The sequence below is a fragment of the Lissotriton helveticus genome, chromosome 8 (assembly GCF_964261635.1).
Source record: "Lissotriton helveticus chromosome 8, aLisHel1.1, whole genome shotgun sequence".
Classification (NCBI taxonomy): Eukaryota; Metazoa; Chordata; class Amphibia; order Caudata; family Salamandridae; genus Lissotriton; species Lissotriton helveticus.
Window position 1 is genome coordinate 607579632 of NC_136069.1, and position 576716 is coordinate 608156347.

Below are 576716 nucleotides of genomic sequence, written 5' to 3' on the forward strand. Positions count from 1 at the left end.
ATACATTTGTAATGGTTTAATTTGAGACATATAAACATGTAAAGTTGATAATAACGTAATAACTATTCAGTAAACTGCGAAGTACTTACATTCCAAAATGGCCACCTAAAGTATTACGCTTGGTAGTTTGCGCTGTCTTAGTCCTACGTCTGTTACTATGGCCGGCGGAAGCGTGGTTTCCACTGTCAATGTAGAAAGTGTACACTGCTGAACCTGCTCTTCTCCACACCTTACTGCTTCTCAGCTTCAGCGTCAAAATGCAGTCCCAACGCTGGCTACCCCTTGAGGCTAATCCTGATGTGTGTAGATTAACTTTTTGAAAAATGCCTTATTATTTTAACTACTCTGTCTGCAGCATCAACGTATCTCATGTTTGTTTCTGTATTTTTTTTGCAGGTCATGAACCAGGTGAGTTCCTTTTTATATCTAACACAAAGCATACAATTAAGATCTGTATATTGCATCTCAGCAGTCTCGCTTTTCGTGAGTTATTTGAATATGAACTTGTCAACGTTAAAGGCAATACACTTCATCATGTAAAAGGCGAGACACAGCGAGTCTTTTGAGTATCTTATTTTTTCCTGGTTGCTAGGGTAGTGGTGATTGGGAGAACCTTAGGTTGGCACAGGAATGTATAAGGAAGCTGCGCGAGTCAGCACAAAGTTGTGGGCCTCCTTAACCAAGGAGTTGCCAGAGAGTAACAGATTTACAGTTTTTGGCTTGGCATAAGTTTGACACTAACACGCCGCACAGCTGCTAGGCTTGTCACCTTTCCTAGACTAAAATACAGGCAGATTTTTAATGTTTTAAGATTCTGCAAAGGCCCGATCACGATACTTAAAAATAACTTTATTTAAATGTGTCTGTATTAATTTTTAGCATGTTTTTTCTGTCTTTCTTTACCTTTTATTATCAGTCAAGGATCATTAAGGCGGCTGAGGAACTAATCTTAAAGTGATGTCTTATGTTTACTGTTTAATGTATGTACTGATAAGGGAAACATTCCGGCTTTTGGTGGTTTGTTTAATTTTTGTACCAGCCGGAACATTAAAAATACTGGCTATGCTGGTAAAGAATGGCTTGATGGCAACCCTATCTGTTGCTGCTGGAAACTACACTGTATAATTCAAACACCATTGTCAACCACTCCATACAGCAACAACTATACAAAGTAGCGCCCCCTCCCCCCTGCAAACTTTCTAACCCCAAAAAATAATGTCCGAGTCCTCACTGGACATTCTATCAGCTGATGGCTCCATACAGGATATAAACGTGCACATAAAGCCATACTCTCTGCACACAACAGTAACATACAGCAACCCTATCTCATTCTCCACAATACTAGAGAAACACGTAGCACCACTATTAAACCCACAACGTCACTAGTGATAATGTCCATCGCCAGAAGCTATAACCACTTGCTGCCTATCTACTCAGTACACTGGTGTCACCCAGATACTGTTTCCTATGCTTAAAACACAGTGCACTACGGCGTGGTAGCATTTTCCCCCTCCAATTTCACCTACAACTCAAAAATATCCCTCATACGTCCACCCATCTCCACCTAGATATTAACTATGCACTATTTTATTAGAACAACTAGAAAGCCATTTAGCTTGCACTAGGCTACATGCTCAGTTGTCTATAAATCCTACCGACCCTCAAATGAGGTCTGCATTCCTCCCTCCTTTTCCATGAGCTGGTGCTATCCTACCCATCTGCCTTGTGACAAAGTATCACACTGTGTGACCTCTGGACCAAATCTCCTAACAATTACCTAGACAAAACTGTTCTTTTACCTTAAGCATACAGCTTTTATTTAATTTCCCACATAGACTTCATGAAGTCATACACTTGATGGCATCTTCTAGAGAAACAGCATCATAGTTCAAGACACAATATTTGTTCCTTGGACTAGAAACAGAACACACACCCACCAAACCAATGTTTTGGATCACATTGATAAAACTTTTCAACAACCTACTTGCAAAGCAGATCAGTGCTGACCCACATCCTAAACATCCCAACACCACACAGTTTTTGCACGGCTGTACAAAATATTGCAAGCTAAGTGTCCTATCCCAGACAGGAAGCCAAAATGCCTTATCTGTTTCAAGAACTCCTGACCAATTGAGACTGTGAAGGAATGCAGAATTACTTTTCAAAGAAAACATTTCCCTTTTGTATCAGCATTCATTCCAAGTACCACTTTAAGTTACCACTGAACCAAAAGATATCCCTAGTATTGAGTGTCATAACACATTTTTACTATGATTAATGTATCTTTATTCCACATGTTATGTGTTAAAGGTTGTATTCAATAAAACATTTTTCTTATAGAAAACGTATTACATAAAATCAATACACAATATAAAAAAAACACACAGTTGCTTAACATTTTTTTACATTGATAATTGTCATTAGCTGGTCAAGCAGAAAAAAACCTATGACCAACTATATTACCCAAGTGGTGCAGTAATTCAGAAATTAAAGAACATCTCACTTCAGTTTGTATATGCTCATTTCATCATATGCATTATTCATTTTCATATGGCGCATTTAAAAATAATTAAAAACAGGTACACATTTTCCGTCAAAATTTCAAATTATAATTTTTTTTTATCTGTCCAAGTAGGTTTTTTTCTGCTTGACTCGCTAATGACAATTATCAATGTACAACATTTTTAAGCAACTGTGTGTTTTTTGATATTGTATATTGATTTGAAGTGGTACTTCGAATAAATGCTGATACAAAAGGGAAATTCTTTCTTTGAAAAGTATTATCACCCGGTCCCTTTTTGGTCTTATCTGGGTAACTCTCTCATTTTATTGGGTCCGGAATGCAGAATTAGCCTTGGTATAGTTCCAAGCTGAAAAATCCAATACAGACTTTTAATGGCCCCCTACAACCAGGTCACTTATTATGCCAATACAAATATGTGAACAAAGGATCTACAGTACCAGCTTATAAAATAATGAATCACCACTGACTAAAGCCAGCCACTGTAAAGTGACATCTTTCTCAAGTGTAGCATCTTCATGTTGGGCGAAATCAGACCAACTGATTTAATTAGTTAATCAACTTTAATAGTTTCTCAGTGCCTGTGTATGCTCACTTTGTATGCTCAGTTAATTCAGTTTGTGATTCATATTGAGTTCCACCTCATTCTTCTAATAAACGCACATAAAGACTTCAAAGTGAAAAAACCCTTGCAAATTAATACATGAATTAATTAACCAAGTAATGCAGTAAATACGTTATAGATTTCTGGTTCTATGAGCAGAAGTTAACTTCAATATCAAAGACAAATATTGAGCTAAAGCAAACTTCTCATTATAAAAAAAGCACGGACAAACACAGTTGTAAGCAGTCAGGAAGTTTGCTTTAGCTCGAGCGAGAACAGCCAGTGACCAACTGCACTGTTCTACTGGGGGTGACAATCAGCAGCCTTTTATACATTTCGAGCCACGTACTGAAGACACTTGTCAAAGAATAAATCATTGTGGTCAGGCAATAATGAGGAGGCTTATTCAAGAGGCTCACCCAGGATGCACCAAAACTGCCTACAAGCACATTCCGAGAAAACCCACAAGCTAAAAACATCCTCCACCTGTTGTTTGCATGCATATCAGAGGCACATACACGGTCTTAGTCTCTCCACAGACGAAGAGCAGATGAACAATACAATAACATGAACTGCAAAATTACGTACAACTTATATAATAGATGAACAGTTGTTCAAGAAATATATCTACTTCCACAATCCACCCTTTGAACAATTGTTCAACACTAATATCGGAATCAATCAATATCCGTATACATTAATTCCATTACCTCTTGGTCTCGCTGAATTATGGTACTCGAAACATGAATGTTGCTCGGGGTGGGGTTACACAGCCGAATACAGGCTTGATAACAGACTGGGAGCATATTCATGCATAGACAGACACCAATACTGTACTATCCTGTATCAGAGGGCACTGCCGAAAAAGAGGTACTATGTCTGCTTTTTCCATGGAACACTTTAAGCAGGCTTTGATTTCTCCACCTCGCAGCTTTGATAGCCTTTTTGGGGTCCAATATGCCCTGTGAACTGTAAATAGATGGTTTCTTCTGAGAGGTGCAGCTTTTATTACCGACCATAAAGTACGCATCAATACTTACAATAGATGTGTTAAATCTGTCGCTGGCAGGACCCTCCTCCAGATCTCCTCCGGTGGCATTGAAGCCATGTCCTCACCCTTTACCAACATCCAATACCACTTGGAAACTTCTTTGTGTTGAAAGGGGGGCCCTTGAAGTTTATCTTACCATTCTTTGTTTCCTTCCCCATCTTTGCCTAGGCCATGTGCCCAACCTGATAATTGAAAAAGTTTTAATTTAAATATTCTTCGATTCGGGAAATAGTCAGGGACTCCCAGGAGACTATTTTGTTTTCCTGTATTAGTTGACCCCATTTGTACCTGCCTCCATTATTGGGAAGGACAGCTTATCCTGTAGAAAATTTGGCGTGACGTCCCTGGTGAATTCCATGTAGGTGTAAAAGATCTTATATTTTTTGGCTGAAAGGTCCAGAAGTATAAATGGAGGTCAGGCCCAGCAGTTCCTCCCTTTTTTTTTTTTACCTTCAAAGTTTCAACTAGGCGAGCCTCATTCTCTAACCGGAACAATTAAAACTTGTAATTTTTCCTTTAAATCAATTCTAGAGGCATGCCCATGCTTTTTATTGTGAAAAGTAAAGCTTTGATTTCGTCTAGCCCCTTTAGCATTCTCTGTCTATATATCTATCAAACCTAAATCTTCCATCATAGTCTTGATATATCTTCTCATTTTTGGTGAGTTTGTTGATTTCCATTTGGAAGATTTATCTATACTTAAAATCAATAGCACGCTAAAATTGCCTCCAAGTATTATTGGCGCTTTAACCTCCAAAAACTGGCAAAGTAGGGCTTGGAGAGGCGCAGTGTCATCAATATTTGGCCCGTTGTACCCCACCAAGGCATACCAGGCACTCTGTATTTTTTTTGTTGGCTATGATCCAGCATCCCCCAAAATATACCTTACACTCCCCTATAGTGGTTTCAATAGATTTCTTAATGAACAAGGCTACTCCCTTTGTGGATCATGATTGATTAGTGTATATTGGCTCCTCAATCTTCTTCTGTTTTACCAAGATGTCTTTCCACTCATCCTTCATTAAGTGAGTCTCTTGTAACATTATAATATCATGGTTGGCCTCTTTCAAGTATTGCAGGATTCTTCTCCTTCTGCTGGCTACTCTAAGACAGTTTACATTCCATGTTTGAACGTTGAGTGAGGTAAAATTCATTAGTTCAGACATTTTAGATACTTTATTTAAAAAGTAAAACAAATATCTTCATAATTTTCTTATACCTCTTTGTTCTAGTTTCCTGTGATTGAGGACTTTTATCTTTTTTTGTTTTTTCCCACCTGTGCCCAACCCTGTGAATTTCAAGCCAAACTACATCCTTAAGTGAAACCCAACCCATCCTGGGGAACCTTCCCTACACCAAAATTGGGTATGTTGTTTATTATACCCATTGGAGCCCTCTGCTTCCTCCGGCGTTTATCATTTATGTTTCTGCTGTGCCCTAATCTCCTTGACAAAAATTCCTGCCTTTTTTGGGTCCCCAAAATTATGCATCTTATTATTGCACATAGTTCTCAGTAGAGCTTGAAATCTCTTTTGGGCAGTGGCAACTGATGATCTTAACTCTGGTATAAATTTCTCCAGCTCCCACTGTCTATCTTGTGTAATTCTTGAAATATCGGATCTGACTCGAAACAACCAACCTCCTTTAGTGAAATTTCCTGCGCTTAGGGCTTCAGATAAAATTCGTTCTTCAAAATATAGGTTTAAAAATTAATAAAAATTTTCCTTGAATTTTTCCTGTTTAAGTTCTTTAAAAAGGGGTCCCGATGAAGTCTCTGTATATGTGCCTCGAGGTCTGCAGAGTCTATGGAATGGATACATTCCTTGAGTAAGCTTATGATGAAACCATTGATGTTCTCTCCTTCAAGGCCCTCTAGGATATTGAGTACCCTAAGATTATTGTGTTTAGCCTTGTTCTCCAATGACCCCATTTTGTCAAGCATACCATTTCCCCCATTTTTGTTTAGAGCTCGGATTTCATTCTGGTTGGCCTCAACCTCCATTAAGAGCCTCTAATGAAGCTTCCATACCACAAATTCTATCAGTTATGAAGGACATATTTGTTTCCAAAGTCTCATGGTCCTCTTGAATTTTTGCTTGATTTCTCTGATATTGCAAACTTGTTTCTAATCTCTGCAGTTAAGGTATCATCCAGTATCTGCTGCTTCTCACCGTCCTTTATCCTGGGGTCATCCTTTGTAACCAAGGACTGTTTGTCCTGCGACTGCGTTTGATGAGTGTTCTTGGAGCTGTCTCCCAGAACCTGATATCTGTTGTTAATCTCAATGTCTGCTAGAAGAGCATCTGCTCCTTGTCTTTTAGTCTCCATTATAGTTATGTATTTTATTTCCTGGATAGGCTTATTTAGCTCCCCACGCACTGGGGAGGAAGGTTTTATTGAGTCGGGCCCTTTGGCCTGCACTTAAAAAAAAAAAAAAGTTCTTAATGAGGGGTTTATTTTAACATTTTTATTTACTAAAGCTAAAGGGTCCTTTTGCTTTAAGCGTAATTGGGATTGATAAAGGGGTAGAGTCAACATTTCTATTCAAGGTGCTCAAATCCCCTGTTTTTTTACTTTTCTCCCAGGTACCTTGTGCAGGACCCCGGGTTTGCAAGCAACCTTCAAATAAAGCAATGTTTTTATTATATGTTTTGCAACAATATCTCTCAGTTCTTCACTAGAAAGATTGAGGGTATATATGATAAAATATTAGCCTCCAAGAACAATAGTAATAACATGGCCACAGCTGACAACATTGCTCAGTCACCCACTAGAGTACAAATGAACTGCGTTAGTAAGCTTGCAGTATTTCCTCCCATATCAACGGAGGAGGCAATTGCCTTAACTACTCAAATAAAGAGCGGGTGCCCTTCAGACATCATCCCGGCACGCATCATGCCATTATTGGCTAATGATTTGGGTGCCGGAATTCGACACATAGTTAACCTGTCCTTGAGTACAGGGGAAGTTCCCCCGGATTGGAAGCATGCACTGGTGAGACCTCTGAGGAAAAACAACACCATCCCTTTGACTGAATTGACAAACCTGAGACCAATCTCACTTCTCCCTCTATTAGGGAAGCTTACTGAGAAGTTTGTTAATCGGCACTTGTCAAATTATATCGAAGGTGCAGGGGGGCTAGATCCCTCCCAGTCTGGGTTTAGGCCGAGGCACAGCACCGAGACTGCCTTGCTGTCCGTCACTGACGATCTTCATATGCTACAGGATAGAGGTTTTTCCGTTATCCTGGTGCTTTTAGATCTGTCAGCGGCGTTTGACACTGTGTCGTCATATGACATCATGACCTCCAGATTAATTGACATCGGGCTGGAAGGGAAGGCGCTGGCCTGGCTAAGGAGTTTTCTCACAAAGCGTACCCAAAGTGTCATCTTGGGTCCGTATCGGTCGGAGGAGGTGGAGATCTCAAAGGGGGTGCCACAGGGCTCCTGTTTGAGCCCCACGTTATTTAACATCTACGTGGCCCCCCTGGCTAACATCATGAGATCCCACGGCTTCATCCCGGTATCGTACGCGGACGATACTCAACTCCTCTTTCCGTTTAAAACGCTGACAGCTGAAGTGCGAAACTCCTTTGCTAGGGGGATGAAAGAGGTGGCCCACTGGATGGCATCAAACTTCTTGCAGTGCAATGTTTCTAAAACGGAGGTGATGCTCTTCGGGGAAGCTAAACGCCTGTGGACTCCTGACTGGTGGCCTCAAGACCTTGGCCCAGTCCCTGAGCCCAAAGAGGTTGTAAAAGATCTTGGAGTAAAATTGGATCAGGAGCTTGCCTTGAAACAACATGGAAATCAAGTGGTCGGCTCCTGTTTCCATGTTATTGGGCTTCTCCGGAAAGTGTTCCCCCTGCTCCCTGATACCACCAGAAGAACTCTGGTACAGTCGCTCGTGTTGAGTAGATTAGATTATTGTAATGGATTGCTGCTAGCCGCCAACGAGGGGATTATTGCGAGATTACAAGTTGTGCAAAATACCGCTGCACGCTTTGTTCTTAATGTCCCTGCTCGTACTCCATCTAAACCTTTGTTAACCAAACTTCACTGGCTTTCAGTGAAACATAGGGTGATGTTTAAAATATGCTGTGTCATTCACAAATGTCTCACAGGGAAAGGCCCCGACTACCTGACTAAAAAGTTTAATTTATATGTCCCCTCCAGATCTCTTAGATCAGGAGATCAACAATTGCTATGTGTTCCCAGGTTTAAGAAGACAAGACAAGGGGGTAGGGCCTTGTCAGTGGCTGGCCCGAAGTTGTGGAATGATCTCCCCATGGAAATCAGACTATGCAGAGAACACCTTCCTTTTAGGAAAAAATTAAAAACTTTTCTCTTTCAGTACTAGGTCATCTACCTAGGTAGGACTGCTACATGTTTGGGTTTCTTTGCTCACAGATGATGCCAGAGGCGCGGAGATACTCCTTCGGGAGTCGAGTCCTAGCGCGGTATAAGTTTGTAAATAAAAATAAATAAAATTTCTAAAGGCATATCTTTTTGGGGCACTTTTAGTATTCACCCTATTCAATCCCCCCTCCCCAGCTTGCACTGACCTCTTTTTACTCTTTCTGCTGGCCGCCGTTAGTTTAGGAGATGCGCAGGATATCTTGCCTCCCGCCCGGTTGACTCACCCTGGGATCATGTGATTTCCAAGAGCCGTGTCACAATCAAACCCTCTGCATCATCTGTTGGGAGCATGGCTTAGAGGGTACTTTTCTGCAGGCTGTTTTTGGGGCATCCAGCATGAGCTGACCCTGCTCTGACTGTCCCGGAAAAAGATTTGTGCCGAGGTCCGCCTGTTGCGGCGTAGCATCGGGCCCGCCTGCAGGCACCGCCCCCTGCTCTGCGGTTCAGCAGCGTAGAGTACGCACTATCTGGCATCAGCTGGTCCAGTAGTGCGAACCCCCCACACTGCCGAAAGCATGCAGAAAAGAAGCTGGCGAAGGCAATGCGGAACAGTCACACCGACACCAAGACTCCGTTGGGTGCCGAAAAAGAGGCTGTTCAGCGTGACACCAGAGAGAAGCTTCACAGCTCACGACTGGTCAGTTTAACCAGCCATACATAATCGTTCCCCCCACTGGGGTCCGTCCCCTCTTTGCACTGCTTGAAAACCTAAAAAGTAGTCTTGTTTATAAAATTCATAGATGTTCATCACAATTGAAGATTGAGATTCTCAGGATCAATTTGTAAATGAGATTTCTGTAGCTCGTCATCATTCGTATTCATGATGGTGAAAACAACGTTAAAAATGTAAAGCACTTTTATAAAAAAAATAAAGCCATCCCATCTCAATGCATTTCGGGCCGGATTAGCCCTTTATCAGGGGATCATAGAATCTTTAAAACAATAATATGTAGGAGTCACAATGACCAGCCTTCAGGCTGTATTCAACATAAAGCATATATACATATAAACAGGTGTTCCAAAGTTGTAACAAGTGAATCTCCTCATCAAATATTAGTACCTACTCACAGTGTTTTAGTGTCCATGTAAACCTGATACTAATGAAAGTGGCGCAAAACGAACAAACGAGTCAGTGAAGCCCTATAATATGCATTCGTGGAGACAGCGTAAACCGGGTTCAAATAATCCAATTCCTCTTATATAAACGGAGAGCCGGTGCAAATTTAAAACAAACTGGCTACTAATGCTGATTTGGGAGTGGTATACCGAGCTGATCTAACTCGGTGAAAAACAAGATCAGAATGACAACGTTTGTGAACTTGCATACTACTGGGACAAGCTTCTATAAACTAAACAGCGCGTATTTTAGCAGTGTTTGCATTCAGCGTATTTTCCAAACTCACAAATAAGACATTACGCAGTGAAAATGATCAGTGAATATGGCATGCACCGGTGTGAGTACGCCAAGGCTCTAGAAATTGGAACCGCATCTTAAGGCAGGGATTACATTCATTACAATCATGACTTCTAAAATCACAATACTGAAAGCTTATCTGTGACCTCTCAGAACAAAATATTAAAAACGTGTTCTGGTGCTCAAAATGGTTAAGATAAAGTGAATAAAATGAAATAAAACAAACATACGAAGCTTGAAGGTTAGTGAAGTGTATGAACGCTTTCTCCCGTCAGTGTCCGTCCGAAATGTTACCCATAGGCCTTAAGGCTGCCCTGGTGGATTCAGTCAATTGATAAAACGTGTGCATAACACGGCAGCCATATCAGAACATGCAATGTGTAGTGTAAAACAAATGCTTCTCCAGTCACCGGAGTAAATACGGTAGAACTAATTATACACAGGAGTATACTAATGTTTGGGGCAAAGATAGAGTGGTCAATTTTGCACAAAAATCAACATTAATGAGCAGGTACATGTACACCATATTTTCAGGGAGGTGGGAGCGCACCAGACACGCCCCAACGAAATTACCTTTTGCATGATGGTTCATGTAGTTCATTATTTCTCGTTCAGTTCAAAGTGTTCATAGCCAGTGCTGTATTATTAGTTTCAATTCGTATCCCTAGACACGTGTTTCATGATTCCTCAATCGTCAGTAGGAAAAAAAAAAGCAAAGTTCATAGGTTGCAGGGCATGCTGCCTTATCTCTCAGGACCAGTTCCACTCACAGCATGAAGGTGCAGGCTCCCGAGCTCGTCAGCTCACAGGAATTTAATACTTTCAGGGAGGTGGGAGCGCACCAGACACGCCCCAACGAAATTATCTTTTGCATGATGGTTCATGTAGTTCATTATTTCTCGCTCAGTTCAGTTCAAAGTGTTCATAGCCAGTGCTGTATTATTAGTTTCAATTCGTATCCCTAGACACGTGTTTCATGATTCCCCAATCGTCAGTAGGGAAAAAAAAAGCAAAGTTCATAGGTTGCAGGGAATGCTGCCTTATCTCTCAGGACCAGTTCCACTCACAGCATGAAGGTGCAGGCTCCCGAGCTCGTCAGCTCACAGGAATTTGATACTTTCAGGGAGGTGGGAGCGCACCAGACACGCCCCAACGAAATTACCTTTTGCATGATGGTTCATGTAGTTAATTATTTCTCGCTCAGTTCAGTTCACGCTCAGTTCAGTTCAAAGTGTTCATAGCCAGTGCTGTATTATTAGTTTCAATTCGTATCCCTAGACACGTGTTTCATGATTTCTCAATCGTCTGTAGGAAAAAAAAAAAAAGCAAAGTTCATAGGTTGCAGGGCATGCTGCCTTATCTCTCAGGACCAGTTCCACTCACAGCATGAAGGTGCAGGCTCCCGAGCTGCAAGAACTGTGTAGAGAGCGAATAACACTGAAACCACATCAACCATGATGCAAAGAGGTAATTCAGCTGTGACGTGTCTAGCGATGTGCTCCAACCCCCCTTTGGACTGTTTAAAATGGCTCTCGTGAGCCGTGAGCTGACGAGCTCGGGGGCACTTGCTTGCTGAGAGTGGTATTATTCCTGAGAAAATTGCGGCAGCACGTCTAGCGACCTATGAATATTTTCCCTACTGATGAAAGAGGAATCTAGAAACCCGTGTCTAGGGATACGCTTGAAGAGAATACTGGCACTGGCCAATGAACTGAAAGAACTGTGTAGAGAGCGAATAACACTGAAACCACATCAACCATGATGCAAAGAGGTAATTCAGCTGTGACGTGTCTAGCGATGTGCTCCAACCCCCTTTTGGACTGTTTAAAATGGCTCTTGTGAGCCGTGAGCTGACGAGCTCGGGGGCACTTGCTTGCTGAGAGTGGTATTATTCCTGAGAAAATTGCGGCAGCACGTCTAGCGACCTATGAATATTTTCCCTACTGATGAAAGAGGAATCTAGAAACACGTGTCTAGGGATACGTTTGAAGAGAATACTGGCACTGGCCAATGAACTGCAAGAACTGTGTAGAGAGCGAATAACACTGAAACCACATCAACCATGATGCAAAGAGGTAATTCAGCTGTGACGTGTCTAGCGATGTGCTCCAACCCCCTTTTGGACTGTTTAAAATGGCTCTCGTGAGCCGTGAGCTGACGAGCTCGGGGGCACTTGCTTGCTGAGAGTGGTATTATTCCTGAGAAAATTGCGGCAGCACATCTAGCGACCTATGAATATTTTCCCTACTGATGAAAGAGGAATCTAGAAACACGTGTCTAGGTATACGCTTGAAGAGAATACTGGCACTGGCCAATGAACTGCAAGAACTGTGTAGAGAGCGAATAACACTGAAACCACATCAACCATGACGCAAAGAGGTAATTCAGCTGTGACGTGTCTAGCGATGTGCTCCAACCCCCTTTTGGACTGTTTAAAATGGCTCTCGTGAGCCGTGAGCTGACGAGCTCGGGGGCACTTGCTTGCTGAGAGTGGTATTATTCCTGAGAAAATTGCGGCAGCACGTCTAGCGACCTATGAATATTTTCCCTACTGATGAAGGAGGAATCTAGAAACACGTGTCTAGGGATACGCTTGAAGAGAATACTGGCACTGGCCAATGAACTGCAAGAACTGTGTAGAGAGCGAATAACACTGAAACCACATCAACCATGACGCAAAGAGGTAATTCAGCTGTGACGTGTCTAGCGATGTGCTCCAACCCCCTTTTGGACTGTTTAAAATGGCTCTCGTGAGCCGTGAGCTGACGAGCTCGGGGGCACTTGCTTGCTGAGAGTGGTATTATTCCTGAGAAAATTGCGGCAGCACGTCTAGCGACCTATGAATATTTTTCCTACTGATGAAAGAGGAATCTAGAAACACGTGTCTAGGGATACGCTTGAAGAGAATACTGGCACTGGCCAATGAACTGCAAGAACTGTGTAGAGAGCGAATAACACTGAAACCACATCAACCATGATGCAAAGAGGTAATTCAGCTGTGACGTGTCTAGCGATGTGCTCCAACCCCCTTTTGGACTGTTTAAAATGGCTCTCGTGAGCCGTGAGCTGACGAGCTCGGGGGCACTTGCTTGCAGAGAGTGGTATTATTCCTGAGAAAATTGCGGCAGCACGTCTAGCGACTTATGAATATTTTCCCTACTGATGTAAGAGAAATCTAGAAACACGTGTCTAGGGATACGCTTGAAGAGAATACTGGCACTGGCCAATGAACTGCAAGAACTGTGTAGAGAGCGAATAACACTGAAACCACATCAACCATGATGCAAAGAGGTAATTCAGCTGTGACGTGTCTAGCGATGTGCTCCAACCCCCTTTTGGACTGTTTAAAATGGCTCTCGTGAGCCGTGAGCTGACGAGCTCGGGGGCACTTGCTTGCTGAGAGTGGTATTATTCCTGAGAAAATTGCGGCAGCACGTCTAGCAACCTATGAATATTTTCCCTACTGATGAAAGAGGAAGCTAGAAACACGTGTCTAGGTATACGCTTGAAGAGAATACTGGCACTAGCCAATGAACTGCAAGAACTGTGTAGAGAGGGAATAACACTGAAACCACATCAACCATGACGCAAAGAGGTAATTCAGCTGTGACGTGTCTAGCGATGTGCTCCAACCCCCTTTTGGACTGTTTAAAATGGCTCTCGTGAGCCGTGAGCTGACGAGCTCGGGGGCACTTGCTTGCTGAGAGTGGTATTATTCCTGAGAAAATTGCGGCAGCACGTCTAGCGACCTATGAATATTTTCCCTACTGATGAAAGAGGAATCTAGAAACACGTGTCTAGGGATACGCTTGAAGAGAATACTGGCACTGGCCAATGAACTGCAAGAACTGTGTAGAGAGCAAATAACACTGAAACCACATCAACCATGATGCAAAGAGGTAATTCAGCTGTGACGTGTCTGGCGATGTGCTCCAACCCCCTTTTGGACTGTTTAAAATGGCTCTCGTGAGCTGACGAGCTCGGGGGCACTTGCTTGCTGAGAGTGGTATTATTTCTGAGAAAATTGCGGCAGCACGTCTAGCGACCTATGAATATTTCCCTACTGATGAAAGAGGAAGCTAGAAACACGTGTCTAGGTATACGCTTGAAGAGAATACTGGCACTGGCCAATGAACTGCAAGAACTGTGTAGAGAGCGAATAACACTGAAACCACATCAACCATGATGCAAAGAGGTAATTCAGCTGTGACGTGTCTGGCGATGTGCTCCAACCCCCTTTTGGACTGTTTAAAATGGCTCTCGTGAGCTGACGAGCTCGGGGGCACTTGCTTGCTGAGAGTGGTATTATTCCTGAGAAAATTGCGGCAGCACGTCTAGCGACCAATGAATATTTTCCCTACTGATGAAAGAGAAATCTAGAAACACGTGTCTAGGGATACGCTTGAAGAGAATACTGGCACTGGCCAATGAACTGCAAGAACTGTGTAGAGAGCGAATAACACTGAAACCACATCAACCATGATGCAAAGAGGTAATTCAGCTGTGACGTGTCTAGCGATGTGCTCCAACCCCCTTTTGGACTGTTTAAAATGGCTCTCGTGAGCCGTGAGCTGACGAGCTCGGGGGCACTTGCTTGCTGAGAGTGGTATTATTCCTGAGAAAATTGCGGCAGCACGTCTAGCGACCAATGAATATTTTCCCTACTGATGAAAGAGAAATCTAGAAACACGTGTCTAGGGATACGCTTGAAGAGAATACTGGCACTGGCCAATGAACTGCAAGAACTGTGTAGAGAGCGAATAACACTGAAACCACATCAACCATGATGCAAAGAGGTAATTCAGCTGTGACGTGTCTAGCGATGTGCTCCAACCCCCTTTTGGACTGTTTAAAATGGCTCTCGTGAGCCGTGAGCTGACGAGCTCGGGGGCACTTGCTTGCTGAGAGTGGTATTATTCCTGAGAAAATTGCGGTGGCACGTCTAGCGACCAATGAATATTTTCCCTACTGATGAAAGAGGAATCTAGAAACACGTGTCTTGGGATACGCTTGAAGAGAATACTGGCACTGGCCAATGAACTGCAAGAACTGTGTAGAGAGCGAATAACACTGAAACCACATCAACGATGATGCAAAGAGGTAATTCGGCTGTGACGTGTCTAGCGATGTGCTCCAACCCCCTTTTGGACATGTACACCATATGTTGAATTGGTGGAGGCCATTAGTAAATGTCCAATGTCACAAATAAAGACTGTTGAATGTCCACATCAAATGGTTCATGGTGGCGATGGTGTAGTACAAGTAACCGCTAAATTCAATTCTGTCATTCAGCCCTTGGGGCATTAAAATGTCCGGTCTTTTGATCCAGTAATTCTCTCTGTGGAGGAGAGTTAGCTTCATTTTCACTGTTTCCAAAATCATAAATTTTAGTTGACAGATGTTAGGAACCAATTTTAAGAAATAAGCTGCCAGTACTGATTTAAAGTTGTCTTTTTTTGTCCATATCTTGCTTTTGTGTTCATTGAACCTAGTTTTCATTTTTCTTTCAGTTTTCCCTATGTAAACCAGACTGCATGGGCATTTTAAAAGATACACCACATTCATGGAGTTTCAATTGGCTTTAGTTTTAAGTGCGATTTTGTTGCCTTTCCTGGGATGACAAATCCATGCGCCAGTTCCATTGTATGTCTGAGTTGTTGTCTGTGAGGGATTTTTTGGGAGATTTTCTTAAACGTTCCGTCTCCTTTCTGGGAAGATCCCTCTAAAACCAGGTTCAAGGTGCAACATCGCCCAGTGTTTGTGATGATTCTCTTGAATTGCATGCTCATGGTAGAAAAGTTTGAGATTTTCACTTTTTCTCTTGGACTCTTTTTTTTGCGTTCAGGATCCAATAGTTGCTGTCTTGTTTTCAAGGCGCAATGTTTTTTGGCTTCTTCTAGAATCTTCTGTGGGTAACCTCTGTTTTTGAATTTCTGGGTCATGTCTCTAATTTCTAAAGTTTAACCGGCCGCCATGTACCCCTTACCCCATGCCCTTGTCTTTATCCATCCATGCAGTACCCCATCAGTTATCCTCCCCCCTCTGTTCCTTATTGTTCACCACTAATAGGCCATGACGGGTCATCAGTACTTCACTGCTATGAACTCGACAGAAAGTCTATCTTTGGTTGAGTTCAAAAGATAGACTTGGAATTTTATTGGTAATAGGGGTAATTTCAATGTAATCCATTTGGAGCTCCTCGAAAGGCGTCTGTGAAGTGGCAAAATGTCTTGGTGGAACCTTTGTTCCCTTGCCTACATTGTACTAAGCGCATGCCATATACAGCGTCTATCTGCTCAGCGATTCCCTGTATCTTGGCGTTTGCCCCAGACTGCAACACACTATTGGTCAACCCATTCAAACCCAAATGTGTGGGGCCGGGTATCATCAAAGTTGTTGATTATAAACAGAAGTGGCTCCTCCGCTAAGGCAGAGGAGAGTTGCCCCACTGCTTTTCAGCTGTGTATAAAAGGACAAAATTAAATAACGCAATTTTTATTATCATTTTATTTTTCCGTAGAGCCTCAGTTTTGGCGGCGGGGCAGGGCTTGGCAGTCAAAAGCAGGGGGAGGTGTTGTGAGAACTCTGTTCAGTGCGCATGACGGTTTGGACGGTCATCCTGGGCCGGTCAAACAGTCATGTGCACTTAGCATGTCTCCACCCGGCTGTATTGCGCAGTCTGGGTCGAGAACATGCACATGCTCCCAGTCCCTGTCTGACCGCAGTGTCGCGATTGGCTTAGGGGAACCTGTGTGCTTCCTGCTTGCCGGACTCATCAGGAAGAGAAGTGGAGGAGACACGGCGCCCGTGAAGAGGCAAGTGTAATATATATTTCCCCCTCCTCCCACCTCCTTGTCCCCGCCACCCTCGATCTGTGCCAGCCACCCATGCTATCCTGTATATTTACTAGTTCCCTTCTTTATTGCCTCCACTTACTCCTCTTGGTTCGTCGCTCCTGGCTGGCCAGTTATCGAAGTCCAACTACCCATAATGCACTACTCTCTCTTCTGATGAGCTGTTAATACGTTGTGTTTAGCTAAACTATCCAAAATGTTGGACTGTGATTCTGTCTATATTATCCCCCACCCCAATCCTTGTTCTTATTAACTTTTATATCTCATGCCTCCAGAATATTGATGTGACCTCTGGATGGCTTAATCCGCCATACTAATTCTGCACACCCATTATTCATCTACTTTGTGCTCTCCCACCATTACAGTAGTCACTTGCTAATGTTTTGAGGTAAAACAAACCTAGGCATTTAAATCCCACACATCAAAAATAGAGTTCTGTCTTTGATATCAAGATTTTTAATAGTTCATAAAAACATTTTATGTTATATACACTTTTATTAAAATTTGTTTAAATATACACTTTAAAGCAAATCAAACATAATATTATAATAAACAGTTGATTAAAAACAAAAGAAATGAATAAAATATATAACAGAAACGAAATAAGTGGCACAATAATTATCCGACGCGTGTTTCGGCGAACCAGCGCCTTCTTCAGGAATAGCCACAAATTACCTGAAAAAAGAGGTGTACAATAAATACCTTTTATAGAATTACATTCAATGTTTCAAAAAAGTCTAACATTAATACTCTTTATTGAAAAACAATTTTTCCAATATTTCTATTATATCAATTATGACAAACATATCGACAGAACTCATATATTGACAGAACTGAATGAAATTCTCCAAGAGGAATTTGACAGAAAAGACTTATGAACAAATCAAGTCTATATTTGTGATATACTAAAGGGCTCATCTAAATCTATAGTCGAATATACTTGCATAGGAGGGGGACCAAATAGTCTCTGCTTCTGACAAAGATAGCAACCTTATTTAGAATGTCATAATAAGTCACAGTTTAACAGATTACTTACTTAGAAGACATTTACGGTAATTCAACAGAAAACACGGTTTATTATTTGCAAGTTGTCCTGTTGTTAATCTATCTGAAATATAAGGGAAATCAATAAAAACCAGATTCTTAGAAAGAGGAGTGAACAATTTAAATAGACATCTAAAGATAGAGCTATTTACTTACTAGATTTTTAAGATCCGATATTGTCCTAATTTAAATATCAATCGCTGTCTATTTCGTGATGTCGAATTTGACAGGGATAAGTCAAAGATAGTTTTTATTCACATATTCCTTATCTGTTGGAGAGAATTAGAGTATAATTTTAATAGTAGTTGTTTAACGTGAAAAACAAAAAAATAGAATTTAATCACGTAGTTGGGTTGGATTTGATATAAATTAATTCAATAATTGTTATAAAACGAATATCCAGATCCTGTATATATTTTATAATACAGAGATTATTTTAAATAATTAAGAAAGCGATACCATCACCGACCTAGTATATGTACGTTCTTAATAAAAACAGAAGGCTAATTAAATTCAAAAATATAGCCTCAACAGGATTCAGTGTTTCAACGAGAACACATACACATGGATACTTTGTATCAATAAGGTCCCTTAAATATTTCAATGTTATGACCCAATCGTCCAAAAATCATTGAAAATAGAGCAAAATAGATGCCTCGTCTTAGATTCTTATATAGGCGGGCCGATGACAGAATCTAGACGTGTAATATGAACAAAAAATATAATGAAAGGTGCAATTAGACTATGCAGCACATGAAGCACAATACATTAAAAGCCAACATGGACATTAGCCTAATTACCTAGCGAGTCTTATCGATGAGCATAGCCTTCGATATGGACTGGTATTGCTTGAAGCTATAGAAAAGCAATAAAAGTACAGATTAGACAGAAGGTGAAGAGCGGTCGTGAACAAATAAAATGCATCCATTCACTTATACGTTTAGATGAATACACGACGAGAAACTAGTTCACATGTGGCCCACCTGGATTTTAGTCTTCGCGAAAGAGGATCGAAGGCGAATGAAGAAACTTGGCGTCTTAGCGTTTTACGTCACAGGAAACGGATGGATATCAATGCGACACTAAAATAAAGGGCGTTTAAATACTCACTCGTAAAAGGTTGAAAGCGTGAGGATATATCATGTGACCTAACACTTGACCTCACATGGAAATAGACGAGTTACTTTCAACGTGCAACTCAAGAATAGAGACGTCTATCCACTAATGCGATGGGGAACATATCTATGTAAAATTTAGTACTCCAAAATTGGAACAAAAACCCAATACAAAACACTAAATCTCAACATATTAAAAAATTATCAATTTGACCTCCACAGATATCGCTAATTCTGTCAGTAATATATATGAATAACCGAATACCTGGGGATGCGATAATCAATAAAAATTAGAAAATAGCATATTCCCACGGAATTTCGCTATTTAATCCGTTTTTAAAAGTGTCTAAAGAGAATATCCAGAAAACCTCTCGTTTTCTCGTCACTTGCTAATGTTTCACACTGTGCTTGGCTCCCACACATGGTAGTCCCCTTTTACTGAGCCACACCGCTACCCAAGCGGGGTACAAAGAAGTATGAGCTTGAGGAACTAGTTCATTACACTTTCATAGAACTGTCACTCATCCTTGTTTCTCCTGGTATCCGTTTTACAGTACATGTTATTTGGACATATGGACAACCTTTTCAGATTAGCATAATTGACCATGCTCATTGATTGAGATATAAAGTTAGTTTCACATATATAACTGCCAGCAAGATGCTAAAACACAACCAATGTACATCTTATACTTACTAACATTGAACATAGCACACATGCAGAGCTTCTCCCTGGATGGACCTCAGAAAGTTCAAAGTCTTACTGTTCTTTAAGGAATCTAGTGATATTTACACTTCTAGACCTTGACATTTTCAGAGTTGATGTTGTTGATGTTACAGGTGCCTCTAAGAAATCTTCAGTGGCACAAGTAAACTGTAAAGTCTGCGATTTAGTACCCAAAACTATTGTCCATATACTAATATTATGTGGGGTCTGATTGATAATAGATTACTTTAAGAAATCTTTTAATAGAATTTTATTTTAAACTGTGGCAGAAGCATTTAAACACTTTGTATTTATTTAGTTATGTGCAAAAAATACCAGATAAGTCTAGTTTCAAGGCACAACAAAGAAAAGATTTTGCGCGATGGGATAAAGAGGGATAGGTAGTGAGATAGCGCAACAGCTAATTTGAGGGTAACATCAAATCAAATGCAGATTTATTTGGTACTGATTAAACCACCATAAAAGCATACTATTCAAATAAAACATTCCTACAATGCATCATGATTGACATTATTAAAATAACAGTTGATAATTCTACAGACTAAAAAGTAACAAGAACAAAGTACTGATGCATATATAATACATAAATGCACTATAGTGTTCTAAAAACAGCCATAAAGGAATTAAGGCAAGTCAAGTTTTACACTGCAAACTATGCAGAACTAATGCTTATTAGTGCATAGAGTTACAAAAAGTGCAAGGCGCTACATTTTATCAAGATGCCTTTATCCAATGGTCTTTGGAAAATTAGAGCCAGTGTTTGCACTGCAAGCTATTCGAGGAATAGTACCTCCACATGTAAAGTGCTAGTGATTAAAAGTGCGTAAAGATTCATAAAGTGCAAAGTGTCATATCTTTTTGATTTCAAAACATTTTTATTAAGAATTTTCTCATATACATTATCAGGATAGATGGTTAGAAACAAAAGCTAGGAGTTATCACAATTTTCATATAACAATACATCCAGATATGAGTAATCCTTTATTTTTCTTATTAAAAGTTGTACCAATCGAATAACAGAGTTTATGATATTCGCTTTTTCCTGGCTACATACAAAGTTAAAGCTACAAAACGTAGATTGTGTGGATTTTACGTCACACTGGCAGTTCGGTAATTTGTAACACCACTTTTCCATTCTGAGGAATGCTACTAAAAATTTAATGTGCCCATCCTTAATCTTGTTAAATGGAATCTGTGTTGGATATTTCTTACCAACGTTCGGTGTAACTGTAGGCCTATCATGAGTGGACGTTCACAATAAGAAACTAGACTGTGTTTTTGATTGGCAACCCTTTCTCTTTCATTTTCCATTGCATTTGGAAGTCATTTGGCATGGGTCTTTAATCAGACTGCATCGATATGAAAGAAATGGCTAAAGGGAGAGTGAAACATTTTGATTACAGATCAGAATTGTTTTCTGGAGATATGTAAATGTTCAGCATGGCTTAAAGGTCTTGAGAGTAGGATATCTTTACAGTAAGGAGGAAGTGTGTTCCGTTATCCTGTTCTCTCTGTTGCTAGTACTTTCTGACTGAGGCTTTTCTTTTTCTATTTGGTTAATTCTAGAGTGTAAATTTTGGTTTTTGCTTGATCGGTCTGACTAGTTGTTAGATATTTGGGGAAGCGAAGGTTTGTGGCTTTCCAGAGAACCCAGAGAGGGTTCATTTTGTGTTTGATCGAAACTCCCTTTAGTTTGGCATGGTAGATGGATATGTGCATGTTTTTTTAGGATAAAGACGATTCATATTGCTCTATTTGGACCATTTGCCGTTAAGTAAAGGTCTTCAATGGTGCGTTAAAGATGACAGATGAGCAACAGAGTAGACTACTCAGGATAAGATTGCTGCTTGAATGCGAATGATCTTTTAGGAATATACTGACCATGAACCAGATTTTTTTAGATGTTTTAGAGTAGATAATGACCGTTTCTAGTAATTGCTTGGAGCTTGGGAGTTAATGAGTCGGTCAAATATAACACGGACCTTCAGAATATGCCCCCTTAGAACATAGGTTATTACTGCACCCAATGTGTGACAAGGCCACAACCGTAATATATAGGAAAATAGTAAACCATTTGCCTGGCCTGCTGAGGGCCCTGCTGGAGGCTTGGGAAGCAGTTATTGGACGGTTAGAGGACGATGATTGGACGGAAGCAATACAAGGCCCAAGAGAGGTGATGCTCCGGGCTAGATTTCGATTGATGCAACTCCCTATCTTCCATAGGTCCTACTCTAGAATGCTGATGTAAAAGTTAGGACGTAGTCTTTTAGATCAGTGCACAAGGGTTTACAAGGAGCCAAGTACCTTCTTCCATATCATTTGGGGATGCCCTGACATACAGAAATATTGGGGCAGTGGGCTGACACGAACCATGTATGAGGTGATGGGACTGGCAGTACCACTGGAAGCTAGATGGCACATACTGTGTGTGACAGGTGATGAGACATGGTAAAAACACCAGAGGTTGTGGCTAATGGTGGCAGCTATGGTAGCGAGGAGAAATATTGATAGTCTGGGGGGCAAACCTCCCTCCGAGAGTAGGGCAATGCAAATCCGACTTCGACTGGTGCTGTGCTGTGGAAAGAGTGGTCTATGAGAGCAGAGGTTGCCCTCGGAAATGGGGAAATGTATTGGGTTGTTTGGTGCAGTATAGGAGACTTTGAAATTCATGGGGGTGGGAAGGGTGGATGGGAGCAAGCAGAGTTCTCTCAGATGGAACGATGGCACTATCTGTAATTGACTGTTTACCTGGGCAAGTCCCCGTCCAAATGTTGAGATAGCTGAATGTAAGCGCTCCAATGTATTGGGCGTACTACCGTAAAACCTGTTATTGTGACACTTTTCTGCAACTGTAAAATGTTTCGTAAAAAGACTTTTAATAAAAAACAAATATAATAAAGACCTTTATGCTTTAATGGGATTTCCCCATAAAAGACCACAAACAAAAGAGATTAGGAAAAATGCAGGGATAAAGAGAAGGAGAGAGTGAATATACCAATTCATTATAGCAAATCCAAGGTGGTAAGGGAGAGATTGACAGCGTCTTCAAGCTTTAGTTTTCGAGAATGTATATTGCAGCTTTCTTGATACCCCTTTGATCCTTGGTAGCTTACAGGTGTATCTCTTTATGTATGTAGGGAGCTTTTTTGGGTGTTATGGGCCTCTCCAATTCATGGGAATGTAGTCTTTAATAGAATCCTCAAACAGTCCTGTGCCTCCCTCTAGGTAGTGGTGAAATTACCCTTTTTTAGGTTTCGTCCTGGCCGTAGCACTGCGAAGCAGTGCTCCGCCCAGGGCAAAATCTAATGTTATCTCAGTAGTGGGGACTTGCAACCGCCCCTTCTTCCATTGGCTAGCTCCATAAATGGAGGCTAGCCATTGGAAGACCTGGTTGTCCATCACTCTTTCCCCGTCAGAACGCGAATCGTGGGCGTTTCTGACTCTTTTTTTAAGTCCCGCCCCTTGTTGCTGTGTGTCCCGGGCCGCGCTGTGATTGGCTGCCGGCCCGGGACACCTCCGTGACGTCATTCCCCGGGGCGCGCTGTGATTGGCTGCCGGCCCGGGACCTGACTTGTTTTGTTGTTGTTTTTGCTATTACCCTTGAACTAGTTTCCTGTATGCTTAGACTGCGACTTTCAGAGTGAAGCCTCTACCAAACCTACCTCCTTTTGATTACCTCCTTATATGTATATGTTGTTTTTTATAAAAGTTCCAGAAACCAACCTGTCACCAATAATTGGAGAATCTGGCAACTTGTCCAGTCTTTCCATTGGTTGGAACAAATCAATGTTCCCACTCACACCAAATACACCAGCACGTTTATTAGAAATTCCCCTCCAACGGAGTACCACATCTGTTAATACTGAGGCATTTGGGTGAGCTCTGACAAGGACGCAATGTTCCAACTAAATTATAGTACAGCAACGGTAAGAATTGAGGTGAATGTCAAGCACTGGTATTTTCCACCCACTCACCACGGCTTGCAGGATAGCCTTGATAAAGAGGGTCATACTTCCCATATGCGCTACTGATTTTTAAATGTCCCTTTCACCAAACTTTTTTTCCCAAACTCCTCCTGCCCCCCCCGTTACCCTCCCCCATGCTTCCCCGTTCGGCAGTTGAATAGGACAGCACTGCTCCCACTCCTCTCCCATCCATTGCAGGATATACGATTGTCTGAAAACTCTACAATTAAAAAGAGTTACCTGTATTATGCAAGCCTGGGAACTGTGCAGCTTAAACAATACTGTCCAAAATTGCGAGTGGTACATTACCCCATTACCTGTGATTGCTCAACCATATTCTGACAGCGTGTTTAAGGTGTGCCTGAAATTGGCAGTCTTTTTCCAGATGGTTCATACAAATCCACGATATCCGTGGCGAAACGAACCACTCTGGTTTCTTTTACTACAAGCTGCGCATACTAAGCAGGGAGGTATGCCCCTCTGGAACCAACCACTCTAAGACGTTTACTCTTTTATTTGCCTCCAGTAAGCGCATAGGTGCACGTATCTATATCTGCGCTCAAGATGCTTCGCCGAAGCAGCTACCTCAACGAAAACTGAAGGGCCTGCATTTACAATAGCAAATCGGAGAAAGAATGGAAATTCTGCTGTACACAAACTAGCGCTTGTTCCAAGCAGTAGATTGAGCTTAATCCAACTAAAACGTTTACACGACGCTTATACCAATCTTGAAATGAGGCCTCAGGGTGAGCTCAGCCTGTATGCAAATTCTGTAAAGATATTTTTGATGATGTAGCCAGTGTGATGGACTGTCTGAAACTTCTCCATCTCCGCTCTTCTAGGCTAAATCAACCCCCCACCCCTCCCCGCAAATAGGAAGTTTACAGCATTGTACTCCATCCAAATAACCAAACGGCAGGTCGCCTGATTATGAGGCCGTAGCTACTAAACCCTGACTAGAAAACGTGGTCTATGTAATCTGTGTTCTGTTTATTATGTTGTTGCCTTTCTGCAGATGCTGTTGACGAGCCGATTTACCTACATGACCTAGTTCTGACAGCACGATATGTACTACTTTATTGCCTTCCAGTACACGTGCATCTTTTTCTTTTTTTGTCTCCCTTATTCTGTATTCTCACTAGGTAAGAAAACAATAAAGAAACAAAAAGATTTTAAGCAAAGGTAGAAAAATTCAGACAATCCCAATCTTTTTCCGTGATGTGTATAATAGATTATGGTGCATATCTTTTAGTAAGTTTGTTCTGCAGGCGGGCTTAAGTGCATAGTGTTTTGTTTTTATTATAAAGCTGTTTTGTACCTCAGTTCACTCAGCCATTGTGGATTTGCTCTCTTCACCAGTGCCTGGTATTCCTCCTCAATCCACTTGATCTCCCTCCCTTGTGTATCTGATTTCCATTGCTGTTGCATCCACTGCTCTTACTAGGCGGTAACAATCCATCATTGCCAGTTCCCAATAACTATGGATTTGCCAGTTCCCCATTCGCACAGCTCATTTGTGTTTCCCAATTGGCAAACTCCTAATCGCGAGTTCCCAGTAAGAACACATCATTGTTTGGTTTAGGGGCGTGTTGAAATGGGGACTGGGGAAGAGAGTATATATGAATGACAACTCAACCCCTCTCTCTTCTCGAGTTTTTCCTTCAGCCCCAAACCAGAAATCTCCGATGTGGGAGCAGAACGTGAATTAGCAAGAGTGTTATGAATCATTTCAGTCCTACCGCCACCTCTTGACTCTAGTGCTGTGTTTTTAGTGTGAGTGAGGATGAAAAGTGGTTGGAGCCCCTCCCGCCCTCCAACTTAATTAGTCCCATCAATAAATATGAGCATTGGAGGGAGAAAGTTTTTTTTTGGGGGGGGGGGGGCAGCTGGCAGTCATCGATGACCCCACAGGATTGGATTTCCTGTCAGTGTTCCTTCAACGTGTTTGACATCTCACATGACCATTGCCCACAGTGAAAGAGCTGGGATGGAAGCAGGGTTTTTGATCTGCTGACATTTTTCAGTGGCATTTTTTAATAGGTAATTTAAAAGGAATTAGCAACTGAGAAAGATTTGAACCTACTGGGAGCTAGGCATATTGAGCATGGTAAAGTGCAGTAAGTGTGGTAACTAATAGCGATATTTGTTATTACCCCCCGATAAACCCGCCCCAGTAAGCACAATCATAATTACAATTTCTGAGAAAGTTCACATTATTATTAGCAAGTTATTGCTGTTTTTTAAGCTCTTTACATTTTAGGTGTTACTTAAACAGTTTAATGGTACTCTTTTTATGTACTGGGAGCTGGAAAGGGCTGTTGATTAGATTTTTAAATTGTAACGCTCATTTAAGCCTGTATGGCCTAATAGTTTCAAAAGACCAAACTGATCTAACTGAAGATGCAACATCAAGTACGGTAAATGAAATAGGAAGTCTTTAACGCTTTACAAAACGTACCTACGGTAGTGGTTCAAAGCACTAGCTCACCGGGTATATTTTCAGACATTGGGAGTTAACTAGCAAACAAAGGAAAGCCATTCTCTGTGATGTTTTCTGGTAGAACAACTGCTGCAAATGGAGAGAAGACTATAGCCGAAGAGCTATTGTGATTTCTCATTGTTGTTAATAATTCTCTGGGACATGCAGAGAAAATGGAACTACACTGTTTGTCCAACTGCGAGCTATTCTATGTCTCTCTTCACTGTAGGCACGTGGTCAAATTTGCAGGGCAAGTTGGCCCCTTCATTTGCAAAAGTATAGACTAGATAGGGAATCCTCCTACGTGCTAGGACACTAGTCTGTGACCAGATTGTTAGGAAATTCTACTGTATCCCATGTTAATATTCTGATTTTTTTTCTTTCAAGTTTCCACAGAGAAAAGTTCTCTCTCATCACACAGAACATGAATGTCGCAGCAGTTGCCACATTTGCTCGAGAGATTAGTGCAACAATCTCTATTTAACCTTTCTCTACCAAATGATCTTCTAGTCCAGGGGTCTCCAACCTTTTCAGTGATACGAGCTACTTATGTTCAAGGAAAATCGTCCCAAGCTACTACTAATATAACTGCCATACACATAAGAAAAGGTTATATTAGCGGCCACCCTATGCAAGATTACCAGCTGTGATCACCACAGTTCAGGATTATCAACAGTAATTTTAAAAACGCTTTTTTAATTTTGAATGCCTCTACAAGTGTGATGCATGACCGCCACAGTTGCAATGCCCCTGGCACCAATTTAATAATAGCAATGTAATATCAACTCTCCCAAAGCTGCATAATTTATTAATCAAATATCAGCTTTCAATATAGTATGGGAATTATGGATTTTGAAAATACACACATTTTCATCTTGAATACTCACTTTTCAATTTTGGGTCATATATATTAATTCAACCAAGCAAAAAGCTTCTAGTTTAGTAGGCTGGACTTCACACAGGAGAGCTACTCGCAGGTAGCTGGAGAGCTACCAGTAGCTCACTAGCTATTCGTTGTAGAATCCTGCCCTAAACCATTTACATGTTTTACTTGTGTTAAGTAGCTGTGACACCATTTTTTCGTGAATAACTGCAAAGCAGTCTCATTTTCAAAATTGCTGATGTGTACCGATTGTCGTGTCTAGTAATGCTTTGTGTTGTTAGCATAAGATAATTTCGGTTCACAGGAGGAGCTGGTTAAGAAATATCAGAGTGCCATTCCTCTACTTTTGGAAGCCACGAGTCTACTTTACTGAAATTTGCTGTTACTGCACCTATTATCTCCTCAAATGGTTACAGTAATATATGCTTTGTGGGGCTCGCAGTGTGTGGGGGGGGCTCGCAGTGTGTGTGGGGGCTCGCAGTGTGTGTCGGGGCTCTGTGTGGGTGTGAGGGGGCTCGCAGTGTGTGGGGGGGCTGTGTGTGGGGGGGCTCTGTGTGGGTGTGTGGGGGGGCTCTGTGTGGGTGTGTGGGGGGGCTCTGTGTGGTTGTGTGTGTGGGGGGCTCTGTGTGGGTGTGTGTGTGTGGGGTGCTCTGTGTGGGTGTGTGTGTGTGGGGGGGGCTCTGTGTGTGTGTGGGGGTGCTCTGTGTGGGGGGGCTCTCTGTGGGTGTGTGTGTGTGTCGCATTTGCGAGAGATTAAGCTATTGGCATTGTAAATGACAATGCCATTTATTGATCTGTTTTCAAAACCAACACATAAATAAAAATGTTGTCATTTACAATGCCAATAGCTTTAACTTTTGCAAAGGCGAAACCGTTGCATTGTAAATGCTTGTCTTTTTACTGGGCTGTGTTGGTAGCTATCCCCCATCAATATCTTTCATTCTTTGTCATCATCCTTTCAGGAACCCGACATTCTGCTTGTCATGTCCTTTCTTGCTAAGCCAGGGGCATGAAGAGGCATTCTGCTTCCCCTGGTTTGGCCTTTTATAAATGTTTTAAGTTGCATCCAGATTGTTATTGAAGTGGCTCATCCTGTCTGACAGGATGGTAGGAAGCTTCTCCATGGCGTAGATGTGCCATCTTTTAGACCACCAGGTACCCATTGTGTGGGTGGATCCTGTTTTCAAAATTGGGCCAAGCTGACTCTCTGCCAAGAGAAAATATCATAATATTTTATCCAAGGTAGTGTATAAAGGGTATTTGCTGTCTTTGCCCATGAGGTACGGGAGTATTATTGTGTACTCCAGAGGGCATGCCACTCCCTTGATATCTTTCACATTGATCAGTTATGGCCAGTATTACCTGATTCTGGGACATGACAACCAGAGGTGGGAGAAAACAGAAAGTGAGAACAATCATGGAGGTCTAACACATGTTAAATGCAAACATGTCTGACAAGCATCAAAAACATTTCAAGTTCAATTCATTTCAAGGGACCTGATCAGTTAGAGAATGTAATGCTAAGTCAATAAATTTTTTCACTTGTTTTTTTTAACTTTATTTTTCCAATTTTTCCTATAGTACCATACACAGAAAACAACAGTTCCCCAAAAGGGGGAGTAGTAGTGCGTTATTTTCGTTGCATGCCACAGACATCAAGGAGAAACAAAGGAAGCTAAATAAATAAAATGCTGGAACATCACAGGTCATCGTGAATGGATAAAGGTGTTTGATGTAGAATCTCCCCAACCGCCAAGTTCGTGTAGCAGCATATGTGGGGCTTATAGTGCATGAGGGAGGCTGTTTACGGGTATTGAGTCGTACCTGAGGGGTCTAGTATTTGAAGGTAGTCCCTCAATGGTTGCCAGACCTCTTTAGGTCTAGAGGTGGGTAGTTGGAGGGATGCGTAGAGCTCACTATTGATGCTGCAATGCTTTTAATTGACACCTCTGTGGTGGGTGGGTGTTTGCTCCCCCAGTGTATAGCTATCTCCTAATTGGCAAGAAGCAATGCAATGGCCGCAAAGTGGCGCAGTGATTTGGGTATGTCTTGTAAATAGCCCAGAAGGGATAGCAAAGGGATTGTACATTATGTGTGTGATAATTGAGCTGGTGTGAACGTATGCTCTTTGCAGGAATTTATAATGTATTGTCTTATGACGGTGTTTAAAGGAAACAAAGCGTGTCTCCGTGCAGCAATCATACCATATTTTATCAGTCAAGGGTTGCCCCACGTCTGCCTCTTAAGCTGCCCTAAATTTAGAGTCGCAGGTTAGTAAAAGGTCTAAACCATTGTGATATAACTTTGAAATTAGCCTGTCTCCATCTAGATCAGTGATCACCAATGTCTGCATTGTGAATTCATCCGGTGCCAGCAGTTAGGATGCGATCCGGGCCCTGAGTGCTCTCTCGAGCCATTGCTGCCCAAAGTGGCCGATATAGGGAGCATCCTTGAAAACATGACCATTAGGAAAGAGGTCCCCAATGGTTTGCAATGTGTATTTTTATAATGTGTGTTAGACCAGTTTCTCTTGTGTGATAGGCTCCAGAGGTTGGCAGCCAGATGAGTCACAGGAGAGTACAGGAGCTGTCCGCCCAGAATCCGAATCACTCTTCCAGGCGCAGCTAGTTGTAGACAACGTTTGTATGTCGTACGGATCCTGCAAAAGACCCACTGGCAACAGGACCCTTAAGGGTGTTGGGCTGCAAGATCTATCTCGGACTGGCGTACGGTATGCATGCGTCTTCATGGTACAAATGGCAGGCAAAGCTGCACTGCAGCACAAGATAATATAGGTGCATATGGGGAACTCCGATCAACTGCGTTCATATGGCATTATTTAGGTGCCCCATCCAATCAGAGGCTGTCTGCCACCACAAACAATGCGTGTTCATATACTACGGAGCGTAAAAAAACACACTGGCTAATGGGATAGGGATGTTTTGAAAAGGTATACAAATTGGGGCAATACTACCATATTAATGATAGGGATGCGGCTCACCATCATTAGAGGGAGGCTGATCCAGCGTTCAAACTGGGCTGTCAGTGTATACTCTGCCGGCCATAGTTGAGGCGTATAACCTGTTCTTTATCCCTATGGAAATGGATTACCAGATAACGGACAGAAGTGTCGCACCATGTCAAGGGAAATTCGCAGCACACCTGTGTGGTCACCGTGGTCAGGGGAACACCCCTGATTTGCTCCAAATTATATGTAGAACAGATAAGGCTTTGTACTGGGTTAGCTTGCAGGGTACAGGTGCCAAATTGTCAGCTGGGTGCCGCACATAGATGATTGTGAAAACTCAATGGAGTTTGATCCAATACGGCCTAATACATGGGGAGGGATCAAAGTCACAATACAAATACCCCACAAGGCCAATGATCAACACTAGTTGAAAAAGCACAACATACAGATCAATCTCTGGTGCTTGAGAATTTAACTCATTTCACAATTTATGCATTTTCTTCATAGTTTTTCCATTTTCTCATCTAATCCATTCGGTACAAACATTATATAAACCTTAAACAAATTGACATGGGTCAACACAAATCAAAACACGACATGAAAATACATAGATCAATTGAAAAAAACATGAGTTGTTTACAATGAGTCCAGAATAACTCACATGAATCTTTGTTATGCCCCTTAAAAGAAATATATGGGGTGATCTGACCAATATTGCATTCCCACACTCAGCCTAGTCCAATCTGATTTCTAGTTCTTTTCGAACTTGTGGTTTCTTTCTAGACAAGCTCAATGTTCTTATGTTGCGGTGGTACTTCTTTTAAATCACAAGGCAATATGCCAATGCGTTTCGTCCTCACTGAATAATAGGGCAGATTCATACTTTTTTTAGAGGTCATAATCAGTGCAAAAAGTAGAAAGCTCGTTCAGCCTAAAAGAAAAAAATAATGAATTGTAATCATTGTATAAGGGACTAGGTTAGTGCCTAATCCACTATTCACCTAGTGCAGCCCAAGAAATGTGTTCTCGTTGTGAATTCAACCTTTTTTTTGTTACATATATTCACAGTCCACTGCTGTGCTACTCTCATTGTTAACCACGCCTTTTATGAGATTTAGAAGAAAGGCGTGGGGATCGAGAGAAAAGGGGAAATCAATGTTCAAAAAGTCACCTTATGTGTCTTAAAAAATGACACCACCCTTTAGATAGTAAGTACGTTGCTCACCCGAGCTGAATGGTGCAAATGCACGCAGTGCTTAATTTGTAAAAAATGAAGTGCTGGGGCTGAAAATGCTGCCAAGGAGGCTACAACCCACTTCTACCTCTGGTGTGTCCAACTTTCAACACCCGCACTGCCTCAGTCCCTATCTTGTAACCATGCTCTGCTGCCTGTCCCCTAAGACATGCGTTTTGATTCTTTACCTACACCGACAGATGAGTGCGAAAACAAAATGTACACCAAATGAAAATGCTCTTTTTGAACATATTAATCAGTGTGTTCTGACTGGGTTTGTTGCAGGTCAGGAGGCTGCTTGAGCACAGCAGGTCATGTCACTGCTAGTGTTGCCTGTAATTAGTTTGGTCCAGTTATGACGACTGCATAGGCATCCACTGCTCAGCTTGCTGTGACCCTGCCTGCCACAGCACAAGCACTGTCCCCAGCCGCAATGCTGCAATGCCTGTGAGATGTGAGTATGGGTGTTGCACCGACTGGGCTCAAGCACACTCAGCAATTAGCATGCTTGGAAGCAGCGCACGGAAACTGCAGGTGACTCCGTAGCGCACAAAAGTTGCAGTGGGTCACAGCCACATCAAGCACGTTGAGGATAGTAGCAGTGCAGGGCTGCAGGCACCCACTACAATTTTCCAGTGGGAGGCTTAGGCTCAGGCAGTGGCATGGTGCAACAGACTCGGGGGGGGAAAAAAGTGCAAGCCATTCGTTAATGATGACTTCTTGGATTCATGACAGGCGTGACGACATCATCACTAAAGTGATGATATACAATCATGCCTGCCTGAACAGATGTATGCCTGCCTATTAAAACATACCAGGTCGTCACCATGCAAAGTATGTGGTTCTTCATTTTAAATTGGGCAATTAATATTGAGACCACCACCTGCTGGACCAGAAATCGTAGCCCCGGCCCTGTGAAAGAAGTGCCGGTGCTGAGCACCTGAAAGCTCCTGCTCAAATTAAGCACTGAATGCACGCCGTTTGTATGGCAGTCTTGTGCCTGTCACATTGTCAATTAACCAGCCTCTACTTCTTTTCTTTCTATTATAGCAGGGCGGGAAGTAAACCAATATTATAGTATTACAACAACCATCTGTGAAAATAAATGAATAAATACTGTCACAAAGGCACTTACTGGTTTCGTGCTAATGAAATGGAAAGATTTTATTGCCCCACTTCTGTCGAGGTTCCCAGGACCGCTTTGTGTCAGTGTGTGTCAAAGCTTTGATTAAAAGAAGGCACTTGTGTAGCCATCAAGGCCAGGTGCCTTAGAACCGTCCATTGCATCTATCGCTTGAACCATCTCTTCCTCCGTAAAAGGCTCACTGTGGTGAGCCAGACCATGGCTATTTCCTCTGATAGCTATCTCTTTCAGTGTAAATTTCATCTAGCCACAAAGTGTAAAGACCGGTGTCATAATCGAGCACCTCAGTCTGGACACCCACTGTATCCGAGACCCAAGTACCATCCGAGCGCTCCAGGCCCGATTTATATAGGACAGACCCCTGGATGGCTGTACCAGTCTAGCCAGGGTACGAACCAGCCTCTCCCCTTCTCCATACTGGCATGCTTCCCGAGGTAAATGTAAATGTAAATGTGTGGGACTTGTAAAGCGCACTGCTGCCCGTAAGCATCCTGGTGCTGAAGACCGCTGGGGAACCCGTCCTGGCTTTCCCTGTGAGATGGTCCCTTCTGGGTATCTCCAAGGTGAAACCAGGCATCCCCGGCGTCTGTGGGGGGCTGTTGTAGAGATGAGGCAAGCTTAATGCCCAGAGTTGCCGAGTGTGATCCCTGGTTAGAGTAGGCGCTGAGGCGAGAATTATCGCGTCCGCTGACCCTGGTACACGACCCTGACGCGTCGGGAATTGAACCCTGGTCGAGGTAGTGGGCCTCCCTCTCCGCAGCCTCCCTAAAGTCCGCGAGTAAAGCGGCTCAGCGCTATAAATCGTTTGCAGTGGATTGCAGGGCGCTGGCCTGATCCAAAGCTGCCAGGTCCGCCTCAATCCAGCACAGCATTCCGTGCAGGTCCCGCAGCACTCCTGTATGCTTGAAGATACACACACCTCTCACACATGCCTTAAAGGCTTCCCGCAGGATGACTTGGGAAGTAATAGATCCCTTATTCAAGTCGAAAAATTCAACAATATCCGAGTGGAGTTCAGTGAGAAAAGTACATCTTGCAGCACCAAGTTTGGGAACCACCATTATTGTTCAGTACCTCCCACACTAAGGACACGCAAGGTCATTACTACAGGTGAATGGTCTGATAGCGTGAGAGGGAGGTGTGTAATAGATATGAGCCATGGCACAAGTGTGGTTGAGAGGAGCCAATAGTTTGAGTCCAGGTATCATGTGGCACCGAATGAAACATGTAAGTGGGGCTAGTAGGGTATCGCTGGTGTCAGAGGTCCACTAGTATGTACATGTCACATATTTCTCGCAATGTGTGCACGGAGAGGATCTTCCCAACGGTTCCTGCTGTGCAAAAGCATAATAAAATCCCCTCCCATAATAATATAGTCTGCATCCAAACGATTCACCAGTGTCTGGACTGTTTGGAAAAACTCGGGGCTGTCAGTGTTCGGGGCATATATATTAACTATCAACACTCTATCCCAGTAGGCATTCTGCCACCAAGAGGTAACTGCCGTTCTCATCTGCATGAAAAGTGTAAGACTCAAAAGGCAGTCTTTTATGGATGAGTATGGAAACCCGTCTCACATAGGTACTATAACTGGAAAAGAACCAACGCGGACCCTATGTAACTGTGAATGTGGGTGAGTGACTAGGAGATAAATGAGTCTTGCCTGTTTGAAGGCAATCTCTCTAATTGTGACGCTGTAGGTACTGTAGTACTTGTTTGCCTTTACATGGGTTACTTAGACCGCGTATGATCCAAGATATAAAAGTGCTATTCACAAATGGCCAGCATTAGTGCATAATGACATTAATCCGTAATACGCAAAAGGAAAATATATAGTGTAGCTGGTAGCTAGATGAAACTGTGAACTAATACATTCAAACAAAACTGAAACATCCCAAAGATGCCAATCCCCCTCCCTGCTCCCACAATTGGTCACAAACTGCCAAGCGAATCTCAAGAATATCAAGAAACTGAAAACATTATCCCTTTAACTGTGGAGTGCTATAAAAACCCTTGGGGAGTGGCAATATCTCAACTGTTGGCTCAATATGCAGCAATGTTCAAGATGATATTGGGGTCACGGATGGGCCCAGTCAGTCAATGGCTTCGGGATAACTATAACATGTTCAAGTGCAGAAGAGTGAGCAGATAACCAGGGCCACCGTAGTACACTACACAACAGGCTGCCAGAGGCATCTTGTTGGAAGGTTTCAGTCAGACGGGTAAAGTTCCTTGACAGCAAGGATTTGTGTCTCGGGTGCGCTGTGTTCGGGCGGCATATGCCTGGGATATTTGCGGGTGCTAGGTCAGTGCTTACAAAATGTCATCACTTCAGCAGAGGTATAAAAGTACTGGGTCTTCCCATGAACAACGACTCAAAGGCGAGCCGGGTAGAGCATGCCGTATCAAAGTCCCAATTTGCGCAATGCAGCTTTGGCCTCACCAAATGTTTGGTGGGCCTCCTAAACCACTGTGGTGAAGTCCCAGGAAAAGCGCAACAGTGTCGCCCTGGTACTGGAGTTGGCCAAGCTCTCTTGTCCTCCGAAACGCAACATTGCGGTCCCTGTAGTTGAGGAGCCGAGCCATGATTGGCCTAGGGATCTATGAGTTCGTTGCACAACGAAGGTAGGGGTGAGATTTTCCCTTCCCAGGAGATCAGAGAGTAGGCGCTCTGCAAAGAGGTCCAGTTTCCTGGTGTTAGCAATCTCCCCAACCCCAAAATGAGAATGTTGTATCAGCACCCCCTTGCCTCCAAATCTTCATTTGTTATGGCTACTGCTTTTAGGTGCATCTTCAGCTTTTACAGTCTCTTCCCAAACGAGGTGTCTTTTAAGTGCTATATTTGTTTCTTTGCCTTCATAATGCATGCATCCTACCTATCTAGGCATTCGACCATACGGTCTAGCTGCCTGGAGATTGTGTCCAGACAGGCATCCACTGCGCGAAAGCCGGTCTTGAGCTCGCCCATGATCGCATCCAATTCAGCTGGTCGGTCATTTGTAGGGCCACGGCTGCAACCTCCTCCATAGCTGAGGCCCTCTCCGCACTTCCACTGCTCTAGGTTTCTTGAAGGGCATTTTACGCTGCTTTGGGTCTCCTCGCACCATCGTACTGACAGGAAACGCAGCACCCATGACTCTACTGCGCGCAGTAGCATTTGGCAGGGCCAAAGGCAGCTTTCCGGAGTAGGCCCCTGTAAGGTGCAAGGGTGCAAATTGACATCAATATGCAGTATCCAGGGTCCCCTAAGAGGGGAAGGGGCCAAGCAGATCAGAAACTGCTGTGGGGGGAACAGCGGCACCCTAGTATTTGTTATGCTCCGGACAGGGGGAGGGTGAGGGGACAGACTAGGTTGCTGGAGAAAACAAGCTGCGGGATGCCAGAAGGTATCAGTAGGCGGCAACAAGGCAGACCAGAAAACGAGGAGCACGTCGGCACATCCCATCAATCGCATGTAATTACAGCCAGGGCCCCAGAGCATGCCTCACATCAACATGGGCTGGGAAGGCCTTTCAGAGCTGCACTGGCCTACCGCAGTAATAACGCTATCAGGGCCTCCTTATTCAGGTGCAGTATTCTTCAGCCTCTAACCCGGCTCCACCGCAAATGCTCCGTGTCTCTGTAGCTGGTATTACTGTGGGTGCCTCGGCCCACCACTTCCTCTGCCACAGCAGGGACAGCTCGATGCACGCTCAAGGCACAGGCCTCACTGTGCGGCCCCTGCTGCCCCACAGACTTGCCTGCTAACCCTGTCTCTGTAGGGCCTCCGAGGCGCATGGTGGTTGCCGAGCAATGTTTCTCCTACCGGCGCAACAGCTTCAAGGAGCAATCTGGTCTCACCGCTGCAGCACCAGGAGGTGCACTGTGCACTGCGTATTCCCATGCCGCGGAACCAGTACGGCGATTCTGCAGCCCCATCCGGACCAGTATCAGAGCAGAGGCCGCTAGAGCTTCAGCTCAGAGTGGCCATCTTGGTCGCCAGCTGGGCCACATCCCCACATTTTTGCACTTCCTTTATACAATTGTTTCCAATGCAATAAGTGGAGGACAGGATACGTGATCAGCAGAAACTCCAGATAGACAATAACAAGCAGGTTCCAGTCTTTTTTCATAGGAAGAATATGAGATGGCCTTGGAATAATGATACAACAAGCTATAGTAAAAGGCTGTCACCACTAAATCTGCAGTTATTGCTTCATTGTGCCAACTTCAGAATGTCATTGTACAACGCAGTAACACGATATTAAAGCTGTTATAAAAGTAATTCACAACTGTTATTACAAACAGCCAAACTTATATAAAATGGCGTTCTCACAAATAGCATTGTTGCCTGCATTTGATGCTTTCTCCAACATAAAATTCCTGAAGCTGACTCTGACTCTAACCCAGGTTAGATACCAATAAGTGAGAAGTTTATAATCTTTCTCTTGGTGTAGTGTGCTTATTGATATTTCCTTTCCCTGCACCAAATTGTTCTTTGGGCAATTTCCCGTCCAACTTTTCCAGTGTCTAATGTAACTATGCATGGCGATAGAGAGGGGTACCTCTAGTCATGAATATACTCTGAAGATGCCCCTACATGTGAAGACTTATGAAGTAGAGAGTCTGTTGTTGTCAAGTCCCTGTCCACTTGTGTGTTTCTCACCAGTGCCCATCTAGTGTAGACCTTGCATTAGTTTAAATCTTTCTATGGTACAATTGCTATTGCCCTTCGCAATGTGCTCTGTCCTTAAGTACTCGTCCCATGAAAAGGAAATTCAGCATTTACGGTTTAAAGTCTTCCTGGTTAATGAAGTATGGATCAGGTCCAGGAATAAAATCGGGGTAGTAGACTAGTGGGGTCATGGGGATAAGAAAGAGGTTCTTTTGCTTCTTACCATGGCATTCCAGAGACTAAGAAGGGCCCTTTGTGTGTGAGCCTATAGCCAATAAGGGGCCTTATTTCACTTGATATGGACTGCCCAATACTAGAGCAATTCTGGATGGGAGTGCAGAGTAGCTTTGAGGCTGCAGCGGGCACACCAATAGAGGGACAAGTGATACTGGTAATGCTAGGCGTGTGGAGGGACATTCATGTTTAACAGGAGTTTTCGGCAAGACATCACATCAGATTCCTACTGGCCAGAAGTTAAATTGTGATGAAATGGAGGAGGACAGACTGGCCGCGGGTGTAAGACTGGGTGAAGGAAATGCAGAGGTACAGAACACTGGGAAAGCTATGAGGACAGGGGACACCGCAGAAATTTGGGAAAATATGGGATAGCTGGGACACAGAGGAGCGCCTGTTAAGGCCAAATGGGGTGGATAATAGACCATGGGATTGAAAGACTGGTAAATCATTCTAGGTTCTAAAGGAACTGATGGCGGCCACACATAGGCGACAGCGGCAGTCCACAGCTCAGAGACTCACATGAAAGGACTTCAAAGAGATTAGAAATTACTACTTGACCCTGTGTTGGAGACGGAGAATCGGGGGGGGGGGGGTGGACTGTGCATGTTTTCAGTTCGTTTCTGGTTACTTTGTTGAGGAAGAAACGTCTAGCTTTAATTGTTGCTACACAGATTCCAAGATTGTTGCACCTGTAACCTCAATAAAATGCGATATAGCAAAAAAAAAGGGTTGTTTTGGCCAGAAAAATGTTTCCATCTTGTGATCTGTGATGTAAGGGGGGGCACAGTAAATGTTTCTGGACTAAAGGAGTGCTCTCCTTAGACCAGTACTAGCTATGATTTAGTTTTTGTTGCACACATCAGTCTAGAGCTGGGTGAATTTTGGCTGCTGTTATCGGGTGATCTCTGTTAGTCCTTCTCCCTCTGAGGGTTTTTGAATTGTGTGGATTTCTCCACTCTCAATGCCTTCAAGGAGAGGATCAAAGATGGATTGGGGGTGCCGCCGAGCTCTTTGCCAGGGCCGGTTTTCGGACGATTTTGTTACAGGGCCGATTTTACAAAAACAGCCCTGTAATAAAAAAGGCCCTTAGGGGCCAAAAACCGGCCCCCACCTGTGCGGCCCACCAGGGGATTGTCCGATGCCCACTACGGCCAGTCCGGCTCTGCTGAGGCCTTATTGTGCAATACACTTGCAAAACATGTCTTGGGTCCAGTCAGGCTCGTTTGAAAAAATAAGCTCAACCCTGGGTGGTTTTGGCTCTGAGCAGCAAGGCTTAGCAAAGGAACAATGTGTCAAGCATTTAAGAGCACCAAACAACAGGTCACACAACAAGGAGACACAACAACAATGTATAAAATAGAGCCTATATTTATGAACTTTTAGAGTCCTTGATGAAGAAAATCCACGAAAGGGTCCCAGAGATATGAATTCTTAAAGCATTTACTGCATCAACTGCAAACAAGCATTGGCAAGTCAAAACTTTTATTTTTTTTAGTTGTGGATTTTCATAAAGTCTCCTACAGTTCACATCTGAGACCTAGAAAAATGATGGCAAAAAAAATACATCAACCACACCGTGTGCATGTGTCTGTGTCGCATAGACCGAACTTAAAAAGTCTGTGAGGTGTGTGATAAACCTGATGAAGAAATTTAAAGTGTATAATGCGCCAATTCCCGTTGGGAGTGTGGACGTCAGTCAGGCTACAACAGCGTACCCAATCAGCCTGAGAGATTGGAGGGTCCAAATATTCGTTCCATTTACCCAAACTCTTATCATCAGGGAGGGCTCTATCTTCTCTAGCGGTGCAGTATAATTTAGTTACGAGTTTGTGTCGGGTGGGGCTGGTAAGTAAAGCGTGTAATGCAAGGGACTCTGGAGGCTCAGCAGGGAACGTTGGATAATAGGTTTATGCTGCTTTCTTAAGTCTGTGTAACGAGAATGTGAATAGAAAAGTCTGATGTTGAATATAGTCCGTGTCAGCGGATGTCAAAAAAGTGCCATTAGGGTATAGATCCTGCATTTCGTCCATGCCTTCCTGAGCCAGTATGTGCATAGCTCCCATCTCATGTGTCACCGACAGGTTCTCGTGATAAGCAATAGGTAGTAGCGGAATGTACAATGGTAGTTTCCTGGCCAGTCTGCCCAGTGCTTGCCAGGCTGTGATCGTCGAGTTAACAGTGTTGAAAGTGGTGTGGGCGTGAGTCTACTCGTGTGTTAAAATGGAACTTAACAGGATGGGATGTGCATGCCAGTGTTCCACTGCCACATGTGGGATGAAATTGTGAGCAGAGAACACAAAATGCGCGTATTGCGCACAAATAATACACATAAATATCCGGCACACCGAGTCCCCCATGTTTATAATCTAGGGTTAGGGTGCGCCAGCTCAAGCTGGCCTGCTTTCCACTCCAAATCAGATGGAGAAGCATTGAACGTACTGTTTTTAAAAAAATTGGGGAGAGAAGGATCAGTATGTTAATAAAATATAAAAAATTTAGGCAACACCACTGTTTTATTAATGCGATACGATTGGCGAGGGAGAGCAGAAAACGGATCCACCTGTCAATTTGTTGCTCTAACAGCTTGACAGCAGTGCCACAATTCTCACAAAGGACTGTCGGGATCACGGTGAACCCAGATCCCCAGATATTTAACAGAATCCGCTGCCCACTTGTTAGGCTTGGCATCTTTGGCGTGGTTTCCCCTGACGTTTTGCCTCAGCCTCCTGTATTTTTGACGCTGTGCTGGATTTTGTTTTTGCTGGTTTAGATGCTTTGGGCACTTTGCCACTGCTGCTCAGTGTCAAAGTGCAAGTGCTCCCTGGGTAAATTGCTATTATGATTGGTTATCCATGATTGGCAGATTTTTGCACTGAGTGTGCCAGGGCTGTTGATTCAAATGCTACTGGTGGGCCTGCAGCACTGATTGTGCCACATACATGAGTAGCCCTAAAATGATGTCTCAGGCCTGCCGCCACAGTGCCTGTGTGCAGTTGCTAACTGCCATACTGACCTGACCAGTGTCCCCACTGGCCAGGCCTAACCCTTTGCTTTCTGTACACATTGGACACCCCTATGGAAGGCCCCAGGTACCCCCCTGGGCAAGGTGCAGTGTTTGTGAAAGGCAGAGCATGTACTGGTGTGGGTGACATGCTCTGATAGTGAAATACTGCCAATTTTGTTTTTCACTATTGAAAGGCTATCTTGCCCATAGGCTAGAATGGGGAATGCTGTGTATAATGTTTACCTGCATATCTTCCCTTAGGAGCAAGGTAATACATTGAAGTCTGGTATCCCTGAACTCAGAATTTAATAACCCATCTTTTAGGAAGGATGGTTTTTAAATCCTGTGTTTGAAAACAGCACGTTTACAAAGTGGTTATTTTCTTGTCTAAACTTTCTGTGTACCTCTGCCTGTTTGTGAATTGATTGTCTGGTTTGTGAGTGATACGGACTGCGGTGGCTCCAGGAGGCTGGGTGAGTCAGCACTAGGCTGAAAAGCTCCATCTGCATCTTGAGTGGTGGGAGGGGATAGCACTTGGGCCTGAATAGGGACGTGTCTGCCTTCCACAATGCTGGCTTTACCTCCTGCTGGGTGGTGGATGACCCTGCCCCTCTCTCTCAAAGGAAGAAGGTGTCCACTGGCAGGAAGCACCCAGAACGGGTTTGTACCGGGCTCAGAGCCCGCCTGCACAAAGGGATCAAAGACTTTTTGGGGTATAACTACAGGACCCCAAACCCCTGAACTTTAGATCATCCTTGAATCAAGAAGGAACCTCTGCCAAGGAGAAAAGCTGGAAGACTGAAGATGAAGGACTGACCTGCTGTGTGTTTTTAGGCTGACCTGCAGTTGCTATTCTGCCAAGGAGAGGGGAAGGACTTTGCTGTTGCTGTGTCCCCTGCTTGAAGAGATCTCCAATGGCGTGAGGAGAGCTGGCCTCCTGTTAAGAAGTCCCAGGAACAAAAGGACTTCACCCCCAGCTTCCCCCTGAACTCTGCTGTGTGAGTTCTGACCTGCCTAGAGTGCTTGATCCAGTTCTGGGGCCTCTGGAGGTTGTTATCTTCTGTTTGGGGAGCTCGAAAGGAAGAAGAGAAGAAGATCTACAATTTTACTTGCATCGCTTACTTGCGGAGCGCATTGTCGACAGTGCGAGCAGATTCCCGTTGCCAGGAAGATCCTCGCAGCCCCTGTTGCCGCTGCAAGACCCGACGCGTCGCTCGCTTGCGGAGCGCATCGCCCCAGTGCGGGAAGATTCCTGTAGCTGCGAACATTGTCGCAGAGCCTGTTGTCGCTGTGAGACCCGGCACATTGCTTGCCAGCGAAACGCATCCAGTCACTGTGAACATTGTCGCAGAGTCCAGCACCAACGCATCGAGAGGACGCGACAGAAGAGGATCAACGCTGCGCCGTGCATCGCCGCTGCACCGAAGATCGTCGCTGCCCCGGAGATTGTCACATCGTATCTGTGCGAGACACTTCCTACCGGAGAACCTGCAAACCGGAATCCATCAAGGTAACGCCTTGCCCCCCATACAGACCGGATTCGACGCAACCCGCCCGCTGCGTGCAGCGGGGTTATCGCATCGCCTCCCCAGGGTCTCAGGAGTGACGCATCACTTGTTTTCTGCCACTTGGAACTTTTGTCGCATCAACTGGTACTTGGGCTAAAAGTGATGCAACTGTGGATTATTTTGGTGCAAACCCTTGAACTCTTTTTAAAGTCTTATTTTGGAACAGTGTATGTTGAACTTTTGTAATTTTGGTCTTGTGTAGTCTAGATAAAAATACTTTATTTTGCTAAACTGGTGTGGAGTCCATTTGTGGTGTTTTCACTGTGTTATTGTGAGTGTTGGTACAAATACTTTACACATTGCCTTTGATAAGCCTGTCTGCTCGTGCCAAGCTACCAAGGGCGTGAGTAGGTGTTATCCAAAGAGTGTATCCCCTTACCTTGACTACAAGCAAGGGTCCCTATTTGGACTTTGGTACCTACCTCTGCCAACTAGAGACCCCCAGATCTAACACCACTCTAGAGGAAATTCTGGCTCATGTGGGTGTGTGGATACGGTCAGAGGTAGCACCACCGACTTAGACTAGTTGATGTGTAGCCCGGAGAATCTGGCAAACCAAATGTACTCCCGAAGAACCGATGCTAGATGAATACGGGGGTCTCGAATAAAAAGCAACATATCAGCCGCATATAATGAGATGATGAGTGGACGGTGATGAAAGTTAAGAGCTACGTGTTTGTGACAAAGCCTGACGAGGCAGGCCAGCGGTTTCAGCGTCAAGGAAAACAGGAGGGGCAAAAGGGGGCACCCCTGCCTGGTGCCTCTGGTAATAGGAAAGGGTTCAGAGGTGTGCCCCCCCCCACTCAGACCCGCGCCGAGGGGTGTGCATACAGGAGTCGCACCCAGTTGACAAAAAAGGGGGAGAATCCCATCCATTGGAGTATAAAAAACTGATAGCCCCATTCCATTGAATCAAATGCGTTTGCAGCGTCAAGCATGACAGCTGCCGCCGGAAGGTCAAGAGAGATTGTGTGGAAGAGAGCAAATAGTGTGCAGAGATTGTGGGAGGTGGAGCACATAGGTATGAACCCAGACTGATCTGGTAGCACCAGATTTTGCATGAGCGGTTGAAGGCGGGTGGCTAGTATCTTCGCCAAAATGTTTACGTCTGTGTTAATGAGCGACAAAGGGCGATATGAGTCGCAATGAGCGGGCGGTTTATCTTTTTTTAATAAGGTAATGATGATAACCTTGTGAAGGGAAGGAGGGAGTATGCCCTAGTCGTAGGGGGTGAGCTACTCAGCATATGCCTTGTAGAACTCGGGTGGAAATCCGTCTGGGCCAGGTGTTTTTTTTATCAGGGAGAGAGTCTATTGCCATACGAGTGTCTTCCACTGTGATAGGTTGACTGAGATAATCTCTCTGCCCTTCCGACAACCATGCAATAGCTACCTGTGATAAATAGAAATCAAATTCCTCAGTATTCAATTCAATTCAATCAGCTTAATTCGATTATAAAAGTAATCGTAAAAGCACAATACAATATTAGAGACACTATATTCACTCATTAGAATTATAAAAATCCATACGATAACAGTGCGAGTCATGTCCAATAGAATTAAAAGAAGATATATTTATATTTTTTACATCATAATTTAATTTCTACATTTTATCACCAGCTTTAAAAATATTAAAATTGAAACGGTCAACTGTTCTTCTCCTAGTGTTTGTAAAAGCAGAAAAGCAGGCCTTCATTGTTTTTTTTTTCCAGAACGAGATTTCTATTATTTTCCTCGAGAGAGATTGCAAGAAAAAAACAGTACTCCGAACACCGGAGGAGCTGTGAGCATATAATCAAAATGCACTGAAAAGCAATCAATACAAAAATTCAAAGGAGCATAGTTACCACAACTCTCCCACCTCCCAACCCCCCCCGTAACTTCACCCTCCCGGATCCCACCCCATCCCTTTGCACGATGTCCACAAAGTCCCATGAAAGAAAACAATATTGAATCATTCAATGTATACTCTCCCTCACCCAGGCCTTCATTGTTTTAGGCCTCAATTTTTTTTAAAATTGGCAAAATCCACCTAAGCCTATTGTGGGAGTAAAATTTACAGAAATACAAGACCTGCATTGTCGATTGAAAGGACGTGTCATCGCAAGGACATTTACACAGCTCCTTTGACCAGTTGTTTTGGGCAGGGAAAGTAACGAGCCGATGAAAAATGCCCAATCTCAAACGAGTCAACAAGAATCTATTATGTTATCTAGTAAACATTTTTAGGTAGGGCTGGAGTCTGTCACTTGCCACTTTTTGATATTTTGTATGTCTTCTCTTATTATCCAGATAATATAGACCGCTTATTTTAAGATCTTTTCTATTTATATCTAGTAAACTGAGGGGCTCCGAGAAATATTCACGATGGCCGAGATTACCAACAACATTTTTAATATACTCAAGCCAACTAATCTTTCGCACCCTATCCAATTTACCACAGTCTAAAAATATCTGTCTATTGAGCTCCAGTGAGTCGGAAGTCCAGATTCTATGCCACTGGAGTACAGGTTGGATTTTACTGGTATCCGATATATAAGGCATGCCCAATTCAGTGTGGCAGATATAGGTAAAAGTGCTATCCGGGACAGCCAATAAAAATCTTAAAAACATATTTTCAATACATTGAAGTGAGTTGACACTCTTGTGGCCCCATATGCCTTCCCCATAGTTGGCTATTGAAATGTATTTCACCTTGTAAATCTGTATTAGGACCTCTGGTGCCCGTTTCCCCAATTTCTTACTAAAATTAAAAAGGGCGGCTACCGCTTTGGAAAAAACACAACTTCCTTGTTCTAATTGCCTGTGTCCATGTCCCCCTCTCATCAAAAAGTATTTCCAAATAGGAAAAGGTTTTGCAGCGGTCGATGTTTCTTTTCGAGTGAAATGGGTCTGAAATTTGTATTCCCTGTCCCACAGATCATCACAAAAGTTTTAGAAATGTTAACTTTTAGACCTAGTTTGGCCATATAAGCGGCAAAACAATCAACTAGCCTCTGCATCCCTATCGGGGTACGGGACATTCAAACTGCGTTGTCGGCATACATTAATGTTGGTATAGGTCTCTTACCAACTTGTGGAAGGTCCTGGCATTCTTTCACCAGCGTACTTCCCAGATCGTTAATATATAGTAAAAATAAAAAGGTGCCAGCACGCATCCTTGTCTCACGCCCCTTCTCACCCTAAAGTGCTTAGTGCATTCCCCTCCCGCCCCGTAGCGAATCCTAGCATTTGCACCCATATATAATTGTCTCAGAAATAAAACTATCGAACTTTCCACCCACATATTAGATACAATTCTCCATTGCTCCTCGTGAATTACAGAATCGAACGCTGCAGTTAAATCAACAAACATTGGGTACAGCTTTCCCCTTTTGGCTTTGGTGTATTTGCCGATCATCATATTCAAATTTAACCCCTGGTCAATTGTGCCCATGCCTTTGCGGAAGCCATACTGCAAGTCATAGAGAATGGAGTATTCTTCCGCCCAGGCTTATAGCCTTGATAACAAGACTCTGCCGATGATCTTGATTGTAGAGTCCAGTAAAGATATCGGCCTATAACAGGCTAGGTCTGACCTATTCCCTTTTTTAAAGATGGGGACCAGGGTTGATTCATACCAAGAAGTTAAAGAGCCGGTTGAACTACAAGCATTTAAGACTTGGGTTAAAATAGGACCCCAAAAGGGGATATTATGTTTAAAAAGATCAACTGGAATGCCATCTGGTCCAGGTGCCTTACCTACCAGACTCGACTCAATGGCTAAGTTGGCTTCATTCAACTCAAATTTCAGGATCGCAGCCTCTGTACCTTGTATAGTAAGCCTAGTGGCTACGGGCTCAATCACTGTCATTGGTGTGCGACTTGAAATAATATTTAATTTTTTTAAATGCTCTAGCCACTCCACCTCTCTAATGGCATTCTCAATCGTGTCCCTATCCTTCTCCACCAAAAAGGGTGCGTTAACCGCCTTCCAAAAAGCTGTTGGGTCCTTGAAACTATCTGTAGGTCACGCCATGCCTCATTTTTAATGGTTGTTTTCCTTAGCTTTAAGGCCGCGTTATATTCTCTACGCGCAAGCCTAACGTCCTCCACAACTCTAGGCTTTGGATGTAGTGATTGCTTTAGCTTAGCGTGGGCCTTGGAACATGCTGCATCAAACCAACCGTGCTTGTTTTTATTCGATTTGCTAAGTTTCAGGAACAGTTCCTGCTTAATGTACCTCGAGATTATCTGAAACCCACTAATAATCTAATTATTCGTGGCGCTTCCATCTAAGCAGGCCTTGACCTCCTCTTTACAATTTGTAATAACCTTCCTTGTAAAGGTGTCAGGGTTCAACTTATCCCATTTTAAGGCATATCCATTTTGCCTAGAGACATTTAGGTTCCCCATAAGTACCGATGTTTGATCAATTAAATTTCTCTTTGACCTAATGGACATAGTTAAAGGGAAATGGTCACTCACCGATATATCATGTGTGACAAAATCCTTTGCTCTGGTAGCAAATCTACATGACCTCAAAATAAAGTCTATTGTTGTAGATTTCCCCTGGCCATTATAAGTGGGGTGAAGAGGCGCGGGGTTAGAGCATAACATCTTGGCAAAGCCCAAATCCAAGTCAAACAAAACTTAATTAAGGATGTCTCCAGATTTATTATGTGCAAAGTGCTGGACGGGATGATCCTTATCCCAGGAAAGACCACAGCACCCACTATCTACCTGGTCACAGATATTACAGTTAAAATCCCCTCCCCATATGATACACACATCTCTAGGTGATACAGCTTGGATGTTCTGTACAGAGGGGCTGATATGTCTCACTACCTCCTCAAATCTACTTGGTAAAATATTGTTACAGAGTGTCCTGTCTACATTTAGTGACAGTACTTGATAGTTAGCCTCATTGACAATTAAAACAGGTTTTTCCAGGTTCTGGAGGGTTGACAGATAAAGGCATAAACCTCCCTTGGCTCTCCCATGCGCTGAAGGAGTTGCAGAGCTACAAAAGGTTCTAAAACCAGTCAATCCAGGTATGGTCTATCACTTTTGTGTTTAACCTGGCCACATTCCAAAAACATAGCTGATAGCAGTTCCTCCTGTCATCACTCTTTGGGGTTTTAAGTACTCCAATATTGATTGAGGAAGGGGGTGGTTGGGGGATTGTACTTCCGGTGTGTTAGTGGGAGGTTCTATGTTGGTGGGACAAAGAACTCCAACTTCCTCTTCCACCTCCTTCTTATAGCCATGTAACTGTCCAGTACTGGCCCTATTTGAGTCTTCTCCATTATTAAGCTGAGAGTCCAGATGCTTTTCAGGGCTCGGTCTACAAAAAATAGGCATAAACCTATGATTCCTGGGGTTGCCTGTGGTTAGTCAATCTACCTGATCTAGGTTATGCAGAGCCTCAAATCTGTTACCTGGACATTGTACTAATTCCTCAGTGGCTGTCTTACCCTGCGAAGTATTCAGCTTCGCGTACGTTTGCCTGAACTTCTCCAATATGTCTGTGACGCTCAAATGGTCATGCCCTGTCTCATACGTGATCTCAGTAATGACGTTGTGATGCATGCAGTGTTTAATCTTTATGGCCAAGTAATGCCCTGGTCTCCCACCCTCCCATACGAGAGAGCCCTAGCACGCTTCAATATATATCGGAGCTCTTCGTCCGCTAGCCTAGCGTGTTCAAGTATGGCTTCCTTAATGGATGCTAAGGTCGCCTCACATGGTGTACGCTCATAGTTGTGTTCAAGGTTTGACAATGTAGTTTCCACATTGGCTATTTGGCCCCTTAAGTCCTTTAAAATGCCAGCTGATACAGGCACCCCGAATGGTAGCTTTAAACCCCTCCCACAATACCCGCGCACTATCGACAGCCCCTTAGTTTGAGCAAAGTATTGGACAATGGCCTTGCGAATAGTTTCCAAATATAGGGGGTCCAACAGTGCCTCAGATCGGAGGCGCCACGTGAAGGCCTGGGGAATCTGTTGAGGAATACTAATAGTGAGCCGAACAGGACAATGATCTGAGTGTGTGCGCGGCAGGTGCTCCACCCCCACCCCCCAGCCCGCCACATCCTCGCCTACCAACCAATAATCAAGGCGAGACCAGCTTCCATGTGCAGTGGATATATGTGTGCCCTCAAGTGTCTCTGCATGTCTATGTCGCCATATATCATGCAATCCAAGTTCCGCCATCGATCACACGAGCTGCACCTGGGGAGTGCCCCTCTCTACCACTAGATTTATCTCTGCTGGGTCCAAGTGAGTGTTAAGGTCGCCCCCCCCCAGAGGATCGCTGTGCATGGCCAATCGAGGTGTACCCCAAGTGGGCTCTCGAATAGGCCAGGGTCATCTATATTAGGACCATATGAATTCACAATGGTGATCAGCTTGCCTGCCAACCTCCTGTGGACCATGGCATACCGACCCACAGAGTTACCGTAAGTGTGATGTACTGTAAACGGAAGGCCCTTCTTCACTAATGTGAGAACCCCCTGGCTATAGGAGGAATAGGAGGAGGCCAGGCGGTAGCTGGCCCAGCGAGCCCCAACCAATTTGTCAGTATGTTTCTTAAGATGTGTTTCTTGCAGGAGGGCGATACTAATTCTATGGCGTTCTAAATGAGCTATCACCTGTCAAATGTTTTGGGGCGATTGAGCCCCTGCACGTTCCATGTGAGACAAGAAATTGTCAAACCATTACTGTGCATTCCAATAGCAAAATATGTGGGAAAAGCAATCTACCTTGTCCAAAGTGTGTGAGCAATATCCAGCCAGATAGCAACAATATATAGCCACATGAACAAACCCCAGAGCAATACCCTCTTCCCCCCCCCCCCACCCACCCACTTCAGGAACCTCAACACGCCAAAGCCATCCCAAACTCCCAGAAACAAACCCCAAGTACAGCACTAAGGAAATTACCAATTGCGGATAACACCCATGAGGGAGGACGCCAGAGCACAAACTCCCTCCTGATGAAGTCAGGAGGTGGCTGAGCCATCAGACAATGCCCTTTCCAAGCCCCGCAATCACAAATAGTACAGGAACATAGGAGGGGACTTTCCCCAACATTGAGCGTAATAATACACGGAGTGAAAATATGAAGCCAAGTAATCAGAGGACTGTTAAGTGATGATAGTACTCCTGTCCCATCCCAGAGCGCCCTCCCAACCCAGTCAGTTCTGAAACAGAATCAACCTGATCCACTTGCCAATTCACCATGTTCAGTAGCTTCGTCACTTTCTGCGTGCCTGGGGGAACTGTTCCGGCGGGAAACGGATGTGGCAAAATCCAGAGCTGATTTAGAGCAAGTGAAAAACTTATATTTTCCATTTTCCTCCACACGCAACCCGGGTTGAGCATGGCATATGGTATATGCGCAGCCAGTAGCAATTTCTTGGCAGGCTGATACTCCCTGCGAGCCTCCTGCACTGCCATGGTTGAGTCCGGGTAAAAGGCAAGTGTATTCCCTTCATGGACGATGGTACCCTTCTCTCTCGCCAAATGGAGCACCACATCCCGGTCCTATAGTTTAAAAGGCAAGTAATTATGGGGCGTGGTGGGGCGCCCAGAGAGGGACGTGCAGCCAAGGAACGATGAGCCCGCTCCACAATGAGAACCTGGGACAACTGTTCTGCTCAGAAGATGTCTCGCAAGAGTTTCTCAACAAAGGTCTCAAGGCGGCCTGTGTTCATAGATTCTGGCAGACCCGAAATGCCCACATTGTTATGTCGCGATCTGGCTTCTAAATCTTCATTACGGGCCTGTATGACAGCCAGGACTTTCTCCATGGAGGCCGCCTTGCTCGTGACTTTCTGCAATCCATCCTCGGTGTCTGAAATGCGCGTCTCTGCCTCCCCCAACAGCTGAGCATGCTTGTCTAGTTTAGACGACATGTGGTCCATGCAAAGATTAAGGTGATCGATGGACTGCAAGCTGGCCTGTACATCAAGAAGGGTTTTATCTATATTAGTAAGGTGGTCATTTGGCAGGTCAGTCTCAGAGTCCGAGGCCGCATGCTGAATAGCTCTGCCGGTTTTCCGGGGCTCAAAAGTGAGGCGCGGTTGGCCACGCTTGCTTTTCCCCATGTCAGTGGCACATTCCAGAGTGATCCCGTGCACAGGTGTAACACCCCAACACAGGCCCCTCAGTGCCGCAATCTGTAAGCAGCCCACCTCTCAGCAAAAATGGAATGTGTGTCTTCGATGATGATCACCACGGAAATGACAACCAAGCCAACTCAGCCTGGGTGCGACCAGGGCCCAGATTGCAAGAGCAGCAACGCAATGCAGGGCTCACTCCATACATCTGCACATTAGTCAGTAGAAATCACTCAGAGGGCCCAGAAGGCAAGGTCCATCACCTGTGATTCTTTGAGGCTAGGATATCGTCGTGCCTAGTGAGAGAAGGATCGCCAGTATATATGAGTCTAGGTAGGTAGGTCGCCAGTGAGGCACGAGGGTGAAGAGCAGGCCCAGATTCGCACCAGAAGGCATACAACAATAGAGGACACCGTGAGGGCACTCCTAGAGCACAAGGGTGGCAGGAGCAGGTTGGAATCCTCGTCCCCCCCCCCCCCACCTATAGTGGAAGTCACAAGAGCAGGTTTGGGCCCCAGCCGCATACCACCTTCAGGATGGAAATGCGGGAACAGCAATTAAGTGTTAGCAGGAGGGTGGTAGTGGGGGGCTCGCCATTTGTGAAAGTCCCAACAGCAGCGGAAAAGCAAGGATCTCGGCCTCAGGAAGGCTTGCTGAATAATGCTCTGCAGGGAGGTCCCCTCCGGTGTTAAGGAGGCCCGTCGCCACAGGGATACAGCTGGCCTGGCAGTTTACCAAGGAGCGGCGATCACGCAGGCACCCCGAAACGCAGCCAAACCTCGAGCGGCCAAGCAATCGGGCCCGCACCAGCCCACCAGCCGGCCGCAATGCCAGATGACGCGACCCGGCCCCCTACGCGAGTCCGGCGCCCACAGGACGCACAGATGGAGACCCGGAGGCAGCACGGCCCCCCATTCACCACATTAAGAAATCAGAGGGAAGCCACCAGCCCCCTAGGCCGCGCTGCACTGCCCACCAAACACCAGGCCCAGGGAGCCAAGCACACATCCCGCACTCGCAGCCCGCCACCAGAGCCAGGCGCGGCCTACCTTACTCGCTCGATCCGAGCGCATCCCGAGCCGCCATGTTGTCATCGGCTTGCCCATAGCCCTCAGCTTGTAGTACTCGTACCAGCATGGATCTGGCCCACAACACCCGCCCAGGTCAGTCTGTAGTTCCTGCAGATAGCGTAGCTGGCAGTTTCAGCAGGGTGCGGGGCGGCGAAGATAGTTATCAGGCTAATATCTCTGCTGTGGGAGCAGCTCTAAAGAGCGGCCATTTTGCTTTGCGCCCTCTAGCTCCCTGGCAAGTCAAAACTTTGTAATCATTTGTAAGAGTTTACAACACTGAGGTCGGTGACTCCAACCCAGATTGGTCAATCACATCTGACAGAATAGAGGTCTAAGAGTCCTAGAAGGAATCTTTGGACAGTTACCTGGGCACTGGAGCATTTTAGAGCAAGTTCCAAACTTTACAGGATGACAGCTATTGACTTCTATGGAGTGGCCCTGATGCTGCAGGATGCAGGCTTCAAGATGCTCAATGTGTCTTCTAGATGCTGTGCGGTCCACTGGGGTGAACTCCGGTCAAGTCCTCGCTCCACAGGTGAGTGGGTGTGACCCTGGCCACTGATCTCAGGGTCCAACAATTTCCTCTATACATGGTTCAAAGGGCTGCAAATGCAGATCTTTGGTTCTTGCAACACAGCGTTAATGGTGCAAGTTTTGGTGGGGGCTAGCGTCCCTTGGGGTGGACTAAACTGGTTACAACCAAAACTATGGGTCCAGCATCCTCGGGTGCAACTTATGGCAATCTCAAAATTGTGCGTCGAAGTGCCCGGCGTCCGGTAGAGGCATAACTGTTGCGTGGCTACCAGGAATGCGGTTTGGTCTCTTCCAGATTTAATGTCCCTAGTGTTGTTCTGTGGGGCTAGCCCACTGACCCGTGGGGGTCTCTGCTTCAAATTGGGGCTGGGAATCAGCTTTTCCCTGATCCAGGCATTCAGAACAAGGTCCAAACTCCTCTAGCCCAAAGTGCAGCAGGTGCAGTCGCACCTACGTCGCAGGCCTCTTGTTGTGCGCTTCCAGCGATCACAAAGTGGTCTTCTCATCCTTGTTCCAAATCCAGTGAGTACTGAAGTCTTGGATGCCTGGGGTGTCCATTATATCCCAGTATAGTGCCCTGAGGGAACAACACAGTCACTAGCCTAGGGGCCTCTCTGGTGACACAGTTCTGTGATGTGTGGCATCTGGCAACTTGCATGCCACAAACAACATGGCTGAAGTCTTCTTGAGTGCAAGGACCTTGGTAGCCCACTCCCGGGATTGTGGCTACCAAGGTCTGCACGTCCACGGAAACTGGTTCTGAAACCGGTTTTCCCTTCTTTGGCCGCCCTATCTCTACATTGTCTAGGGGGAAAAAAGGCTCACTGCAAGGGAGTGTGGTCAAAGCGGCCCTTCAAAGACGGTATCACTTTTAATGCCTGCTTATGGGCTAACACCCTTTACAGTCCATCCTATGGGAAGGGAGTCGCACCTACAGTGTGGCAACAGCCTTTGTTCTCTGCTCATGTGTGAACAGCCAGCCTGTAGTGTAGTTCCTCTATCCCTAATAGGCTCTACGCATTGGAATAATATACACTATAGATTTGACATGTGACTGAGGTCAGTATGTCTCTATCGAGTACATTAAACGTAATTACTTGTGTGTGCCTGCTAACTCATAGGTCATTAGAAACTTTCTCGAATAAACAAGAAGGGATTAGTCTCTGACAACCGCACAAACATAACAACTTTGTTTCCCTTAGAGTCAGAACAATATCTTCAGAGTCGTGGAAACAATGGATAACCATTTCACTCAGTCAATCGTGCATGCTTCGTTTCTACAGAGTTGCACAGAAATAGAGAGACAGGCGTTTCATTAAAAAGGGTTTATTGAACAGTCTTATTTCTCATGCAAGAGATGTGAACTGCTACAATCGTAAGACAGAATGTGAAGTATAAAATGTACAGCGTAAGCAGTAAGATAAAATAATACTGTAATAGCATGTCGTGTAGCTATGACATATATTAGTTAAAATACATACATAAATAACGCAGGCTAAAATACTCATCTGGTGCTTCTAAATAATCCTACCCCAGTGTACCTAACCTAAGTCTAGTACGAGGGAAGCAGTAGGTGCTGTCTTAGTCTGGTTTAGTTATGCCAAAAGTTGCCAAAAGTTTCTCTAGGTTCTAATCGGCTCCATACCTTAGAATGAGAGAGGTGGGTATCTAGTTCCCAGGACTCGATTCTCTAACACTCCGCTAGGGGAGTCAGAAACACTGGAGCTGGATTCTCGGCAAGGAGGATGACCGCGTCTGGTCAGTGCGTCAGTTGGGGACTTGACTTCCTTCGGGACTTGCTGTGGCGAGCCGCGTCGTGCAAGTAGGTAGTCAAACCGCACCGTGCCTTGCCATAGCAAATGAAGGTATATTTATACCTTGAAGGTGGTTAGAAATGCCAGTATTGACGTAAATGTCGGGCACATGAACATCATGAATGAACCCCTAAGGAATAGTTATTAATGCATAGTAAATGAGTTCTTGGAGAAATCAATTTCCAAGCAAGGGGATGTCCCTAAAGCTTAAGAGTCTGGTTTTCCAAGAATTTGTTGTTACGTAAATGAACAGATGTAAGTAGCCATGCCTGTATTTGGTTAGCATGAGCTATGCCTAAATAAGGGCTGGATTTTTATGCATAAATAAGGGCAATGTGAATTGTAATTATATAAGAGCATGAATCGGGAAATTCATACAGAATCTAAAACAAAACACAAGCCTTCCGTGCCCTGGGTACTTGGGTACCATATACCTGGGACTTATAAGTAAGTCAGCGCATGCCAATTGGGGTCATCCAATTAAACATGCCATATTGAAAAGGAAAGAACACTGTCACTGAGGTCTGGACAGCAGACCTCAGTGCGCTCTTTTTTTCTTTATTTTCAAATGTTTTTATTGACTGCTTTTTTTCTTGCAATGCAGTGTTTGTCGGTTGTGCTCCTAACACTTAACTTCATTGCTACAACATTAAACACAGGGGATCATCAGGATAGTACTTCACATTCTCTTAGCAACAGGCTGTAGTAGCTATATCAATGGCCCCTGCTTGGGTTATATCATAGCACAGGGGAAATCAGTACCTCGGTGCACTCTCAAAGTCGAGAACCAGCAGATAGTAGTACAAAATGCGGCAAACAATTGGAGGAAACCTGCAAAAAGCCCACTTAGTTTTTTAGTTAGGGGGCTCCATTGTGAGAGCAAGGGTCAGGGGTGAAAATGGAGACCCCTATCTCAAGCCTTTTTTACGTAAGTTGGACTCTGGGAAAGCCACTGATGATTTTAACATGACCTGATAATCGTATGAAGTCAACCAAAATGAATGAGGACATTGTTGGGCCTAGATTCGTTTTTGACAGTACCTTTTGTAGCTACTGCCAGTCTACTTTGTTGAAAGTCTTATTCACGTCAAGCGAGGGAAGGACCATCTGTGTTTTTCCCCATGTGGATCTGCTTTTTAAATTAATCGCCAACCTAGTGTTGTCGCCTGTTTGATAACTTTGTTCAAAGCTAGACTGTAGTAGCTAGATTAGGTCTGGCTAAGTGTAACCTGGAAACCATGACTGGAGTAAAGATTATAGTGTCTTAGTTCGGTAAAGTTATGGTGCGATATGATGCATATAGACGTTTGTGCTGTTTTGACAGGAGCATGAGGTGCTTTGGTGTATGATGGCCATTTGAAAGGGAGCACCAATGCTTTTTTTAAAAAATGTTTTTATTAACATTTTCAGTCATATAACAAACTGTTGGTCATCAATGCTTACAGCAACGCAGGATACCATAAAACACAAGAGCAAGCATCAGGCAGCGGGCTCGGGGAGCTAGCTGAAGCCCCCAGGACTCCCCAGCACACCCAAGGGAGACTCCCCACCCAGTGCATCTGGAGCAAAACCACTGCCCCCACAACATCCCAGTAGACCCCCGGAGAGGAGAGCCATTTAGGGGCTACTAGGACTCTGCCGTGAACAGAGCCCTGAGTGGTTTGTGATGTAAGGCCACAATAATTTCTTCACATACCCCAAACTTTATCAAACTTTCACAGGCAACCCTTAGCTTCATAAATGACCTTCTCCACCCCCATAGAGACATTCATTCCAGCAATCTACTGGGCTTTCATGGGCAGCGCAGGTTACCCCCCAAACCTATGCGACGTGTCTTTTCACCACAGTCAGCCCTAGTATGCAGAATATAAACTTTTTTCTAGGCGGATCCACATCCCCGAGGATACCCAGGAGTCCAACCTGGAACTATGAGGTACCGTCTCCTCAATCACTACATCGAGTTCCCAAAGGATCATGTCCCTGTACGCCAGGATCTCCCCCCAGATAGTATGATAAATTGACACATCAGCCGTTGGTGGCCTCAAGCACCAAGCAAAGAAGAGGGTCTCCTGTGCACCCACTTGCCCTGTTGCATCACCGCAGGATGGAGGGGGGTTCTGCTGGCCAGGCACAACCAGAGCGACAACCAGCAGTGTCCTTAAGGCGGTCCAGGTGGCAGCCTCTGCAGGACTCCAGCCACCATAAGAGCCCGCCGGGGGTCACAAGCTTGCACAGAGAAGTGCAGAGCATTGAGCTCCCACTTCCTACATGCTGCGTTGCAGCCCGGACACGGGGCCGTATTGCCCAGCGATCATATGGGTTGCCATGTTGTCATATGCGGACAAAAGTCTCAGTCCGGGATTGCGTGCCCTTCTGGTCTGGAGCACACCAACAAGGGCCCCCAGGGCCACAGCCTGGGACCCAATGGCTCAGGATAACCTAGCAGATGGGGGCCGGATGGCAGGAGGTCAGGCAAGTGCGTCTAACTTCATCACGGTCTTGGCCACGCCCCTGTCAGATACCTTTTTTTGTACCAAACGTTACGATATCTATTTTGCCCTTGTTACGTCATAGGAAATTTATATTCATCCAGGTTTCAGTTCCATGGAGGCACATGCCAATGGCTGAGTTAAAGCACTGTCTTGGAATGTACTGTATTGGGGACAGCTTTCTGGGACACCGTGGATGATGATGGGTTTATTTAGGAGGGTACTAACCTGGTTTAATGTAGTGTTTCCTGTTTGTTATAATGGATCCTCCTCCAAAAGGTGAGCTACTCGCAAATGCCAAAGTCCTTGTCTAGGCAAGCAAGGAATTTCTGTGGTCCGTTGTGTCAAAGGCCATGATAATATTTATAATAGTGTTGCATTTTTGCCTTTGCACCTCACAAAAAGTACTTCTTGAGAAACTACGAGTCAAGAGTGATTGTTCACAAGCTTATTGCAGTCTCGGTGTAGGACAGAGTGTTCCAACTATTTTGCAGTAAAGAACCTCTTTCAGGACAAAAACCCTCACTCACCCAGAGGTGACATGCTTCATCATTGGGTTCCCTCCTCCCACCAAGGCTGCAAGGTCATTGGTGTGGGCTACAACTTTCCGGACTTTGAAGAGGAGCTGAGTTGTTTTCAAGGAAACTCCTGTGAAGAGGTGAAGAAGGGGGTAGTAAGGGACAGAATGCAATTGAGGATCGGTTGCAAAATAAAACTGTCTACAAAAGGCCAAATGACTTTTATTCTGTGGTCTCCTAGGACAGGATTAAAAGAAGAGAGAACTAGGGGTTATCAGCAAATATACCCCTACAGTAGGTCAACATGTTTCTGCCCTTAGGTGACCGCACTCTGGGTTCAGGGGCAATCTTCAGAACCAAGTAAATAGCCCCCCTGCATAGAAAAAAATGTATATGTAAATATACTGCCCAACAAGATTCAGTAGCCTGTCCGATTTGGTGGTGATCCGGGTTTGTAGTGGGTCCACCGTCTATTTAGTGTTGAAAGATCCCAATGTCCAGCCATGTAGGTGACACCACACAGCTCTATAGAGTCCTTGTCTGCAGGATCGCCGGGACACCCAAATCCCTGTAGACACAGACTCTATAGAGCTGTTTGACAAGTGGTGCCACCTACATGTCAGGCTGACAAGGATTGTTCTGACAGTAGCGTACACTATAACAGGAGACGCCGACGATGTGCACTGCAATGGGACCGGAGCCCTGCAAGTGCAGTATGCCTGAGCAGGGATCGGGGCAGCAAAGTGATGCGACCGGCATGTGAAGGAGCCCCCTCGCCCACAAACCCAAGTGAAGGGAGCCAGGATGGATGTGAGCCCCCTTAGATGCCATGAGTGATATGTGAGACAGGCCTAGAAGAGAAGCTGGGCGAATGCTGTTTAGAACATGAGAATGTCTCGCTCATTGGCAACCATAGGTTAAGCCCTCGTTAAACTTGCCTTGCCTGCCACTTACACAGAGAGACTGCCTGTGCCTTGAGGGTGGCAGGTCTCTGAGGTGGTAGATCATCGCGGACTCTACAGGCACCACATAGTGAAAAATAGGTGCATTCCTGGCCAGTAATGTCTGGATGCCGCGGCACGAAATAAGAAATCTGGTGCCAACCAGTGAATGGAAAGCCTCATGCAAGAAGCAGCATAGATGGCAGAGGCCACTAAGGAACTAAACTGAACTGGACTTTACTGGTTACCATGAAGAAAGTGAATGTTCCCAAACAGCAACAGCTTGTGTTTGAGAATAAGTGTGTCAGTTGGGCGCAGACCAAGACCAGACTGCATAGGAAATAGAGGTGCCTGCTGTCAGCATTGCTGACACCAACTTGCATGCCTAAGAGTAGTGTTTTTAGCAGAGGCTGCAATCCATAAACCAGGATATGAATTTGGTGAATTGACAATACAACCACACGACTAGACGAGTAGAATACCCGGCTGGTGGAAGTGGAGAAGAGTGTATCGCACATCAAAAATTCCCAAAATAGGAACAAAGGAAACACTGCTCAATATGGAAAACGTACTGGCACTTATTAAGAACAAAATCAAAACCCTCAAGGCCAGGTCTTGAAGAAATAACATGCGGATCCTGGGTGTGGCAAAAACAACCAAAATGGGCAAGATTGAAACACATGCAGAGAACCAGCTGACCACACTGCTGGATGCTGACAACATTTAGTGGTGGAAGGAGCAGATTGGTTGCTGTCAGCGCGCCTGCCGCCGGGAGCATTGCCCTGGCCCATATTGCCAGGGTGTTGAATTTCCATGACTGAGACCGAGTATTCCAGCTTGTGAGGAAAAAGGGAGACCTCCAAGATGATGGAAGCAAAATCTTGCTCTATCCCAGATTTACACTGTGTGTACAAGAGGCCCAAAGAGCCTATACAGCACAGAAAAAGATGCTGATCCAACTAAATTTATCATGACATGCTGTATCCTGCAGATTTGAAGATGATGCACCATCAAAAACCAGTGATCTTTACTAACCCGCAACAATATCTGACTTTTTGAACCATATGCAAGCAGAGAAGAATGAGAAAAGAGCAGGAGGTCAAGAGACGCAACAAAGTCTGTATCGCTCCTAGCAATAACCACTAAAACCTTCAATGCAACAGTTAATGCACCAACTGCCAGACACCCTAATCTCCCAGACAGTGGTCCTGCAGGGCCTCATACTAAATGCCTTCCCCTTGGTTGGAACTGAGATTCGTTGGCTTACTGCATAAGGTCAAGGCCCCCCACCGCCCCGTTGGTAAACTCCGGGTTAAATTTTCAACCACTTGCAATATCATCATTAAGCTGCAGATGTTTTTGGTTTAGTTAATGTTTGTCTTACAAGGGTTGGGGGGGTAGGATCCTGTTTTTGCCAACAAGTTCAGGGGCTGGTATGGGAGGTAGGAGTCACTGACCATAAAGCAAATTCTCTGCACACCACAGGTGACATGCACAGTCACTAGAATACACATCTAAAGGCACAACGTCAGCAAGAGATAGCAAGGCACAGAACTGATCCCACAGCATTTTTACTACATGACATCTGCCCAGAACTAGGAAAAGACGTTGATGTTCCTCACATGGGATGTAGGTGGTTGCAATAACCCACAAAGAAAATGCAAGACATTGTGTACATACAACGCCAGCATGCGGATGTCTGTTTCCTTCAAGAGACGCATGCTGAGCTAACACAATACTGCACTGTTCACATGATGAGTGGGGGTGGGGAGGGAATCAGAGGTACGTACTCGGCCTGTGGCAGAGGAGGAGTGATACTCTGGCACTGCGTCACATTTCAATTAACTCCCTCATATACAGACACAAATGGCTACTACATTATAGTTAGGCTTTCCTGTTTTCAGTTTCTATTTTTGGTAAATTCTGGTGGGTTTTTTCAGTGTTTTCCAGTGATTTCAGTACCTTAAATAAACAGTGGTTGCACATTTTTGCGCCAATAAAAACAGAACCTGTGATTTTCCGGTGTTTATGGAACTTTTTGCTTCTATTATTGCTTGCTTTCTGCACTGATAGTGCATGGTATACAGATAGTGTACGTACAGTGTATATGTGGTCCAAATACATTTATAAAAATCAAACTTATTGTAGTACACCATGCAGTACTTCTTCAATGAGTCTTTGGTTATGCCTGCTCGCTTTTTTCCTTCCCATGTAAACTTTTATCTGGCACTTGAGACTGGCACCGGAAGAACAGCCTCTACGCAATTTGCTTACTCTGGCCACTGATCTAACTTTCCATGCCAATACTGGCGCACCTGAAGTTTGCGATTCTCTGGGACCGGTTCTGCAACATATATACGTTGAACTGGGCGTTCAGAGTAATTGAAGTGGTCAAAAATGAAGCACTACTTTTCAAACTATGGAGAAAATTCTCCTTTATGTAAGAGATCTAGAGCTTGTGCAAAGTACCACAGTGAGGTTTCATTGACTTAAGAAGCCATGGTTGGTGAAGGGACATTTCTATGCATCATTGTAAGCCATTTCTCATGCATTGTAAAATACAATTTCCTGAATTGCTCCTCAACATTTCTTTCCTTACCAAATGGCAAGCATTTTAACATGGAACATGTTGGTGTCGCCCAGCCTACTCTCAAGGAGATGTTTCACATCTACACCAATTATGCTGAACACTTGGCAGACAAGGGTATTTTAGGACTCTAGGATTTTGATTATGTCCACTACAGCAGTCATGATTTCCTGTAAAAATCTAAGAATGCAGCAGAGTGCAGGTGCAAGATAGATCACCACATTTCTTGCCTTTGGCATCATCACTAAAATCTGTAAACTGTCGCCACATGGATAACATAGCATTCATGGCCTATAGAATGGAGAACCACAGTTGGGATGACGCTTTCTTTGATGCCAAACAAAGCACAAAATGATAAATATTTGCGTTTTAGTTACTACGCATATAGAACAGTGGACCAAAATGGACTGCAAAGTCATTCTTCATTAACTCTGAAGATTGTAAAGATGCTTACAGCATAACCTGCAGCAAGTGGCAAGGATCTCTTACAGTAAAGCACTTCAGCTAAATCATGATTTTGACAGGTCACCACGCAACTTCTTCATATACGTAGCTGAATCACCGCAAATACAAACAAGATCACTCCAGTCTTTGTTGAACTTGGTAAAAACTATTTGCTCCAGCATTCCAAGTGACACTGCTCCATGGTTTTCAAAAGTATGATGTCCTGTTTTCACCATTATCCCAGATGCTTGATGACAGCACTCTTTCCAAATATATCTGTCACTGCACCTTGCATTGAATGTTTAAAGCCGAGGGTGTGTGGCAATTCAACCTGCTATCAATACTGACTTGATAGAAAAGGGGGCTGATGTATCAGAGGGTTTCACCCATTCTCTCTGTGGGTAAATGTGATGGTACTTATTGGATAAGATTCTTATGAAACAAGCCATTTTACCTGTCCGTGAAAGAATCCAAGGTAGCCAAAATATCAAATATGATTTTGATATTTCCCGATTCTCTACACTTTATAAAATAATAAATTAATACCGAAAACATGCTTCTAAACCCTTAATCTTTAGACAAAGACCGCAAAACTGAAAAATATAAAAGGGACGAAGAAACCATATTTTAGGAACAGTCTTAACACCTTGAATGCTATGGGGATATTTCTCCTGTGCTGGGATTCTACAGATACCACTTTACATGACGAGCTGGGCTCGTCATCAGCGTAGCAGGAGGCTACTGCATGACGAGCCCAGCTCGTCATGAGCGTCGAAGGGGTTAAACAACAACTCCAGCAGAATAACCTTAGCCCAGTCTTTCTTGCTGCTACCTTGTATAACAAAGTTACATTCTATTGGAAGAAATCAAAAATGACCCTTTCACTCTCCTTTTCCATTCTTTGAATGGCATTTAGTTTATGGCTGTCTAGGTGTTTATTAGTTCTTATATGTTTACACTGGCAAGGGCAATTTCCATTTCTGTGTTTATTCCCCAGTAATTATAGATTTAAACCTAAAACAGGATATCCTAATTACAGTGCAGGAATTACTGCATGAGCAATATATTACTCTGGTCAACACATATGGCCTGAACACTGACAATCCTGACTTCTTCAATGAAATGTGGGCCAAGGTGCAAGAGTTAGAACCTAAGTCCGTTATTTGGGGAGGGAACTAAAATACTGCACTTGACCCTCAAATGGATCAATCAAACGCAGGGATGAGAGGGCAGACATGAATCATCAGAATATTACGTATCATTATCGACAATAAAGATCTTTTGGACATATGGAGTATTAGAGATAGGAGCCACAGGGAAGGAACTTAATTATTCTGCTTCCAACAATATATGGTCCACACTGGACTATTGGCTCACCATTCGAGAGGTTAGCACTTGGACTCCTTCCATAACCCACATGGTACGTACACTATCTGACCACTCTCCAGTACTCTTAAAACTCTGGATCCTGAAGACGCTGGCAGTGTTGCAGCTGTCCGCAAGAGCACTGCTAGATAGTGCATTTAGAGAGGCGATGCATGCTGAAATAGCGCAATATTTTAAGACCAACCAAGTGACTGTGGAGAAGAAGGCCGCCCTATAGGAAGCATTTAAAGAAGTGCTATGGGGCCTTTGTATTGCTAAACAACAAGGGTTCTTAAAAGCACTGTGAGAGCAACTGCATAGATTAGAGAAGGAAATGAAGCAACTCGTAGCTGACCTCCTGAGGGGGGACTGCGACTGCATTGAAGAACTCATATGTTGGAAAGTGTTGGAATACAATGACTGAGCCGAGGATGAAGCCATATGTTTTGGCACATACACTAGAGCTGATGCAGAGTGATAGAGGCCTGGGCGAGTTCAGGCAACCATGATCAAAAAAACAATGAACTGCAGGCAATATCACTGTTATGGCACAGAGACAGGGATTACCTTGCATGAGGCAGCAGAGATCACTAATGAACTTGCTCAATATTACAAAACGCTGTATAGTATGGGTCCTGCTTCTGTGCCACCTTTGCTGATACACACACATACCTGGGAGACACTGCTGTTTCCAGGCTGAGGACTGCACATAGAGAGTTTCTGGCACGGTCAATGACATTGGGTGAGGTCAGGGTGGCCATATAAAATGTACAGAGTGGGAAGGCCCGGGTTCAGATAGCTTCTCAACTGACTTCTATAAGATGTGTATATATAGCAGTTAGCACCTCCCCTACTGGAACAATTTGAAGAAGTCATAACACTCGCCCCTCTGCCCCCCCTTTAAATACCTTTTCTGAAACCCTCTAAACCTGCCCATAGTTGCGAGTCGTGTAGACCACTATCCTTAACTGCGATACCATGAGCCTAGCTAATGTAATTGCGAATCTACTCATGCCACTACTATACTACCTGACCAATCCAGATTCATCCTGGGTAGATCAACAGCCCACCACTTGCGGACATTGTTTGTGGCTATACATCCTATCGACCCTGCATCGAAAGCTGTGGTGGTGTTTCCAGATGCAGCAAAAGCCTTTGGCTAGCTGGAATGGCCCTGAATGTTTGAGCTCTTCGCACATGAATCTACCAGCATAATTTCTAACCTGGATACACTATACAACATCCCGCCTAACCTGCACATTAAGGGGCAGCTCTAGAACACTATTCACATGGTATGCGACGGCGGTGTCCCTTCTGGTCATTATTATTTGCTATGGCTCTAGAGCCAATGACTGCCAATCTGCACCAGCACTTCGCTAATATGCACTAGCATTTAGAGACCAATTCCCCCAGAATGGTGCAAAAGCAGTATTAAATACTTGGTTGTATGGATAAGCTCAGATGTGGAGGATATTGCTAGGCTAAAATATGGCCGTGCAGTTGGCCAACTTGAAGACAAAATAGACCTGCTCACGATGGCGGGAAAGGATAGTCCTAATTAAGAGAATTGTCTTTTCCATATACCTGCTAATTTTCCCAATGTCCTGCATAGTAGCTTCTTCCAGACGTTCAGTTCGCTATGTACCAGACTGGCATGAGGCGGAAAGAGACCTAGACTTTTGTGGAATAGGCTGACCCAACCTTACATGTGAGGCGGATACGCAGTACTCCACATGGAACTTTACTACCTGTGTGTGCTGGCACACTTGGCGCACTTTCGTATCCACCCACTGAAATATGTGGCACACTTCGTGACCGAGCGTGATGTAGCTTCCACGCGCCCTTGGCTATGGCTATGCTGGTGTGACACCCTGGGGTTAGCTCTGAGATCAACACAGTCCAATGCTCAGCCGAGGTATGAGATAAGCTTCAGGAGCGGCCTGCTCCCCTCTGCTAAACTCCCCTAATATTCCCCTGACCCTCCATCCATACAGCCCAATGACACGATGCAAAATCGGCATCACAGTTGCACAGTTGGGGCATGGCGAAGATGAGCGATCTAAACGAGAATAGCCACTACATTAATTTACACACTGAGATTACCACACTAGATATACTTCCCTCCCCATAATCCTGCACAGTTTTGGCCATTACAGATAATCATGGACGCTCACACACCCAAACAGTTCATTACCATTCTCTACAGGGAGATGCAGGAGGTGATGCCTACATGAACGGCCCCTGCTAGAGAGAAATTTGGGAAGACTTCAAAGCGCCAGTCTCGGATACAGAATGGGAACACGGCTGTGCCCAAACGGGAGAGCTCTTCCCCAATAGCTGCTTTAGACTAATTCACTTCCAATTGGATGTTTTATACCCTGGCAACACTGTGTGTAAATGGTGACTGAGAGAAGACGATAACTGCAAGAGATGTGCAGCTCCCGATTTGGGATTTTTCCATTTAGCATAGTAGTGTAGAGGCATCCAGAGATTATGGCCTGGAGTGTTGACCACTATACAATGTATCCTAGATTTGCACTTTGAAATATCACAGCAAATGGTGCTGATGAGCTGCATAAAGGACATACATTAGGCACACAGGACATTCATTCCTCTGGCCTTGCTGCTGGCCAAGCAGCATATGGCAAGCATTAGTGCAAAGGACGCATCCCAAAGAAAAAACACTGGCTGGCTGAACAGACTTATTGTAATGAACTCCTGGAAATCAATGACAAACTATTGCCAGCAACTTCTCGTCCACAGGATATATGGGCACCCTTCAGAGGTTTTCTGCTGTCCGTGGGAGAAGGGGAGACTCGTCCTAGAGCCCACACACCCACCAAGCGTACTGCAACAGATCAATGAACTGTACCGTATCTATGACATAGAAATGTAAAAGCTGAAATGCTACCATTTTTTTTTGGTCTTACGTAGCTTTATCATCAAACAAATGAAATAAAGAAAGTTTTTTTTAAAACAAGGTGTTTTTGATGCAAATCAAATTGCGTGATAAGATTGTGGGGATAATTTGATGGGACCATTGATGTCTCAAGGAATAAGGATGCTGTTGCTATGCAAGCAGAACTAAGATGGGCAAAGATTACAAAACCTTTGTATGACGCTATTGAACAGGGCAAAAGTCAACTAACTGTGTCATATGGCTAATGAGATGTGAAGTCAGATGTTTACTTAGACATACGTTTTGTGCTTATGTTTGTAAATTTAAGTGAACCTTCATTAACTGACTTGCACCTTCATTAACCGAATGTTGAATGTTCTTAAGCTCAGCTATTATCACTATAAAGTTAAAATGTGTGATGTTGGTAACTGGAAGAATTAGTTGAGGTGAATTTTAGTAGCTTTTAAATTTGTATTGAAAAATGATAAGCTATAAGTGGTTTATTAGCAAAAATGTGACCATTTGTGAGAGTCCCTGCAGTAGCCTAATAACAACCTTTGTCATAGTGGTTGCAATATGGTCTGTTTTCATCATCATGCAATTTTAGATATTTACTTTGCATGTTTTTTCGTCTGACTTCTCTTCAGACGCTGTACTACCTTCATGTGAAGCCGCATCTGATGCCATACAAAAAAACAGTACAGGGAGGGTAGTTCAGTCCGAGACTGGAATGTATTTTATTCGATCCTCTCATGCTGCGTCAATCTATCAGAGTTAGTACAAGTGTAGCTGAACATTTTCTAAAGCATGACGACTGCTCAATGATTCTTAGTGTTGCATCTGGTCTCTGCAGGATCTATCTTTATTGTCCTTACAACTGAGCATCAAATGGTTACTTCATTCTATTCGGGATGACTGGTGAACACTTTGCCTGTGGTTGATAGGAGAGTTATCCCTCTGTAGTTTGCGCAGTTATTCAGGTCACCTTTCTTGGGGATCTTGATGAGATATCCCGCCTTCCAGTCTGATGGCGCCTTTTACTTTTCCCAGATCCTTCCAATCATGGAGTAGAGAACATGTCTACTGATGGTTCAATGTCTGCTTTCAGTGCCTCTACTGGAATGTTGTTAAGTCCTGCTGCCTTCCCATTTTTCAGATGTTTGATGGCTTGCCGTATTTCTTCCTTGGATGTTCTGCTGCAGTCGACTGAAGAATTCTTGTTAGCTGGCTGTATGTCTGAAGGAGACTACAACACGGGCTGATTAAGCAGTTCTTCAAAGTGCTCCCTCCATTCTCGTTGTTGGCGTTTGTTACCCATGATTGTCTTCCCAGCTTTGTCTTGATACACTGGTTGTACTAATATGTAATGTAGTAGACTTAACCCTTACCGTAATGAAAGAATAGCCCAGGGTGTTAGCATACCAAAACAACGAAAAAAACCAGATCTCCAGAGGTAAGCGAAAGGGGTAATATAGTCATCCTGAATGTGAAGGACAATATACAGGAAGCAGTAAGGCCAATGAATGTGGTTACCTGCCATGTTAACTTGGACAAATACCTCGATCTGGCCAATTCTTAAAAAAAAAAAAGGAAATCTTATGGATTATTTTCTCTTGAGGTAACTCAAGATCTATCAGCCCTCAGTTTGTAAGAATAATGTTTTATCCACTCCCCAACCTATGAAAAGGGTGGAAATTCCTCAGCTGACTGTCCTGTCTGCTCACGATAGGCTCAGTGACTGAGAGAATCTCACAATGTCATGTGGGAACAAAGAGGGGTTACTGACATCCAGTTGTGTCAGTTGGGGCCTTTTACTTGTGCTAGACTGGGACCTCCTTAATAATGGACTAAAAAATGAATACCATGTGTGGTGTGGACTAGAGACCCAGAACTCAGTGTGCACAGTACTGATTTATAAATCAATGCCCAGCCTTAACTTTGTTTTTAACAAAAACAAGTTTTAATCCTACACACAGTTACAGTGTTATTAATTAAAATTATTTTTGAATCAACATACATCTGGAGCTCAGTTTAGCAACTATCAACAGGTTCTTCTAAAATTTTAGAGAACTTGATTTTACTTTGCGCATCTATGTAAGTTATTACCATAGCGACAGCTTTTTTGCAAATTTCACTCTGTTTCTTTACCCGTCGGGTGCCATAAATTGGTTGTGACTGTTGAGATTTACTGGCCTCACTTCTCACTCTTTTGTAAAATGCCCATTCGTCTGCCAGACTCACTTTGAGTTGGCCAGCACAACCAGTTGCATAGGGAAAGATCAGCCATCCATTAGAACATGGCGGTTTGGGAGCCTGCTGCCCATACTGGAGTCTCTGAAGTATTCTGTTCTCCAAGGTCATACTATCCGTGCACCCAAATTGGGATTGAAGAGTCTATCCATGTAACATCTGTGATTTTCAGAGGAGTAAGTACCAGAAGCCACTAATGGGTTCTGTGAGGTTAGTCTGATGGGGTTAAAGGTGCAAACAAATATCTGCACACAAAGATGAGTGAGGTCATTGGATGGCTGGGATACTGAGAGTGTTTGTGCTTGGATGAGTGGACAGTTGGAGTAAGAAGGGCTGAGCAGCAGGATGCTGCTCCTGGTTGGGCTTTACCTGATTTACCTGTAACCTGATCTAAACCTAATCAGCCTTCATCTTTTATAACCTACAAGACTACATTTTTGATTGTAACAAAAACCATTTGGCTTTTTCAAGTAAGACGCTATTCTGTGGTGTTTTGCCAGTCTGGCCTTGCCCCTAGCATTCCAACTCTGGAATCAATAGACACCCCAACCCCAATGCTTTGGGTCCGCGCCATTCTCTAGACTTGCCCACGTGTGGTTACTCCATATAGAACATCGCATTGTTTAACCACCCACCAATACCGTTTCAGTATATAAGACCATGGTGGAAAATTTAAGAGCTGCATTAGTGTCAATGTATTTTTCAGGAGTTAGCAGTGCAAACCATACTTATCCTTTCTTAAAATACATGAGCAATAACACCCGATCAGATCTTGAGTTACTGACAAGAGTACATTCTTCAGAAGTCAGTGAGAAGTGCAGCTACCGGCTGAAAGGGGGTATTATTTACCCTGCATTGGGGCCATGGATAGAAGCCTGGGCCCACCAAACCATAATCTTCCTTCTAAATGTGACGACCCTGTGCCAATGAGGACCAAGTGCAAGTCAACAGACTAAAAATGGTAGCATGTCATGCTAGCATCAAAAAGCCAAGTTGTGTATTTGATTCAACCAACGGCATTCACTTTCCTCAACGGTCTTTTGGTTGCAAGGCCATGTCCAGCACAGCTGCAGAAAGAGAGCTGAGGTTCAGTGCTAGATAGAAAAAGAAATGCAGGTAGCTGATATGCTCTCTCCCCCATCAGAGCAGTCACCTATCAGGTTTCAGGGCAGGATCGTCTTGGTAATTGACCTACAACCTTTATCCACATCTGTATAGGAACAATTAGGACAACATAATGTGAGAAATGTTCTAAACTTGTAGCGGTTCCCCTGATTTTGTTTTGTTGCATTTAGTGACACTTTTTTTTTTGACAATGTGCAAATCCCAAAACCAATCCTGCTGTGTGTTTTTTACATTGTGAATTGATGTCTCTCATGTACCCTCTCTGCTTGGTAATAGAGAATTGACTTACTTTATATGAGTTTAATTGAAGTGCTCCTGGGAGTTCTATCACGTTTAATACTGTGAAACAATTTAAGTTGGCTAGACATGGCTGCTTCTTGGTATCAGTTGTATGTTATTTTTGAGCCAAGGAATAATGCAAATTGATCCTCTATAATGTGGCTTGCATGTACGTCAGTGGGCAGATGACCAGTGTCATTTAAGACAGACTTCGTGCAGTCTTGCTTGTTAATAAGGAAAAAGGTATGATGTGATTTTCTCCTGAAAGTTGGACTGTGGTCGCAATAGTGATACATTTTGGAAGCAAAATGGATAGGTGAAGAAAAGAAATGTAGACATAATAAAACTGGTGTTCGGTGGCGATTTCTGCTCTGGGTTTCTGTGTGGAGTAACCTGTGAAAGCAGTTTAACAGATTTCTCCTTACTGAGCGAAAGGTACTATCCGCTTTGTGTCTCTAAGCACAGGGTGTGGTCATTGAGTAAGCCATCGTGCTTAAAAGGGACGAGGTCAGATGGGAGAGGCGAGAGTGAGCTCTATAGAGTGTTTTTGCTACATCACTTTCATTTACTATTTAAGTTGTAATTATTTTAATTGGCTTTTACGGTAACTTACTTGAGGCGGCCCCTCAAACTATAAAGAAGCAAAGTGACCAACACCCCATATCAGACACAACCCTAATTCCCCCACTCCTTAACAACCCTGACACAGAATTGTAATGCTTGCATCCTGCTGTCTCAAACTTTCTGAATGTTTCCTGCTGTGTTGGTTACACCATATAATAGGAATCCCTCTCTAACGCTTTAATTTACCACTTGGGGGGGAGGAGCCAAGCACGCGTCCGAGATGGCCGCGTTTTAGCTCGGCTCCGTTTGCTTTCCTGTCTGGAACGTCTATCCTGTGTTTTATCCTGCCCCGGGAAGTATTCTTTGATAGACTATGGAACTACGACATTTCACAGGCACTTACCGTTTGATCCGTTTGTTCCTGGGTGCCGCGGATCCTGGGCTGCACCCTTGTCTGCTTCGGGGCCTCCGGAGCGAGCGGGCCTGACACTCCTTGGCGGCGCCCGGGCGGGGCGGAGCGCTGTGGCCGGCCCTTGGTGGCGGTGTGGGTTCGGTCGGAGAGGCAGATGTGCAATTAGACCGATTACGGCTATCCGGGCCTGATCCGGCGGTCCTGCGGCCTGGTGTTGGGGCGCTGCCTTCCATGGACGGGGTTGACCGTGTATGTGGCCCGTCTCCCCTTTGTTCTCCGGTCCGGCCATTTTGAGTCCCTCCGCCCGGACTCGGAGAACGGAGCCGGTAGCGTGTGGGGAGCCGGCAACCCGCCTTCTTCTGGTGGCCCCCCTTCCTGCTCTGGTGGTGCCTCTGCTGGTGGTCGGCTGTATCCTGTTTGCCCCGCTGGTGTCCGGACGGGGGTCGGAGTTTGCCGCGGCCCCGCCGGGCTTCTAAGATGGCGGCCGACCCCATGTCTCTCGGACTGGCCGAGACTGGCGACGCTGATCCGCCGCATGGCACGTTTGCTGAATACCGTAAAGGTGAGCCTACACTTGGCGATATCCTCGCCGCCTTGCGCTCCTGGAGTGCTCCCATGACCGCGCCTATCATTGACCTGGAGGAGGATCATTTTGCCGGGCCTGCCGAGCCCCCCCCGGTGTGTGCGGCTTCATCTCTGTTGTGTGCTGCTGGAACTTTCCTGGAGGTCGTGGGCCCGGCGGCTGCTGTTGGTATGGGTGTGCGGATGTCCGCTGCCCTCCTTCATCCTGTGCTCCCCCCTGTACAGGGGGTCCGCCGGCCGGGTCCCGTCCAAACCGGCCTTGTTGGATCTCCCTTTCCCGGTTTGCCTCGAATGGCCGAACGAAGATCCTGTCATTGCTCCGCCGGATCGGCTTCCCTCATATTGCCGTCGGAACTGTGCCTGCATTGCCTGAAGTGGTTGCCGTCCTTTCCGGTTCATCCGGGTCACAATCGATATGACTTGTGTGGATTGCCGATCGGACTCCCTGTTATTCAGCTCCTGTTCCACATGATCTGGTTCCTTGTGCGTTGGACGACTACAGCTTGGGATAAACAAGGACAGGGTTGAGATGAACTTGCCTCGGTGGACTGTTATCTTGCGGTATGATCGGATGATCCGTTTGTAACTGTATGACTATGTTCGATTCTCCTTCGTGTTCCTGGAGCTTATCCGTGTGCTTATTATCTTCCCGTGGGTTCTGCGTATTTTCGGGCGGGAGGGTGGGAGCTGATGGGGTTTTGATTATATGGCTCCTCTCCCGTTGCTACTTCCCTGTTTTCCCTTCCTTTTTTGTCTTTGTGGTTCTTGCTTACTTTTATCTCTTCTATATTTCGGGTTCTGATTAGGGCGACAGGCACGCTGCCGGGGGGTAGGCCATAGCCTTCTGCAGGGGTGCAGGGTGGGATGTCCGGGGTGGGGGGGGTCTGTTGTATTGTGTTTTCCCCTCATTCCTTTTTTGGTTCTATGGCTCTTATGTATCCCCTTTTTTCGAGACGCGGTGTCGGCATGTGGCCCCCTGGGGTGTTTTTGCTAGCATGGGCCTTCTGGTATTCCTGCCGTCACGGTTTACTACGCATTCATTCCTCCTGTTACCACTGGTTCCATGTGCTGATCTATTCTTGAGTGCTTCGTTAGCCGTGGGGCGCGTGCAGTGATGCTGCGTTCTTACTTCTCCCCCTTTTTTTTTTTCCTATGTCTTTCCCCCCCCCCTTTTTTCCCCTCTTCCCTTTTTTCTTTCCTCCCCTGGGTTGTTGTGGCAGAGGGCTCTTTGTTTTGCAAGCCTATTTTTAGTTCTGTGTATTATTGTGTGTTTTCGTAGTGGTGGGAGGGCGCTGGGCAGCGGTTGCAATTGCTTATTACTGTGGGACTCACGTTCTGCCTTTGCCAAAATGTACCTGTTCTTTTTGAATTTTCCTGTGTTCGATACTGCTGCTTGTTCGCGGCCCACCACGGCCCTCTGGACTTTACGGATTGCCCTTATTCTGAGACACCCTTTCTTCTATTATAAAATCAACCTTCTCTCATCCTGTACGTGATGGTTGCTCGGTGGCTTCTTGCCTTTGCCTCTCATATGGATTGCTGTGATATCCTGTGGGAGCTTCTATATTGCCTGCTATGTTTCTTTTATTGTGGTGGCCGGCCCGATGGGTTGTAGGCCCGTATCTGTGAGCGCTTTCTGTACAATAAAGGTTTTAAAAAAAAAAAATATATAAATTTACCACTTAGGATCTGATCACCAATATTTCCAGACGAGGTCTCCCTACCATATAGCGCTCTGACATCATTGTGGGTGGAGGAGAGGGGAGCCTGGGAAGCAATTAAAGAATCGGATGTGGTGTATCTCCTACTCACTAACTAGTTGCCAATTAATTTAAGGCAGAACATGCTGGATTTTGGTTAGGAAATAAGAGGGCCCTTACTTGCTGCTTGGTTCTGGATCTGTGGGGCCTTCCATGGAAAATGGCTTCAGCTTAGCCTTGCTTTCTTCTTTAATGCTTGCACCTCCAAGGGTGCGACCGTTGTCTTTGTCCCAGGATCACAGTGGCAGATGTCAGTAGGAGATGTCTGAACTGACTTGGCTGGTCCCCTCAGAACGTCTGGCATTGATGCTTGAATTTTGAGGGACCTCCCAAACAAGTTTGGACTGCTATAGCAAGAGAGCGCTATCTGGTAATGTTACTACGGGAAACTCATTACAAGCAATTCGAATTTTCCTGAAATCTGGATTTTTCGCATTCAAGTTGGAAATACTCTGTTGGATCACTGGAGTGCTCTACAACATACTACATCTACATTGGCTGTCAAGATCTGAAGCTGCTGCCTTCCTCCGACTTTCTAAGTAACTCTTGTTTGAACCATTACATTGTTGTTTTTTTTACTTTTACTGAACTTTGGTTGGTTTATATGCTGCCCCACGTTGATTTTCTCTGGAGATTTATTTAGCTCATGCCACGCTACTAAAGATGAGCAGGAAATCATTTCACCCACGTACTCGATTTGCCAAGCATGTGTTATGGTTTTCCTTCATTTATCCTGCAGAGCGAGTACATACATGCATCAGCACATTATAAATAGGGCTTGGCTTAATTGGGTATTTTTTTCTTTTAAAAAAGTTGTGAATTTCCTTAAACATTTAGCAAAATTACACTTTATAGAAATGTGCTTTGCCGGTATATTCAATCCATTTTCTTTTCCCTTTCACCGAAAGCTTTTCTTGCATTTACTAGTTTTGTGAGATGCCAGTAGGAAACTGGTTTGAGTAGAAAATGCTTCTTGGCGAGACATCTTTTTTTTTTTTTTTTTTTTTTACTCAAACCACTCTCCCTTGGTATCTCAGAAGACATTTTCATGTAAAAGTAACAAGAAATAATGTGAAGTCTAGTAATGCAAAATTTTGAGAAATTTCACACTTTTATCAACTCAAAGCTCTGGGATTTCACAAATTTTAAATGTTAAAGTACATATGCAAATTTGTGTTTAACCATAATCCTTGTTTCTTAAACTTCTTAAGTCAATGTCTTGTTCTGATATTACTCCTCTAGCCAACATCCAACCATGTATGCTTCTTTCTGACGGCTCATGAAAGCTTTGTTTTTTACAATATATTTTTTTTAATTTATTACTGTGACAAAAATCGATTTGGCTAAAAGGAATGAAGTACCCAAAACCATACATACAACAAACACTAAGAGGAAGTCGAGTTATCAACTAGACAAAAGACTATGCATCATTTTTGACAGCAAACTGGAAGCTAAAGTATACAAAAAAGTGATGGATGGAATGCTTGAATTAATCTCAGCTACTGGTAATTACTCAGGGCAGTATCCCAATCCTTTGATATTTTGCACACCATGCCACCTTAGTTTGGACCGAGCCATATGCAAATCAGTCTTACCCCTGCTCCAATGGGAACAGTCCAGCCCAAACTGTCAGGCTATGTCCTCCCTCAACCGGAAAACAAGCAAACCAGGACAAGTTTTGCCCTAGTTCTCATCAGCTTGGTATAGCTTGGTTCCAGTCACTGTGTGCAGGGAACCAAGCTATATATGTTATATGTGAAAACTGCCCCATATATATTGCCAGTTCTTGCATACCTTGCTATGTGTATGGATGCACTTATCAATAATGTTCACTGTTACACCGCCATCTAGTGGTAAATGTGTACAGTTTAATTTTCGGATTATTTATGGAGAACTGAGTCCATCAAGATTGTTTGCTATTGAAATCTTGTGTTTTTGATAACAATCAAGAATTTCGAGAAATCATTTAATTTTTCATTTCAGACTAAAAACAGCGAAATGCAATTTTTTAAAGTACATAGGTTGCTCATCCTGCTTTTCTTGTTCTAGTGCTGCATCTCACCAGGTACCCGAAAGAGCAAGAAAACATGCTTCTTAAAAGCATAAGCTATTTTAGAAAGTTATAAGACTTCTAGCTGTGAATCTGTAATCCTCTCTGAAATTATTAGCATTATCTTTAGGGGAGATGTGAAATCTATATTTTAGGTGGCTCACACCGTGATCCTGGCTAGCCCTCTGCAGGGCTTGTGGTACCAGAAATGTCTGGCCACACTTTGAAGTAGCCCCTACCTCCTGGGGCTACACCCATAATTGACCCTGCGTCCTTCTATTGCCCCGGGAAAATACTTGCTATCATTGCTAACTACAGGTAGCTAAAGCTGCGACACTCCTATTTCCATCGCAATTCTATTGTTAACGCAGCTGGCTGTTCCTTGAGCCATATCATCAAACACTCCTTGGAGATTTGATAGGCCTGTTGGGTCTAAAGGGTTTCTTATGCGGAAGCCACAGTGGCCCCATATACTACGGCGGCTTATCCAATTACTTTATCGATGATCGACCCCCGTATATCGGATTGTTTTGATGGTTCAGCGTTAACTTTATGAACCTTGCTCCATTTCCTTTGCAGGTGTTACATGTACTCCATGAGGTACAGACTTAGATCTGTTCCTCTTGTGTGTTGCTCTCAACACCTTTTCTCTTCTTTATGGATCCCCAATAACAAATGATACAGCCTCACATCTCCTAATGTTGCTGGTTTGATGTTAATGCTGTTAGCCTTGCTCTATTTCTTCTGCTGACATTGCATGCACTAGGTGCGGAACCGACTCAAAACTGTTTTATTTCAATGTGGCTCTCAACACCACTTTTCTTCTTTATGGATACCTAATAGCAAATGTCATAGTCTCACAGCTCCTAATAGGATTGCCCTGTGATAATACACTTACTACCTTAGCAAGTCTTTCTGGCATCGGCATAAGTATCCAATGCACTGGAGTTCCTTAATAACCTGCCAGTTAACCATTTGGTCTCTGTCCCTTGCAGGAATGTAAGTATGCTATGCTCACTCTCAACAAATTTACCGATGCGCTATGCCCTTTATATTTTGTAATTATGGTTGCTGTTTAGATTCCATAAATTATGGTTCTCATTTAGAACCTTTAATTTGCTTGTATATTTACTTTTTTTGTTGATATTTTATTTATAAAGTTTTCCTTTAAGAACAACAATTGACAAAATTCATTCAGCAGCACGTAAATCAGAATACACGGTAGCGGTACATGACAACATGACAGTCAGGTATATTACAAATTCATACAGTGAGATCACAAATTACACATCAGTAGCATAGGAGGTAGTAAAAAAAAAACATTATGCATTCGAGGAGTGAGCTAATACATGTGCTGTGAAGGGGCCCCAAAAGTCACGCTGCCTGGAGGCTTGTGGTAGTTCTTCCCCATAACATAACAATTGGTCACGACTATAAGCAAAATCTTTAAGCCATTGAACCATCTGGGGCGCAGGTCTACCATCCCAGTGGATCGACACTCTGCGTCGCGCCAACAGTAGGCCCACAGCAACCAGTGTAAGATTAGGAGACTTGAGCTTCAACACTTTTCCCAGGAGGCATACAACCACACTACAGGGTACAGACTCACCAACCATGTCCCCCAGAGCCTCCGTAACTTTGTCCCAGAAGTCTGACACTCTCGGACAACTCCAGGCCAGATGACAGAAATCGTCACTTTCCGCTCCACAGCGTCTACAGCAAGGTGAGGCCCTTAGCCCATATTTTTGGAGCTGCAATGGCGTATAATACATTTGATGGAGATACTTATAATGTATTAGTCTCAGATTGCCGTTAGAGGCATATTGACCTGTTAACCTGCAGCAGGATTCCCATTCATCCTCCGTGAGCGGCTGAGGTTGCACATCATTCCATCTACTCGTAGACCCCAATGCAACAGCCGCCTCATCAGCCTGCGAAGCATTGTAAAGCCTGGTAATCAGTTTAGTTCGAAAAGAGGAGGAATACAGTATCTGCAACGCTGTGAAAGTGGGGGGCTCGTCAGAAAACCCAGGATATAACTCTCTAATTGGAGCTCTCAAGCGGGCGTATATAAACGTCGCAATGACAGGCCTAGTGTCCCCACCCACAAATGTCTGTATGTAAATAAACTTGCCATCAGCGTATATAGTATGTATCCCCGCCTCATGCAATACCGTGAGCGAGCCAGGTTCCCTAGATACTGAAATCCCATCATGGTGCAGAAGTGGCATGGATGGTGCATAAAGTGGAAGCCTCGCAGCACGTTTCCCAAGCTCCCTCCAAGCCTGCTCTGTACATTGCACGGTATCTATTTAGCCTTTTTCAAAAACAGAGGTGCTATTAACAATCAACACCTGCAATGGTACTGGCTGCACTGCACCAGCCTCAAGCGCAACATGCGTTGTAAAGGGGGGCGCACTCTGCCAAAAAAAGCGTACTGTGCATGTCAGGCACCTTAAAGCCTCCTCTCTTATAGGGGCGTGTCTGGACATCCCAGCTAACACGTGATTTCTCCCCCACCCAAAGCAGAGTGATCATTAAGCCATGAAGTGTGTTAAAAAAATGAGACTTCAGCACTATGGGGATAGTAGCAAAGTAATATAAAAACTTGGGCAGGAATACCATTTTAAGCAAGGCTACCCAGTCCGAAAAAGTAAAGGGAAGACGTATCCAACGAGTAACCTGTTCCTCAAGCCGGGTAATCGCAGTGCCATAGTTTTCGCTGAGGACACATTGCGGATCCCTGTGTATCCATACACCTAAATATTTAACAGGATCTTCACTCCACACCAAAGGGAACCCTAGCTCAAAACGCTGCGTGGAACACCACTGATTTATTCCAGTTGATCCCTAAATCTGAGTGCCATTCAAATCTCAGGTATTCCCTGATAAGCTGTTCGAAGTACGCTGCTGGCTCCCCCACATATAAAACCATATCATCAGCATACATAGACACTGCTAATGGTCTTTGATGAAAGTGCAACGCAGCCTTGGCATGCCGCTGTCGTAATATACAAGCCAAAGGCTCCAGCACTATTGCAAAAAGTAAAGGCGACAGCGGACAGCCCTGTCGGGTCCCGCACCTAATTGGGAAGGAGTCCGACGTCCTACCGTTCACCTGCACCCGAGCCACCGGTTGTTCATACAGTAACTTAATCCAGGAGACCGAATCAAAAGCCTTTGCGGCGTCCAAAAGGACAGCTGGTAGGGTAGGCTCTAGGAGATGCAAAACCGCAAATAGCGTACGCAGGTTGTGTGCCGTAGATCGCGCAGGCACGAAACCTGACTGGTCTGGCAATACCATGACAGGCAACAACAACTGCAACCTCGTTGCCAGGACCTTGGCAAGTATTTTAACATCTGTATTCATTAAGCATAACGGACGGTAGGACTCACACTGGTCAGAGTTCTTACCTGGCTTTAACAAGGTGACTGGTCAGAGCCTCCCGGAGTGTGAACTCCATAAATAATTAACCTTGTTTATATAAGAAAACAAAGCCTCTGCCTCTTCCTCCATTATCCTCTGGGATACCCTGACGTAATTAGGTCATAAGCCAGATGTCTAGGAAAACCAAAAAATTATAATCCTGCATTGATAAACTAACTGCTGAGATTAAAACTAAGGAAATTCTTTGTATGCATTCAAATTGTCCTCAAGACATGACCTCACCTAAACGCCTTAAACATGAATATAACTCCATTATTAATAAACACGCACACTTGGGTGCATGTCCAGAAAGGCAAAACGCTCTTTTACTTAAATAAGGCTGGTAGATCCCAAGTGGCATATCTGAAATTCCAAGAGTAACACTGCAGAGCATTTAAGGTCACCAAGGTAGACTGCAGACAACAACCAAGGTTTTTCTCAAGGCCTTCCAAAGATTCTACACTTAGTTATACACCCTAACCATAATCACTTTTGAAGAGGGATTTTGGAAATTCCTTTAGAGTTTCCCAGTAAAATCAATCTCTGCCACTGATCAACTTGCATTAAACAGACCTATCGATAGGGAATATATTATGTTTGCAATAAAGACTATCTCAACTAGTAAAGTTCCAGGCTCGGATGGCTACCCCATGAACTGCTACAAAATCTTCGCTACTATGATTATGGACCCCTTAGAGTCAGCCCTAAATCTTTTTACCATCTCTGGTAATATTCTGGTACTTCTTCCGAGGCCAATATTGTGGTTATTCCCAAGGAAGGGGAATATTACTCTGACCCTAAGAATTTCAGACTCATTTTGCTTCTAGATATAGAAGCGAAGATGTAAGCCAAATTCTTGGCCAAGCAGCTTGCACCCCTGATCACAAAACTGGTCCATTTTACTTAAGCGGGCTTTATTAAAGGCTGATTAGCCTGTGACAGTGTACGCTTGTTTTGTCATGTAATTGAGAAATCCTCAAGCTCGCTCTTACCATAAGCACCTGCTATGGCTACAGATGCAGAGAAAGCCTTTGAGAAGGTTTTATGCCTGTATATAGAAGCCACCTGACGCAGATATAACCTAGGTGACTCCATCAGAATGACAACGGCCCTATATTGTAATTCCTCAGCCAGAATTAAAATCAACAGTGCCTTGTTACAACCCTTTGCCTTAGAACAATGTACTCGTCAGGGCTGGCCATTATTCCCCTTATTATTAATTCTAACAATTGATCCCCTCCTATTAATGTTCAATACATTCACAGAAATTACAGACGTACCATTTGGTGACATGGCCTACAAAACATCTGCATATGCATACAGTATATTAAAATGTACGGAATACCGGATATAGGAATCCCGGCTGTCCTTAATATTATTAGCTGGTTCTCCTAGTTGCACTTGATACTCTTTGAACAAAGATGAAACAAAAGTCTTCACCTTGAACGTTCATTGCCTGTTTTTTGCAATTTCAGTTTCCAATGAAAGTCTAAATTCATCAAATATCTAGGTATCTGGTTTTGCAATGACCTCTCAGAATCAGTAGCTTGGAATGAATTAAAAACAACCAAAACCATTAGAGACCTACTGGCTGTTTGGACCCATGGAACCCTAAACATATCTCATGGTGGGGCAGGGTAGAAGCTTATCAAAATTATGGTGTACCATTAATCACCTTCTTAGCTAGCATGGTCTCTGTACAGCTGTCTCGGGATGGTAGGTGCAACTTCCCTAACTGGGTCAATTATCAAACCGCATTCCTGGCAGCACCAGGGGGACGTTGGTTTGAAGCTGAGGTCCTCAAAAAACCTGTGTGAATTAGTATCTATTTTACCATCAGCCACTCCTTCCCATTGGAAGAAAAACCTGACTATGTCCCACAACTCTTTTCTACACTCTAGCAAGGTGCTTAGAGACACAATTTCAGCTTTACTATCGGAAAAAGCCCTTTCATCCAATGTACACAAATCCTACTCCAGATCACAATGGGACATTAAGAGACTGTAGATTGCCAATTCCCCATTCATTAGCCAAAAATGGGGGTATCTCTAGAAGAGCTGATCTATATGCAACCTGTGAACCATTATCCTTTACCGCTCCAAGTGAAACATGGACTCTCCACATTGGATTTCTAAGATTTCTTACAAATCAAAGCAAAAATCTCCAAATGAGGCCTTCTTCAAATGGCATTTTGTTTCTGCACTATTCAACTGCTTCAAGCACGGGGCCACGTTGCATCCAAGATTTACAAAATGGTAAATAAAGCCACCCCTCAACGAAAACGCATCCTACGAACCAGATGGTCTTCATATCTCTCCACTAAAGGCTCACCACCACGTAATGTGCAACCTGTTCAAAAATGCGCTGTCACCTACTTCAAAACAAACTATTCCCTTCACTGATGTAAATAAAGATTGGTGCTTTTCACTTCCTCTATTGCGCCCCTACTAAACTTGGTAACCTAAAACTAATAGATTCTGACATATAATGGTCATGTAAATCATTACCTGGTGACATCAAGCATATGATCTTCTCGTGCCCCTGCCTGTCCTCCTTTTGGGTGAATATCACTTCTCAATTGAATAAAATCTTCAAATCCTCCATCTCATTGAACTTCCCAATGGTGATACTTGAAGTCACACATAGCAGTACCACCTTTCAAAATCCCAGACTCAGACCTAACTCTACTTGAAGTACTTCCCATTATTGCTCTTAGAGTTATAGTGATAGCCTGGAAATCCTTTAACAATGTCTCTTACCATACATGATGGGCATGGGTCACTTACCTTTAAAAGTACACACATAGCACAATCGCAGGACAGGGGCAGACCCGTGGCATCGCAACGCATATGGTAGACACTATACACCTTTATTCAGAACTTTTAGCATCCTTAAAGGTATCACTTGGCCCCGCTACGTCGATATAAGATTCACATTCTGCAGCAGTTCTGTCAGATTTCCAACCAGTTCACATGGCTCCCCCTCCTTCTCTCCTATTCCTCCCCCTTTTTTAGCTCCTCTCTACTTTAATTTTGCTTTATATTTCTCTATTTTTTATGTTGATCATATTCCCAGATAAAGTACACCAACTGTTGTTTTTCTTTGAATTATGTCAATCTCAGCCATTACTCACACTGATCAAACTTGTGCAAAAAAGTTTTACCTCCGCTTCCTGGTTCAGCGATATCCGAAAGATGACTTTGATATCACCTCTATCGTTATTGTTGCTGTGCTCCTCAAACTCTTTACAATTCCATGTACCAACAGTTTGTGCTTTTATGCTTTTGTTGATTTATCCAAAACCTTCAATAAAAAAAAATGGAGAAAAAAATCTATATTTTATGAAAGGATACCGGTTACTTATGCCACTCATTTCTTGTTTTTGGACAGTTTATGAAGCAACTTGGAGTACTTCCTAGCTGGCAGTTTGTGGATGTTTACGGACTAGACCATGAGCTCCTCAGCTTAGTACCAAAACCTGTTTGTGCAGTGCTGCTTCTTTTTCCAGTCACCCATAAGGTAATTACCCCGCCTCTTCACACAATTTTGGTTGATATTAGTATAAACTTGGATACACAAGTGCAGTTTTAATCGTGCCCTTATGGGACAACAAATTAAGAAAAGAATAACTAGGAAAGAGGGGAAGTAAATTATGTTTTTTCAAATTATAGTATAAAACCGTCTTTTCCTTGTTTTTCCTTTCTCTTATCACATGCATTGTGGTGCTATCGAATGTTTTAAAAATGTGCAATTTTGGGTGACAAACTATTTTTGAATACTTGTGATTTTCATAGTGAATGTAGTGATAACCGATTAATCGATAATGTTGCACTTGAACACACATTTATTTAGAGGCTAAGAAGTGTTTTTATTAATGTAATTTAGTTATGCAACATTTCTGCAGAGACACCATTTTTATTAAAATTGATGTTGGTTTTGTGGTCTGTTCATCTTGCTTCTGCTCATTAGACCTCCCAATCAATGTCCCCATGCATGTCTTTCCTCCCTGCAGTCTACGCAGAACACTGGTGCGATTGGTTATTTTCCTCGAGTGTGTATTGTAAAGGAATCTTTCTTCTTGTTCCCAGAGTATCATTCCTTTAAGTTCTGATGTAGGCTTATCAAAACACTAGAGTCCTTGTTTGAAAATGTTTCATACTGTGTTATACATCTCCGGACTATGCTGTTGCTGGGAAGCTAGTGGAAACCTTCTTCTGCCTTAGAAATTGGTTAGCGTTGTAATAATTTTAATTACCATAATGATTCTGATTTGTCCAATATGTGTTATTGTTAGTTCTCCAGTATTGAATCTTTCATAGATTCACATGCTTGTATCTTCCCCGTCGTCATGGTGGGAGTCTCATGGTAACAGAATGACCAAAGCAGTACCATAGAGATGAAAAAAACTGCATAGAAAACCCCATAGGGAATGAAATATTTGGTAACCAGACCTCCTTATTGTTTGGTCCAAAACTCAGCCAATCAGCAGCAAGCCCTGACATCACACTCCCCAGCAGAACTCTCCTACCTCAGATTTCCAACCGCCTTCGTGTGAGAAAGGAGTCTCCCTGGGCTCTGCTCAGTTTGTTCCTGTGTGAACTTTTGACCTTTCCAAATGCTGAATTCTCTTTTGGATTAAGGTATTGTGATCCATCTTATACCTTATAATGGCTGAAAGCTCTAAAAAGAGGCTATTCAGGCCTTGCAAATCCTGTGGAAAGGCTAGGCTCTTTTTAGAAGATCCTCACAAGCACTGCTTATACTGCCTTCACCCCAAACGTGAAGCAAAGGACTGCAAACACTGCAGAACTTTTTCTGCTAAGACATTAAGGGATCGTGAGGCACGTCTTCTGTTGTGGCTTCAGAAGAAGAAGGCCACCTCAGATTCTGAATCAGAGGAGGAATCCACTAGCCAGACTTCCAAAAAGAGGAAATCTTCTGCTTCAGAAGAATCTGTGGATCCTAAAAAGCTCAAAACCAAGGGTAAAGAGGCTTCTTCTCTTCCCCAAACTCCTCTGAAGAAACCCTCTGGCCATAGGGGAGTGTCTTCTGCCCAATCATCCAGCGCTGTGGTGTCTCCATCTGTGGCTTCTGTCAAAACGCCGCCGACCACATCGTCGACCGTCTCGACCACGATGGCAGCGTCGACAGGTACCAAGTCCGTATCGTCGACGACGACGACTCTGTCGACAGGAAAGGCTGCATCTCCATCGAAGAGACAAACGACGACGTCGACGGCGACACTGTCGAAGGCACAATCGTCGGCTATCCCGTCGACGACCTAGTCGACGATCCTTCACAGCCCGACAACCAGAGCCTCGTCGACGGAAACTCCGTCGACGAAGGCTTTTAAATCTCCGAAGTCAAGGACCTTGTTCTCTATCAGATCTTTTCACGCGTCGATGGGCCCGTCAACGATAAGGAAATCTTCTGAGTTCACAACAATGACAAAGATATCTCCGCTACCTCCATCAAACTTACTGGAAATGCAGGAATCGGACGATGAAGAATCTTCAGGGGTAGCGTATAGTCCCTCCCAGCTCTAAATCAAGAGTCAGGACACGGATGAGGAGGAAGTATACACATTTAAAGATACTACTCAGACCAAGTCTATGAGGTACGAATCATTTCAGGAACCTTGTGACTACGAGGAAGAAGAACAACAACAAACTGAAGGAAGGGAGAAATCTATATCAATGCCTGCATCGCTAGTAACGGACTTGCGTCTTATGATTAATGATTACTACTGTCGCTTCCCTGAGGCTAACGCCCCTATTTAACGGCTCAAGTGGTTCAGCCTCAAGCACCAGTAGCACAGTCGTTACCTGCAGTGCAAAGAGTGCGATCTCCGCCGATAGTCAAATAAGAGATGACTTGGCTGAGAGCGATGGAGATGATCAACCGGAGGAAGGTGAACTTCTCCAAGACACTCCGGCTGGAGTAGAATGGGATGAGTACGTTTTACCAACAACCCCTTCTCCATCTCCTTCACCAGCGAATTCGCCTCCTCAAGACATTGGAGGATTTCATGATATTATCGAAAAGGCTGCTAAAAGATTCAAACTACAAATGCCGGTTCAAGAAACAGAATGTTTCTTATATGACTTTAAAGAGGACTCAAGAAGGTCAATCAGATCGATCCCAATCATACAGCACATATGGGATGAGGGTCTTAAAATTCTGAAGACACCAGCTTCACTGGCAGCGTCGGTCCCAAGGATTGAGAAAAAATATCGAGCGCCAGAAACTTCTCCTGCGTGTTTGATAGGACACCCACGACCAGAATCGGTAGTGATGCAGGCAACGCAGAGAAACTCTAAAAATCCTGTCTCCACATCTATGGCTCCGCCGGATAAGGAAGGAAGGAGAATGGACGGACGGAAAGAGGTTTGCAGTAATGGCAGCCTCTACCATCAAGGCGGCAAATGCTATGGCTCTCCTCAGCCGTTACAACAGGCAGATATGATCAGATATAGCGCCACTATTGGCTCACCTACCTGATGATGAAAAAGAAGAAGCATCAGCAATTCTACAAGATGGAGCAAAAGCGGCCTCCGAATCCATCGATGCCGCCATGGATATATCTTCGATGGCTTTTCGCCAGATGGCTGGAGCAGTGGCGCTTAGATGGCAAGGTTGACTGAAAGCTACCTCTTTTAGGCCCGAGGTTCAGGCCAAGATAGTTGACATGCCCTATGATGGGGAAAATCTTTTCGGGAAACACATAGACGACGCACTCCAAGGCATTAAGGCAGACATGGACACTGCGCAGGCGCTGGGGTCCCTTCAGCAGGGAAAATGTCACTCCTTTCGGAGAAGAGGAGCTAGAGGGCAATTTGGTCAAAGATCATCGTATCAGTCGAACAGGTACCAGCCTTACAACCAGAAAAATTACCGGCAATATCAGTCTATTCAATAATATCGATCCTCAAATACCTCGTTTCAACAGCAGTCTAGAGGTAAAACCACGGCTAGAGACAAGTCACAAGAATCTAATAGGCGACAATGACTTAACCAGGGCGCCCTCCACCTTGTTTATACCCGACAACGACCATTATCTGTCTCTCTTCTCGAAGCATTGGATGTCAATAACATCAGACAGATGGGTATTGGATGTAATACACAAAGGCCATACCCTAGAGTTCGTTCAAATACAACCAAATCATCCCCCAGTTTTCAAACAACAACAACAACACCTCTCAGCACTAAGAGCGGAAGTTTTTTCGCTTATACAGAAGCGGGCTATTGAGGAAGTTCCTTTTCAACAGAAAGGAAAAGGATTTTACTCCCATTTCTTTCTGATAAAGAAAAAACAGACTTCAAAATGGAGACAGGTATTGGACCTAAGGGATCTGAACCAGTACATCAAGAACATCCCTTTCTGTATGCTCTCACTGCAGGAGATCCTCTTGCTCCTACGACACAAAGATTACATGGCATCACTGGATCTTATGGATGCCTATTTCCATATTCCAATTCATCTGAAGCACAGAAAGTATCTCCGTTTTGTAGTGGAGGGACGCCACTTCCAGTTCAAGGTGTTGCCCTTCGGCCTAAAATCGGCACCACGGATCTTTACAAAATGCATGGCTCCAGTCGCAGCTCACCTAAGATTGCAGAGGCATCAAACTTTCCCCTATCTGGACGACTGACTCATAAAGGGTCCATCTTACAGGAAAGTCCTAATCTCATTAAAATGCTGCATGGATCTCTTTCAACGCCTGGGTCTGCGACTCAATCTAGAAAAATCATCAATAGTGCCCTCTTAATCGCTTCAATTTCTAGGGGCGTTACTTTGCACAAAGGAAGCGAAAGCATATGCGTCGGAGGAGAGGATTCAAAAATCTTAAAGCTTGCCTCAACCCTGCAGTCAAAAAAGTACACTTCAGTGAGAATATACAATCCTTGTTGGGAATGATGTCTTCCTGTATCTCACTGGTTCCAAACTGCCGCCTACAGATGAGGCCTTTACAGGAACTACTAGACGATCAGTGGATTCAATCTCAGGGGTCATTCGAGGATCGGATCACCATAACTCCTCAAATGAGGAAGGCTCTGTCATGGTGGAAGCTATGAGAGAACCTAGTACAAGGCTTGGCTTTCGAACCCCAACGTCACAGTTATGTAATGATGTCAGACGCTTTGCTGCAAGGTTGGGGGGCGCATCTTCAGGAACTAGAAATCCAGGGTCACTGGTCCGAGCAGGAAGCACAATTACACATCAACTTGCTGGAACTGAAAGTGGTATTCCTGGGCCTAAAGGCTTTTCTTCCCAGGATATGCGGCTCCAAGGTGCTGATAAAAACAGACCGTACAATGACAATGTTCTACCTCCTGTAACAGGGAGGGACAAGATCGAAACCACTCTCGTCCCAGGCTCAAAAGATCTGGAGATGGCTCATACGTCACAACATCTCTATTCAGGTTCAACACATCCAGGGAATACACAACACGAGGGCAGATGTCCTAAGCAGAACAGCCAGTGTGTCCCACGAGTGGGAAATAGATCAGGCACAGCTACAAAGAGTCTTTCATCGGTGGGGCATGCCAACATTAGATTTGTTCGCAACCCAGGACAACTCAAAGTGTGCCCAGTCGCAAGCAGATATCCACAGATCGGATCTTTGGGAAATGCGCTGCATCTGAGATGGACGGGAATGTTCGCCTACGCGTTTCCTCCATTCTCCTTGATTTAAAGAGTACTTCGCAAGATGAGGTCGGAGCCATGTCATGTGATTTTAATAGCTTCAGCTTGGCCGAGGCAAGCATGGTTTTCAGAGCTCCTCCAACTTTCAGTGTGCAACAGCATACAGTTTCCGATAACCAGGGTTGGATTGGGATTGAAAATCGGCCCGGGCACGCAAAAAAAAAAATCGGCCCACATTTTCATAATGCCTTTCCTCAAAAGACTGCTTCGGCGTAATCTTATTAAAAAAAAGCGGGGGGGGGGGCCCTAAAAAAATGTACACGTTAGTTTACACTGCTGAAATACACTGGGAAACAAGTGAGGCCATTTCTACTCAGGCCCCCTGCCCCCGCTCAGTATGTGCACACATTAATGGGCCTGCCAGCGAGACAAAGGGAGTGATACCTCTGCCTGTTGCTAAACTGGAGGTAACGAGCGCCCATCTGCCTATAGAAAGGCCACCCAGACACCCACTGGGCCGCTGGCTGTTCGAACATTAGAGACAGAGCCCAAATCGGCCCCCAGACTGCTCAAAAAAGTAGCCCAAGGCAGGGACTCGGACACCGGCCCCTCGGGCATTGCCCGAATGCCTGCGTTACCAATCCGACGCTGCCGATAACGAAGGACCTGATCTCCATTAACAAAGGTCAAATTCTCCACCCAAATTTGATATCGCTGAACTTATCAGCTTGGACATTGCAGGGACATATTATCTCAATTGCGAGCAGTCTCCACAAATAAAAGATATGGGGCAAAATGGAAAAGGTTCTGTCAATGGTGTGCATCTCAAGAGCTACATCCTTTCGCAGTTTCTCCAGAGCAAATCTTGCCATATCTTCTTTACTTGTCGAAAGCTGGTCTTTCACATGCCTCATTGAAGGTGCACTTAGCGGCAATTTCGAGATATAGGAGAGTGCCAAATCAGCCTTCTCTCTGGTCGCTTAGAGTGATCAAGGAATTCATCAAAGGACTATTCAAGGCGTACCCTCCGATCCAACACCCTCCGATCCCTTGGCATCTTAATACAGTACTGTAGCAACTTATGAAGCCTCCATTCGAACCAATACATAAGGCAGACCTACAATTCATATCTTGGAAGACAGCATTGCTTTTGGCCCTCACATCTGCGAGGATGGTTAGCGAAATACAGGCTTTCTCAATAGCAGAACCCTTTCTTCAGTTTCGTCAGGACAAGGTGATATTAAGGACGAACCCTAAATTCATCCCTAAGGTCCCCACAATATTTCATCTCAATGAACCGATAATATTACCTACTTTCTTTGGAAATCCTTCCACAGAAGCAGAGGGCCCTACACTCACTAGACATCAAAAGATGTTTAAAATTCTATATTGACAGGACAAAACCTTTCAGAAAGTCAAAACAGCTGTTTATAGCTTTTGAGGGACAGAGAAAAGGACTGCCTCTATCCAGATCAAGTAGTTCAAGATGGGTTACATCTACTATTGTCAAGTGTCATGAAAAAGCCGGGAATCCACTGCGCTCCAAAGTACAAGCGCATTCCACTAGAAAGATGGCAACTTCAACTGCCTTATTTGCAGTGTCGTTACCAGACATCTGCAGAGCGGCGACCTGGAAGAGCGTCCACTCTCTTACTAGTCATTACTGTGTAGATACTGTGTGGAAGGAGGATACGGCAGTGGGGCAAGCCGTTCTTTGGCGTCTATTCCAATAAGGTATTCTTTTTTCTATTCAACTATTTTTCTAAGTATGCAAATGTGTATATATTCATAAGTCTACAAAGGAATAATTACAAGAATACACAGACTGATGAACAATCTTTATTTTATGTTCTAATTTTTAGTGCTGTTATATGTGAAATATATTCTAATTTTTCGAGGTTTACAGCGATTATCCATTTATGGTGAATGGTGTCAAATGGTTATGACATCACAGTGTTTAGGAGCATAACCAGAATGCTACGGTTCTATCCTGGAAACGCTATGATTTTTTGGTACTACTTGCTACTCTGATACAAGCATGTGAATCTATGAAAGATTCAATACTGGAGAAGAAACTAGTTACTTAACTGTACACGATAGTTCTCCAGTATTATCTTTCATAGATTCACATGCGCCCGCCCACCTCACCGTTTCTCAGGTAGAACCTTTTACCTCTGGGTATATCCATGTCTCTCACTTGGGGCTGGAAACCTGAGGTAGGAGAGTTCTGCTGGGGAGTGTGATGTCAGGGCTTGCTGCTAATTGGCTGAGTTTTGGACCAAACAATAGGGAGGTCTGGTTACCAAATATTTCATTCCCTTTGGGGTTTTCTATGCATTTTTTTCATCTCTATGGTACTGCTTTGGTCATTCTGTTACCGTGAGACTCCCACCATGACCACAGGGAAGATACAAGCATGTGAATCTATGAAAGATAATACTGGAGAACTATAGTGTACAGGTAAGTAACTAGTTTCTTATGCCATGCTCAATTTGCAGTGTTTGCATATTGCCTATGATGCGTATAATGTTCATAAAAAACCCTAGTTTGGGGGGGTGAGCCAGAGACTTGTTGTTTTCCTCACGAGACTGTTTGATTGTTTTGATGACTTTCCTATTTCTCTTGTCATCCTGTCTGTTTCACTCATGTTTTTTTGCTGTTTATTAGGACTTAGAATAATTCTGATTTCTGACAATGTATTCTGTATTTGAGCCTACATGGCATTGCATTCTAATTTTCTCTAATGCCTATTTTGAGATTTTGTAATATAACCATTTAATTGGATTTGGTGTACAAATCAGTTGAGTGGACCCAGTAATTTGTTAAATTTCTCTGCTATTTGTTTGGGCTGTGGTTAAAAAGAGTAGTTACACTTATTGCTAGATCAAAGGTGCCAGAGCTGAGCCGTTGGAGGTAAATTTGGGGTGAACAAAATATTGAGGAGTAGGTAAATATTGGGGTTCGACTCCCACATTACTCGAGAGGACGATATCACTGATAACAGCATTTCATTATAGATGCCACATGTGCGATATATCAGATCTCCAGCATTATCATTTCTTGTATACCACTGGGGCAATATCTTCAGCATTATATTATCTTTGCTATAGCGACGATGGCCCTAATGATCACTGTTCTGAGATAGTCTATGCCATTGTAAAGATATTGAATGATCACCAGTATTTTCATCTAAACCATTGACACGATTCTCCTGATCACCAGCGTTATGCTGTCAACTGTTCCTTCGGAACGAAACTACAGATCACTAGCATTATGTTATCATTTATAAGCCACAAGGACAATATCATTAACTCCTATTATTTATGGCTTTGGGACGCTAGCCGATGACCAACATTATAATATGATTAACTTGGAGTCAAGGAATCGAACCTAATCCACCATTACAAACCCTAACGTAGCTTGACATCTCATGCAGTAAAGCACGCCATCAATTGGCCTGTAACTGGGATCAGGGTCACTTCAGTTTTTCTTTACTCAAAGACAAGTAAAGTCAAATATTGTGCTCCATTTCTGTGCCTTTTTGCTGGTAGCTGTCTTTTGGTACAATATTTGTGTTCATTTCAGATGAATTATGGATGGAAGACCGATGGGTGTATATGGTGAAGTGCAGATTGGGGTGGCCTGTGGAACGGAGTAGTGAAATGAAATGAAGGAGTTTTGTAAAGCACGGCTGCTGCCCAAGGGCGTCCAAGCGCTAAGTAAAGGTAGCAGAGCACTGAGGGAAGAGGGGAGAGATCCAGGTGGGGAGCTAATTTCTGAAAAGATGTGTTTTTAGCTCTTTACGGAAGGATGACAGGATAGGGTTGGACCTAAGTGAGAGGGGAAGGGAGTTCCATAATTTAGCAGCGTTGAGCGTGAAGGACCTGCCTCTTGCTCTGGACCTTTTGACTCTGGGAACTGCAGCAAGGAATGCGTTCTCTGAGCGAAGTGACTTACCGGGACAGTAGGGAGTGAGAAGTGTGTGGTTAATCTCAGGTCTGGCTCTGTGGAAGGCTTGGTGCGATGTGCACAGAGTCTTAAATTTTATTCTATCCCTGACCGGGAGCCAGTGCAGTGACCTGATCCCTGGCTTAGCTGATTCTCTGCGTGGGATTTGGAGTAGCTTGCGAGCTGCACAGTTCTGTGTGCGCTGAAGTTTCTGCAGCACGTAGTCAGGGGCTCCCAAGTAAAGGGCATTGTTGAAGTCGAGCCGAGATTGAATGAGGCCCTGAATAACAATCTGTTTAGCTTCTAGGGGCAGAATAGGCAGGATTTTCCTCAGCATTCGGATAATCCCGAAGCAGGTTGCTGCTGTTTTAGTTGCCTGCGTATTGAAGATGAGGGTTTTGTCCAGCCAGACTCCCAGACTTTTAATGTCCTCCTTCGAGGATGGAGGAGGACCCAAGCTGGGAGGCCATAGCTGGTCCATGGGAGTGAGAATAGGGGGGCCAAGGAGCAATATCCCGGTCTTATCGCCATTGAGTTTTAATGAGAATGCTGTCATCCATCTCCTGACGTCCTCCATGCATGCTTGCTAGGTTGATTTGGGGGAGCCTGCTGTTCTTCTGTGCCAAAGAGACCACCAGCTGAGTGTCGTCCGCATACGAGATGATCTTGATACCGTATTGTCGGACGACCTCAGCCAGCGGCCCCATGTACACATTGAACAGCGTAGGGCTTAAGGAGGAGCCTTGGGGTACCCCGCAGTTTAGAGGTCTGCTAGTGGAGCAGGAGTCGCCATCAAAGACCTGGAAGGTCCTTCCGCTCAAAAAGGAACCCAACCAGTCGAGAGCGTTTCCTGAGACCCCCAGATCGACTAGACGAGACAGCAGGGTTTTGTGGCACACCGTATCAAACGCGGCGCTTAGATCAAGGAGGATCACTGCCACTGACCCCCCTTGATCCAAGATCCTCCTGGATTCCTCCGTCGCGGCCAGAAGAGCAGTTTCTGTGCCGTGTTTTGGACGGAATCCTGTTTGGGTGGAGTCCAGTAGAGAATTCTCCTCGAGGAAGTTGGTAAGGTGGAGATTAATGTGCTTCTCTAGAATTTTACTTGCCCAAGGCAACAGGGATATTGGACGGAAATTGTTGGGGTCCATAGGGTTGAGGTTGGGTTTTTTAAGCAGTGCTCTCACCATTGCCTGTTTCCAGGAGGGAGGGACCACTCCTGTTTGCATGGAGCTATTAAGTAGGTCCATGAGGGTGGGGAAAATGACTTGCCTAGCCATGTTCATCATCTGAGGGGGCACTGGGTCGAGGGGGGAGCCTGATTTTATTTGATGTGAAAGGGATTTGAGTGATTCCAGATCTAATGGTGAAAATGTATTCAGGGAAACTCGCGGAGGATGTTCTGTATCGCTTGGGGGTGGTGGTATGGCAGTGATAGTCTCTGAGATGGGGGCTGCGAAGGATAAGTATATTTTATTGATTTTTTGAAAGAAAAATTCTGCCAACTCGTTGCATCGGGCTATAGGGTTGTCAGTTGGAGCCATGGGAGGGGAGATTTTAGAAAGACTTTTGACTACTTGGTATATTTCTTTTGGCTTAGATCGAGCTGCCATAATTTTTTCTTTATAGTAGTTAGTTTGAGCTAAGTTTATTTCACATTTGTACGCCCTAATGGCTTCCCTATACCTGTCTTTTGCGGTGATAGCGTACCCCAAGCGCCACTTCCTTTCCGACTTTCTGCACTGTCGTTTTAGCTCCCTGAGCTTCTCCGAGTACCAGGGGGCGGTTTCTCGTGCTCTGTTTAGCCTGGTTTTCCTGGGAGGGAGGACAGTGTCGATGGAGTCCTCGATCCACTTGTTGAATGTCCTGCTGTCAGGTACAGGGCTCTTGGAAAGAGAGGGTTTGGAAGAGGAGAGGAGGCTCGACCACTGCTCTAGCGGGAGTCTTGACCAGTTTTTCATCTTTCGTGGGATAGGTGGAGGGGGAGTGACTTTGCAAGTAGACCAGTTCAGGGGAATCAGAAAGTGATCAGTCCATGGGAGGTGGGTGATAGTGCCAACCGTGAGGTTGGGGCAGTTGCTAAGGACTGGGTCGAGCAGGTGACCTTTGTTATGAGTGGGGGACCTGATTCATTGTTCTAGTTGAATTGCGGCTAAGCTGGAAACTAGCTCGTTGGCGGTGCTGTCCGTACTGTTATCGAAGTGGATATTGAAGTCCCCCAGCAACGTGAAGTTGGAGGAAGACATAGCAGAATCGGCCGCTAGCGAGGGTAGTGAAGAGTGGAAATGATTCAGTGGGCCTGGGGGGCGGTATACAAGTGCCCCTGTTAGACTGTCGTTGGGGGTGAGTTTGAGGCAGAAGGACATGCTTTCGCAATCTGGGATTGGATCAAGGGTACAATGGCATTGGTATATGGATTTATAAATAATGGCAAGGCCTCCACCTTTTCCGCGTGAGCGGTCCTTGCGAGCAATTTGGTATCCCGGTGGCAGGGCTTGAATCACATCCGGGTCGCAATCTGAGGTTAGCCAAGTTTCGGTTAGGAAAATCGCGTCAGGAGACCGCTCATCTAAGAGCAGGAAGATTTCTGCGCTGTGTCTTGGTAGAGACCTGCAGTTCAGGAGCAGTAGGATGTAGTTTTGCTGGGCCGACCTAAGTCGAGCGGTTCGGAGGTTAGTGTTGCAGTGTAAACAGTAGGTGGGGAGGTTCAGAGGGTGGTGTTGATGAAGGCAACTCTCTTCCGTGGAGGGTTTAAGTGTCAGAAGGGCAGCAGCGCTATATCGAGTCTTAGGAAGGAGGCCAAGGGGATTGGCCCCTGTCCCCGGCCGGACGCGGACGGGTGCAGACGGGCTTGCCTTTGGCGCGCCTTCGGCGCGCAATCGGCGCGCCCGCTGCGCGTCCGGTAAATACACATGATTTATAGGTGAGGGGGGACATGTGAGGGGCGTGGCCTAGCTGTGGTGGGCGTGGCCTGAGGGCTCCCAGGTGATGGCGGCAAAAAGTTAGATTGTATCCCGCAGCAGCGTAAAGATCGGCTGCGCGGGGATGCCCAGGGTGTGGCGAACACGTGAAAGTAGGTGCCCAGGGGAAGAGGATCAAGTTAAAATCACAATATCACAGTTCAAGTTTTTAAAATAATGCGATCGTTCTCCCGGCTGTGCCTCAGGAGTTTGCTATCTGGAATGCGGAAATGGGAGAAAGAAGTTTAAATTGAGATGGCAGAATTGGTACAAGAAGAACTATGTGTATATAGATTGCAGTGAGCCAACTATTGATTCTAACTTCCTAGCCTTACTGCTTTGCACCAGTGGTGATGAATAAGTTGTTGACATTGCACCACACAGTGTGTAATTTGGGGTATGAGTGAGTACATAAAAATGTCAGAATCCGTTCAATGGGAATGATTTTTTTATGTCAATATTTTTTTTGATTTTATACAACGTTGACATGGAAGAGACCGTATACTTTAGCCAGGCACGCAACACCCATTGGGCTAACTGAGCTTCAGTGTCCCCCCCCCCCCCCACCCCCATCACCGCCCCGTTGTGTGTGTCAGCTAGGGCTGAGGCAGCTTCCCGGGCTGGCGACCGTCTGATTGCAGCCGCACCCGAGTACTTCACAGGTCTTTAAAAGACCATTTAATTGTTAAAGAGAATTTTGCTGTGTTTTCACCCCTTCTTAGAACCACTCTGCCTATGGCTGGAAGTATTAGCCCCCCCCCCTCCCGAAATCTTTTTCAGCACCCCGATCCCCCCCACCCCCCCCCCTGAAATTTGACTCTAGTTGCTGGCCTGACTACCTAAGGCGCAACTAATTGAGCCCGTAGTAGCATGTTTAACCCCACTTACAATGCATAGAAAGACAAGTACAGAAAAAATTGAAATGTTCTTGTAAATTGCAATGTACAGTAGCACGAATTCCGCGCCTGCGCTGAGCATTCTATTGAGCGGGGCGGGCCATGACGGAACCGCTCCGTCACAAGCACAGCCCAACCGACGCTGGTGACGGAGCGGTTCCGTCACCAGCATGCGCCCACCGCATTTCCGCCCCGCCCCCTTAGCACTGCGGCGGAATAGCCGCCGCAGTGAAGAGGTTAACGAGGCTTTGTTGTTCAGCCTTTCTTGGAGCCCCTGCATCTCCACTCTGCCTATTGCTGGAAGAGGCAGTCCCCCCTTCCCTCCCCCCCCCAAAAAATCTTTAGAAGGTTTTCTTAGACCCCCCCACCGAAATTTGGCTCTAGTTGTGTCTTAGTTCTAGCTGCCTTTTCTGTAATTCTCTGCGGAGGAGCGCCGTCATTCTGTGCGCTCGCTTGAATGTCCCGGTATTTGGCTTTAAAATCCTGGTCATCCCCCCCCCCCCCCTACTCCCCCCCCGAAATTTGGCTCCAATTGCGCCTCTGGTGGAGGTTGTGCCGTGCATGGTATGTGCACGTAGGAATGTAGCACTACACTTTTATCAAACAGCCTTGAACTGGGTGGCAAATGTAAACTATCGTTTTTCGCTTTCTGCTGCACAATAGTGCATTTTAGAGTTCTCTGCAATAGCATGGCCAGAATTAAAGAAGGGAATATTTCAGCCTTCACGCACTAACGGAGAAAAAAATGTTGAGGCACCATCATTCTTTGAAAATTCTTTAAATCTAATTCCTTTTTAATAATGAAATTTACCTCTTTGGTCACTGCCTTGGGTGCGGGGTGGCTTGGATGTTGAGGCTCCTGGAATTTGAGGCACCTGGATTAAGACAGTATCTTGAGCTCTTTTTATTTGTTTGCATCCTGAGGAAAGGGCCACGGAAGCATTGGCATTTGCTGCCAAATATAAAATGATGGATGTGTTTTGGAGGTATGACTGAAGATTACATGTTGTGATTTGATTTCTAACACAAATGAGCCTGCTCTGACACAACTGAGTAGATGATACATTTTGTCATCATTAAAAGTAAAGATCAACTGTGGAAATTATCATTTATTGGTGTGTGTGCACATAGTGTATGTATAAATGAATTCACTGAAGAAAGTTTGCTAAACTTAGATTATAGTTCATGTTCAATTATTAAGACCACATTAACTTATGAGCAACATTAATTTTAACTTAATTGTATCTAATTAGTTTCAATGTTTTTTCTTTTTTTTTACTGCTTGCAGTTCCAATGTTGGTATAATGTACTTCTCATTTGCTAGCCCCTGTGCGACCGAGCTCCTTCCACATGGATTGTGCAGCTTGTACTGCCGGTGCAGTGGCAGCTGGGTGCAAGGCGTGATAAAGGATACTTTCACACTAGCCCTTGTGCCTCTGAACCCCCAACCAATGCCTTCAGCCATAGGCGGTAGACTGTGGCTGCCGGTCCTTGACTCTAGCAAGATCCTTTGTTAGCAAACACGCATTCTGCGTATGGCATGTGATGATACCCAGTGGGCTCTGGGTGCCCAGCGTAGCTTGTGGGCAGGTACTGCAGCAACCCCCATGCCACTGAAGCCATTGGAGATATCCATCATGACTGGCCTGTTACTAGGTCCTGCACTAGATATTTGCCTCCAAGCCCGCTGTGCATTGCATTTGGCCCTAGGCGACATGTTATGATGTTTAAGCCCTGTGCCAGACCCATGCCACCAAGTCCAACATGAATGACGTGCACTATGCTTTGGCAGAAGACCTTGCCATAGGCAAGCACCCCTGCTTCCAGGTCTGCTGGACAATGTTTATGGTTCTCTGCAGTGGGGTCTAGATGCAGGGCCTGGCCTGTGACCAACCCATATGTGACCAAGAAACCTGCATTATAGCCTGCCTCCTGGCACTGCACGAGGCCCTGTTTCACTGAATCAACTGCAAATGGCCTTTGGCCGAACGCAGCAGGCTCTGGAAACCAGGCCTGAACCACAATAATGCACTTTTTGATGCAATGTACCCCATTTGTGAGATATTCTAATAAATTAATTTGTTATGAATGTATATATTATGGGATTCTTAGGGATCAGTGTTATACACTAGGGTTCCCATGGGAGTAATAGTGAAGTTACCAAATGGGTTTGGAATGGGAAACTGCCCCCACAAGGACATGTTTGGCTGTTGATTTCAGTGAGTCGGAAAGAACGAAGAAAAGAAGGTGCAGGTTGATAATAGAGAAGTCTGTAGAAATAAAAAAAAAACACAGGAGCCCAGGGAGAAAGGAAGAAAATGTACAGACATCGGAAGGAGGAATGTTTCAGGTTAGTTTATGAAGGACATTATTCTAGTTTTACGGGTTGTCCTGATTTAAATTACATTTTTAAGGCCTGGGACAGAGGGGAAAATGAAATAGTGTGATGGCGGAGTTAAAAGGCATTGAGGGTGACTTGAGAAATGTGGTGCTGGATATCCAGGTAGAGCAAAGAAAATGCATTTGGGTTCGTCATTGTAGCAAACTATATAACTGTTTAAGAAGTTACTTATTGGGTGCGGGGATTAGCAAATTGAATACTTACCAATGTCCTTTAGATAGCACCTTTCACAAAACTGCTATGATTGTGGTGTACCAAGGTGAATAATGAGAAGCATAACAATTAAATTGCAAGCTTTTTGTGAGTTACCAGGAAATATCAAGGAAGGTTATTTAATATGTCAAAAGGTGGGTATTCAATGTGGAGTTGTGACATCAAAGGCGGATGTGGAAGATCTTTGAAGGAAGTGAAATCCAAATGTATTCAAGTTTTTGCAAGCAAGGTAATGTAATTAAACCCAATTGAACCCAACTAAGATCGTGCTAAAATAAGGGCTAATATTTTACCTGACATGAGTTAAGGACGGTTAGATGACATATGACCAAAGGATAGCAGATGTGAGGATGTAGTTTAACTGGCTTACTCCTGTTCTGTTTCAGAAGGCCAATGACGGTATAAGCCTGTGCACTGACTTAGTCATTACAAAAAATGGGTGGTCAGTGATCTACTTTTGAACTTGCATAAGTCTGTGTTTACTCTGCAAGATCCAGTAGTGTTCACTTCCGTTGATTTTGCTAGTCCCTAATACTGGATTCTGTTACATAAGAGAAACCTTCGTGTTCAAATGGGTGCCAACCTTCTGGCAAGTGCACCATCCATATTAATGTTTTGATTTATTAAAAGTCCGCTAAGTCATAGTAGCATTCTAAGGCAGCATGTTTATCCATGGCAAAGACTTGCAAGATATTTATAATTTTCCAGGTCATCTTGCTTTAACAACAACGGTCTGACTTTAAGGGAAGAGAAGTTCAAGTTTGCCTAGAAAAATGCCGAGTTAAAGAACTTCACTATTTCAGCAAATGGAATTATGGCCACAGAAAATAGGAAATGTTGGGACTGGGATGTCACTTTCATGTTAAGTACGGGTATACTCCTCTCTTGAGTGACACAATGGAATGCAAAACTCGTAGCCTGAGTTTTTTTGTCCCAGCTAGCGCCCTAATCTTGCCCTTAGTCTTGACTTGGGACTACTGTCCTTGTCTTGGGTTGTTGAAATAAAGCGATTGTGTTTCTGTGGATTATACTACTAAACAGACCTTTTTTGTGGTTCATATGGAGTTCAGTATGTACTATCTCCACTTGTGTAAAGTTCTGCTTATAAGTCGCACACTGATCCTTGACCCTGACATCTCCTATGCATGTTGAGTGCTTGTGTGGACGGTACAGGTGTTTGCAAGAGTCAGTGTTGTGGTTGGAGTATGGTTGCTGGGACCAACAGGATCCATTTTGGGTGGCTCCTGGTTTGACATGGTGCAAGCTGGTGGGTGAAATTACAGTTTTCCCATACTTTAGAAAAGCATTTTCTGCATCCCTAGGGCTAAAGGGAGGATCTCTAGACACTGAAGTGTTTGAGGATAGAGACCGAGCTACCCTTAGAAATTCTATCATGACCTTTTAGCAGGGGATTGACGATTAGTCCTTTCATAACGCTGCCATTAGGTTGATGGTAGGAGAATGGAAGTGATTCAGTAGCTTTTCTTGTAAGGGAAAGGGAAGTTTCTAGACGGGGCCTGCCCTTTTGTCTTTAACTGAGTGCTAGTTCAGAGAGGCTGATGACCACCAAGTGCTACATTATTTTACCCTTGATTTGGATTCTGCTTCTTGGAACAAGTATAATCAGAACCTGCTGTGAGAGCCATCACCTTGCACAAAGGCAATCTTCCCAGTGCCAGAAAACTACATTTGAAAAGGAACCACCCAACAGTGGTTCCTGGACTTTCAACAGTGGATTAAAATTCCGTCTGGAAAATCAGTGTACCTGTAGGACTCAAACCATACCACTTTGTTCCTGTTCCTAGTTCTTCTAGAACAAGGAAGGGGGTGCTGCACAGAGTACTGGAGCTACTCCTTGATAGCCGCTAGAGTGGAGGACATGTCACCAGTAGTCTCTGCAATTTGCTAGAGAGCTGTATGTCTGCCTATCAAACTCAGAGAGGGAAGTAATGTGTCTGGCGCTGCAGAAGGTAAGTGACTACCCAGAGGAAGTAGCCCAGCCTTGATTTCAGAGTGTGGATTACTCAGAAGGGTAAAATTGTTATTGGGAGTGTAACTGATGCCGAGCTGTGAGGGGTAACAGTCTCCCTGCATGATTCATGTGGCAAACTGCGTTAAAAATAGACCACTGTAGGAACATTTCAGTTTTTTACGCTTTTTGCATGAGAGCACACACTTTTCTGGTAGATTGTATTGCTGGTTTTTGGACTTTAACTGCTGTCCAGTGCCCAGTGTATGTGCTGTGATCCCCATGAACATGTCGTCATTGGCTATACTCCTAATTGCCATATTTAACTTACCTGTAAGTCTCAAGTATATCGTACAAATCTACCCAGGGCCTCTAAGAACAATGTCACTAGTAGACTGCAGTACACCTTGTGCTGCCATTAGAGTTACAGTGCAAAACATGATGCAGGCCTGCCACCGTAGCTGGTCTGTGCAGTTTTAAAACAGCAAATCCGACTTGCCAAAATAACCCCTTTAGACAGACCCAAGCGCTACTTGTAAATATTAATAAGTCATCCCTAAATAGACCTTAAATGACCATTAGGCAGGGTGCATAGTATTTAAAAGTAAGACATGCACATTTTTAGGGTTAAAATCGTCCATACAGTGACAATGCCCTGAAACCTGTTATCACTATAGCAGGATTGGCAGTTCCATATGAAAGCTTTAGGCTATTTTATTAAAGTTAATAAAATTATATCTGCCTAGGAAGCAGCTAAATAGTTAATTCTTGGATTTTTAAAAATATGTATTGTAAGCCCAAATAATTGTTAAAGTCTGATTTATGCTAAATATTTTACAAAATGTGTTTTTAGAAAGTCGCTTTTTTGCAGCCTAAGGCCTCCAGAAACCTATTTGCATGATCTTCCAACTGTCACCCAGGAGCTGAATAGCTCCTTGATGAGGTGAACTTGCTCCCAGAGCGGAGATAAAGGACGTGGGTGTGGGGAAGTGTTCTGTTTTTCCAACAGCATGGATGGATGATTACATGAACGAATGGATGGATGGATGGGTGAATGCATGCATGAATGAATGAATGTATTTGGACTTGTGAAGTGGTTGCTCTGAAGAGCAACCCAGCCAAGGACCATCTGGGCTGTGCCCAGGATCTTATTTAACTCCAAGGAGGTCTACCCTGCCACAGGCTGATGTAGCGAACACCTTGCCCCTCCCTGCCCCCCTTCATCTTTTGTCTCTCTAGCCAGCCAGGCACCAATCAAAGTGGGAGAGGCTCTGCCTCCAAAATGGGGTTTGAGTGAACACAGAGGAGAGTTTGCTCTTGTCTCAGGTCCCACCTATAGGGTGGGCATAGGAGCTCTGGAAGAAAGGTTCTGTCATGTTGGATTTTGGTAGAAGTGGATACAGGAGGATTGTTTGCACTAAAGCACAAAGGAACTGCTGCAAACATGGGTATGGTTACCCTATTGGACCAGAAATCACACCCACCCACATGCTAGTGCCAGGAATAAATGTGTCACCTTTGGCACTGTCTTCAGAACACTACTGAATCTGTGAAGACAGAATAAGGACTACGTGTGCTATTGAGTCCTGAGAGGAGACTTGAAAGCCTGAACCTGCTCCGACCAGGACAAAGATGTGGACTGACTTCCTGTTACGCTACACGGAAAAAAAAGCTGTAAGAAGCCCACTTTTCTGGAAGAGCCCAACTCATCAGTTTCCACTAGACCTGCCCAGGTCCCTGCTGGAGTCCTGACCCCCAAGTGGTGTTTTGAGGTCCTGAAACCCTTGTCTGGTGTCAGAATGTACTCCTCCTACCTAAACCTAGAAACCTCTGACTTATAAACTGTCTATCTTTCTGCCATAAGAATCGTTGAGTGTGCCGACACCAATATGCAAGCCCATCCGCCAAGGGTGCATTGCAGATGGGCCTGACTTTGCTTGATCTCCCTCTATGTTCTCCTCTGCAGCACCAAATCCGTTTCACTAGGCACGAGGCCAACTGTCATCCGATGACCTGGAACCCTCTCTGGCTACCGCGTGCAGCCTTGCCCTGCTAAGGAAATCCAACTTCCAGGAAAGTGTCTAAGTCCAAAGGTAGAAAGCTTCACCAGGCTTAATGCCCAGCAGCATCCGATTAACGACTTCTGGGAGCTTTTTCTGCCTTCATTGACTGCTTCACTGAGACCTCGTCCTTCATCATACCGTTGTCGACAACCTCGTCTTCAGATACAGCCTACATCATTACACCATTGAAGTCTCTCTCGGCTCTGAAATTTTCAAAGTGTGAAGGTAACTTTATGACCCGTACAGATCCAACTGTGGAAACGTGTAATAAATTACGTTCGTGTAAGCGACAGCCATTTTGGCTGTGGTGTCCCTTTCGTTTCCTGCGTCATTCTTTAATCCTCTGCTGTTCGTCTTTTCACTCTGCTTGTGTTATCTATTTTAGTTGACTTCCTGACTCGGCCAAAGCAATGTACTTGCTGGGGGTATTTAGCTGCTAGTGCACCTGGTCTTAGATGTCATCTGTTGACTGTTTACTGCTGCCATAAGCATTCCTGCTCCCCCTCCTACTTTGCTGACCAAGTGGTTATTCATCTGCCCTTGTTCGCTGATAGCTATTTTTAAAACGTATTCTTTCCATTTCTGTCAACATGCTTCTATTGCCGAAAACCTGTATAAAAGGGACGATGGTCTGTGAATTCAGTGTACTACCTCCTGCAACACTTGAGAGTGTTGTGTGGATGTGGTCCCACTCATGAGTGATTAATAAACTTGTTATTTTATTTCAACTCCAGTGCCGATCTCTTTTTGTTAGTCTTTTGAACCCGTGGACGAGAGGGTGACCCAGCACCAGTGTACCCCTAAATAGGTACATTTCCACACAACCCTTGTATGGAACCTGCGCTCTATCATGGTCAGTGTTGATCCTTACCCTTGACCTAATTTTCACATGACTAGTTGTCTGCAGTTGCCGCTTTGAGTTTTTTGGCGCTATTTTTATTTTTAAACGTAGAAATTCATATCTCCAGTTCCCCTTATTGGATTTGTGTCATCTTGGTGTGATTTTGTTCATTAAATTCTCTTTGTTTTATAAATTGGAGTAGGATTTTCATTCTGTTGTGTTCAACTTTTTAACAGTTTTGGTACTTATAAATGCTTTACACATTTACTTAAGTTAATATTTTCTGCTCTGTGCCATAGCTACCAGAAGTTGATCTCCAGTTTAAATTACTAAAAACTTTACTGGACCTAACACGAATAGTGACATTATCACTTGTGGTGGACTAACATCCACCCCTACTAATAATCCACTTTCTCAAGTTAGTGTTCAGTGATGGGATCCAGAACCTATCTGTAAAATAAATTGAAAGCAGAAATGTATTTTTGCTGTTCAGTTGGAATCCAGTCTTTGATTGGGTAATTTTTAATTTTTCTAAATTAGATTTGATTCCAACTTTTACATCTTTAAAAAGTCTAAGGGAAAATGGAGGTGGATCTGGCTGTCCTAAAAACTCTCACAATGGCAGCATTTGGAACCCTATGTATAGAAACACAATTTAAATTAGGCCTGAATTCCAGAAGATAGGACTGTGTGAAGGCCCTCAAGGCCTGGCAGGAATTCCAACAGCTACAGGTTACCTCAAAGGAGAATGTTGAAGAGAAGAGAAATGATCTGTCTCAAAGAAGCTACTTGTGCATGTTTCTTAGGTGGCAAGTGTAAGTCCCACAGCCTGAGATCCTCACAACTGGCAGCCCGGCAGATGGGGTTGCAGTTCAAGCAGTGAGAGAGGGATCTTTAATGCAAGCTTCCTGCCCAAGCCCTGGAGGAGAGAAACCTTGCACTGGTGAATGAGAAACTGGCCTTATAAAGGGAGAATGCCTGACTGGGTGTAATGCCCTCTGACGATGGTGGCAGCAATGATGGGGTTTCTACAGGGGGCCAACACACCTCTCCCCTGCCTAAAAAGGTAGTGCTTAGCTTTGCATGGGGGGTGACATTGACAAATGCTATCACTCCTATGAAAGAGCATTAAGAATGCACAGGGTGGACCAGCAGCACTAGGAGGCATTTTTGTGCGAGTTAGAACCTACACTGGAGAGGGACAAACACCTGACACCAGAGGAAGGGGTAGCTGACTCAAGTGCCCATATAAAGGAGGCATTTGTGCAGAAGTTTGGTCCTACACCTAAAGAGTATAGGAACAAATTCCATGACCCACAAAAAGAATCACAGCAAGCTTGGCCAGATTTTGGGACATCTTAATTAAAGCACTAAAGGGCTGGATGAAGGCCAATATTTAACGCTTCTGATGGGCTATACAATTTGGTTATGTCAAAGCACATCTTGAGTATTTGTTCTTCAGAATTACACCGCAATCTAGTGAACTCTAATCTGACTGACCCCCAAAAGGTTGGAATGGCAGCTAGTGTCTGGGTATGGACTAAAGTGCCCAAAGGATACGAGGAGGTTGATCTCAATAAGTGGGCCCAACTAGGGGAAAGGAGGAGAGCAACAGGCCTCAAAAAGAAAACTCTTTAGGGCCCTAAACTTATTAACAGGGAATAGAGCCCCAACGCAACTCCTGGCAAGCATGAAGGTACGAACCCAGGGAGAAAGAAGACCTTTGAAAGGGGTAAGTGCTTTGACTGCCAGCATCCAGGGTACAGATAGGAGGATGCCTCATGCCACAATAAAAAGGTTAACACTGATGGACACTTCACAAGAGCGACTAGTCTAGCTTTTTGGGAGGATTACCCAGAGTAGGCCTTCATAGCTTTAGGTTGGAAAGTGGACCCTGAAGGTAAGGTAGAGATCCCTAAGAGTGGCAAGAATCACTCCACAGGATCAGAGTGACCAGGGTTCCCTGTAACTGCTTAGCGAGCTACATGTGCCAGCCAGACAATGGTGTCAGAAATTCTGATATCCTCAGATTATTATCTGCCAGGAGAGGTTTGCAGGGTAAAGAATGCCCATGTGTTGGAATCTGTCAACACTGTGGCCTTGGTATCCCTAGAAACGGAGGGGGTACTTGACCAGATGAGGGTAGTTGTTAGTCCAGACCTGCCTCCAGATTGCATGCTTGGCAGTGAGCTCCTACAGGACAAAAAAAAAACTAGGAGTGAAGGCCTCCCAGGGTGCCCTAAAAACTCAGATTTCTAGGGGTACTGTCACTAAACGTAGGATATCGAGACCCTGCAGAAGAGGAAAATGTATAAGGAGGAGGCTCACATAGTGGTGAGGACCAGAGAACCAGAGGTTACTTATTCTGATAGTGGAGGACCCGAAGGCTGGCACTAGTGAGGCCTTTGCTGATGTAGAGAGGCTGTCTGCACTGTCACAGCGACAAAGGACCTGGGCCAGACAGACTCCCCAATTCACCACCAGAGGGAGTCACCCATGGTAGGGACTCTGTGCCTCCCATCCTTCCCCTTAGAAGTCCTGAACTACCAGGCACCTGCTTATTGTCGTGTTGCGGCAATTGCCGTTCCCTTGGGGGCCGCTAAACACATGCAGGAGACCGGGATACTCACTTCCTGCGGAAGTTGAGTCCCGGTCTAGTCTTTTGCTGTACTGCCCATGACGAAGCACTTCTGGGGGAGAACCCATATCACCGCGTTTCCCCGCCGGGTCTGCGCTTCGGATTCGAGTTGAATCCCCGGACGCCAGACTCGGCTTGCAGTGCCTGGAGTATGCAGCTAAGCGCAGGAGCGCTTGTCTTGTTGTTTTCCTTGTTTTCCTCAGCCGCGCAGGAGCGCTGTTGGTTTTCGTTTCGACTCTGTTTTGCCTTGGACCCTCGCCGCGCTGGAGCGCTAGTATTTACCCTCACAGCAGCCGCGCTGGCGCGCTGTTGTTTTCATTCACGTTTACCGGGCTGAGAGCGTTGTAGGATTCCTTGCTGTTTTCAGCGCTGGGGCGCACTCAAGTACTTTCACCATTTTGCTCTCTGACCATTAATTGCGCAGGAGCGCTGTTTTGTTTTTCCTTTATGCCTGAGAGGAACACCACTTCCTTGTGTTCTCCAATTGACTTTGTTATAACGCGCAGGAGCGCTATATTTTGAGACTTTGTACCCTATTCTATTGCTATTCTTTGGTTACCTGACCTTGGAGCATCCATGAATTCCTGGGTACGACGGTCTGCACTACGCTGGTGAGTCCGTGGGTGAACAGGCTTTCTGTATGTGTTTAGATGTCTGCAATGGAAATGGGAGGGGTGGTCTTTCCCTGATGTAGTCTTCTTTATCTTCCAGTTGGCGCCAAGACCCTACCCAAGCTCCACACAGGCCGGGCCGTTTTGTTCCTTTCTGGCTTCCTTCCCTGATCCCATCTCATCCCTACAGGGTGGTACTGTCCTTGCGGGTCAGGTGGGTACAGGGACGGTGGCTCCTGTCGTCTCTGCGGAATCGCTTCACAAGCAGAGGTAAGACTTGTGGGGCTTTGACACTTATTCTCAGAGTAGAGAGCATAAGGTAGAGTGGAAGGAAGGTGTCTGCAACCTGAGGTTGTAGCCCCATACTCTGGGAAACCTAAGCAGTCAAAGCGATCTTGGGAGCACTTGAGTAGCTCCTTGGCAGCCCCAAGGCTGGAAGTGAGGCCTTTTCCAGGCACCAGATTGGAGCTTCCACCTGTCAGTAAGTGGGTAGGGGCCTGGTTCCTGACACTAGAAGTTGTCTGTGGCCTCTGCAGGTTACTTGCTTTTGGGACATGACTGGCCCTCATTTTGAGATAGAATGGGTGCCATCACCTTGTCAGCCATATTGGTGCTGTTGACCTGCTGGGTGCCCTTGTGGGTAAGCTAGGATTCGCATTATTCCAGGGGGGATCTGCAGATGAGAAGGGTTCCCCATGGACCAGAGTTGTGGCTAGGACTGAGCTTGACAGAGTGGCAAGACTGTCAAAGGCAGAATTTAATATTAGACCTAAACCTTTTAAGGTGATTCGAAACCGGGGGGAGTGAGCGGGATCCTGCAGCATATCGCCCACTAACCATGATCAACTCTGACATTAAAATGCTATGTAGAGGGGGGCGTGGCTTGCCCGGCGATGTGAGCAGACGCGCTTCGTCGGAGCTCCCGCTGTTCCCAGCTTTCATAGGCTATTAAAGCGGAGTCGGGGGCTTCAAATACACCCCCGGAGCTTTTTGGTGGGGGCTGCTGGCTTCAGAGCGGGGTCCGGTCTGGAGATCTGGAAGGAGAGCGGCGTAGGAGAGCTCCTTAACGGCGCCGATCGGAGGTCCGGAGTGGTGACCCGCCATCTTGGAGCCCCTGGCCGTCACTGGTATCGCCCTGGTCGACCGGGAGGTGAGCGCGAGACGGAGAGCGCTGCTGGTGTACTCCCGGAGGGCCCCCGCGGACAAACTTTGCTGTATAGCTGCGGCTGGCCCTCTTCCTGCCCCGGTGAGCAGCGGACGAGCGGAGGTGCTGGGTCCCCGACGCAGATCGGGCGAAGGAGATCCGCCATTTTGCTGTGCCTGGCGGTCCGAGGTTGTGGTCCGGGTGCCGGGTACTGAGTGCTGTGGGCACTCTCACAATTGCAGCCCTGAGGTGCGGAGCGAGGGAGTCCTGCGGGCGGCTCCTCTGTGCAGCGGGAGCAGCGGTGTATCAGCGGGTATCCTACCGGCCACCGCGACCCGCCATCTTGTGCACTGCGGGAGAGGCCTGCGCGGGCTGTGGGTCTCTGAAGCCCTCGGAGCGCTGCGTGGCAGGTACGTGGTGCCGCCTCTGTGAGCGGCGGCGGAGGCTTTCGCCGGACGGCGAGGACGGAGGCCCCGGACAGCGCCGACCCTGGTCAAACTGTGTGTTGGTGCCGGCCCGGCCCCCCTCCCCCGTGCCGTTCTGGCTCTGCTGGTTGCAGTGGAGGAGTGGAGCCCTCCGAGGATCGATCCGGCGGGGAGAGAGGCCTGAGAGCACAAAGGTGAGCGATACCATCCCAGTGGGTGTGGCAGAGGGGGTCGGAGCAGTCCACCATCTTCGGACTCCTGGGAGCTCGGCCTTGGGAGGCCTGCTGTCTAGTGTGGGGCCCTCCGAGGAGCTGCGGGGGTGATCTGTTTCCCGCTTTGCATCGGCCCCCTAGCTGTGGAGTGCCCCGGTCCCGGGGGTGTTTGGGTTGCGCTCTCGCCCCTCGTGGAAGCCACCGGCTGCGGATCCCTGGGCCTGGGCGGCCCGGACCCTAAACTGAATTATTGAAGTACTCTTCCTGGCCTGGTGCTGTGGGGCGGTCAGGTGTGGCGCACCGTTGGGCAGTGGAGCGGCTGGCTGCTCACCTTCCGGGACACGATTGACTGGTGTAGAGTGCCCTCCTGGAAGCCCGGACCTTTGTTTTGTGGGTGGAGGGTCCTGCCCTGGTGCGAGGCCAAAATCCTTGGTGAAAGGTGGGGGGCCTTGTTATATCCCTCGTCTAGCCTACGAAGAGCCGACCTCATCCCCTAGTCAGCGGGTGACGAACCTTCAGCGATGGCATGCTCCAATAAAGGCGGCAAGGCCGACTCAGCTGCAACCCCCAAGGACAATACGGTTGTGGCTATGTGGGGCAAAGCGGGGGCGCCTGCGGCTGATTAAGGCCCATCCAGGGGTGCGGAAAGCTCTCCGCCGGTCACTCAAGCTTTCATGTCATCCTTCATGGTTGAGTTGAAAGCGGAGATAGGTTCCCTGCGGTCCGAGGTTCACAGCTGTGTGAAGGAGCTTCGGAAGGAGGTGACAGACCTTGGAGACCGGGTTGATGGGCTGGAACGGAGAATGGACACGCGAACGGAGGACCAAGAGCAATTGTGGCAGCGCCTGGCGGCCCTCGAGGAGCAGAACATCGAGCTCCAGGTGAAACAGGAGGACTTGGAGGATAGAAGTCGGCGCAACAATCTCCGCATTCGGGGCATTCCGTTGGGAGAAGAAGGTGAGGACATCATGGGCTACGTGGCGCAGCTTCTGCACGAGGTCTGGGGAGACGAGAACGCTTCACCCCCAACGTTGGATCGGGCGCATCGGGTGGCCGCCCCGGCGGGGAGGACGGGACTCCTGTCGGATATCCTGACCAGGGTCCACTTTTTCACTGAAAAGTAGGCGATCTGGAAAAATGCCCTTGACAACCCGGATCTGAGATACAACGGCCATAAGATTCAAATTTTTCAGGACCTGGCACCCAACACCCTTAAGCGGCGCCGCGCATTCCGACCGGTGACTGAGAAGCAGCGAAGCCTGGGCATCGCTTACCAATGGGGCCACCCTTTCGCACTTATTTTTCAGTGGGAGTCGAAGCGCTGATCGGTGAGATCCTACACGGAGGCGGCGCAGCTCCTTCGCCTGGCAAAGACCCCTCCGCCGAGCCCGTCACAGCCCCGCAGACAGAAGAGGCCGCCGGCGGGACCAGACTGGACCACGGTACATCGGCATCGTCGTACCCCTCCTGCAGAAGGGTTCTCCCCTACTCAGGCCAAGCAAGACATTATAGCCCACATACGATCCCTGGAGGGGGATAAGGCAGAGCTAGACGAGGGACCCCTTACATCTTGATCAATGTACTGTCTCTTTCTCTGCCCCTGACCCGGGGGGGGGGGTATGCCCCTGAGCCTGTTGGGCTCTGAGTGGGGAGGTGCAGGGAGTCTCCTTACTTCCACCCCTGACTCCAACTTTGTGGGCTGCGGGGACGGCGGGGGCTCCCTAGCGGTATTCCCTTTTAGACCGTCACACCCCCCTCTGTGTTCTTGATCTGCCCCTTAGGGAGTGACATCCCGGAGAGCGTCTGAACCTGTGGGTGTAGGATGCCCTGTAACGGGGTCAGTGTTCTGCGGCCCGGTTGGCCGCGACTGTTTTCACCTGATGGATGGCCCTTGTGGCTCTTAGTTCCCTTCCTATCTCTTTCTACCTTCCTTGGTTTCTTGCTGCTCTTTCTTTCTCTTTTCCTTTCTTCTTGTGGGGGCCTGGGGAGGGGAGGTGGACTACGGGGGGGGGTGGGGATATATACGGCCCTGGATTGGGGGTGGATGTGCTGAGAGTGGTCTGATTGTTGTGTCGATCATGATAGCCTCTGTGACACCTTGGCAAGGCTGTGAATGTGGCTAGTCCTATGAAGGTCATGACCCTCAACGTGAAGGGTCTTAATTCGCCCAACAAGCGCAAACAGGTTTGGCACTATCTCCTGCGTCACAATCCAGATATCATATTCTTGTAGGAGACCCACCTCCTACAGGCTGACACTGGGCGCATGGCTCACCCTAGGTACCCTCTTCAGTTCTGGGCAGCGGCGGACACGAAAACAGCAGGAGTAGCGATTTTGTGCAGGGCTGGCATCAGGCGGGGGGAAGACAGGCCCTTCCGGGGTGGCGATGGCCGCTTTCTCAGGGTGAGTGTCGAGGTGGGGCGTCGCCGCTTAACATTGTGCAACGTATACGCCCCCAAACAGGCGCAGGATCGCTTCCACCGGGACCTCTTGCGGGATCAGGTACCCCAGGGCGGCCCCTCGCTGATTCTGGGGGGGATTTGAACATGGTGTGGTGCCCGAAGATGGATCGGAGCGAGGGCTCCTTCAGTGGGGCTGGAGCAATGTCTTTGGCGCTCCGCAAGCAGATCGGTGACTTAGGGTTGTTTGAAGCGTGGCGGTATTTCTCACCGGATAAACGTGAGTACTCATTCTATTCGAGTGCTCACCGCTCCTACTCTCGCATCGATTATATGTTTGTCACACGACCTCGTCCGGGATGTCATGGGAGTAGAGATGTCCGACATTTCAATCTCAGACCACGCTCATGTGGAACTGCTCCTACGGGACTCGGGTGCGTGCCCCCCTCGAGAGCGGACATGGTACTTGCCGCCAAGCATCCTCCGGGATGCAGCAAATGTTGAGGACATCCGTGAGGCCATTACCTCCTACTTTGAGAGCAATGACTTACCTGAGACGCCTTTCCCAGTGGTCTGGGACGCCTTTAAGGCCACGATCCGGGGCCATATTACATCCTTTGTGATCGCGAGAACGCTTGAGGCGCGAGCGGTAGAGGATGGCCTAGTGGAGGACCTAAACAAGGCGGAGGCGCAAGATCAGGGCGGCACTACTCTACAGACGTGGCGCCGCCTGGCGAATCTTCGAGGCCAACTGCGGTTGTTGCGCACGAATAGGGCGGAAGGCTCCCTTTTGGCTTTAAAACAGACGCATTTTGAGGGAGGAGACAAGGTTGGGAAACTCTTAGCGAGGAGACTGGGGGTCAGAGCTGCTAAGTCTCACATAGCGAATGTTCAGCTACCAAATGGGTCCAGGGTTGCGGCGGCTAAGGATAAAAGCCAGGCTTTCCGGGATTACTATGCTTCACTTTACGCTGCGGAGACACCGCCTCCTGAAGTGGTGGAGGAAGTCTTGGAGCAGTATGGTAGGACAACATTGCACCCCCACTTCACGGAACTCCTGGACGAGTCGATAACACAGGAGGGGGTGACCTCGGCTCTTCGTGAGCTCCACCTGGGGAAAACGCCGGGTCCTGATGGGTTTCCGCTCTCCTTCTATCGCATGTTTCAGGCTCAGCTGGAGCCCTACCTTCTCCGGCTCTTCAACTCTTTCACTGACGAACAGGGTCCTTCTCCGGATATGGGAATGGCGGTAATTGCCTTAGTCTTAAAGCCTGGGAAGGACCCCACATTATGTTCGTCATACCGCCCGATAGCTCTACTAAACACCGATTTTAAAATATACACATATATAGGTGGGGTTCATACGCGGCCGTCAGGGGGCTGATAACGTGCGAAGGGTGGCTCATCTGGTGGGGAAGGCACACCACTGGCAGATCCCGGCCTGCCTCCTCTCGTTGGACGCTGAAAAAGCGTTTCACCAGGTGGACTGGCCGTTCCTCCGGGCGATCCTCAGCAAGATGGGACTTGGCCCGAAGATGGTCACTAGAATAATGGCGCCTTATGTTGTGCCAAAGGCCAGGGTTCGCGTGAATGGACAGCTAACGGATCCGTTTAGTATAGGGAGAGGGACCAGGCAGGGCTGCCCACTCTCGCCTTTACTGTTCGCCCTGGCGATTGAACCTCTGGCGGACATGATCTGTCGTGCTCCGGACATTCATGGCATCCCATTAGGTGGACAGGACCATAAAGGGGCGCTTTATGCAGACAATCTCATTCTCACCCTCAGTAAGCCCCAAGAGTCCTTACCAGCGATCCATTCTACGCTCTGCTTCTTTGAGCGTGTCTCTGGCCTGAAAAGTAACCACAGCAAGTCCTGGGCACTCAACCTTACCATCCCCAAACCCGAAATCCCCCCCTGGAGCAGATGTGCCCGTTTCACTGGACGGAACACCACATTCGTTATCTCTGCTTGCAGCTGACCCCTTCATTAGATGGTTGGTCGCATGTTAATTGGAGGGACTGTCGCAGGTCGGTCCTTGAAGACTTGCGGAGATGGAAATCACTGATACCATCGTGGCTGGGTAGACTCAATGCGATAAAGATGTCCATCCTACCCAAACTTCTTTACTTGTTTCAGTGTCTACCTACACCCATCCCCTTACATAGTATTCGGAGTTTGCAGAGAGAATTAACCAACTTCATCTGGGGGGGGGGGGGAAGAGGCCACGCTTCTCCCAGGCACTCCTTATAGCGCCGCGAGACCGTGGAGGGCTGGCATGTCCTAATTTGGTGGACTATTATTGGGCTGCCCATTTACCCTTCGTGATTGAGTGGGGCACCAGAGAGAGTGAAAAGGGGTGGCTCCACATGGATAGGGCTGTAACAGGTCATACCATCTGGGACTTGGCGTGGAACATTAAGGCAGGGCGATCCCCGAGTGCTTACTTGGCGGTGCCCACGAAAACAGTGTTGAAAATATGGGACAGAGTAGCGGTGCGTAGAGGTCTCACGACTTTTCCTTCCCCGCACACCCCTATTGAGGGGAACCCGTGGTTTCCGCCGGCTTTCCGTACTAGAGCCTTTCGTAGGTGGTCTCAGGGTGATTGCAGGGTCCTTACAGACCTCTTTGATGGGGGCACCCTTAAGTCTTTTGCTCACTGCAGGGAGGAATTTCGACTCCCGCCTGAGGCCGAGATGCAATATATCCAGCTGCGACACTGGGTCCTGACTGATGCAACGTACCCGAGGGCTACCCGAGATTTTACCCTGTTCGAGCGACTAGCCCGTTCTTGTACAGAAACGAAGGGCTTGATCTCCAAGAAATACCAGATTCTGTAACACCCTCAGGTGCCGCCTTCACAGGCCTATCAAAAACGGTGGCACACGATGTTAGGGGGCGATATTACATCGGCGCAGTGGCTCCGTCTGTGGCGGGATATACCTAAAGTATATCGTACTATACCGCAACAAGAAAACGCATATAAAATGATGACCCAGTGGTACTACACGCCCCAGCGATTACATAAAATGTTCCCAACCTCTTCTCCTGACTGCTGGAGGTGTCGAGCTGCGCCTGGGGACTTTCTACATATCTGGTGGACCTGCCCCTTGATAACCGTCTTCTGGAAGGAGGTCCTGAGTCACATTAAGGGGGTCCTGGGGTTTCCTCTGCCTGATGCCGCTAGTACACTGTTGCTGGGAGTCAAACCTGCAAATCTGTTAGCACTGACCCGGAGTGATTGGACCATAGCGCTACAAATGTTGGGCTCTGCCAGACAACTCATTGCTGCGTGGTTTGTGAGACTCTGGCATGTCATTACACTGGAGTTACTCTCAGCTAGATTGCAGTAATACACGCTTCAAGGCGGTATGGCAACCTCTAGTGACCTATTTGTGCAAAATAGAACATGCGCGAAACATGCCCCCTAAACTTAGGGTGCTGCATTTAGTGGACGACGCTGTACTTCCTCCTACCTCACGCAGGCCTGTGGTATAATAGCCCTTGAGTCCGAACTGTGGCACATGGCGTGTGCTCCTGTTATTTGCGAGACCTGTGAGGACTCTTTCCTCTCTGGTCCCTTCACTGTTCTCTAGGCCCTTTCTCTCCTCTTTCCTGATTCTTTCCTTTTCTTCTCTTCTGTTACCCTCTCTGTTCTGTTGCCTTTTTCTAGGCACCTGGTTGTAGTTTGGACCGCTCTGGTCCGGTAGTTCTATTAGTTCTAGTTCCTGGTCTACACTCTGCCCTAGAGGCCAGGTTATTGTTGGCAGTGACTTTTCGGCATGACAGAAGTTTTTTTTTTTATCTTACAGACGCGGCCGGCCCTATTGGGTTGTAGGCGGAACGCTGTGTATAATATTAAGAAGTAAACACAATTCCCATGTTATATTACTGCATTTCCTCTGACGCTGCCGGCCCTTGTGGGGTTGTAGGCTTATCGCCGTGTATATGTCACTTTTTTGCGTACTCCCTACTTCAGGGGTGAAATAAAAACAGACTTCAAATAAAATGCTATGTAAAGTACTAGCTAGGCGTCTGTCCCCTTACATGCACCTCTTGATACATGAGGATGGGGGCCGCTGCTGACACGGGGGTCACTTTACCTGCATGACATAGCAGCAGGGCTGCTGCTCTTTGTTCTGTCTCCCTCCCGCCGCCGCTGCAGACTCCAACGTGGCCGCTGAGCGAAGGGAGACTCCATATCCCAGCTGCCCCCGAACCGGCAGTGACGGCGGAGCGCCAGGAGGCGTCCTTAAAACCACAGACGGCCCCGGTGGAGCGGGGCCGCAGCTGACACGGGGGTCACTTTACCTGCATGACATAGCAGCAGGGCTGCTGCTCTTTGTTCTGTCTCCCTCCCGCCGCCGCTGCAGACTCCAACGTGGCCGCTGAGCGGAGGGAGACTCCATATCCCAGCTGCCCCAGAACCGGCAGTGACGGCGGAGCGCCAGGAGGCGTCCTTAAAACCACAGACGGCCCCAGCGTCGCGGAAGCGTGCGGGAGCGCCCCGGGGCTAAGCCGGGACAAAGGGCGGGCCCTCTACGGTCCTCAGAGGCCCAGAGGAGGACGGGACGGGCTACCCCACTTGACCTTTCGGCAAGAGGAGGTACTGAGTTGCTTCTTACCCATTGACTATTTTTGTTTACCTTCACAGTAATTATGTCCCTCTGGGAGGAACTTAACGCCCTGTGTGGCACAAAGTACATTCCTGATGCATTAACCCCTCTAATTAAGGGCACTAACTCTGATATCTCTAATGATATCCCACGGGACTTAGCGTCACCTTCAAATAAAGAACGCACACTACTAAATGCACTGTCCCTGGATCCTAATACTAGAGGGAATCATGACTGTGACATTGTCAATAAGAACTACGTCACTACAAAAAATATGTGCACCAGTCCTACATCATCTCCCTCTAACCTAAGAACTTTAATGGAGGTCTCGGCTGTGGACAAAACAGACGACCCTGTGTTGTCCCCCCAACTGCCCCTTCTGGCCCAAATTGAGCAACTGCTATTATCCGTCATCTCACCATTGGTTACGAAAATTAACGACTTGGGGGATAAGTTGACTAGTATTGAGGAAATTATTAAAAAGAACTCTCCTCCATCTAATAAAATGGCAACAACTGTCTGCCCAAATCATCCCATCGCCCCCGTAAAGCCTAAGTCTGTCACATGCAAGAATGGTGAATATCAATTACAGCCACTTAACACACTTACCCCAACTGGCCCTAAAGCAATATTAACATCTGAGCTATTAACTGATACAGGGGCCAGATCCACTCTGATAAGAATGCCACGCATTAATTTACCCCCTGAAGCCGCCCCATACGTAACTGTCCTCTCTGGGGTTCCCGCACTAAGTCAGGGAACACATAAATTACATCAGGATCTGCTAAATAAGGTCATTTTTTGGTTACAGAAAAATAGACCCTTGCCACCTCAGCTAGATGGTGGAATATTGAGTGTCAGGAGGGTGGGGTGGTTAGGTACGCTGCCCAAAGACATTGCGAGGGACCTAGTGCTTATTAAATTTAAGAACAGGAATATTGTCCCCTACCTACGACTTTGTCAGTCCAAAGATAGTTGTGGCCCCATCTGCATCTGGGACTTGCACAATTTTTACCCGAGTCTCCCACACATTCACTTACAAACACCAACGGTAAGGAAATACAACTCCAGGGGAAGAGGATCTTGTGCTCCTCGTGCAACTAACCTTCCAGCCTTCAATAGATCTGAACTTTTGCCCAGAAATTCAATTAGACCGTACCACAAAGAGGCTATCCATGAGCTCGAGTTTATTTGATAGGGCAGTAAACAAATTATTGACAGAGGTTTGCCTGATGTTCTTCCCCGGCTTCTTAGCTTGTATGTATGACTCTTTTGTTTTTAGACCTGTCTCACTGATATTGCAACGTTTCCATATTGATTAGCTGATCTGTTATACCCATTTAATTTTGTTTTTAACAGCCGATAATGTAATGAAATATTAAGGTGTTTGTATTTGTATTGTTGTTGCTTTTATGATTTTTAAACTAAAATCGAATAAAGCTAATCTGATCTGACTGATACATGAGGATCAATGCGGGTTCATCCCTGCCCGTAACACAGGCATGAATATACATTGCTTAACGCAAATCCTGCATGAGGTTTGGAGTTCAAATGAGGAGCTTGCGACAAAGCGTCTGACACAGTTGATTGGTGGTACTTACTGGAAACTTTGAGGTCAGTGGGGCTTAGTCCGCTGTTCTGCAAATGGGTAAAACTCCTCTACATAGACCCTTGCGCCTAGGTGGACCCGTGCCGGTCGGAGAGTTGGACTTTGGGGTGGGAAACACACCAGAGCTGCCCGCTCTCCTCGCTACTTTTTGCGCTGGCATTGACCTACTTGCAATCTGGGCATGCAGGGACCTAGAGGGCTGGGGCATAGGGGACAGAGCTCTAGACTTGAAGCTGTCCGCCTCCCCTCCAATCACATCCACAATCCAACTCGTACACTAAAAGAGTAAATAATTTTTAAACAAGCATTTACAATGCAATGGTTTCGCCTTTGGAAAAGTTAGAGCTATTGGCATTGTAAATGACAAAATTTGTATTTATGTGTTGGTTTTGAAAACAGATAAATAAATGGCATTGTCATTTACATTGCCATTAGGTTAATCTCGGCAGCCACTCTGCACTCCCTAGCATTCTGCAGTCACTCTGCACTCCCTAGCACTCCCTAGCAGTCTCTCTGCAGTCCCTAGCACTCCCTAGCACTCACTAGTCACTCTGCATTCTCTAGCACTCCCTAGTCACTCTGCACTCTCTAGCACTCCCTAGTCACTCTGCACTCTCTAGCACTCCCTAGCACTCACTAGTCACTCTGCACTCTCTAGCACTCCCTAGTCACTCTGCACTCTCTAGCACTCCCTAGGCACTCTGCACTCTCTAGCACTCCCTAGGCACTCTCTAGCACTCCATAGCACTGCAGCCAGCCTTCCCGCCCCAGACTGATAGCCACTGAAGCGACGAGGAGGTCCGGGCACTCCCTGGGACGCTCCGTGCCAGGGGCTGAGGGTGGCGATTAGCGAACGTGCATTCCACCGGAAATCTTTGAAATAAATCCAGTTTAAAGAAAACGGAGGGTCGGTGGCAGTCAGAATAGAAATTCTATTAAAAAAATATATAACCTGCAACCCACGGGCTGGTCCAAGCTACGAGGGGAGATACGCAGCAGCGCGCGTCACCCGAAATAAACCCACGCAGAGAATAAAGTATCTAAGAGAAGAACTGGGCAAAAGCAAGACAAGCTGGTTAAATACAGTAAGACTTGTGGCAATCGGAGGTTTGAAGCCTGGCAACAATGTGATGCAGCCTAGATGAACAAGGCTTTGAGGCGCCTTCGGACCCGGGAGAGCAGGTGGGAAGCCGGGCACAGCGCTCGAGCCACATCCGGGGAGCCCGACTGGCAGGTCGGTGCCGGGACTAAGGGGCGTGTGCACTGCCGCGGAGCCGGTGGGGCGGGCCAGAAGTCACCTTGAGGGTCCGCTCCGATAGAAGACAAGCGAAAGGACACCATGAAAACTTTCAGGGAGCCGAGCCTTCCAGCTGGCAAGACGAGCAATTCATTCCAACCTCCCCTGTCTGTCTCCCTCTCGTGGCCTCCTCCTCTCCCCTTCTTTCTGCCCTCCTCCTTCCTTCTTTCCCTCCCCTGCACTGCCCTGCCGCCCCCTTTCTGCCCTTTCTGAGCTATTGGCATTGTTAATGACAACATTTTTATTTGAGTTGGTTTTGAAAACAGATAAATAAATGGCATTTTGTCATTTACAATGCCAATAGCTTACTCTCGCAGCCTACACAATGGATACGCTCTACGTACATCCTCCAGATGTGTCTGCAATGCATGCCTTCACACCACCCAGTACCACCTTAATACCCAAATCAAATCAACAGGTGAGCAACACGCCATCCAGAACTCTCTGCAAAGCCTCCTCACACCATCTAAAGCCATGTGCACACCCTCCCCATCACCAGAGGAGGAGTACAGCCCCCCAGAAGCTTGTGTACAGCCCCTCACATCTTCCAGTACCCTGTGCACACCCTCTTACATACCCAACAAGGGATACAGCCTTCAAAACCCCATACGTGCCCAGTTCACAATAGCCAGTGCACTTTGCGCGCACACTAGACCTGGGGTACAGCCCTCATAACCCTTTCATTGACCTACTCCATCTAGTGACCTGCGCACACACACACCAGACGAGGGGCAAAGCCTCAAAAACTCACCATAGGGCACCCTGTGCACACCCTCTCACGCGCCAGATGAGGGATAGACGGTGCTAAATTTGTTAAATAAGTAAGTGCCAGGGCCTTCATCAGGAGGCCACTGCAGCTTGCACCTCCCATTGCCCCTGCCTGCTCTTTCAGTGACAGTACCAACGCAATTACTAACCACCACGCTCTTACAAGTGAGACAATTAGGACTATTCCGGGTCTCCACAACTGTAAGAGTGGCTTGGGTGGCAGGTATTAGTTATTTCTAAGGTCTGCTCTATTGAAATAAGAAACAACGTGTGCTCATCTCTAAATTAGACAATGAGCGCTGCCATGTTGCAGACTGTCAGATGTGCCGGTGTTGATAAATTAAGTGCCCATGTCAAGCACTGGAAACCACTGGATCAAATTAAGCACTGGGTATAGAGCCTCCAGAACCAGCTGCATGTCCTACTCACTCCAACCAGTGCTGTGTGAAACATCCTCTAATACATCAAATAAGTGATACAACCCCAACAACACTTTGCACGCTTCCTCACACCGTCTAGTGCCATGTGCACACCCTCTCACATAGCACACAACAGATGCAACCCTCATAACCCTTTGCACGTCCTACTCACACAGTCAGGTGCCATGTGCGCACCCTCACATATACACACACTAAACAAGGGACAATGCCACAAGTATCCATGCCATCCAATACCTTGTGCATAGCCTTCTCACACACGGGGTCACACACACACACACACACACACAAGTGCATCTACCAGACGTCCCTAAAGTAAACATTAAACGTGCCTACTCTGAATGGAGAACATATGACACCTTCCTGCAATGCACCAGCATGTTACACAAGGCGGGCAATGCACTAGTATTGCATTAAATTTGTTTGGGAAAGTAATAGCCAGAGCCATAAGAATACAGCGTGTGAAAACTAACACTGATGTGGGCCGTGAGAGGCGGTGAAAAAAGTTAGAATACAGGATCGATTCCATCTTAAATGGATTGTGTTTGTGGTAATTTTGTGTGAGGGACATAAGACTTAAACCTGAACCAAACAGCAGATTCCCATACATGCAAGTACAGCGATGCAAATGTTTCACAGTGCAGAGGATGCACAGACAGCAGTGACTTGCGAACTGAGACTGGTAACACCACCGCCACCCACACGCTCATCCTACAGCAACAACAGTGACTTGTAAATCTGTAGACTTAGTATACCCAAAAAAAGTGACTTAGTAAAGCGGCCGGAGCTACTAACAAAGAAATGGGTTGTGGATAAAAGGCAAGTATATCCACCAATCAATCTTCTGTTCCATGTTTGAGCAACAGCCTATGTTGTGCAAAATAAAATTGAGAAACCGTGTACTCCAGGAACACAAGCAAGTAACAAATATGGCCAGACCCCACTATTCAATGAACTTTATCAAGCAAACTGATACTTTGCAAATAACAATGTAGAAACATACAGAATGTTGAGATCTTAGTCTCCAGCTCTGCTGTGTCCTGTCACAGAGGCGCATATGGAAGGGGTTAGGTCCAAAGTGGGGAAAGAGAGCTGGTACTAGATGCCCCGGCACCTGACATTCCAGGGATTCCCAGGTATAATTTACACCGCAGCCTCCAGTCTCCAGACTGCAGGAGCTGCACGGAAAGAGAGTACCAGTACCTCAGTGCAATTGAGAGCTGAACCCACTCACCTTACTCTTCACCTCCACGGTGCTGTTACTCTCCAGGAAGCGCAGGTTCTGCGACCTGCTGAAGCTGCGGTTTATGGCCACTGCTGCTTCGGACGCCTTGGCTGCGCTGGCTGGGGATGCAGGTGCCCCTACCGGGTGCGGAAGGCTATATGCAACTGCTTGTATCCGGGGGCTGTGCGCACTCCGGTGGGTAAATTCACTACCTCTCCCTGGACGCTAAGGATACTCTCCCACACCTTGTTCCCGCAGTTGCTCCAGACTCCTGGGATTGCTCACTCCTTTAGGTAGGGGAGGGGCCGCTTGCTGCTCTGGGGCAGTTGCCACTTCCTGACTGGGTGCAGCTTGGGCACGGACCTGGAGCGGCCTGCACCCAGGGAGTAGGCCGGACTGAGGTCTCCGATCTGCATGTACCTTTAATGCAGCGCAGCTGGCTTCTAGCGTTCCTCCTTGCAGGCCGCATGCAGGACGCCACACCTGTGCCGGCGACACCGGTGGGGGAATATCAGCAGTGTTTTTTTCTGGGTTTTTTTATTTCCTTTTTTTATGCGTTTTTATATAGCGCGGACTTTACCCGAAGGTGTCCGAGCGCTTCACAATAGCAACAGTAGTGATACATGAGGAGAAAATTACAAGTGAACAAATTACAAAAGCAAACGTTGACTCCATCTCCTATCCCATCAGTGATCGCCGTGCAAAAGAGATGCAAAGTTTCACGTGTAAAGGCAACACCGCTCTGTTTCAGACCCTGTCGTGGCCTGCCACCTCGCCTCCTCCCACCCAAAAGACACAGGAAGCGGGGAGGCAATATCAAAGACCCGAACTGCCTCGGAGAACCAGGACTGACCGCTGGACCCTCATGGGGCCTCTTCTAGGGAGCCCGCCCGAGCCTGGCACCCGCACAATAAGGGAAGCACGAAATCTTGAAAACTGGCACAACATGCCCCTTTCTCGAGTTCCATTGGTCCGAGTGACCCCCCCGCCACCAAACGGATCTAACGCACAGAGACGATCATTCTGGGCACACACTGAAGTCTCCTGGAAGTGGAACATCACTCCCTCCATCAAACAACTTAACAGCAGAAATGCTGCATTTTAGGAACATTCTGACCTCCCCAATCCATATATACCCCCCTAAGCCCGGATACAATTCCCCCAACAACAGATCTGTAAATAAGTGACTTGGGTGTCAGACACGTTGCTGCTCCTACCCCCTCCTCTAGGCTCTAAACACACTCTCAGCGCACTGAAGGCGGCCCCAAGCGATGTGCGCCCAGACATCGGTGTGAACTTCTGTGGCTGTCTCAGCTCGTATCTAACACCGAGCACATGATGCGGGGCACTTCTAGTGGAAACACAGGAACTCAGAGACCACAGGCTCTCTCCCCACACTCCATACCCCCCCCTTTACCGGGGGCACCCACTGCCTTTTCTACCCCCAGCCGGGCAGCGGGGACGTCGCCCAGACTCGAGCACAAAGCACAGCCCCGCACAAAAGATGGCAGAAGTTCGGGTCCTACCTTGAGACAGAGTGTCCGAGAGAGTCAAAATCCAGAAGAGCAAGATCAGCATGCTCCCTACTGCGGCCCCCAGGCGGCGGCTGAGTGTCGGGGGGCTTGACAAGGGGGGTGTCCGTTCCTTGGCGTCGCCGTCCTTTCTTCCTCCTCAATGTTCCTCCAGATAAATCATCCCCCACTGAAACGAGCTGCCAGACCGTCCGCCCCCTTGCCTCTCACACACTCTCGCGCACACAAAAAAGTCTTGTGTTAAGAGTCATGAAGTGAACACAGGCAGTGACGGCAGGTGGCTACACTGCTTCAGTCCCACTTGCAGTGCGAATTCGCTGCTCTCACCCTGCCTTGGCGCTTCAAGCCAATGTGCACCGGAACCAGCCAGGACTCTGAGCTGTACTGGGGGGGCGGAAAGGCACAGGGAGGGGGCGGGAGAGGACACGGACGGCCGGAAACGGCCGGAAACATTGCCAGGACAGCGAGGGGGGGCGGAAAGGCACAGGGAGGAGGCGGGAGAGGACACGGACGGCCGGAAACGGCCGGAAACATTGCCAGGACAGCGAGGGGGGGCGGAAAGGCACAGGGAGGGGGCGGGAGAGGACACGGACGGCCGGAAACGGCCGGAAACATTGCCAGGACAGCGAGGGGGGGCGGAAAGGCACAGGGAGGGGGCGGGAGAGGACACGGACGGCCGAAACGGCCGGAAACATTGCCAGGACAGCGAGGGGGGGCGGAAAGGCACAGGGAGGGGGCGGGAGAGGACACGGACGGCCGGAAACGGCCGGAAACATTGCCAGGACAGCGAGGGGGGGCGGAAAGGCACAGGGAGGGAGCGGGACGGACGGCGGGAGGGGGCGGGAGAGGACAGCGCTTCTGAATTCACTTTCAGTGAAAGGGGAGGGAACGGGAAAAAACGTAACTCCGCCCTGTGAAAAAATCTCCGGAACGCCCCCGAATCTGGTCCAGCCTTGATGGACAGATCCGGCACTCAATGGCTAGCCTCCATTTATGGAGCTAGCCAATGAGAGCCGGGGGACGTTCCAGGAGTCCTTATTGACGACATAGGATTTCACCTGCGCTGAAGAGCTGCGCAGAGCGCAGCCTTCGGCAGGCGAAACCCAAAAAACACGAATCCTGCCTGGCCCAGTCCTCGCCTGATAGATCAATCTATGCCATAATCCACTGCACAAGAGCTCCACCTTGTGACCAATTCGCAAATGACTTCCTACTTAAAGCCAGGTACCACCTAACTCTAATCTTAGCGAGGAAGATGTCAAGAAATACTCAACAACACTGCCAGACCGCCACAAAACCCTCCACCCCTACACATCACATCAACCTGAAATCCCACGGCCCACAATCATTTACCCCCTCCAACCTTTCAGCCAACGCCACCAAAATCTTTAAGCAGAGATTACTAAAGCAACACCCTGAAACACACATAGCAGACCTCTGCCACAACACCTCCAAAGGAAAAACAAAAAACAGATCTCATTTTTTACACCACCCACCAGGCTAAATGTAGAAAGAACCTAACAAGCAACCTTTGAGTTACTAATGCACCAACATCCCCCACGGCCAAAGATTGCGGACCTCCATCTAACCCGCTTTCATAGGCAACACAACAATAACATTATACAGAAACTGCAAAGTCATGGGCCAAGCTAAGGACTTTAACCTGTGCCAATTTAAACACATATTCCCTAAGGTACACAACTCCATTTCTAGCCCCTCTAACTATTTAACCACTACCCAACCCGCCCCCCAGATCTCAACGCAAAGAATAGCGCTCATGATACCTACCATAAGCTCACACTCCCTACACAATTCAGACCTACACTCCACCCTACGCCATGTCTCCACCTCCTCCACCCCATCCCTCTCAACCACACCTCCTCCCTCAAGACACTGTCCCATATTTCTCCCCCTCACCCCTCTCAATACACTAACCCGGTACTATACACCCCAATAACCCCAACTTACACCTAACCACCACCCAAACCACATCCAAAAAAGCTCTAGGACACTTGCTAAACACACTCCCCTCAATCCGTTCAATGGAAGACACTTGGGTCACCACTACCCGCAGTCCAACCACCCCACAAACCCCCAGCCCTGACCAACACCACCAAACTAACCTGCCCCTTAATTTCCCTCTCTTCTCCATTCTGAACCTAGTGCTGGAAGCCGAATTAACCGAACACCTAACACACGCGGCAAAGCAACTCTAGTCTCTCTTGCCACAGAACCCTGTGCCATAACTGAAAGCCTAACCCGCCTTCAAAGCCAAATCGACATAATCACTCGGGGCATAAATAAAATTCTTATCAACACAAAACCTCTGCTATTCCCACCCAACACCCTCAACCCCCTCCCACATAAACATCAGTGAATCCTCTCAGCTACCCAAATCCCAACCGAACAGCTGGTGCACCACCCCTCTCAGCAACTAAACATCACAGGCTGAAAAGAATGAGCCCTAAGATGTCCTTGAAAGAAGCAATGCATCTTGCCAAGACATACGAATTTAGGACAGCCTTCAAACCCACCTAGGATTATAAGACAACCATCACAACGCACCGCTATACCTTTCCCCCCTCCCCCCATCCCAAAATCACACCACCAGCTGCAAGGTAAACATCATGCTAATAAGCTGTAGCTCAGCAATCAAACATGCAACAGAGCTGGCTAGGACCATACTGAACTATGACATCAATATTGCATTTGTCACCAAAACCTGGCTCAATCATCCTATCCGATCCTTGACCTGCTAGTCCCTCCAGGTTTCTCTATCAGAAAAAAGGACAGATTAGCTCATTGCAGCGCTGGCATAGTCATCATACATAAGAATAGCGTAAAATAGCTGACATAAAAACCCTCTCCTACTCAACATACACCTACTCAACATTAGAATAACACAAAAAGATAATTGAGTAAGACATGCCATCTCATCTGCCACCCACCAGAAAACACTCCCTCGTTCAGGGAACAAGTATCTGACCTACTAACACACTGCTGCCTCTCCACCTCCTACAACATTATCCTAGATGATTTCAATCTCAACTGGAACAATCAGAAGGACACATTAATACAGTCACTAAACGATCTCCTGCTCAGCAAAGATGTCACCCAACACTGCAAGGGACAAACCCACAACAAAGGCTCTACCTTAGATACCATCATAACCAAAAACGAAGGAATAAGCATCAACAACATTCTCTCAATTGACTAGTCAGATCACCACATCACTCTATCCATCAGTGGTGCAGAAACCTCAATCCTATCCCTCTCTCCAACTTGGAAGGAAAAATATCATCCCTACTCCCACCCACCACAGACAACCTCAATAGCGCTACTATGAAAACTGCCTTCGACCAACCAGCCCCCCTGAAACTCAAAAAGATACCTAGTCTAGAGCCTGGTTCAACAAAGACCTCAAGTCTGAAGGAAGACAAGACAGAGCTGCTGGAAGACTCTGGAGAGCAAATCCATTCACAAAAAAACCTCCTCCAACTCAGAAGAGAACGCAGAAACTACAAAAAAAACATTGTCAAAGAGAAAGCCACCTTCTTCCAGAATGCCCTCGACAAGGCAAAATACACCTCATCCGAAATCAAACCTCCAAACCTGCCAAAGAAAATCTCCCTGTACACTGCACACTCGGCAACATACCAGCTCCGCTGTATCCCGGCGTAGAAGCACACCCGGGACACATTCGGTGTCACTGGGTGGGCCCGATGATGAAGCATGCCACCAACTAGGTTGGTGGGTGAGGGCTTCATGAAGAAACCTAATGGTTTACAGTTTGTCATACAGTCCTGAGTCCTGTAACTTTTCACAATTAAGCTAGTCCTCTTTGACTAACATAGACCATGGTAATGCCACACTCACTGGAGCACCCAAAGCACAAGTAGCCCCCATGAGAGCCACCCTAAAAGCACTAGCAAGAATGCTCACAGGAGCTAAGAAACGCGACCACATCACCCCGCACTGCAAAACTGGCTTCCAATAAAAGTGCGGTGTTGTTTCAAACCCGCATGTCTCGCCTACAAAGCCCTACACACTGGCAAACCAGATTACCTCTCAGCCAATTTCACAAAAGCAGGGCCACCTAAGGAGTTCCAATATGCTCCTTCTCATCCCCCGCTCTTTATCAGGCAACTCCCCAAAAATTTGGAACTCTCTCCTGTACATATCAGAACCAACCCCTCCTTCACGAGCTTCAAAAGAGAATTGAAATAATTTCTCCTCCACCGTCATCTCTATCCCTCTGGTTAATAGCCACTCTGTTACCTCAGCTCCCCAATCGCACTCCTCCACTCTGCCTGAACGGAGCGTTAATACATGGTATTGAACTGACATCTTTCTAGAATCTCTGTTTATTAATGTACTGTGACTGTTTATGACTCTGTTGTATACGTTGTAGTAAAGCGCTCTAATACCCTTTGGGTTGTGTCAGCGCTATATAAATCTCCTAAAATAAACAAATGAAGTGTGGAAGTGGTGTGCTTAGGTTGCAGTGCCACCTTTAGGTTGGAACCCGGGTCTCGAGAGGCAAACAACCCCAGATACCACGGTTGAGGCTCCGTATCTCCTGCCTGCCATGAGGCCCTTCAGACGGAGTCTGACTGGACAAATTGTCTTTTTTCCTGTGCCTTGCAGAGCATTACTTGAGGTTAATACATAATTTAAGATACCACCCATCTACTTAAGGAACTGCTGAAAAGGGGAATGGGTCTCGTTTGTAACGTGGGAAATTTTTAAGTGGAGAAATTGAGAGCTGAAAAAGAATTACAAGTACATACCGACAAAACCAGTAAATATGGTAACTGGTATGTTTAGTCAATATGGAAAGCTGTGCCTAAATATGCTTTGTATGAATATATTATGTACATTTTTTTCCTCAGTATGCTTGTCTTGGTACGACTTTTACAAGATAACCAAGAACGATAACTTTTTTTCTTGCTCAACCCCCTCTAGCCCCTTTCTACTTGAAAGCCCTCCGAGTTCATTTACGTTTCTGTATGGATCATGTGTTGGGGATAGTTTTACGGTGACTGTGGCATGATTTCGGGATGCTTCCTCCGCCGAGATACCCCTCAGGAGGTGATTCGTGCTCAATATAAATGATTGTAACATAACAAACATGAGGTTTTTCAAAATTATTCTTCATTATTTTGTGGAAACTAAGACAACAAGCATTTGCAATGCAATAGGTCTCGCATTAATTAAGTTTGAGCTATTGGCATTGCTAAATATTGCAAAACCAATTGCAACACCAATTGCAACAAAAGTCTATAAATTGTAGGCCAAAAATGTGTATTTATTTTTGTAGCAATGGTGACATGCTGCGCTTTAGATGAATATGTTTAAAAGTAAAGTGCACCATACTGCAATTGCCACAATAGTTAATTGTGGATGCTTTAACAATTGATATGTGCACTGATGGCTGGCGGTGTGTGGGCCTGTAGAAATTGTGCACTGCTGGCTGGTGGTGTGTGCGCCTGGTGGAAGCGTGCACTGACGGCTGGTGGTGTGTGTGCCTGGTGAAAGCATGCACTGATGGCTGGTGGTGTGTGCCGGGTGAAAGCGTGCACTGACGACTGGTGGTGTGTGTGTGCCTGGTGAAAGCATGCACTGACGGCTGGTGGTGTGTGTGTGCCTGGTGGAAGCGTGCACTGAAGGCTGGTGGTGTGTGTGCCTGGTGAAAGCGAGCACTGACGGCTGGTGGTGTGGGTGCCTGGTGAAAGCGTGCACTGATGGCTGGTGGTGTGTGTGTGCCTGTTGAAAGCGTGCACTGACGGCTGGTGGTGTGTGTGTGCCTGGTGAAAGCGTGCACTGACGTCTGGCGGTGTGTGCCTGGTGGAAGCGTGCAGTGACGGCTGGTGGTGTTTGTGTCCGGTGAAAGCGTGCACTGACGACTGATGGTGTCTGTTGAAAGTGTGCACTGACAGTGTGGTTGTGTGTGTGGTTGTGCGTGTGGTTGTGTGTGTATATGGTTGTGTGTGTATGTGGTTGTGTGTGGTTGTATGTGTGTGGTGTGTGTGTGTGGTTGTGTCTGGTTGTGTGTGTGTGGTTGTGTCTGGTTGTGTGTGGTTGTGTCTGGTTGTGTGTGTATGTTTGTGGTTGTGTTTGTGGTGTGGTTGTGGTTGTGTGGTTGTGTGTGGGTGTGGTTGTGTGTGTGTGGTTGTGTGTGTGTGTGTGTGTGTGGTTGTGTGTGTGTGTGGTTGTGTGTGTGTGTGTGGTTGTGTGTGTGTGTGGTTGTGTGTGTGTGTGGTTGTGTGTGTGTGTGTGGTTGTGTGTGTGTGTGTGGTTGTGTGGTTGTTCGTGTGCGTGTGGTTGGGTGTGCGTGTGGTTGGGTGTGCGTGTGGTTGGGTGTGCGTGTGGTTGGGTGTGCGTGTGGTTGGGTGTGCGTGTGCGTGTGGTTGGGTGTGCGTGTGGTTGGGTGTGCGTGTGGTTGGGTGTGCGTGTGGTTGGGTGTGCGTGTGGTTGGGTGTGCGTGTGGTTGGGTGTGCGTGTGGTTGTGTGTGTCTGTGGTTGTGTGGGTGTGGGTGTGGGTGTGGTTGTGTGTGTGGGTGTGGTTGTGGTTGTGTGTGTGGGTGTGGTTGTGGTTGTGGTTGTGTGGGTGTGGTTGTGGTTGTGTGTGGTTGTGGTTGGGTGGGTGTGGTTGTGGTTGTGTGGGTGTGGTTGTGGGTGTGGGTGTGTGTGTGGTTGTGGGTGTGTGGGTGGGTGTGGTTGTGGTTGGGTGGGTGTGGTTGTGGTTGTGTGGGTGTGGTTGTGGGTGTGGGTGTGTGTGTGGTTGTGGGTGTGTGGGTGGGTGTGGTTGTGGTTGGGTGGGTGTGGTTGTGGTTGGGTGGGTGTGGGTGTGGGTGTGTGTGTGGGTGTGGTTGTGGTTGTGGTTGGGTGGGTGTGGTTGTGGTTGTGGTTGTGTGGGTGTGGTTGTGGGTGTGGGTGTGTGTGTGGTTGTGGGTGTGTGGTTGGGTGTGGTTGTGTGTGGGTGTGGTTGGGTGTGGGTGTGGTTGGGTGTGTGGGTGTACTGTTACATCACGTCTCTTTATCTGATGCTGTGTTGGCCCAGAACTGACTAGTGTTTATCACGCGCAAGGATCACTTATGAAGCAGCTTGGTAATTGCTTGGCTGGGTTAAGCGTGCAAGCCAGCCAATTACAAAGCCAATTGATTCAGCACATTTAGCACATACTGCATGACGATGGGATAATAGTACTGACAGACTACTCATGGTATCATCAGCAACTGTATAGTTGGCGCAGACAGCAGTGAGCTGCCAAATAACACTAACGAAGCGGGTACAGGCATTACTGCGAGGCGCTGAGAGACAGTCAGCCTTTAATTAATTTTTATTGCGTGACCATCTTGGGGCTTCGCACTGATACAACGAAAATCAGCAAATGCGTTAGTCTGGCACAAGATGCGTGTGGCACCTGTTGAAATGTCAGCCATGAACGACACTGTGTGCCCTGGGGAGGTTAGCATTCTTGTTCTAATCTGGAAGAGGAACTTCCAGGAAGAGGAGGAAACAGGAAGTGGGTAGGGGGCAGTAAAAGGCAAAGTTAGAGCAGCCGAGGCAGGACGGCAGAAATAAAGGTGGATGCTACAGTAAAGCATCGTGACGTTTCTATAAAGAAGTGACTTAACACATTGCAGGGCTGTTTTCCGCCTGAAATTGCATCTGCTTTAATAGAAGTCAATTGGGAAAATACAACCCCTCCCCCCATGTTTTTCCCCGAAACCTCCTTGTTTCCTGTTCTAACATGTTGACATGTATGCAATTAGGAAGGCAGTGTAGGACTCCCCGCACCAGTCTACTTGCATTAGCCATAAAGTGCTTGGTTGATTGTTGTTGAATAGAGCACGTTGCTGCTACGCTGACCCTGGGCGGGGTTACTGGTACATTACAGGCACATTAAGACCTCTCAAGTTTCACAGATCCGCGCAAAAAGTTCTTTCTATGTCTGTACTCGGCCATGACACAAAATCACGGTCACTTGCCGACAGGTTATCCCATACTGACGAAGGCATCCCTCAAATAGTGGCGGTAAGCAATCCCTGAAGGAAGGTGCCCATGTTGGTGTCTTAGACACTTCCTCTATAAACCCTCTGTCCTCGAGGTAGTGCTCTGTGTTTTTCCACTGATGTAGCCATCAGAAGGGACAGACCAGCAGTGTGCATCATTTTGATAACTCAAGGAATTTGGCAGCTGGAAAGGCAACCAGATGGCTCCGTGAGGAAGACGCTTCATGTGGACATATGAGACGATCAACGGGTCACAAACTGAAAGCTAAGGCTATGATTATGGGGTCTGCAAACTCAGTATACCCCTACAGTAGTGCCTCTTGTTAACAGCGCTTAAATGGCAAAAGTGGTGTAAGCAACAACAAAAACATACACCCGAGCAGCATAGACTGTAGTCTTTTAAAATTGCCATTACTTAATTGATGTGCGCCACCAATGCTAAAGCTGGCCGTGGACGAGTGCAACACTTTCAGCCAGTCTGGGCTTTTTACCAAGCAGCAGAATGTATTCTGAGACGTGTAGTTTAATTTGTCATCTATGTAGGTGCTCAAAAAAACATGTGGACAAAGCGCTGTTGTCTAAAAGTATGGAGGTGTCACAAATGACAGACCTCAGGTTGCCAACTATGTAAGAGACTTCAAAGAGGAACGAGTTGCGCTGAGGTATCCAGATCATTCAACGGTGGACTCTGTTCACCATACTCGTAGGCGGAACTGCACATTCCTGGCGTACAAGTCATCCAGTTCGCGGTTGAGTGAAGCTGCGTTAAAATAGCTACCTTCGGCGTACAAATGCATAGAGAACATAGAAAGCATCTGCCCCCTCTCTTCCAACACCAACTGCATGCTGTGAGGTGGCCATGTGAGCGTGTGACCCCATAAGTGGCAGAATGGGGGATGGGCAGCATTCGGTAAAAGAAGAATCCGATTCCAACGCGATCTCCGCCCCATACCCCGGAGCGAAAGAAAGAAAATCTGGTGCAGTAAGCAGGAATGTAGGGCTTCCTGTGTAACTCAACAGAATAAGGGAATCTGAGCAGGGAGCGGTGGGGTAAAGTGTGCTCATGTGCACTGATACAACACGTTTGTGTGAATTTGACGTATCCACTTAGGTGAACCTACGTCCTCACGTCCAAATGCAAAATGTGCACTCCGATGCGCGCTCACAAATAAAATGTACTGAGACGCGCATGCACATAGGAGCAAATACACAGATTCAAGCCCCTCAAAAATACACAAGTGCCCTTGATGCACACCCAGAACACACTAATCGAGTAAAAAACTGACACACACACACAAAGCACGCGGACGGGGCCCTGACTGGCAGATATGTCACAATGCGTCCCCAGTGGCACCTAATGATACACATGTGGAGCAAACAAACTGACGCTAATTAGAGCAGTAAGAATTTTCCGAGGAGCTTCTAACAGCCCTTAATGATGGAGGAGTGGCAGCACTCGTTGGACTCAATCGAGGCATATACAATATGTTCTACAGGTGGCATCCAAGCCAATCGATGTAGTTATGTTATGAGAATTAAGAACCGACGGTGGTGCTTGTTAATACTGGGGTCTTTATTTTATTTGCATAAAGCTAAAACGGAGTCATGTCCAGTATAATAGCTTTGTCTATGAAACTAGGCTGTATATGTCCTCTTGATCAAAGCATTGCTACGTACCCACTCCTTCGTTCTCCAAAAATATTTAATCCCCGCACATGAAATCTAAAACAATCCGTTTTGAAATTATCTGCCAAATGGGAGTCTCGTCAGGCTCTTAAGCCCAACTTATTGTGTTCAGCATGAAGAAACTTAGTACCTTTCACACGGTCACTTTGTGCTTCTAGGCACTTAAAACACTACGATTGTTATTTAGGTTGCTTTAAGTGTCCTACAATACACCAGAGAGGTGACCTAAGGGCCTGCATCAAAGTGTGCCATAATGCATTTGCCACTTAACAAAGACGGCGTTCCATCTAGTTATCCGCTTTCATAACCTATTCCTAGGCCCACTTGTGCCAGTAGCAGTTCCTTTGAAATGCTGCTTCTTTGCCGTCGCCACTGATGATGCATAAAGGGCCTTCTCACCAGGACATGCAGGTTCAGGCTCAAACAGTGGTCACTTGGGCAGCATCCGGACTTTGAATTAGAGTGAAATTGGTCTTTTGCATGTCTAGAGCTAGCAAGCATGTAGCAATAAAATCTTACATGCATTTGGATAGTCAGCAGTGCTATTAGGACAGGTGAGTAGCGCTGCCTTCATGTATCATTGAAAGTGATGTTTCACGAAACGCATCACGTTTATTCGTTTATATTACTGGCAAGTATTCAGTCTCAAAAACATCAGTGGAGAAATAGAGTGATACCAGATTTCTTATACCTGCGTATATTGTCCCCAGCACACGTACCGAAAGATACAGAAATATATTAATATCGAGGCTCTTCATTTCTGTGAACCTTTGATCCAATTCAGAGATTGCTTCAGCGCACAATGTTTTTCCTGTCAAACTGGAGCAATTCGCAAACACTATTCACTTCTTCATTAGAGTGGGAACTGCAGAGGAACTCGATGGTCGAAAAGCGCACAGACTTCAAGGCAGGAAGGAAAGGCCAAGCGCTGAGATACGTTATGCAGTGTACTATGCCTGGATTAACTCAGAATAAACATCCATCTTGTGGTAAGACAAAGTTATGCTGAATGACTGCAGGAAGTGGGATAAGGGAGGGGGTGGCAAATGGTGAGCACTTTCGCGGCCGCCTTGATGTTCTCAGTGGCCACGCGGCTCACTGAAAACATCCAAGCGGCAGCGAAAGTCCTCCCAAAGGCTGCAGGCAGACAAATGGTGCGCGCGCCCGAGGCACATGCACTGTACCCGATCCGCCTGCAGACTTTGGGAGCATTTTTGAAAGTCCTTACTTAACTCTCGCAGAACAACGCATGCGTATTGGCTCAGCGAGACCTAAAAATAAATAAAGTGAACAAAACCAGCCAGGCATGGCTGTCGCACAAAATGGCTGTGCTAGATTCTAGTTGGTTTTCTAATTCGACAGGACACATGGCTCATTGGGAAAGAAATGTAGGTGAAGAAGAAAAGGCCAGGAGATGCATAGCCGTCACATTGCTTCCTTTAACATGTAGTTCACCGTGACTATTCAGCGGCAGAGCACCAAGCACTAGCCAAAGATAGACTAAAGTCTTACTTATCGTGTTGCTGGCAGGAGAGGGGCTGAGCTAGAAAAGAATAGTGTCTTGAATTGATTTGTTTTGTAGGTGAGGAAGAATAGGTCGGATTTTTAGATCAGTGATAGTTGGAGGGAATTGAAGAAATGTAAATTCAGTTTCTGTATCTTTTATCTCGTTCATAGGACAAGAAAGGGACTTCCGGGCCGTAAGACTTTTTCTCCATGAATTTCTCAGGACACCAGTCACTATTGCATTGTACATTTATTACGTTTCTAATGTTCGCTTGGTAGAGAGCAGTAGGATTTTATCAAGATGTACATTATAAATCAATCATCATAATATATAATAAGGTTCAGGGTACACTTCATAAAAGAGTAAGGTAGGTGAACAACCGTACCCGGTCTCATGGGTGCCCTGAGGCAAAGCCTCATCTGTGAGCGGCAGTTTTTCCACCACCTGCATTCTGCTTAAGACTCGACTCCCTTCCCTCCTCCTCTGCTTAGAAGAGGAAGGGAAAAGAATAGGCAGTGTACGAATACCCCACACACCCATTTACCCTGATCAGTGCTGGACATGAGAGGAGAGAGGATATTGTCTGAGTGGATTCATAGTACTAGCTGAGCTGGGTGCATCCCTGTTCTTGATGAGATGAGGTAGCTGGTCGGCTGGAGTGTTAGTACACAACAAGATGTGACATTAAAGACTGGAAGAGGTAGTAGGTACTGGCTAATCCCAAACTTCAAACGCACACCCACCATTTACTCAAATCGTGAGTACTTCCCCCAACCCTATTTCTGCAGGGGTATAATGCCTTCATCTGAAAATATTCTACATGTGAAATAACCAATAAAGTAGCATTCCAGTGTGTAATTTTAAAAAACTGAGCTCAACCTGTTTGGTACTAAACAAGTAAAGTTCACTCTCTCTACAGTGTTCTCTGGGAAGTAAGGATTAGAGTGCTAGGTTTGATCTTGAACCCAAACTACCAAGGAAAGACTATGTTTATAAAATGCTCCTCAACTCAGACCTTCACCTCAACAGCAGTATTCCTGTACGATTGGGAGCAAGCTGGAAAGAACTGTCCACGCTGATCCCAAGGGACATGAAGCCTGTGTCTACCAGGTATTTCTTTTTTACGTTAGTGCGGGAAATGGAAAGCACTGACAGAGATCGGTGGTGGTGCGTATTGATGACCCGAAATCATCAGTCAATCAATCAATCAATCAATCAATCAATCAATCAGTGACACTTGTAGAGCGCGCTACATACCCGTAGGGTCTCAAGGCGCTGGGGGAAGTGAGCCTGAAATTGTAATACATAAATAAATATCTCCTGGGCAGAGGAGGTGGGGAGTAAAACCCCTGGTTTGGAGCCTGTACACCTTTCCCCCTTCGCCCTACTAACAAACCAATCACTATATTCTATATGGGAGCTACATTCCGAAACAAAGAGTGGAAAACAAAATAGAATCAGAAGGGCACTGCCCTTTCCACTTCAGCCCACGGAAGAATAGGGCTGCTTCCAGCTTCTGCTAGATTCTGACCCTTTGTGCCACTGGGTGCTTTAAAATAGAAGGGCCGAAGGGATGCTCTTGCTCTGTACCACTTGCAAACCCATAGGACATGATTGAGTGGTTAAAATTCTAAATCACATTAATAGTAAGTGTCACAGTTAAGAGTTCATAAGGATTGCTGCCACAGTGATTGCTGGGCTTATTTACTGACTCACTAATTCTGCTGAGTCTTGAATTTTGCGTGGATTAAGGTAATGGAGCGGAATCTAAAATATCCCACAAGGTGCTTTGTTGTAGTTAGGCCTGGAGACCTGTTGGCTTTTCCAATGCTTGTATCATTTCGGATACAGCTTGCATGCGAGTAAGAAAATATATTGGATGTCCAGTTGGTGCTGTTTCTATTTTTAAGTAAAGTTTGTGAAATATACACCACGAACAGCGTAGGCTCTACCGTCCAGTACTTTCAAAATGACTCCCTTCAGGCTGTGCGCATTTTAGATCAGCATCTTAGTGTTCATGTGATTCCCAATATGGCTATTGACAGCATGTATGTTTTTTTTGCTGATAGATGAGGAATAGTTTCTGAATGTTTTTAGTTTTGTCCAAGTTGTCTTACTGCCTATTGTTGAGTACTGTGGAGTGAGATGCAGAGTTGCATATTTTAGGGCCATCCAAGCGGTCTCACTTTAAGCTACTCGTGTGACTGATGTGGTGCCAGTGCAACCAGGACACCGTTGAGTCTATATGGGGTGTGGGTGCTGACAGGACCTATGGGTGTCAATGACGAATTCAAAGTCAAAATCAGGGGATGCAAAGCAGTTCCTGAAGCTCTGCAGAGGAGTCCATCTCTAGGTGTCAGTACAGGTGATGGCCGCATTCCCAGTTGAGCGACGTAGGAATTGCAGCTGCAGAAACACAGGTAAAGCCTGCAGGGGCCAACACAGCCACTAGGATGTGGGAACAATGCCATAGGGGAGAAGCAGTCTACAATAAAAGAATTGGTTTATCGTGGATCTGTCTTGAGCTCACTCCAATTCCATTTGAACCTTGGCGTACACTCTCTCACAGCGGCAATGGAGAGAGTGCACAGAGCAGCAGTCTTTGAGTGGGATGGGGGGTTCTATTCTAGGAGATCACTCTTCAAGTTGTCTGTGGTCAGTGATAGCATTATTTCATTCTTTGAAATAGAAGCGATTGACCATGGTTCTGCTGTCTTTTAAAGTCTTTGAATTCTCTGTTTAGGACAGAGCAGTCTGTACAGTATAACTGTAGAAGTAACCTTCTAGTGGGCGCTCATTTGCGAGACATCTTTCCTGATGAGTTCTGGGCCGTGAAGTACCTGTGTTGTGTAGTTCCTACAAATCTATATAGGATCTGCGCGTTTAGACCACATAAACTAAGGTATTGGTGTCCAGACTGATTCCAGACACCCCAAAAGGATATGTTAGCCTTTAGCCAGCTAGCTCACAGTGCCACCCTAAGCCCCACCTCACCTTACCAAGGGGCAAATAGTTTCTGGCAACAATCGAACATGACAACCCTTCATCCTTCAGGGATCGTGGAAACAGTACAGTACTTTTAGTTCAGTCACTCGTGCTCATTTCTTCTCAGAGGGATATACAGAATAAACAATGCGGATGTTTTCAATAAGCATTTATTGAACCAACATCATTCTAGTATAAAATACGTGTGCTGCGTAAACCATTAGACAGAAACTGATATATACGATTGCAGGCACCTACAGAGTAAATAAAAGATAGAATTCTACCATGGTGCTAAAACAGTGAACATATGCAGGCATATGGATACAAAGCAATAATCAAGCGTACTCCCAAGATACGAACCCTAGCTAAGTGTATCTAGCATGTATGTAGATGTGAAGCTAAGAATCCCCCTAGGAAAGAGCCAACCCCATTACCTGATTGGAAAAACGAAGGACCCTGTCTTGGTCTCGAGTTAGACACCCTGCAAGGGATGTCAGACCATTACTTGCTGGAGTTTCTGCATGTAGGGACTCCTGCATCTCGTTTCGGCATGAAAGCTTTTCCTCTGGAATGCCAGTGAAGATGTGGTACTTATATACCCAAAAGCTACCCTCAGGGGTTCTACCTAGAATGACAATAGTGGTGACGTTTGTAGAGTCTTATTATACAGAAGATGGTAATCCTGCTGTGATACTAAGAATCCTCATGCATAATAAATGAGGCTGGTTTTTGAAGAAAACCACATAACATTTATTCAGCACATAACTAAGCAAAAGGTCAGCTCCAGAGCAGTTATGTAGAGCACGGTAGGAAAAATGTAGGTAAAAGGTCGTGCAGCTACCTAGACTTATATTGGGGTACATTGGGGCTCATAACACCTGCTCACCCTTCACATATCCAGCAAGGGAGTTTTCTTGTCATTTTGTTTTTAAATGTTTCAGATGACCGGATGTTTGTGGACCTATCAAAAACATGTGGGAATCCAATTCCGGTTATATTTTTTTTACTAGATGATGCCTTTATTCTGAAAATGTGTCCTGCTTCCATTCAATGAGAGCTCAGGAAGTGGATTGGTGAAAACAAAAAGTGATGGGTGGAATGCGTAAATTAATCCCAGCCACTGAGTTCTTCTGAACCACATTCCAGTCCATCGTTTTTGTGCTCACCATGCCACCTCAGAGAGGAGCCATCTATATGCAAGTCAACTTTGGCTCACCCTGTCACACATGATCTGACTCACACCTGTACCCACCCCCTTTTAGGCACTCTTGCAACGTTTCATCAATCCTTAAACATCTTCGCTGTTTCTCCTCCAATGCTTTATTATTGGCTAAGAAAGTGATCGCTCTCTGCTGGGGCAACATATATCGCCCTACCGTAGCCTCGTGGCTCAAAAGCATGACATACTGTGACCTCACCAGCGAGGTCTACGTTACGTTGCAAACCTTCCCTCCTCCAGACCCAAAGAGATTCGGCAACCCCTTCGTATTTATTTGTTAACCCTTGTTCCAGACTCTCCCAATAACTCTCTCTGACAACCACAAACACTAGCTCCCTGGATACAGCTAGTCAGGAGACAGCTTACTGAGGTTTCTCTCCCACTCTCCTCCCTCCCTCCCTTCCTTTCTTTCTTTCTCCTCTCCTGGTCCGAATTCCCACCTGGACTGTTTTTGCTTACCAATAATGATTGCAAAGCCCTTGCTGTACTTGTTCATGCATGTCTTCAATACTATCCATTATTCATAGAGTTCCGAGTCCTGAAGGAATGCTACAGATGTATGCAACATTTGGCCTACCTTGTTCTTTTCTGAAGTTTGTTAAAAACAATAAATACATTTCTAAAAAAAAAAAGTTTGGTCCTAATACAGTTGAAAGAGCCCAGTCTGAACAGCCAGATCAGGTCACAGCTAAACTGGGACACAACCATTCCCAGACCAGTTTTATTATCATAAGGGTGCAGCTTGAGTCCTGTGGCCCAGTGAGCACAATACCTATGTCTGATCGTGCGCGTCACACTTCTCTGGCGCATTTCACTGAGTCCTCCTTCATTTATTTCCACTCTCTCTAACCCAGTCCACATTTGCCATCATCATTCGGTATATAGACTCCTTTTGTTTTTATCAGTAGTACTATTCTAGGCGACCATGTTGTGTTTCCCCTTGCTCTGGCAACTAGCAGTAGAGAAGTTTGATCTTCCTGCTGTCTTCCTCGCACCTTAGCTTTCCAACCCTCTCCCAAGAGACTCTTAAGAGTCTGAGTGGTGGGTTGTTAGCATTGGAAATGCTTTGGATTTGCAAGCCTCCCACCGTAGCTGCACTTGCAGTGCCTATAAGCACGTTGGAACAGCAGGGGCTACTTAGCTTCACAATTTCTGCAAGATGGGTTTAGTCTGATGTTGAAGCTTACAACCATTTGGATTAGAGGGCATTAATCAAGGCTTTAGGTTCTTGCACCTTAGCCAGGACATTTCTGTCATTGTTTTTTTAACTAATGGCCCTCCTTTCATTTCCTACCCAGTTAGCCAGTCAAGAGTCTACTTTCCCTAATCCTGCAGCCATATCTATAGTGCACTAAGTAGTAAATCTCAAGAACAGACATTTGTCCAGCCACAAAGTTAGGGCATCTCTCCTCCCACAAAACCAGTGAAGAACGTTGAGCAAGTACACAGACATGATGAAGGGAGCGGTGTCGCAGCATTTTTACACCTTATCTATACGTCTTGTTAGGAGCCAAATGTATAAATGCTGTTGAGAACAGAAATGACTCAGAGAGGCAAACATCTGCTTTCCCGGAGAGGTGTATTCCCAAATCTAGAAGGGCAATATTTGTCATCCTTCAAACTATATCACTTGGAAATATGCTTAAAGAAAGGCTCACATTTGCCCTTGAAGGTCCTACAGCTTCTTGATTGGCAGCAAACTGTTGTCTGAAACCACATGAGGCAATATTGGTATATAGGGAGAAATGGTTAAACTCCACATTCTCAGTGCAGTTGCACTTGTGACCAGATAACAGTCCTGTTGTGAACAGACAGCCAATGTATGCTGGACAGATGATTAACTTGGAAGGCCATAAGCCTGTCACTGTGAGAGCCATGTGGCCTTTCGAGTGTCAACCAGCCTTGGGTTAACAGGGAGTTGCAGTGAAGGGTTGAAGGGAATGCTACAATGTAACAGAGACCTTTTCAGCAGGCATAAGACCCCAGCATGTGAATGCCAATGTCAGACTTCCAAGGATGGACGGACATTATCTTTGTGATTTATTCATACCAACATGTACATTACGCTTCTATTTGCTGGTCTCATTTATAGGTCCTACTTCCATGTTGTGAATTTCTTGGAAATGGTAGTACGTACTGTACTTGCTCTTTATCCAAAATTCCTTGATGAGCTGTGAGCCACTATGTTTCCTTTAGCAGGAAAGATTGACATCTGCAAGTGGATTTTTTACGGTCATGTCACGCTATAGAAAGCTGATGTAGCAAGGGGTTATCGGGTCTGAATTCTGGCTGCTGCAAGATTGGATGCTGGTTCCTGATCCCATAACTGACACTAATGAACATAGCACCTAGTCAAGATACCTGAGGTTCTGACTGCGCTCCGTCGTTTTGAAGAGCCCTGCCCCCTTGGCTCCTCTGTTATTTTGGCCAGTTTTGTCGGCGGAAAGAGGCCAATGAGGGCCAACCTTTATTGTCCTACCTTGGCATAGCAGCTGTTTTTTGCTATTACGAATTCTTTATTGAATTTGAGGTTCTAGTGTTGTTTAATTCATTGATATTTGTTTATTAAGAATGAGGAGCATTTCTAAAAGAAATATCGTTCTTTGCAATGAGATGACAAGCCTGCAGTCATGGCAAGTCAGATTGCTTGTATATGCATTTAGTGAAGGTGGCTGGTTTAGTGGTTGGTAGGAGATGACAATAAGAGTGACAAGACAAAACATGCATATGATCATACCTGTTACACCTGTTTACAGTACTCAGTTTGCCAAACCGGTTGAGCGGGGAAGAGTCTGCCAACCATTGAGTTCTAGTTGTAGGATAAGTGCTTTGTGTTCAATCTCAACACAAGGGCTCGGGAGTTTGTAGCTCAGCGGGAAAACAAAACCAGTGGAGGTCCCCAGTGCACTGAAGGACTAATACCTGAGTGAGGTGCAGAAAGGATCTGGGAGAGACTAGAAGGCGTTGACTAGATGAGCATAAGTTGCTGTTAGGAATTTAATTGTATGAATACTTGGCAGAAATGGCTGGTGGTGGACGTTTCGTCCACATCGGGTAGATTGAATAATTAATTTTTGGATCTGCAAGAGAACGGTTTTTACAGCTCTGCATCATAACTAAGGCTACCTTTTCAGGGTCTTAGATCACTGTTCAAATGTACCGTGCTAGCACCTTATTTGCAGGCATTAAATGAGAGCTTGCATATACTGCCTGCTTGTGAATCGTGCATGTTCAGCGCTCCATCACATCAGTTACTCAAACTGATATTCTGGGAAATTTGTATTAAACTGATTGATGGTGTCAAAGGAAATACATAGACTTAATGTACATTGACACCTAACAGCCTACTGGTGACAACTGGTTTCTAGAAAAACAAATTTGGGTGTAATTTAGGTTTGGTGACCAGAATTAAATCTGGTTTGGGTAGTTCTGCTGCCCAGCAAACACTGGTCAATAGAAATAAAAACACTCAAGTAGAGGGTCTTTAAGGTTTGCTGACCAGAAACCGCTACAGTATGGGAAAATGCTATTGGGATTAAGTTATGCTTTGAGAGGTTTTGTTATTCCAAATCCTCATCTTGTTTGTGGAACAATACTGTTGGTATTGATCAAGTGAGTTAATATGTTTCCTCGCTTTTTAAAAATGAATGAATCATCGCATGTGTCGCTAATGTTGTCAATATTCATTTAGGGTGTAGAACATTAAAAGCCATGTTCTTTGTCTGCCCGTTCTAAGTATTATCGTGGTTAATTGACACAGTGTGCACTCAAGCCCATTAAATTTGCATGCAGGAATTTTGGTATATGGACAAGGGAAGGGGATCTGTTACAACTTATTGGTGATTTAAATACAAGTTATTGCCCAGTCAAAAACTGACAAACCTTCAGGTAGAGTCCTCATCAAGTGAGAAACATGGAAATGGGTGTTCCCTAAATACCAGAAGAACAAAGTTCTAATCGCACATTCAGCTAACCCACACAACCACTAGGAACATTTATTTATTCAAAGAAATTTTTAATTTTTAATTTTTATATATACATTGTTTTCATAGAAAAATAATTTCATTTAGACAGTGAAATAATATCTGAAAAACTTTTCATGATCATATACAGAAATACAGTATAAAAACTAGGACACGCAAAGATAATTCAAAAAAGGCACAAAATCCATTCACTCATACACACCTTTTGTACAATCAAATTCATACACAAGCATTCACATACATATCATCACACACAAAAGCGCTTTTGTGCCTTTTTTGAATTATCTTTGCGTGTCCTAGTTTTTATACTGTATTTCTGTATATGATCATGAAAAGTTTTTCAGATATTATTTCACTGTCTAAATGAAATTATTTTTCTATGAAAACAATGTATATATATAAAAAATGTAAAATTGAAAATGTCTTTGAATAAATAAATTTTCCTTGTGGTTGTGTGGGTTAGCTGAATGTGCGATTAGAACTTTGTTCTTCTGGTATTCAGGGAACACCCATTTCCATGTTTCTCTCTAGTATTCTCGCCCTGGCGGGTTGTTTCCCTCTTGTCATTAATCTTTAGATTCAGGGTCCCTCTTTTGTTTTTCAATTAGAGTCCTCATCAAGCCCAAATTCCAACAATGCAAACAGGAACCACTCGCTTGGAGATTATGGGACACAAAGCCAGGGTCCGGCAAATCAGGTTGTCTGTGATAGCCTATTAGTTTCAGCACTATCTGGTTTTGATGTCTTCTCTTTCTCTCTCTGCCCAGCTCTGTATATGTATTATTGCGTTTCCCAATGTGTATGTGTCTGCTTGCTGTTGGTGTTTTAAAGTACCAGGGCAGTTTCTCCATTAAGGCTCTTGAGCTGCGCCCCACTGAAATTCCTACAAAAAGAATAAATTTATAAATTGTATTTAGAAATATAATATTTAAGTATGGGCTTATCAGTACCATGCTGCCTGCCCTGGCTTGCTATGAAGTAGAAGGCGGAAGCCAGGCAGTAAATCAACTTTCTGCAATGTGACACACAGCTTACCGTTCTAAAGCCCTTCATTGCAATTGTAGTCTATGATGCTATCCACTGAAGGCCAGTGATGCTGTCAGCATCAAGGTTTCAGGCGTCTGAGTCTGTATCCCTGTAGGAGGCCAGACGTCCGTCATTCACAGGCATAGATCCCAACCTTTCCCATTCATCGCAAGGTGGGATTGGATGCAAGCATGTGTGATTTGGCGCCTTGTCCTTGGTAATGGTGAGTTTTATAAAGATATTATTGTGTTATATATATTGTTTTGAGTTCCTTTGTCACGCTAACCAACCCCACAGTGATACCTCATGCCCTGGCGGCCCCATTAGAAGTTGTTGCCCTGAAAATTTATCTAAAAGCCATGCAAGTTTTCTGGTCCTTTGCGAAGTTGTTCAAAATATCTCAGTCAAGCACAAAGGGAGAAATATGTGCTTATAATAGACACAGGTGCATGCTGTATGGCTTTGAAACTGGCCCTGTCTTCATGCCCTTAACATCAGTGCCAAAAACATGGATGTATTTACGAACAATGAATGTTAAAAACGTTAAGTTAATGCATGTCTGCAATTTAGTTTTTCTTTTATTTCACGTATTTTACTTAATCTTGTATTCCCCAAGCATATTAGCTATTTCATCATGTTGTGATTCTGGGGGTTTTTCCGTGCATCTTATTACTCTTGTATAGGGCATACTTTGAGTTGTGCCGAGCGTTAATGAGGGGCTTTAATTGAAAACTCTGGCGCTAAGGCTGAAGCAAAAGCATCTGCGTCTGTCAGTGGGTTGGCCTGTCTATAGAGCACACAGTATCAATGGTCATGTATTCCAGGTGTAATTGAAATTCTGTGAAATGTGTGTGAAGGGGGTACATAGACGTCAAAATATTTACAAGGCAAAAGTAAAAGAAAATAAAGTACTTAAATGTGAGTGAGTGCAGTATATGTATAGGGTGGTGCAGTCAGGGAGATGCGAAGAAGTGGATTCTGGAGAGAGTGAAAAGAGGATGCTGAAGAGCAAAGAGATGATGTTGAAGATGTACAGAGAGAAAAAGGGTATACATATCAAACTTAAAGCACACATAGCTGAAGGCCAGTACTCCTTCCACAGGCCTCAATAATATTTCATTACCAGTCTCACAATTTCAGAATGTAAACATTTTCAATGTTAATTATTTATAACAAATCCTTGTTGTTAATTTAACTTAAACAGCTGGCAACCATTGACCAAGTCAATAGTACTGGTAGGTTTTAGGTGCATGTCATATCTGGATGCAATAACCTGTCGGAGAGAAACAAAAATATTCGTCGGTGGCACACTATGGGAATCACAGAAATGTATTTTACATGTCCCCTTTTAGAGAACCCCTCTTTTTTCATCTCACTTAAAGACCTGTCTGCGCATATTTCTATATGACTGATTGCAGACAGCAGCTGTGGGTGCTTCCCAAAGCCTGGTTAGAGCATTTTCTTCAAAGTCGTTGCTGCATGCATTGCAAGACATTGGGCAAGCACACACTTTGAAGGGCCTGCAGGTGTTAGGTGTACCATTTGCACATTACACTAACTGTTGAACATAATAATGTAGTAAGATATGGGGCAGTTTTTGTTGTGTTTAATATTTCAAGACCATGTGTTCCTTCTGCTTTTTAAACCTTGCTTTATCACTAAATTCTTTTGCTTTAAAATGAGCCATTTGGCAATCTTTTTTGGGAGTAAGGCCTCCCCAGGCCCAGTGTTTGTCCATTAAGCTTGCTCGCTTCACTCGCTAAATAAGTCATGCCCAACATTTTTAACCTCACCATTTTTAAATGTCACCAGCAGCCACTGGAAAGTACCTTTCACCTATAGAGAAGTAGTCTTACTTTTGTTTCTAATTGTGATTGGAGCTTCTGGATAGGAGGGGAAATAATTAACTCCCAACCTTTCTATAGCATGTCATCTTATTTTCATCTCCAGTTTTTATTTACATGCTCTTTTGGTCTACTGCAAGGTTTTTTGCACCCGAGAGAAACATATGTTTGTTGGTATTCCCTAAAGAAATGATGGGTAACATCCAATTTCTCATTAATTAGTCACACCACGACTTTTTATATACCTGGAATTTGTCATTTTGTTAGATGTAATTATTGTGGCCTCTTAATATGATGAAGGACATGCGCTATTTGCTGTTGGACAGCACATTTTCATAAAACATATTATAGCTCACATGTTTGTTAGCTTTGCTCACTCAGGTACTGAAGGTACAGTAAATGTCTCAAAATACACTTTACTGGGGAGGGGCTGGCTTTTCTGTATAATACTTGGGATATTCTCTGTGTGCCTGATGAGCTGGAATGTCCATTTGTGGTGGCCCTGGGCATGAGACCACTGTGCCTAATGGCGATACGTTGCTTATGTGCTGATCACCCACTTTCACAGGGCCGCTTATTTATAAATGAAGGACAAGGTGGACAGAAGTACTTTGGGGACTGAGCGGGCCCCTGCAAAGATTGTGGGCAAACTTCTTTGTGGTGATGGGTTGGGCCCAACTTGAAATGGCGGTTGTAAGGTGAGAGAGTGTGGACAAAGTTGGCGAAGTGCCGTTTGCCGACTTCTTGTTGATCCTTGGTAAGGGGTAGGTAGCATGATGTTGAGATGACCTGTAGAGCTGATGACCCCCTCTGCACACCCCTATGTACCCTCTGTTGACAGTTGTTGAGCCTTTCAAGGCATAGGATTGTTGGGTCCAGGCCAGCATGAAACTATAAGCCTGAGACTGAAAGCGGATGAAAGATAGAACTAGGCTTGCAGAGGCTGTGGAATGGGAAAAGTGCAGGTAGAAATGTCCAGTGAAAGGTCAGATACTCTAGGCTGGAGGAGAAAAGGTCTGGGGGAGAAATACAAGTAACCCTCCTCACCCACTAATGCGCAGGTGAAAGGAAAGGAAATCCCTAGTTGGCACATAAAAAATACACTGATCATGATTATTGCAAAAGCTACAATGTGGTTGCTTACCAGTGTAGTCTTAAATGTCTTCCATAATCAGACTGAGTTGGGATTGCCCTTAAAATATTCATTAGTTAACCTTTGTTCGCCTCGCATTCCAGTGCTGGAAGTGTGACGCAGGATATGCAGATACAGAACACGTTGTATTTCACCAATGGGTCATCAAGGGCGTCATTAAGTGATATGAATGTTTGCCTTGTAGGGTGGGTAAAGGTGCAGCCACGCTCCTGGCAGATGACTCATTGTGGCGTCGCGTGGTGTGCTGTTTTACCCTATCACTGTCGAGATTTCACTTACGTACAATCTACGTGTTTTTCCTTTTGCTGTTAACCGGGGCTGGTAATTCATTTATGAATTTGACTGTGGTGGTTGTTTGTTATTTTTCCTTCCCCGATAGAGGAAAGGAAAATGAAGGATTTTATTTATATTTTTTAGTAAAGTTTTAACCCTCGACCTATCTCATTTCTTTTTTCATTGGTTCATAACGTCCGAATTTTCCTAAACTTTTTTTTTTAACACTGAAATAAACGGCAAACGCTAGCGATTTTGATCGTGTTCTCTGTAATGCTATTCGAATTGGTGACAACATAAATCTTGATTTGTACAGTTTGCTGCACTACGTAATGCTGCTCTACATATTGTGCTTACTTATGCACGTGTACACACACACACACACTGTCTCTCTCCCTTACTTTCTCTCTCTCCCTTACTTTCTCTCTCCCTTACTTTCTCTCTCTCCCTTTCTCTCTCTCTCTTACTTTCTCTCTCTCTTACTTTCTCTCTCCCTCTTACTTTATCTCTCTTACTTACTCTCTCTCACTTTCTTTCTTTCTCTCTCTCTCTCTCTCTCTCTCTCTCTCTCTCTCTCTTACTTTGTCTCTCTTTCTCGTCACACACCTCGCTAGGAAGTACCAGTGCCTAACAGTAGGAGACATAGGTAAGATTCATAATCATTCACAGTGAGGCCCTTAACAAGTGTGGGTTGGTAGTGCACTTTACAGAGGTGTGGCTTCGATTTTGTTCTGAATTGGTCACACACCCTCTGATTCGCTCAAACTTGGACTTCTGGAGCTTTGGGATACCCATGCTCCAAGTTCGTATGGAAATAATACCTTACGGCAACTTGCAACAGTTGAAGCAGTGTTGAGGATTTCAGTTAGTGCCAGCTTTGTCATTTCGAGTCGTTGTCATTTGGTTCTAATAGACACCAAAACAAACACTAACCAATTAGCATGATATCTCTCTTCTGCACCTTTGTGTCTTACAGTCCAAGTATCCTTCAGTCGCCGGCCTGCAGTGTGTGGCATGATACACAGGATATATCTGAACTGAACAGGTTTCTCAGTGCACTCAATAATCTTGCGTTTTAGATTAAATCTTGTTTTTTATTTTGTGCTACTCCATCCGTTACACTGTGTCTCCCAGTGCCAACAAAGTATAGCGAACCAATCCCTGATGAGTAGGTGCACATTCACATGGAAACTGAATAAGTTTCTCCTCTGTATTTCCCCACAATAAATTGTTTTTCAAAAAATATGTTGTGCACAATGCTTCATTTGATTACTTCATTGATTTATTGTGATATATTCATTTGTTGAAACACACGTAGTGCATTTTTTTCCACAAATGTTATCTCCAAATGCTTGACACAACCCAATACATTTCGGGTCTACACTGACCCTTCATCTGGGTATTTTGAGCGTGCAATGTTAATTCTGCAGCACCCCTAAGATGCTCTGGAATTAATATTGCCCGCTCAAAATCTCCGTTATACCAACTCCAGATGAAGGGTCAGTGTAGACCCGAAATGCATTGGGTTGTGTGTAGCAGGCTTAACAAAAAACCCAAACAAAAAAAATTAATGTGTCTGTCTGTAACGCAACTGGTCCTCATATAAAGAAAGCACTCTGATATCTTCGGGTCTAGTTTGCGCTATTTAAAACTATCCCCCCCCCCCTGCCCCTTAAAAAAATGTTGGAGAGGGCCTTTTGCCCTTAAAGTAGACTGATTTAAAAGTGAATCCTTTACACTAGAGATAGGACATGTATATACCACAGTCACATTTGCATTCTCTCACACCCTAGGCTACTTGTTGTTGAGCCTCTGGTGAATCTGCTCAGTAGGGGCAGAGGAGCAACCTAGCGGTCTAGTTATTACGTAACCAACCATTGTATGTGCCCTTGTAGGTCTAACCAGAGGCTACATAGGAGCAAATCACTAGAATTGGCTTTCTGTGGCTTGCCACTGTACGTGCTTTGGTGGACCAACTCCGAAGCAGCAGAGGAGCAACTCTGCAACAAGCCATGTGCTTTAGAGATCTATTCTTTACATTGCAGAAGGCCCAGGTTTGAGAACTATTGTCTGGAAAATCCTGACTTTGAAAGACCGCTACTCTGTGTAACAGTGTGTGTTTCATCTAGAAACTAATTAGCATGTAGTTCTGCCAAGTTCTCCTTCCCCTGGCTCTCTCAAATATAATCTTTCGACCTTGGATGTTGATTCACCAAAATGGCAGGGATAGCAAAAGCGACATTACGTACTCTTGGAACGTAATAACATTGCATGATGGACCCCTTGCACTACACTTAGCCTGCTAACAACCTCTTCTGTGCTGCTGTGGTCCAGGGGGCGGCAAATAATGGAAACTGCTGACAGGAAACCATCTTTGAGCTCCCCCGTAACGTGCATATGTCTCGCCTCCAGAGGAGTCTCCATGGGCTTCCTGTAAAGTAAAGAGTCATCTTTAAGACTCTGCATGTGACCCAGAAAGTCCTGTATGGGATGGGATTTGGCTAACTTAAACACAGGATATCGTTCTATGACCCACTGAGAAATCTTCGCTCCTCAAATCTTCTTTTAGCCAGTACCCCCCCCCCCGTATTAAGAAGTTCTGGATGGGGTGTAAGGCTCTATCCTGCCTTGGTCCGTACCTCTGGAATAGACTGCCCCTGCCCATTAGAAACACTGAATGCTCCTGTTCCAGAAAAAACTGAAAACTTGGCTCTATCCCTGCCCTTAATCTCCCCTTTTCCCCCACTTCTACCCTTCTGCTTCTAGGGCCAGGACACTCCTTGGAGTAGCAGTGCGCTCTACAAATACCCCCACAAAGACATAGGAAATCTGGCTCTTAGAACCCCATTTACTATATTTTCCTTTGACTGCCTTAATGATCACAGACCAGAAGTAGCAAACGCAATGCAATAGTGTCCAAAGACAAGCCTGGGGTAGCACCTTCTGCCTCTTGTAGATTGTTTGTTTTGACAACTAATTGAGCATGTGGGTCTGAGTTCTGAAGAACAGCCCTTGCACACCAAGTATCATTTTCATGAGGTTTTTATTTTGCTAATATTCTTTCCCTATATGGCAAATGCAAGTTTGCAAGGGATGCCCATCTGCTTGCAGTTATTAGGGCTATGCGATATATTAGAACATTGGAATGTTGAGAGCTCCATTGAAAACCACGGAGCAGCAGCGGCCTATATGACTGGTACAGGCCCACTGCTCTCAACATTGCAATGTCCTAATACACAGCCTCTGACTTTCTCGTTCCCCTGCCTCTTGAAAATATATTAATTAGGCTGAGGAAAGGGAAGGCAGAGGCCGTGCAGGAGGACACACTCCGCCTCCACCCTTCCACATCCTGTAGCTCAGTGTCACAGAGGCTTCAGAAGAAGGGAGGGGTGAATGCTGCTCAGCTCCTGGATCGCACTCGCTTGACTGAGCTACAAAAAGCGGTCCAGTCAAGTCGGGGAGAACCAGGGGCGGACTTCAGCTCCCTTTCACTGGTCTTACTGTGAATGTTCGATAGCTAACAGCTGTGATTCTGCGCTTGCCTGTTACCTGTAGAACATTCACAGCTAGAGCTGGGAACAAAGCGGTCGGAGCGGAGGGGTATTTCAGCCCTGAGAGGCCTTTATTTTTCTAAATAGAACAGTCGGCTGTTATGGGGTGGAATGCTGTAATAGCTTTACAGCCTGCCGTAGCTGGGCTATACCGGCCATTAAAAGCCCGCTTCGGCTCGGGCCTTTAATGCAGGAGCATGACTTTAATGGCATGTATATCCTGCCTCGGTGGGCTATAAAGCTGTATTAGAACATTGGAATGTTGAAAGTTTAGTTGAAAACAGTGGAGCGTCTTAGGGCTCATAATGGCTGGTACAGGGTTTCTGCTCCATTATTGCCAAGTTTTGTGGTTTTTCTCTTTTTGATTTAGATCATTCTACCCTCAGAGGTTGAAATGTTCTGATAGCCACATAGCCTTTATGCCTCGGGCTATACCGGTTCTTGAAGCCCCTCGCCATCGTTATAGGCGCATGCCTGCATTTTGGGCATATTTATTTATTTATTTTGTAGAGTGCTTAAATCGCCCCCGAAGGGGTATCTCTGCGCTATGGACGTGTTACAGTAGCCAATAAGGGGGGCATATTAAAATAATACAGTTTTGAGGAGCCTTCTGGATTGAAGGTGATCAGGGCATTGCCGTAGACAGGTAGGAAGCTGGTTCCAATAGACAGGGGCTAGGTGAGAGAGAGCTTTCCCACGCATCCGTGATTTTTTGAACCGAGGAACTAGGAGAGGAGATTTAGTCCCTGAACGGAGTGACGTAGTGGGAGTATAGTGGGTGAATTTCCTTGCAAGATAGCTGGGGCCCTTAGCATTCACGGCCTTGTGAACAATGCAACAAATTTTGAACATGATTTGTTTACGTACCGGGAGCCAGTGGAGGTGTTGTAGGAGGGGAAGAGAGGCCGTTCTAAGTGGAACGTTTGAGTCGAGGCGCGCCGCAGTGTTTTGGACCACTGGTGCACAGCCTTTAAGAACTGGTTTAGCCTTTGGCAGAGGGCTATTCTATGTTCTAGAACCAATACCCTAGATTGCTGTTAGGTGAGCCACAAAATGTTTTTGTGTACTTTGAAGGTAACAGCAACAATATGTCTAACTTCAGACACAACACACGAGACGAGCACCGCCGGGACCCTTCACCTTGATGTCTCCGGCACACAGACGTACCCTCCTGTACTTTTCTCCCTCATCGTGTACACCGTATCCAAGGCCCATATAATACCCATTGACCGGGTTGGAATTATCACTGGTCCCCCGCTTGACTCATTAACGCCTTGTTCAGCCCTGATGAGTCACAGGTATCGCCCTGTTTGACGAAACACGTGTTGGCTGGCGTTGTATAAAATTGAAGAAAAGATCAACATAAAACGACGTGTTTATTACACCACCGGTGTCGACTTACTTTGTTGTTTAACCTGTACAGTATCAATACTGCTTATTATACGTCTGCCCAGTACTTGCTAAATGTTATGCAAAATGTAGGACACAATGAAGTGATGTCACTCTTCCAGGCCTGTCTGTTAACGCCCTGCCCACACCTTGACCAGCCCTGGAGTTTATAGTGCTGCTGTTTGAAAATATCTCCTAAATAGTTACGGTTAAATGAGCAAGGGTGCACGCGGAGGTCCTTTCCAAGAGGTGGTGGATTGGGGAGCCACGAGCCACACAACTCTTAGAGAGCTTGCCTCGTGCTGCAGCAAATGCAGGCAGGCATTTTCCTGGATTTTAACCAGTGGGTGATGATGGAGCCAAATAAGAGCTGTCCCGAGCCCCTCTGAATTGGCTGACCTGGAGACAATCAGTTAACCCCCTTTGTCACTTTTATATAGGCTCGGTGCCTCAGCTCACGGGTCTGCAGGGAGTACAACAGAAAATGGGAACAAGGTTCGTTCTCAAGCTCTGTGAAGAGGCGCATGATTTTCTACATAAAAGTGAGAAAAATATACATAGAAAAACAATTAATCAATCAGAGTACTTGTAAAGCGCGCTACTTACCCGTGAGGGTCTCAAGGCGCTATGGGGAGGGGGGGTGCTGCTACTGCTCGAAGAGCCAGGTCTTGAGGAGTCTTCTGAAAGCGAGTAGGTCTTGGGTCAGCCGTATGTGGGTAGGGAGGGTGTTCCAGGTCTTGGCAGTGAGGTAGGAGAAGGATCTGCCGCCGGAGGTCGTTCGTTGGATGCGGGGGACAGCGTCGAGGGCGAGGCTGGCGGAGCGGAACTGGCGGGTGGGATTGTAGCAGTTGAGTCTGCTGTTCAGGTAGGCTGGTCCGGCGTTGTGGAGTGCTTTGTGTGTGTGGGTGAGGAGCTTGAAGGTGATCCTCTTCTCGATGGGGAGCCAGTGTAGGTCTCTCAGGTGGGGGTGATGTGGGTGCGGTGGGGGATGTTGACGATCAGTCGGGCGGAGGCATTTTGGATGCGTTGTAGTCGTCGTAGGTGTTTGGCTGGGATTCCTGCGTAGAGTGCGTTGCCGTAGTCCAGTCTTGTGCTGACGAGGGCCTGTGTCACCGTTCTTCTTGTTTCGGTCGGGATCCACTTGTAGATCCTGCGGAGGGTGTTGTAGCAGGAGGAGGAGACGACGTTGACCTGCTTAGACATGGAGAGGGAGGAGTCTAGGATAAATCCTAGGTTGCGTGAATGGTCAGTGGGTGTTGGCGCTGTTCCCAGTGTGGTCGGCTACCAGGAGTCATCCCAGGCTGAGGGGGTGGGTCCGAGGATGAGGACCTCCGTCTTGTCCAAGTTCAGCTTCCGACAGCTGCTCCTCATCCATTCGGCGACGGCCTTCATTCCCTCGTGGAGGTTGGTTTTGGCGGTGTGTGGGTCCTTGGTGAGAGAGAGGATGAGCTGGGTGTCGTCGGCGTAGGAGATGATGTTGAGGTTGTGATGGCAGGCCACTTGTGCGAGGGGGGCCATGTAGACGTTGAACAGCGTCGGGCTGAGAGATGAACCCTGGGGGACGCCGCAGATGATGTCTGTGGCTTCGGATCGGAAGGGTGGGAGGCGGACGCTCTGGGTTCTGCCGGAGAGGAAGGACATGGTCCAGTCAAGGGCCTTCTTTTGAATTCCGGCTTCTAGGAGGCGTGTCTTTAGAGTGCGATGGCAGACCGTTTCGAAGGCGCCTGACAGGTCCAGGAGGATGAGGGCTGATGTTTCACCGTTGTCTAGTTGGCGCCTGATGTCGTCTGTGGCGGCGAGGAGGGCTGTCTCGATGCTGTGGTTTCGTCTGAATCCGAACTGGGACGGGTTCAAGATGTTGTTGTCTTCCAGGTGGCGGGCCAATTGCATGTTGACGATTTTCTCGATAACCTTTGCCGGGAACGGGAGCAGTGAGTAGAACAGAAAATGGGAACAAGGGTCGTTCTCAAGCTCTGTGAAGAGACGCACGATTTTCTACATAAAAGTGAGAAAAATATACATTAAAAAAAAAACAAGAGAGCGTAAAAATGGTGGAAGTTGTGCTGCATCTTGCCTGGGTATTATGAAAGGAAACGACTCCTCCAAACGCACATTACACGAATGTATTGTCATTTGTAGGTTTATGCGATACTAATAATAATCACGTGTATAGTCTGCAAGACAAACTTAATTATTTCACGGCGCGTATTAATAGGAGATAAAATCGTTTTTTTTGTGCTTTTGTTTTAGTTTGCTGAGGTTATTTTGCCACAGCAGTACTTACATACCAAACTAATGAAACTAAAAGGCACATGCATCAAAGCCTTTTGCAATCGCAAACAGTGCGATTTGCAAAAAAGGGCCGTTTACGATCGCAAAATTAGGTTTTGCGATGCATCAAGGGTCAAGGCCCTTGCAAGTTGAGAATTCGAATTTAATTGCGAGTTCTCAAATTGCGATTGCATATAAGGAATCGCATTTTACATGCAATGCATGAAAGTTAAAAAATCTGCGATTCCGCTATTTGGGAGAGCAAATTACCATGAAGTTGAACTTTATGGTAATTTGCAAAAACTTAGAAAAATGCACTTTTGTGCATTTTTCAAAGTTTCATGTTGCGCACCCACATGCCCTTAGGGCATGTGTGTGCGCAACATATGTGCACGGATCAATTTCAGGGGTACAACAGGGTGTCCTTTTGACACCTTTTCACCCTTGAAATTGCATTCTCAATTTGTGATTCTGTAATTAAGATTTGCAAATTGAGAATGTCTTCCCGTTCATTCCTATGGGCCTATAGGCCCATAGGAATGAATGGGGAGGTATTCCTTAATTGCGACTCGCAATTTGCGAGTCTCAAATAAGGAATGTTTAGAAATCGCTATTTTTTAAGCAATTCCTAGATGCATAGGCTTTTGCGAATACTTAAAAATCGCAATTAAGGAATTGCAAAAGCCAACAATGATGCATGTGCCTGTAAGTGTTTGCTCTGGAATATGCTAACGTTCCGCAACTTCATTTCTAAAGGTGGGCCACTGACAGCTAGAGCCTGGCTCTGCTCGAGGTCCTGTTGGAACTTCGAGCCCATAACTAGCTGAGCTTTCATGTGGCTTTTGCCTCCCATCCTTCTCAACCCAGAATGTGGCGTTTAGGGCTGGAGCTGTCGTCTTTTGAGGCGGGGAACCAGGCTCGAGTCTCGACGTTGGCAGCAACATCCTGTGATTGTGGCCAACTCAATCTCCCTGTGGCGAAAACCAGTGCACGTGGCCAGGGCACAGGTCCTAAAAAAAGAAGTGGGGGACGCTGTCACCGGAAGGGACGTCACGACAGGAAGTGACGTCACGAAAGTTGGCTTGCAACATCGGTTTGGGGAAATAAGAGGCAAGATATGGCTGAAGAGAGAGCAAGGGACATGGACAGATTTAAAAGAAGGACATATTCATGGAGCTGTCTAGCTGTGGGATTTGATTCTCCACAGAGGTAGGGCCTCGGGTTGTCATCCAGATATTTGTCCCGCAGCCACAATTCTAGACTGTATGAAACTCCTGGCTCAGGTGCTAGCTACGCTGGTTAGCGTGTCCCTGGAGGAAGTGGGCTTGTTCCAATAAACGTGCACGGCCACTTGGTCAACCTGTATCTATTTTCTTAAAGCTCGTCGTCCCAGCGAGGCCAAAGAGTGAAGTCCAGTTGTTTGGCAGGGGGGGGCGGCGTCCACCCGGTAAAATAAGTGGGGGGACGACGTCCACCAGCGTGGTACCCCGACTTGAGCCCTGCACGTGGCCTTGGGCACACTTTTGGGTCGAGTTTGCGCTATTTGAAAATCCATAAATAGATAAAAACAAAGCCTTACCATAATACTGGCGGACTTGTACAACGTGAAAACAGAAAGCTGGATAAATCGCGACTTTCCCTCCTAAATTGTGTGATCTTGGGCAAATGTTTTATTCACCAAAGCTCCTTTTGCTTCGTTATCGCACGTGAAAGCAGTTTAAAATATGTGAGTTTAGAATATCAGTTGTTCCAAAATCTATTGCGTTTGACTTAGAATATAATTTTGCTGTATAAGAATCTGAGTCATATACAGGGTTTATTTACACGACTACTCTTGTGCTTCTTAGTTCACTGATGGTTCATGTTTAATATTTATCACACTGTAAGACTTCTCAGTACAGGGATATAATGTGTTGTATTGATGTCATAGCTTCTACATGTTAAAGAAACACACTGTTTTGAATTTTGGAGACAGTTTATCATATTATACATTATGTTTAGTGTATGATTTGCATAGCAAACGTGTTCAGGGCTCGGCTCGTTCATGGGCTCTCAGTGCCAAGACAGAGTATCCCTGTTAATTAGTTGGCTCGCCCACCTCTATTGATTAATACCCACTTTAGTAACTGGGTATGGGAGTGGGCTCGGGTGAGTGAGTTGGCTCGGGTGTGTGAGGGTAGGTGGCAGATGAATACTTTTGCATATGCTGAGGTGCAGTCTTGAAAGTTTGCCCCGACACATGCATGCTTTTGTGTAAAAAAAAAAAAAAAAAGGTGTTTATCCTATTACTTATTTCCAATTAGCATGAAGAACACAAAGCTGAAGAACAGAGCAGAATTAAAGCTCGGGGACAAGAATTGAGCCCCACGATATACTTCGTGAAGCAGACCATCCGCAACGCCTGTGGCACCATCGCTCTCATTCACGCCGTGGCAAATAACCAGAAGAAATTGGAATTCGGTGAGTAAAAAGCCCGTCTTTCCAGATTGAAATAATGCCTTTTACCTACTGGTCAATAGGTGGCGCACATGCTCCTTCAATAGCACGCCCTTTATTTCATGCCTGAAGAATGTGCCTTTCATCTGCAGCAAAATGATGCTAACGAGGAACGACAGTTCAGAAAGAGGTTTACATGCAAGTTTATAGCAAATGGACCCGTTCTGGTCACCATAACAGGGTATGTTTTGTTTCCCTCTCGTTTTTCGGCAAATGTTCCATTCCAGCCCAGTTAGCTTTGCTGACTTAGCATTTTTTACGCCCGATCGAATTTGTACAACTCTGTGGGTCCTGAGATACCCCAAAACTGGTATATTTATTACCAAATTCGGGGGGGGGGGGGGGTGTTCATTTGTTTCCTTTACCTACCAGGGTCACGTATAATCTTTCGTTAGGCAAGACAGCTTCCTCTTTCCCGTCCACAAATGAGAATAATAGATGCAACTGCCCTGCATATGGCTTTGAGTGTCTGTTCTGCCACTGACATTTTCTCTTCCACATGTTCCATGTATTCCAGTCTCAAACTCCTTTTCAGATTACCGAGAGGTGTTGCCTGGTAGCGGTTGTAAGACGCCTGCACCTCGTCCAGCTTTTAGACTGTAATATTGATTCATTTTGTTTTCTTGAGGTAGCAGGTATGGTTTAAAATGGTCTCCTTTCTACCATATCTGTACCCATATATATATATAATTCTCTGTATTTCAGACTTTTTCCTCTGCACCAGGCTGTCACATGTATCGTTCTCCAAGCAGTCTCTGTTGTTCACCCGGTCACCATTGTCTCCAACAGGAGGGCTCAATCTCAGAGGGCATTTACTGACTTGTTAATTAGTTGACTTGTATTAGAACATAGGAATTTTGGGATCTCCATTGAAGACAATGGAGTGCTCCAGGCTTGTTTGGTGGTAGAAACCAGGGCACAAGTCCTAAAAAAAGAAGTGGGGGGGACTCTCCAAGGTAGGCGTGGTCACAGGAAGTGACATCGACAGGAAGTGACATCGACAGGAAGTGACATCACGACAGGAAGTGACATCACGACAGGAAGTGACATCACATGTAAGGCAGATCTATCATTTGCATATATTGCAACAAAAGTAGAATTAGTGTGTTGAAAAAAGCCGAAGAAAAGCACATACTAGAAACTACAATAGTGCTTATCAAAACTATAAAATTTATTACGCTACCTAGAACACGACATTTACATTTATTAACAAGTAGAATACACTGGACAAGCATGGAAGAGGGGTTTAAACCCCAGGTTTGCTGCTTCCAAAGTCAGCATTGTTACCATTGCATCACATTTCCCTTCCATAGTGGCTTGTTTGTCTGGGTGCTGCTGGTGGGCAGGATGACAACAAGGTCTTGTTTTACGTGGACCTACCTGGCAATATCCGAACACCCTATAACCAGGGCCAGTAGGATTATGCAGTAGGGTTGGCGAATTATGCAACAAGAAAACACAAATGATCTAACTTAATGGAGCATATTTTGTGATTAGCATTGGCTCATTATTTTGACATTTTTGCACGGTCTGTGCAAAGGTTTCACTTCACTTCATTAGTACGAGTTCCACTTCCAAATACAGTCATAAACAACTGAAAGGTGGCCGGTGAAGCTTTGCGAAGGACCAGCATTGGGCGGCAGCATGCATTGCAGAGTTTTTGTAACTCTTAATCCATTTAAACAAGGAACACTTTTTTTGTTAATATCTGCAGATTATGCAACAGACATGGATTATGTAGGAAACAAGGCAACGTCATAATCATGCACAAAACTCTGTGGGCGCAGATTGACATCATTCCAGCGACTCTGCCTATAACATGAACTTTCTAGATGAAAGTGAGTGAATGTATTTTCGGCAGTAGTGGGAAATATGTGCATTAAGGTCAGTGATCGAGAGCGAGTGAGTATGTTTAATTAAAACAGAGAATATTTGGTGTGAGTGTTTGTGTGCTTGCGTGAGTGTGAGATGACCGTATTTCAGTGAGCCTGACTGTATTTGTGTGTATTCATTTACCACATGTCATGAAGGAGATCTCCAGCCAGCCCTAGTTTGAAAGCAGACTGCCTGGTGGGACATGTAGTTGCACTGTTTCCATCACACTTACAGATCTCTGAGCCATTACATGCTTAGTCATGGTGGTGGAAAAACCAGGACTGGCCAAAAGCTGCCACCGATCCTGGACTACTTGATAGCTCTACGTGTGTGGATGCATACATGAGGACAAATGTGTCATTGAGTGAGGGGGACTGTAAGTGACAGAATCTGAAGTGCAAGTGAATGAGAATAAGGGGGCGAACATTTAGATTAGATTGGGTGCATTGTTATTTTTGTAAGTTGCTAGCGAGGGCGTTCGCCACCGTGAAATGGGACATCGTAATACTGAAGATGGGCATACCCCCACAAGTGTTAAGCGGAGACGGGATTTCTGAGCATTTTGCCGGGGCTTTGGGGGCAGCATTAACTCACCTAGCATCTGGTCCGGGGGACCCTGGAGAACTAAGAAGGCCCAATTGAGAGAAGGAGTTCTGATCTGCCCCATCCCCTCGGGCGTTTAGAAGGTGGATGCAAGGGTCTTACACTAAGAACCAGAGTACTAAGGCCTCCACACTGTGAACGGTCACTAGACGTACTGGGGGCCTGGCGAGATGGGCAAGGACAAATATGTTCGCTCTTCTGCTTTTAATGCAATCACCCAGTACATACGTAGCGCCTCCCCACGCAGTGCATCACCAGGCAGACTGGACCTGATGGGGACAGCGACGGTGCTGGCGAGCCGCGCTGAAAATAGGCCAGTACACGGAAAAAAATTACACTAAATGTTGCTGTCCCGTGGGCAATGCAGGCACAAAGAACAGCAACATTTACACCTAACGGCTACTGTTCATAAATTGCGGTGCTAAACAAAGGTATTCACCTCACAGACCCGGCGCGCCAGCGGTTAAATCCCGTAGTGGGTTTTAATCTCATTAAAAATAGTTCTGGCAGAAGTAGGGTCGGCTGCTTTTCCACCGAAGCCTGATTGCAACATGGGGTCCGTGAGTCACTGAACGTCGATTCCCCGAGTTAAGCAGAAGTATTGGAATAGCTCCAGTTTTGAGAACTGCACTCAAGTAGTACATGTGAATATGAAGGTATGTGCACACTTGTTCTACATTAACTGTTTATCGGGCGACATCTGTGTTCATTGGCACCAGGCGAGGCCGGGAGAGGGCACCAGGCGAGGCCGGGAGAGGGCACCAGGCGAGGCCGGGAGGGGGCACCAGGCGAGGCCGGGAGGGGGCACCAGGCGAGGCCGGGAGGGGGCACCAGGCGAGGCCGGGAGGGGGCACCAGGCGAGGCCGGGAGGGGGCACCAGGCGAGGCCGGGAGGGGGCACCAGGCGAGGCCGGGAGGGGGCACCAGGCGAGGCCGGGAGGGGGCACCAGGCGAGGCCGGGAGGGGGCACCAGGCGAGGCCGGGAAAGGGCAGCAGGCGAGGCCGGGACAGGGCAGCAGGCGAGGCCGGGACTGGAGAGGGCAGCAGGCGAGGCCGGGAAGTCTGGTGCAGGAAGCGGAGGCAGGTCAGGCAGCAGGCAAAGGGGTCACTCGCTCCGTAAAAGCAAAGGAGCTAATTGAAGGAAAGCCCGAAAAATAAAGGGCATGTTGCGGGTGGGCGGGCCTGCCGAGTTGCAGACCCACCCATTCATTGGTTGAGGTCGGATCCTTCCTTGGCGTCTATTGGGTACCCTGCCAACGGTGCACCTGGTAGGTGCAGGGGCATGGTGACCGGCATGCTTGGACCCGGAAATGCTTTGTTTACTTTGTGCCTCCCATTTTGTAAGGTATGATGGACGCGGTTTTGATTTAGCAGGGTGGACGGCGTCCACCCTGAAAAACCCTCGGAAATAAGTGGGGGGATGCTGTCCACCCGCGTGGTACCCCGACTCGTGCCCTGGTAGAAACCCAGTGCAGCAACATTCCAAGGTTTGTTCACAGCTGCTGCTGTGAACAAAAGGCCTCGCCAACCGAGGGGATTTCATCCCCCTCTGGGTCCGTGAGGCCCTTTTTTTTTTTTTTTTACAAATTAGAACATTCTGCCCTCTAGGGGTGGAATGTTATAATAACCTTAGAGCCCTTCGTAGCAGGCTCTACCAGCCAATAAAGGCCTGAGCCCTTGTTAAAGGCCCGAGCCTGAATAATCGACAGTAAGCTCCCTTTCCCTCATTCCCCCAGTTCGGTGGGCATACTTATTTTGCTGTTGAATCATTCCGTCCCCTCCAATTGCCAAAAGCAGTGGCAGGCCTCACGCTTTACCACAGATGCTTTGGCTCCTCTGCGGCCGCTCTAAAACCACCTTGGAATTGGACCGCTGACGTCCATGCTGTAGGACATCAACTGTATTTGGTTTGTTCAGGTGATCTGAGGGACACAACAGAGTCATTACTATCCCCTTGCTTCAATATGCAGGTGATAACTTCGTAATGTAGATAGTATGACACAGTTTACAAACTTTATAACTCAGCAGCCAGTAATATCAACCTTGAGATTAAACACAGAAAAAGTAACAGGGAAGCACAGAGACCTTCTGGAAATGGTTGCAATGCTTGTATCCAGAGAGATCTGAGAAGGTGCAGTGCCTCTTGTACTTCCTCATAGCAGTCGTATTCATGAGATGGCTGGCATCTCCCAGACAGGAGAACTCTACTTCCGCGCTGAAATTAAATTTCCTAAATGGATTGATCAACACAGCAAGGAAAGTACAAAAATCCAGCGTTCAACTGAAGTATTTTCTTCTGCCTCGTGAAGACAGACGCCACCCACTTGAGGTGCCATTCTTGGTGCAGAGGGTGGTGATTTTGGGGCTGGTCTTCATGTTTGTCCTGCTGAGACCCCCAGGCAGGGTGAAGGAATCTAGCCCCTGGCAATCCTGGTGAAATCAAAATAGCTGCACAAGAGGTCGAGTGGAAGTGGTCTGACCATGTGGCATCACAGTATTTAATGTTTGTTACACTTGAACTCTTGCATTGAGGCAGGACAACTGGGAAGGCCCACGTGTGTATTTCATAGGATTCCAGTGGCAAGGAATCAGAATGCCCAGGCCATGGCAATCGCTCAGTGGAATTCAGTAGCTCATGAAAGTACAGGCAGAGGGCAGGTACAGATGTATTTCATATGGACACTTCTCATTTGAGGTGAGCAAGGATAAGGGAACCTTGTCCTGCTGTGGAAAGTCTCTGCAAGCACTCTGCAAGGTGCAGATATATATTTATTAGGAAACTCTTTTCTACCTCAGACTCGTTCCTTCTTCATTTAACCAGGATCAAGAGGAGACCAGAAGGGGCATATACCTCCAGTTAGAGATGGGAGTAAGAGATTTTTGCAACCAGGCATCTCATTGTAAAGGTCTAGCAAGCATGCGAAACCGTTATCAAATGCTCATTCCTTTTCAATCTGACAATACATCGGATCTGCATACTGTCTCCCAGGATGAAGGGGCTGGTGCAGTTGATGGTGCTAAACCAGGTATAAATATATGGAAAAGGGGATCAACATGCTAGTCCATGTGATGAGAATATGGATTTTTTTGTGTTTTTTTACTGAGTAGGAAGCAACAAATTCAAGAAAACCAGCTAAGATGCAATGCTAATAAGCATTACAGTAGGGTTTTCCGTTGCTACGGAAGGTGAAGGATATTATCCTATGAAATTTGTGGAAACAAAATGAAATTCAAGAATTATATACTCTACTTTGTGAAGAGGCAAGAATAGCTTTCCAGGGGAGTGGGAGCCCCGATTCTTGCCCTGTCTAAAAGTTAAGATTTTTCACGATCCAGCAGACATACTTGAAGGAAACATAGGACTGGCTTTTAGATCCCGCTGTACGAGTATCGATTTTTGGAAGATGCGATCTCCGTCAGTGGCAGGCAGGGTGGCCCTGCTGAAAATGGTGGCACTTCCTAGACTTATGTATTTTTTTGCGACACTGTCAGTGTGGATCCCAAAGACCTGTTTTACTGAGTTAGGTACTCAGTGGTTTCATCTGAGGGTCAGTTTAGAGGAGAGTAGCACTCTCCACAATGAAATAGCCCATGACAGAGGTGGGGTATTGCGGTGCCTGACTTCGTGACATGCTTTTTAGTAGGGCAGCTCCAATGACTTCAAAAATGGGTGGCAGCTATATGGAATCAGGACTGTGCTATGGAACCCAGGGTCCCGGAGCTGACTATCCTTACTAGGATGTTACTAAAAACGAGGCATCCGATAACTGACGACTCAAGAGTATTTAGAGTTCTGAGGCGCTATGGGGTTCGGTGTTCTATAGTCTATTCTATACGCACCTGAATTACCTATGACCATGCTGAGGGTTTTGCCTCATGGTGGACAGTGGAAGGGAATTGGAGACTGGGTGGCAGCTGGGGCAACAACATTAGGTGCTCCTTTTAGGGAGGGTGAGCTTCTCACTGACTTTGACCTACCACAGTGCCATTTTCTGCTTTATGGCGCAGTCATCGCTGCATTCCGGCGGTACTGGAGAACAGTAATGTCAGAGCCTGGGGTCCATCACACCTGCTAGAATATTTCCCTGTCCTCGGGAACTATCAAGCCTGTCTATGCTTCTATAGGTCAATTAGTAGTGCCACACTACAACTATTGAGGACGCGTTGGGAAATGCATCTGGGTGTCCCGATCAGTGAAAAGGCATGGGTGGCTATAATGGAAGGGATCCCTAGGGTTTCCAGCAACACCCAATTTAAATTAATTAACTTTTACATCTTACACAGAGCCTATCCTACTCCCGGGCCTATCAATAAATACGTTCACACTACTGACACAGCTTTCCCGCGCTTAGGGACTTGGGTGCTGAAATTCTTCCTATGCCCTGATCTTGCTTCTCCTTGATTAGTTATTGGGAGGTGATAGTGAGGACACTGTCGGACATCACTAGGAAACAGATCTCCTGCTCCCCTGGTCACTGCCTACTCAGCTGGTTCTCTCAAACCGCCAAAAACAAGGTTACTGGTATGTTTCAAGTCCAGGCCTTTCTGTTGGCCAAACGAGCGCTCACATGACATTGGAAGACCCCTGGTGGACCCATAGTGGCTGCCTGGAAGAGAGAGCTTGAGAGGTGGGCAACGTATGAGGGAGGGATACTCCTGAGGGAAGCTAAGAGGGGCATAGGCAACATTGATGTGGCCCAAGCGTGGGAGGCCCTAGTGGAAGGGTAAAGGACTCGGAGTCTGCTCCCGCTGAGCTGACGGACGAGGACTTGCATGCTGCGGCCGTGGCTACAGCCGACTTCCAACAAGTAACAAAGTAACACCTTTAGCGACCATCCTGAGGGGAAATCATGCACTACATTCCTAGCAACTGGATTGAGAAGGAAGTGGAACTGATTATTGACATTTCTGAGTTAGCGCCTAACGGGGCTCCTGAGCACGAGGTTTCACTACATCTCCTAATATGATTGGAATTGCAACTTGGTTTACTGTTTACATGCTTATTTGATGGGGGAGGGGGTTATGCAAGATGACTGTTGTTAATACTTTGTTTTATGCTAAGTTTTTATCCTGTACTAGGCGACAGATATGTTTTCATTTAGTATCACAATGAGAAATAGATAAAAAATATGTTAACAGAAAAAAGAATAGATTTCCAGGCTCCGCAGGTGGAATTCTCTTTGTACTGTATTTTATGGTCTGTCTTCAGTATTTTCATCTACCCCATCCCTTAGGGAACAGATGGATAAATGAGCTGAACGTAATTTGTGTGACATAAATTGTGTGAATTACTCTACATATTGCAATGTGGGAAAGCACAAATGCCACCTTTTCAGAATTTTTTGAGAAATCATAGAAAAATATTTTGAGACATTTCATCTTCTAACTTGGATTTATCAAGAAGGTGTTCCATAGAAGGTATTGCTCCTGCAGATTCCAACACCGTAAATCAACAGGCACGTATTACCTCTATGTCCCGCATCCTCGAACCAGTCATAACTAATGAGGTATATTTCACTGACCGGAAATAAAACAGAAAACACTTTTAAGCTCCACCCACCCTCCTGCCAGGGGCTATAATTACATAGCCAGCAGAAAGCATTTCCTGTTTTGTTTCCTGTCAGGAAAGGAACTGTCTGCTGTGGAGCGAGCTCTTCAGTTCATTCAGGATCATCTCCTGGGGAGCAATGTTCTGGTACGGTTCGACAACACCGTGACTGTGGCTTTCATCAATCACCAGGGCAGTACTTGCAGTCCTTCCTTGAATCTGGTGGCCTGTGTGATTGCAAGTTGGACGGAACTTCATCTCCTGGCCCTTTCTGCTCAGCTTATCCAGGGCTTGGACAAGGTTGTGGCGGATGCACTGAGTCGCAGGTTTCCATCGTCACTGACTTTGTGCCAGTCTCCCAGGATATTTCGGTTAATCTGCCAAGGTTTGGGACTCCTGTGCTGGAATTATTCGCCTCCTGGACCGATGCCCTGCTTCCCCTCTTCTGTTCCCTGACTCTGGAACAGGGAGCTTGGGAGGTGGAGGCCTTGTCTCTCCAGTGGCCCCCTGGGTTACCATATTCCTTTCCCTCTTTTCCTCTCATCCCTGCGTTTCTGCTGAAAGTTCAGAGGATGGGGGCACAAGTGGTGGCTGTATTGCCTTGGAGGTCTTGGTTCCTGTTGTTACGGAGTCTGGTGGTGGGTCCTCCTTGGTTCTTGCCTCGCTGCCTGTCTCCCCTGAGGTCTGCCACTCCTTCTCTCCTGGTACCTCTCACCTTGGCTGTCTGGAGGTTGAACAGTTGTCTCTAAGGTACCTAGGTTTGCCTTGCAACATTATTACTGTGATGCAGGTCTACCGGAGGTGGTCAACTTTATCTTCTTATTCTAAGCATTGGGATTCTTTCCCCTCTTGGTGTTCTGACTCTGGTTTGTCTTCTACCTCTTGCCCGGTCACTGATTTTCTGCAATTTGTTTTGGATGGGTTCCAAAAACATTATGCTTTGTGTACCCTGAAGGGCCAATGGGCTGCCATTCAGGCTTTCTGGGATCCGGTTTCCCTGCACTCTTGGAATTGGTTGTTGGTGTCTCGGTTGTTCAGGAGTTTCTCTCTCTCTCCTCTCCTGCAGTTCGTTCTTCTGTGCCTCCGTGGGATCTTTCTCTGGTCCTGCGGGCTCTGCAATCTTCTCCTTTTGAGCCTTTGAGGGTCTGTTGATCTCAAGTTCCTGTCCTTTAAGGTGGCTTTTCTGGTGGCCATTCCCTCAGCTCGGAGGTTGGGTGAGCTCACTGCGTTACGTTGTTCTCCTCCCTTCTTTTGTTTTATGGACAACGCTGTTGTCCTCTGTTTAGATCCTGGTTTTCTGCCTAAAATCTGTTCTAAGTTTCATTCTTCTCAGAAGTTGATCATGCCTTCTTTCTACCCTTCTCCTTCTTCTCCGGCTGATCAATTGTTGCGCACTGTTGATGGTAAGCGTGCTTTGACCGTGTATGTGGACCGGTCAACAGCTTTTCTCTCTTCTGACTCTGTTTGTGACGTTTTGGCAGGCTGGTCATGGGAACGCTGCTTCCCGGCTTACGTTGAGTCGTTGGATCAAGTCTGTCATTTCTTTGGTTTATCAGGGCTCTGGTTCGCCTTGTCCTTCTGGGGTACAGGCCCGGTCTATAAGGGATGTCTCAGTTTAACGGGCTGCCTTTCATGGGGTGCCTCTAGATGAGAACTGTCGTGCTGGGACTTGGGTTTCGGACTCAACTTTTGTGAAGCATTACAGTTTTAATTGTGCAAGTGTAAATTTCGGTTGTGGTGTTCTGCGTGCTGTGGGGCCTGTTGCTCCTACTTGATTCTTTTGTGTTAAACATTTCACTTTGGTGCGCTTCACTACTGTGTGCAGTCTGTTTTGTTTCTGTTGGTGTGCCAAAGGCCTTCATGTGTTTGTTGCTTTGGGATACCTCATTAGTTATGACTGGGTTGAGGGCGAGAGACGTAGAGGTAATGGTCGGATTACTTACCGGTAATCCTCATTACTCTTATTCTTACTCCACCCAGCCATACTTCCCACCCACCTTCCCTGATTCAGTCCGTTTGTGCTTGATATGTCCGGAAGTGCTTTCTGCTGGCTATGTAATTATAGCCCCTGGCAGGATGGTGGGTGGAGCTTAAAAGCATTTCCTGTCAGTGGAATATACTTCATTAGTTATGACTGGGTTGAGGATGAGTAGGACTAAGAGAAATAAGGATTACCAGTAAGTAATCAGAGCAATACTTTACAGTATTGCTCCCAAAATTCTGCTCACAGGCAGTACTGTGACTGTCACAGTTGTCCCGAGATTGTTCAGAAGACCTTGAAATCAAAGGTTTCTGGACGATTTTTGTGGTTTGAGGACAGATAATGGGTATCTACGTCTGATCAGTTTGTACTGTAGATTAGAAGTGTGGAATCAGGGTTCATAATTCCACTTCCACCATCTAGACTAGAAACGCTGCTAGAAGTAACTTACTGCATTGCCAGCAAGAATGTTGCACTGCTGACTTTCCATTAAATTTGTCACTAAACGCTGCATTATTTAGCGACCCCTCCCCTCCTCCCTCTTTTGAGGGGGGTGTTGGGGATGGCAATGATATTCATATCAGTAACAACAGGAGATCGCTAAAATGGCCATTCATTCTGGATCATGGTGATATTTTGAGCGAAATATACTCACTTTTTGCAGGTACCTTTGCTGCATATCTAAGCTTAACTCCTGAGGAGGAAGCAAGAACTTCCTTTCAGACCTTACATCAGGAGTTTTTCAAAAAATTAAAACTACTGGTAACTAAAATGCCCAAAAAACCCCAGCAGAAGACTCAGAACTTGTCTCACAGCAAGCCCTGGTACGACAGATTGTGTAGAGAGTCTAAGAGGGAAATGTTAATCGCTATTAAATCCAATTCGCAACTGGATGTTAAGAAAGCTAGAAGTAACTATAAAACGACCCAAAGGACTTCGAAAATTGCGTGGGAGGAAGAAAAGTGGGCGGAATTACTGTCAGCTGCAAGATCACGAGATACTGTAGTATTTTGGAAGTTGATAGCTAATGGGAACAAGGTGGGAAGGGTGGTCAGAGACACATTCCTAGACGAGCAAACCTGGGTAACCCACTTTACCAATTTGTATATGAAATATGATGACCCTCACACAGCATCTACTGTAGTAAGTCATGAACTTCCAGTAGATCCGCTGGTCTTTACCTTGGGGGAAACAGAGCTGGCCATTAGCCAAGTTAAAAATGGGAAAGCCCCAGGTTTGGATAAAATCCCCGGGGATCTTTACAAGCACGACTTGAAAATATGGGCACCATATATCAATTATCTATGCAACAAACTATCTCAAAGTTTAGAATTTCCTGAAAGTTGGAAAGGAGCTGAAATTGTTTTAATATTTAAAAAAGGAGACAGGAAGGATCCCTGTAATTATCGTCCAATAAGCTTAATGGACATCCTTCAGAAAATTTATTCACGCCATATTCTATTACGAGTGAGTAATTGGTTGGACGAAAAATCATTTTTGACTAAATTTCAAGCCGGGTTCAGAACCAAAGTCAGCACTATAGATCAGTGCTTTAGATTCTGCTGCCTCTACTGGAAGTACGTAATGATAAAGAAGGCCCACTTGTATGTTGCCTTTGTTGATTTAAGGGCAGCATTCGACTTGGTGCCACGTGATCTTCTGTGGAAGACGCTGAGTGCAGCGGGCATGCCAAACAATATAGTAGCTCAAATCATAAAATTACATGATGGGAACTTTGCGAGAATTAGATGGGGACAAAATGGCGAACTTTCACGGAAAATTCCAATCGAACGTGGAGTTCGCCAGGGATGCGTTCTGGCCCCTACTTTATTTTCTATTTTCGTGAATGATATTCCCTCTTATTTAGACAAATGTAAAAATGACGCACCTAAATTGAATGGTGAAAGGGTAGCATCTCTATTGTTTGCTGACGATACTATTCTGATATCCCAAACTAAAAATGGCTTGCAGATTTTATTGAATACTTTTAACGATTACTGTTGTCAAAAGGGGCTAGAGATCAACGTAAAAAAAACGAAATACATGGCCCTTAATCCAACCAAACCAGACAAGGGTTGTCTAACTTTAAAAGGGACAAAGTTGGAATCAGTGCCTCACTTTTCTTATTTAGGGGTGACGCTTGATTGTAACTTCACCTGGAAAGCACAAATGGAAAAAAGCAAATTGTTATTTGCTCAGAACGTTAAACCAATTCTCAGAGAGCAAAGCTTAAGCACCAGTAAAGCGGTACGTCCCGTCATGGAACTTTTTAAATTTAAGGTTCAATCTTCAGTGCTATATGGTGCTGAACTGTGGGGGCCAGGCTCCAAGGAGACTTTTAGTATCCACGACAACAACTTTATGCGTAGCTTGGTTAGGGCTCCGAGAGGAACCCCATTAGTACCCCTGCAATTGGACCTTGATTTTAAAAGAACTGACCATCATGTTCTTATTAGACCGCTTATGCTCTGGGTAAGATTGTGGCACGTTCCTGAGCTCCAGGCATATAGAGAAGGGCTGATAGAGATCATGGGGTTGGATAGTAACAAAAAAATCCCCTGGTTAACACATGTTAGGACTTGGCTTAATTTTATAGGCCTGAAACATTTTTGGGAGTATCCCGAGCATTTACCACCTAATCCCAAATTAGTCCTGAAAAAAGCTTTTTGGTCCTATGTAGCAAATATGGCTGTAAACCTCAGTACTAGTGGTTCATTAGTATCAAAATTTTTAAGTTTCAAGGGCGAACCCTTTTATGAGCACTTTATGGACGAGATAGAGCCCCCACTTGCCAAGACACTTTTCCTAAAGTTTAGATATGGAAATCTTCGATTAAAATCAACTTTGTCATGTTGGGCAAGGAACCGTGATCCATCGGCTGAGGTATTGGACAAAGTTTGTTCACTTTGTGAATACAACCAAATTGAGAATGTGCAGCACATTCTCTTTTTTTGTCCTATCTACGCCCATGAAAGGAAAAGATGGATTAAACCGATATGCCTTTTACTAGGCGTGAGGTCCTGCGACCAGGCTCTGAGAATTTTGACTACTAACACTTCACAACAGATCATATTTAGTGTCAGTAGATTTTTACTCGCCATTTGCTACCGTAGAAAAAAAATGGGCCTTCAGCTGTGAATTTAATCTCTAATCTCTATTATATTGTCCAATCTATGGAATCGATTTTGTTTATATTAGCACTAAGTGCATTATACAATTGAATTTGCTTATAGAACTATTGAGGTGTCCTCCCGTCTCATATGTTTTTTATTGTTATGCTCCATGTATATTCCACTTCTGTTGCACAGTTATATAGAATGTATTTTACTCTTTATTTTTAAGTGATTGTTCTATTTTTATTGAAATGTAATTTTTAATGAAATGTAATGTTTAAATTGTTCTTTTATGGCGTAACGCCGAAATAAAGATTTGAACTGAACTGACTTCGGTACGTGATACTGACCATGGTGTTTGTGTTTTTTATTTTGCTTGACGGCGGAGGCTTCTGCCTGATGCTAGATCTAAACCCCCTTGGTAGCTTGGCACAAGCATTCCACACAATGAAGAGGGGGAGGGGGGATAACTCCTACTTCGATCTTCTCTACAAATAACTGAACACACAAATAGAAGTAGGAGTGAAAAAAAGGAATTGCTTAAAGAGTTATGTAAGGCAAAGTCAACATGTTTGAAAAACTGCATTCACCCACACAAATGAGGCATGCTTAATCATTGGGCTGCTGAACACACTCCTGTGCAAACCAACGCATGAGGAGGAGCAATAGGGTGGGGGAGACAAAATAAACACTTGTCTTGAATTAAGCCGGGGAAGACACAAAAAGCCGGATGAAACATGTTGACTTATCTGCAGAGTGGAGGGGCGAACGGTGCATAATTGACCGTGTTCACCACCGTCCTCTAGGTTGTTAGACCTTCTTAACCCTGACCAGGGAGTCAAGGAATAAGATAGGTATTGGGATATCCCTGAGCTAGTTTTAACATAATTTTCTACACTTACTATTCTCTTGATCCCTACTATTCTTTGTGTTAGTTTTGTCTCACCCACCCTATTGCTCCACCCGATGCGTTGCTTCCTTACTCCTAGGGGAGGTGATGCGTCGGTTCCTTACTGCCAGGAGAGGTGATGCGGTGGGTACTTACTGTTAGGTAGGGGAGGTGATGCACCAGTTCCTTACTGGAAATGGGGGGGGTGATGCATCGATCTCCGGACACTGCGGCCTCGGTTCCTTACTGCGGGCTGAAGTCGATGCAGAGATGGCCTATTGGGAAGATGCATTGAAAATGTAGATGTGCTGCGTCGCTGTTGAGATGCAGACACTAGATGATCGATTTCACAGCCGCGAAGCAGTCAGTGAGTACATTCTCAAGCGGCAAAGCAGGGACAGTTTTGGATTTGGAGCATGTGCCACAGATGTCTGTGACACAGCTCGGGATTCGGGCTGAAGTGATTTTTCAGCTGCAAAGCAGGTGCTGCATTGATTCTTCAGCTGTGTGGGTGTGGAGAGTCTATGCGTGTGTTTTCTCACCATCTTGAACTTCCAAGGGCCCAGGAACTGGATTTGGCACCACTTGGCAAGTCAGGGCTCTCGGCAGAAGAGCCCTGGCACTGAGACTTCTTAACAAGAGGCAAGCACACACACGCCCTAGGAGAACATTGGAAGCAGGATTCAGAAAGCAAAGTCCAATTCTTTCACTCCCAGGACAGAAGCGGCAGGCCAGCACAACAAAGCAACAGGCAGAGTGGCAGTCCCCTCATACAGAATCCAGCTCTTCTCCCTGGCAGAATGTTCTTAGCCCAGAAGTGTTTTGCTTTTGGGACTGTCAGAGGTCCAATACTTGTACACTTTTTGTCTTTCAAGTAGACAAACTTCAAAGGAAAATCTTTTTTTGTGTGCAAGACCCTGCCCTTTCCTGACCTAGGGCTCCAGACACACTACCGAGGGGTGAAGACAGCTTTGTGTGAGGACAGGCATAGTCCTATTCAAGTGTCTGTGACAACTGCTCTGACCATTTTAGCTCCGGACGGCTCATCAGGATATGCAAGGCACTCCTTGGCTCCCTTTGTGTGACTGTCTAAAGTGAATGCACAAGAGCACAACTGTCAGCCCACCCAGACATTTATTCTACAGCCAGGCCGAGGCACAGTTTGGTTGAGCAAGAAAATGGCAACTTTCTAAAAGCTACATTTTCAAACAAACAATTTAAAAACCAATTTCACCAAAAAATGTATTTTTAAATTGTGAGTTCAGAGTCCCCAAACTCCAAATCTCGATCTGCTCCCAATAGGAAATTACAGTTAAAAGATATTTCAAGGCAATCCCTGTGTTATCCTATACAATAGGGAAAAATAAAATTAGCAGTATTTCACTATTAGGACACGTAAAACACCACAGTACATATCCTACCTTTTAAATAAATAAACTGCACCCTGCCCATGGGGCTCCATTGGGCCTATCTTAACAGTGTCTTTCATGTAGCAAAATGGAAGGTTTGGGCCTGGGAAGTGGGTGCACTAGCCAGGTCGAAATGGCAGTTTAAAACTACACACACAGACACTGCAGTGGCAGGTCTGAGACATGTTTGCAGGGCTGCTCATGAGCGTGGCACAATCAGTGCTGCAGGCTCACTAGTAGCATTTTATTTACAGGCCCTGGGCACACCTGGTGCACTCTACTAGGGGATTACTAGTAAATCAGATATGCCAATCATGGATAAACCAATCACCAATACCATTTACACAGGGACCACTTGCACTTTAGCATTGGTCAGCAGTGGTAAAGTGCGTAGAGTCCTCATACCAGCAAAAGCATGTCAGAAATAATAGGAGGAAGAAGGCAAAACGTTTGGGGATAACCCTGCAAAAAGGTCCTACCCATGGGTGATACTTACTAGCAGAGGTAGGTAGAAGTTCCTGCTATTGGAGCTGTCTCTGCAATAGGGTGTTGACATCACTGTCTCTTCTGTAGTTGTCTGTACCTGTCTCAGAAGCTACTACTGATTTGCTTATCAAGGCCCATTGTGTTTATTTATTTATTTATAAAGTTTTATATAGCGCAAACTTGATCCCGAAGGATATCAGAGCGCTTTACAATTTGAGGAAAAGGTAACACATCAGAACATTAGTCTAACATGGGGAATCTAATGGGCATTGTACATTTTCTCATCACAGGTCCAAGCTTGCCTTTTGGTATCCACTCTGTCACCAGCAGCAAAATATATAATACAATTTAACCTCAACACTTAGTGTTTGAAACAACCGAATATTTGAATTGAGGACTGGAAATGTTCCCTGGCGAAACATCAGGTGTTATATTGTCAGCATTCGTTTTTATTAGCACTCCAGACTTTACATTTACCCACATAAGGCTGATTTTGAAAGAGTTTTGCGGTCACAAAGGCTGGCATTTTCAAAAAGGAAACAAAAAGTATAGAGGTGGGAAAAGGAAAAAACATTAATGAAAGGAAAAGTGGAGAAAGGTTGACAAAAGGAAGAAAACCCCAACAGTCAACCTCAGCCAACTGGAAATACGTTTTGTATTTTTTTATGGGAAAGCATTCAGAAGCCATTTTTTGTTTGGAGAATTTCTTTAAAACTCTATTTTATCATTAACTATGACTAAAGGTTCCTTAAGCACAAACTCCCCTAAAAACTCATGGAATGGTGGGGTCCCTCTTTGCTCATCAGCGCTTTACAGGGATGGTCAAAGAGGGAGGTATCTGGAAAATCCTTTGTCTGGCATTGATAAGCAGTGTGACAAGCTGACACCTGAGGGTACCACGAGGAGCTTGCACCAGGGAAGTGCGAGGACCTGTCCTCATCCTACACTTCCCATCGCTCTGTTTATATCTCTTTATCGGGCTCGTGGAGACCAGCCCATGACAGTGTTTTGTTTTGTTTATATTTTGTTTATTATCCCATTTCTTCTTTAGGCAACAATATGCCTCCACTAATTAAAATGGACATCTATCATCAAGCTAAGGAGGCCACCAAACTATCAAGGGTGGCAACAATATGCCAGGAATACAATTATGTCAGGTGTGCACACAATATGCCTTCTGTGGCCACCATTATGTTACATGTGGTCAAACTCATACCCACGCAAGCAGACATGCATGCACAGACATTCTTTCTCATAGACCATTACAAGCATATCCTGTATGATGAAGCACACGTGGAAGGAAGACTGTGTTCTGATGTGGAGCATGCATTGGCGCAGTGTTCTGGTTAGGCCATCAGACAAAAAATGCAGCCTATTTTTTATGAGAAATCAATTTTGCAACCTTATTGGGCTAAGTGAATGGGCCAATATTTCTTAAAATTTGTATTTTTCTTTTGCTGTGGAATAGTGACATGTCTTAGAAAAAAACAGAAATATATCATTGTAGCAATGGGAATTCGGTTGCATTCTTTGCAGAAACCAGAAGGAAGCAGTCCAGTGGAATAATAGGATATTACGGGGTCATCTGGAGTGATTTAGGGGTCCTCAGGGAGAGAGAGCATTAATTCCCACTGCAAATACCTTGAGGAAAGATGATCACTGTGACTATATGGATACCACTTTGTTTGATTTTACTGTGTATTTATTGTTTCTCAAAGAGCTCCGAAGCGGCCATAAGGCATCTTTTTCTCTTTATGTACAACCAATAAACAACCGTCCCAGTCCTTTGTGTTTTCATTACCTTTTAATTTAGTGCAAAATTACATTTAGAAACACATAATAATTACATTTTTTCACCTGGCTATAAAGTGAAAAAGCTGACAGGGATAAACCTTTTAATTTGATGTTAGAACTCATGCCCTTTTCAAAATAACTTATTTTATGTGTTATGTTGCCTGCGACCTGCCTCTGTAGTATTCATGCACCAAACAAGTAATCTGAAGTCTTTTTTTTACTTTCTTTGATATATCTAAATAGGACCGGACTCTGCCATGAAAAGGTTCCTCAATCTGTCATCCAAAATGACTCCTGATGCAAGAGCAAAGTTCCTAGAGAAAGACGAAGTAAGTAAATTAAACGATGTGCAATTTGTCCTCACCTACATATGTAACCAACTTAGAACTGTATATTTTGGCGAAGTCCGTTTTTTGGGGCAGGAATGGGGAAAAACGCACCTAACGCTAACAACACCCCTTTTTGGCCACCATCTATCTGTAGGTAATACCAGTAAGAAGCATGTGAAAAGGAAATAACCCCAGTGTCTGCTCCGCGACATAGTTAGATGCCTAGTTTCAATCTTGTTTGGTCGTTGAGACTTGTCTGCCTCCCAGCCAGTTACAGAGACCACAATGATCCTCGCGAATCAGAACAAGCACAAGCTGGTCGGTGGCGGCCGGGACAGGTAAAAGCCGTGAAGTGGGAGGGCGGGGTGGAGGGGAGGAGTCAGCGATGCAGTGAGCGCAAGGTATGGTGGTATTTCTTTTTTTATTTAATTTTATCTATCCCGTCGTCTGACTCCCACCCTGCCCTACCGCTCTTACCAGTGCCGGCCGCCACGGATGCAGTGACAGTATGGGGATGAAGCCCCCCGGGGGAAGGGTTACAGCGAAGACTCCTGGTGCAGGCCCACAAATCTCACTGGATCTTCAACTTAACTGCAGCAAAGGGGCAGGCAATCACCACCTCACTGCTGGGCATTGCCAGTGCCCTACTAGAAATATTGCACTGCTTGAACTTTTTTTAACGTTGGGTGAGGATCCCTCTCCAGACTATTACTATCCCCCGTTTATTACTATCCCCCGTTAGAACTTTGCGGTCATGCAGGCTGTGTCAGGGGCTGTAATAATATTTTGTTCCTCTTGAAAGACCCTCTGATTCACAGTACGTACTGAGACAAGCAAAAGCAAAGAATACTAGTTCCATGAGAAACAATAAGGTCCGTGAACAGCTGGATATTATAGAGCCATATCCAGCTCGGAATAGTAAGAAGAGAGGATGAGGAAGCTTCCAGCAGAAGACAGTGACAACTGTAGAATAGGGCAACTGCCGCTACAATCCGTAGTAAAAGTACAGTAAGTCCACGCAAGGGTTCACGGCAGCAAGTGGTTAGCCAACACACCTTGCTCCGCTACACTCGCCGAATGAGCACTCATTAACGGTAGCGCGTGGCAGGAACACACTGCGCTCCGCTCTTAGGGATAGGAACTGGGGGAACACGGTAACATGTGGCAGCACCACAATGTTCCGCGATTAGGGTAATGCCACTTGCGACACACTGCAGAACGCGTGGCCAGCCGACACAGGGCGTTCTGCTAAACGAAAGCGCAGCCGTGCTGCAATAATGACCTCGGAGCCCCGAGGACTGGTACAGGAGAAAGACGGTAACGTGTGGTCGGAGTGACACACTACGTTCCGTTTAAAGACGATGAAGCGCTGCAGACTGCCACTCACCCTACCACGGAGCGAGGGCTCAGGAAAGCCTCTGGACCACGGAAGCAGGAAACAGCCATGACGAAAGGAGAGAACCGATCCTCCGGACCTCCAGCAAGGAAACAGAAACCAACAGAATTACGCGCATTCGCCCATGCGCGTGGAGTTGTTTAGTACCTTCCTGAATGCGGAGGATCATGGGTACTGTAGTCATGTGGCAAAGGATCATGGGAACTGTAGTTTACTGGCTGGGTAGGCGCAAGGGGAGCCCGAACCCTGACAATGTCCCCCATTCTGAATTTTTATCTGCTGTGTACTAACTTTTTTAGGTAGCACTTAGGATAATTGTCGGTAAGTCCACACACTAGCACTTTACCTTGTGTTTGTTTGGCTTAATTCGTTCAATTACCAAAGAGACCTCATGATTTAGCAAGTCATTGCTCTTTTTAACTGGCCCTATACTGTTAATACCCACCCCCATTTTCCATTCTTATCTGTGACACACCAGCTCTGGGTGGATCCTTGTGTTTAGCGTCTGTTATTGCATTTCTTACATTGTTTCTTCTATCATGTAAAGGTTTTAATTAGCTACATCATGATTAATGAAAATGAAACATAACTTCAAGAGAATCGTTTTTCTGACTTAATTGAGCACTTTACTTGGGTGTAAGTTATCTAATTTAAGCGATCAATACCTACTCGGCAGTCTTTATGTGATTGTATAAATACATTCTTTGATTCTCACCAAACATCTCATACAGTCCAACAACCTGTCACTGTCTTTTAGTCTTGAAATGGGCTCTGTTACCTCATCGCTACCAAAATGTGGATTCCTGATTTTTCACCTAGACGTTGGGTACCTCAGGACCCACCTCTCAATCTGCAGCACAAAAACTGTGGAAGGGACAGAATGCATCTTATGGTTTCAGATCCCGAAGTTTGTCTCAGGTTGGGAGAGGCACTGTGTAGCCTTCTACATTTCCATGGGCTAACCAAATGAAGTCATCAACAGTGTCATTGAAGAGGGTGCAACTCCTGGCCTTACTCCACATTGTCACTGGTAGAACTGGAAACTCACATATTTACTCTTCTCTCCAAACGCCTGACTGACTCCTCACTGACTGAATGTCAAAGCATTCTTCTGAACCTCAGCACGAGTCCCAACATTCCACTGATATCTCAGGAGCCTTCAGCTGTGGCTGGTTCTGGAACATTCTGCATCACAGAAATAAACACGTGCCTTACAGATAAACAACTCAATCCTAATATATGCACTCTAAGTAAATAAACCAACCGGCACTTTGAACCCTGCTGAAAGTATGTGACATGCACAGCAAACTGTCTCCAGTGCACTATCATCATTCTTTGCTAAACAATGATACCCAAGAAAACATCTGCGTCATAAACCTCGTGAGGGTTATACAAGGCTTCTTGTGCTCAAATAAGCAGACCAGACTTAGCAGAATATAAACAAGCATTTGCAATGCAATAGGTCTCGCATTTACAAGAGTTTAAGTTATTGGCATTTACAATGGCAATAGCTCAAACTCTTGTAAATGCGAGACTTACTTCACTTCAAAGAACTGGCCGCCATTGTCTGGGCTGCTTGAAAGTGAAAGCACGCATGGCGAGGAAAGCACGTCGTGCCTGCAGTAGGAGAAACCCATTAAAGAAAATAGTGCTTCCAGACTAAATAAGGCATACCGTTTTGCATCAGAAGTAAAAGGTCCAATCGTTATGGGAGGTAACAAATGCAGACAAGGCGGTACCAAGGAGTGACTAACAAGCCTAATAACCACACGTAAGCCAACATTTACAAAGGAAAAAGACAAAAGCCAATGACAAAAAATAGCGGAGAGTGGGTGGGTCTTCAAAGCCATACTCCACTAGTACATGCGCTGCCCAGGCGCGACCTACAAATTATGAGCAGGTTGTCACGTGGACTCTATGGCATTGACTTTTGACCCTACAGCCCTAAAACTATTTCCGTTTGAAAATGTACTACAAAAAGAGCTAACAAAGTAAGTAAGGTCTGGAACTTTTTTTATGCAGGCTTTGCATATAACCAGATTTGCTATGTTGTATGGTTTACTTGTAAGTTTTACACGTGTGGAAACATTCATGCCTTTTTTAAAAAAAAAAAATTTTTATTGAACAAGCCGTAGGAAAAACATTGGTACATTAAATACTTCATAATTAGACAAAGATTTCCAGACAATATACAAGAGACAACACTAGACAAAAGAATACCACCAAAAATGTACACAAACTGCAATAGCGTACGATTAAGCGTTTTGCCTTTCTTAAAGTGCTAGTACAAAGACGTGCTCAGTTGAGAAATATAAAAACTACTGGTAAAAATAAACATCAAGATTACAATACGGTTTATAAAGTGCTAGTGCTATGAGGTATGAGAGCCGCTGATTTAAAACAGCAAGAGTATTATTGCGATTTTTTAAGTGCTAGTGCAGTAACGTGCAAAGTTGGCATATATAAAGTGACTAGTGCAGAAACCGCCGATATATAACAGCAAAGATATTATTACATTTCTTTAAAGTGCAAATGCAGAATCGCGCCAAATTGACTAATATATACGATAAAGTGCACAAACAGCTGATATGGTATAACAGAGCAAATATATACTTGCAGTTCTTTAAAATGCAAAAGCAATACCATCTAAAAATTGACTTAAATAAAACAATCAACTTCCTTTTATCGATTCAAGCATCTCAAAATATTTCCAATTCCTTTCAAATCTTGCAATCGCACCCACTCTACCTGCATAAGCTCTCTCAAAATTACATGTTCTTCTCATTTTATTAATCCATTTTAATTGACATGGGATTGCCGTAGATTTCCAATTTTGTAGGATCAAAGACCATGCTACAGCCGTAGAGATAAAAATAAACACTTCTTCTGATTTGTTGAACCTATTCCTTTCTTTGCAGATACCAAAAAGGGCCACCTCTGCCTCTGGTAGTAGAATTTTCCCAATTGCCATCTCCAAGTCTGCAAAAATCCCCTTCCAGAAGGATTCTAACTTTGGACAAGAGAAGAAGATATGATACCAGCCACCCTGGCCCCTAGTTTTACATCTGAAACATTTATTCTCACATTCAGGGAATATTCTCTGCAAGGCCTCAGGGGTATAGTATAACAGCCAGCGAGAAAAGAAGGACATTCGTTTATAATTAGCTGCTCGGAGTGCTTTGTTTCCTAAATGACATATAACTTCCCAGTCTTTATCTGAAAAAACACACTGTGACGTGAGGCTTATTTTTTCTAAGTGACTAGCAATCATAGGAGATGATCCAGAAGGGAATAGCTTTTTATACCAAAATCCAATACCTGTATGTTTCTCCCCGTATAGAGCTGTTAACAAAACATTGGGTGTTGTGTCTAACCCTCCTATTTCTTTTCCTATAAAATTAATCAGTTGTAAATATTCAAAAAACCTAAGCCGTCTCGGATGTGCTCTATCTGTTAGCGTTTGCCAGCCAATTACCGTATTTTGGATAAGTAGGTGCCTTATTTCACAAACTCCAGCAGATTCCCATTCTAACAGGTGACTCAAAGATATCTTAAGACCCATCTTAGCACATTCTACCAATTTCAAATAAATAGATCCATCTGAGCCGTATTTTTTAAATAAAAGCCGTAATCTTGATGAATACGCTATCAGTGTCTTATATCTTGTTTTCTTAGGAAGCTTTGCAGTTTTTAAAAAGAAAAAAATTTGAGAGCCTGATTCCTCAAGCATTTTATCTAAAAAAAATTGTCTCTTGTCTGTCTAGTCCTTAATAATCCTGCCACTATGTCAAAAAAAGCTGCTTCATAATATGTTTTAAAATGGGGAAGAGTGAGCCCACCTTGGTTTACAGAGAGTTGTACCACCGAAAGCTTAGCTCTTGAGGCCTTTTTATTCCAAATAAATCTTCTCATCATGGATTCAAGTTCATTAAAAAAGGCCATATTGACTTTAATTGGAATATTACTAAACAAGAATAAAAGCAAAGGCAGTACGTTCATCTTTATCAAAGCTACTCTGCCAATCAAGGACAAGGGCAGCAGGTCCCATTGTTCAAGCAAGCTCTTGATTTTGTTCTTCATTTTTAAATAATTCAATCGAAAAAGTTCTTGATACTCCCTGGTCACATAGATCCCTAGGTATCTTATTGAATCCCGTTTTTCTGCTCGAGACTGAAGTTCTAACGGAAGAAAATCTAAATTTGAATTTAAAACAAGAACTTCCGTTTTTTTCTCATTGATCTTATAGCCCCCAATCTTTTCATATTCCTTAAGATCTTTCATAAGATGTAAAATATTTTCTTTATCGGGAGCCATATATAAGATAATATCGTCCGCGAACAATTTTTTTTTTTTTTTTTAAGACCTTTATTTGCATCATTAGGATAAACATGTACGGGCCTACAACCATTCCGGCCGGCCACAAATCAAAGACAAGCAAGATGCAAAAGAGACAACACAAGGCCAGGTGGCAGGCAAGCAAACATAATCGAACAATACTCGAAATGGGAGAAGCAGCAATGACGGCCCAACATCAGGATCAATGAGGTCAATTTTATAATGAGGGGACAAGGCTCATGACTGACTTATAAATACGGTAAAACCCCGAAGCAGGATTAGACCCATGCCAGAACAAGGAGAAAGGGGGGGTGGGGGGTGGGGGGGGGAGGAGGATGTAAGGGCATGATACGACCATAGCACATACAGACGCAAAATGTTGTGGAGAGGCTTACAAGTGCTACCAAGCCCACGTCTCACAATACGAGCCTGGGAAAAAGGGGGAAGGGGGGAGGGGAAGAAGGGAAGGGGGGGAAAAAATAGGAAGGAAAATAGGGGGAGGAAACCAACAAAGGGACAGAAAAGGGAGAGGTAAGGAAGGGAGAAGAACAAAATAAAGAAAATAAAAGTAAAACACAATCGTGCGAGACGGGCGCCACCCCGGGCCAAGCGACCCGTGGCTAATAATACAGAAGAAAGTGGTAGCAGGCGAAAAGAAGGGTGTGGCAATCGCAACGAAGCATCGAAACAGCGAAAAGCGGCAAAGCAATAGACCCAACCCACCCAAGCCTGAGAAGCGAGGACAGAAGCGGCACCACTATAAAGGGATAGAAAAGGGCCATAGAACCAAAAGAAAACATCCGAAAGACCCCACCCACCCGTCCCACCCCGCACCCCTGCAGAAGGCTACGGCCTACCCTCCAAACAGCGTGCCTGTCGCCCTAATCCGAAACCCGAAATATAGTGAAAGAAAAGTAAAGAAAAAAGACAAAAAGAGAAGGGGATAACATCCAAAACAAAAAATAAAGTATGAAGGAGGAGCCAAAGGATATGAACAAACACATTCGGCCACGACCCTCCCCGGCCAACAAATGAATAAATGTCAAATCAGTACTACACCTTCACGTACAGCAAGAACCACAGGGAGGGGGAGGAGGGAGATATCGTAACGTTTCCCCACGTCGGGAATACAGACATCAAAGCAACGGGCCGGTGGACCAGCAAACTATCATGTCGTACAACTCACCCCCATCCCTTCCTGATCACGAAACCAACCCAATCAAGGATAATGTGAGGCGGACCACCCAGCAAAAAATAATCATTACGTAGTCCAGAGTCACGATAATGATAGAAATCAGATAGAGTTTTCGTACGGAGGGAATACAGAAAGTCAATTAAGCAAATCAATTGTAGCAATAACGACAAGGCAAGCAAAGGCAAGCCAGTGTCCAAGTGCGCAGTTCGACAGTACAAAGGTATCCCTCCAGAACAAAAGTTCGAGTCCAACAAAGCGGGAGCAAACAGCGGCCCACCATGAGTCCGAGGCACCCGAGAAGAAGCAGATCTCCGCGGCGTGTGGAAGTCCTCGGAGTCCAGGCGATGAGGAAGCAGAGGGTCAAAAGTCACCGGCCCATCCAGCGGCCGAAGAACAACAACAGCAACTCCTGGCGCAGCCGAAGGGGGCGAAGCAATGGCGGCATCAGGACGATAGGGGTGCATGAAGGAGCGGCGGCCCAAAATGGCGGCGAGCCGCACGGGGTCAGCAGAGGCACCGGGGGCCAGGACAGCATACAATGACATCAAGGCGTCCAGGACATCTCCGGGCGTGGGCGCTCGAGTACACACCCAGGCCTCTGCACAATCCGGCCAGCAAGGAGCATCGGTGCAGAGCGGAGTATCCCCCACGTTGTCGGCAGCCATCTTGTGAGTTTCGCCGGCCCACACTCCACTGTGGGCCCCCAAACAGTTCCCAAATGTAGGACTTTACAGACCCACGGAGGCTCCCAACAACGGCCTCACCGGCACAGGATGGGAGAGCGGCCGATGGGGGGGGGGGGGGGGGGATCTTCTCCGAACAGCGGCAGGCCCCACAGGCGAGAGCCAGGCGCGGGGTCCAGGGCCGCCGGACAGAACAAAGGCGAAGGGACCCCTTCACACGGTCAGCCCCCAACACAGTTCGACCCCCTCCAGCCGCACGGCCCAGTCATCGGGCCGGCTCAGGATCTCCGGGGCACACGCACAACGGTTCCCACCAGTGGCTCACTGTCGCGGCCGGGGCCAGCAAACTTTTCTCCGCCGGTCGGGTCCCGCAGGAATCACGCCTCCGCCGGTCGGGTCCCGCAGGCGAGGTCCCGGTCTCGAGCGCCTGGAGGCCCCAAACGCACCGAGAGCACAGCAGCGGATCCACAGCACCCAGGGACCTCCGGATCAGACGGTGAGTAAGAGTGGGTGTTCAAAGTTCGAATTCTGTATGGAAGTAGCGTCGCAGTGCAGGATATATGACAGGATAGTCTAAGTTAGCCGGAGGGTCGACGGAGCCGAGCTAAAAGGCGGCCATCACGTCCGCGAGCTAGGCTCCTCCCGCGAACAATTTTAACTTTGACATTCCAGCGATTGGGGGGATTTTGCTACATTATTCCTTATTTTTATTACTAGAGGTTCGATAAAAAAGGTAAAAAGCAGGGGAGATAAGGGGCAACCCTGTCTAGTGCCGCAATTTATTTTTATCTTCCCTGCTTGCCTAGCATTGATTATCACCTGGGCTGATGCCCCTTCATAAATATTCTGTAGCATGTTAATAATTGGGGCAGGGAAATCAAAATAACCCAGGGAAGTAAATAACACTGACCAGTTGACTAAATCAAATGCTTTTTCTGCATCAATCATTAAGATGCATGCAGAGATTGAGTTAATATTAAAATAATCTAGCGCCTGTATCAAATATTCTGTGTTAGCTGCCATATATCGACCGGCTATGAACCCCGTCTGGTCTTGATGTATTACCTCCTGCGCTGCGAACGCAAATCTTTGAGCCCAGATTTTCATAAAAACCTTATAGTCCGAGTTCAATAGACTAATTGGTCTAAAGGAATTCACATCCTCCGGATTCTTATCTTTCTTAACGAAACGAATAATTGTGGACTCTTTGAACTCAGAAGGAACCTTACCGCCTTTTCTAATATAGTGAAATAAATTTTTCAAGGGATCTTCTAATTCCTTCAAGAACACCTTATAGAATTCGATCGGGAACCCATCCATACCTGAAGCTTTCGCTCCCGCTGTTTCTTTTATACTATTTTGAATTTCCAGGGAACTTATTTCGCCGCTTATTTGATTACGCCTAGAGTCGGAGATTTTGGGTATATCCAGATTATCAAAATATTCCCTGATCAGTATTTCTTCCACTTGAATATCTGTAGAGTAAATTCTCTCGTAATGATCAAGGAATATTTTCGCGATCCCCTCGCTCCGAGTATCTGTACCACCGAGGGGATCCTGAATTTTCAAAATAATAGAAGACTCTTGTTTTTTTCGAATTGAGTTAGCCAGAAGCTTCCCCATCAGTTGGCTATCTTCGTACAGCTTTTGCTGAAAGGCCTTTGAGCTGTTTATCTCTTCCAGGGTAAAGAAGTCCCTGAGCGATGCTTTGGCTTGTTCCCATTTATTAGGCATATGATGCAGTTTTAATGCATACTCTTTCTCAGCAGTACACTGGAGGGCAGATATTTTCCCCTTTCGGACATTTGCCTTGTTACTGGAAAATGCTATAATCTGCCCCCGGGCTGCTGCTTTAAATGCACCCCATACCGCAAAAGGCTCTGCTGAATCCTTATTTACTACAAAAAAATCTTTTATCCACTCTTTGAAACCCTCTACCCATAATGTATTCTGTAAAAGGGTGCGATCCAGCTGCCACCTAGAACGTACCCCCTCTATACCCTCCAGAATCAATTCAATTTCAACCCTCCCATGATCTGAAAAAGGATTACAACCTATCAATGCGCAGGAGATTTGAAGAGATCTGGAGGATAAAAAAAAATCTATTCTGGAGGCTGTATGAAATCTATTAGAATAACATGTGTAGGACTCAGTATTGGGATTCAGGGAGCGCCAAGTGTCCCGCAGTTGGTATTCTGACATAAAGGCCTCCAGCACCCCTTTCGTCTTTGGTTTTAGTTGTTTCTTGTTCTTGTTAGAGGTATCCCTCTTTAAATCCTGAATGTAATTAAAATCACCTCCTATTATAATTTGTCCCAGAGTACCCCTCAATATTTCACTAATTTCAGTCAGGGCCGAGGTGTCATCAAAAATTGGGCCATAGTAATTTACGATGTTGAATGTCTTTCCCAGCAATTTTACTACAACCCAAAGCCATCTACCTTTAGAGTCTCTTTGCAACTGCACAATTTCCCAAGGTAGATTTCTTGAGAAATAGATAGCGACACCCCTCTGTGCAACCCCAGCTGAGGAAAAAAACCCGTGGGAGAAATATCTTGGCAGGAACAACTTTGGAGAATTTGTTTTCAGGTGTGTCTCCTGGAGGAAGACCACCTGGGGCTTACGGGCTATAGCCCATTTCAAAAGGGCACCGTACTTCTGTTTATTGAGCAGCCCATTCGCATTAATGGACAGGATATTGCATGGATCTCATCTATAAAATTAAAAAATCTTAAACATATTCTGTACCAACTAATTTCAAGAATAGCAAACCTACTGTGCTTGTGTTTTTTTACTGCGTTTACCCCCCCGCCCTGAACCCCCCCAGGAACGTGGGAGTCCCCTCCCCGTCCACGCAGCCCACATTCCTTCCTCCATTTGCTTCTTCGGGTGTCTTCTTGTTACACCCTGATGTGACCCGTTAACCCAGGCACCCGCCTTTGATTATTCCCCTTTTTTTTTTTTTTTTTTTTTGCTAGCAAAAAAAACTCAAATTCCTTATATTTAATCACCTTTAAGCTTTTAAGCCTAAGCCTTTGTGGATATCTCATTGAGAAGAGTCTGAGCCTCCTCTATATCGGTAAACAGAAAGAATTTTCCCTTTACAAGAACCTTCAGCGTTGATTGCTGCGCAATCGAAGCCTGGGCACCATTGGCTTTAAACAGCTGCAGCAATTTTACAAATTCTTTCCTTCTTTTGGCCGCAGCCGCTGTCATGTCCGAAAATATCCTGCATTTAGTAGTTTCAGAAATAGCGAACTGACGTTGTTGATAGGCTTTCGAGAGAATCCGCTCCTTAATCCTGAAATCCGCAAAATTCAATAAGATAGTTCTTGGAAATGGGGAATTCGCGAAACGCTGAGCCGGTACTCTGTGGGCCCTTGTTATCGTTAAGTCCCCCTCGAAGTCTGGTAGAACTACTTTCTGGATGAAGGAGTTGACCCATTGTACTGTGTCGGAGCCTTCTGTTCCTTCCGGAACCCCCACAATCCTCATGTTTGATCTACGAGAATGGTTCTCCAACTCCTCGAGTTTATTTTCCATAGAGATCTTCTTCTTTATAGCCTCTTTAGTTGCTCCTGAGACCATATTCATTTGGTCTTCCAAGCTTTTTATCCTCGACTTGGCTTCCTGAACCCTAACAGGGAGTGCCAATGTTAATTCCTCCAACTTATCTATTCTGGCGTGGATGGCAGCTAGCTCTGTTCGCTGATTATTTTTAATTTTGCGTATCTCGTCCAGGATTAAATTGAGCATCTCACGAATGTCTAGCTGGAATTTCGCTTCAGATCTCCCTTCAGAGTCCAGTATACTTGAGTCGAGCCCTGTTGCTCCTTCATTCTCGGGAGTTATAGCTTGCATAATTTCCCCATCACTTGTTTCCTCATTTGCTGTTGGAAGCTGGATTTGAGGTGCAGATACTGTCTTGTCGGGGCCTTTAAAAAAGGCACTAGGAGCTGGTGTATCCACAGTGATAGAAACCAAAGGAGGCTGTGAAGAAAGAGGGAGGATCGATTTTGGGGTTGTTCTTTTCGCGAAAAGTGGAAAGTCTTTCACTTCCTTCCCTCCAGTACCAGTACCACTCTTTCCCCTCTCTTCTTCTGTCTGAGCTGCTGGCAAGGCCAAAATTGGGGGAGGATTAGGAGTTTGAGAATGAACTTCCACCTCTAATTGAGGAGATGAGTCTACAGTATTAATATCGACCATGTTGCCCTCCTCTGTTACTGCTTTTCGCTGTTCTTCGTGCTGCTGGGGGGTGGAGGAGAGGGGCAGTTCATCATCTGAAGATTCCGGTGTTGTATCTTCAGCTGCAGGGCTTTCCTCTCTGTTGCCATCCTTATTTTTATCCTTGGCAGCCTTGCGTGCCGCCTTTCTAGCCAAAGCGAGACGAGTTTTAGCCTTCTGTCGGGCAGCCGCTTCCACTTTGCTAAGTTTGACCGCATCTTCACCCTCCTTTAGTGGTTTGCCCATTCTTAGAAGCGCACCCCCTCCCTTTTTACTTTTTTTTTTTTTTTGCGAAGAACTTTTTGAAGACTTTAACTGTAGAAATCCGTTACGGGTTTTGTGTGACCACCAAGAGTTTTTCACTATTTACTTCTCGCAAATCCTTGCAGGGTCCAGATGCTGAGAGACCCCACAGTTACTTTACTATTGCACCAGACTCTTCATAAATCGCCTATCACCTGGCAACAAGCCGATTTTCACAATTTGACTCTATTAGGCGCTATGTTCAGCCTCCGGTATAATTTTTTTTCCCCTCTTCACTTTTGCCGAGCTAGCCCCAATCCTCGAGCTTTGTAGCCAACCCATCTGACCCAGTAGAGCTGTTTTGAAGTGTGCTCACCTCGGGCAGCCCGGGAACGTATCGATGCGAGAAGTCAACCCGGACCCGCGGGACAAAGCTTTAGACGGCTCCTCCGTTTTAATCTTCAGAGATTTTCAGCCGCGGTCGCTTCATTCACCAGCATTTCCTCGCTTCGCGGCTCCTAGCTCCGAGGCAATCTGCGGCAAACAGCTAGCATCCCGGTATCGCGAACGCCATTCCGGAGGCGGGGTCGTGGGTCACGAGTCACGGGAGACTACGCAGAGGCGTGGAACTCTGCAGCCTCTATCTCACCGGGATTCCTTGATGCTTGATGCTTACGACCTGGGTGCGGCGCCCTGGAAACATTCATGCCTAATGTGACAAGTTTAGCTATCTTATCCATCCAGAGCGTGGCTTTTAGCTTGTAGGAAGGAATTGCCAAAAGGCGAGTAAACAAGAATAGAAATAGAATATGTGCCTATTTACTGAATCTGTGATATCACAATGGAACATTTAATAACTACTCTAGTTGTCTGATAATAGAGGTGATCACATGTAAGGTGATGAAATGTAGAAGCTTCTGTGGAAAAGACCTTTTAATCACTGTAATTGATAGATTAAGCAGATAATCTCCACATGCATCTGGAATTGGTTGTAGCCAGTTTTCATCATCTTCCTTCAATGCAAAATATGTTTGGGAAACTATACTCGTAGCACCACCTTATTTTAGATATGCTCCAATCTGTTAAAATGTCTTTACATATCAATATTTGTATTTCTGAAAGTATATACTTTAGTTGACAATAGAACATTATGTTCAGCTTGTAAAGCTTGAAAATGGTATGAGGGAGCCAACGTGATCAAGGACATTATTCATTTTAGGAATTTTGACAAAGTCCTGCCATAAAGTCAAGCAAGTGCCTGGAATTTAGAATTCATCTGAACTGTTGAAATTTTTTTAGGCAGATCGTCTCTGGTGATTTTGCATCATGAACAATATTAGCCCTCTAGTGTTTATTATCTTCATTCTTATTTTTCCAAAAAATAAATGTAGGTTGAAGTAGTAGTTGTCACTTGCTGTGACAGGGTGCCTAGCCTGGGGGAAGTATCTTGTGATTCTGTGTTTTCTTTGACTCTGTATGGAACCTCTCCTCAAGCTTCTCATATGCTTATAATTGCTTGGTCTTCAACCATTCCTGAACATGCCCTGCTTTCAACACCTGCCACTGTGGTGAGTCTCCGTGCCAGGCCAACCCATCCACAACCTACGTTGATACTCTGACTCAGGTACATCTTATGTGTAGAACAAGAGCAGGGATAAGTTTCATGGTTGTAAGGCGTAGGTTGGTAAGAAGTGACAGGTTAATGTGGATTGAGTCTGAGACCTGCATTGGTAGTGCAGTGGATAGTTCAGTCGGGACCTGCTTTGATGGACATGAAAAGTGAAACTGGAGCTAAGCAACTTCAAAAGACACTAAGCACAAATTGATCTTCAAAAGGCTGAAAAACATAGGTACATTCTTTTCAGGATCCTCCATTATAAATGGGGAACAACATAATATGCTCTTACCATCCCTAGCATAATTTCTCATCATTTGCAATCAAAGGAGTTGCCTTACAATGAAGGATAGACTGGGTGAAGACGGATGTTCAGAACTGGGCACAGTATAGACAGGGTGTTGTAATATGACAGATGCATGTGTCAAAATAAAAAAGCTGCAGTCTTTGTACATGGATATTTTTCTCAGACTATAGAGCATTGCAAGCGATATTCTTTGTAGACATATTTCTAGATCCTTTTGAAGATTGATCACATCTGAATATTGAAAATCTAACCCTGCTAGATGTCTGGAAACTGTCAGTCAGGTGTGATAGAATATGCAAATTTTTCTTTTGATCACACATTCTATCAATTATCGGGTCTGATAGCAATCTAAAAGTTAGTGCAGGCTGTAGATCAGGTAAAATGTTAAAAATGCAAACAACACCGAACATACAGTGGTTGGACTGATTACAGTCCTAGGCGTAGGAGAGAGGAAATACAAGATCAGTCTTTTGGGCACAGTAAGGTACTGTAACGCCATACTACTGATAAGAGTGGCATTGTAATTGAAACAACAATTCTAATATGTAATACTGAATGTAAAGACTTTTGTAATGAGTCCGTTGTGTGCAACGACTGACTACAAAGCTATTGATCTCTACTGAGGTGAATAAATAAAGACAACTTGCAGTTACTCTGGCATATACTGCAGGGGTCACCAGGCACATTAGCAGTGAGAATGAGGAGGGTCCCTAGCAGCCAATCCTACAAGTAGTAGGTATGTAGCAGAAAGTTGACTTCACCAAGCTTCTTTGATTTATAAGTAGTCAAGACCTAGCTCATGGGAGGTGGTGTAGAGTGAGACAGCGTGTAGTGTAACACAGATATCACAGATGAGAATGTACGGACAGAGTGGTGGATACACAATACTTCAATATTATCTTAATGTAGGAATCTGGCACTTTTAATGGTATACCCAAAAGAGGTATACTGTGCAAAGAGTGAAGGTGTTCCCTTACTAGTGAATAGGGACTTTCTCTAGCAATCCCCAGGTGCTCTTCTACGGGGTAGTGTGGTCGAGCAGCCTTAGGCTGATCAGAGAGGAGTGTTAGACATCCGTTGCAAATACACGCGCACATACTCTCTCTCTCACTCTCTCTCTCACTCTCTCACTCTCTCACTCTCTCTCTCACTCTCTCTCTCTCTCTCTCTCTCTCTCTCTCACTCTCTCTCTCTCATACACATGACTTAGTAAGGAGATCCACACCAATTTCTTAAAATAACACTTATCTTTATATAACTTTAGGCTCCAAGATCATCAAAATCAGGTAAGTACTTTTTAAAATAGCAGGTTTGAAGAAAACACGGTTTTGATACTTTTTTGATGAACACATTTTATTCAGTTTACAGAAGGAATGCACCAGCCAATCAGCACCGTATGTCAAGAATCGAGGATTACATTCACAAGTTATCGTTACCCAATATACAGACATTAATAAAGCAAAAATGAGATGAAAACAGTCAAACCCCTCATGATTAGACCCCACCCCCCAGCCACTTCCCCCAAATCCTGCGGTATATCTTAGGGCAACCACATGCCATGTACATAACTTTCTCCTGTGCTGTGCACCAATCCACCCCATTCCACCAACGCCCCACACTTGGGGTTACAGGGCATTTCCAGGAGGCCGCAATGTCTCTTTTAGCTACCACCATAGCGGTAGTGAAGAACAGTTTTTTGTTGCGTGATCCATCCAGCCCATCAGTGAACCTCAGAGAGTTCTTCTTCGATGCCCTCCCAAAATCCCACCAGGTGGGGGCAGGCCCAAACCATGTGAAGGAAGTCAGCGGGGTCATGGCCACACCTGGTGCAGGCTGAGGACGGTCTAAGCCCCGTGCGATGAAGGCGTACAGGGGTGAGATATGCGGCATGTAGGTAATAGAGCTGCACCAAGTGCAGCCTAGCGGAGGCGGTGACCGTTCTAGGAGCCATAAGGGCTTCACGCCATTTTTCTTTTTCCAAGGGGCCCACCCAGTCCACCCATTGTGCCCGTAGTCGGTCCAAGGAAGTCGGGGTGTTAATCAGTGCACGGTAAATGCGGGAAATGCCACCTTTCCCCAGGTCCCCAAACATAATCTGGGCTTCAGGCGGGCTATGATCTGGCAACCGCATACCTGTTGTGAGGTGTGAGCGTAGCGCATGCCGTAGCTGGAGGTAGCGAAAGAATTGCAAGTGGTGCAGCGAGTACCTGGTTTGGAGATCTTCGAAGGAGCGCATATGATCCCCCACCCAAACGTCTCTCAGCTGCATGATACCTATGAGGTCCCAGGCTTCAAAGCCACATAGCCCGGTCACTTCTTTGAGCCAGGTCCTGTGCCACAGGGGTGTACAGTGGGTCAGTGTATGTGTCCAGTTGGTGTGCCGCAGTGCTGCCTGCCAGGCCAGTAACACCGAGCGCGTCACCTCCAGAAGACGGGAAGGAATCCAGGTCCCATATAGAAAGGATTGCATTCTGACGAGGCCCAGCTCCCCTAGTTCGAGCCTATAGGCCGCATCGGACCACCCCTGTTAAACCAGTCATGTATGGAAAGAAGTTGCGTGGCTAAATAATATAGATAAAGGTGAGTCATCCCCAAACCCCCGTCGAACGAGGGGATCCTGCAAGTACTGAGCGCCAGCCTGGACCTACCCTTTCCACATAAGAACTTGCTGGCTAAGCCGTCGAGTTCACGGAACCAGGCCCTGGGAAAGCACATGGGGGTGTTCTGAAGCATGTAAAGGAAGTGGGGAAGCACCATCATCTTAAAAAGGGCCACCCTCCCCATGGGGTTGAGGGGCAACGACTGCCACCGCTGGAGGTCCACCTTGTCCCGCTTCACCAGTGGAGTGACATTGAGGACCCAGCTGAGCTCAGGCAGCAAGGTCACCCAGATCCCCAGGTACTTGAATGATTCACGACGTAGCGTTATTTCGGATTGCCAGTCAAAGCAGTTCCGGGAGAAGTGAAGGGGAACCAGGACCGATTTGTTGGGATTCAAACTGAGGCCCAAGGCCTGTTAGAAGGATTGCAAAATACGAGTTCAATGGGGGCCAGACCGGGCAGGATCAGCCAAGTAAATGAGGACGTCATCTGCATAGAGGGCGATTTTATCCGGTTCAGCGCTGGGCCATTCCCGTCCCCACATCCGATCGCAAGACCGCATCAAGGACACCAAGGGCTCCATCACTAAGGCAAAAAGCAGGTGGGAAAGGGGACAGCTCTGCCTCGTCCCTCTACAAACCGAGAAGGGCTCCGACAGGACTCCGTTTACTAGAACACGAGCCCTCGGGAGGGCGTGTAGAACCTTGACCATGGCCCGAAAGCGGGGAGTAAGTTCCATCATGTCAAGAACATCTTGAAGAAAGCCCCAGTCCACAGAGTTGAAGGCCTTCTCAAAGTCTACCAGGAGAAGCGCAAGGTATGGGTTGAGGAGGTGGCGATGGGCCAAGGCGGAGTGCAGTCTGCGAAGACAGTGTTTGGTGCCGCGAGAGGGCATAAACCCACATTGATAGCGGTGGACCAATGTAGACAGGTGGGGTTTGAGTTGCTGGGCAAGGAGGGTGGCAAACAGTTTGACCTCAGTGTTGATGAGGGAGATAAGGCGGTATTCTGCACACTGTGGTGAGGGGTGCTGGGACTTCGGAAGGACCTCAATAGTGGCTATGTCAGTTTCGTGAGGGAAGGAGCCTTTCTCCACAGCCTTGTGAAACAATGCATCTATGTGGGGGATGAGAACATCCCGGTAGTGAGCATAGTATTCTTGAGGAAGGCCATCAGGGTCCGGTGTCTTGCCAGATGAAACAAGAGCAATTGCTTTTCCAATTTTCTCACGGGAAATAGGACGGTCCAGATCGGCCTGAACGGTGGCATCCACACATGGAAGGCGCCCACCCTCTGCGTCCATCAGGTCCACCAGGGACAAGGTTGGGGCTCGGGCCTCGTATAGCCTGCGGTAGTAGGCGGCAAAGGCCTGCACCATCTCCATTGGGGCACGGCACAGTGACCCATCTGGGTCCGATATTTCAGGAATTATACGGTTCGCCCTTGGGTACGTAGCCAGGCGGTGAAGGAGCGAGCCATTCTAGTCGCCCCATCCATACACCCTGGCCACGGAGGAGCGCCAAAGGAGTTTGGCCGCGTCCAGCGACAGCTGCTTGATCTCCAAACCGGAGCCGGGTCAGAAGTCTCATGTTGGAAGCATCTGGGGATCGGGCCGAGGCACGTTCCAGGCACGCAGGGTCTGCGCTTCCCGTGAGGTAATCTGTTTCAGTTGGGTTTGTCGCTGGAGCTTGAGTTGGCCCTTGGCGACCCCCCTAATTGTGGCTTGCCCGCCTCCATAGGGTGCCTGGGGAGGACACGAAGCCCTCGTTAGAGAGAAAGTACTGTTTTAGTTCCCGCTTCACCACTTTCCTGAAATCTTTCTTTGGAGAAACCAGACATTTAACCTCCATGTTTGCCGGACATAGGCTTGGGGGGACCTGTACGGATCATCACTGGCGAGTGGTCAGAGATACCTCTCAGAAGAAGCGAGACGTCCTGAATCAAAAGACAGTCCGTTGGAGGAACAAAGATGGCATCAATGCGTGCCTGTGTGTGGTGTGCCGCTGAGGTGTGTGTGAATTGTTTAGAGTGAGGGTGCCTTAGTCGCCAGGTGTCGCATAAACCCAGTGATGCGGACCAAGACCTCAGCTGTTTGGCTTGTGCAATTCTTCCAGGGGACGGAGGGCCTGTCGTGTCGCAGTCTTATCACCGACCTCTTTAAAGTCTCCCCCAAAGAATCTGGGACCAGGGTGCAGAGACGCCAAAAGGTCAACAGACTTAGCTAGGATCGTCGTTAGCATCGAGGGAGGAGAATAAAGCGACACCAGGTTAAGGGCTTTGCCGTTTAGTGTGCCACTGAGGGCCACGAAAGTGCCCTGGGCATCAGGAGTCGTTTGGACAGTCACCAGAGGAAGGGAGCTTATCACCAGGATCGCCACCCCTCGGAAACCCCTTGTAAACCCAGAGTGCCACACCCTATCATAGCCGTACCGCGTTTAGAAGGGGAAGCGATTACCCTGCAGGTGGGTGTCTTGTAAGAGTAAGATGTCCTCCCCTAGGCGCTGCGCGTATCTGAGGACAGCCATGCGTTTAAAGCGGTCCAGAAGGCCATTAACATTCCAGGACATGATGCGCAGGTGGGCGTTTATTAATGTTGCGTCAGACATGGTGTTTGGGTTGGTAGTGGGACTACAAGTCTGAAAGGGGAGGTCCGGTCCGTCTGTCGTATCGGGTGTACGTCAGGGTGCTTCATGAGTCCTGGTGTGGTAGAACTAAAAATCAGAAAACACAAAATTGAGGAAAAAACTTGGTACACCGGTCCCACCCGCCCACACTACACTTCAGTAACGGAAGCATCTGTCGCCCTAACAACAAACCAGAGAGTGAACAACCAAACTAAATCGCTTGGGAATGGGAAAGCATGGAGGACCCCTCCTCATTTCAGGATGCGCATAAACTAGTTCATCAGGAAGGAAAAGAATGCGGTAAGACCAGGCACACCCTCCGGCCGCAGGCCCGGCAGACAGAGGTGAGTTCAAGCAGGGTCTTTCAAGAGCATTGGGCTGCATGAGAGGTCTGTGTCCGGGAGAACATGGAAGGAGGGCCGGGCGAAGCGCAGTGGTCAGATGATCCTGAGCGTCTCCCAGTGGAAGTTTCGCCAGAGAGCAGTATCGGTTGGAAAGGGTGGCCCGTGGGGAGTCTGAGCGGGTCTGCCTCTGTCCACGGCGCCTGCGGGAGCGGTTACGTTGGGGCCGGGGAGCAGGAGGCGTGAGGCGAGCAGGTCCACCCACGCTTACCCCCCCCCCCCCACCCCCCCCGGTGCAGAGCTCGGCCATCAGTCGCCCAGGTCCAGGCCTCTGTTGGGTTGTCGAAGAACAAGGTCTTGTTGGCGAATACCACTCGCAGGCTTGCCAGGAAGAGGAGCTGGTATTGGATATTGAGCGCCCTCAGCTTTTGTTTAATTTCATCGAGGGAGCAGCGCGGCTCTGGACCTTGCGGGTGTAGTCCGGGAAAATCATGATGGCGCGATTTTCGTATAGGAGCCGCTGCTGTTTGCGGGCCTCTGACAGGATGGCGTCCCGGTCTTTGAAATTAAGGACCCGCATTATGATTGGTCGGGAGCCGCACCTGGAGGAGGCTTAGGGGCCAGGGACCGATTGGCCCACACAATCGTGAACAAAGGAGAGAGCCTTCAGGGACCCTTGATCTGAGCCATTTCTCCAGAAAGTCCTCTGCGCGGCCCTGCTCCGCCCCCCCCACCCTCCAGGAAGCCCACCAGGTGAAGATTATTGCGTCAGGACCTGTTCTCTGCGTCCTCTGCCCGGCGGTGCAGCTCTTAAGTGTGAGATTGGAGGCGGCCCCTTGAGTTGCTGTACATCGTCTTCCACGGTGGAGATACAGGTTTCAGTTTGCTTGATCCGGGCTTTGGCGTTTCGGAGATCTTGCAGGATAAGAGTCATGTCCACGCGCACCTCCGCGATCTTGCCCTCCACCGATGTTTGCAAAGCGTGGATGGCTTGCAGGATAGTAAACAACTCCGCTGAGGGCGGTGGCTCCTGTTCCACGGTTCCCCCAGTTGCGCCTGCCTCCAGGTGGTAAAACTGTCCATTTTAGTTTGGGTGGCAGGAGTCTTTGCCGACCTGTCCGTCCTGCCCATGGTGGCACCCCGATGAGCTGCAGCGCCTGGGTACTCTGTAGGTGGATCCTGCAGTGGGGGGGAACCAGCGAGCCCCTGTGGGCGGCTCAAAGTCAAGCGGGTGGGACAAGCAACGCCGAGGCACAATTAGGACCAGATCGCCGCCGCCCGCTGTGTGCGGCCGATTACACTGTCCCGGACAGAGTGGGTCTTCAGGGAGAAGGGGGGGGGAGAGTGAGACGGCTAAAGTCCAGGACCCCGGGCCACAGGTAGGGCCCCGCTGGTTGAAGCCGCAGCCCTCACAACTCAGGCGGTAGCAAGAGAGACAACAAGTCGCCCCGCTTTCGGAGCCAAGATTCCAGGGTGCGGCGGCATGGGGGAGGGGGCCGCTGCCCAAGGCCACCACCCAGCGCTACGGTGGAGATACAGGTTTCAGTTTCCTTGATCCGGGCTTTGGCGTTTCGGAGATCTTGCCGGATAGGAGTCATGTCCACACGCACCTTTGCGATGTTGCTCTCCACCGAGGTTTGCGAAGCGTGGATGGCTTGCAGGATAGTAGACAACTCCGCTGAGGGCGGTGGCTCCTGTTCAGTGGTTCCCCCAGTTGTGCCTGCCTCCAAGGTGGTAAAACGCTCCATTTTAGTTTGGGTGGCAGGAGTCTTTGCCTACCTCTCCGTCCTGCCCATGGTGGCACCCCGATGAGCTGCAGCGCCTGGGTACTCTGTAGGTGGATCCTGCAGTGGGGGGAACCAGCGAGCCCCTGTGGGCGGCCCAAAGTCAAGCGGGTGGGACAAGCAATGTCAAGGCGCAATTAGGACCAGATCGCCACCGCCCGGTGTGTGTGGCCGATTCCACTGTCCCAGACAGAGTGGGTCTTCAGGGAGGGGGGGGGGGAGGATGAGACGGCTAAAGTCCAGGACCCAGGGCCACAGGTAGGGCCCACTGGTTGGAGCCGCAGCCCTCACAACTCAGGCGGTAGCAAGAGAGACAACAAGTCTCCCCACTTTCGGAGCCAAGATTCCTGGGTGCGGTGGCGTGGGGGAGGGGGCCGCCGCCCAAGGCCACCACCCTGCGCAACAAATGTGGATCAGTGGGCCCACACAAGCAACCAAACGGATTCTGCTCAGTGCGTGCGGCCGAAAGCCCCAACAGCAGGTCCTCAGTTGTTGATGCGGCCTGGAGGGGGGGAATCTGGATGTAGCAGTAGGATAAGGAGGGCCCTCCGCCTTGCCTGCTCCAACACAGTCTCTCAGGCAAGGACAGACCACCTGTGTTCACCAAGGCGGTAGAGGATCAGCTGTATGGTCTCTGCCGCTCGGCCCAGCGGCTGATACGGAGCACCGGGCCAACTTCAACCCAGGGGCCGCCTCACGGCCCAAAGCACGGTGGCAGGGCCCCACCAGCTTGGAAGGGGAGATGGCTCCAACAACGTACACTCCGGGGGGGAGAACCGGCCGGGCAACGAGGGGGACCACTTAGGGCTGGCCCCCCCTGACAGTGGCTTCCTGCGCGCGTGGGCCCCCGCGCCCCCCCCAATTAACTGTCCCTGGACCCCACCCACTCCAGTGCGCAGCTCTCCCCAGGTCAACGGACGCTAGCGGCCCTACACCTCGCCTCTGGGCCCATCGCCCCACTCAGCAACTCCTGTTGCCAGATGTGGCGGCCGATCTCCTGGTCACTTCGCCGGAGGGGCTGAGGCATGGGCGAGCTCGGTAGCTTCAGGCGTTGCCCGCAGCACGGCTTGTTGCAACACGGCTCCGGGCCTCCAGGGATCACACTGGTGTGTGGGGGGGCGACGGCGTCCTTCTCTTCTCAGCCCGCTGCCCGATACCGCATGCAGTGAAGCGGCCGCACAGCCGAAGGGCCGGTCCCAAGCAGCTGCACATAGAAGTCAATAGGGGAGGCAGGAAGGAAAGTCCAGCATCAATCCGGGCCGTCTGCCACAGCTGACCCGGGGGTCAGTGTCGAAGAGCCCCTCAGCTCCTGGGGCCGGGCTCCGCCTCCCGTGGAGGGTTCCAAGGCTCAGCCAGCGCTGCAATCAGGGAAAGGGAGCCGCCATTTGGTCCGCGGCACTCAGCGGGCCGGTCCGTTGACTCAGGGGTTCCTGGTGCGACGATCTACACCCCGGACACCCCGCCAGGAGCACAATGCCGGGTAAGAAGGGAGAGGCAGGGCCTGATGGCTTGTTTTAGGCGAGGATTACGGGCGGATGGTGGAGGGGTCCCAGAGCACTCTTGGAGTGCGTCCACCATCTTAGCTCAGCAAGCCACGCCCCCTGTTTTGATACTTTTAATCGGAATTGAAGCACTAATCTGCAATGTTAACCTAAGGAGGAAAAGCATGCATTGCATTCGGCCACTCAGCAGCGACTTACGGGACCAATCTTGTGGACTTAAGGTACGTATGGGGCTAGGTCTAACGTAGCACCAACTGCTCACTTCGGACAGCACTGGGACGGCCTGGTGCAGACATGCCTTACAGCGTCTGGTGCCCTATTCAAGTCCATGGAGATCGGTCTGTCAGAAGAGAGGCTGCAGGCTTGGATTGGGGGACCAGTCAGGCTGAACCAACGGGGCGGGGACAGGGGTGGGGCTCAACTCTTGCGATTCTTGTGGAGGCCTTTGATCCTCTTCTCCAGGGGCGACTGGTGCAGAGGCGTCTTTAGGTGCCGTATTGTTGTCACTGTGAGCACTCGCAGTAGAGGTGGCCTGCAAACAGAGGCTTCAGGCGGCAACGGGAAGTCCACAGTGGGCAATTACAGGGTGGGCTCTGTCTCTCAAGGGCTACGGAACGACGCTGGCACTTCTGGCCCATTTCAGCATGGGCTAGGTAGCACATGTGCAGTGGTGTTTGGCGGTGTCTGGTTTTTACGGTCCGGAGCACTCAGTCTTCTTTGGGGGTGCCTGCAGGAAAGCAGCTCTGCTGCTCCACTGGAGTTATTGAGTATTTATTAAAGGCAGGCCACCCTCACAGGCTTTGGGGGCACAACAGCTGCAGGGCGTGACGTCTTTGGCACAGTTTCGACAGGGAACAGCAGACAAGCCGGAAGGGCTGGTGCCAAGTCAGTTGCTCTTCTTCAATCTTCTCCTTTTGTAGCGCTTCACTGTCCTTCTTTGTAAATAGTTAGGATCTGGGGATCATGTTGGCACCCTTCAGTTCAGGGTAGGCTCGGGTGCAGTGGTGCTTTCCGGTGTCAGGTTTTCGCAGTCTTGGAGCCTCACAGTTAGTCTTTGGTAACTGCAAGTTGTAGAGGAAACACTTCGCTGTTACATGAGAGTTCCTGAGTCTTTGAAGAAGTGTTGGCAGTCCTCCCAGGCTCTGGATCATCAGCAGCTTGCAGAGCGAGACGACGTTGGTGCAATTGTTGAGAATAGGTAATAAGGCCGACAGGGCTGGTGCCAAGTCAGTTGATTCTTCTGCAGTTCTTGTTTTTGCGGCAATTTGGCCCTTCTTCTTCTTTTGGTCATCGGGAGCAAATTTCCGGCTGCATGGGCTCCCCTAAATATTGAAGTTAGGGGAGTATAGGGTAGTAGCCAATGGGCTGCCTACCCCTGGGGTTCCTACGTCCCCTATATGACCACTTCCTGGGGGAAGTGTGCATTACCCTATCTCAGAGATCCTAAATTTGCCATCACCAAGATGGTCACATCTGAAAAGTCACATCCACTTCCAGTAGCTCAGTTCAAGGGTGGAACAAGCCTGAGGGTGGATACGCCCGTCTTGCCTAGCTAATTTTCCAGCCTGACCAGGTGGCAAAGGCTAAGGACAAATGGGGTTGGTTTCCTCTCTTGTGAGAGAAACCAGATTTGCATACCAAAGGTGGTGGGCTTCTTTGAGCTTGAAGCTCCACAGCCCTGGAATGCTAATCTGCAGATCATCCTGTGGGCGGCGAGGTGCTAAGCATGGTCTGGCCAAGCAGGCTTAGTTTATTGCCCCCGAGAGCGAAGGCCCTCACCCTTAGTGGCCAGTTTGCACACCAGTAACGCGTAGTTTTTCAGGGGGCACCTATAAGGTGCCCTCTGGGTACATGTTTTACTAAATCTAACACTGGCATCAGTGTGGGTTTATTAATAAGATTGCTCATGCAGGTATGCCCCCGCATATAGTATAGTGCACCCTGCCTTAGGGATGTAAGGTCTGCTGTAGGGGTGACTTACTTCTACTGCATGCAGAGTCTGCAGTTAGGACACACAGGCTGTTTGCCATGTTGTTTTTTCACTTTTGTCTGCACCAAGAGATGCAGCCTGCAGTGGTAGTTTGCATGAGCTCGGTGAGGGCTACCTTAGGGTGGCACAATTTGTGCTGCAACCCTTAGGGGCCCTTTTTAGTACCTCAGGTCTTGGGTACCAGGGGTGCCATTTACTAGGGGCTTACAAAGGATACTAAAGGTATTGCTAATTGGGGAAAACAGTCGCACAGGTTTTGGAAGGAGCTCTGGCACCGGGGACCTGATTAGCAGGAGCCCCGTGCACTTCTAGTCTAGATCACATCAAATCTCAGACAAAAAGTGGGGGTGATCATGTAAAAAAGGGCACTTTCCTTCACTAAACATAAACATATTCTTACACATTTTCCCAACTAGAAGTTGCACAAAACATACAAACACAATATTTAATTAAAACATGAATTAATCGTTAATGTAACATTAATCATGACTTCTGGCTATAAACTCTACATAAGGTTTGTGAAGTTCTAATGTTCGTAGAGTTGGGAATACACTTGGGGCTTGTTAGAAATGGGGGTCTCTAGTTTGCAATGGTTTGCACCTTTGTCCAAATAGGGGCCCTTGCTTCTAGTCCGGGAAAGGGGCTACACTTCTAAAATAATCGCTGCGCACCACCTTGGTAGCTTGGCACGAGCAGACAGGCTTATCTCAGAGGCAGTGTGTAAAGCATTTGTGAAGACATACAGTAATACAGTGAAAACACTACAAATGGACACCACACCAGTTTAGAAAAATAGGTAATCTTTACTAGACTTAACACAGGACCAAACGACAAAAATACACAATAATGTATCAAGAATATGACTTTAATAGATGGTAGAAATAACTTAGTTGAATGTAGATGGCAAATGCAACACTTTACTCTCAAAGTACCTTCGATGCGTCAAGCAAAACAAACAAAAGGGTCGCAGGGAAGGCGATGCGTCAGTTCCTTGCTTCGGGGGAGGCTGCACACCTGTTCCTTACTGCAGCTCAGGGGTGGTGATGCGTCTGTTCCTTACCGGAGAGGAGGCTAAGCGTCTGCTTCTTACTGTGATCCAGTGCGATGCGACAAGATGGCGCCTCAATGCGATGCGACCATCCGGTGGGATGCGACAAAATAGCGTCTCATATGCGATGCGACAACGTTGGATGCGATGCGTGCACACCCGACGGCCGTGCGGGGAAATCCATGAACTTTGGAGCCACGACAGGCCATGCGACACACTACTCCGGAGATGCGACGGCGACCTCTGCGGCGGCGGCATTCTTCTCCGGTGATGCGACGTGCTTCATGTGCGATGCGACAGCGAACAGCTACGGCAGTGGTGCGCCTCTTCAGCTATGCGACGGCAACTGCTGCGGCGGCGACATGCTTCTACTCTTTGCTTCGCGCTTCCAGCTCCCAGCGCACGCAGTCTTCTCAGAGGGCCCAAACAACAGCAGGCACCGCCCAGCAAGGGAATTCAGGGGGAGCTGTTGGTGAAGTCTTTGTGTCACTGAGACTTCAGAACAGGAGGCAAGCTCAGTCACAAGTCCTTGGAGATCTTCCTCAAGATGATAAAGTAAACACAACAAAGTCCTTTTCTCCTTCCCTTGGCAATAAAGTAACCGCAGGCCAGCCCCAACAGCAAACAGCACAGGGACAGTAATGTTCCTTCAGCTTCTCTGGTTCTGTTCTTTGGCAAAGGTTTGTCTTGATTCCCAGAAGTGATCTAAAGTTCTGGGGTCTGGGCCCCAATATTTATACTGCAAAACCCTTTGTCCTCTGAAGGCAGAGGGTGTCTGTACATAGTCAAAACCAGTTCTGTCCTCCTGGGTGCAGCTTCCTGGCAGGAGGTGGAGACAGCATTGTTTGAGAGCAGACCTGACCCAGGTAGCTAAAAGGAAATCTCCTCCCCTTGCTCTCTTTTCAATGAGGACTCAGGTCAGTGAAAGATAAATCTCCGCCCCCTACTCTCTATTCTATGAGGGCTCAGGGCAGTGAAAGGAAATCTCCTCCCCCTACTCTATTCAATGCAGGTCCTATTCAGCCCAGCTCTGACCCATCAGACTGCTGGAGCCAGTGCCCTCTGCAGCCCCCTGTCACTCACAAACCCGACATGGAATACACAAACCTAGCAGAGACAACTGGATGGTTAGGCAAGAAAATATATACTTTCTAAAAGTGGTATTGAAAAATGTAAAAATCACCCTCCCTAAAAGATGTATTTTAACATTCTGAGTTCAGGCATACTATACTAGAATTTCTACCTTGTTCCCTGGGTTAGTTAGGATTATAAGATGTTATAATCAAACTGCCCAGTCTGGCCTATGGGAACAGGTAGCCTTGCAATAGTGAAAAATAAATTAACTGTAATTCACTATCAGGACATGCCACTCACATCAGGGCATGTCCTACCTTTTAAATACAATGCACCCTGCCCATGGGGGTACCTGGGCCTACCTTAGGGGTGCCTAATATGTAGAAAAGGGAAGGTTTAGGCACTGGCAAATGTGTCCAAATGCTAAGTCGACATGGCTGTCCCAGACTGCACACAGGCTCTACAATGGCAGGCCTGAGCCATATTTTACAAGCTGCTTCTGTGGGTGGCACAACCAGTGCTGCAAGCCCACCAGCAGTATTTGATTTACAGGTCCTGGGCACACATCGTGCACTGTACTGGAGTCTGACAAGTAAATCATATAGCCAGTGGTGGAGTCACTAATCCATTACAACAATTTACAATAGAGAGCATATGCACTTTAGCACTGATCAGCAGTGAAAAAGTCATAAAACCAAGACCAACAGGTCAGAAAAAATACAGGAGGAAGGCAAAAAGTTCAAGGATGGCCCTGCAAAAAAGGCCAAGTCCAATAGGGCTGAATAACAAATGAACTGACTTTTCCTCTCACTTTTTGCACTTCTGGTGCACTCTGGAATTACAGAAGGGGCTGCAGACACTTGTGTAACCCCTTCTGTAAATAAGGATTATTCCAACTCATTGAAATGTGACCTTGCTTTCACAGGAAGCACTGGGGACAGAGCATTTTATTCTTGTAGTATTGCTTATGGTCCCAGATAGGACTGGGCACTACCACGCTGTTCAACCTGTAACTGTGTACCATTTTAATGTGATGTGGCCTGTGGAATGAATGTAAAGACATAATCAACACAACAAAACATGGTACTAGTGATACGGTTACTCCAGATTAGGAATTTACAACTGTTTAAAACCATAATCTGAAAGAAACAGTTAGTTATAGATTCCTTACCTTAGTATTACCCCCCAGGGGTCAGACTTGATCTGGAAAGTTTTTCATCAGCAGTACCCCTGTGTGTCTGAAGGTGGCGTCGGTTGACTCAACGTTCGTCGTCGGCGTCCTGGTCGCCGGAATGACGTCGCGGTAGCTACATAGATGCCACCCTCGCTCGCTGACGTCACTTCTTTTTCCGCTCCAGCAAGTGCAGATCCGGAGATAGCAGTACCTCCAATCACTTTTAGACTGACTTTTTGTCGACTTGTTTTTTGAGTCCATTGACTCCTGGTGCACCAGGGATGCCCAGCTTCAAGGATTGCGCTTCCTGTAACCGACTGATGTCGGTGACGGATCCGCACCGCGTGCGCCTCTACTGCCTGGAGCACCACCACAACCCCAAGTTGTGCTTCGACTGCTGCACCATGGCCCTGAAGTCTTTGCGGGAGCGGCCCCAAAAGCTACTCGAGGCCCGGCAGTCTTCTTTCTCTCGCTCGAGGGTCGGGTAGGAGGTCGAGGGACCGGTTGTAGAGCAACACCATTCTTTATCCAAGTTTTCACACTCTGGGTCAGGTAAGTTGAAGCACAAGAAGTCGAAGAAGCATTGTCGCTCTTCGACTTCTCCCCATCTATCGGCCGACGCAAAGAGGGATGTGGGTGATGCCCCTCCCGCAGCTCCGTGTGTTGAGCCCGAAGGGGCAGCTCCGGGTTTCCCCCCTTCCTGGGACAGGGAGCGACCCCTGCCCAGCTTCGTCAGTTTTACGAAGCGATGCACGCCATCTTTGGGAAGCCCGACTCTTCTGGCGCGCCTTTGGGCCCTGCGGACTCGGCCGGGAGCCCTGGGCCTTCGACGCCGGTGGCTTCGACCTCTGCACCGCAGGGTCCTTTGGATCCAGGCCTGGATCCGGATCGGCGCCGGTCAACCTTGTTACCCGCACGGTGTCTGCAGCCGGCGTTGGCTGTGTCCTCAGCTGACGTCGACCCCAGCCTCCACCTGATCCGGCGCTGATGGGTACTTTTGTGCCCCTGTTCTACCCTGGCTCTTTGAGACCAGATTGGCAGCCAGAGGAGGGTGAGGAGGACTGGGAGGGGTCTGGGGACCCTTTAACTGTCCAGTTAGGTTATGAACCGGACTGGAGAGAGGAACTGGGGGAAGCCAGTGGTCTGGATACCTCCCCAGATCTTGACATGTCTCCTCCTACTGTGGCTACGGAAGAGGGAGCGTCATACCCAGTGGTGTTGCGTAGGGCGGCCGAGGCCCTCCACCTCGAGCTACCTACGGTGGCAGTCAGGACTAACCTCCTGACAGAGGTGCTTCAACTGGCAGCAAGTTCTTCGGAGCCCCTGCTGCCGTTTAATGAAGCCCTCACGGACATCCTTTTGGGCACCTGGTCTAGGCCAAACACAGGGGCTCCTGTGGACCGGATGATTGCCCGACGCTACCGCCCGGCCGACCCCACTTTCCTCTCCCAACACCCCACCCCTGAGAGCTTGGTGGTCCAAGCCTCCTCCTCCAAAGGCGCATTCCCTAACCCATCACCCGATAGTGTATCTGTTGTACTTGGCCCTTTTTCCAGGTTCACCCCTAAACTTTTTGCATTTCTCCCAGCCTTTTTCTCTGTGTAGTGGTAGTGGTTTTAGGCCTCTGGGCACTTTAGCACTGTGGTCCAGTGTAAAGTGTGTGCACTTTGTGGTACATTTAGTGAGAGGGGCCAGCCCTTCCATAGGAATGCATGATTGATTCCCTGCTCAGTGTGTGTTAGTGGTAATTCCTGTTATGAGAGTAGCAGTATGGTCAAGTTGGTATGTTTGAAATTCTGAGAATAAATGCTGTGCAATGGTGTTCACAGATTTATTGTGACAATGTGAGAAATGCCACTTTTAGAAGTTGGCATTTCTATGTGCTATGTGTCTGCCTTCCTGATGTGAATTGCATGTCTGATTTTGGAGGGACAGGGCTGGCTGAGCCAGACTTGGGTTGAATAGAGAGATCTGCAGTTGGAGTATGGGAAGGGGTGACCCTTTGATCTGAGCAGGGCTGTGCCTGGCAAGGTGAATGATGGCTCCACCTCCCACTGTGCGTCTGATGGCAGACCCCCTCTTCCTCAAAGGCAGGATGCAGCCTTGTAACCAAAGTGCTCCAGGACTACACCAAACTGGTTCTGGCTGGGTTTAGTGACTTGTGACTGTTCAGAACAAAGACTTTTGGTTGTATAAGTAAAGGTGCTGTGACCCCATGAAGTGACTCTCTTCCCTGATGCTGTGCTGTTCCTAACTTGGGGGGTTGGCTGCTGCTGGTGCCCAGGAGGAACCGCCATGAGGGCCTGCCTCCCTGGGCCCAGCCTTGCCCCCCTGGATCTCTCATGGACTTTTGCTGAGGAGCTGTGGCTCCTAGCCCTGAAGAGTGCTTTATTTCTTTAAAAAACTTAAATGAGAGTGGAATCCCCGGCGTAGGGATTCCCCCGTGCTTTGCGGCCGAGCGGAAGCCCACCCCACTGATTTATGCGTGCTTTGGGTAGGGGGTGCCCACCCCCCATTTGTACTCTATAGCGGGTGCCCACCCCGCTTTGTTCTAAATTCAGAGGGAGCCTACCCCTCATTGTCCCCTTTGTTATTTTTCTTATGCAGGTGCCCACCTCGCATTCTACTTGTGTGAATCACCACCGCGAACTGAAAGCAGGCGCGTCCGCCTGACTGTGGACGGGGCCTCGCGGACGGAAGCAGGAAGACGTCCGGAGCCCGCCCCCGACATTGAAGCCCTGTTCCCGAGAGAGGGACAGTGTTTGCCAGTAATTACTGGTTGTGTTTTATGTTTATTATCTGTTCTCCATTTACTATCTTTAGTACCTATTTTCCATTTAAGGAGACATTGACAGATACCTTACTGGGGGCTTGGGCCACGCCTTGTTCTGGCCCCCCATCACCCTGCTCCATGCGACCCTGCTTTTCTCCTGCAGGACCCTTCCCCCGAAGGCCTAGTAATGCAAGCGTCCATGAATATGTCTAACTCTAGTACATTCCCTACCGCTCCCCCGACATAGAATCTAAGTGGATGAAAATGTTTGGGAATTGTTTGTTTTCCTCTACCAGTCTGGCATTCTAATCACTTAAGGCCAGCTGCATGTTAGGATGCTATTCCCATGCCCATTGGGACACTGTGGCACAAGTCCTCCCTGGGGTACCAAAAGACCTCCAACCTTTTCTTTGTCAGGTGATTCAAGACGGTCATGATGTGTCCAAGTTCACATTTCAGTGTGGCTTTGACACCACTGATTCCATCGGGCAAGCTATCGCACCAATGTTGCCATTCGCCGCTATGCGTGACTGCGATAGACTGAGTTCTCAGGCGATGACCAGTCCTCTCTGATGGAATTGCCGTTCAACGAGACTCGCATGTTTGGAGACAAGGCTGATTCCGCTCTACAGTATTTTTAGGCTGTACGGATTTCGGTTTAAACCGACTCTGCTCGAAAATACACTACCGAATGAAAATCAGCTGACACTGTTTAAACCGAGTGTCACTGATTTTCATTGCTGTTGCACCACTTGGCCACTTGATGGAGCTACAGCATTGCAGACTAAACTGCAATTTAGGGCCGAGAATGAAAGCAACTCAGAACGTGCGTCACCCCCATTAAATTGGGGGAGACATACCTCTCGTTTCACTGGCGTAACACGGGCCCCGCAGTGCGGGGGGGGCCCTGAGCTGCAGGGGGCCCCCTCGAGGGTGCAGCTCGGCAGAGAGCCGAGCAAGTTCTTGTTGATAATCTCTAAAAGTAACAAGGTAGGTTTGTAGATAATGTAAATATTTTTCCAAACAATATGTTATCCGGTATCTCAGGAAAATGCGTGAAAAACACTATTGCGGTTGAAGAGCGGCAGTTTCCTTTTTAGGCAGTCTCGCTACCAAAGAGGGTGTCACTAGCTTGTGGACCTGTATCTAACTGGTAACGAGTGCACTCGCTGGCAGCCCTGTATTTTACTGGGGTCTCGCTCAAAAGTGAAGTTTGCACTGGACTGCAGCCTCGTAGAGTGGGTCTCACTGACAGCTCTAGAATGCACATCTCTCCGACAGTCACAAGGTGCATGGGCTCCCGGGGGCACTTCAGCTGATTGGTTGGCGGCCGGCCACTTCCATGACAAAGCCTTCCCTGAGGCTGCCATTGCTGCGTTTAAATGAACACCGCTCAAAAGGGAGCTTGAGCGGGCCCTGTACAGAGCCATTCACACCCCATCCCAGCACCTGCAAAGGTCAACAGTGACCACTAAAGGGCAAAAAGACGTGCCAACGTCAGAAAACTTCCCGAAGGGCACGTTAATAGCCTCTGGCCACGACACCTGCTGTGTGATGGGGCATGTTAGCCTGCCCAGAAAATAATTAAAAGAATAGCTCAGTGGGCTAACGTACTCCATTGCGTGGAGGAGGATAGTGTTTTCTTTTGGGGGGCGGGATGAGGGGCAGGGGTAGCAAGCGTGGGCATTCTGTGTGGAGAATAAAACCTCTTTGCAAATGCTTTCCAAAACCTTTCTTCCATTGAAGGAATCCAGCGTGACGGGGACGCGTGTTTTGTGCACTAACACTTCATCGCTGTGTGTCAAATTACTTATCACAACTGGGGACACGCAGATACACACCAATCAATTCCTACAAACCAACAAAAGACACGGCCATTCACGCAGCACAAGAAGACATCTTTAAACAACTAGTAGAAACAGACACCCGTGCAGGCCTCATGACCCACACGAATGTACAAAGCCCAACAGCCGCATAACATCAGATGCAGCAGACGCCGCCGTGCAATGTACAGGGCAAAGGGCAGCTTTAGAGAGCCCCCGGGCAGACCCATGTCCCCCCAGGTTATCTACCTAAAATCTTTTATTATCGGACACATGTATGGCGATTTCTCATTATCACCTCAATGGAGGATGGCTGTAATCCGCTCTGATGTGTGGCAAACAGCACAGCTGCCTACATCTAACCAATAAGATATTAAATATGCGATGGCATTCAGAAAAGTTTTTTTCTTAATTTGGTATCATAACAAGTTTACCTCAAACGGTAACCATTTCTTTATGTTATTTACAAGTGGCCAAAGAACACTGATACAAAGATATTAGATGTAGGCGGTGCCCAGTTAAGTATGTGTTTTTTAAACACCTGGGTTAACATTTCTGACACAGTAAAGGAAATCTGGGACCTGTGTTCTACCCTGCTGTTCTCGTTTGTGAAGTTTGTGCTTAACGCGGTCTGACAGACAACAGCACCTATTTTTTGTTTATTGTATTTATAGTACTGTTTCCTATTGATATTTTGTAAATTATTTTCAGAATCCCTGCCTGCCCATTGTATTCAAACAAGAAAAGAGACAGATCACCTTCTACATGTGAGCAGCCAGGGCCGGCGCTAGGCATGGGGAGCATGATAGCAGCCTTGGGGCCACGCGCCTTTAAGGACTCCAGAGGCCCAGGGGGCTCCCTAAGAGATAAAATGTCTTTTTTTTTATCACTCTCCCCTGCAGTTCTGTCTCTGTGGGCCTCTAATGGCTGCATCTGCATGTCGATGACAGTGATTAGAAAGTTAATTCAATTGCTCTTGCCTGGGAAGTGCGCCCTGCCCCTGTATGAATGAAAGGCAGAATATCCTGCTGGGCGCAGAGCAAAAGAATGGCGGCGCATCACAATGGAAACTCTTCACCTAGGACAAGTGGAAAGGGAGCAGAGAGGGAATAACAGGGGTAAGATAAACAGAATAAAGGGGGGGAAGTAGATGGGTGTGAGTATGGCAACGAGACAAGAGGTGCATGCAGAGGATCAGTATCAGCATGCAAAAGTGGATGGAGCAGAGTTTAAAGTCTGCTGGGTTACTCGAGTCTTAGACCTGGTATTAAATTAATATGAACATTGAAAAGGGGCCTTAACTTTTCCTGCAAAAACATTAATCTAGTGTCTGCAAAACAAATGAAAGTTAAAAAAAGCAGGTGATGAGACGGGTCGCTCTACATTTTTGCAGTCACCATCAGAGTGAAAACATAAATCTTAACTCTGCAGCAGCACAACTCTGCTGCCTTTGATGCAACTTCAACAACACTCGTTATAGTTCTTTCACAGTCTCATCATGTCAGAACTGGAGCATTTTTGATGTGTGTGAAAGAGCTACTTATTGGTCAACGCAACAAGGTGAAAGGAAAATAATTTATTGTAGTTGCTCATTTAGCTTAAACAGCTAACAACCATTGACAAAACCCAGTCGAGGGTGTGCAGTTTGGTTTAATTTTAATTATTAAAAAAAAAGCTTTCTTTAGCCGGCCCGATCCGATTCCGCCTGGTCTCTGCTTAGGGGCCTCACATGTTCCTATTTTGCCCGGGGCCCCACATATCCTAGGACCGGCCCTGTGAGCAGCAGTATGTAATGGAGGCCGGTGTCACCATATGTTACTATGAAAACACCATCAGGACTTTTTGTTCCCGGTACATAAAGCCATTACATAGGTAAATTCGACTTACACGGCTAGATTACAAGCACCATTTGTTTGCATGCGGCCGCACCCGATTCATTCACAGGTCTTTAAAAAGACCATTTACTTAATGAGGCTTTGTTGCTCTTGCACCCCTTCGTAGAGCCCCTGCAAAGGGCCTTAAAGCACAACCATTGAAGTTGTTTAATGTTTGTATTTTAAAATATTAAGTTCCAGCAGCTGTCTTTCGCATTTGGGTCCAAATGTTATAATGCACTTTGAATCTCACAGTTTTATTGTTTTCTTGCAAGTTTTACTTGGAGCACATCATAGTAAATACTGGAATATGCAGTGCACAACCTTTAGAAGAAAGAGCAATTTAAGTAATGTAATGTAATTTAAGTGATCATTTATATCGCGCAGCAATCGCTCCAAGGAGCATCTAGGGGCCAGATACAGATCCAGAGATGTAGGAAACAGATTGGTGGTAGCTGAAAACTCATCCAACTGTTACACCAGTGCTCTAGCGCAGGTGTCCTGTAACTTAAAGACCCAGGTTTTCAATCCCTTTCTGAAATCTTTTTCCTTGTCTAGTGTACGTAGAAAAGGGGGGGAGAGTATTCCAGGCTTTTGCTCCAAGGACTGGGAGTGATTTGCCGCCTCTAGTACTAAGCCTGAAGGTAGGGACCAACAATAAGTTTGCACTAGACGATCGAAGAGTGCGTGTTGGATGGTATCTGGCAAATGCATCAGAACAGTTTACTAATTAATTCTCATAATTTTCGTGCATGGACCTGAATCTGCTTATATGAAAATGTTCATCATATGGATTAAACGAGACATGACCCCAGTAAACTAGGCTAGAAAATGTGATTGCTGAAATAGCAAACCAGTTATGGCATGGAAAGCTACGTCAGTGGCCAGAGTTGGCCAATTGTGTACTGGCTGTTTTGGCGTTGCCAGTCTCAAGTGCCAATGTCGAGAGGGCCTTTTCACAAGAAAAAGTGTACATGGGAAGGAAAGAGAGCTCGAATGACCAAAGAATCACTGAAGAAATATTGTATGGTCTACTACAATAAATTCGACTTGTAAAAACTTATTTGGAGGTCATATACACTGTACATACATTGTTTATATATACCATGCATCAATGAAGAAAGCAAGCAATAATAAAAACAAAGTGTTCCATAAACACCGGTAAAACACCGTTTCAGTTGTTTTTTATGGCGCGAAAATGAGTAATCACTGAAAAGCACTGTTTTTTTGAGGTATTGAAATCACTGGAAAACACTGAAAAAGCACCACCAGAATTTACCAAAAATAGAAACTGAAAACAGGAAAGCCTAAGTATTTTATAGAGAGCAGAGCTGCTGCACGCTTTCTAGGCCTGTCTGCCCCACCGTGCAACCACAACAAATCCACTGCTCCTTACACAGGTTTGGCCAAGGTGCCCCATACCACTAACCTATCCAGCCTCTGCAAGGAACCCAGCAGTTTCATGTCAAGGCCATGGTGCTCAATATGCCCCCACAGCCAACATCAACAGGCTGCCCCGTCTACTATGCCACCAGCAGCCCCTCATGCCAAACCTCTTTAGCATGCCCTTACAGGATCACAGCTGTCTGGTGGAAGGCAGAATCAACTGATTCTTCCTGGGTTGGTGAGCAGTAGCATCAGACATGTCGGCTCCATGTGTTGTTTGCAGGGGCTACAATTTATCCTTCCTTTCTTCCCACCACACCTTCTGCCCCCGCCTCCTCCCAGCGACTGATGGAGCACAATATCTACATTTTGCAGCAGTAAGTGCAAGTCCTTTTTGGCCAAAGAGGCTGTTGAGAGGGTGCCAGCGTCAGAAGTGTAGGGTGTAGTTGTTATTAATGCTAATTCCTGGTGCTCAAGAAGGATGGAGGCCTGCAGCTTATTTTAGACCTGCACCCTCTCAACACCTTCCTCTGGAAGGAGACATACGAAATGCTCACCTGTTAAAGCGCACTTCTCATCCTAAATGAAGCATGGACAAATACAGTTGTAAGCAACCAGGAAGCAGAAATTATTTGCTTTAGTTTGAGCGAGCAACAAACTGCAATGTTACGTTGGAAGTTACAATGAGCAGCTTTTTATACATTACACTAAAGACAGTTGCCAAACAATAAATCATTGTGGTCAGGCTATATTCAGGAGGCATACCCGAGGTGCACTGAAACTGCCTGCTTGCACAGTCTGAGAAGACCCATAAGCTAAAAACCTTCTGCACCTTGTGTTTGCAGTTCATCGACAGCACATACTCAGTCTCATTCTTTCCACAGACAGAGAGCAAAAGAGCAATGTAATAAAATGGATGAATTAGTTGTTCACGAAATATACCTACTTACACTACCTGCCCTTTGAACAACTGTTCAACATTACTATCAGAATCAATCAATGTCTAAATGCATGAATTCTATTACCGCTCAGTCTCGCTAAATCATGGCACTTGAAACATGAATGTTACTCGGGATTGGGGTACACAGCCGAATACAGGATTGACAAACAGGGAGCATATTCTTGCACAGGTAGACAGCCAGTATTACAATGACAATCAATATGATCTTCAGTACAGTCCAACCTCATGTACCAAACAGTGTAGAAATGTTGTGCTGTAATGTGTTTTCAGCAAAATTATGCACCTCCATCCCTACATCATGTACATTGTCTTTGACATTATAGTCGGGGAATTATCAGGAATAAATGTACAGCATTCAGTATATATCATTTTGCAGATGCCCCCCTTTCAGCAAGAAGCATATCGAGCACCATACGATTTTGAAGTGTTACTTGTCTCATAGCTACCGTCTCTACTGTGTTGTTTTCTAGAGCATTTGTTGTTTCATTTATTGTTGCTTCCAACAGACAGTTCATTTGTCTTATTTTTCTAGAATTCATTCCTACTCCTAACATAGGAATTATTCCAAGTGCTAAATCACCGAAGTATCAGTTTGATCTGATTTCCTTCTCTCTCTAACTACATTGTTTCTGAGCAGATATTTGTTGACCTGTTCATTAGAATGGTTTCTAATACAGGGAAACACTAGGTCCAGAATACCAAAACCTTTCCCAAACTTTGGGAAGCCAAGGGTATGCTTTTTGTCCGCAGACTAAATAAATGCCCTCCCCTGTTGCTACTGTTAATAAGGGCCAAGAGGCATTGGTCAGACTGAAAACATGGGTGCAGTTAGTCTGCCTAATCTCTTGCAATCCATTTGATGCGAGACATAACTGTTTGTGTCCTCTTGTTACCCACAAAGCTGGGGGATTGTGAAATAAGGGGGAGATGTTGGAATCAAATTATTCATCCCTGGGATGAATTGATTATATCTTTTACTCATGACACTATCACTGAAGGCGTCCCTGTTGGGTCAACCTTTGCCTGTGTTCGAACAACCCAATGGTATCACTAGTTCATCTCTGTATTTGTGTGTGACATCAGTACCCTTCAGGCCAGACAAACCAGGTGATCGCTGTTTTAAATAGAATATAACAAGAATCATTAAGCGCTAAACTCAAAGGCAATAAAGGCATCCAGTGTTGTGTTACAGAAGAAAGTTTCAGACGAATCCAACAATCTGAGACATTTAATTTGTTGTAATAGGCATTCATTATTTGTATGGTAATGTTCTCATGATATTCTGTAGAGTGATGGGCATGCAAATCAGTAGCTGTCATATTTCTATCGGAATCCTGCGCAGTCAAATAATGCACATCATACATATAGATGGCAATAATAGCTGGTACAGCTTCTAGAATGAGAGCAAATAGAATGCAGAACTTTCTCTTTAACATAGTCTTTATTCATCCAGGTCATTTGTCTTTAGTTCTCCTTCCCTTTTGTTCCTTGTTATTCATCATCACTAGGCAGTGAGAGGTCACCAGTACATTGTGGCTATGAACTCGATAGAAGGTCTACCGTTGGTTGAGTTCAAGACATGGACTTGGAATTTTATTTAGTAACACTGATAGAGGGGATGAAAAAGCTGAATGAATTAGTCAGCCAAAAGTCTTTTTGGGGTGGATATAGTACTGTGTTCTCTGCGGTATCGAGGGTTCGAAAGGGTAATTTCCCTGTCTGGTGTGTCTGTGGTGAATGTAGATGCTATTTTCTGAAGTGGTTCTATTTTAACATGGGAGACATGTATCCAGTTCTTGTAGCCAGTGCACTTGACAGCTGTCTGTGTGGCAATGAGTACTTCCATCGTGGCTGCAAACAGGTGGTGCACTGAAAGCTTTTCACCAGGACCCAGCCACCGGGTTAATACCGGTGACCTGGCCCTAGCAAATGTTCTGGCAAGGGGTTATTTTTCCGTTTATTGATGGAAGCAACACTTAGTGTTAGTTCTAGACAATATTAGCACAACAGAAGTCAATTCTCTTTGAGGGACCCCACCCCTCAACAAGTTGCTGGTTGACCAGTGAGTATTTCATGTGGGCTCAACTTTGTCTTACTGCCTGGGAAATGGTGCATGCTCATTAGTGCCAACAGAAAAGCATTGAGCCAAGTCAAGGAGGATGCCACTATTTTTGATATTTTGTTTTTTAGCACCCTGTTTCTCCTCTCCACCAATCCTGCTGCTTTGGGATGATAAACAGAATGGACCTTTTGCTGTATACCCAGGGAATAACACCAATCCTCCATAATGGTATTCACATAGTGTCTTCCATTGTCACTCCATATCCTCCTGGGCAACCCAAATCTGGGTATCAAGTCTTTTACCAGTCATTTGGCTGTCGAGAATGCATCATTGTTCTTTACTGGATACGCCTCCACCCATTTTGAAAAAGCACAAACCTCCATCTGAATATACCGACATTATTAATGGAGTCATTTAAATGTAATCCATATGGTCCTCCTTGAAGGGCATCTATGGAGGGGCAAAATATCCTGGTGGAGCCTTTGTTCCATTGCCTACATTGTACTGAGCGCAGGCCATACAGCGTTGGCATATCTACTCGGCTTTTCTCTTTATCTTGGTGTTTGCCCCAAACTGCAACATACTATTGGTCAACCCATCCCGACTCAAATGAGTGGGGCCATGCATCATCAAAGTCATCGGATAGAACCGGGCATTGGGCAAGGGATATCTTTCTCTGTCTAGAGTCATCCAACAACCCTGAGCCTGCATGCCCGTTTTGTCCCAATTGGTCCTTAGTAACTTGTTTCTGCATTTCAGCTATTCCTTCACGGCTAAAGTTTTGTGGCCCCTTTGCCATGTCAGGGTCAAAGTGGGTGACATATGTGAGGGCTGTGGGGGAGGAAGCAGTCCTCTTGGCTGTTTTTTCTGCAAAATAATTTCCCCTCCCCACATCATCTGTTATTTTCTTATGAGCGCTACATTTTATCACCAACACTTTGGCAGGTAAGGACAGTGCATTCAGTAATCTCGTTATCAACACCCCATGTTGTATTTTAGCAACTTGTGAAGTAATGCACCCGCTCTCAGCCCATAATCTACCAAAATTGTTGGGCGACACCAAAGGCATATTGGCTGTCCATACAAATGTTCACCGTTTTCCCCAAGGCCAGTTTCTCAGGCTCTGGCTAGTGCAATCAGCTCTGCTGCCTGGGCGGAGTTCTCAGGTATCTTGCATGTCTCTACTACTGTATTGAGAGTGGTGATAGCAAATGCTGGCGTAGTACTACCCACGCCTTGAAAAATCTACTCGCCCACTCGCAATTGCGAGTAAAAGTTTATCAGGTTGAGCTATTTTTATCACCTACTAGTGGCATCTGGTGAGTCAACTCAGACTTGAAAGGATCAGGTGTTCTTGTTCCTTCAGAAAGTGAATGAGCAATAATGATGCCATTATATCTTGTTTTATCTTAACACGTTTGCTGTCTGTTCAATGAAAGAGGCCAAATATCAGTTTGTCATTTAAATAATTGCTGCTTGGAAAATGAGGTTTATTTTTCTCTTTCTTACTAGAGTTAGAGTTTTTTTGTCAAGTGAGCTGTCTGAAGATGTGGGCAATTTTTCTTTAACACATAACATTTAAATAAATACCCTGTAAATTAGTATTAGAAATATTAAAAAATATATCCGAAATTAAAAAAGCATTTTTTTTTGTAAATAAGTGTGATGCAAGAAGAGGTAAATATGAGCAGTACAAACCAGAACACTTTACTTGGTGATGTGCAAGTGACACATATTTGCAGAAACTATTTCCAAACATCATTGTTTGTACACTATATAGTTTTATCAGTACAGCTGCATGTCAGTGGGAAAGTTTGTGGCCATTTCAATGTAAAATCTGCTGATTACAAATAAGTGTGCTACCACTTTATGCTTTAGTTATTTATTTATTAAACATGATAGTTTTTAAACATGGTTTGAGAAACATTCCTGGCCCTGCCCTGATGACAATGCTGTTAATGAACTAAGAGGCAAGTCAGGAGTCATGTGTATCCTAGATGTGGCTAGATTAGTATTATATAGGGAAAGAAAGTTCAGTCTATTAAATTTAACAAAGGTTTTTTGTACAGCAGACATCTTGAACACGCGCATTTGAAGATACTCTCATGTGATAATGAAGAAAATGGCAGTTCAATGAATTTAATTATTTGCCCACGATTACATCATTTGAAACCAGTTTATGGGCATTACAAATAGGTTGAGTAGATTATTTACGTCACTAGACCTGCATGTCTAGTAACATTTTCAGGATTGTTCGAGGCCTGCTACCATTTAGCAATTTAAAACAGGATCCATCCACCCAGAGATCTCATCCCTATCCAGCAAAGGCACATTGGACAAGTCGATCTGACCTTTCTTTGCTCCTCTGTCTGTAACATGCAGTCATGCACTTCATCCATGCCATCACACTCAACATTGCACACCACAGGCAACAAGGTAGCAGGATTAATAGTCTGACATCAGCGTAACGTTACATGTGGGCTTAAAAGATACAATTTATGAGTCAACCGTGTGTTGGTAAGATGTTGCATCGTTGTCCTTTCAATAATAAATCCACAGAGTGAGGTAAAAAGACGTGTATTGTGTGTTCCATAACCAAAGTCTTGGCATGTTGAAGGGAGATTGCAGCTACTGTGCACCACCTTTAGACACAGGAAAAGGTCCTGAAATACCGTGTATAGCGTTGCTGAAAATTAGGCACATGAGTGCTTGTGATCACCCTGCAGCTGGATGAGGACAGAGAATGCACCACCATTCTTTTCGTGGTCTTTCTCATAGTCCAGGAAACTCAAAGCCGGTGCACTACGCAATATGTCCTTCAGAGTCCAGAACGTAACAACATGTTCCTCGTTTCAAGGGAGGGGATCCTGAATGTCTATTCTCGTCAGTCTTAACAAAGATTTTGCAATTAGTGAGATATTAAGTATCCAGTGTCGATAAAAGTTGGATGTGCTAAAAAAAAAAAAGCACACATCTGCTGCTTGGTGGTGGACTGAGGTATTGCAAGGATGGCCTGCACCCTTTTGGAGTCCAGTCGCCACTGGCCTTAAGACAAGAGATGACTGAGATAGACCACCTCAGTTTGAGCAAACTGTATTTTGTCTGTGGAAGCCTTATGACCACGAGTAGCTCAGAAACTCAACAGTCTGACAGTATCGGTCTTTATCCTCTCCGACTAACAGTAAATAGTTTATATACTGTATCAAAATCACACCAGGACTGCAATGAAACCCATTTAATTCCTTTGTTAACTCCTGATTATATATTGGGAGACTTTCAGTGTAACTCTGGGGAATCCTTTTAAAACAGGAGTGACCCCTCCCCATATTGAAGGTGAAGAGATACATGCAATCTACATAATAGGGGATAGAGAAGAAAGTGATTGGTACGCACTGCTACAAGTGCGCATGTCTGTTTGGCCAGCCGTCTTAAGGTTGGCCAAACAGGCATGCACACTAAGGTTTCTCAAACCCAGCTGTTTTCCACATCCGGGTGGAGAAACAGCATAGACTCCCTGTGCCTGAGTGAGCATCAAACCAATCTATCCCAGGAAAATACAATTTCTCAGAGGGCACAATGAATAGTATATTAACAGTATTAGGCACAATAGGGAACTAGACTACCACTATCTTTTTAATTTCTCTCAGGTCAACTACGAACCTCCAAGAATCTCCTTTCTTCTTACCGTCCCCTTTTTGAAGACTGGGAGTATAGGGTTCTTATAAGGAATCACTGATATTTCTTTCACTGTGCTCTCTTTTACTAAATCCCGGATTATCTTCTGCAAATCCCTTCAACCCTCCTGTGATATTCTGTACAATCCAATCCTAGCGGCAAGGTCTGCTCGGGTACTTCCAGATAATTTTTCCGAAAAATCTTACCAATACAACTACTATTTTTACTGACACAAGACCCCATACTTGTCTTGCAAAAGCACTGGAGCAATACGGGACTCGAACCACCCACTAAACTCTATAAAGTCATATACGAACGGGGGACTTCACCCACCCGTATCCTTATCTTCACTGGGGAACTGACCCCATGAACAGATATCTGCAGTCAACGTTTTCCTTACCACATGTAAGGCAGCTCTGTTTTACCATGCGATACAATGTAGTCCTGGTTCAGTGGGATTCAGCCGCATGTCGTAGGGTGTCCCAGAAGAGTCCATGGGCTGTGACTGCAGGAAACGGCCCCCTCCCTCTGCAGGCATATGCTTCGGAGCCGTCAGGATCTCCGTGCCCTCCAACCGTGGCAGTTACTCCAAGGCTCCGACTTGGTTAATCCCGGGTTTCTGCACCATTTTGTTAAAGGAAATTTCTCATTCTAAATAAAGCATGGACAAATGCAGATGTTAGCAGTGAGGAAGCAAAGATTATTTGCTTGAGCAAGAGCAGCCAGTGACCAACTGCACTGTTCTGCTTGGCGTTACAATCAACAGCTTTTTATAAATTTCGAGCTATGTAGGAGAACATTAAACTGAAGACACCAGGCGATAATCAGGAGGCGTACCCAGGGTGCGCTGAACCTGCATGCAAGCTCATTCTTAGAAGACCCATAAGCTAAAAATGTTCTGCAACTGGTGTTTGCATGTCATCAATAATGCATACTCTCTCATTCTCTCCACAGACATCTGTCCTCGAACCTAGAGACTGGATGGTGGCATTGGACCTGCAAAATGCTTATTTCCATATACCCGTCCTGCTGGCACATTGGCCATACCTGCAGTTTGTAATGGGACAGGCGTACTTTGTTTGTGGTACTTTCCTTTTGTTTACCAGTGACCCTCTGGTGTTCACAAAAGTGATACCGGTGGTGGCAGCACCCCTTTGGAGGTCCGCAATGCCATTCTTCCCCCTACCTCAACGACAAACTGTTGAAGGTGGGCTCACCCCAGGCAGTCTTCAACCACCTCCAGATTACGGTGATCCTCCTGTCATCCCTGAGGTTTACTATAGACATGTTGGTCACAACTGACTCCTTCTCAGATGCTCTCTTTTATCGTAGCCATTCTGGACAAGGTTTGGTTTTGTGCCTTTCCCCCAGGAAAGAGATTACAGGACATTCAGATTATGATCCTGATCTTTCAGTCTCGTCCTGGATTACAGTGAGGTTGACTTTGAGGCTGCTGGGGCTGATGGCCTCCCTCCTGCATCCTGCTGGTCAAGCATGCCAGGTGGTATATGCGGGATCTGCAGTGAGATCAGAATTCCTATTCTGCCCAACATCAAGGGGGCTCTCCGACCACGTTCAGATCTTGGAGAAGACAGCGAAAGACCTGCAATGGTAGTTGCAGGACCGTGATTGGGTCAGCGGCAGAAGCCTCTCCCTACTCCACCCAGAGCTGACAGTGGTGACCAATGCATTGCTTCTGGGTTTGGATGGCCATCTGTGAGAGGTGGAGATCAGAAGTTTGTGGTTGGTCTCTGGTGGAATCATGGCTCCACGTCAACCTTCTGGAGCTAGGTGCCATTTGGTGGGTACTGAAAGCCTTCCTTCCATCTATCAAGGAGAGGCTGGTTCAGATGCTCATGGACAACACCATCCCCATGTGGGTTTGCAACAAACTGGGTGGGTGTGGTCTCAGACCCTGTGCCAGGAGACGCTGCGCCTCTAAGAAATGGCTGGATCTACAGGGAATTTTCCTTGTGGAGTACCACCTGGTGGATTTTTTTAACGCTAGGGAAGAAGAGCTCAGCCATCGGTGCCTAGTAAATCATGAGTGGCCATTACACCTAGAGGTAGCGCAAGGCCCTCGTCTGCCAATGGGGAGAACCTAGTCTTGATCTATTCGCCACCGCTGAGAACACGCAATGGCAGCGCTTCTGCTCGTTGGAGTTTCCAAGGTACTTCTTGCTCTGAGATGCTTTTAACTTCTGAGTGGACTCAGACTGATGTATGCTTTTCCATCAATACCACTCCTGCTCGACTCAAGAGGATCAGGGCAGACTGGGCCCAAGTCATCCTAGTAGCTCTGGACTGGGCACGGATAGTATGGTATCCAGAACTCTGGGGCTTGAGCGTATATCCTCTGTTCAGGCTGCCTCTCAGGTGGAACCTGGTATTGCAGCAGCAAGGCTGTGTTCTGCACCCAGTCCTTTGCAATCTCCACCTTCATGCTTGGAGATTGAGTGGCAACAGCTGACCACCTTTGACATTCCTTCTGAGGTGGTTGATGTCATGTTGGCAGCTAGACTTCCCTTTGGGGAAAACCTGTATACTCCGGTCTTTGGGAATAATTTGTGGTTTGGTTCAGCACCTGCCAGATTGATCCCTTCCAGGCAAAGTCATCTGGCGTTCTGTTTGTTTTGTTTCTTACCTGGCAAGGCTGTGCGTTGGGCATGGTTAAAGGTTATCTTTCGGCCCTTTCGGCTTCCTTGTGGTTGCTAAATTGTCCCTCTTTGTTTAAGTCACCATTTGTGATATGTTTTTTTAAAGGGCTACACATGTTGTTTTCTGTGTTGTCCGTTAATCCACCACACACTACTGCTGTTCTTCCCAAACAAATTGGTTCTGTAGATGCGAGCATCATTTCTACCAAGAGCTGTGACGCTGGTTCATGTCAGTCACACTATCACCCTTCTGACATTCTATGCTCCATTTACACCCCTACCAGCAGGGAGGGGGAACCCAAAAGAGTGCTAAGCTTTCACATTGATTGAACCAGAGACCACTGGTGAGACGATCAGCTCTTTATAGGGTTCTCTGAAAGAAAAAGGCTAGATACTGCAGAAGAAAATAATCTTCAGTTGGATCGTGCTCTGCATTAAACAGCTCAAACAGCAGCCTCCAGAAGGATTGCGTCCCTATTCTACCAGGGTCAAAGCTGCTACCACTGCTTTAGCACGCTGAGTCCCTGTCCTAGACATATGCCCGCCAGCTATGTGGTTGTCGCTCCATATGTTCACAAACCACTAATGTCTGGACAGCCAGGTGTGCCAAGAAGGGTATTTTAACCACTCTTGACCACTCAGAAAGTCTTGCAAGACTTTCTGGTTTGAGTTTATTAAACGGCCTGCCTCCAAATAGGTACTGCTTTGGTATCTATTCAAAAGGTCAGTAATCTGCAGCTAGAAGTCTCTTATCAGAAGCAAAAAGTGACTTACCGTCAGTATCGCTCTTTCTGGTAGAGACTTTATCTGGCCACAGATTCCTCACTGACCCTCCCATTCTACTTGTAATGTGATTGGACTCCATCCATTATTAAGCTCCCAAGTCTTTGAATCTGCACACTGGTCACAACCAATTTGCTCTTGAAGCTCTGTGTCTGAGGCCACGGACAGCCTCCAAAGCAACTGATGCCAGCGCACAGGGTGGTGCCTAATAGGCTCTGTGTGTAATTTCTGTAGTGGAACGGCGTTCGTTTTGAGCCACATGGCACCACCTGATGGCTCGCAAAGGAACTTCTGAAAAGATTCCGGATCAAGTCTGATACCAGGGGGATATTCAAAAGCCGAGGAATTTGTAGCTAGATGTCTCTACTAGAAAGAGCGTTACCGAAGGAAAGTAACTTGTTCTTTAGGAAACGTACTCATAGTTCAAGACTTTCTCTGGAATCAGGATCTGTAAAAAAGCTTTAGCAAAATGTTTTAAGTCCAACTATGAAGCAGGGATTGGGACAGTAAATATCTCAAATTACAGAGACCCTACCTGATAATAATTGAGTGGCTGTATGATAAACAAATTGGCCCCACATTTGTGATGAGAAATGGGCTTTAGAGAGTACCCAGGTGCTACACTTGCTTTTCGGAGCTAATCTAAAGTCCCTCCAACCCACTCCCGTTCCGCTTGCTGCACAGTCTTCAAGATATCATATGATATTGTCAGATACCTAAACTGGAGAAAAAGTTAACTAAATAGACCCCTTTGTGTTTGAGGGAATTGTCTGGACCAGGTGTTGAGTTTGCAGTGTTTTAGTGGTCAGGACACTATTGGAATAACAAGACTTGGGGATATGATGTCAGTAACTGTGTTAGGCTCATTTGAGGATATTCAGGAGAAATACAAGCCCTAGGAGAGCTAATTTTTCTTGTACTTCCAACTGTATCACACAATTACTCCATGTATAGAGAACTTAACTTAATTCAATCCATTAAAAGCCTAGTTGCGAATAGTGGAATTTAATGTCCATAAAATATCCTAGGTGTACCGTTCTCTAGTAACCAACTCCCCAAATTCTTTTGATGGGCTGAGGCCGAAATGGGTTGCAGACCTGGAGGATTTGACAGATGACCAGTGGCAGTTCATATCAATGGTACATTCATTTGCTGTAGGATGACGTTTGGTCTGGTGTTAGCAGCTACAGTTTTTCTAGAGTGCCCTGCATAACTTGTTTAATGCTATTACTGTTGTAGGTTTTATCCAGGATGACCTTCTGGTGGATGAACTTGATGTGAGATTAAGGATTGTTTTAGAAATATCAGAGAAAGTTTTGACATTAAAGGGAGAAAAATTACTGTTTTGTAAATAATTGGGGGCACCTGTGTCATCGGATGAGGGGTTGAGAATGGAGGAAAGTCTGCTTAGAGAAATCATGAAGACATGAGAGTTGACGTTTTGGGAATAAGTGTAATCGTTTCTAGGCAAGGCATTCCAGCTCATAAGGAATATGGCTGGAAAGGCTATTCATTTGACAAGATTCGTCAAGGTGTAAATTGTGAGTGGTTAAATGGATGGAGATTAGAGTCCAAATATTAAAAGGAGAATGTGAGACAAGCATTGATATTAGGAATGTTTGAAGGGGCTGAGTGTCATTATACCCAATATTAATAGATATGGTATGGAGTGGTTCTATTGCAAAAACATAATAGGAATAAAGTAACAATTCTCTTTGTTTTATTGTTGTGAAGGGGGACATAACTAAATTGCAGTGCTATTGAGAAAGAGGTGTTCGTAGTTTGCTGACCTATTTGTAAATTCAAGATCTTAGACTTCGAAATAGATGTGTGGTCTTAATTGATTGTACCTTTAGAGACAAGTTTACCTATAAAGGATAAATGAATATTCCAATGCAGATTTGCAAGTGAGTAACACTATTGCAGTAATATACATTCAATTTTTACTTTGTTGATATACAAGATCGCTGTGGATCAATTCCTAGCATTCCCTAATTTCCATAGCCTTCTGGAGGTTAATTGGCTATAACCCCTCTTCACTTAACGAAATGAAAAACATAACCATGGCTCTGTGTGCACGTACCACGTGCGCTGAACCTTACCATTAGGTTAACATATGTTTTACATATTGGATGACTTTGGGAAGGCTTCATATAGATGAACATACTAAATAGAAAAGGAAAACAACAGAAGAAATATGGAGCAAAATGAAGATTGTTATTTGAAGAATAGCCAGCAAAAAAGACTTCTGATTAGATTCAGAAGTTTATTTGGACTAGCCCTGAAGAAGGTTCGTTTTGGAACTAAATGTGTTGACTGGGTTGGTTTCTTGCTTTTATGAACGTGATGTAATGCACAATAAAGGATCAAGATCAGAAACTGAAGTGTACCTGGGATAGATTTTTGAATTTGAACCAGAAAAACAATGGACTGAGTGGTGGACTGTTTTTCTATAACAACATGAGAAAGGGATAAAAATTTACAAAAGCTATAGGAATTACTTATTAGGAGTGTCTCCTCATTGAAGTAACAGCAATAACGTAGCTTGTACCTGGGGGTGGGATAAGATGGTGGACTATTTCTCAATATTACCTTGATCTGTTAACCAGTAAGAGCATAGTGGAGAAGCCATTAATAATGTGCTTGGTACACCTGAAAGGGGAATATTGGATGGACGGTAAGAAATGATGGATGATGAATATGAGCTACTCTAGAAAACGTCTGACTGAAACAGCAAATTTACTGGCCGGTAATACAGCCAAACGTGTTTTGTCTAAATACCAGAGGATGGTGGTTTAAAAAATGAGCGCCATTGATTTTCTTCCAAACGCACATTAGCTAGTGGTTTTGCATTTTTCGTCAGCATGTTTGCTAGCACCTTTCAAGATTTAAATGAAATGATGTGGTTTTCTGCTCTAAGGAATTGACCAGACGATGGGGAAGGGCCTAACTGGAAATTACATACGAAAAAAAAAATATTTAGACATTGGTAATACTAGCTCCGAAAGTACTATTTGAAAGCATATCATTTAATTGTATTCGTTCTGTTCGCCCCACCAGTCGCTGCAATCCTTCTTACCAAAACCTGCCCTTGTTATCGTAAACATTCATTTTATGTTCGGTTTGCTGCACTGCATGTATACTTTTATACCCATTTGTGTTTAAAAGAAGTCTTACAAATAATTTTCTCCATTCTGATTTCAGAGTATTCGTTTGAGTCACGAGACCAGTGCGCAAGAAGGACAGACTGAGGTATTGATTATTTATATGTTTTTTTCAAAAATATATTTTGAAAGTGAAGTCACGAACATTTACTGTGTGGAAGCAGAAACATGTTCTATTGCTCAGTGGTTAGGTCAAAATACAATCAACAAAAGCACTTTTTTTTAGACCATTCTGCCCCTCATTGTCACTTTTAAATTATGATGCGACAGAAATCTGTTTTGGAAAATAAATGTTGTTCTTTGGGGAAATTTTCGTAATGTTAAATCATTTGTGTCTAAAGGATGATAGTGTTGTGCCAGTATTGTTTTAGCTGTATAAATCGAAGTGGTACTGCCATTTTTGGTGAATTTAACGATTAGAGGACTAGGACAGAGCTGTTCAACCATTGCTTTTAAAAGAAGCCTGAGATGGTCACAGAAACCTGTTTATTTTTATTTACTTATTTTATTTATTTTTTATTTTAGAAGTTTTGTGTAGCACTAGCTGGACCCAAGGGTATCAGAGCGCTTCACAGCAGGTACAGTTATGAGCAATTTTTGGCAAAGACAAACATCTGCAAGTTACCCACTTACGAGCATTCACAAACAAAGTTACAATACAGATCTTCAGGCTGCGGGGTATCAGAAAGAGGAGTTAGTTATCTTTCCTAGAGTCAATTGTGTCATTCACAGTGCGGTCAGGAGAGCTCAAGGAAGAGGGCTTTGAGAAGGATCTTGAATTTCGGGAAGGAGGTGGTTGTTCGGGGGTGGAGTGCCAGATCTTAGGTGCATTTCCCGCAAAGGATTTGCTTGCGGTTTTGAGTTATGGTGATTTCAGTGGGATGAGTAGAAGTGTGTTGGAGCTTCTGAGGTTTCTGGCCAGCCCTTTTGAGTTTGGCGGCCAGGTGTTCTGGTTTACCAGTGTGCAGGGCTTTGTGGGTGAGACAGGCTGTACGGAAGTTGGCTTGTTGGTCAATAGAGAGCCACTTCAGTTCCTTGAGTGCCGGAGAAATGTGTTCGAATTTCTTAGTTCCTGTGACCATTCTTGCTGCGGCATTGAGTGTTGTGGTCAGGGGACCTAGGTGGGATTTTGCTGTCCCGGTCAGGGCTGCGAATCCGTAATCAATTCTGGAGAGCACCAGTGCCTGGGTGGCTTGTTTGAGATCTTTCGGGGGGAGGAAGGGTTTTATTTTGTATAGTAGTTTCATATTTAGGAATGCACTTTTGGCGGCTTTTGAAATGTGTTTTTTCATGTCCAGTTTGGGGTCAAGGGTAAAACCTAGGTATTTCACCAAGTCCTTTGGCGCAAGGGCCCCATTGAGGGCATCAATGGCTTTGAGCCATTCTTCGATTTGGGGGTTATCATCTCTGTTAGAAATGAGGAGAACTTCTGTTTTCTCTTGGTTGAGTTTGAGGTGGTTCGCTGAGAGCCAATGTTGGACCTCTTTGAGCGTGACATTTAGTCTGTGTATGTCTTTGATCGTGGTGGTTTCCAGATAAAGTTGTGTGTCATCTGCATAGAGGTGGAAGGGGATGTTAGAGTTCCTGAGAAGAGTGGTGAGGGGTTCCATGTAGATGTTGAAAAGTTGGGGAGAGAGTACTGACCCATGGGAAACTCCTCTGTTGACGGGAAGGGGGTCAGACTCCGCGTTATTGATTTTGATTCTTTGCGTGAGGTTGAGAAGAAAGGAGGAAAACCAGTTTAATACCGTCAATTCAATGCCCGCTCATTCCTGGAGGACTTTGAGGAGCAGGTTGTGATCAACTGTGTCGAACGCGCCCGATAAATCAAGAGGAATGAGAAGGCTGCATTGGTCTGAGTCAAGTGATTTGTGGAGATCGTCTTAAGACGTTTAAGATTGCGGTCTCGGTACTGCATCCCTTTCTGAATCCTGATTGAAGAGGGTCTAGTAGCTTGATATTCTCTAGGTGTTGGGTTAGCTGTGGAAGAACACATCTTTCAAGAGTTTTGGATAAAAGAGGAAGGTTCGATACCGGTCTGAAGTTGTTCATGTCCTCCGAGTCTAGCCCGGGTTTTTTTTTGTAGCGGTGTGACTTGGCCTACTTTGAGGCAGTCTGGAATGATTCCCGAGTTCAGTGAGCTATTGATGATTTTCCACCAAATTGGGGCTAGGGTAAACTTTAGGTCTTTAGCCAGGCTCAAGGGCAGCTGGTCTAGGGAGTGAGATGAGGGTTTGGCAGAGGCGATCAGATTGACTATCTCTTCTACCTGGATGGGGCGGAAGGCGGACCAGGGAGTGGGTGTGTTCGCTGGGATGTTGCCGTGTGTTGTTGGCCTCCAGTTCTCCATGGGAGTGGTGGGGAGTGTGCTGAGAGACAGGTCAATTTTGGGGATTTTTTTCTCTGAAAAAGTTAGCAAAATTGTTGCAGTGATCTTTGGACGCCACTATTTTAGAAGCTGTCGGTTTGGATGTTTGGTTCCTTATGATGTTAAAGAGTTCTTTGGGGCGGTTTTTTGCATTGTCTAAGGAGGAGCAAAAGAAAGTTGTCTTATTGTTCCTAATGTGTTTGTTGTGGTTTCTGCGTGCTTCCTTGAGTTGATCACGGTGGAGGGAGGAGGGCTTATTCCTCCACATTCTTTCTAATGATCTGAGGTATCTTCTTTCGTCATTGATCTCTGTGGTGAACCAGGACCTGGAGGAGATGTTTCTGGGTCTTTTTAGTTTCAAGGGCGCCAGAAGGTCCAAGGTGAGCGTCATGTTGGAATGGTAGAGAGAGGTGAGTTTGGTGGTTGGGAGGAGTTCCGTCTTGCTTGGGAGGAGCGTGCTAAGCCCTTCTTCTATTGCCGCCTGGGCGACTCGAGCTGTGTTCCTGACCCATTTGGGAGGGGCCTGCATAGGGGGTTGAGATATGGCCGGTTGGTTGATGTGGAAAAGAATAATGTGGTGGTCCGACCAGTCCACGGGAATTATATAATCCATAGTGGTTGCGGTTCTGTCCGCAATGATTGCGTCTAGGATCGCTCCTCTATGGTGTGTTTCTTCTAAGCGGTTCTGGGTCAAATCGTTATCCAGCAGGAGATTGTTGAGAGATTGGATGAGCGGGATTTTTGTTTTGTTCCACCATAAGTTGAGGTCGCCCAGAATTATACTATTGTCGTCGCTGAGTGCGCATTGGGTGATCAGATCAGAGCGCGGAGTTCCAAATTCGTTAGCGTTGCCTGGAGGGTGGTACAGGAGATGGCAGCGAAGCGATCTGCTCGTGAGCGATTTGATGTTGACCGACAGGCATTTGAAGGTTTTAAAAAGAAAAGGCCCGAGGGGCATTCTGAAATGGAGAGATCACTTCTGTGAATGATTGCTAAGCCACCGCCTCTATGTTCATGTCTGTCTTTGTGGATAATTGAGAACCCGGGTGGCACCAGCATGTCCATGTTGGGGTAGGACAGGGTGTTGAACCACGTTTCCGTGATGAAAGCTACTTCTAGGTCATGGGAGAGGATGGCTTCTGCTATTTCAGTTGCATGTTTAGACACAGACCTACTGATGATGAGCATGCAATTAATGGAAGGTTCTTTTTCGAGTTTCGAATTACTGGGCTGGGCTCTAGGTATGGAGGATAGGTGCGCTGGGGGTCTGGTATCTCTCCGTGGGGGATGGTCCTTACCCACTCCAGTGATGACTTGGATCGAGGATTTAGGGGTAGAGTTCAACGGCGGGGCCTGTGCTGGGATGGGTGGAGTCACATTCTGTGAGCGGAGTGCGAACTTAGGGTGTGGGTATGTGGGATCGTTGTATGATGCGGCGAGTGTGGTCGCTTCTTGAGGGGAGAGGTTGGGGTCCGATCTTCTTCCAGGCCTATCTGCTCTTGACTCAATACACGCTTTGGAGGGTGGCGAGCGAGATCTGTGGGGGGGAGAGGTTCTTTTGTGGGGTGGTGATTCAATCTTACTAGGTTGAGATGAGGAGGGGGTATCTACGGGCTGTTGGGTGGGCAGATGGATTTTTGCTAGGGAGGATAGGGTTTCCATCAGGCCACAAACCAGTATTTCGCGTTGTGCTTCCATAAGGTTGAGGCGTTGCGTCATGTTGATAGCGGGGGAGAGGATGGGGGGCTGGGAGGAACTGGGCTTAGGGGGGGGGGCTGCTCGATATAATGCTTCCAGAGGGGTTCCGGGGAAGCAGGGTTGCTGACTCAGGATTAATGTCGCTCAGCGAGAAGACTGAAGGAGGGGGGGTTGTGTTCCTGTTGTGGTTGGGAGTGGTGTTCTTCTCTGGGCGGGTGGCTTTGTTCTAGTTGCATTGGGGTTGGCTGTGAGGGGAGGAGGTGGGATGAATATGCTCTTGAACATTTTGAGGAACCATGTATTTTACCACACAGTTATCAATTTGTTTTTAGCTAAACAGGCTTTTAAATGCAATATTTACAGTATGTATATATAGAATGTTGTGAAAGGTTCCAGTACTTCAACGTCTGATGCAGGTCCGTTTTTTCAAATCGTGCAAATACCTATAAAAAATGTTGTTCCCGAAATACTGAAAGCATAGTTGAATACTTTTCTGACCGGAGAAGCAATATATCTAATACGTGTACTCAATGGGAATACAGCTCATAGCAAAAACTGTGCCATGGAAAACAACATACCACTGCTCCCTCAGACACGCTTCTAATTCTTCCTGTGCCAGGTGTAGTTTGTCAGCTTTTTGTGGCAGAAAATAAAATGCAACCGGTATTGGTATCGTTCGGTGCCAAGAAGCGGCCGTTCTGCGCATGCGCCCTTCAGTATGTGTTTTGGAATGTTCTCTGTTGGTAAATAAAATGTCTGCCAAGCTGCATGATCTTCAGTGCGTCTACAGCTGCCTGGCCGAGGCCTGCTGCTATGAGTGAGATGTGAAGGGGACAACTAATTAACATGTCACCTCTGTGAGACAACGTGCAGAATAAGAGCCGTGCTTGCATGGTTGCTTAAGATGCCAACACAGCGGCATGCTGCATGCACAAAAGGGCGCCAAGCACATTTAGTCATGTGGATAATGGATTGAGGCAGCATATGGTGCTGGCGAGAAGATGGAACTCTGCCCTGAACAAAAGGGAGGTAGAAAGTAACTGCCAAAGTACCTACAATGTTATTTGCAAATTGTGGCGGAGAGTATTGTGGAAGTGTTGGGTACTATGTATGTAGTATTATGCGAGCTGTCACGAGCGCGCTTGTTGTTTAATAGCTCGTGATAAGCTCGTGTCTATGGGAATGTTGGGGAGTAATGTTGTGGTTCAAATATGTGGAATGTTGGGGAGTAATGTTGTTGGGGGAGTTAGCTTCATTATGATACTGAACTTCATGACGACTGGATGTTAATAAACCACGTCTTCATTAACACGTTTCCTGTGTGTTTCTTCATCTTTTTGACTTCCCTACACTGGCGATGGCGGGATTTGTTCCCTGCTATTGTGAGAAGAACAGGATTTATTCTCTGCTATTTCGGATCTGGCAGTGAGACCTTTATGAGGACTGCGGTGACCCTGTTTTGGAGTTTACGAAGACTTTTTTTTGGATTATACCGCACTTAATTTTGTAATTTTTTTTTTTAAAAGGGGAAGGAAAGAAAAGGATTTTAATCTTACTGTTAACGGCATTTTTTGAACGAGCCTCGTGTTCAATTGTGTGCCGCTTCATCTTCGAACTCAGTGGACTCGGCGTTCGCATTGTGGAGACTCTGACGTTGTCAGCGTTCACGTAGGAGCCAGCGTTTGCGTGGTGAAGAGACTGATGTGTTTCAGAATCCTTACGTTGGATTGTCATCACGTTACTGCTACGCGTCGGATCATCACGCAGCGTGAACGCCATATTTTGTTTCATTAGCAACGTGAGTGGGAAAGAAGCATTTGCTATGCGTCGGATCTTCACGTAACGTGAATGCCATCTTTTGCTTCCTTAGCAACGTGAGTGGGAAAGAAGCATTTGTGGATTGGCTGGAAAAATAATTCTCTTATTCACATCGGTGATACGCACACCGCGTGTCTTATCTTATGGTTTGAAAACATTCTTTCTATATTTGTGAATCCTAGCGTAGGTTATATGCAAATTTTTTTTTTTTATCAGCTATTATATTGAACATAATATAATAACTGCTAGAACTTATTGTTTAATTGTCCAATATATTATTATTTTTTAATTATTATACAATTTATGATAAGTATTCTATTGGATTTAATATGGCTGGCATTGTTCTTCCTCCATCCTTTTTATCGTCACCAGGTGAACCTCCCATGGCTTGGGAAATATGGGAACCTGTTTTTCTAGCTTATGTAGAGGTTTTGGAGGAGGGAGATGTGAGCCAGAAAGGAAATTATCGCTTTTAAAGCATTGTTTGGGTGGAATTGCATTGAAAGAGTTCAAAACATTACCAGCCTTAGTAAACCCAGGGAATATTAATGTGCATGAATATGCTTCTTTGCAACTAAGTTTAAGATATGGTAAAAAGAAAAATATTGTCATGGAAAGGTTTATTTTTTACTCACGGAAGCAACGTGCAGATGAACCAGTTGAAGACTTTGTTTCGGCTTTAAGATCGTTAGCAGTTACGTGTGATTTTGAACACATCTCTTATGAGCAAGTCTTGAGGGACCAAATTTTGATGAGGACAAATAACAAAAAGGGGCAGGAACGACTTTGTACGACATCTGATATGTCTCTAAACAATGCTATAGATATTGCAAAGTTGATAGAACCTTCTGAAAAATGTGTGAAGGAGATTAGAGGAAACGATAAAAGTGATGTTTTCAGTGTATCTAAGGATTCAGATAGGTCAAAGAAAAGCTACTCCCTGAGAAGTGATTTTTCATCTAGAATGGATAACAAGTTCAGGAGTCAGAAGTATGAAAAAAAGAACTCAAAGTTATTGTGTTTCAGATGTGGAAGTGATGGGCATTTAGCAGATTGTAGAAATTGTCCAGCTTTAGGGAAAACATGTTCAAAATGCAACAAGAAAGGCCATTTCACAAGAATTTGTAGATCGTTACCAGGAAAAATGAATTGTATACATGATTGTTGTGAAAGTTATGCCTTGGATGATGAAAGCGTATTCCAAGTAAACACTGTTATCAATGTATGTGAGGATGGGGATTGCACAAAATTTCCGTCTTGTGTGATAACTGTTGATGACATCAACTTAGAATTTTTCGTAGACTCATGTGCATGGTATACCATCATTTCTTTGACTGTTTTTCGTGAGAAGTGGCCTAATAGAATGTTGTTCAAACCTGACGTATTTCCTGGTGGTTACACAGGCCACAAAATTGATCTTATTGGATATTGTAATGCGAGTTTACAATTTTTTGACCGACATACCTCTGGGAAAATTTATGTGTCGAGATCTGGATTGTCAGTCTTAGGTTTGCCGCACCAACACCAGTTGGAAATGAAAATTGATTCTAGAGCCAATCCTCCTGTGTTTGTTGTGCAACCACAGTGTTTGTCAAGTGTTCACGATTATAATTCACTGCTAGTAGATAGTTTGAGAAAATCATTTCCAAGTGTTTTTAGTGGGACCTTGGGACGGTATCAAGGTTTTGAACACGTCATCAAGCTGCATGAGAATGTTATTCCTGTTCGACACAGAGTGAGAAATGTCCCATTAACTTATAGGTGCAAATTAAAAGAAATGTTGAAGGATTTATGTCAAAAGAATATTATTGAACCAATAGAATCTTCCCCTTGGGTTTCTCCCATTGTGATTTCGATTAAGTCTTCTGGCGAGCTTAGGTTGTGTATTGATCTTCGTAGTGTTAATAGTGCCATTTGGGTGGATTCACACCCTTTACCGAATTTTCACGAAATAGTTTCAACCTTAGCTGGTGCACAAGTCTTTTCTTGTGTTGACCTGGCCAGCGCATACCATCAGGTTGTACTTGCTGAGGAGTCTAAGAACATCACCGCATTTATTACCCCAGAGGGCCTTTACAGATTTCGTCGTATGCCATTTGGGTTGGCGAGTGCTGTCTCAGTTTTCCAGAGACTTATGAGAGACACCTTGGAGGGGTTAAATGGCGCTGTAGCGTTTCAGGATGACATTCTGGTATACGGGAAAGATGATGTGGAGCATGATAATAATTTGAAATGTGTGATTGCTGCCTTGTCAGAGAAAGGGCTTACCCTCCATCTTGACAAATGCAAGTTTAGACAAAAAGAAGTGGAATTTCTTGGGCATACCATCAGTGGAATGGGGATTAAACCGAAAAGAAATCATGTTGAAAGTATTGTAAATGCTCCTCTACCCTCTTCAAAAGAACAACTGGTGGCATTTTTGGGGCTTATTGAATTTTATGCTAAATTCATACCAAATTGTTCTCCAAAGGTTGATCCTTTTAGATGTTTGTTAAAGAGGAATGCTAAATTTGTTTAGACTGATGACATGACGGAAGCTTTTAAGAATTTGAAAATGTTTGTTGTGAATGCGCCGTGCCTTAAACCTTTTGTAGTTGGTGTAAAATGTGTTGTTATGGTGGATGCCAGTTGTTCTGCTTTGGGTGGTGTCCTTTTGCAGAGAGATAATGAGAAGGAATGGGTTGTTGCTTACGCTTCAAGAGCTTTGAGAGATGCCGAAAAGAATTATTCCGTTATAGAAAGAGAGTGGTTGGCATGTGTTTGGGGAGATGAACATTTTAGACCTTTTTTTGTGGGGTACAAGATTTATAATAAAAACTGATCATAAGCCTCTTGTTTTTCTCATGGCTCCTGGTGGAGGCAGGACAATGTCGGCGCGTCTTGCAAGATTAGCTTCAAGATTGCAATCTTTTCAGTGTAAATTGTTTTTTTTAATTTTTAAAAAAAACTTTTATTGAAATAAAACAGACATACAGAAAAACAAACCAAACTTCACGAGGCAGAAACATAGTGGTACAGTATCAGGGGTCCATGCGGGCAGAGCTCAAAGGCTGCATGAATACCATACAATAGGATAGAACGGGGACTGGGGCGGACAAGGAAACAAGCGGAATCATTGACAACAAAAGAAAGGTAAATGCCAATTAGGGGGACGAGGAAACATCAATGGGTACATCCTGAGGGGGAGTACATATATTGCCACGATAAACATTCCATTGGGACCAGACTCTACCCCATTTCTTGGGCCGTCCCCGGGAGAGGTACACAGTCTTCTCCCGGAACATGCACCAGTCCATGTTTTCTTTCCATTTGGATAAGGTAGGCGGTCTATGCGAACCACAAAGCTGGGCAATGTCCCTCTTCGCGACCATATTGCCAGGGTCGCCCATATGATCTGTGCGGAGCTGTAGTCATTAGGCTCCCAAAAGTTCAACAAACAACGCCTGGCTTCGGGCGGCAGGGACACACCCGTAACACTTTCCATGACAGCATGCACTCGGGACCAGAACCTGACCATCTCCGGGCATTCCCACAATATGTGGAGAAAGGAACCAGACATCCCACAGCCACGCTTACATAACCCATCCAGGGAAAAACCCATTCGAACCAGACAAGGCCCAGTAACATACACTCGGTGAAGTATCTTAAGCTGGACGAACCTCAAACGAGCAGGAATGGCGACTTCCTTGGGCGAGGACAAAGCAGATTGCCAGTCCTCATCGTCCAATTCCAGTCCGTAAGCACACCACGCAGCCCGGAGGCGGACCAGCAAGTCAGCTCTGTAGTTGATGAGTTTCTTATAAATCAGGGAGATCGTGCTGTTGGGCACATGACCATCCAAAATGCGGTCCTCCAGAGGGGAAGACTCAGGAATATCAGTACCCGCTGCAAACACAGACAACAGAGTATGACTGATCTGGGCGTACCTAAAGAATTCATTGGCACCAAGATCATACTCCACACGCAGCACATCAAAGGACTTGATGGTACCCTTCGACCACAGATCTCCCACTCTGCTGATACCAATCATATCCCATTTATCAAAGCCTTTCGTCTTCCACAGATGGCCCAAGCATTCCGAATCATACAAGGGGGTGGCCCGAGTAAACCTGCCACACCAGCCCAAAGCCGCATTCGCATCACGCCACACTCTCACTGCAATCTTAGTGGGACCGGTCAGCGTTCCACGGAGACCACCAGAGTACAACGCTCTATTAAAGGTCCCCCCTGGCAAAATAAATCTATCCATGGAAAACGCCGGGGCAGGGCCCGGTGCGTAGGTCGCATGATTAATCGCACTTAACTGGGAAGCCCAATAGTAACGTCTGATGTCCGGGGGGGCTATACCGCCGTCATACCACGGAAGCGTGAGTTTAGAAAGAGCAATACGGGCATGCCCATCCCAGACCAGTTGTCTCTGTAGGCTCTCCACTTCCCGAAAATAGCTCGAGGCAATCGGGTCAAAGGAATTCTGTAGTGCGTACAAAAATCGAGGCAGAGACATCATTTTGAATAACGCCGCTCTACCAAGGGGCGACAGCGGCAACCTACGCCAGCGAGCCACATCAAGCGTGAGCCGCTGAAGGGGGGGCAGTAAATTAAGCTCATATCGCCTGGGAGGGTCCAAGGAAACATAAATCCCCAAGTACTTGAAACCGGTCTCTGTCACTTGAATCGGAAATCTACGCGGCAGCGGAGGGAGGTCTCCAGCCAAGAAGTAGACGCAGGATTTAGCCCAATTGATAACAAGACCGGAGTTCTTTCCGAAAGAAGTCAGAACATCGAAAAGTACATTGAGGGACTTTTTGGGGGAAGTGAGATATAAGAGGATGTCGTCCGCGTATAGCGAGACTCGATCCTCGAAATCAGGAGGCCACCGGATGCCCCGCATAGACGGTTCCCAACGAAGACACTCCGCCAAAGGTTCGAGAGCGAGAGCAAAAAGCAAAGGGGACAGCGGACAGCCCTGTCGGGTACCCCGTCCGAGCGTAAAAACGCAAGACACTCTACGATTAACAACTACCTGGGCCAGGGGACTCTCATAAAGAAGTTTCACCCAGGCTATGAAGCCCGGCCCAAACCCGAATTTCGAGAGGGCCGCCCAAAGGTAGGGCCATTCGATAGTGTCGAAGGCCATGGTAGCATCAAGAGAAGCCAAAATGGCCGGTTCGGTAAGCGTCTCGGCTCTCGCGAGAACCCCGTGGAGTCTGCGCAGATTCAAAGCAGTATTGCGGTGAGGGATGAAACCGGATTGATCTGGATGGATCAAGTACCCGATCACAGTTACTAAGCGATTGGCCAATAGCTTAGCCAAAATTTTGGGTTCGGCATTGAGTAAAGAAATGGGTCTGTACGAAGTACAACGATCCCGTGGCTTGCCCTCCTTAGGAATGACAACGATAGTAGCGAGCCGCTGGTCCAAAGGGAGGGAGCCAGACTCCAGGGCCTCGAGGAACATATCCCGTAAATAGGGCGCCATTTTGTCGGGTCGCAGCTTGTACAATTCAATGGGCAAACCATTGGGGCCCATCGCCTTACCCGAGCGGAGGGAATGAATAGCCACCGCGATTTCATCTACTGTAAGCGGAGCATCCATGAGGTCTCTGTCCGAGTCAGAGAGGCGAGGCAAACCAATGTCCCGCAACAGCAATCGGGAGTCCTCCTCATCTCTATCACAAATGGAGGTGTACACAGTCTCAAAATGGTCCGCAAAACACTGAACGATCCCAGCTGGATCAGTGACGCTCTCACCATCAGGCCGCTCAATCACGGGGACCACACGATTCACTCTCTCCTTGTCCAACCACGCCAGCAATTTACCCGCTTTATCACCCACATCATACAATCGTCCCTGCTACTCCCTATACATCACTTTCGCAGCATCGGTTACAAGAGCCTTGTAGTCAGCTTGTTTCAAAGCAAGGGAGTGCAACTTGGCACCAGAGACGCCCATCAGAAGATCGTCCTCCAGAGCGGCTATCTCAGATTCGAAACGCACAACCTCCACATTCGCAGCCTTCTTAGCGGCGACAATCAAGGATAAAGACTGACCACGTATAACAGTTTTAAATGCTTCCCATAAAGAAACATTTAACAACAAGTGGTGGTGATGGACAGAGTTTCTGAATTAAGCAGAATACTCTCACCCAGTCAAGAGATCAGGGCTAGATCCAACACCGTTTTTTAGCTCACTGCACCATCCCAGTTCAGAACCTGGCTATATGCAAATTAGTCTGTTCCTGTCCCAGTGCATGATGGGAACAGGGCAAACCAATCTACCAAGCCAATTCTTACACTGGGAAGGAAACAAGCTTCCGGGGACCGGTTTCTGGCATTTCAGCCGTCGTCGGCCCGGCTTGCTTGAATCCTGATGGTGCAATGAGCAAGGGACTCGCATCTGAGTATACCCTTCCACGCTTAGGGTGGACAAAATATTTAACAACAAGTGGTGGTGATGGACAGAGTTTCTGAATTAAGCAGAATACTCTCACCCAGTCAAGAGATCAGGGCTAGATCCAACACCGTTTTTTAGCTCACTGCACCATCCCAGTTCAGAACCTGGCTATATGCAAATTAGTCTGTTCCTGTCCCAGTGCATGATGGGAACAGGGCAAACCAATCTACCAAGCCAATTCTTACACTGGGAAGGAAACAAGCTTCCGGGGACCGGTTTCTGGCATTTCAGCCGTCGTCGGCCCGGCTTGCTTGAATCCTGATGGTGCAATGAGCAAGGGACTCACATCTGAGTATACCCTTCCACGCTTAGGGTGGACAAAATATTTAACAACAAGTGGTGGTGATGGACAGAGTTTCTGAATTAAGCAGAATACTCTCACCCAGTCAAGAGATCAGGGCTAGATCCAACACCGTTTTTTAGCTCACAGCACCATCCCAGTTCAGAACCTGGCTATATGCAAATTAGTCAGGATTCAAACAAGCCGGGCCGACGAGGCTGAAATGCCAGAAACCGGTCCCCGGTAGCTTGTATCCTTTCTGGTGAAGAATTGGCTTGGTAGTTTGGTCTGCCCTGTTCCCATGATGCACTGGGCCAGGGACAGACTAATTTGCATATAGCCAAGTTCTGAGCTGGGATGGGGCAGTGAGCTAAATAACGGTGATGGATCAAGCCCTGATCTTTGGACTGGGTAAGAGTGGTCTGCTTAATTCAGATACTCTGTTCATCACCACCCCCTTTTCTGAATCGTTTTTGGCCACTATAGGTGTGGCAGGGTATACTCAGACATGAGTCCCTTGCTCACTGCTCCATCAGGATTCAAGCAAGCCGGGCCGATGAGGATGAAATGCCAGAAACCGGTCCCTGGTAGCTTGTATCCTTTCTGGTGAAGAATTGGCTTGGTAGTTTGGTCTGCCCTGTTCCCATGATGCACTGGGCCAGGGACAGACTAATTTGCATATAGCCAAGTTCTGAGCTGGGATGGGGCAGTGAGCTAAATAACGGTGATGGATCAAGCCCTGATCTTTGGACTGGGTAAGAGTGGTCTGCTTAATTCAGACACTCTGTTCATCACCACCCCCTTTTCTGAATCCCATAAAGAAACAGCAGAAGAAACAGACCCCACATTGTCGTCAAAATAATGCTCAATTGCTTTAACAAGGTCCGAGCGGGTCTTGGGGTTGCGAAAATACCACGGTTTAATAGGGGCAACTCTACCCTCATCGCCTGCCCCTACTTCATAACGGAGCCTCAAGGGGGAGTGATCGGAAATACCCCTAGGGAGCTGACGAATTTCTCTAATGGAGGAGGAATGGACCGCTGGCATTAAGAAATAGTCCAGTTGAGAAAGGCTGCCGTGTGCCCCAGAGTGGAAAGTGTACTGCAACTGTGTAGGGTGTAGTAGCCTCCAGGTGTCTACCAGCCCGAAGGTCTCTAACAAGTCACTCAACCACCTTTGCGACCTGGGCAGATCCCTGGGAGGATGACGATCAGAGGTGCCAGAAACCACCGAATTCAAATCCCCACCCAAAATCAGCAGCCCCTCGGGAAGGTCCAAAAGGGCTCTACACAGATCAGCATAGGTTAACCACTTCAGCGCTAATGACAAGGGTAACTCGTCATGGACTTTCCATTGATTTCAATGGAAAGTCAATGGAAGATCATCAGGTGCCTTAGCAGCCAAGTGGTTAAAGACTGCAGACCCGGGGGGACATGGACAGAAAGGATGGACAGTGTCTTCCCCTCCCACCTGCCAGTGAGCACCGCATAGCGCCCCCTGTCATCAAGTTTAACCTCGTCAACTGCAAAAGGGAGAGAGGACCGAATGAGAATGCCAGCTCCCCTAGACCCAGAAGTAAACCCCGCGTGAGCCACCAACCGATAACCGCGCTGATTCATTGCCTGACAAGCATTGCCTATTAAGTGCGTCTCCTGTAGAAGGACAATATCGGGGGAATGACGTCTAAGGAATCACAAAACAATACTTCGCTTAATTCTGTCCCCTAATCCATTGACATTCCAGGATAACAGTCTCAACTCGCCACCCCCCATCCCCGAAAAGTAGAAAAAGCAGGACCCACATAGAACCCCACGATAAGTACAGACAAGAGAAACAATACGGTGCCTCGCGAATAAACAAAAACACACACACACACCCCCACCACCCCCCAACTTGAACATGTTACTCCCCCCACCCTGCACCCCTGCGTAAGACTAATAAGCCACCCCAACTTGCAGTGTGCCTGTCGCCCCATTACTAAACTAAGCTACGCAAAGAACCCAGGAGGAGGAAGAGTCCCCATTCACCCCCCGCCACCCCCAAGCTGATCCAGGCCAACAGAAAACACAAGTCCAAACTCAGCTGAAACAGCAGAAAAGTTCAGACACCGGGATCCACCGATGAAGTCCTCATTCCGCCGCACCCCCTTCGGCGCCTCCGGGGTGCCCAGTATGTTCATCTCTTATAGGCAGAGAGTCGAGCCAGTCACTGACATTTTCAGGGCGATCAAAAAAGAATACACGTTCCCTATATTCAATCCGGAGCCTGGTAGGGAACAACAAGGAGTACTTAAGACCCAAGTCTCGCAATCGCTTCTTAACTCCCTGAAATCCAAGTCTTTGTTTTTGGACAAGCGGCAAAAGTCAGGATCGAAAGAAACGGAGGCATTTTCAAAGTTCACTGGGCCCTTGTTCCGTGAAGCCTGTAAGACAGCGTCCCGGTCCCGAAAGTGAAACAACCTGGCGATGATGGGCCTCGGAGGGGCACCTGGCTTAGCCTTCCCGCCGGGGACACGATGAGCACGCTCAACCGCAAAGAACTTGCTAAGTCCGGCGAAAGAAAGATAGTTGGCAATCAAGTCCTCCACCAAGAGGTCGACCCCCACAATCTCGGGATTTTCCGGGACACCAATAAGGCGCACGTTGTTGCGACGGGCCCTATTTTCGTAGTCCTCGAGTCGACGAGCCATTAGATCATGCGAGGAACGCAAGTTGCCGATCTCGGTCCGGGCCTCAGTGATGTCCGCAGTAAGACTAGAGGTCTTCAAGCCCAGCGACTCGACCCTTTCATTAGGCTTCGAAAGATCCGCTCTAATCAGCGTAATGTCCACGGCAACCGTGTCGATCTTAGAGGCTAGGGCCTCATACTGCTGGCCCATAGAGGTCTGCATGTTGGCTATAGCTCCCATGACGTCCTGCAAGTATGAGTCCGAAGACGCTGGAAAGAGGTTCTTAGGGTTATCCGAAGCACGGCCAGCAGCGCCAGGCGACCCCTTGACCTGCGAGTAGTGATCCATAATGTTGGTCTGATTTTGGCCACCACGGAGAGGTGCCTTGGTCTTGCGCTTCTCAGGAGGCTGTCCAGAGGCCATCTTGGAAGAGGGACCCCGAAGGGTTCCTCACGACCTGGTAAAAATGGCCGGGCGCGGAGTGTCCAGACAGCCAACAAGACTAGATCCGATGATTGTAGGCACTAAAGGGCCGAGTTGTAGACAGTCAGGCGGGCCAGTACCAGACAACAAGGAGACAACAGGCAGCCGAAGGTGGAGAAAGGCTTCACTTATGTCAATCAGGGCCGGGAGTAGAAAACGAAACCGAAAGTCAGGAGGGGCCGACCAGAGGGGATCCCTGCAGCCGTTGTTGATCGACTACTCCACGGCCTGCCCAGCAATCGAGCCCCCGGTCCACCTCGGGGTGGGCCTCAAGAAGAAAAGACGATGAAAAAGTGGACCCCAGCGTCCAAATTCGATTTTTCAAAGGGTACGAAGATCAGCAAGGATGTGCGAACAAAAGCCCGTCCTCAAAATCTGGATAATGCCAGGATATTTGTGAGGGGCGGCGCGGGTCCGGGGAGCTCTGTGCTCACGCGACCATCTTGGATGCCCGCGAAGCTCCTCCTCCTTTTCAGTGTAAAATTGAGTATGTTTAGGGTAAGGCGAATGTACATGCAGATTGCATGTCAAGACTAGTTTCTGATATGGACCGTCCTGAAGTGGTTATTGAGGATGAGTGTGAGGTTGCTTTTACTATGCGTGATGTTAATCTGGTTTGTGGTGAACGGTCATCCTTGCAAGAGGATGTCTGGTTAAAGGAAATGAGTAAAGATTTGGAATTGTGCAATGTCAAGGATTATCTTGTACATGGTTGGCCAGAACAGAGGAAATTGTCTGGAAATATGATGGGTTTTTTTAAGGTTCAGGAAGAACTTGCTGTGGAGAATGATTTAGTTCTTAGAGGAGACAAAATTGTTCCGCCTTTTTCTATCAGGAATATTCTTCTTGAGATTGCTCATGAGGGGCATCTGGGGATATCTTTTACCAGAAGACGATTAAAGGAGTCTTTTTGGTGGCCAGGGATTGATTCTTGTGTGGACCATTTTGTGCGTTCATGTGTTCATTGCTCGAATAGTGATAAAACAGCTGTTGCTTTGCGTCCGGAACCCCATCCAATTAATTTACCCCTTGGTCCTTGGCGTAAACTCGGGTTAGATATCATTGGTCCGTTTAGTTGTTTACCTAAACAGGAAGCATTTGGAATTGTCCTTATTGATTATTATTCTAAATGGCCGGAGGTCAAGATGGTTAAGGATGTTACTTCTCACCATGTAATAGAGTTTTTGGATGAGATTTTTTGTAAAAAGGGAATTCCTCAAGAGGTTGTGACAGACAATGGCCCACAGTTTGTAGCAAGGAAATAGAACAATTTTTGGATAAATGTGGTATCGTTCATAGAAGAATTGCTGTTTTCCATCCTGAGGCCAATGGCCAGGTTGAACGGTTAAACCGTGTGATCAAAGAAGCTATTCAACTCTCAATGAAGGGTAATTTGAATTGGAGAAATGCGTTACAATCTATGCTGTTGGCTTACAGAACCTCACCTAATTCTGTAACTTTGGTTACTCCTTTTGAACTCTTAAGAGGGCGTAAACCTAGTACAAGGTTGGTACCCTGGTGGTTAAAAAAATATATGTGGATCTGATAATTTTTTTAAAGTGGATTTTGAGGCAGTTCAACGCAGAGTTGAGTCATATAAGAATAAAATGAAACATGATATGGTTAAGAAGGTTGGTTCTACGTCCAGTTGTTCTGTAAAGGTGGGTGATTTTGTTCGTGTCAAAAGAAAAGAAGGTGTGAGTAAAGGTTTTCCTGTGTGGTCGAATCCTAAAAAAGTAATTGAGGTTTTTAGGAATGCAGTCAGGGTTGATGGTGGTTCAGTTTGGAATTTGAGTAGAATCTTGGTGTTTACTGGGGTTAGTCAAGTCGAGAATGACTACGACAGCAATGTTTTTTTGGATGTTGGGGAACTAAAGGAAAAAGGTAATTGTATACATGCTGAGTGCAATCCTGGTAACACCAGAATTGTGCGTCCTCACCGTATGCCGGTTAGGTTTAATTAATTTTTGATGAACTAGATTTGTAATGTTATTACTATGATTTGTTTGTTTTTTCTTTCTGTTTTTTTTTTGTTTTTGTTTAAAGGGGGGAAGGTGTGTTGGGTACTATGTATGTAGTATTATGCGAGCTGTCACGAGCGTGCTTGTTGTTTAATAGCTCGTGTCTATAGGAATGTTGGGGAGTAATGTTGTGGTTCAAATATGTGGAATGTTGGGGAGTAATGTTGTTGGGGGAGTTAGCTTCATTATAATACTGAACTTCGTGACGACTGGATGTTAGTAAACCACGTCTTCATCAACATGTTTCCTGCGTGTTTCTTAATCTTTTTGACTTCCCTACAGGAAGTATCCTGGCTGGAGCTGTATCCTTGTATGCATTGTGAGGCTAATCATAATTAGTTGACTTTGAGCATGAAGAAATGTTCAATTAAGCCATGGTCGTTCTATAGCTAGAAAACTAACTGCATCAAGTGCACCTTAGAATTTGCCCTGTTAGATGTTTAATGTATCTTAAGAGGACTGGGTCGCAGACTAGCCGACTAGAAGCTGGTGTGCATCGTGCAATAATGACAATTCCACTCACCGTTATTATCATAGTAGAAAAGATCACTTTATTAAGACCGGTAAACAACATATTTTTTCCTTAAGAACAAACATTGCCATATCAAGAAAAGCCCCATTTGCAATTCAAAATCCCGCCAAAACATCTTATCATAATAGAACCAACTATTTGGAACAAGACTTATAACTACCCCTCATGTAATGTACAAACCCCTCATTCCTACCCCTTTTTGTTTTATTGACCTTTCCCCTCCCCCCTCCCCACCCCAGAGGGAAGGATACGCCCACTCGAGACTATCCATTCCAAACCACCCCAAAAAACGCCTAAAGATAATAAACTAATTTCAGAAGGAAAAAATGTATACCTGTCCTACTGTTACTTTTTTTTATTTTTTTATTTTTTATAACCTATACATACAAAACAAGCATTTGCAATGCAATAGGTCTCGCATTTGCAAAAGTTTGAGCCATTGGCATTGTAAATGACAAACCCTTCACCCATGCGTTGGTTTTGAAAACAGATAAATAAATGGCATTGTCAGTTACAATGTCAATAGCTTAAACTCTGGCATTGAAAATGACAATGCCTTTTATCCATGTTTTAAAAAAAGAAACATAAATAAAACGCATTGGCATTTACAATACCAATAGCTCAAACTTGTGTAAATACTCGTGTAAATACCAAAAATACTCGATCTCTGATCAGCAATTGATGCTTCTGCTTTTCAAACTTAAAAACATATGTTTTATTAGAAACACCTTAAACAAATGTAATGCCAAAATGCCCCTTTTAAAAATATGTCGGAAGGGAACTAAGCTTACTTACTACAACTCACAGAAAGCATTTAGCCTGTGGGATGGAATCAATATGTCCCTAAGAAAAAACAACCCGCGAAGGTTTCAGTTGAGGAAGTCTGGTGAGTGAAAGGTAGGTAAAAAGGAAAAGTGGATGAGCAGAAAGAGATAAACTGAACGGAAGAAGGGCAGGAGTGAGAAAACAAAATACGGAGGGCAAAACATGATCTGATGGATTAAACATTGAAGAAACACCTTAGAACGTAAGGTCAGCCAGGGGAATCTAAGGACGTTTTGGGAAACTGGAGGAAGCAGATTGAAAGAGCTGTTTATGGAGTTTGATAGATTGCATGGTTAAGCAAGACCAACCAGAAGAGTGGAATGATTGCAGCAGGTTGGAGGCCTGGTGGATCTGTAAAAAAATGTGAGAGAACGCAGCTGAGGCCCTATGCTGTTCGTCTGGACAATAACTCACCCCTCTGTGCACCTGTCTTGCTCACCCACGCGCCTCCGCTCCAGGCACTCTTCCGTGATGGCTGTAATCTCTCAATCCCGCTCCCTACTCTCGCACCCCGCCCTGCCTATTTCCAGCAAGAGTGATGCTGTGGCGTAACCGCCAGAGCTGCCAACTCCGCCTGGGGAATAGGGTTCGAGTCTCAATGTCGGTAAAACTGTGACCGTAAAAAAATAAGAGCGTGGCCGGTGTGTGCTAGAAAGCTGCCCCATGCCTGCTGTCTGCTGCCCAGGCAACAAAAACAGTGTCAAAAAAGTATTTACAAAATATAGCGCAGTCATGTTTAAGCTGTGTTTAAGGACAGGAACAATTCAGCAAATGTGCTGAACAAACAATACATGAATCAACAAGTAAGGGAACATGTAGCAGGAGCCACAAAGTGAAACCAGGAGGCGAAGACAGCACCAGTTCACGGGCCCAACAAGGGAGCCCTGGACGAAAGTGAGGCCTGGAGCGCAAAGGGGGCGGGGCAAGAAGAAACAACGAGCATCCGTGAGAGCAGCAGCCGCAGCCATCTGAAGAGCCACAGTAAGGATCGCCAAAGTCCCTCCCTCTCGCTCATTGTGAGCCTGGCAGAGGGCAGCTGCCCGTGACATCCAACAACCGTGTGTGTGTGTGGGGGGGGGGGGTAGAGGGCGGCGGCGGCGTGTGTATGCGTGCGTGTCTGTGTGTGTGCAAGGGGGTGGGGGGCGGCAGCGTGTGTATGTGGGTGCGCGCCTGTGTGTGTGTGCGTGCATGCAGAGGGGTGGGGGCTGGCTGTGTCTGCGTGTGTGCGCCGTTAATGCATGCGAGGGAAGCGAAAGCAGGGGCTGTGAGTTCGTCTGCGCAAGCGCGGCTCAGACACGCGCTCCCGCGGTCACAACTGAGACTGCAAAAGCGCGCGTCTGACTGTTGTCCACATTCCCAAATACGGCTCACAATAGGTCTAGAAGCAGACCGCAATCAATGCTTACGCATTGAATGCAGGTCTGCTCGACCTAAAAAGGGGAAGGGTGGGTCATCAAAAAACTCATGCTAGCTACCCTCACAATAATCCTCCCGCCAAAATTCCACCTACTAATACCTACCTGCTAGTCCCGCCCCTCGCCCTATCTAACCTATCGCGCCATGTGGATTGTCCCACCGCGCGAAAAACCCCAGGAGGACACCGGCTCGCGCCAAGTTCCCCCTGGGTCCACATAGTGAAGTGGCAGTCAAAGAGAAGCGATGATTTTGGTGAGGTTGAGTACAGGCTTAGGAGTCTGAGGACAAGTTATTATAGGGAAAATGTTTGTCAAAAGAAAAATTATATGGAGTATTCTGAGGTGCTCATGCCCCAAAAACAGAGAAATAAGTGAGCTAGGTTTTATTTAAAGAACGTCTAGGGAGAAAAGCAAGAATCAAACCACTGAATTGAATATGGTTTGGTTGAGATTATTGAATGAAGACGACAAGAAGACTGACCGGTAAGAAGACTCTGGTGTTAGGAATGATTGCTCCGTATGCATATTCAGCCACTAATTCCACTGCTGTGATATTGAAACAAAGTTGTCACTTAAATTGGCTATGGCTCCAGTTTCTTTCTTTTTTTTTTTTTAAACTCGTGTTCATTTGCATTTGTCAAGTAATCTAAGACAATGCATAAAAACAGCCTGAATATGGGTGATATATTCCCAACGTTAACATGGCTAGGCAATAGGTCACTGAGAAGCACTGAGGAATTGAAGGCGAAGAAACAAAAGCAAAATGTGTATTATAAAGGCGATCAGACTGTCAGGAAGTTTACCACTAGAGTAAAATGTCTCTTTTAAAGTATGCAGCAAGAATGTTTGAACCCATCAATAATAAAAACATAATGAACCAATAACAACAGCTTGTCCTAGATGAACTTGCTGCTGCTGACCATTGTGTAGTGGGAGAGATGTGTTGTATGGGCTATGGTGTAAGTTAGTGCCAGACCAGAATCAAAGGTGAGGTGTGATAGGCGCCGCGTCATTAGTGTCATCAGTCCCACGCGTATTGTGGCAGGGAGTTATGTCAGAAGTCTGTCCCAGGCAGAGGCTATGGGGTATTTGCATAAGCACTTGGAGTCCTCCTCCTGAACCGTCCTGCTGTTGGCCTGAGCCCAAACCTCCATATAAAGGGCCCAGCTAGTGACCATGTAGGGGGCAGCGGACTTCAATCAGGACATTATTTGGCACTTGGCAAATAGGAGTGCCAAGTCTATGAACCTTGTGGATGCTTTAGACATTGTAGGACGACACAGCAAGCCCAGTAAGTATACCTGCCATGTGTCTAGGATGTTGAGTATCGACAGCTGGGTCGTGCCATCTAGCTAGTAGTAAGCAAGCAAGGGAGGGGCAGAGCCAAAACATCTGTAGGAGGTCGGCGTAAGGAGTGTTCCAGCGAGGGCAGGTGGTGTCAGTGTGATGAAAATAGCAATTGATCCTATGAGGGGTACGCCCTATGTAGCACATAATATTGTATCAGTCGGAAACAGGAAATGCAGGATGCCGACCAGGATATCCCAGTGACCACTGCCATTGCTTGTTGGTGAGGGGTTTGCCCAGGTTCCTGTCCCAGTGGTGTTGCAGCCTGGTGAGAGATGTGACGGCATGGGAACGCAGTCAGCTGGCAATCCACCTCATCAAGTGACGGCCATCTCCCTTGGCATGAAAATATTGTCGCCCCAGTGCAGTCTCATTGAACACGCGATGGAAATACATAACATGAACTGGTCCGCGGGAATACCTTTGTCAGCCATGAGCTCTTCCATGGTGAGAAGAGTCCGGTTGCGGTGGAGAACACCCAGTGTATGCAACCATGGTGTATGCCAGGGACTCAGCTCCAGCATCAAAGTCACAAGTGCGCCACAGGGCATGCCAAGAAGTGGTACAGCCGGAGCATAAGGTGGGGTCTCTCTAGTCAGAAATAGACTCCTTTTAACACCTTGCCTGCGGCGGCCATTCCGCTGCAGTGCTAGGGGGGAGGAGGGGCCGCGCGGCGCTCCCAAACTCGTGACGGAACCGCTCTGTCACGAGCCTCGGGCGCCCTGTGCTTGTGGCGGAGCGGTTCCATCACGGCCCTGCCTGCTCAATAGAACGCGCCGCGCAGGCACAAAATCAGTGCCGCGCAGGCACGCCGAAGGGGCCGTGACGGAACCCCTCCGTCACCAGCACAGCGCGACCGAGGCTGGTGACGGAGCGGTTCCGCCACCAGCATGGAAGAGGTTAAAACAGCAGTGTGTTATGCACAACATGAGTGAGTGGGGGCGAGGTTGCCTTAGTGAGGGGGTGGAAAAGGTGGAGCAGTCGGGCAGATCCCAAGGGGATTAGGTAGTAGACAATTCCTCCAGTTGGTGACCCACCAGCCATTTGGCAACCCATTGGAGCTGGGAGGTCAAGTAGCAGTGCTCGAAATTTGGGATCCCCAAGCCTCCCTGGTCAGTTGACAAGTAGAGCTTAACAAGGGCTATCCTACGCTGCTTGGCATAACATATGAAATCTCCAATAAATTGCCCAAGAGAACGAAAGAAGGGCCGATTGATATAGAGGGTCAAGTTGGTGAAGTAATAGGCGCAGCAAGACCACCTTTTTGGTGAGTGAGGTGCAACCAGCCACTGAAAGTGGCAGGGTGCTTCAAACTGCACTCTGCTCACGAACTGAAGGTACAGCGTGGGTCAGGTTGCCATCCATTAAGTTAGTTGGGGCACGGTATATATGGATACCCAAGTTTGCCAATCCACAGTGCAGGATCAGGGGTGGTGGCCAGAAACAGTAAGAGGCAGGACTTTGTCCAGTTAACCTCTAGGCCAGACATCTGTGCAAAGCCATCTAATGTGTGCGGTATAGTGGCTGGGACATCACTGAGGTCTCGGGGGTATAAAAGAATGTTGTCCGTGTACAGGGACACCCCATGCAATCTGTCACCTAAGTGAATCCCCCACCAATGGCCCTCTGTGTGGGACACTTGCACCAGTGGTTCAACAACAATGGGGACCGCAGGCAGCTCTGACGAGTCCTTTTGTGGCCAGAGATCAGGTCCAAGATGAGCCACACGGTCTTGGCCATGGGGACTGTGTATAGGAGCTTAACAAGGTGGAGAAAGCGAGAGTCCAGCTGAAGCTTTCAAGAACTTCAAATAAGTAGGGCCACTTCATGGAGTCGAAGGCTTTCTGTAGATCAAGCACCAGTCAACCCATTCGAGGCCATGTTAATGGTGCATATTCTAGAACTCTGACAAATCAACGCAGGTTAAGGGTGGTATTTCTGACTGGTACAAACCCATCGTGGTCAGGGTGTACCAGCAGCAGGACTGTTCGGGACCAACCTATCGGCCAGTATCTTGGCCAGTATTTTATAATCTCTGTTGAGTAGGGCCAATGGTATATAGGAGTTCCAGTTTTCTGTGTCCCTGCCCCGTTTTGTTAGCGATACCAATAGGGGCTTCTCACAGAGTAGGGGGAAGATGTGCACTAGTCAATGTGACATATACAGTCTTCAGTTGAGGGGTCAATTGTGGGGCATAAGCTTATATAAAACTCATTGGTACAAAAGGGGGTGGTGATGGACGGAGCATCTGAACCAATCAAACACTCACACCCAGTCAACAGATCTGGGTTTAATCCATCACTATTCTTTAGCCCACTCTGCCACCCCAGTTCAGACATGGCCATATGCAAATCAGTCTGACCCTTTGCCTCATGGGAACATTCCAGCCCGAACTGCCAAGCCATGCCTTCCCTGGACCGGAAACAAGCTTCCGAGGAACGGTTTCTGGCATTTCAGCCGTCCTCAGCCCAGCTTGCTTGAATCCAGTGGCAAAGTGAGCAAGGGACTAGCGTCTGAGCATACCCTGCCAACTTATGGCGAACAAAGTGGTACAAAAAGGGGGCGGTGATGGACGGAGCATCTGAACCAATCAAACACTCACACCGAGTCAACAGATCTGGGTTTAATCCATCACCGTTCTTTATCCCACTCTGCCACCCCAGTTCAGACATGGCCATATGCAAATCAGTCTGACCCTGTGCCTCATGGGAACAGTCCAGCCCGAACTGCCAAGCCATGCCTTCCCTGGACCGGAAACAAGCTTCCGAGGACCGGTTTCAGGCATTTCAGCCGTCTTCAGCCCTGCTTGCTTGAATCCAGTGGCAAAGTGAGCAAGGGACTCACGTCTGAGCATACCCTGCCAACTTATGGCGAGCAAAGTGGTACAAAAGGGGGTAGTGATGGACGGAGCATCTGAACCAATCAAACACTCACACCCAGTCAACAGATCTGGGTTTAATCCATCACCGTTCTTTAGCCCACTCTGCCACCCCAGTTCAGATATGGCCATATGCAAATCAGTCTGACCCTGTGCCTCATGGGAACAGTCCAGCCCGAACTACCAAGCCATCCCTTCCCTGGACCGGAAACAAGCTTCCGCGACGCCGGAGGAGATCGATGCCTTCCTCATGGCCATGAGGTCGCTCTCTCCTCCGTCGGGTTCCGCGGCGCCTTCGGGCCCCACAGCAGGCCCAGCCCCAAGCACCCGGCCCCAAAGCAGGCCGGGTGCTTCGGCCCCGGGTACGTCGGGTGCTCCGGCGCCGTCGGTGACTTCGGTCCCGGCGCCGCAGGGCCCCGCTGGATCCGGTTCCGGTTCCGGGTCGCCGCTGGTCGACCTTACGACCCTGCCGGCATCGACCCCTAGGGTGTCGCACCTGGCGCCTTCCCTGGTTCTTCCCTCGGTCCAGATCCGGCGTCGGACCGACGTCGCTCGACGCCGGCAGAAGAGCAATTCTTCTATGATCCGGCTCCATCCTTTGCACCTGATTTTCAGGAGATGGAAGGCGAGGGTGACTGGGAGGGGTCTGATGACCCTCTGACACGGGAGTGTCAGTCATTTCATGACTGGACAGATGAGCTAGGGGAAGCCAGTGGTCTCGACACTTCACCTGACACTGGCTTTGTCTCCCCTCCTACCGTGGCTACGGAGGAGGGGGCTGCTTATAGTGTGGTGCTGACGAGGGCGGCCAAGGCCTTGGCTCTTGAGCTCCCCATCACGACTGTGAGGTCTGACATCCTCACTGAGGTCCTTAAACTGCAGGCAGGCTCTCCGGAGCCTCTACTGCCGTTTAATCAGGCTCTCACGGACGTCCAGTTGGGCACCTGGTCCAGGCCTGCTACAGTTTCCCCTGTAGATAGGAACGTCACCAGGCGCCACCGCCCGGCTCCGGGCGACCCTAGTTTTCTGTCCACCCACCCCACCCACGAGAGCCTGGTCATCCAGGCCTCTACTTCCCAGTCTGCATTCCCGACTGCACCTCCAGATCGGCAATCCAAAAGGTACGAACAGTTTGGCAAGAAACTGTTCTCCTCCCTCAGTTTGGGGTTGCAGTCAGTCAACACCGCTTGCCTTTTGGGCCGTTACACCCACTCTCTGTGAGATACGGTTGCGGCCGTGTTGCCGGAGTGCCCGGAGTGGGCCCGGGCAAAGCTCGCTCAAGCCCTTGCGGAGGGACAAGACGCAGCGCGGTATTCCATCCGATGTGGGCTGGATACCACGGACTCACTGGGCAGGGCTTTGTTAACAACGGTGGCGGTTCGCCACCACGCCTGGCTGAGGTCTGCTAACTTCTCGGCTGATGTCCAGAACACCCTCATGGACATGCCGTTCAATGGCAGCCACCTCTTTGATGGCAAGGCAGATCATGCGCTTGAACGCTTCAAGGACTCCAGGGCTATGGCCAAGTCCTTGGGCATGTCGGGCCAGCGTCAGCCATCTTCTGCCTTTCGCTCCTTTTGTGGCCAAGGAAGGGGCGCCCCTTCATGTCCTGCCAGCCACGGGCCGCAGTCTAACATATAGCGCGGCGGCGAACATGGTAACCGCCGTGGCGGTGCCAGGGGACAACAGCGAGGCCAGTCCACATCCACCCCCGCAGCATCTGCCCCAAAGCCCTCCGAGTCTTCAGGCCCATTTGACGCCAGTTGGGGGCAGGGTTCGCCATCACCTCCTCCACTGGCGCGACATCACTTCGGACAGGTGGGTGCTGCAAATCGTCTGAAGGGGCTATTCCCTCCACTTCGAGGCGACCCCTCCAGCCATGCCACCGCAGTACCACCGCGTGTCGGGGGATCACTTGCAACTTCTGCAAGAGGAAGTATCAGCCCTCTTGGCCAAGGGGGCCATCGAGCGCGTTCCTGGGCCAGAAGTAGGGTGTGGTTGCTATTCCCACCACTTTCTGGTTCCTAAGAATGGCAAAGGGGGCCTACGTCCTATCTTGGACCTGCGGAACGTTCACGGCTTCCTCCGGAAGGAGAAGTTCAAGATGCTGACTTTGGCTCAGGTCTTAGCTGCCCTGGACCCCGGAGACTGGATGGTAGCGTTGGACTTGCAGGACGCTTATTTCCACATCCCCTTCCTGCCGGCCCACCGGCGTTACCTACGGTTCACGGTTGGCCATGAGCACTTTCAGTTCACCGTGCTCCCCTTTGGCCTTACCAGCGCCCCACGGGTGTTCACAAAAGTGATGGCGGTGGTCGAAGCTCATCTGCGCCAAATAAGGGTGTCAGTCTTCCCCTATCTCGACGACTGGTTGTTGAAGGCGGGCTCGCCCCAGACAGTCGTCAGCCACCTCCAGACTACGGCCACCTCCTGCACTTGCTGGGGTTTTCCATCAATGTGCCGAAGTCACATCTGTGTCCCTCTCAAAAGCTCCTCTTCATCGGAGCGGTTCTGGATTCGGCGCAGTTTCGGGTTTATCCTCCTGAACAGCGGGTTTGGGATATTCAGGCTCCGATTCCGATCTTTCAACCTTTATCCTGGGTCTCGGTCAGGTTGACGCTGCGGCTTCTGGGGCTGATGGCCTCCTGCATCCTTCTGGTGCATCACGTCAGGTGGTGGATGCGGGCTCTGCAGTGGGCCCAGCATCAGGGCAACCTGTCCGACCATGTCCTGATCTCGGATGGCACTGCGAGACAGTTGCAGTGGTGGCTCACGGACCGCGATTGGGTCAGCGGCAGATCCCTCACCCTACGCCAACCGGAGCACGTAGTTGTGACGGATGGGTCCCTCCTGGGCTGGGGGGGCCCACATGGGAGAGGCGGAGATCAGAGGCCTCTGGTCTCCGGCAGAGTCCCGGCTCCATATCAACCTTATGGAGCTGCAGGCGATCCGACTTCCACTGAAGGCATTCCTTCCATCTGTCCAGGGAAGTGTAGTGCAGGTGTTCACGGACAACACCACCGCCATGTGGTACTGCAACAAACAGGGCGGGGTGGGGTCATGGACCCTGTGCCAGGAGGCTCTGCGCCTCTGGCAATGGCTGGAACTCCAGGGCGTACCCTGGTGGTTCAACACCTGGCAGGTTCCCTGAACGCCAGGGCGGATGAACTCAGCCGTCTGTGCATGATGGATCACGAATGGCGTCTGCACTCGGGCGTGGCGCAAGGTCTCTTTCGGCAGTGGGGAGAGCCTTGGTTAGATCTATTCGCCACAGAAGAGAACGCGCAATGTCATCAGTTCTGCACGTTGGAATTTCCAAGGCGGTACTCGCTCGGCGGCGCTTTTCGTCGCGAGTGGAGTTGCAGTCTGTTGTACGCCTTTCCGCCTATTCCACTTCTGCCCAGAGTGCTGAAGAAGATCAGGCACGACCAGGCCCAAGTCATCATTGTGCCCCCGGACTGGGCAAGACGATACTGGTATCCTGAGCTACTCGGCATGTCAGTCGATCCCCCAATTCGTCTGCCTCTTCAGGAGGACCTTCTTCGCAGCAGCAGGGGATGGTCCTCCACCCGAGCCTGTCCAGTTTCCACCTCCATGCGTGAAGATTGAGCGGCGGCAGTTGAGGCCATTTGACTTGCCTCCTGAAGTCTGTGATGTCATTCTGGCAGCCAGGCGTCCCTCCACAAAAGCGGTATACGCCTGCAGGTGGAACAGATTTGTGGCATGGTGCACAGCAAAGGCTGTGGATCCCCTTTCTGCCCCTCTTTCAGAGGTTCTCCTCTTTCTTCTTTCACTTGCCCAGCAGGGCTCTGCTCTGGGCACTATCAAAGGCTACCTCTCTGCCATTTCAGCCTTCTTAAGGCTTCCTGATCAGCCTTAATTTCTCAAGTCCCCTGTTGTAAATAGGTTCTTGAAGATGCCTCAGTGGGACTTGAACCTTGTTCTAACTTATTTTTATGTGCGCTCCCTTTGAGCCACTTCCCAATTGTCCTCTCCGTCTTCTTACTCTTAAGACTGCATTCCTGGTTGCCATCACCTCTGCCAGGTGAGTGAGTGAGCTCCGGGCTCTTTCTTCTAAGCCTCCTTTCCTTTCTGTCTATCCGGAAAAAGTTGTCTTAAAAACACGTCCCTCTTTCCTGCCCAAGGTTGTTACAGCTTTCCACATCGGGCAGTCCATCACCTTGCCCACCTTCTTTCCGCCTCCGCATCCCTTAAGAGGAAGAGAGGCTCCACCGTCTGGACCCAAAACGTGCGCTCTCATTTTATTTGGCCCGCATACGCCAGTTCCGGGTGGACGACCATCTCTTTGTTGGTTACGTGGGCCCTAAGAAGGGACGGGCAGAGCACAAACGCACCATTTCTCGATGGGTCGTTTTGTGCATTAAGGCGTGTTATTCTCTGGCTAAGATGGAGACTCTGGTGGGGATGCGTGCCCACTCCACTCGGGCCACGGCGGCTACTACTGCCCTGTGTCGGGGAGTCCCCTTGCAGGACATCTGTCAGGCAGCTACGTGGGCCTCGCTACACACGTTCGCTAGACACTACTGCCCGGACAGCCAAGTCCGGAGAGATGGCTTCTTTGGCCGTTCCGTGCTCCAGGACTTTCTGGTGTGATCTTGGTTCGCAGACCCACCACCGGGGTTGGTATTGCTAGGGTATCTATTCTAAGGTAAGGAATCTAACACTAACCTGTTTCTTTCAGATGCACAAGTTACTTACCTTCGGTAACGATATATCTGTAAGAAAGAGTAGTTAGTGTTAGATTCCTTACTGCCCCACCCATCCTCCCCGTTCTGCGAACCGATATCTAGGCTTAAGGTTCTTCCCTTTGAGGGCCCTAGTTTCATGGCACCAGTGTCGGTTTTTATCATGGCTCTGCGTTTCTGGCGCGGAAAAGCTGTGTATAAAAACTGACGTCAGCGCGCGAGGGTGGCGTCTAATTACTCCGACGTCATCACGGCGCCGACGATGGACGCGGAGCCGCAGACGACGCCTACTGACGCGCAAGGGTACTGCTACGCAAAACTTTCCGAATCCAGTCTGACATCTGGGGATATTCTAAGGTAAGGAATCTAACACTAACTACTGTTTCTTACAGATATATCGTTACCGAAGGTAAGTAACTTGTGCTTTAAGGCATTTGTGTCACTAAGGGAAGTGAAAAAATTGAAGGCTGTTTGCGGAAAAGAGTTTTAGGTCTAATAGTGGACAGCCCCATGAAGGCAATTTTATTGAGACATGAGTGGGACTTCTTTTGGCAAAGGAATTGAAAATTATATTTCCTGGGATATGTTACAAGAATTTGTATGGGTTTTTTAGTTTTTAGTGGAGAGAGAGAGCGAGAGAGAGCAAGAGAGAGCGAGAGAGAGCGAGAGAGAGCGAGAGAGAGCGAGAGAGAGCGAGAGAGAGTGAGAGAGTGAGAGAGTGAGAGAGTGAGAGAGTGAGAGAGTGAGAGAGTGCGAGAGAGAGCGAGAGAGCGAGAGAGAGCGAGAGAGAGCGAGAGAGAGCGAGAGAGAGCGAGAGAGAGAGAAAGAGAGAGAAAGAGAGAGAAAAAAAAACAAAAAACGAACCATCTTTTAACTCCTAATTAGTTTAAGGTATTTGTGTTTATATCATTCAACTACATTGTTGCTAAGCAAGATATTGGCAGATTCGTGAGCCACTATTGTCGCCTAACAATTAGGACTTTCATTACCACAAAACGCAGGACATTTTCTTGAAATGATGCAATGAACATGTTCTCAGTTCCCGTCATCCCTGCGGCAGTTGTGAGTCCCACAGTGTGTTCCCCCTCTGCTGTATTTACCTTAAGTGACAGTATGCCGATAAGAATCCTATTTTTCCTTTGAAACCCTCAGGGACTCGGGATTTCTTAGTTCATGTATGCCTTTTAAATAATTTGAAGGTGCACCGCATGCTAAAACATCCAATTGTTTTGGAAAGCAGCGTAGCAGGAATGTGCTGTTTTCTGTGTTTGTTTACTGAGGTGTCCGGCCTTCTCCCTGGTTTGCTTTCCGTCCTCAAGCATTGGGACTCTGGATAGCAGCCAGTACTGTCCGTCGGCCAGAGTATTCCGGCTTGCACGGTCGCCTTCACCTAGCTCAGTTTTCAGTGGTCTGATGTTTCAGGTGCGCCCTTTGTTTATTTCTTTGGAACGGCACGCTTACGTTGGATATACAATATTCTGGTGACCTTAAAGTTGAACTGCAACTTTTCAAAAGTCCTCTGTGGAAACCACGCGAGAGCTCAGCAACTTCAGAAATGTGCCTAGTTGCCATATGGCATAGTTCATTCGTCATTTTTAGACGCAGTGTGACTGTGAGGGTGACCACCCTAATCTCTAGGTCATTACTGACACTGTCTAAGGTCCTGAACTTTCCATCAACAAATATTTTTTTCAGATATTAGTCTAATTTGTTCAGTGGAAACAATAAAACGAGACTTCAACATTCAGAATGCATTTGGTTATCCCCAAAATGTCCAGGACTGGAAATATTGTCCCCAATGACCTGGAAGGAGGTGGTCAATCTACGCTGTGTAGTCTGTCCCGGATTACCAAATAACCAGAGTAGGCTCCGGCCAATGGACCCCACTCCAATGGATCAATATAATATTGATTTGACCTTGACAGAAAATTGCAATCAAGCTTTCTTAAATTGTATCCAAAAGATAGAAAAACAAGCATTGGAAATGCAATAGGTCTCGCATTGGCATCTGTTTGTGTTGATTAGGGGACTATTTTTTCTTTGATTCCTGCTCCTGTCACTATTTGCCCATGTTCGGTGGTTCAGCTTCAGCACCCGTGACTTAATCACCCTGTCCCGTTCAAATACCGAGATGAAATGCCAGACACTTCAGACGCTGGTTTCGAAATTGCCTCTTTGATTTTCTCTGACTTCAAAGTGCGAGGATTTGTCCCAAACCCCTCCTGCTTCACTGTTTGTTGCATTAGCAAGCCTGGGTCACTGGACCTTCAGCAGCCTAACTTTGCTGCACAGTTAAGGGCAAGGCATGGCAACTCCCGTTGCATTTTATCTGTCTCTTGTTTATATAATGTGAATTCACACAACCCAAATGTATTAGAGTGCTTTACATGAGGGCTAGTTACATTACACAAGGTCAGATTAATTTTTGGGGGCGTTTTTATTGAGTGCAAACTTGACTGATCTGAAGGTATTGGCGCACTTTGCAAAAGCACCAGTTACATTGCACAAGGTCAGGTTAATTGTTTTGTTTTTAGGTGTGCGGAGATTAAGTAATGCTGACGACGTCCCTGTTTATTCATTATTTCTCCACTTCCTGACAATTGGGACCATTTTGCTGTTACTGTGTCCAGTGCTCATATACTCGGGGTTGAAACAGAGGGCAGAGCCAGGGGCTTGTTGGTAAACCGATGGTGCGAGCCGTGTATTCAATGAAAATCTCTGGAGAAGGGTGTCTGATGAATAGAGGCCGCGGTGGGAGGCTGTAAGGTGTCCACCATTGGAAAGTGCTTCACTGCTTTTTTCAAAAGCTGTTTAATACTTTAGTGATGCAGTCACACATAGAATGTTATAGTGCTGTTGACTTGCATGGAGGCACTTGTCTTTGTGTTAAAATGCCTTGCAATGTGTCCCTAAACGTTTCCTGGGGCAAGCATGTATTCTTGACTCACAGTGCATGGCCCAGTGTGTACGAATTGTATAGCTTTTCAATCCCTGGTGGCACAGCACCCATGATAATATGCTGCATGGCTAAACACTGATAAGGTCTCAAAGGCGAGACCTATTGACTATGCCAGTGCCTGTTTCCTCTATTCTGGCTGTGTGCGGTCTGGAGCCTCACACTCCGATGCAAATGCAAGGGAGGGGAAACAAAGGCACACTGTTTGTTATTGATGCACATATAGTTAAAAGAGGAATGCTTTTGACTTGGTTCAGTCCTTGTATAAATATGGGAGATATGCATGCACTGTATGCATGTCCGATGTCCCAGTATTAACATTTTAATTATCACAATGTTGTTTTATTTCTTTTATAGTGCTACTGTTCTAATGCAGGATGTCAGAGAACTTTGCATAACACATTCACATATTGCATTGACATTAAATCATGTAAGTGTGTTAATCAATGTACAAGATGTGTTACATAAGACAGTGAGGGTTACAAGGTGTAGGAGTCACATGTCCTTCATAGCCACTGTGCTACATTAGGATTACAGTTTATGAACTTCAACTAACAAAAGGATCTCTGTATTAAAAGCCGTCACCCACTTATCCATTTACATAAAATACAAATCTGTCACCTGCATGTTAAATAATGTGCTTTGCAGGAGACACATTAACCCTCTATGCTACTTGGATTCAAATCTGGGACTAGACAAAACCGAGATCCCTCCAGCAAATGTGTTAACCTCCAGAGTTATCTTACCATCATTATTATTCCCTGACATTTACTGGACCTACACACATCTCTGCAACTGGTGCCTTAACCCCATAAAAAATGTAAAAATAAAGACTTTGCAACCAATTAAGCAGAACAGATTTTTTTAAATGTTTCTCCTTTTTGTCAATTTCGCTGTGGCAATATTTTTTACAAAATTACAAGCTGAGGCATTGATTTTGTACTTGGTTTGTGCCACTTTTTTGCACAACCTTGAAGCAAAATCCCATTTGTTACATTTTGTAACGCTCTTAAATGTATTCATGCTAGACCTGCTAAACATAGTCTTGCTATCTGATGTCACATATTTTGATGTCTCTTCCTGTGAAGTCATGGGTTGTTATGCCACGTCCTGTGATGCCATGTTCAATGTCACACGCCATGCCATCCTGACGTCACTTTTATACTTCCTTACTTGGTTAGTCCACCCACTTCTGTTTTTTAGGACTTGTGCCCTGGAAATGTGTGAATATTCTTAGTGTGTGATGGGTGAAACTGAAGGGCCCTACGATATAGATTAAGCGTTTTTCAGAATGGTTTGTATGTCCCTTCCCCTGACTAAATGCATATGTGTTTAAGGCAATTGATAGAAATGAGTGCTATTGGGTGGTATACTAGCCCATTCAAGGAAAAAAGATCCATGCTATGTTGGTGATTACTTATTTATAGGAATTACTGAGTGCACCCTAACCACAAGAGTAGTGAGGTTCTGCATATAACTTGACATATATATATTTTTCTTTTTAAGCAAAGAAAAATAACGAAGTCATAATTTGACAGTATTGGCATGACGAAAAGAGGTAGATCATTTTTTTTTATTTTTTCAGGTTGATTAAAACTATCGCAATATGAAACAGCATTATTCTTAAAACATTAACAACAGCGCAAAAACATAATATAGCTTGTTTAGTTCATACAATTGGCATCCTAGCCTTGGTCAGCAGGCCAATTGTCCTACGCAATGAACGCAATTAACGCCTTCGCTGCTTCTGTCGGCCAACGCCTGATGCGAGCACTACCTCCATAGTGCTGCGCACGTCCTTTGGCCGACGCGGCCCCGCCCACTGCGAAACCGCGGCAGAATTGCCGCCATGGTTAAGCAGTTAAGACCATATACCACTACAGTGCAAGGTGCAGTGTATACAGCACGATGGTTAAGGCACACTTCAGGACTAAGAGGGACTGGGTGCTGTGTTGGGGTCAAATGAAGGTCGGGTGGGCTGACCTACAATGGGCCAGGCAGATAAAAAGGATTAATTCAAACATCTGCTGAAGCCCTAACAAATTCACTGTTATCCAAATTCACTGTTATCCGCAGAGGTAACAGTCATGCAATAGGAAAATCCAGTGAAATGAGGTGGAGACAGCCACTAGACCCGTACACAACATGTTTGCTAGGCAATGGAGGCAAAATGGAATCTTCTTTGGCCGGTAAAGGCGTTAAATGCTCAGGGGTTCTGTAGAAGATGGAGGCTTCATGACCTGAATGTTATTGGTAAAGTGCCTCGTGCAATAAGAAGTGGCAGTTGTGTCTGCAGCTCATCTGGTGACTAAAGTGCAATTTAAAATTCAAATAAAGTAATGTGCCACTGCAATCAGCTTGGCAAAATTCATTATGACTGTACTCTACTGGTCAGATTCTTTTGAGGTACGGGACAGAACATCTAAAACAGCCTGAGCTAATTGAACTTAGGAAAGTGATAGGTGCAATAAGTTCTGGCAGGCATCACTGCCGTTGGACGAGATACCGGAGTGAAAATTTATGAGTAAGGCTCCCTGTTTTCCGTTTTTACTGATTTTTACAGATAAAGACAGGAGGAAAGCCATATGTTTCCTTGTCTGTATTTATTTTTAAATGTGGATAAAAATGGAAATTGGGTTTCTTTAGGGTGATTCTTAACACTCTCTGCTATTACTGTCTGGCCAATAGCTGTGTGGATTGATAGGTAAGGGGTTAAAAAAGAAAAGGAATTTAGTAAAGCGGCTTTAGTAGTAGTAGATATGCACAAGGTTGATACTGAAATTTGCATATTTTCATATAAGGCGCATTGATTTATCTTCTGGATGTCCGTAACACTGGAATCTGGCAAGCATTCAAGCATGAGTTCATATTAATCTGTAAATAAATGTGGAAATATACCAGTTTCAGACTCAATATTTTCACAAAACCCATAATAAATATGGATAAATACCGATAAAATGACCTCAAAGAAAATATGAATAAATACAGATGGAAATGTAAAAAAAAATATATGGATAAATACAGATGGAAATGGCAAAAAAATAAATACCATAAAACCGGGAGCCCTATTTATGATTTAACTAAAATAAAGTTCTGCTGAAGTGTCAGTGAAAATCCACTTTGGCTATGCTGTAAGAGTCTATTTTGTAGATGAGAGCCAGACATCAAAGACTGGTCCAACTAGAATGGGTCTACATCGACCGAAGGTAGACCCATTAAAATGCTCACCTGCCTGCCAGAGATGTGGAGACTTCAAGGAAAGAGAGAAGGGTCAAAAAAATCTCTGGCTTAATGGCTCACCAGCTGTAGATTCAGTAGCTTGACTGCTTCTCTGAGGAATTTCACACATCTTACTGATAGCTGGACATCCACACCACTCAGACACGCCACAGTGGCCGTGTTGCATTGTGTTATGCCCGGTTTGCAGACCAATGGTTTCGGCCAATAGCATTTTAAATTCTTTAAGGGTTTCCTGAAGCTGCACCCTACTTCTGAGTGCCTAGTAATTTAGGCTTCTACTAGCAGGGGTAATCCAAACTCATTCTTTACGACCCTCTCTGACAGAGAGTTGAAGAGGATTTTAAGATATTCAAGAAATGTGTTCTCCTCAACTTGCCCTCACCCTTCAGTCAGTCAGCTCCAGCTGATTGTTGGGTATGTACTCCTGTACATTGTAGGACAGGGTCGCAGAGATCTTGCCGGCAGTCCATCAGAATTTCGAACCAACTTGAAACAAACTTTTCAGGATGGCTAATGTACTGCCGAATGCTATAAGGTCAGGACTGGACACTATTGACTTAGTAGGAAGAGCAGGCAGGACTAGTGTGGTTGCTTCACATGTTAATGGCTTCTCAGGTGATATTCAAGCATCACTCATGGATATGCTTTTTGGCTAGAAGATTAATTCTGCTCAAGAGAACTTTTTTTTTAAAGCAGAGACACAGCACATTTTCTAGGTTCCTCAACACCCGCAAGGCAGTATTACCAACAGTTTTGCCCCTTTAATGGCCTTGTCTTGGAATTACATATAAGCAGCACCTAGGCCCTCTACCCAAGCCACAAGCACCCTAGTCATTTTATCTGCTTTAGTTTGCCCTTAGTGGCACATGACGTAAGAAAGAACCCTGGGTGGTCATGAGCCACTAAGGACAAACTGAAGCAGTTTGAAGGCTGCTACCAGAGGGTTGGGGGACTGGAATGTTCACAGTTCCATTGGGCCGGTGCGTTATCTGCAGGATCCCAACCCGGAAATGACTAAGATGTTCTCTGCAGATCAGCGAGTCCAGAACATTAGCCCTATGATCCTGATGTTTCAGCCTCTGTTCTTGATTTCCATGAGGGTGGCTGTGAGGCTTTATTGTATTGTGATTTTTTTCGTCATTCTGCTTGTCGGCCATGCCTGATTGCATATGTGGGCTCTCAGTGGAATCTGAAGTTTCAGTGGGCTCGGCAGCAAGGAAACCTGTCAGATTCCATCTAAGTTTCAGAGACTGCAAAATATCTGCATTGGTGGCTGTTCTGTAGCATTTGGACCAGCGACAGACCCCTCTCGCTACCTCACCCAAAGCGGTTGATGGTTATAGACACATTATTGCTGGGCTGGAGAAGTTATAAAGGCGAGGTGGAGATCAGAGGACTCTGGTGTCCGGTGGAGACCTAGCTCCACTTCAACATGCTGAAATTGTGGGCCACTCGCTCTGTATTTAAAGACTTCCTGTCATCCATCAAGGGAAGGCTGGTTGAGGACCTCACAAACAGTAGCACCACCTTGAGATATTGCCACAACCAGGGTGGGGTCCTTTGCCAAGGGGCCCTGTGCCTCGGTGACATGCTTAATTAGCAAGGCATTTCTCTAATCGTGCATTACCTGGAGGGATCTTTAAACACCAGATCGGATGATGTCAGCCAGTGACACCTGGCAGATCACAAATGGCTGTTACATACAGAGGTGGTGCAGGGCGTCTTTCAGAAATGAGATAAACACTGGCTTGATCTCTTCTCCACTGCTGAGAACACACAATATCAGCACTTTTGTGCACTGGAATTCCTGAGAAGGCTCTCTTAGAGACTCATTACGTCTAGAGTGGAGCACAGGACTAATGTAGTCCTTCCTGCCAATCCATTTTCTAGCCAAAAGTCTGAAGAAGATTGGAAACGAACAGGCTCTGGTTTGGGCTCAAAGAGTGTGGTACTTGGAACTCCTGCGCATGAGCATCTGTCCACTGATCAGGATGATGTTTTGGGAGGGGTTGTATGATGTTACTCAGCATGCCATTACTTAGCATGCCTTTTATACGAAGTTTTTACTTAGCAAATGCCTTTAATTAGCAGTATTTTAAAACGCATGCCATTACTTCGCAAAATCATAGAAAACCATTAAAGTGGCATTACTTAGCAGTACATTACTTCACCGGTTTTTACTACGCATACAGATTCTTTTTCCTTTTTTACCCTACACGCCAACACTACCCTCCACGCCACCTACACTTCCCTAAACCCTAAAACACTACCCCCTACACTAGACATACACTACAACACTACCCCCTACACTACCAGAAGACCACAACCTGACGTTCCTGTATGCGCTAGCCCCTTGATTGTTCTGTGGGCCAACCTTTTCCCTGTCGACAACGACTGTGACGTGAATCTGAGATCTTACCTATAAATCCCCTGAAGAAGTCCGGCATCGGACGAAACGCGTCGGCTATCCGCAACTATCAAAAAAAGAAAATAAAGAATAAAAATTGAATAAAAGAAAGAAAATTCAAGTCACTACTTTTGTGTGTCTTTCTGAATATTTGGGAAAACTATCAATTCTGTTTATCTGTATGTTCTTAAATTGTTTTTGCAACAAATGTGTAACTTTTGAAGGGTGCTGTCCAACTTTCATAATTAGTTTTTCTGGGCGATAGGTTGTCTACTTCCCTTAAGGCCCGTGTGGGAATCACGTGTCTGGACATAGCACCTTCAGTCTTGACAAAGCTGATGGTATTTCAACAGTGGTGCAGTTTTTTCCTCAATTCCCAGTTCTTTTGTCTCATTCCTACATGTGCAATTCAATGCAAAACACATGTGGAACATAATGAGTGTTGGAGTAGCCTGTGAGGCAGTCTGGCTGTCCAGGAGGGCAGTGCGAGAGCTGGAATGTTTTATGTTTGTGGGCCTGTTATGGTCTAATGCACATTTTTACTGTTGATTCCTCTCACATTAGTTAAAACATTACCTGCAGCAAGCACAAATGCATACAGTTTCCCATACGTTGCAAAACACCCTTACTGCATGCGTTTGGAAGTTAAAAACTGCCCTGATGTGCAAATATCGGCCCTTTTTTAGGTCTCACCTAGACAGCACATGCACGGTCTCTTTGAGATATTTTGTTACTTACCGTGGAATTACAGCCTGCCCACACCTTACCATTAGTTAGCTTCAGCGTCGCTCTCATTTGTTTGCTTTGTTCCCATTTGTCTGCGTCATGTCCTCTTCTTGTGTTTAGCCACCTCTTGGAGCATGGACCAAATACTTGTCCTTCCACTGCTCCCGGTTTTGGAACTATTTGTTTTTCATGTTCAAGCACTCCATAGGAGTGCTTGTGTTATCAGGCTGTCTCCCATTTCGGTTTCTTAAGCATGCGCTTCTTCTACCTCCCACCTGTCCATGTTGCTTCTTTGTCCACCCCTTTCCATATTGTTTCTTTACCCACCCCTTCCATGTTGTTTATTGTAACCACCCTGTCCATGTTATTTCTTTTAAGGTTCCCCCTTCTATGTTTGTTTTTACTGCCACATGTCCCAGTTGCTTCTCAAGATCATCCCCCCTCCCACCGTCTGTGTTGCTTCTTTCCTTCTGACCCCTCTATCCTATCCGTTTCTTACCCTCTCCACCCGCCCTGTCCCTGTTTAAACTACCTCAAACCGCCCCATCCCTCTTTTAGTTGCCCCCACCCGATCCGTTTTAGCTGCTGTGTACCCGCCCCAACACTGTTTCTTCTCCCTCCTTACAACAGACAAATAGAAAAACTGATATGACTCGGCCAGCGCTGGCCATTTGATAACACATTTTTATTACAGCTCTGCTCTCCAGCCCCACCTGCCCTCCCGTTCATCACCCCCACCCGCCCTTTCATTCCAAACCCCCACCCAACCCACCCTCTGTTTCAAACCCCCACCCAACCCACCCTCTGTTTCAAACCCCCACCCAACCCACCCTCTGTTTCAAACCCCCACCCAACCCACCCTGTTTCAAACCCCCACCCAACCCACCCTGTTTCAAACCCCCACCCAACCCACCCTGTTTCAAACCCATACCCAACCCACCCTGTTTCAAACCCATACCCAACCCACCCTGTTTCAAACACCCACCCAACCCACCCTGTTTCAAACACCCACCCAACCCACCCTGTTTCAAACCCCCACCCAACCCACCCTGTTTCAAACCCCCACCTAACCCACCCTCTGTTTCAAACCCCCACCCAACCCACCCTGTTTCAAACCCATACCCAACCCACCCTGTTTCAAACCCATACCCAACCCACCCTGTTTCAAACACCCACCCAACCCACCCTGTTTCAAACACCCACCCAACCCACCCTGTTTCAAACCCCCACCTAACCCACCCTCTGTTTCAAACCCCCACCCAACCCACCCTCTGTTTCAAACCCCCACCTAACCCACCCTCTGTTTCAAACCCCCACCTAACCCACCCTCTGTTTCAAACCCCCACCTAACCCACCCTCTGTTTCAAACCCCCACCTAACCCACCCTCCGTTATAAACCACCTCCCAACCCACCCTCCGTTCCAAACCCCCTCCCAACCCACCCTCTGTTCCAAACCACTCCCAACCCACCCTCCGTTCCAAACCCCCCTCCTATGTTCCAAAGCCCCACCCACCTGTATTGTGCCCATGTGCTACTGAAAATGATGGACACGGACACCAGGTTCTTCTTCGTTAACTGGCCATAAGCACGTGCACCCGGGCCCTTTTATTTGCAGGATCACATCACTTGTGATGCCTGTGGTGGATGGGTGTGGGGTGGAAGTGTGTCCAGCCCTCGAGGAAGTGGCTGGTAAACTCAGTGCCTGCTGAGACACTATAACGTGTCCAGCACAACACTACATTCCTCACAAACTTTATTAAAAACAGGACAGAGTCCAACCTATAGAATGAACTATACATATAAGACACCACTGAGTCTCTTGGTCTTGAGAAGCAGTCCGCAGGACAACGGTGGACAGGTGCAGATAGGTGCACCTAGGCATCTCAGTACATGTCCATAATTTAATCAGCTACTTCTGGGCACAAACAAAGCGTCGATGGAGTCCAGATACATTGTTAGCCTGTCCGTTGGATCAATGTCCGCGTACAGACCGTTGGATGGACCTGTGCGCTCTTGTGGTGATGCGGTCGGTGTCAGATAACTTAAGGTGGTGCATTAGGGGCGTCGGTGGAGTCCCTCTGCAGAGTCTGGGCACTCCGATGATAAGACATGCCAGGGGCTTTTAAGTCTCTTCGAGGCTTTGCAGGTGCATGGCACCCTGAGACAATTTACTCCTTTGATGGATTGGGTGATGAGGTGACAATTTACTCCTTTGATAGATCGAGTGATGCACGTTGAAACTACGGTGTGGTTCCTGTTAGACTGGACGACAGGTGGTGATGATTCACAGGGTTTAAGGCTGACTGAAGGGACATTGCAGCCACGTACCTCTGTGTCTTAGCTATAGCTGTTCTTCACACGTGGCATCTGTGGTCACGAGCAGGGAATGCTGTCTGACTTAGACTGCCGATGCTCGGGAAAGGACGGTCGCACCAGGAAGCGCAGGGAAGAGACGGGGTTCGTGCTTGCTGCGGCTTAAGTTTGGTTCTCCCATTGAGCTGCCTCCACGAACATTGCTCCGCCTTGGTGGCTGTCCTGTGTATGCAGTGCACTCTTGTCTTGCAGTGGTACTGATCCAGCGGGCTATAGAAAATATATCATAAACTACGCTACCCAATTTCATAACCTATAAACAAAATTCTAAACTATACATGGACCCATTTATGAACCTGATATATTTTTGGGCCTACTGAATCAGGTGGTCAAATAAATCTATATACACATTATTTACAAACTATAAACATTTTATACATTTGCAGAAAGAATATAGTCATTAGAATAAAACCCAATCATTTAAATGACCACTATAGGCGACGTGATCTAGCTAAAGGTAACCTATACTTCTAAATAACCAAGACCAGCTTGTTTGTCAAAAGTAAGATTTTATTTTCTAAATTATGGTATATATGTTGTAAGTTTTATAAATGAAATTTATTTGCAATAAAGCAAGCATGATAGTAAGAAATATGGAAAAATACAATTTAAGCAATTTAATCAAATTTAAAGAAATTATATAAAGTTTAGCATTTCTAAAACCTATTTCCCTAATTGAGCTAAATAGACAGAAATTAAAGTAAAGATCTTTGAGGATTCTTACGTGCTCCACGCAAAGTCCAGCAGCACATCACCCTCATCGGAAAGTCAGAAAGCAGCAGCCAGCCCGACCCTAAGGGCATGACTTTTTATACCTTTCTACGCTAACTAAACTAGCAAAGGAAAGTTTTCAGAAATACTCGACGTCCCATTGGCTGAGAGTGACAAGTGACATGTCACCCGATTCTTAAAAAGTTCCACAAAATCATGTCTTACAAAGACCATTGTCTCTTCCACGTGAAGCCAGAGGCTTCCTGCGATTGCAACTTTGTTTTAAGTCATCCTCGCAGCTTCCATAGTCTTTCAGTGCAACTTCCGCGGATGCCAAGTTAAGGACTGACAAAAAGTTCACTTTCGACCTTGGCCATGTCCGACAGAATGATGTCAGCTCATCAGTTTTTGCTTTGTGAATGCAGCTTCAATAAACGTTTTAATTCAGAATGGGCGTCTCGTGACTTTCTGCAGAAATTCAGATCAGCTTTTATTTTGCGACTCAAATAGCTAGGCCTCAAAAGCAGGCAACTTATGATTTCTAGTATAAAACAAACACAAGAAAAGTATTAATGAAAGAAATAAAGTATATTCTGTATCCACCCCATGGTTTACTAATTAATTAACCCACCCGATTAATCAAAATGTTACCTAGCCATTGCAAACAAATAAAGCAGCGTTTATATTTACCAGTCTTCGTTTTTCTATGAGACCCATATGCACCTAGAATAGTAGAAATGACATCACACAGACAAGAAAAAGCAAAACAAGCACATGCTTATTTTAAATATGCAGCAGTTAGTAATGACAAAAACGAAAACAATAAATTATTTTATTATTTTGCACGAACAAAAAGATGCAACATTTATGCACGTTTATGAGCACACATGTTAGTCCCCCCACGTGTAAAGTTTAATCTAGGTTGTATTAGCACGACATATCACAAATCATTAATAATTTTATTCATGTTATGGAAATGTGACTTTGCGAGTTTAAACAAAATTTTGTTTTCTATCTCGCTCCATCAACTCCCTCATCTGGTGATTAACAAATCACCACACCAGCACTCAAAATTTTGGTAAATTTAATTTATAAGAAATCGATTCAAATTCATTGTATTAGTAAACCTAAAAGTCTGTTTCAGCATAATCCTTGCAATTAACATGACGCTCTCTATGTAACTCCTGCAACTCAATCTCCCTTTCCTCTTCTTTTCTGAGTTTATAAATTCTCTTCTTTTCTCTTAAATGCTTCTTTCTTTTATGCAACAGACAACCTACTTTAGTCAAAAAAAAATGAATATAATTATAATCAAAGGTGCCAGAATCTTGCCAAGAATTGAACTTCCGATATTATGAAACCAGTTTTTAATTGCTTGAAACCTATTTGAAAGTTTCCCAGTAAAATCTTCTTCTTCTAAAGGAATTATTTCAGAATGCATTTGTGTAATATTCTTAATATACATTTCAATATTTTTACTTTCATCCGGTATATATGTACAGCAATGTTGGACATGTAAAATGCCACAGACTCCTCCCTCTTTTGCTAGGAGTATGTCTAAAGCAAGACGATCTTGAATTACCATGGATCTAATAGCAATAACTTCAACATTCACTAATTGAAATCCATCAGCAGTGTCAGTTGATAATCTATCAACTATAGTGGACAATTTTCTGATTCTCCCTGCATTTAGGGTTATACCAACAAAAGGTATTACAGCTTGAAAAATATCTCCCAGAACTTCAGTAAAAGTTTCTCTTTTAGCTCTATTTACATAATTGTGAATTTTAAATAATCCTTCTGAATCTCTATCAACATGAAACACTTTAGGAAAAACAATTCCCACATAACAAGTTCCATACCAATGGTCTGGAAGGTTGTAGTAGGCTTTGTCACCACAAACAAAATAAATTCCAGGAAAGATAGGATCTTTTCCACCTTTAAATCCCCAACCTCCCAAAATCTGATAAGTATCTTCACAGTTGCTTGCACCTACAAAATAATTATCAAAAAGTGTGTTATCTCTTCTAATGCAAAGCTTTCCACTAACAGGTTTGTCTATATGAATTGCAATATTTTCAAGCATTTTGCCATTTAGTTTCTCATCCTCTTTTTGCCAGAATGATGACTTAGTCTGCTTGACTAATTCATTTCTCTTATAAATTGCTCTTCTCTCCTCAACCATATTCAGAAATTTCTTCCCTTCAGCACTTAATTTACATGTTAGATTATTCTTGTAAGCATACTCATAAGTGAGTTCGTTAGTAACAAGGAAATATTCTCTTAATTGTTTAGCTTTCTTATGCTTATTTAAAGCATTATCAATTTTAACATTAGCAAAAATCTCATCATAATTTGAATAGTAATATTCTAAACGACCAGTTTGATAAAATAAACTAGTTAATACACTACATGTAACAGCATAAGTGAGAGGAAGCATATTATATGTTACTCCCTCAGAAACAGAAGCGGGCAACTTAACGCACACATAACAATCCTTTGCATCCATTACCTTTACATATTCACTCAAAAGCTTTGTGAATGTATTGCTTGAAAAATCACCTATTGATTTATCTTGATGAATGTTAGGCTGATGATCAATTACTTTTGCAGATGCACTATGTTTAGTTTGGCTAACCAGAGCTTTGCTTGTTATGTTAACTTTGTGTAATTCTCTATTCATTTCTAAAGGTATAATCACAGCTAGTACCAACCAGAGCAGAACTAAAATGAGCAGACATACCAGAGTCATCTTACAGCATCTTTTAAAAACAGAGCATTTTGAAGTGCTCTCCTTAATGTAAGGCATTTTTAGGTTAGTTTTAGCCTCAAAATAAAAATAAAAATAAAAATAAATTTTAAAATTTATATACACCCCCCTTTTAAAATATTTTTCTTTTTATAACCCTAAACAAGATTTCTTCGACCTTATGTCATACATAAGTTTTTCTTTTACTAGACAGTTTTTCTTCGACCTTGTGTCAACTAACAGGATTTCTTCAGCCTTATGCCAATTTAATAAATTTGTACTTCAATCATTGTCACTAATTTCTTGGATTTCGTTTTCTTCTTCACTACTATCATATATGTCTATAACAGGTGGAATTACTAAGTAAGTCCACTCAGGAGATTTGTATTTCTGGTTTGGTCTAATTATTCTCTTCCCTTTTCTTGATATCACTTCAATTTTTCTTCCAACTCCAACTTCTTTTCCTGGACTCTTTTGACTACTTATTTCTTCAACTTGTTCTATTGGCTTTTTAATCAATCTGACTCTCAATCTTCCACCAGGCCAGTAGTCTGCTTTTCTCACGTACTTTTTCTTTGGTTCAGAATTATTCGATTCAGATTTCCAAGTCCTTTTCTTTCTGCTTTCACTTCCACCTTCCACGTCACTTTCCTCAGTTTCGTAGTCTGAAATTTCAATTGACTCAGGAACTTCTCTATTCGGCAATTTCACTCCTTCAGGAACTTCACTTTGTCTTCCATCACTGGTACTCGGTAATTCGTTCTCTTCCTCTTCCTCAATTACCTCTAGCTTCCCAGATTTCGGAATTTTGTTCCTTACTTCAGAGCTTGTTCTCTGCCTTTCGATACTCTCCTGGTCTGAAACTTCTTTTGGTTCAGCTTCTCTGTCTTCAACATAGACAACCGAATCCTCAGTTATCTTTCCTTTTAACAGATTCTCTTCACCTTCAGAATCTATTTCAATTATTTCTAAGTCTTTTCTTGTCAGATTTCCATTCACTGGCACAGTTTCCAGATGTCGACTTTCTTGTCGATCTTCAGAATCTGGGATTACTTCACCTTCTGATCTGTCTTCTGCTTCAGAATCAGAGTCATCTGTGGTATCACTTTCAACATCAGAACTCTCAGGAGTTGGTATTGGAATAGTATGACTTGGATGAATCCAACGCTTCAATCCTCTGCACTTTACAGCATTAGTAGTGATCAAGATTACCTGCCTAGGTTTCTGCCATCTAGGAGATAGACAATTCCTCCTCCGATGTACTTTCGTTCTGACCCAGTCTCCAGGTCTCAGATCATGTGTCAAAACTTTGTCATTTGATTGTGCTTCAGTTCCCACCTGATTAGACACAGAAGTTACCATATCAGATAACCTTTTACAGTAATCCAAAATTGCACTGTCATTTATGCTCAACAGTTTACCTACAGGTACAAAAGCTTGCCTCATAACTCTTCCCATCAAAATTTCATGAGGACTCAAACCTGTCTTTTTATCTGGTGTACTTCTTATTGACATCAAAACAAGTGGAAGAGCATCAGTCCACTTAACTCCTGTTTCTAGACACATTTTTCCAATTCTGTTTTTGATAGTTCCATTTATTTGTTCAACTACACCTGATGCCTCTGGTCTGTATGCACAGTGTATTTTCTGCTCAATACTCATAGCTTCGCAAATTAACTTCAACAGTTTATTATCAAAATGGCTTCCTCCATCACTCTCAATAGTGACTGGAAAACCGTACCTTGGGATTATTTCTCTGAGCATTAGTTTTGCTACTGTAATTGAATCACAATGTCGTGTAGGAAAAGCTTCTACCCACCTTGAGAACAAGCATACAATTACAAGTACATATTTCAAACAGTTGTGTAAGGGCATTTCAATGAAATCTATTTGTAACCTGGTGAAGGGACCACCCTCTCGACCAATTATTCCTGTCCCCACCACTGATTTTCTGTTTGGATTCATTTGTTGGCATGATAAACACCTTTGACAAAAAGATTCTGCAATGGTTCTAAACTTGGTATTGAACCATGTCTCTTTAAACAGTCTGACCATAGAATCTCTTCCTAAATGTGCAGGACCATGATATAATCTGGCCATGTCAGAAATCATGCAATTTGGTAAAACTACTCTCCCATCTTTGTAAACCCACACTCCATCTTCATCACGTTGTCTACAATCTGATCTTAACCACTGGTCTTTTTCTTCATCATCTGCTTCGTTTTGTAAATCTCTAATCTCATTCCATGTTTCTACAATAGTTGTTAGCATTAATGAATTTGAATCAGTTTCTGTACTTCTATTCCGATTGTAAGAATAATTTTTCCTTGCGCAGTACTTTGCTGTTTCATCTGCGAAGGCATTTCCTTTGGAAATATAATCAGTTCCTCTAGTGTGCGCTGCACACTTGACTATGGCAATTTCTTTTGGCAATTGTATTGCTTCAATTAATCTTCTAATGAAAACTGCATTTTTAATTGGTGACCCTGTTGATGTCATGTATCCTCTCTGTGACCAGAGTTGTCCATAATCATGCACAACTCCGTACCCATACTGACTATCAGTAATGATGGTAACTCTTATATCTTTTGATATTTCACATGCACGAATTAAAGCAATCAATTCAGCCACTTGTGCTGAACGAACTCCTTCAAGACATGATGCTTCTTTAATGTTTTCGACTGTACAAACTGAGTATGAAGCTTTCAAGACACCACCTTCGGATCTTAAGCATGAGCCATCTACAAAGTAGACAAAATCCGATTCAGGCAAAGGTCTGTCTTTGATGTCTTTTCTTGGTTTTGTGCAGAATTCCATGACATCTAAACATTCATGTTCTGTCTCAATGTCATTAACGATTTCTGAATCAGGCAGTAATGTAGAAGGATTCAGATTCAAACATCTTGAAATCGAAACATTATCTGCTCCTAGTATGATTTTCTCATACTTTGTCAATCTGCTACTTGTTAAATGTTGAGTCTTACCTCTTGTCAGTAATATTTCAACTGAATGAGGCACAAAAACTTTTACAGGAAATCCCATAATGATTCCTTCACTCTGTTCGAGACTGATACTTGTAGCTGCAACTGCTTTTAAACAACCTGGTAATGCTTTTGCAATTGGATCAAGAACTGCAGAGAAATATGCAATAGGTTTCTTTAGGTTTCCATGTCTCTGAATTAACACAGATAATGCACATCCTTCTCTCTCACTGCAATACAGTTCAAAATCTTTCTCATAATTTGGCATACCCAAAGCAGGAGCTTGGCATAAGCTCTTTTTCAAGTTTTCAAAAGATTCCATCTCAACATCATTGAGAATAATTGGATCTTTTACATCTGATTTGGTCAGTCTTTGTAGTGGTTTCGCAATTACTGAAAATCCACTTATCCATTGTCGACAGTAACCTACCATTCCCAGGAACATTCTGACCTGTCTTTGTGTTCTTGGCGGTAACATTGCTTGAATCATTTTTATTCTCTCTATTGTTACTTGTCTTTTTCCTTTTGCAATTCTGTGACCAAGATATTTCACTTCTTGTTTGCAAAACTGTAGTTTTGCTGGGGACACTTTGTGTCCTTCTTCTGCAAGGCGATTTAACAGAATTATTGTGTCTGTTACACAATTTTCTCTTGTCTTAGCAGCTATTAACAAATCATCAATATACTGCACCAACGTAGACCTACCTGGTAAGTCTAAATCTTCTAATGATCTTTTTAACAGTTCGTTAAAGATTGAAGGACTTTCTGTATAGCCCTGAGGGATTCTTGTCCATCCAAGGGTCTTACCTTGGAATCTGAAAGCAAAGATTTCATAACTGTCTGGGTGTAGAGGAACAGTAAAGAATGCATTGCAAAGGTCAATGACTGTGTACCATTCAGCATCATATGGAATCTGAAATAGAATCACTGCTGGATTTGGAACCACAGGACAACATGGAATAACAATTTGATTAACCTTTCTCAAATCTTGTACAATCCTAAATGTTCCGTTAGCCTTTTTAACTCCCATAATTGGTGAATTACAAGAGCTACTCTTCATTTCTTCCAATACACCTTGCTTGATTAATTTTTCAATTACAGGTGTAATACCTTCGATTGTCTCTGTTTTCATTTTATACTGTGGAGTGTTTGGAAATTCTATTCCCTGCTTCAATGCAATTTTAACAGGATCTACGTTTTTCATCAGACCCATCTCATTCCCAGTAAAATCCCATATCTCAGATTTCACTGTTTCTTTTAGCTCTTCAGGTAAATCTTTTTCTTCAAATGCAGGAAACAATTTTGTTTCTTCTGCTTCCATCATCATCATTGTCATTCTGTACAAACCATCTTCCTCCATTGTTTGTAATTCAACTCCTTCAGGAGAACAATATATTCTGCAATTCATTTTACATAGTATGTCTCTACCTAATAGATTTACTGGACTACTATTACAAACCACAAATCTGTGTTTGTCTCTGTAATTTCCAATTTCAACTGGTACTGGATCAGTTAAGTCTGTTTTAATTTGCTGATTACTTACTCCGACAACTTGGATGGTATCCCCAGAGAGAGGTAGGTTTTCAATTTCCACTGATCTAACAGTAGAACGGGTAGCACCAGTGTCCACTAGAAAAGTGATGTCTACATCATTAACTTTCCCGTTTACATAAGGACCAGACTGGTCAACCTCAAGAGTGGCTCCAACAACACACTCTTCCTCCTCTCTCGGGCACCGTCAGCAATAATCATCAGAATCACTGTCTTGGCTTTCTGTTAATAAAAATTGTTGTGAAGCATTTTGCATTTGAACCCTTTGCTGTTTTTGCTGTTTTTGTGGTTTTATTACCTGTTCACATCCCTGAAATCCCACGTTTGGATTATATTTTTGAACTCCCCCACAATTCGGAAAAGGTGGTTGTGGCAACTGGTCCTGTCGATTATTCACCTGTTGTTGTTGCTGTTGTTGTAACTGTCGCTGAATATTAAATTCATTTAACCCCTGTTGCATCTGTAGCTGTTGTTGCACGTTAACACCATTCTGCATCTGTGGATTCAATAAGGGATTCTTTAAATTTCTAGGAGGATGAGGACACTCGTCCCTCCAATGTCCAATTTCGCCACAATTAAAACAAGGTAATCTTTGTTTCAGCTCTTCTATTTTTGGGCTAAATTTCTTTTGGAAATTATTACCTTTAAACTTTCCTTGTATCTGGTTCGTATTTCCAGTTTGAACAAAATTAGTGTTCTTATTTCCCATGCTGGCAATCTGTTGCTCAGCCACCTTTACCTGTGCCCACATGGCTTTCTCCTTCAGCTTCTTCTGTTTTACTTCTAATTCATCGCTACAATATTTTGCTTTTCTCAGAATATCATCAATAGATAGTGCTTGCCATCCGACAATACTAGTTCTGATCATTTCTCCAATTTCAGGTTTTAGTCCATAAACAAATCTATAGATAAAATGACTCATGTCTTTCTCATCTAATTTCTCATAACCACTGTATTGTTTAAAGATTAACAGTAGTCTTTCATAAAAAGAATGAACTGATTCTTTTGTTTCCTGCTCTGTTCTTTCTATTTTAACCCAATCAACTTCTTTGGGTGGAATTTTGTTTTTCATCCAAACAATTACTTTCTCATAAAAATCCATTACGAGTGGATTTGGGGCACCTGTTTCTTTAATTCGCTCAGGTTCTGTTTTTGGCCAACTAATAGAAATTTTACATTCTGTCCAAAGATCAGATGGAACAACAATGTCAAAAAATCCATCCAAATCAATCCACAGAACTTTTGACACTTTGATAAATCTATCGACTTGCCTGTACCACTCAACAGGTTTCTCTCTTAATTTTGGAAAGTCATTTGTGAATAACAGAATGTCCTGTCTCGACCATGGGACATGAACATATCCTCCACCTGCAACTTCTCTCATTGGAAATTGTTTTGACAATTTTTCTAATCTTTCATCTTCCTTCCTTTTAGTCCATTTCACTCTCCATTTGTTCAATTCTCCTAGCTTTTTGATATAGACTATTAAATCTTTAATGTGAACTATTCTTCCCATTGAGTTCAAACTCTCAATGTCGCTTTCTGAGAAATCTAATCTGTAATGTTTTGCAAAATTCTTTTGTTTACTCACATCGATTTCAAGTTCTGCAGCTAGATCCTCTAATTGATCATATTTATTTTTCGTTTTCCATTGAATACTTTTGCAAATGAATAATAGTTCATCATCCCGATAGTAATTTAAACTATCTGGGCCAATTGTTCCAATTATTAATTCTTCTATATTTGCTTTTAATTTGGCCACATCAAGCTTTGGTGTAGTTACCCTGACTTCAGGACTTCCTACATCTGACATAGCACCCATTGGTGTTTTTGGAGATAAATCCTCATTAAAGGTTAAATCAGGCATTCTCGATCTAGAAGTGTTTAATTCTGTCAAATCTGAATAAAATTTTTCAGCAGGCTTTTGAATTTCTGTATTTAAAGGAATAGTTAATCCAGTTTTGTTTGTATTTCTTTGATCAAATACAGGCTGAACAGGACCTATTGTTACTGGAACTGTGACAGCTTCCATGCCTTTTGTCATTCTTTTGATTAATTCTTCTTTAGACCTTAAGTATTCATTATAATCATCATCTTCAACATTTCTTGTTTCTCTTGTATAATCTTTTGGAGGTTCCCTTGCTCTTGGAGTCATTGAAAAATGTCTACCCTCATTTCGAGCATTCTCAAATTCTGGTCTTCTAGGAGTTTCAGTGATTTCACAATTATTTGGATAAAGTTTAGGAGCTTCATTAATTGGAGGTGCACTCGGTGAAGTTTCAGTAGAAACCACCGGAGTAGACCATGATCTAGGAGGTCTCAAAGGCTGATTAGGCTGTTTATTTTTAGCAGTTGTATATATTTCTTCCATAATTGCATCCTCAGATTCACTTTCCATAGATTTTCCTGTAGGAGAACCCATTACCATTTCATGAATTAAATACAATCCTTCACTCATGTTTCCCTGTCTCCACATTCGTAATCTATCTTCATGAGTTTCTCTTTTCCATGATGGATTTTTAGAAGGTCTTTTAATTCCACTAGCTTCTCTTTGTAACTGATACATTTCATCTTCCCACTCAACTAAAGCTTCAAATTGAGTTGGTCTCGGTTTAGGAACAAGAGCATTCATTTTCTCTCGTAAGTTTCTTAAAACCCTTACATTAAATGAACCATCATCAGGCCAAGCCAAAACACCATCGTTTTTAGTATAACGTTTCCAACTGTCGAACCATAAGACAGTATGATATCCGTATTCACCTTCCATGTACGCTGCAGGTGTTTTATACTTATGAAGTAGTTTACCACCTCGCGTTTCGATTTTCTTGTCAGGTGAAAATAAATTCTTAAATTTCTGAAATAATGTTGTCTTTTTCTCAACATGTTTAAAATGATAACTCATTTTTAAAAGTAAAATTTAATTCACAAAATCGTTCGTAAAATATTTCCGGGATGTTCCGCAAACAACCAATCCGTGCGCGAAACACACCAACAAGCCAATGACAGTTGAGCTACGTCAGTTTCCTGCTCAACCAATAATTTTGGAGATTTTCCTAAGGACCAATCAGCTCACAGGCCGTCAGAGACTCAGGAGCCAATCAGAATACAGCTTGTGACGTAGGTCACCCAATCCCAGCGCGGCTCTGTGACGTACACAGCAGCTGCGGTTTCTCGCTTCTCACTCCTGGCGCTTACCCCTCCTTCACAAAATCTTTTCACAGCGCCATTTTAAGAACACTTTTCAGTGTAAATTAATTCTTAACAATGACTTATAAAGACAACATCTGTTCGTTTCACTAATTAGGATAGTTTACATACATTCAAGTATCCACACTTCGGAATAGACGGCGCTATTCACACTAAGGATAATATTCAATTGTCAGTAGAGTAACCTTACCCCACCCTTCAAGCAAGTATAATTATGAACTCGCTTTGCTCTGAACCCACCGCGAAGTGAAAGTTCTAAGAGTTCCACTTGAACATAAAATACAACTCAAACTCGCACTTTTACACGGAAAATTCCCTAAATTCAAACACACACGAAATCCGTACAGGACTCTCACCTGTTTATAGAAATCATGCACCGTTAGCAAAATAACGACGTTATCCGTACAGGGCTCTCACCTGTTTATAGATATGAAACATGTACCCGTACAGGACTCTAACCTGTTTATAGATAATCATGCACCGACGCTAATTTACCCTTCACTCAAGCTCGGATATAACTAATACTCTCATCACAGTGAGTTTTATGGAAGGCGCTTTGTCCCTATTCTCATGCTGCTTTGATTTCTTAGAAAATCCTCACTATACAAGATTCAGACCTAGCCCTAAAACTGTGCTGCTCGGCGACAACACTATGGTACACGGCGATACCTCTTGTGATACTCGGCGATATCACTACAAACGAACAGATGGCTTGCGTGACTAATTTCTCGCCACACAATCTATACCGGTATAGCTTACAGATAGGCACGAAAAACGAACTTAACGAGTGTTAAAACATTGATCCTATTTGCATACCATGACGCAATCCTTAGCAACCAACATGTTACCTTGGTTACCGCTTAGCAACCATCAATTTCTGCTACCAGATAATTGATCCAGCGGGCTATAGAAAATATATCATAAACTACGCTACCCAATTTCATAACCTATAAACAAAATTCTAAACTATACATGGACCCATTTATGAACCTGATATATTTTTGGGCCTACTGAATCAGGTGGTCAAATAAATCTATATACACATTATTTACAAACTATAAACATTTTATACATTTGCAGAAAGAATATAGTCATTAGAATAAAACCCAATCATTTAAATGACCACTATAGGCGACGTGATCTAGCTAAAGGTAACCTATACTTCTAAATAACCAAGACCAGCTTGTTTGTCAAAAGTAAGATTTTATTTTCTAAATTATGGTATATATGTTGTAAGTTTTATAAATGAAATTTATTTGCAATAAAGCAAGCATGATAGTAAGAAATATGGAAAAATACAATTTAAGCAATTTAATCAAATTTAAAGAAATTATATAAAGTTTAGCATTTCTAAAACCTATTTCCCTAATTGAGCTAAATAGACAGAAATTAAAGTAAAGATCTTTGAGGATTCTTACGTGCTCCACGCAAAGTCCAGCAGCACATCACCCTCATCGGAAAGTCAGAAAGCAGCAGCCAGCCCGACCCTAAGGGCATGACTTTTTATACCTTTCTACGCTAACTAAACTAGCAAAGGAAAGTTTTCAGAAATACTCGACGTCCCATTGGCTGAGAGTGACAAGTGACATGTCACCCGATTCTTAAAAAGTTCCACAAAATCATGTCTTACAAAGACCATTGTCTCTTCCACGTGAAGCCAGAGGCTTCCTGCGATTGCAACTTTGTTTTAAGTCATCCTCGCAGCTTCCATAGTCTTTCAGTGCAACTTCCGCGGATGCCAAGTTAAGGACTGACAAAAAGTTCACTTTCGACCTTGGCCATGTCCGACAGAATGATGTCAGCTCATCAGTTTTTGCTTTGTGAATGCAGCTTCAATAAACGTTTTAATTCAGAATGGGCGTCTCGTGACTTTCTGCAGAAATTCAGATCAGCTTTTATTTTGCGACTCAAATAGCTAGGCCTCAAAAGCAGGCAACTTATGATTTCTAGTATAAAACAAACACAAGAAAAGTATTAATGAAAGAAATAAAGTATATTCTGTATCCACCCCATGGTTTACTAATTAATTAACCCACCCGATTAATCAAAATGTTACCTAGCCATTGCAAACAAATAAAGCAGCGTTTATATTTACCAGTCTTCGTTTTTCTATGAGACCCATATGCACCTAGAATAGTAGAAATGACATCACACAGACAAGAAAAAGCAAAACAAGCACATGCTTATTTTAAATATGCAGCAGTTAGTAATGACAAAAACGAAAACAATAAATTATTTTATTATTTTGCACGAACAAAAAGATGCAACATTTATGCACGTTTATGAGCACACATGTTAGTCCCCCCACGTGTAAAGTTTAATCTAGGTTGTATTAGCACGACATATCACAAATCATTAATAATTTTATTCATGTTATGGAAATGTGACTTTGCGAGTTTAAACAAAATTTTGTTTTCTATCTCGCTCCATCAGTACGAGTCCTTGTTCTTCTCCCCTCGTTGATCTCGCCAGTGCACCTGTGTTCGTCCGGTTGTTCGGGGGTGACAGGACTACCACTCTTCTCTTGCTTCATGATGTGGTGTTGTGCCACATTCTCATCTCCATTTTGTGGTGGTAGCAGCTTGCAGCTTGCCACTTGGGGATGTGCCGCTCTCCTCCTGCCGGTAATGGGCCAATGAACGACGCAGGGCGGCTCCTCCTGTTGCGACTGTCGCCGTTCTCGGGCCGCTCTACACAACGTGCCCAAGTAAGTGCCACTACACTTTATCTGCAAGGACTATGGCGCTGCGGGCAGCGTCTTCCTTGCCGGCTCAGTTCCACTTGCTCCAGGGATGAGTCGTTCACAATGGACACGCTCCTTTCACCTGCAGACTCTTCAGCTATGCTGCTATCTGTGTAGTTTCTTCGCCCACAGGGCTCTTCAAGGGTGAGTGGGGGGGGGGCTCCTATCTTCCTGCAGCGAGGGTTGGCAACATAGGGGCGGGCACCTCAAGCTCAGTGCTGCTGCGCTGCTTCTCTCCCCTTGTGTTTGTTACAGTTGTGGGCTGCTGTTGCGCTGTTAGCAGGTATAGGGGTACTGCATACCCTGGTTTCACTTTTCCTCACAAGGAATGGCGGAGTGGCTTTCAGCAAGCATGCGGTGGTCAAGACCCCCTTGTCGCCAATGTAGTATGTGGGCCCTAGGCCCACATGCTGCTGAACATGATGGACATGGATACCAGATTCTGCTTCGTTCACTGGCCATGAGCACGTGCACCAGGGGCCTTTTATTTGCAGGGTCATGTCACTTGTGATGCCTGTGGTGGATGGGTGTGGGGTGCAAGTGTGTCCAGCCCTCGAGGGAGTGGCTGGTCCATGCTTGCTGAGACAGTAGAACTTGGGAGGGAGGGCGAGGGGTGAGGGAGAAAAGTAGACCAAAGTATTTGAGTGTGAAAAAGGCCGCTTTATTAGGAAACAGGTGCACATTACAATATGTAAAACCTGGCAAAGCCTGACAAAACTAGACCTCACTAAATAAATAAATAACTCCAAACCCCGCCCTCACCCCCTCCCCTAAAGTTCTTTGGCCCCTCCCCCACCCGACAATACAGCATTAAACATTACAATAACATTATAAACATAACATCATCAATAAAGCATTACATCATCCATTAAATCATTACGTCATCACTTAACACATTACGTCATCAACAATCCCCATCCCATAATCAAAACCAGGCCCTCTATAACCAAAGCCTGCCTGACCCTTCACCCCTGTCAAGACCCCCCAAAACCTGACGGTCAACCAATGACCAACTTCCCCTTTACCTGTCAATCAATGACTCAGACCAATACTCACCAAAACTTTACAATAAACAGCACCGAAACCAATACTCACCAAAACTTTACAATAAACAGCACCGAAACAGCAAAAACCCCGCCACCCAGAAAGGTAGGGGGGGGGGGGAAACTACCCCACCCCCCTTTCTGCCCCCCCCCCAACTAGAAAAACAGAAGCAGAAACTAACAAAATTCAACGCTGCATCGACAGTGATCGTGCCAAAACCTCACGCAGCTCCAACAAGTATAGGTCCATCCCTATTCTGGAAAGATGAACCCCATCATCCCTGAAAAATTCCACTGTCTCGAAGCGTATTTCCCTGTGGGAAATCCTGCTGAAACCAAGCAACCGACAACATCTAGAAACTTCAGAATTCACCTTTTTCCTGGCTCTGTATACAGCTCTGGGGTTTACCGCTCCTCTCCAAATCCTACGCGGAACTAATTCAGTCCAGAAAACATGGCAACCAGCCCAAAACTCCTTAATGAGACTCAAATCTTTTTTGATAGCTCGCAACAATACAACACCCTTCGTGGTACAGAGATCGTTCTCCCCCAAATGAATCACCAGAATGTCAGGACAGAGCCCACCCACTATACAGTTGTTGAGACATGGAATTAACTCTTTCCATAGCATACCACCTTTCCCTTTCCAAACAATGTTAAACATGTGAGCATTAAAGCCCAACAGCTCTCCGAAGTAACTCTGCGCCGCCTGGACCCGGGCCCATTTCACGAAGGAATGCCCAACTATCCAGACCGTCACCACTGGAGAATGGGGCCCAGCGACAGATCCTATAAAAGAAAACATAGTTAAAACTTATGGAAAGGAAGATGACGCATGCGCCTCCTCCGCCTGGTTTCTCACATAACGCTGAAAGCAATTGGAAGACCAACGACCCAACCTCATGATATCCCTTTGCGTCCATCCTCTATTAAATGCTTCAGTTGCAGCACCAATCCTGAAAGAATGTGTACCATATAAATTCCCATCCAGCCCCAAGTGTTGTAACGCCTTGCGCAAAACCAATGCGAAATTGGTAAGCTGTAACCGGAGTGTTATTAATATGCTGGAAGACTAGAGCATCATCCCCACCCCCTGATAAAGAACGCCAGCGCCGGGCCAACAATAAAGGGCAAGTAATTTGAGGGGATCGCGCTTCCAACCACACTCCTTTCCCCAACTGTCTCTGATCAGTTTTGGAACTAGCTAACCAAACATGCACCCCCTCATCAGAACAAAACACATCACGCCAAAAAATTCCACACTTACATTTGGAACCCAACAACTCCGATTCCCTAAAAGCTCCAAAAAACATAAATGCCATTAACATTGAGAACAAGCAAGACTCAAAATCATCTGAACAAACCGAAGGCAAGATAGCTATCAACCGAGCCAGCATCTGCCAGGATAACGGGGCCCGTAATCTACTAGAATGGCCTTGTTCTCTAGCCCAGCCCTCAAGCATTCTCCTGCCAATCTCGCCTGCTGAAGGAGAATAACCCCAAACCAACTTACCCATGAAAGCTATTCCTGCAAGTTTTCCAGCAATAGTTACTCTAGTCAGACCTTTATCCATGAGATCTAAAATGAATTTCACCACGTCTTCAGAACGACGCCAAACCTCCTCACGCCTGCAAGCGCCGGACTCCAGAAACTCCCTCCAAGCTAGAGAATATGCTGAACGCGTAGACACAGATAAAGAACCTACCACCAATTGTAAGACCCGACGTTGCCTACGTGCCACAGATGAATCGGCATCGGGGTTGGTGATCTGTCCGCCTCCCTGGCCAGTCCACGGAATCTCCCCCACTGTGAACGAGACAAAGCATCCGCAATGTCATTGTCCACACCAGGAATGTGCAAAGCACGAAAGTGAATGTTGTGTTTCAAACAGCCCAGCACAAAGACTCTCATGAGCTTCAAAACCTGTTCATCCCTGGCAGACTGACGATTAACAATCTCCACAACAGCCATGTTGTCCACACGAAAAAGAACCTTCTTGTGCGCCAAGACCTCCCCCCACAGAGTCAAAGCCACCAGTAAAGGGAAAAGCTCCAAAAAGGTTATGCTGCAGCCACCATTCAACCATTCATCCGGCCATCGTTCCGCACACCATCTCCCATTCCAATACAAGCCAAATCCCTCACTGCCTGCTGCATCAGAAAACATTTGCACATCCCACTGGAAGTCAACATCCTGAACCAAAGGTACACCATTAAAAGAAGATAGAAAAAATTTCCACATTCTCAAATCTTCCTTGACACCAGCAGACAAGCGAACACGGTGGTGAGGCAAATGCTGGCCTGCAAGAGCCCTGCCCAACCTGCGACAAAAAGTTCTCCCTGCTCTCACCACCCTGCACGCAAAGTTAAGGTGACCTAGTAACACCTGAATATCTCTCACCATCACTTTCCGTTTTGACAACATGTTTTCAAGCAACTCCAGCATCTTAACTTTCTTGTCCTCTGGCAAGCGAGCCCGCATTGCCACCGAATCAATTTCAATTCCCAAAAAGGACAAGACAGTAGCAGGGCCCACAGTTTTCTCGGGAGCTAAAGGAACTCCCAGATCCTCCATGAGCCCTTGGAAGGTGTCCAGAGCAGACTGGCACTCCGCGGAGCCCGGGGACCCGACAAAGAAAAAGTCATCTAGGTAGTGCGTTACCAGTGAGTGACCAGACTGATGAGTAAAGTACCATTGCAGAAAGGTGCTGAAACGCTCAAAAAGAGCACAGGAGATGGAGCAACCCATCGGCAATGCCTTATCCACATACCACTTTCCTGAAAATTGTATGCCCAGGAGACACCAGTCATTCGGATGGACCGGCAGCAGCCGGAAGGCAGACTTAATGTCACACTTAGACATCTCAGCAGCTGCGCCCGCTGTCACAACCAGTGACATGGCCACGTCAACTGAGGAATAAGAGACCGAAGTAGAATCAGGGTCAATAAAATCATTCACAGACGACCCTTCCGGCCAGGACAAGTGCTGAATAAGCCTGAATTGTCCCGGATCTTTTTTAGGGACTACTCCAACCGGTGATATTATCAAATTATGGATCGGCCAATCATGAAAAGGGCCTGCCATCCGTCCTTCACGCACTTCCTTGTTTAATTTTTCTTGTACCACTGCGCCATGCTGAGACGCTGATTTCAAATTAGCAGACCATCTCCTTTGTCTGGAACTCATGTAACCCAAACGAAATCCAAATTCAAAACCTTCCAACAATGTACATTTCACAGCTTCATCATCATAATCCTGAAGTGCCAGGCGCAACTTTTCCAACTTAACCGGTGTATGAGCCCTTGGGCCCAACACCCTGATTACCTCTAGATCCCCTACCCCCTGAAAACTGTTGTGATGTCCCCGAACCACCTGCACCTGACTGTTTCCCCTGTTGACCTCCCGCTGTCTTGTTATCCCAGCATCTAGCCAAGGGGTGCCGCTTACCACAACCGGAGCATTCATGTCTGAATTTACAATACTCTCTACTACAGGACCCTTTGTTAAACTCCCAGCACGTGCCAACTCCATATTGTGTATTTGAGCTACTTCCCACCCCTCCCCTGGTGGGCTTGCCCTGAAAGGGCCGGTAAATTAAGGGGAGACCACTAGCAGTAAAAATCGTCTTATCCCCCGATGCTGACCCCATGGTGTGCTGCCATAAATCAGTGTCCAGCTCCCCCCACTTGGCCTCCGGGTCCCATGCCATCCTGGCCCTGAACTCCTCATCATATTGGGACCAAGCAAACCCCCCCCCCCCCCCCCCGGTAAGCTGCGCCTTACGTATAACATCCATGTATTTAAAAAGAGACACGCTGCGCTCTGGGAATTTCTCACAATACACACTCGCATATATAAGGAATGCAGCCGTCCAATTCTCAATGGTTAACGGAACTCTAGGTCGCTTTGCAAGCTCAAATTCTTCTTCTTTGGACCCTTCTTTGGACCGAACTTCCCGGTGTAGTAACTTAAGAAGTTCAACGTATTCCCCCTTCCAAATTCTCTCCTTGGTAGACAACATTAAATGTGCACCCAAAGGCTTCGTAACCCCCATATAAGGCAATTTCTTAATTTTCAGTTCCTTGCTAGCCAATGGCTCTGTAACACCACTCGAAGCCACAGTGGTATTACCACACTCCACTTTACCTGTAACGTCCAACACATCGTCAGTACCTACAGCAGTGTCTTTAACATAACGACCCTTCAGCAACCTCCCTTCACCAACCCCCACAGCCCCTTCCCCACCTGTGCTCACTGACACCATAGTTGGTTTGGCCTGTGTAGCTAACTGCTCACCTGGTAACAAAGAGACCACTCTCGCAGGCTCAGCCCTTGGTGCCGCTACCACAGTATCCTGTCTCCGAGGCGCCCTGACTGACGGGCCATGTTCTCGTCTCTCCTTTACTTGTCTTTGCACCGCTGTAGCCTGAAAAACACTACTAGAAACATGAGAGGGCCCCCCCTTCCACGTCCCGTAACTCTCCTTCTTCGGGACTATCTTCATCATAATCCAGTACCACTGAATCGAGTTCAGCAGAAAACACCACACTACGGGTCTCACCCAACCCGGCATCAGCAATATTCGTTTTTAAGTTTTGTGAAGAAATTCCATGAGGGGGAGCAGACTGTACACGTCCGTACCTCCCCTTGCGCTGACTCTGTGGCTCCATAGCCGACGGTAAGGCGGACCACCTATACCTGCTATTCGTCGGGGCCAGCGGGGCCACGCCGGGCCCTCGTGTGCTGACCGCGTCGGGTTCCCTCGGTGGAACAGAGAAGGCCGCGCTAGGCATTCTCCTCACTTCACCTTGGCGCAGTTGGACTGGACCGCGCCCTGCCAAGTCTGGACCGCCGCACCTATCCCTGTCCTGAAAAGAAAAAGTTTGGACTGGTGTGCTAGGGTCCCTAAATACAACACCTAAACCAGATTCCGTCCCCCGCAAATTTGAACCAACATTCATCACTTGAAATCTATCTAAAGAACGTCCTCGAACACCAACTCTCAAAGGCACCTCCCTGACCGGAGAATCACCTATCACCTCTTCATCCTCACTACAATCCAAATGATCAACCGCCACGGCTGAAGAAGAAGCCGGAACAAGAGCCTTTGCCCGTCAGTCATGACCTTCACCGTCCTTTTGTAAACTCCGCTGCGCTAGACCTGCAGCACCAAAATGTTCCCACCCAGGAGAACCAAACATAAAAGAGGGGCCCCTCGAATCCCCTGTCCACCGTGGGACCGCATCCCCAGGCCCTTGTACAGGCCCACCACTCACCTGCCTGAAACCCCCCTCATGCCCCACCATCCTGCCATGAGAACCCACACCCCCTACACTCCTCACACCAGGTTGGCAAACCCCCCCAAGATTATCCAGAACTGCCCTTCCAAACCCCAACAACCCTGCACCAGGTGCATGTCCCGCTACATTGCTATCCCAAGAAAATGAACCATGGCCCCCCTGGGACACACTCCTGTCCTCCCTCTGAAAACGGTCAACGACCTCCCGGAAACCAGAAGACCCAAAGCCCCCTGACCGTGAAGCCTCCTGCCCCAAAGCAAAACCAGAAAGGGAACCCCCTTCACCCATCTGGGCCCACTCTCCCTCTCCCCTGGAACCGCCCCCCACAGACAATGCAGCACCCACATCAGAACCAGGGGTAGAAAACAATAAAGGGCTGCCCACATTATCCTCCACCTCCACCTGACCAGAAACAGCATCATGAGAAGACAAGACTAGGCCAGCATGAGGCTCCAAACCCCCAGGGCCCTCCACCCCACTTGATACAGACCGTACTGAAACCAACCTATCCACAGCACATCGTGCAGGCACTAAAAAACCAGAAGGGGTTAATAAATTCCGAGTGCCCGTGTTAATTGTAAGCTGAGTCTCAGCCACAACCCGCTCTGAAACATTCAAATTGGACTCATCGTGCCCTTGGCATGTCCCCTGAGAATTGCCAAGCTGAACAGAGCCCCTGCGCGCTCCTCGCGCAGCCACAACATACTGAGGCTCCAAGCGACGCTCCAACAGAGGGTCCGAAGCGGAGCGCTTCTTGCCCCCCCTCTGCCCCCCCCTCCCCCGCCTGCCCGCCGAAGCAAAATCTGAAGCGAACGCTTCCACATCAGGCACACTTCCCGCCCGCACCGCCGAAGGGACCAACAGCGAGGCTCCCGCCTCACCCGCCTGCCCGGACATATGGCCAGAGACCGCCGGAGCTCCCCCCGCTCCAACCGCCACACGCGCTCGCGCAGCAGGGGCCGATCGCGCCTCAGACGCGCACACAAAGGGAGCGCCAGGCGCCGCCGGAGCTCCCCCCTCCCCACCTGCCGCTCGCGCATGCACAGAAGGGGCCGGTTTCCTCGTACGGGACCGGCCCCTTTCGCTTACCTGACCCGCTCGTCTCTTCTTCGGCGATGAGCACGCCAGCACAGCAGCAGACACGCCAGCAGAGGCCCGGCGCTGAGGGCGCGCCGGCCCCCCTCCTACCAACAAATCCATGCGACCTGCCTCAGATAACAGGCGCATGGCTTCGAGCACTCTATAATCCTCCATCATAAAGAAATTTCTCGCCTATAAAACGAACAAAGCTGCCTTAAAGTCAACAAATAATCACCAGACACAAAAAACGCTAACTGTCCTCCTAGCCACCAGGTCACCAAACCTAAAATGGTGGCTAGGAGGAGGGGACATCTGGATTTATAATTGGGCTGGTAAAAACCTACCAAACCAGCCCAATTCTCGAATGTTCTACAAATTGCATTAACCCCTCGCAGCCCTCCCAAAATGCCCGGGGGGGGAGACCTCCCTTCGGTCAGCTCCCTCCCCCAAGCCCCCTTTGTCCAACACGACACTACACCACCCTCACAATCCCCTCTCGACTGCCTATTTACAAACTTTACCCACTTTCCCACTCACAATCGCCACCCCCCTGAGAGCCGAGTCTTCGGAATTTTCATCAAATCTTTGGGTTTGTGGTTAATATTTTAAGAAATGGGTCGAACTTTGTGTTTTTGCCTAGCTTTCTCTCCTGCGTTTAGACCAGTTGGAATATACTCGGGTTGACTTCGCGTTTTCCAAGACCCTGTCAATTGTGTGATTTAATCCTCATTTAAGATGAGGGAAATAGACCTGTGGCTGGCCACGTCATCTTCTATGGCTCCATGTCCCTGCCACGAAGGGTGACTTCGCCAAAGGTTTTCCTGTGGTCTGTAGGAGCGCAGATGTAGGTGCTTTGTCCCAGGAAAGTGGCAACTGCGCAGCAGTATCGTGACCCGCGAGTATGGCGGCCGGGGGAGACTTCCGTACCAGCAGGACGGGTTGAGTTCTTCGAAGTGAGCTCATACATACACGCGGGAAACGGTTTCTCGGGGCAGCACAGTTATCTCTTAGCAATGCACGCGGCGAAAATATTTGAGGCCCCACAGCAGGGCGTTGCAGAGATGCAAATCAACGCGGTTGCTTTTGTTCCAGGAAACCCCTAGCTTATGGGGGGTTGTTTGCATATTTGACCCAGGCCATACAGCGCATACCAAGCTCAACGGAGGGAGGCTCCCACAGGTGCAGGTTTATGGTAACGTCTAGAAAGGATTCCACGTGCTGGCATGCGCGCCATTTCCAGTAAGGTCTCTCTTTAATAAACATTTCTGTTTCTCGAGGTCATGCTTTAATTCGGGCAAAGAGTCTCGCTGCTGAAGATTTAAGTCTACTTTATCTACTTTTGCTTCATGTCATCGAACTGAGAGGAAAACTAATGTATTCTAGTAAATTCTTCAGTGCGTTCCGACTGCGTGGATGGGGGCAAGGAATATTGTAAAGCATTTGAAATTTGAATTGCATGGCAGGTGTTTCTTTGTTCTATGCATGTTTCTCAAGAAGCACAAATTAAGGCTGTCCTGTTTTTGAGCCCGCTTTGTTTCTGTACGTCTTTAGTTCCAGTTTTTTTTTTAATTCTCATCTCATTTTCTCAGTATCCTGCCCTGTGTGGCTTCTACCCTGACGAAGTAAATTAGACTATGTCGGAGTACAACAAACTTATACGATTCTATGAACAGTAAATGTGAAAGAATTGTGCTTAAAAAAATCTGTGATTTATTTTTTACCGGTAGAGCAATCACCATAACAATGCGTGTTTTATGTGCACATACTTGTGGCTTGTTTCCTTCAATTACAGAGGCTGGGGGAGCTCAGAGGGTTGTATTGCCATTTGACACTTCAGCGAATCCTGTGTATCACCCGCAGAGCAGATTTGTATCCAAAGAAGCCTGATTTATTTTACGATTTAAAATAGCAACACGACCCGCCTCAGCTGTTCATCCTTCCGAGGTCAACAAACTCGGTGCGCTTAATTTGTGTAATAATACTTCCGATGAAAGCACATTCGACTACCCACTGAGTTGTGCACAGTGTAAGTGGTCTACCACGAGCTACCACTATCGTAAAGAAGGGGGACGTTGATGGGCGGTGCTGGAACACTTGCGAAAATGGTAGCCATACACGATTATGATACAACTTTACTAATTTTCCTCGGTTGCTGCCTTGTAAATTGTTCAAAGAACTGCACCCAATCATTTTAGAGCTTATGTGGAGTTCACATCGCGCAGGGTGGCGTTAAGTGAACTCCATCGGCCGATGTGCATGGGGGAGGCCTGGGAGTAGCATTATATTATTTGTTTTGTTACTTGGCAGTGCAACGTCAGGGAGCGGCCTAACGGATATCAGGGACTGCGACTGCTGAAACTAGAGAATTGATGCTAGATTTCAGAGGCAGACCATTGGCCGGACTGCCCCCTAGAACATTAGCCGTGGGGCTATACATTGACTGAAGGGGCTCTTTTTGGCGCAGTTGAAATGCCAGTTCTTACAGCAGTCTTTCGATTCTCCCAAGCCCCATGTGCCACTTTCCTGTAGTTTCTTGCAGAGTGAACTTTCCTTCATGTGCTTTATATATACGTTGCCTTCCTTTGTCTTGTGACAGGTTGTCTACTTAACAAGTGAAACATTTTTACCTCTATTTAGAGCAATCTCCGACACATGTGTTTTTAGAGCAACCCCCCTTTGGAATGGAGGACGTTTGGTGCTATGAAATCAACTAGGACAAGTTATTGATTTTATGTAATATTGCCAATACAAATGTTACCATGAGCACCGTGCCATCGGTTTTGTATTCCATCATCACAATATATGAATAGAACTGTTTGAGAGAGACCTGCATTTGTATTTATTTACGCATTGAATGTGTTTATTCAAAGTAAATGCAAATCAGTTAATGATTAGATGCAAATAGGCGAGGCACACATGCTTTTTAGCCTTACAAGTGAATCCCATGTGCCCCATGACCTCCGTCACATTGGGTATAAGGGTTGCACTTGTGGATGAATATCTGTGCCTTCACTCCAGCCTCCAGGAGTAGCCTCTGAATTTTCTGACCTGAAGCTGGTAATGCTTGGCAGGTGTCAACTTGTTTTTAGTAACCACACTATGGCTGTACTAGCTTTTGAGCGCTCCAAGCCAAATTGGCTTTTTTACACAAAAGGCACAAGTTATTAAAGTTCATATTCAGGAGAGAGGCTTGTACATGTTCAAAAAATCCTGTGGAACACATCATTGCATGTCGGTGGAGCACAACACTGGATACAAACTCCCTTCCCAGGCAGTCTGTAGAATCTAGTCCGTCATGAGTTGTGTGAGCTACAGGGTCCAAAAGGTGTTCCTGGGCCGCCAGCAAGATTTTGCTGGCCATGTCCAAGGGGGCATTTGTGTAGCAACCTAATAGCATTGATCCATCTCATTGCCAAGTAAACAGAACATAATTTTTTTTAAATGCCTCAACGCTCTTGGGCTTTCTATCTGGATGAGTTGTGAGGGATAATTTGGGGTTATTCTTGCTGGTTGAAGCCTGAACTATCAGGCTGTCTAGATTATGATAATTAGGGAGAAAATGAGGATCGCCAGGTCCTGGTCTATGAAGGCCCGCTCACCTGCCTATTCACCAGTCGGAAGGAACAGGACTTTGACCAAGTGCAAATCACGGTGTCATAGAGGGCCTTAGTAAAGGGAAGCAGGGTGTCAGACTTGGCTGGCTCAGTCTAAAAAAAAATCTCCAGGTATGTTTGTTTTGGTCTCAACTGAAGTCAGTTGCTTGTCGGACCACCTTTGCAAATGAAGCACTTTTTTCCTTTGGTGACCGCAGTGGCAAGTCAGATCATGTTTGAGAGGAGGTCCGGTATCCAGCCACCTGGCCTCTTGTAAAAGTTGTCATCTGTATAGTGAGGAGGGAGAAAACCACCCCCACCTCCTCCACCATCATCTCCCTCTTAGTGTGCATATTGTGAGTCCTATCTAAAAAGATAACAGAGTCTGTTGGAACATCTGCTATGGTAGAGGCACTGGTTCAGAGTCAGGCTGTATGATGACCAGTTGTGCTTTTGTTGGCTCGTGGCAAGGCATTAGTTGAGATCAGACAGAAGTCAACTCCGTGTCAGATATCAAAGTCGGCACCAGATCCTCTTCTGGCTCTGGTGGTGTTCGTGCCGGTGCACCAAGAATTTGGAACTCGCTACCATCCTCCATCAGAAGAATACCTTCTCTGTCAATCTTCAAAAAGGAAGCTAAAACCTTCCTAATGAACAAATTCCTCCAATAACTCTCCTTTGTCGCACATACCGCCTTTTATCATGGCTTTTGTTTCTGTGCATAATCTCCTGTACTGCTTGGCCCTCTCTGTGTACCAATTCTCACTCCTTCAAATGTTCTGCCAGTTCTCTCTGCCTTTTCCTATAATTTGTCCCCTTGTATACAATTGCTGTTTTTCTCTTTTTATCGCTGATTTGTTGCTCTCTGATTTTGGTACTGCACTGATTATTGTATATAACTCTGGCTTTTGTCCAACTGTAGTCCATCCCCTAACCCCCGTTCCTTGTATTTGCCTATGCTTAACTTGTACGTAACATGTTTATCCCTGTAAAGCGCTCTGATACCCAAACTGGTCACGTTCGCGCTCTATAAATCCTCAAATAAATACAATATATTTAATATTTTGATTTGTGGTATGTGTTTCAACGGATCTTCGAGGGTTCATTATGTGTGCATGTCTACATTTTCTTTATCAATACTCTTAATTGATATTGTGTGAAGTTAACTTAGTTGTTGGGTTTATTTTATTAGTTAAACGTATTTAAAGTGATCTGGTGTAGCAAAAAGTTTTGTTTGTTTTCTACTTTAATATGTATAAAATCGTATCAAAGTTTAAAAGCAAAAATTGACAAAATAACAAAGATTTTGGAAACCGTCTTCTATTTTATGCTAATCTCTGGAGCGATGATGTTAAAATAAATGCCCTAAAACAGGAGTGTAAAGAAAATGTATCATGCATATAGATTATCATCACCCCCACTTTGCTGGGTTGCTTGCTGGTCATGACAAGGTAGCTACTACCTTTCTAAAGAGCAGCATACGACAGTGATACGTCAAGACTTAAGATACTCAGTTTACTATCGACGGAGAATAGACTGAATGTTACTAGTTGCCACTTCCACCTGCGAGGTACCCCATCTTTCAGTCCCTGCACCAGGAAGCCAGGTACACCAAGCGTAAAAATTGTGGAATAAATGATAAAGTAAGTGAACTGTGACTGGTGGAAAAGGGAGATGCTTCACACAATGGTGCAGCAAGAATGTCATGGTTTTTAATGAAGGCAAAAAATATGGGCTATACCACTCTGAGTCTTGGTAGAAACAGATAACCATAATTGGTATGTAGTGGGCCTCCGCACCTATTAGCCCATTGGCACTGTCCAGCTGCACGAATGATGGGTCCATCCCTTGGCACAGGGTGTATTTACACGGATGTATGACGTTATAACGCATACTTTTACTCCGCAGACCATTACAACGCGACTTTTACACCGCATACCGTTACAACGCATAGCGCCTTGGGGCGCTGGATAGTGGTAAGTATAATTTACTATTCTAACTCCAGTCCCCGTGGACCCTAGGGAAGGTGTTGGATAGTAAATTATACTTATTCCCTATCCTAGAGCGCCCCCCAGCGCAATGCGTTGTAATGGTATGCGGAGTAAAAGTCGCGTTGTAATGGTAGTGCGGAGTAAAAAATGCGTTGTAACAGGTGTATACCATTTACACTAGCATTACAGGATCACTATGTTGTCCAACTAAAAAGAAGTCACAAGAAATGGAGAAAAATAAATGTGCATGGTATTTAAGAACATCAGCATCACCATAGGCAGTGTCGTGTTTTACATTACACAACCCACTAGTCTCTGCTGGTCAATTACCATAGTGAACCCATATTATACATTTACATTCTGTTTTGCAACTGAGAATTAATTTGTAAAACCCGGGTAGGTCTGCAGACTCGAGATCCTTTTCATAAAAATTAGATTCTTCTTGAGTGAGATGGATAAAATGAGTGTGCCAGACTCAAGACTCCTCCCCATTAGTTTTGAGTTGATCCGTAACCTGCTGTTAGCAACTGCCTGTCAGATTGCCAGGCATTTCTTGCACTCCAGTGCAGAAAAGCAGACATGTCATGACACCAGGTTGGAGGTTCGGTAAAAAATATTTTGCACTCCTGAATCTAGAAAGGTTACCCAAAATTCCTCTGGGTTCTGATGTTTCATGTGTGTTTTTCTTTAAAAAAAACAGGTTCTTTTGTTCAAGTTATCCAGTGATTGATATTATTACATCTAATTGTCATGGAATCCTCTTCTAAGCATCATCTAGCACGGTTTAACATTTCACGTACATCTTGTCCCTTTGTCCCCTTCTGTGCCACAGCGGACTTTGCACAGCTCCTCCTGCCAGATTAATGATCCTTGGTGGCTGAATGAGATTACAAGTTCTTTTCTTAATTCATCGTGCAAAGCCAGACAAGTTTCTGATTTGTGCCCCCATCTGCTATCCAGGGTCTCCAGCTGAAAGGCTTCGAAAGTTCCCAAGTATCACAATTGGAAATGTGGAATATGATTTGCTTAACTTCTTGATTTTTACTTAATTTTTCACTTGGGTATTAACATCAGAGGTTACTTGAATGGGTAGCGGGAAGAACCAGCACTTTTTGTGTATTTCTGGGCGTTTTAACCAAATGCAGTTCCTTGGCTCGGTCTATGATGTAGCCCATCCACATTACAGCATGCACTCTGTCTCTTCCTGGTTTTCGGGCTGTTCTACAATGGGATACTGCTGCTTAACCTCTGGACCCTTGCCAACTAGAGTTCTCTGCCCACCAGTGAGTCTCCCTTGTCTTGGCCACCAACTAGAATATGATTTCCTTCTTCAGCAGTAAACTGCACCACAAAAAGAACCATCTCACTAGCTGGGTCATAAGCCCATGTCATCATCAACAAAGCTAGGCCAGAAAACCTTTCTGTCTGGAGAAGGAAATCAAGTTGAATAACCACATCCTGAGGCTGGAGTTCATGTTTCTTGCCTTTAAGTCTTATTCCTACAGTCCAGTAGGCAATTTTCCTTTTCACTGGTCAGTGTCTTGTTATTTATTAAACAAGGGGCGTAGGGGCACTTCCATCCTGCCTGTTAGTTAGGCATATTAGTTTGGGTATTGAGCGCATACAACAGCAGCTCACTTACCAACATTCATTTTGAAAAAAAGGGCAGGTGTTGGACATGGGGATTTTCCAGACATGTGACTGGAAATTGAACACCCCTGTTTTCCAGTAGGTCTTTGCCTGTATGGGGTTTATTTCAACATGTCAACAGGTGCAACGGTTAGCACAAATTATATTCAATAGTGAGGCATCCCGCGGGTAACACGTTTCCCTTTTGAATGCTTGAGGGACGTACTACAGTTAACAGTTCATCCCTTTTTGTGATGCACATATCCTTACAGAAATGTAGTCAGAGCTCTTAAGACACTTTCATTCTCGTAGCACCAGCCACAGGATAATGCGTCTTGTTTTGTGTCACCGCTGCACCTTGTCAGGTACAGGAATTTCGACTTTCTGCAGGAACTCACTCTGAGTAGGGAAAGTTTCTAAGTCTTCTCTTTTTTAACTTTCATTTCTGATCTTGACTATGTGATTCATGACATTACTTGTATTGAGACACCTAAACATGTTACCTTCTTATATTGAGTCTAGGAAGGAGGACGGTAAAGACCACAGTATAAGAGTAAGCTGACTACAGTGGTGTACTTGGCTTTTCATAGGGAGTTACATTCTCTCAATTGACTGTTTTCTTGTTTATTGTAACTATGGTAAAGGTGACCTATCTGAAACATATTTACTGGATGACTCCTCCCACAGCACAACCTATGAATAACTATTCTGTCTGGTTATGAGTCACTTGGATGACTTTCTATGCATGTTTTATATTGTGACAGAAACACACCCTTAATGGAATCTTAGCATTGTTGTGGGAGTACTGGTGTGCTTATTCTAATTTCATGGTCTCTTGTGGGTCGAAGTTTTTGAATTGGAGGACTGCTTTTACTGTGGCCATTGAGTGGTTTCATCTTACTGCCTCGTTCTGCTTCGAAGCCACACAACTTTCATGGCACAAGGTCAATTCAGATCTCCTAAGCTCGGGAAAGTTGCATTGTAAAGGAGACTTGACCTAAGGTTTTAAGTTGCCAGAATTTGTTTATTTCCGTTGTGTCTGGTTGTCTTGACCAGACTGGTGACAGGCTGCCTTCATAAAGAGGTGGATCAGAAGACCTGCCCAAAGGAGGTGATCTCTGATGGGCGATGACCTGAAAAGTAGTGAAGGGAAAGTGGAATATTCACAGAGGATAGAAACGTTTGCATGTTGATAGGAAGGCGTTCAGGTGGTATTCCGTCCAGATGTCTGATGGGGGATGATTGTAGGCTGTATTGTGAGTTGCCCTTGAAGTATGGACATTGTCTGCATCCTATTTGACTTGAGTAAAGGAAGGCATTTAGTACTAACCTTTTGGAATACAGATTGTTTAAGTGGGAAGAGTGGCTTACTTTTTGATTGGATTGTACAATATATGTAGGGTACTATAACCCTAGTTGACTAGTGGTAGCTGAACATAGATCATTCAAAGAGCAAGGTCTTCTGAGCCTTTCCACGTTGTTGCAAGTAGAATATTTTGAATGCTGCCGGAGGCGGTATATATCACAGCGAGAGTGTCTGTACCTAATATGATGTTACTCTTTCACTTACACTGCTCTTCTTTACCCATCCTGCACTGCTATGTCTTACCTGAGGCTTAGGTACAGCTATACGATTTCCACATCACTGAAGAGGACCCCTATGAACTTCATTTATGACATCAAATACTTCCCACTCTGTCCAGACTAAAAACATATATTCAAACAACAACATCCACCTCTAACAGGTTTACCTGTGAGCCAAGATATGACAGGCATACACAGTATTTGTTAAAATACCCCTCACACACCAAAAGGTCCCTTGGTGTCATGCTTCATCATCGGGGTCTTCCCGCCCGCTGCGGGATGGGGCGTGCTACGACTAGCGACTACGCTGGAGCACTCAGATATTGTAAGTGCTATGTGAGGTGTATTGTTGTGAGTGTAAGTAGGGTCAAAAAGTGATAGGAAAAGTGAGGTTAAAAGAATACCTGGCCATTTGAAAACAAAAAATTCTTTATTACTCATAGGCTGGTATTGTTAAAAATTGCTGTGGCGTAGAAAAACACAGCTTGTCAATGAGCTAGTTCTCCTGATGGTGTCAACATGTTTCGAGGCTACCTGCCTCTTCGTCAGGACGGGGTCAGATCCCTCTATCACTCACGAATGTTGCCATCAATGTGTGTTATGCGTATATACAGGTGAAACGGATATTCTAATACTTATGTGGTATGCAATTAATTTACAGTTTATAGAGCCCTAACAGTATTACTGATTCGTGGGCTGAAATAAGTTGGAAACAATGCCCCATGAGCCGATCAGGAATGAGGGGTAAATGAAACTTCCATTCAACCTCGAGTTCTCCTCACATCCTCTCTCGTCCGCGGCTTCCGGAAGGTTCGATAGGGCCATAGGTCACAGAATATCCTCCAGAGCCTGGGTCTGTATGTCTGTATAATACTCTACATATCTATTGCTGATGTCATCCTGGCGGTACAGGCGCCCACCCCCCTCTGACTCTAGTTCAAGGTTCACAGTGCTCCTAGTAGTAGTGTTGGCAAGCCATATGGCCATGTCACACTTGACTCGTGCCACGCCTTGAGACACGATTGTTCACTACATTTACTGCTCGCGTATCTTAAATACCACAGAAGTGTTTGACGCATAAAAGGAAGGCTCGGCAGAGACATTGCAATAACGTATCCTCTTCAAATAACCTACCATTTTTTATGAGATATTCAATTCTGCGGACTGACAGTGCAGAGTGGTGCGGGATTACATGTAATTATAGAGCATGTTTCCTTTCAACGTAATATACGAAGACTCAAAAATAGATACTGCCTAAAAACAGCTTTGTTTAATTTCATACATTTGCAGTTTTTGTCTGTTGGTTTGGCAAGTCTGTGAAACCGAAGGTGAATATTATGTGCATAGCCACCCACTAGAGAAACCGAAATACTTTTGGGTTTGTTAAAGAGTTTGTACTTCTCCGGTTTCGAAAATGAATGCAAGACGGTTTCGATAATTATGACAGATTAGGTAGGCTGAGATGACAAACATTTTTTAGTGCCATTAACACGTTCCATTAAATCTTTCTTGGCACTTTAACCTCATCCATGCCTAAGAGATGGGTATTAAACATGTTGCATCGCATATCAGAAATAACTTTGCTAATACTTTTTTATACGTTGTTCCATTCTGCCTTTCTCTGCAATGTTAGTCGCAGTAAAGCATTAGTCGTACTCGTACGTCAGGGCCCTATTTGTGCCGGTAGTGAGGACACCAGTTTTTGGTGACCGAGACTTATTTTTCCTCATCAGACTTTTGCATTGAGCAAGAGAGAGGCAGAAAGTCTAAGAAACACAGTGACAAAAAGAAGAAAATTGGGATGAAAGAACATGCAAGAGTTAGATAAAGACACATTAACTGTCCAGTGGTGGAAGAAAGGCGTGATGTGTAGTCAAAATCAAAATTAGGCTGCCTTGGCGTTTGGCAACCCCGGCACCACCAGCATTCAGAAGCACTGGTGGTACGCTCCTAAGGAGCTCTTTGGGTCCTTGCACACTTAGATTTTTTTTTTAACAAATTAAAAATAAACACTACCTTAACTAATACACTCTTCGTCACTCAAATCGGTCTTCAGCTTGACCTGTTTTTTTATCTTGACCATTTGAGTCCATTCTGGTCCAGTAGTGTCCAGCATAGTTCCAGGAGACTCGGATCCATGCCAAACTTTCAGGTTGACTACTCACAAGCTGGACGAGCCCCATTCAGGACCAGTGCATGTTCAGTTATCTCAAGACATTGCAGAGAGTTGCCTTGGATCAGTCTTTCGGGATCTTCATTGCACAGTGTTTTGTATTCCATTTAGTTTTACACACAACATACCCAACAACATTAGAAAGCGTCACTTCATAGTCAACTACAGATAAAGCCAGTTATTCTTATTTGGTAATTATTGCCACACGTTGCATGGTTTTGGACTTCAAAAACCTTTGAGGAGATTACCTTGATTTGAAAGTGATTTTCCAGCTAATAGTGATCTGCTCCAGGTGGTAAATTGGTGTGCCCTATGGACCACGCTTTCGTTGCACACACGTCTTGGAGTACCATATCCTTTTCATCCTGGTTACACATCAGTGGACAGTGAGGCAGTACTACGCTGTAGTAAGAATCGTCCTCGAAGACTAATTTGATTTGTGGTCAAAGTGGATCTTTGCAGTCCTTGTCACTTCAAAATTTTATGACATCCTACAGCCTTTCCTTTCACATGCTCTGTACTCCAGCACGGTTGTCACAAAGCTCACTTAAAAAACTCCTCTCTATTTGCAGTCAGAGAAAGAAAAGGAAACACCAATCCTATGTTAAAAGAATAAGCAGCAATGTGTCAGAAGACATAGCCTGACATTTAACCTCTGTCTTTGAAGCCCCAGTAATGTGACAAGATAAACATAAAATTTAAAGGCCTCACAGGTTGGGACATTTTGCTCTAGACTTAATAGTTTCAAGGGTTGTACCACATTGTCCAATTACCTTGAGTCCTTATGGATGTCAGCATATTCTTGGTTTTTGGGGGCGGGGGCTTTAGTAGAAACCAGAACTGATTCCGCCTGCCCACTGGCTTTGTAAATTAAGTTGGACATTTAATAACGGGAGCCACTTTTGTGTTAATTTTGTTTTACAGAATTTTATTTAATCTAGTTTTATTGAATTTAATAGACATAAAAACAAAACCAGTACAATACATTTGAGTAGGACTATCTTAAAAAGCGACAGGCCACATAATTCAGTCCAAGAAATACAATACAGTTCCAGGGACCACATTATGGTTACACATATACACAATCAATCTGTCAGCTGAACAATCTCCCTCCTGGGTTGTTCTTAAATTAAGCATCCCTGGTTACTAGATTCTAATGAGCGCTGATCTCTTTCACCAACGTCAGTCAAATTATTTCACATTTCTCACCAGTCTTGGAGGTCGTGTGTTAGGTTATTGTCCATTCTCACTCTAGACATATGGACCTCCTCTGCAGTCAACCACTTGTCACACGTCTATTCAAATAATAAGCTTTGGCAACGCCAATTGGTCTAGTCCTTCACATAGCTACAGTTATGTCAAGTAATAACTAGCTGTCCTTTCCGAGTCAGAAACATTGTGTGAAGTCTTTAATAAGAATGCAGCCTTTCAGAATTTTACTAGATGTACTTCTCAAGTCAAAAGCAACTGCTTAACAAGGCTGAGTGCAGCCTAGTACCATGCTTCAAGTGTACCTTCATTACTGCCAGGATTGTGTTTATTGCTGGAAGGGACACTTTCGTGCACAAAAGCAATCCTCAGTCTTTTGCCTCTTTCTACCTGTGCCTCAGATTGCGTTGCGTTGCTCCAGATTTACTAGCTAAACAGCGCCATGCACGGTGCCTGGCTCTCCATGGCTTAGTAAATCTCACAGAGCCCTTGTGATGCCTTGCCCTGCTTTGCGTTACGCAGGGGCTTCGTAAATCTGGCCCTAGATATCCCTCTTGAAAAAGATGCAACTGCTTAAGATGTCCTTCACAAAGTTTAGGAGGTGCAGCTTCAGCATAAAAATGTATATATCTACTTTTGCTACTCTAGTTTTGCTTTAATATTTTTTCATGAAGGTGCTGTTCTGTAAATCATTACTACGTGTCCCTCACAAGTTAGCATTTATATTCTTTTGTGAAGGTGCAGTAACACAATTCGTTGCTCGTTGTCCCCCATCATTCATTGCTAGGTGTCCCTCAAGTCACAGGCAAAAGTATTGAACTTCTTACATGAAGCTGTAGTTCCACTAATCATTACTAGGTTTCCCTATTGAGTTAGATACAAAAGCATTAACATTTTTAAATTAAGCAGTAGTTCCACTAAGTCATTATTAGGTGTTCCTCACAAGTCAAATTCTAAAGCATTGCTAGTCTTTCATGAAAGTGCAATTCACCAAATCGTTAATAGGTGTCCCTCAGACAGTCAAATGCAAAAGTATTGACATTTTTTTATTAGGCTGCAGTTCCACAATTCTTTAGTAGCAGTGCAGCTTCAAGTAAGCATTTCAAAGCTATTGCATTTGACTTTTAGAGGGACATCTAGTAGTCGTTACTAGGTGTCCATTAAGGCAAATGTATTGATATTCTTTTGTGAAGGTGGAGTTCCGCAAGTCAATAACTAGGTGTCTGTCCCTTACAATTTAAATGGAATCTTTGAAATTCTTACATCCATCCTGCAGTTCCACTAGTGGTCAGTAGGGGCCCCTCAAAAGTGGAATGGAAATACATGAAGCTGCAGTTCCACAAGTAGGTACTAGTTTCCCCCTCCTAGTCAAATACAAAAATATGGAAATGTTTTCATAAAGCTGCAGTTTCCCTTGTTGTTAATAGAGGTCTAGTTCAAGTTAAAAGAAAATGCCTCACTTTACCATGTTGGAGTTGATTATTTTTGTACTCTCCCTCTTGGGGCAAGCAGACGTTACTGCATCCTTGTGAAGAATGGTCTGCATCATGTGAGGGTTTGTGGCTTTAGTAAGTCAATTTGCTTAAACAGTTTAGCTATTTTGAAGGGGAAACAACCTTTACAACGCAACTTTTACAACGCAAGACCCATTACATCGCATGCCATTACAACGCAACCATTACAACGCATGACACTACAACGCATACCACTACAACGCTTGTCATTACAACGCATACCATTACAACGCACACCATCACAACGCATACTACCCTTACACTATCCAACACTTACCCTACTGTTGCACCCTCTGGAGTTAGAATAGTAATTTTTACCCCTACACTATCCAACACTTACCCTACTGTTGCACCCCCTGGAGTTAGAATAGTAATCTTTGCCCCTACACTATCCAACACTTACCCTACTGTTGCACCCCCCTGGAGTTAGAATAGTAATTTTTACCCCTACACTATCCAATACTTACCATACATGCAATGTAATGGTATGCGTTGTAATGATATGCGTTGTAAAGGTAGTATGTATTGTAATGGAATGCATTGTAAAGGTAGTTTTTAAAAATTCGTTGTAAAGGCATGCGTTGTAATGGAATGCGTTGTAATGGATGTTGCGTTGGGAAAAAGGCGTTGTAAAGTTATGCGTTGTAAAAGTATGCGTTGTAATGTCATACATCCATTTTGAACAGTTGTGCTTGTTTTCTATAGGATTAATTATTTGCCAAACTGCTTCGTAATAATGAGTCTGTCAGGAATGAGGCAAGCGTTGCAGTAATAAGTCATAGGGAGTGTGTACGTATGTGAACTGGACATAACGGGGGGGGGCATACGTTATGATGTGCATTGTGTGTTGCAGCCCATGACTGGTCAGTTTGAGGACTTTATCCGTTTTGTGTTTCCTAAACCATAACTATCTTTTAACTGTTTTTTCAGTGAATGTTATGGTGGTTTTATGATGTACCAAATTCAACTCACTGCACAGGACCTTCAGCTAGGCCTTCTGCCCAATTAGCATCAGCTGTTGCAGTGGGGGTAGGTCACCAATCCTTCTTGCTTTGCAATTGGTTTTATGTGCAAACTGCCAAAATTCATGCAAGTTCATCATATAACACCAGCATTATTAGTGAATTTATATTTTATTGCCCCTCATTTTTCATTACCCCTCCCCCAACAGATCTGCTAACAACTTGTCACAACCAACAGAAATTTGAATCTATTAAAACAGCTCCCAAATTTTGTGTGGACTTATTCAAGGTGTTCGATTTACTAGCAAATGAACACTTGTTTGAACCATCCCCTGTTAACATCTCTCCTCTCCTCTCTTTGATGGAGCTGTATGAGATTGAGAAAACAAAGAGTAATCGTAACAAATTTCATTAATATCCACCAAACGGTGCCAAAGTTATTAATGAATAAAAAATATTTTAAGTCCTTTACCACCTTCCATTGGTTTGGGAGCAAACCTTAAATGAACGCACTGGGTGTATATTGCTAACTACCTGTAATGTGATACAGATTAATAAAGGTATTAGTAGATCAGAGTTTTATACCCCCCCTTGATGGCTTGACATAAAACTTGATAGAGCAATAGGAAACCAATCCTTTCAAACTTCTTTCAAATTGTGTGCAGTGTCATCAAACAGAGACCGTGTTATTAGCAAAAGACACATTTTAACTCCCATTTGTTTAACAACCCCCTGCCCCCCTTCTTAGATCTCCATAATTTGAAAATGCCCAGAGTAGTCTTAGGGCCTCATCATGACTTTGGCGGTCCTATTGACCATCTGCTGGAGGACCCACAAAGCCATGGTGCTGCAGCCTGCCAGATCAGATTAAATCCTGGTCTAGCGGGCAGTGCTGCAACGGCCTGCCAGGCTCATTGAACGCTGGAACTGGTGCAAAACCAGGGATGGAAGGGGGCTCTTTTACGGCCCGCTTTGTTGCCTCTCCGACAACTTTTTTCATGGCGGGCTCACAGCCATGAAAAGGGTGGTAATAAGCTTGCCAGCATATTTGTGCTCCTGACCGCTGCGCGACTACTGCGGTATCCTTGACCCCCAGCTGTCGCAACAGTCCTGTGACCCTCATAATACTGCGGTCGGGCCTACAGTGTGGTGAAGATCCGGCCGCTACCACGAGTTCGGCGGTCCATAAAAAAGCCCTAAATGTGGTAATGTGCTAAGTCTTGAAATTTGGCAAATATAGTAGTAAATCAACTCTCTTGCTTTCCTCCTATTTTATTTTTGCCCCTCCATTGGATCGGCTCAAAACATGACACAATCGCTGGGTGTAACTTGTTTACGACTTGCACAATTTGATGCAGTTTTTTCAAAAAGCACAAAAGTTGTATTCAAGTAAAAAAGATGTTGCTGCAACCCTGCATTTCAACTGATGAGATATACAATCGTTTAAACACTTTCAAGCTCACCTGACCCCTTTTTCAAACGCTAATATATCTAAAACTATGGAACAGGTTTGAACCAAACCACGAAAAGCACTCCGAGTAAAGCTATACGTTCTTGCCAAATTTTGCATAAATCATTCAGCAGTCTTTTGCTGTAGGTGTGAGCAAAATTCCCTAAAATGAGAAAACACACCTATTTTTTATTATTGTTGTTGTTTTTTTAGTCCACCCCCTTTTTTCCTGTTACATGGAGGTAAAAAAAAATACACATTCCACACCTTAACTGAGTGCCAAATTGTTGCTGATCCATCCATAGGGACCAAAGTAATAAGCAAATCAAAAACTGACTTTTTTAATGGAAAGTGCAGCTTAATCATAGGTACACAGTATTGACTGCCAACGTGTAGTATACTCACCGTATATATATATATATATATATATATATATATATTTTTTTTTTGACGAAGCCCTAGTGGTGAAACGCGTTTGTCGAGGGGGCAGGGGGTCTGCCGAATAAAATTCCTTTCTGGACAAAAGACTTTGGAGTGCCGTTTACTTTCGTTGTAAATTAGCGAATCGTGACGAACATATATATATATATATATTCACTGAAAAAACCATAGGTTATAGACCATATATAGTTAGGAATTAGCATTTAAAAAACCTTATTTTACTCACACAAAACCATTGAAATTCCATATATAGTTAGTTGCACTAACTATATATCGCGCACCCGCAATCCACTGCTGATGATGTCACATATTACATCATTCATGACATGGTCAGTGACATCACTGATGACATCACTGATGACATCTCAAATGACATCACTGATGACATCACTGATGACATCTCATTTGATATCAATGACCACATCACTGATGATATCATTCATGTGACAATACAATGCATCTCCTCACATTTTAATATAACCTCTCTTTCACCCAGTGTTAAAAAGAGTATAATTTTTGAAACCATTGACACACCAATACTAGTTACTACATACGCACTCACTGATTGCTACGTCTACACACACCTTCACTCATTCACCCATACAATCATTCATACATACAATCACTCATCTTTACAACACTATCATATGCACTCATACACCTATACAGACACTCACAGTCTGCCACTCATCCATGGAGTTACTTACACACCTAGTCAGTCCTGTAAAGAATCAATGAGACTTCCATTTTCTTGTCCATACAGTTAAACATAGAGCACCTTACATTTTCAAACATGTACTAACACATACTTACTTTCTTATACAATCATTGATACAAGTACAGATTGATCTGCACAGAGTCACACACCTCCCAGCTAGCCACACACACATTCAGTCTCCCATACAAATACTTGGGCAATCAATCAATAACCCATATAGTTACTCATATAGCTACTGATCAACACATGCAGCAGTTTACAGAACAACAGACATAATGATGCACAGATTAAGACAGTTTAGTCACTAACCCATGCACTCAGTGAGACACATTTAATCAGTCACTCATACATTCAGTCATGCACCTACTAAATCCTTCGTCCAGACACTTACACATCCACTCATTCTTCAATATGTAAGACATATTTAAACTTTATAGAAACAAAAAATCACTGGATGTTGTTATCAGTGATGTCATCAGTGATGTCATTTGAGATGTCATCAGTGATGTCATCAGTGATGTCACTGACCATGTCATGAATGATGTAATATGTGACATCATCAGCAGTGGATTGCGGGTGCGCGATATATAGTTAGTGCAACTAACTATATATGGAATTTCAATGGTTTTGTGTGAGTAAAATAAGGTTTTTTAAATGCTAATTCCTAACTATATATGGTCTATAACCTATGGTTTTTTCAGTGAATTTTCAAGGTTTTGTAAATGCTAATTCCTAACTATATATGGTCTATAACCTATGGTTTTTTCAGTGAATTTTCAAGGTTTTGTAAATGCTAATTCCTAACTATATATGGTCCATAACCTATGGTTTTTTCTGTGAATTTCATTGGTTTTTTAACAGCTAATATCTGTAGCTGTAAAATGTATTCTTCTTTAAATCCAAAAATATATTTTATATGTTTATGAATAATTTTTTTTTAAAATATTTTTTTTTCTTCGTTCCCGCTTCGCAAATCGGGAAGCTTCCCGTTAGCTGACCTTGATGCCGCGAAATAGACCGCGAGCCGGTAAACGTTTCTTTACCGCAAGTGCCGCGTTACAAAACAACATCGTGACGCCTCCCGTCCGCATGACGTTTCACGTTGTCGCGTGATACGTCATATGACGTACTACGTTAGCGAACTGGTACGCGAAGCGAGTCGCAAAGCGCAGGTTTCTGGAAGCAAACCGGGAGGCCCTGCAAAGCGCTTAACGTAAACACAGCAAGTCATGTGACTTGGTAATAACACTTTTCATTGGTTCATTTCACTTTTGGTTTCCTAATGATGTAAGACTAGGTCATATAATCTAAAATGAACACTTTTGATTGGTTGAGAACTCTTGTTTTTCCCAAATGATGAAAATCCCTACTTCTTTCCTCACTCTGACTTTCATCATTGTGAGAGAAAGACCCTTTGTGATCACTGAGCAATGGCTTCTTTAGTAGCTTCAGCTGGTGCTTCCCCACCACCTCCACCACATCCAAGGAAGAGTGGACCACCTGCTCAAGTTGTAATTCAACAAGAAGAAGAAGAAGAGGAACAGGAGGACGAGCACGAAGAGAGGCAGTTTTTGCCTGAGCAGCCCAGGACGTCTCACCGGAAAGAAAACTTCATTTGGCAATTTTTTAAAATTCCCAAAGGTCAGAAAAAAGTAAATGCAAGATACGTAACTTGCCTTATATGTCAAGATAGACTGTCCAGAGGGACCGACAAAAAATACAGTTTCGGAAACTACACAATGCATCGCCATATGACTAGGTGGCATCCTAACAACTACAGTGCTGCACAGTTTCGGAACGACCTAGATAATCTCCCTATTATGGCCAGAAGATCTGTTGTACCGGAAGTAACAGGACCAGAGGGCAGGGAGATGGTGCCAAATATACAAATGAGATTTGGTGATGTAAAACACATCTGCGCATTTTGCGATGGATTCATTTCCTACGGAGAAAAAAGCATCACTCTGATCAACAGAGCTATTGACTATCATATGCAAGTTTGTCCGAAACGCCCAAAATAATAAATACTTCTTTTTTTTGTTTTGTTGCTCCTGTTGAGCCCTTTACAATGAATCGTTTTCATTGCCCCCTCCAAGAAAAACCCCAAAAAATATAAAACTGTTCCGAAAAATTCAAAAACAGTAAAAAAATGTTCAGAAAAATAAAAAAAATAGTTCTTTTCAGAACTACCTCCCCGTTATTAAAAAATTGGTACAATATTTGGAACTGTGCCAACCTCTATTTCTCTTAGTTCGCTTCCCAGTTCGCGAACCGGAAGCGAACCAAAAACAGTAAGTATAAGGGAAGGAAACAGACACTTATGTTAAAAGAAAGACAGCTATAAGGGAGTAAACTAGAGATACCATTACCCGTAATCCACTGCTGATGATGTCACATATTACATCATTCATGACATGCTCAGTGACATCATCAGCAGAGGATTGCGGGTTTTTTGGCAACATGCCTTATCCACGGTTTAATAACGCTGCCTTTTGCTTTATATAAGTTTTCAAATTGTATGAAATATATACCAATAGGTCGTTATGAACCTTTAGGTAGTGCTTTTCTTCATGAGGTCTGGTCGCTTCCATACACATACAGATGTTTCAAAGATGATCAAGAAGTTTATCTGAATGGAGAGGAATGCACTGAGATGCCAGATCATTCACTAATGTGTAGGCACATACAGTTACACGGTTCATGCAACAAACACCGACCAAATATGGCTTGCGTGTTGCAAGGCACGCCAGTTCCTGCTATCATCCCCACGTTCAAGTTGTTGGAAAATGGTAGTTATTTGATGCTCAATAATGAAGATTGTTCTGAGTTAATTAAAAGTATTCCTTTTATCGTAACAGTAAGTGAACGGGTTATTTGCTGCAGAAATGTTCTATTTCCTCCCACACATGAACATAGGGAGTTTTCAATCTGGCCACAAATACCAACCTTGGGACACGTTTCAACGGCATGGCAAGAATAAGAGCTCTTTTGTCTCAGAGAGAGGTGGCCTTGAGTTCGGCCCGTGAAACTTTCGTACTTCACATAGCGAACACCCATACAGAGGTGCACACCCTTTTCAATTAAGATTTGCCTTTCAATTTCAGCAACATGTTTCCGACTATCTTTAACGCATCCTCCACAAAGTCCCTGGCACACTTTTTTAAAGTTGTTACCAGTGGTCTCGTGACTTCATTTGAGAAAATCTTTGGAGTCATCCCTGCTTCCTTTCATTGTATTTTCTGCACTCTGGTTCGTGGATTGGCATTTTTACTTGCATTACCAGCGGACGCTCTTGTGCTTTTTTACATTTTTAAATATGGATGTCCCTCCTATGCAACCTCCGACCCTGCAGCTGCTGACACTGTTCCGCAATCGCATGCTAGAATATTATGGCACAATGCCGTTGGCGATATTAAGCACGGCATATGGATTATCTTTTCGGTTCTCCTACTTCACCTGTGTCCAGCCTGTATTTCACTGCCTGACCTGTGATTTCGATTGGGCCATTGATTTGTGTCTCTGCGGACCGGTTTCTCCTGACGTCGACTTTAATCAGCTGATGACTCCTATCATTACTCACGAGTTGGTTTGTCCTGGCGAAAGGATTATGGCTGTGGCATTGATGCATGGACTACTTGGTCCCTGGAATTTACTGGCGGCAGCACAGTCTTTCTTGGAACAGAGCTTTCTTGAAAACCCACCGAGCTGTCCTCTGATGGTGATAGAGGATCCGGTGCTGGGAGAGCACGTATGTTCTTTTCCGCTTTTAAATTGGATGGCTGAACTGTTTTCGGATGAAGACGGTGACTTCCTATTGGAGGCTGTTGCAGCTTATTTTGCATACACAGTTATGTCATAGACCTTTTTCATGTTTGATATGCTGAGTACTAGCATTTCATTGACAATTCATTGACTTATTTGTCAAGTTTTTATTATTTACCTTGCCTATTGGCTTAAGACTCGATAAAGTACTTGGCTGTTTTATTTTTCTTTAGCATTAAATTTTCCTAGTTTTTAATGCTTTACCTTGCGGACCGTCCACATATAAACTTGCAATCTGCTCTCATGAGATGGCACTTCTATTATCTTATTCAGTTCGTTTCCGGATCATGAGGAGGTGTCATCTAGGTCCTGGATATCTTTACACCGTGTTAAGTTAGCATGGGCTCATTACCGGTTTAAACGCCATTTTTCCTTTTTTGCAACTTCTGCACACGACACTTAGTTGTTGCTTTAGCTTTCCACCTAGTAGTTCATCGTGGTTTACATGAGAATAATATGTTATTGGTCTACTATCTGCTTTACTTGTTAAACTATATCTGTACAGCGAGTGCTAAAGTTTCAAGAACAACACGATACAGAATTGTTATGAGGTCTGATCTCCACGACTTCATACTCATAACATAAGTGCAACTTCTGCCAATTCTGGGCATGAGGCGGGTTTTATATTAGTTTAGTTTAAAGGAGCTTGTAAAGCGCCTGGTGACGCCTCCCGGCGTGTCCCCGCGCTGTGGAGAGAGTGAGTTTTGAGGAGAAGGAGAACCTATCACTGATTAAAGAGGCAAGTTTTCAATTTCTTCCTAAAGGGGGTCTCATTCACCTCTACTCGGATGTCCATGGGCAGGAGGTTCCAGTGCTTCGCCGCCATTGTGCGGAAGGATCTGCCTCCCATTCTGGCCTTTTTAGGACGGGCAGTTCTGAGCAGACCTGTACCTTTGGATCTGAGGGTTCTGTTGGGTTCATATGGCAAAGCCAGATCGGACATATAGGCAGGTGCCTTGTTATGGAGAATCTTGTGACACCATAGCAGAGCTTTGAAAATGATCCTCTTCTTGATAGGCAACCAATGGAGAGTTGCTAGAGAGGGTCGTGAAGGGGCTCTGCGGGGCAGTCTTAATACTAGGCGTGCTGCCGAATTTTGTAGGACCTGTAATTTCTTTATATTTTTCTCTGAAGTGCCTAAGAGTAAAACATTCCCGTAATCAATTCGGGAAGTTATTAGCGCCTGCGTCATAGTCCGTCTGGAGTTGAGAGGCAGCAAGTCAAGGGTACGGTTGAGAGTCTTCATCACTCCGAAGCACTTGCCTACCGTTCTTTTTATATGGCTATCAAAAGATAGCTTATTATCAACCCAGACTCCTAAATTCTTCGCCTCCCGGCTGGGAGGGGGCAAAGTACCCAAACAAGTGGGCCACCATTCTTTAGTCCAATTGGTCTCATTACCTCCAATGATTATGACCTCTGTTTTGGTACCGTTCAGTTTTAAACAGTGCTCTGTCATCCAAGAGGAAAGCTTGCTCATACAGTTGTTGAAGTTCGTGGCTTCCGTGGATGGGGCTTGCGTCAAAGATATTAAAAGTTGCGTATCGTCGGCGTAAGAGACAAGCTCCACACCGAACGATTGCACCACCTCTGCCAGGGGGGCCATGTATAGATTAAACAGGGTGGGACTCAGGGCCGAACCCTGAGGCACCCCCTGTTCAAGCCGCACACTGTCTGAGAGGGAAGTCCCTCTTTGGACTTGGAAGCTCCTATCGATCAGAAAGGCTTTCAGCCATCCCAGTGCCCTGTTGGTTACTCCGGCTTTGTTTAGACACTGTAGCAAGATGGAGTGTGCTACAGTGTCAAACGCAGCACTGAGGTCGAGCATGATGAGGGCCATGATCTTGCCCTCGTCTGCTCCCTCTCGTAGGGTTTCAGTGGCCCTGAGGAGGGCCGTTTCCGTTGAGAAGTTGGATCTGAAGCCCGATTGGGATTTATGGAAAACATCATGTTCTTCTAGATGTTCCATGAGTTGGATGTTAGCAATTTTCTCGGCTAGCTTAGCTAAGTATGGTAGCAGGGAAATTGGCCGGAGATTGTCCATAATGTCTTGGCTGACATTCGGCTTTTTCTTGATTGGTAGTACAACTGCCTGTTTCCAATCCGCCGGCAGGCAAGCTGTGGAGAATGAAATCTGAAGTAGATGTCTATAATGAGGTTCTAGAGCAGGGAAGGCTTCAGCTAAGATTTTCGGAGGCGCCGGGTCTCGGGGAGAGCCCGATTTGATTTTATTACACAATTTAGACAGGACTTCGTACGGGGGAACTTCAAAAGATTTGAGGCACTTTAGAGTTTTAATAAGACTGTCATTTTCTGTGAAGTCAGAAGCCGACTCTACATGATTGGCGAAGCTTATATATATTTTATTGATTTTACCTGAGAAGTACTGTGCCACTTTATTACATGATTCCACAGAATCATTTTGAGTGGAGGAGTTAGTATCCACTACTGATATTTCTTTGTAGATCTGGAATAATTCCTTCGAGGAATTGCCTGCTTCCATGATACGAGAATGGTAATGCTTTGCCTTAGCCAAACGTACAGATTTGTAATACACTCTTTGAGAGTTTTTATACTTCATTTTAGTTTCTGCACAGAAATTCTGACGCCAGGCTCTCTCAAGATTTTTGCAGGTTGTTTTCATAGTCTGCAGTTCTTGGCTAAACCAGGGAGCAGCTTTTTTTAATCTCCTGGCATTGGTCATGATACGACTGGGGGCAGTAATATCGAGGGCCTTGATTACGATACTATTTAGGTTGTTGCTAGCTGCTTCACAGTCTTCCCCTTTCGGAGGGCCCTCCTCCTGGGTAATTTTAATAAAAGATTCTATAGTAAAGCTCTTCCATTTTCTGCGTTTGTACCGCAGAGATTGGTGTTGGAAATGCTCAATTTTGTCCAATTGAATCGTGATCGGGATAATGTGGTGATCCGACCAAGGTATGGGTAAAGGCTCTAAGGTGTGAACTCCCTGCCAGTTACTAAAGATAGGATCCAGTAGGTGACCTAATTGATGAGACGGTTCCTTGTTTTTCATTTCAAGTTGAACCGAAAGAAGCTCCGTTTGGATCTCAGAGGCATCATTATCTAGTGGATCTTCAAAATGAGCATTGAGATCACCTAGCACTAGAAGTCTAGATTTTCTAAGTGCTAAGTGGGTAATGGCTTCCATTAAAGTGGAAGTAAAATCATACATTCTGCCAGGTGGGCGATAGATCAGGATGCCCGATACGGAGTGGTTGGGGCCGGTATTAATTGTGAAGGATCCAGCTTCACTGTGATCAATCTGTATAGGAGCTAAGGAGCAGACTAGAGGGGCTTTCGTAGCTATGGCAATACCTCCCCCCCTTCCGTCTTTCCTATCTAATCTAGAGAGGGAGTAGCCGTGGGGCATGGCCTGGATAATGTCAGGGTCAGAAAACTCATCTAACCAGGTCTCCGTCAAGAATAGAATGTTAAGATTTTGATCCTCGAGTAGATGAAATATTTCGAGGGCGTGTTTGCGGAGAGATCTACAATTGAGTAGAGCTGCTTTCAAAGAGTGACCCGAGCTTGTTGTAGGAATGTGAATCATGGGTTCAAAGCTACACCCTGTACATTTGCTTAGCGACTGGGCAGTCATGGTGTGCTTACAAGCTGCAGGCTTGTCAGGTTGGAGATCAAGCAAAGCATGTCTGCCATACCTTATAGTGGCTGGTGTATATGAGCCAAGGTCTGTGGCCCCGGGCCCCGTTCGGCCGCGGACGGGCGCAGACGGGCTTGCCTTAGGCGCGCCTTCGGCGCGCAAGCGGCGCGCCCGCTGCGCTCGTCCGCTGCGCTTCCGGGGGAAGCACATTTTTATAGAATGAAGGGGGTGTGGCCTAAGGGTGGTGGGCGTGGCCGCAGTGCTTCCAGTCACTGGCGTCAGCCGTGGAAAGTTTCCCCTCTCAGCGCTAAGGTCCGCTGCACTGGGGGTACACAGGGCGAGTGGCAGGTAGGATTGCTTTTTAAAACACACAGTATCACACAATTGTTAAGATTATTTAAAAAGACAAGCAGTCTTCACGCAAATCTCCCGGCTTTCCGCCTCAGGAGCTCACCAATTCTCTGGTCGCGCTATTGCATCAGCGCGCCTAAATAGCGAGTCAGGGGGCGTGGCCTAAGGGTGGTGGGCGTGGCCGCAGTGCTTCCAGTCACTGGCGTCAGCCGTGGAAAGTTTCCCCTCTCAGCGCTAAGGTCCGCTGCACTGGGGGTACACAGGGCGAGTGGCAGGTAGGATTGCTTTTTAAAACACACAGTATCACACAATTGTTAAGATTATTTAAAAAGACAAGCAGTCTTCACGCAAATCTCCCGGCTTTCCGCCTCAGGAGCTCACCAATTCTCTGGTCGCGCTATTGCATCAGCGCGCCTAAATAGCGAGTCAGGGGGCGTGGCCTAAGGGTGGTGGGCGTGGCCGCAGTGCTTCCAGTCACTGGCGTCAGCCGTGGAAAGTTTCCCCTCTCAGCGCTAAGGTCCGCTGCACTGGGGGTACACAGGGCGAGTGGCAGGTAGGATTGCTTTTTAAAACACACAGTATCACACAATTGTTAAGATTATTTAAAAAGACAAGCAGTCTTCACGCAAATCTCCCGGCTTTCCGCCTCAGGAGCTCACCAATTCTCTGGTCGCGCTATTGCATCAGCGCGCCTAAATAGCGAGTCAGGGGGCGTGGCCTAAGGGTGGTGGGCGTGGCCGCAGTGCTTCCAGTCACTGGCGTCAGCCGTGGAAAGTTTCCCCTCTCAGCGCTAAGGTCCGCTGCACTGGGGGTACACAGGGCGAGTGGCAGGTAGGATTGCTTTTTAAAACACACAGTATCACACAATTGTTAAGATTATTTAAAAAGACAAGCAGTCTTCACGCAAATCTCCCGGCTTTCCGCCTCAGGAGCTCACCAATTCTCTGGTCGCGCTATTGCATCAGCGCGCCTAAATAGCGAGTCAGGGGGCGTGGCCTAAGGGTGGTGGGCGTGGCCGCAGTGCTTCCAGTCACTGGCGTCAGCCGTGGAAAGTTTCCCCTCTCAGCGCTAAGGTCCGCTGCACTGGGGGTACACAGGGCGAGTGGCAGGTAGGATTGCTTTTTAAAACACACAGTATCACACAATTGTTAAGATTATTTAAAAAGACAAGCAGTCTTCACGCAAATCTCCCGGCTTTCCGCCTCAGGAGCTCACCAATTCTCTGGTCGCGCTATTGCATCAGCGCGCCTAAATAGCGAGTCAGGGGGCGTGGCCTAAGGGTGGTGGGCGTGGCCGCAGTGCTTCCAGTCACTGGCGTCAGCCGTGGAAAGTTTCCCCTCTCAGCGCTAAGGTCCGCTGCACTGGGGGTACACAGGGCGAGTGGCAGGTAGGATTGCTTTTTAAAACACACAGTATCACACAATTGTTAAGATTATTTAAAAAGACAAGCAGTCTTCACGCAAATCTCCCGGCTTTCCGCCTCAGGAGCTCACCAATTCTCTGGTCGCGCTATTGCATCAGCGCGCCTAAATAGCGAGTCAGGGGGCGTGGCCTAAGGGTGGTGGGCGTGGCCGCAGTGCTTCCAGTCACTGGCGTCAGCCGTGGAAAGTTTCCCCTCTCAGCGCTAAGGTCCGCTGCACTGGGGGTACACAGGGCGAGTGGCAGGTAGGATTGCTTTTTAAAACACACAGTATCACACAATTGTTAAGATTATTTAAAAAGACAAGCAGTCTTCACGCAAATCTCCCGGCTTTCCGCCTCAGGAGCTCACCAATTCTCTGGTCGCGCTATTGCATCAGCGCGCCTAAATAGCGAGTCAGGGGGCGTGGCCTAAGGGTGGTGGGCGTGGCCGCAGTGCTTCCAGTCACTGGCGTCAGCCGTGGAAAGTTTCCCCTCTCAGCGCTAAGGTCCGCTGCACTGGGGGTACACAGGGCGAGTGGCAGGTAGGATTGCTTTTTAAAACACACAGTATCACACAATTGTTAAGATTATTTAAAAAGACAAGCAGTCTTCACGCAAATCTCCCGGCTTTCCGCCTCAGGAGCTCACCAATTCTTTGCTTTGCCGAACACACATACACAACAGTTGATGCGGTTCACATGAAGAGAGAGCTGGTGTATGCTGATGTGATTCCTTCAAATCTAAGACACTAAAGTATAGGCACGCCCTAAACCAACACAAAGAGACCTTCTTAGCAAATAATATAATATGTGTATTAGGGAGGGTGAGATATAAGCAGCCGCGGGCCGTGGAGGGAGTTACGATGGGGCAGGGAGGCGGGGAGGGGGAGAAGCAGGGTGGAGCCCTCTCTACCTTGCCCCTCCCCGCCTCCCTGCCCCACCGTAACTCCCTCCACGGCCCGCGGCTGCTTATAAGTGTTGCTAACTCTTATTCATTTACAGCATGTTAACATACTGTCACCATTCGCTTTTTATGTACTAGTAACTATGCTGGTAATTTTGCTACTGATAATATGTGTACTTGTATTCTCCACCCTGCTTCTCCCCCTCCCCGCCTCCCTGCCTCACCGTAACTCCCTCCACGGCCCGCGGCTGCTTATAAGTGTTGCTAACTCTTATTCATTTACAGCATGTTAACATACTATCACCATTCACTTTTTATGTACTAGTAACTATGCTGGTAATTTTGCTACTGATAATATGTGTACTTTTATTATCTAAGGTACTACGCCTGAGAAGACGGCATTAGTAAATAAACATTTCAAATACACATCTGTTCTTCTTAACTCCATGTTCTGGTTTCTAAGAAATCTATAACGACCGACTGTTCATGAGTTCCACGTATCCTGAGGTACTATAAGTTCATATTCTGGATTGTCTAAACATTGAGAGTTTGTTATATCCAATGTGACACTGTACCTAGCTTGCTAAGGAGTTTTTGATTACTAACGTGAGTTTTGGGACACCCTAATTCGCCGAGGTTCCAATCCTCTGTCCACAGTTCTGTGTGAGAACAGAAACCCTGCGACAGGGGCACCCCCGACCCTTGCTGGAGCTTCATCACACTTGCGATACAACTCCAGCAATGCATTCGCCGAGGTTCCAATCCTCTGTCCACAGTTCTGTGTGAGAACAGAAACCCTGCGACAGGGGCACCCCCGGCCCTTGCTGGAGCTTCATCACACTTGCGATACAACTCCAGCAATGCGCCACCTTTACGGCACAGATACATCACGCATCTGTGCTGTTTTTGCCCCATGATGCGCCGCATTGTAAATGCAGCACACCATAGGTGACGGAACAGCGGCACAAAATGACTAACACATCCCTGGTGATGCGCCAGTCATCATAAATGTATCCCTATGCTTCTTATCTTGTTAGAGATGAACCGCCATATGTATCATCAAAGTTATTTGCATTTCCTAAATAGCGAACTTTAAGGAATAAATAGCGATTCTTTACCATTCCTAGTTTGCGATGAGCTATTTGCTAATTAGCCGAATGTAGCCCAATGAAGCCCAATGTAGCCCAAAGATGGCCGCCAGACACACAAAAAAACAAATGTAGCCCAAATATCAGCCAGATGTAGCCCAACTATAGCCCAGTGACAGAATGACCAATCAGCTTCGCAAACCTCCGTTACGCGAAGCGGAGCGCTGTTACAGATATATATCTTTTTTTGAACGTTAATTTCTCAAAATCCACTGGAGCACATATATTGAGACCTAGCAAAGGCACATCGGGCTACCAGTCCCTAATATTTTGCCAAGTTTCGTGCAAATCCATTCAGCCGTTCAATTATTATTATTATTTTTTTTTTTTGCCCCGCGGGGCCCTTTTAAAACCTCCACATCAAACCTAGGGGGTCAGCGAGGATCTACTATGCCCCCTTATAGTTATTTCCCCCTTTGTTTTGACCTCCTCTTGTCTCTCGATCCTACCGAGAGACAAGATGGCGGCCGCTACGGACTGTTTGGAATGTTGACAGACGCCGGAGAACCAATCAGCTTCGCTTCACAAAGCTCCGTTGCGCGAAAAGTCCGCGAACCAGTGCGCTGCCCGGTCCGCTGTTACAGATATATATCTTTTTTTAAACGTTAATTTCTCAAAATCCACTGGAGCACATATATTGAGACCTACAAAAGGCACATCGGGCTACCAGTCCCTACAATTTTGCCAAGTTTCGTGCAAATCCATTCAGCCGTTCGGGCTAAAAGTGAGGCCAACCGCCCTATGGAAAACTCAATGTTAAAAACACGTTTTGGGACCCCCCTTTTTTCTCGGCCCCCACTGGACGAACCCCCCCCAAATTTTCAAGGGCTGCTCAGAAACAAAATGTGCCATTTTCCTGAAAATTTCAGCCAATTCCGTCCACAAACGCCAAAGTTATTAGACATAGAATTTTCAAAAAACCCATAGAGAAAAAATCCTAACTATATATACCTACTGGCGACCGCCAGTAGGTAATGTGTGTGTGTATGTATATGTGTGTGTATATGTATATATGTGTGTGTATCTGTGCCAGTCACTGAAGGTGATTACTGGTCAACTCACATTTGTCATGTTACACACTTATAGAGAAAATACATGTCTGAACTATAAATCCTCTACAGAACCGACTCTGCAGCTGTATGCCTAATCTTGTGTCTGAAAGAGCTCTATGGTTCTGCTTGTGCTGTAAGAATAGAAGCACAAAAGGCATACACAGCTTGTAACCAAGGGCTCTATTGTACTGAAGCGTGCCAGGGACGGATAGGTTGTCATTTTCGGAAATGGTAATTATTGTTCATAAGTACTCATCTATGGGCAGAATGAACTGGAAACGCCTGCTGTCACACCTTTAAATGGAATATTGACATAAACAACAAAAACGCGTTGGGCTGGACAGATTCCGAAGTTTAGAGCTTTCAGTATGGGGTCACCGCAATGGAAAGGGCAGATATTTACAGAAAAAGGCACGAGGTTGCTTAAGGAATTTGTGTCTGTTTTTATAAATCTGCATTTCATTTTTGCTTATGATTTGCATTTCTCGGCTAAATGCTTGTGGTGATATGGATTGCCTTTGTAAAATATATCCTAAAATAACTTCGAGTCTCCTCTTCTTTTTCCCACTTCCAGTACAGAATGTGGTTTATGTGCTTATTTTAATTTCTACATCTAAAATGATTCCATCTAAAGCCTGCTTTGAGGTTTCAACAGCCGTGCCCTTACCTCCATTATGCATTCTTGGCTTGGGCCTAGGCCCACAATTGTGACCAATTAACATCAGTGAATTTACTGAACTGAAGGTATGAGTATTTTATGACTGGATTATTGCACGGCAGTCCGAAGAAAGTGCAGAACCATACCTGAGATGAAGAGCTAGAACTTAAATCTTTTTAACGAACGGAACATATTATGGATAATTAAAGGCATGTTCCTGATTCAAGAGTCGCACAATTGATGGATGGAATGCAGAACGAATCAAAACATTAATTCCCCCCCAGTCAAGAGATCTGGGTTAAATCCATCATTCTTTTTGCTCACCACGCCACCCCAGTTTAGACCTGGCCATGTGGAAAACAGTCTTGACCTTGTGCCTCATGGGAACAGTCCAGCCCGAACTGCAAGCCAGATCCTCCCTGGACCGGAAACAAGCATCCAAGGACCGGTTTCAGGGTTTCACCCCTCATCAGCCAGGATAGCTTGATTACAGTGGCACAGTGAGCCCGGGACCCATGTCTGGGCATACCCGGCACACTTAGGGCGAGAAAGCAAAAGAGACACAATTGATGGGTGCAGGGTCAAGACTGATTTGCACATGGCTGGGTCCGAACTAGAATGGCAAGGTGAGCAAAAAAATTATGTATGGAGGCCCTGATCTCTGTACTGGGGTGAATGTATGACATTGTTCTGCATTCTGTCCATCAGTTGTTTTTTTTTCATTTGTCACCCCGAGTGGGACGGGTATGCCCAGACGTGGGTCCTGTGCTCTCCATGCCACTGGAGTCAAGCTGTCCTGGCTGATGAGGGCCGAAAGCCCGAAACCGGTCCTAAGATGCTTGTTTCCAATCTAGGCTGGACTGGTCCCATTGGTCGCAGGGTCAAGACTGATTTGCATATGGCTGGATCCAAACTGGAATGGCATGGTGAGCTAAAAAACAATGGCGTTAGGCTCAGATCTCTGTACTGGGGTAAATGTATGACATTGTTCTGCATTCTGTCCATCAATTCTTCTTTTTGCATTTGTCACCCTGAGTGGGTCCCGTGCTCTCCATGCTACTGGAGTCAAGCTGTCCTGGTTGATGAGGGCTGAAATCCAGAAACCGGTCCTAGGATGCTTGTTTCCAGTCCAGGGAGGACCTGGCCTGGCAGTTCGGGCTGGACTGTTCCCATTGGGCACAGGGTCAAGACTGATTTGCATATTGCTGGGTCCAAACTGGAATGGCATGGTGAGCAAAAACACAATGGATTTAGGCCCAGATCTCTGTACTGGGGTGAATGTATGACATTGTTCTCCAATCTAAGCAACTGCTCAATGATAAATCAGTTTTAAATAGAAAAAAGGGCAAAATAACTGTATATAAAAAAAAACGTTTTTTTTTTTTTACTAATTGTGTTGTATGATAGTGACATTGGGGTTTGCGTTAGTCTTGAGCCATTATTGTCCATTTCAAAAGTAAAATAGGTCAGTCCAGAGATTTTTCTTGTTAATTATTCTGCATTCTGTCCATCTATTGTTCTTTTTGCATGTTCCTGCTTCAAGTCAATGTAACTTCATTTTCACCAGTCTTTTTAAGACCTGTTGAGTGAACAAATATAATTTTGGTTGGCAAGAACACCACATATGAAGCGCAAACTACATGTTGTAGATTTGGATATATAGCCCCTGAGAGCTCTAGCAGACAACACATAATTAAACAACTTCACAGTCCAAGACAAAGAAGGGCAAATCCATTTGAGGATTTTAGTAGTGTAAAATGAAATTGCATTTTTTGCTAAAAACTTTGAGTCATTGCCTATGGAGAGAAGAGTGTTGCACATCCTACATTGTATAGTCTCTTTGGCACAGAAGAAATGGGTTATCAGTATAAAGAAGGGTTATCCAGTTTAATATCTGCATGCATCTACTTACCTGTTCAAGGACTCTTTATAAGAATTCTTGTTGTGGCTGTAGTGATCATCCCAGTACCAACAACTCATGACATCATGAATCTCTGCACCCTGACTCCAGACACAGCATGAGCATATAAAAAAAGACTTCGTATATTCTGACTCCGATAGTATGGATACCTGTAAATTGTCTCAGAGACTGCTTGGACATGCCTCTCACAGACACAACACTGCGAAGAGGACGGTGTGTGCAGGACCCACACTATCATCGATCCAGCAGTCAAGGGCCTGGTCTGCCACCTGTATAGCACCAGGCACTATTGAGTGTCTGAGATGCATCTACTCCACGGCAAACACTTAACAGTTGCCACGGCCCCACACGGCTCATCAGCTGTGCGCCAGAGAGTGCAGTCAATCCCCCACATAAGGATGTCTTCCCTCTTGCGGCATGGCTTGGAGCATCAGACTGAGAAGCCTCACTGTACTTGTATAAGCACCTTACCACATGGAGTAAATGATGAACAAACTTTACAACCGTGACTGAGAGCAGTACAGAAACAAACAGCGGCAGAAGGGAACGGTGTGGCCACCACACTAAGCCTTTACCTTAAAGGTAATCAATGAGCGGTCCATTCAAAGATTAGAATTTCAGGAATACCCTGATTCACTAGGTGTCCATACCAAAGTATCACCCATGATAAGCTTCTGTGGCCACAGGACAACAGGGATAATGAGAAGATAATGGAGGCACCTAATAAAGCCCATAGAAACAGCCTTAAAGAAGATGGCATTGTCAAGTGGGCTATCTATAATGTCTTGCCAGTGTACCACAACACCCTTCGCTGAACAACACTGATCCGGAGAGGCAAAATGAGACGAATGGACAATGTGAGCACTAATGACAAGCCCGTCAGCTTGCTGCTCCATCCAATGAGCAAGCACTACACTGAGGAAACCCAAACCACCTTTAAGAGACTGTGGCACACCATCAAGTAATTTCAGAGGTTGCTACAGCCCTACACCTAACACATAACTATATCAAAGGCTGAGGGACTAGGCCTGCTGAACAGGAAAATTGATGCGCCATCAGGATAAAGATATAAGGTGTCTAAGCACAAGGGCTCAGGTTGCATGCACACCGTGTAATTATCTTTGTGTCTGCTTGACCGCCCTAGCTTATGCACAAAAGCGGCAAGATTTGTTCCTATAGAACAAATTTTCCTTATTTGATTTTAACCTTTTTGATAACTTCCCCATTTTAGCCCTTACATTTTAAAAAAAGTATTTTAAGTTTTTTTGCATTCCTCTTTTTTTTAAAAGAGTTTTAACTTAATTTTTTAACTCCTTTTTCTTGTATGAATAAGTGAGTGGGTGTGTTTATAACGCTAGAGTTGAGTAAATGGCTGTGTGATTGACTTCCTAGGTGAGTGAGTAGCTCTGAGTGACTGTATAGGTGTATGAGTGGATATATCAGTGGATACAATGTGATGACCAGGCAAATATAGGCGCACAACAAGAGTATGGCTATTAGTTTAACATTCACAGTAATGTTGTGTGTCTCAAAGCAAAGAATGGAAGGTCACCCCTCTTCCACACAAACCCAGAATAACAATTCCAAGAGAAAAGTTTAAGATAGTTCCTTGCTGAGCAACACAATAAATGTAATCCGAATATTCATATATATCAGACGTATTTGTCAATCCCAAAGTCCCGGGTAGGGAAACACATCAAGTATAACACCAAGGTACGTTGTGTTAATACTACATCAATCCCAATTTTCCATGTAGGCAAAGTCTCTTTAATTATTACACCAATGTCAGTCTGTTGTTTTGCAGCATCAATCCAATTTATTTATAGGTATCTTTGTGGCGTCAATCCAATTCATATATAGGTTATCTTCCATCAATCAAAAAATGTACAGCCAACACGTGTTTCGTCTAGCATTAGTATCATGCCATACGACTTCTTCAGGGCTGCAAGCCAAGAAGATAACATTAAAACACTATTTATAGTTCATAACGCTACACATTTTATTTTCTATTTAAGATTACTGAAAAGCGTCACCACCTAAGTACAAAAGATAGTCCCAATATCTCAAAGTAATTTAAAATTAATCAAAGTGAAAATAGAAAAGAAAGAGACACCATATAAGGTGGTGCATACCCTGGTGTCAAAGAAAGCAAGAGGAAACCCAAAGTCCCAAGTCTGTCAGGAATAGATAAATTGTAATACATTTACCAATTCAAAGAATTTTTTCTTTCCTTTTGTTTATATAATTTCCGTGTATATAACCAAGTGCTGCGCTCTGAAACTAAAGGAGCCCATCCTTAGTCCAGCCTCAGCCACTCAATCATCAATTCTACATCTATAATAATATACTCACTCGAAAGGAAAAATCATAGCAAGTCTTCTTTTATTTAAATCCATAAAAGTATCCAAGTTCCAATACAATCGCTCTCTTAAGTTGGTTGTATCCTGCAATATATTAATTATACGTTTCTTACTAGATATCCCTTAATTGTAACAAAAGGAAACACATAGATAACCACGCTCGCCATATCACTCACCTAATATTTGTCTTTCTTATATTAACAAAATTCCGAGTTCCCAAAGTATCGAAGTCTAATATCCAAGGGCCGTCATATATATAGACAGTTACGTATACAAAATCCTCGCTGCGGACAAAAGAAAATAGAGAAACATGTTCTCCTTAATATGTAAGCTTGTGGGCATTATAATCCTCGTTAAAGCCGAACGCGCATACTATACATGCTGCTTACCTCTCTCATCGAGCGTGTGCGCTCTCCCTGGTAATCGGGTCAGTTACTGGCGTTATACTCAGGCGCCATGTTCTATAAGTATCCGATTTCTCTATGTAGAAAACACGGTCGCCATCTTGTAATGGTTAAAGTGTCCATCAGAGTCAAAATTCTACCCTTCGCGTACAGGTTTAAAGGAAGATATTATCGCCACTTCATAACCACTTATGTCACAATCTGTATCCAAGTCACACTACAATCGCTTTCCATGTCCGTAGCGGTAATGTATTACCAAAAATTATTTCCTATTTTATCTATATTATTGAGGACAAAACAACTTTATTAGTGCACTTACTGACAGTATTACCACCTTGATTGTCAGGAAATTTTTTAAACATCCCGGCGTGTATTCGAACCCTGGTTTCGTCCAAATTATAAAGTTTCTATTCATCGAGTGTGGTCTCTCTTCTAGTTAGACCTAATGATTCACTCTTGACAGTTCAATCTCCCGATCCGTATTCAAACCATAGTTTTATGCAAATTGAGATACCTCTATTCTAGCTGGACCCAACGATTCACTCGTGGCAGCGCAAGATCAAAGGACTGTTCACCATCATTCCAAACGCCCAACAGATGGGTCACACAGGGAAATCATACAGACTGTGTATATTTAAATATATCAAAATTCAAAAGAGCAGTGTGAAAGACAGAAAATGACATCATATCGTATTATTGTTTCTACAATTTCCCTGATAATGTACAGACTGTGTATATTTAAATATATCAAAATTCGAAAGAGCAGTGTGAAAGACAGAAAATGACATCAAATCGTGTTATTGTTTCTACAGTTTCCCTGATAATGTACAATTCAATACACAATATAAAAATGCCAATTGTTTCAGGGGACAAGATTAAGTAAACAGAGGCAACCATGGTTACTTAATTTCATATACTTCAAATAGCAGCTGTGTGCGATATACATTGCCGTAACATTAAGGGTACCGTTATTTCATGATCATTAATCACCCAAGAAAAATTGAAGCTCAGGGTCTAAGTTTAGTCCCTCTTCAACTGCTCCTAAAACCATAATCCATCTTGCTTCTTTACGTCTGAGTCTCAAGGTCCTGTTCCCACCTCTTCTATCTTGGGTAACATGTTCAATTCCATGGTACATAAATATATGGTTCACTGCATCATTACCATTCTGAATCATATGAGAGGCAATAGGGTACCTGGTATCACCACTTTTAAGTGCGCGAAAATGTTCCATCATTCGGTCCTTCAATTTCCTCACTGTACTTCCTACATAAATTTTCCCACATGTGCAGGCAATAATGTAAATCACAAACGTTGTCTCACAATTTATAAAAGACGTAATCCTAAAGGTACCTGTGTTATTGTATTCAAAGGAATGTATCTTTTTAGTAGCCCATCTGCAGCAACTGCAGAATCCACAGTAGTATAAACAAAGATACTGTGGAGGTAACTTGACACAGGATGAAAGGTTAGCCCTGAAGGAACTTTCTTTGTTATCAAATGTGATTATACGTATGGCTGATAAAGGTGGCAATATTGTTGTTATGAACAAGGAGGACTATAACAGTGAAATTTTATCCCAACTTAATGACTCTAGGTATTATGAGAGACTGAGTACTAACCCTATGCTAACAACTATGACTAAGATCAATACCAAGTTGAGGGAATGGTATGAACGTACATTACTAGACCATGATGAATACTGGTTCTTGAGAGTGGAATGTCCTAGGGCCCCATGCCTATATACATTGCCGAAAATTCATAAGGATCGCCAGAAACCACCAGGTAGGCCTATGATATCAGGTATAGGTGGGCCCACGGAAAAACTTTCCCAATACATAGATGTATATTTGAGACCGTATGTCCAAAATTTACCGTCTCACATAGAAGACACGAAGCATATTCTCAATATTATGAATGATGTAATATGGGAATCGGATATGATTCTAGCCTCACTTGATGTTGTCTCTTTATACTCTAACATTAAACATGAGTTGGGTATACAAGCTTTAAGAGCCAGGAGGAACTGCTCTAATGATACTGATTTTGAGATGAACATCAAGGATATGACCAGAAGGTTTAGAAACCGAGGCTATGAAAAAGAAACTATTAATAAAGCCTGTGATAGAGTTTCTAAAATTGGGAGAGGGGAGACATTGAGACCCAAAAATCTTAATATGCAAACTAAAAATGTAAATAAAGTGAGGATGATTACCAACTTTGGAACAGGAAGCCATAAACTGTTTTCCATTCTGAACAAACACTGGCATTTATTACGATCAGACAGTGACCTGTTACCTTTTTTAACTGAAAGACCCAGTTTGACATTCCGTAAAGGTACGACAATTGCTAATATAGTGAGCCCTAGTTACCCTAAACAGATCAAACCTACAATTACAGACCAATGGTTACGTACGAAACCCACAGGTTTCTACTACTGTGGATTCTGCAGTTGGGCTGCTAAAAAGATACATTCCTTTGAATACAATAACACAGGTACCTTTAGGATTACGTCTTTTATAAATTGTGAGACAACGTTTGTGATTTACATTATTGCCTGCACATGTGGGAAAATTTATGTAGGCAGTACAGTGAGGAAATTGAAGGACCGAATGATGGAACATTTTCGCGCACTTAAAAGTGGTGATACCAGGTACCCTATTGCCTCTCATATGATTCAGAATGGTAATGATGCAGTGAACCATAGATTTATGTACCATGGAATTGAACATGTTACCCAAGATAGAAGAGGTGGGAACAGGACCTTGAGACTCAGACGTAAAGAAGCAAGATGGATTATGGTCTTACGAGCAGTTGAAGAGGGACTAAACTTAGACCCTGAGCTTCAATTTTGCTTGGGTGATTAATGATCCTGAAATAACGGTACCCTTAATGTTACGGCAATGTATATCGCACACAGCTGCTATTTGAAGTATATGAAATTAAGTAACCATGGTTGCCTCTGTTTACTTAATCTTGTCCCCTGAAACAATTGGCATTTTTATATTGTGTATTGAATTGTACATTATCAGGGAAACTGTAGAAACAATAACACGATTTGATGTCATTTTCTGTCTTTCACACAGCTCTTTCGAATTTTGATATATTTAAATATACACAGTCTGTACATTATCAGGGAAATTGTAGAAACAATAATACGATATGATGTCATTTTCTGTCTTTCAGACTGCTCTTTTGAATTTTTATATATTTAAATATACACAGTCTGTATGATTTCCCTGTGTGACCCATCTGTTGGGCGTTTGGAATGATGGTGAACAGTCCTTTGATCTTGCGCTGCCACGAGTGAATCGTTGGGTCCAGCTAGAATAGAGGTATCTCAATTTGCATAAAACTATGGTTTGAATACGGATCGGGAGATTGAACTGTCAAGAGTGAATCATTAGGTCTAACTAGAAGAGAGACCACACTCGATGAATAGAAACTTTATAATTTGGACGAAACCAGGGTTCGAATACACGCCGGGATGTTTAAAATTTTTCCTGACAATCAAGGTGGTAATACTGTCAGTAAGTGCACTAATAAAGTTGTTTTGTCCTCAATAATATAGATAAAATAGGAAATAATTTTTGGTAATACATTACCGCTACGGACATGGAAAGCGATTGTAGTGTGACTTGGATACAGATTGTGACATAAGTGGTTATGAAGTGGCGATAATATCTTCCTTTAAACCTGTACGCGAAGGGTAGAATTTTGACTCTGATGGACACTTTAACCATTACAAGATGGCGACCGTGTTTTCTACATAGAGAAATCGGATACTTATAGAACATGGCGCCTGAGTATAACGCCAGTAACTGACCCGATTACCAGGGAGAGCGCACACGCTCGATGAGAGAGGTAAGCAGCATGTATAGTATGCGCGTTCGGCTTTAACGAGGATTATAATGCCCACAAGCTTACATATTAAGGAGAACATGTTTCTCTATTTTCTTTTGTCCGCAGCGAGGATTTTGTATACGTAACTGTCTATATATATGACGGCCCTTGGATATTAGACTTCGATACTTTGGGAACTCGGAATTTTGTTAATATAAGAAAGACAAATATTAGGTGAGTGATATGGCGAGCGTGGTTATCTATGTGTTTCCCTTTGTTACAATTAAGGGATATCTAGTAAGAAACGTATAATTAATATATTGCAGGATACAACCAACTTAAGAGAGCGATTGTATTGGAACTTGGATACTTTTATGGATTTAAATAAATGAAGACTTGCTATGATTTTTCCTTTCGAGTGAGTATATTATTATAGATGTAGAATTGATGATTGAGTGGCTGAGGCTGGACTAAGGATGGGCTCCTTTCGTTTCAGAGCGCAGCATTTGGTTATATACACGGAAATTATATAAACAAAAGGAAAGAAAAAATTCTTTGAATTGGTAAATGTATTACAAGTTATCTATTCCTGACAGACTTGGGACTTTGGGTTTCCTCTTGCTTTCTTTGACACCAGGGTATGCACCACCTTATATGGTGTCTCTTTCTTTTCTATTTTCACTTTGATTAATTTTAAATTACTTTGAGATATTGGGACTATCTTTTGTACTTAGGTGGTGACGCTTTTCAGTAATCTTAAATAGAAAATAAAATGTGTAGCGTTATGAACTATAAATAGTGTTTTAATGTTATCTTCTTGGCTTGCAGCCCTGAAGAAGTCGTATGGCATGATACTAATGCTAGACGAAACACGTGTTGGCTGTACATTTTTTGATTGATGGAAGATAACCTATATATAAATTGGATTGACGCCACAAAGCTACCTATAAATAAATTGGATTGATGCTGCAAAACAACAGACTGACATTGGTGTAATAATTAAAGAGACTTTGCCTACATGGAAAATTGGGATTGATGTATTATTAACCTTGGTGTTATACTTGATTTGTTTCCCTACCCGGGACTTTTGGATATATCAGTGGCTGTACTAGTTAGTGAGCTGGTGTATGAGTGACTGAGTGGTTGAATGTATAGGTGTATGAGTGGATATATCAGTGGCTGTACTAGTTAGTGAGTTGGTGTATGAGTGACTGAGAGGTTGTGTGTGTAGACTTATGAATCAGTGAGTGGGTTTGTATGTACTCGTATGGGTGTGTCAATGGTTTTGAGAATGGTAGTGTGGAAGTTGGAGTGAGTGTATGAAAGGTTATATGGGGGTGTGAGTGGGCCCATCCGAATCTGTGGATGATGTCATCAGCGATGTCATTTGAGATGTCATCAGTGGTCACTGACCATGTTATGAGTGATGTAATATGTGAGGTCATAAGCAGTGTATTGCGGGGACATGAGTTATAGTTAGCTTTGCTAACTAGAACTGCTGAATTTTTTTGGTATTGCACAAGTGAAACTTGAGCCTAACTATAACGTCCCTGTAGCGTTTGTTTTTTTCAGTGAATTTGTAAGGTTTTTTAATTGCTAATTTCTAATTATAACATCCCTGTAACCTTTGTTTTTTTCACTGAATTTCTATGTTTTTTTTAAATTCTATTTCCTAACTATTACATCCCTGTAACCCTTGTTTTTTCAGTGAATTTCTAAGGTTTTTCAAATTCTATTTTCCTTTTGCAGTGGGTCTGTGAATGGGTGCGTAAGTCTCTTACTCAATCCGAGTAGCTGAATGAGTGCCTTTGTGCATTTGTTAGTAAGTATATAACTGTCTGACTGGATCTGTGATTGGATACATGAGTGTCTAAGTGGGTGTCTGAGTGGGTGAGTCTGTGAGTGAGTGCATAAGTCTCAGTGGTCTATCACTGGGAGCTTGAATGTCTGAGTGGTTCTATCAGTGGGTCTGTGAGTGTGACTGTGAGTGGATACATGAGTCTGAGTGTATAACTGACTGTATGCATAAGTCTCTGGGTGGGTCAAAGAGTGGGTGTGTGAGTGACTGTATAGATGTGTATGTCTGAGTGGGTCTGTGAGTGGATCTGTGAGTGGGTGTATGAGTGTCACAATCGGTCTGTGATTGAGAGCATAAGTCTCTGAGTTGGTAAGTGAATGGGTGCATGCAGGAGTGTCTGAGTGGGTCTATGACTGGGAGAGCGAGTGTCTGCGAGTGGATGCATGAGCCTTCAGTTGGTAAGTGTGTGGGTGCATGTATATCTGAGTGAGTGTACGTGGTTGTGTGAGTTTTGGAGACTCTCAGAGGGTCTGTACATGGGTGCATGACTCTCCGAGTGAGTCTGTAAGTGGGTGAATGAGTATCTGAGTGGGTCTGTGCATGGGTGCCCACGTAGGTGTGGGTGTAAACATCTCTAAGTGGATATGAGACTTTAAGCATGAGTCTGATTGGGTATCTAAGTAGGTGCATGAGTCTCTGAATGGGTCTGTACATGGGTGCATCACTCTGAGTGAGTCTGTAAGTGGGTGCATGAGTACCTGAATGGGTATGTGAGTGGGTGCATGAGTACCTGGGTGAGTATGTGACGGAATGTATAAGTGTGTGAGTAGGGTATGTGAATGAGTGTATCAGTGTATTAGTGAGTTTGTATGTGCATACACGAGTGTGTGACAGTGACCGTTGAGTGTGTGTGTGTGTGTATATATATGTGTATATATATATGTATATATATCTATATATATATATATATATATCTCCAAGCATCAAAGTGTGCCCGCTATGGAGAAGTGTGGCTCAGGGGTTAGAGGCAGCAGACCCGGAAGCTGAGATCGGTCCTGGACCAGGGTTCAATTCCCCACCTCGGTGGGTCTTGGGCTAAAAATTCCACGGACTCGATAATTCTCGCCCCGGTGCCTCCTCGACTCACGGGTTCACACTCTGCGACTCTGGGCAATAGCTTGCTTAATCTCCACAACGGCCCCTAGCGGCGGGATGCCTGACTTTCACCTTGTGGATACCCTGCTATCTCACAGGGGAATACCAGGAAGGGTTCCCTAAGCAAGCGCCGGGAAACCCACTGCGGGTAGCTGTGCGCTATATAAGCTCAACTACATTTACATTTACATGGAGGGGTCCGACAACAGGTGAATTTAGCTTCATATTTATTGAAAGTTGCCAATTACATTCAGGAGGCAGCTGCCTAAAAAAACGTCCATACGTCCCGACGCGTTTCATGCAAGGCATTTCTTCAGAGACTTCTGGTGAGTGATCTGCACTGCGGCCAACTCGTTTTTAAACACCCTTAATTAATTCAAGTTGCATGAAACGCGTCGGACGTATGGACGATTTTTTAGGCAGCTGCCTCCTGAATGTAATTGGCTGTTACACCATCGGGTGTGGCGGTATTGGAACTGGAGCGGCATTGAAAGTAGCGAGTTGCCAATGCAGAGGGGAGACTGGATGCCTTAACCCACTTGGATATTATTTGTTTATGGACTGCATGCGGCTCACAACCCACTGTGGTAAGATACAAACACTACAAGCCCCAGAATGCCACGAGAGTGGCGACGCCCAAGGAGGCGGGAACTTGAATTAAATAAGGGTGTTTAAAAACGAGTAGGCCGCAGTGCAGATCACTCACCAGAAATCCCTGAAGAAATGCCTTGCATGAAACGCGTCGGGACGTATGGACGATTTTTTAGGCAGCTGCCTCCTGAATGTAATTGGCAACTTTCAATAAATATGAAGCTAAATTCACCTGTTGTCGGACCCCTCCATAGCGGGCACACTTTGATGTTTGTATATATATATATATATATATAGGAACTACTGGCGCAAAAAGAATTGAACGACAAACAAACTGTAATAAATCTTACCACCATGACCCTGACACAAGCTGAAGAACAACTATTAGCGTTGGGACTTAACTATTGTCCAAATACAGACTTTAACTATGCAACAACTAGAATAGACATCTTTAAATTTATAAGAAAATTAAAGCTGAAGAAATTCTATGCCATGAAAAATGTCTGGGAAGACAAGAAAACAAAAACAAGAACGATGGCCGAATCAGCCTTGCAAGCTGCTGATATACCTACACTATGGGCACTACATGAGTTAGACAATGAGGAAGAAAATTCAGAAATATCGACTCAATCACAATTGAGAGAATTAGATCTACTCCAAAAGGGTGCAGGAGAAAGCCCCTTTAAACCCAGATCCACTTTTGTTCCTTTAATGCCTAAGGATGCAATAGACGTTTTTCATGATCGTGTAATCGAGGAAATAAAGAAACTACACTGTCAAACAAATCGTGAGAAATCAAACTTCAATCAACATCAAATTGAATACAACAATTTAATGGAAAAAATCAGAAAAGACCCTAATGTGATAGTAAAAAAATCGGATAAGGGAGGAAATATTGTGTTATGGAGCAAAAAAGATTATGAGGCTGAAGCCAAGCGGCAACTGGATAATGGTGATTGCTATGAGAAAACAACACTCAAAATGTACTACAAAGCAAAGGACAACATCAAAAAAGAATTATCAAAATGGAAAATGGATGGCCTAATAACAGAGGAATTTAAATTCCTATATAACACCCACCCTGTAATGCCGTTTTTATATCTGCTACCCAAATTGCACAAGGACAAAGTACCTTAACCTGGACGACCCATAATATCAGCTATTAAAAGCATGACAGAGCACATTGGAGAATATATAGATCATTTTTTACAAGAACTAGTGAAAAATTTGCCGTCATACTTAAAAGACACTGGGGACTTTTTTATCACGAATTGAGGAATTTGACTGGTGTTAGGACTTGGTACTATTAACTCTTGATATAGAGTCATTGTACACTGGTATAAATCACGAACAAGGTCTGAAGGGAGTTGAACATTTTCTAAAAAGTCGTCCAGCTGAATATGTGTCTCACAACAAGATGTTGTTATCATTGATCAAATGGTGTCTTGAGAATAATTACTTTACCTTTGGCGGGGAATACTACAGACAGAAATGAGGAGTGGCAATGGGGGTCTGCTTCTCCCCGAGCTATGCGTGCTTACACGTGGGGTTCTGGGAGAGGCAGGTCCTCGAATGCCAATACCAAAGTGAGATGACTAGCAAAATCTGCATGTGGCGACGATTTATAGATGACGTTTTCGTCATTTGGAGGGGAGACATCCAAAGTGCTGTGGATTTTGTAAAAAGAATCAATGTAAATGATTACAACTTATTCTTTACCTCACATCAGAGTACCAGCAAAATTGAGTTCTTAGATGTTCAGGTGGCTATAGTTGACAATAAACTAACTACAACAGCCTATAGGAAACCAACAGCTGGCAACGCAATTCTCCATGCGTCTAGTGCCCATCCAAAGCACTTAATATCAAGTATACCGTATGGAGAAATATTGCGACTCAAACGTATCTGTAGCTCCCCCAGTGAATACGAAAGGTGTAGAGATGAAAGCGCAGCAAGATTGAGGGCTAGAGGATACTCAGAAGACACACTCAAAAGAGCTATAGATAGAGCTGACACAAAAATAAGATCAGATTTGTTACCTACACAAACAAGATCCACTGTTGAAGTGGATTCAAGTAAAGAAAATGGTGTGCCCAGGTTGATAACCACATTTAGCTAGCAGGAGCGCAAAATTAGAGCCATAATAAATAAAAACTGGCCAATTGTTCTTACAGACTACCCCTTAAAAGAAGACCTTCCAAATAAACCACAAGTAACATTCAGGAGGTGTAGAAACATGGCCGCTCAACTGGCACAACCTTCGGGGGCAGGGGCAGCTGCTCCGACTTGGATGCCAGTGAAGCAAGGATTTTTTAAGTGCTCTACATGTCGAGCCTGCACTATTGGTGTCAATACCAGTAAATGCAATGCACCCTTTGGTAAAAATGATCAACAGATAAGGGGGAACTATGACTGCCGCACTGATTTTGCTGTTTATATTCTCACGTGCACCTGCGGCCTAAGGTATGTAGGCAGTACGATCAAGCCGGTGCACGTGAGAATTTTACAGCATATCAGAGCAATCATTAATAGTGACTCCACCTATCCGGTGGCGAGACACTTTAAAACTGAACATAATAAAGACTTCAAGTGTCTATCCTGGTTTGTTATCGATGCGGTTCAAACCCCGAAAAGAGGTGGAGATCGGGAGAACATGTTAAGGCAGCTGGAGACAAAGTATATACTTAACCTTAATAGCAAGTCTCCCAATGGTTTAAACACCACTGACGATATGCACACATTCTTATAAGAAATTTTAGTTGAAAACAAAAATAACTCAATCTACAATTTCTGCTAAAAGAATTTGTGAGAAAAATTGTCATTTGATTAAATATCTGCATCCGCATATACCAATCTTTTGTATTTATGTATTCACTTATTTTTTCATTTTGTACAGCACTATGCACCTTCTGTCTAGTCTATAAACCATAATTTCTTGTGAGTTTATATAGTGGGGTGAATGTTGGATATCCAGGCTTGGATCCTCATAACCGTGTAACCCAGCGTAAACTCATGGGATACAATCAGGATAGTTGAAAAGGGAATGCTGGTTCTGATTGGAATAATGTATAGAGCACTACTCCAACAATTTGCGGTATTTTGCACAGAAAATTCAATCTGCACTAATAAGCATAATTTTGCACATATTACTTTTATAGGCATTGAAGCTGAAATGTTTTTATATTGTACAATTGCAATGATATGAATCATCGCTTTTTTATATATCAGATGCTTATACAAAATATGCAAAAGATTGTAAAGAGAAAGAAAATTAACTCTCTTAAATAGGCATCTATATGGGTTTATTCAAAATATTTATTATGCAAAATTGTTGAATTTAAATTTAAAGCAAATGCATTAATGCAGGAAATTTGTACTCATACATGACTAGTGATATATATATTTGTTACTGGCTGATTCCACAACTAAAAATCATTATTGTTTAAGGACATAATATGGACAGAAGTATTTTTTCACTGTTTATGCATCACATGATCGCAATGCTTGAAAAAAATGGGTATTTAAAAACAAACGAAACTGCTACGTCGTTTATGTGATCAAGGTTATCTGTTAACCGAAACGCGTCATGCCGAAAATACTACTTCTTGCAAGCTATTAAAAATCTTCACCAGTAATTTTCCTGCTTCTGGAGGTCCTTCTGTCTGTGTGGTGTGGAAAGCGCCGAAAAAACAACAGATTCTACAAAATATATATATATATACATATATATATATATATATATATATATCTCCCAACACTAAAGTTGAGCCCTCTGTGGGGGGAAAAAGCAACAAGGTCAGAAATTTGGATCCATTTCATTCAGGATCAGATGCAGCATGAGACGCACTCCGGCACAGGCATCTCTCTTGTTCCTTGCCAAACCGGTTTCGGGATCGTCCTCCCTTTGTCAATGGCAGCTGTTCACTCAGAGAGCAAGCACTACAAGAACCACAATTCCGTTTGGACACGCCCACATGGGCGGGCTCTTGAGTATGAAAGTGCACGCTGGGCTCTCTGAGTGAACAGCTGCCATTGACAAAGGGAGGACGATCCCGAAACCGGTTTGGCAAGGAACAAGAGAGATGCCTGTGCCGGAGTGCGTCTCATGCTGCATCTGATCCTGAATGAAATGGATCCAAATTTCCGACCTTGTTGCTTTTTCCCACAGAGGGCTCAACTTTAGTGTTGGGATATATATATATATATATATATATATATATATATATATATATATATATATATATATATATATATATATATATATTTTCACCAGTATTTGCGATGAAGTTGCGAGACTGAGACTGATTTGCGGGACTAGGGGAGCCTTTGATCAGGTTGAGACCCTTTTTGAACATTGTTGGTCCCACAAATGTTTTAAACTTTTTACGGACATTGAGCAAGGCACCCCCCCCCCCACTTGTGTTTAAATGTACTACCAGTCCCAGAATGCCAATAACTCACCTGTAGGGCATGGAAATAAAAGAGGGATTAATCTGGTGGTCTACGATGTGTCTTTCCTGTGTCTGCATCTGCCCAGAGGAAGGGAGTTTCCCGAAACGCGTCGGCAGGCCAAGTGTGGGGAAATGAATCAAGTGCTGCCTCCCTGCTGTGGCTTTAACCGCCAGTGAGTGCAACCCAACAAAGCGGCAACCTTATATATATATATATATATATATATATATATATATATATATCCACGAAAACTCCTTACAAAGCACAGGAGACAGACCACAGGACCAGGACAAATTGCTGAGATCTTCTTTATTATTAACTCATCACCGTGAGAGAGTGCATAACGCGTTTCGGGCTCCCTAATCATACACAAAACCCTAAAAATATAAACAATTCAATAACAAAAATATATTAACTAATTTAAACATGTATTGCAAATTTGAAATCCCCAAAAACACATTTACTAAAAATACTATGAGAATAGGGAAAGCGTTCGCCTTAGCAGGGATCGAATTTACTATTCCCACTCCAGTATGTGCAATAGTAGGGAAAGTGTTGGACTTCAGAAGGGTTAAATTTACAATTTCCACTCCAGTCAATGCTACAGAAGGGAACGTGTTGGACTTCAGAGTGGTAACATTTACTGTTCCCACTACAGTACAGCAACAGAAGGAAAAGTTCACTTCAAACACATTACATATTCAAATAACTCTAATAATTTATTTTATAAAATCAAAGAATTTGCTGAATTAATAGACAGTTTAATAATTATCAACTAAAAAATATTTATTTATTACTTAATTTACCACCCTATAACCCTAGAAACAGAGCAGCCCACACCTAAAATATTACTTCAATAAGTATAAAACAAGTTGCTTAATAATCAATTAAATCATTCATAATTAATTGTTAATTATTACTTAATAAGCGTCCCACCCTAAAACCCTAGAAAACCCAGCAGCACACACCTAAAATATAACTAAACTCTATATTTATTACACAAATATATAGAAGAATTAATTGAAATATAAATAAAACGATTAACTAATTATATTTAATTATTACTTGATTAGCTTCTAACCCTATACCCCTACAAACCTAGCAAAAAAGCACCTAAATTAAAACTAAAATAAATAACTATAACATAATGTACAAAATTAATATCAACCACATACTTATTTAAAAATTAATTAATAGTTATTAACTTACCTCCATATCCCCATACAAACCCAACAACCCTCTATGCCACCATAAATGACTATTGGCAATTAAATTAAGAAATCTAAATTACAATCTATATATATAAAAAATATTATACAAATAATAACACATAACATTTATATAGGCACTATTCTTAACTATATTGCTTACCTAAAAAGAACTTTATTCTTGAAGATATTTCTGCATCACAATAGTTTTGTATCGCTATATATTTCTTTCGATATTTCTGTCTCCCTCGTTATTTTGTTTTGTCCAAACATCACTTGTGATATGTTCTGTGACATCATTTATGACCTCACTAATGACATCTTAAATTACCTAGTTAATTACATCACTAAGGACATCATCCATTGACTGTGTTGGTTTGTTTTATAGTTTACATAGTGGTGGGGAACTACCATATTACTTTTCTACCTTATCTTTTGCAGTCTGTGTCAGTCTAATGGGTGTAGGTTTTACAAAATGCGTGTGCTCCAAATGCCTCATAGGTGTGTAGAGGTAAGGAACACATTATACATCTTTGAATTGAAAACTACCTCTGTGTGCAGATGACAGTTGACAACCTGTGTTCAGCATGTTCCATACAAGTGGTTTAGTTCTACAGAAAAAGTTTCCAGTAGGACAACAATTCTACGCAGTAAATACTGTACGCAGCCTTGATTTGCTGGACAGATTCGTCTTTGCATGACCATTTTTACATTACATTGAAGTCTGTGTGCTCCAGGTACAAACGTATGAACCGTACATCTTCTGCTTTAAAAGATTGGTTATCTGTAAAGATTTCACCACAGTGTGAAGTCTACAGGTAGTATGATCTTTAGCACCTTCAGACCTTGATTATTTTAAGAGAATATTGTGTTTTTTGACAAGTGTAGCAAAGAGTGTTCCCCGTTCTTGGTAGATACTTTTTAATACTCTTTGGTGAATTTTTCATGAAAGTTTCACTGTCTGCAAACTGTGTGATACAGAGTAAGCTCTCTCAATAGAGTAAAAACTGTTTACAGTATCCACTTTTCTACTCATATCAACTTCATTTGTCAGTGTAGGTTTGGTGGCAGTGAGGGGTTTGATTTAGATAAAAGCTGTTTTAGTAGCGCATTAATTTTGGAACAGACGTGGAGTATCTTGAGGAACTTGGCTTTCTCTGAACAGTTTTATGCATATTGAACAGTGTGTGCAATGAGGGTTTCTCATATATCTCTGGTTGTTTGTTAACATGAACTAGGCTTCCCGTGAAGTGTATGGCATAGAGTCGATGTTGCACAAAACACATGCTTGCTACATCTAAGGGAGTTGCATGTGTAATGGCATAAATGTTGCTAGATATTATTCTAACTTATTTTGTAATTACTTTCATAGCTCTAATGCCATGCCCATTGATTGAGCAATGTCGCAAAAGACGTTTCGATAATGCCATCAATGATGTCATCAGTAATATCAAAGCATGCCATGAGTGCTGTTATGTGTGAGGTCATAAGCAGGGCGTGGTGGGGGCGGAAGTTATGGTTAGCTCTGCTAACTATACCTGGTGACTTTCTGTGTTTTGTTTAGTTGAAAGCATTCATTTTTTAAATTTGTTTTGATTTGCCCATAACTTTGGCCTCCATCAACTGATCGGTACCAAATTTAGCACTCGCTTAGTATAGTCCGTTAAAGGCCCAGCATGCCAAATTTCATGGAGTTCCGAAAGGAAAAACAGATGTGTTTTCCTGTTTTACCTCCCAAAGGACATTTTGCTGACATCTACACCCCAAACCACTGAATGAATTTACACCAAGCTGAGCATGAAAATAGAACTTTACTGAGAAAGTGTGTTTTTGTTGGCTTTGTTTTATCCTTTCAGTAGATTTTGAGAAATTGGAGTTTGAAAAAGGTGTTGAGTGGGCTTGAAAAAGTTAACACTATATTTATTTTGTCTGCTGAAAAGCTGTTTGCATATAGATTTAGTACCAATTTTGAATATGCATGAACATTGGCAGACACCTTGTGTGCTGTAACTACTCTTGGTATTATCAAATGTGTGCCTATCGATCAATTGGTCTGGGGTCCACTTAAAAAAAGTAGGCAGCAAAAAACATGTTCATTTGCTAAAATGTTTGGCACAGTGTTGAGCCTGCCCAAAAATTGGCAGTGGCTTTGAAGGTTTGGTTTTCTATTAGTCTTTTTTGTTCCAATCCATCAAGGAGGCACAGGGCTATGTTAATGTGGGGGAGGATAAACATGTAATTTTCTCATAACTTTGGCTCTGTTTGAGGAATCTGATTCACAGCCCACACACAGTTAGCAAATTACTCCCGGTGCTTGTATTTCAGGCTTCTTGAAGATACATTTGGGAGAAAAAGTTAAAGGAGGGATCACAAATATGGTTTGATTCACTAATAACTTTATACAAAAACAAAGGAGGAGTATCCCCTCGTAAGTAGAGAAATGTGTTTCTCTAGTCCTAGGCTTGAGTGCTCCAATCAGCACATTATGCCCCAACCTGTCACTGGATAATGCATATCCTTATAGAAGACCCCTCACTCACCAACCTAGTTGGTGACAAGCACTCAAGAATAAAAATACTTGCAGTGAGTAGTATTGGCCCTTTTTAAAACACTTTTTGATAGTTTTCTGAACACATAAAAGAAGAATACTAACCAGCTCCACTGTAGTCAGGTGTCGCAGCACACCCTATAGGCACTCGGCCTATGGGGTGGGACCCCGATGATGAAGCATGTCACCAACTAGGTTGGTGAGTGAGGGGTCTTCTATAAGGATATGCATTATCCAGTGACATGTTGGGGCATAATGTGCTGATTGGAGCACTCAAGCCTAGGACTAGAGAAACACATTTCTCTACTTACGAGGGGATACTCCTCCTTTGTTTTTGTATATTGTTCGGGGGACCAGGAGTTCCCACCTCACATAATTTCCCTCACTCTCTCTTTTGTTACTAATCACTAATAACTTTGCCACAGTTTGAAGGTTCTTATAGAAAATTGGCTGAGACTTAAACCACTTAGCCTTCTCTTGGTAGTTTTAAGTTCATGAAAATTATTGAAGAAGGTTATAGTTAAAAAGGAGTGGGAGCAAAAAAAAGTGTGTTCATTTGCTAATAACATTGACAATATTTGACAAAATCTGCACAAAATTTAGCAGATGTCTTGTGACACTCCATCGGGGATGGCAAAGTCAAAGGGGAGCAATAGAATGTAGGTCTGCTTATAACTTTAATGATATGTGATGAATCAGCCTTCAATGTGGCAGGCAGTTAGCAAGTTACACCCAGTGCGGGTATCTACGGTTTCGTGTAGATCCAATGTTGGAGGGGGCGGGGGGGGAGATAATGTGAGTTACAGAGGAGGGAGGCTACAAATATTTTAGATTTTCTAACAACTTTGTCACTGTATGATGGATCAGCACAAAATTTGGCTGCAACTTAGCATGTGTAGCCTACTGTTGGTTTTCTCAATTTCTTGCAGGTCCTTTAAAGGGGGACAGATTTCATGGCCTGGGTGGGGAAGCGTTCAAAGAAGTGTTTGTCATCTAACAAATCTGGCAAGTTTTGATGAATCTGCAGAGGAATAGCAAGACATTTACTGATTTTGCTTACTGTTCGTTAAGTCAAGTCTTAAGCAGACCATTCGGCAGGCAGAGATAAATGGATACAAGAAAAGTTTCAATCACGTAACATAGGTGCTGTTCGATAAATCTGCATGAAGTTTGTTGTCAGCTAGTTAATTAAGCTCACTGCATGATTAGACAGGCTCTCTGACTATCCCTCTTGGCGCATGGCCAAAAGGGGAAGAGCTCTGGTCCTGGCCCAAGCACAGAACAGGTACCTACCAGGTTAATGTGGTACATCATAGAAACATGAAATTCACTGAAAAAAGAGTTAAAGGTTATTGTAAGTTTATTCAACAGACAACCAAAATAGCCCTAAAACTTGCCCAGTATGGTGTGTAACGCACACCATGGCCTTCACCCCTTGGCTGGTGGCCTGTAAAAGAAAACTGTCTTCAAAGAGCAAAACGAAAATATGGCATGGTTATGAGTTATGGTGTGCACTGTGTGTTGCACACCATGGCAACTAAATTTCTTAGCTTTTTCAGTTTTGTGTTCAGTTAACATATCATCTAAAAGTTTCAGTTAACTGTCATTGTTTTATACAATTAAATAGAGAAGAATAATGAGCAGGTACTATTAGAAATGTGAATCATGTTTGACATCAAATGAGGAACGAAATCCTGGCAACATGCTCGACATGGTCCAACAGTTGTTATCCCTGAGAAACAAACATACTGGGCCCGTTACATTTTTGGTAATTCATGATAAAATACTGACCATAATACATTGGTAATCTCTAGCTCCACACTAACCCTAGCACAACAGAGGTGTTTCTAGGCAAAATGTCAGTCCCTGGCACAAATGTGGAAATATTTGGCAACATGCTGGCCCAAACACAATGATGTATTCAGCGACGGCATGCTCATTGTGGCTCAGTGGTTTTAATGCATGGTCTATTGTGGGCAGCCATAGTATGAGGTGCCAAGGCACAAATGTCAATCACTTTGAATACTTTAAAGTTCTGGTAGGCTCAGAAAAGAGAACAATCATTGCAAGTGATCATATGTAGTAGGTGTTGCTAAGCATTAAGGGGCAAACCAAGAAAAAGCCCAGCGCTTCACCTCCTAGATCCCTAGTTATTCGCTAGGGAGACCGTAGTATCAGTCAATCTAATTAGATTCAATTTATAGTCCATTCATTTCTTGTAGAACTCAAAGAAACAAATGTTGATCAATGTGCCGTCACAATGTTTATTCTTCTCAAGTTTGCCACGAGATAATCTTCACAGCCAGTCGATATGTTTTGCAGACACTGCCCTTTTTCAAGGCTGATCAAGAAATATAAACAGTTGTGACCTATCAAAAGACTATAAATTACTCAATACATTTTAAATGCCATTACACATATATAATCTTTCAAATGATACATAATCACATTTGCTGCATTGTTTCAAATATCAATTCCATATATACTCGTTATATCTCAAATTACATTGCGTAGGCAAATGATTTCATGTTATGGTATTACCCAAAATGATGGTGAAAATTATAATCGCAAGGTTCACACAAAAAACTTTAGAAAAGGCAACACTGAAAACCCATATAACAGTGAAAAATAATGGAGAGTAATATTATAATGGGGAACAGTAGGTTATAAATAGATGCTGATACTTTGAAATACATGAACCAATTACACTCCCAATGACTATTTGACAATTCATTAACTATTGACAAACCACCGCAATTACTTTACAAATTGCATAGTTCCGATTCCAACTAGATAATCACAAACCTATGTAAAAAGAGTTAAGTCTAGATTTGAGGTTAATCAAGTGAAAAGAAAAAAACAACAAAAAAGACAATTAACTAATCCAGAAATACCTGCCAAAAAGGACCTAACCCCACCTATATAGTCTATATACAAGTTCGTAAATAACAGTAGTAATGACAACAATCACTGCAGACAAATAAAAACCATCTACTCAACACCTGTTCGGCTCAAAATATGCAGTGCACAGCCTTAATTCTGCCAATCGCTACATTTTATTAGCAAAATCTACTTCAATCTGAAAGTGTAATATAAGGAAATATAGGTAATAATCAATGCAAACTCCCAAATTAATAAGCTCGGAAGCAAGCATAAACCATTTTACATTCATCTCACCTAAATCTTCCGTCTTGTCCTCAAGTTATGATCATCCACTTAATATCGCTTAGAAAGCTTTGTTTCCTCTTCATATTAATCTATATCTTTAAAAACAAATGTATAAACTCATTATAGATATTGGGATATGTTAAATCATTAAAGTACTCCTCTAACTAAACAATAAACTAAAATATTAACCTCCAATTTTACATGCCTGTGATTTAAGCAATGGAACGACTTGCAGCGAGATAGCCGTTCAGCCTCTATCAGTGACCAAACAATCCTTTTGTTACCATGACTGTTTCAACTGTCATTCTCCCTCCAATTGTTGATTTCATGATCCTTGATGAATCAAATGATTCTTCACTGGTCACAAGATCCTTGACTGATCACAAGATCCTTGACTGATCACAAGATCCTTGACTGATCACAAGATCCTTGACTGATCACATGATCCTTGACTGATCACATGATCCTTGACTAAAAACACTGAAATGCTGAGACACTACTATTAATAACCCCGGAGGTACCTCAATATTGTACTTGGCACCTTATCTATATGTTAACTATAAATTCTTATCCCTCACAAACCATAAAACTCATTATCCCAGAGCGTCCCCATTTAATTATTGTATGTCTTTACTGAAATGCAACTTACTATACAAAAGCCCAAACATCCACAAATAGTCACCGAAAAGGAAAATAGTAAAAATTAAAATACTTGCTATGAAAAACAGTAGTAGTAGTAGGTATGTTAGTGTACATGTTTACCTAACCTGTCTAAAACCTAAGACAAATGTATTTACTAATGCCCTGGCTTTAGGGAGAGGGTTGCACAAGGCAAAACCTACTTCATTTGTAAACTACTTGTTCTTAAGCGGCTGCTACAGAATATCAGGGCTAGGTAATACAAGGGCCGCTGTTGTAATTAGCTAAGCTGGCTGTGGAGTGTGGAATGCTGTTAGTGCATTCTACTTTCTTGGAAGTCCCGTGTGTTCTGGGTTTGGTCAGTTACAGACGGGCCAGCCAGAGGGACAGCTACGTACTTCTACCCGGTGTCAACTCTCAATAAAATACTTTGAATCAACATACCCGAGAGGTGGTATTTGCTTACTACATTTTTGGCGACATTCTGGCTGTGCAGCAGTACCGGGAAGAAGGTGGTTGGCAGATCCAGCGTGACGGATCATCACGGCCTGCAGTTGTCTCTTTACAGTTGTTTCTAAGGGATTGGACCGCTTCGCAAGTGCTAAATACGCTGTGAGTACCTTTGTTGGTGTGAAAAAGGGAAGAAAATCGGCAATTCGGCAGTGATAAGGGCGAAGCCGTTATTTCCGTTGTGTGTGCCGCGAGCTTGCAATGACGTGCATGCGATCTCGAGCTGATAACGAGTCGCGTCATATGTGCTCAATCAACTGTCAATAGCTCGTTGTGACCATGCACAAGACGTTCACAAAACAAGGTCTATTCCCTGTAAAGAACGACGTGAAAACAACGTGGCGGACATCTTGGTTTTACATTTTAACCAGCGCTGAGCTCATCGTCTCATCGGAGGTAGAATTCTTTGTTTGAATTTGCAAAGCGAATTAAAAGGTACTTTTTCATCGATTTATTGTTTCTTTTTTTACTTATGAAAGTGTCTTTTGACTTACAAGTGGCAGAGAAGAGCAAACGGTGATCTCGATACGTTGCAGTTATTTATTTGCTTCTGAAGTGATCAGTTGGAAGTCATTGCTGCCTATCCTAGACTTACAAGATACAGGTACTGAGTTATTTATTTTCTTTTTCATCTGTTTTTGTATTTTGGTCAAGATGGCTAGTCAAACTACGATTATCACACCACCTATTTTTTTAGCCTCACCAGGTCCTCTCTTGGTAGAGTGGGAGGATTGGTTGCCGATGTTTGAGAATTATATTGCGGCGATAGATGGGTCAAAGTTTAGTGCAGAAAGGAAAAAGGCTTTATTGCTGAACAATCTCGGAAAAGAAGGACAGCGCATTTTTAAGTATGTACCTACAGCAACCTTGCCAGATGGAGGTGCTATGGAGGATGCTTATGAGGAGACTAAAAACGTTTCGAGAAAAGATTCGCAAAGGAAATTAATATAGCCATGAATCGTCATCAATTTTACACTCACAAGCAGGGAGAAAATCAATCGATAGATGACTTTGTATCAAAACTCAGGGAGTTGTCTTTGAAGTGTAAATTTGGTGTGATGACCGACAAGATGGTGCGTGATCAACTCATTGTACAATGTAGGTGCAAGATAACCCAGGAAACACTTTGGGCAGCCAAAAACCCTACTTTGAAAGATGCTATTGAAATAGCAAAAGTTTTGGAACATTCACAGTATTGCATTCGTGAAATCAGTAAGCAGGAAGAGTTGAGCTTTTACAATACGTCATCAATATCCAGCACAGATTCGGAGGTTGCAGCTGTATTTAAATCTGGGAGATGTTCCCAGAGGGGGGGACAACAATTTAGGTCCTGTTCTAGATGTGGAACCTCGTCCCATAATGCAGATTCTAGAAATGCCCGGCTTTGGATAAGAACTGTTTAAAATGTGGACGCAAAGGCCATTTTTCCAATATGTGCAGGAAATCCTTCAAACAGAGGGTGGCCATTATTGACAATGGTGATGACTATATTTCTCAAACTGTGAACTCTGTTGGTGTTACTAATGATATTCTTTTACAGGAAGACAAAATTCTGAGTGTGGATGATCCCAATGATCAGATAGGTAGGATGAATCGACCGAAAGCAGAATTCAAGATTGATGGTGATATAGTCGATTTGATGGTTGATTGTGGATCTATGTATTCAATTATTCCCAAGAGTATTTTTGACAGAATAAGGTCTGGTAGAGAGTTACATCCTAAAGACATAAATCCTGGTCGGTACCAGGGTGAGACTATTGATCTCATAGGATACATGAACTCAACCATTGTATTTAAAGGGAGGTCAATTGAAGGTAAGGTCTATGTAGCGAAGGATGGTCCACCCATTTTAGGGTGGATGCATCAATTTGATTTGTCCATTATCATAGATCCAAGGGGTCCAACGCAAGTACTAGTTGTGGATAATCCTTCTTTGGAAGATATTTTAAAGGAAGCTAAGGATGTATTCAAAGAGGAATTAGGGTGTCTTAAAGGCTATGTACACAAGATAATCCTGAAACCAAATGCAATCACAGTTCAGCACAAAGCCCGTAGGACTCCTTTATTGGCTAGGGAAGCAGTGAAGAAAATGATTCAAGAAATGCTTGATTCTGGTGTGATCGAACCAGCAGAGAGCTCTCCATGGGTTTCGCCGGTGGTGATCACTGAAAAATCAGATGGCAAATTTAGGTTTTGCATTGATCTTAGATCCCTCAATCAGAATGTTGTGGTAGATACCTTTCCACTTCCCAACATTAATGAATTGATTCTAGCACTGAGTGGTGGTAAGTTTTTCTCGAAGCTGGACTTGAAGAATGCTTATCACCAGATCAGATTGCATGATGAATCAAAATCGTTGACAACATTTATCACCACGGAGGGTATCTATCAATGTGTCAGGATGCAGTTTGGTCTATGTTCCGCTGCGAGCATATTCCAGAGGATGATGAATGTGTTGTTAAGAGGTATTAAGAATATTGTTTTCTTTCAGGACGATATTTTAGTATTTGGTGATACGGTTGACCACCACAACCACACGCTTAGGGAGGCACTGTTCAAGATTAGGGAATCAGGCTTGACTCTAAGGCAGGACAAGTGTAAATTTTTAATAGATAAGGTGGACTACCTGGGGTATGAAGTCTCAGTGCAAGGAGTGAGACCTAAGAAGAGTCTTTTGGATGCCATTCGACTGGCTCCCGTTCCCACAGACAAAGATAAATTAAGATCATTCTTAGGATTGATTGACTATTATTCGAAATTCATAAAAGATTTTTCCACCAAGACTGCTGAATTGAGGTCCATTTTGAAGAAGGGGGCTAGTTTCAATTGGTGTGATAAACATCAGTTGTGCTTTGAGGGTATCAAAAAGGATATTTGTGAGGCAGAGATCTTGACACCTTTTGACACGAAGTTGCAGTCGGTGCTCACTGTTGATGCGAGTGCTACGAGTTTGGGAGCTGTCCTAGCTCAGATGCATAGTGGCAAAGAGAAGACAGTGGCATTTGCATCAAGAACATTGACTAGTGCTGAAAGAAATTATTCGGTAATGGAGCGTGAAACTTTAGCGGCTGCTTGGGCGTGTGAGTATTTTAGGACCTATCTGTGGGGGGTGAAATTTACTTTGAAGACTGATCATAAGCCTCTTATAAAAGTGCGATGATGCGAGGTGTTCAGCCAGATTGGCTAGATTGGCCTATCGCCTGCAGGAATTTTGTTATAATGTCGAATATATTCAGGGATGGAGGAACATTCATGTGGACTGTCTCTCAAGGTTGTCTCTTGATTGGGAGATGGTAGACAAGGCTGCAGTGTTGAAGAGGCAGAATGAAGGAGCTGTTGCGGTAGTGCAAGATGTTTTGAGTGTATGTGAACCTCAAGCCATTACTAAGGATGAGTGGGTCCATGCTATGTCACATGACAATTCTGTGCTAGAACTTAAGAATTTGTTAAGGAAAGGTTGCGGTAGAGAAAGTACTGTATCTATTACAAATAGGCCATTTGTTAAGGTATTACATGAGTTATCAGTGTGTGAGGATTTGGTTATCATGAGAGGGGATTTGTTAATTCCTCCAATTTCACTTAGAGGAAAATTGATTAAACTGGCCCACGAGGGTCATTTGGGTCAGACTCGCACCAAACAGAGGTTGAGAATGAACTGGTCGTGGCCAGGCATTGACACTGAGGTGGTTTCGTATGTGATGAATTGTGATGTGTCCAAACAAGGTGATAAACGTTTGAAGACTGGGTTACAAGCTTCTTTGGGTCATATTACGGATCCAGGGTTATCGTGGCACACTGTGTGTATGGACTTCATTGGTCCAATGAACTGTCTTAACCCCTTGGACGCTCATGACGAGCTCAGCTCGTCATGGAGTTTCCATTGATTTCAATGGAAATTCAATGAAGAATCTGAAAGTACCTTAGCATCCAAGTGGAAAGTTCACGCTTTGGTATTGTCTTTGTTGATGTTCACACAAGATGGTTGGTGATTAAATTTACTAGGGACATTACAACGTTGACAGCCATCAAAGCAATGAAGAGTATGGAGAGATGAGGGCATACCCTCAGTGTTGTTGACTGATAACGGTACCCAATTAACTTCTCTAGAAATGAAGAACTTTTTGTCTACTTGTGGCATCAGACACAGCCGTACCTCTCAATAAAATCCACAAGGAAATGGTATTGTGGAGAGGGCGAACAGAAAGCCCAAACATCCACAAATAGTCACCGAAAATGAAAATAGTAAAAATTAAAATACTTGCTATGAAAAACAGTAGTAGTAGTAGGTATGTTAGTGTACATGTTTAGCTAACCTGTCTAAAACCTAAGACAAATGTATTTACTAATGCCCTGGCTTTAGGGAGAGGGTTGCACAAGGCAAAACCTACTGCATTTGTAAACTACTTGTTCTTAGGCGGCTGCTACAGAATGGCAGGGCTAGGTAATACAAGGGTTGCCTACTTTTAATTTCACTTTACCTTTTACTTCTACTGACCTACTTTACCCATATCTTTTACTCACCCTTGAAGGTTCTTTTTCAACCCTCCTATTTCCCTTTGTCGTTTTTTTCTTCCTTCCTTTTGTGTTGGTTCAAAGTACAATGATGAAATAGAAGTTCAGACCCACAAAAATAGGTGCAGTTGCCAACCACCTACAACAGTTAAGCACTACTATTTAGATAAAGCAGACCGAACCAAATGCAGTTCTTCAAGGTGAATAACCTAAGCAAATATGATGTGTACCTGTCTAGGTCCTCTCTAGTGCTTGTATGGTGTTTTTCATTTTACTGTAGTCATGTATATAAATGTTATCAGTGCATTTCTTCCTTTTAATTTTTTGAATTGTGTCGTATGGAGAGAGTAATTTGGTCATGGTCAATGAGATAGTCAAAGCCCTTAGTGCTGAGCTGCCAAAGTTTGAGTTTGTGCTTCCTTCCATGAGATGAATTCATTAACATTGCCACATATTGTATATGCACTGAGCAGCCTATACATGGTGCCAACCCCTTACTGTGGAGTTCAACCATGCTGTATATCCACAAATTGAGGCTCAGTGTGGATGAAGTTGCATAGAGCTTTTTCCCTGCGTACCACGATCTCCTCAAACTAGTTTTTCTGCTTTATATGCGCTGCGAAGTTAGGCAGACGAAAACAAGTAGCCCAATAATCTACATGAGATTACACTTGCGTAATAATTAAGTACAGGTCCAATTATGGTAAGCCACCGTTAATGTTCATCTGTTTTTTGCTCATGTTTATTTTCGAACTAAGGTATTTTTACCAATGTGTCAATGCCAATTTTATTGCACATACTGGGTGAATGAGGAGATAAACCTTATGAGTGCAGCATTTTCTTAAATCAACGTTTGTGTTACATTTCAGTTATTGGAGTCTTGTCCCCCTATATGGAGGCGTTCCTAGTGAAGAACATTCATAGGTGAACTGATGTAACAGAAAGTCCCTCTACACAGGTACTTTATTTAGGCCTACATCACCCTAAGTTATAACTTCTTCTCCTGCAAACATCACCTTCAGCATTCAAAGTTAGGTACCATTCATGGGACAGTGTAGGTCTCAAAACTGGGAATATAAGAATAACATACAGTAAGTGCCTGCCTTGATTTACATTAATTGTGTTAGCATTTCCTCAGCTTTCCATCAGAGGTACCATGGATTTGGTGATTGTATGATTTCCTTTGGCTGTGTTCCTGATATGGTTATGTGTTACTCCTATACTAATGCAGTAAACAAAATGCTACACAATAGTCTCTACAGATATTTATTTTCTGGAGTCTCTTGCAATGTGTGCCTATGGTGTGCAGTAGGGCCACTGCCAGAGTTGTCTCTGTTGCTAGTGTAGAAAGTTTGCAGGTGAAAGCACAGTTGATAGAGCAACAATGGGCCTTATGACTCCAATGGGGGATCATTTTCTTCCTAAAGGTGAAGGGCTGTACCTCGGAAATATTATGTCTCAGGGGTTTCCTATTGGAATGTATATTTTGGCTTGTCATACTTTAAGGTTTCTCTTAATTTAAGCTTCTTATGTTATTAGTTTTTGGTATGGATGGTCTTTGCATAGTCTGTGTCCATTCAAATTCTGGTAAATATATACTGCCATAGTCTAACATGGCTGATCGTGTAAAGGTTCCCTTGGTCCCAAAGAAGTAGTTTTGTTCCCCATGGGACTGAATTAGTCAGACTGTACTGGATGACCTCATGATATGTATTGCCTTTGTCAATATTTATTGCCTCAGTCTTGGCTGATGAGGGACGAAACCGGTCCTAGGATGCTTGTTTCCAGTCCAGGGAGGACCTGGCCTGGCAGTTCGGGCTGGACTGTTCCCATTGGGCTCCGGGTCAAGACTGATTTGCATATGGCTGGGTTCAAACTGGAATGGCATGCGGAGCAAAAAAAAAAAACGATGGATTTAGGCCCACATCTCTGTACTGGGGTGAATGTATCACATTGTTCTGCATTCTGTCCATCAATTGTCGTTTTTTGCATTCAAGCAAGTAAATATTTATTTGTTAATTAATAAAAATCATTACAATTAAGAAGAGATAAAAAACAACCGAGTAAAACAAACATATACAGTGGTAGATGACCATTCCATCAAAACATTCATACATTACGCAAATAATTAAAATACATCAGTCTTACTAAAATGCCTTATAGTTGCCCCAAAAACTATTATAGCAGCATTTACATAAAGTGACTTGTGTTGGCAGATACCGATTTTTTGCTGTAATTCATATAAGAACAATAATAAAATACAACATTATTACATTACACAACAATTAAAATACATAAGACTCACTAAAAGAGCCTTATAAATATTCCAAGAACTAATATAGCAGCATTTACATAAAGTGACTTTTGTTAGCAGTTGCAATTGCATATGCAAAATGTAACTATATTCCATATGCAAGCAATACGAAAAAGTGCAATATGCATGACTATAATAAAATATACTCCTAGTCCCTTAAGCTAAATTAACACTTTGCATCCAATGATCCTTAAGTTATGTTTCTTTACATATTTTATATCGCAATACAATTATTTATCCGTTCTACTCCCTTGAGTTTCTTCTCTGCAATAATAATAAACTTAACAAAAAGATAAGTAAGTTTAATATTCTCTCCACTCAAACAGGTAATAATTGCTTGTCTACATGTTCTAATTCTTAATTCATTAAAGATCGATTTTAAGATGGATTTCCGAGCGTCTGCCAATGCTGGGCATAAGGTTACTATATGGATTATTGTTTCATCCCTTTGCCTACAAAGCCTGCAAATACTTGATGGCCATTGATTTTCCCATTTTAGTATGCCATCCTTTGTCGGATATCTTCCCAACCTTAAGTGCATAAATTTATTCTTGAACCTTGGTTTTAAGTGATATGCTAAATAGGGTTGAGGCATCAGCTTACCAAAGGAATTAGCAATTAACCAGAAATGATTTCTTTTCCTTAATTCTTCTTTGTCAGCTATGGTCGTTAATAATGTGGCCATTTGATTCATTTCTTTTTTAAAAACTACTTTACTCCTCATTTCATTTTCTAAATTAGTGCAATCAAAATTATGTAAGCATTCAGTTAGGTAGAGCTGCCAGTTTTTTGAGTATTCTCCTTCTGATATTTCGAGCCAACAAAGCTTTGCTAAAGATCCTTCCTCCGAGCGGGCTAATTTTATTAAGGACTTCAGAAATGCCGATTGACGCGCCACAAATTGGTTTTTCAATCCAAATTCCAATCTTATGTTTGCTCGACTGATATATTTAGGAATTTTAAAAACAGCTTTATAAGTTCTAATTTCTATGTCGTCGAGCACTTTCGCGTCTTTACCCCGAAAGATGAGTGAGCAGTAGTCCAAAGATGGAATTAACTTTGCTCTCATCACCTTCATCAAATGATCATAATTAGGGCATAATAATTTGTCTCTTAGTTTCCTAAAGGCAAATGCAAGAGAACAACCCTTGGCTTCTAGGTTATTAAAATGTTGTTTAAATTTTAGGCCGTCATCAAACGTAATCCCAAGGTATTTATAAGATTTCGCATTTTCAATTACCAGGCCATTAATATTCCACTCTTTAGTCCTATGTTTCCCTTTACCCATAGTCATTATTTTTGTCTTTTTTGTATTAAGTATTAGTCCATTTTGATTAACATAGCCACTAAAAGAGTCAATTAACCTTTTTAACCCTATTTCTGTATGGCTCAATAAAATAGTATCATCTGCATATTGCAGGTATTTAATTTCTTGACTCTGAATAAAAGGCGAATGTGAATTACTATCTTTAAGATGGGCTGGCAAATCTGCCATAAAAAGATTAAAAAGGCAAGGAGCCAACACACAGCCTTGCTTTAATCCCACATTCGTATCCAATCGGCGGGTCATATGCTTTCCATCGCCAATTTTGATCTGTACCCAGGTCTGGGAGTATAGAAGTATAATCATCGTTAATAGAGATTCTGGAATACCCCAATTCCTTAACTTACCCCAGAGAATATTTCGCGGCACAGAATCAAAGGCGGCTTTGTTCCTGATATGGTTATGTGTTACTCCTATACTAATGCAGTAAACAAAATGCTACACAATAGTCTCTACAGATATTTATTTTCTGGAGTCTCTTGCAATGTGTGCCTATGGTGTGCAGTAGGGCCACTGCCAGAGTTGTCTCTGTTGCTAGTGTAGAAAGTTTGCAGGTGAAAGCACAGTTGATAGAGCAACAATGGGCCTTATGACTCCAATGGGGGATCATTTTCTTCATAAAGGTGAAGGGCTGTACCTCGGAAATATTATGTCTCAGGGGTTTCCTATTGGAATGTATATTTTGGCTTGTCATACTTTAAGGTTTCTCTTAATTTAAGCTTCTTATGTTATTAGTTTTTGGTATGGATGGTCTTTGCATAGTCTGTGTCCATTCAAATTCTGGTAAATATATACTGCCATAGTCTAACATGGCTGATCGTGTAAAGGTTCCCTTGGTCCCAAAGAAGTAGTTTTGTTCCCCATGGGACTGAATTAGTCAGACTGTACTGGATGACCTCATGATATGTATTGCCTTTGTCAATATGTATTGCCTCAGTCTTGGCTGATGAGGGACGAAACCGGTCCTAGGATGCTTGTTTCCAGTCCAGGGAGGACCTGGCCTGGCAGTTCGGGCTGGACTGTTCCCATTGGGCTCCGGGTCAAGACTGATTTGCATATGGCTGGGTTCAAACTGGAATGGCATGCGGAGCAAAAAAAAAAAAACGATGAATTTAGGCCCACATCTCTGTACTGGGGTGAATGTATCACATTGTTCTGCATTCTGTCCATCAATTGTCGTTTTTGCATTCGTTTTGTGTTCCGGGGCCTTACTACTCTTTCACCTCTGAAATGAAGCTCAGGTAGGTCTGCCGTTGTGGTCACTGTAATACTCACTGCCAAGGGTGAGAGTTCTGTCACTGTTATTCATTCACCTCTTTGTACCTATCTTACAAGAATAGGCACTATGTAATCGAGCCTCGCCCCGCTAAGCGTACACCTTATTCTCTGTAAAGAGCAAGGAAGTTTGAATAAAGCTGTTTGCTTTTTATGCAGTTTGTTATTGAATGCTATTTTCGCGCTTGTGACGTTAACCGCATTTCCTTAGTTAATCAGTGTTTACACCTTTCCTTCCTTATTAAAGTTAGAAACCAATCGTGATGAAAGAGACACCCTTTGGTTTTGATAGCTTGTGTAACCGCATGGAGGATGCAGGCTACTTACTGTATAATTAATGTTTCGGCGTGTAATAAAGATCAGCCGGCGTGCATGCTGTAACAAGTGGCTTCGAGTTGTTTAGTCTAGAGCATGTGTTGCATAAACCTTTTCCAGCTGGGTAGCTTTGCTGCAAAATTATTATTTCTAACTGCGCTGCTTGGCTGTGGTGCGCTCTGCTTTGATGTGCGCTGTGACCAGCTGCGGGCTAGTCACTCTCTGGTACGTGTGAAGGGTTCAACATGTGCCTTGTGGAACTGTTACCCGCCGGCCTGGCTCACCAAATATCACATGATTTATATTGTGGTTAGCTGAGCCCATAGAGAGACATTCAAGCGACGGAAGGCCCGTACTGACTTGTTTACACCGAAAATACCGTCGGTGGAATATACTGACTTGTTGACTGGTTTTATAGCCCGACCTAGATCTGGTCATTGAAATATATTCAGTTATAACTCCTGTGTGCCTGCGTCAGGTACTTTTCCAATGTTTGTATTTTTCTCGAGCCTTCAATCAGTAGGTGAACGCCTAGTATGGGTTTAGCGCGCAGCTGTCAGAGTGGACTGTTGTCCAATGAGTCTTCCCATAGCCAAAACGCATCCCACATAGGTTTCATTGCAATCACAACACCATCTCCACAAAGCATATCCCAACGATGACGGTGTAGCATGCTACCGATGCGATAATTGGCTTGGACAGCTCTGTGGGGTGTGGAGTGCTAGACAAATCCTGTTACAATTATGTCTTCATTTCGACTTGGGGGGAGGGGGGGGGTCACAGGCAAATACTTTTACAAGATACATTTTATTATTTTCCATTGGTGAAACAGCACTTCTATGCAGTTATCATTCCGGCTCTTTGGAGCATTCTATCATAAGTTACAAGCACTAGGCCAAGGTACTGTTCTCTATCTTCAGATATTGCAAGTTACCAATGCTTATTGAGTGCCTTGTCCTCTTGGATCTTGACCAATTGCTACCCTGCAATTTTCAATCCTAGTGGATATGCTACATGAAACTCTCGAAATCATTTTTAGGAATGCATTCTGTAGGACCACCTAATAGTTGTCCACATTATTGGCCCATCTGTGCACCATATTTAGATTTGACTACAATTTTGGCCTGATAAACATTCATGACTGTCGAGCAAAAGCCAAGAAACCATTATTTGGTGAAGAATCAGACAGAATTGATCTTGCCAGAGAGCTGCTCCGGCATAACGACGCAGAAAATCTGACCACCTGCCATCCCATATTACCGATTCCCAAGATGTGCGCCTTCGAACTCGGCGCTCATATGCCCCATTTTCATATCTTTGGATTTTTAAATTCTTACCGCCAGTTTCTATCCCCGGCAAACACTTTAAAACAAGCTACAAGTTTATGCAGCAGTATTGAGTGACTTGACAATGAAAATGGCATTATCTGCAAATAACCGGATCGGCATCTTTGTTGCTGTGAGCTTGAAGACATCCGGGTAGGCTGTTGAAAATTTCAGCGATACCACTTATGTACACAGTAGAGGAGAAGCTAAGGGCACAATATGGCACCACCACTGTCCTATCGTAGCTTCACTCATTGTTATGTTATGTTATAATGAGTTTTGTATAGCGCTCAGCTACTCCGAGGAGCGTCCCGGCGCTTTGAACCCACAGCGGTGCAGAGCAGAAGAAAGCAGACAAAAACCTACTGAACAAAAAGCCAAGACTTAAGTTCCTTCCTAAATGCCAATAGATTTCCATTCATCCTAAGAGACAGAGGTAGGGCATTCCACAGCTGTGGTGCCAGGCATTTAAAGGAGCGGCCGCCGCAACGGGCACGCCTGAAAACTGGAACGAAGGCCAAGGCCAAGGAGGGGTTTTCATATTGTTTAGAGTACTGGTTCTCTTATCTTCCAGCAGTAACCTATTCTAGAAGTGCTGTCGCCAACCCTCTTACATACAATGCGTGCCAGTGAAATTGCTGGTTTTACCACATCAAAAGCGGTCATGAAATCCAAACATTCTACATATGCATTTTGTTTATTCACAATGAGGTCCTTTAGTTCAGCGATTAAAAAAGAAACAGGGGTCTGGTTGACTGTTATGGTGCCTGCCTGAAGTCAAAACTGACAGTAGCCCATAGCTCCTGTCTCCACCCAGGCTGCATCCATCTCCGAAGGGATTGTGTCAGTGTATGCAGGGAATAAGCTAATACCTTTCCAAGCTGGTCGCGCCGTTCACTATGATTTATAGTGCCAGGTGTTTGTCCTGCGCTGGAAAATCAGCGCGAACTGCACTATGCGCAGCACAAGAGGGCGCTGCTTCTTTCTGCTGTTCGAGTAGATTTTAGACTCGAGCGGCAGCTTCCTCAACGTGAATGGATGGTTTCTCAATGCGCTCAGTCAGGACCATTCGTGTTGAGAAATCTCGCTTGGAGGTAGTCCAGCGTTGGATTTTCTTCGCTTTCCAGCTCGGGGCATACTTCTTGCACCCTATGTTAGTTTGTGATGGGGCTTAATATTTACTACTCAAACAATTACATACTTTACAACTTCTTACTTTTGTTGGTGATAGCGCATTTATTTTGCACCCAAACCTTTTGCTTTGGGGCATATATCTTGCACGTGCAGGGGCCTATATTTTGCCCTTTAATATTGGGCAAGTGTATGGCACTCGTAGGGTCACACGTAGTGCACCCTTGTGAATGGGGCATTTGTTTTGCACTTTAATATTGGACAATGTGTGGCACCCATTGGGGCCCACGTATTGCACCCTTGTGAATGGGGCATTTGAGGCATATGTGTTGCACCCACAGGGGCATTTGTTTTGCTCTTTAATATTGGGCAAGTGTATGGCACCTATTGGGGCACTTCTATTGCACCCTTGTACTATGCTGCAGAGTCGATAACTCTATTATTAGGTGTCACTTTTGTTGCACCTCCATGTTTTATTGTCAGCAGAGGGGGGACTAATGAGTGTTTCTCCCTAGTGAGGTTTGTATTTGTTAGTCTTATATCATTATTCTCTTTTCTGGTCATTTTGTACTCCCTTGCTTGGTTCTCATTTTTATTGATGTTGTGTATTACTGTCTTACTTGGATTTATATCCATAAAGAAGGGTGTGTGGTATCTTCATCTTTTCGATGCATTCTCCTCTTATTGTTATGTCCTCTGCTGCTCCACAAGAGTGACTGTGATGTAAATAGAATGCTGGTGTGGGCATGGTTTGAGAGAGTGTCAGTTGAATGCGTGGGCTGAGTAGCAAGGATGCTGCTCCCGGTGGAGCTCCCTTCATACCTACTTTACCTGTAACCTGAGACCACTACCCTAAGAATGAACCTTGATCCAGTTTCACCTTACTACTGGTTACCCTGCATCTTCACTTGCCACACTTATGCCACCATTGCAACTTACCTTGACTTCAAACATATCTGCCTCTTCCATTCAAGATTGTTGCCTCGCCCAACCCACTTCATATGACTGGAGTTGCATGGTTCAAGGCCTTATGTACTGGTTGCAGGTGTGTGTGTGTGTGTGTGTGTGGGGCAAAAACATACCCAAGTCAACACCCTTTGCCCTTGGGGAATCAGACCGGTTGGTAGAACAATCTGATAGGGCAGTTCTCTACTAGGATTTACTACATTTTGGAATTGTCTTTTTTAACTGACCAGTGCTACACTTTGCACATCTCTATTGATCTGCGTAACAGATATCTATATTCTGAGCAACTCCGCTAAAAGCTTGTTCCATGTCAAAGCAATTGTGAACTCTGAACAGCTTCGTTGATCATATGTTTCCTTGTACCCAAGTCCCACGAAGCTACTAATCTGTCACCAAATGCAGTTGAATGGGTATTGATTAATACCTGCTCTTTGACAATGCATTATCAGGGCATTGTTCTAGTTATTGCTAATCACACACCTAACAACTTAACTATGACTGTAAGCTGGCCTACTGTTGATACCAGACTCTTTATTTCAGAGACCTATAAATACTTACATTCTGGCTGTTCTACCTCTTCCAGGCCGGGATGTGACTTTAGTGTTTTACCTCGTAATGTTTCTACTACGTTAACGCATACTCAATCCAAGCCATCATATGTCTGACCGCCTTCTCACTCTCTTTTCACCAATAACTGTTCACTTCTCTTATTCTAGGATACTATACGTTATTGTGCAGGCCTCAGATAGCTCATTAAAACTGCGTTCCTTTGTCTAAGGGGTTGAACATAGGACTTCAAACCTATATTATGGCAGTCTTGCATGGCCTTGGGAGCGCACATAGTAACAATGTTTCTAGTGGGTACTTCTAACAGCAGTTTTCCTAGCCTTCCTAGCCTTTTGAATTCGCCAAGGCACCAGACTGGACCCAGAATGTTTTAGCAATTACTCCTGCATGGCAATAGGTGACACCATCAGACTTTCCGCTGGCATCACACAGCCTCTCAAAAGAGGCCCCATATAGCTGTAAATAGGCACCACCCCTGTGTACTAACATTAGTTCCTTTCTTCCGCACCTTTCAATGCAGAGCCAGTGCTCTGCTTCCAAAGCTTTTGTATGTGTCTTAACTGACCCCCAAATTTTCTTTTTGTAGACTGTGTGCAGGGAAATGTCTCTCACAAATACTATAGGTTTCAAACTATACTGCAGGAAATGGATGTTCATCAAAAACCCACATGGCATCATTTTGTAGTATCTAGAGTCCCATCATGACTCAAAGTCCTGCAACAAATGCTCACTGAAGCACCCGAAGGCCATCCAGCAGGCAAAGAAGTACATCACTGAGCAAAAGAAACAAGGCATGTCATCCTCGAAATCTGGGAGGCCTGCTTCAGTTTGCAGGCCCATTCCTGTTCTAGGGCCCGGTCCTGCTCCAAGTCACCATCCTCGAGTGTGTCAATGATTAATTCGAAAGACAAGTCTCATCATAGGCAGTAGACATCCAACCAGGATTTATCTCCTTACTGTCACTCCCACTGTGCTAGGAGAAGTCTCACACTCGAAGGACTTGACTTTGCCCCAGTCGTCTGACTCAGAGTACATTCGTACATGAAGCTCAATGCGGCCCCAGTTTTCCTGGCTATCTTCGACCCTTCAGCCAATGGAGGCCTTAATGCAGCTATTTCGGTTGGATTCCTCTAGCAGGGCCTACCCTGGCACAGACTGAAATTGTTGGGCATCTTGCCCAAGATGCCTTTAACCCATACTTTGATACCTGCGCCGAACACCTTGCCGGTATCTGCTCCAAAGATGCCTGTTTTGGATCTGACAACAGTTTTGGAACCAGAATAAACTTCAGCTTGATCTTGGCTTGTGTCTCAGTATGAGATAACAAAAGCGATCCTCTAGTCTTTGAGGATTTCTAAGGATTACAACTACCTCGATGCCAGTAATTACCTTAGGCTTGAGGCCTTATTTGGTTCAGATTCAGACACGGTCCAGGGCCTTCAAAACGTTCCACCTGATGAGGAGGATGATAAAGAGGCGGACATCTTCTCTCTCATAATGCTGATACGGACCCATATAAAGACTTAAAAAATGTAAATGGTTTAGATATTTCACCTGAGACAGAATTGAACTCCCCATTGGAAACCACTATAGAAGAAAGTGCTTCTTTTGCTGTGGTAGTCTGTAGAGCTTAATGTGTTTTTCACTGCCCTGCCGAACAGGGAGTGAAAGCGCTTTGGCGGTTTTGAGTCACCTTGATTTTATTCTGGCAGTTTTGAAATAGATGTTATTTATTTACATAAATGCATAAATAGGGATCCCCTGTAAACAGTAACTGTTCTCAGGGCAGGGAAAGTGCTAATGTAGAAACAACACCCCTGAGCAACTACGAATACACACACACTACAGAATTACTGTATACATGGGCCAACAGCCTGAGACTTAAAGCTTGAATATTTGTATTAATAAATCATTATCAGAGGGGTCCTTATCAGCTGTATGTACCTACACGATCCTGGGCAAATCATTTTGGGCCACTTAACCATAATCCTAGTCAGGGTAAGGCACAAGCAAATCCCAAATTAACCTGTGCTCACCGTCTGGTGGCTGCTACACAGATTGTGTCACCCTCTCAGTAGCCCTTTAAACATGGCTCAGGCCAGCCATTGCAGAGCCTGTGTGTGTAGTTTTAAACTGCTATTTTGACCTGGCAATTTAACCTTCCCTTTTATTACAAGTAAGTCACCCATAAGGTAGGCTCTATGTAGCCCAAATTGCAGGATGTAGTGTATTTAGAAGGTAGGACATGTACGTTTGAGTTTACATGTCCTGGTCATGAAAAAACGCAAAACATCTTTTACGTGTAACTTCCTATTTGGAGCAGATAGAAAGTTGAAGTTTGGTGTCTCTGGACTCGCAATTTAAAAACACATCTTTTAGTATAGTTGTTTTTTTAATTGCAGGTCTAAAAATGCCATTTTCAGAAAGTTGGCATTTTCTTACTTCAACCATTCTGGGCCTCTGCCTGTCTCTGAATACACGTCTGGGTTAGGGTGAAAGCTGAGCTCTGTGCATTCCCTCTAGAAAGTCGAACAAAGGCAGCTGGGATGTGACATTTGCATCCTGATGGCCCATCACCAGGCTGATGGGCCTTCTTGCACTAGATTAGGACGGAGGGGCTGATGTCTGCACCTGAATAGGGCTGTGCCTGTCCCTACACAAAGAGCTACATAGGCCCCTGTAGTGTGTCTGGAGCAAGAGAAGGAAAGGCAGGGACCTGGTGAGGATCAAATGCCTCTTTTGTTGTCTCCCCCACTTCAAAGGCACATTTTCGTATAAGTACTGGACCTCTGACACCCCCAAACTAGTTTACTTTGGAGTCCTGAGGAGACTATGCAATCAAGAGCTACACTGTCAGAAGGGACTGCCACTTTATCTCTGCTATACTATGTTGGCCTGCTTCAAGCTTATTGCTGTGTTGACAGTATGGACTGCCACTCTGCACTGTGCTCTGCTGTATTAGCTTGCTGTCCCCTACCTCTGCAGTGAGGGAGGAAGGATCATGCCCTCGACATCCCATTACCACAAGCACTCCAACGGCTTGTCAAGCTTGCCTCCTGTTCCCAAGACCTCAGGGCCATAAAAGGTTTCACCTATACCTTCCCCACCACTATTGAGCCATGCCAACTTGAGGCAGCAGTGCATTATTACTGAGGAGCCGTAATTGACAGCTCTGTGTGTTTACGTCTTCTACGATCAGCATGTTCCCACCACCATTCTAGTGTGTGCCCGAGCGAGAGTTGAGCACCCACCTACCCTGAAAACCAAGTGTGTTTGGGACGTGGCTATCTCGAAGCACAGTGCTCGTGTTTCGACCAGAGCGGGGTGTCCAGGGAAAAATAGCAGAGATCTGGACTCAAGAATCTGGTGTGGCACACCCGCTCGCAGAAACGTTGCCTCAACTGAGGGCAACACCGCCTCCTGCAGAGATGATCTCAGCACATCTCACTGCTAAACCACCTGGGTTTCTGCAGACTGGAAGTTGTGAGTATCCAGCCCTGTACATCCTCGCGGTCCAACTGGTAGGTAGTTCCTCACGGGTGATTGAAGTGAACTAAAGAAGTCTGGGCCGGGGTATTGCTGCCCTGTACTTGAGAAACACTGTCGCTAGGCCTGGCTATCAGGCGCTCACTTGCCTGCTGGTGACATTACCATAACTCTCTTAAAAGGGAGCGCACCAGTTTTCTCGAGTGAGGCACCGCAATTGAGAAAAATTGCCTGATAAAAAAATAACTGTGTGGTTTTTAAAAGGACACTTCCCCAAGCACTAGCTCAGCTAGCTGGCATTTCCACAATATTTTGGGATATACGTTTGTTCATCTACAATGGTCCCGAGCGGTCCCAACATTTCTGTACAATGCACCTCGCAGAAACAGCCAGCAATACCATAATTGCCACAATAGAAGCTCGCCAACTTCTAGGCTAAGCCCAATTGGAATGTTTTTGTACCTTAAAGCACTCTTCTTCTTATAAGCTAATCGCTGATGATATCCATTGGATTTTTGTCGTTTTTGTCTTGTTTTATCCAGACAAATATTTACTATTTTTCAAAACTGGTGTGGAGTCTTTTTATAGTGTTCTACTGGGTTACTGTTTAAGAGTATGGCACAAATACTATACACATTGCCTCTTAAGTCAAGACTGACTGCTCTGCACCAAGCTACCAGAGAGTGAGCACAGGTTAATTTAAGTTGTGTATCTTATTTCCCTTTATTTGGATTGTGGTCTCTACTTGGAAAGGGTGCACACCTCTGCCGACTAGAGACCCAATTTCTAACATCTGAGGTTTATAACATCTCCCCCAAAAATGACCTTACCCATTAGGAATGTAAATCTGAAGACCAAACCCTCTGTGGTCCCAATAGTCCCTGAACCTTATTCTGATTGTCAGAAAATATAATTTATTGAGATAATGCTGGCGGTGGTGAGGTACTGGGTTTTTAAGAACCGGTACCGAACCTACAGAACCGGTAACCCAGCGGTGCCAGGGGATCAACACCCAGAGACCTCGGGTTCTCCTGAGTCAGACCTACAGAAACTTCAGAGTCTTCCAGGTGAAGTCAAAGATTCGTTTATTGGCTGCAACCAAGGTGACAGGGTCCTAGAAGTACAATACCAGTATATTCAGGAGACTGCACACTTTCACAAAGTTAGGTTTCTCTTCTTATACACAATTTTCACCCTTGGGCAAAACATTCCTTGGATTTGCGGTATTTCATTTATGGTTACTGATTACAGAAGAAAAGCAGAGTCATGATGACATGTACATATTTCACGTCGTGCTGCTCATAACAAATCATCCGGCAAGGCCCAACATTTCATCAGATATCGCTGGACCCCTAATAAAAATGGTCACCTCCCCATCATAAAATAAGTGAGGAAAAGGAGTGGAGAAAGATGTGAGCGAGATATGGCAGGTGTGCGCGCTGAAATGGCTTTATGGCCGGTTGGGCCTAGATGCTATCTTGCTCGGCCACTGGGAGGGAACTGACCTAACGAGTTCGGCCTGGGGCAATGGTTCTAACTTGTACTGGGGTCAGGGAGAAGTCGATTAAGGAGTATGTGTCCTTGTGTAATCAAATTCAACTTGATTAAGGCCTATGTAGAGGGCAACATGCAGCTAAGGGTTTAGAAGGTAAATGACGATTTCGAGGTGAAATCGTCACTCGAATATGCCGAAAATACATGTACTTGATGTACTCGTCATTCTCGGTCTTTTGATACCAAATTCGTCCTATTTCGACGAAGTTTTTATTCTCGAGTCCAATACTATAATATGAATCCAGATTTTTCAGAACCACAGACCCTCCTTTTGCCCTTACATAGGCAATTAATCTATCCTCGTCAATCTGAGTCCAGATCTATATTCCTAAAGTCATTGAGATGTTGCTGCAACATCATTCTAGTGCTGAGCTCATGTCTTGACACAGGCTTCCTTACACATGATGTAACACAGAGGCCACATATTGCAGGAGCACACTGTATGCATAGACAGAACAGAAGGAGAATGGCTAAGACCATCCCAATGACCATCAGAATTTTCCATCCCCAGGCAGATATCAGTCCCCAGAACCATCCCATTAATGACCAATCTCCTTTATCCACATGAATAGATTCGGAAATCTTATGTAGTTTGGAGATGGCCCCGTACACTGTTGGAGCATTATCTGGAATAAAAATGCAACAACTGGACTGGATCAATTTGCATACTCCACCTCGGTCCGCAAGTATTACATCCAAAGCGACCCGGTTCTGAAGGGTCATCAGTCGATCCGACTGGAGCTCAGCAGTCAGGTTACTAAGGGCACCAGCAGTTTCAATCACGGTGGATTCAACTACCCTTGTTAATTGCCTTATGTTTCTGCTGTTAACCATGGCTCCCCAGAACGGCAGAACACCCATTGCAAAGTCACCAAATTCTTGACCTGCAGTGTCTTCTTTACTCAAAACACCTCTAACTACCCTTGTCCGATGGTAATCCGCCGCTGCTGTGTAGGTGGGAGGTAACAGGAATGAAACAAAACATGAGCCCGAGAAGTCAGGGGGCAACCATGTATAGGCTCTATCATGACAGATGAAATAAGTACCCTTAGCGGCTAAAAAGGCAGGGGAAGTCTGAGATCCAAAAACGTACGTTTCTGTGCAGACACTCTTCCCTAGCTGAGCTCTGGGATTCTTACCAATACCTTGCAGACACAGGTGACCTTGATGGGGTACGATCCAGATAGGGGACGATCTCTTGGCTTGCTGTTTCTCACTTGATGTAGTGCCATATCCGGTCACATTCCAACCTACATATGCAAGTATCTCATCATCCGGGGTATCTTCGTAAGAAGTTACTTCCTTGATCATGTCAACTATACCCTTGACTAGGGCGCTAGTCTTGAGGTTGTCTTTTACAGAACGTAGGGGTTGGATTTCTCGTGCATATATGAACATTGTCCTATATGCCCATACTGACCCATTGTGACTAAATGGCAGGACCAAATAGGGGATACCTCTATCCGTGGTGTGGGGCATGAGACCACACACCCAACAGTTGGTTGTGTTCATTACAAGTTGGTGTTGGTGTAATAGCTGAACGAAGGAGTTATTAATGAACTCTAATCTCCTATTTGATTCGTGGTCAGGCAAAGGGAGGAAAGAATGAGAGGGAACAGTAGGAGGAGGTATGGGTGATGTAGCGGGCGCAAATGTCACATGAAAATAAAATAAAACATAGCTTATCAAAAAGACCATTACGCTAAGTAGCATAAAAATACACATTATTATAAAAAATTTCTTTTTCATTGTTTTCAAAAGTCTCTGCTTAAAGTTCATTTGTTTGGCAGTTCTCTCCACATCATGAAACTCCATCCTCTCTAAGGTGCTGCCCGCGGCGGTAGGTTGTTTCTGCTAAAGGATGCTTCCGTCAGTCTAGGGTGACTCCCTTGGACCAACTGGAACCAGCGACCTATTGTCGTCAGCTGCACCCAAAAGTCTTTAATCAACCGCGACCCTAGCAGCGGAACCCGGATGGCGGTTCAAGAAAAACAAAAATAAGCAAGTTACCTAGATGGGAGAATCTGCACTTTCAAAAATAGGATTTGGGGAAAAAAAACGTATTTTATTAGTCCACAGGTTTTTCTCTCGGATCATAAAATAAATCACTTTTACTTTTAGTCTGTTTTTCTTGGTCGCAAATTGTAGCGTCTTTTCCCGGGTACTGTCTGGTCCAGAAATAGTAGCTCAGGTTCCACAGAGTTCAATTGTTCTGATGGCGGCGTAGTTTCTTGAAAAATGTTCCCACTCTTACAATCACGTTTAGCTTCTTTTACACGTTCATCAGTTGTGCGCTCTGAGTCAGTGCCTCCTTTTCGGACCCCTTGGTCATGTGGCAGAGGGAAGGGTATCTTCTTACAATGGATCCCGTGGACCCAATTGGCCTTCCCCTCCACTTTAACAGTCGACCTTGTGGACAGGAGGACGAGGTGAGGCCCGGTCCATCTGGGCTGGTCGTTTCTTGTCCTCTGGAAATTGCGGACCAATACCCAGGAGCCGGGGTCAATGGAGTGACCCGGTGTCTCAGAGACCGGAGGCAAGGTGTTGTGGACCTGTTGATATAAAACACGCGATTTAGCCGTCAATTCATACAAATAGTCAAGCAAAATGGGGTGTTGCAGCTCGCTAAACTTCATGGGCCTAGGCACTCCCCATATGTTGGCTGGCCGACCAAAGATTATCTCATAGGGGCTGAGCTTCATTCGCGAATGCACAGTCATTCTGGTGGATAGGAGTGCTAAGGGTAGAGCGTCGGGCCATTTAAGACCCGTGCTCGCTTGGATTTTGGCCAATTTAAGTTTAAGCGTGCCATTGTAACATTCCACTAATCCAGCTGATTGGGGGTGATTTGCAGCGTGGAACTTCTGCCTAATGCCTAGCCCGTCACACTCTTTTCATCACACAACCCACAAATTCACTTCCGTTGTCCGACCAGACCATTCTAGGCATTCCGAACCTGGGGAAGAACTCTTTCACAAGGGCTTTCGCTGTGGACAAGGCAGTATTGTCCCTTAGGGGATAAGCTTCTACCCATCTTGAGAAGGCACAAACAACCACGAGTACATATTTTAAGTTGTTGCACCTCTCCATGTGTATGAAATCTAGCTGCAAAACCTCGAACGGATACGTAGGAGGTGCAAAATGACCAGCTGGAGTTGGGGTTCCCCTACCAGGATTGTGCTTCAGACATACCATGCAATTCTTGACAACATTCTCTGCACACTTGGGAATCCCTGAATTCTTCCACACTGGGGCCAACGACTCGCAAATCCCTTTCGCGCTGTTATGGGCCATCCCATGAGCCATTGTAACCACTGCAGGCACATATGCATCGGGTAACAACCATCTCTGTTGCTCTGTCGATTCAATCCAACAACCATTTGCATCCATTCTCCCTGTACTTTCTCTCCACATGCTTAACTCTTTCTTCGTGGCCTCAGCTTGGATGGACTTCACACTTTCTATCGTGTCTTCACATATTCCAACATCACCAGTCCATCTTTCTGGGCTCGCGACATACATTCGGCTCATCATATTCTTTGCCGTTTCCTTAGCAGTTTCATCAGCGAATGCATTTCCACGACCAACATCATCAATCACTTTCTTGTGTGCACTACACTTCACGATCGCTACTTTCAGGGGCAACGTCAGTGATTCAAGAAGCTCATTCACCAACTGACCATGCTGAATCTTAGCTCCATGCGAAGTCAGGAACCCACGTTCTCTCCACAATCGTCCAAAACTGTGAGCCACTCCAAAAGCATACTGACTGTCGGTATAGATAGTCACTTTCATTCCTTTGGATAACACACATGCTCTCGTTAGTGCCACGAGTTCAGCGGCTTGAGCTGAACCATGTGGTATTCGCGCAGTTTCAACGATTGTGTGCAAAGTTGTGACAGCATACGCTGTAGTCACGTTACCATTTGGGAGTTTAAAGCAGGAACCATCCACCCATAATGTACCATCACATTCAGCAAGAGGAGTGTCGAATAAATCAACTCTCCCTTTTGTCTCTTCCTCTGTTCTGAGGAAACAATCGTGCTGTTCTGAAGCATCCGATTCCTCAGTAATTGGTAACAATGTGGCTATGTTCAAGGTACTGCATCTTTTGATGTGCACATGGCTCGCTAGTAGCGTCAATTCATAACTGGACAGTCGAGCACTAGTTAAATGCTGTGTCTTGGTCCTATTTAACAATGTGTCTACTGCATGTGGGACCATCACGATTAGTGTATTATTCATTACTAGACCTGCAGACTGTCGAATAGAAACAGCTGCTGCTGCTGTGGCCCTTAAACAACTTGGCAATGCTCGTGCTACCGGATCCAAATTTGACGAAAAATAGGCGCATGGCCGCTGTCTATCTCCGTATAACTGAGTCAGCACGGACAATGCACAGCCCTCCTTCTCGTGGACATATAATGTGAAAGGCTTACTGTAGTTGGGGTTACCTAACACAGGGGCCGAACATAATGCTGTGCGTAATTCGAGAAAACTTTTCTGACACTCATCGGACCAAGGAATGGGATTGGGTGTATTTGTACACGTTAGTGCCAATAAGGGTTTGGCTAATAACGAAAAATTTGGAATCCACTGTCTACAGTACGATGTAATGCCCAAGAAAGCGCGTACTTCTCTCTGCGTTCTTGGCACATTCAATTTAGCTATTGCCTGAATTCTTTCTGGGGTCAGTTTCCTTCCCTCCTTCGATAAGAGATGACCTAAGTAGGTCACTTCTTGTCGGCAATATTGAAGCTTGGAAAGTGACACCTTGTGATGTAGATCACATAGATGACGCAGTAATTCCAACGTGGCCATTTTACATATTTTCTCAGTGTCCGCAGCTATGAGCAAATCGTCCACGTACTGTACGAGAGTGGAACCTTTGGGCAAAATCATTGTGTCAAGCTGACTTTTCAGAGCTTGACTGTATATTGAGGGGCTTTCACAGTAGCCTTGAGGAGCGCGTTTGAAGCGGAAGCTGCGACCACCTAAACTAAAGGAAAAAATATCCCTGCTTTCCTCAGCAATCGGGATACTGAAGAAAGCATTTTTCAGGTCAATCACCGAAAACCAGGATGCGGATGCTTGAATCATAGTCAATAATGTTGTAATGTCGGGGACAACTGGGAATTGTGGCACCACTATCTTATTTACTTCCCTAAGATCGATCACAAATCTATACACAGGTGGCTGAGAAGGGTCAGTTCTTTTTAAAACAGGCAGAACAGGACTATTGCAAACATTGCCTCGTGTTTCTTCAATTACGTCTTTCTCGATTAACTCGTAAACAATCGCTAGCAAAGCTTTTTCGCCTTCATTGGATATTCTGTATTGGGGAATTCGTGGCATTTTGACATTCGGTTTCAATGTTACAATATACGGTGGAATTTCTAAAAGACCTACATCATTCGGACCAGTAGCCCAAAGAATATCTGGAAGAAATGCCAATTCTGCTGGAAGTGCATTTCTCGACAAATACATGGGAGAAACCACTTTCTTACCTAAAGTAAGTTGTACTCCTGAGGGAGAACAGTACAGAGTCGCATACAATCTTTTTAGCAAATCTAATCCTAGCAAATTTTCACCACAACCTGTTGTCAAAATAAGGGGTGCTTCGAATTCACAAGGACCAACAGAAAGAGATAAAGGGTCAGAAATCGGATTTCTAACCGGGGCGCCAGAAAAACCTACGGAAACGTTCATTTCGCCAGACAAAGGTGCGCCAGGGAGTTTGGAGTGCATAATCGAACTCTTTGTAGCACCAGTATCCAACAGAAAAGGTTCTGACACACCCGATGTAATCACCTCAACGTAAGGTCCACTCTGATCTGCTGGAACTGAGACAACTCCCTCTCCTTGTCTAAGGCTGTCCTAGCAATCATTACTCTCCCACTGCTCATTTTCTGTGTAATACTCATCGACGTAGTATTGAGCTGTCCTGTCAGATACGTTATTTTGCTGGTCAAACCTGTTCATAGAGTTTTGTGGTGGAAGGGGACGTGCGTCCTGAGGGGCGTTTCCACGCCCTCTACCTCTAGGCGCTTGCTGACTACCACGACCTCTTACGCCAGAAAATCCATTTCCCGTTGTGGCAGGGCAGGACAGTCATATTTGTAATGACCCTCTTGTTTGCAGTATAAACACTGGTTGGGACCTACGCGGTTTTGATTGTAATCGAATCTCTGCAAGTTTCTCTGAGGCTGCTGAAAAGTGTTCTGGTACTGATTCGGACCATTATTATTTCTGTTACCACCACCACGTGGCGGATAGGCTTGCTGTAGCAAAACCTTTGTTTTGAGTTCTCTAGCTTTCTTCTCTACTTTATCTTTCTCATCCTTGTCTCTATTCTCGTAGTACTGTGCGGTAGCTAATATCTGGGCTGAAGATGAGACTGCCCAAGAACTTTCTGAATCTTTTAATTTCTTACACAAGTCTGGAAGTAGATTGTGCACAAATTTATCGACAAACAATCTCTGACCACCTTCTGTGGTCATATCTTGACCGCTGTGGTCAATGAATGTTTCTTCAAATCTGGTGAAGAAATCTGAAACAGTTTCTTCTTTCTTTTGCTTGCATGCAGATGACTTATCCCAATTTACGCGTATTGCAGGCATTATTGTTTTCATGTAATCTACTATCCTACCAGGTAGTTCCGCTATTAGAGGCTCAGGCTTGGCACCACCAACTTGTCGTGCATCTGCAACAGTAATATTAGCCCACGTGTCACCTAATTCCTGGTCATGATCTACATGACGAATTTTTCCCCATAAAGGCTGTGGAACAACGTTCCCGAATAACATATCGATATCGGCCAAATTCATTATACATGACCCAGCAGTTTGCGACAATTCTTTATAGTACCCTGCAGGATTTTTACGCGGATCTGGTAGTGTTTGTTTGAGTGCTAAAACTTCAGCTCGCTTCCATGGAACATGTACCCATACTCGGTGAAAGTGGGGCAGGACAGGTGGGACAGCTGTCGCGTCACCCTCTCTCCACTGTGGGGGAACTTCTCTCATAGGGTATTGTCGTGCCTTTTTCCTACTAGATGCACTAAATTCCGATGGTGACCCAGAACTGCTTCCCTTACTTCGATATGATAATAGCATTTCAACTGCTTTTTCTACATCGGGACCTACAATCATACCCTCTCCAAACTTAAATCGTACACGACACATCTCTTGTGGGATGCATTCTTGATCATTGTCTTCTAAATCCTCGCCAAGAAAGACACACATTTGTTCGAACACATATCTCTGTGTCGCTGTTTCCCATTGATGGAAAACTTCCATGACAGACTGTAAATCATATTTTGCAGTGTCCATGACCCATTTCCGAGCTAAACCATTCAGGGAATCTCTCTCTTGATAATCAGGCAGTTGACTTCGCAACTGTCTTCTACTTATGTTAGGGGTCGCAGCAGGCAACCCAAAAAGGGGTAAAAGAAGATTAGTAACAGTGCTGGCCATTTTCTGCCGAAGGGAAGGTGAAACTGAAGGACAAACAGATGAAAAAACGGGGTGAGATAAGGCTGTGGTAGAGATGGCTGAAGAGGGATCAGTAATAATAGATGTGGTACTAGGCAAAATCGTAGAAAACACAGGAGAAACAGAAGTTGTCGGTGGGCCTGAAGGAGGCTGCACCGAAGAAGTAGGAGCCAGCTGAAGAACAGCTGGTGGGTGCTGTGGAAGAGCCGGAGGCGCAGCTTGTGCAACTAAAGGTTGCGGGGGTGCTGTGGCATTCTGCGCATAGGGGGGTGGTGAAGTTAATAATTGCGACATTAATTGGTCTTTTTCACGCTCTTTTGCTGTCCCTTGCTGAAGAGACGGCAAAACTGGATAACACTTATCTATTGCCATTTTACGTTGCCTGTGCAACTGCTCATTTATCTGCTCTTCCTCATTATCTTTAAACTGCACGGCAGCTTTCATTACTGAAAGTCCCCCTTCTCTCTTATTTTTCTTAGCTAATTTAATTTCTTTTTGTTTGGCTTCTTTTCGCCATAGGCGGAAAGAGTCAAACATCGCCGGCCGGGCTTTCTTTTTGAAGAGTTTAACTTCAAGGTTGTCTAAGGTTTCAGAATCAAAGCTACCATATTGGGGCCATTTTAAAACACCATCTTTCCTAGTGTATTTAATCCATACCTCGTTGCAAACGATGGGGCCTACCCCATGTTTAACGTACAGCTCGTAAGTCGGAGTTCCAACTGGAGGAACCGGACATGAGTCCTCCAATCGGGAGTCCCTATTATTACTACCAAGACAAAACCAATTCCCGAGTCTAAGATTAGGCATCCTCGCTCTCTAGTCTAGTTCCAAAACTTCAAAGGATTTATCGATTACGATATTTCTCGTGAATACACGAGTCCTTCGGTTATGGTGCTTGCAAGTACCAATAAAACCTTTATGTATCTCCAAGATACCACAAAGTAAGTCCAACTAAGGACTAGGAGACGCTCCACTTATACTTAACTGAAAAATATCGATGGCTTCACCAGAAGACTCGTCTCAGCGTTTCGCTCTACTGAAAATTTCAAGGGTCCAACATCAGGGCGATAGCCAGGGCAGCAGTCCTTGTAGCCGTCGGGAAGCGGGGAACCTCGTAGTAAAGACCTTCGGACCACGTCGACATGCAGGGGTCGATGAGGTGGTGGGCCCTCCTCCGGAATTTTCACACGAAGCTCCTCACGATCTTCAGGCTGATTGGTACCACTGGAATCGCCCCAAACGCTGGGCGCCAAATGAGGTACTGGGTTTTTAAGAACCGGTACCGAACCTACAGAACCGGTAACCCAGCGGTGCCAGGGGATCAACACCCAGAGACCTCGGGTTCTCCTGAGTCAGACCTACAGAAACTTCAGAGTCTTCCAGGTGAAGTCAAAGATTTGTTTATTGGCTGCAACCAAGGTGACAGGGTCCTAGAAGTACAATACCAGTATATTCAGGAGACTGCACACTTTCACAAAGTTAGGTTTCTCTTCTTATACACAATTTTCACCCTTGGGCAAAACATTCCTTGGATTCGCGGTATTTCATTTATGGTTACTGATTACAGAAGAAAAGCAGAGTCATGATGACATGTACATATTTCACGTCGTGCTGCTCATAACAAATCATCCGGCAAGGCCCAACATTTCATCAGATATCGCTGGACCCCTAATAAAAATGGTCACCTCCCCATCATAAAATAAGTGAGGAAAAGGAGTGGAGAAAGATGTGAGCGAGATATGGCAGGTGTGCGCGCTGAAATGGCTTTATGGCCGGTTGGGCCTAGATGCTATCTTGCTCGGCCACTGGGAGGGAACTGACCTAACGAGTTCGGCCTGGGGCAATGGTTCTAACTTGTACTGGGGTCAGGGAGAAGTCGATTAAGGAGTGTGTCCTTGTGGAATCAAATTCAACTGGATTAAGGCCTATGTAGAGGGCAACATGCAGCTAAGGGTTTAGAAGGTAAATGACGATTTCGAGGTGAAATCGTCACTCGAATATGCCGAAAATACATGTACTTGATGTACTCGTCATTCTCGGTCTTTTGATACCAAATTCGTCCTATTTCGACGAAGTTTTTATTCTCGAGTCCAATACTATAATATGAATCCAGATTTTTCAGAACCACAGTGGGCATTTACTTCGTTGTGATTTATGAGCTTGTGGGCTTTCGAACAGACTCACAGACACTGGTGCTCGGGGTAATGACGGTTTTATTGATTTATAAGAGCGCCTCTTCTGAATCGTCTTTCAATAATAGGGGAGAGGCGTGTCCGTTTCCTCCGACAGTCGATCCAGACGTTTCACCGTTCCTAGTCTTCGGTATTCCCGGGGTTTTCTGGGACTTGTAGGCCGCTTCTCCCCGTGATGTCGCGCCGTCCCGTCCAGCGTACCGGGAAAGAAAGAAAGTGTAGTTAGGCTGGGGCCTTGGTTTGTGCACAGGGAAGGGAGTGAGGAACACATGTGTATCTACTCGACCCAGGTTCAAGTGAAGGGTTTGTGAGGGTAGGGTTTTTGCACTAGAAGATGGCTGGTTGTTCAGGGAGGTTTAACCCACCTACGACCCGCCCAGCCCGCAAAGCGTGACAGTACCTGCTCAAGCCACACTTCCCTTGAAGTGTGGCAGGACGAAGAGCCTCTAGGGTGGCCTCCTGGCTTGTCGCGGACGTCTCGTCCCGGTCTCCGCTTTTCCCCGTTCTTCTCCTCGTCTCCAAGCTTCGGGGCTTCCTCATCTCCTCGTCCTGCCTCCTCCGTCTCCCGATGGTCTCTACTCGCCTCCTCCATCCTCCGATGGTCTCCACTCGCCTCCTCCGTCCTCCGATGGTCTCCACTCGCCTCCTCCGTCCTCCGATGGTCTCCACTCGCCTCCTCCGTCCTCCGATGGTCTCCACTCGCCTCCTCCGTCCTCCGATGATCTCCACTCGCCTCCTCCTCTCCGTCCTCTCGCCAATCCTCCTCGCTTGTTCCGTACTCCCACTTCTCTCCGTCCTCACGCCAGTCACCTCCACTACCTCCGGGTGTAAAACACACCTGCAGGTTCTCGGGGCTGGGTTTTACCTCCGACGGGTGGACGTGGTCAGGGTCTAATTCCGCCCAGTTAAAGAAACAGTGTTCTGCCGCTACTCTTGGTCCGGGGTTATACACAGCATTTGATGTCTTCCAGGTCTCGGTGTGCTGTTTAAAGAGAGGGGACACAGGTAAGCCTGGTGGGTCCGGGTCCCCCTCGTTACAGAGCTATTACGATTTGAAACTTATGTGATGAATACTGTTATCTTGTGATTCTGTACTTGGGATTTCTTTTGTGGTGGAGTAGTGGTAACCGGGGGTGTTTCATTATCTATTTTAGATCTTATTGGCGTTAGGGTACCTTTTGTGTTTTGCGTGAGAATAAATGTGTATAGTTTTTATAATGTTTTGCCCAAAAATTTATCAATTACACACCACATAATCGTGCTTTCACAAAAATGTTAACTTCTTTGTACAAATATTATTCTAGAGAAAAAGTGATATTTCTCACAAAGTTCGAAATTATTTCCACAACAAGTAAGTCAAACAATAATGAAATCTCAATTCATACAAAAAGGATGTACATAGAATATTATTTTAGCTTATGAAATCAATTATTTTTGAATAAATTATGTACTACTGTTATTTCAAAATCTACATCTGATTTCACGTAGTTGTAGCCATATAACGATCTTCTAACCTTCAACTGTGGTAGAAGTTGTAGCCTAGTTGCCATCAACATTTAAACTTGCAAAAGTCTCAAATCATAGTTAGGATTCACCTCTCACTACCATAGTTAGAATAGATCAAATTTCGTATGTGAAATGAAAACCTGTTGCACATGTTAATATTTTATCCAGTGTCCTGTTGTTAATAACTTTAAATGCAGTAAACAAAACTGTTAGATTAAAAAAGGCATTGTCTAGGCTTACCGCATTGTCCACATGCAGCTCATAGTGACATACTTTCTGTATTGGTAACTTTGCAGATAGGGTCCTCTTAGATGGTGGGGTTTTATCACATTAGTACTTCAATTTCTGCCGGACTAGATGAGCAGCATGCTCATGTGTGAACCTCAGTTTTCCACATTTGCATGGTGCGCAACCTCAGGGATCCATTGTGTGCACTACAGTTGCTCAGTTTTGTGCGGGACTCATTTGATTCATGGCAAGTCATTCAGAGAGTTACCTTGGGACTTTGTCTTGTGGTTGAGTTTGTTTCTCGTAGAGAATGAACGCTTGTCAGTTTTGTATTTCTGTGTTACATTGAATTTCTCTCTAACTTTTGTGTCTACATTCATTTGGATTTTGGTTGTGCAAACACCACCTTGCTTGGAGCAGTTGTGTGGTATCTTGGGATGCTCGTATTCTGGCACGAGGAAGGTGTAGTTTGTTTTGTGCATTGTGTTATGTAGCAAGATTTCTAACCTCTTTTTCTGCTGTGTGTTCTATTGTATCGTGTGTTGATATGCATGTTAGGTACTTCCGTGGTCAAATATGCTATGAAGCGAGGGGTTAGAGTGCGTGGGGTGACAATGCAGTGGCTACAGAAGGCTGAGCATGGAAGTGTTTTGCTCCTGATGGGACATGTATGTTCCTAAAAGTAACTAAATGAAGAAGACAGCACTTAGTACCTGCAAGAGTTCTGACTGCTTCATCCAAGTGCCATCATTACTGCAGCAAATGGGTTTACTTCCAGGAGTCATGTTTGTCTCTTCAAATTTAGAGATGGGTAGCAATGGAAAATGTGAAGTCTGTGTAATGATATTGATATCTATGTCTACAAGACTCCTCTGATGTATGTCAGAAAACCATTAAAAATTGTTGTAAAAGACCATCTGTCTCTTAAAGCGCCATCAGTGTACTCCTTCCAGGGTGCTTAATGTTTGAGAAATGTAAATTGGAGTAATTTAATTGTTTTTTTCCTGTCGCAATGAGCTCCACTGTCAGTGGGCGCACAGTGGATTTGTTCCAATTAATTTGTTGGAAGTTTGAAAATTTACTGTATTGGGGATTTTGTTGCATTTTCTGCACAGTCATCTCATGCATTGTATTGTACATTCTGTTGGGTGAAACTGTTGCTTGCCCTCAGCAGTGTTTTCAGATGCAATTACTTTTGCCTGTTGATGTTCATGTACTTTAACCATTCCTTTCATCTTTTCCTTCAGGCTCCACATATCGATGACAAAGTAGATTTGCACTTCATTACATTCGTAGAAGAGCAGGGCTATCTTTACGAATTAGGTAAGAACCGTCATGACTTCATTTCTAGTACATGGTGGATATAGATGGTATGTGCAGAACCTGCAATCTCAAGTGAAACACAATATTGCTGTAACGTAATGTAAATTGTACTATGTCATTGAAAATATCTTTGAGGATTTTTATTTGTTTTGTTAGTGAAAGTCGTGGCTCTCAAATCTTGAGACTGACTAGTTCCAACTCGTTTGTTCAATACTTAAGTCCTTGTAGAAAGCTCAGATTTGATTCTTTTTTAGATCGCGCCTCAATAAGCCTACCCAGCTTGAACCTGAGACACTTTGCCTATAACTAAATTGGACTGAACCCAATTTGTCCCTTTAGTTGGCTTTTGTGTATTGTGTATATGTCTGTCTGTGTCATATGACTTGTACATAAACTGCATCTTGTCACTTTATTCACTCAATTCTATGTCACTTGATGATTTTTTAAGTTTGACAGCTGTATTTGATTATTTACTTTATCGAGGGAAAAAAGTAAAAATTGACTTTCCTAACACATAGTGTGCGTCATTCGTGTTTCACTCTGAAGTCTTCACAGAAATTCATGATATTTATTATTATTGTTTGCATGATTAATACTTCATGAGCGTAAAAGCAATTGCTTTACGTGACTGAACCATTTGTAGTTTGTTCTATACATACCCAGGTTCTGAGGGACACAGGGTTACCCCATTGACTCTTTCCATATTCAGAATATAGGCTTTATGCTCTGCCCATTTCCCGCTTATGTTTTCAATTGGCTCTTTTGACTGTCCTTTGGAATTGCTTTCTTTCCATTGGTTAATTTGGTTAGTAGGCCTTCATTAATCCCTCCCTTTTTCCAGTTGTATTCTCCCATGAGGATGGCTCCTGTTACAAGTGATCTTCCTCAGTATGTTTTGTTTCAATTTGTCAGCACTACTTTCTTAATTACTTTTATCCTAGCTGCTGTTGCAGGCACAACACGCTCTCCCGCTTCCGCAACCTGCCCTGGGGTCTAATTGCACCGTCGCGCTGCACAGGAGATAACATTTGCTACAATTGTTTCAGTTCGAAATCACAAGTGCTTTAGTTTGCGGCGTGTTTTATTTCTGCAAAACTGCACTTGTCCAGTTTTAGCATGGCGGCTGAGCTTTTTTCTTCAGCACCACAGCTCTTTCCAGCGTGTTCTTTATTACTGGTTTGTTTTAGTTGCAGCGTGGCATGCCAAGCTTTATCTTGGAGTATGGCGGCCACGGTCTTTCTTTTGTTCTGCATGACTCTGCTCGCCACCTCCATTTTTAAAAATATTTTGGACCAAGCAATAACTCTCAGCGCAGAGCCCATTTTACAAGCGCTGCGCTATATCTTTTATTTGCAGCTTTGGCGCTGCATCTCCCCTTCGGATGCCCTCCCTCCCAACGCCAACAAAAAAGACTGCCTATTTTAAGCTCCTCCCGGACCCACTGCCTGCTTAGGGAGACCGTGCCTTTGTCGTCGGGCAGCCTGCCGCTGGTGTAGAAGTGCAACATTCCTGGAGGTACTGTGCCGCACTTTATCTTTAACTTGGAGTTTCGGCGATGCATCAATGTTGTTCCTGCTTGCATAACTGTAGCACCATGGAATGCCGATCTTTATCTTGAAGTATGCACCTTACTTTTGTTCTAGACGGCACAACTCGCCCACCTCCATTTTTTAAATAAAATTGGAACATACTTTAACTTTCAGCACTGCACCCATTTTATAAGCGCTTCGCTTTCTCTTTTATGTGCCGCTTCCACGCTCCATCTCCCTGTGGGGTGCCCTCCCTCTCACCACAAAAACAAAGGCAGCCTATCTTACACTATTTCCGGACCCACTGCCTGCTTAGGGAGACCGCGCTTTCATCTTTGGATGGCCGCCGTGGGTGTGGAAGTGCAACATTCCTGGAGGTATTGCACAGTGCTTTATCTTTTGCGCTGCATCTGTGTTGTTCCTGCTTACATTTCACATGCTTTACTTAATGTTTCATTCCCTATCAGTTTGCTTTTTCCAGGATGTTGTAACTTTCATTTGTTCAGGCAATGTATTACTCTAGTCTCCCCTCCCTCATAACCTATTTCTCATTTTCTGTTTCTCAAGTACCACAAGGTCAAACGAATGGCAATAGCGATATGCAAATATAATCACTCCACTGTAAATACAAAAAAACTAAAGTATAAAACATTGGCATTTTCAATGCCAACAGCTCTAACTTTAACAAATTCGAGACTGATTGCATTGCAAATGCTTGTTTAATAATATTGTAGGTCTGCTTTTTCGACAGTATGTGTGAAGGTAGGTATGGAAGTTAGAGGACTGCAGCAGATGCACTATTAGCTAAGCACCTGGTAAGCTACGTGTTTGGGGAGAAGGCGAACATTTTCTCCCTTAAGAAGGAGGGATGATAAAGAGTTGTAAAGATAATGGATTTCAGGATGACTGAGGGCAGAACTGTCTTTTGACTGGCTGATCATATGAGCATTGGAGCGCACGAGAACTTCCAAATTCTTGTAGGATTTAATTATGATTTTGGGGTGGTAAACCACTGTTTGTGCGCAGAAAGGCACTCTTGGATGAATGCTATGGGGCAGCCTGCAGGGCTGCTTCCTTACTAATTCTACCTTGGATGACTGACACCTGATATCAGCATCTGAAGGAAAGTACCCTAATGCCAAAAGGTCCCTAGCCTTACAGAAAGGGCAAACCCAGAGGGGCATCAATAGAGGATGGTTAGTCCCTTGACTTTGTTGAGCCACCTGCTTTTTGGCCAGAGCCATTATCTAGGCTGGTGTGGTGGGTAACACTTTGGCTAGTCCCACCAGGACTTTCTAATAGGGAATTATACATAGCCAGGACCCTCCAAAATTAGATCCATAGATAGGTTTAACATTTTTGTTTTGAGTGGTGACTTGCTCAACAGAAGCTTATACTTCTGTGGTGATGCTTGCCTAGAACACTGCTCTGTCATGGAACCCGAATCCCTCGGGGATTCCAGGACCGGCAGTTACCTCTGGGCCCCTGTTAGGATTAACTTGCTTTCTCGCCTTACCGCACAAATAAACCTTTACAAACTACTGAGAGCATCAGGAGCATTCTTCAGTAATTTGGCGACGATCTACCTGATCCACGAAGTGTACGGCCATCGCCCGAAGAAGTTCATGCTATACAACTTTTAGTTGATACTGGTTCACGCATAACTATTATCTCCAATTATATTTTTGAAAAATACTGGTATAACAAAACTGTACTTCCTCTAGATATTCTTATAATAGCATTTGAAGGAAGCAAAGTAGACCTCATTGGTTTCTTCTGGGCTGACATTAGGATTTTAGATAAATCAATCAATGGTAAAATGTATGTCGCAAAAAAAGGGATCAATGTTTTGGGCTTAATTCATCAAGCTGAATTTGGTATTACGATCAGACCAGGTTTAGAACAACCTATTTCCTTTGAAAAGAAAAGACTAGGTTCAGTAAGCAACCACGACAACACTTGGGTCAAGAAGTTCAGTAAAGTTTTTCATGACAAATTAGGCAAAATTTCAGATTTTACCTATCGCCTTAAGGTCAAACATGATGTTGTCCCTGTAAAACATAAGTTAGGTAAAATACTTTTCAGTGTGAGAAGTGACCTTTCTGCCATGCTCAATGATATGTGTTCACAAGGTATTATCGAAAAAACTGATTGAACTTTGTGGTTATCTCCCATTGCTCTAGCGAAGAAAAAGAATGGGGAATTACGCATGTGTGTGAATATGAGGAGTGTGAATGAAGCTATCTGGATAGATAACTACCCTCTCCCTAGGATTGAAGACCTAATCACTAAAGTTGGCCAAACCAAGTGGTTTAGCAAATTAGACTTAAGAGTGGCTTACCACAAAGTTGAGTTAGATGAAAGTTCCCGTCATTTGACTGCATTTGTAACTCCTGATGGAGTTTTACAATTTTGTCGCATGCCATTTGGTATCGCTTCTGCCGCTGCAGTCTTCCAGAGGCTCATGTCAGACATGTTTACTGGTAACGAACATGTTGCAATCTTTCAGGATGACATTTTAATATTTTCTGTTAGCGAAAACGAACATGGCTTCACACTAAACAATGTTCTAGAGACCTTAGAAAAAAGAGGTGTCACGCTGCGAAAAGACAAATGTACATTCGAAAAAAAAAGAAATTAAGTATCTTGGGCATGTATTTTCTAAGCAAGGTGTAAAACCTAAACCTAGTTTGGTAAAAAAGCATTGTAGATGCGCCTGCTCCTCAAAATAGAGAACAATTGTTAACTTTCTTTCATGCAGAATTTTGCTACAATCACTGAATGCTTTAAGGTTTTACTTAAAAAAGGCGAAAAATGTGTATGGTCAGACCTATGTCAGCACACTTTTGAGAACATTAAAAAAGATATTACTTCAGCACCATCACTACAATCATTTGTAGAAGGTAGAACGACTTTGTTACTGTAGATGCCTCAGAATATGGTTTAGGAGCAGTTTTAACCCAACTCAACATTAATCATGAAACAACTGTTGGATTTGCCTCTAGGACTTTACGTTCACCCGAACGTAAATATTCCGTTCTAGAGAAAGAACTCCTAGCATGCGTATGGAGCGTAGAGAAATGTGGAGCTTATTTGTGGGGAAGACCTTTTACTTTGAGGACTGATCATCGTCCTCTGGTAGAAATTTTGTCAGGAAGGAAGTTAAAACACACCACTGCCCATATAGCTCGACTTTCAGCAAGACTACTAGAATTTTCTTTCTCTGTAGAATACATTCCAAGTGGAAAAAACTCTAGAGCAGACTGTCTTTCTATACTCCCGATTGGAGACTGTGATGAATATGATTGGGAGTCAGAGATTGAAGAATGCTTTATTGCCGATTCAAGCATTTGTAAAGAAGAGAATGATTGGGCACAAGAATTACACAATGATGCTGTACTAAGGGATGTCATACAAATGGTTACTTCTGGTTGGCAGAAAGAAAGAAGTTTACCTGATAAATTTCAAGCTTTTTGGAAAGTATCTGACGAATTATCTTTAGAGTGTAGTAAACTAATGCGTGGTGATAAACTTATTCCGCCAACTTGTTTCCACAAACGTATTATTGAATTATCTCACTCTGGTCATTTGGGTTCCACTTCCACCAAAAGAAGGGTAAGAGAAAACTTTTGGTGGCCTAAAATGGACCATGAAATAGATTTTGTATGTACGTGAGTGTGGAAAATGTAAAGTTAGTGACAAGGTTTTAAAAACTGAAGGGGTGGTTGAGTTTCCCACCATTTGCCCAGAAAGAGCTTGGCAACGTGTTGGAGTGGACTTTTTATGACCCTACTATGTCCTACCCAACTATATGAGATATATCATTGTTTTGATTGACCATTTATCAAGATGGGTAGAAGTTAGAGGAGTGATGGAGCCCACTACAAAAAATGTTATCAATTTTTTCCAAGATTTATTCACAAGACAAGGTATCCCAGGTGAAATTTTAACCGATAATGGCGTCCAATTTATTTCTCTTGAAATGAAATCTTTTCTAGAGTTCTCTTCCAGGGGATCCTCATCAAAGTCATAAGCATTAGAATATTCCCGCCCATGTGCGGGACCCCGGAAACACTATATTATATGTGCCCCACATATATATATACACATATATATATATATATATATATATACATATATATATAAAAACATGCAATAGCAGCCAAAATAAAAACAGAGCTGAAATATGCTGTAAAGAATTTCCACCATACATGAGTAATAAGCATTAGAAACATGAGAAACAACACAAAGTTTGTTTTAGAAACTGTTTTAATGCTCAGAAAGCAGTAGAAATTCTCATAACTCACTGGAAGCATAGAAAGCTCCCAGGCTGCATTGCAAACACACAGTCTAAAAAGACTGAAAAGCTAACCTGTCGCTGCATAGCAATAAACTGACACCGTGCCTTTAAGGCACCCATGACCCCCAGTATCCCATCATGCCTCAGGGGTGACAGTTAGGTCAGTTGTTCTTTCCGGTTCCTTCAGAGAAGGACCCTGGTTACACAGCTCCACTAATTTTCTGTTTTTTGACAGAAAAATACTTCACTTTTAACAACTTTTGCTCTTACTTTGACATTTAACATCTAGTCAAGTAAGATACTGTCTTTTTCAGTCAGTTTAGTGAACATTTTCTTTTGAGAATGCCTTCACTCTTTGACAAATGTCCTTGTGGCAACAAGAAGGCAAAATCAGACAACCACGACGTCTGTATCCTGTGTCTGCCTGAAGATCATGATCCAGGCACCTGTCGGGAAGAACTCTCAAGGACAAGGAGAGGATTCACATTTATGGCCTGGCTCACAGGTCATCCAGAGGAAGATCTCCGGTGAAGAAGGGCTCCAAGAAGGCTCATACATCTTCAAAAAAGAAGTCTTCACACCCTTCAACTTCAGCGTCGGGCTCGGCGCTGAGAAAAGAACCACCGGTGGATCATCTCTCTTCTAAACTACCGTCGACGGCGGGCTCGCCGTCGAAAAGAAGACCAGGTACGTCGACGACGTGGAAGGATCCAGTTCCGTCGTTGAAATCCCCTCCACCGGCGTCAACCGGGCGACGACCGGCGTCGAGGATGGTGACTCCGCCGCCGTCAACCGGGCGACGGTCGGCGTCGAGATCCAAGACCCCTCCGCCGTCGTCAATCAGGCGACGACCGGCGTCGAGGGAGGTCACTCCTCCGCCGTCGTCATCCAGGCGGCGACCGGCGTCAAAGTGTGACCCCTCCGCCGTCGTCTAAAAAAACGACGTTCGGCGTCGAGGACCAAGACCCCTCCGCCGTCGACAGGAAAAAGTCGATCGGCGTCGAGGAGGCAGTCTCAGTCAGTGTTTCGTCAGCGCTCGGCGTCGAGGGTGCCCAATACCCCTCCGCCGTCGTCGCACAGATATTCGACGTCGAGGCAGAGAGCTCCGTCGACGACTGGACATCGTCGTTCGACGTCGAGAGAGAAGCCTCCGTCGACGACTGGACACCGTCGTTCGACGTCGAGAGAGAAGCCTCCGTCGACGACTGGACATCGTCGTTCCACGTCGAGAGAGAGGGCTCCGTCGATGGCCGGTCATCGCCGTTCGGCGTCGAGACAGAGAACTCCGTCGACGGCGGGTCATCGCCGCTCGACGTCGAGGGACCATAGATCCTCACATAGACGATCAAAGTCGAGATTGTTTGACCCTCCGACTCCCCGAGGGCGCTTGATGGCGAGGGAAGATCGCTCGACTTCGAGGTTTTCAGATGTGGTTATGGTAACGGAGTCAGCTTCCCGTAATTCCACTTCACGGTCCTCTGGCTCCTCAACTGCATCTTCAAAGTCCAGAAGTCCTGTGCGCAAATCTCCTGAGCGTCGGCCAGACCCTTCGGCTGGGCAAATCAGACTATCACCCAGATGGTACAGGTCTTTGGACCATTGGAGAGATTCTGGGGCTGACAAACGTATGCAAGAATATGCCAGCCCACAGCACAGGTCTCCTCTTCAGGATCTGGTAGAGGAGATGGACAAGCGTAGTCCTCCCAGGCGCAAATCACCTGTGAGAACACCAACCAGATCTCCCAGAAGGTCCCGATCTCCCAGAAAAGGACCTCGTTCAGAAGATCGGATCAGATCTCGCTCTCCTAGACGGGAGGAGCGTTCAAAAAGATCGCGGGAGAGGAGGCACAGTACTTACCGTAGATGTCGACGAACTCCATCTACTTCATCTACCTCTTCTACCAGGTCTTCCAAGAGGGACTACTCCCCTACGTTGACGGACAGTCCTACGTCCAGATCCTCCCCAGTGGATGACATTGGCACGTATCTAGATGTCCTGCAAAGAGGAGCTGAGATGCTGAGCATTGAAATGTCTGTCCCTCAGGTTACAACGACAGTCATTTTTGAGACTTTACACGAAAAAGCTATCTCCCGTCCTCTGCTGCCTTTAGTCCCGGGGATTATGGATCCTGTCAAAGAGGTTTTCCTAACTCCAGCGGCTATCAGAGCGGTGCCAGCCCGCATTCAGAAAAAATACAAACCGGCCTCTTCTGACCCGGTTTTTGTAAAATCTGACCCTCCAGCAGACTCTGTAATTGTGGCAGCGGCGAGGAAGACACACGCAGTTGCTGGTTCCTCTTCAGTCCCACCAGACAAGGACAGCAAATCTCAAGACTCCTGGGGTCGCAAGGTTTGCAACTCAGCTGCATCCACTCTTAAGGTTTCTAGTGCGGCTGCGCTTCTGGGTCGATACGACAGAGCCTTATGGGACTCCATGGAAAGGTTCAAATCCAAGCTGCCAAAGGAAGACCAGCAGGATTTTGAAGAGACTGTGACAGAAGGATGTCTGGTGGCGAATCAGATGATAAGCACGGCTGCGGATGGTGCTATCCTTGCGGCGCATTCCTATTCACATGGGGTTTGTGCCAGGAGGTCGGCCTGGTTGCGCCTTACAGGTCTGAAGCCGGATGCTCAGCATCGCATCCTTAATCTCCCCTTTTTGGGTTCCGCTCTCTTCGGGGAACATGCTGACGAAGAAATGACCCGAATGAAGACGGAACTGGACACAGTGAAAGCGGTGGGTTTGGAGAAGAAAAAAGAATTCAAACGCCGCTTCAAGACCAACAGGGGGAGAGGGGCTCAACAGAGGGTTCAAACCCCTCAGTGGTCCCAAAATAAGAACCAGGGGAAATCCCAGTTTCGAGGCAAACCCGGCAGAGGTAGAGGAGGTCACCAACAATCCTCTAACACCACAAGAGGAGGAAAGGCCTGAGCAGTGGCTTCCTCTGGCGCCGTTACCCACTCCAGTGGGAGGAAGTGCTTCACAACACCTGGCAGAGTGGGTCAGCATCACAAAGGATCAGTGGGTGCTGAATATACTGCGCAATGGATACAGGCTACGTTTCCGTGCGCCTCCGAAGAGCATTCCTCCAAAGAGCTCTTGCCCTCACCAGCTAAGCTTGCTCCGAAGAGAGGTAAAAGTCCTACTACAAAAAAGAGCAATAGAGGAGGTTCCTCTCGCTCAAAGAGGAAAGGGAGTTTACTCCAGATATTTTCATGTCCCCAAAAAAGATCAGGAGGACAAGTTCAGACCAATACTCGATCTGCGACTTTTAAACAAAGTCATCGTCAGAGAAAAGTTCCGCATGTTAGCGCTTCACCAAATATGCCCACATCTTCAAGTCGGAGATTGGATGTGTTCGGTGGACCTGCAAGATGCGTACTTTCACATCCCAATTGCTCAACAACATCGCAAGTACTTGAGGTTTGTCGTAGGGAACAAACACTACCAGTACAAAGTGCTACCCTTCGGTCTCAAGTCCGCACCACGAGTCTTCACCAAATGCATGGCAGTGGTGGCGGCTTTTCTTCACAAGAAGGGGCTCTTCATCTACCCATACCTGGACGACTGGCTCCTAAAAGGTCCATCTCCGGTACAGGTAAAGCACGATCTACATCTGTGTCTGCACCAGTTGCGCAGGCTCGGCCTCCATGTGAACCTGGAGAAGTCAGTCCAGCGGCCTACACAGTCCATCCACTACCTAGGCTCCGTTCTGGACACAAAAGTGGGAAAAGCGTTTCCTTCGGAGGAGAGACTTTTTTCCATGAGTCAGAAATGTGGACTCCTGCTAGAGTCTCGGCTTCCAACAGCCCGACAAGTAGCATCCCTGCTGGGTTCCATGGCGTCCTGCATTTTTCTCATCCCAAACGCCAGGCTGAGAATGCGTCCTCTACAGCAGGCTCTGGAGGATCAGTGGGACCAAGCGACAGGACGTTGGGAAGATCGTATCATGCTTTCCCAAACGACGAAAGATGCCATCAAATGGTGGACTCGGAGAAAGAATTTACTGGTGGGGGTACTGTTTCACCAACCTCTTCCATCCCAGTCTATAGTGACGGATGCCTCTCTGCAAGGCTGGGGAGAGCACATGGGTCCGCTTCAAATTCAAGGCCAGTGGTCTGCGCAGGAGCAGACATACCACATCAATATGCTGGAGCTCAGAGCGGTATTCCTGGCTCTCAAAGCTTTCTTTCCAGCGATAGAGTCCAACTCAGTCCTAGTTCAGACGGACAATACGACCACCATGTTCTATCTGAACAAACAAGGAGGCACAAGGTCTCGCCCACTTTCTCGAGAGGCTCAGGCAATCGGGCATTGGCTCCTCTCTCGAGGCCTCACGGTAGTGGCAGTGCACCTTCCAGGCGAGTTGAACGTAAAAGCAGACGCACTCAGCAGGCACTTCGAAGATCAGCCAGACTGGGTGCTAAAAGACGAAGTAGTAGAAGAGCTTTTTCGTTGCTGGGGTTGTCCAACCATAGACTGGTTTGCAGACGACGAAAACGCCAAATGCCACGCCTTCGCGTCCAGGTTCCACCGGCCAGGGACGCAGGGGAATGCTATGCTGATGGATTGGTCAGGGACATTCGCTGCCGCGTTTCCTCCCCTGGCTCTGATTCCGAGAGTAGTTTCCAAGCTCCGCAGGTCAAACATGGAAATGATCCTGATAGCTCCGGATTGGCCGCGGCAGTGGTGGTACCCGGACCTTCTACATCTGTCTGTGTGTCCACACAGATGACTCCCTTGCAGGCCGGACCTGTTGAGCAAGATGAACGGGAGGATAATGTATCCCAACCTCCCATCACTGAACCTAACAGCATGGCTCCTGAGGTCCTGCAATATGGACATTTGAACTTGCCTCCTGAATGCATGAACATTTTAAAAGAGGCTAAGAGGCCTTCCACGAGAGCGTCCTATGCGTTCAAGTGGAAAAGGTTTTACTTATGGTGTAGGGATCATCACCTATATCCGACTAAAGGGCAGGAGGACGTCATCTTGCCATACCTCCTTTCCCTGGCAACTGCTGGTTTAAAGTACGCTTCTATTAGGGTGCATTTGTCAGCCATAGTAGCATACAGGAAATCACCTGATCAGATTACTTTCTTTCAGGTTCCAGTAGTTAAGGACTTCCTCCAGGGGTTGAAAAAAGTGTATCCCCCTGTGCGAAACCCTTCTCCTCCATGGGAATTGAACCTGGTTCTATCCAGGTTAATGTCACCTCCTTTCAAGCCCATCCACAAGGCCTCCTTGCAACATCTCTCTTGGAAGGCGGCCTTTTTGGTGGCGATTACCTCTGCGCGCAGAGTAAGCGAGATTCAAGCGCTCTGTGCGAAAGAACCATATACTGTTTTTCATCACAATAGAGTAGTCCTAAGGGCTCATCCATCTTTCTTGCCTAAAGTCATTTCTGATTTTCATATAAATCAGTCCATTTCCCTCCCTTCGTTTTTTCCAAATCCTACGACCCCAGCCGAGCTGTCGCTTCACTCCTTAGATCTTAAGAGAGTGCTCAAGTTCTATTTGGAAATGACCAAAGGGATTAGGAAAACGGATCAACTGTTCGTGAACTATGGTTCTCTGCGAACAGGTTTTCCAGCGGCCAAGAGGTCCATCGCGAGATGGATTGTCTCGTGCATTAAATTGGCCTATCAGCTTGCAGGCAAGCCTTTGTTGGGGTCACCCAAAGCGCATTCCACTAGAGGGAAGGCCGCTACAGTAGCTTTCTTGCACGACATTCCAATGTCAGAGATATGCAAGGCGGCGACATGGAAATCAGTTCATACCTTTACAAGGCATTACTGCCTAGAATCTGATTCCAGGGCCGATACTCAAGTAGGACAAGCCTCTTTGAGGAATCTATTTGGGTAACCTACGGCCTGTACGAGCTTAGTGGTTACTAGGCTTAATATGGTTATTACTGTATTGTTACTCCTTTGCCCACAGGGAGATGAGGTGAGGCTCGCTATTCTATTCTAATGCTTATGACTATCGATGAGGATCCCCTGGAAGAGAAGGATTAGTTACTTACCTGTAATCCTAGTTCTCTTCCAGGGGTATCCTCATCAAAGTCATAAGCAACCCTCCCACCTCCCCAGGCAAAGGAAATTCTTTAATAAGGAGATATTGTTAACCTATCTGTTACTGGGTTTTATTTCAGTCTCCGAAAAGAACAACTGACCTAACTGTCACCCATGAGGCATGATGGGATACTGGGGGTCATGGGTGCCTTAAAGGCACGGTGTCAGTTTATTGCTATGCAGCTACAGGTTAGCTTTTCAGTCTTTTTAGACTGTGTGTTTGCAATGCAGCCTGGGAGCTTTCTATGCTTCCAGTGAGTTATGAGAATTTCTACTGCTTTCTGAGCATTAAAACAGTTTCTAAAACAAACTTTGTGTTGTTTCTCATGTTTCTAATGCTTATTACTCATGTATGGTGAAAATTCTTTACAGCATATTTCAGCTCTGTTTTTATTTTGGCTGCTATTGCATGTTTTTATATATATATATGTATATATTACCTACTGGCGGTCGCCAGTAGGTATATATAGTTAGGATTTTTTCTCTATGGGTTTTTTGAAAATTCTATGTCTAATAACTTTGGCGTTTGTGGACGGAATCGGCTGAAATTTTCAGGAAAATGGCACATTTTGTTTCTGAGCAGCCCTTGAAAATTTGGGGGGGGTTCGTCCAGTGGGGGCCGAGAAAAAAGGGGGGTCCCAAAACGTGTTTTTAACATTGAGTTTTCCATAGGGCGGTTGGCCTCACTTTTAGCCCGAACGGCTGAATGGATTTGCACGAAACTTGGCAAAATTGTAGGGACTGGTAGCCCGATGTGCCTTTTGTAGGTCTCAATATATGTGCTCCAGTGGATTTTGAGAAATTAACGTTTTAAAAAAGATATATATCTGTAACAGCGGACCGGTTAGCGCTCTGGTTCGCGGACTTTTCGCGCAACGGAGCTTTGTGAAGCGAAGCTGATTGGTTCTCCGGCGTCTGTCAACATTCCAAACAGTCCGTAGCGGCCGCCATCTTGTCTCTCGGTAGGATCGAGAGACAAGAGGAGGTCAAAACAAAGGGGGAAATAACTATAAGGGGGCATAGTAGATCCTCGCTGACCCCCTAGGTTTGATGTGGAGGTTTTAAAAGGGCCCCGCGGGGCAAAAAAAAACCAAAATAATAATAATCGAACGGCTGAATGGATTTGCACGAAACTTGGCAAAATATTAGGGACTGGTAGCCCGATGTGCCTTTGCTAGGTCTCAATATATGTGCTCCAGTGGATTTTGAGAAATTAACGTTGAAAAAAAGATATATATCTGTAACAGCGCTCCGCTTCGCGTACTTTTCGCGTTACGGAGCTTTGCGAAGCTGATTGGTTCTCCGGCGTCTGTCAACATTCCAAACAGTCCGTAGCGGCCGCCATCTTGTCCCTCGGTAGGATTGAGAGACAAGAGGAGGCCAAAGCGAAGGGGGAAATGACCATAAGGGGGCATAGTAGATCCTTCCTGACCTCTTAGGTTTGATGTACCATTTTGCCAAGTTTGGTGTAATTCCGTTCAGCCATTCAGGCTGTAGACGTATGTAAATGTCCTATGGAAAATTGCATGGGGAAAACACATTTGAAAGTGTTGAAATTTAGAACCAATTAAAATGTTACTTTGGTTTTGTATTTGTGTGTGATGAAAGTTAATTGGTTATGTATATATGTCAAATGAGAGGAAACCACAGCCATTTTGTGATACTACTGTCTGAGGTACATTTGTGAGGAATTTTTGGTGGTGAATTTCTGGTGTTTGATTTACACAGTACTAACACTTCTGCTACTTTTAAAAAGGTGAGTTGTTAATTTGTAAGGGGAACTATGTTGTACACTTGAAGATAATTTGAAAAATGTTTTCTGTTATTTATTTGCTGTCCTTCTGTTATACTAAATACTTGATGAAGTTAGTTTTATATTATGTATTACTAAAAACGATAAATTAAAGTGATTATTTTTTTCTGCAATTTACAGCAAGCAATTTCAAAATAAAATGGCTCACAATGAAGAGACCGTGGCAATTTCTTTTGAATTGTCCACTACATTGATTGAAATTGAGAGCACCAATAATGAAATATTGTCACAAGGAGGACATGACTTGTATGATTCCATTAGATTGATTGAAATGGACAGCACCAAGAATGAAATATTGTCACAAGGAGATGACTTGAATGATTCCACTACATTGATTGAAATTGAGAGCACCAATAATGAAATATTGTCACAAGGAGGAGATGGCTTGTATGATTCCATTAGATTGATTGAAATGGACAGCACCAATAATGAAATATTGTCACAAGGAGGAGATGACTTGAATGATTCCACTACATTGATTGAAATTGAGAGCACCAATAATGAAATATTGTCACGAGGAGATGACTTGAATGATTCCACTACATTGATTGAAATTGACAGCACCAATAATGAAATATTGTCAGAAGGAGGAGATGACTTGAATGATTTTTTTGATCAATCTCTTGATGGCGAATTTATCGAGTGTTTGGAGACCATAGAGTTACAAGAATCATCATTGCAGACTTTTAATGAGGAGATTCCAGATGAGATGATTGAAGAGGAAATTACTGATGAGGACATGTTAGTAGTTGTTTCAAATTTAGAAAATTCTGAAGAATAAATTTATATTTAGAAATCAAAAATTGTTTGAGACATTATTTATTTTTATTTTTAATTTATGAGGTTGTAGCGAAGTGATTGTAGTATAAAATGAGACTTATAGTATAGAGTGCAACATTTTTATGTTACATGGTAAGTTTACTCATATTTACTTCCCTTCTGCCACTATATTATCTCCAATGTGTATTTGACATGTCTTCTTCATCTCCGGCCTCCTTTCTCTCACTGTGTGTCTCCGATGCATCTTATCGCTGGTATTTTGTGTAATTACAGAAGAGAGTAAAATAAAATAGTTCGGAACGTGAAAAGGGGGCAAAGTAGAGTACTCCTCACCCCGTAGGCCTTTTTAGGCGGTCCCAAAAGGATCAGTTTCTGCTTTCCTGAGAGATTATGGTATGAGTTCCATATACCACAATAACTTGCATTACAACATGCAAGATATCTATCTCCTATTACCAACTTTTGGAGATATTCGCGCTAAGCGCGAATATCTCCAAAAAGTAACACCTGCCCTGAGCAGTTCTTAGCCATGTTATCCAATGGGAGGTGGATAACATGGCTAAGAGTATTAGCTCGGTAATGCATGAATATCGCTGAGTTTTTAGCGATATTCATGCATTGCGGCCGTTTATTATCGCATTTGCGATAAACCTTGATAATAGTAAGGTTTATCTTCGATAATTTCTGACGATGCTTAGTGGTAAAAAATTGGTTGGTAAGCATCGTTAGCGATAAATATCGCTTAACTTTGGTAATATGCCCCAACGTCTGTTAACGTTCGATTCGAAGGAAATGAGGAAGTGTTGAAAAACATTGTCTGCGCCATCTTGCCTTTTTTGAAATGCCACACTTTTGTCGTGCACGGCAGCCATTTTAGATGTCTTGACCAGACCCACTCTCTGCACGCTGTCGATTCGTAGCATGGCTCCTCACCCTCGTAAGCATCTCCCCCAGGCACTGGTCACCACCGCTCTCTGTCTTATGCATGGGCAATAAACCTTCCCCCATCTGCGCTGCTCTTCCCTGAGAATCACACTCTGTGCCCGCCCGACACCTCCCTTTCGCCCTATTCACTACCGCACCCTCTGACACTCCTCTTCCTCTGTGTCCGAATGTCCAGGCCGGTCCTAGGCTATCAGCTAGCCCTGCAGATGTAGTTTATGGCCCCAGCTGTAAAGAATCACCCCTCTTCAAAGGAGTTATAGTAGATCAAGGCCCACACCCGATGTGATCCGTCACAGCACACGCGTTCCTACTATCTGAAAACCATCCTGTATTGTGATTGGGGAGAGGACCGAGCCTGAAGCGGAAGATTCCAGGAATGACTCTTTGTACATCAAAGTTTTTACAATTATGTGTCACATTAAAAATATATAGCACTCCAACAAAGTAGTAGGAATATAAAACTTTAATAACATATAAATATATACAACAAAACAAAAACAGTAAAAACATTTAAACAACGAAGAGACCGTGGCAATTTCTTTTTAATTATCCAATAGATTTATTGAAATTGACAGCACCAATAATGAAATATTCTTGTCAGTAGCGGTCTGTTGTGCGAATAGTTCCAAGGCAGCAGAACGCGCTGAAATCTAGATGGCACGAAAGTGATGTCTAGCAAGTTGCCGCCCAGCAAATAACGGCGTGGGGCGCCGCGGGGGTGAGTGAGTCCAGTAGGCACCACAGCTATTCTTACCGGCATTGCAGAATTACTGCTGGGGACAATGCCTGTGCTGTAGCAGGGTCACAGCAGAAACAAAAAGGATTCTGTTGAAGATGTTGTTGGTTTTCAATTTGAAAACAGTTCTGGTGTCAACTGCTATGCTAATGTAGTGGTTAATGTTTTGTTTTCTCTAGAAAATGTAAAAGAGGGGGAGGCAGTCCAAAGTTCCGTTAAAAGGGCAAAGGAAAGGATCGGTGGTTTGAACTATCAGTCAAAAAGGGGAGGGGGTGCAATAATTTTTCCTACCGGGTCACACTGTGCTTTCACCGGAAGTGAGGTCTGCAGGATTGTAGTAATTCAAAGTGAGGCTGGCGCCAGCATGGGAGCGCCGACGTCCCGCGGATACAGTTTCGTCACTCCACGGGCGATCATGGCAGTCATTCCCCATCGGGGGTCGGAGACTCCCGCGGCTCCTCTAGAATCTTCAAGGTCGTGGAGGACTACGGTGGTGGAGTCAACCAGTGACCGGGCCATTTCTTTATGTTGGGCCCGCTCTTGCCAGGTCGACCGCCATTTTGAGAGTTCGGCAGCTACCGGCGATCGCGGGGTCACATGAGCGGACGGGCTCCACCCTGCCGGGCGAGACGTTGCAGCATGGCCACAGTGGAAGAACCGTTATCTAGGTCGTTCCGAAACTGTGCAGCACTGGAGTTGTTAGGATGCCACCGCCTGGAGCGCTGAGGGTGCAGCTGGGAAGCCTCCACCTGGGGAGGCGGGAGAGGCCTGTTCGCACCGTCTCTCCCTCCCAGTGCACCCCACGGCGTCTCGCTTGAGATTTGTTATGGCCGGACCAGGCGATGAGGACGAGGGGGGGTCGGAGGCATGTGCAAGACATCCCCCTCCAGTGTTGTCGCAGCCATTATAAAAGAAAGAAGTGTCCCGTCCGTCTTCGGGCCGGGCTTCCGGTGGATGTCGGCCGGACGCCCCTGGCTCTGGCCCCATGAACGGGTTTCTTGGTTTATCGGCTGCAGCCGGATCCCGTCGGCCTCGGCCCCCCGACCGTTGGTGGTCGGACCGGAAGAGCATGTGGCGGGACTACCTGCAACTCTCAAGGGCCACCGCGGCCGGACTGGGAGAGAGAGGGGAGGGTCGAGGAGACATTCCCCCCCCCTGCAACTGTTCAGCGTTGTAAAGGCAATCCCCTGGCCGGGTCCCGCTGGTCTCGGCCTCTCCTGCGGCTACACCCTACGTTAGGATCTCCTGGCCGAGGCGTGGCAGCAGAACCTGCCTTATATGGGCTGCTCCCGGCTGGGCGTAGCCGGAACCCTGCCCCACCTTGGAAGTTTCCAGAGTGGGGGTGGATGTTCTACTGACTTGCATTTTCCCTAGTCTATCGATTTTTTTGGCGTGGCAGGCGGTGGGACAGCGAGGGGTGATTTGGTTTCTCTTACTGTTTTTCTGGTCTCTCACCACTGGCATATTTTAACGTTTTCTTGTTTCTAGGACATTAATAGGTTTTATCATTACGTTATGTTATCGTTTCTTTGTTCGTTGTTTAATAAAAGTTCATGTTCATCAGTGGCCTACTGATTTTCGTTTTCCTATTTTTTTCTTTCCAGGTTGTTTCATGGTAAAGTTTCTGTTAACAGGATACAGTGATCACTTCGTTATTATTGCATATGTCCTTTTCACTAGGGGTGCTCTCTGGTCGGGCCAGATGACGTATCTCTAGTAAATGGTCCGGGTGAAAAAGGTGCATCAATCAGTGGGGAGTAGATAGGCATGACAGATTACAACGGGGGAGAACGGTCCGCATTACGTACCCTTTCACTACTTGCAAAGATTTTCCTACGTTTATTTGCAAACAGGGAATACCTCCAAAAAGAACTAATTCCCAAACAGTCAATGCTCGGACAATCAATCAATCAATGAGGAATGAAATAGGTACGACGTGTTAAAGGCTTGCGTTACCTACCCTTCACTATCTGCAAAGGGAGATAGAATATTCCTATTCTTCCTCGTTTGCAGGTAGAGAAGATCGTTAAGAGAATTAACTTCGAACAATTCAATGCTCGATTGAAACAATCAACAAGGGGTACTGTGAACACAAATGAACGCCGCTTATATACATACGCATTGCTATTTTCAACAGGTTGTTCCTAATGTTTCTATTTTAGCGAGGTCAAAAGAGATCCCATTAGTGGCCTACTGATTTTGCTCGATTCCTTTTGTTTTTTTACACGATTTTTCGCTATCTGCAAAGACTAAACAGAGTATTGCGACTCTGTGCTTGTTTGTAAATAGAGAATGAACCAAAGAGAACAATCAATCAAATGGAGAGAGAAGCAGGCACGACGGATTACAAAGGGGGAAAGGGCTGCATTAACTACCCTTCACTATCTGCAAAGAGAGAGTACTCCTAATAGAAATGAGGGGTGGGGGGCAGCAATCAAAGCAGATCAGTGTGCATAAACACGAAAAAAAAAATTCTTACCACGTACTTGACATTCGACAGCTTATGATATTTGCTATTAAAAAACCATTGAAATTCACTGAAAAAACCATAGGTTATAGACCATATATAGTTAGGAATTAGCATTTACAAAACCTTGAAAATTCACTGAAAAAACCATAGGTTATAGACCATATATAGTTAGGAATTAGCATTTAAAAAACCTTATTTTACTCACACAAAACCATTGAAATTCCATATATAGTTAGTTGCACTAACTATATATTGCGCACCCGCAATCCACTGCTGATGATGTCACATATTACATCATTCATGACATGGTCAGTGACATCACTGATGACATCACTGATGACATCTCAAATGACATCACTGATGACATCTCACTTGACATCAATGATCACATCACTGATGATATCATTCATGTGACAATACAATGCATCTCCTCACATTTTAATATAACCTCTGTTTCACCCAGTGTTAAAAACAGAGTATAATTTTTGAAACCATTGACACACCAATACTAGTTACTACATACGTACTCACTGATTCCTACGTCTACACACACATTCACTCATTCACCCATACAATCATTCATACATACAATCACTCATGTTTACAACACAATCATATGCACTCATACACCTATACAGACACTCACACTCTGCCACTCATCCATGGAGTTACTCACACACCTAGTCAGTCCTGTAAAGAATCAATCACACTTCCATTTTCTACTCTATACAGTTAAACATAGAGCACCTTACGTTTTCAACCATATACTAACACATACTTACTCTCTTATACAATCATTGATACAAGTACACATTGATCTGTACAGAGTCACACACCTCCCATCCAGCCACACACACACTCAGTCTCCCATGCAAATACTTGGGCAATCAATCAATAACCCATATAGTTACTCATATAGCTACTGATCAACACATGCAGCAGTTTACAGAACAACAGACATAATGATGCACAAATTAAGACAGTTTAGTCACTAACCCATGCACTCAGTGAGACACATTTAATCACTCACTCATACATTCAGTCATGCACCTACTAAATCCTTCGTCCAGACACTTATACATCCACTCATTCTTCAATATGTAAGACATATTTTAACTTTACAGAAACATAGTCACTGGATGTTGTCATCAGTGATGTCATCAGCGATGTCATTTGAGATGTCATCAGTGATGTCATCAGTGATGTCACTGACCATGTCATGAATGATGTAATATGTGACATCATCAGCAGTGGATTGCGGGTGCGCAATATATAGTTAGTGCAACTAACTATATATGGAATTTCAATGGTTTTGTGTGAGTAAAATAAGGTTTTTTAAATGCTAATTCCTAACTATATATGGTCTATAACCTATGGTTTTTTCAGTGAATTTTCAAGGTTTTGTAAATGCTAATTCCTAACTATATATGGTCTATAACCTATGGTTTTTTCAGTGAATATATATATGTGTGTATATATATATATATATATATATGTGGGGCACATATAATATAGTGTTTCCGGGGTCCCGCACATGGGCGGGACTATTCTAATGCTTATGACTTTGATGAGGATACCCCTGGAAGAGAACTAGGATTACAGGTAAGTAACTAATCTAAATGCAATATCAAACATATTAAAACACCTTTATATAAACCCCAAAGTAATGGTAAAGTAGAACGCTTCAACAGAATTTTAGTTGAATGTATCCAGTCTACTTTAAAGTGTAACATGAATGTTGAAACTGCTTTAAAAGAGTTGATTTGGAGTTACAGAACGACACCTCACAGTGTTACAACAAAAACTCCTTTCAAATTAATGCGAGGAAGAAAAGCAACAACTGATTTATGTCCTTTTTGGATGACTACAAGCTTTGACATGTGAATATTAATGAATCATGGAATATAGCCAAATCCAATTCAGATGCCTCAAGTGCAAAAAGAATTTTTGACAACTCAAAATGCAGCAGGTTGAAGTTAGGTGACTGGGTTTGTTTTAAAAATCCATGTCTTGTTGGGAAAGGTTTTTCTAAATTTAAAGCACGTTTACAAATTTCGGATCTCAGGAAAAATGCTGCAAAACTTTCAGATGGAAATTGGTGGAATATTTCTCGCCTAGCACTTGATCCTAATGCTGGTATGAACATTAATGGTAAAAATACCTCTAACCCTTTCGCTCACCAATTCATACAAGCGGATAAGGGAATTTCACATGAAACTTTGAGGAGAAGCGTTGGCACCAAGTTTACCCGCAGCAAGTTTCAAGACTTTATTTGTGATTAATTTCTTCTTTCCCTTTTAGAGGGGAGGAGAGTATATTGTTCTACTTGTTTTCATTGTTAACACTTTACTTTTACTTACATGTCTATTATTGTTCATTGCATTGCTCCTAGGTTTTCTAATTTATTATTCTCTGTTTGATTAGTTCTTTATTTGGAAAAAGGGAGATGTGTGGTGATGCTTGCCTAGAACACTGCTCTGTCGTGGAACCTGAATCCCTCGGTTATTCCAGGACAGGCAGTTACCTCTGGGCACCTGTTAGGATTAACTTGCTTTCTCTCCTCACCGCATGAATAAAACTTTACAAACTACTGAGAGCATCCGGAGCATTCTTCAACTTCACTTCAATTTTGATGCTTGTTTTTTTGTTTTTCTAAGTCACAAGTGCAGTTGTTGGGTGTGCCTGAGGAGAAACAAGTGCACCCTGCAGTGCTTAATTTCGAGGCGTTGCAGGTGGTGCCCACTGGCATTCATTTTTGAGAGCCAGGACAAAATTTCTCTAACAAACTTTGATCTGTAGCAGGAGAGGGAATAAATACAAAAGAGGGAAAGAAAGAGATGGAGAAAGAGGAAAAAAATTGACAATGTGAAAAGGCAGGGGTGAGAAAGAGCCCGCAAGTGCAAGACAGTGAGGCAAGAAATGTCTGGTTATTGCATGAGGTGGAACCAAGACAATGCTGACTTGATACTTCATTAGCGCCAAACTAACTTCTGAACAAAACTTTGGGCCCCAGCACTTATTCTTTTACAAATTAAACCGTTGTTCCCTGTAACCACAGCACGCTCATTGCAATGTTACTTTGCTGTCAATTTTCCGCACTCTTGTTGGCTACACACTAAAAGGGTGGACTTAGCTAGTTAATTGCACCTTCCTTGAAAAATGAATATGCTCACAAGAGCATAGTTGCAGCAGGGGCATAGCTATGGAATTAAGAGAAAAGATTGCTGTAATTGTAATAGTATCAGTGTTGTATTCCAAGCAGAATATTCTTGATGTGAGGAAAACAAGTTAAAATTCTCCTGCCTTTAAATTAGAACAAAATAGCACCAGGCACTACATGTTGGAAGTGGGATAAAGCCTATTAAAGTGCCATGTAATCCAAATAGAGCTTTACTAATGCCGTAGATGGTATATTTAGAAGAGCTTGTGCCAGACACTGAAGAGGATGAGTGAAGCACTGCCACAGTTCGCAGAACCTATTGAGACAATGGGGAAGTTATATCACTAATTGAAGAGTTCCCATCTATTATCCTCACACAGTCAATCACAGAAGAGATTGCACTCGTGGATCTCTAGACAACAAGAAAACAAAACCGTTTATCTGCTGCCAGAGGGCCTCATTCTAACCTTGTCTACTGTGAGAAATTGGGTTGTTGGTTGACCTGGGCGTGAGCACCGACTCGGGCTATCTGATAGCTATGAACCGGGTCAAATTCTCCCTTTAAGGCTGACCGGGATGGAGCACAGGTTGGATGCAGTTGCCAGGTTAGGCCTGCTAAAGATTACCTTCTCAGTCTATGCCAAGAGTCCCATTCGTGTTGGATGGGGATGCGAGAAGCAGGGAGAGCTTTGTGGGAGGCTGGCGGTGTAGCGCAAAGAGCAGACTAGGTGTCACAGGCAAGCGTTACTGGAGCTTTGCATTGGCCGTCCCTGAGAGCGGTCCTAGCCATGAAGAGCCCAAAAGCTTAATTTCAGCTCTCTGAGCTGCCCCAGGGAACTAGGACCTGAGGGAGTCAGGGACTCACTTCAGCTGAATCCAGGTGCTGGTGTAGATTATTGGGTAGCCTTTTATGTCCTCGAGTCTCAGATCGAAAGACCAGCAGACTAGCCCTTGGAGTCACACCAATAGCCCTGTGTTCAAGATGTAGTTGCAGGTCTAATTATTCTTTCCCAGGCAAGAGGGCAGCAGGGCAGAAAGGCAGCAGCACAGCAATGCAGAAGCAGGTCAACACAGTGCAATTCTTCCTGGCAGAGTATCCACAGGTCCAGAAGTGTACTGAAGAGTTGGTGTCTGAGGTCCCATTTTTATACCCAGGTGTGCTGGTTCCAATAGGTGGGCGAAGTTTCTAGACAGCAGCTTTAAAATGCTTGGAATTTCCTGACTTCCCTGCCTCCAAGTTGGATGCAGTGACAATGTGAGGTCATTAAGCCCTTTGAATGAAGGCAGAGCATAGGCTATTCAGTTGTAAGCGGGGCTGTGCTCAGCTCCGCCCCACCCCACCCCACCCTGGCAGTAGATGGACCATTGAGGCACACCTAATCCCTCTGTTGAATGACTGGGAGGAAATCACTAAATCTACTGTCATTTAAACCCAGTCATATGACCCAGGCCAGCTGCAGGTACAAAAAGGCTAAGGGCAGAAAATGGCAAATTTCTAAATGTGACATTTTTAAAATTGTGATTAAAAAACAGACTTTACCATTAAAAACAGGCGTTTTCACTACAATTCCGAAGACATCAAACATGGCACAGCTTCAGCTCCCAATTGGAAAATACTCCTTATTAAATATAATAAGGAATCCTCTATGTTATTGTTTGGGGGGCGTGGTAGGCCTCACAGTAGTGAAAACACATTTTTTACTACCAGGGCATGTAAAGTTAAAAGTACACATCCAACCTTTTAATAAAGCACCCTGTCTTATGGGCTACCTTGGACCTACCTTAGGCGTGACTTAAATGTAATAAAAGGAGAGTTTAAGGCTTGGCAAGGCAGTTAAAATGGCAAGTCGACATGGCAAATTAAAACTGCATTCAGGCTGCAGTGGCAGACCTGGGAAATGTTTTGAAGGGCTATTTAGGTGGGTGCTATTGTAAGTGCTGTAGTCCTTGGGTATATGGCAAGGGACCTGCAGGTACAATAAATATCCCAATTGGGTATATGCCAATTTGACCATGTTTTAAGGAGGGAGCACAAGCACTTTAGCACTTGTTAGCAGTGGTAAAGTGCACATTCCTAATCCCAACAAAAACAAATTAAGCAAAAAGTGTCAGGAAAAAGGCAAAATCTTTGTGAACGACACTGGAGAGAGGGCCAGGTCCAACATCAGCCTCATAGGTACAGCCACATTTAGCCACTTATCTCAAGCAAGTTCAGATACCCGTTTGTGCTCCAAAGAGGCAATGAATTTACCCATCACGGAGACAGAGCTAGAGCTAATTGAGCCAGGAGGTAAGAGAAATAGAATGTTATACTGCGTAGAAGTACAGTCACAGTACAGCAAACCATAGTAACAGGAGCATAATGTGGGCCCCTGCAATGGAGGCCCCCCTTTCAGTATAGGGCCCATAAATATCCGAATATCAAGGGGCCAGTGTCACCTTCTGCTCGGAGGCCCCATCGTTTAGCTTACTGAGGGGTCCCAGAGCAAGACGTCAAAACAGTATTACTGCCATCTTCACCCCATGCCACCAACTGCTGGAAAGGAAGATGAACTAATGACATCAAGCCTCAGAGATGAGACTCTGAGGTGAGCAAAATCTCGAGCAGATTTTGTCTGTACAGATAATGTATTAGTCATGACTAAAGCATAAAAGGTTTGCAGAAGTGAGAGGATTAACTCAGTATGTTTGCAAACTTTCTCTGAAATGCATAGGTATCATTTATACAACCACCTACCTTGGAGGAAGGTGTGGATATTAGTGGGTGTCATAATTGGGTAGAGAAAGGGTGAGTACTTATCCTATCGTGAGAGATATGTCGGCATTCTTGATGCTCTTCGTACATCAGTGTATGTTCAACAAGGCAGAGCACAATCGCACGTGTTAACATCAAGAAGTTTGAATGTGGCACGAGGCATCAGGTCTGAACCATCAATAGTTACCAGGTTTGTACGGAGGGAGTGAACAGACTGGAGCACAAGATTAAAATCAAACTCCTGAGAGGCAGCCTGAGGCAAAGCCACACCATCTAATACTGATAAGCTAATACCTGTATATGTTATCTGCTGCTAGTTCAGGACTCCTAGGGCCCCTACTACTTGTTCCACTTGTGATGCAAACTGTTGTAATTTATGATTCTCCCCAACCTTTGAATCAATCTGAGGGCTAAATTATTCTTTCCTCAATTTAATAATGAGTGTTTGATTCTGTTTAAAAAATATTGTAGTTTGATAATCTGCTTCTATGAACCCCCTAGATGTGTGAATACCCAGAAAAGAATTGAGCTATGCTCTAAATATTTGTTTCTCCTGAACTGGATGTTTTTATTTGTTGTTTGTTTTACTATTATCCTGTTTGTTGGCTGAAATCCTCAGAGACTGCTATGGGACTTTGGTATGGAGATGAGTGGATTTGTATGTGAGATGGATGTTTGCAGATACATGTGCAGAGGTGATTTGTAATTTATTGACCACTTTCGAGCATGGATTGTTTTTGTGTTTTTAGGAGAACTGCAAGATTTTGTAGTTAACAATGACATCTTCATGGACAAGATGTAGTCTTTAATGCCAGTTGCCATACCTCTTTAAGTGTGGGAAAAGGAACATTGTATTGCAGAGGAACTCAGATCTTGTAATAGGATCTGTGACTATCATATAGATCCCATAAGATAGCATGCTTTGATCGAAGCTAGTGAAGTGTTGCTACAGGAACTTTTACTATTGTTGAAATAATTTCCATGACCATATACTAGAATGTAATGTCCAGACAGATATTGTTCTAGGTTTTGTTGTATCCTTTATTTTGGGACTTAACTGACTGTGGAATAGCCTTTGAATTTAGTATAAGCACAAGAAGAGGTTATGATTAAGGGGTAGTAGGCATGCCTTCAAATCTACAAGAGAGGGTATATATGTAGGAAGGTTAGAAGGTATCTGAGGCTGTATAGTCAGTCTAACAAATGGAGAAGTGTGGCTCAATGGTTAGAGCGGCAAACCCTGATGCAGAGGACTGGCCCGGGACCAGGGTTCAATTCCCGCCTCGGTGGGTCTTGGGCTCAATTTCCTCGGACCTGATAATTCTCGCCTTGGTGCCTAACCTAATCATGGGTCCCACTTTGGGCAATAGCTTGCTTAATCTCCACAACAGCCCCAACAGCGCTGGGATGCCTGGCTTCACCTTGGGGGTGCCCAGGAGTGGACACTTCACAGGGAAAAGCCAGGAAGGGTTCCACAGCGGTATGCGTACAGCGCCTAGAGGCCTCAGGGTATAAATGCGCTATACAAGTATGAAGTTTACAGTTTACAGTTTACATATGTTTATTTTAGACCTTAGTCTTTAAACATAAGCACAATAAAACCCATTTACAAACATGACAAACTAATAAATAAAACATGTCAAACCCACAGTTAAAACATGATAATACCACAATTCATCACACCAGTAAATGATGAGATATTTTGTTAAACTTCATCCACACAGTAAAAATAGCCCCAAAGAACAGGTTACATCCAAGAATCGCATATCCAAGAATGGATTAACTGCTTGCCCCCTTTCCGCAATATCATATTTTTGGAAAACTGGTTTTAATAAAGACGTTTGTCGAGCTAAAAACCATAAACAATCCACTAAAATATGTTTTAGAGCTCCCTTCGTATTAAGGCCACATTTGCAGGTTTTACACTTGTGTAACAGTGCGCCGTGAGCATCAAACTTTAAAGCCTGGTTTACCTCGCATCTAAATATAAACATTGTCATAGCCGTACATTAGGTAATTTCTCCAGATAGAGAATAGCTCCTCCTCTGCCAACGATTTCATCAGGAGGAGGATACTGATTTTGTATTTTCTCTGCATATACTAAGTGAGTCCATCTAGTCAGACCAGTTTCTATTGTAACACCTTGGACCATAGCAGATGCAGGAAGAGCGAGCAATCTTTTTAAGCACCTACCTTCTTTACGGTCTCAGTTTTATTTCCTACTGATTCAGACCACCTCAGCACCGTACTGGAACTGCAGCCGTATCATTCCCTGATAGGTTGCCATCACTAGTCTTAGGCGCCGGAGGGTACTTTTGTACCGCTGTTCATCCCAGGCGTTCCCTACTGCCCTGAGGAGGACTATTGACCCTCTAGCAGACAAATTTGAGGAGCCGGACTGGCGAGAGGAGTTGGTTGATGCCAGTGGTCTGGATACCTCCCCAGACCTTGCTATGCTTTTTCCCCCCCTACCTTGGCTGTAGAGGAGGAAGCCTCATACGCTGTGATGTTGCGTAGGGCGGCTGAGTCCTTGGACCTCAAGATTCCTACGGTGGTTGTCAGGACTAAGCTCCTGACTGAGGTGCTTCAGCCAGCAGCAGCCTCTTCAGATCCCCTGTTGCCTTTTAATGAGGCCTCACTGACATCCTTCTGAGCACTTGGTCCAAGCCCAGCACAGGGATTCCTGTGGACAGGATGTTTGCCTGACACCACCGCCTGGCCCCTGGTGACCCACTTTTCCGCTCCCAACACCCTAACCCTGAGAGCTTGGTGGTCCAAGCCTCATCCTCAAAGGGTGCTTTCCCTACTGCTTGCCCAGATAGGAAATCCAAGAAGCTGGACCATCTTGGGAAGAAGATGTTTTCTTACGCCAGCTTAGGACTGCGATCAATGAACACCGGATGTCTCTTGGGCCATTACACACACACTGTGTGGGATATGGTTCTGCAAGTGCTGCCTCAGTGCCCGGGCTGTGCTTACCTGCACAGTGGCTGAGGGTAGAGATGCAGCGAAGTTCACCATCTGGTGTGGGCTGGATACCAGTGACGCCTGGCTGAGAACGTCTGGCTTCACTGGGGGTGTCCAATGTACCCTTTTGGACATGCCCTTTGATGGCCGTTGCCTGTTTGGTGACAAAGCAGACAATGCGCTCAAGCGTTTCAAGGACTCTAGGACTACGGCCAGATCCTTGGGCCTCTCGAATTCTTCTCTCCCCATGCAAGCTGCCTTTCACTCCTTTCGTGGCTATGGAAGCGATGCCCCGCCACATTCCATCCAGAGCCACGGAGCTGCACAAGCTACTAAGCCTCTGCGTGGTAGGGGACGTGGGACCCAGCGTCGTTGGTCTGGGGGCCAGCAGGCAGACCAGTCCCCAAAGCCCCCCGCAGCAGCCTCCAAACCTTCCTAGTCTGACCTTCCAGGCCACCAGTTGCCAGTAGGCTGCAGGATCTGCCATCACCTTCCCCACTGGTACAACATCACGTCGGGCAGGTGGGTCTTGCAGATAGTCTGAAGTGGCTACTCCCTCCCCTTCAAGATTACCTCTTTCCCCATGCCACCAACACTCCATCGCATGTCGGACGATCATTTGGCAATTCTCCGCCAGGAAGTTACGGCTCTCTTGTCCAAGGGAGCTATCAAATGCGTCCCTGTGCCAGAAGTAGGTCGTGGTTGCTACTCCCACTACTTCTTGGTACCCAAGAAGGACAAAGCCCTGAGTCCTATCTTAGTCCTCAGGGACGTCAACCGCTTCCTTTGGAATGCGACGTTTAAGATGTTAACCTTGGCTCAGGTTTTGTCTGCTCTCGACCCTGGAGACTGGATGTTAGCGTTGGACTTGCAGGACACTTACTTTCACGTCCCCGTCTTGCCTGCCCACCGCCGTTACCTACCGTTCACTGTAGGCCATGAGCATTTTCAGTTTACGTGCTCGCCTTTGGTCTTACCAGCGCCCCTCGGGTGTTCAGGAAAGTGATTGCGGTAGTCGCAGCTCATCTGCGCAGATCAGGGGTTCCAGTCTTCCCTAATCTCGCCGACTAGCTGTTGAAGGCGGGCTCGCCCCAGGCTGCCGTCTCCCACCTCCAGACTATGGCGGACCTCTTGCCTTCGCTGCGGTTCACAGTCAACGTGCCGAAGTTGCACCTGATTCCCTCCAGAAGCTCCTTTTCATTGAAGCGATTCTGGACACAGCGCAGTTTCGGGTCTATCCTGAACAGCAAGTCTGGGATATTCGGGCAATGATACCGATGATTCAGCCTCTATCCCGGATTTCTATGAGAATGACCCTGAGGCTGCTGGGCCTCATGGCCTCCTGCATCCTGCTGGTGGATCATGCCAGATGGCAAATGTAGGCTCTCCAGTGGGACCTGAAGTTGCAGTGGGCGCAGCACTGGGGGAATCTTTTCGATGTCTCCAGATCTCGGAGAGGACTGCACGTCAGTTGCAGTGGTGGCTCACAAACCAAGATTGGGTCAACTGCAGATCCCTCTTCCCTTCCCCAACCAGTTCACATTTGTGACAGTTGCATCACTCCTGGGATGGGGCAGCCATATGGGAGAGGTGGAGATCAGAGGTCTCTAGTCTCCGGCGGAGTCCGGGATCCACCTCAACCTTCTGGAGCACCAGGCGATTCGTCTTGCACTGTGCAGCATTCATTCCTTCTGTCAAAGGAACAGTAGTACAGGTGTTCACGAACAAAACCACCGCCATGTGGTACTGCAACAAACAGGGTGGGGTGGGGTCTCGGACCCTATGTCAAGAGTCCCTTTGCCTTTGGACATGGCTGGAACATCACGGCATATCTCTGGTGGTTCAACATATGTTGTTAAACCACTGAAGACCAGGGTGGACAAACTCAATTGCTGGTGCATGATGGATCAGGAATGGCGTCTTCACTCAAAGGGTGATACAAGGTCTCTTTCAGCAGTCGGGAAAGCCTTGGTTAGATCTATTTGCCACAGAAGAGAATGCGCAATGTCTGCAGTTCTGCGTGTTGGAGTTTCCAAGGTGGTACTCACTCGGCGACGCTTTTTGTCGCAAGTGTAATTGCGGCCACCTTATGCCTTTCCGCCTGTACCACTTCTGCCCAGAGTCATTCTTGTGGCTCCAGACTGGGCGCAAAGGGTTTGGTACCCCGAGCTCTTGAGCATGGCCATCAATCATCCGATCAGACTGCCTCTTCAGGAAGATCTTCTGTTGTAGCAGCAGGGGACGGTCCTCTATCCAAACCTGTCCAGTCTCCACCTCCTTGCGTGGAAATTGAGCTGTGACTGTTGACAGCTTTCGACCTTCCTCCCGAAGTATGTAGAATCAGTGGACCCGATTCTGGTATACAGTGTAGATACATGGTTGCAAATGGGCCTCATGGGCAGGCCGGCTATGAGATTCTTTCCCACTTCTTTTTTGTTTTTTTCCAACGTAATTGTTCATAAGTAGCAGCATACAACAAAAATCAATCAATCATGGGTTTGTTATTCACAGCTACTAACCTGATAGGGTCTCAAGGTGCTGGGGGGTGGGGTGTGGGGGGATCCTGGAAGTTCATTGTGGTCCATCGAAGAGCCAGGTCTTGAGGTCCTTTGTGAACTTGGAGAGTGTTAGCATCTGTCTGAGGTTGGCAGCTAGGTGTCCCTCCACTAAAACAGTATACGCCTGTAGAAGGAACACATTTGTGGCATGGTGCACAGCAAAGGCTGTGGATCCCTTTTCCACCCCTCTTTCAGAGGTTCTCCTCTTCATTCTTTCTTTGACCCAGCAGGGCTCCACTGTGGGCACTCTTAAAGGCTATCTTTCTGCCATTCCTGCCTTTCTTCTCCTTCCTGATCAGCCTGCTCTTTTCAAGTCCCCTATTGTTAACAGATTTCTGAAGGGCATTACTCCTCTCTTTCCTCCTCCTCCTTTCGTAATGACCCAGTGGGACTTCAATCTTGTCCTCACGTATCTTATGTGTGCTCCCTTTGAGCCACTACATAATTATCCCCTTCGCCTGCTTACTTTAAAGAGTGCCTTCTTGCTTGCCATCACCTCTACTCACAGGGTGAGTGAACTTCAAGCCTTATCTTCCAGACCTCCCTTTCTTGCTGTCCATCCGGACAAAGTAGTCCTCTGAGCTAGACCTTCTTTTCTTCCCAAAGTGGTTACCTCTTTCCACATAGGTCAGACCATCACATTGCCCACCTTCTTCCCGCCTCCACACCCTTCCAAAGAGAAACAGAGACTCCTCCGTCTGGACCCTAATTGTGCGCTATCTTTCTACCTTGACCATACTGAAGACTTCTGGGTGGACAATCCACTCTTCGTGGGTTATGTGGGCGTCAAGAAAGAATTGGCAGTGCACAAATGTACCATCTCTCAATGGGTCGTCCTATGCATTAAGAGCTGTTATTATTTGGCTAAAAAGGAACCTCCAGTAGGACTGCTCGACCACTCTACCAGGGCGATGGCAGCTACTACTGCTTTGGTACGTGGGGTTCCACTGGTTGACATCTGCCAGGCAGCCAGGTGGGCATCCCTGCACACGTTTAGTAAGCATTACTGCCTGGACAGCCAAGTCCGGAGAGACGGCTTTTTTGGCCTTTCTGTTCTCCAGGTGAACTTAGTTTGCAGACCCACCTCCGGGGTTGGTATTGCTGGGGTATCTATTCTAAGGTAAGGAATCTATAACTAATAGTCTCTTTCAGATGAACAAGTTACTTACCTCCGGTAAATATGTATCTGTAAGAGACCTATATTAGTTATAGATCCCTTCCTGCCCCACCCATCCTCCCCATTCGGGAACTGACTTCTAGGGATAGGGACTGCCTTGCAGGGCTCTAGTTTTGTGCACCAGTAGTCAGTGTCTTGCATGGTAGTGCGCTTCTGGCGTGGAAAGTCATGTCAGAACTGATGTCCGCACGCAGGGGCGGCATCTAAGAAGACACCGCAACGTCATCCCAGCGACCATGACGCCGACGACGCAAGCGGAGTCGAGCAACGCCACCTACCGACGCACATGGGTACTGCTAAGAAAAAATGTCTCTGGATCCAGTCTGAAGACTGCGGGTAATTCGAAGGTAAGGAATCTATAACTAATAGTCTAAGGTAAGGAATCTATAACTAATATATGTCTCTTACAGATACATTGGTACCGAAGGTAAGTAACTTGTCCATTACTGCCGGTAGATTGTCAGGCCCAGCTGTCCTTGTGAGTTTTAGCGACTCACTGTCTTCTTAGTTATTGGTGCTGAAAACCTCTCCTTTATTTCCTTGTTAACATAAGGTTTACTCAGCCCTGAATAATTGCAGCATCTTTATTGTAAGTTTCTTCCAGGTATTCTACCCAAGCTGTATAGGTTTAGAGTGTAGGAGTTACTTGTGCACATAATTGGATGGATGTGTATTTTAGACACTGGCAAGGATCCCCTAGAAACTTGTGAGTATATACAGGTATTTATCAGTGAGTCTATCCTATATAAAACAACCGTGTTGCCTTTTATCAGGCTGCTATTTTTCGTTGTCGGCAGCCTACACCTTGAGATCCTGTGCCACACTTTAACTTCTTTGATGTGATTCTCATTTCCTATAGTATTCTTGTTGAATGGAAAATATCTTGTATGAGGCAGGTTAGTTTTCTGTTGTATGTAGTTTATTGCCCCCTAAAATCCTCCAGTTTGGAGATTGTCAAAAGACATGCAGATTTCGTCATCCTTTTTGTTTAGTTTTGTGAGCCTGAGGTGTGGAACCTTTCTCAATATTCTAGGTATCTTTTTTTCCTTTCTCCTTTGCTTAACAGTCCATGTTCTTTTTAAGATAGCCAGCTCCTCATAAAGCCATCTCTTGCACTGTTCCCTCCAACATAGCTCACATAGGCAAACTTGATAGTGATTGGGATATTGATCCTGAGACCTTTGCAGCCTGAATGTTTCCAGAAACGTCTAGGGTTTCTGGCCTTTCTGCATAGGTTTAGTACTTTATGGCAAGCTCCATGTGTGCTCCATGCAACTCCTTCTGGTAGATCACTGGGACCAGCTGCCGGACAACCAATTACAACTCATTCCTGTTCATGCATTCCTGGTTGAAGTAGTTGGATCAGGCTCCCAACCTGTAGGTGGAGTGCCTCTTCCTCCTGTATCAGTACAGACTATTCAGAGTCTGTTCAGGCTCATTTAGAAAAATCATACTTGGTGGGATAAATCCGATTCATCCTTTCTCATATTTATTGTGGCACTCAGGGCACTAGTCATAGCATAGAAAGCATCTTTATTTTTTCTGAGATCCATGATGGCAGTGGTTCACACCATATCATCACTGCCATCTAATATCAATTGCACACTTCTTGCAGGTTTGCTGGCTGTAGTGGCTCACTTGACACACATACTACAATGGAACACAATCTTTTTTACTGCCACACAACTCCTCTGCTGAGGTGGTGTTGCTTGATTTGGGTCTCACGCACACCTGCTTCTTTCTAGACCAAACAGTGGACCTGCTTTAGTCGAACCGGCTTTTTGTCATCTTTGAGGGCAGTGATGCGACTGAGCTGCTACAGAGATTTCTATTGCTGGGGATGTGATCATTGGCAAGATGGCTGCGATCTAGATGAGCTCCACAAAACCCTATGAAATGCTGTAAGCAATTTTGCAAAAATAGCGCTATATAAGTAGAGCTACTGCACAAGATCATGGATCCTGGAATTTCATGATGGTCTGTTGAAGAGCCAGGTCTTGAGGTCCTTTGTGAGAGAGTGTTAGTGTCTGTCTAAGCTTAAATGGGAGGGGTGTTCCATGCCTTGGCTGCTTGGAAGGTGAAGAAGCTACCTTGGTCGTCTTGATGAGCAGCACTGTAGCAAGGAAGAGCTGGTCTGAATGGAGGGATCTTTGGGGTGTGTGAAACGAGAGGCGGTGGTTCAAATAGGCAGGTCTTGTGTTGTGGAGGGCCTTGTGGGTGTGGGTGAGAAGCTTGAAGGTGATTCTCTTCTTGATGGGAAGCCAATGTAGAGTCTGCGGGTGTTGGGAGATGTGGCAGTGACGTGGTAGGTTGAGGATTAGTCTAACGGAGGCGTTCTGGAGTTTGCTGGTAAGGCTCTTGTTTGTTCCGGTCTAGAGAGTGTTGCCGTAGTCGAGTTTTGTGCTGATGAGGGCGTGGGGGACTGCTTTCCTGTGTTCGAGGGGGATCGAATTGCAGGTCTTTTATAGGAGTCGGAGGGTGTGGAAATGGAGGATGAGACATCGTTGATTTGGCAGTCCATTTTGAGTTCAGAATCCAGGATGAATCAGAGATTGCTTGCGTGGTCCGTGGGAGGGCGGGGGCCCTAGGTGTCGTTCCAGGCATTGGGATGAGGGCCCATGATGAGTTCTTCAGTTTTGTCTGAGTTGGGTTGTAGGCAGCTGTTCTTCATCCACCTGGTGACAGCTTTCATTCCTTCTTGAAAGTTGTGTTTAGAAACGTTTGGTTCCTTGGATAGGGCGAGGATGAGTTGGGTGTTGTCTGCGTAGGACACAATGTTGAGTCCATGGGATCTGACGATGGGTGCGAGCGGGGCCTTGTAGACGTTGAACATGGTGGGGCTGATGGAGGACCCTTCGGGAACTTCGCAGGTTGTTGGTGTGGGGTTCGAGAAAAAGGGTGGGAGTCTGACCTTCTGCGTTCTGCCAGAGAGGAATGACCGGATCCAGTCGAGGGCCTTGTTCCGGATCAATGTGTTGTGGAGTCTGCGGGCTAGGATGCGGTGAGAGACTGTGTTGAAGGCTGCGGAGAGGTCCAGGAGGATGAGGGCCACAGTCTCCACTCTGTCGAGGAAGGAGCGGGTGTCTGTTGTGGCGAGGAGGGCTGTTTCGGTGCTGTGGTTTTTCCTGACGCCAGATTGGGGGGTGTCGGATGTTGTTTTCTTCAATGAAGGCGTCAAGCTGGCTTTTGACGGCTTTTGTGATTACTTTCGCTGGATACCGTAGTAGGGGGATGATTCTAAGGTTTTGGAGGTCAGTGGGGTCCGCTGAGGGTTTTTTCAGGATCAGGTTGATCCCTGCATGTTTCCAGTCATTGGGGAAGGAAGGGGTCTTGAAGGAACGGTTGCTGATTTGTAGAAGCTTGGGGGCGCTGAGGTTGACAGCTCTGTGGTACTTGTGGTGGGGGCAGGGGTCCATGGGCGCCCTGGAGTGGGTTAACTTCATGGTCTTCAGGGTGTCTTCGATGGTGAGGGCAGTCAAGCTGTTGAATGTAGGCTGCGGGTGTCTGTAGTGAGGGGTGTAGGTTCTGCATGGAAGGTACAGAGCAACCCTTGCACTACTGCCAGTCCAAATGTGGGAAGTCAGAGTCACTAGAGTGGTTAACAAAGAGGACTGTTTGTCAAAACTAACCAGTGAAAAACAATTAACCGATAAAGCACCCCAGCAGAACTGCTTAGATAAATATGCCTTCCTAAGCAGTATGTCTCAGTAAATGGAACAGGGTCAATCCCAAGAAGACCCGGCTCATCCCCCACCTGTTTTTGCCCCCTGTATGCCTCCTCATAGACAGACCAGCACTGAGGGAAGCCTTCCTAGTTGTAAGACACACAAAGTCCATGCTGAAACATACAGAGATCAATCTTGTGCATGTGGAATTTCAGAACTTGAGTGCCAGACCGAATGCACCCAAATAGGAACTGAGGAACAACGATAAAGAATTGCACACAACTGTGGTGAAACTACACACTAAAAACAAGCCCACACAGGCCTGCCTAGGGTATGTAGACTAAAGTGTGACGAGTAATGTAGGAAAGTAGGATCTGCTTCTATGGTTACCCCCACTTTTTGATTGATGTAATGCTGTTTTCTGACTAGTCTGACTGGGATCCTGCTTATCGGGACCCCAGTCTCTCTGCATTCTCCCCTAAATTGGTATGGTAAGTACTTGGGTACATCCCATATTGGACACTGGTGTACCTTTGTCAGTCCCTAGTATATGGTACTAAGGTACCCACGGCATAGGTACACCAGGGGTCCCCCATGGGCTGAAGCATGTAGTATGCCACCCATGGGAGACCACTCAATTTGGAACTACAGGCCTGCCATTGCAGCTTGTGTAAGCTTGTGCTAGCACCACTTACGAAAGATATAGGTTTCCCTATATCTAAGGTCACTGCACTTAAAACCTATTGGTCACCCCTAAAGCAGGCCTTACACTCCTGAAGGCAGGGTGCTCGGTTCTAAGTGTTAGGGTGCCCCTTCATGAGCAGGACACCCCTACAGCCTTCGTAGTCCATTATCCCGGGTTGTAAGTGTGACAGCCATATAACATATAGAGGGGCACCACGTCATTACGGGATGACCATCTCGAAACTGGCTGTCACAAACCCGATCATGTTTGGTATCAAACATGTTGGAATCATACCCACACACTCTAAACGCTGTGAGATGTATGATTCCATGCACTGTAAAGCTCCTCCCGGAGGCTCTCAGTGCTCCCGGTACCAGTCTTCTAGACCCGGACAGCACAACATGGATGCTGCCAACCAGGGACACGATTCTGCCCCCCTGCTGCTGAGCCCATCTCGAGCAGGGGAAGGCAGAACAATAGGTATCCTGTCACAGGGAGGTGTGACCACCTCCCAGATAGGGTTTAGTGTATTGGGGCCGGGTGGGAGCGCTTGCCAGCACCATTCAGTCTGCTTGAGGGACACATTTTGTGCTTTCCTTGCATAGTCCAGTTCAAACCAGCTCTGGGAGCCTTTGGCTCCCGCTCTGGCATGAAACTGGACAAAGGACATGGGAGAATCGTCCCACCCCTTTCCTTAGGGTACTTAAGGGCTTACCTGAGGGTGGGTCCCTAGATTCGTAGTCGGGCAAGATTCATTTCAAGACACTACTTCTACTTTAACTGTCTGGGCACTCTGGACTTTGCTGGACTTCGCTCTGGGCATCAAGGCTGCAACCGGGAAGACTCCTGCTGCTCCTGATCTCGTCACCCTGCTTGTCTGCTTCAACGTCCGTGCCTGTGCTCCATACAGGAACCTTCCAAGGCCTGTGGGCATCCAAGACACCGAAAGGAATCTCCCTTGAAGTGAAGGAGTCACTTCCCTGCATCTGCAGGTACCGCAACTAAGCTGACTGGTTTGCTGATCCTGGGCTCCCACGGACTCCAAAAGGCTCAGCAACACAAGTGGTGGTTTTTCACATCCCTCAAGGCCTGCCCTGTCCTCTCACCAAGATTTAGGCCAGTATCCCTCGTCGGAGATCTGCGTAGTAACAGACCAGTCCATTTATCAAAGTCTTTGTGCATTAAGTCCTCGTTGTATCAAAGCGGAGTATTGTGAAAAATGCAGAAGCCTTACTGTACCAACTGTAGGAAAAAGAAATCTGTCTTCACGCCTATGAAAGCAAAAATATAAAAATCTAGCACTCAGTAAGACAGCACTTCAACCCCTGAGGTAATGAACAGTGCAGTGCTAACTCCTCCAACAACTTGTGACAGAAACTGAAACACTACACAGTAAGAGTTTCACCAGGTGTCAGCTTTTCTCCTGAAAAGGGAAGAAGACGACCTCGAAAAGATATGCAACATAATACACCTTTCAGACAGTGGCAGCCACTACTTAAGTGGGGTGGCAGGGCAGGAAGAAGTAGGGGAGGAATGAACAAAATAGGAAACCGAACCCCTGTGCACTGCCTCAACTTGCCATTGCAAAGGCCTTTAGGCTTCCTTCCATCAAGATCTTCAGGCTCCAAGTAGCCCCGACCTCAAGCATCTCCTGTGACCAAGATCTTCGTCCTCACCGCATTGCTTGCACCGTGGGCTTGCATCTTTGGTGAGGTGCTCGAGGTCCTCTTGCGACTCCAGTGCCTCCGGCCTGTGGCTCCTGTTGAGCGTTCCCTTTGATTTCTGTGGGCTCCCCTGATTGCTCGTGGCTGGTCCTGACTCCCCTGCTTGTGGTGAATCACCTGGACCTTGCTGGTCCCGACAATTCACCTTCTTTGCTTTCCATGTGGTTTACAGTTACCAAGGCTTGTTGGTGCTGCTGATGGACACCAACCCCTCAACTCTCGACAGCCTACGTGGGACAGCTGGTGAACGGCTCCTCGTCTTCCACTGCGTTGCCTGGTCCTCACAGCTACTGCTCTAAGGTCACCACAATCTCTCCTTTAACACCCGACTTTGGTGGGCACTCCTCTTCTGTGCCCCCTGGTCACTCCTGAGTGGCCTAGACTCTGTCCCCTCTGCTTGCATGTACTCTTCACCTCGAATCTACCTTTAGGTTCCAGAAGACACTTTCACCTTCTCCAGCAGCGGCATCTTACTGCAGTCTCCCATCGAGTTTGACGATGATTTACGAAGCCACTTAACACCTTTGCACCCAGCTTCCCTGGAGTAGGTATCCTTGTTCCTAGGGTATCCACTGGTGGGTTAGCCCTCCAACCTCTTGTCTTTCACAGGGTTTCTTTCTTCAGGGTCCACTGGGAAGGGTCCTGCTTATTTAAAATTGCAACCAAAACGTATCCATTGACTAAAATTGAGCCCACTGTCGTGTTCCCACACTGCACATGACCTCCGTGGGGCTCCTTGATACTCACCTTGGGTGGTTCTTTGGGTCCCCTGCTTCTATGACCTCTGGGTATAGTCGTGACTCGAGTTGTGGTTTGCATACCACTATTTTAGTATATGGTTTGGTCCCCCCGGTGACCACTGTGTATTCTGTGCTACTTACCTATTTCTATTGAAAGGTATTGTGTGCATTGTGTATATCTCCTACTAAGAGATATCTGTATGTGTTAGTAAGTGTCTTATAATAAATACATCTTTTTATAAATACACTGTGTGGTTCTTTTACTCTTAATCTATACCTATAAGATTATGTTCTGGTAAAACAAGCAGCTTTATACTCCTTCTGGACTAAGCCTGAAGGCTGCTTTCCGCAGCTACCAGCTACAGAGCTTTCTAAGGTTGTCTAAGACCACTAAAATCGCCATAAGGGTTGTCAGAAATTGGTGCAGGGTGCCCACTTATATAAGTGTGCATCATATACCAAGCCAGCCTCTCACAAGTAATATTATACTGGTGGGGATCCCAGAATAGACAGAAGGCCCTTGTGTTGACCTGTTTGTAGTTAGCTATATACTTAAGGTCCTCAAGCCAGTAGACTTGGACAGTTTCTTTTAGGTGGAATGGACATGCAGGGCATCAACCTCCACTCCTAGTTGAGAACACTGAGCCGGGCACCACTGAGGGATGTCCTTTCCAGACCTTTCAGCTACAGAGATCTTTCAATACTCCAGGATTCAAGGACAGACCTGACCTAGTATGACAACTCCACAGTCCTGATGTTACGGGGAGTCACTTTGACCTTATAGGGGTCAAGAATGTAGCTTTGATGCCGTCTAAAGAGTCCTCAGGGAAAGAGACTTAGAAGTACATCATAATGATTCCTTGTGAGCTTGAGAATCATACCCAAAGGGAAATCCTGATATTTCGCTTCCAGCTACCCTCAGAAAGAATCGAAACCGAGATAGCCCTTGGCAACGTGTGGAGAGAAAAGAAGGGGTCTGGAGAAGACAGTGTTGCAGGAACTGAAACGTCTCATGACTTGAAGCATTGACCATCATCGTCTATCTCGGAGGTTATTTAGTCTGCTCAGGCATTGAAGATGGTTAACTGTTTACTGCTTGTATGATCAGAAAGAGTCTAGAAGGTTGGAGGAATCAGTAATTGGAACACAACCTAAGGGGGCAGGAATCATTAAGGTGGGATCAGGCTATAATATAAGCACAGGTGTCTTGGAGGAGACGGAGATCCTCCTTGGGGCATCAGCCACCCTGAATGTATTGAGCGCACTGTGAAAGAAAATGATTGCTGAATAATATAATCAACCACCAGGCACAATTTTTACGTGCTCTGATGCTGCCCTATGAAAACTGGCTAGACTTTGTCAGGAATTAAAATCAACCTTTGGGCCAACTATAGAACTACCACGAACTCCTTGAGATCTGGGTAGTAACAGACTGTCTAGTTATCAAAGTCTTTGTGCATTAAGTCCTCGTTGTAGCAAAGCGGGGTATTGTGAAAATTGCAGGAGCCTTACTGTACCAACTGTAGGAAAAGAAAATTCGGTCTTCACGCCTACTAGTAGTCTAAGCACGTTTATGAAAGCAAAAATGTAAAAATCTAGCACTCAGTAAGGCAGCACTTCAACTCCAGAGATAATGAACAGTGCAGTGCTTACTCCTCCAACAACGTATACATTTGAAATACATTTTCAACTCATAAGTACCAATGGAAAGACTTGTGACAGAAACCGAAACACTACACAGTAAGAGTTTCACCAGGTGTCGGCTTTTCTCCTGAAAAGGGAAGAAGACGACCTTGAAAAGATATACGACATAATACACCTCTCAGACAGTGGCAGCCACTACTTAAGTGGGGTGGCATGGCAGGTAGGAGTAGGGGAGGAATGAACAAAACCTGCCCGCTAGCCGCCGCCTCTCTGTCCTCTTCATCACTCCAGGAGCAGGAAGGAAGCAGAAGCCAGGAAGCACCCAGACTCCCTGGCCAATCACGACACAGTGTTACAGCAGCGTTGTGATTGGTCTGAGCGCCGTGGTTCGGAGTTCAGACCGGGACTGGGGGGCCTGGGCATGCTCTTCACTCAGACTGTGCAATACAGCCTGTGGAGAACATGCAAAATGCGCATGACTGTTTGGCCGCCCCAAGACAGCCGGCCAAACCATCACACGCACTTAAGAGAGTGCCACCACTTCTCCCCCTGTTCCTGTGACTTCCAGCCCCACCCCTCCACTAACCAGCTGAGCCACGATAGAAAAATAAAATGCTAATAACATTCGTTACTATAATTGTATTTTTTTATTTTTCAACTGCTCAAAGAACAGTAGGTCTTCTGCCTTAGCAGAGGAGCTGCCCCTGGTCTCAGACGCTTTGTTCGTCATTTGTTTATCCATACTTATGAATATCAACACAAAAAGGAGGCTCAGTATGTGAGAAGCATGAGTACAGTACCCCCCTCATAAAACTTGGGTCTCCAAAATGTCTATATTTAAACAACATGGCGTTTTAATCAGCACAAAACAAAAGGACATAGGAACAAATTTGCACAACAGTGGGGGAATGAAACCACAACAAGGATTGGTATATGGCAGGCGAAAGAGTGGTGGTGTCCTAATAAATTTGAATAGAATCTGAAGAGATGGGCAAACCAACTGCCATTGCTGAACCACTAATACATGCCCAGGAATACTTGGATAGTCCCTTGTTGAAGATTTGGCCTGTGCGGTAAATTCGGTTCCGCTCGTGGAATTTGGGTAATTTCGTGTTCCGCAAGAACGCGGAGTAGCCAAAAATGTTTTGCTTGTTCTCTCTTTCAAAATAAGTGTTTGCAAGATATTTCTCCCCGAGCACGAAAACAGCGTTCGCAAACATGAAAAAAGCATTGCGAACGGGCAGAACAAGCAGTTCCGCGTGTTTGCGAAACTTTTGCGTGCTCGCAGAGATTTTTTACTGTTTCGTGGAGCTTTGCGTAGCGCGACTATGCAAATTCTGCCCACCCCTACTGAAGATACCGCTGAACACAGCATACATCACTGGAGAAGGTGATTGTGTCTAAGGCAGTAGTTTATTGTAACTGGTACTCTCCACATAGGTCACAGATATTGAAAGGTGTAAAAAGTCAAAGTTATCTCTGCACTAAACTGTTGCGGTTTGTTTCATTGTTGGCCTTTCTTTTTCTGTAGATTGAAAAAACACAATAACACGTTTTACTGGAATGCCCATGTGGATCAAATCATGCACCACTAATTGCCATTTTCGACTTCAGTAGCATTCGCCACCCATGTATGTGTTACAAATATATTATGGGGAGCAGGGTCAAGACTGATTTGCATATGGCTGGGTCCAAACTTGAATGGCGTGGTGAGCAAAAAAACGATGGATGTAGGCCCAGATATCTGTACTGGAGGTGTTGTACATTGTTCAGCATTCCTTCCATCATTGGTTCTTTTTTTACAAATATGCCAGGCAGCTGAGTGGACTACCACACACGCACCGATGTGAAGTTTGGCCAGGTTGGTGTGTCCAAAATTCACCATATCTGTGGAATGTACCAACCTCTTGAGAATGTGAAAGAGCTAGGACCTATGAATAGGTTAACGTTAGCTTACTCTTAATCACTAGGCTCCTCTCCATTATGAACTTACTCCTGCTGTCACTCCGCCATCGGTCAGAAAACACACATTAACTCCATTTTGTTTTTAAAATTGGAGGTAACTGGCGACGGTCGACATATGCCCAAGGACGGAAGCATGCTTTCTATAGCCTACTCATGCTTATGTTGTACCGGCACCAAGGACTCGATATTAACAATGTTTCCGTCAGTTTCAAGTCCTGAAAATAGCTAGCAGGGCACCCACAAGCTGATAATAGTAAAGAATTTACAGATGAAGATTAGCAGCCACCATAAAGATAGCTTAGTCCAGTTTGTCCTGATTGTTTTACTTCTAGAATATAATTTATGTATCTGTGTGTACGTGGGCTCTTTCCCGAAAGAAAAATATTTGTGACTGATTTATTTGAGGAATGACTCCGGTTTAATTTAATTGCTTTACTGCTATAGGGCAACCATTCTGCTTTCAAGACCTACTGGATAATGACAGCTTCACATTACTTTTTAATACTGTGATCAAATAGAAGTCATGCCCTAAATATAACTAACCACCCCAAACACTTTTAAATGGCTATCTTGACTATTTGTCAGCTTGTTTCAGAAATTGCCTAGTTAAGTCTTGTTAGTTTTGATTTGTTCCACTGCATCAAGTATACATGCAGAACTGATGAGTGCAATATGCTACATCATTGAGGGAAGGGTGGCGGATTATGTTCCACTCGAGGCTTTTCCTATCATGGCCCACCTCAGACTCAGCAATGGTAATAAATAGCGTATTACGCTGCTCATAATGTCATCTTTGCAATGATCAGAGGAAATGATAATGCTTGTGTAGTTATAGTTTGATCAGAGATTCATTAAAAACTTGTTTTTTGTTTTCTTAACTCAATATCTGATAGAGACATCTAGCTGCAGATTCCTTAACTTAGAATTTCCCCCAGGTGCCAGTCTGGATCCGGAGATGGGGGATGGTGTCGCATGGCTCCGCCCTGACGTAGTCCCGGCGAGCTGACGTCAGTTTTCTTCTTTTCCGCGCTGCTACGCAGGTCCAGGAGAAGCGGTTCCTCTGGCCTCTTTTGGCTTTGGCCCTATTGACGCCTTTTCATGTCCGGAACAGTGTGCCGATGCCTTCGGGCTTTAGGGCATGCAAGACCTGTTCGAGGCAGATGTCGGTGACGGTTCCTCACGCGATTTGCATGTAGTTCGTGGGCGAGCAGCACAACTCCAAGAAGTGCGACGCCTGTAGGAAGCTGAAGCTGAAATCCTTGAGGGATGAAATAGTTGTCTGCCCGGATATCCCATTCAGAATCCAAGTGCCGTCAATCCCTATCTCGGGCTGGAACTCCTGTTCGGGGCTGATCATGGAGTCATTCCAGCGGAAGCCGCTCGCCTTCCTTGTGATTGTCACCATATTTGTGCCTGTGAGCAGCCGTGATGCTGGTTCCCGATCCTCCTGGTCTTTACCGGAGAAGGCTCCACAGCAGTCGACCCTCACCTATCCACCATTTCCTGGTGAAGGGGCGACTAGGACCCAGATGGAAGCTTATTTTCAGGCTTTGCAGGTCATCTTTGGGTCAACCACTCTCCCTGGCACACCTTCTGCCCCACAGAGGTGGTAATGACTCTGATCGAGAGCTCACCGGTGTGTTCGCACTCGATGCCGATCGAGTTCCATGGCTCCGTTTACAGAGCCACTGAGACGTCGAGACTCAGTCCAGTTGGGCTTCCCATTGAGACGAAAGGCCGCAGTCCAGCGATGACGTCAGGAAATAGTCCTGTGGAGCTTCCTGTAGTGGCATCTTTGGCGGCTGCAGCAGGGGACTTGTCTCCAACTCAATGTCGTCCCACACCGCAATCTCCCATTGCGGTGGGTGAGTATTCGACGATGTCCCAACGCCGCTTGGAGGAGCCACCGCCAGAAATTGTTGATGGTAATAGGGCGCCGTCTCGGCGTCTTTTGACGCCATAGACGTCCTTTACAATTCCTTTACAAATGGACGAGCAGGCCCCTCTGGATTCACACTCCCCAGGGTTGCTTGAACACTCTTCACATCCTGGTGGAGTTGAGCAGTTTTAAGCCCTGGGACGACCTCGGGCAGAAGGTTATTTGACCTTTGGAGGGCACATTATCCTGCAACTGTTCCCTACCTATGACTTGCTGTTGCCCCCTAGAATAGCGATGGAGGCTACTGTCGCAGGGATCCTGCTCTCACACAGAACTGTGCATAGAGACTTGAAACCTCAGTGAATTAGGGTGTGCCAAAACTCACCTTAGTACCCAAAATCCCCTACCAGACAAGCAATCGGTGTCTCATTGGTTCTTACAAACTCCCAATGTTTAGACAACCCAGAACATAGACTTAGAACAACTCAGGTAACGTGGAACACATGAACACTCTTTCGTTATACTATCATTCCAGTCCAAAACGAGGAGTGAATGAAGACATGTGCAGGTTTGAAATGTTTATTTCTAATGCAGTGTTCTCAAGCGCAGTATCTTAGCTAATACAAGCAAACATATTATAAGCAACAAAGTTATCAGCATAGTTACTAGTCCATAAAATACAAAGGGAGAAAGCATGTTAAAATGCTAAAGGGAAGAGGGCTAAATGGTAACTAAGTCTTACCCTCCCTTGCTAATATATTATATTATATCTAAAGAAGGTCTCTTTGGGTTTTAGAAGGGCGGCCCCATACCTCTGATCCTAGTGGAAAGGGATCACATCATCTTCCACCAGCTCTCTGCATGCGAATATTCATCAAGTGTGTGTGCATGCTCTGCGCAGTGCATTATTAAAACGCGCCTAAAGCCAGAGTTGGCCGCAGCTGCATATGTGTTATGTCTAGAACGTGCGCAGATCAGACCTCACAACAACCACTGTGTTGAAATAACCTTGAAGGCCGCGGCACTCACTGTTCAGACATAGCTCACCAAGCAAAGCTGATACAAAGCAAAACATATTATTCTCGTGTGAAGCAAAATATTCTACTAGGCTCAAAGCTCTAATAACAATATGTGCCATGTGCAGAAGCAGCAGAAAGGTAAAATGGTGTTTAAACTTCTAATAAGCTCATGCTAACTTAACACAGTGTGAAGGCAAAGCATATCTATATGACACTACTGCAGCGTTTGCTGGGGTCATTAGCAAAGCTGCCGACAATTTGCAATTCCAGCCTCCTCTTGTGTCTCTGCCCTTAGATCCCTTGTTGGATCTGCTCCACCAGGGCAACACTAATGTTGAACTCTTGCTGCCCTTTTGTGAGTCGTTGTATGACATTCTTCTAGGGACTTGGGCGAGACGTTCTTCGATGGACTTGGTAGAGCGCGCCGTCGCTCACCGTCATCACTCGGCTCCATATGATCCTGTCTGTCCCTACACCCTAGGGCATAAGTGCTGGTAGTTCAGACAGCCTCAACTTCGATGTGTTTATCCTCTGCTATGATACTTCCACCAGCTAGAAAATCCTGGTGTTTGGAGACGTGGTTGAAATGTATTTGTGTCCACTAGCTTTGCCCTCAGGTTTTTAAACACATCCTGCATGTTTGGACAGGCTTCTTTTGCCCTCTGGGAATCGGTTGAGCGTCTTCTTCCCACTCTTCCGGATGGTCTTCGAGCTGACCTCACTCAGCTACTTCAGAATGGTCGTGAGCTGGCTGGATTTTCAATTCGGTCAGTCATAGAAACCACAGACTCCAGGTAGAGCTATGGCCAGATCAGTTGCTCTACGACGCCATGCTTGGTTACATGATGGCAGTTTCCCTGACAATGTTCAGGAACCTCTTTAGGATTTACCCTTTTACAAGTTCATCTTTTTGATAGCCACACTGACTCGGCGGTCCAGCGCCTCATGTCTGGTATTCAGTAATTGGCATTTCCTCTAGTCCTTTTGTTGCAGGCTTAGTGAGGTGTTAGTGGTTGCAGTATTGTCACTGCTTTATCTTCCTTACCTACTGTCAGTCTCTGTGTTCAAGCTGTTCTTTCCCAGATAGACTGTACAGCAAGACAGCTGTTTTCACCCTTATTTTCTTTTTCTCGGTCGAGGAGCTAGTCTCAAGAGGTACTCTTGCTTTTTATAGGGATGCGACATACCCTATTTGGGGTATTCGGTGGTTATTGTATAGTCGTTCTACGATGCTACAGGAAGTGTTCTTTCTGGGTAGGGTATTTCCTTGCTGAGGATCCAGCTGGTTCCTTCTCAGATTGTTGTCTTCCTGCACTACCCTGTAGGGGGTCCCGCTGTAGTTTGCACTACAGACTTTTAACTATATGTTTTTTGCTTCTTGGTGCTCCAAATGTTGTTGTAAGACTTCACAACTGTGCAGGCCCACGAGGGTAACGTGGCTCTGTTTGAGTTACATTTTGGCATTCGTGGAATGCGTTTTGTTTTACGGTGGATCCGTAGTACTGTTTCTGTCTCTGAGGATGCAGATCCTCCAGAGTATTTTACGAGTGGGTTTCCCCCCGACTGTTTCGTCGTGTTTCCGTATATTACCGTTCCAGCTGTTAGCGGTCATTTCAAGCATTTAGCTTTGATTCCAAGCAGTTATCTATGTTTGCTGTTATAGCCATACAGCCAGTGCCCCTTGGGAGCATGTTTGTTTTCTTCCACTTAACGAACCATTTCTTTTCAGGTTTCAGTTATGACACAGTACGTTCACAGACACTGGGTACGTTAACAGTCACTGGGTGCCTGCAGGTCCAACTTGCGCCACAGCGCTGGCTGTGTTTCGTTTTTCGTGGTATTGGTTAATCCACACTCTCTGGTGTGAGGAAGGGCTTCTGTTCTCCGTCTCTCTCTATCTCTCTCTCGCGTTCTCTCTCTCTCTCTCTCTCTCTCTCTCTCCCTCTCTCTCTCCCCCCCCCTCTCTCTCTCTCTCCCCCTCTCTCTCTCCCCCTCTCTCTCTCCCCCTCTCTCTCTCCCCCTCTCTCTCTCTTTCTTTTCCAATCTCCATGCACACTCTTACAGCCTGATTATGTTACAGTGTGGGGGTTGGTCATATTCCTCTTCCCCACCTTGTAGTTTGTCTCCTTGGTTTGGTGGCTCTTTGACTCTTACTGTCAATAGATCATATTTAGTGTGCATTGTCGGACACTCTCTTTTGCAGGATTGTAGACATTTTCCTTGCATTCATGTCCGTTATTGTTTACCTCATATGACGGTTTGGTTCTTCCCTTATGCGGGGCTTTTTATGGGTGGAGTTCTCTACTCTTCCTCCTTGTTTCTATTTCAGTCTTGGGTATTTTACCTATACTTACCTATACTCCATTTCTGATGTTTCCCATTGTGTGTTATTTATTTATTTATTATTATTATTGTTTTAAAGGTTTTTGATCTTTTTTGGCGCACTGTTTCCATGTCCAGTTTTACACGTGGCTCTGCGTTATGGCGCGGAAAAGTTTCACAGTAGAAAACTCACGTTAGAGCGCTGGGAGGGACTCTACTGACGTCATATCCATGGTTGACGTCAGGGCAGAGCCATGCGACCCCGTCCCCCGGCGCGCAGAGGTAATGCTGAAAAATCTCCAGATCCAGACTGGAGCCTGGGGGAAATTCTAAATTAAGGAATATCTGGCTAGACGATGTCTCTACCAGATACGTTGTTACCGAAGGTAAGTAACTTGTCCGACTCAGCACAAAACTTTCCAATAAAGAAAGTGGATTGGATTCAGTTATTTTTGTATTGTTTTCAAATGTTATCTATGTTCTTTCATTTTACCAAGTGCCCCTACTCATCCTCTTCGTTCTGGGTCACAATTTCTTTTCTCTTTCTCCCAGCCTCCATTTTTTTTTTCCCCCAAATATATTTTTATTGCAGAATGATACGTCAACGCACAATAAACGGCCATTTAGCCCACAGCCCGGAGGCCGGGCGGCATAAGTCAGGAAATCCGTATTAGCCTGAATGTCACTCATCGCCAACCATTATCGGCCATCACATAGACTTGCATCTGCTTTTCTTTTTCTCCCATCCCCCCCAACTGTCAAACATAAACAATCCCCTAGCAATGAGTCTAACCCCTTTCCTCAGCTACAGCTCAGCTTACTGCGTTCGTTCTATATTGCCCACGCCCCTCTTCTCCAAGGCATAGATCATCAAAGCAAGGTATCCAACAAATAGTCACAATAATCAACAGCGCAGCTTACTTTTAGTATCAGGGGCTTTACCCAGTTACCACCCATCCCCCTCCCCAGTTCTCCCAGCCTCCATGTGCTTTATTGTGCTTTTGTTCCTTCACACTGCTCTCTCTCTACCCCGAAATGACATTCTGATCTCTAACTATTCTGTATCTGTTTTGAGAAAACGTTTAAACAAACATCTGTGTAAACTATCAGACGGAAGCTACCTTTCTGTACCTTTAGAGACTCTTACTATCATTCATCATTGTACACTTTGTTTGTTGCTTGGATGAGGACACTGTAATGAAGAACATTAATTACCATTATAATTATCACTTGATTATATGAATGTAGGGATTCAAATGCATTTCATTGACGTTTTATTTACTTATGTTTTCGTTATGTGCATAGATGGACGCAAACAGTTCCCAATTAACCATGGCCCAACCAGCAGTGAGACATTGTTGGAGGTAAGAAAGTGAAACCAATGAAACAAGTGGAATGACTGTTGACATAATAATTCCAGGACCAGCTGTAAGAGAAATGGCTTTACTCTGGGAAAATATAGCACGAGTATTGTCTTAGAGGGGCAAGTTTGCACATTGTGCTATAGTGTCCTGCACATTTAATTATGTGTATATGCATACCACACTGGACATCACTGCGAGTTTGTGCACTGATCCCATTTCATAAATGTGTTGGTCCATGTGCTTGATTGAAGCAAGCAGTGCAGGACTGGCATATGATTCCACTGGGCATTTCCCCAGTGGGTTGGAGCCTTTAGAGGCCGTTGTTTGGATCCCAGGGCCGCTTCTGTCACTTTACACGAGTTTAATCACAGCAGTCACAGGAGGGTTTCAAGAGAGGGATGGCGAGAGATCAGAGAGGGAGAGAGATAAAGAGTAAGGGAGCGAGGCTGATTTGAGCATTTTTGACAGGGCTGCTTTGATTCCCCAGTCCGGCCCTGGAAGTGAGGGGGGCTGAATGGAAAGGCTAAGCTGTCCCTCAAGGCTGAGGGTTTACCTGTTTTTTTATTTAGTTATAGCGCGAACAAGATCCCGAAGGATATCAGAGCGCTTTACAAAAATGATGGAAGGAAGGACGGAAGAGCAATGACCAAATCGAGTAAGAATAAAAATAAAAAAAACAAGGAATAATCACATAATTACAAGGTGACAAGGCAGATAAGACTAGATGAGTAATACAATAAACAGGTATATAGCAGGCTATGCAGGAAGGCACATTATGCGGTAAGGAAGAACAGCATCAAATGTTTGTACAGTGAACGTAGGATCACTAGCTTCGAGCAGGAGCAACCTAGCCCAATTATGGTAAAACTGTATTACATATTCCAACTGATTACCAAAAAGCTGGGATCCTTGAAAAGGAAAATGCAGAAAGCCATTCCTTTGAACCCAGTTGCCCTTCCAGCCTCAAAGTTGTATCAGATGTAGAGCTGCGACACTGAATGCTGTGGAAAAAGCTGATGCTTTCTGTGTGTCACAAGTTACATCAATCAAAAACTTTGCCTAGAACTCTGTAGTAGCTAATAAACTACAACAGCCTTTATCTGCTCAATGAGCCACAACAAACGAATAGAAATCTGGCTAACTAATGGGAAGCGTTGGCAGCATATATATCAGCTCTTATCATCAAGTTGAGAACAGCATAATTCTTTATAAGGGCAGGTTGCATCCTCAGAAACCACAGAGGAATGGCCAGACAAATTCACCAACATGAGGTCCAACTGAACAGCAGCCAGAAGATACAGTTCAACTCTAGCCAAAGAATAGTCTCTCTCCAAAAAACTGGGTAAGTCAGCCTTCGAGGATACTTCCGCCATGTTAGAAATAGATCACAAAATCTCCTAGTTTACTGAAAGACTAGGTTGAGGATGATGATGTAAGTACTGAAACATAGCCGTACTGGTGCTGGGAAGCACTTCCTCAAAGTTCAGGGGAAGATTTTCTGCTAAATACTACAACACCGTAGAAAAGTCAGATCCCTGAAAAAAAGTAGGGTTCAGGACCATGCCAGCCAAGATTAAATAGAAGACGGCCTTGGAAAAGATGCATGATATGTGTTATGACAAAAATAATAGACCAAGAAACAATAACAGAGATGCATTTGTTATAAAAGAGGCACATGGACAACAATGTGTGCTGCAAAGAAGCGGCTAAAGGTAAGTACCTCTCTGTCTACATAACATAATATATATATATATATATATATATATAGGAGGCAGTTGTTCTGTCCACGCCCAGCGGGGCGGGTCATTAGGATATAAATAACTTTGAAGGTGATGCAAATGTTTTTTCGAGAGCCCATGATTAAGCGCAGGTGTGCGCGAAACGCGTCGGGCAAGGTTCAAGAACTGATGTGGAAAGACCTGTCATCCAAGCTGCTGCTTATGCATTAAAGCGCTGAATTTACCCTCATGATGTCTTGGCTTCCTTGTGAGGAGACACCCTGTTCGTTGGAGTATTTCACGGCCAGTCCTGCAGTGAAGGAAGCCCTGCCGGAATTTCGGACCTCTGCTGACGCAGATTGGAGTCAAGCAGTTGAAAGGGCGTGAGGGGCGCTGCATGAGTTCTGCGGAGCAACTTCGAGTGCACAGACTATTTCACCACCCACTGTGGTTTTAATATTTTTATCAAGGCAGCACTGCAAGCACCAAATAGACACTGAAAGCACTACAATGACCAGGAGGCAGTTGTTCTGTCCACGCCCAGCGGGGCGGGTCATTAGGATATAAATAACTTTGAAGGTGATGCAAATGTTTTTTCAAGAGCCCATGATTAAGCGCAGGTGTGCGCGAAACGCGTCGGGCAAGGTTCAAGAACTGATGTGGAAAGACCTGTCATCCAAGCTGCTGCTTATGCATTAAAGCGCTGAATTTACCCTCATGATGTCTTGGCTTCCTTGTGAGGGGACACCCTGTTCGTTGGAATATATAGGGGGGGCATTCAGAAAACTCTTACCTGACGCCGGGGGCCACCGCAGTTGACGCTGCTACCGCCGTTGAGGCTGCTGGGTCCCTGACGCTGCGAGGTGGAACTGCAGCTCCCAGCAGGCTTCACGAGGCCAGCCCACCTGTTTCCGGTCATCACGCGCCCGGAGGCGCTGCAAAAGGCGGAGGCTCTCACTGGAGAGCGGGGGCATTCAGAAAACTCTTACCTGACGCCGGGGGCCACCGCAGTTGACGCTGCTACCGCCGTTGAGGCTGCTGGGTCCCTGACGCTGCGAGGTGGAACTGCAGCTCCCAGCAGGCTTCACGAGGCCAGCCCACCTGTTTCCGGTCATCACGCGCCCGGAGGCGCTGCAAAAGGCGGAGGCTCTCACTGGAGAGCGGGGGCATTCAGAAAACTCTTACCTGACGCCGGGGGCCACCGCAGTTGACGCTGCTACCGCCGTTGAGGCTGCTGGGTCCCTGACGCTGCGAGGTGGAACTGCAGCTCCCAGCAGGCTTCACGAGGCCAGCCCACCTGTTTCCGGTCATCACGCGCCCGGAGGCGCTGCAAAAGGCGGAGGCTCTCACTGGAGAGCGGGGGCATTCAGAAAACTCTTACCTGACGCCGGGGGCCACCGCAGTTGACGCTGCTACCGCCGTTGAGGCTGCTGGGTCCCTGACGCTGCGAGGTGGAACTGCAGCTCCCAGCAGGCTTCACGAGGCCAGCCCACCTGTTTCCGGTCATCACGCGCCCGGAGGCGCTGCAAAAGGCGGAGGCTCTCACTGGAGAGCGGGGGCATTCAGAAAACTCTTACCTGACGCCGGGGGCCACCGCAGTTGACGCTGCTACCGCCGTTGAGGCTGCTGGGTCCCTGAGGCTGCGAGGTGGAACTGCAGCTCCCAGCAGGCTTCACAAGGCCAGCCCACCTGTTTCCGGTCATCACGCGCCCGGAGGCGCTGCAAAAGGCGGAGGCTCTCTCCGCATCGCGGACGCGCGCGGGCGTCGCCGGGCTGAGCCCGGGCAGAGGGCGGGCCGTCTGTGGCCGTCCGGGGCAGGAGGAGGCAGGGCTGGGCCACCCCTTTTACATCCACTGCAACAGGTCCTAGTTCGTGGTGCTTCACTGTGGGCCCGGAATCCAGCATGTCAACCCGTTCCGGTAAGGCCTTGAGGGGTGGCGGCGAAAGTGCCCCAGGGGGTGCCATGTTTGGTTCTATGGACAAATTCCTCACTAGGGTGGCGGCTGTTATTGACAATGAGATCGCCATATCAGAACGGCGCCTCTCTTTTGACTTCCCCCCTTCCAAAAGTCCTTCTTCGGCATCAGTGATGTCCTCATCAATCTCCATTTCCCCTGCACCATTGCTTGGGGATCTACCTGGGGATTCTCATATTGCACCACTAGAGGTTGGAACAGCTGGGGTAGAAAGTTTGCTGATTGATTCTCACCTCGTCAGCCCTTGTACCGTGGCTGTAGAGTCCCGCCCCGACCATCCTATAGCCGGTTCTTCTGGCATCCAGTCCCATTACTGCTCTGACGCTCCCACACCCGATCCACAACTTTCGCCCAAGTCTCGATCTATCCAGGGGCCTATGAAAAGGAAAGGGAAAAGGGCGACCATCATCCGAAAGGGCTGTCACTCTACGCTTATTAAGCACGCCAGGTATCAGCCCCAGAGGGGCCCCACACTCCCAGGGGCCGGAGGATCTGCACCACCTGGGAACTTTAATGCCCCTCCAATCGTAGCTGACACAGTGCTACCCCCCCTGCTGGTCCCAGCAGTACCTGACTTAGCCAACGAGGGTCTCTCTTTGGAGCCGATTGAGAAACTGGTCAGGTCTCTTTTGGTACCACTTATCGACCAAGTCAAAAGTTTGGGGGATAGGCTTGACCGTTTTGAACAGGTTACCAGGGACAACTTCTTTTCCCTGAAAACCCTGTTCAAATTACAGCCGAAGCCCAGCGAGGATAGGACAGATAGGAACACTGGGAAAGAGGCTCTATCTAGTGAGTCATCCTTCAGGAGAACAGTTGACACAGCTGCCCAAGCGACCAGCTCTTGGGAACGCTGCCTCGGCCGCCTTCCAGGATGGCTCGAGGCAGTCAAGTCCGAATGTCTCCACGCATGCTGTCCAGGTGCATGCCATTCCTCCCCCAGTTGTAACAACCCCTGTGCCTAACCTAGGTCAAAGGAAACATCAGAAGGGAGGGACGGGTCCAACTTCTCAACCTGGGGCCGCTTTACACGCCAAAACTGGTGGTGCAGCGACAACCGTTAAGGCTAAACCCACCACCCTTCCGCCCAAAAACCCTTCCCCATCGGCTTTTACGCAGAAACCTACACGAAAGTGTCCCCCAGTTAACCTCCCCCCTGAGTGCCACCCGTTTGTTGTCATCCTCACTAAAGTCCCCCCTATTAGGAATACCCAGCAGGAAAACCATCAGGCGCTTAAGAACAAGGTCATCCATTGGCTGAAAATCAACAGGCCCCTCCCTCCGGGAGTGGATGGCATAATTCTTGGCGTACGCAGGGTGGGATGGATCGGACACGGGAAAAAATCTCTTGAAGGGGATTGTGTGGTGGTTAATTTCCAAGACGCAAGAGTCGCCCATTTGATATGCTCCCAAGGGCGATCTACGGCTGGAATGGGTGTCGATGCAGTCGACTTAACATTCTTCTACCCACGGACAATCACGACCACTCCTACCATCCATCTTGGTCAACTCCCCTATAATAGTAGTCCTGGGGGTCAATTTCTCGTAGAAAACATCGTCCACTGTCATCCTTCCCCGGGAGTCTTCTCACAGCAGTTATATCCAGCCCCAGTGACACAGAATTGGGGTTCCTGGGGTTGCTGACTCTGTGACGCTCCCGGGGAGGCCCTTGTGGCTTTGAGCCCTGCTGCCGAGCCTACACCCCTCCTCAAAACTGGTAGCCCCTCGACTACATCACAAAGCCAGGCTACTGTCGAGTCTGAAAAAGAGCAAGGGGAGATCGGGGCATTTTCTGACCTTCTGGTTAGCCTCCCTGGTGTGGGTGTTGTGGACACGCTCCACCCTGTCGAGGACTGTAGCATTGCGGCTGTGACGGACCCCCCGATTAGGGTTTTCAGCTGGAATGTGGCAGGCCTCGAGAGTAAGCTAGCGCTGCCGGACTGGAACGCGCTAGTGGAGCTACACTCCATATGCCTGTTCCAGGAAACCTGGAGTGGGGTGCCCCTGCACAAGGCAGGATATTCCACCCACTTTTTGCCAGCAGTTCTTAGTACAACTGGTAGGGGCCGCCCTTCGGGTGGCCTCTTAATTTGGGTGGCTTCAGAACTTAACTGCAGGGTGGTGGAGCGGGATACCAAATGCCCGGATCTCCTCAACATATTGTTGAAAAATCCCCAGGGCCGAGTCATCCTAAATATTTTTAACATTTACGCCCGAGGCACAAAGGGGGGTAGAGAATCCCCAGTAATAGCCTGTCTAGAAGCCCAGCTTCGCTCGTCACCGCACAGGTCTTGTACCTTGTTGGCGGGCGATTTCAATTGTACCTTTGAGCCCCTGGACCTCGAAATTTTAACTGATCAAGAGGAACATGACACCAGGTGGGGGATTCCGTCCCTTGAACTCAGTCCCATCAAAAAGTGGACAGAAGTGGCCCTCCAGATCAACTCATTAGCTATGGAGTTTGGTCTGAGGGCTGCCAATGGCAGGACTAGGTCCGACAAAGCAGGGGCCCACACCTACAATAGGCCAGGGCATACGTCACGGATCGATTACCTTCTCCTTGACATGCACCTGTGGAGCATGGTGGAGGACATGGTGATTATACCATCTGTCGAGAGTGATCACAATCTCCTCTCTCTCACCTTGTCTCACAGGTGGCTAACTAGCACCGCGAGTATAACCTCTCGTAACCCCGCCCCGGACCTGTCAGTTGTCGCCAACTGTGGACGGCGGCTAAAGTGGGCGAAGTTGGCACTTTCAGAGGAGAAAACTTCTGCCATCAGGCAGCTTCTTGCCTCAGCCCTAGCCAATCTTGACCCCAAGAGGATGGGTTACTGGAGGTGGCCCCAAGGTTCTGTACCATAACCCAGGCTATTAGTGACCTCTTTGTAGTTCCAGCCAATACAAACAGAAGGAATCCAAGCTCACGAGCTAGACAGGGCTGGTACAATCAGAAGTGCAGGGAGGCGAAGTCACTTCTCATTGAAGCAGTCAAGTCCAAACTACCGTCCAAGACTAGGGTGGCCAGGAGACACTATGCACTCTGCCAAAAATACGCTAAGATGGAGTGGGAGGATATCTTCTGGCAGGACCTCCTGGCTGCCAGTCGTGGGAAAGACGCCAAAGGTTTTTGGGACTTGGTGGGCAATAGGAACCGTCCCGATGACACCCTGAGGACCTGTACTATCAATGCCCAGACATGGTTCTCCCACTTCCAAAAACTCTATTCTGCAGCTGAAGGCCGACTAAACGACCCTTTTAACCTCCCGCCCTTCACCCTAGTCCAAGATCTGGAATTTTTTTCTGTTTTGGAGGTTACAAAGCAGATTAAAACCTTGGTACCATTAAAAGCAGCTGGTCCAGATGGCCTACCAGGCGATATCCTCCGAGCATATCCGGAAGAATGGGGGGCACTAATCTCTGCACTCCTCAATGCAATCGTTGTGGGAGGCCCTGTACCAGATTCCTGGAGAGGTGCGGAGGTGGTCCCCATCTACAAAAAGGGCAGCCGGGATCTACCTGGGAATTACAGGCCCATAAGCCTAATAGACTCGAGCCAGAAACTGGCGGGGAAAGCCATTTTGGGGAGGATCTCACAATGGTTGGACGATAACCACATCCTGTCCGATATGCAAGCCGGGTTCCGTCCAGGCACAGGAACCATCGAACAGGTTTTTAGGCTCCTGCTACTACACTGGAAGGTGGTGGAGCTGGGCAAAGGCAGTCTTTATTTGGCCTTTATTGACCTAAAGACTGCCTTTGACCTGGTTCCTAGGGAGGAACTTTGGAGGGTGCTTCACGGACTGGGGATGCCCCCGTATTTATTAAACCTCCTTATCAAACTGCACAACAACACCTATGCCCAGGTCAGATGGGGGTTGAACGGGGAAAAGACCGATAAGATCAGGGTCGAGAGGGGAGTAAGGCAGGGTTGTGTCCTGGCCCCCACCCTATTCTCCCTCTATATCAATGGAGTGGTAGATCACCTACTCGGGGAACCAGCAGACGCCCCCACTCTGGGAGGCGTAAAAATTCCAACCTTGCTGTTCGCCGACGACACCCTCCTCATCTCCAAAACCCCCCAAGGTCTCCAGACACTACTGAACCGCTTTCAGGACTTTTGCACCACTAAGGGACTTGTCATCAACGTGGAAAAAACCAAGTACCTAGTTATGCATCCACCACGCAAACTTGGCCGCCCTCCCATTCTGAACTCTATACCCCTTGAAAGAGTGGCAGAATTCGACTACCTGGGAATTCGACTTAACAACGCGATGAGCTGGACCGCCCACATCAATAAAATGACAATGGTCCACAAAAGGGTGGGGGGGGCCCTCCTCAAGGAGTTCAACAACTCAACAAAACACTGTGTTGCCCCTCTACTAGACATATACAAAGCACGCGCGGTCCCTGCGTCACTCTATGGAGCCGAACTGTGGGGCCTGGGCAAAGTGGATTTACTGAGCAAGGCCGAAAACAAATTCATTAAAGATCTCCTTGCCATTCCTTCGAGTAGTCCGACTATCCCAGTGCTCATGGATACTGGCTGCAAAGCTATAAGGGATCAGGCCCGTCTTCGACCCCTCTTGCTCTGGGCTCGCCTGTGGAGGGTTCCTGAGCTAAAATCTTATGCCAATGGTCTAGCTGAGGTGATGCACTCTGACGGTTGGCATAGCATCAAATGGCTGAAGGACATTAAACATCTTTTAGGGGACCTAGGCCTGGACTCCTGCTGGCATAGCCACTCCGCTCCCCCGAAGGAGACCTTAAAAAAACTTTTTTGGGAGTGGGTTGGTGTGAAGCGCATCAGTAGCCAGCAGCACTGCAAAACCACCGCAGCCTTTCTGTTGATAAAAGATGTCGTCACCTACGAGCCGTACATGGACATAATAACAATCGCCATGGATCGGTCCTTGTACATCAAATTCCGGTTAGGAACCCTACCCTTGGCCGACTTCTGCTCCAGGTGGAATAAACCCCAGTCCTCATCACGCTTTTGTGCTCTCTGTCCCGATAAATCAGAGACGGTGCCACACTTTCTTTTCGAATGCCCGGACTATGGTCGCCCCAGATCACGATGGCTTGGTCCTATCTGCAGAGAATTGGGTACCCGCCAGTACTCCGTTGCCCTCTGGATTCTTTTAACCAATACAGCCCCTCCCATTGTTTGTGCTGTTGCCAAGTTTTTAAAATGGGCTTGGTTGATTAGACATAGAAGACTGTCCATATCAATTTAATCCTCTTTTTTTAATTAATTTATGCTGATCTAATGTGTTTTATTCTTTCATCGAATGTACAGTCATACTTTTTTTCGACATGCTGTTTTTATCTTTTGTACTGCTTTTATGATATATGCATATCGAAATAAAGCAATCAATCAATCAATATATATATATATATATATATATATATATATATATATATATATATATATATATATATGTTGTGGCTTTTCACTATGCATGGCTTATTCCATGTGGATTGTAAAGTCCTACTTATACATTAAATGACTGTGTGGTAGTGACAAAATACACGATCTGCTTTAGAGGTAACAGGTGGAAAATCGGTACAAACCCCATCGTCCGCTTCCTGCTTTCTCAGAAGGCAGCAGGATTATGCCCACCACCATCCTTCAGGATTACAGTGGGTGAGGGAAAGGAAACGGTTGGGGGGGGGGGGGAAGGTTAAGAATGGGAGTTAAGTTCAGTAAATAGTGAGGCAGTGTGTGAAGGAAGACAAAGGTGTTTCAGAGGCAGCAACCTCACAGACCTAGGGAAGGAATAGAAATTAAACATGCAGATCTACTGAGGGGCACAGATTATCAATGTACCTCTAACCAAACCTGCAGCGCACCGTACTGTTTCATTGCTGCGGTCCCACTCACAGCTTTGCCAGTGTGTCTCAGTGCTGGAATATCAGGAGGTGCTGCACGGATAGACTAAAATCTCATGTGGCACATGCCAATCCTGCCCTGCTGTAGTACTCTTCTAATCCAGTACTAGCAGTCACCCCCCTGGTCTATGAAAGCATCTCCTTCAGCTGTTGACCTCTCACTACTGTTATAGTACTGGAGCTTCCATTCTAGTTTTTAAATAATTGCACCCAAACATAACTCTGTCCTTGCACCTCAGCATGACCCACTAGCTAGCCCAGTCATCTTATTTCCATACCAGACTAGAATTACTTGGGTGGACGAGGATAAGCAGTTATTGTCTGTGCTCATAACATTTCATCCTACCCCCCATCCTAACCTGCTGTGTGACCCTCTTTCTATCTAAAACAAATATTTTGGGGCAAGGGAGATGCATTGGGGAGGCTTACTCAAACATTCCTTGGTGTCTGTCTTAATCCCATGAATGGTCCGGTTTTGTAGGGTTAGCTGGTTTGTAGTAAGGGCATTCCGAAATAACTTATACCACATTCTGTGGATTATTTTGTATCCAAGTCATATGTTTATGTTCACCTGATTGTTTTAAATCACTTCTGGAAATCTTATAGGGCATAGTAGCAGAGCAGTGGAGCCAGCTATATCTTCAAGCTGTTATCAGACTCCATTGGGGTTATGAGGTTAAACGACTCTTATTCGACATCCATTCAAAATATTGCAGCCGCTATCTTTTGCTACAAAGGGACAGACAGGTGAACTTCATGCACTTGGAGTGCTTCAGTTATATGTGAGGCGCATTTTATTTCTGCAGGCCTGTGTTAGGCTTGCAGCATCTAGGAATCCTTTGGGTGAGGAACATAGTAAGCACATGACTGCTCTGTTTCTTTAAAGAGTGAGGACTGCCTCGTGGGCAATGACTTGAGTGAATTGAGGGATATTGGATGTGGTCTGGCACACACTCTGGCCTCCATCTTCACAAGGTCAGAACTTGAGAAACCCCCATAAGGAGGTCAAGAGCAACAACACTGACCAATGGATGACCAGGTAGTTGGTTCTGGGAAGCTGCTGGTTAAGTCAAGCTTGTATGTAATGATGGGCTGCTTTACAGTGAGCCCTCTGATCCTCAATCAAGGGCCTTGTGTTACAAAGCAACACTTACCACAACACAAGAATGAGCTCTTTTATAGTATAGGGACAATCGGTTTGTCAGGGACCAGTAACCGATGCCTCCAGCTCATCAGATACCTTACAATTTTGGAGTTTGGGCATAGAACATGCTGGACCACAGTAGAATAAAGACAATCTGAAGGATAACTGTATTTTGGGCAACAATTCGCTCTCCTTAGTAGACACCGTGCACATGGTCTTACCACATGCAAAACAGATTTAACACACACCACACGATTGGGGTACAGTAAGAACCCAGTTATGGAAGATTGCATGGATTCTGTAGAGGAGAGCTTTGAAACTCCTCTTCTTTTCTCGTTACAGGCAGAAAGTTATTTGACCCTGTGACTATAACCAGCCATCATCAACTGCCAGTCTCCCTCATAATCTAGTTGATGTTTGCAGTAGTCACTCTCAGCTGTGGATAGGGTGACATTTCTGGAGTGCCTCCTTGCCAGTAGAGCCTAGCTCTATAGTTGAAAGTTTCATTCAGTGGATGGACTCACAGATTGCCAGATATCCACTAAACAGTCAAGCAGTGGCAGGGAGGCACAACCTTTCTGATCCATGCAAGAACTTCTGTTCTTACACCCACTAATATTTCAGCGCCTCGCAATCTTGTTTAGCATTACCATAGATATTATACAATAAACATGATCTGCTGATGAACCTACTACTTTCTATTCGACCAAAACTTAGATCATCATATCAGCCTCTCACCACTCCCTGGACATCTCCCTTCCTACATCCTTAGTAACCCTTCTGCAAACCTTCCCTACCAATATGGCCCATTCTTGAGTATGCACCACCGCAAGTCTCTCAAGGGCACAAAAACACTAATCTCTTTAGTGCTCCATCACCTCTCGTGGTTCCTCATTTGATTCCTACTCACTGGCACCTAACCTCTCTTAAAAACATCTGTAGTGGTGCATCACGTCTCCTTCATTTGCTTGGGATATCCATCTATCAGTTGGTTAGTTAGAGCCTGCCATTTAAAAAGGCTGAAGTGAGAAAGGTGCCATCTTTGTGACGATTCCACCAGATTTTTGGCTAATCTTGTGGCCTGATGGTGCATTCGCCGCCCCATGCCCCCACCCCTCCCCCGTCACAGGCCTCAGAAAGATACTTTTACAAATCTGGGTATCAAATTTGATACCCGGCTGCCTTTTAAGCCTCAAGTAAATGTGCTGGTAGGCTCTTGTTTTGGAATTATTAAGTCCCTAAAGAAATGTTTGCCTTTTTTATCCTTCTCAGCAAGGAAGACGGTAGTCCAGGCGCTGATAACATTTTCAGATTAGACTATAGTAATGCACTCTATTTGGGGTTACCAGGGTACCTGATGGACAAACTCCAGGTGATCTAGAATGCGGTGGCAATTCTGCTGAATGTTACTATGAGATCACGGATCTCCCTAGATTTGCATCCACTACATTGGCTGTCCATCAGGGATAGAGTTAAATGTAAAGTGCTGATAATAGTACATGATGCTCTACATTAATCTGCCGCCTCTACCTCAGAGCCAGATTTGGCTCCCATAAACCCACTAGACCGCTGAAATCCGCACAATTGATTGGCAGAGATCTCTAGTATTCAGCGCGTCAGAGTAGGAGGAAGGTCCCTAGCTTATTTGGGTGCGACAGTCTGGAATCAGCTCCCTTTGGAGCTGTGGATGATGAGTGAGGCGCACGTTTCAAGAAGATACTCAAAACCTGGCTCTTTGTGCAAATCAAAGCCTTTCCATATTCCAATCTCATTACTCGCGCCGGGACACTCCTTGGAGTAGCTGTCTCGCGTTCTAAATTGCTATCATATCATATTGAGGTGCTCAAACTCCAAGTTTGCACCTCTGTGTCCAGTCTCACAACCATCTCCGCTTGTTATCTCATCCAATTCAATGATGGAGGCTGGCAGAAAATAGATCGCCGAGAACTTTTCAGCAAAATGTGTTCTGATTAACCTGTTCCATGCTTATGACAAGGTCAGCTCGTCATGCAGTACACTGGAGCTGTGCTTATGACGAGCTGACCTTGTCATGAACAATGGAAAATATCGATTTGCAGCACAGGAGAAAAATATCCTGTAGCATTGAAGGTGTTAAAGAAGTCACTTATTACTTGTGTCTTAGGTAAGCATCATTCTGTATTTATCACGTGAGAAATGGAGAGTGGAGTCAAGTCTGATTTCTGATCTCGTATTTTCAAGTCTATCTGTATATGACTTTTGTTTACTTGTATTAACTGCTTTCAAAGACTAGATAATAAATTAAGAGAATTCCTATAGGTATATAAATGTAGTGGTGCGCAGCGCACCCATACGATGGCATAGAGCTGTCCTTTTGCAGAACATTTCGATTTTGTCTCTTCGGCAACTTACTCCAATTCACCCAGTTTTAGTTTTATTTTCATACATCTGCCACTCTTTACTAGCCTAGTGCTGAGATCTTAAATCAGTCAAGATTTTTGAAGGGGGGACTTCATTGTGAGGAAGACAACATACCACTCAGTCACTTGTGGCTAAGACCTGAATGCAGACTTAAGACTCATCTGAAATTAAGAAAATAAAATCCAAGGCACCCCATGTTCTACGTGTTTTCACTGCAGATCCCTTTCAGTGTATTCCATCAAGAAGCTCCTACTGAATAATTAAGTCACAGCCGCATTTTTGTCTTCTCTGGAGTGGTGGGCTTCCACATGAGAAAAAATAGACTATGTAAGCCTCTCTTCACTGGAGCCCATTTGCATTCATCCATTATCAGTGGTTCAAGATTTTTCTGGAGTTTCCTCTGTGAGAACTTTCTCTGAAAATTACTGTACTTTGTGGTGCAACTAAGGTTGCACTAAGTAATTTTGTGGTACAGCAGAGCTTGCGTTAAAGTTTAGCCCCAGTACCTTATCCTGCACTACACTCCGAGGTAGCGCTTCCACAGGCTTATATGAGAGTGTAAGGGAGAGGTGTGGCGCCGCGGCCAGGGCGTCTGACGCTGGAATCCGGGGATCAGGGTTCGATCCCCGGCTCCGGCGGCAGGTTAGCCCAGCACCATGTGACTCTGGGCAATAGCTCGCTTAATCTTCCCGACGGCCCCCAGCGCCTATAGACCCTTACGGGTGATTGTGCGCTTTACAAATGTGGATTATTATTATTATTATTTCCTGAGCTGAGGAACAGAGCGCCTTTGATGGTTCTTTATGTTCTACAAAAGGCACTTGGTCGAGGTGCTCCCTGGGCATTAATTCCCTCTCAAACATTGACACCACAACAATAAGCTGACCGCTTCAGAGAGGACTGACTAACATGCATCCTAGCCCACATCACCACCACCAAAAAATCCCAGTAGGAGGCTAGGTGGTCCAAACCGAACCTCTTACCTAATCAACGTACTGCCTATTCTCAAACCTGTTTTTTTCAAATTTTATCTGCAGCACCACCACCCATGTCCATCCGCACCACCACCACGAGACTTTGGGTTGGACATACACAAAATGAAATTGGCAGTGTTCAGAGCAGCTTGCTTTGTTACATTCACTGGCCCCCGAGCAGACAGTGACAGATTGTGAGTTCTCATGTAGTACTGGGACTGCTTCTCAAAGTATAGGCAGAGTTCTAGGGATATAGTGCTTTCACTCTGATGAAGAGCCACTGCAGGCAAGGTCATCGGTCTACAGTCTTCAGCTGCCTCACCTGCTCCCTCGAGTAACACATTGTGTAAAATTAGGGAGTGTGAATTACCCACTGTAAAAGATTCTTAGAGAAGTATGCTACAGTCTCAGCCTCTTTGTAATTGAATATGTTCTATACCGAGAATTTATCCAGTATTAGGGTATCTTTCATAGATTCACATGCCTGAATCATTCCCTGTCATCAGATGGGAGTCCCCTGTACATAAATAAAGTAATGTCCCATTAGACATATAGGCCAAAGGCCCCACATTAGTAACATATCCATGTCCTTTTGTAAAAAGGACCAAACTCTAGAGAAGAGCCAATCAGCTATCACCTCCCTCTAGAACCCTCCTGGAAGGAGCTCCTGTCCCTCAAATTTTCTACCGCATGTGTTGCTAAGGGAGTCTCCTCTGAGCTCTGCTCAGTTTACTTCTCTTCTGGATTTCCAGTGTTTTCTTGCTTCATATTTACATCTTCTGATTGAAGTTCTTTGGTTCTTCAATGGCTGAGACACCTAAGAAAGGCCTTTTTAGGCACTGTGGTTCCTGTGGTAAAAAGAGACTTCATGTGGATGACCAGCATAAAGTTTGTCTCTACTGCCATTACTTGGACCACTCTTCCAAGGACTGCAAGGTATGTCGTACCTTTTCCACTAAGACCCTCAAAGATCAGGAGGGACGCCTCTTAATTTGGCTGCAGAGGCTTAAAGATAAAGACCAACTGGAGTCTTCTGAGGAGAGTGAGGGTTCCTCCATATCCTCCAAATCCTCTCAAAAAAGACCAAGGGAAGCTTCTCCAGGCCCTTTGTTGCAGCCTCCTCCTCAGAAGAAGACACATAAAATGTCTTCAGAGGTACATTCTAAGGCTCTACCATCAAAGGTGTCCTCTCAGGTGGTTAAGAAGACTTCTTCCACTCCGTCGACGACGACATCGTCGATGGTGGCTTTAGCGACGAGAAGATCTGTGTCTATGGCCTTATGTGTGACTTCGTCGAAGAAAGGACTGTCTCCACGTCTGTTGCGGCGTCTTCATTATCCACGACGACGACTCCATCGTCGACGGCTGGTAAGACTGTGTCGTCAACAATAAAGATAAGGAAGACATCGGCGACGTCCAAGCAACCGTCGACGCTACGGTCGCTGACAGCTCGACCACTAAGACTGTCCCGTCGATGTCTACTCCATCGTTGACGAAGGCTCCGTCGATGAAGACAACCCAGTCGACGAAATCTCCATCGTCGACGGCAGTGCTGTCGACGACGGCTCCGTCGACGATAACTCCATCGGCAATGAAACCTGTCGAAGTCTTACCGTCGATGACCACACCGTCGACGACGACGGATTCAAATTTAAAAAGTACATACGTACATCTAAAAATCACGAAGCGTACGTTGACACCGGCCCTGACTTCAAGTAGGCTCCAACCACTGCATCCAGCATGTCTTCTGGAAGAGGAGGATTCTGACGAGGGCAGTATGTTTCAAACCGCGACAAGCCCCTCTGAACTTAATGTAAAGTACCAAGATAGTTCAGATGAGGAGGATCAAGATCAGGAGGATCGGACAGCTTATTGGGAAGAATACCAGCCGCCTCCTCCGCCTATGGTTTACCTACCAGCATCCTTGGTGTCAGACCTACAGTTCCTCATTACAGACTATAAACAGAGGTTTCCTACATCTCCTAAAACTCAACCCCCAACGGTGTCTCCACCACCAAGACCACGGCTTCCACCTTTGAATTTACAGCCGGAGCCTGTCGTTTCGCCGCATCCTCCATCTACTGATGAGGAGGAGGAAGATCCGCATGAAGAGGGGGAACTCCATGATTCCCAGTCTACCCATGATGAATGGGACGACTATGTCATTCCCTGTCTTGCTTCTCCGGTGCCTGCCCAGGCTGACTCGCCACCTGAGGACATCGGGGGATTTCATAACATAGTTGAGAGAGTGGCGCAACGTTTTCAAATACCCATGACTTCACAACAACAAGATTGATTCTTGTATGATTTTAAGGAGCCTTTCAAGAAATCGGTCAGATCTATACCCATGATAGAATACTTATGGGGTCAGGGTGTGAAGATTATGCATAACCCTTCCTCAGTGCCCCCAGTATCGCCTCGCCTGGATAAAAAATACAGAGCGCCCGATACTGCTCCAGCTTGCTTGATAGGACATCCCAAACCGGACTCTTGTCATAACGCAGGCCGCTCAAAGAAAATCAAAAAATCCTTCTGCCCCACTAACCGCTCCTCCAGATAAGGAAGGCCGAAAGCTTGATAACATCGGAAAGCGTTTTCCTTCAATGTCAGCGTTAACTGTATTGGCGTCCAATGCCTTGGCACTGTTAGGACGTTATAACAGACAGTTATGGGCAGACATAGCTCCGTATCTGGCAGCCTTGCTGGAAGAATCAAAAGAAGAAGCTAAAAAGATCTTGCTTGAAAGTGAACGATCGGCATCGGAAATAGTAGATTGCGCGATTGATATCGCATCTACTGGGATTCGACAGCTGGCTGGCGCAGCAGTGTTAAGACACCAGGGTTGGTTGAAAGCAACTTAATTTCGACCTGAAATACAAACGAAAACTTTGGATATGCCCTATGATGGCCAGCTTCTTTACGGCCGCATATAGATGAAGCTCTCCAAGGTATAAAAAAGGATACCGACACGCCCAGAGCTTTGGGTACCCTCCAAATCAAAAATCCTTCCTTTCGTGGCTCAAGAGGGAGAGGGCAGTCCTCTTCTAGAGGTTATTACCAGAATCGGTCGTCCTACTTTTGTGGTCAACAATATCGACCACAATACCAACAGCGTCAGCAGCAGCAATCGTCCTATACTAAATCCTCCTTTCGTGGCAAGGGTCAACAGAAAGGTGCTGCTCGGCGACAATGACCCTTCACTTCAGCCAGTCTCCATTTCATCTCCACCCTCAAAAGTTGGAGGAAGAATTTCCCATTTTCTGAAAAATTGGAAACAAATTACAACGGACCCGACCTATGCTTCACAAAAATCTATGTATTCTAGTCCGGGAGATTTCACTTATGCTCCAGAAGGGAGCTATAGAAAGAGTTCCTCTTTCTCAACGGGGGAAAGGATTTTACTCCCGTTTTTCCTGATACAGAAAATGGAGAAAAAATGGAGACCAATTTTAGACCTAAGATCCCTCAACAGATTCTTGAAAAGCAGTTGTTTCGTACGGTGTCAATTCAGGAAGTTATACAACTTCTAGATGCGGAAGACTACATGGTGTCTCTGGATCTTCAGGATGCTTATTTTCACATCCCTATTCACCGGAATCACAAGAAGTTCTTGAGGTTTGCAGTAGCGGGCAGACACTTTCGTTTCCGTGTCCTACCGTTCGGGCTCAAATCTGCACCACACATTTTTACAAAATGCCTATCTCCAGTGGCTGCATATCTCAGGCAACAACACCATCAAGTTTTTCCATATCTGGACGACTGGTTAATCAAGGCACCATCCCTAGAAGACACGTCCAGGTCTTCCAGCGCTTGTCTACAGCTTTTTGATCGCTTGGGACTCACACTCAATCTGGACAAGTCGGTCCTCCTGCCTTCCCAGCGAATAAATTTCCTAGGCACTACCCTCGACACAACCCAGAGAAAGGCGTTTCCGTCACAAGAAAGAAATAACAGGTTTCTTTCATTGGCTATTCTCATAAGTTCCAAGAGGTCCTTAACAGTTCGCCTTTTCAAGTCCCTGCTCGGGATGATGTCATCATGCATTTTACTGGTTCCACACTGTCGTCTCCTCATGCGCCCTCTTCAAGAGGCGCTCTCAGCTCAATGGGTCCAATGCACAGGTGCATTTGAAGATGTCTTACGAATGACCCCTCAAATGGTCAAGGCTCTGCGGTGGTGGATTTGTCCTCAGAACCTTTCTCAAGGCTTGCCTTTCTTGCTTCCAGCTTCGCCGCATATCATCACAACAGAAGCGTCACTGGAAGTTTGGGGAGCTTTCCTCCAAGAACTGCAGATAAGTGGGAAGCGGTCCCCCTTCGAGAAAAATTTCATAAAAATCTCCTCGAACTGCGAGCGGTCTTCCTCGCCCTTCAATCTTTCCTACCAAGAATCAGGAATTCTCTAGTGCTTGTGCGTACGGACAATACCACGACAATGCACTATCTCAACAAACAGGGAGGGACTCGTTCCCTAACACTCTCTCACGAGTCGCAAAAAATCTGGAACTGGTTGATTCTCAACAATATTTCCCTTCGGGCAGAGTACGTCCCAGGAACAGACAACGTTCTGGCCGATTCTCTGAGCAGGCAACAGAAAACGTGTCACGGGTGGGAATTGGACCAGTGGACTCTCAACCAAATATTCTCACAATGGGTCACTCCTCTCATAGATCTATTCGCTTCAAGGCAGAATGCCAAATGCCAACACTTCGCAAGCGGGCATGCCCAGAAGGGATCTCTAGGGAATGCATTTTCGATCGCATGGTGCAACTTCTTTGCATACGCTTTTCCACACCGTTTCCAATGATTCCCAGAGTTCTCAGGAAATTGAAAGCGGGGCCTTGCATTCTCATTCTGATAGCCCCAGCTTGGCCACAACAGCATTGGTTCACAGAGCTTCACCTTCTCTCCCTGGAACCACCAATCCGGTTGAAACCGTTCTCTTCTCTCCTCACAATGAACCACCAGCAAGTCCAGCATCCGGATCCGGCATCTCTCAGGTTATTCGCTTGGCTCCTGAGTTCAAGGAATTTCAGAATCTAGACATTCCGCCGGATTGTAGAGCTGTTATGGCTCGGGCTCGAGTGGACAGTACTAACAAGACATACTCCTTAAAGTGGAAAAGGTTCTGGATTTGGGGCAAGTCACAGAAAATACTCCCTTTTTCTTCTTCTCCAGTACAAATATTGCCTTACCTTCTCCATTTGGCGAACTCGGGTCTTGCTCACGCTTCCATCAGGGTTCACTTGGCGGCAATATCCCATTACAGAAGATCTTCTGTTGGCCCTTCTCTCTGGTCTAACAGATTGATCAAGCAGTTTCTTAAAGGCCTGTTCAGAACTTTTCCTCCTGTGAAGACTTTACCTCCCGCTCGGCAACTCAGCACAGTTCTTTCTCAGCTCATTAAACATCCCTTTGAGCCTATACACAGAGCTGAACTTAAGCACCTCCCTTGGAAAACAGCGCTCCTTCTCGCCCTTACCTAAACAAGATGAGTAAGTGAGCTCCAGGCTTTTTCAATTCAAGATCCTTTCCTTCAATTCAAATAAGACAGGGTGATATTACGAACAAATCCAAAATTTGTGCCGAAAGTCCCGTCAGACTTCCATCTCAACGAGCCTGTAGTCTTACGCTCTTTCTTTCCAAAACCTCGCACTATGGCAGAGAGAACTCTGCATTCTCTGGATCTTAAACGCTGCCTAAAGTTTTATATTGAGAAGACAAAGACCTTCCGCAAATCCAACCAACTCTTTGTGGCTTACAGTCGACCTAGAAAAGGTCTTCCACTCACTAAGCAAAGTATCTCTCGCTGGATCTCTGCAGCTATTACTTTCTGTCACGAGCAGGCGGGGCAGCCCATGCATTCTACAGTACGGGCCCATGCCACTATAGTGATGTCTACATCCATGGCGCTCTTCGCAGGTGTGCCTATCATAGACATTTGCAGAGCAGCAACTTGGAAGACGCCGCATACATTCACCAAGCATTACTGCTTGGATACAGAACTCATGAAGGATGCTGCAGTGGGACAAGCAGTACTCCGTCATCTATTTCGATAGAGGTGAGCCTTCTTTTCATCCCGCCATCCTTTCTTGTATACGCACATTTCTCTATTGTATTTCTTAATGGTATCTTTGATTACAATTTGATGCTTTCTATGTGTCACTTTAATATGTTATTATCTGGTGAATTTGTATATGCTGTACCATCTGAAATGTAAATGTGTTTGTATTTATATAGCGCACTTCTACCCAGAGGTCTCGTAGCGCTGTATTCATACCGCTGTGGAACCTATCCTGGCTTTCCTGTGAAATGTCCACTCCTGGGCACCCCCAAGGTGAAGCCAGGCATCCAAGCGCTGCTGGGGCCGTTTGGAGATTAAGCAAGCTATTGCCCAGAGTCACAGAGTGGGACCCATGATTAGACTAGGCACGAGGCGAGAATTTTCAGGTCCAGGGAAATTAAGTCCAAGAGCCGCCGAGGCGGGAATTGAACCCTGGTCCCGGGCCAGACCTCTGCATCTGGGTCTGCCGCTCTAACCATTGAGCCACACTTCTCCAAATGTGCTTATTATTGCTTGCTACTCTGATTCAGGCATGTGAATCTATGAAAGATACCCTAATACTGGATAAGAAATGCGTTACTTACCTGTAACTGCAGTTATCCAGTATTGGTATCTTTCATAGATTCACATGCAACCCTCCCGCCTCCCCTGGAAGGACTCATCTAATTCTCTCAGTAATACGCCTACTTAGTACGGTGCTTATGAAAGTCTGAGGGACAGGAGCTCCTTCCAGGAGGGTTCTAGAGGGAGGTGATAGCTGATTGGCTCTTCTCTAGCGTTTGGTCCTTTTTACAAAAGGACATGGATATGTTACTAATGTGGGGCCTTTGGCCTATTACTCTATATGTCTAATGGGACATTACTTTATTTATGTCCCGGGGACTCCCATCCCGACGACGGGGAATGATTCAGGCATGTGAATCTATGAAAGATACCAATACTGGATTTCTGCAGTTACAGGTAAGTAACGCATTTCTTCCTTATTTGCGACTCACAAATTGCGAGTCGCAATTAATTAATTGCTTCCCATTCATTCCTATGGGCCTACAGGCCCATAGGAATGAATGGGAATTTGTGCATGCAATTTCAAGGGTGCAAGGGTACCAAAAGGACACCCTGTTGCATCCCTGAAATATGCATGTGTGCAGATGTTGCGCACACACCTGCCCCAAGGGCATGTGTCTGTGTATCATGGAAGTTTGAAAAATGCTTTTCACCAAATTACCATCAAGTTCAAATTGATGGTAATTTACGACCCCTAATAGCGAAATCGCTATTTGTGATTGCATCATGCATTGCATTTAGTGAATCGCAATTTGTGATTCTCTAACTGCAATCACAATTTAAGTAATCGCTAGTTTAGCGATTACTTAAATAGCGATTTTTGCATTTGGGGCGATGCATCCCAAATGCAAAAGTACCAGTCGCAAAGGGGCGGATTCTGTGAATCTGCTCGTTTGCGACTGGTGTTTCGGTTAATGCATGGGGCCCTTAGTCAGTGGAATATGACTGTAGATTGATGCACCAACACTGACCACAGCTAAGAAACATGGGGACAGGGAAGCAGTTTGATGTATTACGTTGGTGTCAAACTACAAACAATATTTTTTTATGATTGAAAATGCATGCTTAGGTAGTAAAATGTAGTTATGTACCAGTCACCACATTTAGAAGACTTGAAGTGTGAGACGGGTACATATATTAGCGATGTTGGAGGAGTTTACAATACAGTTCTAAGGTAGTGGGAAGAGCAATAACTGCCGCTTGAACAGTCCGTGGAAAAGGGATGAGCTTTATTAATTGAGCAGGAACTAGCAGGTGTCTTTTGGAAGCAGCAGTACCAGAAGGTGCGTTGTTCAATAGTAAAAAAAGCTCAGAAGGATAGCAGTAACTATTGACTAAGTCTGACATGGGGAGCAACACTATGAGGTAATTCAATTTGCCAAAAAAAAAGGAAAGTTTAGAGCGGAGATTTAAAATATATATATTTTTATACAGATCTATAAGTAACTATCATCACTTGTTAAATGTTTATGAACGACAGGTTATAATATTATATGATATTGATTAATTTAAGTGTGACAATATAGCAGCGAATATTAGAAGAATCACCTATGCTCCACGATTCAAAAAGGAGACAAAGTCCTTTCTGATGGGTAAATTTCTCCCATAATGAACAACCAGGATTAGTAAGACTTTTTGGAAATCTGCAGGCAACCCGGCGATCCTCTACACTCTACATTCAGCTGTTCAAGTAAGCTATTGTGAGCAGGATTAATGTCCTGCTAATCGCAGACCAAAGAAACTGATCACTTCACGAATCAAGCTACTGTCATGGATTGAGCTCTAATGGCTCTTTTCAGCTAGGGTGGATACAGTTAGTCCCTTCGACTACCAACAGTGATGTTGTCTATGGACGGGTACCTCGATCAATCCACAGGTAATTTTGATTAGACTAGCAATACTATAACCAGTATGGGTATCTACGATCTCAGGAGTGGTCTTATTTTAAATTTAATTATGATATGACATACTTTACTGTAATCTAATGATTTCTAGTATGCTTCATTTTATGGGTTTTGTGTATGGGTAAGCATATATCAATGTTAGTGGAATACGTATACATGTTCTTGACGTGAATGAACTGGATATCTGCTGATGTTGAATGTGATTGAAATGTAAAGAGCTCTGACACCCACATTTTGGGTCTTGTTCGCGCTATAGAAAACACTGAATAAATAAATAAAAATAACAAAAGAAAATACCGCAGTCAATAACATTAGTGTGCAAAGCACCCATGACTGATTGCTACCTTTCACGATTCACTGGCAGTTACTAGTTTTCCATCTTTGGACAAAATTCAATTTAAGAAAACAGTATGTCGGGATCATCCCTCCTAGCCTGGTTCTTGTGTGGACCATTAAGTTGGATATCTAGTTCTGCTTAACCGGACAGAGTTAAAGAGTATTTTGGCCATTAGGGAAGGCATTCTGTTGACGTTTGTCATACTTTGCTGACCAGTCGACCAGGAAGCACCCAAGGCTCTTGCCAAATCCTTGCACCCCGTTCTAGTATCCTCGGCTCTTCTAAAATTTTCTTCAGTCTTTATCTATATAGAAACCACAGATGTCAAGCCTGCTATAGTTTGGGCCATAGTAGACTTCCAGGACATTGCTATTCTGTATGTGGCGAGCACCATGGCCATATCTATAAAGCAGCTCTCTGCTCAAGACTTCCTGGAAAGTACCATGATGGCAACTTCCAGGGGTTGAAGTGTGCTTTTGGTCGTCACCTCCAATAATTTTATAGTTGCCATATTCGAAAAGGGGCTATTACCACGGACCTCGAAATAATAAGAAAAAGTTGGTGCTATTATAGTCACATCTGGGGCATCTGTAAATTGCATTCTGATACACTTAGGTGTCAAAGAGATGAAGGTAAATGAATTTCAGGAGCTTCAACTGCTTGTTTCTGGACACAGATCTGAGAAAGCTAAGCCAATTATATGAAGATACTTATGCTCTTTTGGGAGGCTTAAAGCAATGGGTATGCATCCATGTAAGTAGGTAAGAATGAAATAAAAACCTGCCTCGAAGTGCCGAAAGTTAGGAGATGGTGGAAAAAGTTGTGCCACAGACCTATAATCCCATTACAGTGGTGGTGTCCCAGGAAACTATTTGATAGACATGGTAGCCCTAAATCTGAGAAAGTGTTTTACAAAAGCTTGAGTTTTTTTTAAGAGAGAGATGCTATAACGGATATGTTAGAGAGGTAGGCGTTTCATTTTTAGCTGCAACGAAAATATGGGTGTTCTTGCACATTGGTTCCTGATCCATCGGAGAAGCCCTTCCTTAGGGAAAATGGACCAAACATTGTAAAAGAGGCTTCAGTATTTCTGCAATTTCTCTGAAATGCAAAGAGTAATTAAGCAACAACGTGATTTATAATATAGTGTATTTTATGTGTAAAATGGAAAAAAACGTCACTAATTTAGAGATGTGTTGTAGTCCTTATCTTTGACATTCAGTTGTTCATGGGGTATTATAGTTTGCACTTTCTAAATGATAAATATGTATGGTTTTTTTAAATGTCTGTGATGAAAGCCTGTTGAAAATATTTAAAATAATTCTTTGCTTAGGGGTGATGCAGAGTAATACATGCTGCCAGATAATGTACCTAAAATGTGTTGTTTTTCATTTTTGAAGGCTTTTAGTGACTTTTTTCTGGCAAGGAAACAATTTAGAGAAGGAACTCAGTCTTTATTAGAAAGTCTTTCAACTGAGCTCACACTTCCTTAGGACTATGCAAGTCTGAGCCTTGCTACTAATTACTTTAGTGGCTCTAGTCTTTATCAGTAAGATTTTTGTAATTTTTTAGCAACTGATCCAGCACACAAAACTATTGTTTTCAAATTCAATACAACAGTAACCACATTTCATGAATTACAATTTAAAATCATTCAGTAGCAGAATCCTTAGTTGTTTTTATAGAAGTTCAATCTTTATTTGGTTCTTCGCAAAATGTAGCCAACGCGTTTCGTCCTCCACGGACTTCTTCAGGGCAATTGGAATGAACTTTTCTTATGTAGGCAGGGGTTCTTCCTTCCAGCTTTATGGTAATTTTATGTGGTAATTCTCTTCTTGAAAAATTATAGACACATTGGTATCACAAGTTAGGATCCTTCGGGTCAGATAGCCCAATATAGCAACAATTAAGAGGGTGATTCAAGCCGGCTCCATAGCGTGGCATTCCTTGTTGTTGGCCACAACAAGGAATGCCACGCGATGGAGCCGGCTTGAATCACCCTCTTAATTGTTGCTATATTGGGCTATCTGACCCGAAGGATCCTAACTTGTGATACCAATGTGTCTATAATTTTTCAAGAAGAGAATTACCACATAAAATTACCATAAAGCTGGAAGGAAGAATCCCTGCCTACATAAGAAAAGTTCATTCCAATTGCCCTGAAGAAGTCCGTGGAGGACGAAACGCGTTGGCTACAACAATTAAGAGGGTGATTCAAGCCGGCTCCATCGCGTGGCATTCCTTGTTGTTGGCCACAACAAGGAATGCCACGCGATGGAGCCGGCTTGAATCACCCTCTTAATTGTTGCTATATTGGGCTATCTGACCCGAAGGATCCTAACTTGTGATACCAATGTGTCTATAATTTTTCAAGAAGAGAATTACCACATAAAATTACCATAAAGCTGGAAGGAAGAATCCCTGCCTACATAAGAAAAGTTCATTCCAATTGCCCTGAAGAAGTCCGTGGAGGACGAAACGCGTTGGCTACATTTTGCGAAGAACCAAATAAAGATTGAACTTCTATAAAAACAACTAAGGATTCTGCTACTGAATGATTTTAAATTGTAATTCATGAAATGTGGTTACTGTTGTATTGAATTTGAAAACAATAGTTTTGTGTGCTGGATCAGATGCTAAAAAATTGCTTGTTAGAATGAATTTTTCGTTCTAGGAGATTTAGGGGTAAAGAATCTCCGATCCGTGTCACCATAAAAAATAACTGAGGCGATACATAAGATAGGTGCAATTGTGCTTATAACCCCTTTCCCCATCTCGTGTTTTCAAAAATACAGTAAGATTTTTGTAGTTGGATCCATTATAGCAGTTAGTTAAATTTGTGTTTCTTGTAATTGTCAGCATGGACTTACTTTTGGGATGGTTATCCTCCATTATCTTAATTCCCCCTTCCTTTTTCCATTTCCAATCTGCCAAAAATAATTTGCACAGAAAAAACAAATTCTGTTTCTTTGATGTCCTTGCTTATCACCAATCAGATCACCACTCACCCTTATTACTTGTATACTCTTGTTAGTGGCGGTATGAAACATCCAGAAATATGAAAACATCCTCTGCGTTAAACTGATCTTTCAAATAAGGTGCATGGTGATAATTTTTTCACTAATATGTCTTAGCTGTTTTTTTTACCTCTTGCAGAAATGTTTGATATATACAGTCGGGAAGAGGTACATAACTGAAAATTAAACAAACTGTAATGGAGTGCACTTAGGAAAGCAAAGGAAGTAGAGAGATGAGACAGCACAAATAATTCCTTGGCAGTCCATGTGCAATCTGCCATTAAACTCTGTGGCGACATTGCCTAGGTAGGGAAAGCTAATGATTGGCTGCCTTATAGACCAAGGTGAGGAAGATGTACAGGATCTTGGTTTGTCTAGAGCACCAGCTGACCTTAAAAGGTGAGGGTAAGAAAGGAAATTGGATTATTATTTGCGGTGGATGACTTCCCACTTCAAGGAAAAATCTAAATCCTTGTGTGGGTGGACCTTCAAATTCACTAAATAAACTTGAGCTCAATACACCCTGGTAGCTGTGGCATAGAGCATACAGGCTTAAATCGGAGGCAATGTGTAAAGTATGTATGCAGTACCCAAACAGTAATAAGGTCAAAATGTTTGAGTTTTTGTTAGGAGTCAATTGATATTTGCTAGTTGTATGAATCTGGAGAAAAAGAAACCTGAAAGACAAGCAGTGTTAGGACTGTACACCTTCTTTAATATGTAATATATGCCGGCCGTACTTCTCTGTTTCGCATCTTTCATAACTGTAACAATCTAAAATTGTCATGTACTGTCAGTACAAGGTGTGTGTGCAGTCACAACACACTCTAAAAGGTGTGCTTGTTTCCCTTTTCGCAGGACGCAGTAGTGATCTGTAAGAAGTTCATGAACCGGGACCCAGATGAGTTGAGATTTACCGTGGTTGCTCTTGGAAAATCTCATGAATTATAAGGAGAATACAACCCTTTTAATCTGTTTGTAATTCAAAAGGTGCCATGTAGGATTACTGCAAATGTTGATATTGCCTTTATCTTGTTCCTATAACTGAAACATACTTTACACAAATAAAGCCGTTAATCCCTCCTTTTATTGTTTGGTGCTATTGAATGTGTTTTTGTGGAATTATTTACCCTCTTTTATCTTTAGTCATTTAGGTCATTAAAAGCAATCCTCAGGACCATACACTGGTGGACACGCTGAGACAAGAACTAACCCACTACTTCTCAACCAACGAGGGTTCAGTTCCCTCGCCTGGGACCCTGTGGGAGTCTGGCAAGGCAGTGGTTCGCGGGGTGGCGAGTGGGCTTGTACATGCCAAGCGGACAGACCAGCTGGCCCGGCTCGCGGAGTTGGAGTCTCGGGCGGCACAACTGGAGGCAGAGCAAACCTCCGCTGGGCGCGTGGACCCCACCCGGCAGCTGGCGCTGATTCGCGAAGAAATCCGACAGATCTCATTGGACTCTGCCCAAATGCTGTGGCGGTCGTCGGTGGCGCGGGTGTATGGCTGGGGGGACAAAAATGACAAACTCCTCCATAACTTGGTCTCTTATCCCAAAATCCATCGCATTATTCCAGAGGTTCATGCTCCAGACGGCACCCTCCAGGTGACATCCGCGGCCTTAGCCAGAACCGTTGCAACCTTTTATGTGCGCCTCTACGCGGCGCGACCGACAGACGCGCCCCTGACCACCCTCCTGGATGGGGCTAGTGCCCGGCTCCCCTCTCTCACTCCTGACTCAGCAGAAGCCCTAGAGCGACTCTTTACCTTGGATTAGGTTCTGGAGGCCATCCCCCTTCTCCACTCTGGCAAGACGCCCGGCCCGGACGGATACCCCGAAGAGTATTATGCTGCCTTCCGGGATATCCTGGCTCCCCGACTTTTGGCCCTCTTTCGGCATGTGGCGAAGAATGGCTCCTTCCCCCCCTGAATCGGACCTGGCCACGACAGTGGTCATCCCTAAGACCCAGCCGCCCTCCACGAGCTGCGCGGACTACCGTCCAATTTCACTTATCAACACCGAGATCAAGCTCTTTGCCACGATACTGGCCCAGAGGCTTAAGCCTCTCCTGCAGGATCTGGTCCACCCCAACCAATGCGACTTTATGCCAACCAGGGGCACCCATCACTGCATCCGCCGCCTTCACTTGGCCTTGGCCCACCGTGCCCACCTGTCCCCATTTCTGGCACTCCTTTTTCTCAACTTCGAGAAGGCCTTTGACGCGGTGGGCTGGGACTACCAGCAGGATGTGCTGAAGGCGACGGGCTTCGGCCTGTTTCGCCGCCTTATCGGGGTCCTCTACGCCAACCCAAGGGCCCAGGTGCTTGTCAACGGGACGCTCTCCGAGGCCTTTCCGATCTGCAGAGGTACGCGCCAGGGGTGTCCCCTCTCCCCACTCCTATTTGCGCTAGCGATGAAGTCCCTGGCGGCGCTCATCCGGCAGGACCCCCTCGTCCAGGGATGGGCCTGGAACGAGAGCCACGTAGACAAAATAGCCCTCTACGCTGATGACGTGCTCCTATACTTGGCGGACCCAGCGAATTCGGGCCCCAGGTGCCTGCAGATCCTCGCGGACTTCGAGAGGGTTTCCGGGCTCCGGCTCAACGTGGCCAAATCCACACTGGTCCCATTGCATCCCTCAAGGGAATGCTTTGACTGGCAGTCGTCTATTCCCCTTAGACACCACTCGGTTAAATATTTGGGAATATGGGTGGCCCTCCTGCCGGAACTTGAGTGGGCGCTAAATATCACACCCCTGGTGACCCGGATGAAGGCAGACCTTAAAAAATGGCAAACCCTTCCCCTCAACCCCCTAGGACGAAGCGCTCTGTTTAAAATGATGGTCCTCCCCCGCTTCCTCTACATCCTACATCCCCCTCTCCCGCACCTGGTTCCAAGAGCTTGACGGGACCTTGTCCCGATTCCTCTGGGGAGGCGGACAACCGCGGATGTCCCTGGCGCACAGTCGCATCCCCCCCTTCGATGGGGGCCTGGGGGTGACTCACCTTTACCTCTACTATCTTGCCACCAAACTGATAGTCATCCACGACTGGTACGCGGGCGGCCGGTCCAACCCGGCGTACAGCGTGGACTTTCTACAGAACCAGGCGTTCCTATATGGAAGCCCGGTCCCACAGACAATAGCGCCCATCACTAGAACGGTCCTCCTGGCATGGCGCACTGCCCTGCGCCACCCGGGGTGGGACCGTAAACTCACTTGTCAGACGCCGCTCTGGCACTGCGCCTGGCTCCGGGAGGTTGCGTCCCTGAACGGATTCCGTCGCTGGGATCTAATTGGCATTTCGGTCCTTGGCGACGTCGGGGCGGGAGACCATACCGTGCCTTTGCAGATCTGCAGCAGCGTCATGCCCTACCCCACGCCCAACACTTTCGATAACTGCAGTTGTGCCACGCCCTCCACACACATCTCACCTCACCAGTTACCCTCCCGGAGTTCAGCCCACTAGAAACCCAGGTGATGATGGGGAACCTGGGTAAGGGAGGAGTGTCACGCATTTATCGCTCCCTAGTAAATAATGGCCCTGCGTCCTTAGATAAGCTGCGCGCTCGGTGGAAGGGTTGAGTGGGCCACCTAGAGGGGGAAGATTGGAGGGATGCCCTTATGGCTCCCAGAACTCTGACCACGTCCTCCAGGCTTCGCCTGGTGCAGATATACTACTTACATGCGGTCTACCTCGCCCCGAGCGACTCTTCCGTGCCCACTTGCGACCCTCCCCAGACTGCCTTGAATGCGGTTCATCCCCCGCTGATTTCTTCCACATGGTATGGCTTTGCCCGGTGTTGGGAAGGTTCTGGAAGGGCTGGAGCGAGAGCTCACACAGGCCCTGGGATTGGAGGTACCACATGACCCGCTGCGGATGCTGTTGGGGATCTTTGATGGCCTGGACGGCTCCAGGATGGACAAGCGCCTATTGGGAACGGCGGTGGCTGTGGCCAAAAGGGACATAGCGATGTACTGGTCACGTGCCGCGGCGCCTACTGTAAAGGGTTGGAGGAGGGAGGTGGATTGGTGCGGCACCCAAGAGGAGGCCCTGTTCGAATCCCAAGGCTCTCCAGAATTGTTCCACAAAGTGTGGGGGAAATGGTTCAACATGGTCCCGCCATGAGTCTAGTTGTATTGAATGTCTTACAATCTGCCAATACTGTAATACTGGATGAGATGTTGGACTGGAGTGGACCGGCCCTGTCTAATTCTCTTATTGAGTCAGATCCGCTGTATATGTTGATTTGTGAGCTGCAACCAATACACTTTTTTCACTGTTTTATATAGCTAATAAAGTTGATTATCAAAAAAAAAGCGATCCTCTTCTCTGAAAAGCACAACTATCATAACAATCCACTATTGCTCGTTTGAATCCATTTTCTAACGGCATGAAAGACATACACAAAGTAATTGTCACTAAGATTCTTTGCAAACTGCAAATGATCTGTCATGAGGAATCTATTCGTATTTTCTGAACGTGTATCTAGTGGTGACATATAAAGAGAAAATGTGCCTCCCATGACCCAGGCCACGTATTCTGAATTAGGATTTAATAATTCTGCTGAATACACGAGCACATAAACAGTCGATCTAGTTCTTGCTGCCTTCTTATGTCACTGTTCCCCTCCGCGCCAGAAAACACTCTTGAGTAACAGTGCGCAATACAAATCCCTTTATAACATAACATAACATACACAATCTGTTGATTAAATAGGCTCATTAGATACAGTAACTGTGTGTGATATTAACACACACTACATGTTTTCTTCATTTCTTGTTAATACATTTCGGGACTACTTTCACCACAGAATGACAGCGCTTGTCAGCTCTTTTAGTCATGCGAGATGCTTTGTAAGTCTTGTTCAGCCAAAGACCCTTTGTCTAAAATTGGAACAGCTCCTCTCAGTCATGGGTTTCCTGGGGTCAGCCCTCACTGCCCCTGTCAGCTATTGCTTGTTTGAAGTGTCTTTCACATTTTGATTAGACCACAATTTTTACACAGGTTACATTTTGTGATTGGTAAAGAAGTAGTCCATCTCCAGGATCTATATTTTGTTTTCCTCACTGGACGGCTCTTTATGCACCAAAAAGGCCCTTATTCCTGGGAACACAATGCTTCTTAAAGACCACAATGTCCGGTTTCACACAGCAGCACAACATCTACAGCAGAGGAGCCGCCATCTCCCCATTAACTCCCTACACGTTCTTTTGAGCAACTGAGAACACTGCAAGGAAGATTTTGGGAGACTAAAGTGCAAATATCGCATGTGCTGTCATATAAAGAAAAGATAGACTAAATAAAATATATACACTGTATTGTCCAGGACAGGTAGATAAACCAGACACAGCGGCCATCTTGGAAATGTTTGGCTTCCTTTACTAGAAAAAAATCTGTTGACATTTCAAGATTTAAATTGAAGTGAAGATATGAAAGTAGTGAAATACATAACTACAGACATTCAGACAACGTTGTTGTTACAACTTTATTTTCCTCTAAGGATTTAACGCCATCAGGCAGGATAATGCTGTGCCTTGAGGGTCGCACCTGAAGCACAGGGTCGCTTTTTTGGTTAGATTGTTACACACTCCGAGGTCGAGAGAGTGATACCTCAAGGGCACGCGACAAAAGTGTACATTGGAACTTTAAAATAGCCTGTGCTCAGCCATCTTTACGAACAAAATGTATTAGTCATGATCTTGTAAACCTGATCCTAGTAATGCCTGTGTGAAGAATTTACGCTGGATTGTTGTGCAGGTGGACTAGCTTGTAGAAGATATCTGACTTGAGCAAATCATTTACATGAAAAACCACTAGAAGAAATTTGCTGTCTGGCCTGTAAGCACTTGACAGTTCTTGTTTTGCTCTTGGGTATTAGTTTGCAGTTCTTAGCAATGCAAAACATATAATACAGGCTTTTTTCGCAAACTGTATAGATGATTAGACACGGCTTAAATTTATGGTGCTGTAGGTTTCAAAACTTAAGACACAGTTAAATCTTTAATAAATTGTAATACATATCATTTATAGTCCGTGCTATTCCTTTCTTTTTTAGACTTTGCAATGTGAATACAATAATCACAGCAATGCACATTGAAAATGCCAACATATCAACCGTACACTGAACTGGCAATGTCATGCACAGGTTTACAAAAATTCTGCAAGTCTACTAAAATTAAAAGTGCAGTGCTGCGCTCCATCTCACTGGCAAATTCTGTAATATGACAAAATTAATTCAAAGCAAGTTACAACACTGGAGCAACAATACTGAAGGAAAGCGGGCGGGGAGATGAGGGGTTGGGTAAGACCAGGGGGAGAGAGAGGAAGGAAAGAAGATTTTAAAGGGATGGGAAGAGAAGTTAAAGAGGGATGGGAGTGGGGTAAACAGGCAGAGCGCTATTCCTTTCAAAGAATACAATTTTTAGTCATAGCAAGATTCATTAGCATTTGAAAATATCGTCGTTCCCAAACAATGGTACCTTTGTGAGGCTTTTCAGCACATGCGCTGTTCTCTGTGGACATACTTAGAGGAGGCAGTAAATGTAGCACTGCTGTGTTCATCGAATCTTGCAACTCTAATGTGCTTGTTCCCTTGTAACACTTGAACATTAGAGCATATATAAAGTATTACTTCAGAAGAATTGGTATTAAATCCATTTATTGTTGAAATACCATAGCAAGGGAAAGACAACCAGCGGTGATCCTGTTCTTCAGCAACAGTCCCTACCGAGCTCTTGCAAAGAATGTGGAACCATCAAAGCAGAGCTCGTGTAAGACAGAGCACTAGAAGAGCAGCATTTTACAAAGGTGGAAACATGACACATCTTCCTCCGTTAAAATAAAACAAAACAATACACAAAAATAAATGGAAATATAATTACAAATGCTCAATTGTGTGGCATACAAAATCTGGCATCCATTTTGGTTTAGAACAAACCCTTTTCTTAACTAAATCACATTCTACAACCGGTTCTACACTTCCATTAGTTTTTCCCAGTTCTTCCTTGTTAGAAATAGAAACACGGTCTTCCTTGTTAGAAATAGAAACATGGTCTTCTTTGTTATAAATAGAAACATGGTCATGGATATGATTATCACAATCATGTTCCTCCTCAAAAAAATTGTCATCCACATTATGTGCAAGGTTATCATTTGAAACAGATTCATTAACAATAACAGAATCACTAGAATTGTCGGAAGAGACAATCTCGCAGTCTAAATCATCATACTTCCTAGAAGTAGTAGGTCCTGGAATAAATCTATCAGGATCATTTTTTTCCTGAAAATAGCAATTCTCCTGACGTTTCAAACTTTTCCATCACTTAACAGTACAGCATTACGAAAAAAAAAAAAATATTTGTAAGGTTTCTGAATACTGAGATTCTCGTTTCCTAACTTTCCAAGGTTTTTTAACCTTGACCCACATACCAACTTTGATATCTACACTTCCAGATCCAAACTTGTCATCAAATGTACATTTGTATTGTAAATGTTTTTCAAGAATTTTTTTTTAAAAGAATCTATGCATATGCCTAAACCTGAACTTTTAAGCAACCATTCTGGATTACACTTAGTTCTTGCAGTACGACCACTCATGATTTCAAAAGGAGACATTTTTAAAGCATCATGGATATTAGTTCTGTACGTCCAAACAGCTTTAACTACTTGTAGTTCCCATTCTTTTCCCTCCATGACAGCAATTTGAATGGCGTTCTTTAACACCCTATTAATCTTTCACACATACCAATGCCACTGGGATTATATAAAGAAGTGGTTCTATGCTTCACACCAACTCTCTCAAAATAATTCTTAGCAATTTTAGACATAAATTGTACACCGTTGTCGCTAATGATTTGAACTGGCAACCCTTCTTCAATAAAAACTTTATCAATTAATTTTAAAACGGTAGCAGAATCAATTTTGTCAACTACTTTAATAGTTGGCCATCTGAAACAAGGATCAATCATAGAAATTATGTACTTAGGTGTGGAACCAATGGGACCCGATACCTATGGCCACAGTATGCCAGGGACTATCCGGTATGACAGGTTCACACATATCGGGTCTTAAAGTTCTCAATGATTTATCAGAGTTTGCGCAAACACAATCTCTCACAATCCTTTCAGTACCCACATCTATTTCAGGCCACCAATACCACTTTTTGATTCTTTGTTGTGTTTTCACTATGCCACAATGATCTTCATGGCATAACCTCATAATGGATTCTCTTAATGGAGTAGGGGGAATACCTTTGTCACCACGAACAATGGTACCTTCATTAACCCTCAGTTCATGCCTTATCTCCCAAAATGGTTTATGCTTTTCTGATATCTTGAATTTAACTGGCAAACAAATGAAGAAAGAGAAAGTAACTCTTTTTCTTTCTGGTATTCTTCCTTCCATTTCTTTTCTACTACACAGAAAGAATCTTCATCATGAATCAAAGCCACATGCAAAGAATCCCATTCATTCAATTCACATTCATGTAATTCTAATGGCATACAGGAAAGAAAATCAGGTAAAATATTGCTTTTCCCTGGAACGTATATGACCTTATATATAAAATCTTGTAAGCGCATAGACATTCTGGCTATTCTAGCAGAAGCCTTGAATAACCCTTCTGTGGTAAGTAACTTGACTAAGGGTTTGTGGTCCGTTTTTACAATGCATTCTCTTCCCCAAACAAAGCTGAGAAAGTGCTCTAGAGCCCAGACACAAGCTGTCTCCTTCTCAATAACAGAAAATGTAGTTTCTGAGGGAGATAACGCTCTAGAAGCATAAGCAATAATAGATTATTTTCCACTTCCATCAATTTGAGACAGAACGCCTCCTAAACCCTTATTGCTAGCATCTACAGCTACTAGCACTTACTGTCCACACCAAAGCAACTCAAAATGGGGGCATTATTAATAGCATTTTTAATTTCTTCAAACTCTTTCTTACATAATTCTGACCAGACAAATTTCACTTTACTTTTTAGTAATTGTCTTATATTGTATACTTTACTAGAAAATAATTTAACAAATTTGGCATAAAATTTAACCATGCCAAGGAAGGATCTTACTTCATCCTTGCCGGAGGGATGAGGTGCATTTTTGATTTCTTCAACCAACTGAGGTTTAGTGGCAACACCTTCCCCGCACAAAACATGACCTAAATAAGTCACATACTTTACGCCAAACTTACATTTAGAATGTTCAACTGTTAAACCTTTTTCTTCTAAGATGCCCAAAACTTCTTCAAGTACCTCATCATGTTCGATTTTATCTTTGCCACAAATAAGGATTTTATCCTCAAAAACAATTTACTTTTGGGTGCTTGCCAAAAAGTTGATGCATTACCCTTTGGAAAATGGCAGCAGCAGATGCCAACCCACAGGGCATTCTTTTATATTTGAAGCAACCCATAGGTGTGACAAATTTAGTGAAACGTTTGCTGTTTTTATCCAACAAGATGTGGTGATATGTTGCTGATAAATCTATCATAGAGAATACTTAGCATCCTTAACAAAAGACAACATTTCAGATATTTTAGGCAAGGGAAACTTGTCAACCACAATATTGTTGTTAAGGTGGCTTAAATCAATACAGAGGCAAACTTTTCCATTGGATCGTCTGGACACCACAATGGGAGAATTCCACTCTGAAGACTCAACAGGTTCAATAACATCTTCCTTAACTAGTTTTTCTAACTCTTTTTTACCTCACTACGTATGAGTATCGTAATATCTCTTGCTTTATGAATTTTGGGGCAAGCATCTTCCTTAAGAATTATCTGATGCTCGAAACCTTTGAAACTTCCAATACCACCACTGCAAACCTTTGATAGTTTATTTAGCATAGTCTTTCCTATTTTCCCACTTTTGTCAACAACAAGCACAGGATCAGGACTGTTGGGATCAAGAATAATGTTGAGGTTGCCTAGATCTCTCCAACCAAGAACAGACGGTCCATGTTTTGCTACATACAATTTACCTAAGGACTCATCCTTTGAATCTAAAATTGAGATACCTAAATCCAATTAAATCTATTTTTTTCACCTGAGTATCCTTCAGGGGAAATATCAAGAGTATATAGTCTATTACCTAAATTTCCTTTAAATTTGGAATTCCACACTTCTTCACTCACAATGGTATAAGGAGAACCAGAATCTGCATAAATTTGAATTGGAACTCCTCCAATGAGCATATTTCAAATAGGTTTCTTCTTTATATTTTTAGTATCGATTCCATTTATATTCAGATTGAATTGTTCTTCTAATTTTGTTTTGTCTAAAACATCTTTTACAGAAAAATGCATAACTTTGTTAGTTACACTTTCATCATCTTTTACAGAGCAATGCATAACTTTGTCAATCACGCTTTCATCATCACTGCTCTCATGTATAATTGTAACTTTCTGATTTTTCTTTCTTCTACAAGCTTTTGAGAAATGTCCTTCTAATCCACACCTCAAGCACTTTTCTTTGAGAGCAGGACAAAATGTGTTATTTGCTAAATGGGTACTACTCCCACAACGAAAGCATTTATAACCTTCCTTGTTCGATAACTAATTTTTTTGTAGGAATAGAATCTGAAAGAGACACGTTAGTAATAGATTCCTTACCTTAGAATATCCCCAGGCGTCAGACTGGATCCGGAAATTTTTGCGTAGCAGTACCCTTGCGCGTCGGTAGGCGTCGTCTGCGGCTCCGCGTCCGTCGTGGGCGCCGTGATGACGTCATCGGAGTACTTAGACGCCGCCTCCGCGTGCTGAGGTCAGTTCTTCTTTTTTCCGCGCCAGCAGCGCAGATCCGGAAAAAGTGGTACCTTAGTCTTTTTTTACAAAACTTTTTTTGATCCTTTTTGATCCTTTCTTTTCGAGTCTTTGACTACGAACGGTGCCGATAGGGATGCCAGGTTTTAAACCCTGTGAGGACTGCGACCGACTAATGTCGGTCACCGACCCTCACCGTCGGTGTCTCCACTGTCTCGGCGTCGACCACGACGACAAGACCTGTTCCGACTGCCGGGCCCTGACTTCGAAAGCTATGCGGGAGCGGTCCCGCAAGCAACTCGAACTCTGGCAGTCGGCCCCGCGCCAGGAGAGGTCCCGGTCCGGACGGAGGTCGAGGGACCGGTCGCGGGAGCGGAGCCATCGTAGCTCCGGGAGTCGACATCACTCCTCTGGGTCGAAGTCGTCAGGTAAGCACAAGAAGTCGAAGAGACGTCATCGCTCTTCTGACTCCCCCCCCTGACGCTCGCGTGACGCGGCCGGGGGTTCGGGTGACACCGCCCACGCGGCTCCATCGGAGTCGCGGGCGTCGCGTCCGGCTCCATACCCTCAGGGCCCTGGGCCACACGCGACGTCGGAGGAGGTCGAGCGGTTCCTCATGGCCATGAGGTCTCTCACTCCTCCGACGGGCTCTGCGGCGCCTTCGGGCCCAGTGGACCCGTCTGGGGGCCCTAGCGGGTCGGGGGCTCTGGCCCCGACGCCGTCGGGTGCTTCGGGCCGTGCCGCAGGCCCCCGTTGGAACCGGTTCCGGATCCGGGTCGTCGCCGGTTGACCTCACGACCTCACCGGCCCCTCAGGTGTCACCTCCGGCGCCGTCTTCGTGCGGCGGCGTCACCGATGCCTCCCTCGATACGGCGCCGCTGGGCGCCGCTTTTTACGCCGTTTTGAGAATTCTACTTCAACGAACCAGCCCCATCATATGATCCCCCTGAATTTCAGGAGATGGGTGACGAGGAGAATTGGGAGGGGTCTGAGGACCCTCTGACACGGGAGTGTCAGTCCCAGGAGGACTGGACAGGTGGACTTGGGGATGCCAGTGGTCTGGATACCTCGCCAGACACTGGTTTTGTCTCACCTCCTACCGTGGCTACGGAGGAGGGGGCAACCTACAGTGTGGTGCTGACGTGGGCGGCCAAGGCCTTGGGCCTTGAACTCCCCGTCGCGGCCGTGAGAACTAACCTCCTCACTGAGGTCCTTAAGCCGCAGTCAAGCTCGGCTGAGCCTCTGCTGCCGTTTAATGAGGCCTTGACCGACGTTCTTTTGGGCACTTGATCCAGGCCCGCTACAGGTTCGCCTGTAGATAGGAATGTGGCCAGACGCCATCGCCCAGCCCCGGGCGACCCTCGTTTCCTGTCCACCCACCCCACCCCGAGAGCCTGGTGATTCAGGCTTCAAATTCCCAGACCGCATTTCCGTCAGCTCCGCCTGACAGGGAATCCAAGAGGTACGAGCAATACGGAAAGAAGGTATTCTCCTCCCTGAGTCTGGGATTGCGGTCTTCCAACACCGCGTGCCTCTTGGGCCGTTACACCTACTCTCTGTGGGATACGGTCGCGGACGTGCTGCCAGAATGCCCGTTGGAGGTACGGGCTAAACTCGGCCAAGCCTTGGTGGAAGGCCGGGATGCGGCACGTTACTCTATTCAGTGTGGATTGGATACCACTGACTCTGGGCAGAGCGATGGCAACGACGGTGGCGATTCCTCGCCACGCTTGGTTGAGGTCTGCCAACTTTTCGGCAGATGTCCAGAACACTCTCATGGACATGCCGTTAGATGGCCGTCGCCTCTTTGGCGACAAGGCAGACCATGCGCTTGAGCGCTTTAAGGACTCCAGCGCTACGGCCAGGTCCTTGGGCCTCTCTGCCCCGCGCCAGCAAAAGGGTGCCTTTCGCTCCTTTCGTGGCCAAGGAAGGGGCGCCCCCACACGTGCCGCCAGCCACGCACCGCAGATTAACATACAACGCGGTGGCGGCCGTGGAAACCGCCGTGGAGGCGGTCGGGGACAACGGCGAGGTCAGTCCACACCTTCCCCCGCAGCATCCGCCCCAAAACCCTCCTAGTCCATGCTTTCAGGCCCATGTGACGCCAGTGGGGGGCAGGGTTCACCATCGCCTCTTCCACTGGCGCACTGTCACTTCGGACAGGTGGGTGCTGCAAATCGTCAGAAGGGGCTACTCCCTCCCCTTCGAGGCGACCCCTCCAACCATGCCACCGCAATACCACTGCGTATCGGGGGATCATTTGCGACTTCTGCAGGAGGAAGTTACGGCCCTCTTGGCCAAGGGGGCCATCGAGCACGTTCCTGGGCCAGAAGTAGGGTGTGGTTGCTACTCCCACTACTTTCTGGTACCCAAAAAGGGCAATGGGGGCCTACGCCCTATCTTAGACCTACGGAACGTCAACGGCTTCCTCCAGAAGGAGAAGTTCAAAATGCTGACACTGGCTCAGGTCTTAAAAGCCCTGGACCCAGGAGACTGGATGGTAGCGTTGGACCTGCAGGACGCTTATTTTCACATCCCCGTCCTGCCGGCCCACCAGCGTTACCTGCGTTTCACGTTAGGCCACGAGCACTTTCAGTTTACCGTGCTCCCCTTCGGCCTTACCAGCGCCCCACAGGTGTTCACGAAAGTGATGGCGGTGGTCGCAGCTCATCTGCGCAGGTTAGGGGTTTCAGTCTTTCCCTACCTCGACGACAGGTTGTTGAAGGCGGGCTCTCCCCAAACAGCCGTCAGCCACCTCCAGACGACGGCAGACCTCCTGCATCAGCTGGGGTTTTCCATCAATGTGCCGAAGTCACACCTGTGTCCCTCTCGGAAGCTCCTCTTCATCGGAGCAGTTCTCGACTCGGCGCAGTTTCGGGTTTATCCCCCCGAACAGCGGGTTCGGGACATTCAAGCTATGATTCCACTCTTTCAGCCTTTGTCCCGGGTCTCGGTCAGGTTGACGCTGCGGCTTCTGGGGCTGATGGCCTCCTTCATCCTTCTGGTGCATTACGCCCGGTGGCAAACGCGGGCTCTGCAGTGGGACCTGCAGTTTCAGTGGGCCCAGCATCAGGGCAACCTCTCAGATCATGTCCTGATCTCGGAGGGCACTGCGAGACAGCTGCAGTGGTGGCTCACGGACCGCGATTGGGTCAGCGGCAGATCCCTCTCCCTTCCCCAACCGGAGCACGTAGTTGTGACCGGCGCGTCCCTCCAGGGCTGGGGAGGCCACATGGGAGAGGCGGAGATCAGAAGCCTCTGGTCTCCGGCGGAGTCCCGACTCCATATTAACCTTTTGGAGCTGCGGGCAATTCGTCTAGCACTGAAGGCATTCCTCCCCTCTGTTCGGGGGAGTGTAGTGCAGGTGTTCACGGACAACACCACCGCCATGTGGTACTGCAACAAACAGGGCGGGGTGGGGTCGTGGACCCTTTGCCAGGAGGCTCTGCGCCTCTGGCAGTGGCTGGAACATCAGGGTGTGACCCTGGTGGTTCAACACCAGGCGGGTTCTCTGAACGCCAGGGCTGACGAACTCAGCCGTCGATGCATGATGGATCACGAATGGCGTCTGAACTCGGACGTGGCGCAAGGCCTTTTTCAGCAGTGGGGAGAGCCTTGGTTAGATCTATTCGCCACCGAAGAGAACGCGCAATGTCATCAGTTCTGCGCGTTGGAATTTCCAAGGCGGCATTCGCTCAGAGACGCTTTTCGTCGCGAGTGGAGTTGCGGTCTATTGTACGCCTTTCCGCCTATACCACTTCTGCCCAGAGTGCTGAAGAAGATCAAGCGCGACCGGGCCCAAGTCATCCTTGTGGCTCCGGACTGGGCACAAAGGTACTGGTATGCAGAGCTACTCAGTATGTCAGTCGATCCCCCGGTTCGTCTGCCTCTTCAGGAGGACCTTCTGTCGCAGCAGCAGGGGACGGTCCTCCACCCGAACCTGTCCAGTCTCCACCTCCATGCTTGGAGATTGAGCGGCGACAGTTGAGGCCATTTGGCTTGCCTCCTGAAGTCTGTAATGTCATTCTGGCAGCCATGCGTCCCTCCACAAAGTCGGTATACGCCTGCAGGTGGAACAGATTTGTGGCATGGTGCACAGCAAAGGCTGTGGATCCTCTTGCTGCCCCTCTTTCTGAGGTTCTTCTCTTCCTTCTTTCTCTTGCCCAGCAGGGCTCTGCTCTGGGCACTATCAAGGGCTACCTTTCTGCCCTTTCAGCCTTCCTAGGGCTGCCCGATCAACCTTCTTTGTTCAAGTCCCCTATTGTAACTTGTTTTCTGAAGGGCATCACACACATGTTCCCTCCTGTTCCGTTTGTGATACCTCAGTGGGACTTGAACCTTGTTCTTACGTTTCTGATGTGCGCTCCCTTTGAGCCACTTCACAACTGTCCTCTCCGTCTTCTTACTTTGAAGACTGCTTTCCTGGTTGCCATCACCTCTGCCAGGAGAGTGAGTGAGCTCCAGGCTCTTTCATGTGCAACCCCCTTTCCTTTCTGTCCATCCGGACAAGGTTGTGTTGCATACTAAGCCTTCTTTCCTGCCCAAGGTTGTCACGGCCTTCCTTATCGGGCAGTCTATAACCTTGCCCACCTTCTTTCCGCCACCGCAATCCTCTAAAGAGGAAGAGCGGCTCCACCGTCTGGACCCAAAACGTGCGCTTTCATTCTACTTGGATCGCACACGCCAGTTCCGGGTGGATGACCAACTCTTTGTTGGTTACGTAGGCGCTAAGAAGGGAAAAGCGGTGCACAAGCAGACCATCTCTCGGTGGATCATCTTGTGTATCCAGGCATGTTACTCCTTGGCTAAAAAGGAGCCCCCTGTTGGATTGCGGGCTCATTCCACCCGGGCCACGGCGACTACCACTGCCCTGGGCCGGGGAGTGCCCTTGCAGGACATTTGACAGGCAGCTACATGGGCCTCGCTGCACACGTTTGCAAGACACTACTGCCTGGACAGTCAAGTCCGAAGGGATGGCTTCTTTGGCCGTTCCGTCCTCCAGGACTTTCTGGTGTGATTATTGGTTTGCAGACCCACCACCGGGGTTGGTATTGCTGGGGTATCTATTCTAAGGTAAGGAATCTATCACTAACGTGTCTCTTTCAGATGCACAAGTTACTACTTAGGTAACGATATATCTGTAAGAGACATTAGTTAGTGATAGATTCCTTACCGACCCACCCATCCTCCCCGTTCTGCGAACCGATATCTAGGGTTAAGGTCATCCCCTTTCAGGGCCCTAGTTTCAATGGCACCAGTATTGGTTTTTAACATGGCTCTGCGCTTCTGGCACGGAAAAACTGTGTCTAAGAACTGACGTCAGCATGCGGAGGCGGCGTCTAAGTACTCCGACAACGTCATCACGGCGCCCACGACGCCAATGACGGACGCGGAGCCGCAGACGACGCCTACCGATGCGCAAGGGTACTGCTGCGCAAAAATTTCCAGATCCAGTCTGACGCCTGGGGAATCTATCACTAACTAATGTCTCTTACAGATATATCGTTACACAAGTAGTAACTTGTGCTTTTTGTTTAAAATTCCCTTTGTTTTGTATTTTAGTAACAACAAGCTCATTAACTTCCTTATTCTCATGTTTAAGTGCTTTAGCGTTTCTACTAGACAATTCAGCCTTCCTGACTATAGCTAGTACATCTTTAAGCTCGGCATCGCCGTTTATCCAAAGCCTATCTTGAATCGCAGGATCACGAGTGTGCATAACCACTTGATCCCTGATGAATTTTTCTTGGAGATGATCAAACTTACAATGCTCTGCAATTTTTTAAGAGCAGCTACGTATACATCAATAGTCTCTCCTGGTTCTTGTTTCCTTTGGAAAAAAATTGTATCTCGTGATACCTATACACACTTTGGGGGCACAATAATGATCAAAATCTTTTAACACATCCAGAAAGACATTAGATTCACCCCTTCCAGAATCTTTAGTCATTTCATCAATGATTTTCAATCCACCAGCACCAATGGAGTGTAAAAATAGTTTATTTTTCCTCTCTGGTTTAATTTTATTCTCCTCATCAATGGTTTCAATAAAGTTTTAAAAATATGCCTTCCACTGTATCCATTTCATACAAGGTTCACATCCTGCAGCCCAAAAAGCTTGTGGCGGTTGAATGGAGACATTTGGTGTAGCCATTGTAAAATAATATCACAAGACAATTCTGAGAGGAAATACGGTAAAAGAAAAGAGAAAAAAATATTCTCACAAAATCAAAAGATGAGTTCTTCTCTGCAATGTATGTGTTCTGCAACCAAAGAAATAAAAGTAAAGGTTGTAAAACAATAGAGTGCACAGAATGAAATCGACGATGAGATTGACGCTTGTACTCTTCAAAATGTTGAGCTTATGTGAAATGCGCGCAGGTAGACAATGTGTGCAATCGGCAACCGAATGAAGATAAAGGTTGCAAGCAAACACTAGAGCGCACAAGATGAATATCTCAAATCGCCACGTGTAATGTTTCAAAAGCGTCAATCGTATGCATGGTACGCGAAGGGAGACCCTATTAGGAAGTAGAAACCGTTGTAAAGAATAATACTTGTTCCACGCCTACCTACAGACGTCAGGCCGTGGCTCTCCACCCCTTTCAGTCTGAGTTTACTAGGGTCCATCATGGTGTGCCGCAGGGATATGCGATAAGCCCCATTCTCTTTAACGTTTACATGCATCCTTTGATGTACATTATCAGATCGTTTGGCTTAGGGGTAGTTAACAATGCAGATGTTACTCAGCTGATTCTTTCACTGGAAGGTGAACAGTCAACCTCCTTGGAGAACTTTCATAACTGTATGCGGAACGTTGCTCAGTGGCTAAGAGATAATTTTCTGCAATTTAATGCAGACAAAACTAAAATCCTATGCATTAAAAATGGGAGAGTGCCACTGCATCTTTCGGTTGATTTCTGGCCTATTCATGCGGACCCCCCACTGTTACCGTCCAAGTCTGTTCGTAATTTGGGGGTCCTATTTAATGAAAAGTTGACTCTGGAGACACAGGTCAACAAGACCTTGGGGACTTGTTTTTTCCTTATTAGGGCTATGAGGAAGATTCTTCCTTTGCTCCCTGCTTAAACTCGCCCTCTGGTAGTCAGGAGCGTGATTTTGAGTAGATTAGACTACTGTAACTCTCTTTTGCTGGAATCCCCTAAATTCTTGACTGGTAGACTACAGAGAATCCAGAATATGGCAGCTAAGCTAAGCTGGCCTTGTCACGTCCTCGACACTCCTCTCGACACTCCTCTCCTTCCCAGGCCCTTGTGGAGGGGCATTGGCTCCCTATAGTGCAGAGAATTCACTGTAAATCACTTTGTGTTGTGTTCAAAGCGCTTCATGGATTGGGCCCTATACCACTACAGAGTAAATTCAGTTGGTATGTTCCTCCCCGCTGTCTTCGATCCTCTTCAGCCTTCTTGGTGAAAATTCCCCGGACCAGAAGAGTCAAGCTGGGGGGCCAGGCTTTCAGCTGCCAGACTCTGGAATAAGTTGCCCCCAGAGCTGCGACAGCTGAATGATCTTTTACCATTCTGTAAACAAATAAAAACTTGACTCTTTCCTACGAGCTAATCTTTAGCTGTTCAGTGCCCAGTGGCTCTTCACTACCTTCCTCTTTTAGCGCCGGGATGCCTGTTGGGTTACAGTGCGCTGTACAAGTTCTGCTTACAATTACAATTACAAAATGGCCGCACGTAATTTCACGTTGAACGTCATACGTGTAGAGATGTTATACGAGATGACATCAGCTTCTTATACGTATTCAAAGTGCCAGGGGGATGCGTCCTTCAAGACAACACTGCTGGAGGTTCCAAAGTTCCAGAAAAGAAGCGTCTTTCAATGCACCTCAACCAGAGGATTCGAAGTTCCATGAAGAAAGCATTTTTCAGAGGTAATTTGGACATCCAACGGTGAAAGCAAAATCCATAAGTAATGAATGAGCAAAAAAGAATACCTTGAACGTAAGGTTGCTGATATCAATCCAAAATCCGTTTCATTCTTTTGTAGAGATGATGCCAGGAGTACAATCAGCTTGCAAATAAAGGTGGTCTTTAAAAAAAAAAAAAAAAAAAAAATTTCAATAAAATCCTTACAATTATTGCGGGGTCCGTTTTCTTAATGGCGTTTCAACGAAGAATCGTCGCCAAGCCTCAGTTGGTTGAAGCAATCAAAAATGCACCTCATCCCATCCTCCTCGCCAAAATTGTAAAGTATTACTCCAGAAGAATTGGTATTAAATCCATTTATTGTTGAAACACCAGAGCAAGGGAAAGACAACCAGCGTTGATCCTGTTCTTCAGCAACTGTCCCTACCGAGCTCTTGCAAAGAATGTGGAACCATCAAAGCAGAGCTCGTGTAAGACAGAACACTAGAAGAGCAGAATTCTACAAAGGTGGAAACATGACAGCAGAGTTCTAACCATTTTTTATTTCAGCCTTACTTATTTTGAATCACAAAGACTTGTTGATTTTTAAACTCTTTAATGGTACTTCCATAAATGTTTTATGATGGACTGTCCTAAACACAGTAAACAGAACGCTTATATGTCCCATATGACTTGTATCCAAACAAGAGATGCTGCATATAGTATGTGTGTAAACTTCTATAAATGGGCAGTGACATGGTATGCATGGATTAAAATTATAGCACTGCAGAATACTTTACCTGAATGGAGATATAATCAAAATGGATGAGTATAAATTAGAGAAATGGTGAGGGGCACCAAAGCTGGGAAAGGAGCTTGACATCATATGACACACAGATGTGTATGTGCCTGTTAGCCAACATGCTATGCATTGGTTTGGACACGTAGGTAAGTAGTAACAAAGATGATGGTTGCTTGTATTTATCTGCACAAAATCTACCTAAATTGTGCTATGTACTGAATGCATCGTATTTGGTTTCAATGCACCATCAGGAAGGGCAAAATCCTTGGTTGAGGATCCCTTTGTCAACACACAAAGGAAAACTTTAATAAATGAAATCAAAGTTACGTTATGAAAAAGTTAGGGGAAGGTAGATAATCCATCTATTAATTTGTTTTCAGTTATTTGTTTAAGGAGAATTTTTGCTTCCATGAAATGTAGCTTTCTAGCTAGGTCAGATCTGTAGGAGTTGGTGAAACATTCTTGGGACAGTGTAGTTTAAGGTTTCAGGGAGAAAGTGATTGAACTGAATAAAGAAATGCTTGACAAGAGTTCAGCAGTCCGCTGGTGAGATATTTGTTACTACTTAGGTCTATGAACAAGTTTTAGACTTGGAAGATCTTAATGGAGAATAAAGCCTGCTCCTAGAGAGGAGGCTATGTGTGTTGAAAGTATCTTTAAAAATAGAGGACTTACGTTATTTCTTAAAAATTAAGATAGTTCAGTTGACCTCTTATGGCTAGTTCAAGATCGCTAAAGAGAAGATGGCTGGGGACTTTACGGGATTTTGCACAGTGCTTCAATCATACAGGCTTGATTTGGCAGAAGCGTGAATCTCAGACTCTTTGTAGGTTAGTAGTTTGCCATTTTCTACACACCTAGATGGCCTGTTGCTTTGAAGGCTATGTATATTATGCATAATACCTAGACCTTGGTCCTTTTGCTGAAGATGAAGCCAGTAAGGAGACTTCACAGCCTAGAAAGGTGGGCTTGTGCTTTTTAATATTCAAACACATTTTAGCCACCTTATTTTGGATTGTTTTTATTTTCCATTTTGGATTTATATTTTTGGAAGGCAACCATAGATGATGTTGCAGTAATACATTTTGATTGGACCAAAGATCTTGTCAATTTGATTGATGATTTGTCTGCCAAATAGTTATTATTTTTTAGGATGGACAGTTTGTTATTAGTGTTTTTGACTGCAGAGTTTATCTGTGGAATTGAGGGGGGAAATATGTTCTGATTTGTTGAGTGTTGATATGTTTATCTGGTTTTGGGAGAGACATTACCATAACTGTTGATTAATAGCTTAAAAGTTGATTTATGCGCTTCCCATGTGTACAACTGAAATCTCTAAATTAGAGAAATTTACTCTTTTTAATGGAAGTTGCTAAAACGTATACTTTGGGGACTGTTATCATTCCAATGTGGTATGGCACACACACACACACACACCCACCCAGTGTGAAGAAAAGACGCAACATTTTCTTCAAAGAGGACAATATCCGTACAAGAGGAATTAATGCCTGAGTACTTAACCACAAAAGAGTTCTAATCTTATGTGAGGAGTCTTCTGTATGTTTTATTTACTAGAACACAAGCATCATATTCTTGATGAGAAACTTGTTCATAACCCTATTATGAAAATGTTTCTAATCAAGGATATAATGCATGTGTTATAGTGAATAAAATATACAGAAGACTCTTGATATAACATTGGATATCTTGTGTTTAGTAGAGTTTAGAGTAGGGATAGAATGATGGAAATGGATTTGAAAGGGGAGTGGTCAGTTGTTTCTGTAAGTAGTGGTCATGTGTGCCTGTTAGTTGCGCGACATGGCTGAAAAAGGAAAACTTTGAGAATGATGTTTGAGGGCTCATAGTTGTTAGAAAGGTTTTGGATGAGTCAGAGAGAGGAGGTATGGGACAGAGGTTAAAGGAGGATTTTAAAAATATCACACAAAACAGAAGAAGACCGCACTTAGGATATTGAGAGCGCAACTTTGGAACAAAATGAGATAATGTGCAACAGCCCTATTGGTCTACAAACAGCCCCCTCCCTCCTTGAACTTGACATCTACCAGCCAATACATATATAGCATATCAGAGTTAATTAGTGCCACAGTCCCACTTCACAGAACCTTTGTGTATTAAATTCCATCTTGCCACGCCCGGCCCCGTATCCTACCTCCCACCGGAAGCTCCAAGGAATAGTAGTGTATACATCTATGCCGTACTTTATAAAACAAATTGGGGCAACCCCTACTAGCCTATGTAACTTTTTCGGCTATCATGTACATGTCCATGCTCAGTTTCCACTCCAGCAGTGTTGGTTTCTCACTTGGCCCTTAGTACCTGGCTATATTTCTCTTTGTCGCTTCCAGCCTTTGGCCACAGAACCACAGCATAGAACTTGACAGGTCAATATAATTAGGCGTTCCCAGTAGGATAAATTTAGGGTCTGACGGAATCGATTTTGCTGAGTTCCCCTAACATATCCGTCCAATAGGCATGGATTTATAGGCAGACCCAAAAAGCATGGAAAAAGTAACTACCTTCTTCATAACATCTTAAGCAACATTGGTTTTGTAGCCCTTCCTATGGTGAATAGTTGCTTCATATAAAAATATACCTGATGAAGGAGTGTACATTGGATCATTCGCAGTTTCAATTTTATGGCTACCTCCCTCAGATGCATCGGGCCACTTCCCAATTAATATCTTCAAAGTTTTCCTAGTCTGCCAGCCATCTCATTCTCAGCCTTAGGAGAGTATCTGGCACATTGTGGTTTAGGGTCTTGTAGGTCAGGAATACCTAACTTTTTCTCAATTCCTCAACGAGCAGCCACCCTTCTCATGGGGTGAACTCTGGGATGCCCTCCCCCGCAGTTCCTCAGCCCGTTGGGCGTAACGCACCTGTGCATATTTCTAGAATCTGTTGACATCCAATTGATATTCATGCTGAAGCGAGGGAAGTGTCATTATGTCACCCACCTCCAGAAGGTCACCTATTTTGGAAATCCCAATGAAATCCCAGACTTAGAAACCTCACAGTTTCTATTTCTCAGGGAGCCAGTTTCCCTCCCATAGACGCATTTCCTGTGTAGGCCTCCAGTACCAACCCTGACATTTCAAGGCTTTCTCCCAGGCTTGCTGGGAGACGACCTTTCACTATCTTGCCCCCATATAAATAATGTAGGCAGGGCCGCTCATCAGCGGCCCTTGAAGCAAAGAACCGCCTCTGCCTCCCTGTTCCAGGCCAGGTCTTACCGCACCGCCTCGGGTTTCAGGGGCCAGCACTCCTCCACGGTGGGGTTCAGTTTCTGCCCTCAGTCCTTCAGCTCCGGTCACCCCAGGCAGCAACATGTCCTGGGAACATTAGCCCATTTGCTGAGTCTTTGTTCTGTTTCGTCACCAGCTCGGCCTCGACGACAACCCAAGCATGTCACTCATCCACCAGACGGCCGCCACAAGTATGCTCCCATGCCCCCAGCCTCCCGCCAGCTCCCCCAGTTCCCTTGGGAAATCACAGGGAGGCTCCGTGGGCCTGATCACCTCGCACAAAGATAGGGCCTGGCCCACCCAGCTATGTCCGCTGGTGTCTCGGTGCAGGTGCTGCTTCTCTCAGTATTGTTATGGCCAACATTCTGGCGCTGCGATCTCCGGCCTCTCTAAAGGCAGTCTGTGGCTTGGGGGCATAGATTTGCAGGTCAGGGCAATATCAAAGGTTGTGGCAAGGATACGGAAGGATTAGTTTGCGGCCGGGCGCAGAGCTTACTCAAAGAGCATCCAACTCCGTCGCCATCTTGGCCACGCCTATGTGAGAAGCATTGTTTGTCATGTCTGTGTATACTGTTGTGGTACCCTGTTATGTTGTGAGTATAGTTGTCATTTGAGGAAGAGCCAGCTCTTGACTAATCTTCTGAAGCTAAGATGATTGTCAGTGAATCTTATCTGTGTGGGTAGTGAATTCCATAGTTTAGCTGCTTGAACGGAGAAAGATGTTCTACCCATTTTACTTGTATCTAGGGATGCTGAGGTGGGGAGCCATTCTTATACATAAGTTTCTTTGTTGTATGTATTTGTTGACTTTCTTCCTGAGGAAGAGTGGTCCTTTGCCATGTATTACTTTGTGTGCAAAGCATCTTGAAGGTGGATCTTCTGGCAACTGGTAACCAGTGTAGGGCCCTCGAGGCAGGGGAGATGTTTGCTTGTGGCTTTACGTGTTTGAATACTTTAGCAACATCATTCTGAATTCTCTGTAATCTTCTCATAGTCGATAAAGTTGAGCCATGATACAGACCATTTGCTTACTCCAGTTTTGATAGGGTAAGAGAGAAGATGGTAGCTTGAACATTGTGAGGGAATCCTAGGTGCTGAAGATTCACAGGGTGACACCCCTTTCTTAATGGTCACCCCTAACTCCTCCTCGGTCAGGTAAAAGCATGATTTCGGATCCGGTGCAGATCTAAGTTTTCTCTCACAAGTCAAATGTGCACTCAGTTCACAGTCTCTCCCTGTCTTACCCCATTGCTGTGCAATGGGACGCAATAGTCTGTTTCTCACTCCTTCTGAGCAGATTGGATACCCCCTCCACACTCCTGTAAATGTGAATGCGGTGAGCAAAGACCCTAAAAAGCTATTGGGAAGGACATGTGGGACACATTTTAATTGGGGCGCCCACCAAACTTTGTCCTGCAGCCCTATGAACAGATGTGGCCCCAGCTGCTTCCCTCAGGCAACGGGTACGTGGAGGCCTTTTACGTTGATGACGTAGAAAGTTACAGCCATGGTCGGTCCAAAGTGATGGTCTCAGCAGGTGTCGTCCCGACCAGGCAATGGCAGTTATGTTAAATAAATCCGGTATTTGATAAACTAATCACCCCTAAGGGTCTCAAGGAGCTGGGGGCCCTCCCGGGAGATTATGTGAGCTATTGCCCAGAGTCACATGGTGCTGAGCAGAGCTACCGCCGGGGATCGAACAGTGATCCCTGCGCTCTGAAGTCAGCTGCTCTAGCTGCTGCGCCACACCTCTCCCTGGCACACACATCACCTGGGAGGGTATCCTAGAACCAGAGAAAGAGAGTGTCGCCCAGCTAAGGGCCTATTGGAAGACCTAGGTTTGGAGCTTTTATCAAATATATAGAATTGAGCTCCAGTGTGCAGGGAAAAGGTTGTTACAAGCTTTGGAAGATGGCTATGAGAAAGTTTGCCTGCCGGCTCTGGCTCTACAGATGCTGGGAATATGGGCAAGCTGGTGACCGGACAAGTTGAGGTTTCAGGTCGGTTTGTGGAAGCTGGTGTGACAGTTCAAATATGCAGGGTCTAGATTGTGAAGGGCATGTCAATATATGCGAGGAGTTTGAAAAGTGTGCGCTTGTGAACTGCAGTGTTTTGGATGATCTGAAGTTGTGTGGTGAAGCCTATCTATAGTGCATTTCAGTAGTCAAGCATGCTCGTGATCAGGTCTTGTGTGACTGCTTCGGGAGTTAAGCGGGAGCCATCTGAAGATTTTCTATTGAGTTTGAGGGTGTGAAGCAGAAGGAGGTGACCAAGTTGATCTGGCTGGTCAGAGGTTTGATTGTCAATTACTATCCCTAGGTTCCTGGCTTTGTTTGACAGGTTGTGGGTCAGTCCTAGTTCGGAGGGCTACTAGGCTGCCCTCCAGAATGAGGTGTCTTTCCAGAAGAGCACCACCTGAGTTTAACTTCAGATAGTTGGCCTTCAGCCAGTTGGTGAATTCCAACATGCAGGTGGTACATTTCAATGAGACTTTGGAGGTGACATTTGAGAGGAAGAGTATGAGCTGGGTTTCATCGGCATACAAGGCAATGCTGGGGCCGTGGGCACAGAAGATGTTGGTGAGCAGTGCCATGTAGACATTGAAGAGTGTGATGCTGAGCGATAATTCTCGGGAGTCTCCGCAGAGTATGGATCCAGGTTGACAGACTGGGTGTATCAGGTGAGGAAGGAGCTGATCCATCAGAGAGTGGGTCCTCGTCTGTCAGTTTTGTGTAGGTGTTGGATGAGAATGAGATGAGATATAGTGTTGAACGTGGCAAAGAGGTCAGGGAAGATGAGTGCCTCTGTCTCTCCCTTGTCCAGGATAAGAAGTATGGAGACAAATGAAATGAATCATCTGTTTGTTGGTAATATGATAGGCATAGGGAATTTAGAAAACTCCCAAATGATTTTGATTAAGTAGTTTAGAGGCAGGGTCGAGCCTGGAGGAACTCCAGTAGGGATTTGATGAGGTAAGTGTAAGGGTTATTTATTTCGACAATCTGAAAGTACGCACCTAGGTAGAATTGGAACCACTTTAGTGCCATTTAACCAATGCTTGAACAAGCAGAGATGGTTATAAATATTATTGTAATGATCCCCAGTAGCAAATGCTGTTGATCCCCAGTAGCAGAATCTGTCAAGACTTATCAATAATGTTAAGCATTGCTTTTTAGGTCTCGCTGAGTCAGCGCGCATGCGCTGATCTGCAAGACATTAAGTCAGTGGCTTTTGGAAGTGCTTCCAAAGGCTGTTGCTGGCCACCAGCTTTCAGTTACGCGCGCGTGCATGCAAAGCACCATCTGTCTTTGTAATGGCCATCTGTCTTTGTAATGGCCATCTGTCTTTTTAATGGCTCATTAAGCCTTACACCTCCACCCCCCTCCCTCTCTCTCTCTGTAGTACACACAACTCCCGGGCTCTGTTCCTCACGAGCGGCCAATGCTTTTTAGGTTTCGCTGGAGGGCGGAGCTCTTAGCTCCGCCTCCAGAGAAATCTCTTGATTTCCAGTAAGGAGAATGGAATACGCCCCCCTGTCCCATTGGCTAGCTCCATAAATGGAGGCTAGCCATTGGAACAGAGATCTGTCCGTCAAGGCCGGACCAGATTCGGGGGCGTTCCCGAGATTTTTTCCCAGGGCGGAGTTACGTTTTTTCCGTTCCCTCCCCTTTCACTGATGCGCTGTCCATTTCCGCCCCCCCTCGCTGTCCTGTGCACGTTTCCCGCCGTCCGTGTCCTCTCCCGCCCCCTCCCGCCGTCCGTGTCCTCTCCCGCCCCCTCCCGCCGTCCGTGTCCACTCCCGCCCCCTCCCGCCGTCCGTGTCCACTCCCGCCCCCTCCCGCCGTCCGTGTCCACTCCCGCCCCGATTGATGGTTATCTAGAGCCGGTGCCCACCCGGCATTTGCCCGTAAAAATCAGCCCCCGCCTGCCTACCTAAGGAGAAGGGCCGCTGCGCTGCCCGCAGCGACCCGGAAGTGGTTGGCCGGCCGGCCAATCCCAGCGCGGCCGGCCGGAAGTGCCCGCCCCCGCAGCCCGGGGGGAAGAAAGAAGAAGCATGGCGGCATTGGGATGGGATGAGATGATATATCCTGATTCTTCAGCACTCTGGTAAGCTGAACACTAAATACTCCACCTGTACACGTTGCAATATTCTGTTCTGAAGACTGCAGGGACTCCGTGCACTTTGACAAGGCCCCCCTCCCCCCGCTGATACCCAGCAGGGCAGGGGTGTAACTTGATCTGCGGAGGGGAAACGAAGACCAACCTTGCGACTTCATTTCCTTTGTGTCCCCTGCTGACGCCTGCTGCCTCTCCAGTCTGTGGATCGGTTTCTTGGGTCCGGTTTACAGCCCCCACATTCCTCTTTTGGCGACCCTCTCTTTGTCTCCTCCTGATCAGCTTGCCTTTAATTTCTCATCGACCGTGCACTTTGACAAGGCCCCCCTCCCCCCGCTGATACCCAGCAGGGCAGGGGTGTAACTTGATCTGCGGAGGGGAAACGAAGACCAACCTTGCGACTTCATTTCCTTTGTGTCCCCTGCTGACGCCTGCTGCCTCTCCAGTCTGTGGATCGGTTTCTTGGGTCCGGTTTACAGCCCCCACATTCCTCTTTTGGCGACCCTCTCTTTGTCTCCTCCTGATCAGCTTGCCAGGCTTCTTCTACATGCAATGCCTTTTTTTAATCATCTAAGTCCTTGTTTTGACAGCCATTAAGGACAGCGTCAAACCTGTCTCAGTTCAGCTACTCTAAAAGGCAAAGAAAAAAGGTTTTACGTCTCTGGGAGATCAGAAAACCGAAGCTCCTTCACCATAATGAAATCCGCGCTCCTTACTGCGCAGAAGATGGCCACAATTAAGAAGTAGGAGTTCACATCTCTCACTTCAGGAAGGCTTGGGAAACTGTCTCAGGTTAGTGGATACTGAAGTTCATCAGTGCAACCACTTCCAAACGAGTCATTACTAAGCGTGTAAGCACAGTATCCACATATGGATTACCATGTAATAGAAGCCTGACAACAGACCTACACCTTAGAGAAGAATTCTATCAGTTCTTGAAGCAAAGAGGTATCTATCACAGCAGCAGTAAGGCTACACTGGCTCCAGGAAAACACTTAACACTAACACCCAAACAGCCTCAGCCTATGCCCTGATGGGCTGAATCATTTGAGAAGCCACGCCAGTTGCCCCTTTAAGGTGAATTTTCCTCTCCCTTGTCCTGGATGGTGAAAGCCCAGAGGAAGAAGGTGAATCATGTGATGCACCAGAATAGAGGTACATGGCTCATCATAGGCTGAAGCAGTCCTCATAGTGTCTCCTGCAAGATGTCCTGATTTAGGAAGCATATATGGGCCTGTTTCAGTCACTAGCCCCCATGGTGAGGCTACGTTATGGATCCCAACCATGATACAGGAATGGAACTGGACTTGCGGTTTCACAAAGGCCCTCTGAGAAGGAGACATGAGTTGTTCAAGACCTCAAAGGGATCCACAGCCATTACTAATATCAGCATCCAGAGAAGTCCTGGTGGGAAGCCTCGGGAAAGGATCAATCAGGCAATGAACTGCAATCCATATCCTCCGACCTGCCTGTTTTATTGCATGAAATAATGTTTATAAATGTAAGAATACTTTTTAATGCAGGCACACGCATCATCTCATCATCATCAATATGTACTGCTGCTTTGAGGTGACAGAAAGGCTGATAGATATGAATTTGTGTTTTACATATGAACAGTTCTTTTTTATACTATACACACATAAATATAATATTTCCTGAAACCTATGTACCCTGGCTTTGACTAGAAATTAGAAGGGCATTCCATGATCTGTGTAAGCCATCTGGCTTTGGTGTAGGCACGGGCCCCATCAATAATTTGGAGAACTTTGCTTCTATGATACCAGGTACATTGACCCAGGAGAAAAAAAAATGACCCATCCCTGTGCTTGAGCACCAGTCTGGAGTAAACTGCTGCAGTATGCATGTCTCTTATTCGATGTCTTAAATCATATATGCCATAATTTGGCAAAAGATAAAATGGAGATTTAGACAACAAACCTGGAGAATTTCATTTTACCACTAACTTGTACTGTTGTGGGGAGGAAGCTGTACGCAAGTCAGAGGTAAAATAACTTTAATTCAATTCAATAACCTTTATTCCATCACTTGAAAGCAGATCTTAAAAGATACAACATATACATATAAATACATCATGGTTGTAATATAAATTCAAAAATAGGAACCAGCGTCAAAAATGTCAGCAAGATAAAATCCATCACCAATCATTAAAATCAGAAGAACGGAATATTAAACAAGCATTTACAATGCAACGGTTTCGCCTTTGGAAAAGTTAGAGCTATTAGCAATGTAAAAGACAATGCCATTTATTTATCTGTTTTCAAAACCAACACATAAATACAAATTTTGTCATTTACAATGCCAATAGCTCAAACTTTTCCAAAGGCGAAACCTTTGCATTGTAAATGCTTCTTATAATTGTCTGCTGTGTAACTTGGAAAGGGTTTTATCAGCTCCAAAGTGCTGCTTGCCAGCAGCTAGAGGCTCCGTGCTTGTAGGAAATAATTTATTCAAGCTCCTTAACATTTAACAGGTAATGAACGTGACATAAATTTCCTTCTTGCTTTTAATTTTTCCCTGTCCTCGGCTACTAATGTGCAAACAGGCAGCTCTGGTGCTCTACCTAATAAGTAATTTTTGGCCATCTGTCAAAAGGGAAATTTCAATACAAATTCAAATTAATGGTGGCTGACATTTTTTATAGCTCCTCTAAAAGCCTCTAATTTGCTGGTAGTAATTAGTGTTGCATGTAATAAGGATGTGGGTGGGTTACACAGCCCCTGTGTAACATTTTGATACAGTGGTAACATTTTGATGTATCCAAGGCAGAGGATGCGGTTAATTGTAAGAGACAATTTAAAAGTGTTTTTTTGGTGATACAGCTTATTAAGCAGGGCAGATTTTCAAACAGCTCATAAAATGTAAATCTAAGCTCTCTGTACATTTCAGGTAATTACAGTGCATCAGCCACTGGCTATAGAAGAAGCTTTGAAATATTCTGAACCTGCTTGTAATATTCGTTCCATCCCACCTACCCAAAAGAGCAGAGTGGAAAACAAATGGCTGCCGCTGGCATGTACTCGTTTCTTGGAGCCTTTCAGACCACTTTGGTGGCTTCTTTATTCCAAATGCACAATTCCTTTTCAGTAAATTATTATTTTTAATTTTCATGCCGTCCCCACCTGAGTACCTATCTTTGTTCCTCCGGGAAAAATTATATTTCTTCCTTCTCTTGGGAGGTTATTACTGCACATTGTCTGTTTCAGTCGCATTTTTAGCAATGTTGGTCTTTTATAGGCTCAACGCTTCTACTGGCTTTCAGTTCACAGTGTGTGCTATGAAAAAATAATGGATACGTGAGGCTCTTTGCCCTGTAACTCTCCCTATCCGTGAATTCGTAGACAATGGACCTTAATACAGTTACACAACACACTTCCGGTACTCCATAATCTGGGGTTCATTGTACCACCAACTGCACTCAAAAATATCATCACACACCTGCAAATGGTTATACACTGACATCACACTCTTGGTGGAACCTGTAAACCCTCTTAGTCTCAATATGGCACCACAGCCAGGTAGGTGGCAACGCACTGCCACACCAATAGTACTGTTCACACACCACACCACTACATTCTGGGAATACTGTGATAAAACCAGCATAAATCTACCACACCCCTCATTCACACATCACATCATGTTTACCTATCAGCACTGTTATTATAATACATATAACAAAAACACAGTATTCCAACTGGAGAAAGGAAATTGACCACCAATCCAAAGGCAAATAACATAAATATGACACTACAAAGATCAGCCAAATACAAACTTATTTTACTTCAGACCAACAAACACGAGCCACCTTTAGACAGCACATGTAACACACTCTTTACTAACCTCCTGCTACCAAGCACCATAAAACACAGCTGACTGATGGCATTCCTAGTGCCACACTAAAGGCACCCAAAATGATAATGCTTTAGGGTGGCCAGCACTACACAACTGCCAACAACCTTACATAACATCTACATGGATATCATTTAACCAAAGTCCATAGGGTAGTGTCTGTGACATTACACTCATGACATTACTAAAAATTACATCGCTCATGAAATAACTGGAAATGGATACATCATATAAGTGTTAAGCTGGTCAATAACTGCAAAATCTCTAGATACTGACAAAAGCAGTACTATGATTCACCAAAGGATAGAGTCTTAAATTAGACATGCGATCTCGCAGTGCTACAGTGCATCACACAATATCGTTCCCTTCATACGGTCACCCTGTGAGGAGCCAATATCACACATTGGCAGGGAAAACCAGCATTGGCATAGCCAATAGGTCTCGCTTTTGGGACCTTATAAGTATTTAGTGCCACACTAAAGGCACCCAGAATGATAATGCTTAAGGATGTATTTTACAAAAGAGAGAGGGGGGCCAAGGAGCGATTAAGGTCCAGTGTCCATGCTCCTTATTTCAACATAAATTATCAAAAAGAGGACACTGTTCCTGTAGCGGGGTTCAACAATGTAACCCTCGCATAGGGGTGCAAATAGTCACCCGTGCACAACCGAAAGAAACGTGAAAGGAGAAAAAGACATCCTAGGTTGATGTGACCCATTAGTGAAGTGGAACAAACAATATTGTCCTCTGTTGCCCTCACACACCCCGAAGAGTGTCATGCTTCATCATCGGGCAGTTGCTCCTCGTAGGGCCGGCGCTGCAATCCCCTACGGGTCCCCCGAAGGGTCTCTTTGTCGGAGATCTTTTAAGGACTGCCGGGAGGTGCATGCGGGTATGTGGGGTATGGGTCTAGTGAGGGTTAGGAGAGTGATGTGCGTGCTACGTGGTGGGAGAATCATTGTTAAAAGAAGGGTAAACATGCAGCAAATGTATGAATTGTAAACCCTTCGCAGATAAACTGCTAGATAAAATCTTGTCCCTAAGGCACACTATGCCCAGGTGTCATAAGAACATAGGTCAACATGTTTCGCGCCTGTGTCGCCATAAGGGTCGTTGGCGCTTCGTCAGGACCGGGATAATAATGTATAAGGTGCACGTGATAAAAATTAATAAACCCTCTAAAAACATACAGGGCGAGGCAGCACCCTGTATACCTGTTGTAAGGCTACAGCTGCATGATAGTAGATCGCTCCTGATGGAGTCCTAGGAAACAGAAAAAAGTAAATAACAGTTAAGCGCATCAGTAACAACTTGATGCCTTATAAGTGCATCAGTCACAACTTAATGCCTTATCATGTGCCACACATGTGTGCACATTGATTAAAACAAGCAACATTATTTAAAGAACCAGGCACAGGAGACACATCAGCATCATCAAAACAAGGGGGCCTGACTGTGCAATATTCAAAGCACGCCAAGTTAATTACTCGTTGTAAAAGCTGTTTGTATCACTCGTGACCTCCCTTCGTCTAAAATACGACAAGTGTCCATAAAGTTTCAACAATTGGAAATACATGTGAATCTTACACCACCCTATATCTGGTAGTTGGCTCTAAAAGATGGTTAGCTCTGAAAGGTGCTTACCTCGCCATGTTATAAAAACACTTCCACCGGCGATAGTAAGGAACGCCCGTACATTACCGGGCTGTTGAAAGAAAGAAATTCGTATAAACAAACACGTCTAGCAACAAGGACCCGTCGACTTGAGCATGCGCCGGGTCCTTGTTGCTAGACGTGTTTGTTTATACGAATTTCTTTCTTTCAACAGCCCGGTAATGTACGGGCGTTCCTTACTATCGCCGGTGGAAGTGTTTTTATAACATGGCGAGGTAAGCACCTTTCAGAGCTAACCATCTTTTAGAGCCAACTACCAGATATAGGGTGGTGTAAGATTCACATGTATTTCCAATTGTTGAAACTTTATGGACACTTGTCGTATTTTAGACGAAGGGAGGTCACGAGTGATACAAACAGCTTTTACAACGAGTAATTAACTTGGCGTGCTTTGAATATTGCACAGTCAGGCCCCCTTGTTTTGATGATGCTGATGTGTCTCCTGTGCCTGGTTCTTTAAATAATGTTGCTTGTTTTAATCAATGTGCACACATGTGTGGCACATGATAAGGCATTAAGTTGTGACTGATGCACTTATAAGGCATCAAGTTGTTACTGATGCGCTTAACTGTTATTTACTTTTTTCTGTTTCCTAGGACTCCATCAGGAGCGATCTACTATCATGCAGCTGTAGCCTTACAACAGGTATACAGGGTGCTGCCTCGCCCTGTATGTTTTTAGAGGGTTTATTAATTTTTATCACGTGCACCTTATACATTATTATCCCGGTCCTGACGAAGCGCCAACGACCCTTATGGCGACACAGGCGCGAAACATGTTGACCTATGTTCTTATGACACCTGGGCATAGTGTGCCTTAGGGACAAGATTTTATCTAGCAGTTTATCTGCGAAGGGTTTACAATTCATACATTTGCTGCATGTTTACCCTTCTTTTAACAATGATTCTCCCACCACGTAGCACGCACATCACTCTCCTAACCCTCACTAGACCCATACCCCACATACCCGCATGCACCTCCCGGCAGTCCTTAAAAGATCTCCGACAAAGAGACCCTTCGGGGGACCCGTAGGGGATTGCAGCGCCGGCCCTACGAGGAGCAACTGCCCGATGATGAAGCATGACACTCTTCGGGGTGTGTGAGGGCAACAGAGGACAATATTGTTTGTTCCACTTCACTAATGGGTCACATCAACCTAGGATGTCTTTTTCTCCTTTCACGTTTCTTTCGGTTGTGCACGGGTGACTATTTGCACCCCTATGCGAGGGTTACATTGTTGAACCCCGCTACAGGAACAGTGTCCTCTTTTTGATAATTAATGCTTAAGGATGGCCAGCACTACACAACTGCCAACAACCTTACATAACATCTACATGGATATCATTTAACCAAAGTCCATAGGGTAGTGTCTGTGACATTACACTCATGACCTCACTAAAAATTACATCGCTCATGAAATAACTGGAAATGGATACATCATATAAGTGTTAAGCTGGTCAATAACTGCAAAATCTCTAGCTACTGACAAAAGCAGTACTATGATTCACCAAAGGATAGTGTCTTAAATCAGACCTGCGATCTCGCAGTGCTACAGTGCATCACACAATATCGTTCCCTTCATACGGTCACCCTGTGAGGTGCCAATATCACACGTTGGCAGTGAAAACAAGCATTGGCATAGCCAATAGGTCTCGCTTTTGGGACCTTATATATATTTAGTTATGCAGCACAATATCCTTGGTGCAACAACATCAACTGTTGCATGGCTAAACACTTATAAGGTCCCAAAGGCGAGACCTATTTGCTATGCCAATGCTTTTTCTGTGATATGACCTGATCTACATCTACATTGGGAACCATTTAGTAGTCTATTTTCATTGGTATAATGGTTTGATTGTTAACATATTTTTCAAAGATTTTTGCGACAAAGGCACACCGTTGATTACGCTGTAGTTTTCAGTCCAAGTCAGCGATTGGGGTTTCAGAGCATAAGGCTTACTCAGGGCATAGTTTGATCAGAGAACTGACAACACTTACCTCCAATAAGCTCTGGGATCAGGGACCACCGGGGCTGTAGATTACAGTCAAAATGAAGTGCCAATGGAAATGAATGAAGGAAGAAGCAGAGGGAAATGTGCCCAATTTGTTTTACATGAATGCTGTGATTGAATGGGCTTTTCTCTGCCATTTTGAGTGCTCCCCTCTCCAGCTAAAAAATTAACCTAAAGCAAAGATGGCAGCGCCCATTGAACACTGACATCACATGGCTGTCTATTGGAAGATTGCTGTGCTGGAGTTCTTACTAGAACTTGGGCTGCAATAGTGGTAAAGGAGCTTAAGAGCTGCTGAGTCCCTGCTTGGGCTCCTGGTGCTGTGGAGGTACTTGGTGGTTTTTATGGCCTTTCCACGCTAAAACAAGTTTGGGACATTCAAGATATGATCCCAGTGTTTCAAGCTGTCCTGGCTCTTGGTGAGGATGGCACTAAGTATTCTTGGTCTCCTGACCTTTTACATCCTCCTCAATCTGAATGCAAGGTAGCATATGTGTACAAACAGTGATGGATGTAATGCTTGAATTAATCTCAGCCACTGGTAATTACTCGGGCTCCATCCCAATCCATCGTTATTTTGTACACCATGCCACCTCAGTTTGGACCCATCCTTATGCAGTCTTGAACCTGCTCCAGTAGGAACAGCCAAGTCCAAAATGCTAAGTCCGGTCCGCCCTGAACGAGATCAAAAGCAACCCATGACGTACGGCATGCACTTATTCAAGAAAAACTGTACATTTGTTGAACAACATAAACTGACTGGTGAGAGACTGATCATGAGGACCCCTCAGGGTATGTTGGCATATAGTCCTACTAGCTCACAGTGCTCCACCTGTGCCTTTAACCTTACAGGGTAACAAATGGATGTGCAACCTCAGAACATGACTACCCTGATCACACAAGGAAATCATGGTAACAGATCTAGAACCTTTTTGCTCAGTTACTTCTGCAGACCCAAAGAGATACACAGGAAATACACAACATGCGGTTTCAATCTTTATTGAGTAAGTAAGTATTAATGATTTGTTTGAGTAAGAAAAACCTTTACAATTTCCATATAGCAGCAAAAGTTCATGATTAAAGATCGAAAGCGCATATAAAACATTCATCGTTTAAAATCAAAAGAACATGTCCTAAAACATTTGTTCATTGTAAAAAAAAAATTTGTACAGTAATCTGTAAATTTTTGTCAGATCCCGTGAATTGGCAACGTTTATTGACCATTCTTTGTACAAATGGCTTTCCAAAAGGTCTACTGATACTGTCGCCTAAGGTAGCTAAAAAGAATTAAGAAAGGGACATGATTCTTGAAGGCTAAAAAAAGCCAATATTTGTGTCTCTATTAGGGGACAAAAATACAATTTTCAGATATTTTGGAAGCATCAGCAATGGGATAATGCTGAAGAATGTCCAATGTTCGCATGGTTTAAGAACAGCAACAGTGGTGTAATTCTGATGCGCGTTGTGCTCCGACATCTATCTTCAGAATGGCAGTTGAGCTGGATAAATGTTCACTGATAGGTGGGACTAGGAGAGTCTTTTGGTTGCAGTGATGAGGATTGCTGGTCACTTAATGCGAGAGTTTTTTCCCCTGCCACTTCCGTAGATGGTACAAAGCAACACAATAACTGTATGTCTCCACCTTCGAGGCATGCCTTCACTGCTTGTCTGCAGGTTCTTACCCCCTGCGTCGAAAGATAGGCTTCAATAGCTGCTGCCGTTCAACTTGCAGTGCTCTGCAGATGCATAATAAGTGTAATAACACTCTTATCGGCTTCCCTGCATAATCAGCCTATAGTCTGGGCTGGAGATCGTTTCCCGGGGGGAAGATGCAGCAGGGATGGTAGAATGCCCATTCTAAAATGAAGGTGTTTTTCTTTCTTCCTCCTGCACCTAGATAGAATTGTGGAGAAGACTTGACGTAGCTCTGCACGATGAACCATCCGTGGGCCCTTTCGGTGAGGGCCACCTTATCTTCTAGTAGGGATCGTTTTTTCACAGTCTTGTTTACAAGTTGTTTAAAACAGAGATCCTCAAGACCCAAACGGTCTACTGATTCTGTTAGGTAGCTCATAGCTGGACACTCCTTCTTAGATTGAATTTCATTCTACAGGTAGGAGTTCAGTGTACCTGCTTCTGCCTTTTTGATCTTGTGCCAGCACCTGACGTAGGCTACTTTGCGAACGATTTCTTGGCTTTGTAGGCCGAATTCCAGCCTTAATTGGGCTTAGGACACATACTTAGGTAGATTAAAAACATCATCCTAGCCACTCTTGAGACAATTCTGTCTGAGATATCTGTATCTCTTCCCCTCAGGCATTCACTCCCGTAAGTTATGTCCGGAATGAGTTTTGCTTGCCAGACTTGTATCAGTGGGATAAGGCTTGGGCTGGCATTTTTGGGTATAACAGATTTTAAAGTAGCCGCAATTGAGTTGCCTTATCTATTGATTGCTTATTTTTGTGTGTTAAATGTGCCATCGTTGTCTAATATCACTCCCAAGTACTTGTATTCTTCAACTACTTCTATTGTTGTGTCTGCCAATTGCCAGCGGAAACTGGAGCATGTCTTTTTTGGATATAATCGCATTATCTTCGTTTTATCATAATTTATAATTAGACCGTTGGTTGCTGAGGATCTACTAGTTGTATCTAGTAGATATTGAAGACCGATGGGGGTTCGGTTTATCAGCATGAGATCATCTGCGTACAGCAGGTTGCAAAGTGGGAGCCCTCCCATCCTAGGTGCATGTGAATTACAAGTGTCCAATTCAGTCGAAAGATTGGCCATAAACAAGTTGAAGAGCATTGAAGCCAGCACACACCCCATGGTTGTTGAAATTTTCCTGGACAGGAAGTTTCCAATTTCCAGCTTTACTTGGACCCACATCTTGGTGTATAGAAGTATTAACTGGTTTGAAAGAACAGATGGAATTTTCTGTTCCTCCAGTTTTTGCCAAAATGTGTTCCTGTTGATATTATCAAAGGCTGACGAATAGTCAATAAAGCACAGAAAAAGCTGGTATTTTGCTGATTTTGCACCATTTGCTAGTAGGGACAGGGCAAGTATATTTGTTGTTGTTCACATGCCTTTGCAAAAACCATTTTGATTGATGGGGTTAATTGATTTTTCTTTTGCCCAGGCGGTGAGGTCATCCAGAATGGGGCCAGCATAATATTTGGCCTCAATGTCGACTAAAGCTACAAGCCTGTAGCTTTTTGCTATGTTCTTGTCCCCTTTCTTATAAATTGGGGATATAATGGACCCTCTGCGCGAGTCCTGGATATTGTCTCCTCTTGAGATTTGTACAAACAGCCGTAGTAATAAGGGAGCCCAGTATTCCGGATCTTTTTTTTAATAAAATCAGTGGAATCCCGTTAGGGCCCGGTGCACCCTCCAACTTGCCTTTGGCTATCTTGTCCTTGAGCTAAAGCGTTGTAAATGAAAGATGATGGGGCCGATGGGTCAGAGGGGGTTGCCTCAAAGATGTGGCCGGGGCTCTGCTTCAGTGGTGGATTGAAATAAAGCCGCAGGTATGAGGCCCATGCTCCCTCTGTCAGGTGTGAATTAAGTCTTTGTGCGTTCGGGTTGTTTAAACTGTTTCTGTAGTAGGGGATCTCTGTGTATAGTCATAATCTAGTGAATAGTCCCGCCCATGTGCGTGGACCCCGGAGCAATCAAAAATAATCTCTTACAGTGTCAAAAAATGCAGAAAATGCATAGACACTTAAGAGAGAATTTAAAGACAGATAATGCAGCCAAAAGGCTACACTGTCCAGTACTTCAACTAGAAATTTCCACCATAAAATCCACAAAACAGCAAAGCCTGTACAGATTTCCCTTGCTTAACAGCAAAATCCCTCAGGAATGATAGAGAGAAGAACCTGGACAGACAAGCCCCATAGGCTGCCATTATGTGGCTTAATTAGGATACTGTGCCTTTAAGAGAACCTTCCAGAACCTTCTCTCAGTATCCCAGAATGCATAGCAGGTCCAACTTAGCCTCAGTTCTTTTTTCCGGCTCCTGCAAGCAGGACCCTGGAGCATTGAGCTCTCCCTTTCAAGGGTTTTTGTTAGTGTTTGACACTGATTTCGATTTTTGGTACTTTTAAAGTACTCTGGTGACTTTCTTTCTGTGTTTCTGCACTCTTTTTTGTCCATAATGCCTGCATTATTCGACAAATGCCCTGAGTGCTCAAGAAAGAAGGCCAAGACAGACTCCCATGAGGTCTGTATTCTCTGCCTTCCCTCTTCCCACATCCCTGAGGAGTGTAGGATCTGCAGAAGCTTCTCTGGGAGGACCCTGAAGGAGAGGAAGAAGATCAGGCTTCAGGGACTTGAGGAGAGAAAGCTGAAGGCACGAGGTGGGTCAGGAGGGGCTCCTTCTACCCATGCTGAGGCCTCTGGGGGGCTCCCCAGGGGCAGGAAGACCAGCCCTCGCCCAAGGTCTCCGTCTGGGTCAGTTGCGCTGACCACGACGTCGAGGGGACGGTCAACGGCCAGTTCCAGGTCTCCCCAGGGCTCTGGGTCGAGAAAACGTCGCCCGTCGACGTCGAGGAACGTGTTCCGGCCGCCGTCGAAGCCGGTGTCGATATCCTCGTCGTCGCTGTCGGCGTCGAGTGATCGACATCGGAGGGCCCGGCGTCGGCGCTCGCCGTCGAGGCGACACCGCCGTTCGCCGTCGAGGACGTCGTCGTCGAGGGGATCCTCGTCGTCAAGGTCGCCGTCGAGACGAAAGGCGTCTCCGGCGCCGAAGAGGTCGACGTCGAAGCATTCCAAAAGGCCGACGTCGAGACGGTCAAGGAGATCGACGTCGAGAAGGTCGGAGAGGTCGACGTCGAGAAGGTCCAAAGGGTCGCCGTCGAAGCGATCCAGGAAGTCGACGTCGAGACCGGCGAAGAGGTCGAGGTCGCCGTCGAGGCACCATCGCCCGTCGTCGAGGTTTCGTGGCTCGTCGATCTGGTCGGGGTCGACGTCGAGACGGAGACACGGTTCGACGTCGAGGAGTGTGATTCGGTCGACGCCGAAGGACCGTTCGACGTCGAGGGGACACCGGTCGTCGTCTGGACACCGGTCTTCAGCGTCTGGAGGTCCTAAGGACAGGCCCAGGACTGTGGGGGGCTCCCCACTCTCTGGTAGAGGTGATGGCTCGCCGGGACCGGCGCATTCCGGGGTGGATACTCCGATGAGGCCGTCTACGCCTCCTCCGCGGCCGGCTGTGCCGAAGGGTCCTCCTCCGAAGGCCCCTACCCCACCTCCGAAGCCGGCTCCGCGGGAACCGCGTCCGGTTGCTCCTCCACCCCCGATCCCACCGAGGGAGGTGTCGATGCCTAAGTTCCCGACGCCTCCGAAGAAGACTCCTAAGAAGCCTGGAGCTCCTGACCCTGGGAGGCCGAAGGAGCGTCCGAGGCCCAAGAGGTCGAGGTCTCGCTCGGGGAGACGGGACAAGTCGAGGAGTGGCCGCGGATCTTCATCACGATCCAGGCATCATCACAAGAGACGTCGTTCCAGGTCACGTTCTCCGTCTGGGACCCGTTCCTACTCGCCCACGCTGTCCGATTCGCCGGAGACTAGGGTGTCTCCGATAGACGATATTAGCACATTTCAGGAGGTTCTCCTGCGTGGTGCGGCGAAGTTGGGCATTGAGGTTGAAGCGCCTACGGCTTCTACCTCGGTAATCTTTGAGACTTTACACAAGAGGCACTTGTCTCGCCCCCTGTTACCTCTGGTGCCGGGACTCCTTGAGCCCGCCGAACAGCTATTCCTGACGCCGGCGACGGTGAAATCTGTACCTTCCAGGATACTGAAAAAGTACAGGGCTCCGGACTCAGACCCAGCCTTCTTGAGGAAGGACCCGGTACCGGATTCAGTCATCGTGACTGCTGCTCGGAAACTTCATGCCACCTCCCCTGCGTCCACGGTGCCTCCGGACAAGGAGAGCCGGTGGATCGATTCTGCTGGTCGCAAGGCGTGTGGGACATCCGCCTCGTCCATGAAGGCAGCCAGTGACTCGGCTTTGCTGGGACGGTACGACCGGTCCCTTTGGGACTCGATGGAGCAGTTCGCAGACCTCGTCCCTCGAGACCGCAAGGAGGACTTTGTGGAGATCGTCAAGGAGGGGATGTTGGTCTCTAATCAGGCCATCGGCGCCGCAGCAGACATATCGTTGCTGTCCGCGCACGGATATTGCCACGGGATTCACCAGAGACGCCATGCTTGGCTCAGGTTGACTTCGTTGAAACCGGAGGCTCAGCAACGCGTGGCGAATCTCCCGTTTTCCGGAGATACCCTCTTCGGGAAGCACGCGGATGATGAGATGGCCAGGATGAAGGCCGAAGCGGAGACCCTGACGGCAGTGGGCCTGGAAAAGCCCAAGGAAAAGAAACCCTTCCGACAGTACCAACGTCGGTTTGGGGCGCAGGGTCGTGGAAGGGGGCAGTCTGCTGGTCAACATCAACAGCGGCAGCAGCAGCAGCAGTACAGGCAGCCCTTCCAGAAGCGACAGGGTGGTAGAGGTCGTCAACAGTCCTCTACCGCGACCAAGGGCCCAGCCGGGTCCCGTCCCTGAGCTGTTACTTCCCCCTCGTCCGTTACCCGCTCCGGTGGGGGGAAGCGTTCAATTTTTTCTGGCAGAGTGGAGAAAAATTACTCAGGACAAGTGGGTGCTGAATATTGTTTGCAATGGATACAGTCTACGTTTCACCAGCCCTCCTCCATCGATTCCTCCCGTCAGCTCGCAGTATCAACTGCGCGAGCTTCAGACGGAGGCGGACGTTCTGCTACGGAAAAGGGCGATCGAAGACGTACCTCTGTCTCAAAGAGGAAGAGGTCTGTACTCTCGGTTCTTTCTTGTCCGCAAGAAGGACAAAAACGAGTTCAGGCCCATTCTGGATTTGCGGCAGGCAAACAAGTGGATTCGCAGAGAAAAGTTTCGCATGCTGTCGTTGCATCAGATCTACCCTCAGCTGCAACGGGGAGACTGGATGTGTGCCATAGATCTACAGGACGCATACTTCCACGTGCCCATTGCATGCAAACACAGAAAATTTCTGCGCTTTCAAGTCGGCACCAATCACTATCAGTACACGGTGCTACCCTTCGGACTGAAGTCTGCACCAAGGACATTCTCAAAATGTATGGCAGTGGTAGCGGCACACCTGAGGAAGAACAAGGTGTTTGTCTACCCGTACCTGGACGATTGGTTGATCAAAGCCTCCTCCTTCTCGGAAGCTCGAGCACACTTCCAGAAGACGTGCGTTCTCTTGAACAAGCTGGGGTTGCACATCAACATGTCCAAGTCGGTCCCGATTCCGGTGCAGTGCATCCAGTACTTGGGGGCCTCCATCAATACGCTGTCAGCAAGCGTGTCTCCTTCGGAAGAGCGACGTTTATCACTCGTTCGGAAGGCTCAGGCTCTCATGAAAACTCCGTCTACGACTGTGAGGACCGTGTCTTCTCTACTGGGATCGATGGCCTCTTGCATCTTTCTCACTCCTCACGCACGGCTACGGATGCGACCTCTGCAGGAGTGCTTGGAGGATCAGTGGGACCAGAGGAGAGGTTCTTGGGACGACAGGATACGACTGTCTCTACATGCTCTTCAGTCTCTGAAGTGGTGGTGCTCGAAGGAGAATCTCCTCAGAGGCGTTCCTTTCCACAAGGACATTCCCACACAGACCATCGTGACGGATGCGTCTCTCCAAGGTTGGGGGGCGCATTCCGGAGACCTGCAAATTCAAGGGACGTGGTCCCCGACGGAGTCCACGTACCACATCAATTTCCTGGAACTGAGAGCTGTTCACTTGGCACTGAAGGCCTTTCATCCGTCCTTTCAGACCAACTCTCTGCTTGTTCAGACGGACAACACGACAACGATGTATTACCTCAACAAGCAGGGGGGCTCAAGATCGCGCACTCTGTCGCAGGAGGCGCAGGCGATCTGGCACTGGCTTCTGGCTCGAGGACTGTCGATAACGGCCACCCATCTGCCAGGTGTGCAGAATGTTCAGGCAGACGAACTGAGCAGAATCGTGCAGGAAAACCACGAATGGGTCATAAACGACGAAGTACTAGGAGAAGTCTTCGCAAGGTGGGGAACTCCAGACGTAGATCTGTTTGCCACCGCCGAAAACAGCAAATGCCGAGGCTTCGCCTCCAGGTACTACCAGCCAGGGACGCTGGGGAACGCGTTATGGATCAACTGGTCGAACAGCTTTCTGTACGCTTTTCCACCAATTCCCCTGATTCCGGCGGTTCTCATCAAGCTGTCCCAGTCCAGGGCGAGAATGATTCTGATTGCCCCGGAATGGCCCAGACAGTGGTGGTTCACGGACCTGCTTCACCGTTCTCTCCTTCCTCACATGAAGCTGCCGTGCAGGCCGGACCTTCTCACGAAGTTCGGGGGGCGGATGGTGCACCCCAACCTCTCGTCTTTGAGTTTGGCGGCATGGCTCCTGAAATAGTGCAATATGGCCATCTGAATCTCCCAGAGGATTGTATGGGCATACTGAAGGAGGCTAAGCGACCTTCCACTAGGACTTCCTATGCTTACAAGTGGAAGAGGTTTTGCATCTGGTGCAAGTCTAAGAACTATGACCCTACGTCATGCAAGGAAGATGTCATCCTTCCATATCTGCTTCATCTGGCGCAGTCGGGCCTTAATGTCCATTCCATTAAGGTTCATCTGGCTGCTTTGACTGCCTACAGGAAAGGCCCTTCACAGACTTCCTTTTTCCAGATCCCTGTGATCAAAGATTTTTTGGAAGGCTTGAAGAAAGTGTTCCCTCCTGTCAGGCTTCCTTCGCCTTCATGGGACTTGAATGTGGTGCTGTCCAGATTGATGAAGGGGCCTTTTGAACCCATTCATAAGGCTTCGTTGCAGCACCTGTCCTGGAAGGCGGCGTTCCTAGTGGCCATTACATCGGCCCGCAGGGTGAGTGAGATTCAGGCATTGTGTTGCCAGGAACCTTATACTGTATTTCATAATGCTAAAGTTGTTATGCGTACTCACCCTAAGTTTCTTCCCAAGGTTGTTTCTGATTTTCATATCAATCAGACTATCACTTTGCCTACGTTCTTTCAGAACCCTTCCTCTCCGGCGGAAAGGTCTTTACATTCCCTGGATGTGCGGAGGGTGCTGAAGTTTTATCTTGATAAGACTAAAGATATTCGTAGGTCGGACCAATTGTTCATCAATTATGGCTCGGTCAGGACGGGTCTTGCTACCTCTAAACAGTCCATCTCTAGGTGGATTGTGTCCTGCATTCAGTTGTGTTACTGCACAGCTAATAAGACCTTAGGGGGCAAACCTAAGGCTCATTCCACCAGGGGCAAGGCTGCTACGACAGCTATGCTCCGTAATGTTCCCATTGCAGAGATCTGCAAGGCGGCCACTTGGAAGTCGGTCCATACCTTTGCTAAGCATTACTGCCTGGACTCTGATGCCAGGGCAGACGCTCAGGTTGGGCAGGCTTCGCTGCGGAATCTGTTCGCACAGTAGTGGCGTTATTTTACTCTCCACCGCCGCTTGGTGTGGGGATGGGCTTGCCATTCTATTCACTAGATTATGACTATACACAGAGATCCCCTACTACAGAAGGAGTAGTTTCTGTCCTGTAACTCCAGTTCTGTAGTAGGGGTATCTCTGTTATAGTCATAAGCGCCCTCCCGCCTCCCCGGTGGAGTGTTGTTCATGATCATAATGCTACAGGTCTGGCGTTTTTCTACGCCTTCGAAAAGAACTGAGGCTAAGTTGGACCTGCTATGCATTCTGGGATACTGAGAGAAGGTTCTGGAAGGTTCTCTTAAAGGCACAGTATCCTAATTAAGCCACATAATGGCAGCCTATGGGGCTTGTCTGTCCAGGTTCTTCTCTCTATCATTCCTGAGGGATTTTGCTGTTAAGCAAGGGAAATCTGTACAGGCTTTGCTGTTTTGTGGATTTTATGGTGGAAATTTCTAGTTGAAGTACTGGACAGTGTAGCCTTTTGGCTGCATTATCTGTCTTTAAATTCTCTCTTAAGTGTCTATGCATTTTCTGCATTTTTTGACACTGTAAGAGATTATTTTTGATTGCTCCGGGGTCCACGCACATGGGCGGGACTATTCACTAGATTATGACTATAACAGAGATACCCCTACTACAGAACTGGAGTTACAGGACAGAAACTACTCCTTATTGTTCACCACAATGTTGCGCTATTGTTCGATTTTGAGTCACACAGCAGTCTAGCCCACAGATTTTCATTGGATTCCCTTTTTGCCGGCCAAATTGCTTTTTTCTTTTTTGATTTTAGTTGCCTTAGCTGCTTAAGAATAGTGGGATCTTGACCTGAATGCCGAAGTCTGCGTAGTGATTTATTTATTGCTTTCTTGAGCTTTCGAAAATTGGGAATTTTGGAGATAGAAAAGTGGTTCACTAGATGGTCTGATGAACCGTTAGACGTTAGAGCTGAACGAACGCGTGCTGTATGCTTTTCTCCCAGTGTTTTGATGAATGATTCCCACTGCGTTATCACATCTGAGCTGGACTCTTCCTGATTTCTCCATAATGACTTTGCTGAAGCCAGCAGTTCTTCTGGGTGGTTGATTTTGCATTTTGCATTTGATCCTCCTGAAGTTGTCAGTATGTATGGACTCCTCATCCTCAACAGGCTGCTCTAATGATGATCTAGATATTCTTTAGAGGTTTCCTGTGGCAGATGATCACTTTGATCCCACGTACCAATCTGGAAGACTGCAATCTTGCTGAAAAGTGGTCAAATTACGAAAGTAAAATCTATTAATGTACTTGCGACAACGCTGTGAAATGTAGCCCTCAGGGCTGATCTCCCTTGAAGCGCCCGTTTAGTGCCACCAAACTTATATGTTCCATATCCTTTACAACGTTACTAGCGCGTACTGATTGTTGCTTCTCGTTACTCTGCTCCTGACGTGGAATATTCCAGGCTGTGTATTCCCTCTTCTGTGGCCCAAATAGGTGCATGTTAAAGTCTCCTGCCAGCAGGAGGTTGGACGTTGATTCTTCTGAGAGCGTTCTAGTTTTTTTTGTTGTTTTTTTTTATTGGCAATTGCAATGTAAAACATTGAACAGTTACATTCAACAAGACAATCAGTACAGCACTTTTGGTCTGTGGGTTACAGATACTCGTATTAGTCGTATCGCATGTCAATGATAGAGGAGAAGAGTCGCAATAATACATGACATAATGTAGCAGTGAGCAAAAAACGTTATTACACACATCCAGACTGTAACACAATAGTATTCTAAGGGATTTTAAATCACATTATCGGGAATAAAGCAATTACATACGGTACAAAACACTAGAGGTCATCTATATTTACAGTGCTGAGCCATTGCACAAATGGTTCCCAGAAATCCTTGGGGCGAGATCGCCCTGGCAGCTGCTCCCAGTATGTTTCTAGTTGCATTCTACAGTGTGTGACACTAGTGATCCAAATTTTCATGGTTGGCGGAGGAGCCGCTCTCCAGTGGATAGCCACTTGGCGTTTTGCCAGTATTAACAGCATCGCTGTTAACCGTCTGCATTTGGGAGGAACGCCGGTGTTATCCCCAAGTAACGCCGCAAGTAGCATGCAGGGTAACGCATCCCTGTAATGGTCTGTGTATGTTGACCCACGTGTGTCCAAAAATGACCCACCAGCCTGCAGTGCCATGCTACGTGTACAAAGCCGGCCTGAATGGCCCCACATCGCCAGCAACAATCATCAGGTCGCAGGCCCATTGGTGCATTTGTACGGCGGTGCGATACATGCGGTGTATGAATTTAAAGTGTATCGGTCTCAACCGGTAATTAGAAGACAGCAGTCGCATCTGTCCGTAGACCAATAGCCACTTGTCGTCTGGGATGTTTGTCCCTATTTCTGTCTCCCAACCTGCCCTAGCCTCTGGAGTTACAATTGGGGATTCCCGCTGCATAGTATTATATAAGCGGGTGATCAGCTTCCGGCCATACTCAATTGCAAGCACATTTTCTATGGCCGCCAGTGTCGGGGGGGGGGGGAGTGTGGAAACGTGTTATATCCACGTCTACAAGAAGACCGTATTTGATAATGCAAAAGCATGTCGGCTGCTGTGGGTGGTGCCTGTCCACACATCTGCTGTATTGTTAAAGTATCGTCAGGAAAGAGGTCTGCGCCTTTACAAATTTTAAGTTGTCCTCTTTCGTGTGCTCTGCGGTCCACCAGTGGGGGTATATGTGGGTGCTTCGCGAATTGCATTGAGGGGGCGTATAATTTGTCTAGTTGTACTCTGTTGCACAATCCTGACCAGGCCCAGCGCAATGCTTCTACGGAGTTCACCTCCCCTCATGGTCTTTTGTAATTGAGATTGTTCTAGTTACTTCTGCTCCCACCATTTTGACTCCTTTGACTTTGTCACGCGGATGTATGTAGGTGTTTAGGAATAATATTTGTTGTTTGGTGTTACCATCCTGTATTGTCACTCGGAGTGCTTTAATTGCATTTGTAGAAGTTGTAATAGTAGATATCTAAAGAGAGAGTACCCCACTGCCACCAGGGAACAAGGTACAATGACAGTCAGTCAGAGAGAAATCCCTGGGTTCACACTATCATAGAGAATTCACTGTGTTTTCATACACCTTCTGTCTATACACTCATACGTTCTTTCTCCTGCGGTTGCAGGTCAATCACTCACTATTATAATAAATGCTTAATTTCCACACTAAAACTGAACGTTCACAGTCTTTTTAATAAAAATTGAAATTTACACAAAAATAACTTAAAAGTTCAAAGGGTAAACTTTGAGCATGTACAATAGAAAGACAAATAATCATAAAAATTCATAAAAAATTCATTATAAACATTTGAATAAGTATAATTTCGTTTATCTAATTTGATGCATCAGAAGCGAGGACATCTTACAAAGCAGTTATCACAATCAACAAACATTTTATTTGAACAAGAAAAACCCCCTATATACTATGGCCTATAGATTCCTTTGCCACACTATTAGCTAGATCCAATGGTCCTTTCTATGTATACACACGGTATAGTCAATAGTATCATCAATATGTGATTATCTATTGCTCCCTGGACTCTACTTGGATTCTATAAGGAAACAAAAAGTGAGTTGACGCGTTTCGGTGCTGTGGACATTTGATACAGTAGCACCTTCTTCAGGACTGCCGTTTCTTTGGGGTCACCGGCATCAAGGAATATTGATAAACTCCCTCACTATAGGGTGTTGATAAATTCACCCACAGATGTTTCTTAAATCTATCCCCCCGTTTCGTCACTTTCTGCTCGAGGTAGACTTCTTCCTTTTTATTCGAAAGAGTCCGTAGTATAAGGGACCTTTCCAATTTTCTATGGTTGTATTGAGGCACTTCCGCTCTTCTTTTTCATCTGTCTATTTGTCTAAAAAGTTGTAAAAAATTTTTTTTCCATGGACGGTCATATATCCACGTTGTTCCGAGAAACCACTTGATATGTTCTGTCTCGTTTCTTTAAAAATCGCGGTTCTGCCTCGTCCTCCTTCCGTTCCAAACATCTGTGGGTGAATTTATCAACACCCTATAGTGAGGGAGTTTATCAATATTCCTTGATGCCGGTGACCCCAAAGAAACGGCAGTCCTGAAGAAGGTGCTACTGTATCAAATGTCCACAGCACCGAAACGCGTCGACGCACTTTTTGTTTCCTTATAGAATCCAAGTAGAGTCCAGGGAGCAATAGATAATCACATATTGATGATACTATTGACTATACCGTGTGTATACATAGAAAGGACCATTGGATCTAGCTAATAGTGTGGCAAAGGAATCTATAGGCCATAGTATATAGGGGGTTTTTCTTGTTCAAATAAAATGTTTGTTGATTGTGATAACTGCTTTGTAAGATGTCCTCGCTTCTGATGCATCAAATTAGATAAACGAAATTATACTTATTCAAATGTTTATAATGAATTTTTTATGAATTTTTATGATTATTTGTCTTTCTATTGTACATGCTCAAAGTTTACCCTTTGAACTTTTAAGTTATTTTTGTGTAAATTTCAATTTTTATTAAAAAGACTGTGAACGTTCAGTTTTAGTGTGGAAATTAAGCATTTATTATAATAGTGAGTGATTGACCTGCAACCGCAGGAGAAAGAACGTATGAGTGTATAGACAGAAGGTGTATGAAAACACAGTGAATCTCTATGATAGTGTGAACCCAGGGATTTCTCTCTGACTGACTGAAGTTGTAATAGTGTCAACATCTTTGGTTGCTGATATTGTACTTATTGATGCGTAAATTGTCAGACCGCCCTTTGAGTGTCCAAACCAAAATTAGAGCCTTTTTCTGCAGGAGTGTGATTTGTCTTAAAACCAAGTAAATAAAAGGGTTCTTCTAGCAAAGTCTCTTGTAGTAGGATGAGGTCAAAACTTTGTAGGTGGTCTTGAAGGTCTCTATCTGATGTTTTATTAACTAACCCATTTATGTTCCAGGAGCAGATTCATAGGTGATGATCACCTGACTGTTTATTAAAGCGTTGTGATACTTTTTTTTGTTTTAAGTTCTTTTTATTGATATATGCTCAGCAATCAGTACAATCGGGATACAGTTACATCGGATTACAATATCTTATTTTCTTATGTAATCAATGGTATATAGATCTTCACAATAGCAACTAATTATGTGTCCGAATCTACCCTACACTACTTCCCTCATAGACGACTTTAGGTCTTCCAGGCTATCCCTATCTTCTCCCATTTCCTTGGGCACCCCCTGCTCTTGTATATATTATTTGTTCTGCTTGCCCGCACTAAGAAGATTCTCCACTCCCCTAATATCAGAATATCGGTTGCCTCCATTTCCTTGCAGCATTCCACTTTGCTACTCCCAGTGCCAAAGCCACCCATTGCCTTGTGTGTCTGAGCAAGTCTTCCTCCCCTGTAATCATAAGTAGAAACCATTTTGGTGTCAATTGCAGGTGCACTCCCGTAACTACCGTCAGTACTTCTCCAACTCTTTGCCAAAACTCTTGTAACCTTGGGAGCCCCATATCAAATGGTGCCTTCATTCCACACCCTCTCTGACACCGTGCATCTTCACTCCAAGCATTGTGATTCTTGAGTAAAATATTTGTGATGCAACAATTAATAGTAGGAAACAGAATAATGTGATTAACATTACGAGAGTATGAACAATTCTACCATTTTGCTGATAAGACTGTAGACTATATGCTTGGATACAAGTACTGTAATATAATGTATCCTACCTAGCGCATTCTACTACATCGTGTCCAAGGTGAGTGGATCTGCCAAATCCCTGTCTGTTGGTCTAACACCCCATTAGCTGTGTCAACAAGCTGCCTGTTTTGCTGTAGAGTTGGACAGCATCTCTTGCATGAGATCACAGGAATCTACAGAGTTTGAATTTCGGCATGGACCGACCACTCGGTGCCAGAGAGTGCTCATAGCTATCAGACGACATAAGTACTACCTTCCTTTTACTTCCCTTCCTTTTTTTTGATATCCTGGCAGCAGTATCCCTTTAAAACTAGATGTGAGGTTTTAAGTATTCTGAATTCAGATTTTACTGCTTAAATATTGACACTATGATAAAATGCTTCTTTTAGGGCTTTAACTACAGGGCCAACCCCATCGCCCCTGAAGGGTTAGGCATGCCCATTTATAGGGTGAGTGAAGACTAGGTGTGATAATAACTAATATAGTAGGACTATGCATCCCACAACCCTTTTGGATCTGAACATGATGGTTAAAATGGTTTGTATCATAGATAAAGTCGGAGTTTTAATTTTGCTTGAGTGTGGTTTCACTGCTGGAGAATGTATGTTATGTATGAGACAGAGTGTTCACATGAAAGGTGTTGAACGCTAATATGGAGTATTACACGCCAGTATGAGATGCGTTATTAACGTGGGTGCAGTACCAATGAATGTCGTAACTGGATCACAGCTTGAAGCATGTGAAAATACACACATTCTGGGGAGGTGTACCCGTCATGTTTGAACAGCCACATACAGTGGCACATTCGTTTTATGGCATGTATTCTTGTTCTTACAGGTATAAACTGGGTTGGCAAGTATAACTCTGCCTGTTTATTCCTTGAGTTAATTTGCATGGCACAAAAAAACTCTTGTAAAAAATACATCACTGGGGGAGTGATAGGAAAACAAACTCCCCATGACGAAAGCCCAGGACCTAAATAGGCCAATTGCGTTCGGCTGAAACATGTTGGTGATCTAAAGAGTCAAAGGTACATTATATCTTACAATCCTGTTCATACTTTTGTTTAATCTTTGCACCCGTTAATAAAGGGAAACCTTGGGAGTGGATGAGGAATTTTTATCTTAGGGTTACGCCCCCTAGATAACATTATGAAAAGTACTCTCTGGAATGTGGGCGAGCCCACCCTGACTTTTAGAGATCAGGGTGAACCCAAGGATAAAGCATGCCACTATTAGTGGGTGAGGGTTATTTTTCAAAAAAAGGATTATTTTCCCTTTTTTAGGTCTCGTGGCGTTTACAGAGCGAAGCGCTGTCTCGCCAGAGGCCTATTGTCAGCGACTCAGCTTTCCAGGAGACAGGACCTGGCCGCGTGCATCTCCTCTCCAAGAAAGCGATTTGGAACGGGCCACGCGCACGAGAACGCGCGCTCCATTGAGCAGGCCACAATTCCCTTGCAATGCGCGCTTACAGACACAGTGAACTTTGAACGTCATCGTTTTTTTCCCCTTTCCAACTTTCAGTTTCCTTTACTTTCAGTTTTGTTCTTACTTATGTCGAGCTGGCTTTGTGACTCCCTCGCGCACATGCACATGAACACGCGTTCCATTAAGCAGGCTACAGTTAGGTTTTGCTTACTTTTGTATCGCTGGGTTGTAAAAGCAGCGTCTGCTTAAAATCAAGTGCTTGCTGGTGGTAGTAAATGTCAATATTCATGACTTTTCAGGCTGCTGTGATGCGGCAGTTTAACACCGTGTGAGGGTATGCTTTTGTGTACATGGCGGGACAGCTGCCTCTGTGGCTTTGTAAGGTTTGCGCAGAAGCATTGTAATAGCGTTTTTTTTTTGTACAGCGTGTCAGGCAAATATTTTATTTTGTACTGCGTGCCAGGCGGCCATGGGCATGATTTTTGTAAATGCTCCATATTGACGTGCTTTGATATTTACATCTTAAAGAGAATGTGGAGTGGTGTGGCTCACTGGTTAGAGGCGACAGACCCGGGAGCAGAGGACAGCCCGGGACCAGGGTTCAATTCCCGACGCGGCAGGGTCGTGGACCAGGGTCAACGGACTCGATAATTCTCGCCTCGGTGCCTACTCTAACTAGGGATCACACTCTGCAACTCTGGGCATTAGCTTGCCTCATCTCCACAACGGCCCCCCACATATGCCGGGGATGCCTGGTTTCACCTTGGAGATACCCAGTAGGGACCATCTCACAGGGAAAGCCAGGACGGGTTCCCCAGCGGTCTACAGCGCAGAGATACTCCTTCAGGAGTCGATTCTAGCGCTTTAGAAACCCACAATCAATGCTAAAAATGTATGGCTTTATACAATGCTTTAATCAGACCCTCCAGGATTTCGCGGTTTGCCGCGAAATCGGCACTTTTGTAAAAATGCAGCGATTTTTACAAAAATGCCTGCGAAATCGGCACTTTTGTTGAAATCGCGGCATTTTTACCAAAGCCGCTATATCCTGGGGGGGTCTGACTGATTATCCTTCTTGCCCCTCTCGGTGCACCATGATTTGTTTCCTGCTCCTGCGCAGCCCTCATGGCTTGCTGTGTACACCTGGCTCGAGGAAGCTGGAAATGAAGATCCTTGCCCCACCTTCAGCAGACACTGACGCCTGTTATCGTCTCTGAAGATGGCTTCTCCTCCACAGTTCAAGGTGCTAGCCCCATGCCCGGAATGTTTGCGTCTAGTTGCGTCCCTGACTAACCCTAAGGGTCCCCGCAGCTCAACAGTGGACACCGTGTACGCTCGAACAAGCAGGATAGATAGGAAGTCACTGCACATCCACGTTGAACTCTCCCGATGTCAGCTGTGAAGCTCCAGTTGAAGCAGTTTCTTCGAGCATGCGCAGATTGTCACAATCCACGATTCCTGGACAGTGTGCGCATGCGCGGCTGCGCCCAGCCAGTTCCTACTACCTGAGGAAGCACCATGGAGTCGTATGATGTGATCGCCAACCAGCCCGTTGTAATTGATAACGTGAGTGCAAGGTGGAGGGTGGGTCGGATAGTTCATACCCTGCTGAGGTCAGCTGTCCAGTGTCATTGGTTTCTTCATTGCGCTCATTGCACCGTCCCTTCATTTAGTACCGTGCTTAACCCCAGCTGCTACTTAACGAACTAGCCCTTCACCGACCTGTCAACCGTTAGAAATTTCTTGCCTCGAGTGCTAGCTTCCAACTGTAACCTTTAAGGGAGGCGGACTTGAGGTCCATCAGGTTTGGCTGGATGGCATTTAAGGCTCTCCTTGAATGAAAGCATCATCAGTACTGACACTGTGGGCGGGATTTAAACATTGTAGGTATTGTGTTTATCCTACCACTTTTCCTCGAGCTAAAGCAGTATTCTAACCACAATGCAGCCAAAAGTCCTAAGACTCTATGTAGGATCGACAGTTGACCGTGCCAAAATCGCAGTATTGATTTTATTAGTGACACATGATATCTGTCTTGCAGTTGCCTGGATATGCCAGACCTCAAGCTAAAACTGTGAATTAACGTTGTGTGCTATGAGTGAGATTTCTTTGTCTCGCTACCAGCATGAAGTCATTACTTAATAGCTGTCAAAATATATACAGTGCCAAAAAATAAGAGTGCAATGCTTGTAGATGAGTGGGTGAGTTTTATGCTTGTGGGAATTTCTTTGGGAGTGGCGATAAAAGGAAGTAGAGAAAGCATGAGAAAGTGAAGATGGTGCTTTATGACATGAGATTTGCAGATGGAGGAATTCGGAAAAGTGTGCGGAGAAATAGGTGTCTAACAGTGAGATATTGCAGAGGAAAATGGGGGGAAGTGAGAATGGGAGTGTCTGAGACACTCCATAGGTGACTTTTTCTTCCACAGACCATAATAATTAATTCACTGTGTCTACATTGTAAATAAATCAAATATACATAGCTTCATGTTGTTAAATAACTAAAAAAACTAAGATATCTGTGTTTGTTGTAGGAAGAATGGGCAAATAAAATGCCGCAAAATTGCCGCTAAATTTCCATATTTGTGCCGCTAAATTTCCATTTTTGTGCTGCTAAATTTGCTAATCCATGCCGCTATATCCTGGGGGGTCTGTTAAGTAATAGTCTTTTTTTTTTGTACAGCGTGTCAGGCGATTATTTTATTTCGTACTGCGTGCCAGGCGGGCAAGGGCATGATTGTTGTAAATGCTCCACATTTACGTGCTTTAATATTTACAACGTAGCATTTTTTTTTTCGTACAGCGTGTCTGGCGATTATTTTATGTAAAATGCTCCACATTCACGTGCTTTTCACTCACCTCTTTGCATGCACACGTACTTCAGCCATTTAGGTTTTTTTGTGCTTTGAGCATCCATTGTAGTGAATGGTAAAAATGTATGGCTTTTTAAGTTTCTGTGCAAAAATCTACGGCCTTTTAAGGTTCTGTAATCTGTCAAGTAATTTGTTTACATGGTACCGCATGTCCATACCTTTTTCTTTGCTGTCTGGTGTTTATTTTATTTCGTACTGCGTACCAGGCAGCCAATGGCATGATTGTTGTAAATGCTACACATTCACATTCTTTAATATTTACGGCTTGAAGCAAGTTATTGCTTACTTTCAGTAATAAATGCTAAAAATTCATGGCTTTTTAGGATGCTTTAATACGTCAGTTAACTACTATGGAAATGGATGCATTTGTATACTTCACTCATGCAAGGCAGCCAAGAGTATGTTTATGGTAAATGCTTTAAATCCACGTCTTTTAATGAGAGGCCAGTGACAAGAGAGCAACACGAAAACCAGATCACAAGCACAGCTTAAAAAACTTAAACACAGGGAAACAAAGACACGAGCACGAAACAAAAGCACAAGCAGGGAACATAGACACAAGCACAGAACATAGACACAAGCACAGAACATAGACACAAGCAGGGAACAGAGGCACAAACACAGAACAGAGGCACAAACACAGAACAGAGGCACAAGCAGGAAACAGAGGCACAAGCACAAAACACAGGCACAAGCAGAAAACACAAACACAAGCAGGAAAAAGAGGCACAAGCAAGGACCAAAGATACAAGCAGTGAGCAAAAGCACAAGCAAGGAGCAGAGGCATAAGCAAAGAGCAAAGGCATAAGCAAAGAGCAAAGGCATAAGCAGGGAGCAAAGGCACAAGCAGGGAACACAGGCACAAGCAAGCACGCACAACCAACAAGAAGAGGAGCAGGACAGCAAACACAACCAACGAAGGGGGCAGGACACTAGCAGAAACAACAAGAGAAGGGCAAGACAGCAAGCACAACTAACCGAGAGAGCAAAAACACAAGCAAAGAGCAGAGGCGCAAACAGAGAGCACAGGCACAAGCAGGGAGCATAAGTATAAAATGGGTGTGTAAGAAGAGGCTCAAAAACCTAATCACAAGCAAGGCACAAAGACACAAAAGCCACATCACAAGCAAGAACAACCAACCAGGGGGGGCATAACAGCAAACACAACCAAAAGGGAGGGATGCAGGACAGCAAGCACAACCAACGAGGGTGGGGAGGTCAGGAGAGCAAGCACAACCAACAAGGGGGGAGTTGCAGGAGAACAACACAAAAGCCAAATCACAAGCAAGGCGCAAAAAAGTGAAACACAAGCAAAAAACAGAGGTACAAACAGAAACACAAGCATGGAACACAAGCACAAGCAAGAAGCAGAGGCACAAGCAGGAAACAGAAAGGCAGGGAACATAGGCACAGGTAGAGAACAGAGCCACAAGTAGAGAACAGACACAGAAGCAGGCAGCAGAAGTACAAGCAAGTAGGAGAGGTACAAGCAGAAAGCAGAGCCACAAGCAAGGAGCAGCCCAACTTCTATTTTGATGTTCCTATCATTGTATCCAAACACATAATAAACCACGTCCACCAAAGCACAGCAAAGCGCTATATGCAACCATTACAATAAATAACCATAAACTGCACACAAAGTTACAAAGCACATAGTATGAGTTTCACATAGCAATATTAGTTAAGTAAAATTACATTTGCATTTTTTGCGCTTGCATCTACAAACATACGTAAACGTAGCACCAAAACACAATATACACCTCGATGTAGCGATTTCCACATATAACTATACATTGTACGTAAGGTAACTAAAATAGCCAACTAATATATGCATAGCTTACTGTGTTACCCAACTTCTATTTTGCTGTTTCTATCATTGCATCCAAATACATAATAAACCACGTCCACCAAAGCACAGCAAAGCACTATATGCAACCATTACAATAAATAACCATAAACTGCACACGAAGTTACAAAGCACATAGTATGAGTTTCACATAGCAATATTAGTAAGAGTAAAATGACATTTGAATTTTTTGCGCTTGCATCTACGCCTTTGCATGGCTCCTTTAACTTTCACCGATGCATAGAAAGAGCATTGACATTATTACAGTGTACTTTGGTGTCGAAAGAAAAACTTGCATGCATGCACATTACAAATGGGAGCAAATTTTACATACAAGTATCAGTTTACAATATATAGCACACAATAGAGCAAAATACGAAACATTACGTGAGTGATCATACCATGTAGGCAAATATCGGAAAGTGAAAAAAGTAAAAAAAGTGTACAATAAAAATTGGCCCGCATAAAAAAACACTACTATTAATACAACACCAATACATAAACACATACATAGCAGAAAATTAACACCAATTTTAAAAAAACACTTACCGATCAGACGCACAGCTAAGTCGACACTTCTTCCTCGAACTGCGCGGTAAACAATCTAAATATTTGACGCGCGCTAATTGTTACGCTGCGTAATACAACGTTGTAATTTCATTGGCTGTAGCATACGTCCATTGAAAATTTCACACGCAACAGGAAAAAAACTAGACCGCACCGCTAAGCAACTTGATTATCGTTACAGGACATACTAGACGCCATTTTGTTTATAAGGAAAAACGCTGTACACATTCAACACACATCCACAAACACTAAAAAACTGCAACTTTACACTCATACAACACACACATAACATCATATCGAGAACAACTCGAATTACAGCCTTTGTTATTACTTGCTATTTACATAACACATATTTACAATAATTTGCTTTACAGTGTTACATTATTTAAATTTTAACTATTTTTCATGCTTAAAGAGCAGGCAGTATTAGTATCTTACTCGCTTTTTCGCATGCACACGTGCTTCAGTCTCAGTGTTAGTATCTTGCTCATCTCTGTACATGCTCACATGCTTTAGCCAGTGATAGTATCTCACTAGGATTTGTCTTAAGTACATTGTCTGCAGTGTTATTATGTTACTTACCTCTTTGCATGCATACGTGCTTCAGTCAGTGATACTATTGCACTTACATTTATGTTTGGTAGATTGTGGTAAATGTTGAAAATGAATGGCTTTTCATAATGCTGTAATTAGAAAAATTTTTCAATTTCTCATGCTTAAGGAGCAGGCAGTGTTCTATCTCGCTTATTTCTTCTCACTCATCGTCATCGTCAAAATTCTTTATTCGGTATTTCAACAACACCATAAAAGTACATAATTCATACTATAAAAGCATTTCATTAAAAAAGAAGCAGAAATAAACTAATCAAATATACAATATTCGTCCACCTCCGCATTTTCTCCATTAACAATATCAAAAGCCAAATTCATTTAGTGGACCTTAATCTTTCTGCAATCCTCAAGAAGTTTATCACACAGAATAATGTCAGGGGATCTCTTGACTCTTTTAAAAAAACAAGGGCATCTCTTGCTGATCTTAAATTAGCTTTTTTAAAAAGATGTATTAAAAAACAGCGTCTAGGTGCTTGATAAAATGGGCATAGTAATACAAAGTGAAGGGTATCCTGTGGAGATCGATGATCACAGCCACAGGGACCCTTTGACTCAACTGCATTAATGAATCCCCCAGGTTCAGATAAAAGATGATGCAGCAAGTTGAGTCTAAAACGCGTTAATAAAAACCTGTCATGGGGGTTGTATACAAGGGAGAGATAGGGCTCCATCCCACTAGAGGGTTTCACGGTCATATAGGCCTGTACAGTATGCTTACTCCTTTCCCTCATTTCTTGTGACCGGGTGGTAAGTTTGGAGAGCTTCTCAATTACTCTTACTTGATCTTGTTTTATAATACTCTGTGGATTTGAAAACAAATTTCCAAATCTGATGCTTTCCAAAACCTCTTTCACATATTTTAACCAGGGGATAGACATACCTTTCTCACTCCCCAAACAATCTGTGATAATCAACCGTGACAGATTAGCATCCTGATTGACCCATAGTTTTAGCCAGGCCATGAGGGGTCTGTTTCTCACCCTGTCCTCCAGGTGCTTACAACCAAGTTCCTCATGTACTATATATGATGGTACAGATTCACATGCACATTTGTATACCTAGCGCCACATGTGTTGCCCTTTTAAAATGATCTTTGTCAAGCTTTAGGCATCTATTCTGGTAAATGCTAATTCATGGCTTTTAAGAATGCTATAATCAGTCTGTGGCAAATGGTGAAAATGTACATGCATTTGTATACATGCCACGATGTGTTTTGCCTTTTTAAAATGGGATTTTCCCATTTTAAGCATCCATTTGGTTTTTTTGTGATTTGAACATCCATTGTAGTGAATGGTAAAAATGTATAGCTTTTTAAGTTTCTGTGCAAAAATCCACGGCTTTTTAAGGTTGTGTAATATGTCAAGTAATTTGTTTACATGGTGCCGCATGTCTATACCTTTTTCTTTGCTGTTTATTGTTTATTTTATTTCGCACTGCGCACCAGGCAGCCAAGGGCATGATTGTTGTAAATGCTACACATTCACGTGCTTTAATATTAACAGCTTGAAGCAAGTTATTGCTTACTTTCAATGGTAAATGCTAAAAATGTATGGCTTTTTAGGATGCTTTAATACGTCAGTTAACTACTATGGAAATGGATGCATTTGTATACTTCACTCATGCAAGGCGGCCAAGGGTATGTTTATGGCAAATGCTTTAAATCCACGTCTTTTAATGAGTGGCCAGTGACAAGAGAGCAACACGAAAACCAGATCACAAGCACAGCACAAAAACTTAAACACAGGCAGAGAACAGAGACACGAGCAGGAAACAAAAGCACAAGCAGGGAACACAGACACAAGCAGAGAACAGAGGCACAAGCACAGAACAGAGGCACAAGCAAGGAACAGAGGCACAAGCACAAAACAGAAACACAAGCAAGAAAAAGAAGCACAAGCAAGGACCAAAGGTACAAGCAGTGAGCAAAAGCACAAGCAAGGAGCAGAGGCATAAGCAAGGAGCAAAGGCATAAGCAGGGAGCAAAGGCACAAGCAGGGAACAAAAGCACAAAATGTGTTTGTGTGAAGACACACAAAAACATGATCACAAGCAGGGTATAAAGGTACAAGAACTACATCACAGGCTACTACAAGCAACGGAGAGGGGGCTAGGACAGCAAACACAACCAACGAGAGGGGGCAGGACATCAAGTACAAATCTCAATGTTTACATCTTTACTTACCAAAGAAAATGTACTCTTATCTCTAAATGCTAAATATATTAATAACTAGTAATAACATTTGAAAGTCTTGCTGCTACATATTGTCTAAAAAAATACTTACTATATATGATTATCACTAATAGCCTACACAAGATAATTATTCAAAAAATATTGTTTTTTGCAAAAACAAAGACTATTTGCTATTCATCTTTATACCTGTTCAAAGAATGCTAACTAATTACTAGAATACATTGTCAAAAACAATGGCAAAAGCTCTAACTTAAATGCTGCGAGACCTATTGCATTGTAAATGCTTGTCTTAATTCCTTAGGGAGTGATGTATAGGTATTCCACGTAACAAACCCTGCCTAGGAGTCTTATTTTACATGGGTACTTTGTTGTTTGTTGTACAGTTTTCCTAGGGAGGATGTATCCCTTCATCTGCTCATCTAACAAAGCATCTCCCTGGACCCTTAGGTTTGGCAGGTTTCTTGACCACCCTTACTGGAGTTTTGAGAAGTTTGAGCAATGCACATCTGTACGGTATTTTAAGACAGACTTTGTCTAGCACATTACACATTATCCCGACCATGAATGAATGAATAAACAGCTGGGCCTCCCTTACACTGCTGACATGGCTTTATTAATTTCATCAGCCCACTCACCACTGCCAGATACCAACATTAGACAAAGCTTAGCTCAATCACAGAGTTGGAATGAACTCAAAGAACTTAAGAGACCAAATGAAGACCCTTCTCCATGGGGCAGTAATGACAGATACTTGTGAGCTAGTGCAACCCCCACAGACCCCTAGTAACAAAAGAACCTCAAATCTTTGATTGATCCATTGTTAAAGAAAGAGTGGTCCCTCGTTACGTAGCGATGCTTGAGGGATTGCCTCATCCTGATTATAAATGCCGCGAAACGGCTTTCAGATGCTGTGCTGATAAAAAAATAAACACAGTGAAGAATCCCTTAACGCTCAGAGTAAGATCACGGTCTATCAGAAGAAATTGGAGCAAGTTAACAAGGAGATAACAGAGCTCAAACACTTCCTATTAGAAGAAATTGGAGCAAGTTAACAAGGAGATAACAGAGCTCAAACACTTCCTTATGTAGAGCAAGATAAATAAATTGCAGAAGATGTTTTCTCACAAAAAAGTTTACCCTTACATCAGAGACAACTACAAGAAGAAACATGACTCCAATGCAGAATCCTTAGGAAGGAGCGATTCAGGGTCTTCTTACTCTGACCCAGAGGAATAGTCAAGTGACAATTCTAATCCGAGTTGGAGGGGCATACGCAGACAACAGATGGGGAGGCTACTATAGCCCCACATATCCACCTCATAAAATGGTTTTCTGGCCAGGTCACTTTGGACCACAACCATACCCTGTCCCACTGCAACCTCAGCATATGCCGTTCTACCAACCAAATATTTTTTTTTTTAAGAAACGAGGAGGCAAGGAAATCAAGTAGGAGAATGAGGAGACAGAAGAAACTAATACTCTGAGCCAAACACTGATTTAGATATGGTGGTCAATCTCACTAACAAGTGTCTTTCTACACAGACGCCCTATTTGTACTTAATAAGGGACTTGGTTTTTTCCCCACGACACCGATTGATGAATTCAAAGTGCAAGAGGAACTAGCGGAGTTCTTTGGAAAAATATGAGGGAAGGTGTATTTTCAGAATACTCCAATCATGGAAACGGATGACAGATACACCTCTTTGAGGAAAAAATCTCAATTCAACCTGCCACCTTCCACAATACCCACAGAAGTATGAGCCTTTGAAGAGGCAGTGATAAATGAGTTTGTAGAACTGGATCCCAGAAGAGACCTTTCAGAATCTTACCAAAAAGGAAAGATTGGCCCTTTGAGTCATTCACAATGCAATATCTGTCACATTTAAGAGAGTTTAAACTATTGGCATTGTAAATGGCAATGCCTTTTATTTATGTGTTTTGAAAACCAACACACACATAAAAGGCATTGTCATTTATAATGCCAATAGCTCAAACTTTCGCAAATGCAAGACCACTTTAATAGAGGCTGCACCCCTTTCTTTAGACGCTGCTCGCCGTATTCAGGTTACAGCGAGCCACGTCTAAAGAAAGGGGCATGGCCACCATTAACGTGAAAGCATGGCATGGGGGTCTTTTCCAAAAAAGAAATCTGTTTGTGAAGTTCGCAAACAAATGTGTTTTTTTTGTAAAAGCGCCCCATGCCGTGTGTTCATTTTAATGGCGACAGCGCCTCGTTAGACGCGGCTTGCTGCAACCAGAATACGGCTAGCAGCGTCTGAAGAAAGGGCCACGGCCACCATGAAAGTAAAAGCATCATATCGGGCACTTTCACCCAAAAATGTATTTTAAAAAACATAGGTTCCCTAGCACATCCGCTAAAATTAAAGCAGACCACGCTGACAAATAAAATAAATAAAGAAGCGCAGCCGCTATAGTTAAAGCGGACCGGCCTCCATGCTGCATTGTAGGAAAGCACGTCCTGGGTGAAATAGGGGAAAATCATTAAAGAAAATAGTGTTCACAGACTAGATAAAGCAGACGGTGTAACAACACAAGTAAAAAGTCAAGTCCTTATGGGAGGTTACAAATGCAGACAAGGTGGTACCAAGGAGGGTCTACTAAGTCTATTCATGAATCAAAAGCAACGATTTAGAAAGGACAGTAACATGAGCCAATTGAAAAGATGGGCGGGAAATGGACGGAGCTTCAAGTCCATACCTAAAAACAGCATGCCTCGCAGAGCAGTGCATGCGCTAACCAGGCTCGACCTAAAAAGAACCACCTGATCATTAAACCTGCGGATAAAGGAGGTGCCATCATAATTCAAGGAAAAGAGGAATAAAGAGAGGCAGGCCTTACCCATGTACATGATGGAAGACACTATGAAGTTTTACATTCAGATTCCTTCAGTCGTCTACAAGATACCATAAAAAATGTAGTGGATGAAGCCATAGATAATGAGTGGATTACAAGGAAAGAACAAGAATTTCTTACCACAAATGTACCATGAAGGCCTAATTTTTTACATGATCCCGAAGATTCATAAAGGAAGAATGCCCCCCTCTAGGAAGACCCATGTGATTGGTTCTTGAGCCATTATCACAATATAAAGATTGGTTCTTGCTGCCCCTTGTCACGCAAACAAGGTTCTACATTAAGGACACTAAGCACCTGCTTAACCTACTGAAAGAATTGGAGTATAACCCCAAGACCGAAACAGTGATGTGCCTCGACGTTGAGACCCTTATACACCAGCATCCTGCAAGGTGAGAGCCTGTAGGTAATTACTATTCTGTTGCTAGCCCAAGAATGGGAATGGGCAGCCCCAGTCCAGTGGATTATAAAACATATGGAGCTGGCATGAGCAGAGAATATTTCTCTTTTGAAGACTATATCTATTTACCTCATGGGACATCCATGGTGAGTACATTTGCGCCGAGTATAGCCTGCCTCTACATGGGTTGGTTTGAAGAGGTGAACTTATGGACCAACGACCCATTTGGTGAGTGAGTAGGGTTATGCAGTAGTTTATAGATGACATCCGTTTCATTTGGCATGAAGATTAAGCCACCATCTAATCATTTCTGACTTGACTGAATGGCAGGAGCCCCTACTTGAGCTTCACTATGACGGCATATAAGAATACTTTGTCCTTTCTTGAGGATGGAAGTGTTGTGTATCGATTTAGATTCCGTATACATTTCCCGATTCATGCCCTTATATAGGTATGATTCACATTGCCCTTATATAGGCATAGAAATCCAGTCCTGATTTAGGCATAGTCCATGCTACCCAAATACAGGCATGGCTACTTTCATCCGTTCATCTACGTCACAACGATTTCTTGGAAAACCAGACTCTTAAGCCGTTAGGGACTTCCCCTTGCTTGGATATTGATTTCTCCAAGAACTTATTTATTATGCATGAACATCTATTCCTTAAGGGTTCATTCATGACGTGCATATGCCTGACTTTTATGTCAATACTGACATTCCTAAACCCCTTCAAGGTATAAATATACCTTCACTTGCTACTGCAAAGCAGGGTGTGGTTCGGTGCAGTTCAACTACCTACTTGCACCACGCAGCTCGCCACAGCAAGGACCGAAGGAAGCCAACTCTCCAGCTGACGCACTGACTAGACGCTGTCATCCTCCTGCCGAGAATCCAGCTCCAGTGTTTCTGACTCCCCTTGCGGGGTGTTGGGATATCGAGTCCAGGGAAAGAGATACCAACCTCTCTCAAGGTATGGAGCTGATTAGAACCTAGAGAAAACTTTGGCAATTCTTGGCAAAACTAAACCTATGCTAAAACAGCACCTCCTACTTCCATAGCACTAGACTTAGGTTAGGTACACTGGGGTAGGCGTATTTTAGAAGCACCAGTTGAGTATTTTAGCTTGTGTTATTTATGTATGTATTTTTACATATGTCATAGCAACAGACAATGCTTATTACAGTATTATTTTATATTACTGTTTACGCTGTACGCATTATTCTTTGCATTCTGTCTAAGGATTGTAGAAGTTCATATCTCTTGCATGAGAAAGAAGACTGTTCAATAAACCCCTTTTTATTGAAACGCCCATCTCTCTATTTCTATGCAACTCTGTAGAAACAAAGCATGCCCGATTGACTAAGTGAAATAGTTATCTATTGTTTCCATGACTCTGAAGATATTGTTCCGGTTCTTGGGGAAACAAAGTTGTCATGTTTATGCGGTTGTCAGAGACGAATCCCTTCTTGTTTACTCAAGAAAGTTTCTAGTGAACTCTGAGTTAGCTGGCACACACAATTAAGTTTAATATACTCGATAGAGACATACTGACCTCAATCCTATGTCAAATCTATAGTGTATATTATTCCAATGCGCAGAGCCTATTGGGACTATAGGAACTACACTCCAGAAGACTCACCAGGTCTTTATATTCGAAGCCCACAGATCGAAACAGCTTTCTGTATTTCAAGAGCGCTCACCCCCAGGTTCTCAGAAAATTTGCCTGTGGGGCAGTTTCTACGTATCAGAAGAAATTGTTCAGACTTTCGAGACTTCAAAAGAGAAGCCACGACACTCACCAAAAAAAGGATATCCAGAAGAGATCATTGTAAGGGGACACAGAAGTAGGAACATAACATTCCTAGAGATGCCGTATTTGAGACCAACACAAACAGGTCAATGATTTCTTGATCTTTGTGATGACCTACAACTCCTCAACCAACATCATCAAGAAAATCATAAACAAATCAAGAAAATCATAAACCAACACTGGCGCATACTTCTAAACAGTTGACCTTCAATAAACCACTCTTCTAGTTTAGAAGGAACAGGAGTATTAGAGACAGATTTGTTCACAGTACCACATGGCAGGGAGTTCATAACAACAACCACACTTTGCGATTTCCCTCCGGTGAGGGGACAATTTCCTTGGGGCAACTGCTATGTATGTCCACTCGCCTAACAGTCCAAAAAAATCGACCTCGGTCTCTCACCTTCTTGGGAGCTGAGGACACATTCTAATTTCAATAGTAGCAACGTAGTATGTCAACACATGTCCATGTGGCCTCCGCTTCATCGAGATGCCTACGAGGACAATTTAAATTTGGATAAGTGTACAGAAAAGCATGCTCCAGTGTAAAAAAGCGCCCACCAAACTTTCCTCACACTTCCTGGAAAAGAACCACAGCGAAAGAAATAAGATGGTCAATCATAGTGAAACTCACCTCTCATGCAGGGGTAATCAATTGACTTCTGGAAAAGGAACAAAGATGGGTTTATAAATTAAAATTAAAACAAGCATTTACAATGCAACGGTTTCGCCTTTGGAAAACTTTGAGCTATTGGCATTGTAAATGACAAAATTTGTATTTATGTGTTGGTTTTGAAAACAGATAAATAAATGGCATTGTCATTTACAATGGCAATAGCTCTAACTTTTCCAAAGGCGAAACCGTTGCATTGTAAATGCTTGTTCTTCCTTCTGTCACGTGATTGTAATGAAGTCCCTCAATTATATTGTGTTGGTGACTTCATAAGGTGCCCTATGCAATTGCTTCAATTTTAATAAACTCACCCTAAATATCAGATGGCACTATGTCACTGGGATACATTTCCAGTCCTGGCCTGTACTTTTAAAAATCATTGTTTCAGGTGAATTTATTAAATTCCATTGAACCAGGTTTAATAATTCCAGAATGCCCCGATTTGCTTCAGAAAAAGAGATGTTCCGATAACACAGAGCCTTTTGGGAAACCTATATCTGGCTCTGGTACATTCTCATGGCTTTGTGAGTAAGATCGAATACATAGCTGTAGAAAAGTAAACAGCTTTAAATAGTCTTGTAAAAATTCTAATCATTGTTATCATTTGTCTCCTCTACAGGTAAATTTATAGTAGGCGCATCTTGGGAGCACGTGACAGCACCACAAATGGCCTCCCAAGTTGTTTTGGCCCATGGTGTAATGGAGGAGCATTCTGTGCAAGGGGTCTGTCAAAATAATTTGGAAACAGTCAAACATTTGGATCTTGAGACCTATAAAGGGGGTGGGTGTAACTTGTGTAATTTGCTGTAGCATAATTACGCAGTATTACAGCAAACTTAAGCGAGGAGTGTAATCCAGCTTTTAGAGCTATTCTGTAAGTGCAAAATGCACTTTTGCATCCAAAATGGACCCAAGGATGCATTTAGTGCCAATAAAAAACACTAAATGCAATAGAAGATAAACATCAGCTGCCCCTCACTAAATTTGATGTTACGGTGCTCCTGCAGTACGATTTTAGATCCAAATTACTCTTAATTACGCAAGCGAGTGCGATTTTTGTAATTTCTCATTCCAAGAGTAATGCGGAATAACCAAAATTACTCTGGCACAATCAAAATTTCGCCCATGCCTGTCTATAAGTATGTTCTTGCATCTAAGCTATTTTTAGCTCCAAGGCCCTCATGTTGCGAAATCACAGGTTTGTGACCATAAAAGTGCTTATCATCATCATGCACGAAATCCCTATTACAAGTTGTAAAATTATTTTGACTCGTAAAAGGACTTTTGTGAGGATCCTAATATTTATTTTGGTGTTTGGGCACCTTTGGAGTATTGACAAATTGGTTCTGGTCAACTAGATAGGTGGCTTCTGTACGCACGTTTGTTCTACGTCAGTTGAGGCTAGTCACCAATAAAATATGTGCTTTGCACGCAGTTCCGCCCAAGACTATCCTACCTTGCTGTGACGCACATTTGCATTCCAGCGGGAAGAGTGAGCAACTGGAAGATGTTACCACCTAGCACTCACTGTTGTGGCTTTAACCAACCTTCATACACGTGTCCCAGTCCCTCTATTGTGGCGCACCTTCGTGGAGGAAAGTTCTAGACATATTTTGCTGTCATTTTAGCTGCCGCGTGACATAAGACACAATAGAGACAGCCTAATTGTCGGAGTTTGTGTTTAAAAAACAAAAACAACTTGCACGCTTTCTGGGTTTTTCAAACACCCCGGTCTTCGGGAGAGGAAGGAACAGCATAGAGCTCCCGCGTTATTTTTGACACCTTCGTTTTGTCGAAAGACGGTGAAAGCAATCTAGTTTTCGCATGGTGGAGCTGTAGGAGTTTTCATTGTGCTTGACACATATAAATATATTTTGTTAATGAGAATGGACTGCTTGCTAGAAACAACAAGTCAGGTCCCGGGCCGTGCTGTGATTGGCTGACATCACGGGGTGTCCCGGGCCGGCAGCCAATCACAGCGCGGCCCGGGACACACGTCAACAAGGGGCGGGGCTTAAAAAAGACCCAGAAACGCCCCCGAATCGCGTTTTCTCTGGAAAACGTGATTGACGGCCAATCTCTTCCAATGGCTAGCCTCCATTTATGGAGCTAGCCAATGAAAGACAAGGCGGGACTAAGCCCCACACTGTAAGAACATAAGATTTCTCCTGGGCGGAGCTAGGAGCTCCGGCTCAGGCGAAACCTAAAAACAGGTAACAGTGAAGCATGAGAATGAGTGTGATGAACACAATGAGCGGTCTACATTCATTTTTGAATAACGGACATACCAGAGCACTCCTATAGAGCACGTGGCTATAGGCACAAAGCACCAAGGGTGACTGACGGACCTCTTCCAGTGTGAGATTCGCAACATTCTTGGGAGAGCAATTTCATATGTAAAATAGGCCGCATCCTGCATGTACCAACTATGGTGACCTACTTAGCAACTGCTGACAAGCTATGGGTGTCAATACTTGATTCTTGGAGGTAAGGAAGCAATTGAGGTTAAACCAAAAGAGAAAAGTGACATTTTGCACAAAGGAAAAAAATCAACTGGAAATTAAGCAAAACCGCTCTGGCTCACTGCCATCTAGGTTTCAAAATTCCCCAAATATGAAGACACAGCATGACAATATCCGAATTTACAAATATTTCGATATAAACACTTATTTAATATCATGTAAATAGATTTAAGTGATGTCTTCCTTGAATTCCCATTAACTTCCGTGTTTAGGGTGTCCTAGCCCAGAACGGAGTGCAGGGTAGCACAGTGGGCATTGCACGTGCACCAACACTTTCAGGCCAGTGTCGACCACAACAGGGATAGACTGTTAATACTTTATAGTGGTAAAATGACTGCCATCAAGTTATACTTTTAATACAAACCTACTATTTTGAGCACACAGGGAAGGTCCAGGTCGGCTGAATCACAACCATGTTATCAAGATAACCATTAACTGCACAAATTAATTCCATTACGATTCACCTGCAAATTCATTTTTGGTATATATCCTGAAAATTAAGCCTAGTGTTGACTAGGTGTCTATTTCTAAATAGCAGCAAAATAACTTGAAATTACGCATGGTTTCAAGAGTTGGTCAATAAATTAAAACTGCTTTAAAATCAATTTTTTTTTAAATGGCAATGACCAAAACTAGCACCTGTGCTAAAGGCTGTGAAAACAGCGCTCAGCGATGATTTATTGCATAACGAAAATTGCGATGTCAGTAACATTCTTCAGGTCAATGCTGCAATGAAAAATGTACAGGAAGATGTTTTGAACCAACAACCACCATCTGGAACCTTAAGTCAGTAGGGTTGACTCTTCTTTGTTCCCACCATGACCAGTAATAAGAGGATTACAAATTGTTCCAACCATGCTACTGCAATAGACATAGTCGAAATTCTAACAACTGACAGTGTGAATATACCACAAAGACTACAGCTTACGGTCAGTCAACATGATCAGGTCTTTGGGAGCCCTCAGAGCTTGATGTCATTTTAAACAGAGAGCCCCCATATTCATGATAGGCAAGTGATACTAAGAAGAAGTTCATACCATGATTGCTTTATCTGATTTTTAAAATGCTTGAAGTGGTCCTGACTTCGTCTTTTTTTAAGTAGCCAAACTCTCTTGTTACCGTCTTCGCTATGGGAAGACAGTAGGAGGAGCACCTTCCTAAAGAAATCTTTGAGTATCTATTGGGTTTGAAAGGGAGGGGCAGTGTAGCTGCAAAACATGGCAGGATGGCTGTTTGGTACTCCGCCACAGAAGGCTTTGTTCCTCATAAAAGCCATTTAGCCTGTAATCATACTTGAGGCAGTGTTATGCAGCTCTACCTGGTTCCAACCTCCAAAAAATAGTTGAGGTACTTAGCTGCTACAGGAAGTGGCTGTAAACCAATTTGGTATATACCCCCTTTCTGGTGTTTGCCAGAGTATGGTCTGGTCTAGAGTGACTCGAATGGGTAGCCGATACGATGGGTCCTGCAAACATTTAAGAACATCAGGTTGAGATGACTCCGAGACAATTCCTGGCCATTCGACTGCAGACCCATGCAGCTGATCTTCTGGCAATGTGGATAAGCAGAACAACCCACAGTCAAGTGCACATGATACTGGCAGGAAGGAGATTACCCACCTGAACAGATTAATTGTGAAACTAAGACTAGACTCCTATATGTTTTTAGGACTTGTGTGCAAAGGATGCAAGTGAGGTATTGACTGTGAATCGAGCTAGTTGGCAATATTTAGTGCAAAAGCAACTGAAGGGAGATTCAAACTAATACAATTTTTAATACGTGTACGAAACCTCCCTGACCAGACTATATAATCTACAAATCCACTCAAGGAATTTTCCCAGAAGCAGGTTTTCTAACATGAAGTTAAACGGCCAGGCAATTCATTTGGTTCACTGATGACAGACAACACTTTTTCGATTATAGGCAGGAGAAACCTGCTTTTACTTAATACATGCTTGCTCAATCTCATGTCTTGCCCTAGGACAGCACGGCAAACATATGTGGAATGCCTGCTTGCGAAACACCAGTCTTGCATGGTTTGGAAAAAGGTCTAACCATCAGACTGACTGGCATGGAGTCTGGTGTTAGCAGATGGGACCACGGCAGAGTGTGCAGCTTTGAAGGCCTTGGGAAACCCCCCTGGAGTCAAACACACTCAGTGGCTGCCCCTGATTGGATACAACAAATCAATGCTTCACTATTTTTAGCATGAGGGGGGTTCCTCTCTATAACCTCATCCACAATTCCCTCTATGACCAAACGGTCACTTTGCTTTTTGTGTATCCCAATTCTAAAATACAAAACTACCATCAACGGCCCACCCATAGACTTAAAAAAGTGTGGGAAGGAAAGAAAAAAAGTGTGGGAAGGAAAGAAAGCACCTCACGGTAACACCACCAAGGGGGCCGCGGGCTGGTACTCGCCAGCAAGCCCACTTCTCATCATCGGTTGCCTTCTTTCCAGAAAAGAAATGTGTGTGAACTTGAAAAAAAGAAAAACCTCAACCCAATGAAAACAAACAATAGAACGAACCTAAATGTGAGTGTACTTCCTATGTGCGCTATGACACTGCGCGTGTGAAAGGACCCTGTGAGAACATAAAGGAATAATCCTCACCGTTTAAAAATTAGTCAAGCTTACTGGCTTTTGATAACTTTTATTCAGTGCTGTAAGCTTTTCCACGCTATAAATGACTCCTATAGAGACATAATCATTCGTTGATAGCCAAAACCGCCCTGGAGAACAGGACACATCTGATTCGGGAGGCAAAAGCAATACCATTGGACTTAGCTAATGGGGAGCGATACAAACACTATTGGACCTAGACTGATCTCTCCTTCTCCTCATAGGCTTATTATCAACTACCCAAGTGAATACACCATACCTGAGAGAGTCATAAGAAAATGTAAAGAAAGAAAGAAAAGAAACCAGGAAAACTGCTTTTCGTCGAGTCCTCACACCACTTCATTTTATTTAGCCTAACCTTCAAGGAAATCTCCATGCTAAAACCAAATAACTACAAACAGTACTTTCCCTAGGGAAGTCCTCCATAAAAAAGTGGGTTAGTAAAGCCTGTACCAACTGCAGTATAAGCCTTTCCAGAACTTGCATAACGAGTCGGAATGCAATTATGCTCAAAACACAGCATTTTTTACTGTTTCCAGTCTACACAAGTCAGAGATAACTGAAAGTTAACATCACCAATCTCAACCCTTAACTTTATAGAGGGGACGGGACAGCATTCAGAAGACAGAGGTAACACCCAAACACTGTAAAATATCATCTCTGTTCAGACAAATCATTTGCTACTATTCTAGGATCGATGCAGCTCCTCAGTAGCATTCCGCATGACGTGGGCCAACAAATACTTGGCATAGTAAGTGTATAACAGAATTAAAAATAGATTTTTCCCCCTAGGCAGAGAAAAAGTGATCGCAAGATTTATCCATTAAACCTACCTATAGGTCCAACGGTAAGTAAGGATACTTTCTCACACAGTACAGACAGCACAAAGTGCAAACAAACAAGTATGAAAATTGGTGCCAGCCAACGTCCATCTCCCATCACAGTGGATCTCTCGCACAGGTATATTAGAATCCAATGCTTTTATGTACAAGAGGAAGTTATTTTGCATGCCTTTAGCCAACAATTTGTGCAGAGTGATACATGCAGGCACGGGGTAAAAGATGATAGGGAAATAACGGAATGGGACTCTTCCCAGTAACATTGCAGGTTTACGTATTGGCATGGGGTTTTGTGGCTAGGTTAGCATGTTTGAACAGGAATCAGACTATCACAAGCAAAAGGGGCCGAGAAGATATTCCATGACCAGCAGGATCAAGCGCTTAGTCTAGTAAGGCAGTGAAGTTCTTGAGAGCTTGTAAACCAAAGTGGGGGCCGAGGCAGTCAGTAAGGCACAGCAGCTGTAACAAAGTGCATGGGAGTCATGAATGTATGGCCACTAATGTCAGGGTAGGAAGAAAGAGGAGCTAAAAATCTTCAAATGAAGAACGGTTTATCTTATTAAGTGGTTTTCCAGGTGGCGTAATATAGGGTGGCCCTTTTTGAGGAAGTGATGCAACACTGCATATCAGAAGGGTTCCACCGGAGAAAATTGGAAGGTATCCAGCTTGCAGGCAAGAACATAGGAAATCCAGCAACCTTGCAGAAAGTCACAGTGTTTGGCTCTATAGTGTCGGCTTATGCTTTTTCTGTGTACAGATAAAGAATCAAATCATCCTGTTAGGGCAATGTAGACAGTTGTCACTTCTGCAATATCCATGCATTTGTTGGGAAATAAATGCATGACTTCTGTGCCAACAACATAACTTGTGTTTTCCATTTTGGCTTCTCTCATGTCGGCCTCTAAAAGGAAGGTAGGACTGGGGAAGTAGTCAGTAACATAACAGCCAAGTGTCTCCATGTACATACCGTGTGTAGTGGTAACCAAGCCCTGGTTTCTCTGTACAAAAGCACTTTTCATGCGGAGACTTTGAAGCACAATCGTATTATGGAAAAAGCAAACCTGCAAGTTCCACTAGACATGCTGCTGGTAGAAAAGCACGAACTGGCTGAAGGTGCCACCCAAGACATGGGACAACTTGGAGGCTCCACAGAAATGTGTCAGGATCGTCTCCGGAAGGTAGGCAGAGTATGAAGAGCGCAAATCAAAAGGTGAAAGGATGGAGAAACAGTACCTGTGAATTACACACCAAGTCCACCAGTAAAAGGACAGTAGGAATGGGTAAAGTTAGCCACATGAGAGACTTTGCTCGTAAAGTCAGATTCAGGTTCAACCAAATAACAGAACACTGACATCACTTTGAAATGGCCGACTGGATTTTTGAAGATACATAAGTCAATGATGCATGTGAATGAGGACTGAGCTGGGGGTAAAGGCAGACAAACACCAAGCATCCTCTTACATCGAACTGACTCTTCCACATCACTATTGTATCGCATGGTGAAAATTAAAGTATGTAATACTATTGACAAACTGAACTACACTTCTGGGTCAGAACGAATCACGGGTGGAAGATGTGGGAAGGGTGCTTTCAGCTCAGAAAACTGGGACTGTTTAGCAGAAAAATTGGGCCGACCAGGGCCTATCGTATTATGGGTCAAGAAAGAATGCCGAGGTACATCAAGGGGAAGAATAAAGGAAAGCTTGTGTTACTAGGCCCATCTCACGTGTCTTTGATGAACAGTAGGTGAACTAGGACAGTTATTGTGGCGGCATAAATGGTGCCTTGTGAGGCCCGGCGGCTCCCGAGTGATCGGACCTGCGGTGCTGCGGGGGAGACTCTGGAGGGCATCCCAGAAGTGTGAGCACCCCGGGCCAGTCGTCTGCTTGTGTCCGCACCCAACATCCAGCACAATGGCTGCGGAGGGGTTGGGGGGGATTTAGTGGGGAAGCGCTGGAATGAGAGGCCGGGGGCATTAAAAAGAAAAGTTTAAAAAAAAAAAAGAAAACTTACCTGACTGCCGACTTCAGAGTCTCTCTCTTGCCTGTTTTCGCTGATGGGCACAGCTGACTCGAGTTGCACGAAAGGGAGGGGGGCGGGAGAGAACACGGACGACGGGAGGGGGGCGGGAGAGAACACGGACGACGGGAGGGGACACGGACGACGGGAGGGGGGCGGGAGAGGACACGGGCTGCGGGAGGGGGGCGGGAGAGCACACGGACGGCGGGAGAGGACACGGACGACGGGAGGGGGGCGGGAGAGGACATGGACGGCGAGAAAGGGGAGGGAACAGGAAAAAACGTAACTCCGCCCTGGGAAAAAATGTCGGGAACGCCCCCGAATCTGGTCCGGCCTTGACGGACAGATCCGGCACTCAATGGCTAGCCTCCATTTATGGAGCTAGCCAATGAGAGCCGGGGGACGTTCCCGAAGTGCTTATTGGGGACATAGGATTTCACCTGCGCTGAAAGGCTGCGCAGCAGCCTTCGGCAGGCGAAACCCAAAAAGGGGGACTTAATGATGACATACCGTGGAATCAACTGAGCTTCCAATAGATTTGTTAGACCACTAAGGCAGTGGCACCAGTAAAGTACAGTAGTGGTAGACCCCTTCCTTCCAACCATAAGACCTGTATAGTTGGTCCTGCACCGTGTGTTCCTTGGATTGCCACATTAAAAGCCTAATAATATGCGCTCCTTTACGGCTTTATACCTTCCTCCAAGGTCATGCCGCAATACAACATGACATATCAGTAAACATTATGTGAAGTAAGACAATTTATTGATGAGTGCATGAAAAAATGTAACAGAGGGTTAACAAAAACTAACATTTATCAGGGCCTTATAAATATCAAATTATTGCTGTTTAGGGAAATTCCTGTCTCCATTTTATGTACAATTATCTATCGGGCTTTTGGAAATATGAGAGAGAGAGAGACTCTTTGTATTTGCTGTCAGAAGGTGTATCCCGCAAGATCGAGCCAGTCACATGATGCAGAAGCATCTCACCACATTGGTGACAAGGATCCACCACGCATGCTCCTGCTGCTGCACGAGAACACATTACAGCATAGACCCAGCCATCCAGAGCCATGCCCAAGTGCTGTTGCTTCCGCTGCCTCACCCGCACAGCCATTGCACGGTGCCGATCATGCTGTGTCCCGTCACTTCTGTGCGCTGCTAAGGAGGCCACTACTTATCTGCACAGTGAGATATGTGCACCTCCCCTACCTGTAAATGATCACCGCCACTGCCTGGTGCTTGCCTCCACCCACAGCCGATGAAACCTCCGACATGCTGCTGTGTGACACTTCCATTCTGCCGGGAGAGACTGGACTGCACCACGCTCAGCATGAGATGCGTGCACACTGTTTCCTGAAGCATGGACATCGTTGGGCCTTATTTGACACAGGCTGAAAGGTACTGTTAAAGGCACAGAACAGTGTGGTTAAAAAAAAAAATAAAGGAAAAATAAGGCAAAACAAAACAAGCTAAGTGGGAGGAAGAACACACCTGGCTCTGATACCCATTCAGAGAGGGTTTCCCCGCTATAGCATGTGGCTACCTTGGAAGAGGGATAGAAGAGCAACATCCGACCGCAGCTCCCCCACATGGGCAACAACAGAGACAGTCCCTACAGCAACATGCACTAGTAGGTATACTGCATCCCTTCAGTGAGCTAATCCAACCTACTCCAGCCTCACCCCAGTGGGAGATGTGGGTAGGAAGGCTAGAAAACAATTTTGTTGCCACCCGAAAGAATGATGGGACTGTTAAGCATTCACTACTGCTCCATTACACAGGAGAATACATCTACAAGTTATTTGAGCACCTTCCCAACACAGACGCTGCAAACAACGCTGATGCAGCAATGAATGCCCTCAAAGCGCACTTCGAGCCACAGTTAAATCCAGACTTCGAATGCTTCAAATTCCACCAAACCTGTCAAAGGGTAGGGCTGTCTCTTGATACTTTCTTTGCACGCCAGCGTAAACTTGTCAGTGCACGCACAGCAGACGACTAGCCAAAATAATTAAGTTCTCAAATCATCCTAAGATGCCGAAACAAAACACTCGGAGGCCTCATCCCAAGGCAACTAAAAATTTGCCTGGACAACATCCTCATCATAAATAGATCCCATGATCTGCCTGCTGCTAGGGCCACCAAAATGGACATGGCCTTAACCTAGACACCAGAAAAGTCCTTAATACAGAAGTAGAGTGAGCCAACGTGGTGTAAACGAGATGGGGAAGACAAACAAACGCAGGGTGTGTGCCTCCCTCACTGACAGGGTCTCGCCGCAGATATTGTGGTTACGACGAACAACCCCTAGACTATTGTTACAAAATGATTGATCTTAGCACAGTTCGAGCAGGTACTCTCCATGAGCTGGGCAGTGTGTTGAGGCGGGCAAAGAGGAAGAGGTGCCAGAGGGAGGTGAATCTCAACCAAAGTGGCACAACAACTGTCTGTGAATGATCCCGAGCCCCTGGGAGCTGCCAAGTATCCACAGCGACACAGACACTGGTTGAAAGACTCGTCATTGGAAGTCAAAGAGGAAGCCTTTTTCATTTCGGTCACAAACGACCTGAAAAGACATAGAAGGCCGCAACCCACATACATAGTGGAAATCACTAGATCCGAAGTCAAAGCTCTCATCGACACAGGGGCATCAGTGAATGTAATGGGCATACAGAAATAACGGCGCCTCTGGGCGCAGCCCACACTATCCCCATCACACACCAAGATCTTCACATATGGGAGCCAGTCCCTGCTACCTCTCAAGGGACGCATGACAGTAAGCATGCAATCAAATGACCAAGAAATCCTGACAACATTCCTCATGGTCGGCTAAAAGGCTGACACCCTGCTGGGGAGCCACACTGCCTAAGACCTGTGGCTCGTATAATTTGCACAGAGCATCAAAGCCCATCAAGTCGATGAACTATTGCGCAGCCTAGGGTGTCTGAAGGCCCGCCAGTTGCATTGCACATCGACAAATCAGTTGAACTCGTAGCCCTCTGCAACCGACGTGTCCCATTCCACCTGAGGCCACTAGCTGAATAGGAGCTGAACAAACTCGAAAGCCAAGGAATGATTGTGAAGGTATCCACCCGACTCCCTGGGTGGCCCCCCTAGTTCTAGATAAAAAGCCGAAACAACTTGGGAAAGTGCGTTTGTGCGTGGACATGTACCTACTGAATAAAGCAATAAAAAGGTAGAGACACATCACGCCCACAGTGGAATATATTATTGCCAATTTAAATGGAGCACAGTGTTTCAAAACTAGATCTTAACGCAGGATACCACCAGCTGCTCTTCTCTGAAGAAAGCTGATACATAACAACATTTTATAATCACATTGGATTACGCTGATACAAAAGACTGAATTGTGGCATTTCCTCAGCAGCAGAAGTGTTCCAGGATGCCATGCGAGAGACACTGTCAGGGTTCCATGGTGTCATGATCGTAAGTAATGGCATTCTGATCTATTTCACAACCGCAAAGGAACACCATAAACACCTGCGAGCCACATTAAAACAGTTTTGGGAGCACGGCGTCACTCTGCACAAGGAACATTTTCTTTCTTACAAACATCCATAGAATTCTTTGGGTATGTTTTCAATCAGGAAGGGGTGCTGGTCGAGCCTCTGAAATCGCAAGCCATTAAACAGGCTCAAACACCAAGCACCGCATTGGAGGTACGCAGTTTTCAGGGCATGGCCACCTTTTGTGGCAGATTAATTCCCAACCTAGCACCAATCACCCTTAAGAGCCCTAACCAAGATAGATGCTTGCTGTGCATGGGGTCACAATGAAGAAGAAGCATTCCAGAAGATAAAGGCAGCCCTCCTGAGTAAATTGACAATGGCCTACTTCGACCCGAAGAAGATGGATGAGTGAGCTACTCGTTAGCCCATTGGGCCTAGGGACTGTCCTCACCAAGAGGTTGAACCTGGGAGATGGCACAATTAGCATTCGTTAGCAAGGCTCTCACACCAGCTAAAGCCTGGTATGCCCAAATCGAAAGGGAAGCCCTCGCCATCAAATGGGCGTGTGGGCATTCCCACCAGTACCTTTGTGAAAGGCCCTTCAGAGTGGTCATCGATCACCAACTGCTTGTCCCACTATCTGAAGGTACGGCAGCCCATCTGCCACCTCGAACCAAACACTGGGCCATTCAGCTAAAACATTATCATACTGAAGTGGTCTATAGGCAGGGGTAAAAAAAAAAACAGTGGATTTCCTCTCACGTCATCCACCCCAAGTTGCAGAAGAAGGCGATGATGCAACAGGGACAAGTGAGGAGTATGTCCTTATGGTATCCCAAGGAGCCTGCCCGAAAGCACTGAGCTTGCGTGAAATCGAAGAAGCCACAAGGACTAACGCAGTACTGACAAAGGTGAAAAATGTTCTACATCAAGGGTCTTGGCAGAACTTCCTACTTGACGCTAATATCAAACTCCTGAAACAGCTCCAACGCATCCAGAACGCCTCCGCATGCCTGATCCTCTACATCCCCCGCCGCAGCCACATCACACCCCACCTGAGGGACCTGCACTGGCTCCCCATAAACAAGAGGATAACCTTCAAGCTCTTCACCCACGCACACAAGGCTCTCCACGACACCGGACCAGCGTACCTCCACAGCCGACTCAGCCCCTACACCCCCACCCGCCAGCTCCACTCCACAGACTGCGCCCTCGCCACCGTCCCCCGCATACGAAGAGTGACCGCTGACAACAGATCATTCTCCCACCTCGCCGCCAAGACATGGAACACCCTCCCCATCCGCCTAAGGCAGACCGACGACCTCCTAACCTTCAGGAGACTCCTCAATACCTGGCTCTTCGAACAGTAGCAGCGTCTCTGCCCCCCCCCCCCCAGCGCCTTGAGACCCACGCGGGTATGTAGTGCGCTTTACAAATGCTATGATTGATTGATTGATTGATAGCCTGAATAAGGAGAGACTCACCCAAATGTGGAGTGTGTGTGATGAACTCAGCGACACCAATGACGGCCTCGTACTGAGAGGGTGCAAGCTGGTATTTCCCAAGAGCCTGCAACACCAAGTGGCATTGCTGGCCCATGGCAGGCATCAAGGAACAGCAAAAATTAAGTTACGCATGCTGGAGAAAGTGTGGTTCCCAAACATTGAAGCCACCGTAGACTGCTTGGTGTGAGGATGTCCTGCATGTCAGCTTATCAGCTCCCCAGAAGCCCCAGCACCTGTCATTACTGAAGAATCCTGCACCCCCCCATGGTCTAAAGTGAGTATGTATTTTGGGTGTTTCGCAAAAAGGAGAGTCACTATGGCCCTAGGGGACAGCTACTCAAAGTACCCAGTGGTTGACTCGAAAGCATTCACCATCGTAGCGCCAGTGCTGGAGAAGGTCTTTGCACTGTTTGGCCTTTCGGCAAGGGCCGAGTTCAAAAGCCTACTTGAACGCAGGCCAACGGAGAGGCTGAGGGGATCATGCACACCTTCAACAAATCTCTCAGAATTGACACGGTTGAAGGTATCAACTCTGAACTTAGCCTCCAAAAAGTCTTACGAGAGTACTGTGGAACGCCACACTGCACCACTCACCAACCCCCTTGGTCTCCAATGCTCAATGGGCATAGGAGAGATATGATCCCAGTCCGCCCGGAAGGGACTCCACCAGCCTATGACCCAGTAAGTGCCCAAACCTGGCGTGCACAAACAAACATACACAAGAGCATTAAGAGGCGAGCAACAACACAACAAGTCCCGCAAGGTGACAAAGTGCTCATTAAAGACTGAAGGCCTGGGTGGAAGTTTAGAACCTCTTTCAATCCAGGGTTGTGGACAGTGCTCCGTGTGGAGGGTAGGATGATACCAGCCTGCAAGAGTAGTGAAACTGTCGCCAGAAACATTTCATGGATCCGGAAAGTCGACATACCAAGTCAGCAGGAGCCTGAAGAGGGGGAGGGAAACATAACAATGGACATCTCACCTGAGGATGAGAGACCTTGGAGCCCTCCCATCCCCCCTACAGGCAACAGAGCTCCAGAACAGGCAGGTGTAGGAGAAAAATGTGTCATGGACACTTGAAATTACCTGAGCACTGAAGAGACCGCTCACACCACCAACGCTACAACCTGTGGTCGATTTCACAACCATGCCTGCAGCTCAGAGACTTTGTGAGCCAACTTCAGAGGTAAAGGTTGATATCAAGTTGGGAAGGGATGTGGTGAGCCACCCAGACCATCCTGTGGTATCTCACTGCCCTGAATATGCATCATTGTACATAATCTGGCCAGGCGTGGACAGAGGCTATATAATAAAGGGGCATAGATCACATGCGGTCTTTCACCCATACCATTATTCAGTGTGTGTGTGTCTCTTTTGCATTGGTTTCAGCAGGTGTAGGCTACCTTAACATGGGTGTAGGAAATGTGAGGGATGCAGGGGATAGATCCCCTCAGATTTTGGAGTGGGAGGGACTAGAATACAAACAGTTTTTCGCTCTCTCTTTTGTGATTTGCAAGGCGAATAGCATGCAAAAGTAATGCCTATAATGGCCCTGCACTTGACCTGTGACCTGCCTCCAGTTAGGTGACCAATCTGATAGTCACATCATAAAGGTGATATCACAGAGGCCACCGCCCTCTGCATAAATCCAGGAATTCTTTATCACCTCACCCTCACAGCTGCCTGTAGTCTGCACTTCTAAGGACAAAGAAAGAGAGGTCCTTTTTTGATTGTCTGTATCCTGCCCTTCCTCAGTCCTACCCTATCTGCAGTGTCGTTATTAGGCCCCTGCTCCACCTGTGTAAGTGGGTATTAGGGTGCTAGTGACATACACATAGGACTAGGAACCAAGCAACACCGAGTGACAGGTAGGACCAATTAACATTTGCAAATTGTATTCCACTGGCAGCTTTCTCTAACTAGAAGCCTGCCTGTTTGTAATGACAACCTCCAGTGGTCATTTTATGGCTGATTTTATGGGTGGGCAACACTAGCTGCACTTCGGTTTTCAAAATCAAAAGTACAGTGTGAGCATCATGACAGAGGATGAACTTGGGTGCAGCACTGGAGAGTTTAGCAGGGGCCAACTTTCGCAACTACATCTCTTGCACTTGACACTGGAGGTGAGCACCACTAGGTTGTCCAGTGTTTTGCAGTGTTTTGCTGTCTGGTTTGTGCTAAAAGTAAACCTTAATTGTTCATGTGAGCAGGTAAGTCTGTTGATTCACATGTATGTCCAATTTGCACAGAAATATTTTTCTTCTTCCACGATTTTGCAGTTGATATTAAACTTAGAAGAAGACCATTAAAATGTGCCCCACTTGTTCCTTGCCAAGCCAGCCCATTACTTGGCAGCAAAATAGTTTTTGCATGCCAGAAATCCCCTTGGGCAGGTTGCCCCCTTTAACGGTTAACAAATGGGGGCTATGTGTCTTCATATAGCTTTTATCACCCATGGTATTTAGTTACAGATATGTAGTGAGTAATAATGTCATGTGCCCTGGCTGCTGCATTGGGAACGCGCAAAAGATAGGATGATAGAAAATGTGATGTGGACTCGGAGTGATCTGGGCAAGTTACTTAGATGCACTATTTGGTTCTTTAGTGTTTCTTTTTTTAAATATCTTTATTGACATCTTGAGACAACAATATAGGATACATTCTCTGCGACATATGAAACTGTACATCAAGAGAAGGTCCATAAATCAAAAGAAAAAAGGGAAAGGAGACACAAGAACAACAGAACCAACAGTACACACAATGTATACATTCCGTGCCGTGTAGCTCATAATAGCAAGACTTAGCATATTATTGCTTGCCTCCATCTCTTCCCCTAATATAACATACTGTTTTGACTGATGTCATTTTTACAACAAAAACCTTTTACTTAAACTAAACTATCCCCCTACCCACCCATACCACCCATCATCCATGTCCGTGTGTGCAACTTTCTCTTTTCTATCTATCTCAGTACGCCATTCCTCCTGTCACCATCATGCATTGTCTTCTCTTAAGTAGGGGTCACCCTATTGTCTTGCGGTCTTCTAATCTCTAAGCTATTGGACTGGGAACTGGTGGCTGTCTCATCGGTCTGCATATCTCTCAGCATTGCCCTCCATGCCTGTAAGTTATCTTCCACTTTATTTTTTTTTTTTTGCTTAGCCACGAGATAGCTATCCCTCACTTTGCCAGCACCAGTCCCAAAAGCATGAATTTCCTACTAAGATTCTTAATTTTAGGTCGGGCAGTAGACCCAACAGGACCATAGGTATCTCTCGAGGTATCACCCATCCTGTCACCTACTGTAATATAGTCAGACCTTGGTCCAATAAGGACCCATGATCAGGCAAGCCCATGACGTGTGTATAAAATCCGCTTCTGCGGCCCTACTTCTGGGATACCGCCCCAAGCGGTCCGGATATATCCTGTTTAATCTTTTGGGTGTAAGATTTATTTGGTGAACGAAATTATATTGTATCAGTTTGAAACGAGTATTTGAGCTCACCTCCTTTACCCCCTCATGAATTTTTATCCAATCCTTAATCAATCAATCAATCAGGGCATTTATATAGCGCACTACTCACCCGGAGGGTCTCAAGGCGCTGGGGGGGTGGGGGGGGGGGGGGTCCGCTACTGCTCGAACAGCCAGGTCTTGAGCTGCTTCCTGAAGGCGAGGTGGTCCTGGATCAGGCGGAGGTGGGTCGGAAGGGAGTTCCAAGTCTTGGCAGCCAGGTAGGAGAAGGACCTTCCTCCTGTGGTGGCTCTTCGATGCGGGGGACGGCGGCGAGGGCGTGGCTGGTCGATCGAAGCTGGCGTTTGGGAGCGTAGAAGTTGAGGCGGCTGTTGAGGTAACCTGGTCCTTGGTTATGTAGGGCTTTGTGTGCGTGGGTGAGGAGCCGGAAGGTGATTCTCTTGTTGACCGGGAGCCAGTGCAGGTCTCTAAGGTGTCCGGAGATGTGGCTGCGGCGGGGGATGTTCAGGATGAGTCGTGCTGAGGTGTTCTGGATCCGCTGGAGTCTCTTCTGGAGTTTGGCGGTGGTTCCAGCGTAGAGGGAGTTGCCGTAGTCCAGACGGCTGGTGACGAGGGCCTGGGTGACCGTCTTCCTGGTCTCGGTGGGGATCCATCGGAAGATCTTACGTAGCATGCGCAGGATGTTGAAGCATGACGAGGAGACGGCGTTGACTTGTCTGGTCATGGAGAGGGAGGAGTCCAGGATGAAGCCCAGGTTGCGTGCGTGGTCTGTTGGTTTGGGTGCGCTGCCCAGGGCGGGGGGCCACCAGGAGTCGTCCCAGGCGGAGGGTGAGGATCCCAGGATGAGGACTTCCGTCTTGTCTGAGTTCAGTTTCAGGCGGCTGTTCGACATCCATTTGGTACGTCTGTCATCCCTTCGTGCAGGTTGGCTCTGGCGGTGGCGGGGTCGTTGGTGAGGGAGAGGATCAGCTGGGTGTCGTCGGCGTAGGAGATGATGTTCAGGTTGTGCTGGCGTGCGATGGTTGCGAGGGGGCTCATGTAGACGTTGAAGAGTGTTGGGCTGAGCGAGGAGCCTTGAGGAACGCCGCAGATGACTTTGGTGGCTTCCGATCTGAACGGGGGGAGGCGGACTCTCTGTGTCCTTCCGGCGAGGAAGGAGGTGATCCAATCCAGTGCCTTCTCCTGGATTCCGACGTTGCTGAGGCGCTGTACTAGGGTACGGTGGCAGACAGTGTCGAAGGCCGCGGAGAGGTCCAGGAGGATGAGGGCCGCTGTTTCTCCGTTGTCGAGCAGGGCTCGGATGTCATCGGTGGCTGCGATCAGGGCGGTCTCGGTGCTGTGGTTGGCCCGGAAGCCAGACTGCGAGAGGTCGAGGGAACCGTTAGTCTCGAGGAAGGCGGCCAGTTGCTTGTTGACGGTCTTCTCGATGACTTTTGCAGGAAACGGGAGCAGCGAGATGGGGCGGTAGTTCTTGAGGTCGGTGGGGTCGGCTGATGGCTTCTTTAGTAGAGCGCTGAGTTCGGCGTGCTTCCAGCTCTCCGGGAAGGTAGCGGTGTCGAAGGAGGTGTTGATGATGTCCCGCAGGTGAGGTGCGATGACAGCGTCGGCCTTGTTGAAGACGTGGTGAGGGCAGGGGTCTGTCGGAGATCCGGAGTGGATGGAGTTCATCGTGCGGATGGTGTCTTCGGTGCTGATGTGTTAATGCTTAAGTGTTATGGGATCTTCCACAATTGCGGCCCACCTTTCTTGTTCAGGAATGTCCGAACCATTTTATCTTCCCGAATTGCCCGATATAGATGAAATATAATTCTCTGGCTTTGGGCCTTGTATAACAAAACCTGCAACACATTAGCCGCAGGAGGAACGAAGGCCATAACTCCCTAGCTACCTGAGCTATTTTCTCGTATTGCAGAAACTGCCCATTGCCCAGATCAAACGTGTCTACCTCCTGTAATATATTGTTTATGGTCATGTAGGTCACCCATCATTCGGCATCCCCGACATAGAAGATGACATTTTGGCGAATGGCTGCACTACCCATAGGGGCATGTCTGGGGCATATGGCGCTCTTCGCGGCACTCTCTTAACCGTCAGTTGCATATTTCCGCAACGTTTCGTATTATGTAGGGGCATGTCTGGGGTACAGTCTCCCCTCATCATGAATAACTCAGGTAATGTAAATGTAATGTAATGTAATGTAAAAACTCATTTTTATAGCGCTACTACCACTCCAAGGAGCATCTTGGCGCTCAAGCCAACCCAGCTCGAAAGGGTTGGTGGACTGAGAGCAAAACAATGCACATTACACACTCTACACTAGAGCCCTACTTGCAGCATCAGTAAGGGAGAAGATCCAAGTCTTCAAGGATTTCCTGAAGTGGCTCTCCTTGGACATGAGCCGAAGCTGAAGTGGCAGTTTGTTCCAGGCCCTAGAACCCAGGACAGTGGTGGCCAGTCTAAATCTGGGAATTACCAGAAGATTTTGGTTAGCCGACCTCAGACAACGTGCTGGCTGATAATGTTGAAAACCCTTGGACAAATATCTGGGTCCTTGTGACTGGAAGGCTCTAAATGTGATAACAAGCACCTTAAACAATACACGCTTGTGTATTGGTAGCCAATGGAGAGTTTTTAGTGCGGCCGAGGCAGATGACTTTCTTGACCACCGAAGTACTAAATGGGCAGTGGCGTGCTGGACTAACTGCAACCTGTAAAGCACTGCTTTGTTGGTACCTGCATACAGGCTATTGCAGTAGTCCAGTCTAGATGTTATCAAGGACCCTGCCACTGTTTTCCTTGCTGTAAGAGGAAGAAGGTCAAAAAACTTCCTAAGTTATCTAATAATGTGAAAGCACATGCCGGCCACACCTACCGCTTGCTGCTTGAAAGACAAATGGTCATAAAACTTGATGCCCAGGTTACGATCAGATGAGATGGTATTTGGAGGAGCTTCAGCTTCCTTGGGCCACCATTGTTTAGGGGAAAACAGATTTTGAGGGCCAAACGGCAATATTTCCGTCTTTCCGGAATTACATTTGAGGTGATTGTTACTCATCCACTCAAATGTGGCCGAGAGGCAATTTTGAAGGTTTTCCTCTGCTCCAGGCAGCTCCCTGTCCAGTACCAGAATCAGCTGCGTGTCGTCAGCATATGATATTGTGCTGATCCGGTAAGAGGCAATTAGATCCATCAGGGGAACCATATAGGGGTAAAAAAGTACAGGGCTCAAACTAGAGCCCTAGAGCCCTGAGGGACCCCTGAACTGATGACTTTTTCTCCAGATTTAAATTCGCCTAATACGGTGACTTGGCGTCTCTGGTTGAGGAAATTCCTAAACCACGTCAGAACCACTCCTCCTATACCAGCGTTGCCAAGACGGTCAATCAAGATTGAGTGCAAGACCGTGTCAAAAGCCGCCGATAGTTCGAGTAAAATCAAGACGGCCTTCTTCCCTTGGTCCAGAGCCATTCGCAAAGTCTCCGCCGTAAACAAGAGAGCAGATTCGGTTGAATGTTTGGACCTAAACCCTGATTGATTTGTGTGCAAGATGTTATTCTCCTCGAGAAAATTCGTAAGTTGGACATTGACAAATTTTTCGGTCAGCTTGAACACCACAGGGAGCAGGGAAATGGGGCGCAGGTTGGAGAGCATGGTTGGGTCCGGTAGAGCCTTTTTCTGGAGTGGGGTAACCGCTGCGAGCTTCCAGTCGCATGGGATTTCCGCAGTGGCCAGAGATGAATTGATGATACTGTTAATGATTGGATTTACCTCCTCCACCAGCGTCCGAAGGACCATAGGCGGACAAGGATCAAATGGAGACCCTGATTTGCTTGCTAAGATGGCTTGATGAGACTCCTCTAAGGAGATGGGTGTAAATGAATCGAAATGGATGGTGTTAACTAGATCATGACCCCGCCCCGCCTCTTCAGACTTCAACGGGTTGAGTGGCACAGAAGGAAACTCCTTCACGATGTCAGCGATCTTCTTCTCAAAATAGTCAGCAATGGCATTGCAAAGAGGTAACGAGGGGGGAATTTTCTGAGACAGTGCTGTGGGGTTAGTAAAGCTGGTGACGATCCTAAAAATCCCCTTCTGTCCATTACCTGAGGAGGTGATAGCCTCTAGGTAGTGTGCTTTTTTCGCCAACTTAATAGCGGCGTGGTACTTCCTACGGGCAGCTTTAAATGTGTCCCGAGCGGCCACTTCATAATTTCTTCACCACCTCCGCTCGAGAGATCGCACTTCGCCTAGTTGCAATTTTAAGGCTAATGAGAACCACGGGGCGCTCTTTCTGTTTTTGCCACAGCTTGGGTTATTATACTTCTTCGCTAAGGGCAGAGACAAGCCAAAGGTCGCCATCCACTCATTAAACTGCAGGTTATCAGTCCGAGTGTGACCAGTTAATACAGGTTTACTGTCTCTAAGTTTCTCCAAGAGATCTGACTGGGTGAGTGAATTTTTCCAGTCAGGTTTGCGACTGGCTACACTTGTACTCAAACCTTTTGCCGGGACCAAGTGTTTTAGGGAAAGATCAAACGGAATAAATTTGTGGTCCGACCAAATTTGGGCACACGGGGATCTAACTGTCAGACTATCTGAATTAGAACAGATACAATCTAAGACATGACCTGCAATATGGGTAGGTTCCATCGTTAGCAGGGTAAGACTACGGATTTTAATGATGTCCATAAAACAGCTTGTCCCTGGCTCATTGGGAGAGTCTAGGTGGAGATTAAGGTCACCCAACACTGTACAGTGGGCAAACCTAAGCGTGAGGTCACTCAACGCATCTTCAATACTCTCCAAGAAATCCGTAGGTGAACCGGGTGGTCGGTAAATCAATGCCCCAGAGAAGGAAAAGGAGTCGTGGATACCGAGGCAGAAAGCCATAGCCTCTGCCCCTTAATGCCTGGCAGCTCATACGTCGTACATTTCAATGTGCTGCGATATATAATTGCCAGACCTCCTCCCCGTTGTAGGGGCCTGTCTAGTCGCTGGATAAAAAATTTTTGCGGAAGAGCCACTGCTATGTCCGGGTTACACCAAGGACGAAGCCAGGTTTCTGTAACAAGAAGCCAGTCTAGATTCGTCTCTACAATTAGGTCGTTGATGTGCATTTTTGCACAACGACCTGACATTAATAAGCCCCCCTCATAACAGAGTGAGCGGGGAGTCAGCAGGCGACACTGGACTGAACTTCGTCTTACAATGTATGTAACAGGCTGGGCCGTCCCATGTATCAGGTGATAGGTGTGAGACGTTGGCCTATTATATGATGTTCACTAGTTCTAGTGACCACCTTGTATCAGTCCAAACAACCCTTATGGTGATTGGTTGTAAGTCATCCTTATAGACCAGCTATCCTAATGGTAGCATGGACAAAGCAGTCTTAGGCTAAACTCTTTTGGCATGTGAAGCCAGCTGTTTTACCACAATATAACCCCTTGAATACCAGATGAAAGGACACCACACAGGTTGTTATGAAAATAAACAGTATATTTATTAATAGCAACACCTCTGAACTCTTTATGAGGTCAGAGGGCTAAGCACATGACAATCTCTTACGAAAAATACTACAAGTTGCACAAAATTACAATGGTGTCCTAGGGGCACGACAAACCATGTACTAAGTAAGTGGAATGTGAGAGTCGATAAGAGGAATGGAGCTGTCCAGAGGCTGTAGGATCGATGGGACCACGCTACACTAACTTCAGGTAAGTAATAGGAGGCCCACGGGACGCGTGTGCAGAGTGTGAACTCACACGCGAGATGCGTAACCATGTCTATGGACAGTACAGTTCAAGTTAAAGGTGAGTACGGACAATCCTGACTAGGTAGGACAAAAACTACTGTGGAACTGGACACTAGGACAGTTAAACTACCCTTGAGCACCGAAATGCTCTTGTTACCTCACCCACGGACTGCGGGTGCACAGGTGTCAAAGTGCGTCGGGTTCTTGCGTTGAAGTCTATGGAGCCTGAAAGAAAAGATGCTGCAGGCGACCAGGAGACATATGTCTGGTGCAATCCAAGGGTGGATTGGTGAAGAAGAGGACCTGAAAGCAGAGGGGACAGTGTTCAAAGTCACTAGCCAGTGACCGGTGTGGAACCAGGAAGGAACCAGGTGCTGTCGTCGCGATCAGGTGAAGGGTGGACGCTTGACTCTGCAGCCACGTGGACCAGGAGGTGTCTTCGACAACCAGGATGGAGGCACGAGCTGTCCCACGCAGGCTCTCGCTGTCGGCGGTGTTGGATCCGGAATCAGCATCAACATGCCTTGGCAAAGGCAACCCACGTGGTGAGTGAAGAAAGCGTCTGGTGCGGACTAGGAGAGTCCGGGCTGCCCCTCTTTTGGAAGGGAGCAAGGGCCAGTCTGGAGCAACCAGACCAGCAGCAAAGATGCAAAGGTTCGTCGTCTAGGAGGCCACTAGCCAGCCGGCAAGTGACCAGACAACGCGTCGAGCAGCAAACAAGCAGAAGGGCCCCACGCAGATCTCGTGGATGCTGGAGGGCTGATCTTCGGTGCAGGGGCTGCTCGGGGTTGGGGCTTCTCAGTCCCCAAAGTACTTGGTCGAGTTTACCTCGGGAGTTGTGCTGGAAGCGAAGTGCAGGTTCGTTTAAGATGGCCAGTCCCACGTGTCTCGTCGCACCCACGGGTCTCAGCTTTGCTGTAGATGTAGGTAGAGGTCGGAGAGGTCTGGGAATCCGGGTCTCGTCGGGCTCTGAAGTATGGATCCTCGAGGGAAGATGACAAAGTGAAGCCGCTGGACGCTTGATGGTGCCTTCAGTTGCAGGGTGGACACTCCTTGTCCACAAGGGAGATTCTTCAGTCTTCTGTGGAGCAGAACGTCGAAGGCCAGGCTGCACTACTGACTAGGCCCCTCCCCTGGCTGGGACCAGGAAGGGGGGTGGCTACACCCCCTATCCTTTGTCCGGTTTCCCGCCAGAGCTGTGGCTGGGATGCCCCAGCAACTGGTTTGAACCGGTGTATGCACAGGGCACCTTGTGTGCCCCAGGCATGTCTCATTCCTTTCAGGCCTCCCTACCTCAATACCCAAAATCCTGTCTGGGGTGGTGCTAGCACCTCCCAAGGCAGGAAACCCTTTGTCCAAGCCATCCTCGCTGGAAGGACTCCCAGCAGCAGGAGGTCAGACTTGTGTCTGTGGTGGCAGAATCCATTTTGTGATGCTGAGGCTCGAGTTAACTTTAACCGGGGTTCACAGTTACATACATGTCGTGTCCCTCTAGAAGGGTGGAATGCTACCCCCGTCGCCAGAATTGGCGAGGGGGTAGTATTCCAAATCGTATGACACCTTACTCGACATGTTTTGATAATGTTATACCAGAGTTAGTATTTAACCGCGAGGTTGATAATTCACTTAATAGTATATGGTATAGCGTTATCATGGAACAGCTATTAGGACTTGGTTCCGCAAGCTGCAAACGGGCTCTGCTCATGCCAGAGCACCATCTCACATAATTCCAAGCACTCTGCCTTCAGGATTGTTAAGGCCTTCCATAGGAGTGACTGATAGGAATATATGTGTCCATTTTAGGGTTAGATATAGGTATACTATATCTATAGCAAAGGGTGATTACACCACCTTGCCCCAGCTGTCATGCAGCCAGTTGTGTCAGATTTAGATGGCCAGCCAGGGGTGGCATAATACATGCTTCAGCCCCTGGTAGGCCCTGGGTACACCTATGCCCTGGATACCTAAGGTATACTGTACAGGGACTGATAAGGTGACTCAGTATCCAATTAGATATGTACCTAGGGTACATGGAGTCCATTTTAACAGCGAGAGCAGGAAGCCTGGGGTCCTGAATAGCAGGATCCCAGGCCAACTAAGTCACAAACCAGCAAAACACCAGGCAAAAAAGTTGGGGCAACCATAGTCAGATATCCACCTTCCTACAATAGGGAGTCGTGGCAGTCGGGGGAGCTCTTGTTAAGAGAATATAACCACTCCCTGGGCTGAACCTGCCCATTTACGCATGGAGCATAGTGCCTAGCCTCTACCGCTGCCTCGACGCTGACGAGCGCAGACGGGCCGGACTCTGGCTCGACTCCGGCGCGGCTACGGCGCGCCCGCTGCGCGTCCCCATGGCAGGTTTAAATAGGGGACTCGTCTGCCCGCCTGAGTGCTAGAGCGCTCACCAAGATGGCGGCGCTAGGCGTCCCAATCTACCGCCAAGATGGCTACAGGACGTGAGCTCCTAAAAGTAACCCGCTAAAACAGCGGTGAAAATACTAATTATTGTGCAGGTAGGCGCAATAAGTGCAATTAAAAACATAGGGCTGCAAAGTGAGAATATTTAAAAGTTAACACAACAATATTTTGCACACGCTCGTACTTCCGCGGTTTGACTAACTAAGGGCGCCTAATGCATAGAGTGCGCTGCGTGGTACCAAAGGATGCCTTATCCGGCCACCAAAGGTTCCCCAGCCAGCAGGCTCTTCTCAAAATTTTCGGCTTCATCTATCCAGTGCACAGCATGTTGCAGCTGCGATGCCATATAATACAACTCCAGGTAGGGAACCTCCAACCCTCCGGTTTGCCATGTTCTCTGCAGTGTAGCCAGACTGACCCTCTTACATTTAGCACCCCATAATAGTTCCAGCAGTGGGTTACAACCAATTTTCGGGGTATTCTATAAAGGAAGTGCTGCCTCGCATAGAGGCAGCGCAGTAGGCTGATCATTTTTATTATGGCTCTCCTTCCCATAAGGGATAGAGGCAGTCCCTGCCACAAGTGCACGAGCCTCGTATTCCCTCAATTACTTTCCCTATATTAAGCGCCAGATATTGGTCCTCCGTCTTAGCCAATTTAATCCCTAAGCACCTTGACTCAGTCCCAGCCCCTGGAAATCCCACCTCTGGGAGTGCCCCACCCGTATGCGAAGCCAGTCTTCCCATCGGGATCAGTTTTGATTTCCCGGGATCTATCTGTAGTCCAGAGACCCTCCGATCCTTCGAATAACTTCCGATAGTATCGGAATCGCTGCATCGGGTTGTCGGAGGTACACAAGAGTGTTGTCCACATACATGGATACCACGTGGTTAGTCCTTCCCAGTGGGATCCCAAATGCAGCCAACTCCTTCCTCAAAGCTGCTGCCAACTGCTCCATTGCTGTTGCAAAAAGGAGTGGCGATAACAGGCAACCTTGTCTGGTGCCATAATGCAACATAAAGCCCCTCGAGACCAACCTCCCCATACATATTCTAGCGTGGGGGGGGGGAATAGAGCAACTGTATCCATTTATGAAATTGTACCCCCATCCCCATATTACTAGAACCTCCCACATGTATGCCTACCCCACTGAATCAAATGCCTTTTATATACCTAGTAACCAAAAGACACACCATTGATGGATAGAATGCAGAACCAATCAAAACATTCACCCCCAGTCAAGAGATCTGGGTTAAATCCATCATTCTTTTGCTCACAATGCCACCCCAGTTTAGACCTGGCCATATGCAAATGAGTCTTGCCCCTGTGCCTCATGGGAACAGTCAAACTCCAACTGCCAAGTCAGGTCCTCCCTGGACCGGAAACAAGCATCCTAGGACCGGTTTCGGGACTTCACCCCTCATTAGCCAGGATAGCTTGAATCCAGTAGCACAGTGAACCCGGGACCAATGTTAGGGTGAGAAAACAAAAGACACACAATTGATGGACTAAATGTATAACAAATCAAAACATTAACCCCAGTCAAGCAATCTGTGTTAAACCCATCATTCTTTTAATCACCATGCCACCCCAGTTTAGACCTGGCCATATGCAAATCAGTCTTGACCTTGTGCCTCATGGGAATAGTCCAGCCCGAAATGCCAAGCCAGGTCCTCCCTGGACCGGAAACAAGCATCCTAGGACCGTTTCCGGGGTTTCACCCCTCATCAGCCAGTATATCTTGAATCCCATGGCACAGTGAGCCCGGGACCCACGTCTAGTAATGCCAGGGTGTAGTCTTCCTGGTCTAAAGATGCCAGCCAAGTCTCCCTGACAATATCTGACCACCGATCGTGCAATATGGTTCTAATTGACTATTGGGAAGATGGGCTTTGATCGAAACAATCCTTAAATCAATTAAAATTATGCCCCTCCATCACATATAAATACCTTCAATTCCCACATCTCCAGCGTGAATTTACATCCATATGAAATTTCTACTACAATCCAAGTCGAGGAATTGTATATAATGAACATAAAAACAGTACACTAAATTTCCAGCATTTACAGAAGATTGTCATCAGAACCTCAGAAATGTTGACATCTAGATGCTATCTGAACATATTGGACAGGAACTGGAACATTTGTGTCCAATAGAAGACTGGGTTAAATTTAAAACACAGATGATCCTACTGAAAGACTCGGAGTCATACTTGTGTCTAAACTTCTAGTAGCCCCCTTTGGATTCCACAATAATGAAAGCTAAGATGGTCCCCTTATGAAGGCACACATGCCGAAACACGCGTAGTCCCCATCTACCGCTAGCCTTCCCACGATCTACAGTGACATTGGATCTCCCTACTGAATCAAATTGGATAATGAAATGGAATATCACTGATTTGTTTCTCACAGATACACGATTATGTTGTTGTTTTATTAATGGGAAAAAAGTGTATTGTTTATAATGACTAAGATATAAATTAAAAAATAATAAATATGTTAACATTGCTACATATATCTCTCTTTTCTCTATTTTTCTGAACTGATGCACATTGTTCATTGTTAAAAAATAAGTTGTTTTGTTGCCCAGAAAATAGTTTGGAGAGTTATACACTTGCTTATGTGGGTACGCTGCTGCTAAGCTATGGAATCAACTCCCCTTGGAACTAAGACAACTTAATGACTTGTGTTCCTTTAGAAGAAGTCTTAAAACTTGTCTGTTTCCTAAAACTTAGTCGGTCGTCCGGTCTCCTGTTTCTCCATTACCATGTCCCTTTTTGTGTTGACTCAACAGCGCCAGGATGCCTTTTTGGTGGTAGTGCGCTCTATAAGTTAAATAAATAATAATGTACCTTTCTTCTTTAATTGTTTATTTCCCTACGACTAGCAAGTATATTCTGTATGTAGGGGTCCCTGTTTTTCAAAACTAAAGATGGGGAGTTCCATACATGTGCAAGCCTTCGTAAATGATGGGCATTGCAATGTTTAGGGATGAAGGTCGCTTGATCAGTGTGAATTAAGTGGTGTATATGCGGCTTTAGTCAGGATTTTAACATTTATATTCAGGAGAAAGATTGGTCTGTATTAGCCTGGAAGCTGGGGGGTCCCTGTCTGCCTTGCGTATCATGACTAATATGGTTTCCCGCATCAAAAGTTGGCAGTGTTTGTTTCTAAAACGCTTCGTTATACCCTTCCAGGACATAGTCTACAAATACGGGCGCAATTTTTTTACAACATTCAGACAGTAAAACGTCACTCCAAGGACTTTTAGTTTGCTTTAGCGTTTGTATGGCTCCCAGTACTACTTCTCTGGTTATCCCATCCTCCAACAACTGACTAGATTCTTTCTCCAGGCGGGTCAAATCTAGGCCGTCCATGAACTCAATCATCATCTATGGGCCGGAGGGGGCGCCCCGAGTACACCATGTGGTCTGTCAAAATGTCAAGAATTTGTTGTTGGCTATATGCTATATTCCCTTCCCTTGACTGCATCCGCACTATGGGGGAACCAGACGTTTCGTTTTAATCAGCTTGGTGATCAGGGCCCCAGATCAGTCCCCTTCAACATGCAGACGCTGTTGGTGTGCAGTATGAAGAAATTTTCCTAGCCTGTGTAATGCAGCTGCTCTTGTACCGTCTGCCACTCATTCAGACGCTGGGGGCCGTCAGGACGATGCCTCTATCTCTGCTAGTTTCCCATCCTGTACCTTAATGTCCCTTTCAAGATGCTGGCGGACACCATAGGTTGTATTAATGCAGATCCCCCTTATCACCACCTTCATAGCGTCCCACTCTATTGCTCTTGAGGACGCTGAACCCCAGTTCGTTTCAAAATAACTAGAGAGCTCCTCTTCTACCTTGGCAGCAACGGGCGGGTCTGCGAGTGCCTCAGTCTGGAGTCTTCATGTCGGGATCACATACCTCGGCTGTAGGAGAGTAGGATCTGCTTACTATGGTTACCCCCCCTTTTCGCTGGTGTTTCACTGTTTTTCGACTTTAGTCTGGCTGGGGCCCTGCTAATCAGGACCCCAGCCTAGATGCTTCCTCTCTATATTGATTGCATGTACTTTAGGTACACTCCAGATTGGTTACTGGGTTACCCTTGTGAGTCCCCAGTATACGGTACCTTACGTACTAAGGGCATAGGTACACCAGAGGCCTACCAGGGGCTGCACCATGTATTATGCCACCCCTGGGAAGCCTTCCAAAATGGCACCACAGGTCTGCTACTGCATCCTGGGTAAGGTGGTGCAGGCACCCCTTACTTAGATATAGGTTACCTATATTTACCTTAAATCACTGACACATATAGACCTATAAGTCACTCCTATGGAAGGCCTTATCAATCCTGAAGGCAGAGTGCTTGGTTTTGTATGAGAGGGTGCCCAAGCATGAGCTAAGCGCCTCTGCAGCTTTCGGAGCCTATTCTCTGAGGCTGTTCGGTGATGCAGTCAGACCATATACTCTTAAGTGCATTATAACCTTGCGGTTAATGCTAACTTTGGTATGGCTGCTTGGAAACATGTCGTGTTTGGTGTCAAACACTTTGGAATCCTACCTCCCCGCCAGTCCTGGTAGCGGGAGAGACATGTACACACTGGCCTAACCGGTAATAGTTTAAAAGAGCCCTGGCATCACAAAATAGATGCAACAGCCACACAGACACGGGTCTGACCTCCTGCTGGACGAAACTCTGTCAGGGGAGGCTTGGACAATAGGTTTCATGACAAAGGGAGGTGTAACCACCTCCCAGACAGGCTTTAGTGCATTGGGGCTGAGTGGGTGCATTCATAGAATGCTTTTCAGACAGTGCTGGGGCACACTTGGTGTCCCTGTGCATACCCCAGTTCAAAGCGGTTGCAGGGGAACTCAGCCCCTGCTCTGGCGTGAAACTAGACAAAGGGAGAAATAGGTGTAGCCACCCCCCTCCCTGGTTCCTCCCATAGGTGGATCCCCAGAGTTTGTCCAACCCCCTTACTTAGTATAAGTAGGGGATTCCAGTACTTAGGACTTCAAATTACACCTGGACAAAACTCTGCAACATATATCCTGGAACTTCGACATTCTACACGACTAGAAGACGGAAGAATCTCCCTTGGGGTCAAGGAGTGACTCCCCTGTTCAAACAGGCACCAAAGAAGCATCTTTCCAGTCGGCATTTCCAAGGCTCCCACCGGACCCTGCCGAATTTGCGACTCAGGACACAGACTTAGACTTCTCAGAGGCTGACATGAGATCCGAGCAAAGCTGAGACCTGCAGCCCTCACGAGTGACGTGGGACCGGAACTCCTGGACACCATACACTTTTGCAAGTGCATCGACATCCCGAGCTTTCCTGAAGTTGTGCATTGGGCTTCTGGTAGTCCAAGCCCCGAGAACCATTTTCAATGAAGATTGTGGGCCTACACTCCACGAGTGTTCCGTGAGCCCACTTCTAGCATTTCTGCTCGAGGCCTCTTCGCGATCCATGGTCCGTCGACTGGTGGGTTTCCACGAAGGTAACTCTTCTTTCCTTTGGGCTTCCCTGGTTGCTCCAGAAGTGCTGAGGGACTCCCCTCCAAAGGGTGAATCCCTCAGACCTTGCTGGTCTGCACCGAAGCCAATCTTTGCTTTCTGCTTGGGTTGCTGTTGCCAGGGCTTGTTGGGTCCAATCCGGAAACCGACACTTCAGCACTCGACATCCTCCGTGGGACAGATCGAATCCAGCTCCTGGTCGTCCTCGACACCTCCTGGTCCTCGTGGCTGAAGAGTCAAGCTTCACCTTCTTCACCTGAAATCACTCGACATCGGTGGGCATCTTCTCATCGCCTTCCTGGTCACTGGCAAGTGACCCATACTCTGTCCCCTCTGTTTTCAGGTTCTTCACATCTCCAATCCACCCTTGGATCCACCCGGACACTTTCCACTTGGACGCCAACAGCACTTTGCAGCAGCTCTCCATTGAAATCGATGACGAAATCCGACACGAAAAGACACCTATGCACCCGGCTTCCCTGGGTGAGGTAACTCGAGTACTCCGGTGCTCTTGTGGGTGTTGACTCTAGAACCTCCTAGTTCTAAAGGGGTTTGCTCCAAGTCCTCTTCTAAGTGTCCTTAATCTTTAAAATTCCAACCGCGACTTTCCCCATAGAAGTTAATGGTGATTAGCGGCTGTGTTTAGACACTGCACACGTCCTCCGTGGGTCCCCTGTGTTACTACCTTGGGTGGATCCTGGTGGCCCCAGCGGTTCTAAAGGCTCTAGGCCTTGTATCAATGTCAGTCGTGGTTCTTATACCACTCTCTTAATATATGGTTTGTATGCTCCTAGGGCTCAATGTATATTGTGCTAAGTTACTGTGTGCTAGATAAGTTTACTGAATGTACTTTTACCTCTAGCCTCATAAAGAGACTAGAGGGATGTGTTTAGAATTAATACATATATAATATATATATATACACCTGGTGTGGTTCTCCTTTCATTTGGTCATTCATGAGATTATAGACTGGTAAAACAAGCTGCTTAACATTCCTTCAAGACTTAGCCTGAAGGCTGCTCTCTATAGCTACCACTAGGATAGCTTTCTATATAGGTTGTTTATAAACCTACCATCAATAAGGGTCGTTTGGACTGGTGCAAGGTGCCCACTAGAATAGTGAACAGCATATGCCAGGCCAACTTCTCACATCGGCCTCTCTGTGTCTAAGGATAACAGCATGGGGGAATGATCCGAGATATATCTCGGGAGATGCATTATTCCTCCAACCTCAGAGACCAAATCCTCAGATACAAAAAATGTATCTAGCCTGCTGAATGCATCTATTGCAGGGGTATGACAAGAGAAGACCCTACTGTCTGGGTGTTTTTATGCTCCACATATCCACCAGTCCCAACCCCCTCATAACGTCCTCAAGGACCCCAGTCATACCTGGCTTAGTGTTTCCCTGGGAAGGCTCCGTGTCCAGTGTCCTATCCAACACACAGTTGACATCTCCTAGGACGATTACACGACCCCCCAGATATAGGGTCGCTGCAGCCATCACCTCAGAAAAAAAAAAGGGGGTGTCTAAATTAGGAGCCTATACATTAATAAAGAAAATCTCTGGACCATCAAGTCTGCCTTACAGGATCACATAGCACCCTTCAGGGTCAATCACATGGTGCACGTGTTGGAAAGGGGTCCCCGGGGCCACCCAAATAAGAACTCCCCATGCAAATCAAGAGTATAAAATGGAGTACAGTTGTCCTCTCCATCTACGTCTTATGTAAGGTATTGTGTCGCCCTAAATATGTGTTTCCTGAAGACCTGCTACAGAAATTTTGTATTGTCTTAAATAGGCTTACACTCGCCTCCGTTTTTCAAGCATTGCCATACCACGTATATTCCAAGTAAGAAGTTTAATCATAGCCATGTGTGATTTGTCTCGTCTTTGGTTCCCCATCTATCCCTCTCATAACGCGATTGGTCGCATTTCATTAAGGACATGGATCCCTTGAAACCTCCCATAACCAACAAATAACAAACATAACTGATTATTTACCCCAGCTCCCCCCACCTCTCTGGGCAATGAAATGGGTCTGTCCCTCCCAACTTCCTAGAGAGTGAGCATCCCTCTCTCCTGCCCCAAACCCCCTCCCCCCCCCCCGGATTTCTCAAACAAAATATTTATCCACTGCAATGTAAACCACAGTTGTACGCTACTTGTTCTTAGATCGTCTAATAAGCAGTGGCCATGACACATTAAAGAAGTGAATTGCAAGTGACTAGGCGCTCGACAGGGTGCGAGGGCTAATCCTCTAGCCCCTCGATCCAGCCCCAGTCTCTGCTGAGTGGCATGGTCCTCCCCAGTCACAGGGTATACGTATATTACTGTTCCCCACAAGAAATAAATGAAGAGACACATCTTTAGCGTGGGCCCCCTCTATCTTCCACTTATCTGATTGTGTTGATTGGCGAACCCGCACCTCCTCCAAATAACATGAGCTTAAGAAACATTTGTATCAGGCACAATGTCCGTTGATGTCATATCTGAGTCCGATAGTCCCTCTGCCACTTGCAAGGTGCCATCGGCGCACACCATGACCCTTCCAGAGCCGCCGGTGTGCTTTTGTCGTTTCCCTCCCAACCGGCGTCACTGTCTCCCAGTAGGGTCCATCAAATCCGTTCCTTTACCCGAGTTAGTCTGCGAGTTCCGACGGTCGCCATTCCCTCTAGCATGTCCATCCACTCTGAGGCTTCCGCCGCTGGAAAAAGAACAGGGCTTTTCCTTGGTGTTCAATCCGGAGTTTGGCCAGGAAAAGCAGACTGTATTTCATCCCGGCTTCCCTCATCTGCTTCTTTACCATCAGGTAGGTGCGCCTCTGGTCCTGCACCCACTGTGTATAGTCCGGGTAGATTGCAATTGGGCGACCCTCGAATTACAAGATGCCCTTTGTAAGAGTAGCCTGCAGTATTACATCCCGATCACGGTAGTTATATAACCGGGCTAAGATGGCCCTCGGTAGAGCCCCAGGCCACTGCGGGTGGGGCCAATGCCCTGTGGGCTCTATTGATGTTGAACAACTTGTAGGTTCTCCCAGGAGCAAGTATTTTAGTGATCCAGTCCTCCAAAAATAACTCCACAGAGGGTCCCTCCGTCCTCTCCAGGAATCCCACAAGCGCAGGTTATTCTTTCTCGAGCACCCCTCCTGATCCTCGGCCAGGTCGTCAAGTTTGATCACTTTTCTTTGTAGATCAATGACCGTTTCTCGAAGTGATTTCACCTCCATCTGGAGTGTTTCCACATGTTCTTCCCTGGTGGTGACTGTCGGAGACCTTGCGCAGGTCACACCGAAGAAGATTGATATTGATCGCCATTGCATCAATCATTTTCACCATGTCATCCCTGGTCTTCTGAATAGAGTATCAATTACTTGTTAGCCTTCCGCCGCCACCCGTAGTGGCGCTCCCTTGTAGGTCCTGTTGGTTTGTTTCCTGAGGTAGGGGCTGTGCATAATTTAGGATTTTATTGGCTTGGGCCCGGTTAGCCTTTTTCTTTAACCATATTTACATCTTTCTCCTTGATGACCTAAGGGCTCGGACTGTGTGATCGGTACTCCGAGTCCTTGACGCCCCCACCTTTGTAACTATCTTCGTTTGTGCGGGCCTCCGGGGCCCAAGTGTCTTCGTGTAACTAGGTTCCGCCAGCCAAGCTGCCCCCCTTTAAACTAAATAGTAAAGTCCAGGGTGGGGTCGGTGAAACCAGACCTCCCTGGCAGCGAGCCTGTCCTGCTCCCCACCACGGGTGCTCAGAGCATCTCAGAATGTTATCCAGCAGGGCGGAGGGCAGCCCGGCCACAACAAAACCTGGGGTCCTGGGCGAATCTCACCCCCACCCAAAGCACACAATTCAGTTGGCCGCTGGGGCCCAGTCCTCCCAGAAGCGGCACCCAGTTGAGTAGGGTATTCACCGCAAGAATGGGGGCCCACGCTCCTCCGCTGGTCTTCAACTAGGCCGATCCAGCCCCCATCTCTCCTCCTCCGGGATGCTGGCAAGCCTACAGCTGGTCCTCCATTTACGTCCAGGCCCACAGTTTAACGTCGGCCTCTCGCAATGGGGGGCCCCGCCAAGGCCAGCGACTCACCTTCTTTCATCACGGGCGGGCCCTGGCACCACAAAACTTCAGTCAAATTCGACCCGTCACCCTCAGGGCTCCACTGGGTCGCAGGTGTCCAACCCCTCATTCACTATAGGCACTGTCCCGAAATCCGCACTCCACACACCGGGTGCCCGCAATGACGTTCCGCAGCTCCACACAACACAAGGTGGGGTCTCTGGCTGCCGGCGCTGCGCCCACGACTCCAGCCGCAAAGGCGCCCGAGGCAGCCAAGATGGCGGGCTCGTTCTCGCTGCGTTAGGATTCCGTCATCCTCTCCACCTCGCCACTGGATCAACACAGCATTTCCCGTGCCAGGTAATACCTCCTGGCCAGGCCGGCGTTCATGGCGTCGGTGCAGAAGCCGCCACACAGGATTTTAATGATTGCCCCTTGTTCCGGCGGGAGCACCACACAGACATCCTATGCGGCCATCTTGCTGGCCACGCACCCCTCGGAACTTTAGTATGTTATTAGGCTATAGAAACCATAACATTCTTAGAGGGATCCCCATAAAAATACCTGTGAAAGGTTAGCCTCAGCAGACAGACCTGTTAAGACTATGCCAAACGTTGTTCAAAGTGGTGGGTCATTTATTTTTCTGGCTACTCTCTTGTCTACCTGCCACCTTGGAGGCTGAGCCCTGAATGCAGCAGGAAGATTTGAAGAAGCAAGGGAAGGAGGTTTGGGAAAATACATTATTTGCCTAGGATCAATGCGTTGGTAAAACAGGGAAGCCGAAATTGATCTCTGATTTTACTGTTTCACACTGCGCAATTCAGTTACTCAAAGGCTAACTCTTTCTTAGATCAAAGGTTAATGTTTTGTAGAAAGCTTTATTTTGAGCAGTTTAAACTAGAGTGAACATAAGATCACAAAGTAACAAATATAGACTATGCAACCCAAAATCAATTTAGCACACACCTTCATTACGATTATGTTGTTCTTCATTCCCTTTTCTTTGTGTAGGCAAAACTACACGTTGTTCACCAGAATTAAGTTATCTGCCTGATTTAGATGTGATATGTTTGTTTAAAAACAACACGTTGATGTTGTGTGACAGCTCCTCTTTCGACTAACTCATTTGCTCGCTTATAGCTAACTTCTGCGAGTTTCCCTTACTCGCTGCTATGTGTGTCTGAATATTGCTGTGTTTAATGCGAGGAGAAGAGAAGGACTTCAGTACATCCAGTGTGAAGGCGAAACCTTTTATTCTGATTCTTTCTCCCCCTACACCTCCACTCAATGTAAGGTGATCCTGGACATGTCTTAAATCTAACTTAGCTTCAGGCACTGCTAAACTCCTAGAAAGTGGTTTCTAAGAGGCACATATAAAGTTTTGTAAACATATACATTGCACTCTCCCAGCAATTTAACCTGACTTGGCTGCTAAGGGGTTTTCCCCTCCCGTGCTGCAGATTTATGAATTCCATTATACATAACGAGTTGACCTTGTCATGAGCACAGATTCAGTGTGCCTCATGACGAGTTCACCTTGTCATTAGCATGCAAGTGGTTAATAAGAAAATATAATCTATGCAGGCCACGGGTTAAGGCAACGCGTCTCACATGCCTCCTGCAGTTTGATGACCAGGGGGAGTCCACTAATGTATCTACATACCAGAAGACATGTATTCTTTTTATAGTTGTGATTTTTATATAGCACGGACATGGCCCGTAGGATTTAGAGAGTTGTGCATAATAACAGCTACTAAACAGTCACACCGAGTATCTTTGCAGATACAGTCTAGGAATAACCACATTCTCTTTCTTGTTTTCTAATGGGAGCTTGCACTAATGCTAAGCGTGATGCACTTGGTCTAGCGTTAATCTTGTATCTTTAAACTTGCATTGATGCTGCTCCTATTTTGAGCAAAACGCAGCCTGGCTCAGAAGTTGCCCACACTTTCTATGCTCTGTTGGGGAGGGGGACTTACACAGGCTGGAACGCCCTGTTCCAGATTTCACAAGCAGGCCAGTACAGCCAGGTTAATTGTGACCTCAGAGCAATCCCCCCACTCCTTTGCCTTCTTGGGCCTCTGTCCCTCTCCACCTCCTTGCACAATTTATGTGATATCCCAAAAACTGGCATATGCAGGTTATTTAGTATACATCCTTAAACAGTGGAGAGAGTTGTAGGACTGTGAGCGGTGCCCATCTGTACTACATAATCCTACTTTTTTGTTCATGTATCAGGGTTTGCTAACACCCTAGTGATTGCTTCAAATATGCATTCATTTTTCTGTACTCAAGCAGTGTTTTTGTACACAGATAATACTTTGTATCACACATTAAGATTAACACATCATTAAGTGGTATAGGGGAATGTTACAAGCGATTTTGTAACAACCTGAAACAATTCAGTTCATGATGCACACAGTGTAACTGCTCGGCAGTTTTGCTGGCTCATGTTGTTCTGTCTGAAGCACGTCTGCTGCCAGGCATTGCCAGGGTAGGTCTCTCAAGATTGGGCAATACTGCAACCTGGCGTTTCATTGGAAATGTTGGAGTCATCAACACCATGATATATTAGAGGTCCTTGTAGGGAAGTATCACCAGAGTAGAAACTGTGTTTTATTCATGTGATGTTCTACTCCTTAGGCTTTTTACAGTTTACAATGTATGCACATAGTTTTATTTAACATGGTGATATTAGTTTCTGCAGAGTATTCCTAACCTTGAGAAATGCCAGAACAGAATTCTTCTGGGTGATTTCTGCTTGAGGTGCATACTCTGAACTGGGTAGACACAAGTAGTGATCCTGTTGTGGGTGCTACAGGCAAGACTAGGGAAGGATGGTGGTGCTTCGCTTAGCAGTGAAGGGCACATGGCTGGATCGAGTGCCTCGTATAAGGAGAAGATGCACAGGGAATGAAGGATGTGCACAGGACAGGATGAGGGTTCTGAGGGCATGAGAGAGATGCCTTAGGCAGAATGGGCATGCCATGTGCTGTTGCAAAGTGTACAGAGCAGGGAGACGGTAGAAGTGAAGTGCACATGGAATTGTGGAGGAGCAAAGAACAACTGTGAAGAGCTGCGGACAGAGCCTCTTTCCCTATACTTAAAAAAGAAATGTGACCTTGTCAAACGAAACAAATGCTCATGAAAAATACTTTAAATTCGAACTATATAAAACTGCAGAATAATACAGTGAGATTGTGATGGAACCAACCACTCCCACTAATGTTCTACTGGATGAGAAAGTCAGAGATTGCAACCTTAGATAATATTTAGTCAGGGAATCGTTGGGTATGGCGATAATTGTTCTATGTGGCTCTTCGCTTTTCTACCAAAAAAACCCTCTTAAAAGTAGCTTTACTTAACATTGGTTGGCCTCAATGTCACTCTTATTTTCTTCCTTTTCATTGGTGAGCACATGTCCATGCATGCCAGCTTCGCTTTTTTTCTCCATGTTTTTGTTTTCTTCCATGGAGCATTGATTGACTACTTGATTATTGCTCTTCCGTGCTGCTTGTGCTCAGATTATGCCACTTTTTTGTGGGTGTGTATTGTTTCTTTCTATGTTCTTTTTACACACTCCTATGCCACTCTATCTCATTATTTTTGGTTTTGTTGTCTTGGACTTGCCACTCCTCAAGCTTGTTTGTTTTCCAATTTTTTCAAAACTTCACTTTCCAGTAAGCCACTTTTCTCTGGCCAGTCTTGCCCAAGCTGCATAACAAAACAACAACACGGTTTACTGAACTGGCAGCATTCACCTAGGGTACATTTGCTTACTGCTGCTTGTATCAAGAAAAAACTATTTCTAATCAGTCCAATTGCATTTTGAGGTTTAGAAATTTTAAGAGCATTTAGTTTATTCTTCCTTTTTTCTGTCCTACCTTTGTTTGCTTGGTGCACACAGATGCAAGATTCATAAACATGTTTTTTCACATTTGGTCTAATTACTTTGTGACTGTAAATAACAATAAAGCATACTTGCAAACTCTGACTACATGCCTGTCTTTCTCAAAATTTCCCTTCAAAACTACACGATTGTATTCGTTTAACGAAGCGTACAGTTCTCACACAACGGGCGATTTCTATTGGGTCACTGGAAAGTCCACAATGTTGTCCCTGCCCCCCCCCCCCCCCCCCCCCCCGAAATGTAGCGCACCAACTATGCAGTCACATGATGCAGAGACATCTCGCCACACTTCACAACTGCCAGCAGCATTATTCTTTTGCCCGACAACAGTTTTAATGACCACTTTTGCTGCTAACCAACCTTGTGTTGTATTATGATTACTGCTGATCTGTACCAAAACGTCATTCATATCAAGTTGATACAAAAATAGCCTACTGAATTTCTGTTTATTGTGCTATTTTTTCCCCATTGATTTTGGTAAATTTTAGAGGTAATGATCCTGAGCCAAGTGCTGTGTTTATTCTGAAATAATGTTTGCAACTGTGACATGACACCAGCCTAAAAAAGTGGAACCCTACCCAAGAGCTCAAAGCACACCGGATGATGGTTATCTGGCGGCAGCTCAGTGGATTAACGCTGTTACAGTGTCGTGGCGTGACACACCTCACATGCAATCCCTCAACATGGCGACGGACAGCTTCCGGCTGCTGCCGCGGTTGAATGGAAGGCTTAGCAAGTAATGCGCGATTTCGTTCACCTCTCCAGCGCGTTGTAGGAAGGCAGGCAGTGAATCTGCCGCTGCCAAGAATGCGGGGACACAGGGTTTGTTCGCATGATTAAGCTGACCGTGTCAGTACCTGCCTTGTTTACAAACTTGACGAGCCCGTGTAACCCCCGGGCCCTTCAGTGTGTGCTCGCTGTCTGGCGAAGCATTTTTTGACGCTGACGGCTGAACGTATAGGAAGCAGGAAGGTGATTTATTGCCAAGTCAATTGCTGTGTACTTTACATTGTGGAACGGAGCGCCAATGAATAGGACGTTTCTTGTTTTCTTTGGGAAAGTAATTTGATAAAGGTTGTTTGTTTGAAGAGAACAATGTTGCGCCTAAACCCGCGGGTGCAACAAGTAATTTTTCACAAGCTGGGTACAGCGTGTTGGTTATGGTGTTCATTTAAGATGCTGATGCGTAGGCAGCACTGAAACCGAACTTTTTTGGGGGGTGGAGAGAGGCGCTAACACTCCCAGCAATGGGACAGGACAGGCATTTCCAGAAGTGGGTCAGAGCTAACCGCATAGTCATTATATGAGGAAAAAGTGACAAATTGTGCTGTTTAAACATATTGTACAAACCTGGTATAACATTTTTTTTGTTGATTTGGTACTGTTCCTAGACTTCAGCTCATTGCAAGCCCGGGAAAATGCTCACGACCCATTGTTGGCTGAAGGTACATCTTTAGTTTAAATGAGATGATGTAGAATATTCATGGGTAAGGCTGTCCTTGTACCGGTATCAAAATATTAGGCTTGGTGGCAGCGCTTAATTTGAGCCAGCAGTTGCAGGTGGAGCCCCAAGGTACTCGTTATCAGGGTCCCTCACACATTTTTCCTCATCACACTTTATTATAGAACAAGAGAGAGAAAAACACAAAAGGGAAACAGTAATAAGAGAAAGATGACAAAATGGCGACAAAGAAAGAAAGCAACGATTAAAAAAAAAACAGCAAGATTGAGATAAAAGTGCAAGGGGTGCCTGGTGGTGGTTGAAAGTGGCACACAGTGGAATCATGTCCAGGCAGTCTTGGTATTCGGCTCTCATGACATTGGACTTTGCTGAGTAGTGCGCTATGTGGCCGCAAGGTTAGTGGAGGGAGAACGGTGTGAGTTTATGGCGAGTGGTTAGAGTGTAAAAAATACATATATACACGACAAACAGAGAGGGCCCCAATAAGGCAAATCACTCTATTTGAAAAAACTGCCCTCACTCACAAACCTTTATTAAACTTTTCTTGACACCCCTCCCAGGATTAAAAAATAAATGATAGAAGGAGTCTCGAACTCTGAACGCGAAGCAGCATTCCTAGCGCAAACTACATTTCCCATGGGTCCCTGTACGAGTGTGGGAGCGCATAACGTGACGATAATGCAGGAGGGGTACGGATCGATTTGACCTACTCCCTTGTTGGGGTACTATTTCTCCGAAGTACGGGGGAACCCAGAGTGACACCGAATGCGACGGTCCTGAAGAAGACCGGAGTGACCTTACAGGCGCATACAGAGCGGTCGAAACATGTTGACTCTGGCAGTGGTAGGAGGGAAGCCTTGAGGTTCCTAATTATCTTTTTGAGGCGTTTTCCCACCCTTCTTTCATTTATTTTTTAATCCTGGTAGGGGTGTCAAGAAAAGTTTAATAAAGGTTGTGTTCTGGTTGACACCTTTAATCAGTTGTAATCACTCCCCATACTGCACCTTTTTCGTCGCACTCCTCGGTTGAGATCACTTGGTGTTTGCACGATTCTCACCAATTTAAGTGTTCAGTGTTGTCTATGTCGACTTGTCTTGACTACATGTTGTGTTAAGAGAAATTTATTATTTTTTTCCCCTCCCTCATGCTCCGCCCTGTGTGGGGATACACCAGGGCGTATTGTAAGCAGGCCCGATGATGAAGCATGTCACATACCTTGGTATGTGAGTGAGGGCAGTTTTTTCAAATAGAGTGATTTGCCTTATTGGGGCCCTCTCTGTTTGTCGTGTATACATGTATTTTTTATGTTAACCTACTCTATTCACCACTCATGTGTGTACAATTGAGGTCTTTGGGGGTCCGGGGTGGTAGAGTTTAAACTAATTTGACCCTCACCCCTCTTTTGTGATTGAATGCTGTGAGAGCGGCGGCTCAGCCGCAGGGGTTACTAGCTGTGCGCCCTACTTTCTAGTCCATTAGGGTAGACACTTCAGTATCTATCCTTTTTTTTTCCTACAGCCACTCTTACAGTTAGCGGCCATCTCCATTCCATTTTTATACGTCAACACAACAGTTATCTTACACTAACTCAGGGACTTTAAATATCAGCAAGGTCTTTTTTCTCACCATCTGGCTTATCAGAGAAACGAGCACCATGGATCTCATACCACAGTCTCGACGGCGGCCATACTGGTGAGGGGCAGATTTCGCGCGTCCCAGTCCGCATTCTGTGTTTAAGGCGAGTATAAAGGCAGCCATGTCTGCGCGCAGCGGTAACGCGCAGCGGGGACGCCGTAGTGACGCCGGAGTTACGCCAGAGTTCAGCCCGTCTGCGCCCGTCCGCGCTGAGGACGGGCTGCAGGTCGGGCTTGACTCTGTTCCTACTCCTTCCCCTCCTGATAGGACAATTAGGCTATACTCAAGATCAGACATCCTTGCTCTAAGACCTGTATCCCAGCCCTGTCTATATCGCTATTCGCCCGAGGGTATTCTACACTGCGATAGATGCAGGGCCTGCACTGCCCCTTTTAATTTTTCCTGTAATGGAGGAGTAGTATCTTCTCTCCCGGCCAAACAAAACAACGCGCCCTCCAGATCGGGTTTTCTGATTAATGCCCGTTCGCTTATTAAGCATAACGTCGCCTTTCACGATTTCGTGGATGAGCGACAGCCGGACTGGGTGTTTATTACTGAAACATGGGCCTCCGAGACCTCCGGACATGACCTGATTTTGGCCATTCCTGATGGCTACTCTCTTTATAGGCAGGACAGATCTCGGCGGAGAGGAGGAGGCATTGCCATCCTTCTTAAATCCTCCCTCTCGTGCCTTACCAAATCTTTATCGATGCCGTCTGATCGGTTTGAAGCGCTTTATTTTTGTATTACCCTCTCCCCATCTGCCTCTTTCACTGGGATTCTGATTTATAAGCCTCCCGGTCCCAGAATCAGTTTCCCTTCTGAACTACTGACACTTTTAGAACCCTATTTTGGTAAAGCGGCCTTTACCATCTTGGGTGATTTTAATTTTCATCTTGATGAGGCTAACTCAAAAGACACAATATCGCTGGTCGACTCACTAGGTGCATGTGACCTTGCCCAACTTGTGAGTAACTCCACACATAAGGCCGGGCACATACTCGATGGAATATTTTCTAATGATCTCAGGATCTCTACTGGCCCTCCTCTACCTTTGGTCTGGTCTGATCATTATGCAGTGCCAGTGCAACTTCTTCTTCCCGCTGCTGGAATTACTAATACTGGAACTTCTCCATTTATTTTTAGGAGAAATTTTAGGCAGATATCGGATGAGGTCCTTATCCCGCTTGTCACTACCCCCCAATCTCTGTCATCTAAAGACGCAGCTGCCGCAGCACAACACCTGATGGATTCGATATCTATGGCAGTGGAACATCTTGCCCCTCCGTCTTTGCGCTATATCGCACGTCGAAAGCCTACGTCACCTTGGTTTTCCGATCAGCTGAGACTTTTGAGGCAGAGAGTCAGGGTTAGTGAGAGAAAATGGAGGAAATCTTGGGACGCTAAAGATCGGGAGGCCCACAAATCCGCACTGCGCGATTATAAACGGAGAGTAGTGATAGTGAAGCAGGATTATTTTTCCAATCTTACCAGCTCACTTTCCTCCTCCAGGGAGCTTTTTGAAAATCGCTGACTCTTTATGCTCCCTGCAACTCCCGGATCCCGTAGTCAGTTCGCAAGATCTTTGCGACAACATCTCCGACTTCTTCCACAATAAAATTCTGGATATCCACATATCCTTGGAAGCTCACTGTCTTGCCCTGGATCAAGGTGTACAGTCTGAAATCTCTAGCCTTGATTCCTTATGTACAGTTTCCCCCTGTTCTCTTACGGACTTTCCATCTCTATCCTTGGAAGAACTGAACCTGCTGCTTGACAGGATTAAATCTGCTTCCCCCCTGGATCCCCTTCCTCTGAAAAAACTTAAAGAGTGTAGGGGTAGCCTTCTTCCTCCTATGCTTGAGGTAATGAATTTGGCTCTTACCCAGGGCTCTTTTCCGGCGGTGTGGAAGAAGGCTATTGTAAAACCTCTCCTTAAGAAGCCGTCCCTTGATCCGGCCTTATTGAAGAACTTTAGGCCTATTTCCCTCCTCCCTGCCCCGGCCAAGATGCTTGAGGCACATCTTAATTTTCATCTGTCCTCCTTCCTTGAGTCATCTGAATACCTTGACAACACGCAACACGGCTTTAGAAAACATCACAGCACTGAGTCCGCTCTCACTTGTGTGGTCAATAACATCCGACTTAAAGTGGACTCAGGCCAAACCTCGGTCCTTGTGTTGCTGGACCTCACGGCCGCGTTCGACACCCTTTCCCCGGCCATTCTTACATCTCGGCTTAGGGAAGCTGGAGTCAGTGGACCGGCCTTGAGTCTCCTAAATTCCTTTCTGTTGGAAAGGGAGCAGAGAGTGATGCTGGGGAACCACCTCTCCCCTGCTAAGTCATTGCAGTGTGGGGTGCCACAAGGGTCGGCCTTAAGTCCGACCCTGTTCAACATCTATGTGGCTCCCCTGGCAAGACTAGTAAGATCGCAGGGGATGGAGGTGGTGTCCTATGCAGATGACACCCAGATCATGGTGTCACTGGCCCACTCTTCTGTTAGGTCATCTGCCGCCTTTTTCAGGGTATGCATGCAGTACGTGGCAGACTGGATGACTATAAATTCCCTGAAACTGAACGGCGAAAAAACGGAGGTGTTGATTTTTGGGAAGGACCAAGATGCTTGGTCAAATGAGTGGTGGCCTTCTTCTCTTGGCATCTGCCCCACACCCTCCCAATCTGCCAGAAATCTTGGCGTCATCTTCGACACCTCGCTCTCCCTTTCCATCCAAGTTAACAGGACCGTGGCCACCTGCTGGGGTGTGATCAGGATACTCAATAAAATACGTGGGTATCTCTCCCTCCAGGCTCGTAAGCAGGTTGCGGTTGCCTTGGTAGGATCGAGACTTGACTATTGTAATTCCCTTTACACGGAAATCAATAAAAGCCTCTTGCACCGACTGCAGGTTGTGCAGAATGCTGCAGCTCGGTTCGTCTTAGCCCTTCCTAAAACCTGTTCTGCTACTGCAGCTAGGAAGGAACTTCACTGGTTACCTGTGCAGCACAGAATTTCTTTCAAAATTCTGTGCTTAGCGTACAGAGCGGTGACAGAAGGCTCTTCTAGTGCCATGGGCTCTCTTCTCACGCGCTATGTCCCTACAAGAGGCCTTCGTTCTGCGGGACTTTGTCAATTGGTTGTTCCACGATTTAAACTAGCCAGATGGGGAGCCAGAGCGTTCTCTGTGGTTGCCCCTCAGCTCTGGAACTCCACCCCTCTGGATATAAAAACCCTCCCCACAATTGAGCTATTTAAAAATGCTCTTAAAACCTTTTTCTTTAAGAAGGCCTATCAATGAGAGTGTGCTGTTTAGTGTACTGCAGGGAGCTTAGCTGATACATTTTACTTAGGCGCCTTGACGCCCGTTGGGCTAAGTTTTCTGCGCATAACAAGACCCGCTTCATTCATTCATTCATTCATTCCCGGTCTATCCTTTGGGGATGATATCGTTTCCGACATACTGGCAGGGCCATCTCTTTTGGGTGATAGCACAGTCACGGCAGTGTTAGCCCAAGGCGAGGGTTGGGACACCTTATTGGAGCTAAAAAAAAACAAGTCAAAACTATACTACACGGCGCTATCCTCGCGGAATACTTGCCGGTAAATGCTACCCCCAGGGGCTTACTTGTGACCAATGAGCCTTTGATTGACGAGGAATTTAGACGGGATTGGGCTCTGGTGTCATGGAAGTGCACCAGAGACTGGCTCGTGTTAATTATTCGTACGGCAAAGCGGCTGGCGGATGCTTTGCTAATTAAAATACAGACGACTGAAGTGGGTTTACAAACAGATATCGTCATGGCAACATTCGACCAAAAATTAGACCAGGTTAATACTCAACTGGCGGAGTATAGGGACCACTTGATACATTCAAAAATCTCCAAATTTCAAAAAGATTTGAAGAATTTCTCAAGGGAGAAAGCATACCCATACACGTCTGAGGAGTACGCCAAACAAAAATAGCGGAAGGTAACAAAAACAACCAACAAGACCGTCCCTGCCAATATACCACCAGCAGTTCGAGTGAGGGGAGTGAGAATGAGTTTCACCCTAAGAGAAGAGGACGGGGTCGTGGTAATTGGAGGGGCCCAAGACCCCAATTCTTCCAACAACCTTTCCAACAGTACCCCAACCAAGCCTTTAATTGGCCTTTGATGGGTTATCCCCCAACGGGACAGTACCAAAATCAAGCATACGGGAACCAACAGTTTCAGAATCCTGTATTCCAAAACGCACAGTTCCAAAACTTTCAGGGGCCTTTTTTAGGGGGAGGCCGTGGGAGGGGACGTGGCAAGCAGAAGACACCAGCGAGAGTCAACTGGTCCGATCAGGACCCGGAGATTACCCAACGGATCACCAGGAGCATGGCACAAGGAACCACACCGAGCACGAGCCGAGACAATCACTAGTGGTAAACTTGTCTTCTCACCCTTTGACTGACCTTCAGGAGCAGATTCTCAACAAGGGCCTGGGGTTTGTCCCGACTAATTATCCTGATCTATTCAAACTACGACAGGATTTAGCTGTCTTTTTCCGCAATGTAAGATTGAAAGTCTTTTTTGAGAACCAAGACTCTTTGGATAGACATAGGGGTTACACTCCATTTCGCCCCAAGTCGTCTTTTACACCACAACTGGCAGTCCTACCACCACAGATTGCCACTTTTGAGGCAGCAGTGATCCATGATTTGGAATCATTAAATCTGGCAAACTCAGGTCACTTCTCCAACCTTTCGAATCGGGAAAAGGAAGCACTGAAGGCTTTGGGGTCAAACAAAGAAATTATTTTGAAGCCTGCAGATAAGGGCGGGGCGAACGTAAATATGGACGTTGAGGCCTATCGTGGTGAATGTTTGCGCCTCCTGGCCGACCCACGAACTTACCAGAAATTGAGACAAGACCCTACGGAGGAGATCACCACAGAAATTGTCATTATGGTAGAGGAGGCCAAGGCGAATAATTGGATCACACAGCAAGAAGCGGAGTTCCTTGTACAAAAACAACCGAGGACTCCGTACTTCTACACTTTACCAAAGATCCACAAAGCAGTGCGACCCCCTCCCGGGAGACCTATTGTCTCTGGGATGGGGTCCCTGCTGGAACCCCTCTCGGAGTTCTGTGACTTCTATCTGAAACCTATGGTCCAGAAACTACCCACCTACCTAAGGGACACACTGGATGTGTTGAATTTGTTGAAAGAGATACCGTTCAACCCTGAGGAGGAATTCCTGATAGGGCTTGACATCGAAGCCCTATATACAAATATTCCGCAACGGGAAACCCTTAGGGTCTTAGAAACGTTACTTTTTGAATGGGAGTGGCCATATGAAACACCACAGACATTCATTTTACATCTGGCCGAAATTGCCTTGACCAGGAACTTCTTTGAATTTGAGGGGTCATTATATCTCCAAACCCACGGGACCTCTATTCACCCCTCATGTGTGTACAATTGAGGTCTTTGGGGATCCGGGGTGGTAGAGTTTAAACTAATTTGACCCTCACCCCTCTTTTGTGATTGAATGAGTGGTTAGAGTGCACAGTGGTCACTGCGAGTGCAGGGTGAGTGGTGTGCTCGTGTGAGATCAGGGTAACCGCATCAGTGCACGGTGAGCAGTTTGAGATTGGTTTGATCGCCGTGAGTGCTGGGTGAGCGGTGAAAGTGACAGGTAAATGCAGTGTCATGTGCGTGCAGGGTGAGAGCTGTGCTCATGTGAGTGCAGGTTAGGATGGTGAATGGCGTAAGTGCATGGTGAGCAGTGTGAGTGCAGTGTGATCTAAGTGAGAGCAGTGGCGTAAGAAAGGCCCCCGCATACCCAGCAGCACAGGGAGGGCGAGTTCCATGGGGGCCTACTCAATGCAGTAAGTGCCCAAGTAAATCGAAAGGGGGCTCCTCCAGGCACTTTGCGGGGGGGGGGCTCAGGTTTCATTACGCCACTGTGTGAGAGCAAGGTGAGCATGAAAGTGAAGGGTGAGTGGTGAGAATGAGGAGTGAATTGTCTGAAAGCAGGCTATATTCCTAGACAGTTAGAGTAACTCAGCATGTTATTGACGGCTGGCACGTAGGGTTTCGGCTATAAGTTAAACTGTTGCTATTATGGCATCAATCAGGGATGGAGAGTAGAGGAAACAAACAATTTTCTAATCCTGTAACAAACTTTCAGTCATTTGAGTTGGTTTGCCAGCGAATCGGATTTCTACGAGAACCACTGCTATTTAATGTCCTGGCCTGTAGAAAAATAAGCAAAATCACAGAAAGCCGATAATTTTAGTCCTTGTCTGCACATACTCAAAACGTCAAATATAAATGTAAAGCATGTTTAAATTGGTTCCAGGGCAGCATTAATAGTTCATAACTAATAAAGGAAACAAAGACAGAAAAGTCATGTTACAAATTAACACAGGCAATCTTATTTACAGCCCTGTTTAATATCGTGGCCAGGGCTATGCAGGCTCTGTAAATCAAAAAATGCAGGTATTGTTCTCTTGGAATGGTGGCAGCCCTACTGTGATATGCCTTTCCAGGAAATGCATTCTCCCACTGTGGCAGTAAAAGTAAGATGCAAATGTAAGGAATAGGCAGCGCAGGGACCCAGGGGGTACTGGACAGAGTGGAAAAAAAAGCAAAGAAAGCCTTGTTAACCAGTTCATAAAGGCATGTATAAGGTCTTTCAAAGACCAGTGAAATACTCGGGTTAGGCTTAGATAAGATGCCAGACTGCCCAGCCAAGACCACAGCAGCTCAGGAACTGTGTGTGTATCCTGGAAGCTACAGCAGCCAGGACTGAGAGGTGGGGGGGTCTGTAGCGGTACAGAAGGATCAGGGGAGCCACAAGGATGATTCAACTTAGGTTTTATTGAAACCAGTCGCTTCTTACGAGACGCCAGAGTCAATATTTAGGTAGTCTGGTCTTTCGGTCCCGTCTTGTTCGGTTCTCAGACGTGGATCTTGTCTTCTTCTCTCAGGGTTCCGGTCTCACCCCAGTCCTGGATGGAGGCTCGGGAGACAAGAGCGAATACGGCAGATTTGAGGGTGGCCAGTATATATGAATATCCTACGGGGAAGGGAAGTGAGGGACACCAGTGCTTTGTTCACGCTTCTAGTGACGGGAGGGTTGGTGCGGAGAAACTCTCGGGGGAATAGAGGGGCGAATATAGCTACTTGCATTCGCCTTCCTCCCCACCCACCCTGTGACACAGTCGCGTACCTGTGTAAGCCACGATCCTCCTGAAGCGTGGCTGGGCGATAGGCGGGAACGTTGGCCTCCTGGCTTCTCGGGTCCTTTCTCCTCCTTCAGGCTGGATACTCGAGCGGAACGTGGGCCTAGTGGCATCTCCCTGTAGCTGTAGCTTTCCTCCGACTCACAGTGCGCGCCCTTCCTGTATTCCTTTTCTGGCTCCTCCTGGATGCCGACTGTGTCCTGGGCGGGGTCTTCAGGAAGGCTTTCCCAGTTAAAGGGACTGTGGCCACCATACACCAAGTCCGTTTCATGCGGTGCATTCCCCTCCGCACTCCACTCGTCAGTCTGTGAAGAAAGGAAAGGGGGCGATTCAGGAGGCGCAGTCCCCCAGTCCCTCTCATGCTCCTGCTCCCCCAGATCCAGAACGGAGCCGTGACAGTTTCCTCAAGCCCTTTCATCCCTATGGACCTGTGCTTGGTTTTTTTTTAGGTGCGCTGCTGCGTCTCAGCTTGAGCAGCGGGTAAAAGCTGTTTATTTGTGAGCTGTGCTTATAATCTAAATGCATATGGTTAACTAGGTGGACAACTTTCCATTACATCTTCTCAGGACACTTTACGTGCGTGGACACACTTGGCGTACAATGAAACATCAGAAGATGTTTGTTGAGGAGGGAGGACTGTGAGTTGCAGAGCACATGTTCAGGCATCATTCCATAACCCCCTCCTCAAAATAAGGCCAGATACTGAGCTTAACCAGTGTGAGTACTATAATCACACTGTATTAGAGTTCCAATCCATTTACCACCACCTGGGATAAACCTTTAGTGCTCCCTATTAACGCTTCTGAGTGGCAAGTCTACAAAATAAATAACTAAGTTATAGAAATGGAAGGAAATGGTTGTAAGGTCTGACAAAGCATTGGTAAATATCAGTATCCTCCGTGGATACTGCCCAGTAACCACCTACTTCCACAGGACCCAAAGAAAAGGTCTTGCAAACCACATATTTCTTTTTTCCTATAAATGAGAAAATGTTGGGGAAGCTTAGAAGCAGACTTAATGCCGGCAGTAAAAGCTATATATAATCGTTGACAGAACCCCTATGAAGGTAAGCAAGTCACTGTGGTGGGCAGACTGTAGAACTGGATGTAATTCACTGGGTATGTTTTAGTCATGGAACTAGAATACATGGCTTTTGGTCTTGCTTCCCATTTCACCTAAATATGCTGAAAATAAACCCTGTGTTCTAAATTTGGGCTGGCGTGTAACACACTGACATTTCCCCAGGAATGGTAGTCCCTTAGCTGTGCCATGAAAATCAATCACTTCCACCACAGTTGTGGGCTAGTTGGAAACTGTTGACCATGTTTTTCTTATTGTAGGCCTAATTTTATGCTCTTTAGTCATCACTTTTCTAACTTATTCCTGTGCTCTCTTTGGTAAGATTTGGACTATTTAGAATCCGAGTAAATGCTGCTAGTAAGTGCATGGTCAAAACTAAATTGAACCGAATATTATCTCGGGAGGATAGTACCCAGTGTCATGGTATATTCACCAAAATGCAATATGGTACTGCATTTATGGCCTTTAGAGCAAGTAGGAGCGCCTTGCAGTATTGGGTCTCCTACTTTAATAAACTGTTTGATCTAGAGCAGCAGCATCTTTCCAGCGTTCATCTCAACAAGAAGTTCTCTTTGAATTTCCCAACATCCATCTGAACCAGAAATGCCATAATTGCATTTCTCAGCATCATCATCCTTCTGTACTGGAGTGACATCACTTCTTTCGCATCAAAATCAACCTTAAAACACAAAGTCAGCAAGCAGACTTAATATCCCAGCATCCACATCAACAAGAAGACTTCTCAAGATTTCCCAGCATCCATCTGTACAGAGAATGCAATGACATCACTTCTTTTTTCAGTATCATTCTGCAGTGTGTCAGCCTCAGCCCTGAAATCGCTATCCCTCCTTCAGCGAACAGATGCAAGAGTATCAACCTCTTCGTCACAGAAAAAATCAACAAAATCAGATTTAATGGCACCACTGAGCCAGGGTGGGTAACTACACTCCGCCAGCCTAGTTTACGTAGTTTTGCGTTCCGTTGTGAACGCAGAATTTAGGCAAAACTACGACTCCGTGGCGGAGAGTAGTTAGCTGGCCCCTACACCCTCCGAAAGTAATTATAAAGTAATAAAAAAAGGCACTTACCTGCCTTGGCTGTTTCCTCCTCGCCATGGCTGCTGTCCTTCCTCCTCCTCGCAGTCCTTCCTCTCTGATAACCCCTACGTTGTACGACTTGCGAGTGCCCATGCAAGAAGGACGGCAAGGACGAGGATGCAGCCACGGCAGGTAAACATTATAATTGCTTTGGGAGGGTGCGTAGCGCAGCGAAGTTTCACAGAGTTATTTTCCAACAACGTGAAACTTCGCGTAGAGGCACTATGCATGCTCCGCCCACCCTTAATCACCAGTTCATCATAGTCATCTACACCATCACCTATACCCAGCTGCCATACCACTAACTAGTCATCTTTTATTACTCTCTCCATAGCAGGCCTCTTTAATATTCTGAACTCACTCAATGACACTTCCTACAAAGATGATATGCTCCCTCCTTATCATGTGGTCTCTGCAAGGAGAAACCCCACATCCCTTATCCACATAGTAAACCCCTCATTAGCCAGACAGATGCTCCCTCTGTTGCAAATGCCTACAAAAGATCTAGCCAACCTTGCCAAATCTGTTCAATAAACCACCTTCAAATTGTTGGGAATATCATCAATATATCAGTCACCAGCCAGTTACAGGAGCACATCAGCAAGAATAACCGACTTCAAGATTATCAATAAGGGTTCTGACCACACTGCATATCGAAACAGCCATGTTCCTAGTAGCTGACAATGTCCTGAAAACTGGCATGGACTTCACTGACAGTTCTACAATGTTTCACATCCTACCTGAACAATCAAAAGCAAATCATTAAGATAGGAACCACCAGATTCTGAAATGGTTGTGGTTACCTGGGGAGCCCACCAGAGATCCCTCCTGTTGCCCATTAATTTGAAACCCCTATATAGTGTTTGGAAAAAATATAATTAAAAAAATATCGGGAGACAGAAATATCAGAAATGAAATATCGTGACACACCTATCGTGATGCAGAAGTATAGTTGAGAAGAATATAATTTTTTAGGTAAGTAATATTGTTGTAAATAATATAGAAACCCCCTAAAATAAATAAATAAATTGCTGTTTTTGATTGTTTTCAGTCATACAGGAGTTAAAAATTGTGTTTTTAAATTATTTGAATGTTTTAGTTAATAAATCAATTTTATGTGTTACTATTGTTTATATTAATGTTATTAATTGTTTTTAAAAGATAGCTTGTTGGGTATGGTCTCTCCGATCGCATCGCTCTTTATGTAGATGATGTTTTGCTTTTTGTTACCAACTTGGATCGAACGGGCCCCCGGTTGTTGCGTATCATGCATATCTTTGGGGAAACATCAGGTTTGTATATGAACCCTCAGAAATCCACTCTGTGGGTATTGGGAAGTCGGGGCTAGCTCGGGCCTTGGGCGTCATCGGTACAGGTGGTAAATGGGGGCATGAAATATTTGGGGGTATTTTTGTCCGATTCCCCCACCACAGCTTGGGAGCGGAGCCTTGCTTCGGTATGGGAGCGGGTTCGGGAGGATATTAAGACCTGGTCCCACATGCCCATGTCCATCTACGGCCGGCCGGCCATTTTTAAGATGGTAACTCTCCCACGACTGTTGTATCATACCCGATACCCACGGTGGTTCCGGCAAGTGAACTCTGTCATGGGGCAGTTTTTTGGAATGGCAGCACTGTGAGGGTGGCGATCCGGATGTATTTCCCATCCACGTATTGTGGGGGGCTGGCAGCTTCCGATATTTGGTCTTATTTTGTAGTATTGCATCTACTTGTCATAAAAGATTGGTGGTATGGGGACAGAGCGGACCCGGCGTATGCAGTGGAGCGGCTCTCCATGGGGGACCGGTCCCTCCATACTCTTCTTTACTCTGCTCCGTTGAGGCGTCCACTTCCGTCTGCCACGCAGATTGTTTTTCAGCTCTAGAGGCAGGCGTTATGGAGCATGAGCTGGTGGAATAAATTGACTCCGGAGGACCCATCATGGCATAACGGCCGCTTTCCGCAATTGCTGAATCTCTCCGGGTTTCGCGACTGGGACTTCATTGTGATATCTACTCTGGGGAATGTTATGCTGGGCACAATTTTAAAATCCTTTCAAGACATCCTAAAAAATTACCAGATGCAGAAGTCGCAATTCTTTAAATATCTGCAATTTAGGCATGCTGTCTCCCACAGCTTGGAGAGCCGGGACTCGCTGACTGAGTTCAGCCCAGTAGAGTCTAAGGTATTTGTGGTGGACCTCCTAGACCATAAGATCTCTAAAATCTATCAGTCGTTGGTCACGCACTGTTCCCCCTCGTTGCAGCCTTTGCGGGTGGCCTGGGAGGGTGATGTGGGTCAGATGGAGAAAGAGGACCGGACAGAAGCCCAGGCTTCCCCGCGAGGGGTGGCTATTGCGATGAGCCTGCGGTTAATTCATTTCAAAAACCTTCACTGGGTCTCTTTTTCCAGGGTTAGGCTCCGGAGGGTGGGCTTGGTAGCCTCCCCAGTGTGCCTCCGTTGTGGGCATGAGGAGGGGACTCTCTTACACACCATATGGCACTGCACAGCACTCGCACGATTCTGGGAGGGAGTTATGGCTTGTCTTTCTGAGGTATTGGGATGGGAGCTTCCTAGCTCGCCGAAGCTTGTCCTCCTTTATGTGATGGAAGGAATTGGGGGCAATATCTAAAAGCGACATCTCATGCTCCAAGGCTTCACTTTAGCGAAGAGGGATATAGCTAGAGCCTGGAAGGCGGTTGTTGCCCCTTCAGTTTCGATTTGGAAAAATGGGCTGGACTTCTGTATTGGCCTCGAGCTCCCCATCTTGAAGCTAGAGGGTGCCCCCGGAAACACTATAAGATCTGGCGGTGCTGGGCAGATTATCGGGGTCTTGGGCTGGAGCCGCCGCAGAAGGGCCAGGCCGACACCCAGAGTAAGCTGCTGGCCTCTCCCTTATTTTACGTTATTTCCCTCTGCAACTCGCAGTTCCTTGGAGGGAAATGGTACAGTGAATGTTAAGCTCTTGTGTAGATCAATGGCAGTCCGGGTCTGTGATATATTGTTCCGGAATAAGGAGACAGTGCGCTGGGGGAAGGGAGTGAGGGGGGATGTTGGTTGTTATGCAGGGATTGATTTTATTTGTATTGCCTTTCATATTCTCCTGTTTATAAATGTGCAAAATCGTCAAAGTACATTTTTGTATCTTGTATCTTATATGCAGCAGTTTTGTCTCTGGGACTCAGAGATCTGTATTGTATGTGCTACTCTGACAAAAAAATCTGTTTAAAAAAAAAAAAGATAGCTTGTAATTTTAAGCGATTTAGATTTTTTTGTTAATTTTTAATAAAGGTTTATCCCGTCAGCTAATTTGCTAATAAATAAGAATTATTCAATACATTTTATTTAATTATATGATTGATATGTATTATGTAATTTATGTACTACTGATTTATTTTCGTTATATGCTTATGCTTGCTGTTAGGGTTGTTCGGTTATAAGGTGGGAAGTTAAGTAATAGCATGTAATTGTTAATTACTTAATTTTTAATTATGTAATTTATGGGGAATAGGTATTTATTTTACTTATATTTTAGTTGCGGGTTGCTAGGTTTGTAGAGGTGTAGGGTGAGTGTTAAAATTTAGATTGCGACGTAAACATTATCGGCGCCATCTTGTCCCTTTTTTAGCTCAAATGTGCGCGTAAGCAGCAGCCATTTTGAACACCATGGCCTCTCTGCCCACTGCCGATAGCCCGCGCGTTTCTCTCTCTCTCTCTCTCTCTCTCTGACCCCGCCAGCATCCCCCGCGCGCTGACAGCCCACGTTCTCACATGCTTGGGCCATAAACCACCCCTTCAGCGCGGCCCTGCCTCGGAGCCACATTCCGTACCCGACTAACACCTCCCTCCGTCCCTTTAATGATCACGCATCCTTTGATGAACCCCCTTCCTCTGTGCCCGATTGTCCCGCCCGATCCCAGGCCATCACCTAGCCCCGCGGATACAGTTTATTGCCCCTTACAGTAGGAAGCTGTCCTTCTCCAAAGAATCTATGAATGATAAAGGCCCCCACCCCATGAGATCCGATCAGCCGCGCACATTCCGGGAGCCGGCGGGATATCCAGCTGCGCGATAGTCATCACCTACTGAGATCAGGGTGGGACTTTTACTGTAAATATGTGTGGGAACGGGTTTGGAGCGGAGATTCCGAGGATGCCTTTCCGTACATCAAAGTATTAACAAGAATGTGTTTTATGTAATAAAGCAATAAACCTGTGTATAAGAGGCCAGGCCTCAAGGATGCCTTTAGAGCACCTCGAGAAGATACCCTGTTGTCTGATTTGACGTGTTCTGCTCCGTCGGAATAAACTCCTGTTTCCTGCCTTCTGTCTCCAGCGCCTGCCTCTTTGTTTGGTAATCTCGAATGGTATGAGAGGCGGCTAACGCCGGGCAAATACTGAAGGGTTCTTGGTCGAATTCGGCCCTACCTTTCGACAATTGGCGTCCCAAACGTGGGGCCCATCAGCGACGCGTGGATCCAGTGAGAGAGGTCCCAACGACAGAGTGAACGACTGCAACGATCGGGAAGAGCTCCTGCCCGATAGACCCTCGTCTGGCAGCCGATCATCCGAACTTCACCGGTTCCGAGCAGACCTCTCTCGAGGGATCTACGGTCCTGACTGGGAACCATCAGGAGTGCCACAGCAATTACGGAGAACGGAGGACGATCAGGCGCTGGAAGCGGAAGACGAGAAACTGTCCATGCGGTCTGGGTAAGGTCGTGTAACACGACGAATTGCGAATTGATTGTTTGATTGTTTGAAAATACTAGTATTACTCATTTGATTGTTTCTGAGAGATTCTCTATCTGCAAACAAGCACAGAGTCGCAATACTCTGTTTAGTCTTTGCAGATAGTGTGAAGGGTAGGTAACGCAGGCTTTTGCCCCATTGTAATCCGTCGTGCCTGCTTCCCTCTCCATTTGATTGATTGTTATCCAAACATTTACTGTTTTGGAATCGGTTCTCTTTGGATCATTCTCTATTTACAAAAAAGCACAGAGTCGCAATACTCTGTTTAGTCCTTGTGAATAGTGAAGGATAGGTAACGCAGGCTTTTGCCCCCGTTGTAATCCGTCGTGCCTATTTTTATCCCTCATTTGATTGATTGTTTATCCGAACATTGATCGTTCGGAATTGGTTCTCTTTGGGTTATTCTCTATTCACAAATAAGCACAGGGTCGCAATACTCTGTTTAGTCTTTGCGGATAGTGAAGGATAGGTAGTGCAGACTTTTGTCCCCTTTGTATCCCGTCATGCCTGTCTTCGCCCCGTTTGTTGGTAGTTGGTTCAGCCCGGACCGCTTATTAGAGGTGAACCATCCGGCTCCACTGGAGGGCACCCCTAATAAGGACATGTTTACTAAATATGGACTAGTCACCGTGGCTTATAGTAAGCTGTGGCATAAATACACGAGAAAGGATCGGGGAAGTCAGTGGCCACTGATAGGGTCCTTCGATAACGACACAATAAACGTGCTGGAAACAGCCCTTTATAACAATAAGACAAAACCCACTATGCTCGATAGCTTCGGCATGTGGCGCAAAGAAACAGAACAGCGAAAGAAAAGAAATGAGGTCAGGTTAGAAAAGGAATTACGCAAGGCAGCTCACCTGGCCGCTAACAAATTAAAGGAAGAAATAAAAGAAAGAGAGGAAACCAAGCTAAAACAAGATTCCGAATCATCAGGCCAGTGTCCCGTCAGGACACCCTCTACACTTTACCCCGAGCTACCTTCGAAACAGCGAACGAACGACGATTTACTACTAGGTCCCCCGATCATCTACATGCCCCCTCCATACGCCCCTTCCCAACCCTTAGCTCAGCACCCGCAACCCCCGACGACAGGCGAGAGTAGTGCCGGAGCCTCGGTCCTCATGGCCTCTGCGCCGACCGAATCCCTTGCACTCAGCGCAGCACAAGCAGCAATTTCAGGTGATCCCGAATATGGGAGGAAAGACCCCGCGAGATCGAATAGATTAAGCAAGGACGAACGAGCTGGGATCGATAAGATCGTGAAGACACTGGTGGTGCGAAAGGAAAGTGAGGATTATATAACGGATATGTACCATACATATGCCAATAGCCACAGGCGACACTTTGTCGTACGCCTTTGTTACCATACCCTTAATGCCTACGAAGACCGCTACCAAGGAAAAGGCCCTGAAAACCTAATGACTCTGTATAGGAAAATTGATATCGGAGATGGGGACGAGTGTGATGTGACGAACCTCTTCACGCGTACGCTTGAAGTTTTCCGCCACCTCACGGAACTCAAACCAGAAACCAACACCACGACTCCTGCAGTGACTGAAGCTAGAGTCGAAAAAATTGACACTATGATGCCCATAAAGGAGGCCGCTCCCTATTGGGTTCCCCCACGAGGACTGGGAACACACGACGATATTAATCACCAAGATGCGAGAGGGAGGGTAGTTTTCAACTGGGTTTACCAACCATGGGATCGGCAAGACATCCTGACTTTCCGAAAGTCCTTGCCTGATCTGCGAAAGAACCCCACAGCCTTCTATACAGAATTAGCCACCGCTCTGGGTTCAACGATTATGACCCTAGCGGATATCGATTTGTTTTTCGGGTTATGTCTGCCAGCTGATGTGTGGAAGCAAATCCGGAAAGTCGACCACCTTGAGCTGTTCGGACATACCTGGGTACAACTCGGTGATGTAGACAAACAGCAAGAGCCGGGACAGAAACCTATGAAAGCCATTCTAGACCTACCAGATAAAATTGTGCAGAAATTAAAAACCTTAGTCCCGGAAAGGAAGGTGGACTGGTCAGTAGTAACGGCCTGTCGCCAGAAACCCCAGGAAGACGTATCAGAATACTTCTCCCGGTTTGAAACGGTGTTCTCCGATTACAGCGGCCAGGACATGACCACTGCAACCGGACATCATTTGTTTGTCCAGAACTATGTGAAAGGCCTGACACCAGAAGTCTCGCAGAAACTACAGACTAGCGAGAGTAGTTGGGCGGCCTCCAAGCCCGCAGCTATCCTTCAGATGGCTCAATACTATGAGCGACAAAAGAACGAGAACGATCAAGCGACTGAGAAAAAGAAAAAGGACTTGAAAGAGAGGGTAATGATTGCTCAGTTGCAAGGGGTGACTATAGGAAGGGAACAGTATAGAGGGAACTACCAGTCGAATGCTCCTAGAAATCCACCCCCTAGAGACCGCACACCCGCACCCGGCACTCCACGAACAGACCTCGATGAGAATCAGTGTGCGTTTTGCAAAGGATTTGGCCATTGAAAATCTCAATGTCCAGTTCTGCTAGAAGCACTCAGAAATAAAGACACGAGAGACGTAGCGGGTGGGCCGAGAAATAGAGGACAGGGACGAGGGCACCCAAACGACACCAACAATGACAGGCCTGGTAGACCGAACACATTTGACCGTCCCCGACAGAATCAGTGCCAACAGTCTGACTGCGACATTGCCCACGACTTTGCATAGGACTGCCAAGGGCAAGGAAGGGATCCAGTCGAGCTCTATGTTGACCAGCAAGGCCCTTATGTCACCGCTAAGGTCCTAGGTACGAAGTCTCCATTTCTGGTAGATACTGGTGCAACACGTAGTGCGTTGTCTAAACGATTGATTCCCAGGGCACCCTTGTCTGGCTCACATGTGACATCAATAGGTTTTGATGGAACGCCCTCCACTAATCCCTTGTCCACACCGATCTCTTTTAACTTGGACAATAACACCACTGACACAACGTTTTTGCTCTCCTCCAACACCCCCGACGCCATTATGGGACTTGACTTATTGAAACATTTTCGGGCTACTATTAGGTGTTCACAAGACGGAGTTCGAGTCATTCTGTACGACAACCCAACACTGCTCAGATCTTGCCGCACACAACGCATGTTTTCTATCACTGACACTGACTTGTCCTTGCTCGACACCCTACCTCTGTACCTATGGGCAAAGACTGACTCGGACGTAGGACGCATGATGATAGACCCTGTACACATAACTGTTCGACAGGACGCAGTACTCCCCAAACTCCCGCAGTATCGGATATCGCCCGAAGGCGAGAAGGCGTTGGTAAAAATCATCCAGTCCCTGGTAGATGCAGGAGTGGTAGAATAAGTAGTTAGCAATGTTTGCAACAGCCCTATCCTACCCATTGTGAAGAAGCAGGGTGAGGGAGATGAAAAAGCGTACCGCTTCATCATCGACCTACGAGAAGTCAACAAAGTGGTTGTACCCCAGTACCCTGTAGTCTCAGACATCACCACCATTCTGACCCTGATTCCTTCCACTGCCACCACCTTCACGGTAATCGACCTCAAGAACGCATTCTTCTCCATCCCCATTCACGCGGACAGCCGCTACCTTTTCGGCTTCACTTTAAAATCCCGCTCATACAGATTTTGCAGAGCACCCCAGAGCTACACTGAAAGTCCCAGCATCTACAGCCAGGCCCTCAAGAGACAGCTGGACGCAGTCCAATTGCCGGATGGAGTGGTGTTGATACAGTACGTCGATGATATCCTTTTGGCGGCCGACACCACTCCACTTGCAGTCACAGCCACCATCCAACTCCTGCACTTCCTCGCGGAAAATGGCCACAAGGTCTCCAAGAAGAAGTTGCAATTCTGCCAACCTCAAGTCACTTACCTAGGCCACCTCTTGTCCAAAGACGGGAGAAAGCTCACACCCGATCGAATACAGGCTATTCTAGAGACCCCTATCCCTAAAACCCCGAAGCAAGTCCGCTCTTTGGTGGGCCTCACCTCCTTCTGCCGACAATGGTTGCCAAATTTCAGCCTCATTGTGAAACCACTACTTTCCCTACTGGCTAAAGATGTCCCCTTTCCGCTCCCGTGGACCCCTGAATGCCAATCCTCCTTCAAGGAACTGCGAGACGCCCTTTGTTCAGCGCCCGTCCTAGGAACCCCTGATTATACAAAGCCCTTCTCTCTCTACACTCACGAAAGGGAGGGATGTGCTTTGTCTGTCCTGACTCAGTCCATTGGCCCCAAACAACGACCATGTGCCTATTTCTCTGCCACTCTTGACCCTGTAACAAGAGCTTTGCCTGCCTGCCTTCGAGCAGTAGCCGCTGCTGCTGTCTCTATCCGACAAAGTGAGGGAATCGTACTCTCGAATTCCCTCACGGTACTAGTGCCTCATGTTGTTGACACCCTCCTAAACCAGACAAAGACACAACACCTGACCAGCGCGCGACTGACTGGGTACGAACTGACACTGCTGCACCTCACATCACGCTGAAACGATGCACCACGCTGAACCCAGCCACCTTGCTGCCTCTGCCTGAAAACGATCCCGATGTGCCCCCAATACATGACTGTGTGACCCTCACGGACGAACAGACTAGGAGTAGAGTTGACCTCCGAGACACTGCCTTCCCAAACCCTGACGGAGAGCTATGGGTAGACGGCTCTTGCATTAAACTCCCCGACGGCACCACCTCAGCTGCCAATGCAGTTACCACAGCCCGAACTGTAGTTGAAACCGCGCGCATCACGCAACGATCCGCCCAGGCGGCAGAACTGATTGCCCTCACACGAGCATGTATCCTAGCACAGGGGACGACAGCAAACATTTACACGGACAGCCAGTATGCCTTCGGGGTGGTTCATCATTTTGGGCTCTTATGGAAGGAGAGGGGATTTCTGACATCTCATGGTACACCCATCCTGCACGGAGATCTAGTCTCCGCTCTGACTGAAGCGGTTCTCCTCCCCAAACAACTTGCCGTAATCAAATGCCAAGCACACAAAAAGGTGACAGACATCATCGGACAGGGAAATGCACTGGCCGACATCACTGCCCGAACCACAGCTGAGAACAGGACGACGACTCGCATGTACGTGACTAGGTCACAAGCAGAAAAATGGACGGACGCTAGGGAAACTATTAGGGACATCCAAATGGCCAGCTCACCACAAGAATTGACTGAATGGGCACGGGTGGGATTAAAGGATGATGAAGGCTGCTGGCGGACAAAAGACACTAACAAATGGTTGCTACCCAACTCGTACCTGATCCCCATACTGACGATGGCCCATTCCCCCGCACACATAGGATCTGCCCCTATGGCCGAACTTGTCTCCCGAGTTTGGCATAACGATAGAATTACAGACTCGGCCAAACGATTAGTCCAGCAATGTCTAGTCTGCCTGCAACACAACCCTGGGAAAGGAACTGTCGTACCCCGGGGAGGGTTTGGGGTCCCCAACCATCCATTTGAAGTCCTACAGATGGACTATATCCAGTTAGAGAGATGTCAAGGACTGAAGTATGTACTTGTTGTTGTGTGCGCTTTTAGCAAATGGGTGGAAGCCTACCCAATGCATGACAACACTGCTATTGCCACTGCAAAAGTACTACTGAAAGAGTTCTTCCCTCGCTACGGCCTTTGCCATATTTTATGGAGTGACAATGGCCCCCATTTTGTAGCCGAGGTTATCCAGCTCATCCTGAAAGGACTGGGGGTACGACAGAAATTCCACGCAGTTTTCCACCCCCAATCTGCTGGACTGGCCGAGCGGCACAATGCCACATTGAAACTAAAACTGGCGAAAATAGTGGCTACCACAGGACTAAAATGGCCAGACGCTCTCCCCCTAGCATTGCTGTCAATGCGTTCCACCCCCACCAAACACCACTTGACCCCTTACGAGGTTGTTTTCGGCCGGCCCATGAGTATCTGGTCCGCACCCAAACCAACATCTATTCACGACGTCCCGGACGTCCTAATGTCTGACTACCTGTATAACCTAACTAAAACTCTGTCTGTTATTCATCATCAGGTGCTGCAGGCCATCCCCGATGCTTCCAGGGGCCCCGGACATGCCATCCGGCCTGGAGATTTCATCCTGATTCGGAACTTCCAGCGGGAGAAGAGTCTGGAACCTCGCTGGACGGGCCCCTGGCAAGTCTTGATCACCACCCGAACAGCTCTTCGAGTGGAGGGGAAGCAAAATTGGCTGCATGCACATCATTGCAAGAAAATCTCTCCGACCCTGACGTCGACCGAAGACGTGACCACCCAAGAAGAGCTCCTGAACAAAGACCGACCATCCCTGAGCTGCTACCCTGAGACAGACACTCGAATTGGCGAAATTCCCTGATCCCACTGTGCCATCCAGAGAAGGGTATAACCTGCGACGAAAGGAGGGACCTTCGGCTAAGTAGACCACTGACTAAGTTATCATTCTCAGAGCGGCGGCCTAACACAACAAAGGCTGCCGGGAGAGAAACCAAACGAAGTCTGTGGTTCTGCCCACTACCGAGCACCTTGAAGTTGATGGAAGCGCCCGATACGAAGATGATGGAAGCAACCGGACATCCGAAGACCCGCTACAGGAACCCGAAAACTGACAGTTTACACAGCTCAAAGACTATTGCTCTTCTTACCACTCTTCTCTTTTGCCTCCTCCTCATGACTACCTTCTGGATCGTGGAAGAGAACGCACCGGCTCATAAGACATTTCTAATGACTGCGCAGCCTACCACCATGAAAGAACACTACCTGGTCTCTCTTTCACCTCAAATCCAAGAAAGACGTAAGGAGATCTGGAACAACTCCTTCGTACAGTTGCTGCACCAACACAACCTTGCCGCAAATGCCACGAATTGCTGGATCTGTGGGTTGATACCACATGCCACCGGACATTCCATTCCCTTCATCCCTTCACCTTTCTCTGTTCATGGCTCCTGCCTTGCCTGGCTGATCCTCTTGCAAGAGAGCTACAGAGACAACGCCACTTCCAGCGAAACTATGTCACACTTTTTCTGGCTGAACAAAACCGGGAGAGTTGCTGCTCCTTTTTGCCCTCTATCCTCCAATGCCTCTGTTCACATGGACATCCCCGCCAAAGAAAGGGTGGAGATGCAAATATTCAACAATCCAGCCAGACCCACCTTCTCCTACCTCTGGAAATGAACAGCTGCCACCCTGACTGTGGCCCTATCTGTCGTCAATGTCTCGGGCCTCGTATGCATCACCGGCCGTGGGACACAAATGGTGGGCCACAGCACTTGCCGCATCACCAGAACTTTGTACTCAACCGACCCACCCTCTTTTGTCACCTCTCCAAACATGTACTTCGTCTGTGGTACAAAAGCCTACACCTGGCTCCCAAAGGGCTGGGGAGGTACCTGCTACATAGCCTTCATCCTTCCTCCAACCTATGTGGCTCCGGCAAACCATCACCGACAGAGACGAGCAAAGGACATTGAGCAGGCCGACTCCACTGGAGCACAATTCTTGGATGCAATGAAAGGACTCGTTCCACTTTGGGGTCCGATCGCGAACAGTCGTGCCATTCGACATTTATCCCAGGCAGTCGAGACAACGATGAACATTACATTACAGCTGGTATCCTCACAAACAATACAGCCGAGCTTCAGGCGGTCCGTCTGGTGGCTCTTCAAAACCGTCTCGTGTTCTGGATGTGGGTCTGGCGGACCGTGGAGGAGCATGTCGTATCATCGGGTCCAGCTGTTGTACCTACATACCAGACAATTCACCCTCCGTTTACAAGGCCATCGAACACCTCCACAGACTCTCCTCAGAAGTTCATCAGGAACAAGAAGGATGGTCGCTCGGGAGTTGGTTCTGGAATACTGTAAAAGACTGGGGATGGAGGTTGCTCATGATTGCACTGATACCAATCGTTGTAATATGCGGACTCTGCCTGGGTATTCAATGCTTGCCACCTCTGTGTTCACTATTTGCTAACTGTGTGTGCCCTAAGACTCCGAACTTTGAAGCTGAACGCATGAAAGCTTTGTATGATGTAGAAATCCGTAATATGATGGGGATAGACATAAATTGACAAGCTGGCTAGATATGTTGAAAAGGGAGGACTGTTAAAATTTAGATTGCTACGTAAACATTATCGGCGCCATCTTGTCCCCTTTTTAGCTCAAATGTGCGCGTAAGCAGCAGCCATTTTGAACACCATGGCCTCTCTGCCCACTGCCGATAGCCCGCGCGTTTCTCTCTCTCTCTCTCTGACCCCGCCAGCATCCCCCGCGCGCTGACAGCCCACGTTCTCACATGCTTGGGCCATAAACCACCCCTTCAGCGCGGCCCTGCCTCGGAGCCACATTCCGTACCCGACTAACACCTCCCTCCGTCCCTTTAATGATCACGCATCCTTTGATGAACCCCCTTCCTCTGTGCCCGATTGTCCCGCCTGATCCCAGGCCATCACCTAGCCCCGCGGATACAGTTTATTGCCCCTTACAGTAGGTAGCTGTCCTTCTCCAAAGAATCTATGAATGATAAAGGCCCCCACCCCATGAGATCCGATCAGCCGCGCACATTCCGGGAGCCGGCGGGATATCCAGCTGCGCGATAGTCATCACCTACTGAGATCAGGGTGGGACTTTTACTGTAAATATGTGTGGGAACGGGTTTGGAGCGGAGATTCCGAGGATGCCTTTCCGTACATCAAAGTATTAACAAGAATGTGTTTTATGTAATAAAGCAATAAACCTGTGTATAAGAGGCCAGGCCTCAAGGATGCGTTTAGAGCACCTCGAGAAGATACCCTGTTGTCTGATTTGGCGTGTTCTGCTCCGTCGGAATAAACTCCTGTTTCCTGCCTTCTGTCTCCAGCGCCTGCCTCTTTGTTTGGTAATCTCGAATGGTATGAGAGGCGGCTAACGCCGGGCAAATACTGAAGGGTTCTTGGTCGAATTCGGCCCTACCTTTCGACATGAGTTGAGTAATAATTAACTAAGAGTTTCTTATTAATTGTCAAATAATTATTTAATTGGATTTTAAATATGTAAATTGTGGAATACTTATTTAATTTAATTTTTGCTGTGGGATGCTAGGTTTATTAGGGTTTATGCTGGGAAGTTAAAAATTAAGTACCAGGTAATTATTAATGATTTAATCTGTTTTAGATATGTAATTTATGGAGTAGTAATTTTGTGTTCTATTTTTGGTGTGGACTGCTAGGTTTTTTAATAGTACTTACGTATATTGATTCATTGTTCTTAGCTTTTTAAAAACATACATGTTTTATGTAAAAAAAAACAGCAAAACTTTGAAATGCTTTGTCTGTCCACCCCCGCATGTTGGATTCAGAACAGCCTTTTAGGAAAGCGTTAAAAACCTGGCTTTCTAACCAGTCTTAATTGACCTGCTCGACCTCCCTCACCGAAACCGTGACCAGCGCCGGGACACCTCAGCTGAGGTAGCCGTGCGCTCTCCAAGTTGCATTTATTACTATTATTATTATTATTAAATATTATGTTCATTCATATTTTATTATGAATAGTTTAATATTTTTTCTACATTCATCGGGTTTCTCATATATGTAATATGTTTGAAGAGAAATATTTTCCTTACACTTGCTTATACTTCCGTAGGAATAGTAAAATTAACCTCTTCGCAGTTCAACACTTTCTCTACTGTTGTGCTGTTTGAGTGGAAATAGTAAATTTCACCCCTCAAAAATCCAACACTTTCCCTAGTGTTGCATAGACTGGAGTGGGAATAATAAAATGTACCCCTTCAACGTCCAACATTTTCCCTACTGTCTGTAGACTGGAGTGGGAATAGTACTATCCACCTCTCCGAAGTCCAGCACTTTCCCCACTGCTTTCCTTACTGTGACACTGACTGGAATAGGAATAGTAAATCTAACTCCTCCGAAGGCCAACACTTTCCCTATTATTACGGTGACTGGAGTAGGAGTAGTAAATCTAATCCTTCCGAAGTACAACACTAACCCTAATGTTGCATATCCTACAATGGGAATAGGGTATTTAATATTCTTTGACTTCAATAGTTTTAATATTATTGATCTATTAGATTTTATAGCATTAATTGTTTTATATTTTATATAGTTTGTATTTTATTTTTATTTTTTTAATAATTTTAATGCGTACAGTATTTTTTGTAAATATGTTCTGATGATTTTTCAATTTCTAATATTTTATTTACTGTCTACATTCATTAATATATTTTTCTTATAGTAATACATATAAAATATAAACAAATTAATACAATGTAAAATAAATATCTGTATTAATTTATATATACATTTCTAAAAATACAAACATATGTATATGTTTGTGTGTTAATATAAGTATATATTTATATATAATAAATATTAGTGGAATATATTTAATTTCATTACACGACCGGTGGCTACCATTTTGCATATTTATTTTAATGTGTACTCCAAGAAGCCACTTGAAAGCATACATCGTAAAGAGGAAAGTTCCAGAACAGAACATTAAGAACATACAATAGTCATGAGCACAGAACAGTCTGCCTCTTTTAAATGCGGCTCCAAGCAGTTAAGTTCAAACTTTATTACTTGCTCTTGTTTTGACTAACTTACTAACATGTTAGCATTAATTCGTTCATATTTATACTATTAAATTCTTATGGGACTGACCCAACATCCTTCCCACTGCTTTCTTACCAATCTCCAATTTACGGAGATCTTTCTTTCACCATCTCCCTTTCCTTACTCCTTTCTTAATTTATAACACTCCCTTTCCTTACTTCTTTCTTAATTAATAACAAGGGCCCATCCCTCCGATCACGTTTTTGAATAATACTTTTTTCAGATTATTCTACTTAAACTCATATTTTTGCTCCTACCCGATCCTGGGTGGGTTTGTGGCCAGTCTGAGGGAGAGAGACAGTCACCCGGCCATCGGGCTCTCTCCCCTCACCATGGAACGCGATCCCTCGCTCTGGCTTTGGCTCCCGCTCCATTACCAAACCCATTAGAGGAGTGTACCTTGGCAACAGTTGCACTACGTGCTCCCGTTGCCAAGGGCCTTTTTTTTTTACATTTCTTAGGCCTTGCCCCCGGCCTCAAGTCTCCATGGCAACTGGCATGCCTTGCGAGCATTGAGAACTGCAAGACGCGCTCGCCCTCATGTCTCCATAACTACGGGCAACAGCTGCTCAAGCTCTAAATGTCAGTTGATCTGCCCTTTCGACTCGATCAGCTGCTGGCTCCCTACTAAAAATCGCGAGTTGTCTTAATTTTAACATTAAAAAAAGGGGGTTATTTATTAATCGAAAGACTGTATTATTCAGCAAGACCATAGCCAAAACTGCACTTCATTAATCCTTATTAGTGGCCCTATTCAAGCTTAATTTAAGAGCCTTTCTAACAGTCCAGATCATCTTCTTGGGCTGCTTCCTGGAAGTCAGCTCTGTTAAGGGGGCAACAATGGTGCCATAGCCCTTAACAAATCTCCTGTAGTACACGGTGAGACCTAAGAAGGCTCTCACGTCTGTCTGGGTCTTGGGGGGCTTCCGAGCCAGAATGGTGTCAATCTTGGGCTGTAGGGGCGCCACCTGGCCGCTTCCTACCTGGTGTCCCAAGTACACCAGAGAGCCCTGCCCAGTCTGGCACTTTCTGGCCTTGATCGTGAGGCCTGCCTTTTGCAGAACCCTCAACACTTCCTCGAGGTGCTGCAAGTGTTCCTCCCAGCTGGAACTGAACACTGCAATGTCATCCAAGTAGGCAACACTAAAGTCCTCCAGTCAAGCAAACACTTGGTTGACCAACCTCTGAAAGGTGACAGGGGCATTCTTCAACCCAAAGGGCATCACCAGGAACTGGTAATGTCCTTCTGGGGTTCAAAATGCTGACCTCTCTTTGGCCCCATCGGTTAAGGCAATCTGCCAGTACCCAGATGTCAAATAAAACGTGCTGAGGAACGTGGCAGCTCCCGACCGATCAATGGGCACATCAGCTCTTGGGATAGGGTGTGCGTCAGTTCTGGTGACGGCATTGAGCCCACTATAGTCCGCGCAGAACCGCAGTTCTGGGGTGGCACCGGATGCAGCAGCGTTTGGGACCAAGACCACTGGGCTGGCCCAAGGACTGTTGGAGGGCTCGATCACCCCTAATACCAACATCTTAGAGACCTCCTCCTTGATGCTGGCCCTGACCCGGTCAATCAACCTGTAAATCTTCTGTTTTACAGGGGGTCTGTCACCAGTGTTCACGTCATGGGTACACCATTGAGTAACACCTGGGGTCAGAGAGAACAGTGGGGCGAACTCTCCCAACAACTGGCGACAGTCCCCCTGCTACTCGGGGGTCAGTGTAGGGGAGAGGATCACACCTTCCACTGACCCATCATGTTCCTTGGTGGACAGGAGGTCAGGGAGAGGTTCACTCTCCTCTTCTACCCCATCATCTGTCGCCAAGAGCATGCTCACTCTTTTCTTCTACCCCATCATCTGTGACCAAGAGCATGCTCACTTCGGACCTCTCAAAGTGGGGCTTGAGGCGGTTCACCTGGAGGACTCTCAAAAGGTTGCTTGGAGTCTACATATTCACAAGGTACATGACATCACTTTTACCCTCCACCACCTCAAAAGGCCCAGTCCACTTGTCCTGCAAGGCACAAGGTTCCACTGGGGCCATGACCCACACTTTTTGCCCAGGTTGAAATTTG

General features: G+C 45.3%; 1 protein-coding gene and 1 long non-coding RNA gene across 2 annotated transcripts; one reads left to right on the forward strand and one right to left on the reverse strand.

The window, feature by feature from the left end:
• Positions 1-17894: 17894 nt before the first annotated feature.
• Positions 17895-80337, reverse strand: LOC144771721 (uncharacterized). The gene is made up of 3 exons (XR_013599446.1): positions 80257-80337; positions 18063-18175; positions 17895-17970 (listed from the first exon to the last, which is right to left on the reverse strand). It is a non-coding gene; the product is annotated as an uncharacterized LOC144771721 (long non-coding RNA).
• A 144-nt stretch (positions 80338-80481) lies between these two features.
• Positions 80482-444898, forward strand: UCHL3 (ubiquitin C-terminal hydrolase L3). Its single transcript, XM_078657433.1, has 7 exons — positions 80482-80612; positions 153152-153308; positions 171285-171370; positions 220704-220751; positions 369479-369554; positions 417768-417826; positions 444674-444898. The coding sequence occupies exons 1-7, from the start codon at positions 80487-80489 to the stop codon at positions 444764-444766; spliced, it is 645 nt and encodes a 214-aa protein (XP_078513559.1). The 5' UTR covers positions 80482-80486; the 3' UTR covers positions 444767-444898.
• The last annotated feature ends 131818 nt before the right edge of the window (positions 444899-576716 follow it).

Bases quoted from the DNA above. Each gene is read 5' to 3' on its own strand.
- UCHL3 (XM_078657433.1), top strand. From the start codon at position 80,487: ATGAAGCAACTTGGAGTACTTCCTAGCTGGCAGTTTGTGGATGTTTAC. The intron at 220,752-369,478 runs GTATTGATTATT...CTTTTCCTTCAG, and splicing joins CGCAAGAAGGACAGACTGAG to GCTCCACATATCGATGACAA. The intron at 369,555-417,767 runs GTAAGAACCGTC...TTATGTGCATAG, and splicing joins GGGCTATCTTTACGAATTAG to ATGGACGCAAACAGTTCCCA.